The sequence below is a fragment of the Atractosteus spatula genome, chromosome 1, assembly GCF_055471065.1.
Source record: "Atractosteus spatula isolate fAtrSpa1 chromosome 1, fAtrSpa1.hap1, whole genome shotgun sequence".
NCBI lineage: Eukaryota > Metazoa > Chordata > Actinopteri > Semionotiformes > Lepisosteidae > Atractosteus > Atractosteus spatula.
The window spans coordinates 73,138,075-73,676,284 of NC_142706.1; the positions used below are offsets into that span (position 1 = coordinate 73,138,075).

The window sequence follows — 538,210 nt, forward strand, 5'->3', positions numbered from 1 at the left end:
GTAGTTGCATTAAAGGACTAAATAAAGTCACATATAGGCATTGACTGGGGCTTCATGCCTTAAGGTACCGTACATACAGTAAAACAATGAACTTCGGCACTTTTACCAGAACGCAGAATTTCATGTAGGACTTGATTTGCTTGAACTCCCATGGATCTGATTTCAATTAATGTTTCAAAGTCCTGAGCTGAAAAGAAAAGTTCTTTTTTTCCTCATCTGCTTCACCCCGCAGTCCTCTTGGACCCAAAAGAACAGAAGGATGTCTTTGGTGGGTTTTTGCCTCTCTTTAGAAGTCAGCCTTAGATACACTCAGATACTTCACCGCTTTTGCATCCTGTCATCTTCAAACATTATCCATCACAGCAGCCCGCAACCCTACAGCGAACCTTCGAAAAAGTTCAAAATCTGTCGATAATCCTTTTTACATTAAAATTGAGCACAGAGGAAAGGACCTGCACTGCCTTGATCTGTGAGCCTTTGTCGGCTCAATGACACTGGCAGCGTAAGAGCCTGGAAAGGGGTTTAATGAAGACCGAGCTTCACTGCGTTGAACACAACCACAGCACCTTGGCAATAAATGCATGGGTTTTGGAGCACAAGGCTGTAATTTACTACACGTCTGAAAGTACTTTATTGCTTATATTAGTAGTTTTACAGTATGGAAGTACAAAGCAATGCATTTTTTTTTCCAATTTTCTAAATGAGCTTGCGGGTGAACCCACCCAGTGTACTTTGTTCATCTCCAGGTGTGGGTAAATGGGATCATTGATACTTTTTGTACAATTGGAAAAAACGCACCATACTGTAGGCACAGAGACAATACAAATGGGGTAAAGCAAAACTAGAGAGGATAAAAAAATTATCTACAGTTGTCAGCTTGGCCTGGAGCACCAGGAGGTGGTTATTCATAAAAAAGGAATATAAAACTAAAGCTCTGAGAAAAGAGGAATGGGAATGTTCAGTTATAAGAGGTGCGCTTGACTGAAAATAGCCACGTTCTGCTGGTGACCTATTTTGCTTACAGTAGGTACTGTAGATGCATCAGCATGCGTAGGCTGCAAAGGAACAGGTAAAGGTATATTAGGTGTATCCGGTGTCTCTGTTTTTTTTTTTTGCTCTTCTTTACACCTTTAGAAGGCTCCACAGCTGAAACACATCTCTTCTTTTCCTTTCAGCATGGAATAAACCTTTACCTGGTCCTATTTTGCCCCTGGAGATAAACTTCCTCCCTTCTACCAAAGACAAGTGAGCAGAAGTGCCTCTGAACAGCAGGTGTTTTCTATATATAAGATAAGATCAATTTCTTGGATTCGGAATTTGTCTTTTCACAAACCCCAGCTTGCTCTCCATGAGACACACAGACAGGGAGAGAAGCTCGGGGTCAGAGCGCAGGGTCGGCCATTTAAAAGGCGCCCCGGAGCAGTTGGGGTTAAGGGCCTTGCTGAGGGGCCCAACGGAGTAGGATTCCTCAGCTGGCAGCGAGATACGAACCGGCAACCGGCAACCTTCCAGCCACAGATCCTTAACCACACCGCCCCTCTTGGTTTGACATGAATTGATCCCCCACTTAAGGTCGAGTTGAGTAATTAGTGGACCATCACTTTCTAGCTGGTCATCATAATTATAAAACTGTAACTGGAGCCAGTTTGAAGTGTCATTTAACAAGCTGTGTGGTTCAAAAGGAAAGTTTTCCCAATAGGGAAAAGCAGACCTCAAAAATTTGTTTAAAATTGATCTGGGAAATCCCCAGGTTTTGACCTGGTAATTCCAAGCTTGAACATTATGCTAATTATTTAATGACCAGAGAAAATGGGGATATGTCATTCAGATATGCCAATCATTTGCTGATCAATTCATTGATTATTTTCCTAAAGGGATTCTCTGCTATCCATGCATCTTCTAACTGCCGGAGCTTATCCAGGCAAGTGCCGGGCATGAGGCAGGATATAGCCTGGACAGGGCGCCAGTCCATTACAGGGCTCACACAGACAAACACAGACACACACACTCATACCTAGAGCCTGTAGCTGACAGCTCTTCCCTTTGATCTGTTGCTTGGCTCTCTGTCACTTCTCCCACTCAGTGCCTCGGAATCCATCTGCTACCTTATAGGCACAGCAGAGCTCACAGAACAACCCAGGAATGTTACTGAAGGCTGCTGCCAGTGTAGCATGGAGAGGCATCCAATACTGAATGAGAGACGTTTTTTTTCATTTACATTAAGATTGAAATTAACTGTTTCCTGCAATAGCTGCACATCACTTCAAATGTGATAGCTATTTCAGGAGGCAAGGGGGTAGGGGTAACTAATCTGTAGACTCCGAACTTTATAAACACTCATGTTCACTGAGCAATGAAACTGAATTCAGAATTTTGCACAGGATGAAGGTACTAGCCAACCCCTGCATTATAGAATTACAGTCAGACAGCAAGACTCCTTGTGCTCGGCGGACAATTACAGTTTAGACTTAAGTCCGTGGAAAAGTTCAATAAAATAAAACCACCAAATTAATTTGGTTAAACTGAATTTGAAGTGTTGTGGAAAGTTTTTCAGCACTGTGAGGAGATACTGATGCCAGCTCCCCCAGACTAAATTAAGCCCGCGATCCCATTGTATAGGTACAGATTTAAAGTTTGTCCGCACTGAAAATGCCAGGTTTTGTTTGGTTTGGTTCACATCAAACAATCGCGAGGCACGACACTTCATCCATTATATCTGTGACAGCTCTTTCTATGGGAAATAAGAAGTGTGGAGTGTACAGTTTAATTATTTCTTCATTCTCACACTGCAGACATGGGATTTACCAAGTTTCACTACCACACACACACAGTAACAGTCGTTGCTTGATTTTGAACTAGGAAACAACTCTGGAGTGACAACACTTTTTGTCACGATAGTTCTGTAGGCAGAAAATGAGCTTCAAATCCACAGAACTTTCCTATATTGTTGTTGTTAATACGCAACAGATAAAAAAGTGCACTTAAGGCACTATGACTGGCCTGGGCCTTGCCAAGCATCTGCTTGCTCAAAAACTCCTAATGGCCACAAGACCCTGAACTTCCTGTAGATGAGTTACAGGTCATGCACACCAAAAACAAAACCAGCCACCACTAGCCACTTGCACGCACTGTACTTAATCAAATTGCTCCCATGTGAGAAGGTTCTACACCCTTTACCACGTATCATAATTAAGTCAATCACCTGTAGTGACGCTATTCATGAGTAATTAGAGGTCGTATACCGTACTCTAGTGGCAGATCGGTAGCCCCCTCTTAAACTGGCAAGGGGGTTTTAAGAAATCCAAAAGTTTGGTCTCATTTCGGTTGCATTTCAAGACATATCTGAAACTATGACAGAAAAACAAAATCAGCATCACATAATATACCGGAACTTATTGATCAACTTAAAACATTTAAATACGTACTCTTTTCAGGTCTACTTTATAGATATAATAAAATGGAGAAGAAAGTTAGGTGAACTTTTACTTTCACCACCTACCCACTTGATTTCATTTTCAGCTATTGTATTTACAATCGCAAAGAGTTTGCTTTTTGTTTTAAAAATGTTTAGTTCCACTGCTTCTCAGAAAGGACGCCGTGCTGTCTTGACAGGTAAGTCGCATTGCAGGTGGATAAAGACTGGCTTTAAATGTTGTCAGAACCGGTCAGGCAGTGGAAATTGTGATTATACCTTCATACCAGTACAAATACCAGGTTAATTTGGTCTTGCCTTACTTTCTGTCCCATATGAGCACATTTCTGAACTTTCTTATTTCTAAACAATTTTAACAGAAGTTGCACCCTCAGTCATGTCAATGACAATAAACCCTCTGTTTAACCTAACTTAGGGAACCAAAAACATTTTCGTTCAAGGACTGACAGGACGATATGTACATTTGAAGAACAAAGGAAGAAGCCTTTTTTCTACCTAAAAGGGATCTTGTGTAAAACCTTTTCATTTTGAACAATATAGCTGGTTGTGATGACTTGTCATCTACTGCCACCATGTGGCAAAAAATGTGCTTTCAGAATTCTACTTAACTTTGCACATGATACTAAATCAGATGGAGTCGCACCCCCTCCATGGTAAAGGCAATGGGACTGTAAATATTTGACTGAAACATTGCTGTATTTCAACAAACCCTTTTCTGATCAGTAGCCATTTATTCCTGTCAAGGTTTTATGCTGTGACTTATGAGTCCAGGATTGAAAGCATAAAGCACAAGCAAGACTGCAACCAGCAGGAAACAACAGTCTATCACAAGACACACACAACCTGTAATTTAATATAGTGCCCTAATTTGTTTTAGGTGACTATAGAAACATTGTACACTAAACAACCAATGTCCCCTCACTCCTATGCAAATGACACTAAAGGAATATGCAAGTATATATGGATAAACCTGGAGGGTACTACATATTGCCGTTGACATCCCAAAGCCGGCAGGACAGAATTGGACCCACTTCCTCCAAGACCAAGGTGCAGAACCAGGGCCTACCTGAGCGATACACAGCAGCTAATCTGTGCCAGCAGCCCCACTACACGGCTGTTGGTAAAGAGTAAATGCTTTGCCCGTGAAACTGAGGTGGGAAATTAGCCAGGAAAAGGGGTTTAGCTAGTAACCCTTGGATTCATCTGCTTCCAGAAAGTATCATGGGATTTTTAATGACTATCAAGTCAAACCTTGGTTTAACACAGGCTGCTGAACAACAGGTCTCTTCCAATTTTCACCTTAGCAAGAGTCTAACTCAATTTAGACAAGCAGTTGAATTAGGTAGTGGGAGGAGTTTCCTCACACAGTCCAAAAACATACTGGCAGATTAATTGGCAAAAACAGGGAAAATTGGCCCTGGATGTGGGCGTTTGTCTGCCCTGCGGAGGATGGGCATCCCACCCAGGGCCTGCCCTGTCTTGAGCCTGTTGCTTGCCAGGGCTCCAGCTCCCCCACGCCCCTGAATTGGAAGAAGGGAATAGAAGACGGATGGGTGAAAAGGTAATACAACAGGACCTACAAGCTCATGGTTTTCTATTTAATCCACAGCAAGGCCTACAGTACAGTCCCCGCAGTCACTATACTGCAGCAGACGTCTGCAAATTCTGGAGGAATATCACCTCGTGGTCCTCCAGCACCTGCCTGCTTTTCCCTGGAGGTCTTCCACCCCTGTTCTGACCATAACCAGTCCTGCATGGCTTCAGAGACACAACAAGGTCAGGCTATAAGGCAAAAAGCTGCAACCTTTTTGGAAGTGTTCAAAATGGAAATGTCTAGTCTACATTGCAAAGGTTTTTCATAAGTCTCAAATAATTTTTCTTCATTTAAGTGTTTCGATACGGAAGGTATCAGGCAGTCACCATTCTTCAGGTTGGCCAATACTAGCCTATTTCATATTGGGTCAAATGCCTACAACAGCCACTCAACTTTGAACCTTTTACTCTTTACTTTTAAGTTTGATGTGTGAAACATCTGGACAGCATGTCTGCATCTACACAATAATGTTTAGTTATGGTACAATGCCTGAACACTTCAATGCACTTGAAATGCATTTAATTTTACACATTTTGTAAAATTTTGAGGGCTAGGCTGCTTAACCAGGTGGACATCACAATAGTACTACTACTATCCTGGATAAATGACTAAGGATCTCTCTCCAACTCCATGTGTATTCCCTGCTTCAGAATAAAATTCATTTTTTGACCCAAACCATCGGCCTCATCAGGCTTGTCATTCATATACAGTACAAGCCAGATAGTGGAAACTCTTAAAGACAGCTCAAGAGTAAAAACACTTATTTCTCAGCATAGAAATTAAAAGAATGGTTCTTTATTCTTTATCATTACTGATATTAACACAAGAAAGTGATTAGGCTCCAGAAAGACTACTGCAAAGTACATACTGTACCCAGGCCTCACCATATTGCACTGAAAACTTGTAGTACACCCAACATTGCAGGGATGGTTTAGCTAGCCAAAGGTAAAAGCACAGGTGACAGACTGAGTGAGTCCTATGTATAATAAGAACACAGAAAAAAGTTAAAAAGTGATCTCCCAGTTTTCAATGGATGGATGAGCGAGCATCAGCTGCCATTTGAAAGTTGGAAAATAAATTGACAATGAGCAAACTCAAGGCATTCAGTCAGAGATAAAGCAAGCCAATTACAAAAACAATTACTTAGGCCTAGAGTGTGGACAAAGGCTTCATTTTAGAATATTGGTTACAAAAAAAACATTATGTCAACGGCCCATATTAATCCATTGCAAACATATGGAGAAGTGGAGGTAGTGACAGATTTTATTTTCTTGGGCTCAAGAATCTCAGCAGATGGTGATTGTAGCCATTAAATCAAAAGACGCTTGCTTCTTGGGAGGAAAGCTATGGCAGATCTGGATAACATATTAAAGTGCAAAGATATTACATTGTCAACAAAGATCTGCAGTATGAAAGCTGTGGTCTTCCCTGTAGTAACTTTTGGATGCAAGAGTTGGACTATAAGTAAGGATGTGCGTCATAAAAACGATGCTTTTGAACTGTGGTGTTGGAGAAAATTGAGAGATCCTTAGATTGCACAAAGATCAAATCAGTCAATACTCAAGGAAATAAACACAGTTCATTGGAAGGATTGATAGTAAAACAAACTCAAATACTTTGGCCATATAATGCAAAGACAGGATTCACTGGAGACAACTGATGTTAGGAAAGACTGAAGGGGCGGCAGTGGTTAAGATGGAAAGATAGTACTACTGCAGTAATGAATTTGAATTTGCAAGAGCTCAGAGAAGCAGGTGTTGACAGACAGGCCTGGCACACTAAAGTCACAAAGAATTGGACTCGATTAAACACAAACTTAAATGCTCACAGAAAGCAAGAGAAAGTATTTCAAACAAAGAACAGAAGGGACTTCTTTAAACAAAGGGATGTGGAAATATGGAATAAGCAACTCCGCTGTTCTGTCAAAACCTGTAACCTGGCTTTCTTCAGGAAATGGCTAGATTAGATCTTTGGATCAAATGCTTACTAGTAACCAAACTAGCTAGATGAATGACCTTCTCTTGAATCTTTATGTTCTTACATGCAAAATGAAAGTAATTAGATGTAGGAAGAAAATGTAAGTTTAAAAATTTGCTTTAAATTTCCGAGACCCACAGGTTTAATATCTGAGTAACATAATACTCATTAGCAGTAAGTCAGCAGATCCTGCATTGTTGCTTTATTTCTATTAACAAAGAATTATCTACAACATTTATAAAAACAAATAGATCAGACAAAGAAAACAGAACAAATGAATCATGTTAATAGCAGTCTCAGGTTTTTTGCACATTCACTATGAGTTCATCACAAAGCTTGGTGAGTTCCTCATTCTCTTTTTCCTGTGAAAGAAAAATTATACAATTGTAAATATTTTTAAAAGCAAACATGACTGTTAATGCACACATGGGATATCCAGCACTAACTGGAGAATTCATTGGGAAAGATAGGTTTATTAAGAGATAATAATAAAGATTAATAAAACATTTAATGTTGATATATTTATTGGCACTGATCAGTTGCAAATTCCCAGATTGTCAAAGTGATTCTTCAAGCAAAAAGTCCTCATCTTTCCAGAAATGTCTAGTTCTTTATCTTAAATTTTTCTAAGCTTCAAAAAGTCTTATAGAGGTGGTGACCACGGATACATCAAGCAACATTAGATCAGGGTCATAACATGTAATGCTAAAAGGTTTAAAACCGTGCATGTAGGTGAATGTGGCACTACTGCTGGTCAACCCATAGTGTGACAGACTTGGGAGGGTAGGGATGAGTCCTACTACACAATCAGCGTCAAATCCAAATGATGCCTCATCAACCAAGGCATTAAGGTACTATGTGGAGTGGGCAGGACACACTGAGGCAGTTGGAGATCAAAAGCAGCTCCTGAGGCTAAGTGCACTTGGTTTCAATGCATCAGGGTTTCTGCTTACTCACATACTGGAACAAGTGATTGACCAGACAGCACACATTTCCAAAGTGTAAGCAATTAGAGGTTTAAGATGAGGAAAATACCTAGAAATTTAGACAATACAATTTTTCTGTAATCTACACAACTGTCAACTAAATTAGTACCAAAACTCTCTCTGGGGCTACTTTGACAAGATATTGCTTTATAAATTTGGAAAAATGTTAAGATTCTTAGCTCATTTAGTTAAAAAAATTAAAAGTTTTTAGCAATTTTCAAAGAAGGTCAGAGTATCCACTAAAACAAAGTGTACATCACACTCTTGCATCTCTGGTGAGAGACTGCCAGCATCGTAGCATCTTGGGTTCTGTCAAACTATGACACTACTCAATGTCTAGAAGTACTAGGAGATAGCATTGAGATTCATTGGCATTCTCATTTTTGACAGATGTATAAAAATCTCAATTCTTGCTAATAGTAAACACTGCAAATCAATATTTTTAAAGTACCCATGAAAAGAACTGAATGCCTTCAGCCGTTTTAAAAAAAAGTGTGCCTCATTGACTAGACATTAGGTTATGGAAAGTTTCTACTGCCCTCTCCAAATTAACAGCCCACTGAGACATTCTTACAGTCCAAATAAGTCATGCACATCAAAACTCATTCGTCTCAATTAAGACTGAAGGGTTTAACGCTGGTACAGGCATAAAAGAGAATATCCACTTTCCCCATGCTCCTGGTAACCTTGCTCTAAGCAGGTAGAAGTTACAGACTAGTCAACTTCGATCGACGTACCTTTTGTTCGAGGCTCCTCTCCAACGACTGGATTTTCACCTGTTCCCGGCGCAGCTGTGCCTGCAAAGCTGCTGTTTCTGCCTTCAGCTTTAATCTCACTTGGGCAATCTCTTCATTGGCACTGAAACCAAGCAGAAACATCTGTTCGGGATACTTATTCATTAAGCACATAAAACATTTATGGTGCATTACTACTTCATGAAAAGTTTCATTTGGTTTCTAAACCCCAGTGGTCTTTCTGCTGAACAGAAGGGCAGTGTTAGCTACTTTTGTCACAAAACTGTGAAATGAATGTCAAATTAAGACCACTCAACTCAAGGCTGATTACGAGGGCCAGAATACCTATGAAGTGATGTAGTTTACTGCCGTTTTGAAGCAATTTGTGTAATAATCCCCATAGAACTTAGAACCTAGTAACACTTACAGGCCTATCTTCTCCTCAGCATGTGCCTTGAGCGTCTGATATCTTTGCTCTTCCTTTTTGATTCTTGCCAAGTAGTCCTGAGCACATTTCTTCAGCGTTTCTTCATTCTGGAAGCATGGAGACATTTCAGATGTCATTAAATCCTTTTGTTCCATTTCCATTACCCATCAGAGATTATATTAAAAACACAACCATTGTATATGCTGACCTGTATGCAGCAAATACTAGATAAAAGCTGTCAAAATGAATTTTCTTGTGAGGAAGAACTGATACAAAAAAAAATGGTCAGTACATACCACATCAATCATAATCCGTAAATTACTAAAGTGATTTTTAGGATGACTTCACAAGAAAATCCTTACGAGCTAAACACCAAGATTTCATAAAACCTTAAACCACAAAGAACTGTTTATGAAGAAACCCCTCTTGTTTTTCTCCACTTATTTTATCAAGAAAGTTTCCAACTCACTTTTCTGTAGCCTTCAATTACTACTTTCTGCTTCTCAAACCTCTTAAAGAGGTCGGAGAAAGACTTTTCCATTGAGTTCAAGTCCAGAAGGACCTGCTGTTTCTCCTGAAGGGCCTTCTGGATTTCTAAACTAGCAGCTTCCTTCTGCTTCTGGCCTTCATCTGGAAAAAAAACACCGAAATCAACACAGTTATTCTTTAAAGTTATTCTTTAAATTAAGAAACATGTTCAACTGTTTCAAACAGTTGTTGGTAAAAGGTGTCTAAGCACCTTTAAATCAAGACAGACTAGAAACATATCACACCATTTTAAGTTGCATTATAAAAAGTAGGACTTAAAGCAGAGGAGCAAGTGCAAATAAACTAGCATGATGCTTCAGTTATTTACTTTATTGCACAGTATGAAGTGGGACATATTTAAGTGCTTCTCTGACACTAGGTGAAGAATGTTGTGACTACCTGGAACACTGCATCCAGGTGATCGCCAGTCGTTCCTGCTCTCTGCTGTGATCCATTTCAAGTGGAAGAACTCTGGCTTCTCTTATGATTAGGAAACGCCTTGTTATCAACCAACTGCTAAAACTAAGGTAATTCTCATTGAAGCAGTGGACCGAGTTCAATTACTTCAAGATGCACAAGATGGCTCAGCACAAACTATACATTGTTTGTTCAACAGAATGTGTCAACCTACTCAAACAAATCTTCCTACAGGTCTTCCAGGAAGAATGCATGGCAATAGCAGTCCTGTGCATCAGGAAACACAGTTCTAAAGTGCATTAGCTGTCATCTCTTCAGTTGACTCGTGAACAGTTTTAGCTTTACTTCAAATGTGTGCACCAGTCTTCTGCTCCCCTATACTTTCATGTGTGAATCATTCAAAATAATTAACTGAAGGTCTAAAACATCTAGATCAGTCACCCAGGTGTCTTCCATCATGGATACATTCCTTTCCTTCTCTTGCAGTGAGGTTTAGATTTAATTTTGCAAAATATTTCACTTCAGCTAAAGTACCTGACTTTGTGTGATAAAGAACATTACATGCAGCACCGATGCTCAAACTTTAAATCCCAATGATACAGAGAATGCACACAAATGAAGTTCACCAATGAATAACAGGACATTTCATTGAATTTTATAGGGGAACCACAGCTCATATTTCAGAGCATTTAGTCTCAGTACCAAAAAATCTTTGTATAGAAATTGATTTAAGCACAAAATTGTGAACTTTACGAAAATACTTGTATGATCACCTTGTTTAACAAAAACCCCTAGTCTCGCCATGGGAGAGAGTTTGACAATTGAGATGTAAAACTGGCCCTTCCTGCTCACTAGTCACTCCATTGCACTAGTGAATAAGTTCAGGTTGTGCAGCAGACATTTCAGTGCAGAAATGTTACAGCATGATCTGAATGCAAAGTTAATGGTAGTATTTGTCGGCAAAACTGTCTCAAAGTCAAAAGCAATATTTCTAGTGGATAAAAACCCTGCTTGTTTACCATGTAATTGGGCTGCTTCACCTCACCAGATGTTTCGTTTCCTCATTCTGAATAGCAGACAATAACGGCAATATGGTACTGTGCATAACTGGAAATGCAATCTATTTTGTGATATAAAATCTCCAAATTATGGGTACATTTTACTTTCATTGTGGTTTGAAATGCGCTAAATTCTGCTTCCTTCTTACCCCGAAACAAAGTGTGTGCCTCACCCCCTCCATTGCGAATTCACTTCTCCCATCTGGGAGACACCTCTCTGCCCCCAGGTGTAAAACCAACAGACTCAGGAAATCTTTCATTCCCACTGCAATCACACTCTTAATGCAAAGTAACTACCTTGTCTCTTGTAACACTACCGTATTCTCTTCCCTTTTGATGATATTTGTCATTGTGTTATGTTTGACTGTGCCGTAAAACAAATTTCCCCTAGGGGACAATAGAGCTTGAATTGCAAAGTAGTGTTGCAGTTCACTTTTAAGTACCTACCAGGAGGCCTTGTGTGGGTAGTAACAGTGGTAATGTTTCAGCAAAGCAGTCCGATTCCATATGTGCTTCTTTAAGTGATGAATAAAGCCATTTGTCTCCATAATATAAGAAACAGAAATACAACTACCATTCATCCCACTGCAAGTTTAAATCCTGCATTTATTCCTTGAAAGTACTGGGCATCTGCTGCAGTGGTTCTAACATAACCTATGATGCTCTTGGGCTGTCTCCATTGCCCCATGGATAACGGCACACTGTACCAGGGACTTCTTTGCAATCAGTGGGAACAGCACAAAATAAGAGTCTTTTAGTCCACATTTCCATCACTAAATCTTAATCAGCACTACAATTACCATGTATTCCACAGCAACAGAATTAATTTCACACAAATGTCACTACACTCTGAACTGAGCTGTGTTCAAAATCAATTTTTGCTGGAACTTGTGGATAAGACAATCCAAAATGTCTGCCAATTGTCATGTCTACATGTCTGACTTGCAGATCCATCTACACTTGAGCCCCTAGCCTTGAACAGTTTATAGTGAAAGCAAGTTTCCAGTAGAGGGCAGTGTAGTGTTTATTCAATACATTCTAAAAACCCTTTAGCTGGTGGTCCTCAATCAGCTTTTCACAAAAAAACCAAGGGTCAAATTAAATTCACTGAAGGGCCATGTTATGCACTCCTACATAACAGTAATTTTTATTTAAATAGTAAATAAAAAAAACTGAACTTACCCATAATTTGAGCTACTGTTGCTTCAAAACCAGACACGATTTTCCTAAACAAAAAACAAATGACTTTAGTTTATGGAGATTTAAAAATATTTAAAACATATTTAGTTATATTACAGAACATACATACCCCATTTCTTGGTAATCTATACGTAGTTTTTCATATTTGTCCTGCCATTCTGCAATTTCACACTCTTTGTCCTTCACCTTAAAGAGAAAGTGGATATCTTTACCTTCATCCTTCTATGTGGCAGTCCATGTGGCTACACTAAATTCATCCAAAACCAAACAAATGATGCTGGATTGGTTAGCTGGGTGCAGGTAAAGTAAATGAGAATTTTATCTGTGCAATACTCGAATAGTATAAAAATTAGCTTTGATACATTCCTTTACTATAGGTAGAAATAAGAAAAACAAGTGTCTGAATACAGAGTATATAAAATACTAGAATTTTAGCTTGTGAACCAACTAGAAGGACAAAACTAATAAAGGTTAACTTCACACTAAAAAGTAAAAAAAACAGCTTCACTAACATGTATTTTAAGCATGGAATTAACCTTTATCAATCCAGTATCTACAGATTGTAATTTATTCAAAAGACTTACTGAATAAGCCAGGCACAAACACCCAGAAAAAAACACCTTTCGAAAAGGCACATGCTGATTGCAAGACTCTGTTGTGAAGCCAGCCGTATCACTACACGTAACTTGAAAGGAGATGAAAGGGCTTAAGCACTGAACCAAAAAGATACAAAACCCACAAGCTACACCCATGTTAAAGTACTACATAAAATTAAATAAAAATATTGAATATATAAATTCTGATGTAACCTAATTTTTATACATTTTAAGGTGGGAGGGGAGTGGTGTTGTATTTGAGCTATTGCACAACAGCCCACTCCGGGTTGAGTCACTTGGTTTAGTTGTGTCCCTCTGGAGGAAGGGGACATGCTCCACCCTCATGAGGAGGCTCATTCTCCATCACAAGAAACCTGCCGAGACGGGGCATGACTTCTGCATTTCAATGGGACCAAAAGATTCCTACCTCCAGGCGGACTCTCTCAATGGCAGCATCCATGTCTTTCTGGCTGTATTTCAGAACATCAAAAATGGCATCTTCACCAGCTCCTGGAAGAGGGAAGTCAGGAACTAAAGAACCTAAGGCACTGGGGCCTGTGGAAGCCAGTGGATCTGCTTCCTAGAAAGAAAAACCATAGAACTAAATAAAATCACCTTTATAACCGACGCTGGTCAACTGCCAGAAAAGTTTCAAATCAAACAGAAGTGCCAACTGTCCAAAAACCATGACTAAAACGATCACATTGGTACAATGGAACAAGTAATAGGTTTATTCCATGCTGAAAAGAGAAGAATGGTGTCACCTGAAGAAGGCTCCACTGCCGAAACGTTGTTTTCTTTCTTCTCCTTTTCAGCAGGGAATAAACCTCTTACTTGTTCCTTTGCAGCCTATGCATGCTGACGCAGCTCCCCACCTGAACTATATTGGTACAATTACGTTTATATCTAAGGCACTTTCTTTGCAGCATTGTTCAAGCTCAAAAAAAAAAATTACATGTAGTTATAATCCACAATCTAAACTTCTAAAAAGTTCTACGTTGAAGAAGAACTAGGTCTTGCCATACCCATTGTCTTTGGACTTTCCGTTTAAAAACTTGACATTAAAAAAACTTATTGGCAGTTTAAGACATCTAGTGACAGACATAACAGCAAGAACATGACTGTGTAGTAAGACTGAGGCTGCATTTTGTAAACCACATACTTTGGTCAACATTACTATGAGCACCTGCAGAAACATTTAGATTGCACAAGGCTGCTAGAGAGGCAGCCTTAGTGGGAGAAAACATTCACAACCTGAACAGATCAGCTAGTGTAAGATTCGTTCACAAACTTGCCACTGACAAAACTAAACTTTCACCAGATACTTGAAGCAGATGAGTTCTTATAGGTCTACATTCTGTCAAAAAAAGTACTTTATGAGATCAGAACTCCCAAATTAAATAATGCAGATCACGAGCCAAGGAAAAAATGATGTAACTGTGCTTCACACATGAATACACAGCCATAGTGCTGTTCTTTTGCCAGACAAGGTATTTAAGCACCCTACTGAAGCAGAAAAAAAAAACCAATAGAAAACTAAACCTGCATGCAGGAAGCCACAAGTCAAGGCAGCCAAAACATAATCACACTTTACATTATCCACTCAGGTTTTCCTGCAGCTAATTTCCCATAGCTCATTCTGGGACAGAACTAAATTTGTCCTAAGAAAGATGAGCATGAATGTTAAAGAACACTTACTGTTGTTGGGAAGCTTTCAAGAAAGCTGAGTCCTTCGTGCTTGTCTTCAGTCTTCTGCATGCTCTCAGCTCCAGCCTTTAGTGCCTCCATCCTGCAAACCAAACACCGCTTTAATCTACTGAGTAGGTATAAAAGAATGCAAAGAATTCCTCAACAGCCTTGTTTTGGATCTTGACATTGAATAGTTTGAACAGAGACGAAAAGACGTCTGCTTGCTTATTGAGCACAGATCACCCATTTAAGCTGCTTGTGCTTCAGACAGGAAGATCCATACCGAGATGCAAGAGGAAGTGGGAGTTGAACTCCGCTCATCTCTGCATATCGGGGAGCAGATTTCTGGGGGCTCTCTCTAAGCAAAGGGTCAAACTTCAGGTACAGCGACTGCTTCCTCAAGGCTGATTCTTTGAACTGAATGGGGAAAAAAAAAATCACAATAAAATGATGAAATTATATGCGTATCACCACAGTCCCAACTCATTAACCAGTGTTTCAATTTTTAAACTTTCACCATTTCAGCACCTGAATTACCAGTGTAATGCAAGGCATAAACCACAAAAGGTTTGTGCATTTAAAATATCCTGTCACTAGCGTATTAGAAAAAGCAAACAAAAGATGTTTTCAACACATTCTGATCCTGGGATTTTAGTCCCAAGAGATGGAAAAAAAGCAAAAGTGGACTCTGCAAAAAATAAGTTAATTGCACCCACTTTTCTGCATGTTCAAGTATCATAACTCGGCTAATTTGGGTACACCAAAAGGTTCAGTAATGTAAAGTCCAGTGACACATTTTTGAAGTCTTACCTTGATATGAACTTCAGTTTTGCAAGTAATGAGGGCAAGCCTTATGAACACCAATTGTGAGCACACTAAGAACAGTCTACCCACAATTTAAAATCTGTTTTCCGGTGAACATACTTACTGTAGATGACCCAAATTGCTCCAGATAATCAATTTGGTCATCAAACCCTCCAGAAAGAACTGGAAAAGAAAATATTTTAATTAAATATGGACCTTATAATATCCATGTAACACCCGCATCGTATTTCTATTATCTATACTAACAATATATTAGGCTGAAAATACAGTAAAACTGGGGTTTAAGCTTAATATCACTAAACATTCAACTGCATCTTACAATAAAGATTAAAGTAAAAAAATGTTAATTAATTTTACTAAATTCTGCAACTGTAGTTGGAATAGTCTTACAAATCCAATAAGAGTTATTTAAAAAAAGTCTTACATTCTGTCCCCGACATAAATATCTCATTGCATGCCAACTCCGAGTTTGACGTGATGGTATTTGTTGCATTCTGCGCCGATTCCGTCAGGCTTCTAGGACACTCTTCAGACAGATTCTCAGAAATGGCTATAGGCTCTCTCTCTTTGGCACTGCCACCATTATCGCACAGTTCAAAAGTCTCAGTCTGGAAAGAAAAAATATCCCTAAGAATCTAATCTTTCCACAACAAAATTCATTTTTGCAAGTTCTATAGGGTCCCCATTGTCTTCACTGCAAATACAACACTACAACAATAATACCTCTTTTAAAACAGAACAAGCAACTAATTTAGTTTTGTGCAATGAATTACTAATAACTAATAATTTCACACATGTTGGAACTGAAATTTAGGCATTTAAACTGAAACAGGCTTTAAAAATTGATCACGAGGGACCACTGCAAGGTCAAACACTTGAATTCAAGCAGTACACAATACACAGCTCATTCTGCAGCTCTCCAATCCCAAGAGCCAAGTGAGGTAGCAAAAATGTGTCGACAACTTGGTAGCATCAGGTCTTAAACCTTAGGTAGGGTGTAATTAAAAGCAAAAGTCAATATGTTAAGCACAGTAAGTTACAAAACGCCCAATTCTTACTTTGTCCGTTGAAGACTCCTGCATAACGGTAGATTTCACCTCAGTCCTAGGGGGGAAAAAATAAGGATAAAAAAACCTGAAACTTTTCCATTCAAATAGGCTAATTTCTATGTGAAATCATTACATTTATTCCATTGTTGGAATCTAGATAACATGCTTACCTGCCGATTTTTAAAACCGAGTTGAGAACATTACAATTCAATCCAAGCGATCACAACATAAGATGAGCATGTTTTGTATTGTTCTAAACAATTTAAGAACCTCAAATCTAAAACAAATTCAAGTCCGTGTACTGTAATACTCCTGGGCAGAAGTGACTTTTGTACTCTAAAGACAAATGACCGCTTTCATTAGATGAATCATCAGGCACCACTTCTTTTTCAATACTTTAATATAGGCATGCTAAAAAAAGGGTCTCATAAAAATCTATATTTCCACTCTGGAATTAGTTCAGAAGTACAAACACAAATCTTTTAAGACAAGAAAAATGTGCTAAATGATCATGCATCAGATTTTTAAAGACCTCAATCTAATTACAAATTCAAATGCATTAACTGTTTAAACTAGGAATCACAAATGTCTGAATAGCAGTGTTAAGTTTGTTATATATGGAAGCTAGATGCAAAGAGACTAACTTGTGTCCCGAATTAAGATACATAACTTAATATTCATAACCCAATGTTAAAGGGTCCAATACAGTATAAGAGTTTAGGAAACCGATACATACGGTGATAGAGTCCCTCCGGAACCACCAACTTCGTCTTCTCCAGGCTTTTCCTCCGGCTCAGTCAGCTGGGAAACTGCAGCCTTGGAAGCAGTCTCTTGCACAATGCCAACCTCACAACTACTGTTTAACTTGGATGGACATTTTGGAGAATTACTGATTTTTGAACCAGTCCCAAAGGGGTTAAAACAGGGATCATCGAACGTATCAAAATCAAAGTTGTAGGATGCTTTAGGAATGGGAATGTCATCTTCAGCAGGCTTGCTGTCTACTGGTAAGGGTCTGGTCTGGGTGCGTTTTCCATCTGCAGAAACTGCGTTTTTCAGCGTGGTCTTGGCACCAGCTGGTCTCTTGCCCAACTTCTTCGGAGGCGGCTTACACTTGACCTGTCCGTCGTCAAAGTTAAACTCCAGCTTCACCGGTCCATCCTTCAGCTGTGGAGGGGCGTTAGCAGTTGGCTTGTCAGCATCACTTCTAGGAGGGTCATCCTTTATTAAAGAAGTTGTGGGGACGGTGCTGCTGACCTCAGGCCCAGGGGTTTCTTGCAATGGTGGCTTGCCACCTTCTTTACTGAAAAAGTCTGGGATCAAACCCAACTCCGAGACATCCTCAGCTAGTCCAAACTTCGGAAGTTCTGCAGCAGACTGGTTCAATTCCAGCCCCTGAGGCACCTCTGTAGTAAGTGCAGAAGTGGTACTGGGCTGGCTCAATCCACAGACAGGAGAGTTTTGGAGCTTTGAGCCTCCAGTCTTGAAAGGATTGATGGAATCCAGACTATCAAAATCAACAGCATAGGAGCCTTGAGCTGGGAGTGGGGAGTTCTGTAGAGTCAGTGAAGATGAAAGAGGGGCAGTGTGGTCCAAATTGTCCAGAATGTCATCTGCCTTGAGGACAATATCCTCCGACTCATTTTTGGCATCTTCTGGTATATCAAAACTGGATGCATTCCTTGTTTTAATTACAACAGGACTGTTAACCACTTCGGTCTTCAGCCCAGCATCCGAATTATCCATTGATGGAGAAATTGGAAGTGTGGTTGACATGGAGTCATCCGCAGATATTATCTCTGACACTCCCCTCTCTGGGCTGACTGCCATCTGAGCTGGGGTTTCCACTGTATCCATAGCCTTAACTGGGGAATTCCCAACCTGACTTGAGCTTTTAAAAGGATTAATTGCATCAAGATGGTCAAAATCAATACTGTATTCTCCTTTACTTTCGATTCTTATCCCATCATCGGGAAAATGAACATCAGTCATGTTGAATCCATTTCCATCTACATTGAAAAAGAAAAAAAAGGCACAGAGATTAGAACTTACTGTAGAAGCATATTAAAGGGTGCTATATGAAAAAAATTTGTTTTGGCAGTCAAACGAGAAATTAAGGAAAACGTGGTCTTTCCAAAAAACTGTAATGTTTTCATATTACCTGACATGGGTTCATCAAATGAAACCACTTCTTTGGATTCCAAACATGAAGCACTGTAAACAAAAGAAATTGGAAAAAAATGCCATCAGCTGTTTGAAAAACCCTTGCTCATTTGTATTGCACATGGACAGCATTCAAGATCCAGCTGCTCAGCCTCCATGTGTTGATTCACTTATTAATTTACTATTACTCTATTATTTTGCATTTTATAACATTTTGCTTAGTGTTCTATTACAGTGGTTCTCAAAGTGTGGTCCGTGGACCACTGGTGGTGGTCTGGGAAAAAAATTAAGGATGCATGGCTCAACAAGGAAGGACAACATTTCTCAAGACTGCCTCCGATAACCAATCTGAAGTTGTCCTGAAGGAAACAAAACTGATCTGAAAAAGAAAACTCAAGCTAGCCTCATATTACTTAACAATGGCCAACTTTACTCAGATTCAGTTTCTATATTGAGATACTCACCTCCAGTAAACAGTGAAAAATACTCACTGTCCAGAACTCACACAACAAAGTACATAGAAAACAATGAGATGAGATGGTATCATAAGATACCAGATGCGAATTTTAGACTAATTTTACAACCTTGAACAAAGGCCTAACTCCATAAAGCCCATCTCGCATACCAAAACAGCAATTATTCTTATAATCAAGTTTACACAGGTCTCAGCTTCAACCTCTCGGAAAACATTGTTTCATTTACTTGTCAACGCACACTGTTGCTTCCTCAAACGAAATGCTCACAACAAATCCTGGCCTTTTCTAAGCTCCTCCTCTGCCACAATCATCAGTTCTCCTTTTGCTACAGCCAGATGGATAAGCTTAGCAACTGGTCTTAAATTCATTAAAATGCTAATAGGTCAAATTTACCCCTTCTGGTATATGAAGGTATTAACATTCAAGAACACTGACCTAAATGTCATGCAGTTAAATAGGCATATCCAAACATGGAAAGTCTTTACCTTGAAATTAAAGTGGTTTAAAACATACAACATTCCAATTTTAACCAAGAAGTAAGATGCAATGCTGACTTTGTTTTTTTAAAGTAATTTTTCTGCAAAAAGATTTCAGACTTCAAAACAAGCAGGAGACTCCTGCAAAGTAAAGCAAAAGGGAAAGAACTCTCCTGGTCCCAAAATAAACCTAAAAAGCACAGAAAAATGAAGAATTAGTTACTTTAACTTCTACAGTCTTAAAATAAGTATTGAGAGCTCAAAGGTGTCCTATTTCAGTAGTCTTGGGCACAAAAAGTCCAGGTAAACTCAACATTTGCCAGACTCTTCCTTTATAACCTCTCGTACACGGTATTACTCTAGGGCACAGCTCTTGAACACCTTTGCCTATCCCTTCTTCTCCCCTCAGGAACCACAGAAAAAAAAGAACAGTGGCAGCAGCTATAAAGAGTAAGAATACTGGTGGATTCCTGTTCTACCAAATGCAAACCCACATCAGCAGCTCACCCTGTGACGTCAGCAGGGTGGTTTTCCAGGGAAAGAGTTTCCATAGCCTTGGTGCAATCATCCAGACCATCAGCACGCTCCACCTGGCTTCCCTTGCTTGACGAGACAATCTTGCGCGTCACAGGGTCTCGCAAGGGCGTCTGAAAACAGACCTGAAACAAAAGGGAGACGTGGCAACTGTACCCATCTTCTCCAACACAGGTGTTTAAGGGCGCAATTAAAAAGATCCAACGGAGCTCATTTGGAAAGAGGATCGCGTTTTACACAGTTTAGAAGTTCTATACCTTCACTCCCTTCGCCAAGCTTTTAGGAGGCATGTTTTCCTTTTGGGACTGGCGCAAGATCGAGGGTCTTCCTGTGGGCTGCAGGATATCGCAAGTCTCCAAACTGACGCAGTTTCGCGCAGGATCCACGCCAAAGTTTTCATCGTTCATGGCAATCACACTCATCCTGCGAGCAGAAAGCCAGTGTGAGTGAGAGACCACACCCAGAGTGCTAGCTCCACAGCTGGGCTGGCAGATAACGATGGAGACCAATTTGGAAATGCACACTCAGCATGACTCCACTGTCAATACCACTTCTGAATGCACTTGGCTTAGCACTTCATATCTACTGTATCACTCGCCTTCAGCACAAATTCGCTGTACCTTTAGTTACTACACAGTGGACATGATTCAGTCCAGTCATTTTTTCAGCCCTCATCAACTGGATTATGTACAGTATGTTTGAATTTTAAAACAAAACTACAAACAAGTCAGGAGTAGAGTGCCGAGTGTCATTTTCCATACTGAATTAAGAATTTGTGATTTTTTTTAAAAAGAAACACATGCAATTTGCCCTCGCTAAATGTGTGACAGAGCAAAAAACAGTTTCCCAGATTTCTTGTCAAAATATATAAATCCTTAAACCTCTTTGAGGGCAACCACTTCAGCACTAATCTAGTATGTACTAAACATTGTGTAAATGCTCAACTTATTTACTGATGTTTAGGAAACAGTGCATTCCATGACTATACAACCACTGGCCACACACAGCAACACAGGCTGAAACACAGCAGCTTCCAGTCCTGTAGTCCAACCAAAACAATGAATTCCATTATGGAAATAATGAAGGCAGCAGTGTCATCACAAGACCAGAACAAGAAACAAGACTCCCAGGCAGAGGAGGAATGACATGTCCCAGAAACCTTGAGATACAGCCCATGTGATCATACTGGAAAGCACTGATTTTTTTTCACTTCGCTCTTTTATTGCAGGTGACAAAGAACGTGTCCATATCATGGCTGAAGATTTACCATTTTAAACACAAAGATGGTATCTTGGGGGAGAGGCAATCAGAAGCCAGAAATGATAGAAGTCCAACTCTAGGACCCGTGGTTGAATTCAAACAGCACAGGCATAAAACCCATTCACGACATAAAAAAGAAAGCCGAATTCTCTCTCTCTCTCAGACAGTCTGTACTTCGCAAGATTACGTCACCGCATAGAGAGGATCTCCCGGCCCAGTTTAAACATGCGAAGACAAGAAAACAAGTTTCATGCACTTTTCCCGGAACTGAGCCGAAAGGATGCAGGGATCATCTGACTTTATTACATCTTTACCGATCATTATCAAAGATGAGCAACAAAGACGTTATCGCCTGTAGTGTGGGCTCAGGCGATAGACCGCGTCTTACACTTGACAAACGGGCTTCAGCAGACTAAAGACAGATTCACACGTAACTGGCAATTTCTAAAAACGCACCCAGGTGACAGCTTTCCTCCAAGAAGTCTGACTGTCACAAACAGGCCAGCAGTTCGGCGTTACGTTCAGTGATTTAGCAACAGTTCATGACACCATCATGAGATATCCAGCCATCGAAGCAGGCAGCCGCGAGTGTGCACAGCCTCACACCCGCACACATGAACTGCCTTTCGGCTGACCCACATTACAGCAACACCGCAATCCATCCGTCCTATCACGAATAAAGCAGTTCGAAATTGAAGACGTACTGCGGCTTACCCGGTGAGACCCGGCCGACAGATAATTTTCCGTTTTCACTTACAGGCGCAAAACCAAAAACACAACTACCAAGAAAGCAGCTATTCTCCCCGTAACCCCGCGGTCTACCCAGAGACGGGAAAACGCCGCTTTCCATCAAAAATAAAAAGCGCCGAAACATGCAACAATTACTTCTAAAGTCCAGCACAAACTCATACATACCTCGAACGACGAGTAAGACAGCATCAAACACGAACAGCTTTCTTCACACTCAACTCTGTACCTGACGTTCAAGCACTGCCAACCGTCCAGTACATTTTAAATTTAAACCGAGGCCAGCAGCCAATCGGGAAAGGGAGCACGTCAACAAATGGGTGGTTTTTTAAGACAAACCAGCCAATGGCGACTGAGGACAGACGGAGCTGCGAGATAAGGATACGTCACCATGATTGATTCCCGAATAACCCAATAGGATGGAGAAACGACGAGCTCGAGCGCCGCGTCACTAATTAAAGAGGAGGATTGCGTCAGCGGAAGCTGTGTTTTTCTGAGCTTGTCGATGACATATAATCAGTCTCTGAATTGTTAGTGTCACTGATTAACAGAACTGTATATATGTCTACAGTGCAAATGTACGATGCCCGTGTCCTAAGCAGCGCTGAGGTTTATTTTCGTGAATGCGTGGTCAGCATTAGTGTTACTGCCACCAAACCGAGTTTCATCCCGGGAAAAATGAAGTCGAATTATAAAACGAGGACTGGTTTCATCTGCTACATCTCCATCTCTCTGTGATCAGTAACACTTTTACACTGGCAGTGGTAGTTTCCTCTCCTCCGGCAGAAAACAAAACAGAGGGTGTCTGGTCTACTGTAATGATACCAGCAGAACCGAAAACAAAACGGGAAAACGTCATTAGAACCACATCAAACAAAACTGTGGGCAAAAGATTTTGTGGTCACTCTCGGTTCAGTTTTAGTGCCTCTTGTGAATCATTTTTAAAAGATATTCTGTTAAACAAAACATATTAAAAAGGGAAATCATCATAATTCCTTTTACTTATATAGCACTTTTCTGGCCACTCCACTCAAAGTGCTTTACAGGTAATGAAGATCCCTTCCACCACCACCAGTGTGCAGCCCCACCTGGATGATGCAACAGCAGCCCATACTGCGCTCACAGTACACTCACCACACCGCAGCTATCAGTGGGGAGGAGAGCAGAGAGATGAAGCCAGTTCATAGATGGGGGTTATTAGGAGACCATGATTGGTAAAGGCACTGGTTCATTTAACTTAGAACAATGTCATACATTGGAATTCACAGGTAAAGATTGCTGATTCGTGTGCCTAAGGAAGTATCCAGATATCCACAGAGCTCGGACTGTCTGTGTCCGACAAACCAACTGTGTTTTATGGTTTACTACGTTAGGACAGGGACTAGGCTTAGAGATAAAATAAGCAATTTATATCACTTCTAGTTAAGATCACTACTGGAAAGGGATTTGATCACAGGGAGACGTAACTCTGGGCTTTACTCTCAGACATACTCTCAAAACAGTTTTTTTAAAGTGGGATGATGAATCCAGAACTTAATTCACAGGTGTAATCACTGAATTTCACACATGTAATGCCCTACTTGGCCTGTTGCAATACATTTCTTCAGCAGAAGCATTTAAACACAAAATAAAGTACAGAGGGGAGCTCAGGAGATCTCCATTAAATTCAATGTGAAAGAAAAGCGCAAAGAGTGGTAGGAGCATGGAACAAACTAAAAGGACAGCTGGAACAGAGCTGGATGAGATCCACTGATTAATGAGTTATACCAAGCCAGCACACAAGTGCCTTTCATCTTCTACTAAAACCATCACTGTTAAATTCAGTGTGCTCATCTACTCATCAGGCATTGTTTTAGATCATCTTTGAGATAGTGTTACAAGACAGAGTATGAATGAATAAAATAGAAGTAAGTATATAAAAAGAAAATCAGGACCTGACAACACCTTGCCTTGCAAACAGATTGTCAAAGGTAATGATTGTGCACTGAGAGGGTCGATACCATGATCACATAGCTGATGGAGAAGTGTCTTCTCTATAGTGTTGTTGACAACAAGCTGCTGTATTTTTCCCCAGAGCTTTAGAAAATGAAAGGTGTTGGAAGTCGTAGGAATGCAGCGTGCTTTGAGATCCTGGATTGTCTTATTATGGACAACATGCAGTTCAACAGAGCAGCAAAGGGAGCTGGGATATGAACCACAGTTTCCAAAATGTATCCGTGCTCACTTTCCCAGTCTGGGAGTGATAGATGAGAGTGATAGATGGCCTGTCTCTCAATAATGCTCCATATATCTGTATGTAAATGTATTATGATGTCTCTATATTGTAAATGTCTGTAGATCGTATGTTGATTATATATGATGTGGCAACACTGATTTATTCATTGGTCATGCCAACAAAACTTCTTGAATTGAGTGGTGACATTGTGGCTAAGGATCTGCACCTGTGGCTGGAAGGTTGCTGGTTCAAATCCCGTGGCTGGCAGAGGAATCCTACCCCATTGGGCCCCAGCTGCTCCAGGGATGCTGTACAATGGCTGAGCCTGTGCTCTAACCCCAAGCTTCTCTCCATGTCTATGTCTCATAAAGAACAAGCTGAAGTATGCAAAAAAGTTTAATTCCTAATGCAAGAAATTGTATGTGGCTAATGAAGTGATCTGATCTGAATTGAGGACTGGTGACTGTGTGTTGACTGGGGAACCATTAACCTGCATCTAATCAACGTCTAATCAGTTGTCCTACTGACGTGGGAGGAAGGGTGGAGCTACTCAAGGCACTCTCTCCCCTATTGTTATGTAGCGCAGACGTGATAGTGGGAGGGGATTTTAATTGTATCACACAGACAGGCAGTCAAGCTCTCAGATAAAATTAGTTTCGAGCTCTTGAAAATTGCTTAAAACTGTTGTAAAATTCCTTTGATGCTTCAATCGCCTTTAAAAATAAAATAAATCTAACGTTTCTGTAGAGTTTGAAATTGAAAAACACTTCTTATTTTCACAGAAGAGTGAAAATACCTGGCAGGGGAGATACCTTGATCAGCCTGTAGGTGGAGTAGTTGGATTGTTTTTCTTGTTTTGTGGAAGCAGTGTTTGTTTTGCTGTTTATGAAATGGCAACTTTTGGATCCCGCAAGAATGCTGTGCGTTTTGAGCTTTTGGATGACCTCTTCATGGATCGTATGCAGTTCAGCAGAAAAGTGTTGCAGAAGGAACTTGGCTTTGAACCTCGGCACTTGGATTTCATCTTTGCTCTCCCAGGTCAGAAAGCATTTGAGGTTGTTTTTGCTACCTATTCTCTGTTTGAACAATGTGTGGATGTGTTTGAGGCAAAAAGAGGGAAAGTTCCTGCCCTTGAGAAGATCAACTTGCAGCCTCTGACACAGAGAGAGAGGAAAACGGTGCATGTTGTTATGTTCTCGGAACTGGCAAAGACGGAGGACATTCACACCTGGCTAAACCAGTACTGCACCGTCCACCATGGAACTGAGGTTAGAGATGTTGACGGTATAAAAACAGGAGCAAGGAAATTCGAGGCTCGCTTGCTACCGGACAATGTAAATGGAGGCTTAAGGCACCTGCCCTCTACAATCCGGCTGGGCGCCTGCAATGGCTATGTTTTTTATGTGGGACAACCAAAGGTGTGTCGGCGCTGTGGTGCTGTGGGACACCTGGCATCGTCCTGCACTGTGAAATGCTGCAAGACCTGTGGCAAACAGGGACATTTAGCCTCTGACTGTTCAATGCTGCCAAAGTGCAATTTATGTGGCTCGGAAGGACACGTTTTTAAGAACTGCCCTCACGCCTACGCCAATAAACTCAAAATGAGAAAGGATGAGGCAGTGCTTGTTTCAGCCAAACCGGCCCGAAAAGCCAAAGCAAAGTCAAACAAAGAACCCGTGTTGGACAAAGGCTCTCAGCCTCCAGCCAGGACCAGTCCTGCTGTGGCTCCGGGGCAGGTGGAAGAGAGATCCACTACGCCCCCACAACCGCAGACTGCACCAGACAAGCACGAGGATTTCAAACCCCCGAGAACAGCGAGGACCTCTCCCCCACTCCTGCTCCTCAGAACGAGGGCCAGTGTGGGGCCCCCCGGTGGAGCGGGTCCAGCGAGGATACCCAGGATTCAGCGGAGCTGCTTTTCTCAGACTCTGCAAGTGCTACAGATGCCCTCCTCTCCTCCATCCAGTCCATCACGGAGGATCTGCAGCAGCTGGTGGGTGAGGGGGAAGAGGAGACTGGTGCATCGGCTGCACCCCTTTCCCCTCAGTGCTCCCAGGAGCTGGACGTGAGGAAAAGGAAAAATGACTCTGTTTTCTCCCCGAGCGAGGAGGAAGGAGAGCATGGCGATGGGGACAGCTGGAACCCCTCCACCCCTCCCTCTACCCCCTTCCTTGAAATGGACTCTGTGAACGCTTTTACTGCTGCCACCCTGATGAAGGCTCATTCAGAGGATGGCTGGCAGGAAATTGGTAAGAAGAAAAAGAAAAAGAAGAAGGTAACAGGTGAGACAGAAGAGAAATGTGTTTTGTAAAGACTGGTTCCACTTTCTTATGTAATATGGCTCTAAACATAATTTCTCTTAACACCAGAGGTATCAATGACAGAGTTAAATGTCAGTCTGTCTTTGATTACCTCCAGCAGAGAGAGGGAGATGTGTTGATGTTGCAGGAGTGTGCTTTAGCCTATCAAGAGAGGTATAAAAGCTTTGAAGATAGGTGGGATAAAGGGCCTTCTGTTTGGTCAGGGGACAATAACAACAGAGCCTCTGGCATGGCCATTCTTTTCAAAGGATGGGCTTTCAAACTGAAAAGTATTCAGAGGGTCATAGATGGCAGGTTGCTGTGTGTGGATGTGGAATGGGGGACCGTTAACCTGCGGCTAATCAATGTGTATTGTCCTACTGACGTGGGAGGAAGGGTGGAGCTACTCAAGGCACTCTCTCCCCTATTGTTATGTAGCACAGACGTGATAGTGGGAGGGGATTTTAATTGTATCTTAGAGCACACAGACAGGCAGTCTAGCTCTCCGATAAAATTGGATTCCAGCTCACTGGCCCTGCAAAACTTAGTTCAAGACTTTAAACTCTCAGACACATATAGATGTATATATCCCACAACAGCAGGATATACATGGTCAGGGAGGAATAGCAGCTCCAGAATTGACTATTGCTTTGTCTCAGCGAGAGTGAAAGTTGTTGGGGTCACTCTTCAGCCTGTCTTCTTCTCAGATCATCAGGCTTTAGGGTGTAGAGTGGAACTCCAGGGCGGGACTGTCTTTGGCCCAGGCCTCTGGAAACTCAACACAAAGCTGCTAGAGAACGAGGGGGTAGTATCCCGCTACAAGGAGAAACTATCACAGTGGCTGTCCTTGCAGTGTCTGTACGGGTCAGTAGGAGAGTGGTGGGAGGAGGTGAAGGTGAGGACAAAGGCCTTTTTCATGGCTGAGGGAAGGAAGGCTGCTGCCAGACGGAGAGGAGTGCTAGCCAGGAAACAGAGGCAGCTGCAGCGTCTCTACACGATGCTGCACAGTGGCTTCGATGTGCTCGAGGATATCACCCTTTTAAAAAAGGACATCCGGAGCATAGCCGAAGAAAGTAGTCGAGGAGTGCTGTTAAGAAGCAGAGTGCAGTTCTTGGAAGAAAATGAGAAGTGTACTCGCTTCTTTTTCAGGAAAGTGGTAGGCTCCAAGTCTGTCATGGAAAGTGTAGTTGATGAGGAGGGACGAGAGAGAACAGAGCCGAGTGCTATCCTCTCCTGCACCGAGGCCTTCTACTCAAGACTGTACAGCTCTACAGAGGTAAAGGATGAAGAAATTCATTTTTTCACCTCAAAGCTAGAAAACGTTTTGAGTGAAGAAGATAGGGAAGTACTTGAGAGGGATTTGACAGTAGAAGAGCTGAGACAGGCTATGGAGAGCTTACAGAAGGGGAAAACTCCGGGTGCTGACGGGCTCCCTAAAGAATTTTATTGCACCTTTTGGGATCTGCTTCAGGATCCGCTACTGCTCCTATTCGAGGAAAGCTATAAGACAGAATTGCTGGCTGATTCCTTAAGAGAAGGCACTATCTCTCTCTTGTTTAAGAAAGGAGCAAAGAATGACATAAAGAACTGGAGACCCCTCAGCCTGTTAGGCGTGGACACTAAGATCCTGTCCAAAGCCCTTTTCCTGCGCCTACAAAATGTAGTGGCCTCACTGGTAGGGAAAGAACAGACTTGTGGGATAGCAGGACGCCTGATGGGCGACAACCTGGCCTTGTTGAGGGATGTCTGTTTGTACTCGGAGGATCGCTCCCTCCCTCTGTGCATTTTAGGTGTAGACCTAGAAAAGGCCTTTGACCGCCTAAACCGGCAGTACTTAACATCGGTACTTGAGCACATGAAGTTTGGCCCCATCATGAGAAAGTGGATTAACCTGCTGTACACAGGTAGCAACAGCAGAGTAATGGTTAATGGCAATAGATCACGCCCCTTTGAAGTCTGTTCAGGGGTGAGGCAGGGCTGCCCATTATCCCCCTTGTTATTCGTTTTGGCTATGGAGCCCTTAGCCTGTGCCTTGCGCCAGGATCAGGCCATTAATGGGATACCAGTGCCTGGAAGTGGGGGAGGAGAGGTAAAGACATCTCTATACATGGATGACGTCACCCTGCTCCTCTCTGACAATGCCTCAATTAGCAGAGCTCTGCAGTGCTGTGATCGTTTCTCTTTGGCTTCCTCTGCAAAAATTAACAAATCTAAGAGTGAGATTTTTTATCAGAACTGGAGGGAGCCAAAAGAAGGACATGATCTCAGGCTGCAAGAGAAGAGAATTAAGGTCCTGGGGGTGTATTTTGGAGAAGAGATGGGAACAGTAAATTGGCAGAACAAATTGCCAATCTTAAACAAAAAACTGATGCAATGGAAGGACCGAGACCTCACCATGACAGGGAAGGTGCTGGTCATCAAAGCTGAGCTCTTGCCTGTCTTGAATTTTCTGGCTTCTACCTTCCCAATCCCACACCGTGTTGCGGCGGTGCTGAGGAGATTGATGTTTCAATTTCTATGGGGTGGGAAGCAGGAAAGACTCAGAAGGGAAATAATGTACAGGCCGCTACCCTCAGGGGGGAAGTCTGTCCCAGATATTGCTACGAAGCTGCTGTGCATTTTCCTGGCCTCTGTGCTGAGAGGCTTTGCAACAGCACCTGCAGCGCGTACCTGGACTTATTTTTCCAGGCTCTGGATAGGTAGGGAGGTGTTCAGAGTGTGGGGTGTCAGACCCAAGCTGGATGTCCCACTCTCTGACACATGCCCTGCAATTTATGGGACAGTTAAAAGTTTTCTAAGATCTCACCCAATTGGCCATATTCCCCTCCGAGATGTCAGCGTCCAAAAACTGGAAGATTTCGTTGCACCCCAGAACAATAGGCAGACCCCTGTGGGCATTTTAACATCAGCCCAAACAAGGAAGGTGTGGAAACACACATCCTCTAAGTTTCTGTGCAACATTCACAGAGATTTAGCCTGGAGTGTCGTCCACCAGTGCTTACCGGTACGAACTTTCTTGTACCGTAGGGGCCTCACCCCCAGCCCTCGCTGCGTTAGGGTGGGCTGCGGCGAGGAGGAGAATGTGACCCATCTCCTGTGGTCCTGCTTTTTTGCTAAGGCCTTCTGGGCACAGTTTGAAGATTGGTTGCAAGCTCTCTCGCCCCAATTTACCCTGACCGCTGCTTTCGTCATATACGGCATCTCTCCTGTCAAACTTCCTCCTGACGTGTTTGACAGGATCTGGGCCGTGGTGAACAGTGGGAAAGACGCCCTGTGGAGAGTGAGGAACATGGGGCTGTTCAAAGGCATCGAGGTCCCAGTCAAGGCAGCAGGTAGCCTGGCCCTGTTCATCACCCGAGAGAACTATTACCTCAGAGATCTGTGGAGAGAAGGGAGGGAGGAAGCAGAAAATCTGTGGGAAATAGAGAGCATAGGTCAATATCTCAAGAAACTGTGAAAAACATTATCATGTTTAAGTAAAGAATGTGATTTGCACCAGAAAAAAAGAAATTGTTGCTATGTAACTGGTACCGTGTCAAAATGTAATGAGATGTGATCATATATACTGTTTTAAGTATGTATATTAATGTAAAGCGTTCTAAATTGTGATGTCCTGTACTTTTTTGTGAAAAGAAAATAAAGTTCTTAAAAATTGAATTGGTTCACCCACGGCGAGGCTCGGCCATTGCACTCCGGCTGTGCTGACCCCTGCGAATTCCCCAAATGTGGGAATCTCGACTGCATAATTTCTGGTAGTGGGGGACTGCGTTCGCGCTCTCCCCTGGTGTGCTTGGTCCAATAACAGATGCGGCAGTGCAGGCGGCTTTGCTGTGTGCTGGGGAGCTGTGCTGGGCTTCCGCGCTCGGCAGCCCCCCCCCGTGAGCAGCACAACATGCTGGTGAAACCGCTTCATAGAGGGGGGTTATTAGAAAGATGCCCTGGGGTTATTCACGAGCACCGGCAGACGACATGGTACTCGTTTTAGTGCCCGTTACAGACATACGCTATGCTTTCTTGTTCTTAACTCGGTTTTTCCCTTTTTTTCTGCTCACTCTGAATCCATCCCTGCTCATTTTGTTGGAGAATCTGTGCTCAATGAATGAAATGGGTTATAAATGAATATATGTATATTTCTACGAAAAACGAGTTGTTTATTGACTGACCTTCAATTGCAGATTTAGAGGCAGCTTCGATATTCGTTTTACAAACGTGTTTTTTTCCTAATACGAATCACACGCATGCCATTAAAAGAGCCATCTTTAGAGATCAGGATATCGATCATTTTTCTTGAGCATCTGAAGGGATGTGAGGGAGCTTCTCTTTCTGAACTGGCATGCCTAGAAAGTGGACGACCGTCGCGATACCGTTTGCCAGTCAGCGTTGCCGAAGGAAACAAAAGTGGGAAGATTGAAATGTTTGGTATTTTCGGGAAATAAATGTCCATACTCGAGTTCTTCCTCCCAAAGCCTACGGCACCAACGGCGACCCCCGCTGGCCGAGAGAGCAAAAGCTTACAGCACCTGGTATTCCCAGGCGGTCTCCCATCCAAGTACTAACCAGGCCCGACCCTGCTTAGCTTCCGAGATCAGACGAGATCGGGCGTGTTCAGGGTGGTGTGGCCGTAAGCGAAAGCCGGGGCGCCGGACTCGCTACTTGAAGCTGTGTGGCGGGGGCGCCGTGCCCCCTGGGCGGGACTGAGGGATCGTTCATGTGCGATTCTTTGGAAAGGAGCCGCTTTCGAACTCAGTGCGTGCCTGGATGTTGGCGAATGTGCTCCCTTCAGTTGGCTTGCCCTGCTCTTGTCCCGCACTGGAGCAGGACAAACAAACTGCACGGAGGAGCACAAGGCAAGTGTTCACAAGACAGAAACCTCCAGTGCACAGCACTCTGAAAACATTTCTGGGCTGTCGCGTTTTATTTCGGCACATAAAGCGCACCGGCCCTACACGTCGGCCAGACGCGCGGCGCCTCCGCCCTCTTGTGGCCTTGCGGCGTCAGAGCAAGAGGCTCCTTCTCGCTGCCTTTCCGCTGTCCCGGCGGCCGGCGAGGAGGAAGCGCCGGGACGCTGTGCTGCAGAGCCCCGAGAGGGAACCTGGAGCGCACACTTTGTGGGGGGCGGGGGGCGGGGGGCCGCGTTCGCGCCCTGCCCCGGTCTCTTGCGCGAGCACTAAATCTCACGGCGCCAGCCAGCGGCCAGGAGACAAGTACAATATCACGGGACAGGGGGCCTCATCATTGATTGTTACAGGTGAGACGGGGATTAGGAGGAGAGCCCGACTGATGGGTAACACCCCCGTGACTCTTTCTTGAGAGACGCCCTGGGATTTGGAATGGCCAAGGAGGGTCAGGACACCTCGGTTTTACGCCTCCCCCGAAGGACGGCGCCTGTTTGTGCAGCAGAGTGTCGCCATGAGGATGCTGGGGCATAAGAGAGCCACACAGCCCGCAGGGTGAGCGCTCCCTACTGGTCCCAGTCACCCCTCTCGCAGGAGCAGCAGCAGCAACCTGAGCTTTCCCGGGGGGAATCTCCCATCCGGGTGCCGGCCGGGCTCACACCTGCTGGGCTGCCGTGGTTGAGCCCAGTCGAGAGTCGCAGGGTGAGACCTAGTCACCGGGGATTACTCGGCTCTCAGCACTTGAAAAGACCGACGGAGGACTCGTTCCCGCCGGAGCTGAATGTGCCTGCGAGTGTCGTGTCGTCTTCTTCCCCCGCCCCGCTGTGCTTGCTGTATTGTCTTTGAAGCCGGCCCCCGAGACGAGGCGGGCTGTTCCTGTGCCCCAATTAACACTTTACAGGTGCCATTCCCCGGCATTGTGGCCATTGTCGGAGGTCACACGCGATAAGATGAGGTGGAGGAGAGCGGGGCGTGCCCAGCGCCAGACATTGAAGGAAGGGGGCTGTGCGAGGTGAGGTGAGGCGCGACACGCCGGAGCCCCGACGCTGCTAATGCGGAGCACTTGTTGAACTGGCATTGAAAGGACGTGTGCGCACGGAGCGAGCCTTCCCTGCGGCGGAGCGTGGAAACTTTCTCCCCCCGCTGCAGGAGCTGTGTGCGGTGCGGTGCAGCGGTGCCGAGGGAAAAGCACGGAAGGCAGCAGGCTCTGGAGAGCAGGTAAGAGACGGAGCCTTGGGGGCAGGCGAGCAGGCGCGTTTTTCGGAAATTGCTGAAGAGGCTCCGGTGTTTGTTCGGTGTGTGGCAGGCGCACGTCGCGAGCTTGCGTAGCGATCTGCCGGTATGGTGATATGTAAATGAGGCCGAATTGCATCCCGGGACATGCTGCGATGGCGAAATGGCGACTGCAGATGTGTAGGAAACGGCGCGCTCGTTTTCTCGTTTTCCCCACACTTTTGAGTGTTGGTGTGGCGTGTGAGTGTGCGAAAGAGTGGGCCCAGCAGGAGGCGGTGGCGTGCAGGGCGAGGAGCTGGCCTAGGCTGCGAGTGCTGTGCTGTGGGTGCGGGCCGCTTGCAGGGGCCTGTACAATTCATACTTACCTGGCAGGGGAGATACCTTGATCAAGAAGGAGGTTCACCCAGGGCGAGGCTCGGCCATTGCACTCCGGCTGTGCTGACCCCTGCGAATTCCCCAAATGTGGGAATCTCGACTGCATAATTTCTGGTAGTGGGGGACTGCGTTCGCGCTCTCCCCTGGTGTGCTTGGTCCAATAACAGATGCGGCAGTGCAGGCGGCTTTGCTGTGTGCTGGGGAGCTGTGCTGGGCTTCCGCGCTCGGCAGTCCCCCCCCGTGAGCAGCACAACATGCTGGTGAAACCGCTTCATAGAGGGGGGTTATTCACGAGCACCGGCAGACGACATGGTACTCGTTTTAGTGCCCGTTACAGACATACGCTATGCTTTCTTGTTCTTAACTCGGTTTTTCCCTTTTTTTCTGCTCACTCTGAATCCATCCCTGCTCATTTTGTTGGAGAATCTGTGCTCAATGAATGAAATGGGTTATAAATGAATATATGTATATTTCTACGAAAAACGAGTTGTTTATTGACTGACCTTCAATTGCAGATTTAGAGGCAGCTTCGATATTCGTTTTACAAACGTGTTTTTTTCCTAATACGAATCACACGCATGCCATTAAAAGAGCCATCTTTAGAGATCAGGATATCGATCATTTTTCTTGAGCATCTGAAGGGATGTGAGGGAGCTTCTCTTTCTGAACTGGCATGCCTAGAAAGTGGACGACCGTCGCGATACCGTTTGCCAGTCAGCGTTGCCGAAGGAAACAAAAGTGGGAAGATTGAAATGTTTGGTATTTTCGGGAAATAAATGTCCATACTCGAGTTCTTCCTCCCAAAGCCTACGGCACCAACGGCGACCCCCGCTGGCCGAGAGAGCAAAAGCTTACAGCACCTGGTATTCCCAGGCGGTCTCCCATCCAAGTACTAACCAGGCCCGACCCTGCTTAGCTTCCGAGATCAGACGAGATCGGGCGTGTTCAGGGTGGTGTGGCCGTAAGCGCAAGCCGGGGCGCCGGACTCGCTACTTGAAGCTGTGTGGCGGGGGCGCCGTGCCCCCTGGGCGGGACTGAGGGATCGTTCATGTGCGATTCTTTGGAAAGGAGCCGCTTTCGAACTCAGTGCGTGCCTGGATGTTGGCGAATGTGCTCCCTTCAGTTGGCTTGCCCTGCTCTTGTCCCGCACTGGAGCAGGACAAACAAACTGCACGGAGGAGCACAAGGCAAGTGTTCACAAGACAGAAACCTCCAGTGCACAGCACTCTGAAAACATTTCGGGGCTGTCGCGTTTTATTTCGGCACATAAAGCGCACCGGCCCTACACGTCGGCCAGACGCGCGGCGCCTCCGCCCTCTTGTGGCCTTGCGGCGTCAGAGCAAGAGGCTCCTTCTCGCTGCCTTTCCGCTGTCCCGGCGGCCGGCGAGGAGGAAGCGCCGGGACGCTGTGCTGCAGAGCCCCGAGAGGGAACCTGGAGCGCACACTTTGTGGGGGGCCGCGTTCGCGCCCTGCCCCGGTCTCTTGCGCGAGCACTAAATCTCACGGCGCCAGCCAGCGGCCAGGAGACAAGTACAATATCACGGGACAGGGGGCCTCATCATTGATTGTTACAGGTGAGACGGGGATTAGGAGGAGAGCCCGACTGATGGGTAACACCCCCGTGACTCTTTCTTGAGAGACGCCCTGGGATTTGGAATGGCCAAGGAGGGTCAGGACACCTCGGTTTTACGCCTCCCCCGAAGGACGGCGCCTGTTTGTGCAGCAGAGTGTCGCCATGAGGATGCTGGGGCATAAGAGAGCCACACAGCCCGCAGGGTGAGCGCTCCCTACTGGTCCCAGTCACCCCTCTCGCAGGAGCAGCAGCAGCAACCTGAGCTTTCCCGGGGGGAATCTCCCATCCGGGTGCCGGCCGGGCTCACACCTGCTGGGCTGCCGTGGGTGAGCCCAGTCGAGAGTCGCAGGGTGAGACCTAGTCACCGGGGATTACTCGGCTCTCAGCACTTGAAAAGACCGACGGAGGACTCGTTCCCGCCGGAGCTGAATGTGCCTGCGAGTGTCGTGTCGTCTTCTTCCCCCGCCCCGCTGTGCTTGCTGTATTGTCTTTGAAGCCGGCCCCCGAGACGAGGCGGGCTGTTCCTGTGCCCCAATTAACACTTTACAGGTGCCATTCCCCGGCATTGTGGCCATTGTCGGAGGTCACACGCGATAAGATGAGGTGGAGGAGAGCGGGGCGTGCCCAGCGCCAGACATTGAAGGAAGGGGGCTGTGCGAGGTGAGGTGAGGCGCGACACGCCGGAGCCCCGACGCTGCTAATGCGGAGCACTTGTTGAACTGGCATTGAAAGGACGTGTGCGCACGGAGCGAGCCTTCCCTGCGGCGGAGCGTGGAAACTTTCTCCCCCCGCTGCAGGAGCTGTGTGCGGTGCGGTGCAGCGGTGCCGAGGGAAAAGCACGGAAGGCAGCAGGCTCTGGAGAGCAGGTAAGAGACGGAGCCTTGGGGGCAGGCGAGCAGGCGCGTTTTTCGGAAATTGCTGAAGAGGCTCCGGTGTTTGTTCGGTGTGTGGCAGGCGCACGTCGCGAGCTTGCGTAGCGATCTGCCGGTCTGGTGATATGTAAATGAGGCCGAATTGCATCCCGGGACATGCTGCGATGGCGAAATGGCGACTGCAGATGTGTAGGAAACGGCGCGCTCGTTTTCTCGTTTTCCCCACACTTTTGAGTGTTGGTGTGGCGTGTGAGTGTGCGAAAGAGTGGGCCCAGCAGGAGGCGGTGGCGTGCAGGGCGAGGAGCTGGCCTAGGCTGCGAGTGCTGTGCTGTGGGTGCGGGCCGCTTGCAGGGGCCTGTACAACTCATACTTACCTGGCAGGGGAGATACCTTGATCAAGAAGGAGGTTCACCCAGGGCGAGGCTCGGCCATTGCACTCCGGCTGTGCTGACCCCTGCGAATTCCCCAAATGTGGGAATCTCGACTGCATAATTTCAGGTAGTGGGGGACTGCGTTCGCGCTCTCCCCTGGTGTGCTTGGTCCAATAACAGATGCGGCAGTGCAGGCGGCTTTGCTGTGTGCTGGGGAGCTGTGCTGGGCTTCCGCGCTCGGCAGCCCCCCCCCGTGAGCAGCACAACATGCTGGTGAAACCGCTTCATAGAGGGGGGTTATTCACGAGCACCGGCAGACGACATGGTACTCGTTTTAGTGCCCGTTACAGACATACGCTATGCTTTCTTGTTCTTAACTCGGTTTTTCCCTTTTTTTCTGCTCACTCTGAATCCATCCCTGCTCATTTTGTTGGAGAATCTGTGCTCAATGAATGAAATGGGTTATAAATGAATATATGTATATTTCTACGAAAAACGAGTTGTTTATTGACTGACCTTCAATTGCAGATTTAGAGGCAGCTTCGATATTCGTTTTACAAACGTGTTTTTTTCCTAATACGAATCACACGCATGCCATTAAAAGAGCCATCTTTAGAGATCAGGATATCGATCATTTTTCTTGAGCATCTGAAGGGATGTGAGGGAGCTTCTCTTTCTGAACTGGCATGCCTAGAAAGTGGACGACCGTCGCGATACCGTTTGCCAGTCAGCGTTGCCGAAGGAAACAAAAGTGGGAAGATTGAAATGTTTGGTATTTTCGGGAAATAAATGTCCATACTCGAGTTCTTCCTCCCAAAGCCTACGGCACCAACGGCGACCCCCGCTGGCCGAGAGAGCAAAAGCTTACAGCACCTGGTATTCCCAGGCGGTCTCCCATCCAAGTACTAACCAGGCCCGACCCTACTTAGCTTCCGAGATCAGACGAGATCGGGCGTGTTCAGGGTGGTGTGGCCGTAAGCGCAAGCCGGGGCGCCGGACTCGCTACTTGAAGCTGTGTGGCGGGGGCGCCGTGCCCCCTGGGCGGGACTGAGGGATCGTTCATGTGCGATTCTTTGGAAAGGAGCCGCTTTCGAACTCAGTGCGTGCCTGGATGTTGGCGAATGTGCTCCCTTCAGTTGGCTTGCCCTGCTCTTGTCCCGCACTGGAGCAGGACAAACAAACTGCACGGAGGAGCACAAGGCAAGTGTTCACAAGACAGAAACCTCCAGTGCACAGCACTCTGAAAACATTTCTGGGCTGTCGCGTTTTATTTCGGCACATAAAGCGCACCGGCCCTACACGTCGGCCAGACGCGCGGCGCCTCCGCCCTCTTGTGGCCTTGCGGCGTCAGAGCAAGAGGCTCCTTCTCGCTGCCTTTCCGCTGTCCCGGCGGCCGGCGAGGAGGAAGCGCCGGGACGCTGTGCTGCAGAGCCCCGAGAGGGAACCTGGAGCGCACACTTTGTGGGGGGCGGGGGGCGGGGGGCCGCGTTCGCGCCCTGCCCCGGTCTCTTGCGCGAGCACTAAATCTCACGGCGCCAGCCAGCGGCCAGGAGACAAGTACAATATCACGGGACAGGGGGCCTCATCATTGATTGTTACAGGTGAGACGGGGATTAGGAGGAGAGCCCGACTGATGGGTAACACCCCCGTGACTCTTTCTTGAGAGACGCCCTGGGATTTGGAATGGCCAAGGAGGGTCAGGACACCTCGGTTTTACGCCTCCCCCGAAGGACGGCGCCTGTTTGTGCAGCAGAGTGTCGCCATGAGGATGCTGGGGCATAAGAGAGCCACACAGCCCGCAGGGTGAGCGCTCCCTACTGGTCCCAGTCACCCCTCTCGCAGGAGCAGCAGCAGCAACCTGAGCTTTCCCGGGGGGAATCTCCCATCCGGGTGCCGGCCGGGCTCACACCTGCTGGGCTGCCGTGGGTGAGCCCAGTCGAGAGTCGCAGGGTGAGACCTAGTCACCGGGGATTACTCGGCTCTCAGCACTTGAAAAGACCGACGGAGGACTCGTTCCCGCCGGAGCTGAATGTGCCTGCGAGTGTCGTGTCGTCTTCTTCCCCCGCCCCGCTGTGCTTGCTGTATTGTCTTTGAAGCCGGCCCCCGAGACGAGGCGGGCTGTTCCTGTGCCCCAATTAACACTTTACAGGTGCCATTCCCCGGCATTGTGGCCATTGTCGGAGGTCACACGCGATAAGATGAGGTGGAGGAGAGCGGGGCGTGCCCAGCGCCAGACATTGAAGGAAGGGGGCTGTGCGAGGTGAGGTGAGGCGCGACACGCCGGAGCCCCGACGCTGCTAATGCGGAGCACTTGTTGAACTGGCATTGAAAGGACGTGTGCGCACGGAGCGAGCCTTCCCTGCGGCGGAGCGTGGAAACTTTCTCCCCCCGCTGCAGGAGCTGTGTGCGGTGCGGTGCAGCGGTGCCGAGGGAAAAGCACGGAAGGCAGCAGGCTCTGGAGAGCAGGTAAGAGACGGAGCCTTGGGGGCAGGCGAGCAGGCGCGTTTTTCGGAAATTGCTGAAGAGGCTCCGGTGTTTGTTCGGTGTGTGGCAGGCGCACGTCGCGAGCTTGCGTAGCGATCTGCCGGTCTGGTGATATGTAAATGAGGCCGAATTGCATCCCGGGACATGCTGCGATGGCGAAATGGCGACTGCAGATGTGTAGGAAACGGCGCGCTCGTTTTCTCGTTTTCCCCACACTTTTGAGTGTTGGTGTGGCGTGTGAGTGTGCGAAAGAGTGGGCCCAGCAGGAGGCGGTGGCGTGCAGGGCGAGGAGCTGGCCTAGGCTGCGAGTGCTGTGCTGTGGGTGCGGGCCGCTTGCAGGGGCCTGTACAACTCATACTTACCTGGCAGGGGAGATACCTTGATCAAGAAGGAGGTTCACCCAGGGCGAGGCTCGGCCATTGCACTCCGGCTGTGCTGACCCCTGCGAATTCCCCAAATGTGGGAATCTCGACTGCATAATTTCAGGTAGTGGGGGACTGCGTTCGCGCTCTCCCCTGGTGTGCTTGGTCCAATAACAGATGCGGCAGTGCAGGCGGCTTTGCTGTGTGCTGGGGAGCTGTGCTGGGCTTCCGCGCTCGGCAGTCCCCCCCCGTGAGCAGCACAACATGCTGGTGAAACCGCTTCATAGAGGGGGGTTATTAGAAAGATGCCCTGGGGTTATTCACGAGCACCGGCAGACGACATGGTACTCGTTTTAGTGCCCGTTACAGACATACGCTATGCTTTCTTGTTCTTAACTCGGTTTTTCTCTTTTTTTCTGCTCACTCTGAATCCATCCCTGCTCATTTTGTTGGAGAATCTGTGCTCAATGAATGAAATGGGTTATAAATGAATATATGTATATTTCTACGAAAAACGAGTTGTTTATTGACTGACCTTCAATTGCAGATTTAGAGGCAGCTTTGATATTCGTTTTACAAACGTGTTTTTTTCCTAATACGAATCACACGCATGCCATTAAAAGAGCCATCTTTAGAGATCAGGATATCGATCATTTTTCTTGAGCATCTGAAGGGATGTGAGGGAGCTTCTCTTTCTGAACTGGCATGCCTAGAAAGTGGACGACCGTCGCGATACCGTTTGCCAGTCAGCGTTGCCGAAGGAAACAAAAGTGGGAAGATTGAAATGTTTGGTATTTTCGGGAAATAAATGTCCATACTCGAGTTCTTCCTCCCAAAGCCTACGGCACCAACGGCGACCCCCGCTGGCCGAGAGAGCAAAAGCTTACAGCACCTGGTATTCCCAGGCGGTCTCCCATCCAAGTACTAACCAGGCCCGACCCTGCTTAGCTTCCGAGATCAGACGAGATCGGGCGTGTTCAGGGTGGTGTGGCCGTAAGCGCAAGCCGGGGCGCCGGACTCGCTACTTGAAGCTGTGTGGCGGGGGCGCCGTGCCCCCTGGGCGGGACTGAGGGATCGTTCATGTGCGATTCTTTGGAAAGGAGCCGCTTTCGAACTCAGTGCGTGCCTGGATGTTGGCGAATGTGCTCCCTTCAGTTGGCTTGCCCTGCTCTTGTCCCGCACTGGAGCAGGACAAACAAACTGCACGGAGGAGCACAAGGCAAGTGTTCACAAGACAGAAACCTCCAGTGCACAGCACTCTGAAAACATTTCTGGGCTGTCGCGTTTTATTTCGGCACATAAAGCGCACCGGCCCTACACGTCGGCCAGACGCGCGGCGCCTCCGCCCTCTTGTGGCCTTGCGGCGTCAGAGCAAGAGGCTCCTTCTCGCTGCCTTTCCGCTGTCCCGGCGGCCGGCGAGGAGGAAGCGCCGGGACGCTGTGCTGCAGAGCCCCGAGAGGGAACCTGGAGCGCACACTTTGTGGGGGGCGGGGGGCGGGGGGCCGCGTTCGCGCCCTGCCCCGGTCTCTTGCGCGAGCACTAAATCTCACGGCGCCAGCCAGCGGCCAGGAGACAAGTACAATATCACGGGACAGGGGGCCTCATCATTGATTGTTACAGGTGAGACGGGGATTAGGAGGAGAGCCCGACTGATGGGTAACACCCCCGTGACTCTTTCTTGAGAGACGCCCTGGGATTTGGAATGGCCAAGGAGGGTCAGGACACCTCGGTTTTACGCCTCCCCCGAAGGACGGCGCCTGTTTGTGCAGCAGAGTGTCGCCATGAGGATGCTGGGGCATAAGAGAGCCACACAGCCCGCAGGGTGAGCGCTCCCTACTGGTCCCAGTCACCCCTCTCGCAGGAGCAGCAGCAGCAACCTGAGCTTTCCCGGGGGGAATCTCCCATCCGGGTGCCGGCCGGGCTCACACCTGCTGGGCTGCCGTGGGTGAGCCCAGTCGAGAGTCGCAGGGTGAGACCTAGTCACCGGGGATTACTCGGCTCTCAGCACTTGAAAAGACCGACGGAGGACTCGTTCCCGCCGGAGCTGAATGTGCCTGCGAGTGTCGTGTCGTCTTCTTCCCCCGCCCCGCTGTGCTTGCTGTATTGTCTTTGAAGCCGGCCCCCGAGACGAGGCGGGCTGTTCCTGTGCCCCAATTAACACTTTACAGGTGCCATTCCCCGGCATTGTGGCCATTGTCGGAGGTCACACGCGATAAGATGAGGTGGAGGAGAGCGGGGCGTGCCCAGCGCCAGACATTGAAGGAAGGGGGCTGTGCGAGGTGAGGTGAGGCGCGACACGCCGGAGCCCCGACGCTGCTAATGCGGAGCACTTGTTGAACTGGCATTGAAAGGACGTGTGCGCACGGAGCGAGCCTTCCCTGCGGCGGAGCGTGGAAACTTTCTCCCCCCGCTGCAGGAGCTGTGTGCGGTGCGGTGCAGCGGTGCCGAGGGAAAAGCACGGAAGGCAGCAGGCTCTGGAGAGCAGGTAAGAGACGGAGCCTTGGGGGCAGGCGAGCAGGCGCGTTTTTCGGAAATTGCTGAAGAGGCTCCGGTGTTTGTTCGGTGTGTGGCAGGCGCACGTCGCGAGCTTGCGTAGCGATCTGCCGGTCTGGTGATATGTAAATGAGGCCGAATTGCATCCCGGGACATGCTGCGATGGCGAAATGGCGACTGCAGATGTGTAGGAAACGGCGCGCTCGTTTTCTCGTTTTCCCCACACTTTTGAGTGTTGGTGTGGCGTGTGAGTGTGCGAAAGAGTGGGCCCAGCAGGAGGCGGTGGCGTGCAGGGCGAGGAGCTGGCCTAGGCTGCGAGTGCTGTGCTGTGGGTGCGGGCCGCTTGCAGGGGCCTGTACAACTCATACTTACCTGGCAGGGGAGATACCTTGATCAAGAAGGAGGTTCACCCAGGGCTTAACATCGGTACTTGAGCACATGAAGTTTGGCCCCATCATGAGAAAGTGGATTAACCTGCTGTACACAGGTAGCAACAGCAGAGTAATGGTTAATGGCAATAGATCACGCCCCTTTGAAGTCTGTTCAGGGGTGAGGCAGGGCTGCCCATTATCCCCCTTGTTATTCGTTTTGGCTATGGAGCCCTTAGCCTGTGCCTTGCGCCAGGATCAGGCCATTAATGGGATACCAGTGCCTGGAAGTGGGGGAGGAGAGGTAAAGACATCTCTATACATGGATGACGTCACCCTGCTCCTCTCTGACAATGCCTCAATTAGCAGAGCTCTGCAGTGCTGTGATCGTTTCTCTTTGGCTTCCTCTGCAAAAATTAACAAATCTAAGAGTGAGATTTTTTATCAGAACTGGAGGGAACCAAAAGAAGGACATGATCTCAGGCTGCAAGAGAAGAGAATTAAGGTCCTGGGGGTGTATTTTGGAGAAGAGATGGGAACAGTAAATTGGCAGAACAAATTGCCAATCTTAAACAAAAAACTGATGCAATGGAAGGACCGAGACCTCACCATGACAGGGAAGGTGCTGGTCATCAAAGCTGAGCTCTTGCCTGTCTTGAATTTTCTGGCTTCTACCTTCCCAATCCCACACCGTGTTGCTGCGGTGCTGAGGAGATTGATGTTTCAATTTCTATGGGGTGGGAAGCAGGAAAGACTCAGAAGGGAAATAATGTACAGGCCGCTACCCTCAGGGGGGAAGTCTGTCCCAGATATTGCTACGAAGCTGCTGTGCATTTTCCTGGCCTCTGTGCTGAGAGGCTTTGCAACAGCACCTGCAGCGCGTACCTGGACTTATTTTTCCAGGCTCTGGATAGGTAGGGAGGTGTTCAGAGTGTGGGGTGTCAGACCCCAGCTGGATGTCCCACTCTCTGACACATGCCCTGCAATTTATGGGACAGTTAAAAGTTTTCTAAGATCTCACCCAATTGGCCATATTCCCCTCCGAGATGTCAGCGTCCAAAAACTGGAAGATTTCGTTGCACCCCAGAACAATAGGCAGACCCCTGTGGGCATTTTAACATCAGCCCAAACAAGGAAGGTGTGGAAACACACATCCGCTAAGTTTCTGTGCAACATTCACAGAGATTTAGCCTGGAGTGTCGTCCACCAGTGCTTACCGGTACGAACTTTCTTGTACCGTAGGGGCCTCACCCCCAGCCCTCGCTGCGTTAGGGTGGGCTGCGGCGAGGAGGAGACTGTGACCCATCTCCTGTGGTCCTGCTTTTTTGCTAAGGCCTTCTGGGCACAGTTTGAAGATTGGTTGCAAGCTCTCTCGCCCCAATTTACCCTGACCGCTGCTTTCGTCATATACGGCATCTCTCCTGTCAAACTTCCTCCTGACGTGTTTGACAGGATCTGGGCCGTGGTGAACAGTGGGAAAGACGCCCTGTGGAGAGTGAGGAACATGGGGCTGTTCAAAGGCATCGAGGTCCCAGTCAAGGCAGCAGGTAGCCTGGCCCTGTTCATCACCCGAGAGAACTATTACCTCAGAGATCTATGGAGAGAAGGGAGGGAGGAAGCAGAAAATCTGTGGGAAATAGAGAGCATAGGTCAATATCTCAAGAAACTGTGAAAAACATTATCATGTTTAAGTAAAGAATGTGATTTGCACCAGAAAAAAAGAAATTGTTGCTATGTAACTGGTACCGTGTCCAAATGTAATGAGATGTGATCATATATACTGTTTTAAGTATGTATATTAATGTAAAGCTTTCTAAATTGTGATGTCCTGTACTTTTTTGTGAAAAGAAAATAAAGTTCTTAAAAATCGAAATCGGTTCACCCAGGGCGAGGCTCGGCCATTGCACTCCGGCTGTGCTGACCCCTGCGAATTCCCCAAATGTGGGAATCTCGACTGCATAATTTCTGGTAGTGGGGGACTGCGTTCGCGCTCTCCCCTGGTGTGCTTGGTCCAATAACAGATGCGGCAGTGCAGGCGGCTTTGCTGTGTGCTGGGGAGCTGTGCTGGGCTTCCGCGCTCGGCAGCCCCCCCCCGTGAGCAGCACAACATGCTGGTGAAACCGCTTCATAGAGGGGGGTTATTCACGAGCACCGGCAGACGACATGGTACTCGTTTTAGTGCCCGTTACAGACATACGCTATGCTTTCTTGTTCTTAACTCGGTTTTTCCCTTTTTTTCTGCTCACTCTGAATCCATCCCTGCTCATTTTGTTGGAGAATCTGTGCTCAATGAATGAAATGGGTTATAAATGAATATATGTATATTTCTACGAAAAACGAGTTGTTTATTGACTGACCTTCAATTGCAGATTTAGAGGCAGCTTCGATATTCGTTTTACAAACGTGTTTTTTTCCTAATACGAATCACACGCATGCCATTAAAAGAGCCATCTTTAGAGATCAGGATATCGATCATTTTTCTTGAGCATCTGAAGGGATGTGAGGGAGCTTCTCTTTCTGAACTGGCATGCCTAGAAAGTGGACGACCGTCGCGATACCGTTTGCCAGTCAGCGTTGCCGAAGGAAACAAAAGTGGGAAGATTGAAATGTTTGGTATTTTCGGGAAATAAATGTCCATACTCGAGTTCTTCCTCCCAAAGCCTACGGCACCAACGGCGACCCCCGCTGGCCGAGAGAGCAAAAGCTTACAGCACCTGGTATTCCCAGGCGGTCTCCCATCCAAGTACTAACCAGGCCCGACCCTGCTTAGCTTCCGAGATCAGACGAGATCGGGCGTGTTCAGGGTGGTGTGGCCGTAAGCGCAAGCCGGGGCGCCGGACTCGCTACTTGAAGCTGTGTGGCGGGGGCGCCGTGCCCCCTGGGCGGGACTGAGGGATCGTTCATGTGCGATTCTTTGGAAAGGAGCCGCTTTCGAACTCAGTGCGTGCCTGGATGTTGGCGAATGTGCTCCCTTCAGTTGGCTTGCCCTGCTCTTGTCCCGCACTGGAGCAGGACAAACAAACTGCACGGAGGAGCACAAGGCAAGTGTTCACAAGACAGAAACCTCCAGTGCACAGCACTCTGAAAACATTTCTGGGCTGTCGCGTTTTATTTCGGCACATAAAGCGCACCGGCCCTACACGTCGGCCAGACGCGCGGCGCCTCCGCCCTCTTGTGGCCTTGCGGCGTCAGAGCAAGAGGCTCCTTCTCGCTGCCTTTCCGCTGTCCCGGCGGCCGGCGAGGAGGAAGCGCCGGGACGCTGTGCTGCAGAGCCCCGAGAGGGAACCTGGAGCGCACACTTTGTGGGGGGCGGGGGGCGGGGGGCCGCGTTCGCGCCCTGCCCCGGTCTCTTGCGCGAGCACTAAATCTCACGGCGCCAGCCAGCGGCCAGGAGACAAGTACAATATCACGGGACAGGGGGCCTCATCATTGATTGTTACAGGTGAGACGGGGATTAGGAGGAGAGCCCGACTGATGGGTAACACCCCCGTGACTCTTTCTTGAGAGACGCCCTGGGATTTGGAATGGCCAAGGAGGGTCAGGACACCTCGGTTTTACGCCTCCCCCGAAGGACGGCGCCTGTTTGTGCAGCAGAGTGTCGCCATGAGGATGCTGGGGCATAAGAGAGCCACACAGCCCGCAGGGTGAGCGCTCCCTACTGGTCCCAGTCACCCCTCTCGCAGGAGCAGCAGCAGCAACCTGAGCTTTCCCGGGGGGAATCTCCCATCCGGGTGCCGGCCGGGCTCACACCTGCTGGGCTGCCGTGGGTGAGCCCAGTCGAGAGTCGCAGGGTGAGACCTAGTCACCGGGGATTACTCGGCTCTCAGCACTTGAAAAGACCGACGGAGGACTCGTTCCCGCCGGAGCTGAATGTGCCTGCGAGTGTCGTGTCGTCTTCTTCCCCCGCCCCGCTGTGCTTGCTGTATTGTCTTTGAAGCCGGCCCCCGAGACGAGGCGGGCTGTTCCTGTGCCCCAATTAACACTTTACAGGTGCCATTCCCCGGCATTGTGGCCATTGTCGGAGGTCACACGCGATAAGATGAGGTGGAGGAGAGCGGGGCGTGCCCAGCGCCAGACATTGAAGGAAGGGGGCTGTGCGAGGTGAGGTGAGGCGCGACACGCCGGAGCCCCGACGCTGCTAATGCGGAGCACTTGTTGAACTGGCATTGAAAGGACGTGTGCGCACGGAGCGAGCCTTCCCTGCGGCGGAGCGTGGAAACTTTCTCCCCCCGCTGCAGGAGCTGTGTGCGGTGCGGTGCAGCGGTGCCGAGGGAAAAGCACGGAAGGCAGCAGGCTCTGGAGAGCAGGTAAGAGACGGAGCCTTGGGGGCAGGCGAGCAGGCGCGTTTTTCGGAAATTGCTGAAGAGGCTCCGGTGTTTGTTCGGTGTGTGGCAGGCGCACGTCGCGAGCTTGCGTAGCGATCTGCCGGTCTGGTGATATGTAAATGAGGCCGAATTGCATCCCGGGACATGCTGCGATGGCGAAATGGCGACTGCAGATGTGTAGGAAACGGCGCGCTCGTTTTCTCGTTTTCCCCACACTTTTGAGTGTTGGTGTGGCGTGTGAGTGTGCGAAAGAGTGGGCCCAGCAGGAGGCGGTGGCGTGCAGGGCGAGGAGCTGGCCTAGGCTGCGAGTGCTGTGCTGTGGGTGCGGGCCGCTTGCAGGGGCCTGTACAACTCATACTTACCTGGCAGGGGAGATACCTTGATCAAGAAGGAGGTTCACCCAGGGCGAGGCTCGGCCATTGCACTCCGGCTGTGCTGACCCCTGCGAATTCCCCAAATGTGGGAATCTCGACTGCATAATTTCTGGTAGTGGGGGACTGCGTTCGCGCTCTCCCCTGGTGTGCTTGGTCCAATAACAGATGCGGCAGTGCAGGCGGCTTTGCTGTGTGCTGGGGAGCTGTGCTGGGCTTCCGCGCTCGGCAGCCCCCCCCCGTGAGCAGCACAACATGCTGGTGAAACCGCTTCATAGAGGGGGGTTATTCACGAGCACCGGCAGACGACATGGTACTCGTTTTAGTGCCCGTTACAGACATACGCTATGCTTTCTTGTTCTTAACTCGGTTTTTCCCTTTTTTTCTGCTCACTCTGAATCCATCCCTGCTCATTTTGTTGGAGAATCTGTGCTCAATGAATGAAATGGGTTATAAATGAATATATGTATATTTCTACGAAAAACGAGTTGTTTATTGACTGACCTTCAATTGCAGATTTAGAGGCAGCTTCGATATTCGTTTTACAAACGTGTTTTTTTCCTAATACGAATCACACGCATGCCATTAAAAGAGCCATCTTTAGAGATCAGGATATCGATCATTTTTCTTGAGCATCTGAAGGGATGTGAGGGAGCTTCTCTTTCTGAACTGGCATGCCTAGAAAGTGGACGACCGTCGCGATACCGTTTGCCAGTCAGCGTTGCCGAAGGAAACAAAAGTGGGAAGATTGAAATGTTTGGTATTTTCGGGAAATAAATGTCCATACTCGAGTTCTTCCTCCCAAAGCCTACGGCACCAACGGCGACCCCCGCTGGCCGAGAGAGCAAAAGCTTACAGCACCTGGTATTCCCAGGCGGTCTCCCATCCAAGTACTAACCAGGCCCGACCCTGCTTAGCTTCCGAGATCAGACGAGATCGGGCGTGTTCAGGGTGGTGTGGCCGTAAGCGCAAGCCGGGGCGCCGGACTCGCTACTTGAAGCTGTGTGGCGGGGGCGCCGTGCCCCCTGGGCGGGACTGAGGGATCGTTCATGTGCGATTCTTTGGAAAGGAGCCGCTTTCGAACTCAGTGCGTGCCTGGATGTTGGCGAATGTGCTCCCTTCAGTTGGCTTGCCCTGCTCTTGTCCCGCACTGGAGCAGGACAAACAAACTGCACGGAGGAGCACAAGGCAAGTGTTCACAAGACAGAAACCTCCAGTGCACAGCACTCTGAAAACATTTCTGGGCTGTCGCGTTTTATTTCGGCACATAAAGCGCACCGGCCCTACACGTCGGCCAGACGCGCGGCGCCTCCGCCCTCTTGTGGCCTTGCGGCGTCAGAGCAAGAGGCTCCTTCTCGCTGCCTTTCCGCTGTCCCGGCGGCCGGCGAGGAGGAAGCGCCGGGACGCTGTGCTGCAGAGCCCCGAGAGGGAACCTGGAGCGCACACTTTGTGGGGGGCGGGGGGCGGGGGGCCGCGTTCGCGCCCTGCCCCGGTCTCTTGCGCGAGCACTAAATCTCACGGCGCCAGCCAGCGGCCAGGAGACAAGTACAATATCACGGGACAGGGGGCCTCATCATTGATTGTTACAGGTGAGACGGGGATTAGGAGGAGAGCCCGACTGATGGGTAACACCCCCGTGACTCTTTCTTGAGAGACGCCCTGGGATTTGGAATGGCCAAGGAGGGTCAGGACACCTCGGTTTTACGCCTCCCCCGAAGGACGGCGCCTGTTTGTGCAGCAGAGTGTCGCCATGAGGATGCTGGGGCATAAGAGAGCCACACAGCCCGCAGGGTGAGCGCTCCCTACTGGTCCCAGTCACCCCTCTCGCAGGAGCAGCAGCAGCAACCTGAGCTTTCCCGGGGGGAATCTCCCATCCGGGTGCCGGCCGGGCTCACACCTGCTGGGCTGCCGTGGGTGAGCCCAGTCGAGAGTCGCAGGGTGAGACCTAGTCACCGGGGATTACTCGGCTCTCAGCACTTGAAAAGACCGACGGAGGACTCGTTCCCGCCGGAGCTGAATGTGCCTGCGAGTGTCGTGTCGTCTTCTTCCCCCGCCCCGCTGTGCTTGCTGTATTGTCTTTGAAGCCGGCCCCCGAGACGAGGCGGGCTGTTCCTGTGCCCCAATTAACACTTTACAGGTGCCATTCCCCGGCATTGTGGCCATTGTCGGAGGTCACACGCGATAAGATGAGGTGGAGGAGAGCGGGGCGTGCCCAGCGCCAGACATTGAAGGAAGGGGGCTGTGCGAGGTGAGGTGAGGCGCGACACGCCGGAGCCCCGACGCTGCTAATGCGGAGCACTTGTTGAACTGGCATTGAAAGGACGTGTGCGCACGGAGCGAGCCTTCCCTGCGGCGGAGCGTGGAAACTTTCTCCCCCCGCTGCAGGAGCTGTGTGCGGTGCGGTGCAGCGGTGCCGAGGGAAAAGCACGGAAGGCAGCAGGCTCTGGAGAGCAGGTAAGAGACGGAGCCTTGGGGGCAGGCGAGCAGGCGCGTTTTTCGGAAATTGCTGAAGAGGCTCCGGTGTTTGTTCGGTGTGTGGCAGGCGCACGTCGCGAGCTTGCGTAGCGATCTGCCGGTCTGGTGATATGTAAATGAGGCCGAATTGCATCCCGGGACATGCTGCGATGGCGAAATGGCGACTGCAGATGTGTAGGAAACGGCGCGCTCGTTTTCTCGTTTTCCCCACACTTTTGAGTGTTGGTGTGGCGTGTGAGTGTGCGAAAGAGTGGGCCCAGCAGGAGGCGGTGGCGTGCAGGGCGAGGAGCTGGCCTAGGCTGCGAGTGCTGTGCTGTGGGTGCGGGCCGCTTGCAGGGGCCTGTACAACTCATACTTACCTGGCAGGGGAGATACCTTGATCAAGAAGGAGGTTCACCCAGGGCGAGGCTCGGCCATTGCACTCCGGCTGTGCTGACCCCTGCGAATTCCCCAAATGTGGGAATCTCGACTGCATAATTTCTGGTAGTGGGGGACTGCGTTCGCGCTCTCCCCTGGTGTGCTTGGTCCAATAACAGATGCGGCAGTGCAGGCGGCTTTGCTGTGTGCTGGGGAGCTGTGCTGGGCTTCCGCGCTCGGCAGCCCCCCCCCCGTGAGCAGCACAACATGCTGGTGAAACCGCTTCATAGAGGGGGGTTATTCACGAGCACCGGCAGACGACATGGTACTCGTTTTAGTGCCCGTTACAGACATACGCTATGCTTTCTTGTTCTTAACTCGGTTTTTCCCTTTTTTTCTGCTCACTCTGAATCCATCCCTGCTCATTTTGTTGGAGAATCTGTGCTCAATGAATGAAATGGGTTATAAATGAATATATGTATATTTCTACGAAAAACGAGTTGTTTATTGACTGACCTTCAATTGCAGATTTAGAGGCAGCTTCGATATTCGTTTTACAAACGTGTTTTTTTCCTAATACGAATCACACGCATGCCATTAAAAGAGCCATCTTTAGAGATCAGGATATCGATCATTTTTCTTGAGCATCTGAAGGGATGTGAGGGAGCTTCTCTTTCTGAACTGGCATGCCTAGAAAGTGGACGACCGTCGCGATACCGTTTGCCAGTCAGCGTTGCCGAAGGAAACAAAAGTGGGAAGATTGAAATGTTTGGTATTTTCGGGAAATAAATGTCCATACTCGAGTTCTTCCTCCCAAAGCCTACGGCACCAACGGCGACCCCCGCTGGCCGAGAGAGCAAAAGCTTACAGCACCTGGTATTCCCAGGCGGTCTCCCATCCAAGTACTAACCAGGCCCGACCCTGCTTAGCTTCCGAGATCAGACGAGATCGGGCGTGTTCAGGGTGGTGTGGCCGTAAGCGCAAGCCGGGGCGCCGGACTCGCTACTTGAAGCTGTGTGGCGGGGGCGCCGTGCCCCCTGGGCGGGACTGAGGGATCGTTCATGTGCGATTCTTTGGAAAGGAGCCGCTTTCGAACTCAGTGCGTGCCTGGATGTTGGCGAATGTGCTCCCTTCAGTTGGCTTGCCCTGCTCTTGTCCCGCACTGGAGCAGGACAAACAAACTGCACGGAGGAGCACAAGGCAAGTGTTCACAAGACAGAAACCTCCAGTGCACAGCACTCTGAAAACATTTCTGGGCTGTCGCGTTTTATTTCGGCACATAAAGCGCACCGGCCCTACACGTCGGCCAGACGCGCGGCGCCTCCGCCCTCTTGTGGCCTTGCGGCGTCAGAGCAAGAGGCTCCTTCTCGCTGCCTTTCCGCTGTCCCGGCGGCCGGCGAGGAGGAAGCGCCGGGACGCTGTGCTGCAGAGCCCCGAGAGGGAACCTGGAGCGCACACTTTGTGGGGGGCGGGGGGCGGGGGGCCGCGTTCGCGCCCTGCCCCGGTCTCTTGCGCGAGCACTAAATCTCACGGCGCCAGCCAGCGGCCAGGAGACAAGTACAATATCACGGGACAGGGGGCCTCATCATTGATTGTTACAGGTGAGACGGGGATTAGGAGGAGAGCCCGACTGATGGGTAACACCCCCGTGACTCTTTCTTGAGAGACGCCCTGGGATTTGGAATGGCCAAGGAGGGTCAGGACACCTCGGTTTTACGCCTCCCCCGAAGGACGGCGCCTGTTTGTGCAGCAGAGTGTCGCCATGAGGATGCTGGGGCATAAGAGAGCCACACAGCCCGCAGGGTGAGCGCTCCCTACTGGTCTCGCAGGAGCAGCAGCAGCAACCTGAGCTTTCCCGGGGGGAATCTCCCATCCGGGTGCCGGCCGGGCTCACACCTGCTGGGCTGCCGTGGGTGAGCCCAGTCGAGAGTCGCAGGGTGAGACCTAGTCACCGGGGATTACTCGGCTCTCAGCACTTGAAAAGACCGACGGAGGACTCGTTCCCGCCGGAGCTGAATGTGCCTGCGAGTGTCGTGTCGTCTTCTTCCCCCGCCCCGCTGTGCTTGCTGTATTGTCTTTGAAGCCGGCCCCCGAGACGAGGCGGGCTGTTCCTGTGCCCCAATTAACACTTTACAGGTGCCATTCCCCGGCATTGTGGCCATTGTCGGAGGTCACACGCGATAAGATGAGGTGGAGGAGAGCGGGGCGTGCCCAGCGCCAGACATTGAAGGAAGGGGGCTGTGCGAGGTGAGGTGAGGCGCGACACGCCGGAGCCCCGACGCTGCTAATGCGGAGCACTTGTTGAACTGGCATTGAAAGGACGTGTGCGCACGGAGCGAGCCTTCCCTGCGGCGGAGCGTGGAAACTTTCTCCCCCCGCTGCAGGAGCTGTGTGCGGTGCGGTGCAGCGGTGCCGAGGGAAAAGCACGGAAGGCAGCAGGCTCTGGAGAGCAGGTAAGAGACGGAGCCTTGGGGGCAGGCGAGCAGGCGCGTTTTTCGGAAATTGCTGAAGAGGCTCCGGTGTTTGTTCGGTGTGTGGCAGGCGCACGTCGCGAGCTTGCGTAGCGATCTGCCGGTCTGGTGATATGTAAATGAGGCCGAATTGCATCCCGGGACATGCTGCGATGGCGAAATGGCGACTGCAGATGTGTAGGAAACGGCGCGCTCGTTTTCTCGTTTTCCCCACACTTTTGAGTGTTGGTGTGGCGTGTGAGTGTGCGAAAGAGTGGGCCCAGCAGGAGGCGGTGGCGTGCAGGGCGAGGAGCTGGCCTAGGCTGCGAGTGCTGTGCTGTGGGTGCGGGCCGCTTGCAGGGGCCTGTACAACTCATACTTACCTGGCAGGGGAGATACCTTGATCAAGAAGGAGGTTCACCCAGGGCGAGGCTCGGCCATTGCACTCCGGCTGTGCTGACCCCTGCGAATTCCCCAAATGTGGGAATCTCGACTGCATAATTTCTGGTAGTGGGGGACTGCGTTCGCGCTCTCCCCTGGTGTGCTTGGTCCAATAACAGATGCGGCAGTGCAGGCGGCTTTGCTGTGTGCTGGGGAGCTGTGCTGGGCTTCCGCGCTCGGCAGCCCCCCCCCGTGAGCAGCACAACATGCTGGTGAAACCGCTTCATAGAGGGGGGTTATTCACGAGCACCGGCAGACGACATGGTACTCGTTTTAGTGCCCGTTACAGACATACGCTATGCTTTCTTGTTCTTAACTCGGTTTTTCCCTTTTTTTCTGCTCACTCTGAATCCATCCCTGCTCATTTTGTTGGAGAATCTGTGCTCAATGAATGAAATGGGTTATAAATGAATATATGTATATTTCTACGAAAAACGAGTTGTTTATTGACTGACCTTCAATTGCAGATTTAGAGGCAGCTTCGATATTCGTTTTACAAACGTGTTTTTTTCCTAATACGAATCACACGCATGCCATTAAAAGAGCCATCTTTAGAGATCAGGATATCGATCATTTTTCTTGAGCATCTGAAGGGATGTGAGGGAGCTTCTCTTTCTGAACTGGCATGCCTAGAAAGTGGACGACCGTCGCGATACCGTTTGCCAGTCAGCGTTGCCGAAGGAAACAAAAGTGGGAAGATTGAAATGTTTGGTATTTTCGGGAAATAAATGTCCATACTCGAGTTCTTCCTCCCAAAGCCTACGGCACCAACGGCGACCCCCGCTGGCCGAGAGAGCAAAAGCTTACAGCACCTGGTATTCCCAGGCGGTCTCCCATCCAAGTACTAACCAGGCCCGACCCTGCTTAGCTTCCGAGATCAGACGAGATCGGGCGTGTTCAGGGTGGTGTGGCCGTAAGCGCAAGCCGGGGCGCCGGACTCGCTACTTGAAGCTGTGTGGCGGGGGCGCCGTGCCCCCTGGGCGGGACTGAGGGATCGTTCATGTGCGATTCTTTGGAAAGGAGCCGCTTTCGAACTCAGTGCGTGCCTGGATGTTGGCGAATGTGCTCCCTTCAGTTGGCTTGCCCTGCTCTTGTCCCGCACTGGAGCAGGACAAACAAACTGCACGGAGGAGCACAAGGCAAGTGTTCACAAGACAGAAACCTCCAGTGCACAGCACTCTGAAAACATTTCTGGGCTGTCGCGTTTTATTTCGGCACATAAAGCGCACCGGCCCTACACGTCGGCCAGACGCGCGGCGCCTCCGCCCTCTTGTGGCCTTGCGGCGTCAGAGCAAGAGGCTCCTTCTCGCTGCCTTTCCGCTGTCCCGGCGGCCGGCGAGGAGGAAGCGCCGGGACGCTGTGCTGCAGAGCCCCGAGAGGGAACCTGGAGCGCACACTTTGTGGGGGGCGGGGGGCGGGGGGCCGCGTTCGCGCCCTGCCCCGGTCTCTTGCGCGAGCACTAAATCTCACGGCGCCAGCCAGCGGCCAGGAGACAAGTACAATATCACGGGACAGGGGGCCTCATCATTGATTGTTACAGGTGAGACGGGGATTAGGAGGAGAGCCCGACTGATGGGTAACACCCCCGTGACTCTTTCTTGAGAGACGCCCTGGGATTTGGAATGGCCAAGGAGGGTCAGGACACCTCGGTTTTACGCCTCCCCCGAAGGACGGCGCCTGTTTGTGCAGCAGAGTGTCGCCATGAGGATGCTGGGGCATAAGAGAGCCACACAGCCCGCAGGGTGAGCGCTCCCTACTGGTCCCAGTCACCCCTCTCGCAGGAGCAGCAGCAGCAACCTGAGCTTTCCCGGGGGGAATCTCCCATCCGGGTGCCGGCCGGGCTCACACCTGCTGGGCTGCCGTGGTTGAGCCCAGTCGAGAGTCGCAGGGTGAGACCTAGTCACCGGGGATTACTCGGCTCTCAGCACTTGAAAAGACCGACGGAGGACTCGTTCCCGCCGGAGCTGAATGTGCCTGCGAGTGTCGTGTCGTCTTCTTCCCCCGCCCCGCTGTGCTTGCTGTATTGTCTTTGAAGCCGGCCCCCGAGACGAGGCGGGCTGTTCCTGTGCCCCAATTAACACTTTACAGGTGCCATTCCCCGGCATTGTGGCCATTGTCGGAGGTCACACGCGATAAGATGAGGTGGAGGAGAGCGGGGCGTGCCCAGCGCCAGACATTGAAGGAAGGGGGCTGTGCGAGGTGAGGTGAGGCGCGACACGCCGGAGCCCCGACGCTGCTAATGCGGAGCACTTGTTGAACTGGCATTGAAAGGACGTGTGCGCACGGAGCGAGCCTTCCCTGCGGCGGAGCGTGGAAACTTTCTCCCCCCGCTGCAGGAGCTGTGTGCGGTGCGGTGCAGCGGTGCCGAGGGAAAAGCACGGAAGGCAGCAGGCTCTGGAGAGCAGGTAAGAGACGGAGCCTTGGGGGCAGGCGAGCAGGCGCGTTTTTCGGAAATTGCTGAAGAGGCTCCGGTGTTTGTTCGGTGTGTGGCAGGCGCACGTCGCGAGCTTGCGTAGCGATCTGCCGGTATGGTGATATGTAAATGAGGCCGAATTGCATCCCGGGACATGCTGCGATGGCGAAATGGCGACTGCAGATGTGTAGGAAACGGCGCGCTCGTTTTCTCGTTTTCCCCACACTTTTGAGTGTTGGTGTGGCGTGTGAGTGTGCGAAAGAGTGGGCCCAGCAGGAGGCGGTGGCGTGCAGGGCGAGGAGCTGGCCTAGGCTGCGAGTGCTGTGCTGTGGGTGCGGGCCGCTTGCAGGGGCCTGTACAATTCATACTTACCTGGCAGGGGAGATACCTTGATCAAGAAGGAGGTTCACCCAGGGCGAGGCTCGGCCATTGCACTCCGGCTGTGCTGACCCCTGCGAATTCCCCAAATGTGGGAATCTCGACTGCATAATTTCTGGTAGTGGGGGACTGCGTTCGCGCTCTCCCCTGGTGTGCTTGGTCCAATAACAGATGCGGCAGTGCAGGCGGCTTTGCTGTGTGCTGGGGAGCTGTGCTGGGCTTCCGCGCTCGGCAGTCCCCCCCCGTGAGCAGCACAACATGCTGGTGAAACCGCTTCATAGAGGGGGGTTATTCACGAGCACCGGCAGACGACATGGTACTCGTTTTAGTGCCCGTTACAGACATACGCTATGCTTTCTTGTTCTTAACTCGGTTTTTCCCTTTTTTTCTGCTCACTCTGAATCCATCCCTGCTCATTTTGTTGGAGAATCTGTGCTCAATGAATGAAATGGGTTATAAATGAATATATGTATATTTCTACGAAAAACGAGTTGTTTATTGACTGACCTTCAATTGCAGATTTAGAGGCAGCTTCGATATTCGTTTTACAAACGTGTTTTTTTCCTAATACGAATCACACGCATGCCATTAAAAGAGCCATCTTTAGAGATCAGGATATCGATCATTTTTCTTGAGCATCTGAAGGGATGTGAGGGAGCTTCTCTTTCTGAACTGGCATGCCTAGAAAGTGGACGACCGTCGCGATACCGTTTGCCAGTCAGCGTTGCCGAAGGAAACAAAAGTGGGAAGATTGAAATGTTTGGTATTTTCGGGAAATAAATGTCCATACTCGAGTTCTTCCTCCCAAAGCCTACGGCACCAACGGCGACCCCCGCTGGCCGAGAGAGCAAAAGCTTACAGCACCTGGTATTCCCAGGCGGTCTCCCATCCAAGTACTAACCAGGCCCGACCCTGCTTAGCTTCCGAGATCAGACGAGATCGGGCGTGTTCAGGGTGGTGTGGCCGTAAGCGCAAGCCGGGGCGCCGGACTCGCTACTTGAAGCTGTGTGGCGGGGGCGCCGTGCCCCCTGGGCGGGACTGAGGGATCGTTCATGTGCGATTCTTTGGAAAGGAGCCGCTTTCGAACTCAGTGCGTGCCTGGATGTTGGCGAATGTGCTCCCTTCAGTTGGCTTGCCCTGCTCTTGTCCCGCACTGGAGCAGGACAAACAAACTGCACGGAGGAGCACAAGGCAAGTGTTCACAAGACAGAAACCTCCAGTGCACAGCACTCTGAAAACATTTCTGGGCTGTCGCGTTTTATTTCGGCACATAAAGCGCACCGGCCCTACACGTCGGCCAGACGCGCGGCGCCTCCGCCCTCTTGTGGCCTTGCGGCGTCAGAGCAAGAGGCTCCTTCTCGCTGCCTTTCCGCTGTCCCGGCGGCCGGCGAGGAGGAAGCGCCGGGACGCTGTGCTGCAGAGCCCCGAGAGGGAACCTGGAGCGCACACTTTGTGGGGGGCCGCGTTCGCGCCCTGCCCCGGTCTCTTGCGCGAGCACTAAATCTCACGGCGCCAGCCAGCGGCCAGGAGACAAGTACAATATCACGGGACAGGGGGCCTCATCATTGATTGTTACAGGTGAGACGGGGATTAGGAGGAGAGCCCGACTGATGGGTAACACCCCCGTGACTCTTTCTTGAGAGACGCCCTGGGATTTGGAATGGCCAAGGAGGGTCAGGACACCTCGGTTTTACGCCTCCCCCGAAGGACGGCGCCTGTTTGTGCAGCAGAGTGTCGCCATGAGGATGCTGGGGCATAAGAGAGCCACACAGCCCGCAGGGTGAGCGCTCCCTACTGGTCCCAGTCACCCCTCTCGCAGGAGCAGCAGCAGCAACCTGAGCTTTCCCGGGGGGAATCTCCCATCCGGGTGCCGGCCGGGCTCACACCTGCTGGGCTGCCGTGGGTGAGCCCAGTCGAGAGTCGCAGGGTGAGACCTAGTCACCGGGGATTACTCGGCTCTCAGCACTTGAAAAGACCGACGGAGGACTCGTTCCCGCCGGAGCTGAATGTGCCTGCGAGTGTCGTGTCGTCTTCTTCCCCCGCCCCGCTGTGCTTGCTGTATTGTCTTTGAAGCCGGCCCCCGAGACGAGGCGGGCTGTTCCTGTGCCCCAATTAACACTTTACAGGTGCCATTCCCCGGCATTGTGGCCATTGTCGGAGGTCACACGCGATAAGATGAGGTGGAGGAGAGCGGGGCGTGCCCAGCGCCAGACATTGAAGGAAGGGGGCTGTGCGAGGTGAGGTGAGGCGCGACACGCCGGAGCCCCGACGCTGCTAATGCGGAGCACTTGTTGAACTGGCATTGAAAGGACGTGTGCGCACGGAGCGAGCCTTCCCTGCGGCGGAGCGTGGAAACTTTCTCCCCCCGCTGCAGGAGCTGTGTGCGGTGCGGTGCAGCGGTGCCGAGGGAAAAGCACGGAAGGCAGCAGGCTCTGGAGAGCAGGTAAGAGACGGAGCCTTGGGGGCAGGCGAGCAGGCGCGTTTTTCGGAAATTGCTGAAGAGGCTCCGGTGTTTGTTCGGTGTGTGGCAGGCGCACGTCGCGAGCTTGCGTAGCGATCTGCCGGTCTGGTGATATGTAAATGAGGCCGAATTGCATCCCGGGACATGCTGCGATGGCGAAATGGCGACTGCAGATGTGTAGGAAACGGCGCGCTCGTTTTCTCGTTTTCCCCACACTTTTGAGTGTTGGTGTGGCGTGTGAGTGTGCGAAAGAGTGGGCCCAGCAGGAGGCGGTGGCGTGCAGGGCGAGGAGCTGGCCTAGGCTGCGAGTGCTGTGCTGTGGGTGCGGGCCGCTTGCAGGGGCCTGTACAACTCATACTTACCTGGCAGGGGAGATACCTTGATCAAGAAGGAGGTTCACCCAGGGCGAGGCTCGGCCATTGCACTCCGGCTGTGCTGACCCCTGCGAATTCCCCAAATGTGGGAATCTCGACTGCATAATTTCTGGTAGTGGGGGACTGCGTTCGCGCTCTCCCCGGGTGTGCTTGGTCCAATAACAGATGCGGCAGTGCAGGCGGCTTTGCTGTGTGCTGGGGAGCTGTGCTGGGCTTCCGCGCTCGGCAGCCCCCCCCCGTGAGCAGCACAACATGCTGGTGAAACCGCTTCATAGAGGGGGGTTATTCACGAGCACCGGCAGACGACATGGTACTCGTTTTAGTGCCCGTTACAGACATACGCTATGCTTTCTTGTTCTTAACTCGGTTTTTCCCTTTTTTTCTGCTCACTCTGAATCCATCCCTGCTCATTTTGTTGGAGAATCTGTGCTCAATGAATGAAATGGGTTATAAATGAATATATGTATATTTCTACGAAAAACGAGTTGTTTATTGACTGACCTTCAATTGCAGATTTAGAGGCAGCTTCGATATTCGTTTTACAAACGTGTTTTTTTCCTAATACGAATCACACGCATGCCATTAAAAGAGCCATCTTTAGAGATCAGGATATCGATCATTTTTCTTGAGCATCTGAAGGGATGTGAGGGAGCTTCTCTTTCTGAACTGGCATGCCTAGAAAGTGGACGACCGTCGCGATACCGTTTGCCAGTCAGCGTTGCCGAAGGAAACAAAAGTGGGAAGATTGAAATGTTTGGTATTTTCGGGAAATAAATGTCCATACTCGAGTTCTTCCTCCCAAAGCCTACGGCACCAACGGCGACCCCCGCTGGCCGAGAGAGCAAAAGCTTACAGCACCTGGTATTCCCAGGCGGTCTCCCATCCAAGTACTAACCAGGCCCGACCCTGCTTAGCTTCCGAGATCAGACGAGATCGGGCGTGTTCAGGGTGGTGTGGCCGTAAGCGCAAGCCGGGGCGCCGGACTCGCTACTTGAAGCTGTGTGGCGGGGGCGCCGTGCCCCCTGGGCGGGACTGAGGGATCGTTCATGTGCGATTCTTTGGAAAGGAGCCGCTTTCGAACTCAGTGCGTGCCTGGATGTTGGCGAATGTGCTCCCTTCAGTTGGCTTGCCCTGCTCTTGTCCCGCACTGGAGCAGGACAAACAAACTGCACGGAGGAGCACAAGGCAAGTGTTCACAAGACAGAAACCTCCAGTGCACAGCACTCTGAAAACATTTCTGGGCTGTCGCGTTTTATTTCGGCACATAAAGCGCACCGGCCCTACACGTCGGCCAGACGCGCGGCGCCTCCGCCCTCTTGTGGCCTTGCGGCGTCAGAGCAAGAGGCTCCTTCTCGCTGCCTTTCCGCTGTCCCGGCGGCCGGCGAGGAGGAAGCGCCGGGACGCTGTGCTGCAGAGCCCCGAGAGGGAACCTGGAGCGCACACTTTGTGGGGGGCGGGGGGCGGGGGGCCGCGTTCGCGCCCTGCCCCGGTCTCTTGCGCGAGCACTAAATCTCACGGCGCCAGCCAGCGGCCAGGAGACAAGTACAATATCACGGGACAGGGGGCCTCATCATTGATTGTTACAGGTGAGACGGGGATTAGGAGGAGAGCCCGACTGATGGGTAACACCCCCGTGACTCTTTCTTGAGAGACGCCCTGGGATTTGGAATGGCCAAGGAGGGTCAGGACACCTCGGTTTTACGCCTCCCCCGAAGGACGGCGCCTGTTTGTGCAGCAGAGTGTCGCCATGAGGATGCTGGGGCATAAGAGAGCCACACAGCCCGCAGGGTGAGCGCTCCCTACTGGTCTCGCAGGAGCAGCAGCAGCAACCTGAGCTTTCCCGGGGGGAATCTCCCATCCGGGTGCCGGCCGGGCTCACACCTGCTGGGCTGCCGTGGGTGAGCCCAGTCGAGAGTCGCAGGGTGAGACCTAGTCACCGGGGATTACTCGGCTCTCAGCACTTGAAAAGACCGACGGAGGACTCGTTCCCGCCGGAGCTGAATGTGCCTGCGAGTGTCGTGTCGTCTTCTTCCCCCGCCCCGCTGTGCTTGCTGTATTGTCTTTGAAGCCGGCCCCCGAGACGAGGCGGGCTGTTCCTGTGCCCCAATTAACACTTTACAGGTGCCATTCCCCGGCATTGTGGCCATTGTCGGAGGTCACACGCGATAAGATGAGGTGGAGGAGAGCGGGGCGTGCCCAGCGCCAGACATTGAAGGAAGGGGGCTGTGCGAGGTGAGGTGAGGCGCGACACGCCGGAGCCCCGACGCTGCTAATGCGGAGCACTTGTTGAACTGGCATTGAAAGGACGTGTGCGCACGGAGCGAGCCTTCCCTGCGGCGGAGCGTGGAAACTTTCTCCCCCCGCTGCAGGAGCTGTGTGCGGTGCGGTGCAGCGGTGCCGAGGGAAAAGCACGGAAGGCAGCAGGCTCTGGAGAGCAGGTAAGAGACGGAGCCTTGGGGGCAGGCGAGCAGGCGCGTTTTTCGGAAATTGCTGAAGAGGCTCCGGTGTTTGTTCGGTGTGTGGCAGGCGCACGTCGCGAGCTTGCGTAGCGATCTGCCGGTCTGGTGATATGTAAATGAGGCCGAATTGCATCCCGGGACATGCTGCGATGGCGAAATGGCGACTGCAGATGTGTAGGAAACGGCGCGCTCGTTTTCTCGTTTTCCCCACACTTTTGAGTGTTGGTGTGGCGTGTGAGTGTGCGAAAGAGTGGGCCCAGCAGGAGGCGGTGGCGTGCAGGGCGAGGAGCTGGCCTAGGCTGCGAGTGCTGTGCTGTGGGTGCGGGCCGCTTGCAGGGGCCTGTACAACTCATACTTACCTGGCAGGGGAGATACCTTGATCAAGAAGGAGGTTCACCCAGGGCGAGGCTCGGCCATTGCACTCCGGCTGTGCTGACCCCTGCGAATTCCCCAAATGTGGGAATCTCGACTGCATAATTTCTGGTAGTGGGGGACTGCGTTCGCGCTCTCCCCTGGTGTGCTTGGTCCAATAACAGATGCGGCAGTGCAGGCGGCTTTGCTGTGTGCTGGGGAGCTGTGCTGGGCTTCCGCGCTCGGCAGCCCCCCCCCGTGAGCAGCACAACATGCTGGTGAAACCGCTTCATAGAGGGGGGTTATTCACGAGCACCGGCAGACGACATGGTACTCGTTTTAGTGCCCGTTACAGACATACGCTATGCTTTCTTGTTCTTAACTCGGTTTTTCCCTTTTTTTCTGCTCACTCTGAATCCATCCCTGCTCATTTTGTTGGAGAATCTGTGCTCAATGAATGAAATGGGTTATAAATGAATATATGTATATTTCTACGAAAAACGAGTTGTTTATTGACTGACCTTCAATTGCAGATTTAGAGGCAGCTTCGATATTCGTTTTACAAACGTGTTTTTTTCCTAATACGAATCACACGCATGCCATTAAAAGAGCCATCTTTAGAGATCAGGATATCGATCATTTTTCTTGAGCATCTGAAGGGATGTGAGGGAGCTTCTCTTTCTGAACTGGCATGCCTAGAAAGTGGACGACCGTCGCGATACCGTTTGCCAGTCAGCGTTGCCGAAGGAAACAAAAGTGGGAAGATTGAAATGTTTGGTATTTTCGGGAAATAAATGTCCATACTCGAGTTCTTCCTCCCAAAGCCTACGGCACCAACGGCGACCCCCGCTGGCCGAGAGAGCAAAAGCTTACAGCACCTGGTATTCCCAGGCGGTCTCCCATCCAAGTACTAACCAGGCCCGACCCTGCTTAGCTTCCGAGATCAGACGAGATCGGGCGTGTTCAGGGTGGTGTGGCCGTAAGCGCAAGCCGGGGCGCCGGACTCGCTACTTGAAGCTGTGTGGCGGGGGCGCCGTGCCCCCTGGGCGGGACTGAGGGATCGTTCATGTGCGATTCTTTGGAAAGGAGCCGCTTTCGAACTCAGTGCGTGCCTGGATGTTGGCGAATGTGCTCCCTTCAGTTGGCTTGCCCTGCTCTTGTCCCGCACTGGAGCAGGACAAACAAACTGCACGGAGGAGCACAAGGCAAGTGTTCACAAGACAGAAACCTCCAGTGCACAGCACTCTGAAAACATTTCTGGGCTGTCGCGTTTTATTTCGGCACATAAAGCGCACCGGCCCTACACGTCGGCCAGACGCGCGGCGCCTCCGCCCTCTTGTGGCCTTGCGGCGTCAGAGCAAGAGGCTCCTTCTCGCTGCCTTTCCGCTGTCCCGGCGGCCGGCGAGGAGGAAGCGCCGGGACGCTGTGCTGCAGAGCCCCGAGAGGGAACCTGGAGCGCACACTTTGTGGGGGGCGGGGGGCGGGGGGCCGCGTTCGCGCCCTGCCCCGGTCTCTTGCGCGAGCACTAAATCTCACGGCGCCAGCCAGCGGCCAGGAGACAAGTACAATATCACGGGACAGGGGGCCTCATCATTGATTGTTACAGGTGAGACGGGGATTAGGAGGAGAGCCCGACTGATGGGTAACACCCCCGTGACTCTTTCTTGAGAGACGCCCTGGGATTTGGAATGGCCAAGGAGGGTCAGGACACCTCGGTTTTACGCCTCCCCCGAAGGACGGCGCCTGTTTGTGCAGCAGAGTGTCGCCATGAGGATGCTGGGGCATAAGAGAGCCACACAGCCCGCAGGGTGAGCGCTCCCTACTGGTCCCAGTCACCCCTCTCGCAGGAGCAGCAGCAGCAACCTGAGCTTTCCCGGGGGGAATCTCCCATCCGGGTGCCGGCCGGGCTCACACCTGCTGGGCTGCCGTGGGTGAGCCCAGTCGAGAGTCGCAGGGTGAGACCTAGTCACCGGGGATTACTCGGCTCTCAGCACTTGAAAAGACCGACGGAGGACTCGTTCCCGCCGGAGCTGAATGTGCCTGCGAGTGTCGTGTCGTCTTCTTCCCCCGCCCCGCTGTGCTTGCTGTATTGTCTTTGAAGCCGGCCCCCGAGACGAGGCGGGCTGTTCCTGTGCCCCAATTAACACTTTACAGGTGCCATTCCCCGGCATTGTGGCCATTGTCGGAGGTCACACGCGATAAGATGAGGTGGAGGAGAGCGGGGCGTGCCCAGCGCCAGACATTGAAGGAAGGGGGCTGTGCGAGGTGAGGTGAGGCGCGACACGCCGGAGCCCCGACGCTGCTAATGCGGAGCACTTGTTGAACTGGCATTGAAAGGACGTGTGCGCACGGAGCGAGCCTTCCCTGCGGCGGAGCGTGGAAACTTTCTCCCCCCGCTGCAGGAGCTGTGTGCGGTGCGGTGCAGCGGTGCCGAGGGAAAAGCACGGAAGGCAGCAGGCTCTGGAGAGCAGGTAAGAGACGGAGCCTTGGGGGCAGGCGAGCAGGCGCGTTTTTCGGAAATTGCTGAAGAGGCTCCGGTGTTTGTTCGGTGTGTGGCAGGCGCACGTCGCGAGCTTGCGTAGCGATCTGCCGGTCTGGTGATATGTAAATGAGGCCGAATTGCATCCCGGGACATGCTGCGATGGCGAAATGGCGACTGCAGATGTGTAGGAAACGGCGCGCTCGTTTTCTCGTTTTCCCCACACTTTTGAGTGTTGGTGTGGCGTGTGAGTGTGCGAAAGAGTGGGCCCAGCAGGAGGCGGTGGCGTGCAGGGCGAGGAGCTGGCCTAGGCTGCGAGTGCTGTGCTGTGGGTGCGGGCCGCTTGCAGGGGCCTGTACAACTCATACTTACCTGGCAGGGGAGATACCTTGATCAAGAAGGAAGTTCACCCAGGGCGAGGCTCGGCCATTGCACTCCGGCTGTGCTGACCCCTGCGAATTCCCCAAATGTGGGAATCTCGACTGCATAATTTCTGGTAGTGGGGGACTGCGTTCGCGCTCTCCCCTGGTGTGCTTGGTCCAATAACAGATGCGGCAGTGCAGGCGGCTTTGCTGTGTGCTGGGGAGCTGTGCTGGGCTTCCGCGCTCGGCAGCCCCCCCCCGTGAGCAGCACAACATGCTGGTGAAACCGCTTCATAGAGGGGGGTTATTCACGAGCACCGGCAGACGACATGGTACTCGTTTTAGTGCCCGTTACAGACATACGCTATGCTTTCTTGTTCTTAACTCGGTTTTTCCCTTTTTTTCTGCTCACTCTGAATCCATCCCTGCTCATTTTGTTGGAGAATCTGTGCTCAATGAATGAAATGGGTTATAAATGAATATATGTATATTTCTACGAAAAACGAGTTGTTTATTGACTGACCTTCAATTGCAGATTTAGAGGCAGCTTCGATATTCGTTTTACAAACGTGTTTTTTTCCTAATACGAATCACACGCATGCCATTAAAAGAGCCATCTTTAGAGATCAGGATATCGATCATTTTTCTTGAGCATCTGAAGGGATGTGAGGGAGCTTCTCTTTCTGAACTGGCATGCCTAGAAAGTGGACGACCGTCGCGATACCGTTTGCCAGTCAGCGTTGCCGAAGGAAACAAAAGTGGGAAGATTGAAATGTTTGGTATTTTCGGGAAATAAATGTCCATACTCGAGTTCTTCCTCCCAAAGCCTACGGCACCAACGGCGACCCCCGCTGGCCGAGAGAGCAAAAGCTTACAGCACCTGGTATTCCCAGGCGGTCTCCCATCCAAGTACTAACCAGGCCCGACCCTGCTTAGCTTCCGAGATCAGACGAGATCGGGCGTGTTCAGGGTGGTGTGGCCGTAAGCGCAAGCCGGGGCGCCGGACTCGCTACTTGAAGCTGTGTGGCGGGGGCGCCGTGCCCCCTGGGCGGGACTGAGGGATCGTTCATGTGCGATTCTTTGGAAAGGAGCCGCTTTCGAACTCAGTGCGTGCCTGGATGTTGGCGAATGTGCTCCCTTCAGTTGGCTTGCCCTGCTCTTGTCCCGCACTGGAGCAGGACAAACAAACTGCACGGAGGAGCACAAGGCAAGTGTTCACAAGACAGAAACCTCCAGTGCACAGCACTCTGAAAACATTTCTGGGCTGTCGCGTTTTATTTCGGCACATAAAGCGCACCGGCCCTACACGTCGGCCAGACGCGCGGCGCCTCCGCCCTCTTGTGGCCTTGCGGCGTCAGAGCAAGAGGCTCCTTCTCGCTGCCTTTCCGCTGTCCCGGCGGCCGGCGAGGAGGAAGCGCCGGGACGCTGTGCTGCAGAGCCCCGAGAGGGAACCTGGAGCGCACACTTTGTGGGGGGCGGGGGGCGGGGGGCCGCGTTCGCGCCCTGCCCCGGTCTCTTGCGCGAGCACTAAATCTCACGGCGCCAGCCAGCGGCCAGGAGACAAGTACAATATCACGGGACAGGGGGCCTCATCATTGATTGTTACAGGTGAGACGGGGATTAGGAGGAGAGCCCGACTGATGGGTAACACCCCCGTGACTCTTTCTTGAGAGACGCCCTGGGATTTGGAATGGCCAAGGAGGGTCAGGACACCTCGGTTTTACGCCTCCCCCGAAGGACGGCGCCTGTTTGTGCAGCAGAGTGTCGCCATGAGGATGCTGGGGCATAAGAGAGCCACACAGCCCGCAGGGTGAGCGCTCCCTACTGGTCCCAGTCACCCCTCTCGCAGGAGCAGCAGCAGCAACCTGAGCTTTCCCGGGGGGAATCTCCCATCCGGGTGCCGGCCGGGCTCACACCTGCTGGGCTGCCGTGGGTGAGCCCAGTCGAGAGTCGCAGGGTGAGACCTAGTCACCGGGGATTACTCGGCTCTCAGCACTTGAAAAGACCGACGGAGGACTCGTTCCCGCCGGAGCTGAATGTGCCTGCGAGTGTCGTGTCGTCTTCTTCCCCCGCCCCGCTGTGCTTGCTGTATTGTCTTTGAAGCCGGCCCCCGAGACGAGGCGGGCTGTTCCTGTGCCCCAATTAACACTTTACAGGTGCCATTCCCCGGCATTGTGGCCATTGTCGGAGGTCACACGCGATAAGATGAGGTGGAGGAGAGCGGGGCGTGCCCAGCGCCAGACATTGAAGGAAGGGGGCTGTGCGAGGTGAGGTGAGGCGCGACACGCCGGAGCCCCGACGCTGCTAATGCGGAGCACTTGTTGAACTGGCATTGAAAGGACGTGTGCGCACGGAGCGAGCCTTCCCTGCGGCGGAGCGTGGAAACTTTCTCCCCCCGCTGCAGGAGCTGTGTGCGGTGCGGTGCAGCGGTGCCGAGGGAAAAGCACGGAAGGCAGCAGGCTCTGGAGAGCAGGTAAGAGACGGAGCCTTGGGGGCAGGCGAGCAGGCGCGTTTTTCGGAAATTGCTGAAGAGGCTCCGGTGTTTGTTCGGTGTGTGGCAGGCGCACGTCGCGAGCTTGCGTAGCGATCTGCCGGTCTGGTGATATGTAAATGAGGCCGAATTGCATCCCGGGACATGCTGCGATGGCGAAATGGCGACTGCAGATGTGTAGGAAAAGGCGCGCTCGTTTTCTCGTTTTCCCCACACTTTTGAGTGTTGGTGTGGCGTGTGAGTGTGCGAAAGAGTGGGCCCAGCAGGAGGCGGTGGCGTGCAGGGCGAGGAGCTGGCCTAGGCTGCGAGTGCTGTGCTGTGGGTGCGGGCCGCTTGCAGGGGCCTGTACAACTCATACTTACCTGGCAGGGGAGATACCTTGATCAAGAAGGAGGTTCACCCAGGGCGAGGCTCGGCCATTGCACTCCGGCTGTGCTGACCCCTGCGAATTCCCCAAATGTGGGAATCTCGACTGCATAATTTCTGGTAGTGGGGGACTGCGTTCGCGCTCTCCCCTGGTGTGCTTGGTCCAATAACAGATGCGGCAGTGCAGGTGGCTTTGCTGTGTGCTGGGGAGCTGTGCTGGGCTTCCGCGCTCGGCAGCCCCCCCCCGTGAGCAGCACAACATGCTGGTGAAACCGCTTCATAGAGGGGGGTTATTCACGAGCACCGGCAGACGACATGGTACTCGTTTTAGTGCCCGTTACAGACATACGCTATGCTTTCTTGTTCTTAACTCGGTTTTTCCCTTTTTTTCTGCTCACTCTGAATCCATCCCTGCTCATTTTGTTGGAGAATCTGTGCTCAATGAATGAAATGGGTTATAAATGAATATATGTATATTTCTACGAAAAACGAGTTGTTTATTGACTGACCTTCAATTGCAGATTTAGAGGCAGCTTCGATATTCGTTTTACAAACGTGTTTTTTTCCTAATACGAATCACACGCATGCCATTAAAAGAGCCATCTTTAGAGATCAGGATATCGATCATTTTTCTTGAGCATCTGAAGGGATGTGAGGGAGCTTCTCTTTCTGAACTGGCATGCCTAGAAAGTGGACGACCGTCGCGATACCGTTTGCCAGTCAGCGTTGCCGAAGGAAACAAAAGTGGGAAGATTGAAATGTTTGGTATTTTCGGGAAATAAATGTCCATACTCGAGTTCTTCCTCCCAAAGCCTACGGCACCAACGGCGACCCCCGCTGGCCGAGAGAGCAAAAGCTTACAGCACCTGGTATTCCCAGGCGGTCTCCCATCCAAGTACTAACCAGGCCCGACCCTGCTTAGCTTCCGAGATCAGACGAGATCGGGCGTGTTCAGGGTGGTGTGGCCGTAAGCGCAAGCCGGGGCGCCGGACTCGCTACTTGAAGCTGTGTGGCGGGGGCGCCGTGCCCCCTGGGCGGGACTGAGGGATCGTTCATGTGCGATTCTTTGGAAAGGAGCCGCTTTCGAACTCAGTGCGTGCCTGGATGTTGGCGAATGTGCTCCCTTCAGTTGGCTTGCCCTGCTCTTGTCCCGCACTGGAGCAGGACAAACAAACTGCACGGAGGAGCACAAGGCAAGTGTTCACAAGACAGAAACCTCCAGTGCACAGCACTCTGAAAACATTTCTGGGCTGTCGCGTTTTATTTCGGCACATAAAGCGCACCGGCCCTACACGTCGGCCAGACGCGCGGCGCCTCCGCCCTCTTGTGGCCTTGCGGCGTCAGAGCAAGAGGCTCCTTCTCGCTGCCTTTCCGCTGTCCCGGCGGCCGGCGAGGAGGAAGCGCCGGGACGCTGTGCTGCAGAGCCCCGAGAGGGAACCTGGAGCGCACACTTTGTGGGGGGCGGGGGGCGGGGGGCTGCGTTCGCGCCCTGCCCCGGTCTCTTGCGCGAGCACTAAATCTCACGGCGCCAGCCAGCGGCCAGGAGACAAGTACAATATCACGGGACAGGGGGCCTCATCATTGATTGTTACAGGTGAGACGGGGATTAGGAGGAGAGCCCGACTGATGGGTAACACCCCCGTGACTCTTTCTTGAGAGACGCCCTGGGATTTGGAATGGCCAAGGAGGGTCAGGACACCTCGGTTTTACGCCTCCCCCGAAGGACGGCGCCTGTTTGTGCAGCAGAGTGTCGCCATGAGGATGCTGGGGCATAAGAGAGCCACACAGCCCGCAGGGTGAGCGCTCCCTACTGGTCCCAGTCACCCCTCTCGCAGGAGCAGCAGCAGCAACCTGAGCTTTCCCGGGGGGAATCTCCCATCCGGGTGCCGGCCGGGCTCACACCTGCTGGGCTGCCGTGGGTGAGCCCAGTCGAGAGTCGCAGGGTGAGACCTAGTCACCGGGGATTACTCGGCTCTCAGCACTTGAAAAGACCGACGGAGGACTCGTTCCCGCCGGAGCTGAATGTGCCTGCGAGTGTCGTGTCGTCTTCTTCCCCCGCCCCGCTGTGCTTGCTGTATTGTCTTTGAAGCCGGCCCCCGAGACGAGGCGGGCTGTTCCTGTGCCCCAATTAACACTTTACAGGTGCCATTCCCCGGCATTGTGGCCATTGTCGGAGGTCACACGCGATAAGATGAGGTGGAGGAGAGCGGGGCGTGCCCAGCGCCAGACATTGAAGGAAGGGGGCTGTGCGAGGTGAGGTGAGGCGCGACACGCCGGAGCCCCGACGCTGCTAATGCGGAGCACTTGTTGAACTGGCATTGAAAGGACGTGTGCGCACGGAGCGAGCCTTCCCTGCGGCGGAGCGTGGAAACTTTCTCCCCCCGCTGCAGGAGCTGTGTGCGGTGCGGTGCAGCGGTGCCGAGGGAAAAGCACGGAAGGCAGCAGGCTCTGGAGAGCAGGTAAGAGACGGAGCCTTGGGGGCAGGCGAGCAGGCGCGTTTTTCGGAAATTGCTGAAGAGGCTCCGGTGTTTGTTCGGTGTGTGGCAGGCGCACGTCGCGAGCTTGCGTAGCGATCTGCCGGTCTGGTGATATGTAAATGAGGCCGAATTGCATCCCGGGACATGCTGCGATGGCGAAATGGCGACTGCAGATGTGTAGGAAACGGCGCGCTCGTTTTCTCGTTTTCCCCACACTTTTGAGTGTTGGTGTGGCGTGTGAGTGTGCGAAAGAGTGGGCCCAGCAGGAGGCGGTGGCGTGCAGGGCGAGGAGCTGGCCTAGGCTGCGAGTGCTGTGCTGTGGGTGCGGGCCGCTTGCAGGGGCCTGTACAACTCATACTTACCTGGCAGGGGAGATACCTTGATCAAGAAGGAGGTTCACCCAGGGCGAGGCTCGGCCATTGCACTCCGGCTGTGCTGACCCCTGCGAATTCCCCAAATGTGGGAATCTCGACTGCATAATTTCTGGTAGTGGGGGACTGCGTTCGCGCTCTCCCCTGGTGTGCTTGGTCCAATAACAGATGCGGCAGTGCAGGCGGCTTTGCTGTGTGCTGGGGAGCTGTGCTGGGCTTCCGCGCTCGGCAGCCCCCCCCCGTGAGCAGCACAACATGCTGGTGAAACCGCTTCATAGAGGGGGGTTATTCACGAGCACCGGCAGACGACATGGTACTCGTTTTAGTGCCCGTTACAGACATACGCTATGCTTTCTTGTTCTTAACTCGGTTTTTCCCTTTTTTTCTGCTCACTCTGAATCCATCCCTGCTCATTTTGTTGGAGAATCTGTGCTCAATGAATGAAATGGGTTATAAATGAATATATGTATATTTCTACGAAAAACGAGTTGTTTATTGACTGACCTTCAATTGCAGATTTAGAGGCAGCTTCGATATTCGTTTTACAAACGTGTTTTTTTCCTAATACGAATCACACGCATGCCATTAAAAGAGCCATCTTTAGAGATCAGGATATCGATCATTTTTCTTGAGCATCTGAAGGGATGTGAGGGAGCTTCTCTTTCTGAACTGGCATGCCTAGAAAGTGGACGACCGTCGCGATACCGTTTGCCAGTCAGCGTTGCCGAAGGAAACAAAAGTGGGAAGATTGAAATGTTTGGTATTTTCGGGAAATAAATGTCCATACTCGAGTTCTTCCTCCCAAAGCCTACGGCACCAACGGCGACCCCCGCTGGCCGAGAGAGCAAAAGCTTACAGCACCTGGTATTCCCAGGCGGTCTCCCATCCAAGTACTAACCAGGCCCGACCCTGCTTAGCTTCCGAGATCAGACGAGATCGGGCGTGTTCAGGGTGGTGTGGCCGTAAGCGCAAGCCGGGGCGCCGGACTCGCTACTTGAAGCTGTGTGGCGGGGGCGCCGTGCCCCCTGGGCGGGACTGAGGGATCGTTCATGTGCGATTCTTTGGAAAGGAGCCGCTTTCGAACTCAGTGCGTGCCTGGATGTTGGCGAATGTGCTCCCTTCAGTTGGCTTGCCCTGCTCTTGTCCCGCACTGGAGCAGGACAAACAAACTGCACGGAGGAGCACAAGGCAAGTGTTCACAAGACAGAAACCTCCAGTGCACAGCACTCTGAAAACATTTCTGGGCTGTCGCGTTTTATTTCGGCACATAAAGCGCACCGGCCCTACACGTCGGCCAGACGCGCGGCGCCTCCGCCCTCTTGTGGCCTTGCGGCGTCAGAGCAAGAGGCTCCTTCTCGCTGCCTTTCCGCTGTCCCGGCGGCCGGCGAGGAGGAAGCGCCGGGACGCTGTGCTGCAGAGCCCCGAGAGGGAACCTGGAGCGCACACTTTGTGGGGGGCGGGGGGCGGGGGGCCGCGTTCGCGCCCTGCCCCGGTCTCTTGCGCGAGCACTAAATCTCACGGCGCCAGCCAGCGGCCAGGAGACAAGTACAATATCACGGGACAGGGGGCCTCATCATTGATTGTTACAGGTGAGACGGGGATTAGGAGGAGAGCCCGACTGATGGGTAACACCCCCGTGACTCTTTCTTGAGAGACGCCCTGGGATTTGGAATGGCCAAGGAGGGTCAGGACACCTCGGTTTTACGCCTCCCCCGAAGGACGGCGCCTGTTTGTGCAGCAGAGTGTCGCCATGAGGATGCTGGGGCATAAGAGAGCCACACAGCCCGCAGGGTGAGCGCTCCCTACTGGTCCCAGTCACCCCTCTCGCAGGAGCAGCAGCAGCAACCTGAGCTTTCCCGGGGGGAATCTCCCATCCGGGTGCCGGCCGGGCTCACACCTGCTGGGCTGCCGTGGGTGAGCCCAGTCGAGAGTCGCAGGGTGAGACCTAGTCACCGGGGATTACTCGGCTCTCAGCACTTGAAAAGACCGACGGAGGACTCGTTCCCGCCGGAGCTGAATGTGCCTGCGAGTGTCGTGTCGTCTTCTTCCCCCGCCCCGCTGTGCTTGCTGTATTGTCTTTGAAGCCGGCCCCCGAGACGAGGCGGGCTGTTCCTGTGCCCCAATTAACACTTTACAGGTGCCATTCCCCGGCATTGTGGCCATTGTCGGAGGTCACACGCGATAAGATGAGGTGGAGGAGAGCGGGGCGTGCCCAGCGCCAGACATTGAAGGAAGGGGGCTGTGCGAGGTGAGGTGAGGCGCGACACGCCGGAGCCCCGACGCTGCTAATGCGGAGCACTTGTTGAACTGGCATTGAAAGGACGTGTGCGCACGGAGCGAGCCTTCCCTGCGGCGGAGCGTGGAAACTTTCTCCCCCCGCTGCAGGAGCTGTGTGCGGTGCGGTGCAGCGGTGCCGAGGGAAAAGCACGGAAGGCAGCAGGCTCTGGAGAGCAGGTAAGAGACGGAGCCTTGGGGGCAGGCGAGCAGGCGCGTTTTTCGGAAATTGCTGAAGAGGCTCCGGTGTTTGTTCGGTGTGTGGCAGGCGCACGTCGCGAGCTTGCGTAGCGATCTGCCGGTCTGGTGATATGTAAATGAGGCCGAATTGCATCCCGGGACATGCTGCGATGGCGAAATGGCGACTGCAGATGTGTAGGAAACGGCGCGCTCGTTTTCTCGTTTTCCCCACACTTTTGAGTGTTGGTGTGGCGTGTGAGTGTGCGAAAGAGTGGGCCCAGCAGGAGGCGGTGGCGTGCAGGGCGAGGAGCTGGCCTAGGCTGCGAGTGCTGTGCTGTGGGTGCGGGCCGCTTGCAGGGGCCTGTACAACTCATACTTACCTGGCAGGGGAGATACCTTGATCAAGAAGGAGGTTCACCCAGGGCGAGGCTCGGCCATTGCACTCCGGCTGTGCTGACCCCTGCGAATTCCCCAAATGTGGGAATCTCGACTGCATAATTTCTGGTAGTGGGGGACTGCGTTCGCGCTCTCCCCTGGTGTGCTTGGTCCAATAACAGATGCGGCAGTGCAGGCGGCTTTGCTGTGTGCTGGGGAGCTGTGCTGGGCTTCCGCGCTCGGCAGCCCCCCCCCGTGAGCAGCACAACATGCTGGTGAAACCGCTTCATAGAGGGGGGTTATTCACGAGCACCGGCAGACGACATGGTACTCGTTTTAGTGCCCGTTACAGACATACGCTATGCTTTCTTGTTCTTAACTCGGTTTTTCCCTTTTTTTCTGCTCACTCTGAATCCATCCCTGCTCATTTTGTTGGAGAATCTGTGCTCAATGAATGAAATGGGTTATAAATGAATATATGTATATTTCTACGAAAAACGAGTTGTTTATTGACTGACCTTCAATTGCAGATTTAGAGGCAGCTTCGATATTCGTTTTACAAACGTGTTTTTTTCCTAATACGAATCACACGCATGCCATTAAAAGAGCCATCTTTAGAGATCAGGATATCGATCATTTTTCTTGAGCATCTGAAGGGATGTGAGGGAGCTTCTCTTTCTGAACTGGCATGCCTAGAAAGTGGACGACCGTCGCGATACCGTTTGCCAGTCAGCGTTGCCGAAGGAAACAAAAGTGGGAAGATTGAAATGTTTGGTATTTTCGGGAAATAAATGTCCATACTCGAGTTCTTCCTCCCAAAGCCTACGGCACCAACGGCGACCCCCGCTGGCCGAGAGAGCAAAAGCTTACAGCACCTGGTATTCCCAGGCGGTCTCCCATCCAAGTACTAACCAGGCCCGACCCTGCTTAGCTTCCGAGATCAGACGAGATCGGGCGTGTTCAGGGTGGTGTGGCCGTAAGCGCAAGCCGGGGCGCCGGACTCGCTACTTGAAGCTGTGTGGCGGGGGCGCCGTGCCCCCTGGGCGGGACTGAGGGATCGTTCATGTGCGATTCTTTGGAAAGGAGCCGCTTTCGAACTCAGTGCGTGCCTGGATGTTGGCGAATGTGCTCCCTTCAGTTGGCTTGCCCTGCTCTTGTCCCGCACTGGAGCAGGACAAACAAACTGCACGGAGGAGCACAAGGCAAGTGTTCACAAGACAGAAACCTCCAGTGCACAGCACTCTGAAAACATTTCTGGGCTGTCGCGTTTTATTTCGGCACATAAAGCGCACCGGCCCTACACGTCGGCCAGACGCGCGGCGCCTCCGCCCTCTTGTGGCCTTGCGGCGTCAGAGCAAGAGGCTCCTTCTCGCTGCCTTTCCGCTGTCCCGGCGGCCGGCGAGGAGGAAGCGCCGGGACGCTGTGCTGCAGAGCCCCGAGAGGGAACCTGGAGCGCACACTTTGTGGGGGGCGGGGGGCGGGGGGCCGCGTTCGCGCCCTGCCCCGGTCTCTTGCGCGAGCACTAAATCTCACGGCGCCAGCCAGCGGCCAGGAGACAAGTACAATATCACGGGACAGGGGGCCTCATCATTGATTGTTACAGGTGAGACGGGGATTAGGAGGAGAGCCCGACTGATGGGTAACACCCCCGTGACTCTTTCTTGAGAGACGCCCTGGGATTTGGAATGGCCAAGGAGGGTCAGGACACCTCGGTTTTACGCCTCCCCCGAAGGACGGCGCCTGTTTGTGCAGCAGAGTGTCGCCATGAGGATGCTGGGGCATAAGAGAGCCACACAGCCCGCAGGGTGAGCGCTCCCTACTGGTCCCAGTCACCCCTCTCGCAGGAGCAGCAGCAGCAACCTGAGCTTTCCCGGGGGGAATCTCCCATCCGGGTGCCGGCCGGGCTCACACCTGCTGGGCTGCCGTGGGTGAGCCCAGTCGAGAGTCGCAGGGTGAGACCTAGTCACCGGGGATTACTCGGCTCTCAGCACTTGAAAAGACCGACGGAGGACTCGTTCCCGCCGGAGCTGAATGTGCCTGCGAGTGTCGTGTCGTCTTCTTCCCCCGCCCCGCTGTGCTTGCTGTATTGTCTTTGAAGCCGGCCCCCGAGACGAGGCGGGCTGTTCCTGTGCCCCAATTAACACTTTACAGGTGCCATTCCCCGGCATTGTGGCCATTGTCGGAGGTCACACGCGATAAGATGAGGTGGAGGAGAGCGGGGCGTGCCCAGCGCCAGACATTGAAGGAAGGGGGCTGTGCGAGGTGAGGTGAGGCGCGACACGCCGGAGCCCCGACGCTGCTAATGCGGAGCACTTGTTGAACTGGCATTGAAAGGACGTGTGCGCACGGAGCGAGCCTTCCCTGCGGCGGAGCGTGGAAACTTTCTCCCCCCGCTGCAGGAGCTGTGTGCGGTGCGGTGCAGCGGTGCCGAGGGAAAAGCACGGAAGGCAGCAGGCTCTGGAGAGCAGGTAAGAGACGGAGCCTTGGGGGCAGGCGAGCAGGCGCGTTTTTCGGAAATTGCTGAAGAGGCTCCGGTGTTTGTTCGGTGTGTGGCAGGCGCACGTCGCGAGCTTGCGTAGCGATCTGCCGGTCTGGTGATATGTAAATGAGGCCGAATTGCATCCCGGGACATGCTGCGATGGCGAAATGGCGACTGCAGATGTGTAGGAAACGGCGCGCTCGTTTTCTCGTTTTCCCCACACTTTTGAGTGTTGGTGTGGCGTGTGAGTGTGCGAAAGAGTGGGCCCAGCAGGAGGCGGTGGCGTGCAGGGCGAGGAGCTGGCCTAGGCTGCGAGTGCTGTGCTGTGGGTGCGGGCCGCTTGCAGGGGCCTGTACAACTCATACTTACCTGGCAGGGGAGATACCTTGATCAAGAAGGAGGTTCACCCAGGGCGAGGCTCGGCCATTGCACTCCGGCTGTGCTGACCCCTGCGAATTCCCCAAATGTGGGAATCTCGACTGCATAATTTCTGGTAGTGGGGGACTGCGTTCGCGCTCTCCCCTGGTGTGCTTGGTCCAATAACAGATGCGGCAGTGCAGGCGGCTTTGCTGTGTGCTGGGGAGCTGTGCTGGGCTTCCGCGCTCGGCAGTCCCCCCCCGTGAGCAGCACAACATGCTGGTGAAACCGCTTCATAGAGGGGGGTTATTAGAAAGATGCCCTGGGGTTATTCACGAGCACCGGCAGACGACATGGTACTCGTTTTAGTGCCCGTTACAGACATACGCTATGCTTTCTTGTTCTTAACTCGGTTTTTCCCTTTTTTTCTGCTCACTCTGAATCCATCCCTGCTCATTTTGTTGGAGAATCTGTGCTCAATGAATGAAATGGGTTATAAATGAATATATGTATATTTCTACGAAAAACGAGTTGTTTATTGACTGACCTTCAATTGCAGATTTAGAGGCAGCTTTGATATTCGTTTTACAAACGTGTTTTTTTCCTAATACGAATCACACGCATGCCATTAAAAGAGCCATCTTTAGAGATCAGGATATCGATCATTTTTCTTGAGCATCTGAAGGGATGTGAGGGAGCTTCTCTTTCTGAACTGGCATGCCTAGAAAGTGGACGACCGTCGCGATACCGTTTGCCAGTCAGCGTTGCCGAAGGAAACAAAAGTGGGAAGATTGAAATGTTTGGTATTTTCGGGAAATAAATGTCCATACTCGAGTTCTTCCTCCCAAAGCCTACGGCACCAACGGCGACCCCCGCTGGCCGAGAGAGCAAAAGCTTACAGCACCTGGTATTCCCAGGCGGTCTCCCATCCAAGTACTAACCAGGCCCGACCCTGCTTAGCTTCCGAGATCAGACGAGATCGGGCGTGTTCAGGGTGGTGTGGCCATAAGCGCAAGCCGGGGCGCCGGACTCGCTACTTGAAGCTGTGTGGCGGGGGCGCCGTGCCCCCTGGGCGGGACTGAGGGATCGTTCATGTGCGATTCTTTGGAAAGGAGCCGCTTTCGAACTCAGTGCGTGCCTGGATGTTGGCGAATGTGCTCCCTTCAGTTGGCTTGCCCTGCTCTTGTCCCGCACTGGAGCAGGACAAACAAACTGCACGGAGGAGCACAAGGCAAGTGTTCACAAGACAGAAACCTCCAGTGCACAGCACTCTGAAAACATTTCTGGGCTGTCGCGTTTTATTTCGGCACATAAAGCGCACCGGCCCTACACGTCGGCCAGACGCGCGGCGCCTCCGCCCTCTTGTGGCCTTGCGGCGTCAGAGCAAGAGGCTCCTTCTCGCTGCCTTTCCGCTGTCCCGGCGGCCGGCGAGGAGGAAGCGCCGGGACGCTGTGCTGCAGAGCCCCGAGAGGGAACCTGGAGCGCACACTTTGTGGGGGGCGGGGGGCGGGGGGCCGCGTTCGCGCCCTGCCCCGGTCTCTTGCGCGAGCACTAAATCTCACGGCGCCAGCCAGCGGCCAGGAGACAAGTACAATATCACGGGACAGGGGGCCTCATCATTGATTGTTACAGGTGAGACGGGGATTAGGAGGAGAGCCCGACTGATGGGTAACACCCCCGTGACTCTTTCTTGAGAGACGCCCTGGGATTTGGAATGGCCAAGGAGGGTCAGGACACCTCGGTTTTACGCCTCCCCCGAAGGACGGCGCCTGTTTGTGCAGCAGAGTGTCGCCATGAGGATGCTGGGGCATAAGAGAGCCACACAGCCCGCAGGGTGAGCGCTCCCTACTGGTCCCAGTCACCCCTCTCGCAGGAGCAGCAGCAGCAACCTGAGCTTTCCCGGGGGGAATCTCCCATCCGGGTGCCGGCCGGGCTCACACCTGCTGGGCTGCCGTGGGTGAGCCCAGTCGAGAGTCGCAGGGTGAGACCTAGTCACCGGGGATTACTCGGCTCTCAGCACTTGAAAAGACCGACGGAGGACTCGTTCCCGCCGGAGCTGAATGTGCCTGCGAGTGTCGTGTCGTCTTCTTCCCCCGCCCCGCTGTGCTTGCTGTATTGTCTTTGAAGCCGGCCCCCGAGACGAGGCGGGCTGTTCCTGTGCCCCAATTAACACTTTACAGGTGCCATTCCCCGGCATTGTGGCCATTGTCGGAGGTCACACGCGATAAGATGAGGTGGAGGAGAGCGGGGCGTGCCCAGCGCCAGACATTGAAGGAAGGGGGCTGTGCGAGGTGAGGTGAGGCGCGACACGCCGGAGCCCCGACGCTGCTAATGCGGAGCACTTGTTGAACTGGCATTGAAAGGACGTGTGCGCACGGAGCGAGCCTTCCCTGCGGCGGAGCGTGGAAACTTTCTCCCCCCGCTGCAGGAGCTGTGTGCGGTGCGGTGCAGCGGTGCCGAGGGAAAAGCACGGAAGGCAGCAGGCTCTGGAGAGCAGGTAAGAGACGGAGCCTTGGGGGCAGGCGAGCAGGCGCGTTTTTCGGAAATTGCTGAAGAGGCTCCGGTGTTTGTTCGGTGTGTGGCAGGCGCACGTCGCGAGCTTGCGTAGCGATCTGCCGGTCTGGTGATATGTAAATGAGGCCGAATTGCATCCCGGGACATGCTGCGATGGCGAAATGGCGACTGCAGATGTGTAGGAAACGGCGCGCTCGTTTTCTCGTTTTCCCCACACTTTTGAGTGTTGGTGTGGCGTGTGAGTGTGCGAAAGAGTGGGCCCAGCAGGAGGCGGTGGCGTGCAGGGCGAGGAGCTGGCCTAGGCTGCGAGTGCTGTGCTGTGGGTGCGGGCCGCTTGCAGGGGCCTGTACAACTCATACTTACCTGGCAGGGGAGATACCTTGATCAAGAAGGAGGTTCACCCAGGGCGAGGCTCGGCCATTGCACTCCGGCTGTGCTGACCCCTGCGAATTCCCCAAATGTGGGAATCTCGACTGCATAATTTCTGGTAGTGGGGGACTGCGTTCGCGCTCTCCTCTGGTGTGCTTGGTCCAATAACAGATGCGGCAGTGCAGGCGGCTTTGCTGTGTGCTGGGGAGCTGTGCTGGGCTTCCGCGCTCGGCAGTCCCCCCCCGTGAGCAGCACAACATGCTGGTGAAACCGCTTCATAGAGGGGGGTTATTCACGAGCACCGGCAGACGACATGGTACTCGTTTTAGTGCCCGTTACAGACATACGCTATGCTTTCTTGTTCTTAACTCGGTTTTTCCCTTTTTTTCTGCTCACTCTGAATCCATCCCTGCTCATTTTGTTGGAGAATCTGTGCTCAATGAATGAAATGGGTTATAAATGAATATATGTATATTTCTACGAAAAACGAGTTGTTTATTGACTGACCTTCAATTGCAGATTTAGAGGCAGCTTTGATATTCGTTTTACAAACGTGTTTTTTTCCTAATACGAATCACACGCATGCCATTAAAAGAGCCATCTTTAGAGATCAGGATATCGATCATTTTTCTTGAGCATCTGAAGGGATGTGAGGGAGCTTCTCTTTCTGAACTGGCATGCCTAGAAAGTGGACGACCGTCGCGATACCGTTTGCCAGTCAGCGTTGCCGAAGGAAACAAAAGTGGGAAGATTGAAATGTTTGGTATTTTCGGGAAATAAATGTCCATACTCGAGTTCTTCCTCCCAAAGCCTACGGCACCAACGGCGACCCCCGCTGGCCGAGAGAGCAAAAGCTTACAGCACCTGGTATTCCCAGGCGGTCTCCCATCCAAGTACTAACCAGGCCCGACCCTGCTTAGCTTCCGAGATCAGACGAGATCGGGCGTGTTCAGGGTGGTGTGGCCGTAAGCGCAAGCCGGGGCGCCGGACTCGCTACTTGAAGCTGTGTGGCGGGGGCGCCGTGCCCCCTGGGCGGGACTGAGGGATCGTTCATGTGCGATTCTTTGGAAAGGAGCCGCTTTCGAACTCAGTGCGTGCCTGGATGTTGGCGAATGTGCTCCCTTCAGTTGGCTTGCCCTGCTCTTGTCCCGCACTGGAGCAGGACAAACAAACTGCACGGAGGAGCACAAGGCAAGTGTTCACAAGACAGAAACCTCCAGTGCACAGCACTCTGAAAACATTTCTGGGCTGTCGCGTTTTATTTCGGCACATAAAGCGCACCGGCCCTACACGTCGGCCAGACGCGCGGCGCCTCCGCCCTCTTGTGGCCTTGCGGCGTCAGAGCAAGAGGCTCCTTCTCGCTGCCTTTCCGCTGTCCCGGCGGCCGGCGAGGAGGAAGCGCCGGGACGCTGTGCTGCAGAGCCCCGAGAGGGAACCTGGATCGCACACTTTGTGGGGGGCGGGGGGCGGGGGGCCGCGTTCGCGCCCTGCCCCGGTCTCTTGCGCGAGCACTAAATCTCACGGCGCCAGCCAGCGGCCAGGAGACAAGTACAATATCACGGGACAGGGGGCCTCATCATTGATTGTTACAGGTGAGACGGGGATTAGGAGGAGAGCCCGACTGATGGGTAACACCCCCGTGACTCTTTCTTGAGAGACGCCCTGGGATTTGGAATGGCCAAGGAGGGTCAGGACACCTCGGTTTTACGCCTCCCCCGAAGGACGGCGCCTGTTTGTGCAGCAGAGTGTCGCCATGAGGATGCTGGGGCATAAGAGCCACACAGCCCGCAGGGTGAGCGCTCCCTACTGGTCCCAGTCACCCCTCTCGCAGGAGCAGCAGCAGCAACCTGAGCTTTCCCGGGGGGAATCTCCCATCCGGGTGCCGGCCGGGCTCACACCTGCTGGGCTGCCGTGGGTGAGCCCAGTCGAGAGTCGCAGGGTGAGACCTAGTCACCGGGGATTACTCGGCTCTCAGCACTTGAAAAGACCGACGGAGGACTCGTTCCCGCCGGAGCTGAATGTGCCTGCGAGTGTCGTGTCGTCTTCTTCCCCCGCCCCGCTGTGCTTGCTGTATTGTCTTTGAAGCCGGCCCCCGAGACGAGGCGGGCTGTTCCTGTGCCCCAATTAACACTTTACAGGTGCCATTCCCCGGCATTGTGGCCATTGTCGGAGGTCACACGCGATAAGATGAGGTGGAGGAGAGCGGGGCGTGCCCAGCGCCAGACATTGAAGGAAGGGGGCTGTGCGAGGTGAGGTGAGGCGCGACACGCCGGAGCCCCGACGCTGCTAATGCGGAGCACTTGTTGAACTGGCATTGAAAGGACGTGTGCGCACGGAGCGAGCCTTCCCTGCGGCGGAGCGTGGAAACTTTCTCCCCCCGCTGCAGGAGCTGTGTGCGGTGCGGTGCAGCGGTGCCGAGGGAAAAGCACGGAAGGCAGCAGGCTCTGGAGAGCAGGTAAGAGACGGAGCCTTGGGGGCAGGCGAGCAGGCGCGTTTTTCGGAAATTGCTGAAGAGGCTCCGGTGTTTGTTCGGTGTGTGGCAGGCGCACGTCGCGAGCTTGCGTAGCGATCTGCCGGTCTGGTGATATGTAAATGAGGCCGAATTGCATCCCGGGACATGCTGCGATGGCGAAATGGCGACTGCAGATGTGTAGGAAACGGCGCGCTCGTTTTCTCGTTTTCCCCACACTTTTGAGTGTTGGTGTGGCGTGTGAGTGTGCGAAAGAGTGGGCCCAGCAGGAGGCGGTGGCGTGCAGGGCGAGGAGCTGGCCTAGGCTGCGAGTGCTGTGCTGTGGGTGCGGGCCGCTTGCAGGGGCCTGTACAACTCATACTTACCTGGCAGGGGAGATACCTTGATCAAGAAGGAGGTTCACCCAGGGCGAGGCTCGGCCATTGCACTCCGGCTGTGCTGACCCCTGCGAATTCCCCAAATGTGGGAATCTCGACTGCATAATTTCTGGTAGTGGGGGACTGCGTTCGCGCTCTCCCCTGGTGTGCTTGGTCCAATAACAGATGCGGCAGTGCAGGCGGCTTTGCTGTGTGCTGGGGAGCTGTGCTGGGCTTCCGCGCTCGGCAGTCCCCCCCCGTGAGCAGCACAACATGCTGGTGAAACCGCTTCATAGAGGGGGGTTATTAGAAAGATGCCCTGGGGTTATTCACGAGCACCGGCAGACGACATGGTACTCGTTTTAGTGCCCGTTACAGACATACGCTATGCTTTCTTGTTCTTAACTCGGTTTTTCCCTTTTTTTCTGCTCACTCTGAATCCATCCCTGCTCATTTTGTTGGAGAATCTGTGCTCAATGAGTGAAATGGGTTATAAATGAATATATGTATATTTCTACGAAAAACGAGTTGTTTATTGACTGACCTTCAATTGCAGATTTAGAGGCAGCTTTGATATTCGTTTTACAAACGTGTTTTTTTCCTAATACGAATCACACGCATGCCATTAAAAGAGCCATCTTTAGAGATCAGGATATCGATCATTTTTCTTGAGCATCTGAAGGGATGTGAGGGAGCTTCTCTTTCTGAACTGGCATGCCTAGAAAGTGGACGACCGTCGCGATACCGTTTGCCAGTCAGCGTTGCCGAAGGAAACAAAAGTGGGAAGATTGAAATGTTTGGTATTTTCGGGAAATAAATGTCCATACTCGAGTTCTTCCTCCCAAAGCCTACGGCACCAACGGCGACCCCCGCTGGCCGAGAGAGCAAAAGCTTACAGCACCTGGTATTCCCAGGCGGTCTCCCATCCAAGTACTAACCAGGCCCGACCCTGCTTAGCTTCCGAGATCAAACGAGATCGGGCGTGTTCAGGGTGGTGTGGCCGTAAGCGCAAGCCGGGGCGCCGGACTCGCTACTTGAAGCTGTGTGGCGGGGGCGCCGTGCCCCCTGGGCGGGACTGAGGGATCGTTCATGTGCGATTCTTTGGAAAGGAGCCGCTTTCGAACTCAGTGCGTGCCTGGATGTTGGCGAATGTGCTCCCTTCAGTTGGCTTGCCCTGCTCTTGTCCCGCACTGGAGCAGGACAAACAAACTGCACGGAGGAGCACAAGGCAAGTGTTCACAAGACAGAAACCTCCAGTGCACAGCACTCTGAAAACATTTCTGGGCTGTCGCGTTTTATTTCGGCACATAAAGCGCACCGGCCCTACACGTCGGCCAGACGCGCGGCGCCTCCGCCCTCTTGTGGCCTTGCGGCGTCAGAGCAAGAGGCTCCTTCTCGCTGCCTTTCCGCTGTCCCGGCGGCCGGCGAGGAGGAAGCGCCGGGACGCTGTGCTGCAGAGCCCCGAGAGGGAACCTGGAGCGCACACTTTGTGGGGGGCGGGGGGCGGGGGGCCGCGTTCGCGCCCTGCCCCGGTCTCTTGCGCGAGCACTAAATCTCACGGCGCCAGCCAGCGGCCAGGAGACAAGTACAATATCACGGGACAGGGGGCCTCATCATTGATTGTTACAGGTGAGACGGGGATTAGGAGGAGAGCCCGACTGATGGGTAACACCCCCGTGACTCTTTCTTGAGAGACGCCCTGGGATTTGGAATGGCCAAGGAGGGTCAGGACACCTCGGTTTTACGCCTCCCCCGAAGGACGGCGCCTGTTTGTGCAGCAGAGTGTCGCCATGAGGATGCTGGGGCATAAGAGAGCCACACAGCCCGCAGGGTGAGCGCTCCCTACTGGTCCCAGTCACCCCTCTCGCAGGAGCAGCAGCAGCAACCTGAGCTTTCCCGGGGGGAATCTCCCATCCGGGTGCCGGCCGGGCTCACACCTGCTGGGCTGCCGTGGTTGAGCCCAGTCGAGAGTCGCAGGGTGAGACCTAGTCACCGGGGATTACTCGGCTCTCAGCACTTGAAAAGACCGACGGAGGACTCGTTCCCGCCGGAGCTGAATGTGCCTGCGAGTGTCGTGTCGTCTTCTTCCCCCGCCCCGCTGTGCTTGCTGTATTGTCTTTGAAGCCGGCCCCCGAGACGAGGCGGGCTGTTCCTGTGCCCCAATTAACACTTTACAGGTGCCATTCCCCGGCATTGTGGCCATTGTCGGAGGTCACACGCGATAAGATGAGGTGGAGGAGAGCGGGGCGTGCCCAGCGCCAGACATTGAAGGAAGGGGGCTGTGCGAGGTGAGGTGAGGCGCGACACGCCGGAGCCCCGACGCTGCTAATGCGGAGCACTTGTTGAACTGGCATTGAAAGGACGTGTGCGCACGGAGCGAGCCTTCCCTGCGGCGGAGCGTGGAAACTTTCTCCCCCCGCTGCAGGAGCTGTGTGCGGTGCGGTGCAGCGGTGCCGAGGGAAAAGCACGGAAGGCAGCAGGCTCTGGAGAGCAGGTAAGAGACGGAGCCTTGGGGGCAGGCGAGCAGGCGCGTTTTTCGGAAATTGCTGAAGAGGCTCCGGTGTTTGTTCGGTGTGTGGCAGGCGCACGTCGCGAGCTTGCGTAGCGATCTGCCGGTCTGGTGATATGTAAATGAGGCCGAATTGCATCCCGGGACATGCTGCGATGGCGAAATGGCGACTGCAGATGTGTAGGAAACGGCGCGCTCGTTTTCTCGTTTTCCCCACACTTTTGAGTGTTGGTGTGGCGTGTGAGTGTGCGAAAGAGTGGGCCCAGCAGGAGGCGGTGGCGTGCAGGGCGAGGAGCTGGCCTAGGCTGCGAGTGCTGTGCTGTGGGTGCGGGCCGCTTGCAGGGGCCTGTACAACTCATACTTACCTGGCAGGGGAGATACCTTGATCAAGAAGGAGGTTCACCCAGGGCGAGGCTCGGCCATTGCACTCCGGCTGTGCTGACCCCTGCGAATTCCCCAAATGTGGGAATCTCGACTGCATAATTTCTGGTAGTGGGGGACTGCGTTCGCGCTCTCCTCTGGTGTGCTTGGTCCAATAACAGATGCGGCAGTGCAGGCGGCTTTGCTGTGTGCTGGGGAGCTGTGCTGGGCTTCCGCGCTCGGCAGTCCCCCCCCGTGAGCAGCACAACATGCTGGTGAAACCGCTTCATAGAGGGGGGTTATTCACGAGCACCGGCAGACGACATGGTACTCGTTTTAGTGCCCGTTACAGACATACGCTATGCTTTCTTGTTCTTAACTCGGTTTTTCCCTTTTTTTCTGCTCACTCTGAATCCATCCCTGCTCATTTTGTTGGAGAATCTGTGCTCAATGAATGAAATGGGTTATAAATGAATATATGTATATTTCTACGAAAAACGAGTTGTTTATTGACTGACCTTCAATTGCAGATTTAGAGGCAGCTTTGATATTCGTTTTACAAACGTGTTTTTTTCCTAATACGAATCACACGCATGCCATTAAAAGAGCCATCTTTAGAGATCAGGATATCGATCATTTTTCTTGAGCATCTGAAGGGATGTGAGGGAGCTTCTCTTTCTGAACTGGCATGCCTAGAAAGTGGACGACCGTCGCGATACCGTTTGCCAGTCAGCGTTGCCGAAGGAAACAAAAGTGGGAAGATTGAAATGTTTGGTATTTTCGGGAAATAAATGTCCATACTCGAGTTCTTCCTCCCAAAGCCTACGGCACCAACGGCGACCCCCGCTGGCCGAGAGAGCAAAAGCTTACAGCACCTGGTATTCCCAGGCGGTCTCCCATCCAAGTACTAACCAGGCCCGACCCTGCTTAGCTTCCGAGATCAGACGAGATCGGGCGTGTTCAGGGTGGTGTGGCCGTAAGCGCAAGCCGGGGCGCCGGACTCGCTACTTGAAGCTGTGTGGCGGGGGCGCCGTGCCCCCTGGGCGGGACTGAGGGATCGTTCATGTGCGATTCTTTGGAAAGGAGCCGCTTTCGAACTCAGTGCGTGCCTGGATGTTGGCGAATGTGCTCCCTTCAGTTGGCTTGCCCTGCTCTTGTCCCGCACTGGAGCAGGACAAACAAACTGCACGGAGGAGCACAAGGCAAGTGTTCACAAGACAGAAACCTCCAGTGCACAGCACTCTGAAAACATTTCTGGGCTGTCGCGTTTTATTTCGGCACATAAAGCGCACCGGCCCTACACGTCGGCCAGACGCGCGGCGCCTCCGCCCTCTTGTGGCCTTGCGGCGTCAGAGCAAGAGGCTCCTTCTCGCTGCCTTTCCGCTGTCCCGGCGGCCGGCGAGGAGGAAGCGCCGGGACGCTGTGCTGCAGAGCCCCGAGAGGGAACCTGGATCGCACACTTTGTGGGGGGCGGGGGGCGGGGGGCCGCGTTCGCGCCCTGCCCCGGTCTCTTGCGCGAGCACTAAATCTCACGGCGCCAGCCAGCGGCCAGGAGACAAGTACAATATCACGGGACAGGGGGCCTCATCATTGATTGTTACAGGTGAGACGGGGATTAGGAGGAGAGCCCGACTGATGGGTAACACCCCCGTGACTCTTTCTTGAGAGACGCCCTGGGATTTGGAATGGCCAAGGAGGGTCAGGACACCTCGGTTTTACGCCTCCCCCGAAGGACGGCGCCTGTTTGTGCAGCAGAGTGTCGCCATGAGGATGCTGGGGCATAAGAGCCACACAGCCCGCAGGGTGAGCGCTCCCTACTGGTCCCAGTCACCCCTCTCGCAGGAGCAGCAGCAGCAACCTGAGCTTTCCCGGGGGGAATCTCCCATCCGGGTGCCGGCCGGGCTCACACCTGCTGGGCTGCCGTGGGTGAGCCCAGTCGAGAGTCGCAGGGTGAGACCTAGTCACCGGGGATTACTCGGCTCTCAGCACTTGAAAAGACCGACGGAGGACTCGTTCCCGCCGGAGCTGAATGTGCCTGCGAGTGTCGTGTCGTCTTCTTCCCCCGCCCCGCTGTGCTTGCTGTATTGTCTTTGAAGCCGGCCCCCGAGACGAGGCGGGCTGTTCCTGTGCCCCAATTAACACTTTACAGGTGCCATTCCCCGGCATTGTGGCCATTGTCGGAGGTCACACGCGATAAGATGAGGTGGAGGAGAGCGGGGCGTGCCCAGCGCCAGACATTGAAGGAAGGGGGCTGTGCGAGGTGAGGTGAGGCGCGACACGCCGGAGCCCCGACGCTGCTAATGCGGAGCACTTGTTGAACTGGCATTGAAAGGACGTGTGCGCACGGAGCGAGCCTTCCCTGCGGCGGAGCGTGGAAACTTTCTCCCCCCGCTGCAGGAGCTGTGTGCGGTGCGGTGCAGCGGTGCCGAGGGAAAAGCACGGAAGGCAGCAGGCTCTGGAGAGCAGGTAAGAGACGGAGCCTTGGGGGCAGGCGAGCAGGCGCGTTTTTCGGAAATTGCTGAAGAGGCTCCGGTGTTTGTTCGGTGTGTGGCAGGCGCACGTCGCGAGCTTGCGTAGCGATCTGCCGGTCTGGTGATATGTAAATGAGGCCGAATTGCATCCCGGGACATGCTGCGATGGCGAAATGGCGACTGCAGATGTGTAGGAAACGGCGCGCTCGTTTTCTCGTTTTCCCCACACTTTTGAGTGTTGGTGTGGCGTGTGAGTGTGCGAAAGAGTGGGCCCAGCAGGAGGCGGTGGCGTGCAGGGCGAGGAGCTGGCCTAGGCTGCGAGTGCTGTGCTGTGGGTGCGGGCCGCTTGCAGGGGCCTGTACAACTCATACTTACCTGGCAGGGGAGATACCTTGATCAAGAAGGAGGTTCACCCAGGGCGAGGCTCGGCCATTGCACTCCGGCTGTGCTGACCCCTGCGAATTCCCCAAATGTGGGAATCTCGACTGCATAATTTCTGGTAGTGGGGGACTGCGTTCGCGCTCTCCCCTGGTGTGCTTGGTCCAATAACAGATGCGGCAGTGCAGGCGGCTTTGCTGTGTGCTGGGGAGCTGTGCTGGGCTTCCGCGCTCGGCAGTCCCCCCCCGTGAGCAGCACAACATGCTGGTGAAACCGCTTCATAGAGGGGGGTTATTAGAAAGATGCCCTGGGGTTATTCACGAGCACCGGCAGACGACATGGTACTCGTTTTAGTGCCCGTTACAGACATACGCTATGCTTTCTTGTTCTTAACTCGGTTTTTCCCTTTTTTTCTGCTCACTCTGAATCCATCCCTGCTCATTTTGTTGGAGAATCTGTGCTCAATGAGTGAAATGGGTTATAAATGAATATATGTATATTTCTACGAAAAACGAGTTGTTTATTGACTGACCTTCAATTGCAGATTTAGAGGCAGCTTTGATATTCGTTTTACAAACGTGTTTTTTTCCTAATACGAATCACACGCATGCCATTAAAAGAGCCATCTTTAGAGATCAGGATATCGATCATTTTTCTTGAGCATCTGAAGGGATGTGAGGGAGCTTCTCTTTCTGAACTGGCATGCCTAGAAAGTGGACGACCGTCGCGATACCGTTTGCCAGTCAGCGTTGCCGAAGGAAACAAAAGTGGGAAGATTGAAATGTTTGGTATTTTCGGGAAATAAATGTCCATACTCGAGTTCTTCCTCCCAAAGCCTACGGCACCAACGGCGACCCCCGCTGGCCGAGAGAGCAAAAGCTTACAGCACCTGGTATTCCCAGGCGGTCTCCCATCCAAGTACTAACCAGGCCCGACCCTGCTTAGCTTCCGAGATCAGACGAGATCGGGCGTGTTCAGGGTGGTGTGGCCGTAAGCGCAAGCCGGGGCGCCGGACTCGCTACTTGAAGCTGTGTGGCGGGGGCGCCGTGCCCCCTGGGCGGGACTGAGGGATCGTTCATGTGCGATTCTTTGGAAAGGAGCCGCTTTCGAACTCAGTGCGTGCCTGGATGTTGGCGAATGTGCTCCCTTCAGTTGGCTTGCCCTGCTCTTGTCCCGCACTGGAGCAGGACAAACAAACTGCACGGAGGAGCACAAGGCAAGTGTTCACAAGACAGAAACCTCCAGTGCACAGCACTCTGAAAACATTTCTGGGCTGTCGCGTTTTATTTCGGCACATAAAGCGCACCGGCCCTACACGTCGGCCAGACGCGCGGCGCCTCCGCCCTCTTGTGGCCTTGCGGCGTCAGAGCAAGAGGCTCCTTCTCGCTGCCTTTCCGCTGTCCCGGCGGCCGGCGAGGAGGAAGCGCCGGGACGCTGTGCTGCAGAGCCCCGAGAGGGAACCTGGAGCGCACACTTTGTGGGGGGCGGGGGGCGGGGGGCCGCGTTCGCGCCCTGCCCCGGTCTCTTGCGCGAGCACTAAATCTCACGGCGCCAGCCAGCGGCCAGGAGACAAGTACAATATCACGGGACAGGGGGCCTCATCATTGATTGTTACAGGTGAGACGGGGATTAGGAGGAGAGCCCGACTGATGGGTAACACCCCCGTGACTCTTTCTTGAGAGACGCCCTGGGATTTGGAATGGCCAAGGAGGGTCAGGACACCTCGGTTTTACGCCTCCCCCGAAGGACGGCGCCTGTTTGTGCAGCAGAGTGTCGCCATGAGGATGCTGGGGCATAAGAGAGCCACACAGCCCGCAGGGTGAGCGCTCCCTACTGGTCCCAGTCACCCCTCTCGCAGGAGCAGCAGCAGCAACCTGAGCTTTCCCGGGGGGAATCTCCCATCCGGGTGCCGGCCGGGCTCACACCTGCTGGGCTGCCGTGGTTGAGCCCAGTCGAGAGTCGCAGGGTGAGACCTAGTCACCGGGGATTACTCGGCTCTCAGCACTTGAAAAGACCGACGGAGGACTCGTTCCCGCCGGAGCTGAATGTGCCTGCGAGTGTCGTGTCGTCTTCTTCCCCCGCCCCGCTGTGCTTGCTGTATTGTCTTTGAAGCCGGCCCCCGAGACGAGGCGGGCTGTTCCTGTGCCCCAATTAACACTTTACAGGTGCCATTCCCCGGCATTGTGGCCATTGTCGGAGGTCACACGCGATAAGATGAGGTGGAGGAGAGCGGGGCGTGCCCAGCGCCAGACATTGAAGGAAGGGGGCTGTGCGAGGTGAGGTGAGGCGCGACACGCCGGAGCCCCGACGCTGCTAATGCGGAGCACTTGTTGAACTGGCATTGAAAGGACGTGTGCGCACGGAGCGAGCCTTCCCTGCGGCGGAGCGTGGAAACTTTCTCCCCCCGCTGCAGGAGCTGTGTGCGGTGCGGTGCAGCGGTGCCGAGGGAAAAGCACGGAAGGCAGCAGGCTCTGGAGAGCAGGTAAGAGACGGAGCCTTGGGGGCAGGCGAGCAGGCGCGTTTTTCGGAAATTGCTGAAGAGGCTCCGGTGTTTGTTCGGTGTGTGGCAGGCGCACGTCGCGAGCTTGCGTAGCGATCTGCCGGTCTGGTGATATGTAAATGAGGCCGAATTGCATCCCGGGACATGCTGCGATGGCGAAATGGCGACTGCAGATGTGTAGGAAACGGCGCGCTCGTTTTCTCGTTTTCCCCACACTTTTGAGTGTTGGTGTGGCGTGTGAGTGTGCGAAAGAGTGGGCCCAGCAGGAGGCGGTGGCGTGCAGGGCGAGGAGCTGGCCTAGGCTGCGAGTGCTGTGCTGTGGGTGCGGGCCGCTTGCAGGGGCCTGTACAACTCATACTTACCTGGCAGGGGAGATACCTTGATCAAGAAGGAGGTTCACCCAGGGCGAGGCTCGGCCATTGCACTCCGGCTGTGCTGACCCCTGCGAATTCCCCAAATGTGGGAATCTCGACTGCATAATTTCTGGTAGTGGGGGACTGCGTTCGCGCTCTCCCCTGGTGTGCTTGGTCCAATAACAGATGCGGCAGTGCAGGCGGCTTTGCTGTGTGCTGGGGAGCTGTGCTGGGCTTCCGCGCTCGGCAGCCCCCCCCCGTGAGCAGCACAACATGCTGGTGAAACCGCTTCATAGAGGGGGGTTATTCACGAGCACCGGCAGACGACATGGTACTCGTTTTAGTGCCCGTTACAGACATACGCTATGCTTTCTTGTTCTTAACTCGGTTTTTCCCTTTTTTTCTGCTCACTCTGAATCCATCCCTGCTCATTTTGTTGGAGAATCTGTGCTCAATGAATGAAATGGGTTATAAATGAATATATGTATATTTCTACGAAAAACGAGTTGTTTATTGACTGACCTTCAATTGCAGATTTAGAGGCAGCTTTGATATTCGTTTTACAAACGTGTTTTTTTCCTAATACGAATCACACGCATGCCATTAAAAGAGCCATCTTTAGAGATCAGGATATCGATCATTTTTCTTGAGCATCTGAAGGGATGTGAGGGAGCTTCTCTTTCTGAACTGGCATGCCTAGAAAGTGGACGACCGTCGCGATACCGTTTGCCAGTCAGCGTTGCCGAAGGAAACAAAAGTGGGAAGATTGAAATGTTTGGTATTTTCGGGAAATAAATGTCCATACTCGAGTTCTTCCTCCCAAAGCCTACGGCACCAACGGCGACCCCCGCTGGCCGAGAGAGCAAAAGCTTACAGCACCTGGTATTCCCAGGCGGTCTCCCATCCAAGTACTAACCAGGCCCGACCCTGCTTAGCTTCCGAGATCAAACGAGATCGGGCGTGTTCAGGGTGGTGTGGCCGTAAGCGCAAGCCGGGGCGCCGGACTCGCTACTTGAAGCTGTGTGGCGGGGGCGCCGTGCCCCCTGGGCGGGACTGAGGGATCGTTCATGTGCGATTCTTTGGAAAGGAGCCGCTTTCGAACTCAGTGCGTGCCTGGATGTTGGCGAATGTGCTCCCTTCAGTTGGCTTGCCCTGCTCTTGTCCCGCACTGGAGCAGGACAAACAAACTGCACGGAGGAGCACAAGGCAAGTGTTCACAAGACAGAAACCTCCAGTGCACAGCACTCTGAAAACATTTCTGGGCTGTCGCGTTTTATTTCGGCACATAAAGCGCACCGGCCCTACACGTCGGCCAGACGCGCGGCGCCTCCGCCCTCTTGTGGCCTTGCGGCGTCAGAGCAAGAGGCTCCTTCTCGCTGCCTTTCCGCTGTCCCGGCGGCCGGCGAGGAGGAAGCGCCGGGACGCTGTGCTGCAGAGCCCCGAGAGGGAACCTGGAGCGCACACTTTGTGGGGGGCGGGGGGCGGGGGGCCGCGTTCGCGCCCTGCCCCGGTCTCTTGCGCGAGCACTAAATCTCACGGCGCCAGCCAGCGGCCAGGAGACAAGTACAATATCACGGGACAGGGGGCCTCATCATTGATTGTTACAGGTGAGACGGGGATTAGGAGGAGAGCCCGACTGATGGGTAACACCCCCGTGACTCTTTCTTGAGAGACGCCCTGGGATTTGGAATGGCCAAGGAGGGTCAGGACACCTCGGTTTTACGCCTCCCCCGAAGGACGGCGCCTGTTTGTGCAGCAGAGTGTCGCCATGAGGATGCTGGGGCATAAGAGAGCCACACAGCCCGCAGGGTGAGCGCTCCCTACTGGTCCCAGTCACCCCTCTCGCAGGAGCAGCAGCAGCAACCTGAGCTTTCCCGGGGGGAATCTCCCATCCGGGTGCCGGCCGGGCTCACACCTGCTGGGCTGCCGTGGTTGAGCCCAGTCGAGAGTCGCAGGGTGAGACCTAGTCACCGGGGATTACTCGGCTCTCAGCACTTGAAAAGACCGACGGAGGACTCGTTCCCGCCGGAGCTGAATGTGCCTGCGAGTGTCGTGTCGTCTTCTTCCCCCGCCCCGCTGTGCTTGCTGTATTGTCTTTGAAGCCGGCCCCCGAGACGAGGCGGGCTGTTCCTGTGCCCCAATTAACACTTTACAGGTGCCATTCCCCGGCATTGTGGCCATTGTCGGAGGTCACACGCGATAAGATGAGGTGGAGGAGAGCGGGGCGTGCCCAGCGCCAGACATTGAAGGAAGGGGGCTGTGCGAGGTGAGGTGAGGCGCGACACGCCGGAGCCCCGACGCTGCTAATGCGGAGCACTTGTTGAACTGGCATTGAAAGGACGTGTGCGCACGGAGCGAGCCTTCCCTGCGGCGGAGCGTGGAAACTTTCTCCCCCCGCTGCAGGAGCTGTGTGCGGTGCGGTGCAGCGGTGCCGAGGGAAAAGCACGGAAGGCAGCAGGCTCTGGAGAGCAGGTAAGAGACGGAGCCTTGGGGGCAGGCGAGCAGGCGCGTTTTTCGGAAATTGCTGAAGAGGCTCCGGTGTTTGTTCGGTGTGTGGCAGGCGCACGTCGCGAGCTTGCGTAGCGATCTGCCGGTCTGGTGATATGTAAATGAGGCCGAATTGCATCCCGGGACATGCTGCGATGGCGAAATGGCGACTGCAGATGTGTAGGAAACGGCGCGCTCGTTTTCTCGTTTTCCCCACACTTTTGAGTGTTGGTGTGGCGTGTGAGTGTGCGAAAGAGTGGGCCCAGCAGGAGGCGGTGGCGTGCAGGGCGAGGAGCTGGCCTAGGCTGCGAGTGCTGTGCTGTGGGTGCGGGCCGCTTGCAGGGGCCTGTACAACTCATACTTACCTGGCAGGGGAGATACCTTGATCAAGAAGGAGGTTCACCCAGGGCGAGGCTCGGCCATTGCACTCCGGCTGTGCTGACCCCTGCGAATTCCCCAAATGTGGGAATCTCGACTGCATAATTTCTGGTAGTGGGGGACTGCGTTCGCGCTCTCCCCTGGTGTGCTTGGTCCAATAACAGATGCGGCAGTGCAGGCGGCTTTGCTGTGTGCTGGGGAGCTGTGCTGGGCTTCCGCGCTCGGCAGTCCCCCCCCGTGAGCAGCACAACATGCTGGTGAAACCGCTTCATAGAGGGGGGTTATTCACGAGCACCGGCAGACGACATGGTACTCGTTTTAGTGCCCGTTACAGACATACGCTATGCTTTCTTGTTCTTAACTCGGTTTTTCCCTTTTTTTCTGCTCACTCTGAATCCATCCCTGCTCATTTTGTTGGAGAATCTGTGCTCAATGAATGAAATGGGTTATAAATGAATATATGTATATTTCTACGAAAAACGAGTTGTTTATTGACTGACCTTCAATTGCAGATTTAGAGGCAGCTTTGATATTCGTTTTACAAACGTGTTTTTTTCCTAATACGAATCACACGCATGCCATTAAAAGAGCCATCTTTAGAGATCAGGATATCGATCATTTTTCTTGAGCATCTGAAGGGATGTGAGGGAGCTTCTCTTTCTGAACTGGCATGCCTAGAAAGTGGACGACCGTCGCGATACTGTTTGCCAGTCAGCGTTGCCGAAGGAAACAAAAGTGGGAAGATTGAAATGTTTGGTATTTTCGGGAAATAAATGTCCATACTCGAGTTCTTCCTCCCAAAGCCTACGGCACCAACGGCGACCCCCGCTGGCCGAGAGAGCAAAAGCTTACAGCACCTGGTATTCCCAGGCGGTCTCCCATCCAAGTACTAACCAGGCCCGACCCTGCTTAGCTTCCGAGATCAGACGAGATCGGGCGTGTTCAGGGTGGTGTGGCCGTAAGCGCAAGCCGGGGCGCCGGACTCGCTACTTGAAGCTGTGTGGCGGGGGCGCCGTGCCCCCTGGGCGGGACTGAGGGATCGTTCATGTGCGATTCTTTGGAAAGGAGCCGCTTTCGAACTCAGTGCGTGCCTGGATGTTGGCGAATGTGCTCCCTTCAGTTGGCTTGCCCTGCTCTTGTCCCGCACTGGAGCAGGACAAACAAACTGCACGGAGGAGCACAAGGCAAGTGTTCACAAGACAGAAACCTCCAGTGCACAGCACTCTGAAAACATTTCTGGGCTGTCGCGTTTTATTTCGGCACATAAAGCGCACCGGCCCTACACGTCGGCCAGACGCGCGGCGCCTCCGCCCTCTTGTGGCCTTGCGGCGTCAGAGCAAGAGGCTCCTTCTCGCTGCCTTTCCGCTGTCCCGGCGGCCGGCGAGGAGGAAGCGCCGGGACGCTGTGCTGCAGAGCCCCGAGAGGGAACCTGGATCGCACACTTTGTGGGGGGCGGGGGGCGGGGGGCCGCGTTCGCGCCCTGCCCCGGTCTCTTGCGCGAGCACTAAATCTCACGGCGCCAGCCAGCGGCCAGGAGACAAGTACAATATCACGGGACAGGGGGCCTCATCATTGATTGTTACAGGTGAGACGGGGATTAGGAGGAGAGCCCGACTGATGGGTAACACCCCCGTGACTCTTTCTTGAGAGACGCCCTGGGATTTGGAATGGCCAAGGAGGGTCAGGACACCTCGGTTTTACGCCTCCCCCGAAGGACGGCGCCTGTTTGTGCAGCAGAGTGTCGCCATGAGGATGCTGGGGCATAAGAGCCACACAGCCCGCAGGGTGAGCGCTCCCTACTGGTCCCAGTCACCCCTCTCGCAGGAGCAGCAGCAGCAACCTGAGCTTTCCCGGGGGGAATCTCCCATCCGGGTGCCGGCCGGGCTCACACCTGCTGGGCTGCCGTGGGTGAGCCCAGTCGAGAGTCGCAGGGTGAGACCTAGTCACCGGGGATTACTCGGCTCTCAGCACTTGAAAAGACCGACGGAGGACTCGTTCCCGCCGGAGCTGAATGTGCCTGCGAGTGTCGTGTCGTCTTCTTCCCCCGCCCCGCTGTGCTTGCTGTATTGTCTTTGAAGCCGGCCCCCGAGACGAGGCGGGCTGTTCCTGTGCCCCAATTAACACTTTACAGGTGCCATTCCCCGGCATTGTGGCCATTGTCGGAGGTCACACGCGATAAGATGAGGTGGAGGAGAGCGGGGCGTGCCCAGCGCCAGACATTGAAGGAAGGGGGCTGTGCGAGGTGAGGTGAGGCGCGACACGCCGGAGCCCCGACGCTGCTAATGCGGAGCACTTGTTGAACTGGCATTGAAAGGACGTGTGCGCACGGAGCGAGCCTTCCCTGCGGCGGAGCGTGGAAACTTTCTCCCCCCGCTGCAGGAGCTGTGTGCGGTGCGGTGCAGCGGTGCCGAGGGAAAAGCACGGAAGGCAGCAGGCTCTGGAGAGCAGGTAAGAGACGGAGCCTTGGGGGCAGGCGAGCAGGCGCGTTTTTCGGAAATTGCTGAAGAGGCTCCGGTGTTTGTTCGGTGTGTGGCAGGCGCACGTCGCGAGCTTGCGTAGCGATCTGCCGGTCTGGTGATATGTAAATGAGGCCGAATTGCATCCCGGGACATGCTGCGATGGCGAAATGGCGACTGCAGATGTGTAGGAAACGGCGCGCTCGTTTTCTCGTTTTCCCCACACTTTTGAGTGTTGGTGTGGCGTGTGAGTGTGCGAAAGAGTGGGCCCAGCAGGAGGCGGTGGCGTGCAGGGCGAGGAGCTGGCCTAGGCTGCGAGTGCTGTGCTGTGGGTGCGGGCCGCTTGCAGGGGCCTGTACAACTCATACTTACCTGGCAGGGGAGATACCTTGATCAAGAAGGAGGTTCACCCAGGGCGAGGCTCGGCCATTGCACTCCGGCTGTGCTGACCCCTGCGAATTCCCCAAATGTGGGAATCTCGACTGCATAATTTCTGGTAGTGGGGGACTGCGTTCGCGCTCTCCCCTGGTGTGCTTGGTCCAATAACAGATGCGGCAGTGCAGGCGGCTTTGCTGTGTGCTGGGGAGCTGTGCTGGGCTTCCGCGCTCGGCAGTCCCCCCCCGTGAGCAGCACAACATGCTGGTGAAACCGCTTCATAGAGGGGGGTTATTAGAAAGATGCCCTGGGGTTATTCACGAGCACCGGCAGACGACATGGTACTCGTTTTAGTGCCCGTTACAGACATACGCTATGCTTTCTTGTTCTTAACTCGGTTTTTCCCTTTTTTTCTGCTCACTCTGAATCCATCCCTGCTCATTTTGTTGGAGAATCTGTGCTCAATGAGTGAAATGGGTTATAAATGAATATATGTATATTTCTACGAAAAACGAGTTGTTTATTGACTGACCTTCAATTGCAGATTTAGAGGCAGCTTTGATATTCGTTTTACAAACGTGTTTTTTTCCTAATACGAATCACACGCATGCCATTAAAAGAGCCATCTTTAGAGATCAGGATATCGATCATTTTTCTTGAGCATCTGAAGGGATGTGAGGGAGCTTCTCTTTCTGAACTGGCATGCCTAGAAAGTGGACGACCGTCGCGATACCGTTTGCCAGTCAGCGTTGCCGAAGGAAACAAAAGTGGGAAGATTGAAATGTTTGGTATTTTCGGGAAATAAATGTCCATACTCGAGTTCTTCCTCCCAAAGCCTACGGCACCAACGGCGACCCCCGCTGGCCGAGAGAGCAAAAGCTTACAGCACCTGGTATTCCCAGGCGGTCTCCCATCCAAGTACTAACCAGGCCCGACCCTGCTTAGCTTCCGAGATCAGACGAGATCGGGCGTGTTCAGGGTGGTGTGGCCGTAAGCGCAAGCCGGGGCGCCGGACTCGCTACTTGAAGCTGTGTGGCGGGGGCGCCGTGCCCCCTGGGCGGGACTGAGGGATCGTTCATGTGCGATTCTTTGGAAAGGAGCCGCTTTCGAACTCAGTGCGTGCCTGGATGTTGGCGAATGTGCTCCCTTCAGTTGGCTTGCCCTGCTCTTGTCCCGCACTGGAGCAGGACAAACAAACTGCACGGAGGAGCACAAGGCAAGTGTTCACAAGACAGAAACCTCCAGTGCACAGCACTCTGAAAACATTTCTGGGCTGTCGCGTTTTATTTCGGCACATAAAGCGCACCGGCCCTACACGTCGGCCAGACGCGCGGCGCCTCCGCCCTCTTGTGGCCTTGCGGCGTCAGAGCAAGAGGCTCCTTCTCGCTGCCTTTCCGCTGTCCCGGCGGCCGGCGAGGAGGAAGCGCCGGGACGCTGTGCTGCAGAGCCCCGAGAGGGAACCTGGAGCGCACACTTTGTGGGGGGCGGGGGGCGGGGGGCCGCGTTCGCGCCCTGCCCCGGTCTCTTGCGCGAGCACTAAATCTCACGGCGCCAGCCAGCGGCCAGGAGACAAGTACAATATCACGGGACAGGGGGCCTCATCATTGATTGTTACAGGTGAGACGGGGATTAGGAGGAGAGCCCGACTGATGGGTAACACCCCCGTGACTCTTTCTTGAGAGACGCCCTGGGATTTGGAATGGCCAAGGAGGGTCAGGACACCTCGGTTTTACGCCTCCCCCGAAGGACGGCGCCTGTTTGTGCAGCAGAGTGTCGCCATGAGGATGCTGGGGCATAAGAGAGCCACACAGCCCGCAGGGTGAGCGCTCCCTACTGGTCCCAGTCACCCCTCTCGCAGGAGCAGCAGCAGCAACCTGAGCTTTCCCGGGGGGAATCTCCCATCCGGGTGCCGGCCGGGCTCACACCTGCTGGGCTGCCGTGGTTGAGCCCAGTCGAGAGTCGCAGGGTGAGACCTAGTCACCGGGGATTACTCGGCTCTCAGCACTTGAAAAGACCGACGGAGGACTCGTTCCCGCCGGAGCTGAATGTGCCTGCGAGTGTCGTGTCGTCTTCTTCCCCCGCCCCGCTGTGCTTGCTGTATTGTCTTTGAAGCCGGCCCCCGAGACGAGGCGGGCTGTTCCTGTGCCCCAATTAACACTTTACAGGTGCCATTCCCCGGCATTGTGGCCATTGTCGGAGGTCACACGCGATAAGATGAGGTGGAGGAGAGCGGGGCGTGCCCAGCGCCAGACATTGAAGGAAGGGGGCTGTGCGAGGTGAGGTGAGGCGCGACACGCCGGAGCCCCGACGCTGCTAATGCGGAGCACTTGTTGAACTGGCATTGAAAGGACGTGTGCGCACGGAGCGAGCCTTCCCTGCGGCGGAGCGTGGAAACTTTCTCCCCCCGCTGCAGGAGCTGTGTGCGGTGCGGTGCAGCGGTGCCGAGGGAAAAGCACGGAAGGCAGCAGGCTCTGGAGAGCAGGTAAGAGACGGAGCCTTGGGGGCAGGCGAGCAGGCGCGTTTTTCGGAAATTGCTGAAGAGGCTCCGGTGTTTGTTCGGTGTGTGGCAGGCGCACGTCGCGAGCTTGCGTAGCGATCTGCCGGTCTGGTGATATGTAAATGAGGCCGAATTGCATCCCGGGACATGCTGCGATGGCGAAATGGCGACTGCAGATGTGTAGGAAACGGCGCGCTCGTTTTCTCGTTTTCCCCACACTTTTGAGTGTTGGTGTGGCGTGTGAGTGTGCGAAAGAGTGGGCCCAGCAGGAGGCGGTGGCGTGCAGGGCGAGGAGCTGGCCTAGGCTGCGAGTGCTGTGCTGTGGGTGCGGGCCGCTTGCAGGGGCCTGTACAACTCATACTTACCTGGCAGGGGAGATACCTTGATCAAGAAGGAGGTTCACCCAGGGCGAGGCTCGGCCATTGCACTCCGGCTGTGCTGACCCCTGCGAATTCCCCAAATGTGGGAATCTCGACTGCATAATTTCTGGTAGTGGGGGACTGCGTTCGCGCTCTCCCCTGGTGTGCTTGGTCCAATAACAGATGCGGCAGTGCAGGCGGCTTTGCTGTGTGCTGGGGAGCTGTGCTGGGCTTCCGCGCTCGGCAGCCCCCCCCCGTGAGCAGCACAACATGCTGGTGAAACCGCTTCATAGAGGGGGGTTATTCACGAGCACCGGCAGACGACATGGTACTCGTTTTAGTGCCCGTTACAGACATACGCTATGCTTTCTTGTTCTTAACTCGGTTTTTCCCTTTTTTTCTGCTCACTCTGAATCCATCCCTGCTCATTTTGTTGGAGAATCTGTGCTCAATGAATGAAATGGGTTATAAATGAATATATGTATATTTCTACGAAAAACGAGTTGTTTATTGACTGACCTTCAATTGCAGATTTAGAGGCAGCTTTGATATTCGTTTTACAAACGTGTTTTTTTCCTAATACGAATCACACGCATGCCATTAAAAGAGCCATCTTTAGAGATCAGGATATCGATCATTTTTCTTGAGCATCTGAAGGGATGTGAGGGAGCTTCTCTTTCTGAACTGGCATGCCTAGAAAGTGGACGACCGTCGCGATACCGTTTGCCAGTCAGCGTTGCCGAAGGAAACAAAAGTGGGAAGATTGAAATGTTTGGTATTTTCGGGAAATAAATGTCCATACTCGAGTTCTTCCTCCCAAAGCCTACGGCACCAACGGCGACCCCCGCTGGCCGAGAGAGCAAAAGCTTACAGCACCTGGTATTCCCAGGCGGTCTCCCATCCAAGTACTAACCAGGCCCGACCCTGCTTAGCTTCCGAGATCAAACGAGATCGGGCGTGTTCAGGGTGGTGTGGCCGTAAGCGCAAGCCGGGGCGCCGGACTCGCTACTTGAAGCTGTGTGGCGGGGGCGCCGTGCCCCCTGGGCGGGACTGAGGGATCGTTCATGTGCGATTCTTTGGAAAGGAGCCGCTTTCGAACTCAGTGCGTGCCTGGATGTTGGCGAATGTGCTCCCTTCAGTTGGCTTGCCCTGCTCTTGTCCCGCACTGGAGCAGGACAAACAAACTGCACGGAGGAGCACAAGGCAAGTGTTCACAAGACAGAAACCTCCAGTGCACAGCACTCTGAAAACATTTCTGGGCTGTCGCGTTTTATTTCGGCACATAAAGCGCACCGGCCCTACACGTCGGCCAGACGCGCGGCGCCTCCGCCCTCTTGTGGCCTTGCGGCGTCAGAGCAAGAGGCTCCTTCTCGCTGCCTTTCCGCTGTCCCGGCGGCCGGCGAGGAGGAAGCGCCGGGACGCTGTGCTGCAGAGCCCCGAGAGGGAACCTGGAGCGCACACTTTGTGGGGGGCGGGGGGCGGGGGGCCGCGTTCGCGCCCTGCCCCGGTCTCTTGCGCGAGCACTAAATCTCACGGCGCCAGCCAGCGGCCAGGAGACAAGTACAATATCACGGGACAGGGGGCCTCATCATTGATTGTTACAGGTGAGACGGGGATTAGGAGGAGAGCCCGACTGATGGGTAACACCCCCGTGACTCTTTCTTGAGAGACGCCCTGGGATTTGGAATGGCCAAGGAGGGTCAGGACACCTCGGTTTTACGCCTCCCCCGAAGGACGGCGCCTGTTTGTGCAGCAGAGTGTCGCCATGAGGATGCTGGGGCATAAGAGAGCCACACAGCCCGCAGGGTGAGCGCTCCCTACTGGTCCCAGTCACCCCTCTCGCAGGAGCAGCAGCAGCAACCTGAGCTTTCCCGGGGGGAATCTCCCATCCGGGTGCCGGCCGGGCTCACACCTGCTGGGCTGCCGTGGTTGAGCCCAGTCGAGAGTCGCAGGGTGAGACCTAGTCACCGGGGATTACTCGGCTCTCAGCACTTGAAAAGACCGACGGAGGACTCGTTCCCGCCGGAGCTGAATGTGCCTGCGAGTGTCGTGTCGTCTTCTTCCCCCGCCCCGCTGTGCTTGCTGTATTGTCTTTGAAGCCGGCCCCCGAGACGAGGCGGGCTGTTCCTGTGCCCCAATTAACACTTTACAGGTGCCATTCCCCGGCATTGTGGCCATTGTCGGAGGTCACACGCGATAAGATGAGGTGGAGGAGAGCGGGGCGTGCCCAGCGCCAGACATTGAAGGAAGGGGGCTGTGCGAGGTGAGGTGAGGCGCGACACGCCGGAGCCCCGACGCTGCTAATGCGGAGCACTTGTTGAACTGGCATTGAAAGGACGTGTGCGCACGGAGCGAGCCTTCCCTGCGGCGGAGCGTGGAAACTTTCTCCCCCCGCTGCAGGAGCTGTGTGCGGTGCGGTGCAGCGGTGCCGAGGGAAAAGCACGGAAGGCAGCAGGCTCTGGAGAGCAGGTAAGAGACGGAGCCTTGGGGGCAGGCGAGCAGGCGCGTTTTTCGGAAATTGCTGAAGAGGCTCCGGTGTTTGTTCGGTGTGTGGCAGGCGCACGTCGCGAGCTTGCGTAGCGATCTGCCGGTCTGGTGATATGTAAATGAGGCCGAATTGCATCCCGGGACATGCTGCGATGGCGAAATGGCGACTGCAGATGTGTAGGAAACGGCGCGCTCGTTTTCTCGTTTTCCCCACACTTTTGAGTGTTGGTGTGGCGTGTGAGTGTGCGAAAGAGTGGGCCCAGCAGGAGGCGGTGGCGTGCAGGGCGAGGAGCTGGCCTAGGCTGCGAGTGCTGTGCTGTGGGTGCGGGCCGCTTGCAGGGGCCTGTACAACTCATACTTACCTGGCAGGGGAGATACCTTGATCAAGAAGGAGGTTCACCCAGGGCGAGGCTCGGCCATTGCACTCCGGCTGTGCTGACCCCTGCGAATTCCCCAAATGTGGGAATCTCGACTGCATAATTTCTGGTAGTGGGGGACTGCGTTCGCGCTCTCCCCTGGTGTGCTTGGTCCAATAACAGATGCGGCAGTGCAGGCGGCTTTGCTGTGTGCTGGGGAGCTGTGCTGGGCTTCCGCGCTCGGCAGTCCCCCCCCGTGAGCAGCACAACATGCTGGTGAAACCGCTTCATAGAGGGGGGTTATTAGAAAGATGCCCTGGGGTTATTCACGAGCACCGGCAGACGACATGGTACTCGTTTTAGTGCCCGTTACAGACATACGCTATGCTTTCTTGTTCTTAACTCGGTTTTTCCCTTTTTTTCTGCTCACTCTGAATCCATCCCTGCTCATTTTGTTGGAGAATCTGTGCTCAATGAGTGAAATGGGTTATAAATGAATATATGTATATTTCTACGAAAAACGAGTTGTTTATTGACTGACCTTCAATTGCAGATTTAGAGGCAGCTTTGATATTCGTTTTACAAACGTGTTTTTTTCCTAATACGAATCACACGCATGCCATTAAAAGAGCCATCTTTAGAGATCAGGATATCGATCATTTTTCTTGAGCATCTGAAGGGATGTGAGGGAGCTTCTCTTTCTGAACTGGCATGCCTAGAAAGTGGACGACCGTCGCGATACCGTTTGCCAGTCAGCGTTGCCGAAGGAAACAAAAGTGGGAAGATTGAAATGTTTGGTATTTTCGGGAAATAAATGTCCATACTCGAGTTCTTCCTCCCAAAGCCTACGGCACCAACGGCGACCCCCGCTGGCCGAGAGAGCAAAAGCTTACAGCACCTGGTATTCCCAGGCGGTCTCCCATCCAAGTACTAACCAGGCCCGACCCTGCTTAGCTTCCGAGATCAGACGAGATCGGGCGTGTTCAGGGTGGTGTGGCCGTAAGCGCAAGCCGGGGCGCCGGACTCGCTACTTGAAGCTGTGTGGCGGGGGCGCCGTGCCCCCTGGGCGGGACTGAGGGATCGTTCATGTGCGATTCTTTGGAAAGGAGCCGCTTTCGAACTCAGTGCGTGCCTGGATGTTGGCGAATGTGCTCCCTTCAGTTGGCTTGCCCTGCTCTTGTCCCGCACTGGAGCAGGACAAACAAACTGCACGGAGGAGCACAAGGCAAGTGTTCACAAGACAGAAACCTCCAGTGCACAGCACTCTGAAAACATTTCTGGGCTGTCGCGTTTTATTTCGGCACATAAAGCGCACCGGCCCTACACGTCGGCCAGACGCGCGGCGCCTCCGCCCTCTTGTGGCCTTGCGGCGTCAGAGCAAGAGGCTCCTTCTCGCTGCCTTTCCGCTGTCCCGGCGGCCGGCGAGGAGGAAGCGCCGGGACGCTGTGCTGCAGAGCCCCGAGAGGGAACCTGGAGCGCACACTTTGTGGGGGGCGGGGGGCGGGGGGCCGCGTTCGCGCCCTGCCCCGGTCTCTTGCGCGAGCACTAAATCTCACGGCGCCAGCCAGCGGCCAGGAGACAAGTACAATATCACGGGACAGGGGGCCTCATCATTGATTGTTACAGGTGAGACGGGGATTAGGAGGAGAGCCCGACTGATGGGTAACACCCCCGTGACTCTTTCTTGAGAGACGCCCTGGGATTTGGAATGGCCAAGGAGGGTCAGGACACCTCGGTTTTACGCCTCCCCCGAAGGACGGCGCCTGTTTGTGCAGCAGAGTGTCGCCATGAGGATGCTGGGGCATAAGAGAGCCACACAGCCCGCAGGGTGAGCGCTCCCTACTGGTCCCAGTCACCCCTCTCGCAGGAGCAGCAGCAGCAACCTGAGCTTTCCCGGGGGGAATCTCCCATCCGGGTGCCGGCCGGGCTCACACCTGCTGGGCTGCCGTGGTTGAGCCCAGTCGAGAGTCGCAGGGTGAGACCTAGTCACCGGGGATTACTCGGCTCTCAGCACTTGAAAAGACCGACGGAGGACTCGTTCCCGCCGGAGCTGAATGTGCCTGCGAGTGTCGTGTCGTCTTCTTCCCCCGCCCCGCTGTGCTTGCTGTATTGTCTTTGAAGCCGGCCCCCGAGACGAGGCGGGCTGTTCCTGTGCCCCAATTAACACTTTACAGGTGCCATTCCCCGGCATTGTGGCCATTGTCGGAGGTCACACGCGATAAGATGAGGTGGAGGAGAGCGGGGCGTGCCCAGCGCCAGACATTGAAGGAAGGGGGCTGTGCGAGGTGAGGTGAGGCGCGACACGCCGGAGCCCCGACGCTGCTAATGCGGAGCACTTGTTGAACTGGCATTGAAAGGACGTGTGCGCACGGAGCGAGCCTTCCCTGCGGCGGAGCGTGGAAACTTTCTCCCCCCGCTGCAGGAGCTGTGTGCGGTGCGGTGCAGCGGTGCCGAGGGAAAAGCACGGAAGGCAGCAGGCTCTGGAGAGCAGGTAAGAGACGGAGCCTTGGGGGCAGGCGAGCAGGCGCGTTTTTCGGAAATTGCTGAAGAGGCTCCGGTGTTTGTTCGGTGTGTGGCAGGCGCACGTCGCGAGCTTGCGTAGCGATCTGCCGGTCTGGTGATATGTAAATGAGGCCGAATTGCATCCCGGGACATGCTGCGATGGCGAAATGGCGACTGCAGATGTGTAGGAAACGGCGCGCTCGTTTTCTCGTTTTCCCCACACTTTTGAGTGTTGGTGTGGCGTGTGAGTGTGCGAAAGAGTGGGCCCAGCAGGAGGCGGTGGCGTGCAGGGCGAGGAGCTGGCCTAGGCTGCGAGTGCTGTGCTGTGGGTGCGGGCCGCTTGCAGGGGCCTGTACAACTCATACTTACCTGGCAGGGGAGATACCTTGATCAAGAAGGAGGTTCACCCAGGGCGAGGCTCGGCCATTGCACTCCGGCTGTGCTGACCCCTGCGAATTCCCCAAATGTGGGAATCTCGACTGCATAATTTCTGGTAGTGGGGGACTGCGTTCGCGCTCTCCCCTGGTGTGCTTGGTCCAATAACAGATGCGGCAGTGCAGGCGGCTTTGCTGTGTGCTGGGGAGCTGTGCTGGGCTTCCGCGCTCGGCAGCCCCCCCCCGTGAGCAGCACAACATGCTGGTGAAACCGCTTCATAGAGGGGGGTTATTCACGAGCACCGGCAGACGACATGGTACTCGTTTTAGTGCCCGTTACAGACATACGCTATGCTTTCTTGTTCTTAACTCGGTTTTTCCCTTTTTTTCTGCTCACTCTGAATCCATCCCTGCTCATTTTGTTGGAGAATCTGTGCTCAATGAATGAAATGGGTTATAAATGAATATATGTATATTTCTACGAAAAACGAGTTGTTTATTGACTGACCTTCAATTGCAGATTTAGAGGCAGCTTTGATATTCGTTTTACAAACGTGTTTTTTTCCTAATACGAATCACACGCATGCCATTAAAAGAGCCATCTTTAGAGATCAGGATATCGATCATTTTTCTTGAGCATCTGAAGGGATGTGAGGGAGCTTCTCTTTCTGAACTGGCATGCCTAGAAAGTGGACGACCGTCGCGATACCGTTTGCCAGTCAGCGTTGCCGAAGGAAACAAAAGTGGGAAGATTGAAATGTTTGGTATTTTCGGGAAATAAATGTCCATACTCGAGTTCTTCCTCCCAAAGCCTACGGCACCAACGGCGACCCCCGCTGGCCGAGAGAGCAAAAGCTTACAGCACCTGGTATTCCCAGGCGGTCTCCCATCCAAGTACTAACCAGGCCCGACCCTGCTTAGCTTCCGAGATCAAACGAGATCGGGCGTGTTCAGGGTGGTGTGGCCGTAAGCGCAAGCCGGGGCGCCGGACTCGCTACTTGAAGCTGTGTGGCGGGGGCGCCGTGCCCCCTGGGCGGGACTGAGGGATCGTTCATGTGCGATTCTTTGGAAAGGAGCCGCTTTCGAACTCAGTGCGTGCCTGGATGTTGGCGAATGTGCTCCCTTCAGTTGGCTTGCCCTGCTCTTGTCCCGCACTGGAGCAGGACAAACAAACTGCACGGAGGAGCACAAGGCAAGTGTTCACAAGACAGAAACCTCCAGTGCACAGCACTCTGAAAACATTTCTGGGCTGTCGCGTTTTATTTCGGCACATAAAGCGCACCGGCCCTACACGTCGGCCAGACGCGCGGCGCCTCCGCCCTCTTGTGGCCTTGCGGCGTCAGAGCAAGAGGCTCCTTCTCGCTGCCTTTCCGCTGTCCCGGCGGCCGGCGAGGAGGAAGCGCCGGGACGCTGTGCTGCAGAGCCCCGAGAGGGAACCTGGAGCGCACACTTTGTGGGGGGCGGGGGGCGGGGGGCCGCGTTCGCGCCCTGCCCCGGTCTCTTGCGCGAGCACTAAATCTCACGGCGCCAGCCAGCGGCCAGGAGACAAGTACAATATCACGGGACAGGGGGCCTCATCATTGATTGTTACAGGTGAGACGGGGATTAGGAGGAGAGCCCGACTGATGGGTAACACCCCCGTGACTCTTTCTTGAGAGACGCCCTGGGATTTGGAATGGCCAAGGAGGGTCAGGACACCTCGGTTTTACGCCTCCCCCGAAGGACGGCGCCTGTTTGTGCAGCAGAGTGTCGCCATGAGGATGCTGGGGCATAAGAGAGCCACACAGCCCGCAGGGTGAGCGCTCCCTACTGGTCCCAGTCACCCCTCTCGCAGGAGCAGCAGCAGCAACCTGAGCTTTCCCGGGGGGAATCTCCCATCCGGGTGCCGGCCGGGCTCACACCTGCTGGGCTGCCGTGGTTGAGCCCAGTCGAGAGTCGCAGGGTGAGACCTAGTCACCGGGGATTACTCGGCTCTCAGCACTTGAAAAGACCGACGGAGGACTCGTTCCCGCCGGAGCTGAATGTGCCTGCGAGTGTCGTGTCGTCTTCTTCCCCCGCCCCGCTGTGCTTGCTGTATTGTCTTTGAAGCCGGCCCCCGAGACGAGGCGGGCTGTTCCTGTGCCCCAATTAACACTTTACAGGTGCCATTCCCCGGCATTGTGGCCATTGTCGGAGGTCACACGCGATAAGATGAGGTGGAGGAGAGCGGGGCGTGCCCAGCGCCAGACATTGAAGGAAGGGGGCTGTGCGAGGTGAGGTGAGGCGCGACACGCCGGAGCCCCGACGCTGCTAATGCGGAGCACTTGTTGAACTGGCATTGAAAGGACGTGTGCGCACGGAGCGAGCCTTCCCTGCGGCGGAGCGTGGAAACTTTCTCCCCCCGCTGCAGGAGCTGTGTGCGGTGCGGTGCAGCGGTGCCGAGGGAAAAGCACGGAAGGCAGCAGGCTCTGGAGAGCAGGTAAGAGACGGAGCCTTGGGGGCAGGCGAGCAGGCGCGTTTTTCGGAAATTGCTGAAGAGGCTCCGGTGTTTGTTCGGTGTGTGGCAGGCGCACGTCGCGAGCTTGCGTAGCGATCTGCCGGTCTGGTGATATGTAAATGAGGCCGAATTGCATCCCGGGACATGCTGCGATGGCGAAATGGCGACTGCAGATGTGTAGGAAACGGCGCGCTCGTTTTCTCGTTTTCCCCACACTTTTGAGTGTTGGTGTGGCGTGTGAGTGTGCGAAAGAGTGGGCCCAGCAGGAGGCGGTGGCGTGCAGGGCGAGGAGCTGGCCTAGGCTGCGAGTGCTGTGCTGTGGGTGCGGGCCGCTTGCAGGGGCCTGTACAACTCATACTTACCTGGCAGGGGAGATACCTTGATCAAGAAGGAGGTTCACCCAGGGCGAGGCTCGGCCATTGCACTCCGGCTGTGCTGACCCCTGCGAATTCCCCAAATGTGGGAATCTCGACTGCATAATTTCTGGTAGTGGGGGACTGCGTTCGCGCTCTCCCCTGGTGTGCTTGGTCCAATAACAGATGCGGCAGTGCAGGCGGCTTTGCTGTGTGCTGGGGAGCTGTGCTGGGCTTCCGCGCTCGGCAGTCCCCCCCCGTGAGCAGCACAACATGCTGGTGAAACCGCTTCATAGAGGGGGGTTATTCACGAGCACCGGCAGACGACATGGTACTCGTTTTAGTGCCCGTTACAGACATACGCTATGCTTTCTTGTTCTTAACTCGGTTTTTCCCTTTTTTTCTGCTCACTCTGAATCCATCCCTGCTCATTTTGTTGGAGAATCTGTGCTCAATGAATGAAATGGGTTATAAATGAATATATGTATATTTCTACGAAAAACGAGTTGTTTATTGACTGACCTTCAATTGCAGATTTAGAGGCAGCTTTGATATTCGTTTTACAAACGTGTTTTTTTCCTAATACGAATCACACGCATGCCATTAAAAGAGCCATCTTTAGAGATCAGGATATCGATCATTTTTCTTGAGCATCTGAAGGGATGTGAGGGAGCTTCTCTTTCTGAACTGGCATGCCTAGAAAGTGGACGACCGTCGCGATACTGTTTGCCAGTCAGCGTTGCCGAAGGAAACAAAAGTGGGAAGATTGAAATGTTTGGTATTTTCGGGAAATAAATGTCCATACTCGAGTTCTTCCTCCCAAAGCCTACGGCACCAACGGCGACCCCCGCTGGCCGAGAGAGCAAAAGCTTACAGCACCTGGTATTCCCAGGCGGTCTCCCATCCAAGTACTAACCAGGCCCGACCCTGCTTAGCTTCCGAGATCAGACGAGATCGGGCGTGTTCAGGGTGGTGTGGCCGTAAGCGCAAGCCGGGGCGCCGGACTCGCTACTTGAAGCTGTGTGGCGGGGGCGCCGTGCCCCCTGGGCGGGACTGAGGGATCGTTCATGTGCGATTCTTTGGAAAGGAGCCGCTTTCGAACTCAGTGCGTGCCTGGATGTTGGCGAATGTGCTCCCTTCAGTTGGCTTGCCCTGCTCTTGTCCCGCACTGGAGCAGGACAAACAAACTGCACGGAGGAGCACAAGGCAAGTGTTCACAAGACAGAAACCTCCAGTGCACAGCACTCTGAAAACATTTCTGGGCTGTCGCGTTTTATTTCGGCACATAAAGCGCACCGGCCCTACACGTCGGCCAGACGCGCGGCGCCTCCGCCCTCTTGTGGCCTTGCGGCGTCAGAGCAAGAGGCTCCTTCTCGCTGCCTTTCCGCTGTCCCGGCGGCCGGCGAGGAGGAAGCACCGGGACGCTGTGCTGCAGAGCCCCGAGAGGGAACCTGGAGCGCACACTTTGTGGGGGGCGGGGGGCGGGGGGCCGCGTTCGCGCCCTGCCCCGGTCTCTTGCGCGAGCACTAAATCTCACGGCGCCAGCCAGCGGCCAGGAGACAAGTACAATATCACGGGACAGGGGGCCTCATCATTGATTGTTACAGGTGAGACGGGGATTAGGAGGAGAGCCCGACTGATGGGTAACACCCCCGTGACTCTTTCTTGAGAGACGCCCTGGGATTTGGAATGGCCAAGGAGGGTCAGGACACCTCGGTTTTACGCCTCCCCCGAAGGACGGCGCCTGTTTGTGCAGCAGAGTGTCGCCATGAGGATGCTGGGGCATAAGAGAGCCACACAGCCCGCAGGGTGAGCGCTCCCTACTGGTCCCAGTCACCCCTCTCGCAGGAGCAGCAGCAGCAACCTGAGCTTTCCCGGGGGGAATCTCCCATCCGGGTGCCGGCCGGGCTCACACCTGCTGGGCTGCCGTGGTTGAGCCCAGTCGAGAGTCGCAGGGTGAGACCTAGTCACCGGGGATTACTCGGCTCTCAGCACTTGAAAAGACCGACGGAGGACTCGTTCCCGCCGGAGCTGAATGTGCCTGCGAGTGTCGTGTCGTCTTCTTCCCCCGCCCCGCTGTGCTTGCTGTATTGTCTTTGAAGCCGGCCCCCGAGACGAGGCGGGCTGTTCCTGTGCCCCAATTAACACTTTACAGGTGCCATTCCCCGGCATTGTGGCCATTGTCGGAGGTCACACGCGATAAGATGAGGTGGAGGAGAGCGGGGCGTGCCCAGCGCCAGACATTGAAGGAAGGGGGCTGTGCGAGGTGAGGTGAGGCGCGACACGCCGGAGCCCCGACGCTGCTAATGCGGAGCACTTGTTGAACTGGCATTGAAAGGACGTGTGCGCACGGAGCGAGCCTTCCCTGCGGCGGAGCGTGGAAACTTTCTCCCCCCGCTGCAGGAGCTGTGTGCGGTGCGGTGCAGCGGTGCCGAGGGAAAAGCACGGAAGGCAGCAGGCTCTGGAGAGCAGGTAAGAGACGGAGCCTTGGGGGCAGGCGAGCAGGCGCGTTTTTCGGAAATTGCTGAAGAGGCTCCGGTGTTTGTTCGGTGTGTGGCAGGCGCACGTCGCGAGCTTGCGTAGCGATCTGCCGGTCTGGTGATATGTAAATGAGGCCGAATTGCATCCCGGGACATGCTGCGATGGCGAAATGGCGACTGCAGATGTGTAGGAAACGGCGCGCTCGTTTTCTCGTTTTCCCCACACTTTTGAGTGTTGGTGTGGCGTGTGAGTGTGCGAAAGAGTGGGCCCAGCAGGAGGCGGTGGCGTGCAGGGCGAGGAGCTGGCCTAGGCTGCGAGTGCTGTGCTGTGGGTGCGGGCCGCTTGCAGGGGCCTGTATAACTCATACTTACCTGGCAGGAGAGATACCTTGATCAAGAAGGAGGTTCACCCAGGGCGAGGCTCGGCCATTGCACTCCGGCTGTGCTGACCCCTGCGAATTCCCCAAATGTGGGAATCTCGACTGCATAATTTCTGGTAGTGGGGGACTGCGTTCGCGCTCTCCCCTGGTGTGCTTGGTCCAATAACAGATGCGGCAGTGCAGGCGGCTTTGCTGTGTGCTGGGGAGCTGTGCTGGGCTTCCGCGCTCGGCAGTTCCCCCCCGTGAGCAGCACAACATGCTGGTGAAACCGCTTCATAGAGGGGGGTTATTAGAAAGATGCCCTGGGGTTATTCACGAGCACCGGCAGACGACATGGTACTCGTTTTAGTGCCCGTTACAGACATACGCTATGCTTTCTTGTTCTTAACTCGGTTTTTCCCTTTTTTTCTGCTCACTCTGAATCCATCCCTGCTCATTTTGTTGGAGAATCTGTGCTCAATGAATGAAATGGGTTATAAATGAATATATGTATATTTCTACGAAAAACGAGTTGTTTATTGACTGACCTTCAATTGCAGATTTAGAGGCAGCTTTGATATTCGTTTTACAAACGTGTTTTTTTCCTAATACGAATCACACGCATGCCATTAAAAGAGCCATCTTTAGAGATCAGGATATCGATCATTTTTCTTGAGCATCTGAAGGGATGTGAGGGAGCTTCTCTTTCTGAACTGGCATGCCTAGAAAGTGGACGACCGTCGCGATACCGTTTGCCAGTCAGCGTTGCCGAAGGAAACAAAAGTGGGAAGATTGAAATGTTTGGTATTTTCGGGAAATAAATGTCCATACTCGAGTTCTTCCTCCCAAAGCCTACGGCACCAACGGCGACCCCCGCTGGCCGAGAGAGCAAAAGCTTACAGCACCTGGTATTCCCATCCAAGTACTAACCAGGCCCGACCCTGCTTAGCTTCCGAGATCAGACGAGATCGGGCGTGTTCAGGGTGGTGTGGCCGTAAGCGCAAGCCGGGGCGCCGGACTCGCTACTTGAAGCTGTGTGGCGGGGGCGCCGTGCCCCCTGGGCGGGACTGAGGGATCGTTCATGTGCGATTCTTTGGAAAGGAGCCGCTTTCGAACTCAGTGCGTGCCTGGATGTTGGCGAATGTGCTCCCTTCAGTTGGCTTGCCCTGCTCTTGTCCCGCACTGGAGCAGGACAAACAAACTGCACGGAGGAGCACAAGGCAAGTGTTCACAAGACAGAAACCTCCAGTGCACAGCACTCTGAAAACATTTCTGGGCTGTCGCGTTTTATTTCGGCACATAAAGCGCACCGGCCCTACACGTCGGCCAGACGCGCGGCGCCTCCGCCCTCTTGTGGCCTTGCGGCGTCAGAGCAAGAGGCTCCTTCTCGCTGCCTTTCCGCTGTCCCGGCGGCCGGCGAGGAGGAAGCGCCGGGACGCTGTGCTGCAGAGCCCCGAGAGGGAACCTGGAGCGCACACTTTGTGGGGGGCGGGGGGCCGCGTTCGCGCCCTGCCCCGGTCTCTTGCGCGAGCACTAAATCTCACGGCGCCAGCCAGCGGCCAGGAGACAAGTACAATATCACGGGACAGGGGGCCTCATCATTGATTGTTACAGGTGAGACGGGGATTAGGAGGAGAGCCCGACTGATGGGTAACACCCCCGTGACTCTTTCTTGAGAGACGCCCTGGGATTTGGAATGGCCAAGGAGGGTCAGGACACCTCGGTTTTACGCCTCCCCCGAAGGACGGCGCCTGTTTGTGCAGCAGAGTGTCGCCATGAGGATGCTGGGGCATAAGAGAGCCACACAGCCCGCAGGGTGAGCGCTCCCTACTGGTCCCAGTCACCCCTCTCGCAGGAGCAGCAGCAGCAACCTGAGCTTTCCCGGGGGGAATCTCCCATCCGGGTGCCGGCCGGGCTCACACCTGCTGGGCTGCCGTGGGTGAGCCCAGTCGAGAGTCGCAGGGTGAGACCTAGTCACCGGGGATTACTCGGCTCTCAGCACTTGAAAAGACCGACGGAGGACTCGTTCCCGCCGGAGCTGAATGTGCCTGCGAGTGTCGTGTCGTCTTCTTCCCCCGCCCCGCTGTGCTTGCTGTATTGTCTTTGAAGCCGGCCCCCGAGACGAGGCGGGCTGTTCCTGTGCCCCAATTAACACTTTACAGGTGCCATTCCCCGGCATTGTGGCCATTGTCGGAGGTCACACGCGATAAGATGAGGTGGAGGAGAGCGGGGCGTGCCCAGCGCCAGACATTGAAGGAAGGGGGCTGTGCGAGGTGAGGTGAGGCGCGACACGCCGGAGCCCCGACGCTGCTAATGCGGAGCACTTGTTGAACTGGCATTGAAAGGACGTGTGCGCACGGAGCGAGCCTTCCCTGCGGCGGAGCGTGGAAACTTTCTCCCCCCGCTGCAGGAGCTGTGTGCGGTGCGGTGCAGCGGTGCCGAGGGAAAAGCACGGAAGGCAGCAGGCTCTGGAGAGCAGGTAAGAGACGGAGCCTTGGGGGCAGGCGAGCAGGCGCGTTTTTCGGAAATTGCTGAAGAGGCTCCGGTGTTTGTTCGGTGTGTGGCAGGCGCACGTCGCGAGCTTGCGTAGCGATCTGCCGGTCTGGTGATATGTAAATGAGGCCGAATTGCATCCCGGGACATGCTGCGATGGCGAAATGGCGACTGCAGATGTGTAGGAAACGGCGCGCTCGTTTTCTCGTTTTCCCCACACTTTTGAGTGTTGGTGTGGCGTGTGAGTGTGCGAAAGAGTGGGCCCAGCAGGAGGCGGTGGCGTGCAGGGCGAGGAGCTGGCCTAGGCTGCGAGTGCTGTGCTGTGGGTGCGGGCCGCTTGCAGGGGCCTGTACAACTCATACTTACCTGGCAGGGGAGATACCTTGATCAAGAAGGAGGTTCACCCAGGGCGAGGCTCGGCCATTGCACTCCGGCTGTGCTGACCCCTGCGAATTCCCCAAATGTGGGAATCTCGACTGCATAATTTCTGGTAGTGGGGGACTGCGTTCGCGCTCTCCCCTGGTGTGCTTGGTCCAATAACAGATGCGGCAGTGCAGGCGGCTTTGCTGTGTGCTGGGGAGCTGTGCTGGGCTTCCGCGCTCGGCAGCCCCCCCCCGTGAGCAGCACAACATGCTGGTGAAACCGCTTCATAGAGGGGGGTTATTAGAAAGATGCCCTGGGGTTATTCACGAGCACCGGCAGACGACATGGTACTCGTTTTAGTGCCCGTTACAGACATACGCTATGCTTTCTTGTTCTTAACTCGGTTTTTCCCTTTTTTTCTGCTCACTCTGAATCCATCCCTGCTCATTTTGTTGGAGAATCTGTGCTCAATGAATGAAATGGGTTATAAATGAATATATGTATATTTCTACGAAAAACGAGTTGTTTATTGACTGACCTTCAATTGCAGATTTAGAGGCAGCTTCGATATTCGTTTTACAAACGTGTTTTTTTCCTAATACGAATCACACGCATGCCATTAAAAGAGCCATCTTTAGAGATCAGGATATCGATCATTTTTCTTGAGCATCTGAAGGGATGTGAGGGAGCTTCTCTTTCTGAACTGGCATGCCTAGAAAGTGGACGACCGTCGCGATACCGTTTGCCAGTCAGCGTTGCCGAAGGAAACAAAAGTGGGAAGATTGAAATGTTTGGTATTTTCGGGAAATAAATGTCCATACTCGAGTTCTTCCTCCCAAAGCCTACGGCACCAACGGCGACCCCCGCTGGCCGAGAGAGCAAAAGCTTACAGCACCTGGTATTCCCAGGCGGTCTCCCATCCAAGTACTAACCAGGCCCGACCCTGCTTAGCTTCCGAGATCAGACGAGATCGGGCGTGTTCAGGGTGGTGTGGCCGTAAGCGCAAGCCGGGGCGCCGGACTCGCTACTTGAAGCTGTGTGGCGGGGGCGCCGTGCCCCCTGGGCGGGACTGAGGGATCGTTCATGTGCGATTCTTTGGAAAGGAGCCGCTTTCGAACTCAGTGCGTGCCTGGATGTTGGCGAATGTGCTCCCTTCAGTTGGCTTGCCCTGCTCTTGTCCCGCACTGGAGCAGGACAAACAAACTGCACGGAGGAGCACAAGGCAAGTGTTCACAAGACAGAAACCTCCAGTGCACAGCACTCTGAAAACATTTCTGGGCTGTCGCGTTTTATTTCGGCACATAAAGCGCACCGGCCCTACACGTCGGCCAGACGCGCGGCGCCTCCGCCCTCTTGTGGCCTTGCGGCGTCAGAGCAAGAGGCTCCTTCTCGCTGCCTTTCCGCTGTCCCGGCGGCCGGCGAGGAGGAAGCGCCGGGACGCTGTGCTGCAGAGCCCCGAGAGGGAACCTGGAGCGCACACTTTGTGGGGGGCGGGGGGCGGGGGGCCGCGTTCGCGCCCTGCCCCGGTCTCTTGCGCGAGCACTAAATCTCACGGCGCCAGCCAGCGGCCAGGAGACAAGTACAATATCACGGGACAGGGGGCCTCATCATTGATTGTTACAGGTGAGACGGGGATTAGGAGGAGAGCCCGACTGATGGGTAACACCCCCGTGACTCTTTCTTGAGAGACGCCCTGGGATTTGGAATGGCCAAGGAGGGTCAGGACACCTCGGTTTTACGCCTCCCCCGAAGGACGGCGCCTGTTTGTGCAGCAGAGTGTCGCCATGAGGATGCTGGGGCATAAGAGAGCCACACAGCCCGCAGGGTGAGCGCTCCCTACTGGTCCCAGTCACCCCTCTCGCAGGAGCAGCAGCAGCAACCTGAGCTTTCCCGGGGGGAATCTCCCATCCGGGTGCCGGCCGGGCTCACACCTGCTGGGCTGCCGTGGGTGAGCCCAGTCGAGAGTCGCAGGGTGAGACCTAGTCACCGGGGATTACTCGGCTCTCAGCACTTGAAAAGACCGACGGAGGACTCGTTCCCGCCGGAGCTGAATGTGCCTGCGAGTGTCGTGTCGTCTTCTTCCCCCGCCCCGCTGTGCTTGCTGTATTGTCTTTGAAGCCGGCCCCCGAGACGAGGCGGGCTGTTCCTGTGCCCCAATTAACACTTTACAGGTGCCATTCCCCGGCATTGTGGCCATTGTCGGAGGTCACACGCGATAAGATGAGGTGGAGGAGAGCGGGGCGTGCCCAGCGCCAGACATTGAAGGAAGGGGGCTGTGCGAGGTGAGGTGAGGCGCGACACGCCGGAGCCCCGACGCTGCTAATGCGGAGCACTTGTTGAACTGGCATTGAAAGGACGTGTGCGCACGGAGCGAGCCTTCCCTGCGGCGGAGCGTGGAAACTTTCTCCCCCCGCTGCAGGAGCTGTGTGCGGTGCGGTGCAGCGGTGCCGAGGGAAAAGCACGGAAGGCAGCAGGCTCTGGAGAGCAGGTAAGAGACGGAGCCTTGGGGGCAGGCGAGCAGGCGCGTTTTTCGGAAATTGCTGAAGAGGCTCCGGTGTTTGTTCGGTGTGTGGCAGGCGCACGTCGCGAGCTTGCGTAGCGATCTGCCGGTCTGGTGATATGTAAATGAGGCCGAATTGCATCCCGGGACATGCTGCGATGGCGAAATGGCGACTGCAGATGTGTAGGAAACGGCGCGCTCGTTTTCTCGTTTTCCCCACACTTTTGAGTGTTGGTGTGGCGTGTGAGTGTGTGAAAGAGTGGGCCCAGCAGGAGGCGGTGGCGTGCAGGGCGAGGAGCTGGCCTAGGCTGCGAGTGCTGTGCTGTGGGTGCGGGCCGCTTGCAGGGGCCTGTACAACTCATACTTACCTGGCAGGGGAGATACCTTGATCAAGAAGGAGGTTCACCCAGGGCGAGGCTCGGCCATTGCACTCCGGCTGTGCTGACCCCTGCGAATTCCCCAAATGTGGGAATCTCGACTGCATAATTTCTGGTAGTGGGGGACTGCGTTCGCGCTCTCCCCTGGTGTGCTTGGTCCAATAACAGATGCGGCAGTGCAGGCGGCTTTGCTGTGTGCTGGGGAGCTGTGCTGGGCTTCCGCGCTCGGCAGCCCCCCCCCGTGAGCAGCACAACATGCTGGTGAAACCGCTTCATAGAGGGGGGTTATTAGAAAGATGCCCTGGGGTTATTCACGAGCACCGGCAGACGACATGGTACTCGTTTTAGTGCCCGTTACAGACATACGCTATGCTTTCTTGTTCTTAACTCGGTTTTTCCCTTTTTTTCTGCTCACTCTGAATCCATCCCTGCTCATTTTGTTGGAGAATCTGTGCTCAATGAATGAAATGGGTTATAAATGAATATATGTATATTTCTACGAAAAACGAGTTGTTTATTGACTGACCTTCAATTGCAGATTTAGAGGCAGCTTCGATATTCGTTTTACAAACGTGTTTTTTTCCTAATACGAATCACACGCATGCCATTAAAAGAGCCATCTTTAGAGATCAGGATATCGATCATTTTTCTTGAGCATCTGAAGGGATGTGAGGGAGCTTCTCTTTCTGAACTGGCATGCCTAGAAAGTGGACGACCGTCGCGATACCGTTTGCCAGTCAGCGTTGCCGAAGGAAACAAAAGTGGGAAGATTGAAATGTTTGGTATTTTCGGGAAATAAATGTCCATACTCGAGTTCTTCCTCCCAAAGCCTACGGCACCAACGGCGACCCCCGCTGGCCGAGAGAGCAAAAGCTTACAGCACCTGGTATTCCCAGGCGGTCTCCCATCCAAGTACTAACCAGGCCCGACCCTGCTTAGCTTCCGAGATCAGACGAGATCGGGCGTGTTCAGGGTGGTGTGGCCGTAAGCGCAAGCCGGGGCGCCGGACTCGCTACTTGAAGCTGTGTGGCGGGGGCGCCGTGCCCCCTGGGCGGGACTGAGGGATCGTTCATGTGCGATTCTTTGGAAAGGAGCCGCTTTCGAACTCAGTGCGTGCCTGGATGTTGGCGAATGTGCTCCCTTCAGTTGGCTTGCCCTGCTCTTGTCCCGCACTGGAGCAGGACAAACAAACTGCACGGAGGAGCACAAGGCAAGTGTTCACAAGACAGAAACCTCCAGTGCACAGCACTCTGAAAACATTTCTGGGCTGTCGCGTTTTATTTCGGCACATAAAGCGCACCGGCCCTACACGTCGGCCAGACGCGCGGCGCCTCCGCCCTCTTGTGGCCTTGCGGCGTCAGAGCAAGAGGCTCCTTCTCGCTGCCTTTCCGCTGTCCCGGCGGCCGGCGAGGAGGAAGCGCCGGGACGCTGTGCTGCAGAGCCCCGAGAGGGAACCTGGAGCGCACACTTTGTGGGGGGCGGGGGGCCGCGTTCGCGCCCTGCCCCGGTCTCTTGCGCGAGCACTAAATCTCACGGCGCCAGCCAGCGGCCAGGAGACAAGTACAATATCACGGGACAGGGGGCCTCATCATTGATTGTTACAGGTGAGACGGGGATTAGGAGGAGAGCCCGACTGATGGGTAACACCCCCGTGACTCTTTCTTGAGAGACGCCCTGGGATTTGGAATGGCCAAGGAGGGTCAGGACACCTCGGTTTTACGCCTCCCCCGAAGGACGGCGCCTGTTTGTGCAGCAGAGTGTCGCCATGAGGATGCTGGGGCATAAGAGAGCCACACAGCCCGCAGGGTGAGCGCTCCCTACTGGTCCCAGTCACCCCTCTCGCAGGAGCAGCAGCAGCAACCTGAGCTTTCCCGGGGGGAATCTCCCATCCGGGTGCCGGCCGGGCTCACACCTGCTGGGCTGCCGTGGGTGAGCCCAGTCGAGAGTCGCAGGGTGAGACCTAGTCACCGGGGATTACTCGGCTCTCAGCACTTGAAAAGACCGACGGAGGACTCGTTCCCGCCGGAGCTGAATGTGCCTGCGAGTGTCGTGTCGTCTTCTTCCCCCGCCCCGCTGTGCTTGCTGTATTGTCTTTGAAGCCGGCCCCCGAGACGAGGCGGGCTGTTCCTGTGCCCCAATTAACACTTTACAGGTGCCATTCCCCGGCATTGTGGCCATTGTCGGAGGTCACACGCGATAAGATGAGGTGGAGGAGAGCGGGGCGTGCCCAGCGCCAGACATTGAAGGAAGGGGGCTGTGCGAGGTGAGGTGAGGCGCGACACGCCGGAGCCCCGACGCTGCTAATGCGGAGCACTTGTTGAACTGGCATTGAAAGGACGTGTGCGCACGGAGCGAGCCTTCCCTGCGGCGGAGCGTGGAAACTTTCTCCCCCCGCTGCAGGAGCTGTGTGCGGTGCGGTGCAGCGGTGCCGAGGGAAAAGCACGGAAGGCAGCAGGCTCTGGAGAGCAGGTAAGAGACGGAGCCTTGGGGGCAGGCGAGCAGGCGCGTTTTTCGGAAATTGCTGAAGAGGCTCCGGTGTTTGTTCGGTGTGTGGCAGGCGCACGTCGCGAGCTTGCGTAGCGATCTGCCGGTCTGGTGATATGTAAATGAGGCCGAATTGCATCCCGGGACATGCTGCGATGGCGAAATGGCGACTGCAGATGTGTAGGAAACGGCGCGCTCGTTTTCTCGTTTTCCCCACACTTTTGAGTGTTGGTGTGGCGTGTGAGTGTGCGAAAGAGTGGGCCCAGCAGGAGGAGGTGGCGTGCAGGGCGAGGAGCTGGCCTAGGCTGCGAGTGCTGTGCTGTGGGTGCGGGCCGCTTGCAGGGGCCTGTACAACTCATACTTACCTGACAGGGGAGATACCTTGATCAAGAAGGAGGTTCACCCAGGCCGAGGCTCGGCCATTGCACTCCGGCTGTGCTGACCCCTGCGAATTCCCCAAATGTGGGAATCTCGACTGCATAATTTCTGGTAGTGGGGGACTGCGTTCGCGCTCTCCCCTGGTGTGCTTGGTCCAATAACAGATGCGGCAGTGCAGGCGGCTTTGCTGTGTGCTGGGGAGCTGTGCTGGGCTTCCGCGCTCGGCAGTCCCCCCCCGTGAGCAGCACAACATGCTGGTGAAACCGCTTCATAGAGGGGGGTTATTCACGAGCACCGGCAGACGACATGGTACTCGTTTTAGTGCCCGTTACAGACATACGCTATGCTTTCTTGTTCTTAACTCGGTTTTTCCCTTTTTTTCTGCTCACTCTGAATCCATCCCTGCTCATTTTGTTGGAGAATCTGTGCTCAATGAATGAAATGGGTTATAAATGAATATATGTATATTTCTACGAAAAACGAGTTGTTTATTGACTGACCTTCAATTGCAGATTTAGAGGCAGCTTTGATATTCGTTTTACAAACGTGTTTTTTTCCTAATACGAATCACACGCATGCCATTAAAAGAGCCATCTTTAGAGATCAGGATATCGATCATTTTTCTTGAGCATCTGAAGGGATGTGAGGGAGCTTCTCTTTCTGAACTGGCATGCCTAGAAAGTGGACGACCGTCGCGATACCGTTTGCCAGTCAGCGTTGCCGAAGGAAACAAAAGTGGGAAGATTGAAATGTTTGGTATTTTCGGGAAATAAATGTCCATACTCGAGTTCTTCCTCCCAAAGCCTACGGCATCAACGGCGACCCCCGCTGGCCGAGAGAGCAAAAGCTTACAGCACCTGGTATTCCCAGGCGGTCTCCCATCCAAGTACTAACCAGGCCCGACCCTGCTTAGCTTCCGAGATCAGACGAGATCGGGCGTGTTCAGGGTGGTGTGGCCGTAAGCGCAAGCCGGGGCGCCGGACTCGCTACTTGAAGCTGTGTGGCGGGGGCGCCGTGCCCCCTGGGCGGGACTGAGGGATCGTTCATGTGCGATTCTTTGGAAAGGAGCCGCTTTCGAACTCAGTGCGTGCCTGGATGTTGGCGAATGTGCTCCCTTCAGTTGGCTTGCCCTGCTCTTGTCCCGCACTGGAGCAGGACAAACAAACTGCACGGAGGAGCACAAGGCAAGTGTTCACAAGACAGAAACCTCCAGTGCACAGCACTCTGAAAACATTTCTGGGCTGTCGCGTTTTATTTCGGCACATAAAGCGCACCGGCCCTACACGTCGGCCAGACGCGCGGCGCCTCCGCCCTCTTGTGGCCTTGCGGCGTCAGAGCAAGAGGCTCCTTCTCGCTGCCTTTCCGCTGTCCCGGCGGCCGGCGAGGAGGAAGCGCCGGGACGCTGTGCTGCAGAGCCCCGAGAGGGAACCTGGAGCGCACACTTTGTGGGGGGCGGGGGGCGGGGGGCCGCGTTCGCGCCCTGCCCCGGTCTCTTGCGCGAGCACTAAATCTCACGGCGCCAGCCAGCGGCCAGGAGACAAGTACAATATCACGGGACAGGGGGCCTCATCATTGATTGTTACAGGTGAGACGGGGATTAGGAGGAGAGCCCGACTGATGGGTAACACCCCCGTGACTCTTTCTTGAGAGACGCCCTGGGATTTGGAATGGCCAAGGAGGGTCAGGACACCTCGGTTTTACGCCTCCCCCGAAGGACGGCGCCTGTTTGTGCAGCAGAGTGTCGCCATGAGGATGCTGGGGCATAAGAGAGCCACACAGCCCGCAGGGTGAGCGCTCCCTACTGGTCCCAGTCACCCCTCTCGCAGGAGCAGCAGCAGCAACCTGAGCTTTCCCGGGGGGAATCTCCCATCCGGGTGCCGGCCGGGCTCACACCTGCTGGGCTGCCGTGGTTGAGCCCAGTCGAGAGTCGCAGGGTGAGACCTAGTCACCGGGGATTACTCGGCTCTCAGCACTTGAAAAGACCGACGGAGGACTCGTTCCCGCCGGAGCTGAATGTGCCTGCGAGTGTCGTGTCGTCTTCTTCCCCCGCCCCGCTGTGCTTGCTGTATTGTCTTTGAAGCCGGCCCCCGAGACGAGGCGGGCTGTTCCTGTGCCCCAATTAACACTTTACAGGTGCCATTCCCCGGCATTGTGGCCATTGTCGGAGGTCACACGCGATAAGATGAGGTGGAGGAGAGCGGGGCGTGCCCAGCGCCAGACATTGAAGGAAGGGGGCTGTGCGAGGTGAGGTGAGGCGCGACACGCCGGAGCCCCGACGCTGCTAATGCGGAGCACTTGTTGAACTGGCATTGAAAGGACGTGTGCGCACGGAGCGAGCCTTCCCTGCGGCGGAGCGTGGAAACTTTCTCCCCCCGCTGCAGGAGCTGTGTGCGGTGCGGTGCAGCGGTGCCGAGGGAAAAGCACGGAAGGCAGCAGGCTCTGGAGAGCAGGTAAGAGACGGAGCCTTGGGGGCAGGCGAGCAGGCGCGTTTTTCGGAAATTGCTGAAGAGGCTCCGGTGTTTGTTCGGTGTGTGGCAGGCGCACGTCGCGAGCTTGCGTAGCGATCTGCCGGTCTGGTGATATGTAAATGAGGCCGAATTGCATCCCGGGACATGCTGCGATGGCGAAATGGCGACTGCAGATGTGTAGGAAACGGCGCGCTCGTTTTCTCGTTTTCCCCACACTTTTGAGTGTTGGTGTGGCGTGTGAGTGTGCGAAAGAGTGGGCCCAGCAGGAGGCGGTGGCGTGCAGGGCGAGGAGCTGGCCTAGGCTGCGAGTGCTGTGCTGTGGGTGCGGGCCGCTTGCAGGGGCCTGTACAACTCATACTTACCTGGCAGGGGAGATACCTTGATCAAGAAGGAGGTTCACCCAGGGCGAGGCTCGGCCATTGCACTCCGGCTGTGCTGACCCCTGCGAATTCCCCAAATGTGGGAATCTCGACTGCATAATTTCTGGTAGTGGGGGACTGCGTTCGCGCTCTCCCCTGGTGTGCTTGGTCCAATAACAGATGCGGCAGTGCAGGCGGCTTTGCTGTGTGCTGGGGAGCTGTGCTGGGCTTCCGCGCTCGGCAGCCCCCCCCCGTGAGCAGCACAACATGCTGGTGAAACCGCTTCATAGAGGGGGGTTATTAGAAAGATGCCCTGGGGTTATTCACGAGCACCGGCAGACGACATGGTACTCGTTTTAGTGCCCGTTACAGACATACGCTATGCTTTCTTGTTCTTAACTCGGTTTTTCCCTTTTTTTCTGCTCACTCTGAATCCATCCCTGCTCATTTTGTTGGAGAATCTGTGCTCAATGAATGAAATGGGTTATAAATGAATATATGTATATTTCTACGAAAAACGAGTTGTTTATTGACTGACCTTCAATTGCAGATTTAGAGGCAGCTTCGATATTCGTTTTACAAACGTGTTTTTTTCCTAATACGAATCACACGCATGCCATTAAAAGAGCCATCTTTAGAGATCAGGATATCGATCATTTTTCTTGAGCATCTGAAGGGATGTGAGGGAGCTTCTCTTTCTGAACTGGCATGCCTAGAAAGTGGACGACCGTCGCGATACCGTTTGCCAGTCAGCGTTGCCGAAGGAAACAAAAGTGGGAAGATTGAAATGTTTGGTATTTTCGGGAAATAAATGTCCATACTCGAGTTCTTCCTCCCAAAGCCTACGGCACCAACGGCGACCCCCGCTGGCCGAGAGAGCAAAGGCTTACAGCACCTGGTATTCCCAGGCGGTCTCCCATCCAAGTACTAACCAGGCCCGACCCTGCTTAGCTTCCGAGATCAGACGAGATCGGGCGTGTTCAGGGTGGTGTGGCCGTAAGCGCAAGCTGGGGCGCCGGACTCGCTACTTGAAGCTGTGTGGCGGGGGCGCCGTGCCCCCTGGGCGGGAGTGAGGGATCGTTCATGTGCGATTCTTTGGAAAGGAGCCGCTTTCGAACTCAGTGCGTGCCTGGATGTTGGCGAATGTGCTCCCTTCAGTTGGCTTGCCCTGCTCTTGTCCCGCACTGGAGCAGGACAAACAAACTGCACGGAGGAGCACAAGGCAAGTGTTCACAAGACAGAAACCTCCAGTGCACAGCACTCTGAAAACATTTCTGGGCTGTCGCGTTTTATTTCGGCACATAAAGCGCACCGGCCCTACACGTCGGCCAGACGCGCGGCGCCTCCGCCCTCTTGTGGCCTTGCGGCGTCAGAGCAAGAGGCTCCTTCTCGCTGCCTTTCCGCTGTCCCGGCGGCCGGCGAGGAGGAAGCGCCGGGACGCTGTGCTGCAGAGCCCCGAGAGGGAACCTGGAGCGCACACTTTGTGGGGGGCGGGGGGCCGCGTTCGCGCCCTGCCCCGGTCTCTTGCGCGAGCACTAAATCTCACGGCGCCAGCCAGCGGCCAGGAGACAAGTACAATATCACGGGACAGGGGGCCTCATCATTGATTGTTACAGGTGAGACGGGGATTAGGAGGAGAGCCCGACTGATGGGTAACACCCCCGTGACTCTTTCTTGAGAGACGCCCTGGGATTTGGAATGGCCAAGGAGGGTCAGGACACCTCGGTTTTACGCCTCCCCCGAAGGACGGCGCCTGTTTGTGCAGCAGAGTGTCGCCATGAGGATGCTGGGGCATAAGAGAGCCACACAGCCCGCAGGGTGAGCGCTCCCTACTGGTCCCAGTCACCCCTCTCGCAGGAGCAGCAGCAGCAACCTGAGCTTTCCCGGGGGGAATCTCCCATCCGGGTGCCGGCCGGGCTCACACCTGCTGGGCTGCCGTGGGTGAGCCCAGTCGAGAGTCGCAGGGTGAGACCTAGTCACCGGGGATTACTCGGCTCTCAGCACTTGAAAAGACCGACGGAGGACTCGTTCCCGCCGGAGCTGAATGTGCCTGCGAGTGTCGTGTCGTCTTCTTCCCCCGCCCCGCTGTGCTTGCTGTATTGTCTTTGAAGCCGGCCCCCGAGACGAGGCGGGCTGTTCCTGTGCCCCAATTAACACTTTACAGGTGCCATTCCCCGGCATTGTGGCCATTGTCGGAGGTCACACGCGATAAGATGAGGTGGAGGAGAGCGGGGCGTGCCCAGCGCCAGACATTGAAGGAAGGGGGCTGTGCGAGGTGAGGTGAGGCGCGACACGCCGGAGCCCCGACGCTGCTAATGCGGAGCACTTGTTGAACTGGCATTGAAAGGACGTGTGCGCACGGAGCGAGCCTTCCCTGCGGCGGAGCGTGGAAACTTTCTCCCCCCGCTGCAGGAGCTGTGTGCGGTGCGGTGCAGCGGTGCCGAGGGAAAAGCACGGAAGGCAGCAGGCTCTGGAGAGCAGGTAAGAGACGGAGCCTTGGGGGCAGGCGAGCAGGCGCGTTTTTCGGAAATTGCTGAAGAGGCTCCGGTGTTTGTTCGGTGTGTGGCAGGCGCACGTCGCGAGCTTGCGTAGCGATCTGCCGGTCTGGTGATATGTAAATGAGGCCGAATTGCATCCCGGGACATGCTGCGATGGCGAAATGGCGACTGCAGATGTGTAGGAAACGGCGCGCTCGTTTTCTCGTTTTCCCCACACTTTTGAGTGTTGGTGTGGCGTGTGAGTGTGCGAAAGAGTGGGCCCAGCAGGAGGCGGTGGCGTGCAGGGCGAGGAGCTGGCCTAGGCTGCGAGTGCTGTGCTGTGGGTGCGGGCCGCTTGCAGGGGCCTGTACAACTCATACTTACCTGGCAGGGGAGATACCTTGATCAAGAAGGAGGTTCACCCAGGGCGAGGCTCGGCCATTGCACTCTGGCTGTGCTGACCCCTGCGAATTCCCCAAATGTGGGAATCTCGACTGCATAATTTCTGGTAGTGGGGGACTGCGTTCGCGCTCTCCCCTGGTGTGCTTGGTCCAATAACAGATGCGGCAGTGCAGGCGGCTTTGCTGTGTGCTGGGGAGCTGTGCTGGGCTTCCGCGCTCGGCAGTCCCCCCCCGTGAGCAGCACAACATGCTGGTGAAACCGCTTCATAGAGGGGGGTTATTAGAAAGATGCCCTGGGGTTATTCACGAGCACCGGCAGACGACATGGTACTCGTTTTAGTGCCCGTTACAGACATACGCTATGCTTTCTTGTTCTTAACTCGGTTTTTCCCTTTTTTTCTGCTCACTCTGAATCCATCCCTGCTCATTTTGTTGGAGAATCTGTGCTCAATGAATGAAATGGGTTATAAATGAATATATGTATATTTCTACGAAAAACGAGTTGTTTATTGACTGACCTTCAATTGCAGATTTAGAGGCAGCTTTGATATTCGTTTTACAAACGTGTTTTTTTCCTAATACGAATCACACGCATGCCATTAAAAGAGCCATCTTTAGAGATCAGGATATCGATCATTTTTCTTGAGCATCTGAAGGGATGTGAGGGAGCTTCTCTTTCTGAACTGGCATGCCTAGAAAGTGGACGACCGTCGCGATACCGTTTGCCAGTCAGCGTTGCCGAAGGAAACAAAAGTGGGAAGATTGAAATGTTTGGTATTTTCGGGAAATAAATGTCCATACTCGAGTTCTTCCTCCCAAAGCCTACGGCACCAACGGCGACCCCCGCTGGCCGAGAGAGCAAAAGCTTACAGCACCTGGTATTCCCAGGCGGTCTCCCATCCAAGTACTAACCAGGCCCGACCCTGCTTAGCTTCCGAGATCAGACGAGATCGGGCGTGTTCAGGGTGGTGTGGCCGTAAGCGCAAGCCGGGGCGCCGGACTCGCTACTTGAAGCTGTGTGGCGGGGGCGCCGTGCCCCCTGGGCGGGACTGAGGGATCGTTCATGTGCGATTCTTTGGAAAGGAGCCGCTTTCGAACTCAGTGCGTGCCTGGATGTTGGCGAATGTGCTCCCTTCAGTTGGCTTGCCCTGCTCTTGTCCCACACTGGAGCAGGACAAACAAACTGCACGGAGGAGCACAAGGCAAGTGTTCACAAGACAGAAACCTCCAGTGCACAGCACTCTGAAAACATTTCTGGGCTGTCGCGTTTTATTTCGGCACATAAAGCGCACCGGCCCTACACGTCGGCCAGACGCGCGGCGCCTCCGCCCTCTTGTGGCCTTGCGGCGTCAGAGCAAGAGGCTCCTTCTCGCTGCCTTTCCGCTGTCCCGGCGGCCGGCGAGGAGGAAGCGCCGGGACGCTGTGCTGCAGAGCCCCGAGAGGGAACCTGGAGCGCACACTTTGTGGGGGGCGGGGGGCGGGGGGCCGCGTTCGCGCCCTGCCCCGGTCTCTTGCGCGAGCACTAAATCTCACGGCGCCAGCCAGCGGCCAGGAGACAAGTACAATATCACGGGACAGGGGGCCTCATCATTGATTGTTACAGGTGAGACGGGGATTAGGAGGAGAGCCCGACTGATGGGTAACACCCCCGTGACTCTTTCTTGAGAGACGCCCTGGGATTTGGAATGGCCAAGGAGGGTCAGGACACCTCGGTTTTACGCCTCCCCCGAAGGACGGCGCCTGTTTGTGCAGCAGAGTGTCGCCATGAGGATGCTGGGGCATAAGAGAGCCACACAGCCCGCAGGGTGAGCGCTCCCTACTGGTCCCAGTCACCCCTCTCGCAGGAGCAGCAGCAGCAACCTGAGCTTTCCCGGGGGGAATCTCCCATCCGGGTGCCGGCCGGGCTCACACCTGCTGGGCTGCCGTGGTTGAGCCCAGTCGAGAGTCGCAGGGTGAGACCTAGTCACCGGGGATTACTCGGCTCTCAGCACTTGAAAAGACCGACGGAGGACTCGTTCCCGCCGGAGCTGAATGTGCCTGCGAGTGTCGTGTCGTCTTCTTCCCCCGCCCCGCTGTGCTTGCTGTATTGTCTTTGAAGCCGGCCCCCGAGACGAGGCGGGCTGTTCCTGTGCCCCAATTAACACTTTACAGGTGCCATTCCCCGGCATTGTGGCCATTGTCGGAGGTCACACGCGATAAGATGAGGTGGAGGAGAGCGGGGCGTGCCCAGCGCCAGACATTGAAGGAAGGGGGCTGTGCGAGGTGAGGTGAGGCGCGACACGCCGGAGCCCCGACGCTGCTAATGCGGAGCACTTGTTGAACTGGCATTGAAAGGACGTGTGCGCACGGAGCGAGCCTTCCCTGCGGCGGAGTGTGGAAACTTTCTCCCCCCGCTGCAGGAGCTGTGTGCGGTGCGGTGCAGCGGTGCCGAGGGAAAAGCACGGAAGGCAGCAGGCTCTGGAGAGCAGGTAAGAGACGGAGCCTTGGGGGCAGGCGAGCAGGCGTGTTTTTCGGAAATTGCTGAAGAGGCTCCGGTGTTTGTTCGGTGTGTGGCAGGCGCACGTCGCGAGCTTGCGTAGCGATCTGCCGGTCTGGTGATATGTAAATGAGGCCGAATTGCATCCCGGGACATGCTGCGATGGCGAAATGGCGACTGCAGATGTGTAGGAAACGGCGCGCTCGTTTTCTCGTTTTCCCCACACTTTTGAGTGTTGGTGTGGCGTGTGAGTGTGCGAAAGAGTGGGCCCAGCAGGAGGCGGTGGCGTGCAGGGCGAGGAGCTGGCCTAGGCTGCGAGTGCTGTGCTGTGGGTGCGGGCCGCTTGCAGGGGCCTGTACAACTCATACTTACCTGGCAGGGGAGATACCTTGATCAAGAAGGAGGTTCACCCAGGGCGAGGCTCGGCCATTGCACTCTGGCTGTGCTGACCCCTGCGAATTCCCCAAATGTGGGAATCTTGACTGCATAATTTCTGGTAGTGGGGGACTGCGTTCGCGCTCTCCCCTGGTGTGCTTGGTCCAATAACAGATGCGGCAGTGCAGGCGGCTTTGCTGTGTGCTGGGGAGCTGTGCTGGGCTTCCGCGCTCGGCAGTCCCCCCCCGTGAGCAGCACAACATGCTGGTGAAACCGCTTCATAGAGGGGGGTTATTAGAAAGATGCCCTGGGGTTATTCACGAGCACCGGCAGACGACATGGTACTCGTTTTAGTGCCCGTTACAGACATACGCTATGCTTTCTTGTTCTTAACTCGGTTTTTCCCTTTTTTTCTGCTCACTCTGAATCCATCCCTGCTCATTTTGTTGGAGAATCTGTGCTCAATGAATGAAATGGGTTATAAATGAATATATGTATATTTCTACGAAAAACGAGTTGTTTATTGACTGACCTTCAATTGCAGATTTAGAGGCAGCTTTGATATTCGTTTTACAAACGTGTTTTTTTCCTAATACGAATCACACGCATGCCATTAAAAGAGCCATCTTTAGAGATCAGGATATCGATCATTTTTCTTGAGCATCTGAAGGGATGTGAGGGAGCTTCTCTTTCTGAACTGGCATGCCTAGAAAGTGGACGACCGTCGCGATACCGTTTGCCAGTCAGCGTTGCCGAAGGAAACAAAAGTGGGAAGATTGAAATGTTTGGTATTTTCGGGAAATAAATGTCCATACTCGAGTTCTTCCTCCCAAAGCCTACGGCACCAACGGCGACCCCCGCTGGCCGAGAGAGCAAAAGCTTACAGCACCTGGTATTCCCAGGCGGTCTCCCATCCAAGTACTAACCAGGCCCGACCCTGCTTAGCTTCCGAGATCAGACGAGATCGGGCGTGTTCAGGGTGGTGTGGCCGTAAGCGCAAGCCGGGGCGCCGGACTCGCTACTTGAAGCTGTGTGGCGGGGGCGCCGTGCCCCCTGGGCGGGACTGAGGGATCGTTCATGTGCGATTCTTTGGAAAGGAGCCGCTTTCGAACTCAGTGCGTGCCTGGATGTTGGCGAATGTGCTCCCTTCAGTTGGCTTGCCCTGCTCTTGTCCCACACTGGAGCAGGACAAACAAACTGCACGGAGGAGCACAAGGCAAGTGTTCACAAGACAGAAACCTCCAGTGCACAGCACTCTGAAAACATTTCTGGGCTGTCGCGTTTTATTTCGGCACATAAAGCGCACCGGCCCTACACGTCGGCCAGACGCGCGGCGCCTCCGCCCTCTTGTGGCCTTGCGGCGTCAGAGCAAGAGGCTCCTTCTCGCTGCCTTTCCGCTGTCCCGGCGGCCGGCGAGGAGGAAGCGCCGGGACGCTGTGCTGCAGAGCCCCGAGAGGGAACCTGGAGCGCACACTTTGTGGGGGGCGGGGGGCGGGGGGCCGCGTTCGCGCCCTGCCCCGGTCTCTTGCGCGAGCACTAAATCTCACGGCGCCAGCCAGCGGCCAGGAGACAAGTACAATATCACGGGACAGGGGGCCTCATCATTGATTGTTACAGGTGAGACGGGGATTAGGAGGAGAGCCCGACTGATGGGTAACACCCCCGTGACTCTTTCTTGAGAGACGCCCTGGGATTTGGAATGGCCAAGGAGGGTCAGGACACCTCGGTTTTACGCCTCCCCCGAAGGACGGCGCCTGTTTGTGCAGCAGAGTGTCGCCATGAGGATGCTGGGGCATAAGAGAGCCACACAGCCCGCAGGGTGAGCGCTCCCTACTGGTCCCAGTCACCCCTCTCGCAGGAGCAGCAGCAGCAACCTGAGCTTTCCCGGGGGGAATCTCCCATCCGGGTGCCGGCCGGGCTCACACCTGCTGGGCTGCCGTGGTTGAGCCCAGTCGAGAGTCGCAGGGTGAGACCTAGTCACCGGGGATTACTCGGCTCTCAGCACTTGAAAAGACCGACGGAGGACTCGTTCCCGCCGGAGCTGAATGTGCCTGCGAGTGTCGTGTCGTCTTCTTCCCCCGCCCCGCTGTGCTTGCTGTATTGTCTTTGAAGCCGGCCCCCGAGACGAGGCGGGCTGTTCCTGTGCCCCAATTAACACTTTACAGGTGCCATTCCCCGGCATTGTGGCCATTGTCGGAGGTCACACGCGATAAGATGAGGTGGAGGAGAGCGGGGCGTGCCCAGCGCCAGACATTGAAGGAAGGGGGCTGTGCGAGGTGAGGTGAGGCGCGACACGCCGGAGCCCCGACGCTGCTAATGCGGAGCACTTGTTGAACTGGCATTGAAAGGACGTGTGCGCACGGAGCGAGCCTTCCCTGCGGCGGAGTGTGGAAACTTTCTCCCCCCGCTGCAGGAGCTGTGTGCGGTGCGGTGCAGCGGTGCCGAGGGAAAAGCACGGAAGGCAGCAGGCTCTGGAGAGCAGGTAAGAGACGGAGCCTTGGGGGCAGGCGAGCAGGCGTGTTTTTCGGAAATTGCTGAAGAGGCTCCGGTGTTTGTTCGGTGTGTGGCAGGCGCACGTCGCGAGCTTGCGTAGCGATCTGCCGGTCTGGTGATATGTAAATGAGGCCGAATTGCATCCCGGGACATGCTGCGATGGCGAAATGGCGACTGCAGATGTGTAGGAAACGGCGCGCTCGTTTTCTCGTTTTCCCCACACTTTTGAGTGTTGGTGTGGCGTGTGAGTGTGCGAAAGAGTGGGCCCAGCAGGAGGCGGTGGCGTGCAGGGCGAGGAGCTGGCCTAGGCTGCGAGTGCTGTGCTGTGGGTGCGGGCCGCTTGCAGGGGCCTGTACAACTCATACTTACCTGGCAGGGGAGATACCTTGATCAAGAAGGAGGTTCACCCAGGGCGAGGCTCGGCCATTGCACTCCGGCTGTGCTGACCCCTGCGAATTCCCCAAATGTGGGAATCTCGACTGCATAATTTCTGGTAGTGGGGGACTGCGTTCGCGCTCTCCCCTGGTGTGCTTGGTCCAATAACAGATGCGGCAGTGCAGGTGGCTTTGCTGTGTGCTGGGGAGCTGTGCTGGGCTTCCGCGCTCGGCAGTCCCCCCCCGTGAGCAGCACAACATGCTGGTGAAACCGCTTCATAGAGGGGGGTTATTAGAAAGATGCCCTGGGGTTATTCACGAGCACCGGCAGACGACATGGTACTCGTTTTAGTGCCCGTTACAGACATACGCTATGCTTTCTTGTTCTTAACTCGGTTTTTCCCTTTTTTTCTGCTCACTCTGAATCCATCCCTGCTCATTTTGTTGGAGAATCTGTGCTCAATGAATGAAATGGGTTATAAATGAATATATGTATATTTCTACGAAAAACGAGTTGTTTATTGACTGACCTTCAATTGCAGATTTAGAGGCAGCTTTGATATTCGTTTTACAAACGTGTTTTTTTCCTAATACGAATCACACGCATGCCATTAAAAGAGCCATCTTTAGAGATCAGGATATCGATCATTTTTCTTGAGCATCTGAAGGGATGTGAGGGAGCTTCTCTTTCTGAACTGGCATGCCTAGAAAGTGGACGACCGTCGCGATACCGTTTGCCAGTCAGCGTTGCCGAAGGAAACAAAAGTGGGAAGATTGAAATGTTTGGTATTTTCGGGAAATAAATGTCCATACTCGAGTTCTTCCTCCCAAAGCCTACGGCACCAACGGCGACCCCCGCTGGCCGAGAGAGCAAAAGCTTACAGCACCTGGTATTCCCAGGCGGTCTCCCATCCAAGTACTAACCAGGCCCGACCCTGCTTAGCTTCCGAGATCAGACGAGATCGGGCGTGTTCAGGGTGGTGTGGCCGTAAGCGCAAGCCGGGGCGCCGGACTCGCTACTTGAAGCTGTGTGGCGGGGGCGCCGTGCCCCCTGGGCGGGACTGAGGGATCGTTCATGTGCGATTCTTTGGAAAGGAGCCGCTTTCGAACTCAGTGCGTGCCTGGATGTTGGCGAATGTGCTCCCTTCAGTTGGCTTGCCCTGCTCTTGTCCCGCACTGGAGCAGGACAAACAAACTGCACGGAGGAGCACAAGGCAAGTGTTCACAAGACAGAAACCTCCAGTGCACAGCACTCTGAAAACATTTCTGGGCTGTCGCGTTTTATTTCGGCACATAAAGCGCACCGGCCCTACACGTCGGCCAGACGCGCGGCGCCTCCGCCCTCTTGTGGCCTTGCGGCGTCAGAGCAAGAGGCTCCTTCTCGCTGCCTTTCCGCTGTCCCGGCGGCCGGCGAGGAGGAAGCGCCGGGACGCTGTGCTGCAGAGCCCCGAGAGGGAACCTGGAGCGCACACTTTGTGGGGGGCGGGGGGCGGGGGGCCGCGTTCGCGCCCTGCCCCGGTCTCTTGCGCGAGCACTAAATCTCACGGCGCCAGCCAGCGGCCAGGAGACAAGTACAATATCACGGGACAGGGGGCCTCATCATTGATTGTTACAGGTGAGACGGGGATTAGGAGGAGAGCCCGACTGATGGGTAACACCCCCGTGACTCTTTCTTGAGAGACGCCCTGGGATTTGGAATGGCCAAGGAGGGTCAGGACACCTCGGTTTTACGCCTCCCCCGAAGGACGGCGCCTGTTTGTGCAGCAGAGTGTCGCCATGAGGATGCTGGGGCATAAGAGAGCCACACAGCCCGCAGGGTGAGCGCTCCCTACTGGTCCCAGTCACCCCTCTCGCAGGAGCAGCAGCAGCAACCTGAGCTTTCCCGGGGGGAATCTCCCATCCGGGTGCCGGCCGGGCTCACACCTGCTGGGCTGCCGTGGGTGAGCCCAGTCGAGAGTCGCAGGGTGAGACCTAGTCACCGGGGATTACTCGGCTCTCAGCACTTGAAAAGACCGACGGAGGACTCGTTCCCGCCGGAGCTGAATGTGCCTGCGAGTGTCGTGTCGTCTTCTTCCCCCGCCCCGCTGTGCTTGCTGTATTGTCTTTGAAGCCGGCCCCCGAGACGAGGCGGGCTGTTCCTGTGCCCCAATTAACACTTTACAGGTGCCATTCCCCGGCATTGTGGCCATTGTCGGAGGTCACACGCGATAAGATGAGGTGGAGGAGAGCGGGGCGTGCCCAGCGCCAGACATTGAAGGAAGGGGGCTGTGCGAGGTGAGGTGAGGCGCGACACGCCGGAGCCCCGACGCTGCTAATGCGGAGCACTTGTTGAACTGGCATTGAAAGGACGTGTGCGCACGGAGCGAGCCTTCCCTGCGGCGGAGCGTGGAAACTTTCTCCCCCCGCTGCAGGAGCTGTGTGCGGTGCGGTGCAGCGGTGCCGAGGGAAAAGCACGGAAGGCAGCAGGCTCTGGAGAGCAGGTAAGAGACGGAGCCTTGGGGGCAGGCGAGCAGGCGCGTTTTTCGGAAATTGCTGAAGAGGCTCCGGTGTTTGTTCGGTGTGTGGCAGGCGCACGTCGCGAGCTTGCGTAGCGATCTGCCGGTCTGGTGATATGTAAATGAGGCCGAATTGCATCCCGGGACATGCTGCGATGGCGAAATGGCGACTGCAGATGTGTAGGAAACGGCGCGCTCGTTTTCTCGTTTTCCCCACACTTTTGAGTGTTGGTGTGGCGTGTGAGTGTGCGAAAGAGTGGGCCCAGCAGGAGGCGGTGGCGTGCAGGGCGAGGAGCTGGCCTAGGCTGCGAGTGCTGTGCTGTGGGTGCGGGCCGCTTGCAGGGGCCTGTACAACTCATACTTACCTGGCAGGGGAGATACCTTGATCAAGAAGGAGGTTCACCCAGGGCGAGGCTCGGCCATTGCACTCCGGCTGTGCTGACCCCTGCGAATTCCCCAAATGTGGGAATCTCGACTGCATAATTTCTGGTAGTGGGGGACTGCGTTCGCGCTCTCCCCTGGTGTGCTTGGTCCAATAACAGATGCGGCAGTGCAGGCGGCTTTGCTGTGTGCTGGGGAGCTGTGCTGGGCTTCCGCGCTCGGCAGTCCCCCCCCGTGAGCAGCACAACATGCTGGTGAAACCGCTTCATAGAGGGGGGTTATTCACGAGCACCGGCAGACGACATGGTACTCGTTTTAGTGCCCGTTACAGACATACGCTATGCTTTCTTGTTCTTAACTCGGTTTTTCCCTTTTTTTCTGCTCACTCTGAATCCATCCCTGCTCATTTTGTTGGAGAATCTGTGCTCAATGAATGAAATGGGTTATAAATGAATATATGTATATTTCTACGAAAAACGAGTTGTTTATTGACTGACCTTCAATTGCAGATTTAGAGGCAGCTTTGATATTCGTTTTACAAACGTGTTTTTTTCCTAATACGAATCACACGCATGCCATTAAAAGAGCCATCTTTAGAGATCAGGATATCGATCATTTTTCTTGAGCATCTGAAGGGATGTGAGGGAGCTTCTCTTTCTGAACTGGCATGCCTAGAAAGTGGACGACCGTCGCGATACCGTTTGCCAGTCAGCGTTGCCGAAGGAAACAAAAGTGGGAAGATTGAAATGTTTGGTATTTTCGGGAAATAAATGTCCATACTCGAGTTCTTCCTCCCAAAGCCTACGGCACCAACGGCGACCCCCGCTGGCCGAGAGAGCAAAAGCTTACAGCACCTGGTATTCCCAGGCGGTCTCCCATCCAAGTACTAACCAGGCCCGACCCTGCTTAGCTTCCGAGATCAGACGAGATCGGGCGTGTTCAGGGTGGTGTGGCCGTAAGCGCAAGCCGGGGCGCCGGACTCGCTACTTGAAGCTGTGTGGCGGGGGCGCCGTGCCCCCTGGGCGGGACTGAGGGATCGTTCATGTGCGATTCTTTGGAAAGGAGCCGCTTTCGAACTCAGTGCGTGCCTGGATGTTGGCGAATGTGCTCCCTTCAGTTGGCTTGCCCTGCTCTTGTCCCGCACTGGAGCAGGACAAACAAACTGCACGGAGGAGCACAAGGCAAGTGTTCACAAGACAGAAACCTCCAGTGCACAGCACTCTGAAAACATTTCTGGGCTGTCGCGTTTTATTTCGGCACATAAAGCGCACCGGCCCTACACGTCGGCCAGACGCGCGGCGCCTCCGCCCTCTTGTGGCCTTGCGGCGTCAGAGCAAGAGGCTCCTTCTCGCTGCCTTTCCGCTGTCCCGGCGGCCGGCGAGGAGGAAGCGCCGGGACGCTGTGCTGCAGAGCCCCGAGAGGGAACCTGGAGCGCACACTTTGTGGGGGGCGGGGGGCGGGGGGCCGCGTTCGCGCCCTGCCCCGGTCTCTTGCGCGAGCACTAAATCTCACGGCGCCAGCCAGCGGCCAGGAGACAAGTACAATATCACGGGACAGGGGGCCTCATCATTGATTGTTACAGGTGAGACGGGGATTAGGAGGAGAGCCCGACTGATGGGTAACACCCCCGTGACTCTTTCTTGAGAGACGCCCTGGGATTTGGAATGGCCAAGGAGGGTCAGGACACCTCGGTTTTACGCCTCCCCCGAAGGACGGCGCCTGTTTGTGCAGCAGAGTGTCGCCATGAGGATGCTGGGGCATAAGAGAGCCACACAGCCCGCAGGGTGAGCGCTCCCTACTGGTCCCAGTCACCCCTCTCGCAGGAGCAGCAGCAGCAACCTGAGCTTTCCCGGGGGGAATCTCCCATCCGGGTGCCGGCCGGGCTCACACCTGCTGGGCTGCCGTGGGTGAGCCCAGTCGAGAGTCGCAGGGTGAGACCTAGTCACCGGGGATTACTCGGCTCTCAGCACTTGAAAAGACCGACGGAGGACTCGTTCCCGCCGGAGCTGAATGTGCCTGCGAGTGTCGTGTCGTCTTCTTCCCCCGCCCCGCTGTGCTTGCTGTATTGTCTTTGAAGCCGGCCCCCGAGACGAGGCGGGCTGTTCCTGTGCCCCAATTAACACTTTACAGGTGCCATTCCCCGGCATTGTGGCCATTGTCGGAGGTCACACGCGATAAGATGAGGTGGAGGAGAGCGGGGCGTGCCCAGCGCCAGACATTGAAGGAAGGGGGCTGTGCGAGGTGAGGTGAGGCGCGACACGCCGGAGCCCCGACGCTGCTAATGCGGAGCACTTGTTGAACTGGCATTGAAAGGACGTGTGCGCACGGAGCGAGCCTTCCCTGCGGCGGAGCGTGGAAACTTTCTCCCCCCGCTGCAGGAGCTGTGTGCGGTGCGGTGCAGCGGTGCCGAGGGAAAAGCACGGAAGGCAGCAGGCTCTGGAGAGCAGGTAAGAGACGGAGCCTTGGGGGCAGGCGAGCAGGCGCGTTTTTCGGAAATTGCTGAAGAGGCTCCGGTGTTTGTTCGGTGTGTGGCAGGCGCACGTCGCGAGCTTGCGTAGCGATCTGCCGGTCTGGTGATATGTAAATGAGGCCGAATTGCATCCCGGGACATGCTGCGATGGCGAAATGGCGACTGCAGATGTGTAGGAAACGGCGCGCTCGTTTTCTCGTTTTCCCCACACTTTTGAGTGTTGGTGTGGCGTGTGAGTGTGCGAAAGAGTGGGCCCAGCAGGAGGCGGTGGCGTGCAGGGCGAGGAGCTGGCCTAGGCTGCGAGTGCTGTGCTGTGGGTGCGGGCCGCTTGCAGGGGCCTGTACAACTCATACTTACCTGGCAGGGGAGATACCTTGATCAAGAAGGAGGTTCACCCAGGGCGAGGCTCGGCCATTGCACTCCGGCTGTGCTGACCCCTGCGAATTCCCCAAATGTGGGAATCTCGACTGCATAATTTCTGGTAGTGGGGGACTGCGTTCGCGCTCTCCCCTGGTGTGCTTGGTCCAATAACAGATGCGGCAGTGCAGGCGGCTTTGCTGTGTGCTGGGGAGCTGTGCTGGGCTTCCGCGCTCGGCAGTCCCCCCCCGTGAGCAGCACAACATGCTGGTGAAACCGCTTCATAGAGGGGGGTTATTCACGAGCACCGGCAGACGACATGGTACTCGTTTTAGTGCCCGTTACAGACATACGCTATGCTTTCTTGTTCTTAACTCGGTTTTTCCCTTTTTTTCTGCTCACTCTGAATCCATCCCTGCTCATTTTGTTGGAGAATCTGTGCTCAATGAATGAAATGGGTTATAAATGAATATATGTATATTTCTACGAAAAACGAGTTGTTTATTGACTGACCTTCAATTGCAGATTTAGAGGCAGCTTTGATATTCGTTTTACAAACGTGTTTTTTTCCTAATACGAATCACACGCATGCCATTAAAAGAGCCATCTTTAGAGATCAGGATATCGATCATTTTTCTTGAGCATCTGAAGGGATGTGAGGGAGCTTCTCTTTCTGAACTGGCATGCCTAGAAAGTGGACGACCGTCGCGATACCGTTTGCCAGTCAGCGTTGCCGAAGGAAACAAAAGTGGGAAGATTGAAATGTTTGGTATTTTCGGGAAATAAATGTCCATACTCGAGTTCTTCCTCCCAAAGCCTACGGCATCAACGGCGACCCCCGCTGGCCGAGAGAGCAAAAGCTTACAGCACCTGGTATTCCCAGGCGGTCTCCCATCCAAGTACTAACCAGGCCCGACCCTGCTTAGCTTCCGAGATCAGACGAGATCGGGCGTGTTCAGGGTGGTGTGGCCGTAAGCGCAAGCCGGGGCGCCGGACTCGCTACTTGAAGCTGTGTGGCGGGGGCGCCGTGCCCCCTGGGCGGGACTGAGGGATCGTTCATGTGCGATTCTTTGGAAAGGAGCCGCTTTCGAACTCAGTGCGTGCCTGGATGTTGGCGAATGTGCTCCCTTCAGTTGGCTTGCCCTGCTCTTGTCCCGCACTGGAGCAGGACAAACAAACTGCACGGAGGAGCACAAGGCAAGTGTTCACAAGACAGAAACCTCCAGTGCACAGCACTCTGAAAACATTTCTGGGCTGTCGCGTTTTATTTCGGCACATAAAGCGCACCGGCCCTACACGTCGGCCAGACGCGCGGCGCCTCCGCCCTCTTGTGGCCTTGCGGCGTCAGAGCAAGAGGCTCCTTCTCGCTGCCTTTCCGCTGTCCCGGCGGCCAGCGAGGAGGAAGCGCCGGGACGCTGTGCTGCAGAGCCCCGAGAGGGAACCTGGAGCGCACACTTTGTGGGGGGCGGGGGGCGGGGGGCCGCGTTCGCGCCCTGCCCCGGTCTCTTGCGCGAGCACTAAATCTCACGGCGCCAGCCAGCGGCCAGGAGACAAGTACAATATCACGGGACAGGGGGCCTCATCATTGATTGTTACAGGTGAGACGGGGATTAGGAGGAGAGCCCGACTGATGGGTAACACCCCCGTGACTCTTTCTTGAGAGACGCCCTGGGATTTGGAATGGCCAAGGAGGGTCAGGACACCTCGGTTTTACGCCTCCCCCGAAGGACGGCGCCTGTTTGTGCAGCAGAGTGTCGCCATGAGGATGCTGGGGCATAAGAGAGCCACACAGCCCGCAGGGTGAGCGCTCCCTACTGGTCCCAGTCACCCCTCTCGCAGGAGCAGCAGCAGCAACCTGAGCTTTCCCGGGGGGAATCTCCCATCCGGGTGCCGGCCGGGCTCACACCTGCTGGGCTGCCGTGGTTGAGCCCAGTCGAGAGTCGCAGGGTGAGACCTAGTCACCGGGGATTACTCGGCTCTCAGCACTTGAAAAGACCGACGGAGGACTCGTTCCCGCCGGAGCTGAATGTGCCTGCGAGTGTCGTGTCGTCTTCTTCCCCCGCCCCGCTGTGCTTGCTGTATTGTCTTTGAAGCCGGCCCCCGAGACGAGGCGGGCTGTTCCTGTGCCCCAATTAACACTTTACAGGTGCCATTCCCCGGCATTGTGGCCATTGTCGGAGGTCACACGCGATAAGATGAGGTGGAGGAGAGCGGGGCGTGCCCAGCGCCAGACATTGAAGGAAGGGGGCTGTGCGAGGTGAGGTGAGGCGCGACACGCCGGAGCCCCGACGCTGCTAATGCGGAGCACTTGTTGAACTGGCATTGAAAGGACGTGTGCGCACGGAGCGAGCCTTCCCTGCGGCGGAGCGTGGAAACTTTCTCCCCCCGCTGCAGGAGCTGTGTGCGGTGCGGTGCAGCGGTGCCGAGGGAAAAGCACGGAAGGCAGCAGGCTCTGGAGAGCAGGTAAGAGACGGAGCCTTGGGGGCAGGCGAGCAGGCGCGTTTTTCGGAAATTGCTGAAGAGGCTCCGGTGTTTGTTCGGTGTGTGGCAGGCGCACGTCGCGAGCTTGCGTAGCGATCTGCCGGTCTGGTGATATGTAAATGAGGCCGAATTGCATCCCGGGACATGCTGCGATGGCGAAATGGCGACTGCAGATGTGTAGGAAACGGCGCGCTCGTTTTCTCGTTTTCCCCACACTTTTGAGTGTTGGTGTGGCGTGTGAGTGTGCGAAAGAGTGGGCCCAGCAGGAGGCGGTGGCGTGCAGGGCGAGGAGCTGGCCTAGGCTGCGAGTGCTGTGCTGTGGGTGCGGGCCGCTTGCAGGGGCCTGTACAACTCATACTTACCTGGCAGGGGAGATACCTTGATCAAGAAGGAGGTTCACCCAGGGCGAGGCTCGGCCATTGCACTCCGGCTGTGCTGACCCCTGCGAATTCCCCAAATGTGGGAATCTCGACTGCATAATTTCTGGTAGTGGGGGACTGCGTTCGCGCTCTCCCCTGGTGTGCTTGGTCCAATAACAGATGCGGCAGTGCAGGCGGCTTTGCTGTGTGCTGGGGAGCTGTGCTGGGCTTCCGCGCTCGGCAGCCCCCCCCCGTGAGCAGCACAACATGCTGGTGAAACCGCTTCATAGAGGGGGGTTATTAGAAAGATGCCCTGGGGTTATTCACGAGCACCGGCAGACGACATGGTACTCGTTTTAGTGCCCGTTACAGACATACGCTATGCTTTCTTGTTCTTAACTCGGTTTTTCCCTTTTTTTCTGCTCACTCTGAATCCATCCCTGCTCATTTTGTTGGAGAATCTGTGCTCAATGAATGAAATGGGTTATAAATGAATATATGTATATTTCTACGAAAAACGAGTTGTTTATTGACTGACCTTCAATTGCAGATTTAGAGGCAGCTTCGATATTCGTTTTACAAACGTGTTTTTTTCCTAATACGAATCACACGCATGCCATTAAAAGAGCCATCTTTAGAGATCAGGATATCGATCATTTTTCTTGAGCATCTGAAGGGATGTGAGGGAGCTTCTCTTTCTGAACTGGCATGCCTAGAAAGTGGACGACCGTCGCGATACCGTTTGCCAGTCAGCGTTGCCGAAGGAAACAAAAGTGGGAAGATTGAAATGTTTGGTATTTTCGGGAAATAAATGTCCATACTCGAGTTCTTCCTCCCAAAGCCTACGGCACCAACGGCGACCCCCGCTGGCCGAGAGAGCAAAGGCTTACAGCACCTGGTATTCCCAGGCGGTCTCCCATCCAAGTACTAACCAGGCCCGACCCTGCTTAGCTTCCGAGATCAGACGAGATCGGGCGTGTTCAGGGTGGTGTGGCCGTAAGCGCAAGCTGGGGCGCCGGACTCGCTACTTGAAGCTGTGTGGCGGGGGCGCCGTGCCCCCTGGGCGGGAGTGAGGGATCGTTCATGTGCGATTCTTTGGAAAGGAGCCGCTTTCGAACTCAGTGCGTGCCTGGATGTTGGCGAATGTGCTCCCTTCAGTTGGCTTGCCCTGCTCTTGTCCCGCACTGGAGCAGGACAAACAAACTGCACGGAGGAGCACAAGGCAAGTGTTCACAAGACAGAAACCTCCAGTGCACAGCACTCTGAAAACATTTCTGGGCTGTCGCGTTTTATTTCGGCACATAAAGCGCACCGGCCCTACACGTCGGCCAGACGCGCGGCGCCTCCGCCCTCTTGTGGCCTTGCGGCGTCAGAGCAAGAGGCTCCTTCTCGCTGCCTTTCCGCTGTCCCGGCGGCCGGCGAGGAGGAAGCGCCGGGACGCTGTGCTGCAGAGCCCCGAGAGGGAACCTGGAGCGCACACTTTGTGGGGGGCGGGGGGCGGGGGGCCGCGTTCGCGCCCTGCCCCGGTCTCTTGCGCGAGCACTAAATCTCACGGCGCCAGCCAGCGGCCAGGAGACAAGTACAATATCACGGGACAGGGGGCCTCATCATTGATTGTTACAGGTGAGACGGGGATTAGGAGGAGAGCCCGACTGATGGGTAACACCCCCGTGACTCTTTCTTGAGAGACGCCCTGGGATTTGGAATGGCCAAGGAGGGTCAGGACACCTCGGTTTTACGCCTCCCCCGAAGGACGGCGCCTGTTTGTGCAGCAGAGTGTCGCCATGAGGATGCTGGGGCATAAGAGAGCCACACAGCCCGCAGGGTGAGCGCTCCCTACTGGTCCCAGTCACCCCTCTCGCAGGAGCAGCAGCAGCAACCTGAGCTTTCCCGGGGGGAATCTCCCATCCGGGTGCCGGCCGGGCTCACACCTGCTGGGCTGCCGTGGGTGAGCCCAGTCGAGAGTCGCAGGGTGAGACCTAGTCACCGGGGATTACTCGGCTCTCAGCACTTGAAAAGACCGACGGAGGACTCGTTCCCGCCGGAGCTGAATGTGCCTGCGAGTGTCGTGTCGTCTTCTTCCCCCGCCCCGCTGTGCTTGCTGTATTGTCTTTGAAGCCGGCCCCCGAGACGAGGCGGGCTGTTCCTGTGCCCCAATTAACACTTTACAGGTGCCATTCCCCGGCATTGTGGCCATTGTCGGAGGTCACACGCGATAAGATGAGGTGGAGGAGAGCGGGGCGTGCCCAGCGCCAGACATTGAAGGAAGGGGGCTGTGCGAGGTGAGGTGAGGCGCGACACGCCGGAGCCCCGACGCTGCTAATGCGGAGCACTTGTTGAACTGGCATTGAAAGGACGTGTGCGCACGGAGCGAGCCTTCCCTGCGGCGGAGCGTGGAAACTTTCTCCCCCCGCTGCAGGAGCTGTGTGCGGTGCGGTGCAGCGGTGCCGAGGGAAAAGCACGGAAGGCAGCAGGCTCTGGAGAGCAGGTAAGAGACGGAGCCTTGGGGGCAGGCGAGCAGGCGCGTTTTTCGGAAATTGCTGAAGAGGCTCCGGTGTTTGTTCGGTGTGTGGCAGGCGCACGTCGCGAGCTTGCGTAGCGATCTGCCGGTCTGGTGATATGTAAATGAGGCCGAATTGCATCCCGGGACATGCTGCGATGGCGAAATGGCGACTGCAGATGTGTAGGAAACGGCGCGCTCGTTTTCTCGTTTTCCCCACACTTTTGAGTGTTGGTGTGGCGTGTGAGTGTGCGAAAGAGTGGGCCCAGCAGGAGGCGGTGGCGTGCAGGGCGAGGAGCTGGCCTAGGCTGCGAGTGCTGTGCTGTGGGTGCGGGCCGCTTGCAGGGGCCTGTACAACTCATACTTACCTGGCAGGGGAGATACCTTGATCAAGAAGGAGGTTCACCCAGGGCGAGGCTCGGCCATTGCACTCCGGCTGTGCTGACCCCTGCGAATTCCCCAAATGTGGGAATCTCGACTGCATAATTTCTGGTAGTGGGGGACTGCGTTCGCGCTCTCCCCTGGTGTGCTTGGTCCAATAACAGATGCGGCAGTGCAGGCGGCTTTGCTGTGTGCTGGGGAGCTGTGCTGGGCTTCCGCGCTCGGCAGTCCCCCCCCGTGAGCAGCACAACATGCTGGTGAAACCGCTTCATAGAGGGGGGTTATTAGAAAGATGCCCTGGGGTTATTCACGAGCACCGGCAGACGACATGGTACTCGTTTTAGTGCCCGTTACAGACATACGCTATGCTTTCTTGTTCTTAACTCGGTTTTTCCCTTTTTTTCTGCTCACTCTGAATCCATCCCTGCTCATTTTGTTGGAGAATCTGTGCTCAATGAATGAAATGGGTTATAAATGAATATATGTATATTTCTACGAAAAACGAGTTGTTTATTGACTGACCTTCAATTGCAGATTTAGAGGCAGCTTTGATATTCGTTTTACAAACGTGTTTTTTTCCTAATACGAATCACACGCATGCCATTAAAAGAGCCATCTTTAGAGATCAGGATATCGATCATTTTTCTTGAGCATCTGAAGGGATGTGAGGGAGCTTCTCTTTCTGAACTGGCATGCCTAGAAAGTGGACGACCGTCGCGATACCGTTTGCCAGTCAGCGTTGCCGAAGGAAACAAAAGTGGGAAGATTGAAATGTTTGGTATTTTCGGGAAATAAATGTCCATACTCGAGTTCTTCCTCCCAAAGCCTACGGCACCAACGGCGACCCCCGCTGGCCGAGAGAGCAAAAGCTTACAGCACCTGGTATTCCCAGGCGGTCTCCCATCCAAGTACTAACCAGGCCCGACCCTGCTTAGCTTCCGAGATCAGACGAGATCGGGCGTGTTCAGGGTGGTGTGGCCGTAAGCGCAAGCCGGGGCGCCGGACTCGCTACTTGAAGCTGTGTGGCGGGGGCGCCGTGCCCCCTGGGCGGGACTGAGGGATCGTTCATGTGCGATTCTTTGGAAAGGAGCCGCTTTCGAACTCAGTGCGTGCCTGGATGTTGGCGAATGTGCTCCCTTCAGTTGGCTTGCCCTGCTCTTGTCCCACACTGGAGCAGGACAAACAAACTGCACGGAGGAGCACAAGGCAAGTGTTCACAAGACAGAAACCTCCAGTGCACAGCACTCTGAAAACATTTCTGGGCTGTCGCGTTTTATTTCGGCACATAAAGCGCACCGGCCCTACACGTCGGCCAGACGCGCGGCGCCTCCGCCCTCTTGTGGCCTTGCGGCGTCAGAGCAAGAGGCTCCTTCTCGCTGCCTTTCCGCTGTCCCGGCGGCCGGCGAGGAGGAAGCGCCGGGACGCTGTGCTGCAGAGCCCCGAGAGGGAACCTGGAGCGCACACTTTGTGGGGGGCGGGGGGCGGGGGGCCGCGTTCGCGCCCTGCCCCGGTCTCTTGCGCGAGCACTAAATCTCACGGCGCCAGCCAGCGGCCAGGAGACAAGTACAATATCACGGGACAGGGGGCCTCATCATTGATTGTTACAGGTGAGACGGGGATTAGGAGGAGAGCCCGACTGATGGGTAACACCCCCGTGACTCTTTCTTGAGAGACGCCCTGGGATTTGGAATGGCCAAGGAGGGTCAGGACACCTCGGTTTTACGCCTCCCCCGAAGGACGGCGCCTGTTTGTGCAGCAGAGTGTCGCCATGAGGATGCTGGGGCATAAGAGAGCCACACAGCCCGCAGGGTGAGCGCTCCCTACTGGTCCCAGTCACCCCTCTCGCAGGAGCAGCAGCAGCAACCTGAGCTTTCCCGGGGGGAATCTCCCATCCGGGTGCCGGCCGGGCTCACACCTGCTGGGCTGCCGTGGTTGAGCCCAGTCGAGAGTCGCAGGGTGAGACCTAGTCACCGGGGATTACTCGGCTCTCAGCACTTGAAAAGACCGACGGAGGACTCGTTCCCGCCGGAGCTGAATGTGCCTGCGAGTGTCGTGTCGTCTTCTTCCCCCGCCCCGCTGTGCTTGCTGTATTGTCTTTGAAGCCGGCCCCCGAGACGAGGCGGGCTGTTCCTGTGCCCCAATTAACACTTTACAGGTGCCATTCCCCGGCATTGTGGCCATTGTCGGAGGTCACACGCGATAAGATGAGGTGGAGGAGAGCGGGGCGTGCCCAGCGCCAGACATTGAAGGAAGGGGGCTGTGCGAGGTGAGGTGAGGCGCGACACGCCGGAGCCCCGACGCTGCTAATGCGGAGCACTTGTTGAACTGGCATTGAAAGGACGTGTGCGCACGGAGCGAGCCTTCCCTGCGGCGGAGTGTGGAAACTTTCTCCCCCCGCTGCAGGAGCTGTGTGCGGTGCGGTGCAGCGGTGCCGAGGGAAAAGCACGGAAGGCAGCAGGCTCTGGAGAGCAGGTAAGAGACGGAGCCTTGGGGGCAGGCGAGCAGGCGTGTTTTTCGGAAATTGCTGAAGAGGCTCCGGTGTTTGTTCGGTGTGTGGCAGGCGTAGCGATCTGCCGGTCTGGTGATATGTAAATGAGGCCGAATTGCATCCCGGGACATGCTGCGATGGCGAAATGGCGACTGCAGATGTGTAGGAAACGGCGCGCTCGTTTTCTCGTTTTCCCCACACTTTTGAGTGTTGGTGTGGCGTGTGAGTGTGCGAAAGAGTGGGCCCAGCAGGAGGCGGTGGCGTGCAGGGCGAGGAGCTGGCCTAGGCTGCGAGTGCTGTGCTGTGGGTGCGGGCCGCTTGCAGGGGCCTGTACAACTCATACTTACCTGGCAGGGGAGATACCTTGATCAAGAAGGAGGTTCACCCAGGGCGAGGCTCGGCCATTGCACTCCGGCTGTGCTGACCCCTGCGAATTCCCCAAATGTGGGAATCTCGACTGCATAATTTCTGGTAGTGGGGGACTGCGTTCGCGCTCTCCCCTGGTGTGCTTGGTCCAATAACAGATGCGGCAGTGCAGGCGGCTTTGCTGTGTGCTGGGGAGCTGTGCTGGGCTTCCGCGCTCGGCAGCCCCCCCCCGTGAGCAGCACAACATGCTGGTGAAACCGCTTCATAGAGGGGGGTTATTAGAAAGATGCCCTGGGGTTATTCACGAGCACCGGCAGACGACATGGTACTCGTTTTAGTGCCCGTTACAGACATACGCTATGCTTTCTTGTTCTTAACTCGGTTTTTCCCTTTTTTTCTGCTCACTCTGAATCCATCCCTGCTCATTTTGTTGGAGAATCTGTGCTCAATGAATGAAATGGGTTATAAATGAATATATGTATATTTCTACGAAAAACGAGTTGTTTATTGACTGACCTTCAATTGCAGATTTAGAGGCAGCTTCGATATTCGTTTTACAAACGTGTTTTTTTCCTAATACGAATCACACGCATGCCATTAAAAGAGCCATCTTTAGAGATCAGGATATCGATCATTTTTCTTGAGCATCTGAAGGGATGTGAGGGAGCTTCTCTTTCTGAACTGGCATGCCTAGAAAGTGGACGACCGTCGCGATACCGTTTGCCAGTCAGCGTTGCCGAAGGAAACAAAAGTGGGAAGATTGAAATGTTTGGTATTTTCGGGAAATAAATGTCCATACTCGAGTTCTTCCTCCCAAAGCCTACGGCACCAACGGCGACCCCCGCTGGCCGAGAGAGCAAAAGCTTACAGCACCTGGTATTCCCAGGCGGTCTCCCATCCAAGTACTAACCAGGCCCGACCCTGCTTAGCTTCCGAGATCAGACGAGATCGGGCGTGTTCAGGGTGGTGTGGCCGTAAGCGCAAGCCGGGGCGCCGGACTCGCTACTTGAAGCTGTGTGGCGGGGGCGCCGTGCCCCCTGGGCGGGACTGAGGGATCGTTCATGTGCGATTCTTTGGAAAGGAGCCGCTTTCGAACTCAGTGCGTGCCTGGATGTTGGCGAATGTGCTCCCTTCAGTTGGCTTGCCCTGCTCTTGTCCCGCACTGGAGCAGGACAAACAAACTGCACGGAGGAGCACAAGGCAAGTGTTCACAAGACAGAAACCTCCAGTGCACAGCACTCTGAAAACATTTCTGGGCTGTCGCGTTTTATTTCGGCACATAAAGCGCACCGGCCCTACACGTCGGCCAGACGCGCGGCGCCTCCGCCCTCTTGTGGCCTTGCGGCGTCAGAGCAAGAGGCTCCTTCTCGCTGCCTTTCCGCTGTCCCGGCGGCCGGCGAGGAGGAAGCGCCGGGACGCTGTGCTGCAGAGCCCCGAGAGGGAACCTGGAGCGCACACTTTGTGGGGGGCGGGGGGCGGGGGGCCGCGTTCGCGCCCTGCCCCGGTCTCTTGCGCGAGCACTAAATCTCACGGCGCCAGCCAGCGGCCAGGAGACAAGTACAATATCACGGGACAGGGGGCCTCATCATTGATTGTTACAGGTGAGACGGGGATTAGGAGGAGAGCCCGACTGATGGGTAACACCCCCGTGACTCTTTCTTGAGAGACGCCCTGGGATTTGGAATGGCCAAGGAGGGTCAGGACACCTCGGTTTTACGCCTCCCCCGAAGGACGGCGCCTGTTTGTGCAGCAGAGTGTCGCCATGAGGATGCTGGGGCATAAGAGAGCCACACAGCCCGCAGGGTGAGCGCTCCCTACTGGTCCCAGTCACCCCTCTCGCAGGAGCAGCAGCAGCAACCTGAGCTTTCCCGGGGGGAATCTCCCATCCGGGTGCCGGCCGGGCTCACACCTGCTGGGCTGCCGTGGGTGAGCCCAGTCGAGAGTCGCAGGGTGAGACCTAGTCACCGGGGATTACTCGGCTCTCAGCACTTGAAAAGACCGACGGAGGACTCGTTCCCGCCGGAGCTGAATGTGCCTGCGAGTGTCGTGTCGTCTTCTTCCCCCGCCCCGCTGTGCTTGCTGTATTGTCTTTGAAGCCGGCCCCCGAGACGAGGCGGGCTGTTCCTGTGCCCCAATTAACACTTTACAGGTGCCATTCCCCGGCATTGTGGCCATTGTCGGAGGTCACACGCGATAAGATGAGGTGGAGGAGAGCGGGGCGTGCCCAGCGCCAGACATTGAAGGAAGGGGGCTGTGCGAGGTGAGGTGAGGCGCGACACGCCGGAGCCCCGACGCTGCTAATGCGGAGCACTTGTTGAACTGGCATTGAAAGGACGTGTGCGCACGGAGCGAGCCTTCCCTGCGGCGGAGCGTGGAAACTTTCTCCCCCCGCTGCAGGAGCTGTGTGCGGTGCGGTGCAGCGGTGCCGAGGGAAAAGCACGGAAGGCAGCAGGCTCTGGAGAGCAGGTAAGAGACGGAGCCTTGGGGGCAGGCGAGCAGGCGCGTTTTTCGGAAATTGCTGAAGAGGCTCCGGTGTTTGTTCGGTGTGTGGCAGGCGCACGTCGCGAGCTTGCGTAGCGATCTGCCGGTCTGGTGATATGTAAATGAGGCCGAATTGCATCCCGGGACATGCTGCGATGGCGAAATGGCGACTGCAGATGTGTAGGAAACGGCGCGCTCGTTTTCTCGTTTTCCCCACACTTTTGAGTGTTGGTGTGGCGTGTGAGTGTGCGAAAGAGTGGGCCCAGCAGGAGGCGGTGGCGTGCAGGGCGAGGAGCTGGCCTAGGCTGCGAGTGCTGTGCTGTGGGTGCGGGCCGCTTGCAGGGGCCTGTACAACTCATACTTACCTGGCAGGGGAGATACCTTGATCAAGAAGGAGGTTCACCCAGGGCGAGGCTCAGCCATTGCACTCCGGCTGTGCTGACCCCTGCGAATTCCCCAAATGTGGGAATCTCGACTGCATAATTTCTGGTAGTGGGGGACTGCGTTCGCGCTCTCCCCTGGTGTGCTTGGTCCAATAACAGATGCGGCAGTGCAGGCAGCTTTGCTGTGTGCTGGGGAGCTGTGCTGGGCTTCCGCGCTCGGCAGCCCCCCCCCGTGAGCAGCACAACATGCTGGTGAAACCGCTTCATAGAGGGGGGTTATTAGAAAGATGCCCTGGGGTTATTCACGAGCACCGGCAGACGACATGGTACTCGTTTTAGTGCCCGTTACAGACATACGCTATGCTTTCTTGTTCTTAACTCGGTTTTTCCCTTTTTTTCTGCTCACTCTGAATCCATCCCTGCTCATTTTGTTGGAGAATCTGTGCTCAATGAATGAAATGGGTTATAAATGAATATATGTATATTTCTACGAAAAACGAGTTGTTTATTGACTGACCTTCAATTGCAGATTTAGAGGCAGCTTTGATATTCGTTTTACAAACGTGTTTTTTTCCTAATACGAATCACACGCATGCCATTAAAAGAGCCATCTTTAGAGATCAGGATATCGATCATTTTTCTTGAGCATCTGAAGGGATGTGAGGGAGCTTCTCTTTCTGAACTGGCATGCCTAGAAAGTGGACGACCGTCGCGATACCGTTTGCCAGTCAGCGTTGCCGAAGGAAACAAAAGTGGGAAGATTGAAATGTTTGGTATTTTCGGGAAATAAATGTCCATACTCGAGTTCTTCCTCCCAAAGCCTACGGCACCAACGGCGACCCCCGCTGGCCGAGAGAGCAAAAGCTTACAGCACCTGGTATTCCCAGGCGGTCTCCCATCCAAGTACTAACCAGGCCCGACCCTGCTTAGCTTCCGAGATCAGACGAGATCGGGCGTGTTCAGGGTGGTGTGGCCGTAAGCGCAAGCCGGGGCGCCGGACTCGCTACTTGAAGCTGTGTGGCGGGGGCGCCGTGCCCCCTGGGCGGGACTGAGGGATCGTTCATGTGCGATTCTTTGGAAAGGAGCCGCTTTCGAACTCAGTGCGTGCCTGGATGTTGGCGAATGTGCTCCCTTCAGTTGGCTTGCCCTGCTCTTGTCCCGCACTGGAGCAGGACAAACAAACTGCACGGAGGAGCACAAGGCAAGTGTTCACAAGACAGAAACCTCCAGTGCACAGCACTCTGAAAACATTTCTGGGCTGTCGCGTTTTATTTCGGCACATAAAGCGCACCGGCCCTACACGTCGGCCAGACGCGCGGCGCCTCCGCCCTCTTGTGGCCTTGCGGCGTCAGAGCAAGAGGCTCCTTCTCGCTGCCTTTCCGCTGTCCCGGCGGCCGGCGAGGAGGAAGCGCCGGGACGCTGTGCTGCAGAGCCCCGAGAGGGAACCTGGAGCGCACACTTTGTGGGGGGCGGGGGGCGGGGGGCCGCGTTCGCGCCCTGCCCCGGTCTCTTGCGCGAGCACTAAATCTCACGGCGCCAGCCAGCGGCCAGGAGACAAGTACAATATCACGGGACAGGGGGCCTCATCATTGATTGTTACAGGTGAGACGGGGATTAGGAGGAGAGCCCGACTGATGGGTAACACCCCCGTGACTCTTTCTTGAGAGACGCCCTGGGATTTGGAATGGCCAAGGAGGGTCAGGACACCTCGGTTTTACGCCTCCCCCGAAGGACGGCGCCTGTTTGTGCAGCAGAGTGTCGCCATGAGGATGCTGGGGCATAAGAGAGCCACACAGCCCGCAGGGTGAGCGCTCCCTACTGGTCCCAGTCACCCCTCTCGCAGGAGCAGCAGCAGCAACCTGAGCTTTCCCGGGGGGAATCTCCCATCCGGGTGCCGGCCGGGCTCACACCTGCTGGGCTGCCGTGGGTGAGCCCAGTCGAGAGTCGCAGGGTGAGACCTAGTCACCGGGGATTACTCGGCTCTCAGCACTTGAAAAGACCGACGGAGGACTCGTTCCCGCCGGAGCTGAATGTGCCTGCGAGTGTCGTGTCGTCTTCTTCCCCCGCCCCGCTGTGCTTGCTGTATTGTCTTTGAAGCCGGCCCCCGAGACGAGGCGGGCTGTTCCTGTGCCCCAATTAACACTTTACAGGTGCCATTCCCCGGCATTGTGGCCATTGTCGGAGGTCACACGCGATAAGATGAGGTGGAGGAGAGCGGGGCGTGCCCAGCGCCAGACATTGAAGGAAGGGGGCTGTGCGAGGTGAGGTGAGGCGCGACACGCCGGAGCCCCGACGCTGCTAATGCGGAGCACTTGTTGAACTGGCATTGAAAGGACGTGTGCGCACGGAGCGAGCCTTCCCTGCGGCGGAGCGTGGAAACTTTCTCCCCCCGCTGCAGGAGCTGTGTGCGGTGCGGTGCAGCGGTGCCGAGGGAAAAGCACGGAAGGCAGCAGGCTCTGGAGAGCAGGTAAGAGACGGAGCCTTGGGGGCAGGCGAGCAGGCGCGTTTTTCGGAAATTGCTGAAGAGGCTCCGGTGTTTGTTCGGTGTGTGGCAGGCGCACGTCGCGAGCTTGCGTAGCGATCTGCCGGTCTGGTGATATGTAAATGAGGCCGAATTGCATCCCGGGACATGCTGCGATGGCGAAATGGCGACTGCAGATGTGTAGGAAACGGCGCGCTCGTTTTCTCGTTTTCCCCACACTTTTGAGTGTTGGTGTGGCGTGTGAGTGTGCGAAAGAGTGGGCCCAGCAGGAGGCGGTGGCGTGCAGGGCGAGGAGCTGGCCTAGGCTGCGAGTGCTGTGCTGTGGGTGCGGGCCGCTTGCAGGGGCCTGTACAACTCATACTTACCTGGCAGGGGAGATACCTTGATCAGCCTGTAGGTGGAGTTGTTGGATTGTTTTCTTGTTTTGTGGAAGCAGTGTTTGTTTTGTAGTTTACGAAATGGCAACTTTTGGGTCCCGCAAGAATGCTGTGCGTTTTGAGCTTTTGGATGACCTCTTCATGGATCGTATGCAGTTCAGCAGAAAAGTGTTGCAGAAGGAACTTGGCTTTGAACCTCGGCACTTGGATTTCATCTTCGCTCTCCCAGGTCAGAAAGCTTTTGAGGTTGTATTTGCTACCTATCCTCTGTTTGAACAATGTGTGGATGTGTTTGAGGCAAAAAGAGGGAAAGTTCCTGCCCTTGAGAAGATCAACTTGCAGCCTTTGACACAGAGAGAGAGGAAAACGGTGCATGTTGTTATGTTCTCGGAACTGGCAAAGACGGAGGACATTCACACCTGGCTTAACCAGTACTGCACCGTCCACCATGGAACTGAGGTTAGAGATGTTGACGGTATAAAAACAGGAGCAAGGAAATTCGAGGTTCGCTTGCTACCGGACAATGTAAATGGAGGCTTAAGGCACCTGCCCTCTACAATCCGGCTGGGCGCCTGCAATGGCTATGTTTTTTATGTGGGACAACCAAAGGTGTGTCGGCGCTGTGGTGCTGTGGGACACCTGGCATCGTCCTGCACTGTGAAATGCTGCAAGACCTGTGGCAAACAGGGACATTTAGCCTCTGACTGTTCAATGCTGCCAAAGTGCAATTTATGTGGCTCGGAAGGACACGTTTTTAAGAACTGCCCTCACGCCTACGCCAATAAACTCAAAATGAGAAAGGATGAGGCAGTGCTTGTTTCAGCCAAACCGGCCCGAAAAGCCAAAGCAAACAACAAGTCAAACAAAGAACCCTTGTTGGACAAAGACTCTCAGCCTCCAGCCAGGATCAGTCCTGCTGTGGCTCCGGGGCCGGTGGAAGAGAGATCCACTACGCCCCCACAACCGCAGACTGCACCAGACAAGCACGAGGGTTTGAAAACCCCCGAGAACAGCGAGGACCCCTCCCCCACTCCTGCTCCTCAGAACGAGGGCCAGTGTGGGGCCCCCCGGTGGAGCGGGTCCAGCGAGGATACCCAGGATTCAGCGGAGCTGCTTTTCCCAGACTCTGCAAGTGCTACAGACGCCCTCCTCTCCTCCATCCAGTCCATCACGGAGGATCTGCAGCAGCTGGTGGGTGAGGGGGAAGAGGAGACTGGTGCATCGGCTGCACCCCTTTCCCCTCAGTGCTCCCAGGAGCTGGACGTGAGGAAAAGGAAAAATGACTCTGTTTTCTCCCCGAGCGAGGAGGAAGGAGAGCATGGTGATGGGGACAGCTGGAACCCCTCCACCCCTCCCTCTACCCCCTTCCTTGAAACGGACTCCGTGAACGCTTTTACTGCTGCCACCCTGATGAAGGCTCTTTCAGAGGATGGCTGGCAGGAAATTGGTAAGAAGAAAAAGAAAAAGAAGAAGGTAACAGGTGAGACAGAAGAGAAATGTGTTTTGTAAAGACTGGTTCCACTTTCTTATGTAATATGGCTCTAAACATAATTTCTCTTAACACCAGAGGTATCAATGACAGAGTTAAATGTCAGTCTGTCTTTGATTACCTCCAGCAGAGAGAGGGAGATGTGTTGATGTTGCAGGAGTGTGCTTTAGCCTATCAAGAGAGGTATAAAAGCTTTGAAGATAGGTGGGATAAAGGGCTTTCTGTTTGGTCAGGGGACAATAACAACAGAGCCTCTGGCGTGGCCATTCTTTTCAAAGGATGGGCTTTCAAATTGAAAAGTATTCAGAGGGTCATAGATGGCAGGTTGCTGTGTGTGGATGTGGAATGGGGGACCGTTAACCTGCGGCTAATCAATGTGTATTGTCCTACTGACGTGGGAGGAAGGGTGGAGCTACTCAAGGCACTCTCTCCCCTATTGTTATGTAGCACAGACGTGATAGTGGGAGGGGATTTTAATTGTATCTTAGAGCACACAGACAGGCAGTCTAGCTCTCCGATAAAATTGGATTCCAGCTCACTGGCCCTGCAAAACTTAGTTCAAGACTTTAAACTCTCAGACACATATAGATGTATATATCCCACAACAGCAGGATATACATGGTCAGGGAGGAATAGCAGCTCCAGAATTGACTATTGCTTTGTCTCAGCGAGAGTGAAAGTTGTTGGGGTCACTCTTCAGCCTGTCTTCTTCTCAGATCATCAGGCTTTAGGGTGTAGAGTGGAACTCCAGGGCGGGACTGTCTTTGGCCCAGGCCTCTGGAAACTCAACACAAAGCTGCTAGAGAACGAGGGGGTAGTATCCCGCTACAAGGAGAAACTATCACAGTGGCTGTCCTTGCAGTGTCTGTACGGGTCAGTAGGAGAGTGGTGGGAGGAGGTGAAGGTGAGGACAAAGGCCTTTTTCATGGCTGAGGGAAGGAAGGCTGCTGCCAGACGGAGAGGAGTGCTAGCCAGGAAACAGAGGCAGCTGCAGCGTCTCTACACGATGCTGCACAGTGGCTTCGATGTGCTCGAGGATATCACTCTTTTAAAAAAGGACATCCGGAGCATAGCCGAAGAAAGTAGTCGAGGAGTGCTGTTAAGAAGCAGAGTGCAGTTCTTGGAAGAAAATGAGAAGTGTACTCGCTTCTTTTTCAGGAAAGTGGTAGGCTCCAAGTCAGTCATGGAAAGTGTAGTTGATGAGGAGGGACGAGAGAGAACAGAGCCGAGTGCTATCCTCTCCTGCACCGAGGCCTTCTACTCAAGACTGTACAGCTCTACAGAGGTAAAGGATGAAGAAATTCATTTTTTCACCTCAAAGCTAGAAAACGTTTTGAGTGAAGAAGATAGGGAAGTACTAGAGAGGGATTTGACAGTAGAAGAGCTGAGACAGGCTATGGAGAGCTTACAGAAGGGGAAAACTCCGGGTGCTGACGGGCTCCCTAAAGAATTTTATTGCACCTTTTGGGATCTGCTTCAGGATCCGCTACTGCTCCTATTCGAGGAAAGCTATAAGACAGAATTGCTGCCTGACTCCTTAAGAGAAGGCACTATCTCTCTCTTGTTTAAGAAAGGAGCAAAGAATGACATAAAGAACTGGAGACCCCTCAGCCTGTTAGGCGTGGACACTAAGATCCTGTCCAAAGCCCTTTTCCTGCGCCTACAAAATGTAGTGGCCTCACTGGTAGGGAAAGAACAGACTTGTGGGATAGCAGGACGCCTGATGAGCGACAACCTGGCCTTGTTGAGGGATGTCTGTCTGTACTCGGAGGATCGCTCCCTCCCTCTGTGCATTTTAGGTGTAGACCTAGAAAAGGCCTTTGACCGCCTAAACCGGCAGTACTTAACATCGGTACTTGAGCACATGAAGTTTGGCCCCATCATGAGAAAGTGGATTAACCTGCTGTACACAGGTAGCAACAGCAGAGTAATGGTTAATGGCAATAGATCACGCCCCTTTGAAGTCTGTTCAGGGGTGAGGCAGGGCTGCCCATTATCCCCCTTGTTATTCGTTTTGGCTATGGAGCCCTTAGCCTGTGCCTTGCGCCAGGATCAGGCCATTAATGGGATACCAGTGCCTGGAAGTGGGGGAGGAGAGGTAAAGACATCTCTATACATGGATGACGTCACCCTGCTCCTCTCTGACAATGCCTCAATTAGCAGAGCTCTGCAGTGCTGTGATCGTTTCTCTTTGGCTTCCTCTGCAAAAATTAACAAATCTAAGAGTGAGATTTTTTATCAGAACTGGAGGGAACCAAAAGAAGGACATGATCTCAGGCTGCAAGAGAAGAGAATTAAGGTCCTGGGGGTGTATTTTGGAGAAGAGATGGGAACAGTAAATTGGCAGAACAAATTGCCAATCTTAAACAAAAAACTGATGCAATGGAAGGACCGAGACCTCACCATGACAGGGAAGGTGCTGGTCATCAAAGCTGAGCTCTTGCCTGTCTTGAATTTTCTGGCTTCTACCTTCCCAATCCCACACCGTGTTGCTGCGGTGCTGAGGAGATTGATGTTTCAATTTCTATGGGGTGGGAAGCAGGAAAGACTCAGAAGGGAAATAATGTACAGGCCGCTACCCTCAGGGGGGAAGTCTGTCCCAGATATTGCTACGAAGCTGCTGTGCATTTTCCTGGCCTCTGTGCTGAGAGGCTTTGCAACAGCACCTGCAGCGCGTACCTGGACTTATTTTTCCAGGCTCTGGATAGGTAGGGAGGTGTTCAGAGTGTGGGGTGTCAGACCCCGGCTGGATGTCCCACTCTCTGACACATGCCCTGCAATTTATGGGACAGTTAAAAGTTTTCTAAGATCTCACCCAATTGGCCATATTCCTCTCCGAGATGTCAGCGTCCAAAAATTGGAAGATTTCGTTGCACCCCAGAACAATAGGCAGACCCCTGTGGGCATTTTAACATCAGCCCAAACAAGGAAGGTGTGGAAACACACATCTGCTAAGTTTCTGTGCAACATTCACAGAGATTTAGCCTGGAGTGTCGTCCACCAGTGCTTACCGGTACGAACTTTCTTGTACCGTAGGGGCCTCACCCCCAGCCCTCGCTGCGTTAGGGTGGGCTGCGGCGAGGAGGAGACTGTGACCCATCTCCTGTGGTCCTGCTTTTTTGCTAAGGCCTTCTGGGCACAGTTTGAAGATTGGTTGCAAGCTCTCTCGCCCCAATTTACCCTGACCGCTGCTTTCGTCATATACGGCATCTCTCCTGTCAAACTTCCTCCTGACGTGTTTGACAGGATCTGGGCCGTGGTGAACAGTGGGAAAGACGCCCTGTGGAGAGTGAGGAACATGGGGCTGTTCAAAGGCATCGAGGTCCCAGTCAAGGCAGCAGGTAGCCTGGCCCTGTTCATCACCCGAGAGAACTATTACCTCAGAGATCTATGGAGAGAAGTGAGGGAGGAAGCAGAAAATCTGTGGGAAATAGAGAGCATAGGTCAATATCTCAAGAAACTGTGAAAAACATTATCATGTTTAAGTAAAGAATGTGATTTGCACCAGAAAAAAAGAAATTGTTGCTATGTAACTGGTACCGTGTCCAAATGTAATGAGATGTGATCATATATACTGTTTTAAGTATGTATATTAATGTAAAGCTTTCTAAATTGTGATGTCCTATACTTTTTTGTGAAAAGAAAATAAAGTTCTTAAAAATCGAAATCGGTTCACCCAGGGCGAGGCTCGGCCATTGCACTCCGGCTGTGCTGACCCCTGCGAATTCCCCAAATGTGGGAATCTCGACTGCATAATTTCTGGTAGTGGGGGACTGCGTTCGCGCTCTCCCCTGGTGTGCTTGGTCCAATAACAGATGCGGCAGTGCAGGCGGCTTTGCTGTGTGCTGGGGAGCTGTGCTGGGCTTCCGCGCTCGGCAGCCCCCCCCCGTGAGCAGCACAACATGCTGGTGAAACCGCTTCATAGAGGGGGGTTATTAGAAAGATGCCCTGGGGTTATTCACGAGCACCGGCAGACGACATGGTACTCGTTTTAGTGCCCGTTACAGACATACGCTATGCTTTCTTGTTCTTAACTCGGTTTTTCCCTTTTTTTCTGCTCACTCTGAATCCATCCCTGCTCATTTTGTTGGAGAATCTGTGCTCAATGAATGAAATGGGTTATAAATGAATATATGTATATTTCTACGAAAAACGAGTTGTTTATTGACTGACCTTCAATTGCAGATTTAGAGGCAGCTTTGATATTCGTTTTACAAACGTGTTTTTTTCCTAATACGAATCACACGCATGCCATTAAAAGAGCCATCTTTAGAGATCAGGATATCGATCATTTTTCTTGAGCATCTGAAGGGATGTGAGGGAGCTTCTCTTTCTGAACTGGCATGCCTAGAAAGTGGACGACCGTCGCGATACCGTTTGCCAGTCAGCGTTGCCGAAGGAAACAAAAGTGGGAAGATTGAAATGTTTGGTATTTTCGGGAAATAAATGTCCATACTCGAGTTCTTCCTCCCAAAGCCTACGGCACCAACGGCGACCCCCGCTGGCCGAGAGAGCAAAAGCTTACAGCACCTGGTATTCCCAGGCGGTCTCCCATCCAAGTACTAACCAGGCCCGACCCTGCTTAGCTTCCGAGATCAGACGAGATCGGGCGTGTTCAGGGTGGTGTGGCCGTAAGCGCAAGCCGGGGCGCCGGACTCGCTACTTGAAGCTGTGTGGCGGGGGCGCCGTGCCCCCTGGGCGGGACTGAGGGATCGTTCATGTGCGATTCTTTGGAAAGGAGCCGCTTTCGAACTCAGTGCGTGCCTGGATGTTGGCGAATGTGCTCCCTTCAGTTGGCTTGCCCTGCTCTTGTCCCGCACTGGAGCAGGACAAACAAACTGCACGGAGGAGCACAAGGCAAGTGTTCACAAGACAGAAACCTCCAGTGCACAGCACTCTGAAAACATTTCTGGGCTGTCGCGTTTTATTTCGGCACATAAAGCGCACCGGCCCTACACGTCGGCCAGACGCGCGGCGCCTCCGCCCTCTTGTGGCCTTGCGGCGTCAGAGCAAGAGGCTCCTTCTCGCTGCCTTTCCGCTGTCCCGGCGGCCGGCGAGGAGGAAGCGCCGGGACGCTGTGCTGCAGAGCCCCGAGAGGGAACCTGGAGCGCACACTTTGTGGGGGGCGGGGGGCGGGGGGCCGCGTTCGCGCCCTGCCCCGGTCTCTTGCGCGAGCACTAAATCTCACGGCGCCAGCCAGCGGCCAGGAGACAAGTACAATATCACGGGACAGGGGGCCTCATCATTGATTGTTACAGGTGAGACGGGGATTAGGAGGAGAGCCCGACTGATGGGTAACACCCCCGTGACTCTTTCTTGAGAGACGCCCTGGGATTTGGAATGGCCAAGGAGGGTCAGGACACCTCGGTTTTACGCCTCCCCCGAAGGACGGCGCCTGTTTGTGCAGCAGAGTGTCGCCATGAGGATGCTGGGGCATAAGAGAGCCACACAGCCCGCAGGGTGAGCGCTCCCTACTGGTCCCAGTCACCCCTCTCGCAGGAGCAGCAGCAGCAACCTGAGCTTTCCCGGGGGGAATCTCCCATCCGGGTGCCGGCCGGGCTCACACCTGCTGGGCTGCCGTGGGTGAGCCCAGTCGAGAGTCGCAGGGTGAGACCTAGTCACCGGGGATTACTCGGCTCTCAGCACTTGAAAAGACCGACGGAGGACTCGTTCCCGCCGGAGCTGAATGTGCCTGCGAGTGTCGTGTCGTCTTCTTCCCCCGCCCCGCTGTGCTTGCTGTATTGTCTTTGAAGCCGGCCCCCGAGACGAGGCGGGCTGTTCCTGTGCCCCAATTAACACTTTACAGGTGCCATTCCCCGGCATTGTGGCCATTGTCGGAGGTCACACGCGATAAGATGAGGTGGAGGAGAGCGGGGCGTGCCCAGCGCCAGACATTGAAGGAAGGGGGCTGTGCGAGGTGAGGTGAGGCGCGACACGCCGGAGCCCCGACGCTGCTAATGCGGAGCACTTGTTGAACTGGCATTGAAAGGACGTGTGCGCACGGAGCGAGCCTTCCCTGCGGCGGAGCGTGGAAACTTTCTCCCCCCGCTGCAGGAGCTGTGTGCGGTGCGGTGCAGCGGTGCCGAGGGAAAAGCACGGAAGGCAGCAGGCTCTGGAGAGCAGGTAAGAGACGGAGCCTTGGGGGCAGGCGAGCAGGCGCGTTTTTCGGAAATTGCTGAAGAGGCTCCGGTGTTTGTTCGGTGTGTGGCAGGCGCACGTCGCGAGCTTGCGTAGCGATCTGCCGGTCTGGTGATATGTAAATGAGGCCGAATTGCATCCCGGGACATGCTGCGATGGCGAAATGGCGACTGCAGATGTGTAGGAAACGGCGCGCTCGTTTTCTCGTTTTCCCCACACTTTTGAGTGTTGGTGTGGCGTGTGAGTGTGCGAAAGAGTGGGCCCAGCAGGAGGCGGTGGCGTGCAGGGCGAGGAGCTGGCCTAGGCTGCGAGTGCTGTGCTGTGGGTGCGGGCCGCTTGCAGGGACCTGTACAACTCATACTTACCTGGCAGGGGAGATACCTTGATCAAGAAGGAGGTTCACCCAGGGCGAGGCTCGGCCATTGCACTCCGGCTGTGCTGACCCCTGCGAATTCCCCAAATGTGGGAATCTCGACTGCATAATTTCTGGTAGTGGGGGACTGCGTTCGCGCTCTCCCCTGGTGTGCTTGGTCCAATAACAGATGCGGCAGTGCAGGCGGCTTTGCTGTGTGCTGGGGAGCTGTGCTGGGCTTCCGCGCTCGGCAGCCCCCCCCCGTGAGCAGCACAACATGCTGGTGAAACCGCTTCATAGAGGGGGGTTATTAGAAAGATGCCCTGGGGTTATTCACGAGCACCGGCAGACGACATGGTACTCGTTTTAGTGCCCGTTACAGACATACGCTATGCTTTCTTGTTCTTAACTCGGTTTTTCCCTTTTTTTCTGCTCACTCTGAATCCATCCCTGCTCATTTTGTTGGAGAATCTGTGCTCAATGAATGAAATGGGTTATAAATGAATATATGTATATTTCTACGAAAAACGAGTTGTTTATTGACTGACCTTCAATTGCAGATTTAGAGGCAGCTTTGATATTCGTTTTACAAACGTGTTTTTTTCCTAATACGAATCACACGCATGCCATTAAAAGAGCCATCTTTAGAGATCAGGATATCGATCATTTTTCTTGAGCATCTGAAGGGATGTGAGGGAGCTTCTCTTTCTGAACTGGCATGCCTAGAAAGTGGACGACCGTCGCGATACCGTTTGCCAGTCAGCGTTGCCGAAGGAAACAAAAGTGGGAAGATTGAAATGTTTGGTATTTTCGGGAAATAAATGTCCATACTCGAGTTCTTCCTCCCAAAGCCTACGGCACCAACGGCGACCCCCGCTGGCCGAGAGAGCAAAAGCTTACAGCACCTGGTATTCCCAGGCGGTCTCCCATCCAAGTACTAACCAGGCCCGACCCTGCTTAGCTTCCGAGATCAGACGAGATCGGGCGTGTTCAGGGTGGTGTGGCCGTAAGCGCAAGCCGGGGCGCCGGACTCGCTACTTGAAGCTGTGTGGCGGGGGCGCCGTGCCCCCTGGGCGGGACTGAGGGATCGTTCATGTGCGATTCTTTGGAAAGGAGCCGCTTTCGAACTCAGTGCGTGCCTGGATGTTGGCGAATGTGCTCCCTTCAGTTGGCTTGCCCTGCTCTTGTCCCGCACTGGAGCAGGACAAACAAACTGCACGGAGGAGCACAAGGCAAGTGTTCACAAGACAGAAACCTCCAGTGCACAGCACTCTGAAAACATTTCTGGGCTGTCGCGTTTTATTTCGGCACATAAAGCGCACCGGCCCTACACGTCGGCCAGACGCGCGGCGCCTCCGCCCTCTTGTGGCCTTGCGGCGTCAGAGCAAGAGGCTCCTTCTCGCTGCCTTTCCGCTGTCCCGGCGGCCGGCGAGGAGGAAGCGCCGGGACGCTGTGCTGCAGAGCCCCGAGAGGGAACCTGGAGCGCACACTTTGTGGGGGGCGGGGGGCGGGGGGCCGCGTTCGCGCCCTGCCCCGGTCTCTTGCGCGAGCACTAAATCTCACGGCGCCAGCCAGCGGCCAGGAGACAAGTACAATATCACGGGACAGGGGGCCTCATCATTGATTGTTACAGGTGAGACGGGGATTAGGAGGAGAGCCCGACTGATGGGTAACACCCCCGTGACTCTTTCTTGAGAGACGCCCTGGGATTTGGAATGGCCAAGGAGGGTCAGGACACCTCGGTTTTACGCCTCCCCCGAAGGACGGCGCCTGTTTGTGCAGCAGAGTGTCGCCATGAGGATGCTGGGGCATAAGAGAGCCACACAGCCCGCAGGGTGAGCGCTCCCTACTGGTCCCAGTCACCCCTCTCGCAGGAGCAGCAGCAGCAACCTGAGCTTTCCCGGGGGGAATCTCCCATCCGGGTGCCGGCCGGGCTCACACCTGCTGGGCTGCCGTGGGTGAGCCCAGTCGAGAGTCGCAGGGTGAGACCTAGTCACCGGGGATTACTCGGCTCTCAGCACTTGAAAAGACCGACGGAGGACTCGTTCCCGCCGGAGCTGAATGTGCCTGCGAGTGTCGTGTCGTCTTCTTCCCCCGCCCCGCTGTGCTTGCTGTATTGTCTTTGAAGCCGGCCCCCGAGACGAGGCGGGCTGTTCCTGTGCCCCAATTAACACTTTACAGGTGCCATTCCCCGGCATTGTGGCCATTGTCGGAGGTCACACGCGATAAGATGAGGTGGAGGAGAGCGGGGCGTGCCCAGCGCCAGACATTGAAGGAAGGGGGCTGTGCGAGGTGAGGTGAGGCGCGACACGCCGGAGCCCCGACGCTGCTAATGCGGAGCACTTGTTGAACTGGCATTGAAAGGACGTGTGCGCACGGAGCGAGCCTTCCCTGCGGCGGAGCGTGGAAACTTTCTCCCCCCGCTGCAGGAGCTGTGTGCGGTGCGGTGCAGCGGTGCCGAGGGAAAAGCACGGAAGGCAGCAGGCTCTGGAGAGCAGGTAAGAGACGGAGCCTTGGGGGCAGGCGAGCAGGCGCGTTTTTCGGAAATTGCTGAAGAGGCTCCGGTGTTTGTTCGGTGTGTGGCAGGCGCACGTCGCGAGCTTGCGTAGCGATCTGCCGGTCTGGTGATATGTAAATGAGGCCGAATTGCATCCCGGGACATGCTGCGATGGCGAAATGGCGACTGCAGATGTGTAGGAAACGGCGCGCTCGTTTTCTCGTTTTCCCCACACTTTTGAGTGTTGGTGTGGCGTGTGAGTGTGCGAAAGAGTGGGCCCAGCAGGAGGCGGTGGCGTGCAGGGCGAGGAGCTGGCCTAGGCTGCGAGTGCTGTGCTGTGGGTGCGGGCCGCTTGCAGGGGCCTGTACAACTCATACTTACCTGGCAGGGGAGATACCTTGATCAAGAAGGAGGTTCACCCAGGGCGAGGCTCGGCCATTGCACTCCGGCTGTGCTGACCCCTGCGAATTCCCCAAATGTGGGAATCTCGACTGCATAATTTCTGGTAGTGGGGGACTGCGTTCGCGCTCTCCCCTGGTGTGCTTGGTCCAATAACAGATGCGGCAGTGCAGGCGGCTTTGCTGTGTGCTGGGGAGCTGTGCTGGGCTTCCGCGCTCGGCAGCCCCCCCCCGTGAGCAGCACAACATGCTGGTGAAACCGCTTCATAGAGGGGGGTTATTAGAAAGATGCCCTGGGGTTATTCACGAGCACCGGCAGACGACATGGTACTCGTTTTAGTGCCCGTTACAGACATACGCTATGCTTTCTTGTTCTTAACTCGGTTTTTCCCTTTTTTTCTGCTCACTCTGAATCCATCCCTGCTCATTTTGTTGGAGAATCTGTGCTCAATGAATGAAATGGGTTATAAATGAATATATGTATATTTCTACGAAAAACGAGTTGTTTATTGACTGACCTTCAATTGCAGATTTAGAGGCAGCTTTGATATTCGTTTTACAAACGTGTTTTTTTCCTAATACGAATCACACGCATGCCATTAAAAGAGCCATCTTTAGAGATCAGGATATCGATCATTTTTCTTGAGCATCTGAAGGGATGTGAGGGAGCTTCTCTTTCTGAACTGGCATGCCTAGAAAGTGGACGACCGTCGCGATACCGTTTGCCAGTCAGCGTTGCCGAAGGAAACAAAAGTGGGAAGATTGAAATGTTTGGTATTTTCGGGAAATAAATGTCCATACTCGAGTTCTTCCTCCCAAAGCCTACGGCACCAACGGCGACCCCCGCTGGCCGAGAGAGCAAAAGCTTACAGCACCTGGTATTCCCAGGCGGTCTCCCATCCAAGTACTAACCAGGCCCGACCCTGCTTAGCTTCCGAGATCAGACGAGATCGGGCGTGTTCAGGGTGGTGTGGCCGTAAGCGCAAGCCGGGGCGCCGGACTCGCTACTTGAAGCTGTGTGGCGGGGGCGCCGTGCCCCCTGGGCGGGACTGAGGGATCGTTCATGTGCGATTCTTTGGAAAGGAGCCGCTTTCGAACTCAGTGCGTGCCTGGATGTTGGCGAATGTGCTCCCTTCAGTTGGCTTGCCCTGCTCTTGTCCCGCACTGGAGCAGGACAAACAAACTGCACGGAGGAGCACAAGGCAAGTGTTCACAAGACAGAAACCTCCAGTGCACAGCACTCTGAAAACATTTCTGGGCTGTCGCGTTTTATTTCGGCACATAAAGCGCACCGGCCCTACACGTCGGCCAGACGCGCGGCGCCTCCGCCCTCTTGTGGCCTTGCGGCGTCAGAGCAAGAGGCTCCTTCTCGCTGCCTTTCCGCTGTCCCGGCGGCCGGCGAGGAGGAAGCGCCGGGACGCTGTGCTGCAGAGCCCCGAGAGGGAACCTGGAGCGCACACTTTGTGGGGGGCGGGGGGCGGGGGGCCGCGTTCGCGCCCTGCCCCGGTCTCTTGCGCGAGCACTAAATCTCACGGCGCCAGCCAGCGGCCAGGAGACAAGTACAATATCACGGGACAGGGGGCCTCATCATTGATTGTTACAGGTGAGACGGGGATTAGGAGGAGAGCCCGACTGATGGGTAACACCCCCGTGACTCTTTCTTGAGAGACGCCCTGGGATTTGGAATGGCCAAGGAGGGTCAGGACACCTCGGTTTTACGCCTCCCCCGAAGGACGGCGCCTGTTTGTGCAGCAGAGTGTCGCCATGAGGATGCTGGGGCATAAGAGAGCCACACAGCCCGCAGGGTGAGCGCTCCCTACTGGTCCCAGTCACCCCTCTCGCAGGAGCAGCAGCAGCAACCTGAGCTTTCCCGGGGGGAATCTCCCATCCGGGTGCCGGCCGGGCTCACACCTGCTGGGCTGCCGTGGGTGAGCCCAGTCGAGAGTCGCAGGGTGAGACCTAGTCACCGGGGATTACTCGGCTCTCAGCACTTGAAAAGACCGACGGAGGACTCGTTCCCGCCGGAGCTGAATGTGCCTGCGAGTGTCGTGTCGTCTTCTTCCCCCGCCCCGCTGTGCTTGCTGTATTGTCTTTGAAGCCGGCCCCCGAGACGAGGCGGGCTGTTCCTGTGCCCCAATTAACACTTTACAGGTGCCATTCCCCGGCATTGTGGCCATTGTCGGAGGTCACACGCGATAAGATGAGGTGGAGGAGAGCGGGGCGTGCCCAGCGCCAGACATTGAAGGAAGGGGGCTGTGCGAGGTGAGGTGAGGCGCGACACGCCGGAGCCCCGACGCTGCTAATGCGGAGCACTTGTTGAACTGGCATTGAAAGGACGTGTGCGCACGGAGCGAGCCTTCCCTGCGGCGGAGCGTGGAAACTTTCTCCCCCCGCTGCAGGAGCTGTGTGCGGTGCGGTGCAGCGGTGCCGAGGGAAAAGCACGGAAGGCAGCAGGCTCTGGAGAGCAGGTAAGAGACGGAGCCTTGGGGGCAGGCGAGCAGGCGCGTTTTTCGGAAATTGCTGAAGAGGCTCCGGTGTTTGTTCGGTGTGTGGCAGGCGCACGTCGCGAGCTTGCGTAGCGATCTGCCGGTCTGGTGATATGTAAATGAGGCCGAATTGCATCCCGGGACATGCTGCGATGGCGAAATGGCGACTGCAGATGTGTAGGAAACGGCGCGCTCGTTTTCTCGTTTTCCCCACACTTTTGAGTGTTGGTGTGGCGTGTGAGTGTGCGAAAGAGTGGGCCCAGCAGGAGGCGGTGGCGTGCAGGGCGAGGAGCTGGCCTAGGCTGCGAGTGCTGTGCTGTGGGTGCGGGCCGCTTGCAGGGGCCTGTACAACTCATACTTACCTGGCAGGGGAGATACCTTGATCAAGAAGGAGGTTCACCCAGGGCGAGGCTCGGCCATTGCACTCCGGCTGTGCTGACCCCTGCGAATTCCCCAAATGTGGGAATCTCGACTGCATAATTTCTGGTAGTGGGGGACTGCGTTCGCGCTCTCCCCTGGTGTGCTTGGTCCAATAACAGATGCGGCAGTGCAGGCGGCTTTGCTGTGTGCTGGGGAGCTGTGCTGGGCTTCCGCGCTCGGCAGCCCCCCCCCGTGAGCAGCACAACATGCTGGTGAAACCGCTTCATAGAGGGGGGTTATTAGAAAGATGCCCTGGGGTTATTCACGAGCACCGGCAGACGACATGGTACTCGTTTTAGTGCCCGTTACAGACATACGCTATGCTTTCTTGTTCTTAACTCGGTTTTTCCCTTTTTTTCTGCTCACTCTGAATCCATCCCTGCTCATTTTGTTGGAGAATCTGTGCTCAATGAATGAAATGGGTTATAAATGAATATATGTATATTTCTACGAAAAACGAGTTGTTTATTGACTGACCTTCAATTGCAGATTTAGAGGCAGCTTTGATATTCGTTTTACAAACGTGTTTTTTTCCTAATACGAATCACACGCATGCCATTAAAAGAGCCATCTTTAGAGATCAGGATATCGATCATTTTTCTTGAGCATCTGAAGGGATGTGAGGGAGCTTCTCTTTCTGAACTGGCATGCCTAGAAAGTGGACGACCGTCGCGATACCGTTTGCCAGTCAGCGTTGCCGAAGGAAACAAAAGTGGGAAGATTGAAATGTTTGGTATTTTCGGGAAATAAATGTCCATACTCGAGTTCTTCCTCCCAAAGCCTACGGCACCAACGGCGACCCCCGCTGGCCGAGAGAGCAAAAGCTTACAGCACCTGGTATTCCCAGGCGGTCTCCCATCCAAGTACTAACCAGGCCCGACCCTGCTTAGCTTCCGAGATCAGACGAGATCGGGCGTGTTCAGGGTGGTGTGGCCGTAAGCGCAAGCCGGGGCGCCGGACTCGCTACTTGAAGCTGTGTGGCGGGGGCGCCGTGCCCCCTGGGCGGGACTGAGGGATCGTTCATGTGCGATTCTTTGGAAAGGAGCCGCTTTCGAACTCAGTGCGTGCCTGGATGTTGGCGAATGTGCTCCCTTCAGTTGGCTTGCCCTGCTCTTGTCCCGCACTGGAGCAGGACAAACAAACTGCACGGAGGAGCACAAGGCAAGTGTTCACAAGACAGAAACCTCCAGTGCACAGCACTCTGAAAACATTTCTGGGCTGTCGCGTTTTATTTCGGCACATAAAGCGCACCGGCCCTACACGTCGGCCAGACGCGCGGCGCCTCCGCCCTCTTGTGGCCTTGCGGCGTCAGAGCAAGAGGCTCCTTCTCGCTGCCTTTCCGCTGTCCCGGCGGCCGGCGAGGAGGAAGCGCCGGGACGCTGTGCTGCAGAGCCCCGAGAGGGAACCTGGAGCGCACACTTTGTGGGGGGCGGGGGGCGGGGGGCCGCGTTCGCGCCCTGCCCCGGTCTCTTGCGCGAGCACTAAATCTCACGGCGCCAGCCAGCGGCCAGGAGACAAGTACAATATCACGGGACAGGGGGCCTCATCATTGATTGTTACAGGTGAGACGGGGATTAGGAGGAGAGCCCGACTGATGGGTAACACCCCCGTGACTCTTTCTTGAGAGACGCCCTGGGATTTGGAATGGCCAAGGAGGGTCAGGACACCTCGGTTTTACGCCTCCCCCGAAGGACGGCGCCTGTTTGTGCAGCAGAGTGTCGCCATGAGGATGCTGGGGCATAAGAGAGCCACACAGCCCGCAGGGTGAGCGCTCCCTACTGGTCTCAGTCACCCCTCTCGCAGGAGCAGCAGCAGCAACCTGAGCTTTCCCGGGGGGAATCTCCCATCCGGGTGCCGGCCGGGCTCACACCTGCTGGGCTGCCGTGGGTGAGCCCAGTCGAGAGTCGCAGGGTGAGACCTAGTCACCGGGGATTACTCGGCTCTCAGCACTTGAAAAGACCGACGGAGGACTCGTTCCCGCCGGAGCTGAATGTGCCTGCGAGTGTCGTGTCGTCTTCTTCCCCCGCCCCGCTGTGCTTGCTGTATTGTCTTTGAAGCCGGCCCCCGAGACGAGGCGGGCTGTTCCTGTGCCCCAATTAACACTTTACAGGTGCCATTCCCCGGCATTGTGGCCATTGTCGGAGGTCACACGCGATAAGATGAGGTGGAGGAGAGCGGGGCGTGCCCAGCGCCAGACATTGAAGGAAGGGGGCTGTGCGAGGTGAGGTGAGGCGCGACACGCCGGAGCCCCGACGCTGCTAATGCGGAGCACTTGTTGAACTGGCATTGAAAGGACGTGTGCGCACGGAGCGAGCCTTCCCTGCGGCGGAGCGTGGAAACTTTCTCCCCCCGCTGCAGGAGCTGTGTGCGGTGCGGTGCAGCGGTGCCGAGGGAAAAGCACGGAAGGCAGCAGGCTCTGGAGAGCAGGTAAGAGACGGAGCCTTGGGGGCAGGCGAGCAGGCGCGTTTTTCGGAAATTGCTGAAGAGGCTCCGGTGTTTGTTCGGTGTGTGGCAGGCGCACGTCGCGAGCTTGCGTAGCGATCTGCCGGTCTGGTGATATGTAAATGAGGCCGAATTGCATCCCGGGACATGCTGCGATGGCGAAATGGCGACTGCAGATGTGTAGGAAACGGCGCGCTCGTTTTCTCGTTTTCCCCACACTTTTGAGTGTTGGTGTGGCGTGTGAGTGTGCGAAAGAGTGGGCCCAGCAGGAGGCGGTGGCGTGCAGGGCGAGGAGCTGGCCTAGGCTGCGAGTGCTGTGCTGTGGGTGCGGGCCGCTTGCAGGGGCCTGTACAACTCATACTTACCTGGCAGGGGAGATACCTTGATCAAGAAGGAGGTTCACCCAGGGCGAGGCTCGGCCATTGCACTCCGGCTGTGCTGACCCCTGCGAATTCCCCAAATGTGGGAATCTCGACTGCATAATTTCTGGTAGTGGGGGACTGCGTTCGCGCTCTCCCCTGGTGTGCTTGGTCCAATAACAGATGCGGCAGTGCAGGCGGCTTTGCTGTGTGCTGGGGAGCTGTGCTGGGCTTCCGCGCTCGGCAGCCCCCCCCCGTGAGCAGCACAACATGCTGGTGAAACCGCTTCATAGAGGGGGGTTATTAGAAAGATGCCCTGGGGTTATTCACGAGCACCGGCAGACGACATGGTACTCGTTTTAGTGCCCGTTACAGACATACGCTATGCTTTCTTGTTCTTAACTCGGTTTTTCCCTTTTTTTCTGCTCACTCTGAATCCATCCCTGCTCATTTTGTTGGAGAATCTGTGCTCAATGAATGAAATGGGTTATAAATGAATATATGTATATTTCTACGAAAAACGAGTTGTTTATTGACTGACCTTCAATTGCAGATTTAGAGGCAGCTTTGATATTCGTTTTACAAACGTGTTTTTTTCCTAATACGAATCACACGCATGCCATTAAAAGAGCCATCTTTAGAGATCAGGATATCGATCATTTTTCTTGAGCATCTGAAGGGATGTGAGGGAGCTTCTCTTTCTGAACTGGCATGCCTAGAAAGTGGACGACCGTCGCGATACCGTTTGCCAGTCAGCGTTGCCGAAGGAAACAAAAGTGGGAAGATTGAAATGTTTGGTATTTTCGGGAAATAAATGTCCATACTCGAGTTCTTCCTCCCAAAGCCTACGGCACCAACGGCGACCCCCGCTGGCCGAGAGAGCAAAAGCTTACAGCACCTGGTATTCCCAGGCGGTCTCCCATCCAAGTACTAACCAGGCCCGACCCTGCTTAGCTTCCGAGATCAGACGAGATCGGGCGTGTTCAGGGTGGTGTGGCCGTAAGCGCAAGCCGGGGCGCCGGACTCGCTACTTGAAGCTGTGTGGCGGGGGCGCCGTGCCCCCTGGGCGGGACTGAGGGATCGTTCATGTGCGATTCTTTGGAAAGGAGCCGCTTTCGAACTCAGTGCGTGCCTGGATGTTGGCGAATGTGCTCCCTTCAGTTGGCTTGCCCTGCTCTTGTCCCGCACTGGAGCAGGACAAACAAACTGCACGGAGGAGCACAAGGCAAGTGTTCACAAGACAGAAACCTCCAGTGCACAGCACTCTGAAAACATTTCTGGGCTGTCGCGTTTTATTTCGGCACATAAAGCGCACCGGCCCTACACGTCGGCCAGACGCGCGGCGCCTCCGCCCTCTTGTGGCCTTGCGGCGTCAGAGCAAGAGGCTCCTTCTCGCTGCCTTTCCGCTGTCCCGGCGGCCGGCGAGGAGGAAGCGCCGGGACGCTGTGCTGCAGAGCCCCGAGAGGGAACCTGGAGCGCACACTTTGTGGGGGGCGGGGGGCGGGGGGCCGCGTTCGCGCCCTGCCCCGGTCTCTTGCGCGAGCACTAAATCTCACGGCGCCAGCCAGCGGCCAGGAGACAAGTACAATATCACGGGACAGGGGGCCTCATCATTGATTGTTACAGGTGAGACGGGGATTAGGAGGAGAGCCCGACTGATGGGTAACACCCCCGTGACTCTTTCTTGAGAGACGCCCTGGGATTTGGAATGGCCAAGGAGGGTCAGGACACCTCGGTTTTACGCCTCCCCCGAAGGACGGCGCCTGTTTGTGCAGCAGAGTGTCGCCATGAGGATGCTGGGGCATAAGAGAGCCACACAGCCCGCAGGGTGAGCGCTCCCTACTGGTCCCAGTCACCCCTCTCGCAGGAGCAGCAGCAGCAACCTGAGCTTTCCCGGGGGGAATCTCCCATCCGGGTGCCGGCCGGGCTCACACCTGCTGGGCTGCCGTGGGTGAGCCCAGTCGAGAGTCGCAGGGTGAGACCTAGTCACCGGGGATTACTCGGCTCTCAGCACTTGAAAAGACCGACGGAGGACTCGTTCCCGCCGGAGCTGAATGTGCCTGCGAGTGTCGTGTCGTCTTCTTCCCCCGCCCCGCTGTGCTTGCTGTATTGTCTTTGAAGCCGGCCCCCGAGACGAGGCGGGCTGTTCCTGTGCCCCAATTAACACTTTACAGGTGCCATTCCCCGGCATTGTGGCCATTGTCGGAGGTCACACGCGATAAGATGAGGTGGAGGAGAGCGGGGCGTGCCCAGCGCCAGACATTGAAGGAAGGGGGCTGTGCGAGGTGAGGTGAGGCGCGACACGCCGGAGCCCCGACGCTGCTAATGCGGAGCACTTGTTGAACTGGCATTGAAAGGACGTGTGCGCACGGAGCGAGCCTTCCCTGCGGCGGAGCGTGGAAACTTTCTCCCCCCGCTGCAGGAGCTGTGTGCGGTGCGGTGCAGCGGTGCCGAGGGAAAAGCACGGAAGGCAGCAGGCTCTGGAGAGCAGGTAAGAGACGGAGCCTTGGGGGCAGGCGAGCAGGCGCGTTTTTCGGAAATTGCTGAAGAGGCTCCGGTGTTTGTTCGGTGTGTGGCAGGCGCACGTCGCGAGCTTGCGTAGCGATCTGCCGGTCTGGTGATATGTAAATGAGGCCGAATTGCATCCCGGGACATGCTGCGATGGCGAAATGGCGACTGCAGATGTGTAGGAAACGGCGCGCTCGTTTTCTCGTTTTCCCCACACTTTTGAGTGTTGGTGTGGCGTGTGAGTGTGCGAAAGAGTGGGCCCAGCAGGAGGCGGTGGCGTGCAGGGCGAGGAGCTGGCCTAGGCTGCGAGTGCTGTGCTGTGGGTGCGGGCCGCTTGCAGGGGCCTGTACAACTCATACTTACCTGGCAGGGGAGATACCTTGATCAAGAAGGAGGTTCACCCAGGGCGAGGCTCGGCCATTGCACTCCGGCTGTGCTGACCCCTGCGAATTCCCCAAATGTGGGAATCTCGACTGCATAATTTCTGGTAGTGGGGGACTGCGTTCGCGCTCTCCCCTGGTGTGCTTGGTCCAATAACAGATGCGGCAGTGCAGGCGGCTTTGCTGTGTGCTGGGGAGCTGTGCTGGGCTTCCGCGCTCGGCAGCCCCCCCCCGTGAGCAGCACAACATGCTGGTGAAACCGCTTCATAGAGGGGGGTTATTAGAAAGATGCCCTGGGGTTATTCACGAGCACCGGCAGACGACATGGTACTCGTTTTAGTGCCCGTTACAGACATACGCTATGCTTTCTTGTTCTTAACTCGGTTTTTCCCTTTTTTTCTGCTCACTCTGAATCCATCCCTGCTCATTTTGTTGGAGAATCTGTGCTCAATGAATGAAATGGGTTATAAATGAATATATGTATATTTCTACGAAAAACGAGTTGTTTATTGACTGACCTTCAATTGCAGATTTAGAGGCAGCTTCGATATTCGTTTTACAAACGTGTTTTTTTCCTAATACGAATCACACGCATGCCATTAAAAGAGCCATCTTTAGAGATCAGGATATCGATCATTTTTCTTGAGCATCTGAAGGGATGTGAGGGAGCTTCTCTTTCTGAACTGGCATGCCTAGAAAGTGGACGACCGTCGCGATACCGTTTGCCAGTCAGCGTTGCCGAAGGAAACAAAAGTGGGAAGATTGAAATGTTTGGTATTTTCGGGAAATAAATGTCCATACTCGAGTTCTTCCTCCCAAAGCCTACGGCACCAACGGCGACCCCCGCTGGCCGAGAGAGCAAAAGCTTACAGCACCTGGTATTCCCAGGCGGTCTCCCATCCAAGTACTAACCAGGCCCGACCCTGCTTAGCTTCCGAGATCAGACGAGATCGGGCGTGTTCAGGGTGGTGTGGCCGTAAGCGCAAGCCGGGGCGCCGGACTCGCTACTTGAAGCTGTGTGGCGGGGGCGCCGTGCCCCCTGGGCGGGACTGAGGGATCGTTCATGTGCGATTCTTTGGAAAGGAGCCGCTTTCGAACTCAGTGCGTGCCTGGATGTTGGCGAATGTGCTCCCTTCAGTTGGCTTGCCCTGCTCTTGTCCCGCACTGGAGCAGGACAAACAAACTGCACGGAGGAGCACAAGGCAAGTGTTCACAAGACAGAAACCTCCAGTGCACAGCACTCTGAAAACATTTCTGGGCTGTCGCGTTTTATTTCGGCACATAAAGCGCACCGGCCCTACACGTCGGCCAGACGCGCGGCGCCTCCGCCCTCTTGTGGCCTTGCGGCGTCAGAGCAAGAGGCTCCTTCTCGCTGCCTTTCCGCTGTCCCGGCGGCCGGCGAGGAGGAAGCGCCGGGACGCTGTGCTGCAGAGCCCCGAGAGGGAACCTGGAGCGCACACTTTGTGGGGGGCGGGGGGCGGGGGGCCGCGTTCGCGCCCTGCCCCGGTCTCTTGCGCGAGCACTAAATCTCACGGCGCCAGCCAGCGGCCAGGAGACAAGTACAATATCACGGGACAGGGGGCCTCATCATTGATTGTTACAGGTGAGACGGGGATTAGGAGGAGAGCCCGACTGATGGGTAACACCCCCGTGACTCTTTCTTGAGAGACGCCCTGGGATTTGGAATGGCCAAGGAGGGTCAGGACACCTCGGTTTTACGCCTCCCCCGAAGGACGGCGCCTGTTTGTGCAGCAGAGTGTCGCCATGAGGATGCTGGGGCATAAGAGAGCCACACAGCCCGCAGGGTGAGCGCTCCCTACTGGTCCCAGTCACCCCTCTCGCAGGAGCAGCAGCAGCAACCTGAGCTTTCCCGGGGGGAATCTCCCATCCGGGTGCCGGCCGGGCTCACACCTGCTGGGCTGCCGTGGGTGAGCCCAGTCGAGAGTCGCAGGGTGAGACCTAGTCACCGGGGATTACTCGGCTCTCAGCACTTGAAAAGACCGACGGAGGACTCGTTCCCGCCGGAGCTGAATGTGCCTGCGAGTGTCGTGTCGTCTTCTTCCCCCGCCCCGCTGTGCTTGCTGTATTGTCTTTGAAGCCGGCCCCCGAGACGAGGCGGGCTGTTCCTGTGCCCCAATTAACACTTTACAGGTGCCATTCCCCGGCATTGTGGCCATTGTCGGAGGTCACACGCGATAAGATGAGGTGGAGGAGAGCGGGGCGTGCCCAGCGCCAGACATTGAAGGAAGGGGGCTGTGCGAGGTGAGGTGAGGCGCGACACGCCGGAGCCCCGACGCTGCTAATGCGGAGCACTTGTTGAACTGGCATTGAAAGGACGTGTGCGCACGGAGCGAGCCTTCCCTGCGGCGGAGCGTGGAAACTTTCTCCCCCCGCTGCAGGAGCTGTGTGCGGTGCGGTGCAGCGGTGCCGAGGGAAAAGCACGGAAGGCAGCAGGCTCTGGAGAGCAGGTAAGAGACGGAGCCTTGGGGGCAGGCGAGCAGGCGCGTTTTTCGGAAATTGCTGAAGAGGCTCCGGTGTTTGTTCGGTGTGTGGCAGGCGCACGTCGCGAGCTTGCGTAGCGATCTGCCGGTCTGGTGATATGTAAATGAGGCCGAATTGCATCCCGGGACATGCTGCGATGGCGAAATGGCGACTGCAGATGTGTAGGAAACGGCGCGCTCGTTTTCTCGTTTTCCCCACACTTTTGAGTGTTGGTGTGGCGTGTGAGTGTGCGAAAGAGTGGGCCCAGCAGGAGGCGGTGGCGTGCAGGGCGAGGAGCTGGCCTAGGCTGCGAGTGCTGTGCTGTGGGTGCGGGCCGCTTGCAGGGGCCTGTACAACTCATACTTACCTGGCAGGGGAGATACCTTGATCAAGAAGGAGGTTCACCCAGAGCGAGGCTCGGCCATTGCACTCCGGCTGTGCTGACCCCTGCGAATTCCCCAAATGTGGGAATCTCGACTGCATAATTTCTGGTAGTGGGGGACTGCGTTCGCGCTCTCCCCTGGTGTGCTTGGTCCAATAACAGATGCGGCAGTGCAGGCGGCTTTGCTGTGTGCTGGGGAGCTGTGCTGGGCTTCCGCGCTCGGCAGCCCCCCCCCGTGAGCAGCACAACATGCTGGTGAAACCGCTTCATAGAGGGGGGTTATTAGAAAGATGCCCTGGGGTTATTCACGAGCACCGGCAGACGACATGGTACTCGTTTTAGTGCCCGTTACAGACATACGCTATGCTTTCTTGTTCTTAACTCGGTTTTTCCCTTTTTTTCTGCTCACTCTGAATCCATCCCTGCTCATTTTGTTGGAGAATCTGTGCTCAATGAATGAAATGGGTTATAAATGAATATATGTATATTTCTACGAAAAACGAGTTGTTTATTGACTGACCTTCAATTGCAGATTTAGAGGCAGCTTCGATATTCGTTTTACAAACGTGTTTTTTTCCTAATACGAATCACACGCATGCCATTAAAAGAGCCATCTTTAGAGATCAGGATATCGATCATTTTTCTTGAGCATCTGAAGGGATGTGAGGGAGCTTCTCTTTCTGAACTGGCATGCCTAGAAAGTGGACGACCGTCGCGATACCGTTTGCCAGTCAGCGTTGCCGAAGGAAACAAAAGTGGGAAGATTGAAATGTTTGGTATTTTCGGGAAATAAATGTCCATACTCGAGTTCTTCCTCCCAAAGCCTACGGCACCAACGGCGACCCCCGCTGGCCGAGAGAGCAAAAGCTTACAGCACCTGGTATTCCCAGGCGGTCTCCCATCCAAGTACTAACCAGGCCCGACCCTGCTTAGCTTCCGAGATCAGACGAGATCGGGCGTGTTCAGGGTGGTGTGGCCGTAAGCGCAAGCCGGGGCGCCGGACTCGCTACTTGAAGCTGTGTGGCGGGGGCGCCGTGCCCCCTGGGCGGGACTGAGGGATCGTTCATGTGCGATTCTTTGGAAAGGAGCCGCTTTCGAACTCAGTGCGTGCCTGGATGTTGGCGAATGTGCTCCCTTCAGTTGGCTTGCCCTGCTCTTGTCCCGCACTGGAGCAGGACAAACAAACTGCACGGAGGAGCACAAGGCAAGTGTTCACAAGACAGAAACCTCCAGTGCACAGCACTCTGAAAACATTTCTGGGCTGTCGCGTTTTATTTCGGCACATAAAGCGCACCGGCCCTACACGTCGGCCAGACGCGCGGCGCCTCCGCCCTCTTGTGGCCTTGCGGCGTCAGAGCAAGAGGCTCCTTCTCGCTGCCTTTCCGCTGTCCCGGCGGCCGGCGAGGAGGAAGCGCCGGGACGCTGTGCTGCAGAGCCCCGAGAGGGAACCTGGAGCGCACACTTTGTGGGGGGCGGGGGGCGGGGGGCCGCGTTCGCGCCCTGCCCCGGTCTCTTGCGCGAGCACTAAATCTCACGGCGCCAGCCAGCGGCCAGGAGACAAGTACAATATCACGGGACAGGGGGCCTCATCATTGATTGTTACAGGTGAGACGGGGATTAGGAGGAGAGCCCGACTGATGGGTAACACCCCCGTGACTCTTTCTTGAGAGACGCCCTGGGATTTGGAATGGCCAAGGAGGGTCAGGACACCTCGGTTTTACGCCTCCCCCGAAGGACGGCGCCTGTTTGTGCAGCAGAGTGTCGCCATGAGGATGCTGGGGCATAAGAGAGCCACACAGCCCGCAGGGTGAGCGCTCCCTACTGGTCCCAGTCACCCCTCTCGCAGGAGCAGCAGCAGCAACCTGAGCTTTCCCGGGGGGAATCTCCCATCCGGGTGCCGGCCGGGCTCACACCTGCTGGGCTGCCGTGGGTGAGCCCAGTCGAGAGTCGCAGGGTGAGACCTAGTCACCGGGGATTACTCGGCTCTCAGCACTTGAAAAGACCGACGGAGGACTCGTTCCCGCCGGAGCTGAATGTGCCTGCGAGTGTCGTGTCGTCTTCTTCCCCCGCCCCGCTGTGCTTGCTGTATTGTCTTTGAAGCCGGCCCCCGAGACGAGGCGGGCTGTTCCTGTGCCCCAATTAACACTTTACAGGTGCCATTCCCCGGCATTGTGGCCATTGTCGGAGGTCACACGCGATAAGATGAGGTGGAGGAGAGCGGGGCGTGCCCAGCGCCAGACATTGAAGGAAGGGGGCTGTGCGAGGTGAGGTGAGGCGCGACACGCCGGAGCCCCGACGCTGCTAATGCTGAGCACTTGTTGAACTGGCATTGAAAGGACGTGTGCGCACGGAGCGAGCCTTCCCTGCGGCGGAGCGTGGAAACTTTCTCCCCCCGCTGCAGGAGCTGTGTGCGGTGCGGTGCAGCGGTGCCGAGGGAAAAGCACGGAAGGCAGCAGGCTCTGGAGAGCAGGTAAGAGACGGAGCCTTGGGGGCAGGCGAGCAGGCGCGTTTTTCGGAAATTGCTGAAGAGGCTCCGGTGTTTGTTCGGTGTGTGGCAGGCGCACGTCGCGAGCTTGCGTAGCGATCTGCCGGTCTGGTGATATGTAAATGAGGCCGAATTGCATCCCGGGACATGCTGCGATGGCGAAATGGCGACTGCAGATGTGTAGGAAACGGCGCGCTCGTTTTCTCGTTTTCCCCACACTTTTGAGTGTTGGTGTGGCGTGTGAGTGTGCGAAAGAGTGGGCCCAGCAGGAGGCGGTGGCGTGCAGGGCGAGGAGCTGGCCTAGGCTGCGAGTGCTGTGCTGTGGGTGCGGGCCGCTTGCAGGGGCCTGTACAACTCATACTTACCTGGCAGGGGAGATACCTTGATCAAGAAGGAGGTTCACCCAGGGCGAGGCTCGGCCATTGCACTCCGGCTGTGCTGACCCCTGCGAATTCCCCAAATGTGGGAATCTCGACTGCATAATTTCTGGTAGTGGGGGACTGCGTTCGCGCTCTCCCCTGGTGTGCTTGGTCCAATAACAGATGCGGCAGTGCAGGCGGCTTTGCTGTGTGCTGGGGAGCTGTGCTGGGCTTCCGCGCTCGGCAGCCCCCCCCCGTGAGCAGCACAACATGCTGGTGAAACCGCTTCATAGAGGGGGGTTATTAGAAAGATGCCCTGGGGTTATTCACGAGCACCGGCAGACGACATGGTACTCGTTTTAGTGCCCGTTACAGACATACGCTATGCTTTCTTGTTCTTAACTCGGTTTTTCCCTTTTTTTCTGCTCACTCTGAATCCATCCCTGCTCATTTTGTTGGAGAATCTGTGCTCAATGAATGAAATGGGTTATAAATGAATATATGTATATTTCTACGAAAAACGAGTTGTTTATTGACTGACCTTCAATTGCAGATTTAGAGGCAGCTTCGATATTCGTTTTACAAACGTGTTTTTTTCCTAATACGAATCACACGCATGCCATTAAAAGAGCCATCTTTAGAGATCAGGATATCGATCATTTTTCTTGAGCATCTGAAGGGATGTGAGGGAGCTTCTCTTTCTGAACTGGCATGCCTAGAAAGTGGACGACCGTCGCGATACCGTTTGCCAGTCAGCGTTGCCGAAGGAAACAAAAGTGGGAAGATTGAAATGTTTGGTATTTTCGGGAAATAAATGTCCATACTCGAGTTCTTCCTCCCAAAGCCTACGGCACCAACGGCGACCCCCGCTGGCCGAGAGAGCAAAGGCTTACAGCACCTGGTATTCCCAGGCGGTCTCCCATCCAAGTACTAACCAGGCCCGACCCTGCTTAGCTTCCGAGATCAGACGAGATCGGGCGTGTTCAGGGTGGTGTGGCCGTAAGCGCAAGCCGGGGCGCCGGACTCGCTACTTGAAGCTGTGTGGCGGGGGCGCCGTGCCCCCTGGGCGGGACTGAGGGATCGTTCATGTGCGATTCTTTGGAAAGGAGCCGCTTTCGAACTCAGTGCGTGCCTGGATGTTGGCGAATGTGCTCCCTTCAGTTGGCTTGCCCTGCTCTTGTCCCGCACTGGAGCAGGACAAACAAACTGCACGGAGGAGCACAAGGCAAGTGTTCACAAGACAGAAACCTCCAGTGCACAGCACTCTGAAAACATTTCTGGGCTGTCGCGTTTTATTTCGGCACATAAAGCGCACCGGCCCTACACGTCGGCCAGACGCGCGGCGCCTCCGCCCTCTTGTGGCCTTGCGGCGTCAGAGCAAGAGGCTCCTTCTCGCTGCCTTTCCGCTGTCCCGGCGGCCGGCGAGGAGGAAGCGCCGGGACGCTGTGCTGCAGAGCCCCGAGAGGGAACCTGGAGCGCACACTTTGTGGGGGGCGGGGGGCGGGGGGCCGCGTTCGCGCCCTGCCCCGGTCTCTTGCGCGAGCACTAAATCTCACGGCGCCAGCCAGCGGCCAGGAGACAAGTACAATATCACGGGACAGGGGGCCTCATCATTGATTGTTACAGGTGAGACGGGGATTAGGAGGAGAGCCCGACTGATGGGTAACACCCCCGTGACTCTTTCTTGAGAGACGCCCTGGGATTTGGAATGGCCAAGGAGGGTCAGGACACCTCGGTTTTACGCCTCCCCCGAAGGACGGCGCCTGTTTGTGCAGCAGAGTGTCGCCATGAGGATGCTGGGGCATAAGAGAGCCACACAGCCCGCAGGGTGAGCGCTCCCTACTGGTCCCAGTCACCCCTCTCGCAGGAGCAGCAGCAGCAACCTGAGCTTTCCCGGGGGGAATCTCCCATCCGGGTGCCGGCCGGGCTCACACCTGCTGGGCTGCCGTGGGTGAGCCCAGTCGAGAGTCGCAGGGTGAGACCTAGTCACCGGGGATTACTCGGCTCTCAGCACTTGAAAAGACCGACGGAGGACTCGTTCCCGCCGGAGCTGAATGTGCCTGCGAGTGTCGTGTCGTCTTCTTCCCCCGCCCCGCTGTGCTTGCTGTATTGTCTTTGAAGCCGGCCCCCGAGACGAGGCGGGCTGTTCCTGTGCCCCAATTAACACTTTACAGGTGCCATTCCCCGGCATTGTGGCCATTGTCGGAGGTCACACGCGATAAGATGAGGTGGAGGAGAGCGGGGCGTGCCCAGCGCCAGACATTGAAGGAAGGGGGCTGTGCGAGGTGAGGTGAGGCGCGACACGCCGGAGCCCCGACGCTGCTAATGCGGAGCACTTGTTGAACTGGCATTGAAAGGACGTGTGCGCACGGAGCGAGCCTTCCCTGCGGCGGAGCGTGGAAACTTTCTCCCCCCGCTGCAGGAGCTGTGTGCGGTGCGGTGCAGCGGTGCCGAGGGAAAAGCACGGAAGGCAGCAGGCTCTGGAGAGCAGGTAAGAGACGGAGCCTTGGGGGCAGGCGAGCAGGCGCGTTTTTCGGAAATTGCTGAAGAGGCTCCGGTGTTTGTTCGGTGTGTGGCAGGCGCACGTCGCGAGCTTTTGTAGCGATCTGCCGGTCTGGTGATATGTAAATGAGGCCGAATTGCATCCCGGGACATGCTGCAATGGCGAAATGGCGACTGCAGATGTGTAGGAAACGGCGCGCTCGTTTTCTCGTTTTCCCCACACTTTTGAGTGTTGGTGTGGCGTGTGAGTGTGCGAAAGAGTGGGCCCAGCAGGAGGCGGTGGCGTGCAGGGCGAGGAGCTGGCCTAGGCTGCGAGTGCTGTGCTGTGGGTGCGGGCCGCTTGCAGGGGCCTGTACAACTCATACTTACCTGGCAGGGGAGATACCTTGATCAAGAAGGAGGTTCACCCAGGGCGAGGCTCGGCCATTGCACTCCGGCTGTGCTGACCCCTGCGAATTCCCCAAATGTGGGAATCTCGACTGCATAATTTCTGGTAGTGGGGGACTGCGTTCGCGCTCTCCCCTGGTGTGCTTGGTCCAATAACAGATGCGGCAGTGCAGGCGGCTTTGCTGTGTGCTGGGGAGCTGTGCTGGGCTTCCGCGCTCGGCAGCCCCCCCCCGTGAGCAGCACAACATGCTGGTGAAACCGCTTCATAGAGGGGGGTTATTAGAAAGATGCCCTGGGGTTATTCACGAGCACCGGCAGACGACATGGTACTCGTTTTAGTGCCCGTTACAGACATACGCTATGCTTTCTTGTTCTTAACTCGGTTTTTCCCTTTTTTTCTGCTCACTCTGAATCCATCCCTGCTCATTTTGTTGGAGAATCTGTGCTCAATGAATGAAATGGGTTATAAATGAATATATGTATATTTCTACGAAAAACGAGTTGTTTATTGACTGACCTTCAATTGCAGATTTAGAGGCAGCTTCGATATTCGTTTTACAAACGTGTTTTTTTCCTAATACGAATCACACGCATGCCATTAAAAGAGCCATCTTTAGAGATCAGGATATCGATCATTTTTCTTGAGCATCTGAAGGGATGTGAGGGAGCTTCTCTTTCTGAACTGGCATGCCTAGAAAGTGGACGACCGTCGCGATACCGTTTGCCAGTCAGCGTTGCCGAAGGAAACAAAAGTGGGAAGATTGAAATGTTTGGTATTTTCGGGAAATAAATGTCCATACTCGAGTTCTTCCTCCCAAAGCCTACGGCACCAACGGCGACCCCCGCTGGCCGAGAGAGCAAAAGCTTACAGCACCTGGTATTCCCAGGCGGTCTCCCATCCAAGTACTAACCAGGCCCGACCCTGCTTAGCTTCCGAGATCAGACGAGATCGGGCGTGTTCAGGGTGGTGTGGCCGTAAGCGCAAGCCGGGGCGCCGGACTCGCTACTTGAAGCTGTGTGGCGGGGGCGCCGTGCCCCCTGGGCGGGACTGAGGGATCGTTCATGTGCGATTCTTTGGAAAGGAGCCGCTTTCGAACTCAGTGCGTGCCTGGATGTTGGCGAATGTGCTCCCTTCAGTTGGCTTGCCCTGCTCTTGTCCCGCACTGGAGCAGGACAAACAAACTGCACGGAGGAGCACAAGGCAAGTGTTCACAAGACAGAAACCTCCAGTGCACAGCACTCTGAAAACATTTCTGGGCTGTCGCGTTTTATTTCGGCACATAAAGCGCACCGGCCCTACACGTCGGCCAGACGCGCAGCGCCTCCGCCCTCTTGTGGCCTTGCGGCGTCAGAGCAAGAGGCTCCTTCTCGCTGCCTTTCCGCTGTCCCGGCGGCCGGCGAGGAGGAAGCGCCGGGACGCTGTGCTGCAGAGCCCCGAGAGGGAACCTGGAGCGCACACTTTGTGGGGGGCGGGGGGCGGGGGGCCGCGTTCGCGCCCTGCCCCGGTCTCTTGCGCGAGCACTAAATCTCACGGCGCCAGCCAGCGGCCAGGAGACAAGTACAATATCACGGGACAGGGGGCCTCATCATTGATTGTTACAGGTGAGACGGGGATTAGGAGGAGAGCCCGACTGATGGGTAACACCCCCGTGACTCTTTCTTGAGAGACGCCCTGGGATTTGGAATGGCCAAGGAGGGTCAGGACACCTCGGTTTTACGCCTCCCCCGAAGGACGGCGCCTGTTTGTGCAGCAGAGTGTCGCCATGAGGATGCTGGGGCATAAGAGAGCCACACAGCCCGCAGGGTGAGCGCTCCCTACTGGTCCCAGTCACCCCTCTCGCAGGAGCAGCAGCAGCAACCTGAGCTTTCCCGGGGGGAATCTCCCATCCGGGTGCCGGCCGGGCTCACACCTGCTGGGCTGCCGTGGGTGAGCCCAGTCGAGAGTCGCAGGGTGAGACCTAGTCACCGGGGATTACTCGGCTCTCAGCACTTGAAAAGACCGACGGAGGACTCGTTCCCGCCGGAGCTGAATGTGCCTGCGAGTGTCGTGTCGTCTTCTTCCCCCGCCCCGCTGTGCTTGCTGTATTGTCTTTGAAGCCGGCCCCCGAGACGAGGCGGGCTGTTCCTGTGCCCCAATTAACACTTTACAGGTGCCATTCCCCGGCATTGTGGCCATTGTCGGAGGTCACACGCGATAAGATGAGGTGGAGGAGAGCGGGGCGTGCCCAGCGCCAGACATTGAAGGAAGGGGGCTGTGCGAGGTGAGGTGAGGCGCGACACGCCGGAGCCCCGACGCTGCTAATGCGGAGCACTTGTTGAACTGGCATTGAAAGGACGTGTGCGCACGGAGCGAGCCTTCCCTGCGGCGGAGCGTGGAAACTTTCTCCCCCCGCTGCAGGAGCTGTGTGCGGTGCGGTGCAGCGGTGCCGAGGGAAAAGCACGGAAGGCAGCAGGCTCTGGAGAGCAGGTAAGAGACGGAGCCTTGGGGGCAGGCGAGCAGGCGCGTTTTTCGGAAATTGCTGAAGAGGCTCCGGTGTTTGTTCGGTGTGTGGCAGGCGCACGTCGCGAGCTTGCGTAGCGATCTGCCGGTCTGGTGATATGTAAATGAGGCCGAATTGCATCCCGGGACATGCTGCGATGGCGAAATGGCGACTGCAGATGTGTAGGAAACGGCGCGCTCGTTTTCCCCACACTTTTGAGTGTTGGTGTGGCGTGTGAGTGTGCGAAAGAGTGGGCCCAGCAGGAGGCGGTGGCGTGCAGGGCGAGGAGCTGGCCTAGGCTGCGAGTGCTGTGCTGTGGGTGCGGGCCGCTTGCAGGGGCCTGTACAACTCATACTTACCTGGCAGGGGAGATACCTTGATCAAGAAGGAGGTTCACCCAGGGCGAGGCTCGGCCATTGCACTCCGGCTGTGCTGACCCCTGCGAATTCCCCAAATGTGGGAATCTCGACTGCATAATTTCTGGTAGTGGGGGACTGCGTTCGCGCTCTCCCCTGGTGTGCTTGGTCCAATAACAGATGCGGCAGTGCAGGCGGCTTTGCTGTGTGCTGGGGAGCTGTGCTGGGCTTCCGCGCTCGGCAGCCCCCCCCCGTGAGCAGCACAACATGCTGGTGAAACCGCTTCATAGAGGGGGGTTATTCACGAGCACCGGCAGACGACATGGTACTCGTTTTAGTGCCCGTTACAGACATACGCTATGCTTTCTTGTTCTTAACTCGGTTTTTCCCTTTTTTTCTGCTCACTCTGAATCCATCCCTGCTCATTTTGTTGGAGAATCTGTGCTCAATGAATGAAATGGGTTATAAATGAATATATGTATATTTCTACGAAAAACGAGTTGTTTATTGACTGACCTTCAATTGCAGATTTAGAGGCAGCTTCGATATTCGTTTTACAAACGTGTTTTTTTCCTAATACGAATCACACGCATGCCATTAAAAGAGCCATCTTTAGAGATCAGGATATCGATCATTTTTCTTGAGCATCTGAAGGGATGTGAGGGAGCTTCTCTTTCTGAACTGGCATGCCTAGAAAGTGGACGACCGTCGCGATACCGTTTGCCAGTCAGCGTTGCCGAAGGAAACAAAAGTGGGAAGATTGAAATGTTTGGTATTTTCGGGAAATAAATGTCCATACTCGAGTTCTTCCTCCCAAAGCCTACGGCACCAACGGCGACCCCCGCTGGCCGAGAGAGCAACAGCTTACAGCACCTGGTATTCCCAGGCGGTCTCCCATCCAAGTACTAACCAGGCCCGACCCTGCTTAGCTTCCGAGATCAGACGAGATCGGGCGTGTTCAGGGTGGTGTGGCCGTAAGCGCAAGCCGGGGCGCCGGACTCGCTACTTGAAGCTGTGTGGCGGGGGCGCCGTGCCCCCTGGGCGGGACTGAGGGATCGTTCATGTGCGATTCTTTGGAAAGGAGCCGCTTTCGAACTCAGTGCGTGCCTGGATGTTGGCGAATGTGCTCCCTTCAGTTGGCTTGCCCTGCTCTTGTCCCGCACTGGAGCAGGACAAACAAACTGCACGGAGGAGCACAAGGCAAGTGTTCACAAGACAGAAACCTCCAGTGCACAGCACTCTGAAAACATTTCTGGGCTGTCGCGTTTTATTTCGGCACATAAAGCGCACCGGCCCTACACATCGGCCAGACGCGCGGCGCCTCCGCCCTCTTGTGGCCTTGCGGCGTCAGAGCAAGAGGCTCCTTCTCGCTGCCTTTCCGCTGTCCCGGCGGCCGGCGAGGAGGAAGCGCCGGGACGCTGTGCTGCAGAGCCCCGAGAGTGAACCTGGAGCGCACACTTTGTGGGGGGCGGGGGGCCGCGTTCGCGCCCTGCCCCGGTCTCTTGCGCGAGCACTAAATCTCACGGCGCCAGCCAGCGGCCAGGAGACAAGTACAATATCACGGGACAGGGGGCCTCATCATTGATTGTTACAGGTGAGACGGGGATTAGGAGGAGAGCCCGACTGATGGGTAACACCCCCGTGACTCTTTCTTGAGAGACGCCCTGGGATTTGGAATGGCCAAGGAGGGTCAGGACACCTCGGTTTTACGCCTCCCCCGAAGGACGGCGCCTGTTTGTGCAGCAGAGTGTCGCCATGAGGATGCTGGGGCATAAGAGAGCCACACAGCCCGCAGGGTGAGCGCTCCCTACTGGTCCCAGTCACCCCTCTCGCAGGAGCAGCAGCAGCAACCTGAGCTTTCCCGGGGGGAATCTCCCATCCGGGTGCCGGCCGGGCTCACACCTGCTGGGCTGCCGTGGGTGAGCCCAGTCGAGAGTCGCAGGGTGAGACCTAGTCACCGGGGATTACTCGGCTCTCAGCACTTGAAAAGACCGACGGAGGACTCGTTCCCGCCGGAGCTGAATGTGCCTGCGAGTGTCGTGTCGTCTTCTTCCCCCGCCCCGCTGTGCTTGCTGTATTGTCTTTGAAGCCGGCCCCCGAGACGAGGCGGGCTGTTCCTGTGCCCCAATTAACACTTTACAGGTGCCATTCCCCGGCATTGTGGCCATTGTCGGAGGTCACACGCGATAAGATGAGGTGGAGGAGAGCGGGGCGTGCCCAGCGCCAGACATTGAAGGAAGGGGGCTGTGCGAGGTGAGGTGAGGCGCGACACGCCGGAGCCCCGACGCTGCTAATGCGGAGCACTTGTTGAACTGGCATTGAAAGGACGTGTGCGCACGGAGCGAGCCTTCCCTGCGGCGGAGCGTGGAAACTTTCTCCCCCCGCTGCAGGAGCTGTGTGCGGTGCGGTGCAGCGGTGCCGAGGGAAAAGCACGGAAGGCAGCAGGCTCTGGAGAGCAGGTAAGAGACGGAGCCTTGGGGGCAGGCGAGCAGGCGCGTTTTTCGGAAATTGCTGAAGAGGCTCCGGTGTTTGTTCGGTGTGTGGCAGGCGCACGTCGCGAGCTTGCGTAGCGATCTGCCGGTCTGGTGATATGTAAATGAGGCCGAATTGCATCCCGGGACATGCTGCGATGGCGAAATGGCGACTGCAGATGTGTAGGAAACGGCGCGCTCGTTTTCTCGTTTTCCCCACACTTTTGAGTGTTGGTGTGGCGTGTGAGTGTGCGAAAGAGTGGGCCCAGCAGGAGGCGGTGGCGTGCAGGGCGAGGAGCTGGCCTAGGCTGCGAGTGCTGTGCTGTGGGTGCGGGCCGCTTGCAGGGGCCTGTACAACTCATACTTACCTGGCAGGGGAGATACCTTGATCAAGAAGGAGGTTCACCCAGGGCGAGGCTCGGCCATTGCACTCCGGCTGTGCTGACCCCTGCGAATTCCCCAAATGTGGGAATCTCGACTGCATAATTTCTGGTAGTGGGGGACTGCGTTCGCGCTCTCCCCTGGTGTGCTTGGTCCAATAACAGATGCGGCAGTGCAGGCGGCTTTGCTGTGTGCTGGGGAGCTGTGCTGGGCTTCCGCGCTCGGCAGCCCCCCCCCGTGAGCAGCACAACATGCTGGTGAAACCGCTTCATAGAGGGGGGTTATTAGAAAGATGCCCTGGGGTTATTCACGAGCACCGGCAGACGACATGGTACTCGTTTTAGTGCCCGTTACAGACATACGCTATGCTTTCTTGTTCTTAACTCGGTTTTTCCCTTTTTTTCTGCTCACTCTGAATCCATCCCTGCTCATTTTGTTGGAGAATCTGTGCTCAATGAATGAAATGGGTTATAAATGAATATATGTATATTTCTACGAAAAACGAGTTGTTTATTGACTGACCTTCAATTGCAGATTTAGAGGCAGCTTCGATATTCGTTTTACAAACGTGTTTTTTTCCTAATACGAATCACACGCATGCCATTAAAAGAGCCATCTTTAGAGATCAGGATATCGATCATTTTTCTTGAGCATCTGAAGGGATGTGAGGGAGCTTCTCTTTCTGAACTGGCATGCCTAGAAAGTGGACGACCGTCGCGATACCGTTTGCCAGTCAGCGTTGCCGAAGGAAACAAAAGTGGGAAGATTGAAATGTTTGGTATTTTCGGGAAATAAATGTCCATACTCGAGTTCTTCCTCCCAAAGCCTACGGCACCAACGGCGACCCCCGCTGGCCGAGAGAGCAACAGCTTACAGCACCTGGTATTCCCAGGCGGTCTCCCATCCAAGTACTAACCAGGCCCGACCCTGCTTAGCTTCCGAGATCAGACGAGATCGGGCGTGTTCAGGGTGGTGTGGCCGTAAGCGCAAGCCGGGGCGCCGGACTCGCTACTTGAAGCTGTGTGGCGGGGGCGCCGTGCCCCCTGGGCGGGACTGAGGGATCGTTCATGTGCGATTCTTTGGAAAGGAGCCGCTTTCGAACTCAGTGCGTGCCTGGATGTTGGCGAATGTGCTCCCTTCAGTTGGCTTGCCCTGCTCTTGTCCCGCACTGGAGCAGGACAAACAAACTGCACGGAGGAGCACAAGGCAAGTGTTCACAAGACAGAAACCTCCAGTGCACAGCACTCTGAAAACATTTCTGGGCTGTCGCGTTTTATTTCGGCACATAAAGCGCACCGGCCCTACACGTCGGCCAGACGCGCGGCGCCTCCGCCCTCTTGTGGCCTTGCGGCGTCAGAGCAAGAGGCTCCTTCTCGCTGCCTTTCCGCTGTCCCGGCGGCCGGCGAGGAGGAAGCGCCGGGACGCTGTGCTGCAGAGCCCCGAGAGGGAACCTGGAGCGCACACTTTGTGGGGGGCGGGGGGCGGGGGGCCGCGTTCGCGCCCTGCCCCGGTCTCTTGCGCGAGCACTAAATCTCACGGCGCCAGCCAGCGGCCAGGAGACAAGTACAATATCACGGGACAGGGGGCCTCATCATTGATTGTTACAGGTGAGACGGGGATTAGGAGGAGAGCCCGACTGATGGGTAACACCCCCGTGACTCTTTCTTGAGAGACGCCCTGGGATTTGGAATGGCCAAGGAGGGTCAGGACACCTCGGTTTTACGCCTCCCCCGAAGGACGGCGCCTGTTTGTGCAGCAGAGTGTCGCCATGAGGATGCTGGGGCATAAGAGAGCCACACAGCCCGCAGGGTGAGCGCTCCCTACTGGTCCCAGTCACCCCTCTCGCAGGAGCAGCAGCAGCAACCTGAGCTTTCCCGGGGGGAATCTCCCATCCGGGTGCCGGCCGGGCTCACACCTGCTGGGCTGCCGTGGGTGAGCCCAGTCGAGAGTCGCAGGGTGAGACCTAGTCACCGGGGATTACTCGGCTCTCAGCACTTGAAAAGACCGACGGAGGACTCGTTCCCGCCGGAGCTGAATGTGCCTGCGAGTGTCGTGTCGTCTTCTTCCCCCGCCCCGCTGTGCTTGCTGTATTGTCTTTGAAGCCGGCCCCCGAGACGAGGCGGGCTGTTCCTGTGCCCCAATTAACACTTTACAGGTGCCATTCCCCGGCATTGTGGCCATTGTCGGAGGTCACACGCGATAAGATGAGGTGGAGGAGAGCGGGGCGTGCCCAGCGCCAGACATTGAAGGAAGGGGGCTGTGCGAGGTGAGGTGAGGCGCGACACGCCGGAGCCCCGACGCTGCTAATGCGGAGCACTTGTTGAACTGGCATTGAAAGGACGTGTGCGCACGGAGCGAGCCTTCCCTGCGGCGGAGCGTGGAAACTTTCTCCCCCCGCTGCAGGAGCTGTGTGCGGTGCGGTGCAGCGGTGCCGAGGGAAAAGCACGGAAGGCAGCAGGCTCTGGAGAGCAGGTAAGAGACGGAGCCTTGGGGGCAGGCGAGCAGGCGCGTTTTTCGGAAATTGCTGAAGAGGCTCCGGTGTTTGTTCGGTGTGTGGCAGGCGCACGTCGCGAGCTTGCGTAGCGATCTGCCGGTCTGGTGATATGTAAATGAGGCCGAATTGCATCCCGGGACATGCTGCGATGGCGAAATGGCGACTGCAGATGTGTAGGAAACGGCGCGCTCGTTTTCTCGTTTTCCCCACACTTTTGAGTGTTGGTGTGGCGTGTGAGTGTGCGAAAGAGTGGGCCCAGCAGGAGGCGGTGGCGTGCAGGGCGAGGAGCTGGCCTAGGCTGCGAGTGCTGTGCTGTGGGTGCGGGCCGCTTGCAGGGGCCTGTACAACTCATACTTACCTGGCAGGGAAGATACCTTGATCAAGAAGGAGGTTCACCCAGGGCGAGGCTCGGCCATTGCACTCCGGCTGTGCTGACCCCTGCGAATTCCCCAAATGTGGGAATCTCGACTGCATAATTTCTGGTAGTGGGGGACTGCGTTCGCGCTCTCCCCTGGTGTGCTTGGTCCAATAACAGATGCGGCAGTGCAGGCGGCTTTGCTGTGTGCTGGGGAGCTGTGCTGGGCTTCCGCGCTCGGCAGCCCCCCCCCGTGAGCAGCACAACATGCTGGTGAAACCGCTTCATAGAGGGGGGTTATTAGAAAGATGCCCTGGGGTTATTCACGAGCACCGGCAGACGACATGGTACTCGTTTTAGTGCCCGTTACAGACATACGCTATGCTTTCTTGTTCTTAACTCGGTTTTTCCCTTTTTTTCTGCTCACTCTGAATCCATCCCTGCTCATTTTGTTGGAGAATCTGTGCTCAATGAATGAAATGGGTTATAAATGAATATATGTATATTTCTACGAAAAACGAGTTGTTTATTGACTGACCTTCAATTGCAGATTTAGAGGCAGCTTCGATATTCGTTTTACAAACGTGTTTTTTTCCTAATACGAATCACACGCATGCCATTAAAAGAGCCATCTTTAGAGATCAGGATATCGATCATTTTTCTTGAGCATCTGAAGGGATGTGAGGGAGCTTCTCTTTCTGAACTGGCATGCCTAGAAAGTGGACGACCGTCGCGATACCGTTTGCCAGTCAGCGTTGCCGAAGGAAACAAAAGTGGGAAGATTGAAATGTTTGGTATTTTCGGGAAATAAATGTCCATACTCGAGTTCTTCCTCCCAAAGCCTACGGCACCAACGGCGACCCCCGCTGGCCGAGAGAGCAACAGCTTACAGCACCTGGTATTCCCAGGCGGTCTCCCATCCAAGTACTAACCAGGCCCGACCCTGCTTAGCTTCCGAGATCAGACGAGATCGGGCGTGTTCAGGGTGGTGTGGCCGTAAGCGCAAGCCGGGGCGCCGGACTCGCTACTTGAAGCTGTGTGGCGGGGGCGCCGTGCCCCCTGGGCGGGACTGAGGGATCGTTCATGTGCGATTCTTTGGAAAGGAGCCGCTTTCGAACTCAGTGCGTGCCTGGATGTTGGCGAATGTGCTCCCTTCAGTTGGCTTGCCCTGCTCTTGTCCCGCACTGGAGCAGGACAAACAAACTGCACGGAGGAGCACAAGGCAAGTGTTCACAAGACAGAAACCTCCAGTGCACAGCACTCTGAAAACATTTCTGGGCTGTCGCGTTTTATTTCGGCACATAAAGCGCACCGGCCCTACACGTCGGCCAGACGCGCGGCGCCTCCGCCCTCTTGTGGCCTTGCGGCGTCAGAGCAAGAGGCTCCTTCTCGCTGCCTTTCCGCTGTCCCGGCGGCCGGCGAGGAGGAAGCGCCGGGACGCTGTGCTGCAGAGCCCCGAGAGGGAACCTGGAGCGCACACTTTGTGGGGGGCGGGGGGCGGGGGGCCGCGTTCGCGCCCTGCCCCGGTCTCTTGCGCGAGCACTAAATCTCACGGCGCCAGCCAGCGGCCAGGAGACAAGTACAATATCACGGGACAGGGGGCCTCATCATTGATTGTTACAGGTGAGACGGGGATTAGGAGGAGAGCCCGACTGATGGGTAACACCCCCGTGACTCTTTCTTGAGAGACGCCCTGGGATTTGGAATGGCCAAGGAGGGTCAGGACACCTCGGTTTTACGCCTCCCCCGAAGGACGGCGCCTGTTTGTGCAGCAGAGTGTCGCCATGAGGATGCTGGGGCATAAGAGAGCCACACAGCCCGCAGGGTGAGCGCTCCCTACTGGTCCCAGTCACCCCTCTCGCAGGAGCAGCAGCAGCAACCTGAGCTTTCCCGGGGGGAATCTCCCATCCGGGTGCCGGCCGGGCTCACACCTGCTGGGCTGCCGTGGGTGAGCCCAGTCGAGAGTCGCAGGGTGAGACCTAGTCACCGGGGATTACTCGGCTCTCAGCACTTGAAAAGACCGACGGAGGACTCGTTCCCGCCGGAGCTGAATGTGCCTGCGAGTGTCGTGTCGTCTTCTTCCCCCGCCCCGCTGTGCTTGCTGTATTGTCTTTGAAGCCGGCCCCCGAGACGAGGCGGGCTGTTCCTGTGCCCCAATTAACACTTTACAGGTGCCATTCCCCGGCATTGTGGCCATTGTCGGAGGTCACACGCGATAAGATGAGGTGGAGGAGAGCGGGGCGTGCCCAGCGCCAGACATTGAAGGAAGGGGGCTGTGCGAGGTGAGGTGAGGCGCGACACGCCGGAGCCCCGACGCTGCTAATGCGGAGCACTTGTTGAACTGGCATTGAAAGGACGTGTGCGCACGGAGCGAGCCTTCCCTGCGGCGGAGCGTGGAAACTTTCTCCCCCCGCTGCAGGAGCTGTGTGCGGTGCGGTGCAGCGGTGCCGAGGGAAAAGCACGGAAGGCAGCAGGCTCTGGAGAGCAGGTAAGAGACGGAGCCTTGGGGGCAGGCGAGCAGGCGCGTTTTTCGGAAATTGCTGAAGAGGCTCCGGTGTTTGTTCGGTGTGTGGCAGGCGCACGTCGCGAGCTTGCGTAGCGATCTGCCGGTCTGGTGATATGTAAATGAGGCCGAATTGCATCCCGGGACATGCTGCGATGGCGAAATGGCGACTGCAGATGTGTAGGAAACGGCGCGCTCGTTTTCTCGTTTTCCCCACACTTTTGAGTGTTGGTGTGGCGTGTGAGTGTGCGAAAGAGTGGGCCCAGCAGGAGGCGGTGGCGTGCAGGGCGAGGAGCTGGCCTAGGCTGCGAGTGCTGTGCTGTGGGTGCGGGCCGCTTGCAGGGGCCTGTACAACTCATACTTACCTGGCAGGGAAGATACCTTGATCAAGAAGGAGGTTCACCCAGGGCGAGGCTCGGCCATTGCACTCCGGCTGTGCTGACCCCTGCGAATTCCCCAAATGTGGGAATCTCGACTGCATAATTTCTGGTAGTGGGGGACTGCGTTCGCGCTCTCCCCTGGTGTGCTTGGTCCAATAACAGATGCGGCAGTGCAGGCGGCTTTGCTGTGTGCTGGGGAGCTGTGCTGGGCTTCCGCGCTCGGCAGCCCCCCCCCGTGAGCAGCACAACATGCTGGTGAAACCGCTTCATAGAGGGGGGTTATTAGAAAGATGCCCTGGGGTTATTCACGAGCACCGGCAGACGACATGGTACTCGTTTTAGTGCCCGTTACAGACATACGCTATGCTTTCTTGTTCTTAACTCGGTTTTTCCCTTTTTTTCTGCTCACTCTGAATCCATCCCTGCTCATTTTGTTGGAGAATCTGTGCTCAATGAATGAAATGGGTTATAAATGAATATATGTATATTTCTACGAAAAACGAGTTGTTTATTGACTGACCTTCAATTGCAGATTTAGAGGCAGCTTCGATATTCGTTTTACAAACGTGTTTTTTTCCTAATACGAATCACACGCATGCCATTAAAAGAGCCATCTTTAGAGATCAGGATATCGATCATTTTTCTTGAGCATCTGAAGGGATGTGAGGGAGCTTCTCTTTCTGAACTGGCATGCCTAGAAAGTGGACGACCGTCGCGATACCGTTTGCCAGTCAGCGTTGCCGAAGGAAACAAAAGTGGGAAGATTGAAATGTTTGGTATTTTCGGGAAATAAATGTCCATACTCGAGTTCTTCCTCCCAAAGCCTACGGCACCAACGGCGACCCCCGCTGGCCGAGAGAGCAAAAGCTTACAGCACCTGGTATTCCCAGGCGGTCTCCCATCCAAGTACTAACCAGGCCCGACCCTGCTTAGCTTCCGAGATCAGACGAGATCGGGCGTGTTCAGGGTGGTGTGGCCGTAAGCGCAAGCCGGGGCGCCGGACTCGCTACTTGAAGCTGTGTGGCGGGGGCGCCGTGCCCCCTGGGCGGGACTGAGGGATCGTTCATGTGCGATTCTTTGGAAAGGAGCCGCTTTCGAACTCAGTGCGTGCCTGGATGTTGGCGAATGTGCTCCCTTCAGTTGGCTTGCCCTGCTCTTGTCCCGCACTGGAGCAGGACAAACAAACTGCACGGAGGAGCACAAGGCAAGTGTTCACAAGACAGAAACCTCCAGTGCACAGCACTCTGAAAACATTTCTGGGCTGTCGCGTTTTATTTCGGCACATAAAGCGCACCGGCCCTACACGTCGGCCAGACGCGCGGCGCCTCCGCCCTCTTGTGGCCTTGCGGCGTCAGAGCAAGAGGCTCCTTCTCGCTGCCTTTCCGCTGTCCCGGCGGCCGGCGAGGAGGAAGCGCCGGGACGCTGTGCTGCAGAGCCCCGAGAGGGAACCTGGAGCGCACACTTTGTGGGGGGCGGGGGGCGGGGGGCCGCGTTCGCGCCCTGCCCCGGTCTCTTGCGCGAGCACTAAATCTCACGGCGCCAGCCAGCGGCCAGGAGACAAGTACAATATCACGGGACAGGGGGCCTCATCATTGATTGTTACAGGTGAGACGGGGATTAGGAGGAGAGCCCGACTGATGGGTAACACCCCCGTGACTCTTTCTTGAGAGACGCCCTGGGATTTGGAATGGCCAAGGAGGGTCAGGACACCTCGGTTTTACGCCTCCCCCGAAGGACGGCGCCTGTTTGTGCAGCAGAGTGTCGCCATGAGGATGCTGGGGCATAAGAGAGCCACACAGCCCGCAGGGTGAGCGCTCCCTACTGGTCCCAGTCACCCCTCTCGCAGGAGCAGCAGCAGCAACCTGAGCTTTCCCGGGGGGAATCTCCCATCCGGGTGCCGGCCGGGCTCACACCTGCTGGGCTGCCGTGGGTGAGCCCAGTCGAGAGTCGCAGGGTGAGACCTAGTCACCGGGGATTACTCGGCTCTCAGCACTTGAAAAGACCGACGGAGGACTCGTTCCCGCCGGAGCTGAATGTGCCTGCGAGTGTCGTGTCGTCTTCTTCCCCCGCCCCGCTGTGCTTGCTGTATTGTCTTTGAAGCCGGCCCCCGAGACGAGGCGGGCTGTTCCTGTGCCCCAATTAACACTTTACAGGTGCCATTCCCCGGCATTGTGGCCATTGTCGGAGGTCACACGCGATAAGATGAGGTGGAGGAGAGCGGGGCGTGCCCAGCGCCAGACATTGAAGGAAGGGGGCTGTGCGAGGTGAGGTGAGGCGCGACACGCCGGAGCCCCGACGCTGCTAATGCGGAGCACTTGTTGAACTGGCATTGAAAGGACGTGTGCGCACGGAGCGAGCCTTCCCTGCGGCGGAGCGTGGAAACTTTCTCCCCCCGCTGCAGGAGCTGTGTGCGGTGCGGTGCAGCGGTGCCGAGGGAAAAGCACGGAAGGCAGCAGGCTCTGGAGAGCAGGTAAGAGACGGAGCCTTGGGGGCAGGCGAGCAGGCGCGTTTTTCGGAAATTGCTGAAGAGGCTCCGGTGTTTGTTCGGTGTGTGGCAGGCGCACGTCGCGAGCTTTTGTAGCGATCTGCCGGTCTGGTGATATGTAAATGAGGCCGAATTGCATCCCGGGACATGCTGCAATGGCGAAATGGCGACTGCAGATGTGTAGGAAACGGCGCGCTCGTTTTCTCGTTTTCCCCACACTTTTGAGTGTTGGTGTGGCGTGTGAGTGTGCGAAAGAGTGGGCCCAGCAGGAGGCGGTGGCGTGCAGGGCGAGGAGCTGGCCTAGGCTGCGAGTGCTGTGCTGTGGGTGCGGGCCGCTTGCAGGGGCCTGTACAACTCATACTTACCTGGCAGGGGAGATACCTTGATCAAGAAGGAGGTTCACCCAGGGCGAGGCTCGGCCATTGCACTCCGGCTGTGCTGACCCCTGCGAATTCCCCAAATGTGGGAATCTCGACTGCATAATTTCTGGTAGTGGGGGACTGCGTTCGCGCTCTCCCCTGGTGTGCTTGGTCCAATAACAGATGCGGCAGTGCAGGCGGCTTTGCTGTGTGCTGGGGAGCTGTGCTGGGCTTCCGCGCTCGGCAGCCCCCCCCCGTGAGCAGCACAACATGCTGGTGAAACCGCTTCATAGAGGGGGGTTATTAGAAAGATGCCCTGGGGTTATTCACGAGCACCGGCAGACGACATGGTACTCGTTTTAGTGCCCGTTACAGACATACGCTATGCTTTCTTGTTCTTAACTCGGTTTTTCCCTTTTTTTCTGCTCACTCTGAATCCATCCCTGCTCATTTTGTTGGAGAATCTGTGCTCAATGAATGAAATGGGTTATAAATGAATATATGTATATTTCTACGAAAAACGAGTTGTTTATTGACTGACCTTCAATTGCAGATTTAGAGGCAGCTTCGATATTCGTTTTACAAACGTGTTTTTTTCCTAATACGAATCACACGCATGCCATTAAAAGAGCCATCTTTAGAGATCAGGATATCGATCATTTTTCTTGAGCATCTGAAGGGATGTGAGGGAGCTTCTCTTTCTGAACTGGCATGCCTAGAAAGTGGACGACCGTCGCGATACCGTTTGCCAGTCAGCGTTGCCGAAGGAAACAAAAGTGGGAAGATTGAAATGTTTGGTATTTTCGGGAAATAAATGTCCATACTCGAGTTCTTCCTCCCAAAGCCTACGGCACCAACGGCGACCCCCGCTGGCCGAGAGAGCAAAAGCTTACAGCACCTGGTATTCCCAGGCGGTCTCCCATCCAAGTACTAACCAGGCCCGACCCTGCTTAGCTTCCGAGATCAGACGAGATCGGGCGTGTTCAGGGTGGTGTGGCCGTAAGCGCAAGCCGGGGCGCCGGACTCGCTACTTGAAGCTGTGTGGCGGGGGCGCCGTGCCCCCTGGGCGGGACTGAGGGATCGTTCATGTGCGATTCTTTGGAAAGGAGCCGCTTTCGAACTCAGTGCGTGCCTGGATGTTGGCGAATGTGCTCCCTTCAGTTGGCTTGCCCTGCTCTTGTCCCGCACTGGAGCAGGACAAACAAACTGCACGGAGGAGCACAAGGCAAGTGTTCACAAGACAGAAACCTCCAGTGCACAGCACTCTGAAAACATTTCTGGGCTGTCGCGTTTTATTTCGGCACATAAAGCGCACCGGCCCTACACGTCGGCCAGACGCGCAGCGCCTCCGCCCTCTTGTGGCCTTGCGGCGTCAGAGCAAGAGGCTCCTTCTCGCTGCCTTTCCGCTGTCCCGGCGGCCGGCGAGGAGGAAGCGCCGGGACGCTGTGCTGCAGAGCCCCGAGAGGGAACCTGGAGCGCACACTTTGTGGGGGGCGGGGGGCGGGGGGCCGCGTTCGCGCCCTGCCCCGGTCTCTTGCGCGAGCACTAAATCTCACGGCGCCAGCCAGCGGCCAGGAGACAAGTACAATATCACGGGACAGGGGGCCTCATCATTGATTGTTACAGGTGAGACGGGGATTAGGAGGAGAGCCCGACTGATGGGTAACACCCCCGTGACTCTTTCTTGAGAGACGCCCTGGGATTTGGAATGGCCAAGGAGGGTCAGGACACCTCGGTTTTACGCCTCCCCCGAAGGACGGCGCCTGTTTGTGCAGCAGAGTGTCGCCATGAGGATGCTGGGGCATAAGAGAGCCACACAGCCCGCAGGGTGAGCGCTCCCTACTGGTCCCAGTCACCCCTCTCGCAGGAGCAGCAGCAGCAACCTGAGCTTTCCCGGGGGGAATCTCCCATCCGGGTGCCGGCCGGGCTCACACCTGCTGGGCTGCCGTGGGTGAGCCCAGTCGAGAGTCGCAGGGTGAGACCTAGTCACCGGGGATTACTCGGCTCTCAGCACTTGAAAAGACCGACGGAGGACTCGTTCCCGCCGGAGCTGAATGTGCCTGCGAGTGTCGTGTCGTCTTCTTCCCCCGCCCCGCTGTGCTTGCTGTATTGTCTTTGAAGCCGGCCCCCGAGACGAGGCGGGCTGTTCCTGTGCCCCAATTAACACTTTACAGGTGCCATTCCCCGGCATTGTGGCCATTGTCGGAGGTCACACGCGATAAGATGAGGTGGAGGAGAGCGGGGCGTGCCCAGCGCCAGACATTGAAGGAAGGGGGCTGTGCGAGGTGAGGTGAGGCGCGACACGCCGGAGCCCCGACGCTGCTAATGCGGAGCACTTGTTGAACTGGCATTGAAAGGACGTGTGCGCACGGAGCGAGCCTTCCCTGCGGCGGAGCGTGGAAACTTTCTCCCCCCGCTGCAGGAGCTGTGTGCGGTGCGGTGCAGCGGTGCCGAGGGAAAAGCACGGAAGGCAGCAGGCTCTGGAGAGCAGGTAAGAGACGGAGCCTTGGGGGCAGGCGAGCAGGCGCGTTTTTCGGAAATTGCTGAAGAGGCTCCGGTGTTTGTTCGGTGTGTGGCAGGCGCACGTCGCGAGCTTGCGTAGCGATCTGCCGGTCTGGTGATATGTAAATGAGGCCGAATTGCATCCCGGGACATGCTGCGATGGCGAAATGGCGACTGCAGATGTGTAGGAAACGGCGCGCTCGTTTTCCCCACACTTTTGAGTGTTGGTGTGGCGTGTGAGTGTGCGAAAGAGTGGGCCCAGCAGGAGGCGGTGGCGTGCAGGGCGAGGAGCTGGCCTAGGCTGCGAGTGCTGTGCTGTGGGTGCGGGCCGCTTGCAGGGGCCTGTACAACTCATACTTACCTGGCAGGGGAGATACCTTGATCAAGAAGGAGGTTCACCCAGGGCGAGGCTCGGCCATTGCACTCCGGCTGTGCTGACCCCTGCGAATTCCCCAAATGTGGGAATCTCGACTGCATAATTTCTGGTAGTGGGGGACTGCGTTCGCGCTCTCCCCTGGTGTGCTTGGTCCAATAACAGATGCGGCAGTGCAGGCGGCTTTGCTGTGTGCTGGGGAGCTGTGCTGGGCTTCCGCGCTCGGCAGCCCCCCCCCGTGAGCAGCACAACATGCTGGTGAAACCGCTTCATAGAGGGGGGTTATTCACGAGCACCGGCAGACGACATGGTACTCGTTTTAGTGCCCGTTACAGACATACGCTATGCTTTCTTGTTCTTAACTCGGTTTTTCCCTTTTTTTCTGCTCACTCTGAATCCATCCCTGCTCATTTTGTTGGAGAATCTGTGCTCAATGAATGAAATGGGTTATAAATGAATATATGTATATTTCTACGAAAAACGAGTTGTTTATTGACTGACCTTCAATTGCAGATTTAGAGGCAGCTTCGATATTCGTTTTACAAACGTGTTTTTTTCCTAATACGAATCACACGCATGCCATTAAAAGAGCCATCTTTAGAGATCAGGATATCGATCATTTTTCTTGAGCATCTGAAGGGATGTGAGGGAGCTTCTCTTTCTGAACTGGCATGCCTAGAAAGTGGACGACCGTCGCGATACCGTTTGCCAGTCAGCGTTGCCGAAGGAAACAAAAGTGGGAAGATTGAAATGTTTGGTATTTTCGGGAAATAAATGTCCATACTCGAGTTCTTCCTCCCAAAGCCTACGGCACCAACGGCGACCCCCGCTGGCCGAGAGAGCAACAGCTTACAGCACCTGGTATTCCCAGGCGGTCTCCCATCCAAGTACTAACCAGGCCCGACCCTGCTTAGCTTCCGAGATCAGACGAGATCGGGCGTGTTCAGGGTGGTGTGGCCGTAAGCGCAAGCCGGGGCGCCGGACTCGCTACTTGAAGCTGTGTGGCGGGGGCGCCGTGCCCCCTGGGCGGGACTGAGGGATCGTTCATGTGCGATTCTTTGGAAAGGAGCCGCTTTCGAACTCAGTGCGTGCCTGGATGTTGGCGAATGTGCTCCCTTCAGTTGGCTTGCCCTGCTCTTGTCCCGCACTGGAGCAGGACAAACAAACTGCACGGAGGAGCACAAGGCAAGTGTTCACAAGACAGAAACCTCCAGTGCACAGCACTCTGAAAACATTTCTGGGCTGTCGCGTTTTATTTCGGCACATAAAGCGCACCGGCCCTACACATCGGCCAGACGCGCGGCGCCTCCGCCCTCTTGTGGCCTTGCGGCGTCAGAGCAAGAGGCTCCTTCTCGCTGCCTTTCCGCTGTCCCGGCGGCCGGCGAGGAGGAAGCGCCGGGACGCTGTGCTGCAGAGCCCCGAGAGTGAACCTGGAGCGCACACTTTGTGGGGGGCGGGGGGCCGCGTTCGCGCCCTGCCCCGGTCTCTTGCGCGAGCACTAAATCTCACGGCGCCAGCCAGCGGCCAGGAGACAAGTACAATATCACGGGACAGGGGGCCTCATCATTGATTGTTACAGGTGAGACGGGGATTAGGAGGAGAGCCCGACTGATGGGTAACACCCCCGTGACTCTTTCTTGAGAGACGCCCTGGGATTTGGAATGGCCAAGGAGGGTCAGGACACCTCGGTTTTACGCCTCCCCCGAAGGACGGCGCCTGTTTGTGCAGCAGAGTGTCGCCATGAGGATGCTGGGGCATAAGAGAGCCACACAGCCCGCAGGGTGAGCGCTCCCTACTGGTCCCAGTCACCCCTCTCGCAGGAGCAGCAGCAGCAACCTGAGCTTTCCCGGGGGGAATCTCCCATCCGGGTGCCGGCCGGGCTCACACCTGCTGGGCTGCCGTGGGTGAGCCCAGTCGAGAGTCGCAGGGTGAGACCTAGTCACCGGGGATTACTCGGCTCTCAGCACTTGAAAAGACCGACGGAGGACTCGTTCCCGCCGGAGCTGAATGTGCCTGCGAGTGTCGTGTCGTCTTCTTCCCCCGCCCCGCTGTGCTTGCTGTATTGTCTTTGAAGCCGGCCCCCGAGACGAGGCGGGCTGTTCCTGTGCCCCAATTAACACTTTACAGGTGCCATTCCCCGGCATTGTGGCCATTGTCGGAGGTCACACGCGATAAGATGAGGTGGAGGAGAGCGGGGCGTGCCCAGCGCCAGACATTGAAGGAAGGGGGCTGTGCGAGGTGAGGTGAGGCGCGACACGCCGGAGCCCCGACGCTGCTAATGCGGAGCACTTGTTGAACTGGCATTGAAAGGACGTGTGCGCACGGAGCGAGCCTTCCCTGCGGCGGAGCGTGGAAACTTTCTCCCCCCGCTGCAGGAGCTGTGTGCGGTGCGGTGCAGCGGTGCCGAGGGAAAAGCACGGAAGGCAGCAGGCTCTGGAGAGCAGGTAAGAGACGGAGCCTTGGGGGCAGGCGAGCAGGCGCGTTTTTCGGAAATTGCTGAAGAGGCTCCGGTGTTTGTTCGGTGTGTGGCAGGCGCACGTCGCGAGCTTGCGTAGCGATCTGCCGGTCTGGTGATATGTAAATGAGGCCGAATTGCATCCCGGGACATGCTGCGATGGCGAAATGGCGACTGCAGATGTGTAGGAAACGGCGCGCTCGTTTTCTCGTTTTCCCCACACTTTTGAGTGTTGGTGTGGCGTGTGAGTGTGCGAAAGAGTGGGCCCAGCAGGAGGCGGTGGCGTGCAGGGCGAGGAGCTGGCCTAGGCTGCGAGTGCTGTGCTGTGGGTGCGGGCCGCTTGCAGGGGCCTGTACAACTCATACTTACCTGGCAGGGAAGATACCTTGATCAAGAAGGAGGTTCACCCAGGGCGAGGCTCGGCCATTGCACTCCGGCTGTGCTGACCCCTGCGAATTCCCCAAATGTGGGAATCTCGACTGCATAATTTCTGGTAGTGGGGGACTGCGTTCGCGCTCTCCCCTGGTGTGCTTGGTCCAATAACAGATGCGGCAGTGCAGGCGGCTTTGCTGTGTGCTGGGGAGCTGTGCTGGGCTTCCGCGCTCGGCAGCCCCCCCCCGTGAGCAGCACAACATGCTGGTGAAACCGCTTCATAGAGGGGGGTTATTAGAAAGATGCCCTGGGGTTATTCACGAGCACCGGCAGACGACATGGTACTCGTTTTAGTGCCCGTTACAGACATACGCTATGCTTTCTTGTTCTTAACTCGGTTTTTCCCTTTTTTTCTGCTCACTCTGAATCCATCCCTGCTCATTTTGTTGGAGAATCTGTGCTCAATGAATGAAATGGGTTATAAATGAATATATGTATATTTCTACGAAAAACGAGTTGTTTATTGACTGACCTTCAATTGCAGATTTAGAGGCAGCTTCGATATTCGTTTTACAAACGTGTTTTTTTCCTAATACGAATCACACGCATGCCATTAAAAGAGCCATCTTTAGAGATCAGGATATCGATCATTTTTCTTGAGCATCTGAAGGGATGTGAGGGAGCTTCTCTTTCTGAACTGGCATGCCTAGAAAGTGGACGACCGTCGCGATACCGTTTGCCAGTCAGCGTTGCCGAAGGAAACAAAAGTGGGAAGATTGAAATGTTTGGTATTTTCGGGAAATAAATGTCCATACTCGAGTTCTTCCTCCCAAAGCCTACGGCACCAACGGCGACCCCCGCTGGCCGAGAGAGCAACAGCTTACAGCACCTGGTATTCCCAGGCGGTCTCCCATCCAAGTACTAACCAGGCCCGACCCTGCTTAGCTTCCGAGATCAGACGAGATCGGGCGTGTTCAGGGTGGTGTGGCCGTAAGCGCAAGCCGGGGCGCCGGACTCGCTACTTGAAGCTGTGTGGCGGGGGCGCCGTGCCCCCTGGGCGGGACTGAGGGATCGTTCATGTGCGATTCTTTGGAAAGGAGCCGCTTTCGAACTCAGTGCGTGCCTGGATGTTGGCGAATGTGCTCCCTTCAGTTGGCTTGCCCTGCTCTTGTCCCGCACTGGAGCAGGACAAACAAACTGCACGGAGGAGCACAAGGCAAGTGTTCACAAGACAGAAACCTCCAGTGCACAGCACTCTGAAAACATTTCTGGGCTGTCGCGTTTTATTTCGGCACATAAAGCGCACCGGCCCTACACGTCGGCCAGACGCGCGGCGCCTCCGCCCTCTTGTGGCCTTGCGGCGTCAGAGCAAGAGGCTCCTTCTCGCTGCCTTTCCGCTGTCCCGGCGGCCGGCGAGGAGGAAGCGCCGGGACGCTGTGCTGCAGAGCCCCGAGAGGGAACCTGGAGCGCACACTTTGTGGGGGGCGGGGGGCGGGGGGCCGCGTTCGCGCCCTGCCCCGGTCTCTTGCGCGAGCACTAAATCTCACGGCGCCAGCCAGCGGCCAGGAGACAAGTACAATATCACGGGACAGGGGGCCTCATCATTGATTGTTACAGGTGAGACGGGGATTAGGAGGAGAGCCCGACTGATGGGTAACACCCCCGTGACTCTTTCTTGAGAGACGCCCTGGGATTTGGAATGGCCAAGGAGGGTCAGGACACCTCGGTTTTACGCCTCCCCCGAAGGACGGCGCCTGTTTGTGCAGCAGAGTGTCGCCATGAGGATGCTGGGGCATAAGAGAGCCACACAGCCCGCAGGGTGAGCGCTCCCTACTGGTCCCAGTCACCCCTCTCGCAGGAGCAGCAGCAGCAACCTGAGCTTTCCCGGGGGGAATCTCCCATCCGGGTGCCGGCCGGGCTCACACCTGCTGGGCTGCCGTGGGTGAGCCCAGTCGAGAGTCGCAGGGTGAGACCTAGTCACCGGGGATTACTCGGCTCTCAGCACTTGAAAAGACCGACGGAGGACTCGTTCCCGCCGGAGCTGAATGTGCCTGCGAGTGTCGTGTCGTCTTCTTCCCCCGCCCCGCTGTGCTTGCTGTATTGTCTTTGAAGCCGGCCCCCGAGACGAGGCGGGCTGTTCCTGTGCCCCAATTAACACTTTACAGGTGCCATTCCCCGGCATTGTGGCCATTGTCGGAGGTCACACGCGATAAGATGAGGTGGAGGAGAGCGGGGCGTGCCCAGCGCCAGACATTGAAGGAAGGGGGCTGTGCGAGGTGAGGTGAGGCGCGACACGCCGGAGCCCCGACGCTGCTAATGCGGAGCACTTGTTGAACTGGCATTGAAAGGACGTGTGCGCACGGAGCGAGCCTTCCCTGCGGCGGAGCGTGGAAACTTTCTCCCCCCGCTGCAGGAGCTGTGTGCGGTGCGGTGCAGCGGTGCCGAGGGAAAAGCACGGAAGGCAGCAGGCTCTGGAGAGCAGGTAAGAGACGGAGCCTTGGGGGCAGGCGAGCAGGCGCGTTTTTCGGAAATTGCTGAAGAGGCTCCGGTGTTTGTTCGGTGTGTGGCAGGCGCACGTCGCGAGCTTGCGTAGCGATCTGCCGGTCTGGTGATATGTAAATGAGGCCGAATTGCATCCCGGGACATGCTGCGATGGCGAAATGGCGACTGCAGATGTGTAGGAAACGGCGCGCTCGTTTTCTCGTTTTCCCCACACTTTTGAGTGTTGGTGTGGCGTGTGAGTGTGCGAAAGAGTGGGCCCAGCAGGAGGCGGTGGCGTGCAGGGCGAGGAGCTGGCCTAGGCTGCGAGTGCTGTGCTGTGGGTGCGGGCCGCTTGCAGGGGCCTGTACAACTCATACTTACCTGGCAGGGAAGATACCTTGATCAAGAAGGAGGTTCACCCAGGGCGAGGCTCGGCCATTGCACTCCGGCTGTGCTGACCCCTGCGAATTCCCCAAATGTGGGAATCTCGACTGCATAATTTCTGGTAGTGGGGGACTGCGTTCGCGCTCTCCCCTGGTGTGCTTGGTCCAATAACAGATGCGGCAGTGCAGGCGGCTTTGCTGTGTGCTGGGGAGCTGTGCTGGGCTTCCGCGCTCGGCAGCCCCCCCCCGTGAGCAGCACAACATGCTGGTGAAACCGCTTCATAGAGGGGGGTTATTAGAAAGATGCCCTGGGGTTATTCACGAGCACCGGCAGACGACATGGTACTCGTTTTAGTGCCCGTTACAGACATACGCTATGCTTTCTTGTTCTTAACTCGGTTTTTCCCTTTTTTTCTGCTCACTCTGAATCCATCCCTGCTCATTTTGTTGGAGAATCTGTGCTCAATGAATGAAATGGGTTATAAATGAATATATGTATATTTCTACGAAAAACGAGTTGTTTATTGACTGACCTTCAATTGCAGATTTAGAGGCAGCTTCGATATTCGTTTTACAAACGTGTTTTTTTCCTAATACGAATCACACGCATGCCATTAAAAGAGCCATCTTTAGAGATCAGGATATCGATCATTTTTCTTGAGCATCTGAAGGGATGTGAGGGAGCTTCTCTTTCTGAACTGGCATGCCTAGAAAGTGGACGACCGTCGCGATACCGTTTGCCAGTCAGCGTTGCCGAAGGAAACAAAAGTGGGAAGATTGAAATGTTTGGTATTTTCGGGAAATAAATGTCCATACTCGAGTTCTTCCTCCCAAAGCCTACGGCACCAACGGCGACCCCCGCTGGCCGAGAGAGCAAAAGCTTACAGCACCTGGTATTCCCAGGCGGTCTCCCATCCAAGTACTAACCAGGCCCGACCCTGCTTAGCTTCCGAGATCAGACGAGATCGGGCGTGTTCAGGGTGGTGTGGCCGTAAGCGCAAGCCGGGGCGCCGGACTCGCTACTTGAAGCTGTGTGGCGGGGGCGCCGTGCCCCCTGGGCGGGACTGAGGGATCGTTCATGTGCGATTCTTTGGAAAGGAGCCGCTTTCGAACTCAGTGCGTGCCTGGATGTTGGCGAATGTGCTCCCTTCAGTTGGCTTGCCCTGCTCTTGTCCCGCACTGGAGCAGGACAAACAAACTGCACGGAGGAGCACAAGGCAAGTGTTCACAAGACAGAAACCTCCAGTGCACAGCACTCTGAAAACATTTCTGGGCTGTCGCGTTTTATTTCGGCACATAAAGCGCACCGGCCCTACACGTCGGCCAGACGCGCGGCGCCTCCGCCCTCTTGTGGCCTTGCGGCGTCAGAGCAAGAGGCTCCTTCTCGCTGCCTTTCCGCTGTCCCGGCGGCCGGCGAGGAGGAAGCGCCGGGACGCTGTGCTGCAGAGCCCCGAGAGGGAACCTGGAGCGCACACTTTGTGGGGGGCGGGGGGCGGGGGGCCGCGTTCGCGCCCTGCCCCGGTCTCTTGCGCGAGCACTAAATCTCACGGCGCCAGCCAGCGGCCAGGAGACAAGTACAATATCACGGGACAGGGGGCCTCATCATTGATTGTTACAGGTGAGACGGGGATTAGGAGGAGAGCCCGACTGATGGGTAACACCCCCGTGACTCTTTCTTGAGAGACGCCCTGGGATTTGGAATGGCCAAGGAGGGTCAGGACACCTCGGTTTTACGCCTCCCCCGAAGGACGGCGCCTGTTTGTGCAGCAGAGTGTCGCCATGAGGATGCTGGGGCATAAGAGAGCCACACAGCCCGCAGGGTGAGCGCTCCCTACTGGTCCCAGTCACCCCTCTCGCAGGAGCAGCAGCAGCAACCTGAGCTTTCCCGGGGGGAATCTCCCATCCGGGTGCCGGCCGGGCTCACACCTGCTGGGCTGCCGTGGGTGAGCCCAGTCGAGAGTCGCAGGGTGAGACCTAGTCACCGGGGATTACTCGGCTCTCAGCACTTGAAAAGACCGACGGAGGACTCGTTCCCGCCGGAGCTGAATGTGCCTGCGAGTGTCGTGTCGTCTTCTTCCCCCGCCCCGCTGTGCTTGCTGTATTGTCTTTGAAGCCGGCCCCCGAGACGAGGCGGGCTGTTCCTGTGCCCCAATTAACACTTTACAGGTGCCATTCCCCGGCATTGTGGCCATTGTCGGAGGTCACACGCGATAAGATGAGGTGGAGGAGAGCGGGGCGTGCCCAGCGCCAGACATTGAAGGAAGGGGGCTGTGCGAGGTGAGGTGAGGCGCGACACGCCGGAGCCCCGACGCTGCTAATGCGGAGCACTTGTTGAACTGGCATTGAAAGGACGTGTGCGCACGGAGCGAGCCTTCCCTGCGGCGGAGCGTGGAAACTTTCTCCCCCCGCTGCAGGAGCTGTGTGCGGTGCGGTGCAGCGGTGCCGAGGGAAAAGCACGGAAGGCAGCAGGCTCTGGAGAGCAGGTAAGAGACGGAGCCTTGGGGGCAGGCGAGCAGGCGCGTTTTTCGGAAATTGCTGAAGAGGCTCCGGTGTTTGTTCGGTGTGTGGCAGGCGCACGTCGCGAGCTTGCGTAGCGATCTGCCGGTCTGGTGATATGTAAATGAGGCCGAATTGCATCCCGGGACATGCTGCGATGGCGAAATGGCGACTGCAGATGTGTAGGAAACGGCGCGCTCGTTTTCTCGTTTTCCCCACACTTTTGAGTGTTGGTGTGGCGTGTGAGTGTGCGAAAGAGTGGGCCCAGCAGGAGGCGGTGGCGTGCAGGGCGAGGAGCTGGCTTAGGCTGCGAGTGCTGTGCTGTGGGTGCGGGCCGCTTGCAGGGGCCTGTACAACTCATACTTACCTGGCAGGGGAGATACCTTGATCAAGAAGGAGGTTCACCCAGGGCGAGGCTCGGCCATTGCACTCCGGCTGTGCTGACCCCTGCGAATTCCCCAAATGTGGGAATCTCGACTGCATAATTTCTGGTAGTGGGGGACTGCGTTCGCGCTCTCCCCTGGTGTGCTTGGTCCAATAACAGATGCGGCAGTGCAGGCGGCTTTGCTGTGTGCTGGGGAGCTGTGCTGGGCTTCCGCGCTCGGCAGCCCCCCCCCGTGAGCAGCACAACATGCTGGTGAAACCGCTTCATAGAGGGGGGTTATTAGAAAGATGCCCTGGGGTTATTCACGAGCACCGGCAGACGACATGGTACTCGTTTTAGTGCCCGTTACAGACATACGCTATGCTTTCTTGTTCTTAACTCGGTTTTTCCCTTTTTTTCTGCTCACTCTGAATCCATCCCTGCTCATTTTGTTGGAGAATCTGTGCTCAATGAATGAAATGGGTTATAAATGAATATATGTATATTTCTACGAAAAACGAGTTGTTTATTGACTGACCTTCAATTGCAGATTTAGAGGCAGCTTCGATATTCGTTTTACAAACGTGTTTTTTTCCTAATACGAATCACACGCATGCCATTAAAAGAGCCATCTTTAGAGATCAGGATATCGATCATTTTTCTTGAGCATCTGAAGGGATGTGAGGGAGCTTCTCTTTCTGAACTGGCATGCCTAGAAAGTGGACGACCGTCGCGATACCGTTTGCCAGTCAGCGTTGCCGAAGGAAACAAAAGTGGGAAGATTGAAATGTTTGGTATTTTCGGGAAATAAATGTCCATACTCGAGTTCTTCCTCCCAAAGCCTACGGCACCAACGGCGACCCCCGCTGGCCGAGAGAGCAACAGCTTACAGCACCTGGTATTCCCAGGCGGTCTCCCATCCAAGTACTAACCAGGCCCGACCCTGCTTAGCTTCCGAGATCAGACGAGATCGGGCGTGTTCAGGGTGGTGTGGCCGTAAGCGCAAGCCGGGGCGCCGGACTCGCTACTTGAAGCTGTGTGGCGGGGGCGCCGTGCCCCCTGGGCGGGACTGAGGGATCGTTCATGTGCGATTCTTTGGAAAGGAGCCGCTTTCGAACTCAGTGCGTGCCTGGATGTTGGCGAATGTGCTCCCTTCAGTTGGCTTGCCCTGCTCTTGTCCCGCACTGGAGCAGGACAAACAAACTGCACGGAGGAGCACAAGGCAAGTGTTCACAAGACAGAAACCTCCAGTGCACAGCACTCTGAAAACATTTCTGGGCTGTCGCGTTTTATTTCGGCACATAAAGCGCACCGGCCCTACACGTCGGCCAGACGCGCGGCGCCTCCGCCCTCTTGTGGCCTTGCGGCGTCAGAGCAAGAGGCTCCTTCTCGCTGCCTTTCCGCTGTCCCGGCGGCCGGCGAGGAGGAAGCGCCGGGACGCTGTGCTGCAGAGCCCCGAGAGGGAACCTGGAGCGCACACTTTGTGGGGGGCGGGGGGCGGGGGGCCGCGTTCGCGCCCTGCCCCGGTCTCTTGCGCGAGCACTAAATCTCACGGCGCCAGCCAGCGGCCAGGAGACAAGTACAATATCACGGGACAGGGGGCCTCATCATTGATTGTTACAGGTGAGACGGGGATTAGGAGGAGAGCCCGACTGATGGGTAACACCCCCGTGACTCTTTCTTGAGAGACGCCCTGGGATTTGGAATGGCCAAGGAGGGTCAGGACACCTCGGTTTTACGCCTCCCCCGAAGGACGGCGCCTGTTTGTGCAGCAGAGTGTCGCCATGAGGATGCTGGGGCATAAGAGAGCCACACAGCCCGCAGGGTGAGCGCTCCCTACTGGTCCCAGTCACCCCTCTCGCAGGAGCAGCAGCAGCAACCTGAGCTTTCCCGGGGGGAATCTCCCATCCGGGTGCCGGCCGGGCTCACACCTGCTGGGCTGCCGTGGGTGAGCCCAGTCGAGAGTCGCAGGGTGAGACCTAGTCACCGGGGATTACTCGGCTCTCAGCACTTGAAAAGACCGACGGAGGACTCGTTCCCGCCGGAGCTGAATGTGCCTGCGAGTGTCGTGTCGTCTTCTTCCCCCGCCCCGCTGTGCTTGCTGTATTGTCTTTGAAGCCGGCCCCCGAGACGAGGCGGGCTGTTCCTGTGCCCCAATTAACACTTTACAGGTGCCATTCCCCGGCATTGTGGCCATTGTCGGAGGTCACACGCGATAAGATGAGGTGGAGGAGAGCGGGGCGTGCCCAGCGCCAGACATTGAAGGAAGGGGGCTGTGCGAGGTGAGGTGAGGCGCGACACGCCGGAGCCCCGACGCTGCTAATGCGGAGCACTTGTTGAACTGGCATTGAAAGGACGTGTGCGCACGGAGCGAGCCTTCCCTGCGGCGGAGCGTGGAAACTTTCTCCCCCCGCTGCAGGAGCTGTGTGCGGTGCGGTGCAGCGGTGCCGAGGGAAAAGCACGGAAGGCAGCAGGCTCTGGAGAGCAGGTAAGAGACGGAGCCTTGGGGGCAGGCGAGCAGGCGCGTTTTTCGGAAATTGCTGAAGAGGCTCCGGTGTTTGTTCGGTGTGTGGCAGGCGCACGTCGCGAGCTTGCGTAGCGATCTGCCGGTCTGGTGATATGTAAATGAGGCCGAATTGCATCCCGGGACATGCTGCGATGGCGAAATGGCGACTGCAGATGTGTAGGAAACGGCGCGCTCGTTTTCTCGTTTTCCCCACACTTTTGAGTGTTGGTGTGGCGTGTGAGTGTGCGAAAGAGTGGGCCCAGCAGGAGGCGGTGGCGTGCAGGGCGAGGAGCTGGCCTAGGCTGCGAGTGCTGTGCTGTGGGTGCGGGCCGCTTGCAGGGGCCTGTACAACTCATACTTACCTGGCAGGGGAGATACCTTGATCAAGAAGGAGGTTCACCCAGGGCGAGGCTCGGCCATTGCACTCCGGCTGTGCTGACCCCTGCGAATTCCCCAAATGTGGGAATCTCGACTGCATAATTTCTGGTAGTGGGGGACTGCGTTCGCGCTCTCCCCTGGTGTGCTTGGTCCAATAACAGATGCGGCAGTGCAGGCGGCTTTGCTGTGTGCTGGGGAGCTGTGCTGGGCTTCCGCGCTCGGCAGCCCCCCCCCGTGAGCAGCACAACATGCTGGTGAAACCGCTTCATAGAGGGGGGTTATTAGAAAGATGCCCTGGGGTTATTCACGAGCACCGGCAGACGACATGGTACTCGTTTTAGTGCCCGTTACAGACATACGCTATGCTTTCTTGTTCTTAACTCGGTTTTTCCCTTTTTTTCTGCTCACTCTGAATCCATCCCTGCTCATTTTGTTGGAGAATCTGTGCTCAATGAATGAAATGGGTTATAAATGAATATATGTATATTTCTACGAAAAACGAGTTGTTTATTGACTGACCTTCAATTGCAGATTTAGAGGCAGCTTCGATATTCGTTTTACAAACGTGTTTTTTTCCTAATACGAATCACACGCATGCCATTAAAAGAGCCATCTTTAGAGATCAGGATATCGATCATTTTTCTTGAGCATCTGAAGGGATGTGAGGGAGCTTCTCTTTCTGAACTGGCATGCCTAGAAAGTGGACGACCGTCGCGATACCGTTTGCCAGTCAGCGTTGCCGAAGGAAACAAAAGTGGGAAGATTGAAATGTTTGGTATTTTCGGGAAATAAATGTCCATACTCGAGTTCTTCCTCCCAAAGCCTACGGCACCAACGGCGACCCCCGCTGGCCGAGAGAGCAAAAGCTTACAGCACCTGGTATTCCCAGGCGGTCTCCCATCCAAGTACTAACCAGGCCCGACCCTGCTTAGCTTCCGAGATCAGACGAGATCGGGCGTGTTCAGGGTGGTGTGGCCGTAAGCGCAAGCCGGGGCGCCGGACTCGCTACTTGAAGCTGTGTGGCGGGGGCGCCGTGCCCCCTGGGCGGGACTGAGGGATCGTTCATGTGCGATTCTTTGGAAAGGAGCCGCTTTCGAACTCAGTGCGTGCCTGGATGTTGGCGAATGTGCTCCCTTCAGTTGGCTTGCCCTGCTCTTGTCCCGCACTGGAGCAGGACAAACAAACTGCACGGAGGAGCACAAGGCAAGTGTTCACAAGACAGAAACCTCCAGTGCACAGCACTCTGAAAACATTTCTGGGCTGTCGCGTTTTATTTCGGCACATAAAGCGCACCGGCCCTACACGTCGGCCAGACGCGCGGCGCCTCCGCCCTCTTGTGGCCTTGCGGCGTCAGAGCAAGAGGCTCCTTCTCGCTGCCTTTCCGCTGTCCCGGCGGCCGGCGAGGAGGAAGCGCCGGGACGCTGTGCTGCAGAGCCCCGAGAGGGAACCTGGAGCGCACACTTTGTGGGGGGCGGGGGGCGGGGGGCCGCGTTCGCGCCCTGCCCCGGTCTCTTGCGCGAGCACTAAATCTCACGGCGCCAGCCAGCGGCCAGGAGACAAGTACAATATCACGGGACAGGGGGCCTCATCATTGATTGTTACAGGTGAGACGGGGATTAGGAGGAGAGCCCGACTGATGGGTAACACCCCCGTGACTCTTTCTTGAGAGACGCCCTGGGATTTGGAATGGCCAAGGAGGGTCAGGACACCTCGGTTTTACGCCTCCCCCGAAGGACGGCGCCTGTTTGTGCAGCAGAGTGTCGCCATGAGGATGCTGGGGCATAAGAGAGCCACACAGCCCGCAGGGTGAGCGCTCCCTACTGGTCCCAGTCACCCCTCTCGCAGGAGCAGCAGCAGCAACCTGAGCTTTCCCGGGGGGAATCTCCCATCCGGGTGCCGGCCGGGCTCACACCTGCTGGGCTGCCGTGGGTGAGCCCAGTCGAGAGTCGCAGGGTGAGACCTAGTCACCGGGGATTACTCGGCTCTCAGCACTTGAAAAGACCGACGGAGGACTCGTTCCCGCCGGAGCTGAATGTGCCTGCGAGTGTCGTGTCGTCTTCTTCCCCCGCCCCGCTGTGCTTGCTGTATTGTCTTTGAAGCCGGCCCCCGAGACGAGGCGGGCTGTTCCTGTGCCCCAATTAACACTTTACAGGTGCCATTCCCCGGCATTGTGGCCATTGTCGGAGGTCACACGCGATAAGATGAGGTGGAGGAGAGCGGGGCGTGCCCAGCGCCAGACATTGAAGGAAGGGGGCTGTGCGAGGTGAGGTGAGGCGCGACACGCCGGAGCCCCGACGCTGCTAATGCGGAGCACTTGTTGAACTGGCATTGAAAGGACGTGTGCGCACGGAGCGAGCCTTCCCTGCGGCGGAGCGTGGAAACTTTCTCCCCCCGCTGCAGGAGCTGTGTGCGGTGCGGTGCAGCGGTGCCGAGGGAAAAGCACGGAAGGCAGCAGGCTCTGGAGAGCAGGTAAGAGACGGAGCCTTGGGGGCAGGCGAGCAGGCGCGTTTTTCGGAAATTGCTGAAGAGGCTCCGGTGTTTGTTCGGTGTGTGGCAGGCGCACGTCGCGAGCTTGCGTAGCGATCTGCCGGTCTGGTGATATGTAAATGAGGCCGAATTGCATCCCGGGACATGCTGCGATGGCGAAATGGCGACTGCAGATGTGTAGGAAACGGCGCGCTCGTTTTCTCGTTTTCCCCACACTTTTGAGTGTTGGTGTGGCGTGTGAGTGTGCGAAAGAGTGGGCCCAGCAGGAGGCGGTGGCGTGCAGGGCGAGGAGCTGGCCTAGGCTGCGAGTGCTGTGCTGTGGGTGCGGGCCGCTTGCAGGGGCCTGTACAACTCATACTTACCTGGCAGGGGAGATACCTTGATCAAGAAGGAGGTTCACCCAGGGCGAGGCTCGGCCATTGCACTCCGGCTGTGCTGACCCCTGCGAATTCCCCAAATGTGGGAATCTCGACTGCATAATTTCTGGTAGTGGGGGACTGCGTTCGCGCTCTCCCCTGGTGTGCTTGGTCCAATAACAGATGCGGCAGTGCAGGCGGCTTTGCTGTGTGCTGGGGAGCTGTGCTGGGCTTCCGCGCTCGGCAGCCCCCCCCGTGAGCAGCACAACATGCTGGTGAAACCGCTTCATAGAGGGGGGTTATTAGAAAGATGCCCTGGGGTTATTCACGAGCACCGGCAGACGACATGGTACTCGTTTTAGTGCCCGTTACAGACATACGCTATGCTTTCTTGTTCTTAACTCGGTTTTTCCCTTTTTTTCTGCTCACTCTGAATCCATCCCTGCTCATTTTGTTGGAGAATCTGTGCTCAATGAATGAAATGGGTTATAAATGAATATATGTATATTTCTGCGAAAAACGAGTTGTTTATTGACTGACCTTCAATTGCAGATTTAGAGGCAGCTTCGATATTCGTTTTACAAACGTGTTTTTTTCCTAATACGAATCACACGCATGCCATTAAAAGAGCCATCTTTAGAGATCAGGATATCGATCATTTTTCTTGAGCATCTGAAGGGATGTGAGGGAGCTTCTCTTTCTGAACTGGCATGCCTAGAAAGTGGACGACCGTCGCGATACCGTTTGCCAGTCAGCGTTGCCGAAGGAAACAAAAGTGGGAAGATTGAAATGTTTGGTATTTTCGGGAAATAAATGTCCATACTCGAGTTCTTCCTCCCAAAGCCTACGGCACCAACGGCGACCCCCGCTGGCCGAGAGCAAAAGCTTACAGCACCTGGTATTCCCAGGCGGTCTCCCATCCAAGTACTAACCAGGCCCGACCCTGCTTAGCTTCCGAGATCAGACGAGATCGGGCGTGTTCAGGGTGGTGTGGCCGTAAGCGCAAGCCGGGGCGCCGGACTCGCTACTTGAAGCTGTGTGGCGGGGGCGCCGTGCCCCCTGGGCGGGACTGAGGGATCGTTCATGTGCGATTCTTTGGAAAGGAGCCGCTTTCGAACTCAGTGCGTGCCTGGATGTTGGCGAATGTGCTCCCTTCAGTTGGCTTGCCCTGCTCTTGTCCCGCACTGGAGCAGGACAAACAAACTGCACGGAGGAGCACAAGGCAAGTGTTCACAAGACAGAAACCTCCAGTGCACAGCACTCTGAAAACATTTCTGGGCTGTCGCGTTTTATTTCGGCACATAAAGCGCACCGGCCCTACACGTCGGCCAGACGCGCGGCGCCTCCGCCCTCTTGTGGCCTTGCGGCGTCAGAGCAAGAGGCTCCTTCTCGCTGCCTTTCCGCTGTCCCGGCGGCCGGCGAGGAGGAAGCGCCGGGACGCTGTGCTGCAGAGCCCCGAGAGGGAACCTGGAGCGCACACTTTGTGGGGGGCGGGGGGCGGGGGGCCGCGTTCGCGCCCTGCCCCGGTCTCTTGCGCGAGCACTAAATCTCACGGCGCCAGCCAGCGGCCAGGAGACAAGTACAATATCACGGGACAGGGGGCCTCATCATTGATTGTTACAGGTGAGACGGGGATTAGGAGGAGAGCCCGACTGATGGGTAACACCCCCGTGACTCTTTCTTGAGAGACGCCCTGGGATTTGGAATGGCCAAGGAGGGTCAGGACACCTCGGTTTTACGCCTCCCCCGAAGGACGGCGCCTGTTTGTGCAGCAGAGTGTCGCCATGAGGATGCTGGGGCATAAGAGAGCCACACAGCCCGCAGGGTGAGCGCTCCCTACTGGTCCCAGTCACCCCTCTCGCAGGAGCAGCAGCAGCAACCTGAGCTTTCCCGGGGGGAATCTCCCATCCGGGTGCCGGCCGGGCTCACACCTGCTGGGCTGCCGTGGGTGAGCCCAGTCGAGAGTCGCAGGGTGAGACCTAGTCACCGGGGATTACTCGGCTCTCAGCACTTGAAAAGACCGACGGAGGACTCGTTCCCGCCGGAGCTGAATGTGCCTGCGAGTGTCGTGTCGTCTTCTTCCCCCGCCCCGCTGTGCTTGCTGTATTGTCTTTGAAGCCGGCCCCCGAGACGAGGCGGGCTGTTCCTGTGCCCCAATTAACACTTTACAGGTGCCATTCCCCGGCATTGTGGCCATTGTCGGAGGTCACACGCGATAAGATGAGGTGGAGGAGAGCGGGGCGTGCCCAGCGCCAGACATTGAAGGAAGGGGGCTGTGCGAGGTGAGGTGAGGCGCGACACGCCGGAGCCCCGACGCTGCTAATGCGGAGCACTTGTTGAACTGGCATTGAAAGGACGTGTGCGCACGGAGCGAGCCTTCCCTGCGGCGGAGCGTGGAAACTTTCTCCCCCCGCTGCAGGAGCTGTGTGCGGTGCGGTGCAGCGGTGCCGAGGGAAAAGCACGGAAGGCAGCAGGCTCTGGAGAGCAGGTAAGAGACGGAGCCTTGGGGGCAGGCGAGCAGGCGCGTTTTTCGGAAATTGCTGAAGAGGCTCCGGTGTTTGTTCGGTGTGTGGCAGGCGCACGTCGCGAGCTTGCGTAGCGATCTGCCGGTCTGGTGATATGTAAATGAGGCCGAATTGCATCCCGGGACATGCTGCGATGGCGAAATGGCGACTGCAGATGTGTAGGAAACGGCGCGCTCGTTTTCTCGTTTTCCCCACACTTTTGAGTGTTGGTGTGGCGTGTGAGTGTGCGAAAGAGTGGGCCCAGCAGGAGGCGGTGGCGTGCAGGGCGAGGAGCTGGCCTAGGCTGCGAGTGCTGTGCTGTGGGTGCGGGCCGCTTGCAGGGGCCTGTACAACTCATACTTACCTGGCAGGGGAGATACCTTGATCAAGAAGGAGGTTCACCCAGGGCGAGGCTCGGCCATTGCACTCCGGCTGTGCTGACCCCTGCGAATTCCCCAAATGTGGGAATCTCGACTGCATAATTTCTGGTAGTGGGGGACTGAGTTCGCGCTCTCCCCTGGTGTGCTTGGTCCAATAACAGATGCGGCAGTGCAGGCGGCTTTGCTGTGTGCTGGGGAGCTGTGCTGGGCTTCCGCGCTCGGCAGCCCCCCCCGTGAGCAGCACAACATGCTGGTGAAACCGCTTCATAGAGGGGGGTTATTAGAAAGATGCCCTGGGGTTATTCACGAGCACCGGCAGACGACATGGTACTCGTTTTAGTGCCCGTTACAGACATACGCTATGCTTTCTTGTTCTTAACTCGGTTTTTCCCTTTTTTTCTGCTCACTCTGAATCCATCCCTGCTCATTTTGTTGGAGAATCTGTGCTCAATGAATGAAATGGGTTATAAATGAATATATGTATATTTCTACGAAAAACGAGTTGTTTATTGACTGACCTTCAATTGCAGATTTAGAGGCAGCTTCGATATTCGTTTTACAAACGTGTTTTTTTCCTAATACGAATCACACGCATGCCATTAAAAGAGCCATCTTTAGAGATCAGGATATCGATCATTTTTCTTGAGCATCTGAAGGGATGTGAGGGAGCTTCTCTTTCTGAACTGGCATGCCTAGAAAGTGGACGACCGTCGCGATACCGTTTGCCAGTCAGCGTTGCCGAAGGAAACAAAAGTGGGAAGATTGAAATGTTTGGTATTTTCGGGAAATAAATGTCCATACTCGAGTTCTTCCTCCCAAAGCCTACGGCACCAACGGCGACCCCCGCTGGCCGAGAGAGCAAAAGCTTACAGCACCTGGTATTCCCAGGCGGTCTCCCATCCAAGTACTAACCAGGCCCGACCCTGCTTAGCTTCCGAGATCAGACGAGATCGGGCGTGTTCAGGGTGGTGTGGCCGTAAGCGCAAGCCGGGGCGCCGGACTCGCTACTTGAAGCTGTGTGGCGGGGGCGCCGTGCCCCCTGGGCGGGACTGAGGGATCGTTCATGTGCGATTCTTTGGAAAGGAGCCGCTTTCGAACTCAGTGCGTGCCTGGATGTTGGCGAATGTGCTCCCTTCAGTTGGCTTGCCCTGCTCTTGTCCCGCACTGGAGCAGGACAAACAAACTGCACGGAGGAGCACAAGGCAAGTGTTCACAAGACAGAAACCTCCAGTGCACAGCACTCTGAAAACATTTCTGGGCTGTCGCGTTTTATTTCGGCACATAAAGCGCACCGGCCCTACACGTCGGCCAGACGCGCGGCGCCTCCGCCCTCTTGTGGCCTTGCGGCGTCAGAGCAAGAGGCTCCTTCTCGCTGCCTTTCCGCTGTCCCGGCGGCCGGCGAGGAGGAAGCGCCGGGACGCTGTGCTGCAGAGCCCCGAGAGGGAACCTGGAGCGCACACTTTGTGGGGGGCGGGGGGCGGGGGGCCGCGTTCGCGCCCTGCCCCGGTCTCTTGCGCGAGCACTAAATCTCACGGCGCCAGCCAGCGGCCAGGAGACAAGTACAATATCACGGGACAGGGGGCCTCATCATTGATTGTTACAGGTGAGACGGGGATTAGGAGGAGAGCCCGACTGATGGGTAACACCCCCGTGACTCTTTCTTGAGAGACGCCCTGGGATTTGGAATGGCCAAGGAGGGTCAGGACACCTCGGTTTTACGCCTCCCCCGAAGGACGGCGCCTGTTTGTGCAGCAGAGTGTCGCCATGAGGATGCTGGGGCATAAGAGAGCCACACAGCCCGCAGGGTGAGCGCTCCCTACTGGTCCCAGTCACCCCTCTCGCAGGAGCAGCAGCAGCAACCTGAGCTTTCCCGGGGGGAATCTCCCATCCGGGTGCCGGCCGGGCTCACACCTGCTGGGCTGCCGTGGGTGAGCCCAGTCGAGAGTCGCAGGGTGAGACCTAGTCACCGGGGATTACTCGGCTCTCAGCACTTGAAAAGACCGACGGAGGACTCGTTCCCGCCGGAGCTGAATGTGCCTGCGAGTGTCGTGTCGTCTTCTTCCCCCGCCCCGCTGTGCTTGCTGTATTGTCTTTGAAGCCGGCCCCCGAGACGAGGCGGGCTGTTCCTGTGCCCCAATTAACACTTTACAGGTGCCATTCCCCGGCATTGTGGCCATTGTCGGAGGTCACACGCGATAAGATGAGGTGGAGGAGAGCGGGGCGTGCCCAGCGCCAGACATTGAAGGAAGGGGGCTGTGCGAGGTGAGGTGAGGCGCGACACGCCGGAGCCCCGACGCTACTAATGCGGAGCACTTGTTGAACTGGCATTGAAAGGACGTGTGCGCACGGAGCGAGCCTTCCCTGCGGCGGAGCGTGGAAACTTTCTCCCCCCGCTGCAGGAGCTGTGTGCGGTGCGGTGCAGCGGTGCCGAGGGAAAAGCACGGAAGGCAGCAGGCTCTGGAGAGCAGGTAAGAGACGGAGCCTTGGGGGCAGGCGAGCAGGCGCGTTTTTCGGAAATTGCTGAAGAGGCTCCGGTGTTTGTTCGGTGTGTGGCAGGCGCACGTCGCGAGCTTGCGTAGCGATCTGCCGGTCTGGTGATATGTAAATGAGGCCGAATTGCATCCCGGGACATGCTGCGATGGCGAAATGGCGACTGCAGATGTGTAGGAAACGGCGCGCTCGTTTTCTCGTTTTCCCCACACTTTTGAGTGTTGGTGTGGCGTGTGAGTGTGCGAAAGAGTGGGCCCAGCAGGAGGCGGTGGCGTGCAGGGCGAGGAGCTGGCCTAGGCTGCGAGTGCTGTGCTGTGGGTGCGGGCCGCTTGCAGGGGCCTGTACAACTCATACTTACCTGGCAGGGGAGATACCTTGATCAAGAAGGAGGTTCACCCAGGGCGAGGCTCGGCCATTGCACTCCGGCTGTGCTGACCCCTGCGAATTCCCCAAATGTGGGAATCTGGACTGCATAATTTCTGGTAGTGGGGGACTGCGTTCGCGCTCTCCCCTGGTGTGCTTGGTCCAATAACAGATGCGGCAGTGCAGGCGGCTTTGCTGTGTGCTGGGGAGCTGTGCTGGGCTTCCGCGCTCGGCAGCCCCCCCCCGTGAGCAGCACAACATGCTGGTGAAACCGCTTCATAGAGGGGGGTTATTAGAAAGATGCCCTGGGGTTATTCACGAGCACCGGCAGACGACATGGTACTCGTTTTAGTGCCCGTTACAGACATACGCTATGCTTTCTTGTTCTTAACTCGGTTTTTCCCTTTTTTTCTGCTCACTCTGAATCCATCCCTGCTCATTTTGTTGGAGAATCTGTGCTCAATGAATGAAATGGGTTATAAATGAATATATGTATATTTCTACGAAAAACGAGTTGTTTATTGACTGACCTTCAATTGCAGATTTAGAGGCAGCTTCGATATTCGTTTTACAAACGTGTTTTTTTCCTAATACGAATCACACGCATGCCATTAAAAGAGCCATCTTTAGAGATCAGGATATCGATCATTTTTCTTGAGCATCTGAAGGGATGTGAGGGAGCTTCTCTTTCTGAACTGGCATGCCTAGAAAGTGGACGACCGTCGCGATACCGTTTGCCAGTCAGCGTTGCCGAAGGAAACAAAAGTGGGAAGATTGAAATGTTTGGTATTTTCGGGAAATAAATGTCCATACTCGAGTTCTTCCTCCCAAAGCCTACGGCACCAACGGCGACCCCCGCTGGCCGAGAGAGCAACAGCTTACAGCACCTGGTATTCCCAGGCGGTCTCCCATCCAAGTACTAACCAGGCCCGACCCTGCTTAGCTTCCGAGATCAGACGAGATCGGGCGTGTTCAGGGTGGTGTGGCCGTAAGCGCAAGCCGGGGCGCCGGACTCGCTACTTGAAGCTGTGTGGCGGGGGCGCCGTGCCCCCTGGGCGGGACTGAGGGATCGTTCATGTGCGATTCTTTGGAAAGGAGCCGCTTTCGAACTCAGTGCGTGCCTGGATGTTGGCGAATGTGCTCCCTTCAGTTGGCTTGCCCTGCTCTTGTCCCGCACTGGAGCAGGACAAACAAACTGCACGGAGGAGCACAAGGCAAGTGTTCACAAGACAGAAACCTCCAGTGCACAGCACTCTGAAAACATTTCTGGGCTGTCGCGTTTTATTTCGGCACATAAAGCGCACCGGCCCTACACGTCGGCCAGACGCGCGGCGCCTCCGCCCTCTTGTGGCCTTGCGGCGTCAGAGCAAGAGGCTCCTTCTCGCTGCCTTTCCGCTGTCCCGGCGGCCGGCGAGGAGGAAGCGCCGGGACGCTGTGCTGCAGAGCCCCGAGAGGGAACCTGGAGCGCACACTTTGTGGGGGGCGGGGGGCCGCGTTCGCGCCCTGCCCCGGTCTCTTGCGCGAGCACTAAATCTCACGGCGCCAGCCAGCGGCCAGGAGACAAGTACAATATCACGGGACAGGGGGCCTCATCATTGATTGTTACAGGTGAGACGGGGATTAGGAGGAGAGCCCGACTGATGGGTAACACCCCCGTGACTCTTTCTTGAGAGACGCCCTGGGATTTGGAATGGCCAAGGAGGGTCAGGACACCTCGGTTTTACGCCTCCCCCGAAGGACGGCGCCTGTTTGTGCAGCAGAGTGTCGCCATGAGGATGCTGGGGCATAAGAGAGCCACACAGCCCGCAGGGTGAGCGCTCCCTACTGGTCCCAGTCACCCCTCTCGCAGGAGCAGCAGCAGCAACCTGAGCTTTCCCGGGGGGAATCTCCCATCCGGGTGCCGGCCGGGCTCACACCTGCTGGGCTGCCGTGGGTGAGCCCAGTCGAGAGTCGCAGGGTGAGACCTAGTCACCGGGGATTACTCGGCTCTCAGCACTTGAAAAGACCGACGGAGGACTCGTTCCCGCCGGAGCTGAATGTGCCTGCGAGTGTCGTGTCGTCTTCTTCCCCCGCCCCGCTGTGCTTGCTGTATTGTCTTTGAAGCCGGCCCCCGAGACGAGGCGGGCTGTTCCTGTGCCCCAATTAACACTTTACAGGTGCCATTCCCCGGCATTGTGGCCATTGTCGGAGGTCACACGCGATAAGATGAGGTGGAGGAGAGCGGGGCGTGCCCAGCGCCAGACATTGAAGGAAGGGGGCTGTGCGAGGTGAGGTGAGGCGCGACACGCCGGAGCCCCGACGCTGCTAATGCGGAGCACTTGTTGAACTGGCATTGAAAGGACGTGTGCGCACGGAGCGAGCCTTCCCTGCGGCGGAGCGTGGAAACTTTCTCCCCCCGCTGCAGGAGCTGTGTGCGGTGCGGTGCAGCGGTGCCGAGGGAAAAGCACGGAAGGCAGCAGGCTCTGGAGAGCAGGTAAGAGACGGAGCCTTGGGGGCAGGCGAGCAGGCGCGTTTTTCGGAAATTGCTGAAGAGGCTCCGGTGTTTGTTCGGTGTGTGGCAGGCGCACGTCGCGAGCTTGCGTAGCGATCTGCCGGTCTGGTGATATGTAAATGAGGCCGAATTGCATCCCGGGACATGCTGCGATGGCGAAATGGCGACTGCAGATGTGTAGGAAACGGCGCGCTCGTTTTCTCGTTTTCCCCACACTTTTGAGTGTTGGTGTGGCGTGTGAGTGTGCGAAAGAGTGGGCCCAGCAGGAGGCGGTGGCGTGCAGGGCGAGGAGCTGGCCTAGGCTGCGAGTGCTGTGCTGTGGGTGCGGGCCGGTTGCAGGGGCCTGTACAACTCATACTTACCTGGCAGGGGAGATACCTTGATCAAGAAGGAGGTTCACCCAGGGCGAGGCTCGGCCATTGCACTCCGGCTGTGCTGACCCCTGCGAATTCCCCAAATGTGGGAATCTCGACTGCATAATTTCTGGTAGTGGGGGACTGCGTTCGCGCTCTCCCCTGGTGTGCTTGGTCCAATAACAGATGCGGCAGTGCAGGCGGCTTTGCTGTGTGCTGGGGAGCTGTGCTGGGCTTCCGCGCTCGGCAGCCCCCCCCCGTGAGCAGCACAACATGCTGGTGAAACCGCTTCATAGAGGGGGGTTATTAGAAAGATGCCCTGGGGTTATTCACGAGCACCGGCAGACGACATGGTACTCGTTTTAGTGCCCGTTACAGACATACGCTATGCTTTCTTGTTCTTAACTCGGTTTTTCCCTTTTTTTCTGCTCACTCTGAATCCATCCCTGCTCATTTTGTTGGAGAATCTGTGCTCAATGAATGAAATGGGTTATAAATGAATATATGTATATTTCTACGAAAAACGAGTTGTTTATTGACTGACCTTCAATTGCAGATTTAGAGGCAGCTTCGATATTCGTTTTACAAACGTGTTTTTTTCCTAATACGAATCACACGCATGCCATTAAAAGAGCCATCTTTAGAGATCAGGATATCGATCATTTTTCTTGAGCATCTGAAGGGATGTGAGGGAGCTTCTCTTTCTGAACTGGCATGCCTAGAAAGTGGACGACCGTCGCGATACCGTTTGCCAGTCAGCGTTGCCGAAGGAAACAAAAGTGGGAAGATTGAAATGTTTGGTATTTTCGGGAAATAAATGTCCATACTCGAGTTCTTCCTCCCAAAGCCTACGGCACCAACGGCGACCCCCGCTGGCCAAGAGAGCAACAGCTTACAGCACCTGGTATTCCCAGGCGGTCTCCCATCCAAGTACTAACCAGGCCCGACCCTGCTTAGCTTCCGAGATCAGACGAGATCGGGCGTGTTCAGGGTGGTGTGGCCGTAAGCGCAAGCCGGGGCGCCGGACTCGCTACTTGAAGCTGTGTGGCGGGGGCGCCGTGCCCCCTGGGCGGGACTGAGGGATCGTTCATGTGCGATTCTTTGGAAAGGAGCCGCTTTCGAACTCAGTGCGTGCCTGGATGTTGGCGAATGTGCTCCCTTCAGTTGGCTTGCCCTGCTCTTGTCCCGCACTGGAGCAGGACAAACAAACTGCACGGAGGAGCACAAGGCAAGTGTTCACAAGACAGAAACCTCCAGTGCACAGCACTCTGAAAACATTTCTGGGCTGTCGCGTTTTATTTCGGCACATAAAGCGCACCGGCCCTACACGTCGGCCAGACGCGCGGCGCCTCCGCCCTCTTGTGGCCTTGCGGCGTCAGAGCAAGAGGCTCCTTCTCGCTGCCTTTCCGCTGTCCCGGCGGCCGGCGAGGAGGAAGCGCCGGGACGCTGTGCTGCAGAGCCCCGAGAGGGAACCTGGAGCGCACACTTTGTGGGGGGCGGGGGGCGGGGGGCCGCGTTCGCGCCCTGCCCCGGTCTCTTGCGCGAGCACTAAATCTCACGGCGCCAGCCAGCGGCCAGGAGACAAGTACAATATCACGGGACAGGGGGCCTCATCATTGATTGTTACAGGTGAGACGGGGATTAGGAGGAGAGCCCGACTGATGGGTAACACCCCCGTGACTCTTTCTTGAGAGACGCCCTGGGATTTGGAATGGCCAAGGAGGGTCAGGACACCTCGGTTTTACGCCTCCCCCGAAGGACGGCGCCTGTTTGTGCAGCAGAGTGTCGCCATGAGGATGCTGGGGCATAAGAGAGCCACACAGCCCGCAGGGTGAGCGCTCCCTACTGGTCCCAGTCACCCCTCTCGCAGGAGCAGCAGCAGCAACCTGAGCTTTCCCGGGGGGAATCTCCCATCCGGGTGCCGGCCGGGCTCACACCTGCTGGGCTGCCGTGGGTGAGCCCAGTCGAGAGTCGCAGGGTGAGACCTAGTCACCGGGGATTACTCGGCTCTCAGCACTTGAAAAGACCGACGGAGGACTCGTTCCCGCCGGAGCTGAATGTGCCTGCGAGTGTCGTGTCGTCTTCTTCCCCCGCCCCGCTGTGCTTGCTGTATTGTCTTTGAAGCCGGCCCCCGAGACGAGGCGGGCTGTTCCTGTGCCCCAATTAACACTTTACAGGTGCCATTCCCCGGCATTGTGGCCATTGTCGGAGGTCACACGCGATAAGATGAGGTGGAGGAGAGCGGGGCGTGCCCAGCGCCAGACATTGAAGGAAGGGGGCTGTGCGAGGTGAGGTGAGGCGCGACACGCCGGAGCCCCGACGCTGCTAATGCGGAGCACTTGTTGAACTGGCATTGAAAGGACGTGTGCGCACGGAGCGAGCCTTCCCTGCGGCGGAGCGTGGAAACTTTCTCCCCCCGCTGCAGGAGCTGTGTGCGGTGCGGTGCAGCGGTGCCGAGGGAAAAGCACGGAAGGCAGCAGGCTCTGGAGAGCAGGTAAGAGACGGAGCCTTGGGGGCAGGCGAGCAGGCGCGTTTTTCGGAAATTGCTGAAGAGGCTCCGGTGTTTGTTCGGTGTGTGGCAGGCGCACGTCGCGAGCTTGCGTAGCGATCTGCCGGTCTGGTGATATGTAAATGAGGCCGAATTGCATCCCGGGACATGCTGCGATGGCGAAATGGCGACTGCAGATGTGTAGGAAACGGCGCGCTCGTTTTCTCGTTTTCCCCACACTTTTGAGTGTTGGTGTGGCGTGTGAGTGTGCGAAAGAGTGGGCCCAGCAGGAGGCGGTGGCGTGCAGGGCGAGGAGCTGGCCTAGGCTGCGAGTGCTGTGCTGTGGGTGCGGGCCGCTTGCAGGGGCCTGTACAACTCATACTTACCTGGCAGGGGAGATACCTTGATCAAGAAGGAGGTTCACCCAGGGCGAGGCTCGGCCATTGCACTCCGGCTGTGCTGACCCCTGCGAATTCCCCAAATGTGGGAATCTCGACTGCATAATTTCTGGTAGTGGGGGACTGCGTTCGCGCTCTCCCCTGGTGTGCTTGGTCCAATAACAGATGCGGCAGTGCAGGCGGCTTTGCTGTGTGCTGGGGAGCTGTGCTGGGCTTCCGCGCTCGGCAGCCCCCCCCCGTGAGCAGCACAACATGCTGGTGAAACCGCTTCATAGAGGGGGGTTATTCACGAGCACCGGCAGACGACATGGTACTCGTTTTAGTGCCCGTTACAGACATACGCTATGCTTTCTTGTTCTTAACTCGGTTTTTCCCTTTTTTTCTGCTCACTCTGAATCCATCCCTGCTCATTTTGTTGGAGAATCTGTGCTCAATGAATGAAATGGGTTATAAATGAATATATGTATATTTCTACGAAAAACGAGTTGTTTATTGACTGACCTTCAATTGCAGATTTAGAGGCAGCTTCGATATTCGTTTTACAAACGTGTTTTTTTCCTAATACGAATCACACGCATGCCATTAAAAGAGCCATCTTTGGAGATCAGGATATCGATCATTTTTCTTGAGCATCTGAAGGGATGTGAGGGAGCTTCTCTTTCTGAACTGGCATGCCTAGAAAGTGGACGACCGTCGCGATACCGTTTGCCAGTCAGCGTTGCCGAAGGAAACAAAAGTGGGAAGATTGAAATGTTTGGTATTTTCGGGAAATAAATGTCCATACTCGAGTTCTTCCTCCCAAAGCCTACGGCACCAACGGCGACCCCCGCTGGCCGAGAGAGCAAAAGCTTACAGCACCTGGTATTCCCAGGCGGTCTCCCATCCAAGTACTAACCAGGCCCGACCCTGCTTAGCTTCCGAGATCAGACGAGATCGGGCGTGTTCAGGGTGGTGTGGCCGTAAGCGCAAGCCGGGGCGCCGGACTCGCTACTTGAAGCTGTGTGGCGGGGGCGCCGTGCCCCCTGGGCGGGACTGAGGGATCGTTCATGTGCGATTCTTTGGAAAGGAGCCGCTTTCGAACTCAGTGCGTGCCTGGATGTTGGCGAATGTGCTCCCTTCAGTTGGCTTGCCCTGCTCTTGTCCCGCACTGGAGCAGGACAAACAAACTGCACGGAGGAGCACAAGGCAAGTGTTCACAAGACAGAAACCTCCAGTGCACAGCACTCTGAAAACATTTCTGGGCTGTCGCGTTTTATTTCGGCACATAAAGCGCACCGGCCCTACACGTCGGCCAGACGCGCGGCGCCTCCGCCCTCTTGTGGCCTTGCGGCGTCAGAGCAAGAGGCTCCTTCTCGCTGCCTTTCCGCTGTCCCGGCGGCCGGCGAGGAGGAAGCGCCGGGACGCTGTGCTGCAGAGCCCCGAGAGGGAACCTGGAGCGCACACTTTGTGGGGGGCGGGGGGCGGGGGGCCGCGTTCGCGCCCTGCCCCGGTCTCTTGCGCGAGCACTAAATCTCACGGCGCCAGCCAGCGGCCAGGAGACAAGTACAATATCACGGGACAGGGGGCCTCATCATTGATTGTTACAGGTGAGACGGGGATTAGGAGGAGAGCCCGACTGATGGGTAACACCCCCGTGACTCTTTCTTGAGAGACGCCCTGGGATTTGGAATGGCCAAGGAGGGTCAGGACACCTCGGTTTTACGCCTCCCCCGAAGGACGGCGCCTGTTTGTGCAGCAGAGTGTCGCCATGAGGATGCTGGGGCATAAGAGAGCCACACAGCCCGCAGGGTGAGCGCTCCCTACTGGTCCCAGTCACCCCTCTCGCAGGAGCAGCAGCAGCAACCTGAGCTTTCCCGGGGGGAATCTCCCATCCGGGTGCCGGCCGGGCTCACACCTGCTGGGCTGCCGTGGGTGAGCCCAGTCGAGAGTCGCAGGGTGAGACCTAGTCACCGGGGATTACTCGGCTCTCAGCACTTGAAAAGACCGACGGAGGACTCGTTCCCGCCGGAGCTGAATGTGCCTGCGAGTGTCGTGTCGTCTTCTTCCCCCGCCCCGCTGTGCTTGCTGTATTGTCTTTGAAGCCGGCCCCCGAGACGAGGCGGGCTGTTCCTGTGCCCCAATTAACACTTTACAGGTGCCATTCCCCGGCATTGTGGCCATTGTCGGAGGTCACACGCGATAAGATGAGGTGGAGGAGAGCGGGGCGTGCCCAGCGCCAGACATTGAAGGAAGGGGGCTGTGCGAGGTGAGGTGAGGCGCGACACGCCGGAGCCCCGACGCTGCTAATGCGGAGCACTTGTTGAACTGGCATTGAAAGGACGTGTGCGCACGGAGCGAGCCTTCCCTGCGGCGGAGCGTGGAAACTTTCTCCCCCCGCTGCAGGAGCTGTGTGCGGTGCGGTGCAGCGGTGCCGAGGGAAAAGCACGGAAGGCAGCAGGCTCTGGAGAGCAGGTAAGAGACGGAGCCTTGGGGGCAGGCGAGCAGGCGCGTTTTTCGGAAATTGCTGAAGAGGCTCCGGTGTTTGTTCGGTGTGTGGCAGGCGCACGTCGCGAGCTTGCGTAGCGATCTGCCGGTCTGGTGATATGTAAATGAGGCCGAATTGCATCCCGGGACATGCTGCGATGGCGAAATGGCGACTGCAGATGTGTAGGAAACGGCGCGCTCGTTTTCTCGTTTTCCCCACACTTTTGAGTGTTGGTGTGGCGTGTGAGTGTGCGAAAGAGTGGGCCCAGCAGGAGGCGGTGGCGTGCAGGGCGAGGAGCTGGCCTAGGCTGCGAGTGCTGTGCTGTGGGTGCGGGCCGCTTGCAGGGGCCTGTACAACTCATACTTACCTGGCAGGGGAGATACCTTGATCAAGAAGGAGGTTCACCCAGGGCGAGGCTCGGCCATTGCACTCCGGCTGTGCTGACCCCTGCGAATTCCCCAAATGTGGGAATCTCGACTGCATAATTTCTGGTAGTGGGGGACTGCGTTCGCGCTCTCCCCTGGTGTGCTTGGTCCAATAACAGATGCGGCAGTGCAGGCGGCTTTGCTGTGTGCTGGGGAGCTGTGCTGGGCTTCCGCGCTCGGCAGCCCCCCCCCGTGAGCAGCACAACATGCTGGTGAAACCGCTTCATAGAGGGGGGTTATTCACGAGCACCGGCAGACGACATGGTACTCGTTTTAGTGCCCGTTACAGACATACGCTATGCTTTCTTGTTCTTAACTCGGTTTTTCCCTTTTTTTCTGCTCACTCTGAATCCATCCCTGCTCATTTTGTTGGAGAATCTGTGCTCAATGAATGAAATGGGTTATAAATGAATATATGTATATTTCTACGAAAAACGAGTTGTTTATTGACTGACCTTCAATTGCAGATTTAGAGGCAGCTTCGATATTCGTTTTACAAACGTGTTTTTTTCCTAATACGAATCACACGCATGCCATTAAAAGAGCCATCTTTAGAGATCAGGATATCGATCATTTTTCTTGAGCATCTGAAGGGATGTGAGGGAGCTTCTCTTTCTGAACTGGCATGCCTAGAAAGTGGACGACCGTCGCGATACCGTTTGCCAGTCAGCGTTGCCGAAGGAAACAAAAGTGGGAAGATTGAAATGTTTGGTATTTTCGGGAAATAAATGTCCATACTCGAGTTCTTCCTCCCAAAGCCTACGGCACCAACGGCGACCCCCGCTGGCCGAGAGAGCAAAAGCTTACAGCACCTGGTATTCCCAGGCGGTCTCCCATCCAAGTACTAACCAGGCCCGACCCTGCTTAGCTTCCGAGATCAGACGAGATCGGGCGTGTTCAGGGTGGTGTGGCCGTAAGCGCAAGCCGGGGCGCCGGACTCGCTACTTGAAGCTGTGTGGCGGGGGCGCCGTGCCCCCTGGGCGGGACTGAGGGATCGTTCATGTGCGATTCTTTGGAAAGGAGCCGCTTTCGAACTCAGTGCGTGCCTGGATGTTGGCGAATGTGCTCCCTTCAGTTGGCTTGCCCTGCTCTTGTCCCGCACTGGAGCAGGACAAACAAACTGCACGGAGGAGCACAAGGCAAGTGTTCACAAGACAGAAACCTCCAGTGCACAGCACTCTGAAAACATTTCTGGGCTGTCGCGTTTTATTTCGGCACATAAAGCGCACCGGCCCTACACGTCGGCCAGACGCGCGGCGCCTCCGCCCTCTTGTGGCCTTGCGGCGTCAGAGCAAGAGGCTCCTTCTCGCTGCCTTTCCGCTGTCCCGGCGGCCGGCGAGGAGGAAGCGCCGGGACGCTGTGCTGCAGAGCCCCGAGAGGGAACCTGGAGCGCACACTTTGTGGGGGGCGGGGGGCGGGGGGCCGCGTTCGCGCCCTGCCCCGGTCTCTTGCGCGAGCACTAAATCTCACGGCGCCAGCCAGCGGCCAGGAGACAAGTACAATATCACGGGACAGGGGGCCTCATCATTGATTGTTACAGGTGAGACGGGGATTAGGAGGAGAGCCCGACTGATGGGTAACACCCCCGTGACTCTTTCTTGAGAGACGCCCTGGGATTTGGAATGGCCAAGGAGGGTCAGGACACCTCGGTTTTACGCCTCCCCCGAAGGACGGCGCCTGTTTGTGCAGCAGAGTGTCGCCATGAGGATGCTGGGGCATAAGAGAGCCACACAGCCCGCAGGGTGAGCGCTCCCTACTGGTCCCAGTCACCCCTCTCGCAGGAGCAGCAGCAGCAACCTGAGCTTTCCCGGGGGGAATCTCCCATCCGGGTGCCGGCCGGGCTCACACCTGCTGGGCTGCCGTGGTTGAGCCCAGTCGAGAGTCGCAGGGTGAGACCTAGTCACCGGGGATTACTCGGCTCTCAGCACTTGAAAAGACCGACGGAGGACTCGTTCCCGCCGGAGCTGAATGTGCCTGCGAGTGTCGTGTCGTCTTCTTCCCCCGCCCCGCTGTGCTTGCTGTATTGTCTTTGAAGCCGGCCCCCGAGACGAGGCGGGCTGTTCCTGTGCCCCAATTAACACTTTACAGGTGCCATTCCCCGGCATTGTGGCCATTGTCGGAGGTCACACGCGATAAGATGAGGTGGAGGAGAGCGGGGCGTGCCCAGCGCCAGACATTGAAGGAAGGGGGCTGTGCGAGGTGAGGTGAGGCGCGACACGCCGGAGCCCCGACGCTGCTAATGCGGAGCACTTGTTGAACTGGCATTGAAAGGACGTGTGCGCACGGAGCGAGCCTTCCCTGCGGCGGAGCGTGGAAACTTTCTCCCCCCGCTGCAGGAGCTGTGTGCGGTGCGGTGCAGCGGTGCCGAGGGAAAAGCACGGAAGGCAGCAGGCTCTGGAGAGCAGGTAAGAGACGGAGCCTTGGGGGCAGGCGAGCAGGCGCGTTTTTCGGAAATTGCTGAAGAGGCTCCGGTGTTTGTTCGGTGTGTGGCAGGCGCACGTCGCGAGCTTGCGTAGCGATCTGCCGGTCTGGTGATATGTAAATGAGGCCGAATTGCATCCCGGGACATGCTGCGATGGCGAAATGGCGACTGCAGATGTGTAGGAAACGGCGCGCTCGTTTTCTCGTTTTCCCCACACTTTTGAGTGTTGGTGTGGCGTGTGAGTGTGCGAAAGAGTGGGCCCAGCAGGAGGCGGTGGCGTGCAGGGCGAGGAGCTGGCCTAGGCTGCGAGTGCTGTGCTGTGGGTGCGGGCCGCTTGCAGGGGCCTGTACAACTCATACTTACCTGGCAGGGGAGATACCTTGATCAAGAAGGAGGTTCACCCAGGGCGAGGCTCGGCCATTGCACTCCGGCTGTGCTGACCCCTGCGAATTCCCCAAATGTGGGAATCTCGACTGCATAATTTCTGGTAGTGGGGGACTGCGTTCGCGCTCTCCCCTGGTGTGCTTGGTCCAATAACAGATGCGGCAGTGCAGGCGGCTTTGCTGTGTGCTGGGGAGCTGTGCTGGGCTTCCGCGCTCGGCAGCCCCCCCCCGTGAGCAGCACAACATGCTGGTGAAACCGCTTCATAGAGGGGGGTTATTAGAAAGATGCCCTGGGGTTATTCACGAGCACCGGCAGACGACATGGTACTCGTTTTAGTGCCCGTTACAGACATACGCTATGCTTTCTTGTTCTTAACTCGGTTTTTCCCTTTTTTTCTGCTCACTCTGAATCCATCCCTGCTCATTTTGTTGGAGAATCTGTGCTCAATGAATGAAATGGGTTATAAATGAATATATGTATATTTCTACGAAAAACGAGTTGTTTATTGACTGACCTTCAATTGCAGATTTAGAGGCAGCTTCGATATTCGTTTTACAAACGTGTTTTTTTCCTAATACGAATCACACGCATGCCATTAAAAGAGCCATCTTTAGAGATCAGGATATCGATCATTTTTCTTGAGCATCTGAAGGGATGTGAGGGAGCTTCTCTTTCTGAACTGGCATGCCTAGAAAGTGGACGACCGTCGCGATACCGTTTGCCAGTCAGCGTTGCCGAAGGAAACAAAAGTGGGAAGATTGAAATGTTTGGTATTTTCGGGAAATAAATGTCCATACTCGAGTTCTTCCTCCCAAAGCCTACGGCACCAACGGCGACCCCCGCTGGCCGAGAGAGCAAAAGCTTACAGCACCTGGTATTCCCAGGCGGTCTCCCATCCAAGTACTAACCAGGCCCGACCCTGCTTAGCTTCCGAGATCAGACGAGATCGGGCGTGTTCAGGGTGGTGTGGCCGTAAGCGCAAGCCGGGGCGCCGGACTCGCTACTTGAAGCTGTGTGGCGGGGGCGCCGTGCCCCCTGGGCGGGACTGAGGGATCGTTCATGTGCGATTCTTTGGAAAGGAGCCGCTTTCGAACTCAGTGCGTGCCTGGATGTTGGCGAATGTGCTCCCTTCAGTTGGCTTGCCCTGCTCTTGTCCCGCACTGGAGCAGGACAAACAAACTGCACGGAGGAGCACAAGGCAAGTGTTCACAAGACAGAAACCTCCAGTGCACAGCACTCTGAAAACATTTCTGGGCTGTCGCGTTTTATTTCGGCACATAAAGCGCACCGGCCCTACACGTCGGCCAGACGCGCGGCGCCTCCGCCCTCTTGTGGCCTTGCGGCGTCAGAGCAAGAGGCTCCTTCTCGCTGCCTTTCCGCTGTCCCGGCGGCCGGCGAGGAGGAAGCGCCGGGACGCTGTGCTGCAGAGCCCCGAGAGGGAACCTGGAGCGCACACTTTGTGGGGGGCGGGGGGCGGGGGGCCGCGTTCGCGCCCTGCCCCGGTCTCTTGCGCGAGCACTAAATCTCACGGCGCCAGCCAGCGGCCAGGAGACAAGTACAATATCACGGGACAGGGGGCCTCATCATTGATTGTTACAGGTGAGACGGGGATTAGGAGGAGAGCCCGACTGATGGGTAACACCCCCGTGACTCTTTCTTGAGAGACGCCCTGGGATTTGGAATGGCCAAGGAGGGTCAGGACACCTCGGTTTTACGCCTCCCCCGAAGGACGGCGCCTGTTTGTGCAGCAGAGTGTCGCCATGAGGATGCTGGGGCATAAGAGAGCCACACAGCCCGCAGGGTGAGCGCTCCCTACTGGTCCCAGTCACCCCTCTCGCAGGAGCAGCAGCAGCAACCTGAGCTTTCCCGGGGGGAATCTCCCATCCGGGTGCCGGCCGGGCTCACACCTGCTGGGCTGCCGTGGGTGAGCCCAGTCGAGAGTCGCAGGGTGAGACCTAGTCACCGGGGATTACTCGGCTCTCAGCACTTGAAAAGACCGACGGAGGACTCGTTCCCGCCGGAGCTGAATGTGCCTGCGAGTGTCGTGTCGTCTTCTTCCCCCGCCCCGCTGTGCTTGCTGTATTGTCTTTGAAGCCGGCCCCCGAGACGAGGCGGGCTGTTCCTGTGCCCCAATTAACACTTTACAGGTGCCATTCCCCGGCATTGTGGCCATTGTCGGAGGTCACACGCGATAAGATGAGGTGGAGGAGAGCGGGGCGTGCCCAGCGCCAGACATTGAAGGAAGGGGGCTGTGCGAGGTGAGGTGAGGCGCGACACGCCGGAGCCCCGACGCTGCTAATGCGGAGCACTTGTTGAACTGGCATTGAAAGGACGTGTGCGCACGGAGCGAGCCTTCCCTGCGGCGGAGCGTGGAAACTTTCTCCCCCCGCTGCAGGAGCTGTGTGCGGTGCGGTGCAGCGGTGCCGAGGGAAAAGCACGGAAGGCAGCAGGCTCTGGAGAGCAGGTAAGAGACGGAGCCTTGGGGGCAGGCGAGCAGGCGCGTTTTTCGGAAATTGCTGAAGAGGCTCCGGTGTTTGTTCGGTGTGTGGCAGGCGCACGTCGCGAGCTTGCGTAGCGATCTGCCGGTCTGGTGATATGTAAATGAGGCCGAATTGCATCCCGGGACATGCTGCGATGGCGAAATGGCGACTGCAGATGTGTAGGAAACGGCGCGCTCGTTTTCTCGTTTTCCCCACACTTTTGAGTGTTGGTGTGGCGTGTGAGTGTGCGAAAGAGTGGGCCCAGCAGGAGGCGGTGGCGTGCAGGGCGAGGAGCTGGCCTAGGCTGCGAGTGCTGTGCTGTGGGTGCGGGCCGCTTGCAGGGGCCTGTACAACTCATACTTACCTGGCAGGGGAGATACCTTGATCAAGAAGGAGGTTCACCCAGGGCGAGGCTCGGCCATTGCACTCCGGCTGTGCTGACCCCTGCGAATTCCCCAAATGTGGGAATCTTGACTGCATAATTTCTGGTAGTGGGGGACTGCGTTCGCGCTCTCCCCTGGTGTGCTTGGTCCAATAACAGATGCGGCAGTGCAGGCGGCTTTGCTGTGTGCTGGGGAGCTGTGCTGGGCTTCCGCGCTCGGCAGCCCCCCCCCGTGAGCAGCACAACATGCTGGTGAAACCGCTTCATAGAGGGGGGTTATTAGAAAGATGCCCTGGGGTTATTCACGAGCACCGGCAGACGACATGGTACTCGTTTTAGTGCCCGTTACAGACATACGCTATGCTTTCTTGTTCTTAACTCGGTTTTTCCCTTTTTTTCTGCTCACTCTGAATCCATCCCTGCTCATTTTGTTGGAGAATCTGTGCTCAATGAATGAAATGGGTTATAAATGAATATATGTATATTTCTACGAAAAACGAGTTGTTTATTGACTGACCTTCAATTGCAGATTTAGAGGCAGCTTCGATATTCGTTTTACAAACGTGTTTTTTTCCTAATACGAATCACACGCATGCCATTAAAAGAGCCATCTTTAGAGATCAGGATATCGATCATTTTTCTTGAGCATCTGAAGGGATGTGAGGGAGCTTCTCTTTCTGAACTGGCATGCCTAGAAAGTGGACGACCGTCGCGATACCGTTTGCCAGTCAGCGTTGCCGAAGGAAACAAAAGTGGGAAGATTGAAATGTTTGGTATTTTCGGGAAATAAATGTCCATACTCGAGTTCTTCCTCCCAAAGCCTACGGCACCAACGGCGACCCCCGCTGGCCGAGAGAGCAAAAGCTTACAGCACCTGGTATTCCCAGGCGGTCTCCCATCCAAGTACTAACCAGGCCCGACCCTGCTTAGCTTCCGAGATCAGACGAGATCGGGCGTGTTCAGGGTGGTGTGGCCGTAAGCGCAAGCCGGGGCGCCGGACTCGCTACTTGAAGCTGTGTGGCGGGGGCGCCGTGCCCCCTGGGCGGGACTGAGGGATCGTTCATGTGCGATTCTTTGGAAAGGAGCCGCTTTCGAACTCAGTGCGTGCCTGGATGTTGGCGAATGTGCTCCCTTCAGTTGGCTTGCCCTGCTCTTGTCCCGCACTGGAGCAGGACAAACAAACTGCACGGAGGAGCACAAGGCAAGTGTTCACAAGACAGAAACCTCCAGTGCACAGCACTCTGAAAACATTTCTGGGCTGTCGCGTTTTATTTCGGCACATAAAGCGCACCGGCCCTACACGTCGGCCAGACGCGCGGCGCCTCCGCCCTCTTGTGGCCTTGCGGCGTCAGAGCAAGAGGCTCCTTCTCGCTGCCTTTCCGCTGTCCCGGCGGCCGGCGAGGAGGAAGCGCCGGGACGCTGTGCTGCAGAGCCCCGAGAGGGAACCTGGAGCGCACACTTTGTGGGGGGCGGGGGGCGGGGGGCCGCGTTCGCGCCCTGCCCCGGTCTCTTGCGCGAGCACTAAATCTCACGGCGCCAGCCAGCGGCCAGGAGACAAGTACAATATCACGGGACAGGGGGCCTCATCATTGATTGTTACAGGTGAGACGGGGATTAGGAGGAGAGCCCGACTGATGGGTAACACCCCCGTGACTCTTTCTTGAGAGACGCCCTGGGATTTGGAATGGCCAAGGAGGGTCAGGACACCTCGGTTTTACGCCTCCCCCGAAGGACGGCGCCTGTTTGTGCAGCAGAGTGTCGCCATGAGGATGCTGGGGCATAAGAGAGCCACACAGCCCGCAGGGTGAGCGCTCCCTACTGGTCCCAGTCACCCCTCTCGCAGGAGCAGCAGCAGCAACCTGAGCTTTCCCGGGGGGAATCTCCCATCCGGGTGCCGGCCGGGCTCACACCTGCTGGGCTGCCGTGGGTGAGCCCAGTCGAGAGTCGCAGGGTGAGACCTAGTCACCGGGGATTACTCGGCTCTCAGCACTTGAAAAGACCGACGGAGGACTCGTTCCCGCCGGAGCTGAATGTGCCTGCGAGTGTCGTGTCGTCTTCTTCCCCCGCCCCGCTGTGCTTGCTGTATTGTCTTTGAAGCCGGCCCCCGAGACGAGGCGGGCTGTTCCTGTGCCCCAATTAACACTTTACAGGTGCCATTCCCCGGCATTGTGGCCATTGTCGGAGGTCACACGCGATAAGATGAGGTGGAGGAGAGCGGGGCGTGCCCAGCGCCAGACATTGAAGGAAGGGGGCTGTGCGAGGTGAGGTGAGGCGCGACACGCCGGAGCCCCGACGCTGCTAATGCGGAGCACTTGTTGAACTGGCATTGAAAGGACGTGTGCGCACGGAGCGAGCCTTCCCTGCGGCGGAGCGTGGAAACTTTCTCCCCCCGCTGCAGGAGCTGTGTGCGGTGCGGTGCAGCGGTGCCGAGGGAAAAGCACGGAAGGCAGCAGGCTCTGGAGAGCAGGTAAGAGACGGAGCCTTGGGGGCAGGCGAGCAGGCGCGTTTTTCGGAAATTGCTGAAGAGGCTCCGGTGTTTGTTCGGTGTGTGGCAGGCGCACGTCGCGAGCTTGCGTAGCGATCTGCCGGTCTGGTGATATGTAAATGAGGCCGAATTGCATCCCGGGACATGCTGCGATGGCGAAATGGCGACTGCAGATGTGTAGGAAACGGCGCGCTCGTTTTCTCGTTTTCCCCACACTTTTGAGTGTTGGTGTGGCGTGTGAGTGCGCGAAAGAGTGGGCCCAGCAGGAGGCGGTGGCGTGCAGGGCGAGGAGCTGGCCTAGGCTGCGAGTGCTGTGCTGTGGGTGCGGGCCGCTTGCAGGGGCCTGTACAACTCATACTTACCTGGCAGGGGAGATACCTTGATCAAGAAGGAGGTTCACCCAGGGCGAGGCTCGGCCATTGCACTCCGGCTGTGCTGACCCCTGCGAATTCCCCAAATGTGGGAATCTCGACTGCATAATTTCTGGTAGTGGGGGACTGCGTTCTCGCTCTCCCCTGGTGTGCTTGGTCCAATAACAGATGCGGCAGTGCAGGCGGCTTTGCTGTGTGCTGGGGAGCTGTGCTGGGCTTCCGCGCTCGGCAGTCCCCCCCCGTGAGCAGCACAACATGCTGGTGAAACCGCTTCATAGAGGGGGGTTATTAGAAAGATGCCCTGGGGTTATTCACGAGCACCGGCAGACGACATGGTACTCGTTTTAGTGCCCGTTACAGACATACGCTATGCTTTCTTGTTCTTAACTCGGTTTTTCCCTTTTTTTCTGCTCACTCTGAATCCATCCCTGCTCATTTTGTTGGAGAATCTGTGCTCAATGAATGAAATGGGTTATAAATGAATATATGTATATTTCTACGAAAAACGAGTTGTTTATTGACTGACCTTCAATTGCAGATTTAGAGGCAGCTTTGATATTCGTTTTACAAACGTGTTTTTTTCCTAATACGAATCACACGCATGCCATTAAAAGAGCCATCTTTAGAGATCAGGATATCGATCATTTTTCTTGAGCATCTGAAGGGATGTGAGGGAGCTTCTCTTTCTGAACTGGCATGCCTAGAAAGTGGACGACCGTCGCGATACCGTTTGCCAGTCAGCGTTGCCGAAGGAAACAAAAGTGGGAAGATTGAAATGTTTGGTATTTTCGGGAAATAAATGTCCATACTCGAGTTCTTCCTCCCAAAGCCTACGGCACCAACGGCGACCCCCGCTGGCCGAGAGAGCAAAAGCTTACAGCACCTGGTATTCCCAGGCGGTCTCCCATCCAAGTACTAACCAGGCCCGACCCTGCTTAGCTTCCGAGATCAGACGAGATCGGGCGTGTTCAGGGTGGTGTGGCCGTAAGCGCAAGCCGGGGCGCCGGACTCGCTACTTGAAGCTGTGTGGCGGGGGCGCCGTGCCCCCTGGGCGGGACTGAGGGATCGTTCATGTGCGATTCTTTGGAAAGGAGCCGCTTTCGAACTCAGTGCGTGCCTGGATGTTGGCGAATGTGCTCCCTTCAGTTGGCTTGCCCTGCTCTTGTCCCGCACTGGAGCAGGACAAACAAACTGCACGGAGGAGCACAAGGCAAGTGTTCACAAGACAGAAACCTCCAGTGCACAGCACTCTGAAAACATTTCTGGGCTGTCGCGTTTTATTTCGGCACATAAAGCGCACCGGCCCTACACGTCGGCCAGACGCGCGGCGCCTCCGCCCTCTTGTGGCCTTGCGGCGTCAGAGCAAGAGGCTCCTTCTCGCTGCCTTTCCGCTGTCCCGGCGGCCGGCGAGGAGGAAGCGCCGGGACGCTGTGCTGCAGAGCCCCGAGAGGGAACCTGGAGCGCACACTTTGTGGGGGGCGGGGGGCGGGGGGCCGCGTTCGCGCCCTGCCCCGGTCTCTTGCGCGAGCACTAAATCTCACGGCGCCAGCCAGCGGCCAGGAGACAAGTACAATATCACGGGACAGGGGGCCTCATCATTGATTGTTACAGGTGAGACGGGGATTAGGAGGAGAGCCCGACTGATGGGTAACACCCCCGTGACTCTTTCTTGAGAGACGCCCTGGGATTTGGAATGGCCAAGGAGGGTCAGGACACCTCGGTTTTACGCCTCCCCCGAAGGACGGCGCCTGTTTGTGCAGCAGAGTGTCGCCATGAGGATGCTGGGGCATAAGAGAGCCACACAGCCCGCAGGGTGAGCGCTCCCTACTGGTCCCAGTCACCCCTCTCGCAGGAGCAGCAGCAGCAACCTGAGCTTTCCCGGGGGGAATCTCCCATCCGGGTGCCGGCCGGGCTCACACCTGCTGGGCTGCCGTGGGTGAGCCCAGTCGAGAGTCGCAGGGTGAGACCTAGTCACCGGGGATTACTCGGCTCTCAGCACTTGAAAAGACCGACGGAGGACTCGTTCCCGCCGGAGCTGAATGTGCCTGCGAGTGTCGTGTCGTCTTCTTCCCCCGCCCCGCTGTGCTTGCTGTATTGTCTTTGAAGCCGGCCCCCGAGACGAGGCGGGCTGTTCCTGTGCCCCAATTAACACTTTACAGGTGCCATTCCCCGGCATTGTGGCCATTGTCGGAGGTCACACGCGATAAGATGAGGTGGAGGAGAGCGGGGCGTGCCCAGCGCCAGACATTGAAGGAAGGGGGCTGTGCGAGGTGAGGTGAGGCGCGACACGCCGGAGCCCCGACGCTGCTAATGCGGAGCACTTGTTGAACTGGCATTGAAAGGACGTGTGCGCACGGAGCGAGCCTTCCCTGCGGCGGAGCGTGGAAACTTTCTCCCCCCGCTGCAGGAGCTGTGTGCGGTGCGGTGCAGCGGTGCCGAGGGAAAAGCACGGAAGGCAGCAGGCTCTGGAGAGCAGGTAAGAGACGGAGCCTTGGGGGCAGGCGAGCAGGCGCGTTTTTCGGAAATTGCTGAAGAGGCTCCGGTGTTTGTTCGGTGTGTGGCAGGCGCACGTCGCGAGCTTGCGTAGCGATCTGCCGGTCTGGTGATATGTAAATGAGGCCGAATTGCATCCCGGGACATGCTGCGATGGCGAAATGGCGACTGCAGATGTGTAGGAAACGGCGCGCTCGTTTTCTCGTTTTCCCCACACTTTTGAGTGTTGGTGTGGCGTGTGAGTGTGCGAAAGAGTGGGCCCAGCAGGAGGCGGTGGCGTGCAGGGCGAGGAGCTGGCCTAGGCTGCGAGTGCTGTGCTGTGGGTGCGGGCCGCTTGCAGGGGCCTGTACAACTCATACTTACCTGGCAGGGGAGATACCTTGATCAAGAAGGAGGTTCACCCAGGGCGAGGCTCGGCCATTGCACTCCGGCTGTGCTGACCCCTGCGAATTCCCCAAATGTGGGAATCTCGACTGCATAATTTCTGGTAGTGGGGGACTGCGTTCGCGCTCTCCCCTGGTGTGCTTGGTCCAATAACAGATGCGGCAGTGCAGGCGGCTTTGCTGTGTGCTGGGGAGCTGTGCTGGGCTTCCGCGCTCGGCAGCCCCCCCCCGTGAGCAGCACAACATGCTGGTGAAACCGCTTCATAGAGGGGGGTTATTAGAAAGATGCCCTGGGGTTATTCACGAGCACCGGCAGACGACATGGTACTCGTTTTAGTGCCCGTTACAGACATACGCTATGCTTTCTTGTTCTTAACTCGGTTTTTCCCTTTTTTTCTGCTCACTCTGAATCCATCCCTGCTCATTTTGTTGGAGAATCTGTGCTCAATGAATGAAATGGGTTATAAATGAATATATGTATATTTCTACGAAAAACGAGTTGTTTATTGACTGACCTTCAATTGCAGATTTAGAGGCAGCTTCGATATTCGTTTTACAAACGTGTTTTTTTCCTAATACGAATCACACGCATGCCATTAAAAGAGCCATCTTTAGAGATCAGGATATCGATCATTTTTCTTGAGCATCTGAAGGGATGTGAGGGAGCTTCTCTTTCTGAACTGGCATGCCTAGAAAGTGGACGACCGTCGCGATACCGTTTGCCAGTCAGCGTTGCCGAAGGAAACAAAAGTGGGAAGATTGAAATGTTTGGTATTTTCGGGAAATAAATGTCCATACTCGAGTTCTTCCTCCCAAAGCCTACGGCACCAACGGCGACCCCCGCTGGCCGAGAGAGCAAAAGCTTACAGCACCTGGTATTCCCAGGCGGTCTCCCATCCAAGTACTAACCAGGCCCGACCCTGCTTAGCTTCCGAGATCAGACGAGATCGGGCGTGTTCAGGGTGGTGTGGCCGTAAGCGCAAGCCGGGGCGCCGGACTCGCTACTTGAAGCTGTGTGGCGGGGGCGCCGTGCCCCCTGGGCGGGACTGAGGGATCGTTCATGTGCGATTCTTTGGAAAGGAGCCGCTTTCGAACTCAGTGCGTGCCTGGATGTTGGCGAATGTGCTCCCTTCAGTTGGCTTGCCCTGCTCTTGTCCCGCACTGGAGCAGGACAAACAAACTGCACGGAGGAGCACAAGGCAAGTGTTCACAAGACAGAAACCTCCAGTGCACAGCACTCTGAAAACATTTCTGGGCTGTCGCGTTTTATTTCGGCACATAAAGCGCACCGGCCCTACACGTCGGCCAGACGCGCGGCGCCTCCGCCCTCTTGTGGCCTTGCGGCGTCAGAGCAAGAGGCTCCTTCTCGCTGCCTTTCCGCTGTCCCGGCGGCCGGCGAGGAGGAAGCGCCGGGACGCTGTGCTGCAGAGCCCCGAGAGGGAACCTGGAGCGCACACTTTGTGGGGGGCGGGGGGCGGGGGGCCGCGTTCGCGCCCTGCCCCGGTCTCTTGCGCGAGCACTAAATCTCACGGCGCCAGCCAGCGGCCAGGAGACAAGTACAATATCACGGGACAGGGGGCCTCATCATTGATTGTTACAGGTGAGACGGGGATTAGGAGGAGAGCCCGACTGATGGGTAACACCCCCGTGACTCTTTCTTGAGAGACGCCCTGGGATTTGGAATGGCCAAGGAGGGTCAGGACACCTCGGTTTTACGCCTCCCCCGAAGGACGGCGCCTGTTTGTGCAGCAGAGTGTCGCCATGAGGATGCTGGGGCATAAGAGAGCCACACAGCCCGCAGGGTGAGCGCTCCCTACTGGTCCCAGTCACCCCTCTCGCAGGAGCAGCAGCAGCAACCTGAGCTTTCCCGGGGGGAATCTCCCATCCGGGTGCCGGCCGGGCTCACACCTGCTGGGCTGCCGTGGGTGAGCCCAGTCGAGAGTCGCAGGGTGAGACCTAGTCACCGGGGATTACTCGGCTCTCAGCACTTGAAAAGACCGACGGAGGACTCGTTCCCGCCGGAGCTGAATGTGCCTGCGAGTGTCGTGTCGTCTTCTTCCCCCGCCCCGCTGTGCTTGCTGTATTGTCTTTGAAGCCGGCCCCCGAGACGAGGCGGGCTGTTCCTGTGCCCCAATTAACACTTTACAGGTGCCATTCCCCGGCATTGTGGCCATTGTCGGAGGTCACACGCGATAAGATGAGGTGGAGGAGAGCGGGGCGTGCCCAGCGCCAGACATTGAAGGAAGGGGGCTGTGCGAGGTGAGGTGAGGCGCGACACGCCGGAGCCCCGACGCTGCTAATGCGGAGCACTTGTTGAACTGGCATTGAAAGGACGTGTGCGCACGGAGCGAGCCTTCCCTGCGGCGGAGCGTGGAAACTTTCTCCCCCCGCTGCAGGAGCTGTGTGCGGTGCGGTGCAGCGGTGCCGAGGGAAAAGCACGGAAGGCAGCAGGCTCTGGAGAGCAGGTAAGAGACGGAGCCTTGGGGGCAGGCGAGCAGGCGCGTTTTTCGGAAATTGCTGAAGAGGCTCCGGTGTTTGTTCGGTGTGTGGCAGGCGCACGTCGCGAGCTTGCGTAGCGATCTGCCGGTCTGGTGATATGTAAATGAGGCCGAATTGCATCCCGGGACATGCTGCGATGGCGAAATGGCGACTGCAGATGTGTAGGAAACGGCGCGCTCGTTTTCTCGTTTTCCCCACACTTTTGAGTGTTGGTGTGGCGTGTGAGTGTGCGAAAGAGTGGGCCCAGCAGGAGGCGGTGGCGTGCAGGGCGAGGAGCTGGCCTAGGCTGCGAGTGCTGTGCTGTGGGTGCGGGCCGCTTGCAGGGGCCTGTACAACTCATACTTACCTGGCAGGGGAGATACCTTGATCAAGAAGGAGATTCACCCAGGGCGAGGCTCGGCCATTGCACTCCGGCTGTGCTGACCCCTGCGAATTCCCCAAATGTGGGAATCTCGACTGCATAATTTCTGGTAGTGGGGGACTGCGTTCTCGCTCTCCCCTGGTGTGCTTGGTCCAATAACAGATGCGGCAGTGCAGGCGGCTTTGCTGTGTGCTGGGGAGCTGTGCTGGGCTTCCGCGCTCGGCAGTCCCCCCCCGTGAGCAGCACAACATGCTGGTGAAACCGCTTCATAGAGGGGGGTTATTAGAAAGATGCCCTGGGGTTATTCACGAGCACCGGCAGACGACATGGTACTCGTTTTAGTGCCCGTTACAGACATACGCTATGCTTTCTTGTTCTTAACTCGGTTTTTCCCTTTTTTTCTGCTCACTCTGAATCCATCCCTGCTCATTTTGTTGGAGAATCTGTGCTCAATGAATGAAATGGGTTATAAATGAATATATGTATATTTCTACGAAAAACGAGTTGTTTATTGACTGACCTTCAATTGCAGATTTAGAGGCAGCTTTGATATTCGTTTTACAAACGTGTTTTTTTCCTAATACGAATCACACGCATGCCATTAAAAGAGCCATCTTTAGAGATCAGGATATCGATCATTTTTCTTGAGCATCTGAAGGGATGTGAGGGAGCTTCTCTTTCTGAACTGGCATGCCTAGAAAGTGGACGACCGTCGCGATACCGTTTGCCAGTCAGCGTTGCCGAAGGAAACAAAAGTGGGAAGATTGAAATGTTTGGTATTTTCGGGAAATAAATGTCCATACTCGAGTTCTTCCTCCCAAAGCCTACGGCACCAACGGCGACCCCCGCTGGCCGAGAGAGCAAAAGCTTACAGCACCTGGTATTCCCAGGCGGTCTCCCATCCAAGTACTAACCAGGCCCGACCCTGCTTAGCTTCCGAGATCAGACGAGATCGGGCGTGTTCAGGGTGGTGTGGCCGTAAGCGCAAGCCGGGGCGCCGGACTCGCTACTTGAAGCTGTGTGGCGGGGGCGCCGTGCCCCCTGGGCGGGACTGAGGGATCGTTCATGTGCGATTCTTTGGAAAGGAGCCGCTTTCGAACTCAGTGCGTGCCTGGATGTTGGCGAATGTGCTCCCTTCAGTTGGCTTGCCCTGCTCTTGTCCCGCACTGGAGCAGGACAAACAAACTGCACGGAGGAGCACAAGGCAAGTGTTCACAAGACAGAAACCTCCAGTGCACAGCACTCTGAAAACATTTCTGGGCTGTCGCGTTTTATTTCGGCACATAAAGCGCACCGGCCCTACACGTCGGCCAGACGCGCGGCGCCTCCGCCCTCTTGTGGCCTTGCGGCGTCAGAGCAAGAGGCTCCTTCTCGCTGCCTTTCCGCTGTCCCGGCGGCCGGCGAGGAGGAAGCGCCGGGACGCTGTGCTGCAGAGCCCCGAGAGGGAACCTGGAGCGCACACTTTGTGGGGGGCGGGGGGCGGGGGGCCGCGTTCGCGCCCTGCCCCGGTCTCTTGCGCGAGCACTAAATCTCACGGCGCCAGCCAGCGGCCAGGAGACAAGTACAATATCACGGGACAGGGGGCCTCATCATTGATTGTTACAGGTGAGACGGGGATTAGGAGGAGAGCCCGACTGATGGGTAACACCCCCGTGACTCTTTCTTGAGAGACGCCCTGGGATTTGGAATGGCCAAGGAGGGTCAGGACACCTCGGTTTTACGCCTCCCCCGAAGGACGGCGCCTGTTTGTGCAGCAGAGTGTCGCCATGAGGATGCTGGGGCATAAGAGAGCCACACAGCCCGCAGGGTGAGCGCTCCCTACTGGTCCCAGTCACCCCTCTCGCAGGAGCAGCAGCAGCAACCTGAGCTTTCCCGGGGGGAATCTCCCATCCGGGTGCCGGCCGGGCTCACACCTGCTGGGCTGCCGTGGGTGAGCCCAGTCGAGAGTCGCAGGGTGAGACCTAGTCACCGGGGATTACTCGGCTCTCAGCACTTGAAAAGACCGACGGAGGACTCGTTCCCGCCGGAGCTGAATGTGCCTGCGAGTGTCGTGTCGTCTTCTTCCCCCGCCCCGCTGTGCTTGCTGTATTGTCTTTGAAGCCGGCCCCCGAGACGAGGCGGGCTGTTCCTGTGCCCCAATTAACACTTTACAGGTGCCATTCCCCGGCATTGTGGCCATTGTCGGAGGTCACACGCGATAAGATGAGGTGGAGGAGAGCGGGGCGTGCCCAGCGCCAGACATTGAAGGAAGGGGGCTGTGCGAGGTGAGGTGAGGCGCGACACGCCGGAGCCCCGACGCTGCTAATGCGGAGCACTTGTTGAACTGGCATTGAAAGGACGTGTGCGCACGGAGCGAGCCTTCCCTGCGGCGGAGCGTGGAAACTTTCTCCCCCCGCTGCAGGAGCTGTGTGCGGTGCGGTGCAGCGGTGCCGAGGGAAAAGCACGGAAGGCAGCAGGCTCTGGAGAGCAGGTAAGAGACGGAGCCTTGGGGGCAGGCGAGCAGGCGCGTTTTTCGGAAATTGCTGAAGAGGCTCCGGTGTTTGTTCGGTGTGTGGCAGGCGCACGTCGCGAGCTTGCGTAGCGATCTGCCGGTCTGGTGATATGTAAATGAGGCCGAATTGCATCCCGGGACATGCTGCGATGGCGAAATGGCGACTGCAGATGTGTAGGAAACGGCGCGCTCGTTTTCTCGTTTTCCCCACACTTTTGAGTGTTGGTGTGGCGTGTGAGTGTGCGAAAGAGTGGGCCCAGCAGGAGGCGGTGGCGTGCAGGGCGAGGAGCTGGCCTAGGCTGCGAGTGCTGTGCTGTGGGTGCGGGCCGCTTGCAGGGGCCTGTACAACTCATACTTACCTGGCAGGGGAGATACCTTGATCAAGAAGGAGGTTCACCCAGGGCGAGGCTCGGCCATTGCACTCCGGCTGTGCTGACCCCTGCGAATTCCCCAAATGTGGGAATCTCGACTGCATAATTTCTGGTAGTGGGGGACTGCGTTCGCGCTCTCCCCTGGTGTGCTTGGTCCAATAACAGATGCGGCAGTGCAGGCGGCTTTGCTGTGTGCTGGGGAGCTGTGCTGGGCTTCCGCGCTCGGCAGCCCCCCCCCGTGAGCAGCACAACATGCTGGTGAAACCGCTTCATGGAGGGGGGTTATTAGAAAGATGCCCTGGGGTTATTCACGAGCACCGGCAGACGACATGGTACTCGTTTTAGTGCCCGTTACAGACATACGCTATGCTTTCTTGTTCTTAACTCGGTTTTTCCCTTTTTTTCTGCTCACTCTGAATCCATCCCTGCTCATTTTGTTGGAGAATCTGTGCTCAATGAATGAAATGGGTTATAAATGAATATATGTATATTTCTACGAAAAACGAGTTGTTTATTGACTGACCTTCAATTGCAGATTTAGAGGCAGCTTCGATATTCGTTTTACAAACGTGTTTTTTTCCTAATACGAATCACACGCATGCCATTAAAAGAGCCATCTTTAGAGATCAGGATATCGATCATTTTTCTTGAGCATCTGAAGGGATGTGAGGGAGCTTCTCTTTCTGAACTGGCATGCCTAGAAAGTGGACGACCGTCGCGATACCGTTTGCCAGTCAGCGTTGCCGAAGGAAACAAAAGTGGGAAGATTGAAATGTTTGGTATTTTCGGGAAATAAATGTCCATACTCGAGTTCTTCCTCCCAAAGCCTACGGCACCAACGGCGACCCCCGCTGGCCGAGAGAGCAAAAGCTTACAGCACCTGGTATTCCCAGGCGGTCTCCCATCCAAGTACTAACCAGGCCCGACCCTGCTTAGCTTCCGAGATCAGACGAGATCGGGCGTGTTCAGGGTGGTGTGGCCGTAAGCGCAAGCCGGGGCGCCGGACTCGCTACTTGAAGCTGTGTGGCGGGGGCGCCGTGCCCCCTGGGCGGGACTGAGGGATCGTTCATGTGCGATTCTTTGGAAAGGAGCCGCTTTCGAACTCAGTGCGTGCCTGGATGTTGGCGAATGTGCTCCCTTCAGTTGGCTTGCCCTGCTCTTGTCCCGCACTGGAGCAGGACAAACAAACTGCACGGAGGAGCACAAGGCAAGTGTTCACAAGACAGAAACCTCCAGTGCACAGCACTCTGAAAACATTTCTGGGCTGTCGCGTTTTATTTCGGCACATAAAGCGCACCGGCCCTACACGTCGGCCAGACGCGCGGCGCCTCCGCCCTCTTGTGGCCTTGCGGCGTCAGAGCAAGAGGCTCCTTCTCGCTGCCTTTCCGCTGTCCCGGCGGCCGGCGAGGAGGAAGCGCCGGGACGCTGTGCTGCAGAGCCCCGAGAGGGAACCTGGAGCGCACACTTTGTGGGGGGCGGGGGGCGGGGGGCCGCGTTCGCGCCCTGCCCCGGTCTCTTGCGCGAGCACTAAATCTCACGGCGCCAGCCAGCGGCCAGGAGACAAGTACAATATCACGGGACAGGGGGCCTCATCATTGATTGTTACAGGTGAGACGGGGATTAGGAGGAGAGCCCGACTGATGGGTAACACCCCCGTGACTCTTTCTTGAGAGACGCCCTGGGATTTGGAATGGCCAAGGAGGGTCAGGACACCTCGGTTTTACGCCTCCCCCGAAGGACGGCGCCTGTTTGTGCAGCAGAGTGTCGCCATGAGGATGCTGGGGCATAAGAGAGCCACACAGCCCGCAGGGTGAGCGCTCCCTACTGGTCCCAGTCACCCCTCTCGCAGGAGCAGCAGCAGCAACCTGAGCTTTCCCGGGGGGAATCTCCCATCCGGGTGCCGGCCGGGCTCACACCTGCTGGGCTGCCGTGGGTGAGCCCAGTCGAGAGTCGCAGGGTGAGACCTAGTCACCGGGGATTACTCGGCTCTCAGCACTTGAAAAGACCGACGGAGGACTCGTTCCCGCCGGAGCTGAATGTGCCTGCGAGTGTCGTGTCGTCTTCTTCCCCCGCCCCGCTGTGCTTGCTGTATTGTCTTTGAAGCCGGCCCCCGAGACGAGGCGGGCTGTTCCTGTGCCCCAATTAACACTTTACAGGTGCCATTCCCCGGCATTGTGGCCATTGTCGGAGGTCACACGCGATAAGATGAGGTGGAGGAGAGCGGGGCGTGCCCAGCGCCAGACATTGAAGGAAGGGGGCTGTGCGAGGTGAGGTGAGGCGCGACACGCCGGAGCCCCGACGCTGCTAATGCGGAGCACTTGTTGAACTGGCATTGAAAGGACGTGTGCGCACGGAGCGAGCCTTCCCTGCGGCGGAGCGTGGAAACTTTCTCCCCCCGCTGCAGGAGCTGTGTGCGGTGCGGTGCAGCGGTGCCGAGGGAAAAGCACGGAAGGCAGCAGGCTCTGGAGAGCAGGTAAGAGACGGAGCCTTGGGGGCAGGCGAGCAGGCGCGTTTTTCGGAAATTGCTGAAGAGGCTCCGGTGTTTGTTCGGTGTGTGGCAGGCGCACGTCGCGAGCTTGCGTAGCGATCTGCCGGTCTGGTGATATGTAAATGAGGCCGAATTGCATCCCGGGACATGCTGCGATGGCGAAATGGCGACTGCAGATGTGTAGGAAACGGCGCGCTCGTTTTCTCGTTTTCCCCACACTTTTGAGTGTTGGTGTGGCGTGTGAGTGTGCGAAAGAGTGGGCCCAGCAGGAGGCGGTGGCGTGCAGGGCGAGGAGCTGGCCTAGGCTGCGAGTGCTGTGCTGTGGGTGCGGGCCGCTTGCAGGGGCCTGTACAACTCATACTTACCTGGCAGGGGAGATACCTTGATCAAGAAGGAGGTTCACCCAGGGCGAGGCTCGGCCATTGCACTCCGGCTGTGCTGACCCCTGCGAATTCCCCAAATGTGGGAATCTCGACTGCATAATTTCTGGTAGTGGGGGACTGCGTTCGCGCTCTCCCCTGGTGTGCTTGGTCCAATAACAGATGCGGCAGTGCAGGCGGCTTTGCTGTGTGCTGGGGAGCTGTGCTGGGCTTCCGCGCTCGGCAGCCCCCCCCCGTGAGCAGCACAACATGCTGGTGAAACCGCTTCATAGAGGGGGGTTATTCACGAGCACCGGCAGACGACATGGTACTCGTTTTAGTGCCCGTTACAGACATACGCTATGCTTTCTTGTTCTTAACTCGGTTTTTCCCTTTTTTTCTGCTCACTCTGAATCCATCCCTGCTCATTTTGTTGGAGAATCTGTGCTCAATGAATGAAATGGGTTATAAATGAATATATGTATATTTCTACGAAAAACGAGTTGTTTATTGACTGACCTTCAATTGCAGATTTAGAGGCAGCTTCGATATTCGTTTTACAAACGTGTTTTTTTCCTAATACGAATCACACGCATGCCATTAAAAGAGCCATCTTTAGAGATCAGGATATCGATCATTTTTCTTGAGCATCTGAAGGGATGTGAGGGAGCTTCTCTTTCTGAACTGGCATGCCTAGAAAGTGGACGACCGTCGCGATACCGTTTGCCAGTCAGCGTTGCCGAAGGAAACAAAAGTGGGAAGATTGAAATGTTTGGTATTTTCGGGAAATAAATGTCCATACTCGAGTTCTTCCTCCCAAAGCCTACGGCACCAACGGCGACCCCCGCTGGCCGAGAGAGCAAAAGCTTACAGCACCTGGTATTCCCAGGCGGTCTCCCATCCAAGTACTAACCAGGCCCGACCCTGCTTAGCTTCCGAGATCAGACGAGATCGGGCGTGTTCAGGGTGGTGTGGCCGTAAGCGCAAGCCGGCGCGCCGGACTCGCTACTTGAAGCTGTGTGGCGGGGGCGCCGTGCCCCCTGGGCGGGACTGAGGGATCGTTCATGTGCGATTCTTTGGAAAGGAGCCGCTTTCGAACTCAGTGCGTGCCTGGATGTTGGCGAATGTGCTCCCTTCAGTTGGCTTGCCCTGCTCTTGTCCCGCACTGGAGCAGGACAAACAAACTGCACGGAGGAGCACAAGGCAAGTGTTCACAAGACAGAAACCTCCAGTGCACAGCACTCTGAAAACATTTCGGGGCTGTCGCGTTTTATTTCGGCACATAAAGCGCACCGGCCCTACACGTCGGCCAGACGCGCGGCGCCTCCGCCCTCTTGTGGCCTTGCGGCGTCAGAGCAAGAGGCTCCTTCTCGCTGCCTTTCCGCTGTCCCGGCGGCCGGCGAGGAGGAAGCGCCGGGACGCTGTGCTGCAGAGCCCCGAGAGGGAACCTGGAGCGCACACTTTGTGGGGGGCGGGGGGCCGCGTTCGCGCCCTGCCCCGGTCTCTTGCGCGAGCACTAAATCTCACGGCGCCAGCCAGCGGCCAGGAGACAAGTACAATATCACGGGACAGGGGGCCTCATCATTGATTGTTACAGGTGAGACGGGGATTAGGAGGAGAGCCCGACTGATGGGTAACACCCCCGTGACTCTTTCTTGAGAGACGCCCTGGGATTTGGAATGGCCAAGGAGGGTCAGGACACCTCGGTTTTACGCCTCCCCCGAAGGACGGCGCCTGTTTGTGCAGCAGAGTGTCGCCATGAGGATGCTGGGGCATAAGAGAGCCACACAGCCCGCAGGGTGAGCGCTCCCTACTGGTCCCAGTCACCCCTCTCGCAGGAGCAGCAGCAGCAACCTGAGCTTTCCCGGGGGGAATCTCCCATCCGGGTGCCGGCCGGGCTCACACCTGCTGGGCTGCCGTGGTTGAGCCCAGTCGAGAGTCGCAGGGTGAGACCTAGTCACCGGGGATTACTCGGCTCTCAGCACTTGAAAAGACCGACGGAGGACTCGTTCCCGCCGGAGCTGAATGTGCCTGCGAGTGTCGTGTCGTCTTCTTCCCCCGCCCCGCTGTGCTTGCTGTATTGTCTTTGAAGCCGGCCCCCGAGACGAGGCGGGCTGTTCCTGTGCCCCAATTAACACTTTACAGGTGCCATTCCCCGGCATTGTGGCCATTGTCGGAGGTCACACGCGATAAGATGAGGTGGAGGAGAGCGGGGCGTGCCCAGCGCCAGACATTGAAGGAAGGGGGCTGTGCGAGGTGAGGTGAGGCGCGACACGCCGGAGCCCCGACGCTGCTAATGCGGAGCACTTGTTGAACTGGCATTGAAAGGACGTGTGCGCACGGAGCGAGCCTTCTCTGCGGCGGAGCGTGGAAACTTTCTCCCCCCGCTGCAGGAGCTGTGTGCGGTGCGGTGCAGCGGTGCCGAGGGAAAAGCACGGAAGGCAGCAGGCTCTGGAGAGCAGGTAAGAGACGGAGCCTTGGGGGCAGGCGAGCAGGCGCGTTTTTCGGAAATTGCTGAAGAGGCTCCGGTGTTTGTTCGGTGTGTGGCAGGCGCACGTCGCGAGCTTGCGTAGCGATCTGCCGGTCTGGTGATATGTAAATGAGGCCGAATTGCATCCCGGGACATGCTGCGATGGCGAAATGGCGACTGCAGATGTGTAGGAAACGGCGCGCTCGTTTTCTCGTTTTGCCCACACTTTTGAGTGTTGGTGTGGCGTGTGAGTGTGTGAAAGAGTGGGCCCAGCAGGAGGCGGTGGCGTGCAGGGCGAGGAGCTGGCCTAGGCTGCGAGTGCTGTGCTGTGGGTGCGGGCCGCTTGCAGGGGCCTGTACAATTCATACTTACCTGGCAGGGGAGATACCTTGATCAGCCTGTAGGTGGAGTTGTTGGATTGTTTTCTTGTTTTGTGGAAGCAGTGTTTGTTTAGCAGTTTACGAAATGGCAACTTTTGGATCCCGCAAGAATGCTGTGCGTTTTGAGCTTTTGGATGACCTCTTCATGGATCGTATGCAGTTCAGCAGAAAAGTGTTGCAGAAGGAACTTGGCTTTGAACCTCGGCACTTGGATTTCATCTTCGCTCTCCCAGGTCAGAAAGCATTTGAGGTTGTATTTGCTACCTATCCTCTGTTTGAACAATGTGTGGATGTGTTTGAGGCAAAAAGAGGGAAAGTTCCTGCTCTTGAGAAGATCAACTTGCAGCCTTTGACACAGAGAGAGAGGAAAACCGTGCATGTTGTTATGTTCTCGGAACTGGCAAAGACGGAGGACATTCACACCTGGCTTAACCAGTACTGCACCGTCCACCATGGAACTGAGGTTAGAGATGTTGACGGTATAAAAACAGGAGCAAGGAAATTCGAGGTTCGCTTGCTACCGGACAATGTAAATGGAGGCTTAAGGCACCTGCCCTCTACAATCCGGCTGGGCGCCTGCAATGGCTATGTTTTTTATGTGGGACAACCAAAGGTGTGTCGGCGCTGTGGTGCTGTGGGACACCTGGCATCGTCCTGCACTGTGAAATGCTGCAAGACCTGTGGCAAACAGGGACATTTAGCCTCTGACTGTTCAATGCTGCCAAAGTGCAATTTATGTGGCTCGGAAGGACACGTTTTTAAGAACTGCCCTCACGCCTACGCCAATAAACTCAAAATGAGAAAGGATGAGGCAGTGCTTGTTTCAGCCAAACCGGCCCGAAAAGCCAAAGCAAACAACAAGTCAAACAAAGAACCCTTGTTGGACAAAGACTCTCAGCCTCCAGCCAGGATCAGTCCTGCTGTGGCTCCGGGGCCGGTGGAAGAAAGATCCACTACGCCCCCACAACCGCAGACTGCACCAGACAAGCACGAGGGTTTGAAAACCCCCGAGAACAGCGAGGACCCCTCCCCCACTCCTGCTCCTCAGAACGAGGGCCAGTGTGGGGCCCCCCGGTGGAGCGGGTCCAGCGAGGATAACCAGGATTCAGCGGAGCTGCTTTTCCCAGACTCTGCAAGTGCTACAGATGCCCTCCTCTCCTCCATCCAGTCCATCACGGAGGATCTGCAGCAGCTGGTGGGTGAGGGGGAAGAGGAGACTGGTGCATCGGCTGCACCCCTTTCCCCTCAGTGCTCCCAGGAGCTGGACGTGAGGAAAAGGAAAAATGACTCTGTTTTCTCCCCGAGCGAGGAGGAAGGAGAGCATGGCGATGGGGACAGCTGGAACCCCTCCACCCCTCCCTCTAGCCCCTTCCTTGAAATGGACTCTGTGAACGCTTTTACTGCTGCCACCCTGATGAAGGCTCATTCAGAGGATGGCTGGCAGGAAATTGGTAAGAAGAAAAAGAAAAAGAAGAAGGTAACAGGTGAGACAGAAGAGAAATGTGTTTTGTAAAGACTGGTTCCACTTTCTTATGTAATATGGCTCTAAACATAATTTCTCTTAACACCAGAGGTATCAATGACAGAGTTAAATGTCAGTCTGTCTTTGATTACCTCCAGCAGAGAGAGGGAGATGTGTTGATGTTGCAGGAGTGTGCTTTAGCCTATCAAGAGAGGTATAAAAGCTTTGAAGATAGGTGGGATAAAGGGCCTTCTGTTTGGTCAGGGGACAATAACAACAGAGCCTCTGGCGTGGCCATTCTTTTCAAAGGATGGGCTTTCAAATTGAAAAGTATTCAGAGGGTCATAGATGGCAGGTTGCTGTGTGTGGATGTGGAATGGGGGACCGTTAACCTGCGGCTAATCAATGTGTATTGTCCTACCGACGTGGGAGGAAGGGTGGAGCTACTCAAGGCACTCTCTCCCCTATTGTTATGTAGCACAGACGTGATAGTGGGAGGGGATTTTAATTGTATCTTAGAGCACACAGACAGGCAGTCTAGCTCTCCGATAAAATTGGATTCCAGCTCACTGGCCCTGCAAAACTTAGTTCAAGACTTTAAACTCTCAGACACATATAGATGTATATATCCCACAACAGCAGGATATACATGGTCAGGGAGGAATAGCAGCTCCAGAATTGACTATTGCTTTGTCTCAGCGAGAGTGAAAGTTGTTGGGGTCACTCTTCAGCCTGTCTTCTTCTCAGATCATCAGGCTTTAGGGTGTAGAGTGGAACTCCAGGGCGGGACTGTCTTTGGCCCAGGCCTCTGGAAACTCAACACAAAGCTGCTAGAGAACGAGGGGGTAGTATCCCGCTACAAGGAGAAACTATCACAGTGGCTGTCCTTGCAGTGTCTGTACGGGTCAGTAGGAGAGTGGTGGGAGGAGGTGAAGGTGAGGACAAAGGCCTTTTTCATGGCTGAGGGAAGGAAGGCTGCTGCCAGACGGAGAGGAGTGCTAGCCAGGAAACAGAGGCAGCTGCAGCGTCTCTACACGATGCTGCACAGTGGCTTCGATGTGCTCGAGGATATCACCCTTTTAAAAAAGGACATCCGGAGCATAGCCGAAGAAAGTAGTCGAGGAGTGCTGTTAAGAAGCAGAGTGCAGTTCTTGGAAGAAAATGAGAAGTGTACTCGCTTCTTTTTCAGGAAAGTGGTAGGCTCCAAGTCTGTCATGGAAAGTGTAGTTGATGAGGAGGGACGAGAGAGAACAGAGCCGAGTGCTATCCTCTCCTGCACCGAGGCCTTCTACTCAAGACTGTACAGCTCTACAGAGGTAAAGGATGAAGAAATTCATTTTTTCACCTCAAAGCTAGAAAACGTTTTGAGTGAAGAAGATAGGGAAGTACTTGAGAGGGATTTGACAGTAGAAGAGCTGAGACAGGCTATGGAGAGCTTACAGAAGGGGAAAACTCCGGGTGCTGACGGGCTCCCTAAAGAATTTTATTGCACCTTTTGGGATCTGCTTCAGGATCCGCTACTGCTCCTATTCGAGGAAAGCTATAAGACAGAATTGCTGCCTGACTCCTTAAGAGAAGGCACTATCTCTCTCTTGTTTAAGAAAGGAGCAAAGAATGACATAAAGAACTGGAGACCCCTCAGCCTGTTAGGCGTGGACACTAAGATCCTGTCCAAAGCCCTTTTCCTGCGCCTACAAAATGTAGTGGCCTCACTGGTAGGGAAAGAACAGACTTGTGGGATAGCAGGACGCCTGATGAGCGACAACCTGGCCTTGTTGAGGGATGTCTGTCTGTACTCGGAGGACCGCTCCCTCCCTCTGTGCATTTTAGGTGTAGACCTAGAAAAGGCCTTTGACCGCCTAAACCGGCAGTACTTGACATCGGTACTTGAGCACATGAAGTTTGGCCCCATCATGAGAAAGTGGATTAACCTGCTGTACACAGGTAGCAACAGCAGAGTAATGGTTAATGGCAATAGATCACGCCCCTTTGAAGTCTGTTCAGGGGTGAGGCAGGGCTGCCCATTATCCCCCTTGTTATTCGTTTTGGCTATGGAGCCCTTAGCCTGTGCCTTGCGCCAGGATCAGGCCATTAATGGGATACCAGTGCCTGGAAGTGGGGGAGGAGAGGTAAAGACATCTCTATACATGGATGACGTCACCCTGCTCCTCTCTGACAATGCCTCAATTAGCAGAGCTCTGCAGTGCTGTGATCGTTTCTCTTTGGCTTCCTCTGCAAAAATTAACAAATCTAAGAGTGAGATTTTTTATCAGAACTGGAGGGAGCCAAAAGAAGGACATGATCTCAGGCTGCAAGAGAAGAGAATTAAGGTCCTGGGGGTGTATTTTGGAGAAGAGATGGGAACAGTAAATTGGCAGAACAAATTGCCAATCTTAAACAAAAAACTGATGCAATGGAAGGACCGAGACCTCACCATGACAGGGAAGGTGCTGGTCATCAAAGCTGAGCTCTTGCCTGTCTTGAATTTTCTGGCTTCTACCTTCCCAATCCCACACCGTGTTGCGGCGGTGCTGAGGAGATTGATGTTTCAATTTCTATGGGGTGGGAAGCAGGAAAGACTCAGAAGGGAAATAATGTACAGGCCGCTACCCTCAGGGGGGAAGTCTGTCCCAGATATTACTACGAAGCTGCTGTGCATTTTCCTGGCCTCTGTGCTGAGAGGCTTTGCAACAGCACCTGCAGCGCGTACCTGGACTTATTTTTCCAGGCTCTGGATAGGTAGGGAGGTGTTCAGAGTGTGGGGTGTCAGACCCAAGCTGGATGTCCCACTCTCTGACACATGCCCTGCAATTTATGGGACAGTTAAAAGTTTTCTAAGATCTCACCCAATTGGCCATATTCCCCTCCGAGATGTCAGCGTCCAAAAACTGGAAGATTTCGTTGCACCCCAGAACAATAGGCAGACCCCTGTGGGCATTTTAACATCAGCCCAAACAAGGAAGGTGTGGAAACACACATCCTCTAAGTTTCTGTGCAACATTCACAGAGATTTAGCCTGGAGTGTCGTCCACCAGTGCTTACCGGTACGAACTTTCTTGTACCGTAGGGGCCTCACCCCCAGCCCTCGCTGCGTTAGGGTGGGCTGCGGCGAGGAGGAGAATGTGACCCATCTCCTGTGGTCCTGCTTTTTTGCTAAGGCCTTCTGGGCACAGTTTGAAAATTGGTTGCAAGCTCTCTCGCCCCAATTTACCCTGACCGCTGCTTTCGTCATATACGGCATTTCTCCTGTCAAACTTCCTCCTGACGTGTTTGACAGGATCTGGGCCATGGTGAACAGTGGGAAAGACGCCCTGTGGAGAGTGAGGAACATGGGGCTGTTCAAAGGCATCGAGGTCCCAGTCAAGGCAGCAGGTAGCCTGGCCCTGTTCATCACCCGAGAGAACTATTACCTCAGAGATCTGTGGAGAGAAGGGAGGGAGGAAGCAGAAAATCTGTGGGAAATAGAGAGCATAGGTCAATATCTCAAGAAACTGTGAAAAACATTATCATGTTTAAGTAAAGAATGTGATTTGCACCAGAAAAAAAGAAATTGTTGCTATGTAACTGGTACCGTGTCAAAATGTAATGAGATGTGATCATATATACTGTTTTAAGTATGTATATTAATGTAAAGCGTTCTAAATTGTGATGTCCTGTACTTTTTTGTGAAAAGAAAATAAAGTTCTTAAAAATTGAATTGGTTCACCCACACCGTGTTGCGGCGGTGCTGAGGAGATTGATGTTTCAATTTCTATGGGGTGGGAAGCAGGAAAGACTCAGAAGGGAAATAATGTACAGGCCGCTACCCTCAGGGGGGAAGTCTGTCCCAGATATTGCTACGAAGCTGCTGTGCATTTTCCTGGCCTCTGTGCTGAGAGGCTTTGCAACAGCACCTGCAGCGCGTACCTGGACTTATTTTTCCAGGCTCTGGATAGGTAGGGAGGTGTTCAGAGTGTGGGGTGTCAGACCCAAGCTGGATGTCCCACTCTCTGACACATGCCCTGCAATTTATGGGACAGTTAAAAGTTTTCTAAGATCTCACCCAATTGGCCATATTCCCCTCCGAGATGTCAGCGTCCAAAAACTGGAAGATTTCGTTGCACCCCAGAACAATAGGCAGACCCCTGTGGGCATTTTAACATCAGCCCAAACAAGGAAGGTGTGGAAACACACATCCTCTAAGTTTCTGTGCAACATTCACAGAGATTTAGCCTGGAGTGTCGTCCACCAGTGCTTACCGGTACGAACTTTCTTGTACCGTAGGGGCCTCACCCCCAGCCCTCGCTGCATTAGGGTGGGCTGCGGCGAGGAGGAGACTGTGACCCATCTCCTGTGGTCCTGCTTTTTTGCTAAGGCCTTCTGGGCACAGTTTGAAGATTGGTTGCAAGCTCTCTCGCCCCAATTTACCCTGACCGCTGCTTTCGTCATATACGGCATCTCTCCTGTCAAACTTCCTCCTGACGTGTTTGACAGGATCTGGGCCGTGGTGAACAGTGGGAAAGACGCCCTGTGGAGAGTGAGGAACATGGGGCTGTTCAAAGGCATCGAGGTCCCAGTCAAGGCAGCAGGTAGCCTGGCCCTGTTCATCACCCGAGAGAACTATTACCTCAGAGATCTGTGGAGAGAAGGGAGGGAGGAAGCAGAAAATCTGTGGGAAATAGAGAGCATAGGTCAATATCTCAAGAAACTGTGAAAAACATTATCATGTTTAAGTAAAGAATGTGATTTGCACCAGAAAAAAAGAAATTGTTGCTATGTAACTGGTACCGTGTCAAAATGTAATGAGATGTGATCATATATACTGTTTTAAGTATGTATACTAATGTAAAGCGTTCTAAATTGTGATGTCCTGTACTTTTTTGTGAAAAGAAAATAAAGTTCTTAAAAATTGGAATTGGTTCACCCAGGGCGAGGCTCGGCCATTGCACTCCGGCTGTGCTGACCCCTGCGAATTCCCCAAATGTGGGAATCTCGACTGCATAATTTCTGGTAGTGGGGGACTGCGTTCGCGCTCTCCCCTGGTGTGCTTGGTCCAATAACAGATGCGGCAGTGCAGGCGGCTTTGCTGTGTGCTGGGGAGCTGTGCTGGGCTTCCGCGCTCGGCAGCCCCCCCCCGTGAGCAGCACAACATGCTGGTGAAACCGCTTCATAGAGGGGGGTTATTCACGAGCACCGGCAGACGACATGGTACTCGTTTTAGTGCCCGTTACAGACATACGCTATGCTTTCTTGTTCTTAACTCGGTTTTTCCCTTTTTTTCTGCTCACTCTGAATCCATCCCTGCTCATTTTGTTGGAGAATCTGTGCTCAATGAATGAAATGGGTTATAAATGAATATATGTATATTTCTACGAAAAACGAGTTGTTTATTGACTGACCTTCAATTGCAGATTTAGAGGCAGCTTCGATATTCGTTTTACAAACGTGTTTTTTTCCTAATACGAATCACACGCATGCCATTAAAAGAGCCATCTTTAGAGATCAGGATATCGATCATTTTTCTTGAGCATCTGAAGGGATGTGAGGGAGCTTCTCTTTCTGAACTGGCATGCCTAGAAAGTGGACGACCGTCGCGATACCGTTTGCCAGTCAGCGTTGCCGAAGGAAACAAAAGTGGGAAGATTTAAATGTTTGGTATTTTCGGGAAATAAATGTCCATACTCGAGTTCTTCCTCCCAAAGCCTACGGCACCAACGGCGACCCCCGCTGGCCGAGAGAGCAAAAGCTTACAGCACCTGGTATTCCCAGGCGGTCTCCCATCCAAGTACTAACCAGGCCCGACCCTGCTTAGCTTCCGAGATCAGACGAGATCGGGCGTGTTCAGGGTGGTGTGGCCGTAAGCGCAAGCCGGCGCGCCGGACTCGCTACTTGAAGCTGTGTGGCGGGGGCGCCGTGCCCCCTGGGCGGGACTGAGGGATCGTTCATGTGCGATTCTTTGGAAAGGAGCCGCTTTCGAACTCAGTGCGTGCCTGGATGTTGGCGAATGTGCTCCCTTCAGTTGGCTTGCCCTGCTCTTGTCCCGCACTGGAGCAGGACAAACAAACTGCACGGAGGAGCACAAGGCAAGTGTTCACAAGACAGAAACCTCCAGTGCACAGCACTCTGAAAACATTTCGGGGCTGTCGCGTTTTATTTCGGCACATAAAGCGCACCGGCCCTACACGTCGGCCAGACGCGCGGCGCCTCCGCCCTCTTGTGGCCTTGCGGCGTCAGAGCAAGAGGCTCCTTCTCGCTGCCTTTCCGCTGTCCCGGCGGCCGGCGAGGAGGAAGCGCCGGGACGCTGTGCTGCAGAGCCCCGAGAGGGAACCTGGAGCGCACACTTTGTGGGGGGCGGGGGGCGGGGGGCCGCGTTCGCGCCCTGCCCCGGTCTCTTGCGCGAGCACTAAATCTCACGGCGCCAGCCAGCGGCCAGGAGACAAGTACAATATCACGGGACAGGGGGCCTCATCATTGATTGTTACAGGTGAGACGGGGATTAGGAGGAGAGCCCGACTGATGGGTAACACCCCCGTGACTCTTTCTTGAGAGACGCCCTGGGATTTGGAATGGCCAAGGAGGGTCAGGACACCTCGGTTTTACGCCTCCCCCGAAGGACGGCGCCTGTTTGTGCAGCAGAGTGTCGCCATGAGGATGCTGGGGCATAAGAGAGCCACACAGCCCGCAGGGTGAGCGCTCCCTACTGGTCCCAGTCACCCCTCTCGCAGGAGCAGCAGCAGCAACCTGAGCTTTCCCGGGGGGAATCTCCCATCCGGGTGCCGGCCGGGCTCACACCTGCTGGGCTGCCGTGGTTGAGCCCAGTCGAGAGTCGCAGGGTGAGACCTAGTCACCGGGGATTACTCGGCTCTCAGCACTTGAAAAGACCGACGGAGGACTCGTTCCCGCCGGAGCTGAATGTGCCTGCGAGTGTCGTGTCGTCTTCTTCCCCCGCCCCGCTGTGCTTGCTGTATTGTCTTTGAAGCCGGCCCCCGAGACGAGGCGGGCTGTTCCTGTGCCCCAATTAACACTTTACAGGTGCCATTCCCCGGCATTGTGGCCATTGTCGGAGGTCACACGCGATAAGATGAGGTGGAGGAGAGCGGGGCGTGCCCAGCGCCAGACATTGAAGGAAGGGGGCTGTGCGAGGTGAGGTGAGGCGCGACACGCCGGAGCCCCGACGCTGCTAATGCGGAGCACTTGTTGAACTGGCATTGAAAGGACGTGTGCGCACGGAGCGAGCCTTCCCTGCGGCGGAGCGTGGAAACTTTCTCCCCCCGCTGCAGGAGCTGTGTGCGGTGCGGTGCAGCGGTGCCGAGGGAAAAGCACGGAAGGCAGCAGGCTCTGGAGAGCAGGTAAGAGACGGAGCCTTGGGGGCAGGCGAGCAGGCGCGTTTTTCGGAAATTGCTGAAGAGGCTCCGGTGTTTGTTCGGTGTGTGGCAGGCGCACGTCGCGAGCTTGCGTAGCGATCTGCCGGTCTGGTGATATGTAAATGAGGCCGAATTGCATCCCGGGACATGCTGCGATGGCGAAATGGCGACTGCAGATGTGTAGGAAACGGCGCGCTCGTTTTCTCGTTTTCCCCACACTTTTGAGTGTTGGTGTGGCGTGTGAGTGTGCGAAAGAGTGGGCCCAGCAGGAGGCGGTGGCGTGCAGGGCGAGGAGCTGGCCTAGGCTGCGAGTGCTGTGCTGTGGGTGCGGGCCGCTTGCAGGGGCCTGTACAACTCATACTTACCTGGCAGGGGAGATACCTTGATCAAGAAGGAGGTTCACCCAGGGCGAGGCTCGGCCATTGCACTCCGGCTGTGCTGACCCCTGCGAATTCCCCAAATGTGGGAATCTCGACTGCATAATTTCTGGTAGTGGGGGACTGCGTTCGCGCTCTCCCCTGGTGTGCTTGGTCCAATAACAGATGCGGCAGTGCAGGCGGCTTTGCTGTGTGCTGGGGAGCTGTGCTGGGCTTCCGCGCTCGGCAGCCCCCCCCCGTGAGCAGCACAACATGCTGGTGAAACCGCTTCATAGAGGGGGGTTATTCACGAGCACCGGCAGACGACATGGTACTCGTTTTAGTGCCCGTTACAGACATACGCTATGCTTTCTTGTTCTTAACTCGGTTTTTCCCTTTTTTTCTGCTCACTCTGAATCCATCCCTGCTCATTTTGTTGGAGAATCTGTGCTCAATGAATGAAATGGGTTATAAATGAATATATGTATATTTCTACGAAAAACGAGTTGTTTATTGACTGACCTTCAATTGCAGATTTAGAGGCAGCTTCGATATTCGTTTTACAAACGTGTTTTTTTCCTAATACGAATCACACGCATGCCATTAAAAGAGCCATCTTTAGAGATCAGGATATCGATCATTTTTCTTGAGCATCTGAAGGGATGTGAGGGAGCTTCTCTTTCTGAACTGGCATGCCTAGAAAGTGGACGACCGTCGCGATACCGTTTGCCAGTCAGCGTTGCCGAAGGAAACAAAAGTGGGAAGATTGAAATGTTTGGTATTTTCGGGAAATAAATGTCCATACTCGAGTTCTTCCTCCCAAAGCCTACGGCACCAACGGCGACCCCCGCTGGCCGAGAGAGCAAAAGCTTACAGCACCTGGTATTCCCAGGCGGTCTCCCATCCAAGTACTAACCAGGCCCGACCCTGCTTAGCTTCCGAGATCAGACGAGATCGGGCGTGTTCAGGGTGGTGTGGCCGTAAGCGCAAGCCGGTGCGCCGGACTCGCTACTTGAAGCTGTGTGGCGGGGGCGCCGTGCCCCCTGGGCGGGACTGAGGGATCGTTCATGTGCGATTCTTTGGAAAGGAGCCGCTTTCGAACTCAGTGCGTGCCTGGATGTTGGCGAATGTGCTCCCTTCAGTTGGCTTGCCCTGCTCTTGTCCCGCACTGGAGCAGGACAAACAAACTGCACGGAGGAGCACAAGGCAAGTGTTCACAAGACAGAAACCTCCAGTGCACAGCACTCTGAAAACATTTCTGGGCTGTCGCGTTTTATTTCGGCACATAAAGCGCACCGGCCCTACACGTCGGCCAGACGCGCGGCGCCTCCGCCCTCTTGTGGCCTTGCGGCGTCAGAGCAAGAGGCTCCTTCTCGCTGCCTTTCCGCTGTCCCGGCGGCCGGCGAGGAGGAAGCGCCGGGACGCTGTGCTGCAGAGCCCCGAGAGGGAACCTGGAGCGCACACTTTGTGGGGGGCGGGGGGCGGGGGGCCGCGTTCGCGCCCTGCCCCGGTCTCTTGCGCGAGCACTAAATCTCACGGCGCCAGCCAGCGGCCAGGAGACAAGTACAATATCACGGGACAGGGGGCCTCATCATTGATTGTTACAGGTGAGACGGGGATTAGGAGGAGAGCCCGACTGATGGGTAACACCCCCGTGACTCTTTCTTGAGAGACGCCCTGGGATTTGGAATGGCCAAGGAGGGTCAGGACACCTCGGTTTTACGCCTCCCCCGAAGGACGGCGCCTGTTTGTGCAGCAGAGTGTCGCCATGAGGATGCTGGGGCATAAGAGAGCCACACAGCCCGCAGGGTGAGCGCTCCCTACTGGTCCCAGTCACCCCTCTCGCAGGAGCAGCAGCAGCAACCTGAGCTTTCCCGGGGGGAATCTCCCATCCGGGTGCCGGCCGGGCTCACACCTGCTGGGCTGCCGTGGTTGAGCCCAGTCGAGAGTCGCAGGGTGAGACCTAGTCACCGGGGATTACTCGGCTCTCAGCACTTGAAAAGACCGACGGAGGACTCGTTCCCGCCGGAGCTGAATGTGCCTGCGAGTGTCGTGTCGTCTTCTTCCCCCGCCCCGCTGTGCTTGCTGTATTGTCTTTGAAGCCGGCCCCCGAGACGAGGCGGGCTGTTCCTGTGCCCCAATTAACACTTTACAGGTGCCATTCCCCGGCATTGTGGCCATTGTCGGAGGTCACACGCGATAAGATGAGGTGGAGGAGAGCGGGGCGTGCCCAGCGCCAGACATTGAAGGAAGGGGGCTGTGCGAGGTGAGGTGAGGCGCGACACGCCGGAGCCCCGACGCTGCTAATGCGGAGCACTTGTTGAACTGGCATTGAAAGGACGTGTGCGCACGGAGCGAGCCTTCCCTGCGGCGGAGCGTGGAAACTTTCTCCCCCCGCTGCAGGAGCTGTGTGCGGTGCGGTGCAGCGGTGCCGAGGGAAAAGCACGGAAGGCAGCAGGCTCTGGAGAGCAGGTAAGAGACGGAGCCTTGGGGGCAGGCGAGCAGGCGCGTTTTTCGGAAATTGCTGAAGAGGCTCCGGTGTTTGTTCGGTGTGTGGCAGGCGCACGTCGCGAGCTTGCGTAGCGATCTGCCGGTCTGGTGATATGTAAATGAGGCCGAATTGCATCCCGGGACATGCTGCGATGGCGAAATGGCGACTGCAGATGTGTAGGAAACGGCGCGCTCGTTTTCTCGTTTTCCCCACACTTTTGAGTGTTGGTGTGGCGTGTGAGTGTGCGAAAGAGTGGGCCCAGCAGGAGGCGGTGGCGTGCAGGGCGAGGAGCTGGCCTAGGCTGCGAGTGCTGTGCTGTGGGTGCGGGCCGCTTGCAGGGGCCTGTACAACTCATACTTACCTGGCAGGGGAGATACCTTGATCAAGAAGGAGGTTCACCCAGGGCGAGGCTCGGCCATTGCACTCCGGCTGTGCTGACCCCTGCGAATTCCCCAAATGTGGGAATCTCGACTGCATAATTTCTGGTAGTGGGGGACTGCGTTCGCGCTCTCCCCTGGTGTGCTTGGTCCAATAACAGATGCGGCAGTGCAGGCGGCTTTGCTGTGTGCTGGGGAGCTGTGCTGGGCTTCCGCGCTCGGCAGCCCCCCCCCGTGAGCAGCACAACATGCTGGTGAAACCGCTTCATAGAGGGGGGTTATTAGAAAGATGCCCTGGGGTTATTCACGAGCACCGGCAGACGACATGGTACTCGTTTTAGTGCCCGTTACAGACATACGCTATGCTTTCTTGTTCTTAACTCGGTTTTTCCCTTTTTTTCTGCTCACTCTGAATCCATCCCTGCTCATTTTGTTGGAGAATCTGTGCTCAATGAATGAAATGGGTTATAAATGAATATATGTATATTTCTACGAAAAACGAGTTGTTTATTGACTGACCTTCAATTGCAGATTTAGAGGCAGCTTTGATATTCGTTTTACAAACGTGTTTTTTTCCTAATACGAATCACACGCATGCCATTAAAAGAGCCATCTTTAGAGATCAGGATATCGATCATTTTTCTTGAGCATCTGAAGGGATGTGAGGGAGCTTCTCTTTCTGAACTGGCATGCCTAGAAAGTGGACGACCGTCGCGATACCGTTTGCCAGTCAGCGTTGCCGAAGGAAACAAAAGTGGGAAGATTGAAATGTTTGGTATTTTCGGGAAATAAATGTCCATACTCGAGTTCTTCCTCCCAAAGCCTACGGCACCAACGGCGACCCCCGCTGGCCGAGAGAGCAAAAGCTTACAGCACCTGGTATTCCCAGGCGGTCTCCCATCCAAGTACTAACCAGGCCCGACCCTGCTTAGCTTCCGAGATCAGACGGGATCGGGCGTGTTCAGGGTGGTGTGGCCGTAAGCGCAAGCCGGGGCGCCGGACTCGCTACTTGAAGCTGTGTGGCGGGGGCGCCGTGCCCCCTGGGCGGGACTGAGGGATCGTTCATGTGCGATTCTTTGGAAAGGAGCCGCTTTCGAACTCAGTGCGTGCCTGGATGTTGGCGAATGTGCTCCCTTCAGTTGGCTTGCCCTGCTCTTGTCCCGCACTGGAGCAGGACAAACAAACTGCACGGAGGAGCACAAGGCAAGTGTTCACAAGACAGAAACCTCCAGTGCACAGCACTCTGAAAACATTTCTGGGCTGTCGCGTTTTATTTCGGCACATAAAGCGCACCGGCCCTACACGTCGGCCAGACGCGCGGCGCCTCCGCCCTCTTGTGGCCTTGCGGCGTCAGAGCAAGAGGCTCCTTCTCGCTGCCTTTCCGCTGTCCCGGCGGCCGGCGAGGAGGAAGCGCCGGGACGCTGTGCTGCAGAGCCCCGAGAGGGAACCTGGAGCGCACACTTTGTGGGGGGCGGGGGGCGGGGGGCCGCGTTCGCGCCCTGCCCCGGTCTCTTGCGCGAGCACTAAATCTCACGGCGCCAGCCAGCGGCCAGGAGACAAGTACAATATCACGGGACAGGGGGCCTCATCATTGATTGTTACAGGTGAGACGGGGATTAGGAGGAGAGCCCGACTGATGGGTAACACCCCCGTGACTCTTTCTTGAGAGACGCCCTGGGATTTGGAATGGCCAAGGAGGGTCAGGACACCTCGGTTTTACGCCTCCCCCGAAGGACGGCGCCTGTTTGTGCAGCAGAGTGTCGCCATGAGGATGCTGGGGCATAAGAGAGCCACACAGCCCGCAGGGTGAGCGCTCCCTACTGGTCCCAGTCACCCCTCTCGCAGGAGCAGCAGCAGCAACCTGAGCTTTCCCGGGGGGAATCTCCCATCCGGGTGCCGGCCGGGCTCACACCTGCTGGGCTGCCGTGGGTGAGCCCAGTCGAGAGTCGCAGGGTGAGACCTAGTCACCGGGGATTACTCGGCTCTCAGCACTTGAAAAGACCGACGGAGGACTCGTTCCCGCCGGAGCTGAATGTGCCTGCGAGTGTCGTGTCGTCTTCTTCCCCCGCCCCGCTGTGCTTGCTGTATTGTCTTTGAAGCCGGCCCCCGAGACGAGGCGGGCTGTTCCTGTGCCCCAATTAACACTTTACAGGTGCCATTCCCCGGCATTGTGGCCATTGTCGGAGGTCACACGCGATAAGATGAGGTGGAGGAGAGCGGGGCGTGCCCAGCGCCAGACATTGAAGGAAGGGGGCTGTGCGAGGTGAGGTGAGGCGCGACACGCCGGAGCCCCGACGCTGCTAATGCGGAGCACTTGTTGAACTGGCATTGAAAGGACGTGTGCGCACGGAGCGAGCCTTCCCTGCGGCGGAGCGTGGAAACTTTCTCCCCCCGCTGCAGGAGCTGTGTGCGGTGCGGTGCAGCGGTGCCGAGGGAAAAGCACGGAAGGCAGCAGGCTCTGGAGAGCAGGTAAGAGACGGAGCCTTGGGGGCAGGCGAGCAGGCGCGTTTTTCGGAAATTGCTGAAGAGGCTCCGGTGTTTGTTCGGTGTGTGGCAGGCGCACGTCGCGAGCTTGCGTAGCGATCTGCCGGTCTGGTGATATGTAAATGAGGCCGAATTGCATCCCGGGACATGCTGCGATGGCGAAATGGCGACTGCAGATGTGTAGGAAACGGCGCGCTCGTTTTCTCGTTTTCCCCACACTTTTGAGTGTTGGTGTGGCGTGTGAGTGTGCGAAAGAGTGGGCCCAGCAGGAGGCGGTGGCGTGCAGGGCGAGGAGCTGGCCTAGGCTGCGAGTGCTGTGCTGTGGGTGCGGGCCGCTTGCAGGGGCCTGTACAACTCATACTTACCTGGCAGGGGAGATACCTTGATCAAGAAGGAGGTTCACCCAGGGCGAGGCTCGGCCATTGCACTCCGGCTGTGCTGACCCCTGCGAATTCCCCAAATGTGGGAATCTCGACTGCATAATTTCTGGTAGTGGGGGACTGCGTTCGCGCTCTCCCCTGGTGTGCTTGGTCCAATAACAGATGCGGCAGTGCAGGCGGCTTTGCTGTGTGCTGGGGAGCTGTGCTGGGCTTCCGCGCTCGGCAGTCCCCCCCCGTGAGCAGCACAACATGCTGGTGAAACCGCTTCATAGAGGGGGGTTATTAGAAAGATGCCCTGGGGTTATTCACGAGCACCGGCAGACGACATGGTACTCGTTTTAGTGCCCGTTACAGACATACGCTATGCTTTCTTGTTCTTAACTCGGTTTTTCCCTTTTTTTCTGCTCACTCTGAATCCATCCCTGCTCATTTTGTTGGAGAATCTGTGCTCAATGAATGAAATGGGTTATAAATGAATATATGTATATTTCTACGAAAAACGAGTTGTTTATTGACTGACCTTCAATTGCAGATTTAGAGGCAGCTTTGATATTCGTTTTACAAACGTGTTTTTTTCCTAATACGAATCACACGCATGCCATTAAAAGAGCCATCTTTAGAGATCAGGATATCGATCATTTTTCTTGAGCATCTGAAGGGATGTGAGGGAGCTTCTCTTTCTGAACTGGCATGCCTAGAAAGTGGACGACCGTCGCGATACCGTTTGCCAGTCAGCGTTGCCGAAGGAAACAAAAGTGGGAAGATTGAAATGTTTGGTATTTTCGGGAAATAAATGTCCATACTCGAGTTCTTCCTCCCAAAGCCTACGGCACCAACGGCGACCCCCGCTGGCCGAGAGAGCAAAAGCTTACAGCACCTGGTATTCCCAGGCGGTCTCCCATCCAAGTACTAACCAGGCCCGACCCTGCTTAGCTTCCGAGATCAGACGAGATCGGGCGTGTTCAGGGTGGTGTGGCCGTAAGCGCAAGCCGGGGCGCCGGACTCGCTACTTGAAGCTGTGTGGCGGGGGCGCCGTGCCCCCTGGGCGGGACTGAGGGATCGTTCATGTGCGATTCTTTGGAAAGGAGCCGCTTTCGAACTCAGTGCGTGCCTGGATGTTGGCGAATGTGCTCCCTTCAGTTGGCTTGCCCTGCTCTTGTCCCGCACTGGAGCAGGACAAACAAACTGCACGGAGGAGCACAAGGCAAGTGTTCACAAGACAGAAACCTCCAGTGCACAGCACTCTGAAAACATTTCTGGGCTGTCGCGTTTTATTTCGGCACATAAAGCGCACCGGCCCTACACGTCGGCCAGACGCGCGGCGCCTCCGCCCTCTTGTGGCCTTGCGGCGTCAGAGCAAGAGGCTCCTTCTCGCTGCCTTTCCGCTGTCCCGGCGGCCGGCGAGGAGGAAGCGCCGGGACGCTGTGCTGCAGAGCCCCGAGAGGGAACCTGGAGCGCACACTTTGTGGGGGGCGGGGGGCGGGGGGCCGCGTTCGCGCCCTGCCCCGGTCTCTTGCGCGAGCACTAAATCTCACGGCGCCAGCCAGCGGCCAGGAGACAAGTACAATATCACGGGACAGGGGGCCTCATCATTGATTGTTACAGGTGAGACGGGGATTAGGAGGAGAGCCCGACTGATGGGTAACACCCCCGTGACTCTTTCTTGAGAGACGCCCTGGGATTTGGAATGGCCAAGGAGGGTCAGGACACCTCGGTTTTACGCCTCCCCCGAAGGACGGCGCCTGTTTGTGCAGCAGAGTGTCGCCATGAGGATGCTGGGGCATAAGAGAGCCACACAGCCCGCAGGGTGAGCGCTCCCTACTGGTCCCAGTCACCCCTCTCGCAGGAGCAGCAGCAGCAACCTGAGCTTTCCCGGGGGGAATCTCCCATCCGGGTGCCGGCCGGGCTCACACCTGCTGGGCTGCCGTGGGTGAGCCCAGTCGAGAGTCGCAGGGTGAGACCTAGTCACCGGGGATTACTCGGCTCTCAGCACTTGAAAAGACCGACGGAGGACTCGTTCCCGCCGGAGCTGAATGTGCCTGCGAGTGTCGTGTCGTCTTCTTCCCCCGCCCCGCTGTGCTTGCTGTATTGTCTTTGAAGCCGGCCCCCGAGACGAGGCGGGCTGTTCCTGTGCCCCAATTAACACTTTACAGGTGCCATTCCCCGGCATTGTGGCCATTGTCGGAGGTCACACGCGATAAGATGAGGTGGAGGAGAGCGGGGCGTGCCCAGCGCCAGACATTGAAGGAAGGGGGCTGTGCGAGGTGAGGTGAGGCGCGACACGCCGGAGCCCCGACGCTGCTAATGCGGAGCACTTGTTGAACTGGCATTGAAAGGACGTGTGCGCACGGAGCGAGCCTTCCCTGCGGCGGAGCGTGGAAACTTTCTCCCCCCGCTGCAGGAGCTGTGTGCGGTGCGGTGCAGCGGTGCCGAGGGAAAAGCACGGAAGGCAGCAGGCTCTGGAGAGCAGGTAAGAGACGGAGCCTTGGGGGCAGGCGAGCAGGCGCGTTTTTCGGAAATTGCTGAAGAGGCTCCGGTGTTTGTTCGGTGTGTGGCAGGCGCACGTCGCGAGCTTGCGTAGCGATCTGCCGGTCTGGTGATATGTAAATGAGGCCGAATTGCATCCCGGGACATGCTGCGATGGCGAAATGGCGACTGCAGATGTGTAGGAAACGGCGCGCTCGTTTTCTCGTTTTCCCCACACTTTTGAGTGTTGGTGTGGCGTGTGAGTGTGCGAAAGAGTGGGCCCAGCAGGAGGCGGTGGCGTGCAGGGCGAGGAGCTGGCCTAGGCTGCGAGTGCTGTGCTGTGGGTGCGGGCCGCTTGCAGGGGCCTGTACAACTCATACTTACCTGGCAGGGGAGATACCTTGATCAAGAAGGAGGTTCACCCAGGGCGAGGCTCGGCCATTGCACTCCGGCTGTGCTGACCCCTGCGAATTCCCCAAATGTGGGAATCTCGACTGCATAATTTCTGGTAGTGGGGGACTGCGTTCGCGCTCTCCCCTGGTGTGCTTGGTCCAATAACAGATGCGGCAGTGCAGGCGGCTTTGCTGTGTGCTGGGGAGCTGTGCTGGGCTTCTGCGCTCGGCAGTCCCCCCCCGTGAGCAGCACAACATGCTGGTGAAACCGCTTCATAGAGGGGGGTTATTAGAAAGATGCCCTGGGGTTATTCACGAGCACCGGCAGACGACATGGTACTCGTTTTAGTGCCCGTTACAGACATACGCTATGCTTTCTTGTTCTTAACTCGGTTTTTCCCTTTTTTTCTGCTCACTCTGAATCCATCCCTGCTCATTTTGTTGGAGAATCTGTGCTCAATGAATGAAATGGGTTATAAATGAATATATGTATATTTCTACGAAAAACGAGTTGTTTATTGACTGACCTTCAATTGCAGATTTAGAGGCAGCTTTGATATTCGTTTTACAAACGTGTTTTTTTCCTAATACGAATCACACGCATGCCATTAAAAGAGCCATCTTTAGAGATCAGGATATCGATCATTTTTCTTGAGCATCTGAAGGGATGTGAGGGAGCTTCTCTTTCTGAACTGGCATGCCTAGAAAGTGGACGACCGTCGCGATACCGTTTGCCAGTCAGCGTTGCCGAAGGAAACAAAAGTGGGAAGATTGAAATGTTTGGTATTTTCGGGAAATAAATGTCCATACTCGAGTTCTTCCTCCCAAAGCCTACGGCACCAACGGCGACCCCCGCTGGCCGAGAGAGCAAAAGCTTACAGCACCTGGTATTCCCAGGCGGTCTCCCATCCAAGTACTAACCAGGCCCGACCCTGCTTAGCTTCCGAGATCAGACGAGATCGGGCGTGTTCAGGGTGGTGTGGCCGTAAGCGCAAGCCGGGGCGCCGGACTCGCTACTTGAAGCTGTGTGGCGGGGGCGCCGTGCCCCCTGGGCGGGACTGAGGGATCGTTCATGTGCGATTCTTTGGAAAGGAGCCGCTTTCGAACTCAGTGCGTGCCTGGATGTTGGCGAATGTGCTCCCTTCAGTTGGCTTGCCCTGCTCTTGTCCCGCACTGGAGCAGGACAAACAAACTGCACGGAGGAGCACAAGGCAAGTGTTCACAAGACAGAAACCTCCAGTGCACAGCACTCTGAAAACATTTCTGGGCTGTCGCGTTTTATTTCGGCACATAAAGCGCACCGGCCCTACACGTCGGCCAGACGCGCGGCGCCTCCGCCCTCTTGTGGCCTTGCGGCGTCAGAGCAAGAGGCTCCTTCTCGCTGCCTTTCCGCTGTCCCGGCGGCCGGCGAGGAGGAAGCGCCGGGACGCTGTGCTGCAGAGCCCCGAGAGGGAACCTGGAGCGCACACTTTGTGGGGGGCGGGGGGCGGGGGGCCGCGTTCGCGCCCTGCCCCGGTCTCTTGCGCGAGCACTAAATCTCACGGCGCCAGCCAGCGGCCAGGAGACAAGTACAATATCACGGGACAGGGGGCCTCATCATTGATTGTTACAGGTGAGACGGGGATTAGGAGGAGAGCCCGACTGATGGGTAACACCCCCGTGACTCTTTCTTGAGAGACGCCCTGGGATTTGGAATGGCCAAGGAGGGTCAGGACACCTCGGTTTTACGCCTCCCCCGAAGGACGGCGCCTGTTTGTGCAGCAGAGTGTCGCCATGAGGATGCTGGGGCATAAGAGAGCCACACAGCCCGCAGGGTGAGCGCTCCCTACTGGTCCCAGTCACCCCTCTCGCAGGAGCAGCAGCAGCAACCTGAGCTTTCCCGGGGGGAATCTCCCATCCGGGTGCCGGCCGGGCTCACACCTGCTGGGCTGCCGTGGGTGAGCCCAGTCGAGAGTCGCAGGGTGAGACCTAGTCACCGGGGATTACTCGGCTCTCAGCACTTGAAAAGACCGACGGAGGACTCGTTCCCGCCGGAGCTGAATGTGCCTGCGAGTGTCGTGTCGTCTTCTTCCCCCGCCCCGCTGTGCTTGCTGTATTGTCTTTGAAGCCGGCCCCCGAGACGAGGCGGGCTGTTCCTGTGCCCCAATTAACACTTTACAGGTGCCATTCCCCGGCATTGTGGCCATTGTCGGAGGTCACACGCGATAAGATGAGGTGGAGGAGAGCGGGGCGTGCCCAGCGCCAGACATTGAAGGAAGGGGGCTGTGCGAGGTGAGGTGAGGCGCGACACGCCGGAGCCCCGACGCTGCTAATGCGGAGCACTTGTTGAACTGGCATTGAAAGGACGTGTGCGCACGGAGCGAGCCTTCCCTGCGGCGGAGCGTGGAAACTTTCTCCCCCCGCTGCAGGAGCTGTGTGCGGTGCGGTGCAGCGGTGCCGAGGGAAAAGCACGGAAGGCAGCAGGCTCTGGAGAGCAGGTAAGAGACGGAGCCTTGGGGGCAGGCGAGCAGGCGCGTTTTTCGGAAATTGCTGAAGAGGCTCCGGTGTTTGTTCGGTGTGTGGCAGGCGCACGTCGCGAGCTTGCGTAGCGATCTGCCGGTCTGGTGATATGTAAATGAGGCCGAATTGCATCCCGGGACATGCTGCGATGGCGAAATGGCGACTGCAGATGTGTAGGAAACGGCGCGCTCGTTTTCTCGTTTTCCCCACACTTTTGAGTGTTGGTGTGGCGTGTGAGTGTGCGAAAGAGTGGGCCCAGCAGGAGGCGGTGGCGTGCAGGGCGAGGAGCTGGCCTAGGCTGCGAGTGCTGTGCTGTGGGTGCGGGCCGCTTGCAGGGGCCTGTACAACTCATACTTACCTGGCAGGGGAGATACCTTGATCAAGAAGGAGGTTCACCCAGGGCGAGGCTCGGCCATTGCACTCCGGCTGTGCTGACCCCTGCGAATTCCCCAAATGTGGGAATCTCGACTGCATAATTTCTGGTAGTGGGGGACTGCGTTCGCGCTCTCCCCTGGTGTGCTTGGTCCAATAACAGATGCGGCAGTGCAGGCGGCTTTGCTGTGTGCTGGGGAGCTGTGCTGGGCTTCCGCGCTCGGCAGCCCCCCCCCGTGAGCAGCACAACATGCTGGTGAAACCGCTTCATAGAGGGGGGTTATTAGAAAGATGCCCTGGGGTTATTCACGAGCACCGGCAGACGACATGGTACTCGTTTTAGTGCCCGTTACAGACATACGCTATGCTTTCTTGTTCTTAACTCGGTTTTTCCCTTTTTTTCTGCTCACTCTGAATCCATCCCTGCTCATTTTGTTGGAGAATCTGTGCTCAATGAATGAAATGGGTTATAAATGAATATATGTATATTTCTACGAAAAACGAGTTGTTTATTGACTGACCTTCAATTGCAGATTTAGAGGCAGCTTCGATATTCGTTTTACAAACGTGTTTTTTTCCTAATACGAATCACACGCATGCCATTAAAAGAGCCATCTTTAGAGATCAGGATATCGATCATTTTTCTTGAGCATCTGAAGGGATGTGAGGGAGCTTCTCTTTCTGAACTGGCATGCCTAGAAAGTGGACGACCGTCGCGATACCGTTTGCCAGTCAGCGTTGCCGAAGGAAACAAAAGTGGGAAGATTGAAATGTTTGGTATTTTCGGGAAATAAATGTCCATACTCGAGTTCTTCCTCCCAAAGCCTACGGCACCAACGGCGACCCCCGCTGGCCGAGAGAGCAAAAGCTTACAGCACCTGGTATTCCCAGGCGGTCTCCCATCCAAGTACTAACCAGGCCCGACCCTGCTTAGCTTCCGAGATCAGACGAGATCGGGCGTGTTCAGGGTGGTGTGGCCGTAAGCGCAAGCCGGGGCGCCGGACTCGCTACTTGAAGCTGTGTGGCGGGGGCGCCGTGCCCCCTGGGCGGGACTGAGGGATCGTTCATGTGCGATTCTTTGGAAAGGAGCCGCTTTCGAACTCAGTGCGTGCCTGGATGTTGGCGAATGTGCTCCCTTCAGTTGGCTTGCCCTGCTCTTGTCCCGCACTGGAGCAGGACAAACAAACTGCACGGAGGAGCACAAGGCAAGTGTTCACAAGACAGAAACCTCCAGTGCACAGCACTCTGAAAACATTTCTGGGCTGTCGCGTTTTATTTCGGCACATAAAGCGCACCGGCCCTACACGTCGGCCAGACGCGCGGCGCCTCCGCCCTCTTGTGGCCTTGCGGCGTCAGAGCAAGAGGCTCCTTCTCGCTGCCTTTCCGCTGTCCCGGCGGCCGGCGAGGAGGAAGCGCCGGGACGCTGTGCTGCAGAGCCCCGAGAGGGAACCTGGAGCGCACACTTTGTGGGGGGCGGGGGGCGGGGGGCCGCGTTCGCGCCCTGCCCCGGTCTCTTGCGCGAGCACTAAATCTCACGGCGCCAGCCAGCGGCCAGGAGACAAGTACAATATCACGGGACAGGGGGCCTCATCATTGATTGTTACAGGTGAGACGGGGATTAGGAGGAGAGCCCGACTGATGGGTAACACCCCTGTGACTCTTTCTTGAGAGAAGCCCTGGGATTTGGAATGGCCAAGGAGGGTCAGGACACCTCGGTTTTACGCCTCCCCCGAAGGACGGCGCCTGTTTGTGCAGCAGAGTGTCGCCATGAGGATGCTGGGGCATAAGAGAGCCACACAGCCCGCAGGGTGAGCGCTCCCTACTGGTCCCAGTCACCCCTCTCGCAGGAGCAGCAGCAGCAACCTGAGCTTTCCCGGGGGGAATCTCCCATCCGGGTGCCGGCCGGGCTCACACCTGCTGGGCTGCCGTGGATGAGCCCAGTCGAGAGTCGCAGGGTGAGACCTAGTCACCGGGGATTACTCGGCTCTCAGCACTTGAAAAGACCGACGGAGGACTCGTTCCCGCCGGAGCTGAATGTGCCTGCGAGTGTCGTGTCGTCTTCTTCCCCCGCCCCGCTGTGCTTGCTGTATTGTCTTTGAAGCCGGCCCCCGAGACGAGGCGGGCTGTTCCTGTGCCCCAATTAACACTTTACACGTGCCATTCCCCGGCATTGTGGCCATTGTCGGAGGTCACACGCGATAAGATGAGGTGGAGGAGAGCGGGGCGTGCCCAGCGCCAGACATTGAAGGAAGGGGGCTGTGCGAGGTGAGGTGAGGCGCGACACGCCGGAGCCCCGACGCTGCTAATGCGGAGCACTTGTTGAACTGGCATTGAAAGGACGTGTGCGCACGGAGCGAGCCTTCCCTGCGGCGGAGCGTGGAAACTTTCTCCCCCCGCTGCAGGAGCTGTGTGCGGTGCGGTGCAGCGGTGCCGAGGGAAAAGCACGGAAGGCAGCAGGCTCTGGAGAGCAGGTAAGAGACGGAGCCTTGGGGGCAGGCGAGCAGGCGCGTTTTTCGGAAATTGCTGAAGAGGCTCCGGTGTTTGTTCGGTGTGTGGCAGGCGCACGTCGCGAGCTTGCGTAGCGATCTGCCGGTCTGGTGATATGTAAATGAGGCCGAATTGCATCCCGGGACATGCTGCGATGGCGAAATGGCGACTGCAGATGTGTAGGAAACGGCGCGCTCGTTTTCTCGTTTTCCCCACACTTTTGAGTGTTGGTGTGGCGTGTGAGTGTGCGAAAGAGTGGGCCCAGCAGGAGGCGGTGGCGTGCAGGGCGAGGAGCTGGCCTAGGCTGCGAGTGCTGTGCTGTGGGTGCGGGCCGCTTGCAGGGGCCTGTACAACTCATACTTACCTGGCAGGGGAGATACCTTGATCAAGAAGGAGGTTCACCCAGGGCGAGGCTCGGCCATTGCACTCCGGCTGTGCTGACCCCTGCGAATTCCCCAAATGTGGGAATCTCGACTGCATAATTTCTGGTAGTGGGGGACTGCGTTCGCGCTCTCCCCTGGTGTGCTTGGTCCAATAACAGATGCGGCAGTGCAGGCGGCTTTGCTGTGTGCTGGGGAGCTGTGCTGGGCTTCCGCGCTCGGCAGCCCCCCCCCGTGAGCAGCACAACATGCTGGTGAAACCGCTTCATAGAGGGGGGTTATTCACGAGCACCGGCAGACGACATGGTACTCGTTTTAGTGCCCGTTACAGACATACGCTATGCTTTCTTGTTCTTAACTCGGTTTTTCCCTTTTTTTCTGCTCACTCTGAATCCATCCCTGCTCATTTTGTTGGAGAATCTGTGCTCAATGAATGAAATGGGTTATAAATGAATATATGTATATTTCTACGAAAAACGAGTTGTTTATTGACTGACCTTCAATTGCAGATTTAGAGGCAGCTTCGATATTCGTTTTACAAACGTGTTTTTTTCCTAATACGAATCACACGCATGCCATTAAAAGAGCCATCTTTAGAGATCAGGATATCGATCATTTTTCTTGAGCATCTGAAGGGATGTGAGGGAGCTTCTCTTTCTGAACTGGCATGCCTAGAAAGTGGACGACCGTCGCGATACCGTTTGCCAGTCAGCGTTGCCGAAGGAAACAAAAGTGGGAAGATTGAAATGTTTGGTATTTTCGGGAAATAAATGTCCATACTCGAGTTCTTCCTCCCAAAGCCTACGGCACCAACGGCGACCCCCGCTGGCCGAGAGAGCAAAAGCTTACAGCACCTGGTATTCCCAGGCGGTCTCCCATCCAAGTACTAACCAGGCCCGACCCTGCTTAGCTTCCGAGATCAGACGAGATCGGGCGTGTTCAGGGTGGTGTGGCCGTAAGCGCAAGCCGGGGCGCCGGACTCGCTACTTGAAGCTGTGTGGCGGGGGCGCCGTGCCCCCTGGGCGGGACTGAGGGATCGTTCATGTGCGATTCTTTGGAAAGGAGCCGCTTTCGAACTCAGTGCGTGCCTGGATGTTGGCGAATGTGCTCCCTTCAGTTGGCTTGCCCTGCTCTTGTCCCGCACTGGAGCAGGACAAACAAACTGCACGGAGGAGCACAAGGCAAGTGTTCACAAGACAGAAACCTCCAGTGCACAGCACTCTGAAAACATTTCTGGGCTGTCGCGTTTTATTTCGGCACATAAAGCGCACCGGCCCTACACGTCGGCCAGACGCGCGGCGCCTCCGCCCTCTTGTGGCCTTGCGGCGTCAGAGCAAGAGGCTCCTTCTCGCTGCCTTTCCGCTGTCCCGGCGGCCGGCGAGGAGGAAGCGCCGGGACGCTGTGCTGCAGAGCCCCGAGAGGGAACCTGGAGCGCACACTTTGTGGGGGGCGGGGGGCCGCGTTCGCGCCCTGCCCCGGTCTCTTGCGCGAGCACTAAATCTCACGGCGCCAGCCAGCGGCCAGGAGACAAGTACAATATCACGGGACAGGGGGCCTCATCATTGATTGTTACAGGTGAGACGGGGATTAGGAGGAGAGCCCGACTGATGGGTAACACCCCCGTGACTCTTTCTTGAGAGACGCCCTGGGATTTGGAATGGCCAAGGAGGGTCAGGACACCTCGGTTTTACGCCTCCCCCGAAGGACGGCGCCTGTTTGTGCAGCAGAGTGTCGCCATGAGGATGCTGGGGCATAAGAGAGCCACACAGCCCGCAGGGTGAGCGCTCCCTACTGGTCCCAGTCACCCCTCTCGCAGGAGCAGCAGCAGCAACCTGAGCTTTCCCGGGGGGAATCTCCCATCCGGGTGCCGGCCGGGCTCACACCTGCTGGGCTGCCGTGGTTGAGCCCAGTCGAGAGTCGCAGGGTGAGACCTAGTCACCGGGGATTACTCGGCTCTCAGCACTTGAAAAGACCGACGGAGGACTCGTTCCCGCCGGAGCTGAATGTGCCTGCGAGTGTCGTGTCGTCTTCTTCCCCCGCCCCGCTGTGCTTGCTGTATTGTCTTTGAAGCCGGCCCCCGAGACGAGGCGGGCTGTTCCTGTGCCCCAATTAACACTTTACAGGTGCCATTCCCCGGCATTGTGGCCATTGTCGGAGGTCACACGCGATAAGATGAGGTGGAGGAGAGCGGGGCGTGCCCAGCGCCAGACATTGAAGGAAGGGGGCTGTGCGAGGTGAGGTGAGGCGCGACACGCCGGAGCCCCGACGCTGCTAATGCGGAGCACTTGTTGAACTGGCATTGAAAGGACGTGTGCGCACGGAGCGAGCCTTCCCTGCGGCGGAGCGTGGAAACTTTCTCCCCCCGCTGCAGGAGCTGTGTGCGGTGCGGTGCAGCGGTGCCGAGGGAAAAGCACGGAAGGCAGCAGGCTCTGGAGAGCAGGTAAGAGACGGAGCCTTGGGGGCAGGCGAGCAGGCGCGTTTTTCGGAAATTGCTGAAGAGGCTCCGGTGTTTGTTCGGTGTGTGGCAGGCGCACGTCGCGAGCTTGCGTAGCGATCTGCCGGTCTGGTGATATGTAAATGAGGCCGAATTGCATCCCGGGACATGCTGCGATGGCGAAATGGCGACTGCAGATGTGTAGGAAACGGCGCGCTCGTTTTCTCGTTTTCCCCACACTTTTGAGTGTTGGTGTGGCGTGTGAGTGTGCGAAAGAGTGGGCCCAGCAGGAGGCGGTGGCGTGCAGGGCGAGGAGCTGGCCTAGGCTGCGAGTGCTGTGCTGTGGGTGCGGGCCGCTTGCAGGGGCCTGTACAACTCATACTTACCTGGCAGGGGAGATACCTTGATCAGCCTGTAGGTGGAGTTGTTGGATTGTTTTCTTGTTTTGTAGAAGCAGTGTTTGTTTAGCAGTTTACGAAATGGCAACTTTTGGATCCCGCAAGAATGCTGTGCGTTTTGAGCTTTTGGATGACCTCTTCATGGATCGTATGCAGTTCAGCAGAAAAGTGTTGCAGAAGGAACTTGGCTTTGAACCTCGGCACTTGGATTTCATCTTCGCTCTCCCAGGTCAGAAAGCATTTGAGGTTGTATTTGCTACCTATCCTCTGTTTGAACAATGTGTGGATGTGTTTGAGGCAAAAAGAGGGAAAGTTCCTGCTCTTGAGAAGATCAACTTGCAGCCTTTGACACAGAGAGAGAGGAAAACCGTGCATGTTGTTATGTTCTCGGAACTGGCAAAGACGGAGGACATTCACACCTGGCTTAACCAGTACTGCACCGTCCACCATGGAACTGAGGTTAGAGATGTTGACGGTATAAAAACAGGAGCAAGGAAATTCGAGGTTCGCTTGCTACCGGACAATGTAAATGGAGGCTTAAGGCACCTGCCCTCTACAATCCGGCTGGGCGCCTGCAATGGCTATGTTTTTTATGTGGGACAACCAAAGGTGTGTCGGCGCTGTGGTGCTGTGGGACACCTGGCATCGTCCTGCACTGTGAAATGCTGCAAGACCTGTGGCAAACAGGGACATTTAGCCTCTGACTGTTCAATGCTGCCAAAGTGCAATTTATGTGGCTCGGAAGGACACGTTTTTAAGAACTGCCCTCACGCCTACGCCAATAAACTCAAAATGAGAAAGGATGAGGCAGTGCTTGTTTCAGCCAAACCGGCCCGAAAAGCCAAAGCAAACAACAAGTCAAACAAAGAACCCTTGTTGGACAAAGACTCTCAGCCTCCAGCCAGGATCAGTCCTGCTGTGGCTCCGGGGCCGGTGGAAGAAAGATCCACTACGCCCCCACAACCGCAGACTGCACCAGACAAGCACGAGGGTTTGAAAACCCCCGAGAACAGCGAGGACCCCTCCCCCACTCCTGCTCCTCAGAACGAGGGCCAGTGTGGGGCCCCCCGGTGGAGCGGGTCCAGCGAGGATACCCAGGATTCAGCGGAGCTGCTTTTCTCAGACTCTGCAAGTGCTACAGATGCCCTCCTCTCCTCCATCCAGTCCATCACGGAGGATCTGCAGCAGCTGGTGGGTGAGGGGGAAGAGGAGACTGGTGCATCGGCTGCACCCCTTTCCCCTCAGTGCTCCCAGGAGCTGGACGTGAGGAAAAGGAAAAATGACTCTGTTTTCTCCCCGAGCGAGGAGGAAGGAGAGCATGGCGATGGGGACAGCTGGAACCCCTCCACCCCTCCCTCTAGCCCCTTCCTTGAAATGGACTCTGTGAACGCTTTTACTGCTGCCACCCTGATGAAGGCTCATTCAGAGGATGGCTGGCAGGAAATTGGTAAGAAGAAAAAGAAAAAGAAGAAGGTAACAGGTGAGACAGAAGAGAAATGTGTTTTGTAAAGACTGGTTCCACTTTCTTATGTAATATGGCTCTAAACATAATTTCTCTTAACACCAGAGGTATCAATGACAGAGTTAAATGTCAGTCTGTCTTTGATTACCTCCAGCAGAGAGAGGGAGATGTGTTGATGTTGCAGGAGTGTGCTTTAGCCTATCAAGAGAGGTATAAAAGCTTTGAAGATAGGTGGGATAAAGGGCCTTCTGTTTGGTCAGGGGACAATAACAACAGAGCCTCTGGCGTGGCCATTCTTTTCAAAGGATGGGCTTTCAAATTGAAAAGTATTCAGAGGGTCATAGATGGCAGGTTGCTGTGTGTGGATGTGGAATGGGGGACCGTTAACCTGCGGCTAATCAATGTGTATTGTCCTACCGACGTGGGAGGAAGGGTGGAGCTACTCAAGGCACTCTCTCCCCTATTGTTATGTAGCACAGACGTGATAGTGGGAGGGGATTTTAATTGTATCTTAGAGCACACAGACAGGCAGTCTAGCTCTCCGATAAAATTGGATTCCAGCTCACTGGCCCTGCAAAACTTAGTTCAAGACTTTAAACTCTCAGACACATATAGATGTATATATCCCACAACAGCAGGATATACATGGTCAGGGAGGAATAGCAGCTCCAGAATTGACTATTGCTTTGTCTCAGCGAGAGTGAAAGTTGTTGGGGTCACTCTTCAGCCTGTCTTCTTCTCAGATCATCAGGCTTTAGGGTGTAGAGTGGAACTCCAGGGCGGGACTGTCTTTGGCCCAGGCCTCTGGAAACTCAACACAAAGCTGCTAGAGAACGAGGGGGTAGTATCCCGCTACAAGGAGAAACTATCACAGTGGCTGTCCTTGCAGTGTCTGTACGGGTCAGTAGGAGAGTGGTGGGAGGAGGTGAAGGTGAGGACAAAGGCCTTTTTCATGGCTGAGGGAAGGAAGGCTGCTGCCAGACGGAGAGGAGTGCTAGCCAGGAAACGGAGGCAGCTGCAGCGTCTCTACACGATGCTGCACAGTGGCTTCGATGTGCTCGAGGATATCACCCTTTTAAAAAAGGACATCCGGAGCATAGCCGAAGAAAGTAGTCGAGGAGTGCTGTTAAGAAGCAGAGTGCAGTTCTTGGAAGAAAATGAGAAGTGTACTCGCTTCTTTTTCAGGAAAGTGGTAGGCTCCAAGTCTGTCATGGAAAGTGTAGTTGATGAGGAGGGACGAGAGAGAACAGAGCCGAGTGCTATCCTCTCCTGCACCGAGGCCTTCTACTCAAGACTGTACAGCTCTACAGAGGTAAAGGATGAAGAAATTCATTTTTTCACCTCAAAGCTAGAAAACGTTTTGAGTGAAGAAGATAGGGAAGTACTTGAGAGGGATTTGACAGTAGAAGAGCTGAGACAGGCTATGGAGAGCTTACAGAAGGGGAAAACTCCGGGTGCTGACGGGCTCCCTAAAGAATTTTATTGCACCTTTTGGGATCTGCTTCAGGATCCGCTACTGCTCCTATTTGAGGAAAGCTATAAGACAGAATTGCTGCCTGACTCCTTAAGAGAAGGCACTATCTCTCTCTTGTTTAAGAAAGGAGCAAAGAATGACATAAAGAACTGGAGACCCCTCAGCCTGTTAGGCGTGGACACTAAGATCCTGTCCAAAGCCCTTTTCCTGCGCCTACAAAATGTAGTGGCCTCACTGGTAGGGAAAGAACAGACTTGTGGGATAGCAGGACGCCTGATGAGCGACAACCTGGCCTTGTTGAGGGATGTCTGTCTGTACTCGGAGGATCGCTCCCTCCCTCTGTGCATTTTAGGTGTAGACCTAGAAAAGGCCTTTGACCGCCTAAACCGGCAGTACTTGACATCGGTACTTGAGCACATGAAGTTTGGCCCCATCATGAGAAAGTGGATTAACCTGCTGTACACAGGTAGCAACAGCAGAGTAATGGTTAATGGCAATAGATCACGCCCCTTTGAAGTCTGTTCAGGGGTGAGGCAGGGCTGCCCATTATCCCCCTTGTTATTCGTTTTGGCTATGGAGCCCTTAGCCTGTGCCTTGCGCCAGGATCAGGCCATTAATGGGATACCAGTGCCTGGAAGTGGGGGAGGAGAGGTAAAGACATCTCTATACATGGATGACGTCACCCTGCTCCTCTCTGACAATGCCTCAATTAGCAGAGCTCTGCAGTGCTGTGATCGTTTCTCTTTGGCTTCCTCTGCAAAAATTAACAAATCTAAGAGTGAGATTTTTTATCAGAACTGGAGGGAGCCAAAAGAAGGACATGATCTCAGGCTGCAAGAGAAGAGAATTAAGGTCCTGGGGGTGTATTTTGGAGAAGAGATGGGAACAGTAAATTGGCAGAACAAATTGCCAATCTTAAACAAAAAACTGATGCAATGGAAGGACCGAGACCTCACCATGACAGGGAAGGTGCTGGTCATCAAAGCTGAGCTCTTGCCTGTCTTGAATTTTCTGGCTTCTACCTTCCCAATCCCACACCGTGTTGCGGCGGTGCTGAGGAGATTGATGTTTCAATTTCTATGGGGTGGGAAGCAGGAAAGACTCAGAAGGGAAATAATGTACAGGCCGCTACCCTCAGGGGGGAAGTCTGTCCCAGATATTGCTACGAAGCTGCTGTGCATTTTCCTGGCCTCTGTGCTGAGAGGCTTTGCAACAGCACCTGCAGCGCGTACCTGGACTTATTTTTCCAGGCTCTGGATAGGTAGGGAGGTGTTCAGAGTGTGGGGTGTCAGACCCAAGCTGGATGTCCCACTCTCTGACACATGCCCTGCAATTTATGGGACAGTTAAAAGTTTTCTAAGATCTCACCCAATTGGCCATATTCCCCTCCGAGATGTCAGCGTCCAAAAACTGGAAGATTTCGTTGCACCCCAGAACAATAGGCAGACCCCTGTGGGCATTTTAACATCAGCCCAAACAAGGAAGGTGTGGAAACACACATCCTCTAAGTTTCTGTGCAACATTCACAGAGATTTAGCCTGGAGTGTCGTCCACCAGTGCTTACCGGTACGAACTTTCTTGTACCGTAGGGGCCTCACCCCCAGCCCTCGCTGCGTTAGGGTGGGCTGCGGCGAGGAGGAGACTGTGACCCATCTCCTGTGGTCCTGCTTTTTTGCTAAGGCCTTCTGGGCACAGTTTGAAAATTGGTTGCAAGCTCTCTCGCCCCAATTTACCCTGACCGCTGCTTTCGTCATATACGGCATCTCTCCTGTCAAACTTCCTCCTGACGTGTTTGACAGGATCTGGGCCGTGGTGAACAGTGGGAAAGACGCCCTGTGGAGAGTGAGGAACATGGGGCTGTTCAAAGGCATCGAGGTCCCAGTCAAGGCAGCAGGTAGCCTGGCCCTGTTCATCACCCGAGAGAACTATTACCTCAGAGATCTGTGGAGAGAAGGGAGGGAGGAAGCAGAAAATCTGTGGGAAATAGAGAGCATAGGTCAATATCTCAAGAAACTGTGAAAAACATTATCATGTTTAAGTAAAGAATGTGATTTGCACCAGAAAAAAAGAAATTGTTGCTATGTAACTGGTACCGTGTCAAAATGTAATGAGATGTGATCATATATACTGTTTTAAGTATGTATATTAATGTAAAGCGTTCTAAATTGTGATGTCCTGTACTTTTTTGTGAAAAGAAAATAAAGTTCTTAAAAATTGAAATTGGTTCACCCAGGGCGAGGCTCGGCCATTGCACTCCGGCTGTGCTGACCCCTGCGAATTCCCCAAATGTGGGAATCTCGACTGCATAATTTCTGGTAGTGGGGGACTGCGTTCGCGCTCTCCCCTGGTGTGCTTGGTCCAATAACAGATGCGGCAGTGCAGGCGGCTTTGCTGTGTGCTGGGGAGCTGTGCTGGGCTTCCGCGCTCGGCAGTCCCCCCCCGTGAGCAGCACAACATGCTGGTGAAACCGCTTCATAGAGGGGGGTTATTAGAAAGATGCCCTGGGGTTATTCACGAGCACCGGCAGACGACATGGTACTCGTTTTAGTGCCCGTTACAGACATACGCTATGCTTTCTTGTTCTTAACTCGGTTTTTCCCTTTTTTTCTGCTCACTCTGAATCCATCCCTGCTCATTTTGTTGGAGAATCTGTGCTCAATGAATGAAATGGGTTATAAATGAATATATGTATATTTCTACGAAAAACGAGTTGTTTATTGACTGACCTTCAATTGCAGATTTAGAGGCAGCTTTGATATTCGTTTTACAAACGTGTTTTTTTCCTAATACGAATCACACGCATGCCATTAAAAGAGCCATCTTTAGAGATCAGGATATCGATCATTTTTCTTGAGCATCTGAAGGGATGTGAGGGAGCTTCTCTTTCTGAACTGGCATGCCTAGAAAGTGGACGACCGTCGCGATACCGTTTGCCAGTCAGCGTTGCCGAAGGAAACAAAAGTGGGAAGATTGAAATGTTTGGTATTTTCGGGAAATAAATGTCCATACTCGAGTTCTTCCTCCCAAAGCCTACGGCACCAACGGCGACCCCCGCTGGCCGAGAGAGCAAAAGCTTACAGCACCTGGTATTCCCAGGCGGTCTCCCATCCAAGTACTAACCAGGCCCGACCCTGCTTAGCTTCCGAGATCAGACGAGATCGGGCGTGTTCAGGGTGGTGTGGCCGTAAGCGCAAGCCGGGGCGCCGGACTCGCTACTTGAAGCTGTGTGGCGGGGGCGCCGTGCCCCCTGGGCGGGACTGAGGGATCGTTCATGTGCGATTCTTTGGAAAGGAGCCGCTTTCGAACTCAGTGCGTGCCTGGATGTTGGCGAATGTGCTCCCTTCAGTTGGCTTGCCCTGCTCTTGTCCCGCACTGGAGCAGGACAAACAAACTGCACGGAGGAGCACAAGGCAAGTGTTCACAAGACAGAAACCTCCAGTGCACAGCACTCTGAAAACATTTCTGGGCTGTCGCGTTTTATTTCGGCACATAAAGCGCACCGGCCCTACACGTCGGCCAGACGCGCGGCGCCTCCGCCCTCTTGTGGCCTTGCGGCGTCAGAGCAAGAGGCTCCTTCTCGCTGCCTTTCCGCTGTCCCGGCGGCCGGCGAGGAGGAAGCGCCGGGACGCTGTGCTGCAGAGCCCCGAGAGGGAACCTGGAGCGCACACTTTGTGGGGGGCGGGGGGCGGGGGGCCGCGTTCGCGCCCTGCCCCGGTCTCTTGCGCGAGCACTAAATCTCACGGCGCCAGCCAGCGGCCAGGAGACAAGTACAATATCACGGGACAGGGGGCCTCATCATTGATTGTTACAGGTGAGACGGGGATTAGGAGGAGAGCCCGACTGATGGGTAACACCCCCGTGACTCTTTCTTGAGAGACGCCCTGGGATTTGGAATGGCCAAGGAGGGTCAGGACACCTCGGTTTTACGCCTCCCCCGAAGGACGGCGCCTGTTTGTGCAGCAGAGTGTCGCCATGAGGATGCTGGGGCATAAGAGAGCCACACAGCCCGCAGGGTGAGCGCTCCCTACTGGTCCCAGTCACCCCTCTCGCAGGAGCAGCAGCAGCAACCTGAGCTTTCCCGGGGGGAATCTCCCATCCGGGTGCCGGCCGGGCTCACACCTGCTGGGCTGCCGTGGTTGAGCCCAGTCGAGAGTCGCAGGGTGAGACCTAGTCACCGGGGATTACTCGGCTCTCAGCACTTGAAAAGACCGACGGAGGACTCGTTCCCGCCGGAGCTGAATGTGCCTGCGAGTGTCGTGTCGTCTTCTTCCCCCGCCCCGCTGTGCTTGCTGTATTGTCTTTGAAGACGGCCCCCGAGACGAGGCGGGCTGTTCCTGTGCCCCAATTAACACTTTACAGGTGCCATTCCCCGGCATTGTGGCCATTGTCGGAGGTCACACGCGATAAGATGAGGTGGAGGAGAGCGGGGCGTGCCCAGCGCCAGACATTGAAGGAAGGGGGCTGTGCGAGGTGAGGTGAGGCGCGACACGCCGGAGCCCCGACGCTGCTAATGCGGAGCACTTGTTGAACTGGCATTGAAAGGACGTGTGCGCACGGAGCGAGCCTTCCCTGCGGCGGAGCGTGGAAACTTTCTCCCCCCGCTGCAGGAGCTGTGTGCGGTGCGGTGCAGCGGTGCCGAGGGAAAAGCACGGAAGGCAGCAGGCTCTGGAGAGCAGGTAAGAGACGGAGCCTTGGGGGCAGGCGAGCAGGCGCGTTTTTCGGAAATTGCTGAAGAGGCTCCGGTGTTTGTTCGGTGTGTGGCAGGCGCACGTCGCGAGCTTGCGTAGCGATCTGCCGGTCTGGTGATATGTAAATGAGGCCGAATTGCATCCCGGGACATGCTGCGATGGCGAAATGGCGACTGCAGATGTGTAGGAAACGGCGCGCTCGTTTTCTCGTTTTCCCCACACTTTTGAGTGTTGGTGTGGCGTGTGAGTGTGCGAAAGAGTGGGCCCAGCAGGAGGCGGTGGCGTGCAGGGCGAGGAGCTGGCCTAGGCTGCGAGTGCTGTGCTGTGGGTGCGGGCCGCTTGCAGGGGCCTGTACAACTCATACTTACCTGGCAGGGGAGATACCTTGATCAAGAAGGAGGTTCACCCAGGGCGAGGCTCGGCCATTGCACTCCGGCTGTGCTGACCCCTGCGAATTCCCCAAATGTGGGAATCTCGACTGCATAATTTCTGGTAGTGGGGGACTGCGTTCGCGCTCTCCCCTGGTGTGCTTGGTCCAATAACAGATGCGGCAGTGCAGGCGGCTTTGCTGTGTGCTGGGGAGCTGTGCTGGGCTTCCGCGCTCGGCAGCCCCCCCCCGTGAGCAGCACAACATGCTGGTGAAACCGCTTCATAGAGGGGGGTTATTCACGAGCACCGGCAGACGACATGGTACTCGTTTTAGTGCCCGTTACAGACATACGCTATGCTTTCTTGTTCTTAACTCGGTTTTTCCCTTTTTTTCTGCTCACTCTGAATCCATCCCTGCTCATTTTGTTGGAGAATCTGTGCTCAATGAATGAAATGGGTTATAAATGAATATATGTATATTTCTACGAAAAACGAGTTGTTTATTGACTGACCTTCAATTGCAGATTTAGAGGCAGCTTCGATATTCGTTTTACAAACGTGTTTTTTTCCTAATACGAATCACACGCATGCCATTAAAAGAGCCATCTTTAGAGATCAGGATATCGATCATTTTTCTTGAGCATCTGAAGGGATGTGAGGGAGCTTCTCTTTCTGAACTGGCATGCCTAGAAAGTGGACGACCGTCGCGATACCGTTTGCCAGTCAGCGTTGCCGAAGGAAACAAAAGTGGGAAGATTGAAATGTTTGGTATTTTCGGGAAATAAATGTCCATACTCGAGTTCTTCCTCCCAAAGCCTACGGCACCAACGGCGACCCCCGCTGGCCGAGAGAGCAAAAGCTTACAGCACCTGGTATTCCCAGGCGGTCTCCCATCCAAGTACTAACCAGGCCCGACCCTGCTTAGTTTCCGAGATCAGACGAGATCGGGCGTGTTCAGGGTGGTGTGGCCGTAAGCGCAAGCCGGGGCGCCGGACTCGCTACTTGAAGCTGTGTGGCGGGGGCGCCGTGCCCCCTGGGCGGGACTGAGGGATCGTTCATGTGCGATTCTTTGGAAAGGAGCCGCTTTCGAACTCAGTGCGTGCCTGGATGTTGGCGAATGTGCTCCCTTCAGTTGGCTTGCCCTGCTCTTGTCCCGCACTGGAGCAGGACAAACAAACTGCACGGAGGAGCACAAGGCAAGTGTTCACAAGACAGAAACCTCCAGTGCACAGCACTCTGAAAACATTTCTGGGCTGTCGCGTTTTATTTCGGCACATAAAGCGCACCGGCCCTACACGTCGGCCAGACGCGCGGCGCCTCCGCCCTCTTGTGGCCTTGCGGCGTCAGAGCAAGAGGCTCCTTCTCGCTGCCTTTCCGCTGTCCCGGCGGCCGGCGAGGAGGAAGCGCCGGGACGCTGTGCTGCAGAGCCCCGAGAGGGAACCTGGAGCGCACACTTTGTGGGGGGCGGGGGGCCGCGTTCGCGCCCTGCCCCGGTCTCTTGCGCGAGCACTAAATCTCACGGCGCCAGCCAGCGGCCAGGAGACAAGTACAATATCACGGGACAGGGGGCCTCATCATTGATTGTTACAGGTGAGACGGGGATTAGGAGGAGAGCCCGACTGATGGGTAACACCCCCGTGACTCTTTCTTGAGAGACGCCCTGGGATTTGGAATGGCCAAGGAGGGTCAGGACACCTCGGTTTTACGCCTCCCCCGAAGGACGGCGCCTGTTTGTGCAGCAGAGTGTCGCCATGAGGATGCTGGGGCATAAGAGAGCCACACAGCCCGCAGGGTGAGCGCTCCCTACTGGTCCCAGTCACCCCTCTCGCAGGAGCAGCAGCAGCAACCTGAGCTTTCCCGGGGGGAATCTCCCATCCGGGTGCCGGCCGGGCTCACACCTGCTGGGCTGCCGTGGTTGAGCCCAGTCGAGAGTCGCAGGGTGAGACCTAGTCACCGGGGATTACTCGGCTCTCAGCACTTGAAAAGACCGACGGAGGACTCGTTCCCGCCGGAGCTGAATGTGCCTGCGAGTGTCGTGTCGTCTTCTTCCCCCGCCCCGCTGTGCTTGCTGTATTGTCTTTGAAGCCGGCCCCCGAGACGAGGCGGGCTGTTCCTGTGCCCCAATTAACACTTTACAGGTGCCATTCCCCGGCATTGTGGCCATTGTCGGAGGTCACACGCGATAAGATGAGGTGGAGGAGAGCGGGGCGTGCCCAGCGCCAGACATTGAAGGAAGGGGGCTGTGCGAGGTGAGGTGAGGCGCGACACGCCGGAGCCCCGACGCTGCTAATGCGGAGCACTTGTTGAACTGGCATTGAAAGGACGTGTGCGCACGGAGCGAGCCTTCCCTGCGGCGGAGCGTGGAAACTTTCTCCCCCCGCTGCAGGAGCTGTGTGCGGTGCGGTGCAGCGGTGCCGAGGGAAAAGCACGGAAGGCAGCAGGCTCTGGAGAGCAGGTAAGAGACGGAGCCTTGGGGGCAGGCGAGCAGGCGCGTTTTTCGGAAATTGCTGAAGAGGCTCCGGTGTTTGTTCGGTGTGTGGCAGGCGCACGTCGCGAGCTTGCGTAGCGATCTGCCGGTCTGGTGATATGTAAATGAGGCCGAATTGCATCCCGGGACATGCTGCGATGGCGAAATGGCGACTGCAGATGTGTAGGAAACGGCGCGCTCGTTTTCTCGTTTTCCCCACACTTTTGAGTGTTGGTGTGGCGTGTGAGTGTGCGAAAGAGTGGGCCCAGCAGGAGGCGGTGGCGTGCAGGGCGAGGAGCTGGCCTAGGCTGCGAGTGCTGTGCTGTGGGTGCGGGCCGCTTGCAGGGGCCTGTACAACTCATACTTACCTGGCAGGGGAGATACCTTGATCAAGAAGGAGGTTCACCCAGGGCGAGGCTCGGCCATTGCACTCCGGCTGTGCTGACCCCTGCGAATTCCCCAAATGTGGGAATCTCGACTGCATAATTTCTGGTAGTGGGGGACTGCGTTCGCGCTCTCCCCTGGTGTGCTTGGTCCAATAACAGATGCGGCAGTGCAGGCGGCTTTGCTGTGTGCTGGGGAGCTGTGCTGGGCTTCCGCGCTCGGCAGTCCCCCCCCGTGAGCAGCACAACATGCTGGTGAAACCGCTTCATAGAGGGGGGTTATTAGAAAGATGCCCTGGGGTTATTCACGAGCACCGGCAGACGACATGGTACTCGTTTTAGTGCCCGTTACAGACATACGCTATGCTTTCTTGTTCTTAACTCGGTTTTTCCCTTTTTTTCTGCTCACTCTGAATCCATCCCTGCTCATTTTGTTGGAGAATCTGTGCTCAATGAATGAAATGGGTTATAAATGAATATATGTATATTTCTACGAAAAACGAGTTGTTTATTGACTGACCTTCAATTGCAGATTTAGAGGCAGCTTTGATATTCGTTTTACAAACGTGTTTTTTTCCTAATACGAATCACACGCATGCCATTAAAAGAGCCATCTTTAGAGATCAGGATATCGATCATTTTTCTTGAGCATCTGAAGGGATGTGAGGGAGCTTCTCTTTCTGAACTGGCATGCCTAGAAAGTGGACGACCGTCGCGATACCGTTTGCCAGTCAGCGTTGCCGAAGGAAACAAAAGTGGGAAGATTGAAATGTTTGGTATTTTCGGGAAATAAATGTCCATACTCGAGTTCTTCCTCCCAAAGCCTACGGCACCAACGGCGACCCCCGCTGGCCGAGAGAGCAAAAGCTTACAGCACCTGGTATTCCCAGGCGGTCTCCCATCCAAGTACTAACCAGGCCCGACCCTGCTTAGCTTCCGAGATCAGACGAGATCGGGCGTGTTCAGGGTGGTGTGGCCGTAAGCGCAAGCCGGGGCGCCGGACTCGCTACTTGAAGCTGTGTGGCGGGGGCGCCGTGCCCCCTGGGCGGGACTGAGGGATCGTTCATGTGCGATTCTTTGGAAAGGAGCCGCTTTCGAACTCAGTGCGTGCCTGGATGTTGGCGAATGTGCTCCCTTCAGTTGGCTTGCCCTGCTCTTGTCCCGCACTGGAGCAGGACAAACAAACTGCACGGAGGAGCACAAGGCAAGTGTTCACAAGACAGAAACCTCCAGTGCACAGCACTCTGAAAACATTTCTGGGCTGTCGCGTTTTATTTCGGCACATAAAGCGCACCGGCCCTACACGTCGGCCAGACGCGCGGCGCCTCCGCCCTCTTGTGGCCTTGCGGCGTCAGAGCAAGAGGCTCCTTCTCGCTGCCTTTCCGCTGTCCCGGCGGCCGGCGAGGAGGAAGCGCCGGGACGCTGTGCTGCAGAGCCCCGAGAGGGAACCTGGAGCGCACACTTTGTGGGGGGCGGGGGGCGGGGGGCCGCGTTCGCGCCCTGCCCCGGTCTCTTGCGCGAGCACTAAATCTCACGGCGCCAGCCAGCGGCCAGGAGACAAGTACAATATCACGGGACAGGGGGCCTCATCATTGATTGTTACAGGTGAGACGGGGATTAGGAGGAGAGCCCGACTGATGGGTAACACCCCCGTGACTCTTTCTTGAGAGACGCCCTGGGATTTGGAATGGCCAAGGAGGGTCAGGACACCTCGGTTTTACGCCTCCCCCGAAGGACGGCGCCTGTTTGTGCAGCAGAGTGTCGCCATGAGGATGCTGGGGCATAAGAGAGCCACACAGCCCGCAGGGTGAGCGCTCCCTACTGGTCCCAGTCACCCCTCTCGCAGGAGCAGCAGCAGCAACCTGAGCTTTCCCGGGGGGAATCTCCCATCCGGGTGCCGGCCGGGCTCACACCTGCTGGGCTGCCGTGGTTGAGCCCAGTCGAGAGTCGCAGGGTGAGACCTAGTCACCGGGGATTACTCGGCTCTCAGCACTTGAAAAGACCGACGGAGGACTCGTTCCCGCCGGAGCTGAATGTGCCTGCGAGTGTCGTGTCGTCTTCTTCCCCCGCCCCGCTGTGCTTGCTGTATTGTCTTTGAAGACGGCCCCCGAGACGAGGCGGGCTGTTCCTGTGCCCCAATTAACACTTTACAGGTGCCATTCCCCGGCATTGTGGCCATTGTCGGAGGTCACACGCGATAAGATGAGGTGGAGGAGAGCGGGGCGTGCCCAGCGCCAGACATTGAAGGAAGGGGGCTGTGCGAGGTGAGGTGAGGCGCGACACGCCGGAGCCCCGACGCTGCTAATGCGGAGCACTTGTTGAACTGGCATTGAAAGGACGTGTGCGCACGGAGCGAGCCTTCCCTGCGGCGGAGCGTGGAAACTTTCTCCCCCCGCTGCAGGAGCTGTGTGCGGTGCGGTGCAGCGGTGCCGAGGGAAAAGCACGGAAGGCAGCAGGCTCTGGAGAGCAGGTAAGAGACGGAGCCTTGGGGGCAGGCGAGCAGGCGCGTTTTTCGGAAATTGCTGAAGAGGCTCCGGTGTTTGTTCGGTGTGTGGCAGGCGCACGTCGCGAGCTTGCGTAGCGATCTGCCGGTCTGGTGATATGTAAATGAGGCCGAATTGCATCCCGGGACATGCTGCGATGGCGAAATGGCGACTGCAGATGTGTAGGAAACGGCGCGCTCGTTTTCTCGTTTTCCCCACACTTTTGAGTGTTGGTGTGGCGTGTGAGTGTGCGAAAGAGTGGGCCCAGCAGGAGGCGGTGGCGTGCAGGGCGAGGAGCTGGCCTAGGCTGCGAGTGCTGTGCTGTGGGTGCGGGCCGCTTGCAGGGGCCTGTACAACTCATACTTACCTGGCAGGGGAGATACCTTGATCAAGAAGGAGGTTCACCCAGGGCGAGGCTCGGCCATTGCACTCCGGCTGTGCTGACCCCTGCGAATTCCCCAAATGTGGGAATCTCGACTGCATAATTTCTGGTAGTGGGGGACTGCGTTCGCGCTCTCCCCTGGTGTGCTTGGTCCAATAACAGATGCGGCAGTGCAGGCGGCTTTGCTGTGTGCTGGGGAGCTGTGCTGGGCTTCCGCGCTCGGCAGCCCCCCCCCGTGAGCAGCACAACATGCTGGTGAAACCGCTTCATAGAGGGGGGTTATTCACGAGCACCGGCAGACGACATGGTACTCGTTTTAGTGCCCGTTACAGACATACGCTATGCTTTCTTGTTCTTAACTCGGTTTTTCCCTTTTTTTCTGCTCACTCTGAATCCATCCCTGCTCATTTTGTTGGAGAATCTGTGCTCAATGAATGAAATGGGTTATAAATGAATATATGTATATTTCTACGAAAAACGAGTTGTTTATTGACTGACCTTCAATTGCAGATTTAGAGGCAGCTTCGATATTCGTTTTACAAACGTGTTTTTTTCCTAATACGAATCACACGCATGCCATTAAAAGAGCCATCTTTAGAGATCAGGATATCGATCATTTTTCTTGAGCATCTGAAGGGATGTGAGGGAGCTTCTCTTTCTGAACTGGCATGCCTAGAAAGTGGACGACCGTCGCGATACCGTTTGCCAGTCAGCGTTGCCGAAGGAAACAAAAGTGGGAAGATTGAAATGTTTGGTATTTTCGGGAAATAAATGTCCATACTCGAGTTCTTCCTCCCAAAGCCTACGGCACCAACGGCGACCCCCGCTGGCCGAGAGAGCAAAAGCTTACAGCACCTGGTATTCCCAGGCGGTCTCCCATCCAAGTACTAACCAGGCCCGACCCTGCTTAGTTTCCGAGATCAGACGAGATCGGGCGTGTTCAGGGTGGTGTGGCCGTAAGCGCAAGCCGGGGCGCCGGACTCGCTACTTGAAGCTGTGTGGCGGGGGCGCCGTGCCCCCTGGGCGGGACTGAGGGATCGTTCATGTGCGATTCTTTGGAAAGGAGCCGCTTTCGAACTCAGTGCGTGCCTGGATGTTGGCGAATGTGCTCCCTTCAGTTGGCTTGCCCTGCTCTTGTCCCGCACTGGAGCAGGACAAACAAACTGCACGGAGGAGCACAAGGCAAGTGTTCACAAGACAGAAACCTCCAGTGCACAGCACTCTGAAAACATTTCTGGGCTGTCGCGTTTTATTTCGGCACATAAAGCGCACCGGCCCTACACGTCGGCCAGACGCGCGGCGCCTCCGCCCTCTTGTGGCCTTGCGGCGTCAGAGCAAGAGGCTCCTTCTCGCTGCCTTTCCGCTGTCCCGGCGGCCGGCGAGGAGGAAGCGCCGGGACGCTGTGCTGCAGAGCCCCGAGAGGGAACCTGGAGCGCACACTTTGTGGGGGGCGGGGGGCGGGGGGCCGCGTTCGCGCCCTGCCCCGGTCTCTTGCGCGAGCACTAAATCTCACGGCGCCAGCCAGCGGCCAGGAGACAAGTACAATATCACGGGACAGGGGGCCTCATCATTGATTGTTACAGGTGAGACGGGGATTAGGAGGAGAGCCCGACTGATGGGTAACACCCCCGTGACTCTTTCTTGAGAGACGCCCTGGGATTTGGAATGGCCAAGGAGGGTCAGGACACCTCGGTTTTACGCCTCCCCCGAAGGACGGCGCCTGTTTGTGCAGCAGAGTGTCGCCATGAGGATGCTGGGGCATAAGAGAGCCACACAGCCCGCAGGGTGAGCGCTCCCTACTGGTCCCAGTCACCCCTCTCGCAGGAGCAGCAGCAGCAACCTGAGCTTTCCCGGGGGGAATCTCCCATCCGGGTGCCGGCCGGGCTCACACCTGCTGGGCTGCCGTGGTTGAGCCCAGTCGAGAGTCGCAGGGTGAGACCTAGTCACCGGGGATTACTCGGCTCTCAGCACTTGAAAAGACCGACGGAGGACTCGTTCCCGCCGGAGCTGAATGTGCCTGCGAGTGTCGTGTCGTCTTCTTCCCCCGCCCCGCTGTGCTTGCTGTATTGTCTTTGAAGCCGGCCCCCGAGACGAGGCGGGCTGTTCCTGTGCCCCAATTAACACTTTACAGGTGCCATTCCCCGGCATTGTGGCCATTGTCGGAGGTCACACGCGATAAGATGAGGTGGAGGAGAGCGGGGCGTGCCCAGCGCCAGACATTGAAGGAAGGGGGCTGTGCGAGGTGAGGTGAGGCGCGACACGCCGGAGCCCCGACGCTGCTAATGCGGAGCACTTGTTGAACTGGCATTGAAAGGACGTGTGCGCACGGAGCGAGCCTTCCCTGCGGCGGAGCGTGGAAACTTTCTCCCCCCGCTGCAGGAGCTGTGTGCGGTGCGGTGCAGCGGTGCCGAGGGAAAAGCACGGAAGGCAGCAGGCTCTGGAGAGCAGGTAAGAGACGGAGCCTTGGGGGCAGGCGAGCAGGCGCGTTTTTCGGAAATTGCTGAAGAGGCTCCGGTGTTTGTTCGGTGTGTGGCAGGCGCACGTCGCGAGCTTGCGTAGCGATCTGCCGGTCTGGTGATATGTAAATGAGGCCGAATTGCATCCCGGGACATGCTGCGATGGCGAAATGGCGACTGCAGATGTGTAGGAAACGGCGCGCTCGTTTTCTCGTTTTCCCCACACTTTTGAGTGTTGGTGTGGCGTGTGAGTGTGCGAAAGAGTGGGCCCAGCAGGAGGCGGTGGCGTGCAGGGCGAGGAGCTGGCCTAGGCTGCGAGTGCTGTGCTGTGGGTGCGGGCCGCTTGCAGGGGCCTGTACAACTCATACTTACCTGGCAGGGGAGATACCTTGATCAAGAAGGAGGTTCACCCAGGGCGAGGCTCGGCCATTGCACTCCGGCTGTGCTGACCCCTGCGAATTCCCCAAATGTGGGAATCTCGACTGCATAATTTCTGGTAGTGGGGGACTGCGTTCGCGCTCTCCCCTGGTGTGCTTGGTCCAATAACAGATGCGGCAGTGCAGGCGGCTTTGCTGTGTGCTGGGGAGCTGTGCTGGGCTTCCGCGCTCGGCAGTCCCCCCCCGTGAGCAGCACAACATGCTGGTGAAACCGCTTCATAGAGGGGGGTTATTAGAAAGATGCCCTGGGGTTATTCACGAGCACCGGCAGACGACATGGTACTCGTTTTAGTGCCCGTTACAGACATACGCTATGCTTTCTTGTTCTTAACTCGGTTTTTCCCTTTTTTTCTGCTCACTCTGAATCCATCCCTGCTCATTTTGTTGGAGAATCTGTGCTCAATGAATGAAATGGGTTATAAATGAATATATGTATATTTCTACGAAAAACGAGTTGTTTATTGACTGACCTTCAATTGCAGATTTAGAGGCAGCTTTGATATTCGTTTTACAAACGTGTTTTTTTCCTAATACGAATCACACGCATGCCATTAAAAGAGCCATCTTTAGAGATCAGGATATCGATCATTTTTCTTGAGCATCTGAAGGGATGTGAGGGAGCTTCTCTTTCTGAACTGGCATGCCTAGAAAGTGGACGACCGTCGCGATACCGTTTGCCAGTCAGCGTTGCCGAAGGAAACAAAAGTGGGAAGATTGAAATGTTTGGTATTTTCGGGAAATAAATGTCCATACTCGAGTTCTTCCTCCCAAAGCCTACGGCACCAACGGCGACCCCCGCTGGCCGAGAGAGCAAAAGCTTACAGCACCTGGTATTCCCAGGCGGTCTCCCATCCAAGTACTAACCAGGCCCGACCCTGCTTAGCTTCCGAGATCAGACGAGATCGGGCGTGTTCAGGGTGGTGTGGCCGTAAGCGCAAGCCGGGGCGCCGGACTCGCTACTTGAAGCTGTGTGGCGGGGGCGCCGTGCCCCCTGGGCGGGACTGAGGGATCGTTCATGTGCGATTCTTTGGAAAGGAGCCGCTTTCGAACTCAGTGCGTGCCTGGATGTTGGCGAATGTGCTCCCTTCAGTTGGCTTGCCCTGCTCTTGTCCCGCACTGGAGCAGGACAAACAAACTGCACGGAGGAGCACAAGGCAAGTGTTCACAAGACAGAAACCTCCAGTGCACAGCACTCTGAAAACATTTCTGGGCTGTCGCGTTTTATTTCGGCACATAAAGCGCACCGGCCCTACACGTCGGCCAGACGCGCGGCGCCTCCGCCCTCTTGTGGCCTTGCGGCGTCAGAGCAAGAGGCTCCTTCTCGCTGCCTTTCCGCTGTCCCGGCGGCCGGCGAGGAGGAAGCGCCGGGACGCTGTGCTGCAGAGCCCCGAGAGGGAACCTGGAGCGCACACTTTGTGGGGGGCGGGGGGCGGGGGGCCGCGTTCGCGCCCTGCCCCGGTCTCTTGCGCGAGCACTAAATCTCACGGCGCCAGCCAGCGGCCAGGAGACAAGTACAATATCACGGGACAGGGGGCCTCATCATTGATTGTTACAGGTGAGACGGGGATTAGGAGGAGAGCCCGACTGATGGGTAACACCCCCGTGACTCTTTCTTGAGAGACGCCCTGGGATTTGGAATGGCCAAGGAGGGTCAGGACACCTCGGTTTTACGCCTCCCCCGAAGGACGGCGCCTGTTTGTGCAGCAGAGTGTCGCCATGAGGATGCTGGGGCATAAGAGAGCCACACAGCCCGCAGGGTGAGCGCTCCCTACTGGTCCCAGTCACCCCTCTCGCAGGAGCAGCAGCAGCAACCTGAGCTTTCCCGGGGGGAATCTCCCATCCGGGTGCCGGCCGGGCTCACACCTGCTGGGCTGCCGTGGTTGAGCCCAGTCGAGAGTCGCAGGGTGAGACCTAGTCACCGGGGATTACTCGGCTCTCAGCACTTGAAAAGACCGACGGAGGACTCGTTCCCGCCGGAGCTGAATGTGCCTGCGAGTGTCGTGTCGTCTTCTTCCCCCGCCCCGCTGTGCTTGCTGTATTGTCTTTGAAGCCGGCCCCCGAGACGAGGCGGGCTGTTCCTGTGCCCCAATTAACACTTTACAGGTGCCATTCCCCGGCATTGTGGCCATTGTCGGAGGTCACACGCGATAAGATGAGGTGGAGGAGAGCGGGGCGTGCCCAGCGCCAGACATTGAAGGAAGGGGGCTGTGCGAGGTGAGGTGAGGCGCGACACGCCGGAGCCCCGACGCTGCTAATGCGGAGCACTTGTTGAACTGGCATTGAAAGGACGTGTGCGCACGGAGCGAGCCTTCCCTGCGGCGGAGCGTGGAAACTTTCTCCCCCCGCTGCAGGAGCTGTGTGCGGTGCGGTGCAGCGGTGCCGAGGGAAAAGCACGGAAGGCAGCAGGCTCTGGAGAGCAGGTAAGAGACGGAGCCTTGGGGGCAGGCGAGCAGGCGCGTTTTTCGGAAATTGCTGAAGAGGCTCCGGTGTTTGTTCGGTGTGTGGCAGGCGCACGTCGCGAGCTTGCGTAGCGATCTGCCGGTCTGGTGATATGTAAATGAGGCCGAATTGCATCCCGGGACATGCTGCGATGGCGAAATGGCGACTGCAGATGTGTAGGAAACGGCGCGCTCGTTTTCTCGTTTTCCCCACACTTTTGAGTGTTGGTGTGGCGTGTGAGTGTGCGAAAGAGTGGGCCCAGCAGGAGGCGGTGGCGTGCAGGGCGAGGAGCTGGCCTAGGCTGCGAGTGCTGTGCTGTGGGTGCGGGCCGCTTGCAGGGGCCTGTACAACTCATACTTACCTGGCAGGGGAGATACCTTGATCAAGAAGGAGGTTCACCCAGGGCGAGGCTCGGCCATTGCACTCCGGCTGTGCTGACCCCTGCGAATTCCCCAAATGTGGGAATCTCGACTGCATAATTTCTGGTAGTGGGGGACTGCGTTCGCGCTCTCCCCTGGTGTGCTTGGTCCAATAACAGATGCGGCAGTGCAGGCGGCTTTGCTGTGTGCTGGGGAGCTGTGCTGGGCTTCCGCGCTCGGCAGTCCCCCCCCGTGAGCAGCACAACATGCTGGTGAAACCGCTTCATAGACGGGGGTTATTAGAAAGATGCCCTGGGGTTATTCACGAGCACCGGCAGACGACATGGTACTCGTTTTAGTGCCCGTTACAGACATACGCTATGCTTTCTTGTTCTTAACTCGGTTTTTCCCTTTTTTTCTGCTCACTCTGAATCCATCCCTGCTCATTTTGTTGGAGAATCTGTGCTCAATGAATGAAATGGGTTATAAATGAATATATGTATATTTCTACGAAAAACGAGTTGTTTATTGACTGACCTTCAATTGCAGATTTAGAGGCAGCTTTGATATTCGTTTTACAAACGTGTTTTTTTCCTAATACGAATCACACGCATGCCATTAAAAGAGCCATCTTTAGAGATCAGGATATCGATCATTTTTCTTGAGCATCTGAAGGGATGTGAGGGAGCTTCTCTTTCTGAACTGGCATGCCTAGAAAGTGGACGACCGTCGCGATACCGTTTGCCAGTCAGCGTTGCCGAAGGAAACAAAAGTGGGAAGATTGAAATGTTTGGTATTTTCGGGAAATAAATGTCCATACTCGAGTTCTTCCTCCCAAAGCCTACGGCACCAACGGCGACCCCCGCTGGCCGAGAGAGCAAAAGCTTACAGCACCTGGTATTCCCAGGCGGTCTCCCATCCAAGTACTAACCAGGCCCGACCCTGCTTAGCTTCCGAGATCAGACGAGATCGGGCGTGTTCAGGGTGGTGTGGCCGTAAGCGCAAGCCGGGGCGCCGGACTCGCTACTTGAAGCTGTGTGGCGGGGGCGCCGTGCCCCCTGGGCGGGACTGAGGGATCGTTCATGTGCGATTCTTTGGAAAGGAGCCGCTTTCGAACTCAGTGCGTGCCTGGATGTTGGCGAATGTGCTCCCTTCAGTTGGCTTGCCCTGCTCTTGTCCCGCACTGGAGCAGGACAAACAAACTGCACGGAGGAGCACAAGGCAAGTGTTCACAAGACAGAAACCTCCAGTGCACAGCACTCTGAAAACATTTCTGGGCTGTCGCGTTTTATTTCGGCACATAAAGCGCACCGGCCCTACACGTCGGCCAGACGCGCGGCGCCTCCGCCCTCTTGTGGCCTTGCGGCGTCAGAGCAAGAGGCTCCTTCTCGCTGCCTTTCCGCTGTCCCGGCGGCCGGCGAGGAGGAAGCGCCGGGACGCTGTGCTGCAGAGCCCCGAGAGGGAACCTGGAGCGCACACTTTGTGGGGGGCGGGGGGCGGGGGGCGGGGGGCCGCGTTCGCGCCCTGCCCCGGTCTCTTGCGCGAGCACTAAATCTCACGGCGCCAGCCAGCGGCCAGGAGACAAGTACAATATCACGGGACAGGGGGCCTCATCATTGATTGTTACAGGTGAGACGGGGATTAGGAGGAGAGCCCGACTGATGGGTAACACCCCCGTGACTCTTTCTTGAGAGACGCCCTGGGATTTGGAATGGCCAAGGAGGGTCAGGACACCTCGGTTTTACGCCTCCCCCGAAGGACGGCGCCTGTTTGTGCAGCAGAGTGTCGCCATGAGGATGCTGGGGCATAAGAGAGCCACACAGCCCGCAGGGTGAGCGCTCCCTACTGGTCCCAGTCACCCCTCTCGCAGGAGCAGCAGCAGCAACCTGAGCTTTCCCGGGGGGAATCTCCCATCCGGGTGCCGGCCGGGCTCACACCTGCTGGGCTGCCGTGGTTGAGCCCAGTCGAGAGTCGCAGGGTGAGACCTAGTCACCGGGGATTACTCGGCTCTCAGCACTTGAAAAGACCGACGGAGGACTCGTTCCCGCCGGAGCTGAATGTGCCTGCGAGTGTCGTGTCGTCTTCTTCCCCCGCCCCGCTGTGCTTGCTGTATTGTCTTTGAAGCCGGCCCCCGAGACGAGGCGGGCTGTTCCTGTGCCCCAATTAACACTTTACAGGTGCCATTCCCCGGCATTGTGGCCATTGTCGGAGGTCACACGCGATAAGATGAGGTGGAGGAGAGCGGGGCGTGCCCAGCGCCAGACATTGAAGGAAGGGGGCTGTGCGAGGTGAGGTGAGGCGCGACACGCCGGAGCCCCGACGCTGCTAATGCGGAGCACTTGTTGAACTGGCATTGAAAGGACGTGTGCGCACGGAGCGAGCCTTCCCTGCGGCGGAGCGTGGAAACTTTCTCCCCCCGCTGCAGGAGCTGTGTGCGGTGCGGTGCAGCGGTGCCGAGGGAAAAGCACGGAAGGCAGCAGGCTCTGGAGAGCAGGTAAGAGACGGAGCCTTGGGGGCAGGCGAGCAGGCGCGTTTTTCGGAAATTGCTGAAGAGGCTCCGGTGTTTGTTCGGTGTGTGGCAGGCGCACGTCGCGAGCTTGCGTAGCGATCTGCCGGTCTGGTGATATGTAAATGAGGCCGAATTGCATCCCGGGACATGCTGCGATGGCGAAATGGCGACTGCAGATGTGTAGGAAACGGCGCGCTCGTTTTCTCGTTTTCCCCACACTTTTGAGTGTTGGTGTGGCGTGTGAGTGTGCGAAAGAGTGGGCCCAGCAGGAGGCGGTGGCGTGCAGGGCGAGGAGCTGGCCTAGGCTGCGAGTGCTGTGCTGTGGGTGCGGGCCGCTTGCAGGGGCCTGTACAACTCATACTTACCTGGCAGGGGAGATACCTTGATCAAGAAGGAGGTTCACCCAGGGCGAGGCTCGGCCATTGCACTCCGGCTGTGCTGACCCCTGCGAATTCCCCAAATGTGGGAATCTCGACTGCATAATTTCTGGTAGTGGGGGACTGCGTTCGCGCTCTCCCCTGGTGTGCTTGGTCCAATAACAGATGCGGCAGTGCAGGCGGCTTTGCTGTGTGCTGGGGAGCTGTGCTGGGCTTCCGCGCTCGGCAGTCCCCCCCCGTGAGCAGCACAACATGCTGGTGAAACCGCTTCATAGAGGGGGGTTATTAGAAAGATGCCCTGGGGTTATTCACGAGCACCGGCAGACGACATGGTACTCGTTTTAGTGCCCGTTACAGACATACGCTATGCTTTCTTGTTCTTAACTCGGTTTTTCCCTTTTTTTCTGCTCACTCTGAATCCATCCCTGCTCATTTTGTTGGAGAATCTGTGCTCAATGAATGAAATGGGTTATAAATGAATATATGTATATTTCTACGAAAAACGAGTTGTTTATTGACTGACCTTCAATTGCAGATTTAGAGGCAGCTTTGATATTCGTTTTACAAACGTGTTTTTTTCCTAATACGAATCACACGCATGCCATTAAAAGAGCCATCTTTAGAGATCAGGATATCGATCATTTTTCTTGAGCATCTGAAGGGATGTGAGGGAGCTTCTCTTTCTGAACTGGCATGCCTAGAAAGTGGACGACCGTCGCGATACCGTTTGCCAGTCAGCGTTGCCGAAGGAAACAAAAGTGGGAAGATTGAAATGTTTGGTATTTTCGGGAAATAAATGTCCATACTCGAGTTCTTCCTCCCAAAGCCTACGGCACCAACGGCGACCCCCGCTGGCCGAGAGAGCAAAAGCTTACAGCACCTGGTATTCCCAGGCGGTCTCCCATCCAAGTACTAACCAGGCCCGACCCTGCTTAGCTTCCGAGATCAGACGAGATCGGGCGTGTTCAGGGTGGTGTGGCCGTAAGCGCAAGCCGGGGCGCCGGACTCGCTACTTGAAGCTGTGTGGCGGGGGCGCCGTGCCCCCTGGGCGGGACTGAGGGATCGTTCATGTGCGATTCTTTGGAAAGGAGCCGCTTTCGAACTCAGTGCGTGCCTGGATGTTGGCGAATGTGCTCCCTTCAGTTGGCTTGCCCTGCTCTTGTCCCGCACTGGAGCAGGACAAACAAACTGCACGGAGGAGCACAAGGCAAGTGTTCACAAGACAGAAACCTCCAGTGCACAGCACTCTGAAAACATTTCTGGGCTGTCGCGTTTTATTTCGGCACATAAAGCGCACCGGCCCTACACGTCGGCCAGACGCGCGGCGCCTCCGCCCTCTTGTGGCCTTGCGGCGTCAGAGCAAGAGGCTCCTTCTCGCTGCCTTTCCGCTGTCCCGGCGGCCGGCGAGGAGGAAGCGCCGGGACGCTGTGCTGCAGAGCCCCGAGAGGGAACCTGGAGCGCACACTTTGTGGGGGGCGGGGGGCGGGGGGCCGCGTTCGCGCCCTGCCCCGGTCTCTTGCGCGAGCACTAAATCTCACGGCGCCAGCCAGCGGCCAGGAGACAAGTACAATATCACGGGACAGGGGGCCTCATCATTGATTGTTACAGGTGAGACGGGGATTAGGAGGAGAGCCCGACTGATGGGTAACACCCCCGTGACTCTTTCTTGAGAGACGCCCTGGGATTTGGAATGGCCAAGGAGGGTCAGGACACCTCGGTTTTACGCCTCCCCCGAAGGACGGCGCCTGTTTGTGCAGCAGAGTGTCGCCATGAGGATGCTGGGGCATAAGAGAGCCACACAGCCCGCAGGGTGAGCGCTCCCTACTGGTCCCAGTCACCCCTCTCGCAGGAGCAGCAGCAGCAACCTGAGCTTTCCCGGGGGGAATCTCCCATCCGGGTGCCGGCCGGGCTCACACCTGCTGGGCTGCCGTGGTTGAGCCCAGTCGAGAGTCGCAGGGTGAGACCTAGTCACCGGGGATTACTCGGCTCTCAGCACTTGAAAAGACCGACGGAGGACTCGTTCCCGCCGGAGCTGAATGTGCCTGCGAGTGTCGTGTCGTCTTCTTCCCCCGCCCCGCTGTGCTTGCTGTATTGTCTTTGAAGCCGGCCCCCGAGACGAGGCGGGCTGTTCCTGTGCCCCAATTAACACTTTACAGGTGCCATTCCCCGGCATTGTGGCCATTGTCGGAGGTCACACGCGATAAGATGAGGTGGAGGAGAGCGGGGCGTGCCCAGCGCCAGACATTGAAGGAAGGGGGCTGTGCGAGGTGAGGTGAGGCGCGACACGCCGGAGCCCCGACGCTGCTAATGCGGAGCACTTGTTGAACTGGCATTGAAAGGACGTGTGCGCACGGAGCGAGCCTTCCCTGCGGCGGAGCGTGGAAACTTTCTCCCCCCGCTGCAGGAGCTGTGTGCGGTGCGGTGCAGCGGTGCCGAGGGAAAAGCACGGAAGGCAGCAGGCTCTGGAGAGCAGGTAAGAGACGGAGCCTTGGGGGCAGGCGAGCAGGCGCGTTTTTCGGAAATTGCTGAAGAGGCTCCGGTGTTTGTTCGGTGTGTGGCAGGCGCACGTCGCGAGCTTGCGTAGCGATCTGCCGGTCTGGTGATATGTAAATGAGGCCGAATTGCATCCCGGGACATGCTGCGATGGCGAAATGGCGACTGCAGATGTGTAGGAAACGGCGCGCTCGTTTTCTCGTTTTCCCCACACTTTTGAGTGTTGGTGTGGCGTGTGAGTGTGCGAAAGAGTGGGCCCAGCAGGAGGCGGTGGCGTGCAGGGCGAGGAGCTGGCCTAGGCTGCGAGTGCTGTGCTGTGGGTGCGGGCCGCTTGCAGGGGCCTGTACAACTCATACTTACCTGGCAGGGGAGATACCTTGATCAAGAAGGAGGTTCACCCAGGGCGAGGCTCGGCCATTGCACTCCGGCTGTGCTGACCCCTGCGAATTCCCCAAATGTGGGAATCTCGACTGCATAATTTCTGGTAGTGGGGGACTGCGTTCGCGCTCTCCCCTGGTGTGCTTGGTCCAATAACAGATGCGGCAGTGCAGGCGGCTTTGCTGTGTGCTGGGGAGCTGTGCTGGGCTTCCGCGCTCGGCAGCCCCCCCCCGTGAGCAGCACAACATGCTGGTGAAACCGCTTCATAGAGGGGGGTTATTAGAAAGATGCCCTGGGGTTATTCACGAGCACCGGCAGACGACATGGTACTCGTTTTAGTGCCCGTTACAGACATACGCTATGCTTTCTTGTTCTTAACTCGGTTTTTCCCTTTTTTTCTGCTCACTCTGAATCCATCCCTGCTCATTTTGTTGGAGAATCTGTGCTCAATGAATGAAATGGGTTATAAATGAATATATGTATATTTCTACGAAAAACGAGTTGTTTATTGACTGACCTTCAATTGCAGATTTAGAGGCAGCTTCGATATTCGTTTTACAAACGTGTTTTTTTCCTAATACGAATCACACGCATGCCATTAAAAGAGCCATCTTTAGAGATCAGGATATCGATCATTTTTCTTGAGCATCTGAAGGGATGTGAGGGAGCTTCTCTTTCTGAACTGGCATGCCTAGAAAGTGGACGACCGTCGCGATACCGTTTGCCAGTCAGCGTTGCCGAAGGAAACAAAAGTGGGAAGATTGAAATGTTTGGTATTTTCGGGAAATAAATGTCCATACTCGAGTTCTTCCTCCCAAAGCCTACGGCACCAACGGCGACCCCCGCTGGCCGAGAGAGCAAAAGCTTACAGCACCTGGTATTCCCAGGCGGTCTCCCATCCAAGTACTAACCAGGCCCGACCCTGCTTAGCTTCCGAGATCAGACGAGATCGGGCGTGTTCAGGGTGGTGTGGCCGTAAGCGCAAGCCGGGGCGCCGGACTCGCTACTTGAAGCTGTGTGGCGGGGGCGCCGTGCCCCCTGGGCGGGACTGAGGGATCGTTCATGTGCGATTCTTTGGAAAGGAGCCGCTTTCGAACTCAGTGCGTGCCTGGATGTTGGCGAATGTGCTCCCTTCAGTTGGCTTGCCCTGCTCTTGTCCCGCACTGGAGCAGGACAAACAAACTGCACGGAGGAGCACAAGGCAAGTGTTCACAAGACAGAAACCTCCAGTGCACAGCACTCTGAAAACATTTCTGGGCTGTCGCGTTTTATTTCGGCACATAAAGCGCACCGGCCCTACACGTCGGCCAGACGCGCGGCGCCTCCGCCCTCTTGTGGCCTTGCGGCGTCAGAGCAAGAGGCTCCTTCTCGCTGCCTTTCCGCTGTCCCGGCGGCCGGCGAGGAGGAAGCGCCGGGACGCTGTGCTGCAGAGCCCCGAGAGGGAACCTGGAGCGCACACTTTGTGGGGGGCGGGGGGCGGGGGGCCGCGTTCGCGCCCTGCCCCGGTCTCTTGCGCGAGCACTAAATCTCACGGCGCCAGCCAGCGGCCAGGAGACAAGTACAATATCACGGGACAGGGGGCCTCATCATTGATTGTTACAGGTGAGACGGGGATTAGGAGGAGAGCCCGACTGATGGGTAACACCCCCGTGACTCTTTCTTGAGAGACGCCCTGGGATTTGGAATGGCCAAGGAGGGTCAGGACACCTCGGTTTTACGCCTCCCCCGAAGGACGGCGCCTGTTTGTGCAGCAGAGTGTCGCCATGAGGATGCTGGGGCATAAGAGAGCCACACAGCCCGCAGGGTGAGCGCTCCCTACTGGTCCCAGTCACCCCTCTCGCAGGAGCAGCAGCAGCAACCTGAGCTTTCCCGGGGGGAATCTCCCATCCGGGTGCCGGCCGGGCTCACACCTGCTGGGCTGCCGTGGGTGAGCCCAGTCGAGAGTCGCAGGGTGAGACCTAGTCACCGGGGATTACTCGGCTCTCAGCACTTGAAAAGACCGACGGAGGACTCGTTCCCGCCGGAGCTGAATGTGCCTGCGAGTGTCGTGTCGTCTTCTTCCCCCGCCCCGCTGTGCTTGCTGTATTGTCTTTGAAGCCGGCCCCCGAGACGAGGCGGGCTGTTCCTGTGCCCCAATTAACACTTTACAGGTGCCATTCCCCGGCATTGTGGCCATTGTCGGAGGTCACACGCGATAAGATGAGGTGGAGGAGAGCGGGGCGTGCCCAGCGCCAGACATTGAAGGAAGGGGGCTGTGCGAGGTGAGGTGAGGCGCGACACGCCGGAGCCCCGACGCTGCTAATGCGGAGCACTTGTTGAACTGGCATTGAAAGGACGTGTGCGCACGGAGCGAGCCTTCCCTGCGGCGGAGCGTGGAAACTTTCTCCCCCCGCTGCAGGAGCTGTGTGCGGTGCGGTGCAGCGGTGCCGAGGGAAAAGCACGGAAGGCAGCAGGCTCTGGAGAGCAGGTAAGAGACGGAGCCTTGGGGGCAGGCGAGCAGGCGCGTTTTTCGGAAATTGCTGAAGAGGCTCCGGTGTTTGTTCGGTGTGTGGCAGGCGCACGTCGCGAGCTTGCGTAGCGATCTGCCGGTCTGGTGATATGTAAATGAGGCCGAATTGCATCCCGGGACATGCTGCGATGGCGAAATGGCGACTGCAGATGTGTAGGAAACGGCGCGCTCGTTTTCTCGTTTTCCCCACACTTTTGAGTGTTGGTGTGGCGTGTGAGTGTGCGAAAGAGTGGGCCCAGCAGGAGGCGGTGGCGTGCAGGGCGAGGAGCTGGCCTAGGCTGCGAGTGCTGTGCTGTGGGTGCGGGCCGCTTGCAGGGGCCTGTACAACTCATACTTACCTGGCAGGGGAGATACCTTGATCAAGAAGGAGGTTCACCCAGGGCGAGGCTCGGCCATTGCACTCCGGCTGTGCTGACCCCTGCGAATTCCCCAAATGTGGGAATCTCGACTGCATAATTTCTGGTAGTGGGGGACTGCGTTCGCGCTCTCCCCTGGTGTGCTTGGTCCAATAACAGATGCGGCAGTGCAGGCGGCTTTGCTGTGTGCTGGGGAGCTGTGCTGGGCTTCCGCGCTCGGCAGCCCCCCCCCGTGAGCAGCACAACATGCTGGTGAAACCGCTTCATAGAGGGGGGTTATTAGAAAGATGCCCTGGGGTTATTCACGAGCACCGGCAGACGACATGGTACTCGTTTTAGTGCCCGTTACAGACATACGCTATGCTTTCTTGTTCTTAACTCGGTTTTTCCCTTTTTTTCTGCTCACTCTGAATCCATCCCTGCTCATTTTGTTGGAGAATCTGTGCTCAATGAATGAAATGGGTTATAAATGAATATATGTATATTTCTACGAAAAACGAGTTGTTTATTGACTGACCTTCAATTGCAGATTTAGAGGCAGCTTCGATATTCGTTTTACAAACGTGTTTTTTTCCTAATACGAATCACACGCATGCCATTAAAAGAGCCATCTTTAGAGATCAGGATATCGATCATTTTTCTTGAGCATCTGAAGGGATGTGAGGGAGCTTCTCTTTCTGAACTGGCATGCCTAGAAAGTGGACGACCGTCGCGATACCGTTTGCCAGTCAGCGTTGCCGAAGGAAACAAAAGTGGGAAGATTGAAATGTTTGGTATTTTCGGGAAATAAATGTCCATACTCGAGTTCTTCCTCCCAAAGCCTACGGCACCAACGGCGACCCCCGCTGGCCGAGAGAGCAAAAGCTTACAGCACCTGGTATTCCCAGGCGGTCTCCCATCCAAGTACTAACCAGGCCCGACCCTGCTTAGCTTCCGAGATCAGACGAGATCGGGCGTGTTCAGGGTGGTGTGGCCGTAAGCGCAAGCCGGGGCGCCGGACTCGCTACTTGAAGCTGTGTGGCGGGGGCGCCGTGCCCCCTGGGCGGGACTGAGGGATCGTTCATGTGCGATTCTTTGGAAAGGAGCCGCTTTCGAACTCAGTGCGTGCCTGGATGTTGGCGAATGTGCTCCCTTCAGTTGGCTTGCCCTGCTCTTGTCCCGCACTGGAGCAGGACAAACAAACTGCACGGAGGAGCACAAGGCAAGTGTTCACAAGACAGAAACCTCCAGTGCACAGCACTCTGAAAACATTTCTGGGCTGTCGCGTTTTATTTCGGCACATAAAGCGCACCGGCCCTACACGTCGGCCAGACGCGCGGCGCCTCCGCCCTCTTGTGGCCTTGCGGCGTCAGAGCAAGAGGCTCCTTCTCGCTGCCTTTCCGCTGTCCCGGCGGCCGGCGAGGAGGAAGCGCCGGGACGCTGTGCTGCAGAGCCCCGAGAGGGAACCTGGAGCGCACACTTTGTGGGGGGCGGGGGGCGGGGGGCCGCGTTCGCGCCCTGCCCCGGTCTCTTGCGCGAGCACTAAATCTCACGGCGCCAGCCAGCGGCCAGGAGACAAGTACAATATCACGGGACAGGGGGCCTCATCATTGATTGTTACAGGTGAGACGGGGATTAGGAGGAGAGCCCGACTGATGGGTAACACCCCCGTGACTCTTTCTTGAGAGACGCCCTGGGATTTGGAATGGCCAAGGAGGGTCAGGACACCTCGGTTTTACGCCTCCCCCGAAGGACGGCGCCTGTTTGTGCAGCAGAGTGTCGCCATGAGGATGCTGGGGCATAAGAGAGCCACACAGCCCGCAGGGTGAGCGCTCCCTACTGGTCCCAGTCACCCCTCTCGCAGGAGCAGCAGCAGCAACCTGAGCTTTCCCGGGGGGAATCTCCCATCCGGGTGCCGGCCGGGCTCACACCTGCTGGGCTGCCGTGGGTGAGCCCAGTCGAGAGTCGCAGGGTGAGACCTAGTCACCGGGGATTACTCGGCTCTCAGCACTTGAAAAGACCGACGGAGGACTCGTTCCCGCCGGAGCTGAATGTGCCTGCGAGTGTCGTGTCGTCTTCTTCCCCCGCCCCGCTGTGCTTGCTGTATTGTCTTTGAAGCCGGCCCCCGAGACGAGGCGGGCTGTTCCTGTGCCCCAATTAACACTTTACAGGTGCCATTCCCCGGCATTGTGGCCATTGTCGGAGGTCACACGCGATAAGATGAGGTGGAGGAGAGCGGGGCGTGCCCAGCGCCAGACATTGAAGGAAGGGGGCTGTGCGAGGTGAGGTGAGGCGCGACACGCCGGAGCCCCGACGCTGCTAATGCGGAGCACTTGTTGAACTGGCATTGAAAGGACGTGTGCGCACGGAGCGAGCCTTCCCTGCGGCGGAGCGTGGAAACTTTCTCCCCCCGCTGCAGGAGCTGTGTGCGGTGCGGTGCAGCGGTGCCGAGGGAAAAGCACGGAAGGCAGCAGGCTCTGGAGAGCAGGTAAGAGACGGAGCCTTGGGGGCAGGCGAGCAGGCGCGTTTTTCGGAAATTGCTGAAGAGGCTCCGGTGTTTGTTCGGTGTGTGGCAGGCGCACGTCGCGAGCTTGCGTAGCGATCTGCCGGTCTGGTGATATGTAAATGAGGCCGAATTGCATCCCGGGACATGCTGCGATGGCGAAATGGCGACTGCAGATGTGTAGGAAACGGCGCGCTCGTTTTCTCGTTTTCCCCACACTTTTGAGTGTTGGTGTGGCGTGTGAGTGTGCGAAAGAGTGGGCCCAGCAGGAGGCGGTGGCGTGCAGGGCGAGGAGCTGGCCTAGGCTGCGAGTGCTGTGCTGTGGGTGCGGGCCGCTTGCAGGGGCCTGTACAACTCATACTTACCTGGCAGGGGAGATACCTTGATCAAGAAGGAGGTTCACCCAGGGCGAGGCTCGGCCATTGCACTCCGGCTGTGCTGACCCCTGCGAATTCCCCAAATGTGGGAATCTCGACTGCATAATTTCTGGTAGTGGGGGACTGCGTTCGCGCTCTCCCCTGGTGTGCTTGGTCCAATAACAGATGCGGCAGTGCAGGCGGCTTTGCTGTGTGCTGGGGAGCTGTGCTGGGCTTCCGCGCTCGGCAGCCCCCCCCCGTGAGCAGCACAACATGCTGGTGAAACCGCTTCATAGAGGGGGGTTATTAGAAAGATGCCCTGGGGTTATTCACGAGCACCGGCAGACGACATGGTACTCGTTTTAGTGCCCGTTACAGACATACGCTATGCTTTCTTGTTCTTAACTCGGTTTTTCCCTTTTTTTCTGCTCACTCTGAATCCATCCCTGCTCATTTTGTTGGAGAATCTGTGCTCAATGAATGAAATGGGTTATAAATGAATATATGTATATTTCTACGAAAAACGAGTTGTTTATTGACTGACCTTCAATTGCAGATTTAGAGGCAGCTTTGATATTCGTTTTACAAACGTGTTTTTTTCCTAATACGAATCACACGCATGCCATTAAAAGAGCCATCTTTAGAGATCAGGATATCGATCATTTTTCTTGAGCATCTGAAGGGATGTGAGGGAGCTTCTCTTTCTGAACTGGCATGCCTAGAAAGTGGACGACCGTCGCGATACCGTTTGCCAGTCAGCGTTGCCGAAGGAAACAAAAGTGGGAAGATTGAAATGTTTGGTATTTTCGGGAAATAAATGTCCATACTCGAGTTCTTCCTCCCAAAGCCTACGGCACCAACGGCGACCCCCGCTGGCCGAGAGAGCAAAAGCTTACAGCACCTGGTATTCCCAGGTGGTCTCCCATCCAAGTACTAACCAGGCCCGACCCTGCTTAGCTTCCGAGATCAGACGAGATCGGGCGTGTTCAGGGTGGTGTGGCCGTAAGCGCAAGCCGGGGCGCCGGACTCGCTACTTGAAGCTGTGTGGCGGGGGCGCCGTGCCCCCTGGGCGGGACTGAGGGATCGTTCATGTGCGATTCTTTGGAAAGGAGCCGCTTTCGAACTCAGTGCGTGCCTGGATGTTGGCGAATGTGCTCCCTTCAGTTGGCTTGCCCTGCTCTTGTCCCGCACTGGAGCAGGACAAACAAACTGCACGGAGGAGCACAAGGCAAGTGTTCACAAGACAGAAACCTCCAGTGCACAGCACTCTGAAAACATTTCTGGGCTGTCGCGTTTTATTTCGGCACATAAAGCGCACCGGCCCTACACGTCGGCCAGACGCGCGGCGCCTCCGCCCTCTTGTGGCCTTGCGGCGTCAGAGCAAGAGGCTCCTTCTCGCTGCCTTTCCGCTGTCCCGGCGGCCGGCGAGGAGGAAGCGCCGGGACGCTGTGCTGCAGAGCCCCGAGAGGGAACCTGGAGCGCACACTTTGTGGGGGGCGGGGGGCCGCGTACGCGCCCTGCCCCGGTCTCTTGCGCGAGCACTAAATCTCACGGCGCCAGCCAGCGGCCAGGAGACAAGTACAATATCACGGGACAGGGGGCCTCATCATTGATTGTTACAGGTGAGACGGGGATTAGGAGGAGAGCCCGACTGATGGGTAACACCCCCGTGACTCTTTCTTGAGAGACGCCCTGGGATTTGGAATGGCCAAGGAGGGTCAGGACACCTCGGTTTTACGCCTCCCCCGAAGGACGGCGCCTGTTTGTGCAGCAGAGTGTCGCCATGAGGATGCTGGGGCATAAGAGAGCCACACAGCCCGCAGGGTGAGCGCTCCCTACTGGTCCCAGTCACCCCTCTCGCAGGAGCAGCAGCAGCAACCTGAGCTTTCCCGGGGGGAATCTCCCATCCGGGTGCCGGCCGGGCTCACACCTGCTGGGCTGCCGTGGGTGAGCCCAGTCGAGAGTCGCAGGGTGAGACCTAGTCACCGGGGATTACTCGGCTCTCAGCACTTGAAAAGACCGACGGAGGACTCGTTCCCGCCGGAGCTGAATGTGCCTGCGAGTGTCGTGTCGTCTTCTTCCCCCGCCCCGCTGTGCTTGCTGTATTGTCTTTGAAGCCGGCCCCCGAGACGAGGCGGGCTGTTCCTGTGCCCCAATTAACACTTTACAGGTGCCATTCCCCGGCATTGTGGCCATTGTCGGAGGTCACACGCGATAAGATGAGGTGGAGGAGAGCGGGGCGTGCCCAGCGCCAGACATTGAAGGAAGGGGGCTGTGCGAGGTGAGGTGAGGCGCGACACGCCGGAGCCCCGACGCTGCTAATGCGGAGCACTTGTTGAACTGGCATTGAAAGGACGTGTGCGCACGGAGCGAGCCTTCCCTGCGGCGGAGCGTGGAAACTTTCTCCCCCCGCTGCAGGAGCTGTGTGCGGTGCGGTGCAGCGGTGCCGAGGGAAAAGCACGGAAGGCAGCAGGCTCTGGAGAGCAGGTAAGAGACGGAGCCTTGGGGGCAGGCGAGCAGGCGCGTTTTTCGGAAATTGCTGAAGAGGCTCCGGTGTTTGTTCGGTGTGTGGCAGGCGCACGTCGCGAGCTTGCGTAGCGATCTGCCGGTCTGGTGATATGTAAATGAGGCCGAATTGCATCCCGGGACATGCTGCGATGGCGAAATGGCGACTGCAGATGTGTAGGAAACGGCGCGCTCGTTTTCTCGTTTTCCCCACACTTTTGAGTGTTGGTGTGGCGTGTGAGTGTGCGAAAGAGTGGGCCCAGCAGGAGGCGGTGGCGTGCAGGGCGAGGAGCTGGCCTAGGCTGCGAGTGCTGTGCTGTGGGTGCGGGCCGCTTGCAGGGGCCTGTACAACTCATACTTACCTGGCAGGGGAGATACCTTGATCAAGAAGGAGGTTCACCCAGGGCGAGGCTCGGCCATTGCACTCCGGCTGTGCTGACCCCTGCGAATTCCCCAAATGTGGGAATCTCGACTGCATAATTTCTGGTAGTGGGGGACTGCGTTCGCGCTCTCCCCTGGTGTGCTTGGTCCAATAACAGATGCGGCAGTGCAGGCGGCTTTGCTGTGTGCTGGGGAGCTGTGCTGGGCTTCCGCGCTCGGCAGCCCCCCCCCGTGAGCAGCACAACATGCTGGTGAAACCGCTTCATAGAGGGGGGTTATTAGAAAGATGCCCTGGGGTTATTCACGAGCACCGGCAGACGACATGGTACTCGTTTTAGTGCCCGTTACAGACATACGCTATGCTTTCTTGTTCTTAACTCGGTTTTTCCCTTTTTTTCTGCTCACTCTGAATCCATCCCTGCTCATTTTGTTGGAGAATCTGTGCTCAATGAATGAAATGGGTTATAAATGAATATATGTATATTTCTACGAAAAACGAGTTGTTTATTGACTGACCTTCAATTGCAGATTTAGAGGCAGCTTCGATATTCGTTTTACAAACGTGTTTTTTTCCTAATACGAATCACACGCATGCCATTAAAAGAGCCATCTTTAGAGATCAGGATATCGATCATTTTTCTTGAGCATCTGAAGGGATGTGAGGGAGCTTCTCTTTCTGAACTGGCATGCCTAGAAAGTGGACGACCGTCGCGATACCGTTTGCCAGTCAGCGTTGCCGAAGGAAACAAAAGTGGGAAGATTGAAATGTTTGGTATTTTCGGGAAATAAATGTCCATACTCGAGTTCTTCCTCCCAAAGCCTACGGCACCAACGGCGACCCCCGCTGGCCGAGAGAGCAAAAGCTTACAGCACCTGGTATTCCCAGGCGGTCTCCCATCCAAGTACTAACCAGGCCCGACCCTGCTTAGCTTCCGAGATCAGACGAGATCGGGCGTGTTCAGGGTGGTGTGGCCGTAAGCGCAAGCCGGGGCGCCGGACTCGCTACTTGAAGCTGTGTGGCGGGGGCGCCGTGCCCCCTGGGCGGGACTGAGGGATCGTTCATGTGCGATTCTTTGGAAAGGAGCCGCTTTCGAACTCAGTGCGTGCCTGGATGTTGGCGAATGTGCTCCCTTCAGTTGGCTTGCCCTGCTCTTGTCCCGCACTGGAGCAGGACAAACAAACTGCACGGAGGAGCACAAGGCAAGTGTTCACAAGACAGAAACCTCCAGTGCACAGCACTCTGAAAACATTTCTGGGCTGTCGCGTTTTATTTCGGCACATAAAGCGCACCGGCCCTACACGTCGGCCAGACGCGCGGCGCCTCCGCCCTCTTGTGGCCTTGCGGCGTCAGAGCAAGAGGCTCCTTCTCGCTGCCTTTCCGCTGTCCCGGCGGCCGGCGAGGAGGAAGCGCCGGGACGCTGTGCTGCAGAGCCCCGAGAGGGAACCTGGAGCGCACACTTTGTGGGGGGCGGGGGGCGGGGGGCCGCGTTCGCGCCCTGCCCCGGTCTCTTGCGCGAGCACTAAATCTCACGGCGCCAGCCAGCGGCCAGGAGACAAGTACAATATCACGGGACAGGGGGCCTCATCATTGATTGTTACAGGTGAGACGGGGATTAGGAGGAGAGCCCGACTGATGGGTAACACCCCCGTGACTCTTTCTTGAGAGACGCCCTGGGATTTGGAATGGCCAAGGAGGGTCAGGACACCTCGGTTTTACGCCTCCCCCGAAGGACGGCGCCTGTTTGTGCAGCAGAGTGTCGCCATGAGGATGCTGGGGCATAAGAGAGCCACACAGCCCGCAGGGTGAGCGCTCCCTACTGGTCCCAGTCACCCCTCTCGCAGGAGCAGCAGCAGCAACCTGAGCTTTCCCGGGGGGAATCTCCCATCCGGGTGCCGGCCGGGCTCACACCTGCTGGGCTGCCGTGGGTGAGCCCAGTCGAGAGTCGCAGGGTGAGACCTAGTCACCGGGGATTACTCGGCTCTCAGCACTTGAAAAGACCGACGGAGGACTCGTTCCCGCCGGAGCTGAATGTGCCTGCGAGTGTCGTGTCGTCTTCTTCCCCCGCCCCGCTGTGCTTGCTGTATTGTCTTTGAAGCCGGCCCCCGAGACGAGGCGGGCTGTTCCTGTGCCCCAATTAACACTTTACAGGTGCCATTCCCCGGCATTGTGGCCATTGTCGGAGGTCACACGCGATAAGATGAGGTGGAGGAGAGCGGGGCGTGCCCAGCGCCAGACATTGAAGGAAGGGGGCTGTGCGAGGTGAGGTGAGGCGCGACACGCCGGAGCCCCGACGCTGCTAATGCGGAGCACTTGTTGAACTGGCATTGAAAGGACGTGTGCGCACGGAGCGAGCCTTCCCTGCGGCGGAGCGTGGAAACTTTCTCCCCCCGCTGCAGGAGCTGTGTGCGGTGCGGTGCAGCGGTGCCGAGGGAAAAGCACGGAAGGCAGCAGGCTCTGGAGAGCAGGTAAGAGACGGAGCCTTGGGGGCAGGCGAGCAGGCGCGTTTTTCGGAAATTGCTGAAGAGGCTCCGGTGTTTGTTCGGTGTGTGGCAGGCGCACGTCGCGAGCTTGCGTAGCGATCTGCCGGTCTGGTGATATGTAAATGAGGCCGAATTGCATCCCGGGACATGCTGCGATGGCGAAATGGCGACTGCAGATGTGTAGGAAACGGCGCGCTCGTTTTCTCGTTTTCCCCACACTTTTGAGTGTTGGTGTGGCGTGTGAGTGTGCGAAAGAGTGGGCCCAGCAGGAGGCGGTGGCGTGCAGGGCGAGGAGCTGGCCTAGGCTGCGAGTGCTGTGCTGTGGGTGCGGGCCGCTTGCAGGGGCCTGTACAACTCATACTTACCTGGCAGGGGAGATACCTTGATCAAGAAGGAGGTTCACCCAGGGCGAGGCTCGGCCATTGCACTCCGGCTGTGCTGACCCCTGCGAATTCCCCAAATGTGGGAATCTCGACTGCATAATTTCTGGTAGTGGGGGACTGCGTTCGCGCTCTCCCCTGGTGTGCTTGGTCCAATAACAGATGCGGCAGTGCAGGCGGCTTTGCTGTGTGCTGGGGAGCTGTGCTGGGCTTCCGCGCTCGGCAGCCCCCCCCCGTGAGCAGCACAACATGCTGGTGAAACCGCTTCATAGAGGGGGGTTATTAGAAAGATGCCCTGGGGTTATTCACGAGCACCGGCAGACGACATGGTACTCGTTTTAGTGCCCGTTACAGACATACGCTATGCTTTCTTGTTCTTAACTCGGTTTTTCCCTTTTTTTCTGCTCACTCTGAATCCATCCCTGCTCATTTTGTTGGAGAATCTGTGCTCAATGAATGAAATGGGTTATAAATGAATATATGTATATTTCTACGAAAAACGAGTTGTTTATTGACTGACCTTCAATTGCAGATTTAGAGGCAGCTTTGATATTCGTTTTACAAACGTGTTTTTTTCCTAATACGAATCACACGCATGCCATTAAAAGAGCCATCTTTAGAGATCAGGATATCGATCATTTTTCTTGAGCATCTGAAGGGATGTGAGGGAGCTTCTCTTTCTGAACTGGCATGCCTAGAAAGTGGACGACCGTCGCGATACCGTTTGCCAGTCAGCGTTGCCGAAGGAAACAAAAGTGGGAAGATTGAAATGTTTGGTATTTTCGGGAAATAAATGTCCATACTCGAGTTCTTCCTCCCAAAGCCTACGGCACCAACGGCGACCCCCGCTGGCCGAGAGAGCAAAAGCTTACAGCACCTGGTATTCCCAGGTGGTCTCCCATCCAAGTACTAACCAGGCCCGACCCTGCTTAGCTTCCGAGATCAGACGAGATCGGGCGTGTTCAGGGTGGTGTGGCCGTAAGCGCAAGCCGGGGCGCCGGACTCGCTACTTGAAGCTGTGTGGCGGGGGCGCCGTGCCCCCTGGGCGGGACTGAGGGATCGTTCATGTGCGATTCTTTGGAAAGGAGCCGCTTTCGAACTCAGTGCGTGCCTGGATGTTGGCGAATGTGCTCCCTTCAGTTGGCTTGCCCTGCTCTTGTCCCGCACTGGAGCAGGACAAACAAACTGCACGGAGGAGCACAAGGCAAGTGTTCACAAGACAGAAACCTCCAGTGCACAGCACTCTGAAAACATTTCTGGGCTGTCGCGTTTTATTTCGGCACATAAAGCGCACCGGCCCTACACGTCGGCCAGACGCGCGGCGCCTCCGCCCTCTTGTGGCCTTGCGGCGTCAGAGCAAGAGGCTCCTTCTCGCTGCCTTTCCGCTGTCCCGGCGGCCGGCGAGGAGGAAGCGCCGGGACGCTGTGCTGCAGAGCCCCGAGAGGGAACCTGGAGCGCACACTTTGTGGGGGGCGGGGGGCCGCGTACGCGCCCTGCCCCGGTCTCTTGCGCGAGCACTAAATCTCACGGCGCCAGCCAGCGGCCAGGAGACAAGTACAATATCACGGGACAGGGGGCCTCATCATTGATTGTTACAGGTGAGACGGGGATTAGGAGGAGAGCCCGACTGATGGGTAACACCCCCGTGACTCTTTCTTGAGAGACGCCCTGGGATTTGGAATGGCCAAGGAGGGTCAGGACACCTCGGTTTTACGCCTCCCCCGAAGGACGGCGCCTGTTTGTGCAGCAGAGTGTCGCCATGAGGATGCTGGGGCATAAGAGAGCCACACAGCCCGCAGGGTGAGCGCTCCCTACTGGTCCCAGTCACCCCTCTCGCAGGAGCAGCAGCAGCAACCTGAGCTTTCCCGGGGGGAATCTCCCATCCGGGTGCCGGCCGGGCTCACACCTGCTGGGCTGCCGTGGGTGAGCCCAGTCGAGAGTCGCAGGGTGAGACCTAGTCACCGGGGATTACTCGGCTCTCAGCACTTGAAAAGACCGACGGAGGACTCGTTCCCGCCGGAGCTGAATGTGCCTGCGAGTGTCGTGTCGTCTTCTTCCCCCGCCCCGCTGTGCTTGCTGTATTGTCTTTGAAGCCGGCCCCCGAGACGAGGCGGGCTGTTCCTGTGCCCCAATTAACACTTTACAGGTGCCATTCCCCGGCATTGTGGCCATTGTCGGAGGTCACACGCGATAAGATGAGGTGGAGGAGAGCGGGGCGTGCCCAGCGCCAGACATTGAAGGAAGGGGGCTGTGCGAGGTGAGGTGAGGCGCGACACGCCGGAGCCCCGACGCTGCTAATGCGGAGCACTTGTTGAACTGGCATTGAAAGGACGTGTGCGCACGGAGCGAGCCTTCCCTGCGGCGGAGCGTGGAAACTTTCTCCCCCCGCTGCAGGAGCTGTGTGCGGTGCGGTGCAGCGGTGCCGAGGGAAAAGCACGGAAGGCAGCAGGCTCTGGAGAGCAGGTAAGAGACGGAGCCTTGGGGGCAGGCGAGCAGGCGCGTTTTTCGGAAATTGCTGAAGAGGCTCCGGTGTTTGTTCGGTGTGTGGCAGGCGCACGTCGCGAGCTTGCGTAGCGATCTGCCGGTCTGGTGATATGTAAATGAGGCCGAATTGCATCCCGGGACATGCTGCGATGGCGAAATGGCGACTGCAGATGTGTAGGAAACGGCGCGCTCGTTTTCTCGTTTTCCCCACACTTTTGAGTGTTGGTGTGGCGTGTGAGTGTGCGAAAGAGTGGGCCCAGCAGGAGGCGGTGGCGTGCAGGGCGAGGAGCTGGCCTAGGCTGCGAGTGCTGTGCTGTGGGTGCGGGCCGCTTGCAGGGGCCTGTACAACTCATACTTACCTGGCAGGGGAGATACCTTGATCAAGAAGGAGGTTCACCCAGGGCGAGGCTCGGCCATTGCACTCCGGCTGTGCTGACCCCTGCGAATTCCCCAAATGTGGGAATCTCGACTGCATAATTTCTGGTAGTGGGGGACTGCGTTCGCGCTCTCCCCTGGTGTGCTTGGTCCAATAACAGATGCGGCAGTGCAGGCGGCTTTGCTGTGTGCTGGGGAGCTGTGCTGGGCTTCCGCGCTCGGCAGCCCCCCCCCGTGAGCAGCACAACATGCTGGTGAAACCGCTTCATAGAGGGGGGTTATTAGAAAGATGCCCTGGGGTTATTCACGAGCACCGGCAGACGACATGGTACTCGTTTTAGTGCCCGTTACAGACATACGCTATGCTTTCTTGTTCTTAACTCGGTTTTTCCCTTTTTTTCTGCTCACTCTGAATCCATCCCTGCTCATTTTGTTGGAGAATCTGTGCTCAATGAATGAAATGGGTTATAAATGAATATATGTATATTTCTACGAAAAACGAGTTGTTTATTGACTGACCTTCAATTGCAGATTTAGAGGCAGCTTCGATATTCGTTTTACAAACGTGTTTTTTTCCTAATACGAATCACACGCATGCCATTAAAAGAGCCATCTTTAGAGATCAGGATATCGATCATTTTTCTTGAGCATCTGAAGGGATGTGAGGGAGCTTCTCTTTCTGAACTGGCATGCCTAGAAAGTGGACGACCGTCGCGATACCGTTTGCCAGTCAGCGTTGCCGAAGGAAACAAAAGTGGGAAGATTGAAATGTTTGGTATTTTCGGGAAATAAATGTCCATACTCGAGTTCTTCCTCCCAAAGCCTACGGCACCAACGGCGACCCCCGCTGGCCGAGAGAGCAAAAGCTTACAGCACCTGGTATTCCCAGGCGGTCTCCCATCCAAGTACTAACCAGGCCCGACCCTGCTTAGCTTCCGAGATCAGACGAGATCGGGCGTGTTCAGGGTGGTGTGGCCGTAAGCGCAAGCCGGGGCGCCGGACTCGCTACTTGAAGCTGTGTGGCGGGGGCGCCGTGCCCCCTGGGCGGGACTGAGGGATCGTTCATGTGCGATTCTTTGGAAAGGAGCCGCTTTCGAACTCAGTGCGTGCCTGGATGTTGGCGAATGTGCTCCCTTCAGTTGGCTTGCCCTGCTCTTGTCCCGCACTGGAGCAGGACAAACAAACTGCACGGAGGAGCACAAGGCAAGTGTTCACAAGACAGAAACCTCCAGTGCACAGCACTCTGAAAACATTTCTGGGCTGTCGCGTTTTATTTCGGCACATAAAGCGCACCGGCCCTACACGTCGGCCAGACGCGCGGCGCCTCCGCCCTCTTGTGGCCTTGCGGCGTCAGAGCAAGAGGCTCCTTCTCGCTGCCTTTCCGCTGTCCCGGCGGCCGGCGAGGAGGAAGCGCCGGGACGCTGTGCTGCAGAGCCCCGAGAGGGAACCTGGAGCGCACACTTTGTGGGGGGCGGGGGGCGGGGGGCGGGGGGCCGCGTTCGCGCCCTGCCCCGGTCTCTTGCGCGAGCACTAAATCTCACGGCGCCAGCCAGCGGCCAGGAGACAAGTACAATATCACGGGACAGGGGGCCTCATCATTGATTGTTACAGGTGAGACGGGGATTAGGAGGAGAGCCCGACTGATGGGTAACACCCCCGTGACTCTTTCTTGAGAGACGCCCTGGGATTTGGAATGGCCAAGGAGGGTCAGGACACCTCGGTTTTACGCCTCCCCCGAAGGACGGCGCCTGTTTGTGCAGCAGAGTGTCGCCATGAGGATGCTGGGGCATAAGAGAGCCACACAGCCCGCAGGGTGAGCGCTCCCTACTGGTCCCAGTCACCCCTCTCGCAGGAGCAGCAGCAGCAACCTGAGCTTTCCCGGGGGGAATCTCCCATCCGGGTGCCGGCCGGGCTCACACCTGCTGGGCTGCCGTGGGTGAGCCCAGTCGAGAGTCGCAGGGTGAGACCTAGTCACCGGGGATTACTCGGCTCTCAGCACTTGAAAAGACCGACGGAGGACTCGTTCCCGCCGGAGCTGAATGTGCCTGCGAGTGTCGTGTCGTCTTCTTCCCCCGCCCCGCTGTGCTTGCTGTATTGTCTTTGAAGCCGGCCCCCGAGACGAGGCGGGCTGTTCCTGTGCCCCAATTAACACTTTACAGGTGCCATTCCCCGGCATTGTGGCCATTGTCGGAGGTCACACGCGATAAGATGAGGTGGAGGAGAGCGGGGCGTGCCCAGCGCCAGACATTGAAGGAAGGGGGCTGTGCGAGGTGAGGTGAGGCGCGACACGCCGGAGCCCCGACGCTGCTAATGCGGAGCACTTGTTGAACTGGCATTGAAAGGACGTGTGCGCACGGAGCGAGCCTTCCCTGCGGCGGAGCGTGGAAACTTTCTCCCCCCGCTGCAGGAGCTGTGTGCGGTGCGGTGCAGCGGTGCCGAGGGAAAAGCACGGAAGGCAGCAGGCTCTGGAGAGCAGGTAAGAGACGGAGCCTTGGGGGCAGGCGAGCAGGCGCGTTTTTCGGAAATTGCTGAAGAGGCTCCGGTGTTTGTTCGGTGTGTGGCAGGCGCACGTCGCGAGCTTGCGTAGCGATCTGCCGGTCTGGTGATATGTAAATGAGGCCGAATTGCATCCCGGGACATGCTGCGATGGCGAAATGGCGACTGCAGATGTGTAGGAAACGGCGCGCTCGTTTTCTCGTTTTCCCCACACTTTTGAGTGTTGGTGTGGCGTGTGAGTGTGCGAAAGAGTGGGCCCAGCAGGAGGCGGTGGCGTGCAGGGCGAGGAGCTGGCCTAGGCTGCGAGTGCTGTGCTGTGGGTGCGGGCCGCTTGCAGGGGCCTGTACAACTCATACTTACCTGGCAGGGGAGATACCTTGATCAAGAAGGACGTTCACCCAGGGCGAGGCTCGGCCATTGCACTCCGGCTGTGCTGACCCCTGCGAATTCCCCAAATGTGGGAATCTCGACTGCATAATTTCTGGTAGTGGGGGACTGCGTTCGCGCTCTCCCCTGGTGTGCTTGGTCCAATAACAGATGCGGCAGTGCAGGCGGCTTTGCTGTGTGCTGGGGAGCTGTGCTGGGCTTCCGCGCTCGGCAGTCCCCCCCCGTGAGCAGCACAACATGCTGGTGAAACCGCTTCATAGAGGGGGGTTATTAGAAAGATGCCCTGGGGTTATTCACGAGCACCGGCAGACGACATGGTACTCGTTTTAGTGCCCGTTACAGACATACGCTATGCTTTCTTGTTCTTAACTCGGTTTTTCCCTTTTTTTCTGCTCACTCTGAATCCATCCCTGCTCATTTTGTTGGAGAATCTGTGCTCAATGAATGAAATGGGTTATAAATGAATATATGTATATTTCTACGAAAAACGAGTTGTTTATTGACTGACCTTCAATTGCAGATTTAGAGGCAGCTTCGATATTCGTTTTACAAACGTGTTTTTTTCCTAATACGAATCACACGCATGCCATTAAAAGAGCCATCTTTAGAGATCAGGATATCGATCATTTTTCTTGAGCATCTGAAGGGATGTGAGGGAGCTTCTCTTTCTGAACTGGCATGCCTAGAAAGTGGACGACCGTCGCGATACCGTTTGCCAGTCAGCGTTGCCGAAGGAAACAAAAGTGGGAAGATTGAAATGTTTGGTATTTTCGGGAAATAAATGTCCATACTCGAGTTCTTCCTCCCAAAGCCTACGGCACCAACGGCGACCCCCGCTGGCCGAGAGAGCAAAAGCTTACAGCACCTGGTATTCCCAGGCGGTCTCCCATCCAAGTACTAACCAGGCCCGACCCTGCTTAGCTTCCGAGATCAGACGAGATCGGGCGTGTTCAGGGTTGTGTGGCCGTAAGCGCAAGCCGGGGCGCCGGACTCGCTACTTGAAGCTGTGTGGCGGGGGCGCCGTGCCCCCTGGGCGGGACTGAGGGATCGTTCATGTGCGATTCTTTGGAAAGGAGCCGCTTTCGAACTCAGTGCGTGCCTGGATGTTGGCGAATGTGCTCCCTTCAGTTGGCTTGCCCTGCTCTTGTCCCGCACTGGAGCAGGACAAACAAACTGCACGGAGGAGCACAAGGCAAGTGTTCACAAGACAGAAACCTCCAGTGCACAGCACTCTGAAAACATTTCTGGGCTGTCGCGTTTTATTTCGGCACATAAAGCGCACCGGCCCTACACGTCGGCCAGACGCGCGGCGCCTCCGCCCTCTTGTGGCCTTGCGGCGTCAGAGCAAGAGGCTCCTTCTCGCTGCCTTTCCGCTGTCCCGGCGGCCGGCGAGGAGGAAGCGCCGGGACGCTGTGCTGCAGAGCCCCGAGAGGGAACCTGGAGCGCACACTTTGTGGGGGGCGGGGGGCCGCGTTCGCGCCCTGCCCCGGTCTCTTGCGCGAGCACTAAATCTCACGGCGCCAGCCAGCGGCCAGGAGACAAGTACAATATCACGGGACAGGGGGCCTCATCATTGATTGTTACAGGTGAGACGGGGATTAGGAGGAGAGCCCGACTGATGGGTAACACCCCCGTGACTCTTTCTTGAGAGACGCCCTGGGATTTGGAATGGCCAAGGAGGGTCAGGACACCTCGGTTTTACGCCTCCCCCGAAGGACGGCGCCTGTTTGTGCAGCAGAGTGTCGCCATGAGGATGCTGGGGCATAAGAGAGCCACACAGCCCGCAGGGTGAGCGCTCCCTACTGGTCCCAGTCACCCCTCTCGCAGGAGCAGCAGCAGCAACCTGAGCTTTCCCGGGGGGAATCTCCCATCCGGGTGCCGGCCGGGCTCACACCTGCTGGGCTGCCGTGGGTGAGCCCAGTCGAGAGTCGCAGGGTGAGACCTAGTCACCGGGGATTACTCGGCTCTCAGCACTTGAAAAGACCGACGGAGGACTCGTTCCCGCCGGAGCTGAATGTGCCTGCGAGTGTCGTGTCGTCTTCTTCCCCCGCCCCGCTGTGCTTGCTGTATTGTCTTTGAAGCCGGCCCCCGAGACGAGGCGGGCTGTTCCTGTGCCCCAATTAACACTTTACAGGTGCCATTCCCCGGCATTGTGGCCATTGTCGGAGGTCACACGCGATAAGATGAGGTGGAGGAGAGCGGGGCGTGCCCAGCGCCAGACATTGAAGGAAGGGGGCTGTGCGAGGTGAGGTGAGGCGCGACACGCCGGAGCCCCGACGCTGCTAATGCGGAGCACTTGTTGAACTGGCATTGAAAGGACGTGTGCGCACGGAGCGAGCCTTCCCTGCGGCGGAGCGTGGAAACTTTCTCCCCCCGCTGCAGGAGCTGTGTGCGGTGCGGTGCAGCGGTGCCGAGGGAAAAGCACGGAAGGCAGCAGGCTCTGGAGAGCAGGTAAGAGACGGAGCCTTGGGGGCAGGCGAGCAGGCGCGTTTTTCGGAAATTGCTGAAGAGGCTCCGGTGTTTGTTCGGTGTGTGGCAGGCGCACGTCGCGAGCTTGCGTAGCGATCTGCCGGTCTGGTGATATGTAAATGAGGCCGAATTGCATCCCGGGACATGCTGCGATGGCGAAATGGCGACTGCAGATGTGTAGGAAACGGCGCGCTCGTTTTCTCGTTTTCCCCACACTTTTGAGTGTTGGTGTGGCGTGTGAGTGTGCGAAAGAGTGGGCCCAGCAGGAGGCGGTGGCGTGCAGGGCGAGGAGCTGGCCTAGGCTGCGAGTGCTGTGCTGTGGGTGCGGGCCGCTTGCAGGGGCCTGTACAACTCATACTTACCTGGCAGGGGAGATACCTTGATCAAGAAGGAGGTTCACCCAGGGCGAGGCTCGGCCATTGCACTCCGGCTGTGCTGACCCCTGCGAATTCCCCAAATGTGGGAATCTCGACTGCATAATTTCTGATAGTGGGGGACTGCATTCGCGCTCTCCCCTGGTGTGCTTGGTCCAATAACAGATGCGGCAGTGCAGGCGGCTTTGCTGTGTGCTGGGGAGCTGTGCTGGGCTTCCGCGCTCGGCAGCCCCCCCCCGTGAGCAGCACAACATGCTGGTGAAACCGCTTCATAGAGGGGGGTTATTAGAAAGATGCCCTGGGGTTATTCACGAGCACCGGCAGACGACATGGTACTCGTTTTAGTGCCCGTTACAGACATACGCTATGCTTTCTTGTTCTTAACTCGGTTTTTCCCTTTTTTTCTGCTCACTCTGAATCCATCCCTGCTCATTTTGTTGGAGAATCTGTGCTCAATGAATGAAATGGGTTATAAATGAATATATGTATATTTCTACGAAAAACGAGTTGTTTATTGACTGACCTTCAATTGCAGATTTAGAGGCAGCTTCGATATTCGTTTTACAAACGTGTTTTTTTCCTAATACGAATCACATGCATGCCATTAAAAGAGCCATCTTTAGAGATCAGGATATCGATCATTTTTCTTGAGCATCTGAAGGGATGTGAGGGAGCTTCTCTTTCTGAACTGGCATGCCTAGAAAGTGGACGACCGTCGCGATACCGTTTGCCAGTCAGCGTTGCCGAAGGAAACAAAAGTGGGAAGATTGAAATGTTTGGTATTTTCGGGAAATAAATGTCCATACTCGAGTTCTTCCTCCCAAAGCCTACGGCACCAACGGCGACCCCCGCTGGCCGAGAGAGCAAAAGCTTACAGCACCTGGTATTCCCAGGCGGTCTCCCATCCAAGTACTAACCAGGCCCGACCCTGCTTAGCTTCCGAGATCAGACGAGATCGGGCGTGTTCAGGGTGGTGTGGCCGTAAGCGCAAGCCGGGGCGCCGGACTCGCTACTTGAAGCTGTGTGGCGGGGGCGCCGTGCCCCCTGGGCGGGACTGAGGGATCGTTCATGTGCGATTCTTTGGAAAGGAGCCGCTTTCGAACTCAGTGCGTGCCTGGATGTTGGCGAATGTGCTCCCTTCAGTTGGCTTGCCCTGCTCTTGTCCCGCACTGGAGCAGGACAAACAAACTGCACGGAGGAGCACAAGGCAAGTGTTCACAAGACAGAAACCTCCAGTGCACAGCACTCTGAAAACATTTCTGGGCTGTCGCGTTTTATTTCGGCACATAAAGCGCACCGGCCCTACACGTCGGCCAGACGCGCGGCGCCTCCGCCCTCTTGTGGCCTTGCGGCGTCAGAGCAAGAGGCTCCTTCTCGCTGCCTTTCCGCTGTCCCGGCGGCCGGCGAGGAGGAAGCGCCGGGACGCTGTGCTGCAGAGCCCCGAGAGGGAACCTGGAGCGCACACTTTGTGGGGGGCGGGGGGCGGGGGGCCGCGTTCGCGCCCTGCCCCGGTCTCTTGCGCGAGCACTAAATCTCACGGCGCCAGCCAGCGGCCAGGAGACAAGTACAATATCACGGGACAGGGGGCCTCATCATTGATTGTTACAGGTGAGACGGGGATTAGGAGGAGAGCCCGACTGATGGGTAACACCCCCGTGACTCTTTCTTGAGAGACGCCCTGGGATTTGGAATGGCCAAGGAGGGTCAGGACACCTCGGTTTTACGCCTCCCCCGAAGGACGGCGCCTGTTTGTGCAGCAGAGTGTCGCCATGAGGATGCTGGGGCATAAGAGAGCCACACAGCCCGCAGGGTGAGCGCTCCCTACTGGTCCCAGTCACCCCTCTCGCAGGAGCAGCAGCAGCAACCTGAGCTTTCCCGGGGGGAATCTCCCATCCGGGTGCCGGCCGGGCTCACACCTGCTGGGCTGCCGTGGGTGAGCCCAGTCGAGAGTCGCAGGGTGAGACCTAGTCACCGGGGATTACTCGGCTCTCAGCACTTGAAAAGACCGACGGAGGACTCGTTCCCGCCGGAGCTGAATGTGCCTGCGAGTGTCGTGTCGTCTTCTTCCCCCGCCCCGCTGTGCTTGCTGTATTGTCTTTGAAGCCGGCCCCCGAGACGAGGCGGGCTGTTCCTGTGCCCCAATTAACACTTTACAGGTGCCATTCCCCGGCATTGTGGCCATTGTCGGAGGTCACACGCGATAAGATGAGGTGGAGGAGAGCGGGGCGTGCCCAGCGCCAGACATTGAAGGAAGGGGGCTGTGCGAGGTGAGGTGAGGCGCGACACGCCGGAGCCCCGACGCTGCTAATGCGGAGCACTTGTTGAACTGGCATTGAAAGGACGTGTGCGCACGGAGCGAGCCTTCCCTGCGGCGGAGCGTGGAAACTTTCTCCCCCCGCTGCAGGAGCTGTGTGCGGTGCGGTGCAGCGGTGCCGAGGGAAAAGCACGGAAGGCAGCAGGCTCTGGAGAGCAGGTAAGAGACGGAGCCTTGGGGGCAGGCGAGCAGGCGCGTTTTTCGGAAATTGCTGAAGAGGCTCCGGTGTTTGTTCGGTGTGTGGCAGGCGCACGTCGCGAGCTTGCGTAGCGATCTGCCGGTCTGGTGATATGTAAATGAGGCCGAATTGCATCCCGGGACATGCTGCGATGGCGAAATGGCGACTGCAGATGTGTAGGAAACGGCGCGCTCGTTTTCTCGTTTTCCCCACACTTTTGAGTGTTGGTGTGGCGTGTGAGTGTGCGAAAGAGTGGGCCCAGCAGGAGGCGGTGGCGTGCAGGGCGAGGAGCTGGCCTAGGCTGCGAGTGCTGTGCTGTGGGTGCGGGCCGCTTGCAGGGGCCTGTACAACTCATACTTACCTGGCAGGGGAGATACCTTGATCAAGAAGGAGATTCACCCAGGGCGAGGCTCGGCCATTGCACTCCGGCTGTGCTGACCCCTGCGAATTCCCCAAATGTGGGAATCTCGACTGCATAATTTCTGATAGTGGGGGACTGCGTTCGCGCTCTCCCCTGGTGTGCTTGGTCCAATAACAGATGCGGCAGTGCAGGCGGCTTTGCTGTGTGCTGGGGAGCTGTGCTGGGCTTCCGCGCTCGGCAGCCCCCCCCCGTGAGCAGCACAACATGCTGGTGAAACCGCTTCATAGAGGGGGGTTATTAGAAAGATGCCCTGGGGTTATTCACGAGCACCGGCAGACGACATGGTACTCGTTTTAGTGCCCGTTACAGACATACGCTATGCTTTCTTGTTCTTAACTCGGTTTTTCCCTTTTTTTCTGCTCACTCTGAATCCATCCCTGCTCATTTTGTTGGAGAATCTGTGCTCAATGAATGAAATGGGTTATAAATGAATATATGTATATTTCTACGAAAAACGAGTTGTTTATTGACTGACCTTCAATTGCAGATTTAGAGGCAGCTTCGATATTCGTTTTACAAACGTGTTTTTTTCCTAATACGAATCACACGCATGCCATTAAAAGAGCCATCTTTAGAGATCAGGATATCGATCATTTTTCTTGAGCATCTGAAGGGATGTGAGGGAGCTTCTCTTTCTGAACTGGCATGCCTAGAAAGTGGACGACCGTCGCGATACCGTTTGCCAGTCAGCGTTGCCGAAGGAAACAAAAGTGGGAAGATTGAAATGTTTGGTATTTTCGGGAAATAAATGTCCATACTCGAGTTCTTCCTCCCAAAGCCTACGGCACCAACGGCGACCCCCGCTGGCCGAGAGAGCAAAAGCTTACAGCACCTGGTATTCCCAGGCGGTCTCCCATCCAAGTACTAACCAGGCCCGACCCTGCTTAGCTTCCGAGATCAGACGAGATCGGGCGTGTTCAGGGTGGTGTGGCCGTAAGCGCAAGCCGGGGCGCCGGACTCGCTACTTGAAGCTGTGTGGCGGGGGCGCCGTGCCCCCTGGGCGGGACTGAGGGATCGTTCATGTGCGATTCTTTGGAAAGGAGCCGCTTTCGAACTCAGTGCGTGCCTGGATGTTGGCGAATGTGCTCCCTTCAGTTGGCTTGCCCTGCTCTTGTCCCGCACTGGAGCAGGACAAACAAACTGCACGGAGGAGCACAAGGCAAGTGTTCACAAGACAGAAACCTCCAGTGCACAGCACTCTGAAAACATTTCTGGGCTGTCGCGTTTTATTTCGGCACATAAAGCGCACCGGCCCTACACGTCGGCCAGACGCGCGGCGCCTCCGCCCTCTTGTGGCCTTGCGGCGTCAGAGCAAGAGGCTCCTTCTCGCTGCCTTTCCGCTGTCCCGGCGGCCGGCGAGGAGGAAGCGCCGGGACGCTGTGCTGCAGAGCCCCGAGAGGGAACCTGGAGCGCACACTTTGTGGGGGGCGGGGGGCGGGGGGCCGCGTTCGCGCCCTGCCCCGGTCTCTTGCGCGAGCACTAAATCTCACGGCGCCAGCCAGCGGCCAGGAGACAAGTACAATATCACGGGACAGGGGGCCTCATCATTGATTGTTACAGGTGAGACGGGGATTAGGAGGAGAGCCCGACTGATGGGTAACACCCCCGTGACTCTTTCTTGAGAGACGCCCTGGGATTTGGAATGGCCAAGGAGGGTCAGGACACCTCGGTTTTACGCCTCCCCCGAAGGACGGCGCCTGTTTGTGCAGCAGAGTGTCGCCATGAGGATGCTGGGGCATAAGAGAGCCACACAGCCCGCAGGGTGAGCGCTCCCTACTGGTCCCAGTCACCCCTCTCGCAGGAGCAGCAGCAGCAACCTGAGCTTTCCCGGGGGGAATCTCCCATCCGGGTGCCGGCCGGGCTCACACCTGCTGGGCTGCCGTGGGTGAGCCCAGTCGAGAGTCGCAGGGTGAGACCTAGTCACCGGGGATTACTCGGCTCTCAGCACTTGAAAAGACCGACGGAGGACTCGTTCCCGCCGGAGCTGAATGTGCCTGCGAGTGTCGTGTCGTCTTCTTCCCCCGCCCCGCTGTGCTTGCTGTATTGTCTTTGAAGCCGGCCCCCGAGACGAGGCGGGCTGTTCCTGTGCCCCAATTAACACTTTACACGTGCCATTCCCCGGCATTGTGGCCATTGTCGGAGGTCACACGCGATAAGATGAGGTGGAGGAGAGCGGGGCGTGCCCAGCGCCAGACATTGAAGGAAGGGGGCTGTGCGAGGTGAGGTGAGGCGCGACACGCCGGAGCCCCGACGCTGCTAATGCGGAGCACTTGTTGAACTGGCATTGAAAGGACGTGTGCGCACGGAGCGAGCCTTCCCTGCGGCGGAGCGTGGAAACTTTCTCCCCCCGCTGCAGGAGCTGTGTGCGGTGCGGTGCAGCGGTGCCGAGGGAAAAGCACGGAAGGCAGCAGGCTCTGGAGAGCAGGTAAGAGACGGAGCCTTGGGGGCAGGCGAGCAGGCGCGTTTTTCGGAAATTGCTGAAGAGGCTCCGGTGTTTGTTCGGTGTGTGGCAGGCGCACGTCGCGAGCTTGCGTAGCGATCTGCCGGTCTGGTGATATGTAAATGAGGCCGAATTGCATCCCGGGACATGCTGCGATGGCGAAATGGCGACTGCAGATGTGTAGGAAACGGCGCGCTCGTTTTCTCGTTTTCCCCACACTTTTGAGTGTTGGTGTGGCGTGTGAGTGTGCGAAAGAGTGGGCCCAGCAGGAGGCGGTGGCGTGCAGGGCGAGGAGCTGGCCTAGGCTGCGAGTGCTGTGCTGTGGGTGCGGGCCGCTTGCAGGGGCCTGTACAACTCATACTTACCTGGCAGGGGAGATACCTTGATCAAGAAGGAGGTTCACCCAGGGCGAGGCTCGGCCATTGCACTCCGGCTGTGCTGACCCCTGCGAATTCCCCAAATGTGGGAATCTCGACTGCATAATTTCTGGTAGTGGGGGACTGCGTTCGCGCTCTCCCCTGGTGTGCTTGGTCCAATAACAGATGCGGCAGTGCAGGCGGCTTTGCTGTGTGCTGGGGAGCTGTGCTGGGCTTCCGCGCTCGGCAGCCCCCCCCCGTGAGCAGCACAACATGCTGGTGAAACCGCTTCATAGAGGGGGGTTATTAGAAAGATGCCCTGGGGTTATTCACGAGCACCGGCAGACGACATGGTACTCGTTTTAGTGCCCGTTACAGACATACGCTATGCTTTCTTGTTCTTAACTCGGTTTTTCCCTTTTTTTCTGCTCACTCTGAATCCATCCCTGCTCATTTTGTTGGAGAATCTGTGCTCAATGAATGAAATGGGTTATAAATGAATATATGTATATTTCTACGAAAAACGAGTTGTTTATTGACTGACCTTCAATTGCAGATTTAGAGGCAGCTTCGATATTCGTTTTACAAACGTGTTTTTTTCCTAATACGAATCACACGCATGCCATTAAAAGAGCCATCTTTAGAGATCAGGATATCGATCATTTTTCTTGAGCATCTGAAGGGATGTGAGGGAGCTTCTCTTTCTGAACTGGCATGCCTAGAAAGTGGACGACCGTCGCGATACCGTTTGCCAGTCAGCGTTGCCGAAGGAAACAAAAGTGGGAAGATTGAAATGTTTGGTATTTTCGGGAAATAAATGTCCATACTCGAGTTCTTCCTCCCAAAGCCTACGGCACCAACGGCGACCCCCGCTGGCCGAGAGAGCAAAAGCTTACAGCACCTGGTATTCCCAGGCGGTCTCCCATCCAAGTACTAACCAGGCCCGACCCTGCTTAGCTTCCGAGATCAGACGAGATCGGGCGTGTTCAGGGTGGTGTGGCCGTAAGCGCAAGCCGGGGCGCCGGACTCGCTACTTGAAGCTGTGTGGCGGGGGCGCCGTGCCCCCTGGGCGGGACTGAGGGATCGTTCATGTGCGATTCTTTGGAAAGGAGCCGCTTTCGAACTCAGTGCGTGCCTGGATGTTGGCGAATGTGCTCCCTTCAGTTGGCTTGCCCTGCTCTTGTCCCGCACTGGAGCAGGACAAACAAACTGCACGGAGGAGCACAAGGCAAGTGTTCACAAGACAGAAACCTCCAGTGCACAGCACTCTGAAAACATTTCTGGGCTGTCGCGTTTTATTTCGGCACATAAAGCGCACCGGCCCTACACGTCGGCCAGACGCGCGGCGCCTCCGCCCTCTTGTGGCCTTGCGGCGTCAGAGCAAGAGGCTCCTTCTCGCTGCCTTTCCGCTGTCCCGGCGGCCGGCGAGGAGGAAGCGCCGGGACGCTGTGCTGCAGAGCCCCGAGAGGGAACCTGGAGCGCACACTTTGTGGGGGGCGGGGGGCCGCGTTCGCGCCCTGCCCCGGTCTCTTGCGCGAGCACTAAATCTCACGGCGCCAGCCAGCGGCCAGGAGACAAGTACAATATCACGGGACAGGGGGCCTCATCATTGATTGTTACAGGTGAGACGGGGATTAGGAGGAGAGCCCGACTGATGGGTAACACCCCCGTGACTCTTTCTTGAGAGACGCCCTGGGATTTGGAATGGCCAAGGAGGGTCAGGACACCTCGGTTTTACGCCTCCCCCGAAGGACGGCGCCTGTTTGTGCAGCAGAGTGTCGCCATGAGGATGCTGGGGCATAAGAGAGCCACACAGCCCGCAGGGTGAGCGCTCCCTACTGGTCCCAGTCACCCCTCTCGCAGGAGCAGCAGCAGCAACCTGAGCTTTCCCGGGGGGAATCTCCCATCCGGGTGCCGGCCGGGCTCACACCTGCTGGGCTGCCGTGGGTGAGCCCAGTCGAGAGTCGCAGGGTGAGACCTAGTCACCGGGGATTACTCGGCTCTCAGCACTTGAAAAGACCGACGGAGGACTCGTTCCCGCCGGAGCTGAATGTGCCTGCGAGTGTCGTGTCGTCTTCTTCCCCCGCCCCGCTGTGCTTGCTGTATTGTCTTTGAAGCCGGCCCCCGAGACGAGGCGGGCTGTTCCTGTGCCCCAATTAACACTTTACACGTGCCATTCCCCGGCATTGTGGCCATTGTCGGAGGTCACACGCGATAAGATGAGGTGGAGGAGAGCGGGGCGTGCCCAGCGCCAGACATTGAAGGAAGGGGGCTGTGCGAGGTGAGGTGAGGCGCGACACGCCGGAGCCCCGACGCTGCTAATGCGGAGCACTTGTTGAACTGGCATTGAAAGGACGTGTGCGCACGGAGCGAGCCTTCCCTGCGGCGGAGCGTGGAAACTTTCTCCCCCCGCTGCAGGAGCTGTGTGCGGTGCGGTGCAGCGGTGCCGAGGGAAAAGCACGGAAGGCAGCAGGCTCTGGAGAGCAGGTAAGAGACGGAGCCTTGGGGGCAGGCGAGCAGGCGCGTTTTTCGGAAATTGCTGAAGAGGCTCCGGTGTTTGTTCGGTGTGTGGCAGGCGCACGTCGCGAGCTTGCGTAGCGATCTGCCGGTCTGGTGATATGTAAATGAGGCCGAATTGCATCCCGGGACATGCTGCGATGGCGAAATGGCGACTGCAGATGTGTAGGAAACGGCGCGCTCGTTTTCTCGTTTTCCCCACACTTTTGAGTGTTGGTGTGGCGTGTGAGTGTGCGAAAGAGTGGGCCCAGCAGGAGGCGGTGGCGTGCAGGGCGAGGAGCTGGCCTAGGCTGCGAGTGCTGTGCTGTGGGTGCGGGCCGCTTGCAGGGGCCTGTACAACTCATACTTACCTGGCAGGGGAGATACCTTGATCAAGAAGGAGGTTCACCCAGGGCGAGGCTCGGCCATTGCACTCCGGCTGTGCTGACCCCTGCGAATTCCCCAAATGTGGGAATCTCGACTGCATAATTTCTGGTAGTGGGGGACTGCGTTCGCGCTCTCCCCTGGTGTGCTTGGTCCAATAACAGATGCGGCAGTGCAGGCGGCTTTGCTGTGTGCTGGGGAGCTGTGCTGGGCTTCCGCGCTCGGCAGCCCCCCCCCGTGAGCAGCACAACATGCTGGTGAAACCGCTTCATAGAGGGGGGTTATTCACGAGCACCGGCAGACGACATGGTACTCGTTTTAGTGCCCGTTACAGACATACGCTATGCTTTCTTGTTCTTAACTCGGTTTTTCCCTTTTTTTCTGCTCACTCTGAATCCATCCCTGCTCATTTTGTTGGAGAATCTGTGCTCAATGAATGAAATGGGTTATAAATGAATATATGTATATTTCTACGAAAAACGAGTTGTTTATTGACTGACCTTCAATTGCAGATTTAGAGGCAGCTTCGATATTCGTTTTACAAACGTGTTTTTTTCCTAATACGAATCACACGCATGCCATTAAAAGAGCCATCTTTAGAGATCAGGATATCGATCATTTTTCTTGAGCATCTGAAGGGATGTGAGGGAGCTTCTCTTTCTGAACTGGCATGCCTAGAAAGTGGACGACCGTCGCGATACCGTTTGCCAGTCAGCGTTGCCGAAGGAAACAAAAGTGGGAAGATTGAAATGTTTGGTATTTTCGGGAAATAAATGTCCATACTCGAGTTCTTCCTCCCAAAGCCTACGGCACCAACGGCGACCCCCGCTGGCCGAGAGAGCAAAAGCTTACAGCACCTGGTATTCCCAGGCGGTCTCCCATCCAAGTACTAACCAGGCCCGACCCTGCTTAGCTTCCGAGATCAGACGAGATCGGGCGTGTTCAGGGTGGTGTGGCCGTAAGCGCAAGCCGGGGCGCCGGACTCGCTACTTGAAGCTGTGTGGCGGGGGCGCCGTGCCCCCTGGGCGGGACTGAGGGATCGTTCATGTGCGATTCTTTGGAAAGGAGCCGCTTTCGAACTCAGTGCGTGCCTGGATGTTGGCGAATGTGCTCCCTTCAGTTGGCTTGCCCTGCTCTTGTCCCGCACTGGAGCAGGACAAACAAACTGCACGGAGGAGCACAAGGCAAGTGTTCACAAGACAGAAACCTCCAGTGCACAGCACTCTGAAAACATTTCTGGGCTGTCGCGTTTTATTTCGGCACATAAAGCGCACCGGCCCTACACGTCGGCCAGACGCGCGGCGCCTCCGCCCTCTTGTGGCCTTGCGGCGTCAGAGCAAGAGGCTCCTTCTCGCTGCCTTTCCGCTGTCCCGGCGGCCGGCGAGGAGGAAGCGCCGGGACGCTGTGCTGCAGAGCCCCGAGAGGGAACCTGGAGCGCACACTTTGTGGGGGGCGGGGGGCGGGGGGCCGCGTTCGCGCCCTGCCCCGGTCTCTTGCGCGAGCACTAAATCTCACGGCGCCAGCCAGCGGCCAGGAGACAAGTACAATATCACGGGACAGGGGGCCTCATCATTGATTGTTACAGGTGAGACGGGGATTAGGAGGAGAGCCCGACTGATGGGTAACACCCCCGTGACTCTTTCTTGAGAGACGCCCTGGGATTTGGAATGGCCAAGGAGGGTCAGGACACCTCGGTTTTACGCCTCCCCCGAAGGACGGCGCCTGTTTGTGCAGCAGAGTGTCGCCATGAGGATGCTGGGGCATAAGAGAGCCACACAGCCCGCAGGGTGAGCGCTCCCTACTGGTCCCAGTCACCCCTCTCGCAGGAGCAGCAGCAGCAACCTGAGCTTTCCCGGGGGGAATCTCCCATCCGGGTGCCGGCCGGGCTCACACCTGCTGGGCTGCCGTGGGTGAGCCCAGTCGAGAGTCGCAGGGTGAGACCTAGTCACCGGGGATTACTCGGCTCTCAGCACTTGAAAAGACCGACGGAGGACTCGTTCCCGCCGGAGCTGAATGTGCCTGCGAGTGTCGTGTCGTCTTCTTCCCCCGCCCCGCTGTGCTTGCTGTATTGTCTTTGAAGCCGGCCCCCGAGACGAGGCGGGCTGTTCCTGTGCCCCAATTAACACTTTACAGGTGCCATTCCCCGGCATTGTGGCCATTGTCGGAGGTCACACGCGATAAGATGAGGTGGAGGAGAGCGGGGCGTGCCCAGCGCCAGACATTGAAGGAAGGGGGCTGTGCGAGGTGAGGTGAGGCGCGACACGCCGGAGCCCCGACGCTGCTAATGCGGAGCACTTGTTGAACTGGCATTGAAAGGACGTGTGCGCACGGAGCGAGCCTTCCCTGCGGCGGAGCGTGGAAACTTTCTCCCCCCGCTGCAGGAGCTGTGTGCGGTGCGGTGCAGCGGTGCCGAGGGAAAAGCACGGAAGGCAGCAGGCTCTGGAGAGCAGGTAAGAGACGGAGCCTTGGGGGCAGGCGAGCAGGCGCGTTTTTCGGAAATTGCTGAAGAGGCTCCGGTGTTTGTTCGGTGTGTGGCAGGCGCACGTCGCGAGCTTGCGTAGCGATCTGCCGGTCTGGTGATATGTAAATGAGGCCGAATTGCATCCCGGGACATGCTGCGATGGCGAAATGGCGACTGCAGATGTGTAGGAAACGGCGCGCTCGTTTTCTCGTTTTCCCCACACTTTTGAGTGTTGGTGTGGCGTGTGAGTGTGCGAAAGAGTGGGCCCAGCAGGAGGCGGTGGCGTGCAGGGCGAGGAGCTGGCCTAGGCTGCGAGTGCTGTGCTGTGGGTGCGGGCCGCTTGCAGGGGCCTGTACAACTCATACTTACCTGGCAGGGGAGATACCTTGATCAAGAAGGAGGTTCACCCAGGGCGAGGCTCGGCCATTGCACTCCGGCTGTGCTGACCCCTGCGAATTCCCCAAATGTGGGAATCTCGACTGCATAATTTCTGGTAGTGGGGGACTGCGTTCGCGCTCTCCCCTGGTGTGCTTGGTCCAATAACAGATGCGGCAGTGCAGGCGGCTTTGCTGTGTGCTGGGGAGCTGTGCTGGGCTTCCGCGCTCGGCAGCCCCCCCCCGTGAGCAGCACAACATGCTGGTGAAACCGCTTCATAGAGGGGGGTTATTAGAAAGATGCCCTGGGGTTATTCACGAGCACCGGCAGACGACATGGTACTCGTTTTAGTGCCCGTTACAGACATACGCTATGCTTTCTTGTTCTTAACTCGGTTTTTCCCTTTTTTTCTGCTCACTCTGAATCCATCCCTGCTCATTTTGTTGGAGAATCTGTGCTCAATGAATGAAATGGGTTATAAATGAATATATGTATATTTCTACGAAAAACGAGTTGTTTATTGACTGACCTTCAATTGCAGATTTAGAGGCAGCTTCGATATTCGTTTTACAAACGTGTTTTTTTCCTAATACGAATCACATGCATGCCATTAAAAGAGCCATCTTTAGAGATCAGGATATCGATCATTTTTCTTGAGCATCTGAAGGGATGTGAGGGAGCTTCTCTTTCTGAACTGGCATGCCTAGAAAGTGGACGACCGTCGCGATACCGTTTGCCAGTCAGCGTTGCCGAAGGAAACAAAAGTGGGAAGATTGAAATGTTTGGTATTTTCGGGAAATAAATGTCCATACTCGAGTTCTTCCTCCCAAAGCCTACGGCACCAACGGCGACCCCCGCTGGCCGAGAGAGCAAAAGCTTACAGCACCTGGTATTCCCAGGCGGTCTCCCATCCAAGTACTAACCAGGCCCGACCCTGCTTAGCTTCCGAGATCAGACGAGATCGGGCGTGTTCAGGGTGGTGTGGCCGTAAGCGCAAGCCGGGGCGCCGGACTCGCTACTTGAAGCTGTGTGGCGGGGGCGCCGTGCCCCCTGGGCGGGACTGAGGGATCGTTCATGTGCGATTCTTTGGAAAGGAGCCGCTTTCGAACTCAGTGCGTGCCTGGATGTTGGCGAATGTGCTCCCTTCAGTTGGCTTGCCCTGCTCTTGTCCCGCACTGGAGCAGGACAAACAAACTGCACGGAGGAGCACAAGGCAAGTGTTCACAAGACAGAAACCTCCAGTGCACAGCACTCTGAAAACATTTCTGGGCTGTCGCGTTTTATTTCGGCACATAAAGCGCACCGGCCCTACACGTCGGCCAGACGCGCGGCGCCTCCGCCCTCTTGTGGCCTTGCGGCGTCAGAGCAAGAGGCTCCTTCTCGCTGCCTTTCCGCTGTCCCGGCGGCCGGCGAGGAGGAAGCGCCGGGACGCTGTGCTGCAGAGCCCCGAGAGGGAACCTGGAGCGCACACTTTGTGGGGGGCGGGGGGCCGCGTTCGCGCCCTGCCCCGGTCTCTTGCGCGAGCACTAAATCTCACGGCGCCAGCCAGCGGCCAGGAGACAAGTACAATATCACGGGACAGGGGGCCTCATCATTGATTGTTACAGGTGAGACGGGGATTAGGAGGAGAGCCCGACTGATGGGTAACACCCCCGTGACTCTTTCTTGAGAGACGCCCTGGGATTTGGAATGGCCAAGGAGGGTCAGGACACCTCGGTTTTACGCCTCCCCCGAAGGACGGCGCCTGTTTGTGCAGCAGAGTGTCGCCATGAGGATGCTGGGGCATAAGAGAGCCACACAGCCCGCAGGGTGAGCGCTCCCTACTGGTCCCAGTCACCCCTCTCGCAGGAGCAGCAGCAGCAACCTGAGCTTTCCCGGGGGGAATCTCCCATCCGGGTGCCGGCCGGGCTCACACCTGCTGGGCTGCCGTGGTTGAGCCCAGTCGAGAGTCGCAGGGTGAGACCTAGTCACCGGGGATTACTCGGCTCTCAGCACTTGAAAAGACCGACGGAGGACTCGTTCCCGCCGGAGCTGAATGTGCCTGCGAGTGTCGTGTCGTCTTCTTCCCCCGCCCCGCTGTGCTTGCTGTATTGTCTTTGAAGCCGGCCCCCGAGACGAGGCGGGCTGTTCCTGTGCCCCAATTAACACTTTACAGGTGCCATTCCCCGGCATTGTGGCCATTGTCGGAGGTCACACGCGATAAGATGAGGTGGAGGAGAGCGGGGCGTGCCCAGCGCCAGACATTGAAGGAAGGGGGCTGTGCGAGGTGAGGTGAGGCGCGACACGCCGGAGCCCCGACGCTGCTAATGCGGAGCACTTGTTGAACTGGCATTGAAAGGACGTGTGCGCACGGAGCGAGCCTTCCCTGCGGCGGAGCGTGGAAACTTTCTCCCCCCGCTGCAGGAGCTGTGTGCGGTGCGGTGCAGCGGTGCCGAGGGAAAAGCACGGAAGGCAGCAGGCTCTGGAGAGCAGGTAAGAGACGGAGCCTTGGGGGCAGGCGAGCAGGCGCGTTTTTCGGAAATTGCTGAAGAGGCTCCGGTGTTTGTTCGGTGTGTGGCAGGCGCACGTCGCGAGCTTGCGTAGCGATCTGCCGGTCTGGTGATATGTAAATGAGGCCGAATTGCATCCCGGGACATGCTGCGATGGCGAAATGGCGACTGCAGATGTGTAGGAAACGGCGCGCTCGTTTTCTCGTTTTCCCCACACTTTTGAGTGTTGGTGTGGCGTGTGAGTGTGCGAAAGAGTGGGCCCAGCAGGAGGCGGTGGCGTGCAGGGCGAGGAGCTGGCCTAGGCTGCGAGTGCTGTGCTGTGGGTGCGGGCCGCTTGCAGGGGCCTGTACAACTCATACTTACCTGGCAGGGGAGATACCTTGATCAAGAAGGAGGTTCACCCAGGGCGAGGCTCGGCCATTGCACTCCGGCTGTGCTGACCCCTGCGAATTCCCCAAATGTGGGAATCTCGACTGCATAATTTCTGGTAGTGGGGGACTGCGTTCGCGCTCTCCCCTGGTGTGCTTGGTCCAATAACAGATGCGGCAGTGCAGGCGGCTTTGCTGTGTGCTGGGGAGCTGTGCTGGGCTTCCGCGCTCGGCAGTCCCCCCCCGTGAGCAGCACAACATGCTGGTGAAACCGCTTCATAGAGGGGGGTTATTAGAAAGATGCCCTGGGGTTATTCACGAGCACCGGCAGACGACATGGTACTCGTTTTAGTGCCCGTTACAGACATACGCTATGCTTTCTTGTTCTTAACTCGGTTTTTCCCTTTTTTTCTGCTCACTCTGAATCCATCCCTGCTCATTTTGTTGGAGAATCTGTGCTCAATGAATGAAATGGGTTATAAATGAATATATGTATATTTCTACGAAAAACGAGTTGTTTATTGACTGACCTTCAATTGCAGATTTAGAGGCAGCTTTGATATTCGTTTTACAAACGTGTTTTTTTCCTAATACGAATCACACGCATGCCATTAAAAGAGCCATCTTTAGAGATCAGGATATCGATCATTTTTCTTGAGCATCTGAAGGGATGTGAGGGAGCTTCTCTTTCTGAACTGGCATGCCTAGAAAGTGGACGACCGTCGCGATACCGTTTGCCAGTCAGCGTTGCCGAAGGAAACAAAAGTGGGAAGATTGAAATGTTTGGTATTTTCGGGAAATAAATGTCCATACTCGAGTTCTTCCTCCCAAAGCCTACGGCACCAACGGCGACCCCCGCTGGCCGAGAGAGCAAAAGCTTACAGCACCTGGTATTCCCAGGCGGTCTCCCATCCAAGTACTAACCAGGCCCGACCCTGCTTAGCTTCCGAGATCAGACGAGATCGGGCGTGTTCAGGGTGGTGTGGCCGTAAGCGCAAGCCGGGGCGCCGGACTCGCTACTTGAAGCTGTGTGGCGGGGGCGCCGTGCCCCCTGGGCGGGACTGAGGGATCGTTCATGTGCGATTCTTTGGAAAGGAGCCGCTTTCGAACTCAGTGCGTGCCTGGATGTTGGCGAATGTGCTCCCTTCAGTTGGCTTGCCCTGCTCTTGTCCCGCACTGGAGCAGGACAAACAAACTGCACGGAGGAGCACAAGGCAAGTGTTCACAAGACAGAAACCTCCAGTGCACAGCACTCTGAAAACATTTCTGGGCTGTCGCGTTTTATTTCGGCACATAAAGCGCACCGGCCCTACACGTCGGCCAGACGCGCGGCGCCTCCGCCCTCTTGTGGCCTTGCGGCGTCAGAGCAAGAGGCTCCTTCTCGCTGCCTTTCCGCTGTCCCGGCGGCCGGCGAGGAGGAAGCGCCGGGACGCTGTGCTGCAGAGCCCCGAGAGGGAACCTGGAGCGCACACTTTGTGGGGGGCGGGGGGCCGCGTTCGCGCCCTGCCCCGGTCTCTTGCGCGAGCACTAAATCTCACGGCGCCAGCCAGCGGCCAGGAGACAAGTACAATATCACGGGACAGGGGGCCTCATCATTGATTGTTACAGGTGAGACGGGGATTAGGAGGAGAGCCCGACTGATGGGTAACACCCCCGTGACTCTTTCTTGAGAGACGCCCTGGGATTTGGAATGGCCAAGGAGGGTCAGGACACCTCGGTTTTACGCCTCCCCCGAAGGACGGCGCCTGTTTGTGCAGCAGAGTGTCGCCATGAGGATGCTGGGGCATAAGAGAGCCACACAGCCCGCAGGGTGAGCGCTCCCTACTGGTCCCAGTCACCCCTCTCGCAGGAGCAGCAGCAGCAACCTGAGCTTTCCCGGGGGGAATCTCCCATCCGGGTGCCGGCCGGGCTCACACCTGCTGGGCTGCCGTGGTTGAGCCCAGTCGAGAGTCGCAGGGTGAGACCTAGTCACCGGGGATTACTCGGCTCTCAGCACTTGAAAAGACCGACGGAGGACTCGTTCCCGCCGGAGCTGAATGTGCCTGCGAGTGTCGTGTCGTCTTCTTCCCCCGCCCCGCTGTGCTTGCTGTATTGTCTTTGAAGCCGGCCCCCGAGACGAGGCGGGCTGTTCCTGTGCCCCAATTAACACTTTACAGGTGCCATTCCCCGGCATTGTGGCCATTGTCGGAGGTCACACGCGATAAGATGAGGTGGAGGAGAGCGGGGCGTGCCCAGCGCCAGACATTGAAGGAAGGGGGCTGTGCGAGGTGAGGTGAGGCGCGACACGCCGGAGCCCCGACGCTGCTAATGCGGAGCACTTGTTGAACTGGCATTGAAAGGACGTGTGCGCACGGAGCGAGCCTTCCCTGCGGCGGAGCGTGGAAACTTTCTCCCCCCGCTGCAGGAGCTGTGTGCGGTGCGGTGCAGCGGTGCCGAGGGAAAAGCACGGAAGGCAGCAGGCTCTGGAGAGCAGGTAAGAGACGGAGCCTTGGGGGCAGGCGAGCAGGCGCGTTTTTCGGAAATTGCTGAAGAGGCTCCGGTGTTTGTTCGGTGTGTGGCAGGCGCACGTCGCGAGCTTGCGTAGCGATCTGCCGGTCTGGTGATATGTAAATGAGGCCGAATTGCATCCCGGGACATGCTGCGATGGCGAAATGGCGACTGCAGATGTGTAGGAAACGGCGCGCTCGTTTTCTCGTTTTCCCCACACTTTTGAGTGTTGGTGTGGCGTGTGAGTGTGCGAAAGAGTGGGCCCAGCAGGAGGCGGTGGCGTGCAGGGCGAGGAGCTGGCCTAGGCTGCGAGTGCTGTGCTGTGGGTGCGGGCCGCTTGCAGGGGCCTGTACAACTCATACTTACCTGGCAGGGGAGATACCTTGATCAAGAAGGAGGTTCACCCAGGGCGAGGCTCGGCCATTGCACTCCGGCTGTGCTGACCCCTGCGAATTCCCCAAATGTGGGAATCTCGACTGCATAATTTCTGGTAGTGGGGGACTGCGTTCGCGCTCTCCCCTGGTGTGCTTGGTCCAATAACAGATGCGGCAGTGCAGGCGGCTTTGCTGTGTGCTGGGGAGCTGTGCTGGGCTTCCGCGCTCGGCAGTCCCCCCCCGTGAGCAGCACAACATGCTGGTGAAACCGCTTCATAGAGGGGGGTTATTAGAAAGATGCCCTGGGGTTATTCACGAGCACCGGCAGACGACATGGTACTCGTTTTAGTGCCCGTTACAGACATACGCTATGCTTTCTTGTTCTTAACTCGGTTTTTCCCTTTTTTTCTGCTCACTCTGAATCCATCCCTGCTCATTTTGTTGGAGAATCTGTGCTCAATGAATGAAATGGGTTATAAATGAATATATGTATATTTCTACGAAAAACGAGTTGTTTATTGACTGACCTTCAATTGCAGATTTAGAGGCAGCTTTGATATTCGTTTTACAAACGTGTTTTTTTCCTAATACGAATCACACGCATGCCATTAAAAGAGCCATCTTTAGAGATCAGGATATCGATCATTTTTCTTGAGCATCTGAAGGGATGTGAGGGAGCTTCTCTTTCTGAACTGGCATGCCTAGAAAGTGGACGACCGTCGCGATACCGTTTGCCAGTCAGCGTTGCCGAAGGAAACAAAAGTGGGAAGATTGAAATGTTTGGTATTTTCGGGAAATAAATGTCCATACTCGAGTTCTTCCTCCCAAAGCCTACGGCACCAACGGCGACCCCCGCTGGCCGAGAGAGCAAAAGCTTACAGCACCTGGTATTCCCAGGCGGTCTCCCATCCAAGTACTAACCAGGCCCGACCCTGCTTAGCTTCCGAGATCAGACGAGATCGGGCGTGTTCAGGGTGGTGTGGCCGTAAGCGCAAGCCGGGGCGCCGGACTCGCTACTTGAAGCTGTGTGGCGGGGGCGCCGTGCCCCCTGGGCGGGACTGAGGGATCGTTCATGTGCGATTCTTTGGAAAGGAGCCGCTTTCGAACTCAGTGCGTGCCTGGATGTTGGCGAATGTGCTCCCTTCAGTTGGCTTGCCCTGCTCTTGTCCCGCACTGGAGCAGGACAAACAAACTGCACGGAGGAGCACAAGGCAAGTGTTCACAAGACAGAAACCTCCAGTGCACAGCACTCTGAAAACATTTCTGGGCTGTCGCGTTTTATTTCGGCACATAAAGCGCACCGGCCCTACACGTCGGCCAGACGCGCGGCGCCTCCGCCCTCTTGTGGCCTTGCGGCGTCAGAGCAAGAGGCTCCTTCTCGCTGCCTTTCCGCTGTCCCGGCGGCCGGCGAGGAGGAAGCGCCGGGACGCTGTGCTGCAGAGCCCCGAGAGGGAACCTGGAGCGCACACTTTGTGGGGGGCGGGGGGCGGGGGGCCGCGTTCGCGCCCTGCCCCGGTCTCTTGCGCGAGCACTAAATCTCACGGCGCCAGCCAGCGGCCAGGAGACAAGTACAATATCACGGGACAGGGGGCCTCATCATTGATTGTTACAGGTGAGACGGGGATTAGGAGGAGAGCCCGACTGATGGGTAACACCCCCGTGACTCTTTCTTGAGAGACGCCCTGGGATTTGGAATGGCCAAGGAGGGTCAGGACACCTCGGTTTTACGCCTCCCCCGAAGGACGGCGCCTGTTTGTGCAGCAGAGTGTCGCCATGAGGATGCTGGGGCATAAGAGAGCCACACAGCCCGCAGGGTGAGCGCTCCCTACTGGTCCCAGTCACCCCTCTCGCAGGAGCAGCAGCAGCAACCTGAGCTTTCCCGGGGGGAATCTCCCATCCGGGTGCCGGCCGGGCTCACACCTGCTGGGCTGCCGTGGGTGAGCCCAGTCGAGAGTCGCAGGGTGAGACCTAGTCACCGGGGATTACTCGGCTCTCAGCACTTGAAAAGACCGACGGAGGACTCGTTCCCGCCGGAGCTGAATGTGCCTGCGAGTGTCGTGTCGTCTTCTTCCCCCGCCCCGCTGTGCTTGCTGTATTGTCTTTGAAGCCGGCCCCCGAGACGAGGCGGGCTGTTCCTGTGCCCCAATTAACACTTTACACGTGCCATTCCCCGGCATTGTGGCCATTGTCGGAGGTCACACGCGATAAGATGAGGTGGAGGAGAGCGGGGCGTGCCCAGCGCCAGACATTGAAGGAAGGGGGCTGTGCGAGGTGAGGTGAGGCGCGACACGCCGGAGCCCCGACGCTGCTAATGCGGAGCACTTGTTGAACTGGCATTGAAAGGACGTGTGCGCACGGAGCGAGCCTTCCCTGCGGCGGAGCGTGGAAACTTTCTCCCCCCGCTGCAGGAGCTGTGTGCGGTGCGGTGCAGCGGTGCCGAGGGAAAAGCACGGAAGGCAGCAGGCTCTGGAGAGCAGGTAAGAGACGGAGCCTTGGGGGCAGGCGAGCAGGCGCGTTTTTCGGAAATTGCTGAAGAGGCTCCGGTGTTTGTTCGGTGTGTGGCAGGCGCACGTCGCGAGCTTGCGTAGCGATCTGCCGGTCTGGTGATATGTAAATGAGGCCGAATTGCATCCCGGGACATGCTGCGATGGCGAAATGGCGACTGCAGATGTGTAGGAAACGGCGCGCTCGTTTTCTCGTTTTCCCCACACTTTTGAGTGTTGGTGTGGCGTGTGAGTGTGCGAAAGAGTGGGCCCAGCAGGAGGCGGTGGCGTGCAGGGCGAGGAGCTGGCCTAGGCTGCGAGTGCTGTGCTGTGGGTGCGGGCCGCTTGCAGGGGCCTGTACAACTCATACTTACCTGGCAGGGGAGATACCTTGATCAAGAAGGAGGTTCACCCAGGGTGAGGCTCGGCCATTGCACTCCGGCTGTGCTGACCCCTGCGAATTCCCCAAATGTGGGAATCTCGACTGCATAATTTCTGGTAGTGGGGGACTGCGTTCGCGCTCTCCCCTGGTGTGCTTCGTCCAATAACAGATGCGGCAGTGCAGGCGGCTTTGCTGTGTGCTGGGGAGCTGTGCTGGGCTTCCGCGCTCGGCAGCCCCCCCCCGTGAGCAGCACAACATGCTGGTGAAACCGCTTCATAGAGGGGGGTTATTCACGAGCACCGGCAGACGACATGGTACTCGTTTTAGTGCCCGTTACAGACATACGCTATGCTTTCTTGTTCTTAACTCGGTTTTTCCCTTTTTTTCTGCTCACTCTGAATCCATCCCTGCTCATTTTGTTGGAGAATCTGTGCTCAATGAATGAAATGGGTTATAAATGAATATATGTATATTTCTACGAAAAACGAGTTGTTTATTGACTGACCTTCAATTGCAGATTTAGAGGCAGCTTTGATATTCGTTTTACAAACGTGTTTTTTTCCTAATACGAATCACACGCATGCCATTAAAAGAGCCATCTTTAGAGATCAGGATATCGATCATTTTTCTTGAGCATCTGAAGGGATGTGAGGGAGCTTCTCTTTCTGAACTGGCATGCCTAGAAAGTGGACGACCGTCGCGATACCGTTTGCCAGTCAGCGTTGCCGAAGGAAACAAAAGTGGGAAGATTGAAATGTTTGGTATTTTCGGGAAATAAATGTCCATACTCGAGTTCTTCCTCCCAAAGCCTACGGCACCAACGGCGACCCCCGCTGGCCGAGAGAGCAAAGGCTTACAGCACCTGGTATTCCCAGGCGGTCTCCCATCCAAGTACTAACCAGGCCCGACCCTGCTTAGCTTCCGAGATCAGACGAGATCGGGCGTGTTCAGGGTGGTGTGGCCGTAAGCGCAAGCCGGGGCGCCGGACTCGCTACTTGAAGCTGTGTGGCGGGGGCGCCGTGCCCCCTGGGCGGGACTGAGGGATCGTTCATGTGCGATTCTTTGGAAAGGAGCCGCTTTCGAACTCAGTGCGTGCCTGGATGTTGGCGAATGTGCTCCCTTCAGTTGGCTTGCCCTGCTCTTGTCCCGCACTGGAGCAGGACAAACAAACTGCACGGAGGAGCACAAGGCAAGTGTTCACAAGACAGAAACCTCCAGTGCACAGCACTCTGAAAACATTTCTGGGCTGTCGCGTTTTATTTCGGCACATAAAGCGCACCGGCCCTACACGTCGGCCAGACGCGCGGCGCCTCCGCCCTCTTGTGGCCTTGCGGCGTCAGAGCAAGAGGCTCCTTCTCGCTGCCTTTCCGCTGTCCCGGCGGCCGGCGAGGAGGAAGCGCCGGGACGCTGTGCTGCAGAGCCCCGAGAGGGAACCTGGAGCGCACACTTTGTGGGGGGCGGGGGGCGGGGGGCGGGGGGCCGCGTTCGCGCCCTGCCCCGGTCTCTTGCGCGAGCACTAAATCTCACGGCGCCAGCCAGCGGCCAGGAGACAAGTACAATATCACGGGACAGGGGGCCTCATCATTGATTGTTACAGGTGAGACGGGGATTAGGAGGAGAGCCCGACTGATGGGTAACACCCCCGTGACTCTTTCTTGAGAGACGCCCTGGGATTTGGAATGGCCAAGGAGGGTCAGGACACCTCGGTTTTACGCCTCCCCCGAAGGACGGCGCCTGTTTGTGCAGCAGAGTGTCGCCATGAGGATGCTGGGGCATAAGAGAGCCACACAGCCCGCAGGGTGAGCGCTCCCTACTGGTCCCAGTCACCCCTCTCGCAGGAGCAGCAGCAGCAACCTGAGCTTTCCCGGGAGGAATCTCCCATCCGGGTGCCGGCCGGGCTCACACCTGCTGGGCTGCCGTGGGTGAGCCCAGTCGAGAGTCGCAGGGTGAGACCTAGTCACCGGGGATTACTCGGCTCTCAGCACTTGAAAAGACCGACGGAGGACTCGTTCCCGCCGGAGCTGAATGTGCCTGCGAGTGTCGTGTCGTCTTCTTCCCCCGCCCCGCTGTGCTTGCTGTATTGTCTTTGAAGCCGGCCCCCGAGACGAGGCGGGCTGTTCCTGTGCCCCAATTAACACTTTACAGGTGCCATTCCCCGGCATTGTGGCCATTGTCGGAGGTCACACGCGATAAGATGAGGTGGAGGAGAGCGGGGCGTGCCCAGCGCCAGACATTGAAGGAAGGGGGCTGTGCGAGGTGAGGTGAGGCGCGACACGCCGGAGCCCCGACGCTGCTAATGCGGAGCACTTGTTGAACTGGCATTGAAAGGACGTGTGCGCACGGAGCGAGCCTTCCCTGCGGCGGAGCGTGGAAACTTTCTCCCCCCGCTGCAGGAGCTGTGTGCGGTGCGGTGCAGCGGTGCCGAGGGAAAAGCACGGAAGGCAGCAGGCTCTGGAGAGCAGGTAAGAGACGGAGCCTTGGGGGCAGGCGAGCAGGCGCGTTTTTCGGAAATTGCTGAAGAGGCTCCGGTGTTTGTTCGGTGTGTGGCAGGCGCACGTCGCGAGCTTGCGTAGCGATCTGCCGGTCTGGTGATATGTAAATGAGGCCGAATTGCATCCCGGGACATGCTGCGATGGCGAAATGGCGACTGCAGATGTGTAGGAAACGGCGCGCTCGTTTTCTCGTTTTCCCCACACTTTTGAGTGTTGGTGTGGCGTGTGAGTGTGCGAAAGAGTGGGCCCAGCAGGAGGCGGTGGCGTGCAGGGCGAGGAGCTGGCCTAGGCTGTGAGTGCTGTGCTGTGGGTGCGGGCCGCTTGCAGGGGCCTGTACAACTCATACTTACCTGGCAGGGGAGATACCTTGATCAAGAAGGAGGTTCACCCAGGGCGAGGCTCGGCCATTGCACTCCGGCTGTGCTGACCCCTGCGAATTCCCCAAATGTGGGAATCTCGACTGCATAATTTCTGATAGTGGGGGACTGCGTTCGCGCTCTCCCCTGGTGTGCTTGGTCCAATAACAGATGCGGCAGTGCAGGCGGCTTTGCTGTGTGCTGGGGAGCTGTGCTGGGCTTCCGCGCTCGGCAGCCCCCCCCCGTGAGCAGCACAACATGCTGGTGAAACCGCTTCATAGAGGGGGGTTATTCACGAGCACCGGCAGACGACATGGTACTCGTTTTAGTGCCCGTTACAGACATACGCTATGCTTTCTTGTTCTTAACTCGGTTTTTCCCTTTTTTTCTGCTCACTCTGAATCCATCCCTGCTCATTTTGTTGGAGAATCTGTGCTCAATGAATGAAATGGGTTATAAATGAATATATGTATATTTCTACGAAAAACGAGTTGTTTATTGACTGACCTTCAATTGCAGATTTAGAGGCAGCTTCGATATTCGTTTTACAAACGTGTTTTTTTCCTAATACGAATCACACGCATGCCATTAAAAGAGCCATCTTTAGAGATCAGGATATCGATCATTTTTCTTGAGCATCTGAAGGGATGTGAGGGAGCTTCTCTTTCTGAACTGGCATGCCTAGAAAGTGGACGACCGTCGCGATACCGTTTGCCAGTCAGCGTTGCCGAAGGAAACAAAAGTGGGAAGATTGAAATGTTTGGTATTTTCGGGAAATAAATGTCCATACTCGAGTTCTTCCTCCCAAAGAGAGAGCAAAAGCTTACAGCACCTGGTATTCCCAGGCGGTCTCCCATCCAAGTACTAACCAGGCCCGACCCTGCTTAGCTTCCGAGATCAGACGAGATCGGGCGTGTTCAGGGTGGTGTGGCCGTAAGCGCAAGCCGGGGCGCCGGACTCGCTACTTGAAGCTGTGTGGCGGGGGCGCCGTGCCCCCTGGGCGGGACTGAGGGATCGTTCATGTGCGATTCTTTGGAAAGGAGCCGCTTTCGAACTCAGTGCGTGCCTGGATGTTGGCGAATGTGCTCCCTTCAGTTGGCTTGCCCTGCTCTTGTCCCGCACTGGAGCAGGACAAACAAACTGCACGGAGGAGCACAAGGCAAGTGTTCACAAGACAGAAACCTCCAGTGCACAGCACTCTGAAAACATTTCTGGGCTGTCGCGTTTTATTTCGGCACATAAAGCGCACCGGCCCTACACGTCGGCCAGACGCGCGGCGCCTCCGCCCTCTTGTGGCCTTGCGGCGTCAGAGCAAGAGGCTCCTTCTCGCTGCCTTTCCGCTGTCCCGGCGGCCGGCGAGGAGGAAGCGCCGGGACGCTGTGCTGCAGAGCCCCGAGAGGGAACCTGGAGCGCACACTTTGTGGGGGGCGGGGGGCGGGGGGCCGCGTTCGCGCCCTGCCCCGGTCTCTTGCGCGAGCACTAAATCTCACGGCGCCAGCCAGCGGCCAGGAGACAAGTACAATATCACGGGACAGGGGGCCTCATCATTGATTGTTACAGGTGAGACGGGGATTAGGAGGAGAGCCCGACTGATGGGTAACACCCCCGTGACTCTTTCTTGAGAGACGCCCTGGGATTTGGAATGGCCAAGGAGGGTCAGGACACCTCGGTTTTACGCCTCCCCCGAAGGACGGCGCCTGTTTGTGCAGCAGAGTGTCGCCATGAGGATGCTGGGGCATAAGAGAGCCACACAGCCCGCAGGGTGAGCGCTCCCTACTGGTCCCAGTCACCCCTCTCGCAGGAGCAGCAGCAGCAACCTGAGCTTTCCCGGGGGGAATCTCCCATCCGGGTGCCGGCCGGGCTCACACCTGCTGGGCTGCCGTGGGTGAGCCCAGTCGAGAGTCGCAGGGTGAGACCTAGTCACCGGGGATTACTCGGCTCTCAGCACTTGAAAAGACCGACGGAGGACTCGTTCCCGCCGGAGCTGAATGTGCCTGCGAGTGTCGTGTCGTCTTCTTCCCCCGCCCCGCTGTGCTTGCTGTATTGTCTTTGAAGCCGGCCCCCGAGACGAGGCGGGCTGTTCCTGTGCCCCAATTAACACTTTACAGGTGCCATTCCCCGGCATTGTGGCCATTGTCGGAGGTCACACGCGATAAGATGAGGTGGAGGAGAGCGGGGCGTGCCCAGCGCCAGACATTGAAGGAAGGGGGCTGTGCGAGGTGAGGTGAGGCGCGATACGCCGGAGCCCCGACGCTGCTAATGCGGAGCACTTGTTGAACTGGCATTGAAAGGACGTGTGCGCACGGAGCGAGCCTTCCCTGCGGCGGAGCGTGGAAACTTTCTCCCCCCGCTGCAGGAGCTGTGTGCGGTGCGGTGCAGCGGTGCCGAGGGAAAAGCACGGAAGGCAGCAGGCTCTGGAGAGCAGGTAAGAGACGGAGCCTTGGGGGCAGGCGAGCAGGCGCGTTTTTCGGAAATTGCTGAAGAGGCTCCGGTGTTTGTTCGGTGTGTGGCAGGCGCACGTCGCGAGCTTGCGTAGCGATCTGCCGGTCTGGTGATATGTAAATGAGGCCGAATTGCATCCCGGGACATGCTGCGATGGCGAAATGGCGACTGCAGATGTGTAGGAAACGGCGCGCTCGTTTTCTCGTTTTCCCCACACTTTTGAGTGTTGGTGTGGCGTGTGAGTGTGCGAAAGAGTGGGCCCAGCAGGAGGCGGTGGCGTGCAGGGCGAGGAGCTGGCCTAGGCTGTGAGTGCTGTGCTGTGGGTGCGGGCCGCTTGCAGGGGCCTGTACAACTCATACTTACCTGGCAGGGGAGATACCTTCATCAAGAAGGAGATTCACCCAGGGCGAGGCTCGGCCATTGCACTCCGGCTGTGCTGACCCCTGCGAATTCCCCAAATGTGGGAATCTCGACTGCATAATTTCTGATAGTGGGGGACTGCGTTCGCGCTCTCCCCTGGTGTGCTTGGTCCAATAACAGATGCGGCAGTGCAGGCGGCTTTGCTGTGTGCTGGGGAGCTGTGCTGGGCTTCCGCGCTCGGCAGCCCCCCCCCGTGAGCAGCACAACATGCTGGTGAAACCGCTTCATAGAGGGGGGTTATTAGAAAGATGCCCTGGGGTTATTCACGAGCACCGGCAGACGACATGGTACTCGTTTTAGTGCCCGTTACAGACATACGCTATGCTTTCTTGTTCTTAACTCGGTTTTTCCCTTTTTTTCTGCTCACTCTGAATCCATCCCTGCTCATTTTGTTGGAGAATCTGTGCTCAATGAATGAAATGGGTTATAAATGAATATATGTATATTTCTACGAAAAACGAGTTGTTTATTGACTGACCTTCAATTGCAGATTTAGAGGCAGCTTCGATATTCGTTTTACAAACGTGTTTTTTTCCTAATACGAATCACACGCATGCCATTAAAAGAGCCATCTTTAGAGATCAGGATATCGATCATTTTTCTTGAGCATCTGAAGGGATGTGAGGGAGCTTCTCTTTCTGAACTGGCATGCCTAGAAAGTGGACGACCGTCGCGATACCGTTTGCCAGTCAGCGTTGCCGAAGGAAACAAAAGTGGGAAGATTGAAATGTTTGGTATTTTCGGGAAATAAATGTCCATACTCGAGTTCTTCCTCCCAAAGCCTACGGCACCAACGGCGACCCCCGCTGGCCGAGAGAGCAAAAGCTTACAGCACCTGGTATTCCCAGGCGGTCTCCCATCCAAGTACTAACCAGGCCCGACCCTGCTTAGCTTCCGAGATCAGACGAGATCGGGCGTGTTCAGGGTGGTGTGGCCGTAAGCGCAAGCCGGGGCGCCGGACTCGCTACTTGAAGCTGTGTGGCGGGGGCGCCGTGCCCCCTGGGCGGGACTGAGGGATCGTTCATGTGCGATTCTTTGGAAAGGAGCCGCTTTCGAACTCAGTGCGTGCCTGGATGTTGGCGAATGTGCTCCCTTCAGTTGGCTTGCCCTGCTCTTGTCCCGCACTGGAGCAGGACAAACAAACTGCACGGAGGAGCACAAGGCAAGTGTTCACAAGACAGAAACCTCCAGTGCACAGCACTCTGAAAACATTTCTGGGCTGTCGCGTTTTATTTCGGCACATAAAGCGCACCGGCCCTACACGTCGGCCAGACGCGCGGCGCCTCCGCCCTCTTGTGGCCTTGCGGCGTCAGAGCAAGAGGCTCCTTCTCGCTGCCTTTCCGCTGTCCCGGCGGCCGGCGAGGAGGAAGCGCCGGGACGCTGTGCTGCAGAGCCCCGAGAGGGAACCTGGAGCGCACACTTTGCGGGGGGCGGGGGGCGGGGGGCCGCGTTCGCGCCCTGCCCCGGTCTCTTGCGCGAGCACTAAATCTCACGGCGCCAGCCAGCGGCCAGGAGACAAGTACAATATCACGGGACAGGGGGCCTCATCATTGATTGTTACAGGTGAGACGGGGATTAGGAGGAGAGCCCGACTGATGGGTAACACCCCCGTGACTCTTTCTTGAGAGACGCCCTGGGATTTGGAATGGCCAAGGAGGGTCAGGACACCTCGGTTTTACGCCTCCCCCGAAGGACGGCGCCTGTTTGTGCAGCAGAGTGTCGCCATGAGGATGCTGGGGCATAAGAGAGCCACACAGCCCGCAGGGTGAGCGCTCCCTACTGGTCCCAGTCACCCCTCTCGCAGGAGCAGCAGCAGCAACCTGAGCTTTCCCGGGGGGAATCTCCCATCCGGGTGCCGGCCGGGCTCACACCTGCTGGGCTGCCGTGGGTGAGCCCAGTCGAGAGTCGCAGGGTGAGACCTAGTCACCGGGGATTACTCGGCTCTCAGCACTTGAAAAGACCGACGGAGGACTCGTTCCCGCCGGAGCTGAATGTGCCTGCGAGTGTCGTGTCGTCTTCTTCCCCCGCCCCGCTGTGCTTGCTGTATTGTCTTTGAAGCCGGCCCCCGAGACGAGGCGGGCTGTTCCTGTGCCCCAATTAACACTTTACAGGTGCCATTCCCCGGCATTGTGGCCATTGTCGGAGGTCACACGCGATAAGATGAGGTGGAGGAGAGCGGGGCGTGCCCAGCGCCAGACATTGAAGGAAGGGGGCTGTGCGAGGTGAGGTGAGGCGCGACACGCCGGAGCCCCGACGCTGCTAATGCGGAGCACTTGTTGAACTGGCATTGAAAGGACGTGTGCGCACGGAGCGAGCCTTCCCTGCGGCGGAGCGTGGAAACTTTCTCCCCCCGCTGCAGGAGCTGTGTGCGGTGCGGTGCAGCGGTGCCGAGGGAAAAGCACGGAAGGCAGCAGGCTCTGGAGAGCAGGTAAGAGACGGAGCCTTGGGGGCAGGCGAGCAGGCGCGTTTTTCGGAAATTGCTGAAGAGGCTCCGGTGTTTGTTCGGTGTGTGGCAGGCGCACGTCGCGAGCTTGCGTAGCGATCTGCCGGTCTGGTGATATGTAAATGAGGCCGAATTGCATCCCGGGACATGCTGCGATGGCGAAATGGCGACTGCAGATGTGTAGGAAACGGCGCGCTCGTTTTCTCGTTTTCCCCACACTTTTGAGTGTTGGTGTGGCGTGTGAGTGTGCGAAAGAGTGGGCCCAGCAGGAGGCGGTGGCGTGCAGGGCGAGGAGCTGGCCTAGGCTGCGAGTGCTGTGCTGTGGGTGCGGGCCGCTTGCAGGGGCCTGTACAACTCATACTTACCTGGCAGGGGAGATACCTTGATCAGCCTGTAGGTGGAGTTGTTGGATTGTTTTCTTGTTTTGTAGAAGCAGTGTTTGTTTAGCAGTTTACGAAATGGCAACTTTTGGATCCCGCAAGAATGCTCTGCGTTTTGAGCTTTTGGATGACCTCTTCATGGATCGTATGCAGTTCAGCAGAAAAGTGTTGCAGAAGGAACTTGGCTTTGAACCTCGGCACTTGGATTTCATCTTCGCTCTCCCAGGTCAGAAAGCATTTGAGGTTGTATTTGCTACCTATCCTCTGTTTGAACAATGTGTGGATGTGTTTGAGGCAAAAAGAGGGAAAGTTCCTGCTCTTGAGAAGATCAACTTGCAGCCTTTGACACAGAGAGAGAGGAAAACCGTGCATGTTGTTATGTTCTCGGAACTGGCAAAGACGGAGGACATTCACACCTGGCTTAACCAGTACTGCACCGTCCACCATGGAACTGAGGTTAGAGATGTTGACGGTATAAAAACAGGAGCAAGGAAATTCGAGGTTCGCTTGCTACCGGACAATGTAAATGGAGGCTTAAGGCACCTGCCCTCTACAATCCGGCTGGGCGCCTGCAATGGCTATGTTTTTTTATGTGGGACAACCAAAGGTGTGTCGGCGCTGTGGTGCTGTGGGACACCTGGCATCGTCCTGCACTGTGAAATGCTGCAAGACCTGTGGCAAACAGGGACATTTAGCCTCTGACTGTTCAATGCTGCCAAAGTGCAATTTATGTGGCTCGGAAGGACACGTTTTTAAGAACTGCCCTCACGCCTACGCCAATAAACTCAAAATGAGAAAGGATGAGGCAGTGCTTGTTTCAGCCAAACCGGCCCGAAAAGCCAAAGCAAACAACAAGTCAAACAAAGAACCCTTGTTGGACAAAGACTCTCAGCCTCCAGCCAGGATCAGTCCTGCTGTGGCTCCGGGGCCGGTGGAAGAAAGATCCACTACGCCCCCACAACCGCAGACTGCACCAGACAAGCACGAGGGTTTGAAAACCCCCGAGAACAGCGAGGACCCCTCCCCCACTCCTGCTCCTCAGAACGAGGGCCAGTGTGGGGCCCCCCGGTGGAGCGGGTCCAGCGAGGATAACCAGGATTCAGCGGAGCTGCTTTTCCCAGACTCTGCAAGTGCTACAGATGCCCTCCTCTCCTCCATCCAGTCCATCACGGAGGATCTGCAGCAGCTGGTGGGTGAGGGGGAGGAGGAGACTGGTGCATCGGCTGCACCCCTTTCCCCTCAGTGCTCCCAGGAGCTGGACGTGAGGAAAAGGAAAAATGACTCTGTTTTCTCCCCGAGCGAGGAGGAAGGAGAGCATGGCGATGGGGACAGCTGGAACCCCTCCACCCCTCCCTCTAGCCCCTTCCTTGAAATGGACTCTGTGAACGCTTTTACTGCTGCCACCCTGATGAAGGCTCATTCAGAGGATGGCTGGCAGGAAATTGGTAAGAAGAAAAAGAAAAAGAAGAAGGTAACAGGTGAGACAGAAGAGAAATGTGTTTTGTAAAGACTGGTTCCACTTTCTTATGTAATATGGCTCTAAACATAATTTCTCTTAACACCAGAGGTATCAATGACAGAGTTAAATGTCAGTCTGTCTTTGATTACCTCCAGCAGAGAGAGGGAGATGTGTTGATGTTGCAGGAGTGTGCTTTAGCCTATCAAGAGAGGTATAAAAGCTTTGAAGATAGGTGGGATAAAGGGCCTTCTGTTTGGTCAGGGGACAATAACAACAGAGCCTCTGGCGTGGCCATTCTTTTCAAAGGATGGGCTTTCAAATTGAAAAGTATTCAGAGGGTCATAGATGGCAGGTTGCTGTGTGTGGATGTGGAATGGGGGACCGTTAACCTGCGGCTAATCAATGTGTATTGTCCTACTGACGTGGGAGGAAGGGTGGAGCTACTCAAGGCACTCTCTCCCCTATTGTTATGTAGCACAGACGTGATAGTGGGAGGGGATTTTAATTGTATCTTAGAGCACACAGACAGGCAGTCTAGCTCTCCGATAAAATTGGATTCCAGCTCACTGGCCCTGCAAAACTTAGTTCAAGACTTTAAACTCTCAGACACATATAGATGTATATATCCCACAACAGCAGGATATACATGGTCAGGGAGGAATAGCAGCTCCAGAATTGACTATTGCTTTGTCTCAGCGAGAGTGAAAGTTGTTGGGGTCACTCTTCAGCCTGTCTTCTTCTCAGATCACCAGGCTTTAGGGTGTAGAGTAGAACTCCAGGGCGGGACTGTCTTTGGCCCAGGCCTCTGGAAACTCAACACAAAGCTGCTAGAGAACGAGGGGGTAGTATCCCGCTACAAGGAGAAACTATCACAGTGGCTGTCCTTGCAGTGTCTGTACGGGTCAGTAGGAGAGTGGTGGGAGGAGGTGAAGGTGAGGACAAAGGCCTTTTTCATGGCTGAGGGAAGGAAGGCTGCTGCCAGACGGAGAGGAGTGCTAGCCAGGAAACGGAGGCAGCTGCAGCGTCTCTACACGATGCTGCACAGTGGCTTCGATGTGCTCGAGGATATCACCCTTTTAAAAAAGGACATCCGGAGCATAGCCGAAGAAAGTAGTCGAGGAGTGCTGTTAAGAAGCAGAGTGCAGTTCTTGGAAGAAAATGAGAAGTGTACTCGCTTCTTTTTCAGGAAAGTGGTAGGCTCCAAGTCTGTCATGGAAAGTGTAGTTGATGAGGAGGGACGAGAGAGAACAGAGCCGAGTGCTATCCTCTCCTGCACCGAGGCCTTCTACTCAAGACTGTACAGCTCTACAGAGGTAAAGGATGAAGAAATTCATTTTTTCACCTCAAAGCTAGAAAACGTTTTCAGTGAAGAAGATAGGGAAGTACTTGAGAGGGATTTGACAGTAGAAGAGCTGAGACAGGCTATGGAGAGCTTACAGAAGGGGAAAACTCCGGGTGCTGACGGGCTCCCTAAAGAATTTTATTGCACCTTTTGGGATCTGCTTCAGGATCCGCTACTGCTCCTATTTGAGGAAAGCTATAAGACAGAATTGCTGCCTGACTCCTTAAGAGAAGGCACTATCTCTCTCTTGTTTAAGAAAGGAGCAAAGAATGACATAAAGAACTGGAGACCCCTCAGCCTGTTAGGCGTGGACACTAAGATCCTGTCCAAAGCCCTTTTCCTGCGCCTACAAAATGTAGTGGCCTCACTGGTAGGGAAAGAACAGACTTGTGGGATAGCAGGACGCCTGATGAGCGACAACCTGGCCTTGTTGAGGGATGTCTGTCTGTACTCGGAGGATCGCTCCCTCCCTCTGTGCATTTTAGGTGTAGACCTAGAAAAGGCCTTTGACCGCCTAAACCGGCAGTACTTGACATCGGTACTTGAGCACATGAAGTTTGGCCCCATCATGAGAAAGTGGATTAACCTGCTGTACACAGGTAGCAACAGCAGAGTAATGGTTAATGGCAATAGATCACGCCCCTTTGAAGTCTGTTCAGGGGTGAGGCAGGGCTGCCCATTATCCCCCTTGTTATTCGTTTTGGCTATGGAGCCCTTAGCCTGTGCCTTGCGCCAGGATCAGGCCATTAATGGGATACCAGTGCCTGGAAGTGGGGGAGGAGAGGTAAAGACATCTCTATACATGGATGACGTCACCCTGCTCCTCTCTGACAATGCCTCAATTAGCAGAGCTCTGCAGTGCTGTGATCGTTTCTCTTTGGCTTCCTCTGCAAAAATTAACAAATCTAAGAGTGAGATTTTTTATCAGAACTGGAGGGAGCCAAAAGAAGGACATGATCTCAGGCTGCAAGAGAAGAGAATTAAGGTCCTGGGGGTGTATTTTGGAGAAGAGATGGGAACAGTAAATTGGCAGAACAAATTGCCAATCTTAAACAAAAAACTGATGCAATGGAAGGACCGAGACCTCACCATGACAGGGAAGGTGCTGGTCATCAAAGCTGAGCTCTTGCCTGTCTTGAATTTTCTGGCTTCTACCTTCCCAATCCCACACCGTGTTGCGGCGGTGCTGAGGAGATTGATGTTTCAATTTCTATGGGGTGGGAAGCAGGAAAGACTCAGAAGGGAAATAATGTACAGGCCGCTACCCTCAGGGGGGAAGTCTGTCCCAGATATTGCTACGAAGCTGCTGTGCATTTTCCTGGCCTCTGTGCTGAGAGGCTTTGCAACAGCACCTGCAGCGCGTACCTGGACTTATTTTTCCAGGCTCTGGATAGGTAGGGAGGTGTTCAGAGTGTGGGGTGTCAGACCCAAGCTGGATGTCCCACTCTCTGACACATGCCCTGCAATTTATGGGACAGTTAAAAGTTTTCTAAGATCTCACCCAATTGGCCATATTCCCCTCCGAGATGTCAGCGTCCAAAAACTGGAAGATTTCGTTGCACCCCAGAACAATAGGCAGACCCCTGTGGGCATTTTAACATCAGCCCAAACAAGGAAGGTGTGGAAACACACATCCTCTAAGTTTCTGTGCAACATTCACAGAGATTTAGCCTGGAGTGTCGTCCACCAGTGCTTACCGGTACGAACTTTCTTGTACCGTAGGGGCCTCACCCCCAGCCCTCGCTGCGTTAGGGTGGGCTGCGGCGAGGAGGAGACTGTGACCCATCTCCTGTGGTCCTGCTTTTTTGCTAAGGCCTTCTGGGCACAGTTTGAAAATTGGTTGCAAGCTCTCTCGCCCCAATTTACCCTGACCGCTGCTTTCGTCATATACGGCATCTCTCCTGTCAAACTTCCTCCTGACGTGTTTGACAGGATCTGGGCCGTGGTGAACAGTGGGAAAGACGCCCTGTGGAGAGTGAGGAACATGGGGCTGTTCAAAGGCATCGAGGTCCCAGTCAAGGCAGCAGGTAGCCTGGCCCTGTTCATCACCCGAGAGAACTATTACCTCAGAGATCTGTGGAGAGAAGGGAGGGAGGAAGCAGAAAATCTGTGGGAAATAGAGAGCATAGGTCAATATCTCAAGAAACTGTGAAAAACATTATCATGTTTAAGTAAAGAATGTGATTTGCACCAGAAAAAAAGAAATTGTTGCTATGTAACTGGTACCGTGTCAAAATGTAATGAGATGTGATCATATATACTGTTTTAAGTATGTATATTAATGTAAAGCGTTCTAAATTGTGATGTCCTGTACTTTTTTGTGAAAAGAAAATAAAGTTCTTAAAAATTGAAATTGGTTGACCCAGGGCGAGGCTCGGCCATTGCACTCCGGCTGTGCTGACCCCTGCGAATTCCCCAAATGTGGGAATCTCGACTGCATAATTTCTGGTAGTGGGGGACTGCGTTCGCGCTCTCCCCTGGTGTGCTTGGTCCAATAACAGATGCGGCAGTGCAGGCGGCTTTGCTGTGTGCTGGGGAGCTGTGCTGGGCTTCCGCGCTCGGCAGCCCCCCCCCCCCGTGAGCAGCACAACATGCTGGTGAAACCGCTTCATAGAGGGGGGTTATTAGAAAGACGCCCTGGGGTTATTCACGAGCACCGGCAGACGACACGGTACTCGTTTTAGTGCCCGTTACAGACATACGCTATGCTTTCTTGTTCTTAACTCGGTTTTTCCCTTTTTTTCTGCTCACTCTGAATCCATCCCTGCTCATTTTGTTGGAGAATCTGTGCTCAATGAATGAAATGGGTTATAAATGAATATATGTATATTTCTACGAAAAACGAGTTGTTTATTGACTGACCTTCAATTGCAGATTTAGAGGCAGCTTCGATATTCGTTTTACAAACGTGTTTTTTTCCTAATACGAATCACACGCATGCCATTAAAAGAGCCATCTTTAGAGATCAGGATATCGATCATTTTTCTTGAGCATCTGAAGGGATGTGAGGGAGCTTCTCTTTCTGAACTGGCATGCCTAGAAAGTGGACGACCGTCGCGATACCGTTTGCCAGTCAGCGTTGCCGAAGGAAACAAAAGTGGGAAGATTGAAATGTTTGGTATTTTTGGGAAATAAATGTCCATACTCGAGTTCTTCCTCCCAAAGCCTACGGCACCAACGGCGACCCCCGCTGGCCGAGAGAGCAAAAGCTTACAGCACCTGGTATTCCCAGGCGGTCTCCCATCCAAGTACTAACCAGGCCCGACCCTGCTTAGCTTCCGAGATCAGACGAGATCGGGCGTGTTCAGGGTGGTGTGGCCGTAAGCGCAAGCCGGGGCGCCGGACTCGCTACTTGAAGCTGTGTGGCGGGGGCGCCGTGCCCCCTGGGCGGGACTGAGGGATCGTTCATGTGCGATTCTTTGGAAAGGAGCCGCTTTCGAACTCAGTGCGTGCCTGGATGTTGGCGAATGTGCTCCCTTCAGTTGGCTTGCCCTGCTCTTGTCCCGCACTGGAGCAGGACAAACAAACTGCACGGAGGAGCACAAGGCAAGTGTTCACAAGACAGAAACCTCCAGTGCACAGCACTCTGAAAACATTTCTGGGCTGTCGCGTTTTATTTCGGCACATAAAGCGCACCGGCCCTACACGTCGGCCAGACGCGCGGCGCCTCCGCCCTCTTGTGGCCTTGCGGCGTCAGAGCAAGAGGCTCCTTCTCGCTGCCTTTCCGCTGTCCCGGCGGCCGGCGAGGAGGAAGCGCCGGGACGCTGTGCTGCAGAGCCCCGAGAGGGAACCTGGAGCGCACACTTTGCGGGGGGCGGGGGGCCGCGTTCGCGCCCTGCCCCGGTCTCTTGCGCGAGCACTAAATCTCACGGCGCCAGCCAGCGGCCAGGAGACAAGTACAATATCACGGGACAGGGGGCCTCATCATTGATTGTTACAGGTGAGACGGGGATTAGGAGGAGAGCCCGACTGATGGGTAACACCCCCGTGACTCTTTCTTGAGAGACGCCCTGGGATTTGGAATGGCCAAGGAGGGTCAGGACACCTCGGTTTTACGCCTCCCCCGAAGGACGGCGCCTGTTTGTGCAGCAGAGTGTCGCCATGAGGATGCTGGGGCATAAGAGAGCCACACAGCCCGCAGGGTGAGCGCTCCCTACTGGTCCCAGTCACCCCTCTCGCAGGAGCAGCAGCAGCAACCTGAGCTTTCCCGGGGGGAATCTCCCATCCGGGTGCCGGCCGGGCTCACACCTGCTGGGCTGCCGTGGGTGAGCCCAGTCGAGAGTCGCAGGGTGAGACCTAGTCACCGGGGATTACTCGGCTCTCAGCACTTGAAAAGACCGACGGAGGACTCGTTCCCGCCGGAGCTGAATGTGCCTGCGAGTGTCGTGTCGTCTTCTTCCCCCGCCCCGCTGTGCTTGCTGTATTGTCTTTGAAGCCGGCCCCCGAGACGAGGCGGGCTGTTCCTGTGCCCCAATTAACACTTTACAGGTGCCATTCCCCGGCATTGTGGCCATTGTCGGAGGTCACACGCGATAAGATGAGGTGGAGGAGAGCGGGGCGTGCCCAGCGCCAGACATTGAAGGAAGGGGGCTGTGCGAGGTGAGGTGAGGCGCGACACGCCGGAGCCCCGACGCTGCTAATGCGGAGCACTTGTTGAACTGGCATTGAAAGGACGTGTGCGCACGGAGCGAGCCTTCCCTGCGGCGGAGCGTGGAAACTTTCTCCCCCCGCTGCAGGAGCTGTGTGCGGTGCGGTGCAGCGGTGCCGAGGGAAAAGCACGGAAGGCAGCAGGCTCTGGAGAGCAGGTAAGAGACGGAGCCTTGGGGGCAGGCGAGCAGGCGCGTTTTTCGGAAATTGCTGAAGAGGCTCCGGTGTTTGTTCGGTGTGTGGCAGGCGCACGTCGCGAGCTTGCGTAGCGATCTGCCGGTCTGGTGATATGTAAATGAGGCCGAATTGCATCCCGGGACATGCTGCGATGGCGAAATGGCGACTGCAGATGTGTAGGAAACGGCGCGCTCGTTTTCTCGTTTTCCCCACACTTTTGAGTGTTGGTGTGGCGTGTGAGTGTGCGAAAGAGTGGGCCCAGCAGGAGGCGGTGGCGTGCAGGGCGAGGAGCTGGCCTAGGCTGCGAGTGCTGTGCTGTGGGTGCGGGCCGCTTGCAGGGGCCTGTACAACTCATACTTACCTGGCAGGGGAGATACCTTGATCAGCCTGTAGGTGGAGTTGTTGGATTGTTTTCTTGTTTTGTAGAAGCAGTGTTTGTTTAGCAGTTTACGAAATGGCAACTTTTGGATCCCGCAAGAATGCTCTGCGTTTTGAGCTTTTGGATGACCTCTTCATGGATCGTATGCAGTTCAGCAGAAAAGTGTTGCAGAAGGAACTTGGCTTTGAACCTCGGCACTTGGATTTCATCTTCGCTCTCCCAGGTCAGAAAGCATTTGAGGTTGTATTTGCTACCTATCCTCTGTTTGAACAATGTGTGGATGTGTTTGAGGCAAAAAGAGGGAAAGTTCCTGCTCTTGAGAAGATCAACTTGCAGCCTTTGACACAGAGAGAGAGGAAAACCGTGCATGTTGTTATGTTCTCGGAACTGGCAAAGACGGAGGACATTCACACCTGGCTTAACCAGTACTGCACCGTCCACCATGGAACTGAGGTTAGAGATGTTGACGGTATAAAAACAGGAGCAAGGAAATTCGAGGTTCGCTTGCTACCGGACAATGTAAATGGAGGCTTAAGGCACCTGCCCTCTACAATCCGGCTGGGCGCCTGCAATGGCTATGTTTTTTTATGTGGGACAACCAAAGGTGTGTCGGCGCTGTGGTGCTGTGGGACACCTGGCATCGTCCTGCACTGTGAAATGCTGCAAGACCTGTGGCAAACAGGGACATTTAGCCTCTGACTGTTCAATGCTGCCAAAGTGCAATTTATGTGGCTCGGAAGGACACGTTTTTAAGAACTGCCCTCACGCCTACGCCAATAAACTCAAAATGAGAAAGGATGAGGCAGTGCTTGTTTCAGCCAAACCGGCCCGAAAAGCCAAAGCAAACAACAAGTCAAACAAAGAACCCTTGTTGGACAAAGACTCTCAGCCTCCAGCCAGGATCAGTCCTGCTGTGGCTCCGGGGCCGGTGGAAGAAAGATCCACTACGCCCCCACAACCGCAGACTGCACCAGACAAGCACGAGGGTTTGAAAACCCCCGAGAACAGCGAGGACCCCTCCCCCACTCCTGCTCCTCAGAACGAGGGCCAGTGTGGGGCCCCCCGGTGGAGCGGGTCCAGCGAGGATAACCAGGATTCAGCGGAGCTGCTTTTCCCAGACTCTGCAAGTGCTACAGATGCCCTCCTCTCCTCCATCCAGTCCATCACGGAGGATCTGCAGCAGCTGGTGGGTGAGGGGGAGGAGGAGACTGGTGCATCGGCTGCACCCCTTTCCCCTCAGTGCTCCCAGGAGCTGGACGTGAGGAAAAGGAAAAATGACTCTGTTTTCTCCCCGAGCGAGGAGGAAGGAGAGCATGGCGATGGGGACAGCTGGAACCCCTCCACCCCTCCCTCTAGCCCCTTCCTTGAAATGGACTCTGTGAACGCTTTTACTGCTGCCACCCTGATGAAGGCTCATTCAGAGGATGGCTGGCAGGAAATTGGTAAGAAGAAAAAGAAAAAGAAGAAGGTAACAGGTGAGACAGAAGAGAAATGTGTTTTGTAAAGACTGGTTCCACTTTCTTATGTAATATGGCTCTAAACATAATTTCTCTTAACACCAGAGGTATCAATGACAGAGTTAAATGTCAGTCTGTCTTTGATTACCTCCAGCAGAGAGAGGGAGATGTGTTGATGTTGCAGGAGTGTGCTTTAGCCTATCAAGAGAGGTATAAAAGCTTTGAAGATAGGTGGGATAAAGGGCCTTCTGTTTGGTCAGGGGACAATAACAACAGAGCCTCTGGCGTGGCCATTCTTTTCAAAGGATGGGCTTTCAAATTGAAAAGTATTCAGAGGGTCATAGATGGCAGGTTGCTGTGTGTGGATGTGGAATGGGGGACCGTTAACCTGCGGCTAATCAATGTGTATTGTCCTACTGACGTGGGAGGAAGGGTGGAGCTACTCAAGGCACTCTCTCCCCTATTGTTATGTAGCACAGACGTGATAGTGGGAGGGGATTTTAATTGTATCTTAGAGCACACAGACAGGCAGTCTAGCTCTCCGATAAAATTGGATTCCAGCTCACTGGCCCTGCAAAACTTAGTTCAAGACTTTAAACTCTCAGACACATATAGATGTATATATCCCACAACAGCAGGATATACATGGTCAGGGAGGAATAGCAGCTCCAGAATTGACTATTGCTTTGTCTCAGCGAGAGTGAAAGTTGTTGGGGTCACTCTTCAGCCTGTCTTCTTCTCAGATCACCAGGCTTTAGGGTGTAGAGTAGAACTCCAGGGCGGGACTGTCTTTGGCCCAGGCCTCTGGAAACTCAACACAAAGCTGCTAGAGAACGAGGGGGTAGTATCCCGCTACAAGGAGAAACTATCACAGTGGCTGTCCTTGCAGTGTCTGTACGGGTCAGTAGGAGAGTGGTGGGAGGAGGTGAAGGTGAGGACAAAGGCCTTTTTCATGGCTGAGGGAAGGAAGGCTGCTGCCAGACGGAGAGGAGTGCTAGCCAGGAAACGGAGGCAGCTGCAGCGTCTCTACACGATGCTGCACAGTGGCTTCGATGTGCTCGAGGATATCACCCTTTTAAAAAAGGACATCCGGAGCATAGCCGAAGAAAGTAGTCGAGGAGTGCTGTTAAGAAGCAGAGTGCAGTTCTTGGAAGAAAATGAGAAGTGTACTCGCTTCTTTTTCAGGAAAGTGGTAGGCTCCAAGTCTGTCATGGAAAGTGTAGTTGATGAGGAGGGACGAGAGAGAACAGAGCCGAGTGCTATCCTCTCCTGCACCGAGGCCTTCTACTCAAGACTGTACAGCTCTACAGAGGTAAAGGATGAAGAAATTCATTTTTTCACCTCAAAGCTAGAAAACGTTTTCAGTGAAGAAGATAGGGAAGTACTTGAGAGGGATTTGACAGTAGAAGAGCTGAGACAGGCTATGGAGAGCTTACAGAAGGGGAAAACTCCGGGTGCTGACGGGCTCCCTAAAGAATTTTATTGCACCTTTTGGGATCTGCTTCAGGATCCGCTACTGCTCCTATTTGAGGAAAGCTATAAGACAGAATTGCTGCCTGACTCCTTAAGAGAAGGCACTATCTCTCTCTTGTTTAAGAAAGGAGCAAAGAATGACATAAAGAACTGGAGACCCCTCAGCCTGTTAGGCGTGGACACTAAGATCCTGTCCAAAGCCCTTTTCCTGCGCCTACAAAATGTAGTGGCCTCACTGGTAGGGAAAGAACAGACTTGTGGGATAGCAGGACGCCTGATGAGCGACAACCTGGCCTTGTTGAGGGATGTCTGTCTGTACTCGGAGGATCGCTCCCTCCCTCTGTGCATTTTAGGTGTAGACCTAGAAAAGGCCTTTGACCGCCTAAACCGGCAGTACTTGACATCGGTACTTGAGCACATGAAGTTTGGCCCCATCATGAGAAAGTGGATTAACCTGCTGTACACAGGTAGCAACAGCAGAGTAATGGTTAATGGCAATAGATCACGCCCCTTTGAAGTCTGTTCAGGGGTGAGGCAGGGCTGCCCATTATCCCCCTTGTTATTCGTTTTGGCTATGGAGCCCTTAGCCTGTGCCTTGCGCCAGGATCAGGCCATTAATGGGATACCAGTGCCTGGAAGTGGGGGAGGAGAGGTAAAGACATCTCTATACATGGATGACGTCACCCTGCTCCTCTCTGACAATGCCTCAATTAGCAGAGCTCTGCAGTGCTGTGATCGTTTCTCTTTGGCTTCCTCTGCAAAAATTAACAAATCTAAGAGTGAGATTTTTTATCAGAACTGGAGGGAGCCAAAAGAAGGACATGATCTCAGGCTGCAAGAGAAGAGAATTAAGGTCCTGGGGGTGTATTTTGGAGAAGAGATGGGAACAGTAAATTGGCAGAACAAATTGCCAATCTTAAACAAAAAACTGATGCAATGGAAGGACCGAGACCTCACCATGACAGGGAAGGTGCTGGTCATCAAAGCTGAGCTCTTGCCTGTCTTGAATTTTCTGGCTTCTACCTTCCCAATCCCACACCGTGTTGCGGCGGTGCTGAGGAGATTGATGTTTCAATTTCTATGGGGTGGGAAGCAGGAAAGACTCAGAAGGGAAATAATGTACAGGCCGCTACCCTCAGGGGGGAAGTCTGTCCCAGATATTGCTACGAAGCTGCTGTGCATTTTCCTGGCCTCTGTGCTGAGAGGCTTTGCAACAGCACCTGCAGCGCGTACCTGGACTTATTTTTCCAGGCTCTGGATAGGTAGGGAGGTGTTCAGAGTGTGGGGTGTCAGACCCAAGCTGGATGTCCCACTCTCTGACACATGCCCTGCAATTTATGGGACAGTTAAAAGTTTTCTAAGATCTCACCCAATTGGCCATATTCCCCTCCGAGATGTCAGCGTCCAAAAACTGGAAGATTTCGTTGCACCCCAGAACAATAGGCAGACCCCTGTGGGCATTTTAACATCAGCCCAAACAAGGAAGGTGTGGAAACACACATCCTCTAAGTTTCTGTGCAACATTCACAGAGATTTAGCCTGGAGTGTCGTCCACCAGTGCTTACCGGTACGAACTTTCTTGTACCGTAGGGGCCTCACCCCCAGCCCTCGCTGCGTTAGGGTGGGCTGCGGCGAGGAGGAGACTGTGACCCATCTCCTGTGGTCCTGCTTTTTTGCTAAGGCCTTCTGGGCACAGTTTGAAAATTGGTTGCAAGCTCTCTCGCCCCAATTTACCCTGACCGCTGCTTTCGTCATATACGGCATCTCTCCTGTCAAACTTCCTCCTGACGTGTTTGACAGGATCTGGGCCGTGGTGAACAGTGGGAAAGACGCCCTGTGGAGAGTGAGGAACATGGGGCTGTTCAAAGGCATCGAGGTCCCAGTCAAGGCAGCAGGTAGCCTGGCCCTGTTCATCACCCGAGAGAACTATTACCTCAGAGATCTGTGGAGAGAAGGGAGGGAGGAAGCAGAAAATCTGTGGGAAATAGAGAGCATAGGTCAATATCTCAAGAAACTGTGAAAAACATTATCATGTTTAAGTAAAGAATGTGATTTGCACCAGAAAAAAAGAAATTGTTGCTATGTAACTGGTACCGTGTCAAAATGTAATGAGATGTGATCATATATACTGTTTTAAGTATGTATATTAATGTAAAGCGTTCTAAATTGTGATGTCCTGTACTTTTTTGTGAAAAGAAAATAAAGTTCTTAAAAATTGAAATTGGTTGACCCAGGGCGAGGCTCGGCCATTGCACTCCGGCTGTGCTGACCCCTGCGAATTCCCCAAATGTGGGAATCTCGACTGCATAATTTCTGGTAGTGGGGGACTGCGTTCGCGCTCTCCCCTGGTGTGCTTGGTCCAATAACAGATGCGGCAGTGCAGGCGGCTTTGCTGTGTGCTGGGGAGCTGTGCTGGGCTTCCGCGCTCGGCAGCCCCCCCCCCCCGTGAGCAGCACAACATGCTGGTGAAACCGCTTCATAGAGGGGGGTTATTAGAAAGACGCCCTGGGGTTATTCACGAGCACCGGCAGACGACACGGTACTCGTTTTAGTGCCCGTTACAGACATACGCTATGCTTTCTTGTTCTTAACTCGGTTTTTCCCTTTTTTTCTGCTCACTCTGAATCCATCCCTGCTCATTTTGTTGGAGAATCTGTGCTCAATGAATGAAATGGGTTATAAATGAATATATGTATATTTCTACGAAAAACGAGTTGTTTATTGACTGACCTTCAATTGCAGATTTAGAGGCAGCTTCGATATTCGTTTTACAAACGTGTTTTTTTCCTAATACGAATCACACGCATGCCATTAAAAGAGCCATCTTTAGAGATCAGGATATCGATCATTTTTCTTGAGCATCTGAAGGGATGTGAGGGAGCTTCTCTTTCTGAACTGGCATGCCTAGAAAGTGGACGACCGTCGCGATACCGTTTGCCAGTCAGCGTTGCCGAAGGAAACAAAAGTGGGAAGATTGAAATGTTTGGTATTTTTGGGAAATAAATGTCCATACTCGAGTTCTTCCTCCCAAAGCCTACGGCACCAACGGCGACCCCCGCTGGCCGAGAGAGCAAAAGCTTACAGCACCTGGTATTCCCAGGCGGTCTCCCATCCAAGTACTAACCAGGCCCGACCCTGCTTAGCTTCCGAGATCAGACGAGATCGGGCGTGTTCAGGGTGGTGTGGCCGTAAGCGCAAGCCGGGCCGCCGGACTCGCTACTTGAAGCTGTGTGGCGGGGGCGCCGTGCCCTCTGGGCGGGACTGAGGGATCGTTCATGTGCGATTCTTTGGAAAGGAGCCGCTTTCGAACTCAGTGCGTGCCTGGATGTTGGCGAATGTGCTCCCTTCAGTTGGCTTGCCCTGCTCTTGTCCCGCACTGGAGCAGGACAAACAAACTGCACGGAGGAGCACAAGGCAAGTGTTCACAAGACAGAAACCTCCAGTGCACAGCACTCTGAAAACATTTCTGGGCTGTCGCGTTTTATTTCGGCACATAAAGCGCACCGGCCCTACACGTCGGCCAGACGCGCGGCGCCTCCGCCCTCTTGTGCCCTTGCGGCGTCAGAGCAAGAGGCTCCTTCTCGCTGCCTTTCCGCTGTCCCGGCGGCCGGCGAGGAGGAAGCGCCGGGACGCTGTGCTGCAGAGCCCCGAGAGGGAACCTGGAGCGCACACTTTGTGGGGGGCGGGGGGCGGGGGGCCGCGTTCGCGCCCTGCCCCGGTCTCTTGCGCGAGCACTAAATCTCACGGCGCCAGCCAGCGGCCAGGAGACAAGTACAATATCACGGGACAGGGGGCCTCATCATTGATTGTTACAGGTGAGACGGGGATTAGGAGGAGAGCCCGACTGATGGGTAACACCCCCGTGACTCTTTCTTGAGAGACGCCCTGGGATTTGGAATGGCCAAGGAGGGTCAGGACACCTCGGTTTTACGCCTCCCCCGAAGGACGGCGCCTGTTTGTGCAGCAGAGTGTCGCCATGAGGATGCTGGGGCATAAGAGAGCCACACAGCCCGCAGGGTGAGCGCTCCCTACTGGTCCCAGTCACCCCTCTCGCAGGAGCAGCAGCAGCAGCAACCTGAGCTTTCCCGGGGGGAATCTCCCATCCGGGTGCCGGCCGGGCTCACACCTGCTGGGCTGCCGTGGGTGAGCCCAGTCGAGAGTCGCAGGGTGAGACCTAGTCACCGGGGATTACTCGGCTCTCAGCACTTGAAAAGACCGACGGAGGACTCGTTCCCGCCGGAGCTGAATGTGCCTGCGAGTGTCGTGTCGTCTTCTTCCCCCGCCCCGCTGTGCTTGCTGTATTGTCTTTGAAGCCGGCCCCCGAGACGAGGCGGGCTGTTCCTGTGCCCCAATTAACACTTTACAGGTGCCATTCCCCGGCATTGTGGCCATTGTCGGAGGTCACACGCGATAAGATGAGGTGGAGGAGAGCGGGGCGTGCCCAGCGCCAGACATTGAAGGAAGGGGGCTGTGCGAGGTGAGGTGAGGCGCGACACGCCGGAGCCCCGACGCTGCTAATGCGGAGCACTTGTTGAACTGGCATTGAAAGGACGTGTGCGCACGGAGCGAGCCTTCCCTGCGGCGGAGCGTGGAAACTTTCTCCCCCCGCTGCAGGAGCTGTGTGCGGTGCGGTGCAGCGGTGCCGAGGGAAAAGCACGGAAGGCAGCAGGCTCTGGAGAGCAGGTAAGAGACGGAGCCTTGGGGGCAGGCGAGCAGGCGCGTTTTTCGGAAATTGCTGAAGAGGCTCCGGTGTTTGTTCGGTGTGTGGCAGGCGCACGTCGCGAGCTTGCGTAGCGATCTGCCGGTCTGGTGATATGTAAATGAGGCCGAATTGCATCCCGGGACATGCTGCGATGGCGAAATGGCGACTGCAGATGTGTAGGAAACGGCGCGCTCGTTTTCTCGTTTTCCCCACACTTTTGAGTGTTGGTGTGGCGTGTGAGTGTGCGAAAGAGTGGGCCCAGCAGGAGGCGGTGGCGTGCAGGGCGAGGAGCTGGCCTAGGCTGCGAGTGCTGTGCTGTGGGTGCGGGCCGCTTGCAGGGGCCTGTACAACTCATACTTACCTGGCAGGGGAGATACCTTGATCAGCCTGTAGGTGGAGTTGTTGGATTGTTTTCTTGTTTTGTAGAAGCAGTGTTTGTTTAGCAGTTTACGAAATGGCAACTTTTGGATCCCGCAAGAATGCTGTGCGTTTTGAGCTTTTGGATGACCTCTTCATGGATCGTATGCAGTTCAGCAGAAAAGTGTTGCAGAAGGAACTTGGCTTTGAACTTCGGCACTTGGATTTCATCTTCGCTCTCCCAGGTCAGAAAGCATTTGAGGTTGTATTTGCTACCTATCCTCTGTTTGAACAATGTGTGGATGTGTTTGAGGCAAAAAGAGGGAAAGTTCCTGCTCTTGAGAAGATCAACTTGCAGCCTTTGACACAGAGAGAGAGGAAAACCGTGCATGTTGTTATGTTCTCGGAACTGGCAAAGACGGAGGACATTCACACCTGGCTTAACCAGTACTGCACCGTCCACCATGGAACTGAGGTTAGAGATGTTGACGGTATAAAAACAGGAGCAAGGAAATTCGAGGTTCGCTTGCTACCGGACAATGTAAATGGAGGCTTAAGGCACCTGCCCTCTACAATCCGGCTGGGCGCCTGCAATGGCTATGTTTTTTATGTGGGACAACCAAAGGTGTGTCGGCGCTGTGGTGCTGTGGGACACCTGGCATCGTCCTGCACTGTGAAATGCTGCAAGACCTGTGGCAAACAGGGACATTTAGCCTCTGACTGTTCAATGCTGCCAAAGTGCAATTTATGTGGCTCGGAAGGACACGTTTTTAAGAACTGCCCTCACGCCTACGCCAATAAACTCAAAATGAGAAAGGATGAGGCAGTGCTTGTTTCAGCCAAACCGGCCCGAAAAGCCAAAGCAAACAACAAGTCAAACAAAGAACCCTTGTTGGACAAAGACTCTCAGCCTCCAGCCAGGATCAGTCCTGCTGTGGCTCCGGGGCCGGTGGAAGAAAGATCCACTACGCCCCCACAACCGCAGACTGCACCAGACAAGCACGAGGGTTTGAAAACCCCCGAGAACAGCGAGGACCCCTCCCCCACTCCTGCTCCTCAGAACGAGGGCCAGTGTGGGGCCCCCCGGTGGAGCGGGTCCAGCGAGGATACCCAGGATTCAGCGGAGCTGCTTTTCTCAGACTCTGCAAGTGCTACAGATGCCCTCCTCTCCTCCATCCAGTCCATCACGGAGGATCTGCAGCAGCTGGTGGGTGAGGGGGAAGAGGAGACTGGTGCATCGGCTGCACCCCTTTCCCCTCAGTGCTCCCAGGAGCTGGACGTGAGGAAAAGGAAAAATGACTCTGTTTTCTCCCCGAGCGAGGAGGAAGGAGAGCATGGCGATGGGGACAGCTGGAACCCCTCCACCCCTCCCTCTAGCCCCTTCCTTGAAATGGACTCTGTGAACGCTTTTACTGCTGCCACCCTGATGAAGGCTCATTCAGAGGATGGCTGGCAGGAAATTGGTAAGAAGAAAAAGAAAAAGAAGAAGGTAACAGGTGAGACAGAAGAGAAATGTGTTTTGTAAAGACTGGTTCCACTTTCTTATGTAATATGGCTCTAAACATAATTTCTCTTAACACCAGAGGTATCAATGACAGAGTTAAATGTCAGTCTGTCTTTGATTACCTCCAGCAGAGAGAGGGAGATGTGTTGATGTTGCAGGAGTGTGCTTTAGCCTATCAAGAGAGGTATAAAAGCTTTGAAGATAGGTGGGATAAAGGGCCTTCTGTTTGGTCAGGGGACAATAACAACAGAGCCTCTGGCGTGGCCATTCTTTTCAAAGGATGGGCTTTCAAATTGAAAAGTATTCAGAGGGTCATAGATGGCAGGTTGCTGTGTGTGGATGTGGAATGGGGGACCGTTAACCTGCGGCTAATCAATGTGTATTGTCCTACCGACGTGGGAGGAAGGGTGGAGCTACTCAAGGCACTCTCTCCCCTATTGTTATGTAGCACAGACGTGATAGTGGGAGGGGATTTTAATTGTATCTTAGAGCACACAGACAGGCAGTCTAGCTCTCCGATAAAATTGGATTCCAGCTCACTGGCCCTGCAAAACTTAGTTCAAGACTTTAAACTCTCAGACACATATAGATGTATATATCCCACAACAGCAGGATATACATGGTCAGGGAGGAATAGCAGCTCCAGAATTGACTATTGCTTTGTCTCAGCGAGAGTGAAAGTTGTTGGGGTCACTCTTCAGCCTGTCTTCTTCTCAGATCATCAGGCTTTAGGGTGTAGAGTGGAACTCCAGGGCGGGACTGTCTTTGGCCCAGGCCTCTGGAAACTCAACACAAAGCTGCTAGAGAACGAGGGGGTAGTATCCCGCTACAAGGAGAAACTATCACAGTGGCTGTCCTTGCAGTGTCTGTACGGGTCAGTAGGAGAGTGGTGGGAGGAGGTGAAGGTGAGGACAAAGGCCTTTTTCATGGCTGAGGGAAGGAAGGCTGCTGCCAGACGGAGAGGAGTGCTAGCCAGGAAACGGAGGCAGCTGCAGCGTCTCTACACGATGCTGCACAGTGGCTTCGATGTGCTCGAGGATATCACCCTTTTAAAAAAGGACATCCGGAGCATAGCCGAAGAAAGTAGTCGAGGAGTGCTGTTAAGAAGCAGAGTGCAGTTCTTGGAAGAAAATGAGAAGTGTACTCGCTTCTTTTTCAGGAAAGTGGTAGGCTCCAAGTCTGTCATGGAAAGTGTAGTTGATGAGGAGGGACGAGAGAGAACAGAGCCGAGTGCTATCCTCTCCTGCACCGAGGCCTTCTACTCAAGACTGTACAGCTCTACAGAGGTAAAGGATGAAGAAATTCATTTTTTCACCTCAAAGCTAGAAAACGTTTTGAGTGAAGAAGATAGGGAAGTACTTGAGAGGGATTTGACAGTAGAAGAGCTGAGACAGGCTATGGAGAGCTTACAGAAGGGGAAAACTCCGGGTGCTGACGGGCTCCCTAAAGAATTTTATTGCACCTTTTGGGATCTGCTTCAGGATCCGCTACTGCTCCTATTTGAGGAAAGCTATAAGACAGAATTGCTGCCTGACTCCTTAAGAGAAGGCACTATCTCTCTCTTGTTTAAGAAAGGAGCAAAGAATGACATAAAGAACTGGAGACCCCTCAGCCTGTTAGGCGTGGACACTAAGATCCTGTCCAAAGCCCTTTTCCTGCGCCTACAAAATGTAGTGGCCTCACTGGTAGGGAAAGAACAGACTTGTGGGATAGCAGGACGCCTGATGAGCGACAACCTGGCCTTGTTGAGGGATGTCTGTCTGTACTCGGAGGATCGCTCCCTCCCTCTGTGCATTTTAGGTGTAGACCTAGAAAAGGCCTTTGACCGCCTAAACCGGCAGTACTTGACATCGGTACTTGAGCACATGAAGTTTGGCCCCATCATGAGAAAGTGGATTAACCTGCTGTACACAGGTAGCAACAGCAGAGTAATGGTTAATGGCAATAGATCACGCCCCTTTGAAGTCTGTTCAGGGGTGAGGCAGGGCTGCCCATTATCCCCCTTGTTATTCGTTTTGGCTATGGAGCCCTTAGCCTGTGCCTTGCGCCAGGATCAGGCCATTAATGGGATACCAGTGCCTGGAAGTGGGGGAGGAGAGGTAAAGACATCTCTATACATGGATGACGTCACCCTGCTCCTCTCTGACAATGCCTCAATTAGCAGAGCTCTGCAGTGCTGTGATCGTTTCTCTTTGGCTTCCTCTGCAAAAATTAACAAATCTAAGAGTGAGATTTTTTATCAGAACTGGAGGGAGCCAAAAGAAGGACATGATCTCAGGCTGCAAGAGAAGAGAATTAAGGTCCTGGGGGTGTATTTTGGAGAAGAGATGGGAACAGTAAATTGGCAGAACAAATTGCCAATCTTAAACAAAAAACTGATGCAATGGAAGGACCGAGACCTCACCATGACAGGGAAGGTGCTGGTCATCAAAGCTGAGCTCTTGCCTGTCTTGAATTTTCTGGCTTCTACCTTCCCAATCCCACACCGTGTTGCGGCGGTGCTGAGGAGATTGATGTTTCAATTTCTATGGGGTGGGAAGCAGGAAAGACTCAGAAGGGAAATAATGTACAGGCCGCTACCCTCAGGGGGGAAGTCTGTCCCAGATATTGCTACGAAGCTGCTGTGCATTTTCCTGGCCTCTGTGCTGAGAGGCTTTGCAACAGCACCTGCAGCGCGTACCTGGACTTATTTTTCCAGGCTCTGGATAGGTAGGGAGGTGTTCAGAGTGTGGGGTGTCAGACCCAAGCTGGATGTCCCACTCTCTGACACATGCCCTGCAATTTATGGGACAGTTAAAAGTTTTCTAAGATCTCACCCAATTGGCCATATTCCCCTCCGAGATGTCAGCGTCCAAAAACTGGAAGATTTCGTTGCACCCCAGAACAATAGGCAGACCCCTGTGGGCATTTTAACATCAGCCCAAACAAGGAAGGTGTGGAAACACACATCCTCTAAGTTTCTGTGCAACATTCACAGAGATTTAGCCTGGAGTGTCGTCCACCAGTGCTTACCGGTACGAACTTTCTTGTACCGTAGGGGCCTCACCCCCAGCCCTCGCTGCGTTAGGGTGGGCTGCGGCGAGGAGGAGACTGTGACCCATCTCCTGTGGTCCTGCTTTTTTGCTAAGGCCTTCTGGGCACAGTTTGAAAATTGGTTGCAAGCTCTCTCGCCCCAATTTACCCTGACCGCTGCTTTCGTCATATACGGCATCTCTCCTGTCAAACTTCCTCCTGACGTGTTTGACAGGATCTGGGCCGTGGTGAACAGTGGGAAAGACGCCCTGTGGAGAGTGAGGAACATGGGGCTGTTCAAAGGCATCGAGGTCCCAGTCAAGGCAGCAGGTAGCCTGGCCCTGTTCATCACCCGAGAGAACTATTACCTCAGAGATCTGTGGAGAGAAGGGAGGGAGGAAGCAGAAAATCTGTGGGAAATAGAGAGCATAGGTCAATATCTCAAGAAACTGTGAAAAACATTATCATGTTTAAGTAAAGAATGTGATTTGCACCAGAAAAAAAGAAATTGTTGCTATGTAACTGGTACCGTGTCAAAATGTAATGAGATGTGATCATATATACTGTTTTAAGTATGTATATTAATGTAAAGCGTTCTAAATTGTGATGTCCTGTACTTTTTTGTGAAAAGAAAATAAAGTTCTTAAAAATTGAAATTGGTTGACCCAGGGCGAGGCTCGGCCATTGCACTCCGGCTGTGCTGACCCCTGCGAATTCCCCAAATGTGGGAATCTCGACTGCATAATTTCTGGTAGTGGGGGACTGCGTTCGCGCTCTCCCCTGGTGTGCTTGGTCCAATAACAGATGCGGCAGTGCAGGCGGCTTTGCTGTGTGCTGGGGAGCTGTGCTGGGCTTCCGCGCTCGGCAGCCCCCCCCCCCCGTGAGCAGCACAACATGCTGGTGAAACCGCTTCATAGAGGGGGGTTATTAGAAAGACGCCCTGGGGTTATTCACGAGCACCGGCAGACGACATGGTACTCGTTTTAGTGCCCGTTACAGACATACGCTATGCTTTCTTGTTCTTAACTCGGTTTTTCCCTTTTTTTCTGCTCACTCTGAATCCATCCCTGCTCATTTTGTTGGAGAATCTGTGCTCAATGAATGAAATGGGTTATAAATGAATATATGTATATTTCTACGAAAAACGAGTTGTTTATTGACTGACCTTCAATTGCAGATTTAGAGGCAGCTTCGATATTCGTTTTACAAACGTGTTTTTTTCCTAATACGAATCACACGCATGCCATTAAAAGAGCCATCTTTAGAGATCAGGATATCGATCATTTTTCTTGAGCATCTGAAGGGATGTGAGGGAGCTTCTCTTTCTGAACTGGCATGCCTAGAAAGTGGACGACCGTCGCGATACCGTTTGCCAGTCAGCGTTGCCGAAGGAAACAAAAGTGGGAAGATTGAAATGTTTGGTATTTTCGGGAAATAAATGTCCATACTCGAGTTCTTCCTCCCAAAGCCTACGGCACCAACGGCGACCCCCGCTGGCCGAGAGAGCAAAAGCTTACAGCACCTGGTATTCCCAGGCGGTCTCCCATCCAAGTACTAACCAGGCCCGACCCTGCTTAGCTTCCGAGATCAGACAAGATCGGGCGTGTTCAGGGTGGTGTGGCCGTAAGCGCAAGCCGGGGCGCCGGACTCGCTACTTGAAGCTGTGTGGCGGGGGCGCCGTGCCCCCTGGGCGGGACTGAGGGATCGTTCATGTGCGATTCTTTGGAAAGGAGCCGCTTTCGAACTCAGTGCGTGCCTGGATGTTGGCGAATGTGCTCCCTTCAGTTGGCTTGCCCTGCTCTTGTCCCGCACTGGAGCAGGACAAACAAACTGCACGGAGGAGCACAAGGCAAGTGTTCACAAGACAGAAACCTCCAGTGCACAGCACTCTGAAAACATTTCTGGGCTGTCGCGTTTTATTTCGGCACATAAAGCGCACCGGCCCTACACGTCGGCCAGACGCGCGGCGCCTCCGCCCTCTTGTGGCCTTGCGGCGTCAGAGCAAGAGGCTCCTTCTCGCTGCCTTTCCGCTGTCCCGGCAGCCGGCGAGGAGGAAGCGCCGGGACGCTGTGCTGCAGAGCCCCGAGAGGGAACCTGGAGCGCACACTTTGTGGGGGGCGGGGGGCCGCGTTCGCGCCCTGCCCCGGTCTCTTGCGCGAGCACTAAATCTCACGGCGCCAGCCAGCGGCCAGGAGACAAGTACAATATCACGGGACAGGGGGCCTCATCATTGATTGTTACAGGTGAGACGGGGATTAGGAGGAGAGCCCGACTGATGGGTAACACCCCCGTGACTCTTTCTTGAGAGACGCCCTGGGATTTGGAATGGCCAAGGAGGGTCAGGACACCTCGGTTTTACGCCTCCCCCGAAGGACGGCGCCTGTTTGTGCAGCAGAGTGTCGCCATGAGGATGCTGGGGCATAAGAGAGCCACACAGCCCGCAGGGTGAGCGCTCCCTACTGGTCCCAGTCACCCCTCTCGCAGGAGCAGCAGCAGCAACCTGAGCTTTCCCGGGGGGAATCTCCCATCCGGGTGCCGGCCGGGCTCACACCTGCTGGGCTGCCGTGGGTGAGCCCAGTCGAGAGTCGCAGGGTGAGACCTAGTCACCGGGGATTACTCGGCTCTCAGCACTTGAAAAGACCGACGGAGGACTCGTTCCCGCCGGAGCTGAATGTGCCTGCGAGTGTCGTGTCGTCTTCTTCCCCCGCCCCGCTGTGCTTGCTGTATTGTCTTTGAAGCCGGCCCCCGAGACGAGGCGGGCTGTTCCTGTGCCCCAATTAACACTTTACAGGTGCCATTCCCCGGCATTGTGGCCATTGTCGGAGGTCACACGCGATAAGATGAGGTGGAGGAGAGCGGGGCGTGCCCAGCGCCAGACATTGAAGGAAGGGGGCTGTGCGAGGTGAGGTGAGGCGCGACACGCCGGAGCCCCGACGCTGCTAATGCGGAGCACTTGTTGAACTGGCATTGAAAGGACGTGTGCGCACGGAGCGAGCCTTCCCTGCGGCGGAGCGTGGAAACTTTCTCCCCCCGCTGCAGGAGCTGTGTGCGGTGCGGTGCAGCGGTGCCGAGGGAAAAGCACGGAAGGCAGCAGGCTCTGGAGAGCAGGTAAGAGACGGAGCCTTGGGGGCAGGCGAGCAGGCGCGTTTTTCGGAAATTGCTGAAGAGGCTCCGGTGTTTGTTCGGTGTGTGGCAGGCGCACGTCGCGAGCTTGCGTAGCGATCTGCCGGTCTGGTGATATGTAAATGAGGCCGAATTGCATCCCGGGACATGCTGCGATGGCGAAATGGCGACTGCAGATGTGTAGGAAACGGCGCGCTCGTTTTCTCGTTTTCCCCACACTTTTGAGTGTTGGTGTGGCGTGTGAGTGTGCGAAAGAGTGGGCCCAGCAGGAGGCGGTGGCGTGCAGGGCGAGGAGCTGGCCTAGGCTGCGAGTGCTGTGCTGTGGGTGCGGGCCGCTTGCAGGGGCCTGTACAACTCATACTTACCTGGCAGGGGAGATACCTTGATCAGCCTGTAGGTGGAGTTGTTGGATTGTTTTCTTGTTTTGTAGAAGCAGTGTTTGTTTAGCAGTTTACGAAATGGCAACTTTTGGATCCCGCAAGAATGCTGTGCGTTTTGAGCTTTTGGATGACCTCTTCATGGATCGTATGCAGTTCAGCAGAAAAGTGTTGCAGAAGGAACTTGGCTTTGAACCTCGGCACTTGGATTTCATCTTCGCTCTCCCAGGTCAGAAAGCATTTGAGGTTGTATTTGCTACCTATCCTCTGTTTGAACAATGTGTGGATGTGTTTGAGGCAAAAAGAGGGAAAGTTCCTGCTCTTGAGAAGATCAACTTGCAGCCTTTGACACAGAGAGAGAGGAAAACCGTGCATGTTGTTATGTTCTCGGAACTGGCAAAGACGGAGGACATTCACACCTGGCTTAACCAGTACTGCACCGTCCACCATGGAACTGAGGTTAGAGATGTTGACGGTATAAAAACAGGAGCAAGGAAATTCGAGGTTCGCTTGCTACCGGACAATGTAAATGGAGGCTTAAGGCACCTGCCCTCTACAATCCGGCTGGGCGCCTGCAATGGCTATGTTTTTTATGTGGGACAACCAAAGGTGTGTCGGCGCTGTGGTGCTGTGGGACACCTGGCATCGTCCTGCACTGTGAAATGCTGCAAGACCTGTGGCAAACAGGGACATTTAGCCTCTGACTGTTCAATGCTGCCAAAGTGCAATTTATGTGGCTCGGAAGGACACGTTTTTAAGAACTGCCCTCACGCCTACGCCAATAAACTCAAAATGAGAAAGGATGAGGCAGTGCTTGTTTCAGCCAAACCGGCCCGAAAAGCCAAAGCAAACAACAAGTCAAACAAAGAACCCTTGTTGGACAAAGACTCTCAGCCTCCAGCCAGGATCAGTCCTGCTGTGGCTCCGGGGCCGGTGGAAGAAAGATCCACTACGCCCCCACAACCGCAGACTGCACCAGACAAGCACGAGGGTTTGAAAACCCCCGAGAACAGCGAGGACCCCTCCCCCACTCCTGCTCCTCAGAACGAGGGCCAGTGTGGGGCCCCCCGGTGGAGCGGGTCCAGCGAGGATACCCAGGATTCAGCGGAGCTGCTTTTCTCAGACTCTGCAAGTGCTACAGATGCCCTCCTCTCCTCCATCCAGTCCATCACGGAGGATCTGCAGCAGCTGGTGGGTGAGGGGGAAGAGGAGACTGGTGCATCGGCTGCACCCCTTTCCCCTCAGTGCTCCCAGGAGCTGGACGTGAGGAAAAGGAAAAATGACTCTGTTTTCTCCCCGAGCGAGGAGGAAGGAGAGCATGGCGATGGGGACAGCTGGAACCCCTCCACCCCTCCCTCTAGCCCCTTCCTTGAAATGGACTCTGTGAACGCTTTTACTGCTGCCACCCTGATGAAGGCTCATTCAGAGGATGGCTGGCAGGAAATTGGTAAGAAGAAAAAGAAAAAGAAGAAGGTAACAGGTGAGACAGAAGAGAAATGTGTTTTGTAAAGACTGGTTCCACTTTCTTATGTAATATGGCTCTAAACATAATTTCTCTTAACACCAGAGGTATCAATGACAGAGTTAAATGTCAGTCTGTCTTTGATTACCTCCAGCAGAGAGAGGGAGATGTGTTGATGTTGCAGGAGTGTGCTTTAGCCTATCAAGAGAGGTATAAAAGCTTTGAAGATAGGTGGGATAAAGGGCCTTCTGTTTGGTCAGGGGACAATAACAACAGAGCCTCTGGCGTGGCCATTCTTTTCAAAGGATGGGCTTTCAAATTGAAAAGTATTCAGAGGGTCATAGATGGCAGGTTGCTGTGTGTGGATGTGGAATGGGGGACCGTTAACCTGCGGCTAATCAATGTGTATTGTCCTACCGACGTGGGAGGAAGGGTGGAGCTACTCAAGGCACTCTCTCCCCTATTGTTATGTAGCACAGACGTGATAGTGGGAGGGGATTTTAATTGTATCTTAGAGCACACAGACAGGCAGTCTAGCTCTCCGATAAAATTGGATTCCAGCTCACTGGCCCTGCAAAACTTAGTTCAAGACTTTAAACTCTCAGACACATATAGATGTATATATCCCACAACAGCAGGATATACATGGTCAGGGAGGAATAGCAGCTCCAGAATTGACTATTGCTTTGTCTCAGCGAGAGTGAAAGTTGTTGGGGTCACTCTTCAGCCTGTCTTCTTCTCAGATCATCAGGCTTTAGGGTGTAGAGTGGAACTCCAGGGCGGGACTGTCTTTGGCCCAGGCCTCTGGAAACTCAACACAAAGCTGCTAGAGAACGAGGGGGTAGTATCCCGCTACAAGGAGAAACTATCACAGTGGCTGTCCTTGCAGTGTCTGTACGGGTCAGTAGGAGAGTGGTGGGAGGAGGTGAAGGTGAGGACAAAGGCCTTTTTCATGGCTGAGGGAAGGAAGGCTGCTGCCAGACGGAGAGGAGTGCTAGCCAGGAAACGGAGGCAGCTGCAGCGTCTCTACACGATGCTGCACAGTGGCTTCGATGTGCTCGAGGATATCACCCTTTTAAAAAAGGACATCCGGAGCATAGCCGAAGAAAGTAGTCGAGGAGTGCTGTTAAGAAGCAGAGTGCAGTTCTTGGAAGAAAATGAGAAGTGTACTCGCTTCTTTTTCAGGAAAGTGGTAGGCTCCAAGTCTGTCATGGAAAGTGTAGTTGATGAGGAGGGACGAGAGAGAACAGAGCCGAGTGCTATCCTCTCCTGCACCGAGGCCTTCTACTCAAGACTGTACAGCTCTACAGAGGTAAAGGATGAAGAAATTCATTTTTTCACCTCAAAGCTAGAAAACGTTTTGAGTGAAGAAGATAGGGAAGTACTTGAGAGGGATTTGACAGTAGAAGAGCTGAGACAGGCTATGGAGAGCTTACAGAAGGGGAAAACTCCGGGTGCTGACGGGCTCCCTAAAGAATTTTATTGCACCTTTTGGGATCTGCTTCAGGATCCGCTACTGCTCCTATTTGAGGAAAGCTATAAGACAGAATTGCTGCCTGACTCCTTAAGAGAAGGCACTATCTCTCTCTTGTTTAAGAAAGGAGCAAAGAATGACATAAAGAACTGGAGACCCCTCAGCCTGTTAGGCGTGGACACTAAGATCCTGTCCAAAGCCCTTTTCCTGCGCCTACAAAATGTAGTGGCCTCACTGGTAGGGAAAGAACAGACTTGTGGGATAGCAGGACGCCTGATGAGCGACAACCTGGCCTTGTTGAGGGATGTCTGTCTGTACTCGGAGGATCGCTCCCTCCCTCTGTGCATTTTAGGTGTAGACCTAGAAAAGGCCTTTGACCGCCTAAACCGGCAGTACTTGACATCGGTACTTGAGCACATGAAGTTTGGCCCCATCATGAGAAAGTGGATTAACCTGCTGTACACAGGTAGCAACAGCAGAGTAATGGTTAATGGCAATAGATCACGCCCCTTTGAAGTCTGTTCAGGGGTGAGGCAGGGCTGCCCATTATCCCCCTTGTTATTCGTTTTGGCTATGGAGCCCTTAGCCTGTGCCTTGCGCCAGGATCAGGCCATTAATGGGATACCAGTGCCTGGAAGTGGGGGAGGAGAGGTAAAGACATCTCTATACATGGATGACGTCACCCTGCTCCTCTCTGACAATGCCTCAATTAGCAGAGCTCTGCAGTGCTGTGATCGTTTCTCTTTGGCTTCCTCTGCAAAAATTAACAAATCTAAGAGTGAGATTTTTTATCAGAACTGGAGGGAGCCAAAAGAAGGACATGATCTCAGGCTGCAAGAGAAGAGAATTAAGGTCCTGGGGGTGTATTTTGGAGAAGAGATGGGAACAGTAAATTGGCAGAACAAATTGCCAATCTTAAACAAAAAACTGATGCAATGGAAGGACCGAGACCTCACCATGACAGGGAAGGTGCTGGTCATCAAAGCTGAGCTCTTGCCTGTCTTGAATTTTCTGGCTTCTACCTTCCCAATCCCACACCGTGTTGCGGCGGTGCTGAGGAGATTGATGTTTCAATTTCTATGGGGTGGGAAGCAGGAAAGACTCAGAAGGGAAATAATGTACAGGCCGCTACCCTCAGGGGGGAAGTCTGTCCCAGATATTGCTACGAAGCTGCTGTGCATTTTCCTGGCCTCTGTGCTGAGAGGCTTTGCAACAGCACCTGCAGCGCGTACCTGGACTTATTTTTCCAGGCTCTGGATAGGTAGGGAGGTGTTCAGAGTGTGGGGTGTCAGACCCAAGCTGGATGTCCCACTCTCTGACACATGCCCTGCAATTTATGGGACAGTTAAAAGTTTTCTAAGATCTCACCCAATTGGCCATATTCCCCTCCGAGATGTCAGCGTCCAAAAACTGGAAGATTTCGTTGCACCCCAGAACAATAGGCAGACCCCTGTGGGCATTTTAACATCAGCCCAAACAAGGAAGGTGTGGAAACACACATCCTCTAAGTTTCTGTGCAACATTCACAGAGATTTAGCCTGGAGTGTCGTCCACCAGTGCTTACCGGTACGAACTTTCTTGTACCGTAGGGGCCTCACCCCCAGCCCTCGCTGCGTTAGGGTGGGCTGCGGCGAGGAGGAGACTGTGACCCATCTCCTGTGGTCCTGCTTTTTTGCTAAGGCCTTCTGGGCACAGTTTGAAAATTGGTTGCAAGCTCTCTCGCCCCAATTTACCCTGACCGCTGCTTTCGTCATATACGGCATCTCTCCTGTCAAACTTCCTCCTGACGTGTTTGACAGGATCTGGGCCGTGGTGAACAGTGGGAAAGACGCCCTGTGGAGAGTGAGGAACATGGGGCTGTTCAAAGGCATCGAGGTCCCAGTCAAGGCAGCAGGTAGCCTGGCCCTGTTCATCACCCGAGAGAACTATTACCTCAGAGATCTGTGGAGAGAAGGGAGGGAGGAAGCAGAAAATCTGTGGGAAATAGAGAGCATAGGTCAATATCTCAAGAAACTGTGAAAAACATTATCATGTTTAAGTAAAGAATGTGATTTGCACCAGAAAAAAAGAAATTGTTGCTATGTAACTGGTACCGTGTCAAAATGTAATGAGATGTGATCATATATACTGTTTTAAGTATGTATATTAATGTAAAGCGTTCTAAATTGTGATGTCCTGTACTTTTTTGTGAAAAGAAAATAAAGTTCTTAAAAATTGAAATTGGTTGACCCAGGGCGAGGCTCGGCCATTGCACTCCGGCTGTGCTGACCCCTGCGAATTCCCCAAATGTGGGAATCTCGACTGCATAATTTCTGGTAGTGGGGGACTGCGTTCGCGCTCTCCCCTGGTGTGCTTGGTCCAATAACAGATGCGGCAGTGCAGGCGGCTTTGCTGTGTGCTGGGGAGCTGTGCTGGGCTTCCGCGCTCGGCAGCCCCCCCCCCCCGTGAGCAGCACAACATGCTGGTGAAACCGCTTCATAGAGGGGGGTTATTAGAAAGACGCCCTGGGGTTATTCACGAGCACCGGCAGACGACATGGTACTCGTTTTAGTGCCCGTTACAGACATACGCTATGCTTTCTTGTTCTTAACTCGGTTTTTCCCTTTTTTTCTGCTCACTCTGAATCCATCCCTGCTCATTTTGTTGGAGAATCTGTGCTCAATGAATGAAATGGGTTATAAATGAATATATGTATATTTCTACGAAAAACGAGTTGTTTATTGACTGACCTTCAATTGCAGATTTAGAGGCAGCTTCGATATTCGTTTTACAAACGTGTTTTTTTCCTAATACGAATCACACGCATGCCATTAAAAGAGCCATCTTTAGAGATCAGGATATCGATCATTTTTCTTGAGCATCTGAAGGGATGTGAGGGAGCTTCTCTTTCTGAACTGGCATGCCTAGAAAGTGGACGACCGTCGCGATACCGTTTGCCAGTCAGCGTTGCCGAAGGAAACAAAAGTGGGAAGATTGAAATGTTTGGTATTTTCGGGAAATAAATGTCCATACTCGAGTTCTTCCTCCCAAAGCCTACGGCACCAACGGCGACCCCCGCTGGCCGAGAGAGCAAAAGCTTACAGCACCTGGTATTCCCAGGCGGTCTCCCATCCAAGTACTAACCAGGCCCGACCCTGCTTAGCTTCCGAGATCAGACAAGATCGGGCGTGTTCAGGGTGGTGTGGCCGTAAGCGCAAGCCGGGGCGCCGGACTCGCTACTTGAAGCTGTGTGGCGGGGGCGCCGTGCCCCCTGGGCGGGACTGAGGGATCGTTCATGTGCGATTCTTTGGAAAGGAGCCGCTTTCGAACTCAGTGCGTGCCTGGATGTTGGCGAATGTGCTCCCTTCAGTTGGCTTGCCCTGCTCTTGTCCCGCACTGGAGCAGGACAAACAAACTGCACGGAGGAGCACAAGGCAAGTGTTCACAAGACAGAAACCTCCAGTGCACAGCACTCTGAAAACATTTCTGGGCTGTCGCGTTTTATTTCGGCACATAAAGCGCACCGGCCCTACACGTCGGCCAGACGCGCGGCGCCTCCGCCCTCTTGTGGCCTTGCGGCGTCAGAGCAAGAGGCTCCTTCTCGCTGCCTTTCCGCTGTCCCGGCAGCCGGCGAGGAGGAAGCGCCGGGACGCTGTGCTGCAGAGCCCCGAGAGGGAACCTGGAGCGCACACTTTGTGGGGGGCGGGGGGCCGCGTTCGCGCCCTGCCCCGGTCTCTTGCGCGAGCACTAAATCTCACGGCGCCAGCCAGCGGCCAGGAGACAAGTACAATATCACGGGACAGGGGGCCTCATCATTGATTGTTACAGGTGAGACGGGGATTAGGAGGAGAGCCCGACTGATGGGTAACACCCCCGTGACTCTTTCTTGAGAGACGCCCTGGGATTTGGAATGGCCAAGGAGGGTCAGGACACCTCGGTTTTACGCCTCCCCCGAAGGACGGCGCCTGTTTGTGCAGCAGAGTGTCGCCATGAGGATGCTGGGGCATAAGAGAGCCACACAGCCCGCAGGGTGAGCGCTCCCTACTGGTCCCAGTCACCCCTCTCGCAGGAGCAGCAGCAGCAACCTGAGCTTTCCCGGGGGGAATCTCCCATCCGGGTGCCGGCCGGGCTCACACCTGCTGGGCTGCCGTGGGTGAGCCCAGTCGAGAGTCGCAGGGTGAGACCTAGTCACCGGGGATTACTCGGCTCTCAGCACTTGAAAAGACCGACGGAGGACTCGTTCCCGCCGGAGCTGAATGTGCCTGCGAGTGTCGTGTCGTCTTCTTCCCCCGCCCCGCTGTGCTTGCTGTATTGTCTTTGAAGCCGGCCCCCGAGACGAGGCGGGCTGTTCCTGTGCCCCAATTAACACTTTACAGGTGCCATTCCCCGGCATTGTGGCCATTGTCGGAGGTCACACGCGATAAGATGAGGTGGAGGAGAGCGGGGCGTGCCCAGCGCCAGACATTGAAGGAAGGGGGCTGTGCGAGGTGAGGTGAGGCGCGACACGCCGGAGCCCCGACGCTGCTAATGCGGAGCACTTGTTGAACTGGCATTGAAAGGACGTGTGCGCACGGAGCGAGCCTTCCCTGCGGCGGAGCGTGGAAACTTTCTCCCCCCGCTGCAGGAGCTGTGTGCGGTGCGGTGCAGCGGTGCCGAGGGAAAAGCACGGAAGGCAGCAGGCTCTGGAGAGCAGGTAAGAGACGGAGCCTTGGGGGCAGGCGAGCAGGCGCGTTTTTCGGAAATTGCTGAAGAGGCTCCGGTGTTTGTTCGGTGTGTGGCAGGCGCACGTCGCGAGCTTGCGTAGCGATCTGCCGGTCTGGTGATATGTAAATGAGGCCGAATTGCATCCCGGGACATGCTGCGATGGCGAAATGGCGACTGCAGATGTGTAGGAAACGGCGCGCTCGTTTTCTCGTTTTCCCCACACTTTTGAGTGTTGGTGTGGCGTGTGAGTGTGCGAAAGAGTGGGCCCAGCAGGAGGCGGTGGCGTGCAGGGCGAGGAGCTGGCCTAGGCTGCGAGTGCTGTGCTGTGGGTGCGGGCCGCTTGCAGGGGCCTGTACAACTCATACTTACCTGGCAGGGGAGATACCTTGATCAGCCTGTAGGTGGAGTTGTTGGATTGTTTTCTTGTTTTGTAGAAGCAGTGTTTGTTTAGCAGTTTACGAAATGGCAACTTTTGGATCCCGCAAGAATGCTGTGCGTTTTGAGCTTTTGGATGACCTCTTCATGGATCGTATGCAGTTCAGCAGAAAAGTGTTGCAGAAGGAACTTGGCTTTGAACCTCGGCACTTGGATTTCATCTTCGCTCTCCCAGGTCAGAAAGCATTTGAGGTTGTATTTGCTACCTATCCTCTGTTTGAACAATGTGTGGATGTGTTTGAGGCAAAAAGAGGGAAAGTTCCTGCTCTTGAGAAGATCAACTTGCAGCCTTTGACACAGAGAGAGAGGAAAACCGTGCATGTTGTTATGTTCTCGGAACTGGCAAAGACGGAGGACATTCACACCTGGCTTAACCAGTACTGCACCGTCCACCATGGAACTGAGGTTAGAGATGTTGACGGTATAAAAACAGGAGCAAGGAAATTCGAGGTTCGCTTGCTACCGGACAATGTAAATGGAGGCTTAAGGCACCTGCCCTCTACAATCCGGCTGGGCGCCTGCAATGGCTATGTTTTTTATGTGGGACAACCAAAGGTGTGTCGGCGCTGTGGTGCTGTGGGACACCTGGCATCGTCCTGCACTGTGAAATGCTGCAAGACCTGTGGCAAACAGGGACATTTAGCCTCTGACTGTTCAATGCTGCCAAAGTGCAATTTATGTGGCTCGGAAGGACACGTTTTTAAGAACTGCCCTCACGCCTACGCCAATAAACTCAAAATGAGAAAGGATGAGGCAGTGCTTGTTTCAGCCAAACCGGCCCGAAAAGCCAAAGCAAACAACAAGTCAAACAAAGAACCCTTGTTGGACAAAGACTCTCAGCCTCCAGCCAGGATCAGTCCTGCTGTGGCTCCGGGGCCGGTGGAAGAAAGATCCACTACGCCCCCACAACCGCAGACTGCACCAGACAAGCACGAGGGTTTGAAAACCCCCGAGAACAGCGAGGACCCCTCCCCCACTCCTGCTCCTCAGAACGAGGGCCAGTGTGGGGCCCCCCGGTGGAGCGGGTCCAGCGAGGATACCCAGGATTCAGCGGAGCTGCTTTTCTCAGACTCTGCAAGTGCTACAGATGCCCTCCTCTCCTCCATCCAGTCCATCACGGAGGATCTGCAGCAGCTGGTGGGTGAGGGGGAAGAGGAGACTGGTGCATCGGCTGCACCCCTTTCCCCTCAGTGCTCCCAGGAGCTGGACGTGAGGAAAAGGAAAAATGACTCTGTTTTCTCCCCGAGCGAGGAGGAAGGAGAGCATGGCGATGGGGACAGCTGGAACCCCTCCACCCCTCCCTCTAGCCCCTTCCTTGAAATGGACTCTGTGAACGCTTTTACTGCTGCCACCCTGATGAAGGCTCATTCAGAGGATGGCTGGCAGGAAATTGGTAAGAAGAAAAAGAAAAAGAAGAAGGTAACAGGTGAGACAGAAGAGAAATGTGTTTTGTAAAGACTGGTTCCACTTTCTTATGTAATATGGCTCTAAACATAATTTCTCTTAACACCAGAGGTATCAATGACAGAGTTAAATGTCAGTCTGTCTTTGATTACCTCCAGCAGAGAGAGGGAGATGTGTTGATGTTGCAGGAGTGTGCTTTAGCCTATCAAGAGAGGTATAAAAGCTTTGAAGATAGGTGGGATAAAGGGCCTTCTGTTTGGTCAGGGGACAATAACAACAGAGCCTCTGGCGTGGCCATTCTTTTCAAAGGATGGGCTTTCAAATTGAAAAGTATTCAGAGGGTCATAGATGGCAGGTTGCTGTGTGTGGATGTGGAATGGGGGACCGTTAACCTGCGGCTAATCAATGTGTATTGTCCTACCGACGTGGGAGGAAGGGTGGAGCTACTCAAGGCACTCTCTCCCCTATTGTTATGTAGCACAGACGTGATAGTGGGAGGGGATTTTAATTGTATCTTAGAGCACACAGACAGGCAGTCTAGCTCTCCGATAAAATTGGATTCCAGCTCACTGGCCCTGCAAAACTTAGTTCAAGACTTTAAACTCTCAGACACATATAGATGTATATATCCCACAACAGCAGGATATACATGGTCAGGGAGGAATAGCAGCTCCAGAATTGACTATTGCTTTGTCTCAGCGAGAGTGAAAGTTGTTGGGGTCACTCTTCAGCCTGTCTTCTTCTCAGATCATCAGGCTTTAGGGTGTAGAGTGGAACTCCAGGGCGGGACTGTCTTTGGCCCAGGCCTCTGGAAACTCAACACAAAGCTGCTAGAGAACGAGGGGGTAGTATCCCGCTACAAGGAGAAACTATCACAGTGGCTGTCCTTGCAGTGTCTGTACGGGTCAGTAGGAGAGTGGTGGGAGGAGGTGAAGGTGAGGACAAAGGCCTTTTTCATGGCTGAGGGAAGGAAGGCTGCTGCCAGACGGAGAGGAGTGCTAGCCAGGAAACGGAGGCAGCTGCAGCGTCTCTACACGATGCTGCACAGTGGCTTCGATGTGCTCGAGGATATCACCCTTTTAAAAAAGGACATCCGGAGCATAGCCGAAGAAAGTAGTCGAGGAGTGCTGTTAAGAAGCAGAGTGCAGTTCTTGGAAGAAAATGAGAAGTGTACTCGCTTCTTTTTCAGGAAAGTGGTAGGCTCCAAGTCTGTCATGGAAAGTGTAGTTGATGAGGAGGGACGAGAGAGAACAGAGCCGAGTGCTATCCTCTCCTGCACCGAGGCCTTCTACTCAAGACTGTACAGCTCTACAGAGGTAAAGGATGAAGAAATTCATTTTTTCACCTCAAAGCTAGAAAACGTTTTGAGTGAAGAAGATAGGGAAGTACTTGAGAGGGATTTGACAGTAGAAGAGCTGAGACAGGCTATGGAGAGCTTACAGAAGGGGAAAACTCCGGGTGCTGACGGGCTCCCTAAAGAATTTTATTGCACCTTTTGGGATCTGCTTCAGGATCCGCTACTGCTCCTATTTGAGGAAAGCTATAAGACAGAATTGCTGCCTGACTCCTTAAGAGAAGGCACTATCTCTCTCTTGTTTAAGAAAGGAGCAAAGAATGACATAAAGAACTGGAGACCCCTCAGCCTGTTAGGCGTGGACACTAAGATCCTGTCCAAAGCCCTTTTCCTGCGCCTACAAAATGTAGTGGCCTCACTGGTAGGGAAAGAACAGACTTGTGGGATAGCAGGACGCCTGATGAGCGACAACCTGGCCTTGTTGAGGGATGTCTGTCTGTACTCGGAGGATCGCTCCCTCCCTCTGTGCATTTTAGGTGTAGACCTAGAAAAGGCCTTTGACCGCCTAAACCGGCAGTACTTGACATCGGTACTTGAGCACATGAAGTTTGGCCCCATCATGAGAAAGTGGATTAACCTGCTGTACACAGGTAGCAACAGCAGAGTAATGGTTAATGGCAATAGATCACGCCCCTTTGAAGTCTGTTCAGGGGTGAGGCAGGGCTGCCCATTATCCCCCTTGTTATTCGTTTTGGCTATGGAGCCCTTAGCCTGTGCCTTGCGCCAGGATCAGGCCATTAATGGGATACCAGTGCCTGGAAGTGGGGGAGGAGAGGTAAAGACATCTCTATACATGGATGACGTCACCCTGCTCCTCTCTGACAATGCCTCAATTAGCAGAGCTCTGCAGTGCTGTGATCGTTTCTCTTTGGCTTCCTCTGCAAAAATTAACAAATCTAAGAGTGAGATTTTTTATCAGAACTGGAGGGAGCCAAAAGAAGGACATGATCTCAGGCTGCAAGAGAAGAGAATTAAGGTCCTGGGGGTGTATTTTGGAGAAGAGATGGGAACAGTAAATTGGCAGAACAAATTGCCAATCTTAAACAAAAAACTGATGCAATGGAAGGACCGAGACCTCACCATGACAGGGAAGGTGCTGGTCATCAAAGCTGAGCTCTTGCCTGTCTTGAATTTTCTGGCTTCTACCTTCCCAATCCCACACCGTGTTGCGGCGGTGCTGAGGAGATTGATGTTTCAATTTCTATGGGGTGGGAAGCAGGAAAGACTCAGAAGGGAAATAATGTACAGGCCGCTACCCTCAGGGGGGAAGTCTGTCCCAGATATTGCTACGAAGCTGCTGTGCATTTTCCTGGCCTCTGTGCTGAGAGGCTTTGCAACAGCACCTGCAGCGCGTACCTGGACTTATTTTTCCAGGCTCTGGATAGGTAGGGAGGTGTTCAGAGTGTGGGGTGTCAGACCCAAGCTGGATGTCCCACTCTCTGACACATGCCCTGCAATTTATGGGACAGTTAAAAGTTTTCTAAGATCTCACCCAATTGGCCATATTCCCCTCCGAGATGTCAGCGTCCAAAAACTGGAAGATTTCGTTGCACCCCAGAACAATAGGCAGACCCCTGTGGGCATTTTAACATCAGCCCAAACAAGGAAGGTGTGGAAACACACATCCTCTAAGTTTCTGTGCAACATTCACAGAGATTTAGCCTGGAGTGTCGTCCACCAGTGCTTACCGGTACGAACTTTCTTGTACCGTAGGGGCCTCACCCCCAGCCCTCGCTGCGTTAGGGTGGGCTGCGGCGAGGAGGAGACTGTGACCCATCTCCTGTGGTCCTGCTTTTTTGCTAAGGCCTTCTGGGCACAGTTTGAAAATTGGTTGCAAGCTCTCTCGCCCCAATTTACCCTGACCGCTGCTTTCGTCATATACGGCATCTCTCCTGTCAAACTTCCTCCTGACGTGTTTGACAGGATCTGGGCCGTGGTGAACAGTGGGAAAGACGCCCTGTGGAGAGTGAGGAACATGGGGCTGTTCAAAGGCATCGAGGTCCCAGTCAAGGCAGCAAGTAGCCTGGCCCTGTTCATCACCCGAGAGAACTATTACCTCAGAGATCTGTGGAGAGAAGGGAGGGAGGAAGCAGAAAATCTGTGGGAAATAGAGAGCATAGGTCAATATCTCAAGAAACTGTGAAAAACATTATCATGTTTAAGTAAAGAATGTGATTTGCACCAGAAAAAAAGAAATTGTTGCTATGTAACTGGTACCGTGTCAAAATGTAATGAGATGTGATCATATATACTGTTTTAAGTATGTATATTAATGTAAAGCGTTCTAAATTGTGATGTCCTGTACTTTTTTGTGAAAAGAAAATAAAGTTCTTAAAAATTGAAATTGGTTGACCCAGGGCGAGGCTCGGCCATTGCACTCCGGCTGTGCTGACCCCTGCGAATTCCCCAAATGTGGGAATCTCGACTGCATAATTTCTGGTAGTGGGGGACTGCGTTCGCGCTCTCCCCTGGTGTGCTTGGTCCAATAACAGATGCGGCAGTGCAGGCGGCTTTGCTGTGTGCTGGGGAGCTGTGCTGGGCTTCCGCGCTCGGCAGCCCCCCCCCCCCGTGAGCAGCACAACATGCTGGTGAAACCGCTTCATAGAGGGGGGTTATTAGAAAGACGCCCTGGGGTTATTCACGAGCACCGGCAGACGACATGGTACTCGTTTTAGTGCCCGTTACAGACATACGCTATGCTTTCTTGTTCTTAACTCGGTTTTTCCCTTTTTTTCTGCTCACTCTGAATCCATCCCTGCTCATTTTGTTGGAGAATCTGTGCTCAATGAATGAAATGGGTTATAAATGAATATATGTATATTTCTACGAAAAACGAGTTGTTTATTGACTGACCTTCAATTGCAGATTTAGAGGCAGCTTCGATATTCGTTTTACAAACGTGTTTTTTTCCTAATACGAATCACACGCATGCCATTAAAAGAGCCATCTTTAGAGATCAGGATATCGATCATTTTTCTTGAGCATCTGAAGGGATGTGAGGGAGCTTCTCTTTCTGAACTGGCATGCCTAGAAAGTGGACGACCGTCGCGATACCGTTTGCCAGTCAGCGTTGCCGAAGGAAACAAAAGTGGGAAGATTGAAATGTTTGGTATTTTCGGGAAATAAATGTCCATACTCGAGTTCTTCCTCCCAAAGCCTACGGCACCAACGGCGACCCCCGCTGGCCGAGAGAGCAAAAGCTTACAGCACCTGGTATTCCCAGGCGGTCTCCCATCCAAGTACTAACCAGGCCCGACCCTGCTTAGCTTCCGAGATCAGACGAGATCGGGCGTGTTCAGGGTGGTGTGGCCGTAAGCGCAAGCCGGGGCGCCGGACTCGCTACTTGAAGCTGTGTGGCGGGGGCGCCGTGCCCCCTGGGCGGGACTGAGGGATCGTTCATGTGCGATTCTTTGGAAAGGAGCCGCTTTCGAACTCAGTGCGTGCCTGGATGTTGGCGAATGTGCTCCCTTCAGTTGGCTTGCCCTGCTCTTGTCCCGCACTGGAGCAGGACAAACAAACTGCACGGAGGAGCACAAGGCAAGTGTTCACAAGACAGAAACCTCCAGTGCACAGCACTCTGAAAACATTTCTGGGCTGTCGCGTTTTATTTCGGCACATAAAGCGCACCGGCCCTACACGTCGGCCAGACGCGCGGCGCCTCCGCCCTCTTGTGGCCTTGCGGCGTCAGAGCAAGAGGCTCCTTCTCGCTGCCTTTCCGCTGTCCCGGCGGCCGGCGAGGAGGAAGCGCCGGGACGCTGTGCTGCAGAGCCCCGAGAGGGAACCTGGAGCGCACACTTTGTGGGGGGCGGGGGGCCGCGTTCGCGCCCTGCCCCGGTCTCTTGCGCGAGCACTAAATCTCACGGCGCCAGCCAGCGGCCAGGAGACAAGTACAATATCACGGGACAGGGGGCCTCATCATTGATTGTTACAGGTGAGACGGGGATTAGGAGGAGAGCCCGACTGATGGGTAACACCCCCGTGACTCTTTCTTGAGAGACGCCCTGGGATTTGGAATGGCCAAGGAGGGTCAGGACACCTCGGTTTTACGCCTCCCCCGAAGGACGGCGCCTGTTTGTGCAGCAGAGTGTCGCCATGAGGATGCTGGGGCATAAGAGAGCCACACAGCCCGCAGGGTGAGCGCTCCCTACTGGTCCCAGTCACCCCTCTCGCAGGAGCAGCAGCAGCAACCTGAGCTTTCCCGGGGGGAATCTCCCATCCGGGTGCCGGCCGGGCTCACACCTGCTGGGCTGCCGTGGGTGAGCCCAGTCGAGAGTCGCAGGGTGAGACCTAGTCACCGGGGATTACTCGGCTCTCAGCACTTGAAAAGACCGACGGAGGACTCGTTCCCGCCGGAGCTGAATGTGCCTGCGAGTGTCGTGTCGTCTTCTTCCCCCGCCCCGCTGTGCTTGCTGTATTGTCTTTGAAGCCGGCCCCCGAGACGAGGCGGGCTGTTCCTGTGCCCCAATTAACACTTTACAGGTGCCATTCCCCGGCATTGTGGCCATTGTCGGAGGTCACACGCGATAAGATGAGGTGGAGGAGAGCGGGGCGTGCCCAGCGCCAGACATTGAAGGAAGGGGGCTGTGCGAGGTGAGGTGAGGCGCGACACGCCGGAGCCCCGACGCTGCTAATGCGGAGCACTTGTTGAACTGGCATTGAAAGGACGTGTGCGCACGGAGCGAGCCTTCCCTGCGGCGGAGCGTGGAAACTTTCTCCCCCCGCTGCAGGAGCTGTGTGCGGTGCGGTGCAGCGGTGCCGAGGGAAAAGCACGGAAGGCAGCAGGCTCTGGAGAGCAGGTAAGAGACGGAGCCTTGGGGGCAGGCGAGCAGGCGCGTTTTTCGGAAATTGCTGAAGAGGCTCCGGTGTTTGTTCGGTGTGTGGCAGGCGCACGTCGCGAGCTTGCGTAGCGATCTGCCGGTCTGGTGATATGTAAATGAGGCCGAATTGCATCCCGGGACATGCTGCGATGGCGAAATGGCGACTGCAGATGTGTAGGAAACGGCGCGCTCGTTTTCTCGTTTTGCCCACACTTTTGAGTGTTGGTGTGGCGTGTGAGTGTGCGAAAGAGTGGGCCCAGCAGGAGGCGGTGGCGTGCAGGGCGAGGAGCTGGCCTAGGCTGCGAGTGCTGTGCTGTGGGTGCGGGCCGCTTGCAGGGGCCTGTACAACTCATACTTACCTGGCAGGGGAGATACCTTGATCAGCTTGTAGATGGAGTTGTTGGATTGTTTTTTTTGTTTTGTGGAAGCAGTGTTTGTTTTGCAGTTTACGAAATGGCAACTTTTGGATCCCGCAAGAATGCTGTGCGTTTTGAGCTTTTGGATGACCTCTTCATGGATCGTATGCAGTTCAGCAGAAAAGTGTTGCAGAAGGAACTTGGCTTTGAACCTCGGCACTTGGATTTCATCTTCGCTCTCCCAGGTCAGAAAGCATTTGAGGTTGTATTTGCTACCTATCCTCTGTTTGAACAATGTGTGGATGTGTTTGAGGCAAAAAGAGGGAAAGTTCCTGCTCTTGAGAAGATCAACTTGCAGCCTTTGATACAGAGAGAGAGGAAAACCGTGCATGTTGTTGTGTTCTCGGAACTGTCAAAGACGGAGGACATTCACACCTGGCTTAACCAGTACTGCACCGTCCACCATGGAACTGAGGTTAGAGATGTTGACGGTATAAAAACAGGAGCAAGGAAATTCGAGGTTCGCTTGCTACCGGACAATGTAAATGGAGGCTTAAGGCACCTGCCCTCTACAATCCGGCTGGGCGCCTGCAATGGCTATGTTTTTTATGTGGGACAACCAAAGGTGTGTCGGCGCTGTGGTGCTGTGGGACACCTGGCATCGTCCTGCACTGTGAAATGCTGCAAGACCTGTGGCAAACAGGGACATTTAGCCTCTGACTGTTCAATGCTGCCAAAGTGCAATTTATGTGGCTCGGAAGGACACGTTTTTAAGAACTGCCCTCACGCCTACGCCAATAAACTCAAAATGAGAAAGGATGAGGCAGTGCTTGTTTCAGCCAAACCGGCCCGAAAAGCCAAAGCAAACAACAAGTCAAACAAAGAACCCTTGTTGGACAAAGACTCTCAGCCTCCAGCCAGGATCAGTCCTGCTGTGGCTCCGGGGCCGGTGGAAGAAAGATCCACTACGCCCCCACAACCACAGACTGCACCAGACAAGCACGAGGGTTTGAAAACCCCCGAGAACAGCGAGGACCCCTCCCCCACTCCTGCTCCTCAGAACGAGGGCCAGTGTGGGGCCCCCCGGTGGAGCGGGTCCAGCGAGGATACCCAGGATTCAGCGGAGCTGCTTTTCCCAGACTCTGCAAGTGCTACAGATGCCCTCCTCTCCTCCATCCAGTCCATCACGGAGGATCTGCAGCAGCTGGTGGGTGAGGGGGAAGAGGAGACTGGTGCATCGGCTGCACCCCTTTCCCCTCAGTGCTCCCAGGAGCTGGACGTGAGGAAAAGGAAAAATGACTCTGTTTTCTCCCCGAGCGAGGAGGAAGGAGAGCATGGCGATGGGGACAGCTGGAACCCCTCCACCCCTCCCTCTAGCCCCTTCCTTGAAATGGACTCTGTGAACGCTTTTACTGCTGCCACCCTGATGAAGGCTCATTCAGAGGATGGCTGGCAGGAAATTGGTAAGAAGAAAAAGAAAAAGAAGAAGGTAACAGGTGAGACAGAAGAGAAATGTGTTTTGTAAAGACTGGTTCCACTTTCTTATGTAATATGGCTCTAAACATAATTTCTCTTAACACCAGAGGTATCAATGACAGAGTTAAATGTCAGTCTGTCTTTGATTACCTCCAGCAGAGAGAGGGAGATGTGTTGATGTTGCAGGAGTGTGCTTTAGCCTATCAAGAGAGGTATAAAAGCTTTGAAGATAGGTGGGATAAAGGGCCTTCTGTTTGGTCAGGGGACAATAACAACAGAGCCTCTGGCGTGGCCATTCTTTTCAAAGGATGGGCTTTCAAATTGAAAAGTATTCAGAGGGTCATAGATGGCAGGTTGCTGTGTGTGGATGTGGAATGGGGGACCGTTAACCTGCGGCTAATCAATGTGTATTGTCCTACTGACGTGGGAGGAAGGGTGGAGCTACTCAAGGCACTCTCTCCCCTATTGTTATGTAGCACAGACGTGATAGTGGGAGGGGATTTTAATTGTATCTTAGAGCACACAGACAGGCAGTCTAGCTCTTCGATAAAATTGGATTCCAGCTCACTGGCCCTGCAAAACTTAGTTCAAGACTTTAAACTCTCAGACACATATAGATGTATATATCCCACAACAGCAGGATATACATGGTCAGGGAGGAATAGCAGCTCCAGAATTGACTATTGCTTTGTCTCAGCGAGAGTGAAAGTTGTTGGGGTCACTCTTCAGCCTGTCTTCTTCTCAGATCATCAGGCTTTAGGGTGTAGAGTGGAACTCCAGGGCGGGACTGTCTTTGGCCCAGGCCTCTGGAAACTCAACACAAAGCTGCTAGAGAACGAGGGGGTAGTATCCCGCTACAAGGAGAAACTATCACAGTGGCTGTCCTTGCAGTGTTTGTACGGGTCAGTAGGAGAGTGGTGGGAGGAGGTGAAGGTGAGGACAAAGGCCTTTTTCATGGCTGAGGGAAGGAAGGCTGCTGCCAGACGGAGAGGAGTGCTAGCCAGGAAACAGAGGCAGCTGCAGCGTCTCTACACGATGCTGCACAGTGGCTTCGATGTGCTCGAGGATATCACCCTTTTAAAAAAGGACATCCGGAGCATAGCCGAAGAAAGTAGTCGAGGAGTGCTGTTAAGAAGCAGAGTGCAGTTCTTGGAAGAAAATGAGAAGTGTACTCGCTTCTTTTTCAGGAAAGTGGTAGGCTCCAAGTCTGTCATGGAAAGTGTAGTTGATGAGGAGGGACGAGAGAGAACAGAGCCGAGTGCTATCCTCTCCTGCACCGAGGCCTTCTACTCAAGACTGTACAGCTCTACAGAGGTAAAGGATGAAGAAATTCATTTTTTCACCTCAAAGCTAGAAAACGTTTTGAGTGAAGAAGATAGGGAAGTACTTGAGAGGGATTTGACAGTAGAAGAGCTGAGACAGGCTATGGAGAGCTTACAGAAGGGGAAAACTCCGGGTGCTGACGGGCTCCCTAAAGAATTTTATTGCACCTTTTGGGATCTGCTTCAGGATCCGCTACTGCTCCTTTTCGAGGAAAGCTATAAGACAGAATTGCTGCCTGACTCCTTAAGAGAAGGCACTATCTCTCTCTTGTTTAAGAAAGGAGCAAAGAATGACATAAAGAACTGGAGACCCCTCAGCCTGTTAGGCGTGGACACTAAGATCCTGTCCAAAGCCCTTTTCCTGCGCCTACAAAATGTAGTGGCCTCACTGGTAAGGAAAGAACAGACTTGTGGGATAGCAGGACGCCTGATGAGCGACAACCTGGCCTTGTTGAGGGATGTCTGTCTGTACTCGGAGGATCGCTCCCTCCCTCTGTGCATTTTAGGTGTAGACCTAGAAAAGGCCTTTGACCGCCTAAACCGGCAGTACTTAACATCGGTACTTGAGCACATGAAGTTTGGCCCCATCATGAGAAAGTGGATTAACCTGCTGTACACAGGTAGCAACAGCAGAGTAATGGTTAATGGCAATAGATCACGCCCCTTTGAAGTCTGTTCAGGGGTGAGGCAGGGCTGCCCATTATCCCCCTTGTTATTCGTTTTGGCTATGGAGCCCTTAGCCTGTGCCTTGCGCCAGGATCAGGCCATTAATGGGATACCAGTGCCTGGAAGTGGGGGAGGAGAGGTAAAGACATCTCTATACATGGATGACGTCACCCTGCTCCTCTCTGACAATGCCTCAATTAGCAGAGCTCTGCAGTGCTGTGATCGTTTCTCTTTGGCTTCCTCTGCAAAAATTAACAAATCTAAGAGTGAGATTTTTTATCAGAACTGGAGGGAGCCAAAAGAAGGACATGATCTCAGGCTGCAAGAGAAGAGAATTAAGGTCCTGGGGGTGTATTTTGGAGAAGAGATGGGAACAGTAAATTGGCAGAACAAATTGCCAATCTTAAACAAAAAACTGATGCAATGGAAGGACCGAGACCTCACCATGACAGGGAAGGTGCTGGTCATCAAAGCTGAGCTCTTGCCTGTCTTGAATTTTCTGGCTTCTACCTTCCCAATCCCACACCGTGTTGCGGCGGTGCTGAGGAGATTGATGTTTCAATTTCTATGGGGTGGGAAGCAGGAAAGACTCAGAAGGGAAATAATGTACAGGCCGCTACCCTCAGGGGGGAAGTCTGTCCCAGATATTGCTACGAAGCTGCTGTGCATTTTCCTGGCCTCTGTGCTGAGAGGCTTTGCAACAGCACCTGCAGCGCGTACCTGGACTTATTTTTCCAGGCTCTGGATAGGTAGGGAGGTGTTCAAAGTGTGGGGTGTCAGACCCAAGCTGGATGTCCCACTCTCTGACACATGCCCTGCAATTTATGGGACAGTTAAAAGTTTTCTAAGATCTCACCCAATTGGCCATATTCCCCTCCGAGATGTCAGCGTCCAAAAACTGGAAGATTTCGTTGCACCCCAGAACAATAGGCAGACCCCTGTGGGCATTTTAACACCAGCCCAAACAAGGAAGGTGTGGAAACACACATCCTCTAAGTTTCTGTGCAACATTCACAGAGATTTAGCCTGGAGTGTCGTCCACCAGTGCTTACCGGTACGAACTTTCTTGTACCGTAGGGGCCTCACCCCCAGCCCTCGCTGCGTTAGGGTGGGCTGCGGCGAGGAGGAGACTGTGACCCATCTCCTGTGGTCCTGCTTTTTTGCTAAGGCCTTCTGGGCACAGTTTGAAGATTGGTTGCAAGCTCTCTCGCCCCAATTTACCCTGACCGCTGCTTTCGTCATATACGGCATCTCTCCTGTCAAACTTCCTCCTGACGTGTTTGACAGGATCTGGGCCGTGGTGAACAGTGGGAAAGACGCCCTGTGGAGAGTGAGGAACATGGGGCTGTTCAAAGGCATCGAGGTCCCAGTCAAGGCAGCAGGTAGCCTGGCCCTGTTCATCACCCGAGAGAACTATTACCTCAGAGATCTGTGGAGAGAAGGGAGGGAGGAAGCAGAAAATCTGTGGGAAATAGAGAGCATAGGTCAATATCTCAAGAAACTGTGAAAAACATTATCATGTTTAAGTAAAGAATGTGATTTGCACCAGAAAAAAAGAAATTGTTGCTATGTAACTGGTACCGTGTCAAAATGTAATGAGATGTGATCATTTATACTGTTTTAAATATGTATATTAATGTAAAGCTTTCTAAATTGTGATGTCCTGTACTTTTTTGTGAAAAGAAAATAAAGTTCTTAAAAATTGAATTGGTTCACCCAGGGCGAGGCTCGGCCATTGCACTCCGGCTGTGCTGACCCCTGCGAATTCCCCAAATGTGGGAATCTCGACTGCATAATTTCTGGTAGTGGGGGACTGCGTTCGCGCTCTCCCCTGGTGTGCCTGGTCCAATAACAGATGCGGCAGTGCAGGCGGCTTTGCTGTGTGCTGGGGAGCTGTGCTGGGCTTCCGCGCTCGGCAGCCCCCCCCCCCCGTGAGCAGCACAACATGCTGGTGAAACCGCTTCATAGAGGGGGGTTATTAGAAAGACGCCCTGGGGTTTTTCACGAGCACCGGCAGACGACATGGTACTCGTTTTAGTGCCCGTTACAGACATACGCTATGCTTTCTTGTTCTTAACTCGGTTTTTCCCTTTTTTTCTGCTCACTCTGAATCCATCCCTGCTCATTTTGTTGGAGAATCTGTGCTCAATGAATGAAATGGGTTATAAATGAATATATGTATATTTCTACGAAAAACGAGTTGTTTATTGACTGACCTTCAATTGCAGATTTAGAGGCAGCTTCGATATTCGTTTTACAAACGTGTTTTTTTCCTAATACGAATCACACGCATGCCATTAAAAGAGCCATCTTTAAAAATCAGGATATTGATCATTTTTCTTGAGCATCTGAAGGGATGTGAGGGAGCTTCTCTTTCTGAACTGGCATGCCTAGAAAGTGGACGACCGTCGCGATACCGTTTGCCAGTCAGCGTTGCCGAAGGAAACAAAAGTGGGAAGATTGAAATGTTTGGTATTTTCGGGAAATAAATGTCCATACTCGAGTTCTTCCTCCCAAAGCCTACGGCACCAACGGTGACCCCCGCTGGCCGAGAGAGCAAAAGCTTACAGCACCTGGTATTCCCAGGCGGTCTCCCATCCAAGTACTAACCAGGCCCGACCCTGCTTAGCTTCCGAGATCAGACGAGATCGGGCGTGTTCAGGGTGGTGTGGCCGTAAGCGAAAGCAGGGGCGCCGGACTCGCTACTTGAAGCTGTGTGGCGGGGGCGCCGTGCCCCCTGGGCGGGACTGAGGGATCGTTCATGTGCGATTCTTTGGAAAGGAGCCGCTTTTGAACTCAGTGCGTGCCTGGATGTTGGCGAATGTGCTCCCTTCACTTGGCTTGCCCTGCTCTTGTCCCGCACTGGAGCAGGACAAACAAACTGCACGGAGGAGCACAAGGCAAGTCTTCACAAGACAGAAACCTCCAGTGCAGAGCACTCTGAAAACATTTCTGGGCTGTCGCGTTTTATTTCGGCACATAAAGCGCACCGGCCCTACACGTCGGCCAGACGCGCGGCGCCTCCGCCCTCTTGTGGCCTTGCGGCGTCAGAGCAAGAGGCTCCTTCTCGCTGCCTTTCCGCTGTCCCGGCGGCCGGCGAGGAGGAAGCGCCGGGACGCTGTGCTGCAGAGCCCCGAGAGGGAACCTGGAGCGCACACTTTGTGGGGGGTGGGGGGCGGGGGGCCGCGTTCGCGCCCTGCCCCGGTCTCTTGCGCGAGCACTAAATCTCACGGCGCCAGCCAGCGGCCAGGAGACAAGTACAATATCGCGGGACAGGGGGCCTCATCATTGATTGTTACAGGTGTGCTTGGTCCAATAACAGATGCAGCAGTGCAGGCGGCTTTGCTGTCTGCTAGGGAGCTGTGCTGGGCTTCCGCGCTCAGTAGCCCCCCTAGGAGCAGAACTTGCTGATGAAGCCTGTTCGTTTCATATCCATATTCATACAATTTATCGACGATGCTTTACCAGGTGTCTGTTCAGACTTTTGTAGGAGCTACAGTATGGTGACTTGGGATTTTTTCTGTCTTAGTTTTCTTCAAGGAGCTGTAATTAATGATCCCTGGACCAAGACTTAAGTTCTTTTTTGCCTCTGCAGGTGAAGGATTCAATGATTGAGCCTCCTGTCTACTGTAGTGTGGTTTACCGTGTAGGTAGTCCGATTGCTTTAGCCTTACTTGCTATGACCGGATAACTGAAACTAGAGCTAGCCTGTAGCCAGTTATCAGGTTAGTTCTACCCAGTTAATTCTTTTAAACCAAGTCAGGTTTAAACACGTTTTTCCATATACAGTGCAGCCTCATGTAGTATGTGACAGGCTCAACCTGTTAGTGATAACTAATCACTCCTTCTCTTTACAACCGCATTAGGAGCATCTTAATTAAAATATTGCTTCACGAGGAAACTGTTAATTTTCATAATCGCGTTGGCCCCCCAATTTTAATTTATTACTGCAATAATTGCAATTTATTTACTCTGAAGAAGATTGTAATATTTGCTCTCTGTCTCTGACAGTAAGAGAGTTGCTTGTTTTAAGTGGTCTGACATTCACATGACATTTACAATACTGTGTTATTAAAAATCTACTGATAATAATTAAATGGGATTTGTGGTATGAAATCCATCTTCATTGTATTATAGGCTGTCACTGTTCTTATGTTCTGAAATTGTGCTTCAAGGAAGTTCTAACTAGCAGAAGGATTTCAAAACCTCTTGAAAAATCTTTATGCTAAATGGGATTATTAAATAGAATGCATTTTGGTAATACTAATTTAGAATGTTCTAAGTTAGTACGGAAGACATCACAAGTGCCACTTGTTGATGATTTTATACCACAATATCCTAACATCTGTTTTTAAGTGCAATGAATATTTTATTAAGATTCACATTGCACCATCTGTCAGTTTCATCACCTGCAACTATATTTGCATAACAGACCACTTTGCATAAACCGCTCTTCTGTGAATTTTTCCTTTTCACCAGCTTTAAAAAAGAAACCCTTTTCTACAAGCTCAGAAACCTCAGCCTGGCACCATGAAGACCCTTTTTCAACTTGTCTTCATACTGGCTCTCTGGATTCAAGGAAATGGTATGATTACAGCTTTTAATTAATATCTGTCAACAGAGTGATCATTTAAACTCATAGGAACAAGTAATAGGTTTATTCCATGCTGAAAAAAAGAAGAGAGAAAACACAACGTTTCGGAGCCTTATTGAGGAAGAACACACACACCTGAAGAAGGCTCCACGGCCGAAACGTTGTGTTCTCTTTCTTCTTTTTTTCAGCATGGAATAAACCTATTACTTGTTCCTTTGCAGCCTACGCACGCTGACGATTTACCCACCATTTAAATTCATAGTTATTTATATATGTTTCCTCATGGCAAATTAGTACAGATTAAATACAGGTAATTATAAGTGACAAATTATGTATTGAAATGCCTTCAGCCCGATGTTTGTGGTTACTTTGTTTTTCAGAATCCAGTGCCCAGATCTCCATAGATCAGTCCCCCGCCTCTGTGTCTGTCCGGACAGGTGACACCATTACAGTGCAATGCAGAGCTTCAGAGTATATCGACGATGATGTGGGGTTTTATTTCTTTAAACCCGGGCAGGCACCAAAACTTATAATGTATGAGCTGTACACTGCCAGTTTCACTGGAACCCATTACAGTGGTAAATGGCAAAAAGATTCAAAGGATTTCACTTTTTTCATAAGCAATGTTGAAGTTCAAGATGCAGGGATGTACTATTGTGGGCAATACAAGCACAGCCCTTCACAGTGATACAGAGCTGTACAAAAACCTTGCATGAATTCACACTGTAGTAAACACAGATGATCCACTACAGTGATTGTATTTGCATTATGGTAAGTGATCTCATAATGCTATTATTATGCTATTATTACTTAATATAATGTCTGGGAAACAAGATAGCTTTAATGTGCTGTTTTAGACCAAATGCTCTGTCATCTTATTTACTAAGCAATAAAAACAGAAGCAAACTCAAGAAACGAAGTTATTGATATAATTTTATATTATGTACGGTGCTCATATAAAAATGCTTATTATTTTTCAGGGTTGTGTTAATGGTTACTTAGCAAAACATGTTCCCATAGTTCTGAACATTTCTAGAGTTGTTGGTCACCGGTGGCTTGAAGAGCCTACGTCTATCTGCCGGATTGAGTCTGTACACTCTAGCTCTTTAAACACCAGCCGTCTAGAGTAATAGCTCTGCTAGCGTTTATATATTATCAGCAGGAACAGCTTGTGTTCTTTGTATTGTGTCTTCACTGTGCTCTAAAAACAGATGATTGGTGGGGAAACAGCGTCCACAGTAGTATTGTATATTACTTTAAATGTATATAACAGTGCGCTCCAGGTTCCCTCTCGCCGGCCGCCGGGACAGCGGAAAGGCAGCGAGAAGGAGCCTCTTGCTCTGACGCCGCAAGGCCACAAGAGGGCGGAGGCGCCGCGCGTCTGGCCGACGTGTAGGGCCGGTGCGCTTTATGTGCCGAAATAAAACGCGACAGCCCAGAAATGTTTTCAGAGTGCTGTGCACTGGAGGTTTCTGTCTTGTGAACACTTGCCTTGTGCTCCTCCGTGCAGTTTGTTTGTCCTGCTCCAGTGCGGGACAAGAGCAGGGCAAGCCAACTGAAGGGAGCACATTCGCCAACATCCAGGCACGCACTGAGTTCGAAAGCGGCTCCTTTCCAAAGAATCGCACATGAACGATCCCTCAGTCCCGCCCAGGGGGCACGGCGCCCCCGCCACACAGCTTCAAGTAGCGAGTCCGGCGCCCCGGCTTTCGCTTACGGCCACACCACCCTGAACACGCCCGATCTCGTCTGATCTCGGAAGCTAAGCAGGGTCGGGCCTGGTTAGTACTTGGATGGGAGACCGCCTGGGAATACCAGGTGCTGTAAGCTTCTGCTCTCTCGGCCAGCAGGGGTCGCCGTTGGTGCCGTAGGCTTTGGGAGGAAGAACTCGAGTATGGACATTTATTTCCCGAAAATACCAAACATTTCAATCTTCCCACTTTTGTTTCCTTCGGCAACGCTGACTGGCAAACGGTATCGCGACGGTCGTCCACTTTCTAGGCATGCCAGTTCAGAAAGAGAAGCTCCCTCACATCCCTTCAGATGCTCAACAAAAATGATCAATATCCTGATCTCTAAAGGTGTTTTTTAGGGCCTGTGTGTGATTCAGATAAAAAAACGTTTGTAAAAATAATATTGAAGCTGCCTCTAAATCTGCAAATGAAGATCATTCAATAAACAACTTGTTTTTCATATATATACATATATTCATTTATTACTGATTTCATTCATTGAGCACGGATACAACAGAGGTACAGCCATTCACTATTTGACATTTCTGCACTGATACAGAACCTAACAATCAGAAAACTGGTGAACTGTCTTTAGAATTAGAGGCCAAGGGAAAACTCTCTTTACATTAGACAAGTCTAAGCTCTGAGAATTGGGTTACACAGCAGAAGAAAGACCCAAGTTACAGGTTCAGAGGTTTTGATACAGAGCCACTCCCTTTGTTAGCTAAGGGTCTGATTCTACAAGTCTCGTAGAACAGATCCCATGTACATCAGAAGCTACCTTTTCTTAGCCATTGGCTGAATACATAATGTGACAGATAAAAGACAAGTCCTAAACATGGAGGGTTGTAAGAGCTTACACTTTGTCCAACTTAAAGCAGGAGGCTTTTCCCAGAAGAAATAATGTAGCTGGGTTAAGGAACATAATTTAAGCTGAGAATATGCTTTAATTGGAGCTTATCAAATATAGTACCGAGGCTCCCATTAGAAATAAAGGCTAACCTTGATAATAATCCCAAATAATGCAAACTATAGCAAAAAAGACTCACTTTGAAAAGGGAATTTCCAGAAGGAGTAGTGTGATTAGTTCAAAATACTTATATATACCTATAACTAAAAAATATATAGAAATAGTGTCATCGACTCCTTTCGAATTGTGGCCCTGCTTCGGGGTACATTGTTGTACTCCTACTTCATGCACTTCAAGTCGACCTCACACCTTGATCTTCTGGTTGGATTAGCGATGTGTTGCATGCTGGCAAGAACTCAGTTTCAATGCTGGGGTATAATGACTCATGGAGAGTTTTTAGTGTTGGATTTTGTTCTTAATATATACAGTATTTATATATATATATTATGAAGTAGTTTTACAAGATATTCCAGTAACCACTTACACTGCTGGTTTTGTACCTTGGAAAAACTAAGGACAGGAAGTGCAGGACGAAAAGTAGTCAGGTGACATTGCACTACAAACTGGTACACACACTGCAATAGACTGAACTCCAAAGTCAAACTGATGGAGTGTGAGAAAAACAATAAAGGATTACTGTACCTGGACAGAGAGCAGGAGAAAGCAAGAATCAGTCAGACCACCAAGGTCAGACAAGCTGAAAGATCACAAATTAAGTACCTTATCATGAGGTGAACATTTAACGTGTATAACCAGAAGAAAGATTGTATTTTGTAGGGCTTGTGCTGCAGTAGCTGTGAAACCCTCATGCTGGGTAGTAGTCTCTGCTACTAAGTTGAGGCTTAGGGGGTGAGAGCCAGTTGAACCGCCTCTACAACAGCTACAGCCAAACAGAAAAGCTGAAGGCTTTCCATACGGCTGTGTCCCGAGAGGTCCAGTCAGCACAACAGAAACTGAGTGCGAGGGGATTATGAGAAGAGAAGATAAAATATAGGACCATTAAAACATATACAACAATGTGGGTTTTAGTGGGTAAATCATGCTGACATTAAAACAACATTAACAGCACTATGTGAACTTCGAGTTACCTGGTCTGAGGACAGATCCATTAACATTCCGCTGTAGCATTCAGACCGTGCTTCAAAAGGCAGAAAACAAAATCTAGAAACAAAGTGATACAGAAATGAACAAAGGGGGAAATATTCAGAACACGTCTGAAGGATCATTAATTTCTACTTCTCACAGATTCTTTGTTTATTTTTATTATAGTTCATTCTGCTGGGTTAAGACTATTCACCACAACTTTTCAAGATGTGCCAGAGTACTTAGCAAGATTTCTTACCGCTTCTTTCCTGCTGTTGCTGCGAGGAAAAACCTGCATCGACAAAAGGTCTGTTAAGATGGGACCTTTGCTGAAATGGGAAAAATTCTGGGTAGTGAATCATATTTAGCTGCTGGGAAAGGAAGAATCCCCAAAATTAAATCTGACACTCCTAAAATGGTCCTACATTTTGAAATTGTCCTTAAGAATTGAAAACAAAGCCAGTAGTCTTCCTTTTTTCCTTCTTGAGTGCATTCCTTGAGTCCTGGACTCTGCCTGTCTTTTCTCATTTCCATTCCAAATCAAATGTGTTAGTTCAGCTACATTTTAAAACTACTGAAAATAAAACGTTGTTAGTCAGTTTTGAAGTAATAGAACAAGATTAGATATTGTTATGAAAAATGGTGGCTTGAGTTAAATCAGGACAGTGGGATTTCAGAGTGTTGACGCAGTCTGCATGACAGATGTCTGCAGATCATTCATGGAGAAGTGATAAACAATGAAGTGTTTAGTAAGCTATAGGGGACTCGCAATTTTAAAAGAAACTGAAATAGGGTTCTGCTCCTTGTATTTCTGAAACTATCTGCTGGGTGCAGAAAACAATTAAATACCAACCAATTTGCTCAATAAGTGTAAATGACTAAGAGCTTGCTTGGATTGAAAACCGGAAGATGCAGAGGTACTAAGCTTGGGAAATAATATTTTGAATCTGTTTTTGTGATTTCTTTTGGTTATTATTCCTTAGCTAACCATTGTCTTTTCAGTCCTAGTAGAATCTAACCATGAACTTCTCTCAGAACCAGTATCATTTAATAATAAATATTTAACAGATCTTAAATTATAAGGAGTCTTTCCTATTTATAATTACCTGTTATTGACACGTGGTGGTCTAGAGGATGAATGCATTCTTCAAAACCATCCAAGGCCCTTTGTATCCAACAGAGCATATATTCTTGAAGAAAATGAGTAAAAATAGATTCTGAGTGAGCAGAACAAACTCAGTTAAGATCTATTAAGCATAGTGTATGTCTGTAAACACAGTGGGCATTAAAATGAGTACAATATTTTCTATGAAACTGATCACAATTGGCAGTAGAACTGAATAATTAAAATTATGGCACAAAAGAAATACTATAAGATCAAATTAAGAAAATATAATAAATGTGAAAGTCGGATGATTCAGGATACATTACTATAATGAAAGTCTCATTGACAAATAAAAGTTCCTTTGATATATTGCAATGTGTAACTTTCTTGAATACGATCGAATATTTGAATTTCTAGTCAAAGTCTAATGCTTAAAGATTCGTGAGGATCATTTTATCAGTACTAATACACTATGTGGCCACTAAGGATGTTAATGAACAGATGTTTGGGTGGAGGTCAAATTCTAATCTCGCACTTCTATTGTCTGTGCAAAAAAGCTCACTGAGCACCGTGCTGCACATTCTCTCTAGTACCCCTCCCTCCACCCTAGCATCACCGGTCAGAAATCCTCTCTGGATCATACCTCGTAAGCAAGGGGAGATGTGTCAGCACTGATCTCCGGCCATCACAGTCATTTCCTCAGCCAGGTGAGTTAAAGCCAAAGTACTAAGTACTTCAACTTGTTTTGTTTCTACAAGTGTCTCCATGATGAACTTGATAATTCCCTGTATTTTCTCAGTACGTTTCATTCCAAAGGATCCCACAGGGCTTCAAATGCATGAGGGGACTCACTTTGTTCCCCACAGAAGTGTAGTATCCAGCTAGGTAACATGTAGCAGTGATTACATGCCAGCTACCCAACTACTGCAATTATGTGAGAAATTCGTTCATTGGTTGAATCAAGGAGGAACGTCAGATGTGAAGCCAAACGTGGGGTTTAGCCATGACACTTTAATGCAGTCAGAACCTCGTTCTGAAGGACGGTACCTCCTATAGCATGGTGATCCCTGTCACAGCACTGGGGTGCTGGAATTATAGCAGGTCATTCTTCAGATGAGATGTCAATCTGAGACCCTGAAGTACTTGGTCTTAATCCAATGTCCATGCTAAAGACTACTTTGAGCTTTTATGATCTGGCCTCTCTACATTTTCCCCCATCATTCAACTAGTGAAGCACTTGCTTACTTAAGTAGCCGATCCACTGTGCAGTGGTGCCTGCTGCATGTCACCCAGGCAGATACTGCACTAAACAGGTGAATGGCATTGTAACAATTTGCCAATGCAGGGACAAAGGCATTGCAAAAGGGGCTGACGAAGTCCCTGTCAACTTGGTTTACCCTGATGTGAATGAATTGGGTCCCCTTGTATGTTTATGGTGCTTTGATTCCTTTGGGATGAATGGAGTAAATGTAAATGTAATGAATTATTATTGTCCTGTAAAGCCAGGCTTTGAATGTTAGTTGCAGAAAAGAGATGCTTAAATGTATTATCATTTTTCAAAGTCTAAATAGAATTTAGACTTCAGAGATAATTGCCTCAATTATAATTAACAGTGGGTTTAAATTTTCAGTAAAAGTGGATTTGAATTCAAATGTATTTATTTATTTATTTATTTATTAATGAAGTAACTTCACACTTAATTTGTGAATTAAATCCATCCATGAATGATGTGTGACAAGTTTATAACAACTAATCACCCAACTGTTTTTTGAACAGCAGAAGTCAGTAGTTTGAAAATATGTTAAAACTTCAACAAGAACATGTTGTAGTGGGTTTTACATGTTTTACACCATAGCGTGGCAAATGTGGTGTGGCTTCTACATTTGTGCATGTAAACATATCATTTAATATGGTTTTTACCTGAGTCCTGAAACATGTCAAGCACCATGGGTTTAAGGAACTCCATTGTTCTCTTAATAATCAAATCAAGTATGCATCCTGGAAAGATATTACACATAATGCCAATGAGTGTAATTATACTTGACCTAGCATTTCTGGAAGTGCAAGGAAATATAGTATGCAATCTCACTCATACAAAGAATGCATTGACTCAATTTCATGCACAAAAGAAACAATGAAACCTTCTTGGCATTACACAAACGTCATCCTTATTTATCACAAAACCACTGAATGCTGGATAAGGGTCTAACAGGGAGACAAAGCTGGAAACACAGGGTAGACATCTACCCTTGGTGGGAACTATACAGATGCAGCCATTCAAAGTGTGCGTCACAGACACGTACCGCAGGTGACGTCGCTCAGTATGACGCAAGATGACGCGTGGCACCGCAGTAAGCGATTGGTTGACCGACAGGGGCACTCGTGGTCCGTTGGTCTGTCGTAGAAAGACTTACAGTAAAAACGTCTTTGCTGTGCCCGTTGTAGATATTGAATTTACCAATGAAGGGAAATCTTAGTAGCTGAGCATAAAAAGAATAGGAGCATACTGTAACGCGTGTGAAGGCCATAAACGATATTAATTTTGGAACATAAACATACAGTATATAGCTGGTCTTGGTACTTTAAAGAAAAAAATACACACCAGTATTCCATTTCTCCCTAAACATTTTAAGCTTTGAAGTCTTTAACTAACGTGATACCGGAGTCAACAAGCATACTTTTAGAATTTGATTAAAAGGGAATATAATATGGAATCGCGTATCTAAGGAATTTAATAATGGTATTCGTGTGCTGTGACAGGGCTGTGTAGGGCTGTTTCGCCTGCCTGTTCATGCGAGCTGTGTTGTAGCCGACTGGTCTAGGTGCGTGCCTAGCAACTGGTAGGTTGTGTGTTCAAATCCAGCTGGTACCGGACTTTTCTTTTAACAAACATTTCTTCGAAAAAATAGAATAGCGATATTATGGACAATCAATTGACTTTTATATTTCAAAATATCGCAACATGATCGATATTTGCGATATTTTGAACATATCTTCCCTTCTGACAGCGGTTCCTCCTTCTATTGTGTGTGTGTGTGCAACAGAGTAATTTTTTATAGAGAAATGGAGGCTGGACAGTATGCGTTACAATATAAACATTTATATTGATTTAAATCGTGTTCTGATTTAAATCGCAAACGCGTGTTTAATTATGTGTTTTTTAATCATAATCAGGCTAATGCATTTCTACATTTTCTGTATGAACCAGCTTAGAGGTTCATACAGAAAGACAGCTTGTGTTTAAATTGAGTGTAAGGTAATTTATGCTTCTAAAGTCATGGTCAGCATTTATTATCGTACTGTGCTGTAAACTTTTTCTGTGCCTAGTCACATTATTTTATAGCGTTTTTATTGCGTTATTAAATCTGGTGGCGCTGTGTGTTACAGTAGTTTCGTGACTCCCATGTCACATGGTCTGTGATTGAATCCCATAGAACTATGACTTTATTTTTTAACAAACATTTCTTTGAAAAAAATGAAACGTTTCCCTTGGTCAGAGATTAAATAAAACCTCACTCGCACCAAACAAATTTATATTTCTAAATATCACAAAATACGTTCATTGTCTTCCAATCGAGTCGAGTTGACATTGGAAGCCTGCCACACCCGGACTCTTAAACCAACGCATTAGCACGTCAAAGCCCATCGAGGGTATTGAGCCAGTATTGGCTTTAGTATTCCCCCCCTCCCCCCTCAATTCAATTCAATTCAAGGTGTTTTATTTGCATGACAGATGGGTACAAGCAGTGTTGGGTATGTATATTGTAACGCTTACGGCAGACAGGCACTGTGTAAGAGCCGGCGCACCAGAGCAGCGCACCGAGGGAGCGTCTGCATTTCTAACTTAGTTTTTAAAATTAGTCAAGCAATATGAAGCATCCCCTTTTACTTTGTGCCTGAGCATAAAAAGAATAGGAGCATACTGCAACGCGTGTGAAGTCCATAAACGATATTAATTTTGGAACTTAAACATACAGTATATGGCTGGTATCGGTACTTTAAAGAAAACATACACACCAGTATTCCATTTCTCCCTAAACATTTTAAGCATCGAAGTCTTTAACTACCGCGATACCGGAGTCAACAAGCATACTTTTAGAATTTGATTAAAAGGGAATATAATATGGAATCGCGTATCTCAAGAAATTAATAACGATATAATTATATTCATGTTGCAAAAGAACTGCAACGGACATAAAAACTCCCTTGCTTTTAATAGAGCGTTCCATAATTTCTAACTACGAAAATGCCAGGTGAAAGGATTTGTAAACATATTTTGTTAAAGCAAGTCAGTTTTTTCCGCAACACATAAAAGACATTTTTCCAAGAAAGTTTAGCCTTTGTCACTAATGAAACCACTAAATAAAGACATAAATATAGAAATCTTAAGATTTGTTTTATTTAATGTTGGTAGCAGGATGAACTGTCAGAGTGTATATTTTGTCGCAGAGTTGCTGCAAGATGTTAACAGTGAAAAAGGTATTTAGAAATGAGTTATTTCAAGATGAAAATTTTCAGAATAATTGCAAATCTAGCAGGATAGAGAAAGCACAGAAAACTGGCAGTTAGATTGATCAGATTAGTATGAAAAGTCATTTAGCAAAGGGAATTAGAAGAGTGACAAACTAGTATACTTTAGATCTTTTTTTTCTGAACCAGGGACAATCTGATCATGTTTCCCTATAACAATAATAAAAAACTTTATTTGATATATCACCATTAAAGGTGGCATCTCAAAGCAATACAGTAGATGTAAAAACAGATAAAAGGACCACAGATTACAAAGTAAATGCATATAAGAAAGACAAGCAGGTAGAGGTGCTACCAAAATTAGAAAATGAAGCAGATACAGACACTAAGTCTTCTGAAAAGAAAGGTTCTGAGGTTAGATTTAAACTGGCCCTGGTGTGTGTGTGTTTGTGTCTGTCCTGTGATGGACTGGCGCTATGTCCAGGGTGTATTCTGCCTTGTGTCCGTCGCTTCATTCATGTGCATCCAACACACAGTTCAACGCTAGCAACTACACAAAATCTAAAATATGAGCTCTACTTGCCACTTACAGTACCAACAGTACCAGCTAACTTTAGTAGTGACATTTTCATGGATCTTTTTAACAATAAAATTTACAACATCAGACTTCAGACACAATTAAACAGGCCTCAAAAAAGTCTGGTACAAACATTTTCAGCATGGAATAAACCGTTACTTTAATGGTATAAACCTTAAATGGATTCATATTCTCAATAAGATTTGGTGCTCAGTAACATGACTTAGAAAATGACAGAAGACATACGTATCATGCTTATCCTTCTATTTTTCATAATCGTAAACTCCTTAAGGCAGTTACATTTTCTCTGTTCTGACCTGGAGTTACAGAGAAATTTAAATTCTAATAAGAGATTTGTAATGAGGAAAGTCATACCAATCACTCATACAGTACCAGGATTTGCAATTACAATACAAATACTTTCTTTCTGTATGTGTTTATTTTGCAGTTTGAGTCTATGGCATTCCTTTGGGGGTCTATACTCCAAGGCATGACTTTTTTATGTATAAACATCAGTGTTTACTGCTATTAATTACTGTACGATTTATAGTTGAAATCTGAGCCTAGATATAAAGTTAAAATCTCGACAAAGCAATGTAGGAAATACAGAGAAAATAAATCCTTTCTGACATCTAAAATCAGTTTCGATCAAGGTCTCTAAAACGAACAAGAAAAAGAAGATTTTCGGAGGGCAATTACGCTGTGTTTATATAGAATAAGTGATTTATGAGCAATCTAATTTCTTGTTCGTTTAAAACAGTGAAATGTCAGCTGTAAAAGATCGCACCAGAAACAGCACTCTCTCTGCCTGTCATAGACGTTCAGGAAAGGCTGAATGAAGTCATGTCAAGTACAATAATTCGGAGATCAATAATACCAGTTGTAGGACAGTACATAAGGAGGATAAGGATTTTGAAGTTGACTCGAAATCTGATAGGTAACCAGTGCAAGGACTTGAAAACAGGTGTAATGCATCCCTGATAGGATTCTTGCTGTCATATTGTGAACATATTGAAGATTGCTCAGTGTGGATTTAATTTCCCCAGTGAACAGGATGTGCATTTATTAATTCTAGAAAAAAAGCCTTTCTTGATTTCTCTAGTTCTTAGTTTCTCTAGTTCCCTTTAAAATAAACTATTATTCCACAATGCAGAGTATTACGTGGCCAGTATTTACACATTATATTTGTGATTTAAAGAAATTAACACAAGCAGCTTTTGGAGATTTAAGTGTTGGCTGAGTTATTGCAAGATAAAAGACTAGAGATGTTGGCAAGAAGAAGATAGTTTGGGGAAAGCTGAGGAATACACTTATAACAAGAACACTTCCTAATGGGGTTAGGCATACTTTTGATGAAGATGATGAAGTTAACAGACTATATGTTTACATAGATACTGAAATAAGGATTGTATTTTAGATTATGTGTAGTTGCTGGCATTGAACTGTGTGTTGGATGCACATGAATTGAAGGAATGGGCAAACATAGCTGATGCGGATCCACAGAGCCAGCATATTAAGATGTTTATAATTAGAGGCAATTTGTTTAAATAACTAGGTATGGATACTGATGTGCAAGAGAGGTGGAAAGGCTGTTTCCTTAAGCCAGCAGTATAAAATATTTTATTCTCAGTGAGATGCTGCCATTTCATAGTGGGTTTCTAACACTGTGTATAGTTCCATCCACACAGTGCCTTTACTTCCATTTCTAATCTCTTTATCCAGTACAGAGGATTTGGAGCCTATCCCAGTAAGCAACGGACACAAGGCAGAATACACCCTGGACATAGCGCCAGTCCATCACAGGACAGACAGACACAAACACACACAGACCAGGACCAGGTTTCCCATAAACTAATTAACTTACCAGTATGTTTTGGAGTGCGAGAGGGAGTCATATCACACATATGGAGAAAAACAATGTAACCCAGAGAGAACATGTAAACCCCACACACACAGGATAGCAGGAATTGAACCTAGGACCCCAGTGCTGCAAGATAGCAATGCTAACCACTTTGCCACCATTATAAATGGATGGATATCTTAGTTATCTTTCTAGTTCACAGGTTTGCATGCATAATTTAATTTTGAAAGCCACTGAGACATCAGGTACTACTGTTGTATTTATGAAAAAGAAACAAAACAAAAAACATACTAACAACTGTGCCATCCTACTCCTTAGCTAATACATTTTATTATTCATAAACAGTTAACATTGTTAGCAAAATATTTTGAATTATATTTAACCCTATTTTTTCTTTAGTTTTGTATTTAACTTATTATATGATAGTCAGACTTAATGTATATTTGAACAATGAAAATATATTTTTACAAGATTTTACATTAAGCACTTAAAATTAATATGGTTAATAATAGTAAACTGTAACATGCTGTAACAAGATCGGTTAAACAGCGAAGAAAATGCTTTCAGAGAAAATGTTTCAGGTGTGAAGAACATAGATCTCCAATGCAATTTCAACCAAACCTGTTCCCACACACCCTGCCCCCACTACCATTAGAATATACACAAAGCACTCAAATCTTTCGAGCTAATGATCAGGTGACCCGAGAGAGAGCGAGAGAAACACCAAGGGGTGCGGAACCAGGGAACTATTTACATGGAAAACGGGCGATCTCCCCAGACTGTCCGCCCGTTTCACTGTTACCTGGATACCTCTTTATTTAGAACTCACTAACACTGATTTTTAGTTTAGAAGGATTCAAGTAGGGTTTTAGATGAAAGGCAGCGACCTTAATCAAGCCCAAATCACAATTGAACCCATTCAGAGCCTACATTACATTTTAGCGTTTCATTCTGAGCAGAAGACCTTCACACCTGAAGAAGGGGGAGGTGTTTTTCGCTGGAAATCTCGCCTGCTTCTACTTTACAACCGGAGTGCTGGCTGTGACGAATTAAACCGGTATTACAGGTTTCAATCACAGACCATGTGACATGGGAGTCAGGAAACTAACACCGCGCCACCGGATTTGATAACGCTATTAAAACGCTATAAAATAATGTGACTTGGCACAGAACAAGTTTACAGCACAGTACAAAAATGCTGACCATGACTTTAGAAGCATAAATTGCCTTACACTCAATTTAAACACAAGCTGTCTTTAGCCCTCTAAGCTGGTTCATACACAAATGTAGAGATCCAGGCTCAGAACACACAGCTTCATTAGCGAATACATATGCAGGACAACTAGAGAAGACGTTTTACAGAGGATGGATTTTTAGAAACATCCCATCAGTGACATCACTGAAGTCAACTCCTAGGTACTGTAACTGTCGTGTGGATAGTTTCACAAGAATCAGACAAAGGTTTAAGCATCGCTTGTTCTAGATAAAACTGCAAAAAAAAAACAACCACCCATAATGTACTTCTTTGCAGCTCTATTTGCCCAAATCATATATTCACAACGTGAAATCTAGAACATAATATTACGTAACCAAAATCCGCAATATGGAAACAGAACCTGTGTAATTGTTGATAGATGATGTACTCGTAACATTTTTTCAAGACGAACTACAACATTTAAAAAATGACTTGTATGTACTTGATATCTCTAATCAATCCACGGGTCCCAGCACGAAACGAAACTAAAACGCATACCGTTTCGCGCTTCTTATTAGTTGCTCAAAAGTAATTTGACCGTATGAAATGCATAATATAAACCTAGAAACATATACGTGAGTAGTACTTAAGCACTGTAGTATCTGTGTTAAGACATCAGGATGTCTTCTATCTTCTTCAGGATGAATAAAGTGGGCCTATTTATCTATCAATCATATTTAAATAACTAGTGTTCTGTACCGTGGTACCCCTAAAAGTACCACACTTGTACCATACAACAGTAGTACCTGATGTCTCAGTGGCTTTCAAAATTAAATTATGCAATAAATAACCACATGTAAGACTCTGATGCTTAAAATGTTTAGGGAGAAAGTGGAATACTGGTGTGTATTTTTTCTTTAAACTACCAATACCAGCCATATACAGTCTGTAACGTAGGGATTTCTATACGTCTTTATTTAGTGGTTACATTAGTGACAAAGGCTAAACGTTTAGCTTCAGTAACGTGTACATATCTCCCCTTTTTATAAAACGACATGGTTGAAAACTGTTCCAGAGCCACTGTTGTTTCATCAGTGAAAAGTACATCATGAAATGCCTCTCCCTGTTCAATCCACTGGAAAAAAGAAAAGGAGCATAAAGCTTCTGATGGTCATAAACGATATTCATTTAGGAGCAGCATCAGAGGTATGTTTTTAACTGCACTGCATTGGAGAGAATACCATAGTGTGTTTTTTTTTACTCCCTGGCGGAAACTGGCTTCCAGAAGAATCAGTATGGCTCAGAGATTAAATAAAACTTCACTCGCACCAAACAAATGTATATTTCTAAATATCACAACATGATCGAATTTAAGTCATTTTAATAACAATGAATAGTCACCTATGCGTTACAATATAAACATTTATATTGATTTAAATCGCGTTTAAATCACCTTTATTTAAAACCCATAAATAAAGCTGATACTGTTTAGACTTCCAATTATTTAAAACTGTATTAAAGCAGCACGATACACAATGCAACGTAAATCGCTATCTTTGTCTTCTGTGTAATAATGTTCACCTCTCTGTCCAGCAAATTTACAGGTTAAAAACAATACTGTTAGGCTGGGAAAACGATTTTTCTCCCCCCCCCCTCAAAAACCCAGTAAGTACAGTACTTACTAGTTAAAGGCTAGGCTCCCGACTACGGCGAAAGGAACCCTTCTTTCATTAGAATACAATGAACATATTTTAGCCCTGAATGAATAAATAGCAAACATGGTTTACATAAAAGACATTTTTCCAAGAAAGTTTAGCCTTTGTCACTAATGAAACCACTAAATAAAGACATAAATATAAAAATCTTAAGATTTTTAAAATGCATGACTTTGCTAAAATTTATTTGAAAATAAAAACAATTACAACCGCCAGGGGAGAGAGAGAACAGGGGAGGGATGTTGGTTTTGCATAAGGGGCGGGGCTATGGAAATTAGGTCTGTTTGGGAATGTGTAGTTACATGTTCTGGCTGTTTGTGAATTATCGTTGTTGAGTATGGAGTGTTGAGGTATTGATTTTGTGTAATGCTTTATGTTGAAAATTGAGGTGGATTTTGTTTATGATAAACAGGATAAACTGGGATGGGAGGAAGGTTTGGTTTTGCATAAGGGGCGGGATTATGATAATTGGAGGACTTTGCGAGAGTAAGATGGTTTGATATATTTGATTTTGTATTGTGGTTGTTATCTATGTTTTTGGTTGGTATTATGTTTATATGGTTGTTTTTGTTGGTTGGTTGTTATTATGGTTATTAATAATACGATCTATAGTTGAAATCTGAGCCTAAATAAAAAGAAAAAGCAAGTGATTAGGTTTATGAGCAATCTAATTACTTATTCGTTTAAAACGCTATATAAAATAAAGTTTATTATTAATTTGCTGCACAGAGCGGTGAATATTATTATGCATAAGACAAAGATAACGATCCTGATCAGTTTAGAAATCTGTGTACGCTGTAAGGTTTTTACTTCTTAAACTTTTAAAATACACGTTTTGAATAGAAAGAAATCCTCTTCCTGTTACAGTATGTATAGCAAACTAGCACGTCTTTTTTCTCCAATCAGAGGGGTGTCAGATGGTGTCAGCCAATCACCATTCTGCGTTGGGTAGCAACGGGTGACTGTTCTCAGGCGGAAGATGTAAACAGCTTAATGTTCGTGTTAAATAATTTTTTAAAATTCAATTAAACGGGCACAGTTAAGACATTAAATATACATATACATACTGTATACAGTACAGTTTGCATACGGTAATATGTTACGCGATTAAAAAATAAATAAATAAAACTGGAAGGTTCAGCACCAGCTGGATTCGAGCACACAACCTGCCCGTTGGCAGGCACGCACCTAGACCAGTCGGCTACAGTCAGCTCGCATGAGCAAGCAGGCGAAACAGCCCTACACAGCCCTGCCGCAGTACACGGATATAATCATACCGTTATTAAATTCTTGAGATACGCGATTCCATATTATATTCCCTTTTAATCAAATTCTAAAAGTATGCTTGTTGACTCCGGTATCACGTTAGTTAAAGACTTCGAAGCTTACAATGTTTAGGGAGAAATGGAATACCGGTGTGTATTTTTCCTTGTGATATTTTAAGCTCTAGTTGAATGATAGGTGTCGCATTTTAAATCATTTTCGTAGTTAGAAATTATGAAACGCCCTGTTAAAAGCAAGGAAGTTTTTATGCCCGTTGAAGTAAAACAAAATGCCTGACAAAGTATGGCTTGGACAGATTCCAAGTGCTTGTACAAATGTGCTAAAGAAATTATACTTTGAGTATACAGCTTGTCCAAAGTCATCCATTATTAATACTATTAGTAATATCTTCGGTAAAGGCTTTGATGCATAAATATTTCTGATAAAGGTAGGTTGTGTACTTTTGTCCAACTGAGCAATCTTGCTTTCATAAAATATACCAACATTTTAATGACTGAAGATTAACATGCTGTAATACACTGTTCAAAATTAAAGGCTCAAATGCTGTACATGAGAGGTTAAGCTCCCCCTGGCGGTTTTACAAGGTGACGCCGGATAGTTTCCGGCAGAGCGTCAAATGACGCGCGATTAACCACGTCACACTGCGTGACACTGCGTGATGCCGCGACACGCCCACCGGGGTATGCCGCAAAATAACGCACGCATTTTGAATGGCTGCATCTGTACCTTTGCCTATCAGGGCACGCACGCACACACGAGGACACAGACAAAATCTACAAACAACGTTTAATGCAGCCAGAGTGCCTGGAGAAATCAAGAGGAAATCAGAGCACCTGGCAATACCTTGCACAAACAGGAAGAAAATACAACACAATACTGCCACATGTACAGTAGTATGGAATGCCTCAGTAATAAAATGCAATGCATAGTTCTAAAATTAATGATTGAAATAAACTTTTCAATGAAACACTTCAGTGGCCAGAAAACTGCTTACCTGTAACCAAGTCAGTATTATCTGAGTCCTCCACTATGTCTGCGTCAAGCATACAGTCAGCCACTGCCTCTGTCAGCTGAGAAATCAGAAACTCTGTGGAAAATCATTCAATAGGCAGGAAGTCACAAAAACAGGAAGAGCAATAAAGAGAAAAATGTACTACTTGCATGGCTTAAGATTCTTCCATTGTTTTTGAAGATTGTGGTTACAAATAAATGTATTTTTAAAAAACAGTGTACAATTGCGCTCTTTTCCTTTATCTGTGGATTTTCTATTTAAGCTTTTTTACATCATAATTCACTTGATTTTAACTGGATTATCACTGTACGTAACTCAACCATGGAAGAAGTTCAGGTGTATCAAGATGGTAAACATTTCATCATTGGATATTCAAATGCAGCTGCTAACACTTCTCAGGTAATACCGTAGCTGAAAGTTACCATGCTGAAAGCATTGCTAATACTACAAAGCAAGTTACAATTTCTATATCACAGATGATGTTTTAGGAGGTTGTGATAACACTGATAATATTTTGTTTTGTCTGGGAAAGTGGCTTTACTAAAGATGAAATGGAAAAGTAAGAAGGCATAAAGGGCTTTAGGGAATGTTACCTTTTATTTTGTATTCTTTGATGGCTAGTAAAATCCCAATGCCTAAAAAGAAAATCAAATGACATTGAAATTGCAGTAAGACACTATCTTAACATGCCATACATGTATATAATACAAGATTGCAAAGGAACAATTGAAGGTTTATTCCATGCTGAAGACGTTGTGTTTCTTTTCTTCTCTTTTCAGCATGGAATAAACCTTTACTTGTTCCTTTGCAAAAGGGCCTGACTTCAGCCCATAAAGACCTTATTACATTAAATTCAAAACCAACTGGGAAAGACACAATGAAAATGACTGGGAACGTTCCAGAAAAACACTTGCCACCCAGATAGCAGCAGCCTTCTAGACAAGCTGGAGTTCATTCACTTTACTCTAAGGCATACAGTGCCAGCTAAAAGGAACCACTAAATCATGGATTCATTTGTTTAAACTTGACATGCACTGACGCCTCTACATCCTTCTTATCGGCAAAAGCTGCATTTATATGCAGTAGGAAAGAAAATGGTTGCAATTATCAGGATTATTCAGTAAAGTCATTCATGATAAAACACATGTATGGTGTGCATATCGATTATATAAAAGTAAAAAGAGATCACCATCATCCTTTACATCCTCTGTTAACTCTGCTTTTATGCACTGCATGGCATTCTCTCTCCCCTCATTCCTGAAGCATTCTGCAAGAAATCACTGATGCTTTACTTGGAGAAAGTACATGACAGAAGCATTGAAAACTCCAAAGCATTCTTCCCTGAGCAACAGGCTCCAGCACAGAGGACACAATTTTAAAAATCCAAATAGTTTTATTCAGCGTATGATAGTGGTTCTTAATTTGCAAAAACATGGATGCATTTATTCACTACTACATAGAGATATATTTAATTAAAAGAACATTTTTGATGTGCTTGATCTGCAAGGCTGTAATTCTGATTATTGATAAGTTATATTTGTACCTTTATAAAATTCTGTATTCACTAGGTTTTCAACTGCACAGTCCCAAAGGGTTTGTCTCCACTGAAGTTGTGTGCAAGCTACACAAAAAAAACCAAATGTGTTAATGTCCTCCTGGTTTCAGTTTAATTTAAATCCTTTACTCTAATAATGGGTGTTTCCTAATGGACACATTATAGAAATAATTTTAGACCGTTAAATTAACATACTTATGCTCAGTGTACACAAGAATATTTTTATCGTATGCAAAATCATTGAGAATTGTAAATGAGTACAACAGTGGCTAAAGCATAACAAATGCAGATTAAATGCATAACTGGAATCAAATAATTTTACAGAATGATTTAAAAAGCTGAAAGCCAAAAAATCCTTTATTGTATGAATTGTAACTCTTTGTATTTGACAATGTAGCATAAGATATCAGGAGCCTTTCAAACAAAACAGGTCACATTTAATAGGAGCAAGAACTACTGCTCTATGGAACAGCTTTTTTCACTAAGTTGTTTGGTGTTTTTGTCTAAAGTGACTCACGTTTGGACCTACATATTCACTTGGACAACTTCCAGGAGCAATCTGAGAAACATACCAGCGCTCAAAGTTATAACAGCAATGACACTTAAGATTTGAACCCATAACCTTCCCCTTGTGGGTGCAGAGCCCTACCAACTCCTCCACACCACTTTCAGACTTACTCTCTGCATCTAAGGTGATTCCCTGGTCTTTGTCATAGCAGTGTCCTGGAAATAAGATCAAGACAGAAATCACTGTGTGTTTTATATGATTTAGGGAAAGCATACAAGAACAGCAACTTAGGCAACATTCAGGAAGGATTTTGTTCCAGTATCCCCAATTTAACAGTTTACCACTGGTCATGCTGAAGACTCCATACTGTGCTATTACTGTGCTAGTATTTCTATTACACATTCAAACAGCAATATTTCAGTGCACGAAAGAGGCAGTGAGACAGGATGTGTCATAGTCAATGGATTTCCCTTGGAACCTTAATCCACTAAAGTGTTAAACATTGATGTGTGATTTGAGAAATTTCAACCAGGGAAAGTAAAAAATGGAACAGAAGACATAAATTGGACGAGAGGCAGATGTTCATACAAATTTAAATATTTATGTTTTATTATTAAATTGGATCAAGACTACTGTTGTTGTATAACAGCTGGCACATAGCGGTATTAAGGCAATTTTAGTAATCGGGCAATAAGGTGAAAACCATCTGAGAGGATGATGGAATGAGGGAGAGAGACTTTGATGAGTTTGAGAACAGAAAGAGCTCATCTACCCTGTGGACACAATAAATCTACCCTTTCGATCTCCTGCCTGTAACACAATGAAGCAATTGTACGTGCAGGTGTACCCTGCTTTGTGTGGACAGATGTGTGCTTTATATTTACATTAAAGATGTAAGTGGTAATAAGTTCTTAAAATTGAAGTTAGAATAATTTGTACAAATTATCAAAGTCAGAGACAGTTGAAGAAAGGCCTGGTCTTGTCCGAGCAAATGGATTTCCCTTGGTACCTAGAGAATCGCACTGAGAGAGATGTGTGTGAGTTAGTAGTATGGCTGCTGTCTTCTGTTCGGGCTCCGACCCATGAACACTAGCAAACACTCAAAGAAATCAAGGTGAGAGGAGACAGAAGGCATACCTGTACCTTAGCTGCTCTGCATAGGCCTGATCGCAAAAAGGTATATTTAAAAACAAAGTGCATGATGTAAAAAACATTGTAAGTAAGAATTATCAGGATATTTTGGCAACTTTCTAGCCCTAAACTGGAAATAGTGCATAAATACTGCTGATCTATCATTTTCTAAATCATTACAGCCAGGAAAAGAGGAGTTAAAAAAAGCTTTACAGGTTCACCTGTCAGCAGGTCTGCACACTGTACAGCATGCTCTGTTGCTTCATACAGGAAACAGTCTGCAAGAAAAAAGGCAGAAACTCTGAGAGCCAAAAATAATTACAGATTAGCTAATGGGTCATTCAATATCTGAACTAGTGGCAGCAGTCCACTAGCCTGGATTACAGCAACAGTCCTACAGTTTTTGCTATTTTCTATGAATCCATTGTGTGCTTGCTCAAAGCCTCAAATTGATTTATTCAATTTCACAAGGACTAACGTGCCAAGCATCCAAGCATCAGAGGGTTTGCGAATGTTTATTGAGTATTTAAATATACAGTAATAAGTCCTGGCTTAACCTGCTTGGTTAAGAGGCTGCCTCCTGGCCATAGGACGAGGAGGCTCAAACTCCTATTTAGAGAGAGGGGGTAACCAAGGTATGTCTGAGTTATACTGTACATAGCAAGACAGTAAGAATCATGATTTAAAATAGCTGGGAAATTGGCTGTCATTAACCCTCTTAACCTTCAATGATAATTCCTTCTCACCTCTAAAGATGGTTTATTTATTATTATTTAATCTAAAGAAGAGCTTTAAAACAAAAATGAAGGTTATTCATACCTTTAAAATGTTCACCGTCCTCCAGAATTTCATTTCCACACTTCAGTATTGCAGTATTGAGCTTATGCTGCAGGCAGACTAAACAGGAATATTGAATTCATGTTTGTGTCAACAACATGTCGTCCTCAGAATAAAGAAACCTAAAATATTAGAATCTTTTTTCTTCAATAAGTCTTTCTTGGGAGAAACATAAGTAATAATACGTTTAAGCTTTATTATCGTATGCAACTTCAATAAATGCTTTATATTTTGTGGCAAAATAATTTTAGTGTCACAAGTATGCACCAATGGAGAATATAACTACGTGGTTGATACCTGTACATTCTTAAAAAACAAATGAGAAAGTCGCTGACGTATGCTTTCAAAAGCTTTGTTTGGAGAAATATATAATCTCACATTGACCTTTATAAAAGCATCATTTAAGGAAACAAACTGTTGTTTTACATCATGGGGTTAAACGACTTACGTCCAAAGAAAATGCTGATTCCCAAACTTTCTGCAAAACAGGACCCTAGAAATAAGTACAAGTAGTAGAGTCACTGTTTGTTGTTTCATACCACTTTGGTAAAGCGCAGAGGGAAAATTACTCAGAAGAAGGTTATATAGATTAACACCGTTACAGAATCCCCACATTTAACAGCAAAGACCTTAAAGTTTAAGATTATACCATATATCTCATTCACATCATCGCAGCCCAAAGTCAGTGAAACAGGACAATGTGAATCTGAGGTCTTTAAATAGAAATGAATATTCTTATGAATATCAGTAAAGGCGCAAATCCTGGCCCATCATCCACTTGCACGGCTTGAAAATGAACAATCACCCCCGTTCCGAAATGTTCTACTGCATGCGGAGCTCATACCTGGTTAGAATGTTTATTAATTTTGTAAGAATGTTTCTGTTGTGAAATGTTGCTTTCGGAAATAAAGTATATTTTGATAGAAAAAAATCCTTCAGTACTGCTCTATAACACTCAGGAGATCATGAGCATCTCTGTTTCTTTTAAGTGTGGAATTCATCACAATTTTAACATTTATTTTGCGCAAAATGATGTGAGCTGGGAGAATACATTTCACTTTCATCTTTTTTTTTCCGCATCTCCAGGGGAAAAAAAGCAACGTTGTCACACAGCTGGATTTAGTGTCTTACATTTTTACCTGTTTTAGTTTGTGCTTGACTAATTACTTTTTTTAAAAAAGCAATACTCATAAGTCACACTGATTATTGATTTATTATTTCATAAACAAAAATCAGCCCCCCGTCTTTCCGGTTTCTGTCATTTGTCTGGGACATATCCCCGCTTCAAGCACAAACTGTTTGGAAGGTAATTAATTCGCGTTAGAAAAAGGCATGTCGGGGCAGAAACTCTCTCGTCTCTTCTTGAAGCGATTGTGCCCAGAAAGCCAGGAGATTTTTTCCCCGGAGCGTTCCGCTCCCTCCAGGGGAGTTATGGACCCCTCGACATTGTGTTGCAGCAGCTTGTTCTTCCCCACTGCTCCCTCTAAAAAGCAGGCCCCTGTTACTCCCGTTTTCTGTGCACCGCTTGACGGGAACCTGCGCTCCCCGTTTCTCTCAATCTGCAGTCTCGGTCTCGCCCTGGTGAAAAGCAGGCCTCTGCTCGCAAAGGGACAACAAACCCTCTGTCTTGGCGAAGCTGCACACCTGTCTCCTGCCCCCTTCCCTGTCGCCGTCCTCTCCCCCCCCGAACCGGGTTTAAGCCGATTCGCCACATTTACTTTCAAATCGAGACTTGTTTCTTTCTTCTTCCGTGTTACCAGCAGGGGGCCGCACGTGGTTATTCAGGGCCTTGCACAGGTTTAACTATTGCAGTGCTCAGGCGAAGGAGCAGCCCGGGCCCCGGAGTCAGAGCGTGTGTGTGTGTCAGTATGCGTGTGGCACCCGGCTCACTCCGCACAGGCTGCAACCTGCTTCACCATCAGACCTGCTGCCCGACAGGCACGGAAGAGCTGCACGAACATCTCTACCCGGTTCTTATACCAGACAGGTGTACTTGAAACTGGGAGCAATTTACTCATTTTCAGGATTTGTACTTGAGTACGTATTATATATGTGTTTACACAGGCTGATTGGAAAGTAGCATTAACTACATCAGTGCACTATATCTTGCCAACAACACAGCACTGGAACTGGAAATTGCATCCAACTGAAGGGAAGCAAGGCATTCAAACACTGGAGTTATCAATTACTGTCATTAGGGGGGCACTACTATGACACACTTGGTCACTATGTACTTCTTACCCAGGATTAAATACATTCAAACGACACCGGATAAAGAACATCATAGCAAGAACGTGTCTCACCACCTGTGCTTATCACCTACTGGACGTGGTATCCTTTAAGTCAGGAAGTGTAGGAGTATTTTCTTGGAACACATAATAAATTTAATGTTAAATTCTAAATCAAGATAACCATAATATATATACACATACAGAATAAACACACATACGGAATCGAATAATGGAATAATCTTCAGTAATCTCATAGATGATCAGGGAAAATAATTAGCAAAATTACTTTATTATTCAGCCCATTTTTTGATATAATCAAACACTTTGAATACTTGTGACTATTTAGTACTACTGCATTTAGGATTGGTGAAGCCCTTAATATAATATTTCGTATATTTTGAAGCAACTGGTAGCAACCCAAACAAATATCAGAATAGCAACAAAGAGCTCAGCCTGTTCATCTGTGGAGATATTGAAAAGAGATAACCAAATCTTCTTTGTGGTTTCCATTTTCTTTATTTACTATATACTTTAGAGAAGAAGAGAACGGATATTGATTAACTACTCCTACCTTCTGAAAACGACTAACGGGAGAGAGAATGTAAAACGTCACCTTTATCCTTTGACACTTCAGCAGACTGCAGCTTCACACACTGCACAGCGTGCTCCTTAACTCCATGAACAAAACGCCCTGCAAGGAGAAAGACACGTCTTTACAGGGAACATGGGGCAGGAACATTAACCGTCGAAAACGATTACACTTGTGAAACAATCAAACTTAGTAAAGCCAAAAGCTGCGGGTTATTTAGCATCCAAATTAGTGGCTCTAGACAGCGATGGTCCTGTGGTTCTTGTTGGTTTTAATGAATCATCTCCTGTTTCAGCTGACAAAAGAAAAGTTTGAATAGAATGAAAATTAGAATACATTTACCCAAAAATTCTGTATCGCTCTCCTCTGCGTTTTGGGATATACCTTCCAGAAGGGCACTTTTCAACTGAAGTTGAAAGCAGGCTAAAAGGAATATCAAACACCCATTAATGTCATGAATATGTCCACTTCAGACCTAAAACAGATCATATTTAAGCCTTGTTCTTTCTTTCATAAAACGTTTTTTGAATGAAACCTATAGATTCCAAAGGCTGTCTAATAAGTGTACTTATTCCAGGAGCTTTAAGACATCAAAAGGTTTTAAAAACACACATAAACTGCACAATGAAATATAAAATACCTGAAGTAGCTGAAACACTCCTTAATTTAAAAGCAGAGTACAGTATTGTTTTGTGCTACTGTGGTTTTAAAAATACTTACTTTCAACATCAATTGTAATTCCCTGGAATTCATCAAAGCAATTCCCTAAAAATAAAAAGCAATCACAACCTCTAGTTTTATGACATGCAGGTAAAGCATACAGGGACAGCTACATTGACAAAGTTTAATTAACAGTCTATGGTCACTGCACACTCAATTCCAAAGGAAAACTATTTATCCCTGGTTATCCTGAAGACGTTATTATTCAGAAAAATAAGCTCAACTATTTCATAATGACTTGACAGAAAATGAAACACACAAAAGATGAAAGAATCTCGTAAAGCTCATTTTTTTCTTCAAAAAGAGGGTAAGTGAAGAGTGAAAAAAGCAAAGGAGCTGTAGCTATCAGACCTTAAGCATTCATTTTAAAAAGTAAAACAATAGGTGCCTAATCACATTGTGTCTCTATGTGTTTAATCAATGTCAGTGAGTTATTTATATAAAAGCAGATGTTCTTCGGTATTTCTCAAGAATATCATAACTCCCCTGCTTGCTTTAACAAGCCTTCAAAACTCCTGGAAGAGATGGCCTTGTTAATAAATGTGTAGTTTAACAAATAAACATGTATTAGACCTAATGATTAGTGAACAGCTTTGTTGGAGTTATGTCACAGACTGAGGTGCTTTTCCCCATTCATTTCAGCTTGATATTTCATTTTAAACCTCAAACCTCACCCAACAGAGATGGGAGAAGCAGAAACAGAGATGAACTTTCAACTGCAACAAAAGAGTTTACAAAATAAAGCTCCACTGCTAGAACTATTCTGGAATTTGAAAGATATTATTCCATAAATACCAGATCTAAGTCCATTATTCCAGCTCCTCCCAGAATCAGGACAGCTTCAAATCCTACTGCTCTCTTATCACAGCCTGAGCCTCAATATTTGTAAATGTGTTTGTCAATTCTTATCGCTTTGGCAACACTGTGATTTATCTGTTGTGGCAATAAAATTCTCTGAATCTGAATTTGAATTGACTGAGGAAGAGAAAGGACAGTGACAGACAGAGCAAAGTGAAGGAAATTCATAAATCAGAGTTTGAGTCTGGGAAATGTTGGTTGGTTAGAGTTAGCACCTGAGCCTTGGATTACATCTGGTGCTTCTCATGTGCATGAATGGCCTTTGAGCTGAGATCCTGAGAGCTCTCACAAGTGTTATAAGAGCACCTATCAAGTACACTTTTTTTTAAACAATTTTTTCATAAGTTATAGGAAACCCTGATTTTGAAAACATCTGAACTTTACATAATTCATCTGTGTGGTTTACACAGGTGCAAGTGTGCCGGTCCAAGATTCAGTGACGTAGCAGGGCAGTAAGAGCAAAATACTTACCGAGAAGCAAAACTAAGAAAAGCACACCTCTCTCAAACATTTTACTGTTTCCTTCTCCTAAAATACAAGGAGAAAATATCAAAAGTGCTTTTAACATTGTCCTTAATTAATGGAGCATAAAACAAAGCTTTTGGAGGAGGCTGAATCCTAATCTCCCCCACTTCAGGCTATCACCATTGTCTTCATTTCCTGCTTCTTGCTGACTCATTTGTGTTTCTTTTTAACGTCCCTCACCTAAACCCCACTTTCTCCCTAGTAGCAGCTTCACAACAATAAACAAGAGGTTGTTTCCTGAATAATGGATTCCTTTTCGGTATTAATTTATACCTATTTGGTGAATTGGTAAAGCCAAGACTCCTTTCGCATTTTTCTCAGACAGAATTTAGCAGATGTTAACTATTCTTATTCTTTGGAAACATCTGCAAAATAAAAATTGGGAACATCATTTCTAAAAAAAAAAATGCACCGACTAAGGTTCCTTTACTTTTAAAATCTTTAGTTCATTGCTTACTGTCGCGGTCGACATCCCACCCCTAGTGTGTGCTCTAATTGGCTAGCCTCATAGACTTTATAACTATCTGGTGTGTCTTGTTTGCGTACTGTTATTTAAACGCTGAGCCTCGGGTGTTTCGGGGGGACATAGCACCTGTAAATCCGCAGGTTCAAAGTGTCTGTGTTCCGCTTCCCTCCCTCCCGAGATTTTATTCTGTGTCTGTCCCGGACGGATTACCTGGCTTTTCGGATCTTGGACTACCTGTGTGGACTTGGCTGCCTAAGGCTGCTTTCCCCTGCGCTCCGGATCGCGAGCTGTAGCCCCTCACTGCCTTCACAATAAACCCTGTGTGTGGTCCTGTTTCCGGACTCGCCGCCTCGCACAGGGTCTAAACACCCCCCCCCTCCCCTCCCCTCCCACGGGAGAGCGACTCGGCTCTCGTAACATTTACTCAAAAATCGGTAAAATAAAAAATGAACAGTACCTTTGAGATCAGACAAGTTGTGAAGACAAGTTGATAGAAGTCTCAACTAAAACTCATTTGTTCTCTACCTACTGGTGTTAATTTATTTTCACTTTCATTTTCTCCTTAGGGTTTGAATTCCCGTAAATTACCTCCTACTCCTACATCTGCTGTATTGGAGTTTCATCACTGGGAATCTCATCACTAAACTGGTTGCTAACCACGGGAAAACTTCCTCAAAGAAAGTTTGAAGTGCCAGGACAACGTTTAACAAACACTTCTTGGAAGCTTCTGTGACACCAAACAATGACTACGTCCACGTTTGCCGTAATGTCCTTGGTACTGTTTTCCGGTAGGCTCGGTGTTTTTATGTATTTAAAGCAGAATTTTCTTTTGGTTAGCTTGTATAGCATTTTGAATACCTTTCATAGGTTAGGACGAATCATGGAACCATGTTTAAATTAAAATGCTTTTAAGAAAAAAGTGAACATAAAACGTTAAAGGCATTTGTCATTATATATTTATATTTTTTCATATATAAAAAAGATCTTTCTGTTATAGTTTGCTGGTCACTATATCTAATAATTGTTAGTATTCTTGGTAAATGAAAGTTTTCAATTCCATTTGAAAAAAATATACATACTTCGTGGCTGAAGAGATAGTCAGTTCACAGTTGAAACCCTTATTTTCAAACAATTCCAAGAAAGTCGTGTTTGAAAGATGTTACAAAGTGTTCATTAATAGTGTTAATAGTTATAGTTAATAGTGTAATATTGCATAACGTTGTCTTATATCCAGCTTTAGTTAAAAGCATGTCGGGACCTGAGACCAATATTTTTATTGTTTAAATGATGTTCCAGTCTGGGCACAAGGCTAAGAAAAGGTGTACCTGTATCCAGGGAATATGAAAAAAAAGGTGACAGGGGTTTGTGTTTTTCATTTCTCAAAGCTTCCTAAAATCTTATCAAGTAAGATCTCATCTCTCTATAAATATAAAGTATAATAACTTATTCACTGCTCTTTGGTATAATAAAGAGAAACCAAATAACTCCAATCAGTATTATTCATATTGTGTGGTGTTAGTGGTAAGAACAGTTGTGTTTAAGGATAAGGCATTGAAACAGAAATAAAGGAAAGGACACTTTTTTTGTGATAAATGGAGCTCCTGTTATCAAATGTGTTAACATGGTGCTAAGATGCATTCATTTTTTTACAGGTATCCTGACTGGGCAATGCAGTAGTACAATACCAGTGAAAGAAATTATAGGTAATTATTGATAGGATTTTAGACTGTTACCCTTATCTAAAGATGACCTAACCAAAATAAAGAACAATTCTTCCTCCTCCGAAGACTGTATGTTCATGACGGAAACCCGAATTGCTCGTTACAGGACAGTTCTCACGGCTGCCTGGGTGCTGAGTCCCCCTGGGATTTTCCCGTCACTCATCTCATGCCTTGTTCCAGTTGTACACTGCTGTGCACAATGATGTCAGTTGTTATTTTCCTGCACCATATTATTTCAACACACTGTACTCCCCGTGACTAAGGCTGCTGTTTATGCTGACAGGCTGTGGCTTATTTAGCACTTCTCAGCACCATGCCAATAGCGTCGCTGACGCGTCCCACCCCAGGGTGTGAATCCACGCCAGTGCCTTCCGCTGCTCCACTGCCCTCACAGCTGCTTTACTTTGCTCCTGTCGGTCTTGTATCGAATCGGCCAGGTTTGGGCCCTGCCTCAAAGGGTGTTTTTTGGATTATATCGTTTGAGTTTTATAAATCGCCACCAGTTCACTTTTAACCTCCTGCAGCGATCACCCCTGAGGGCAGAAGGCAGGGCAGGAGAGAGCAAAGCTTCTGCTAGCAGTGCAGGAGGTACAGAGGGAAAGAAAGGAAACCTCCCTTGTCATATATAAAGGGTGTAAAGGTCATAGGTGGAAGGTCAAAGAGTCCAACGCTGGGGGCGGAATGGTAACGTCCCTTAAATTCTGCAGATTTAGCTATTTATTCTAACATTCTGCTTGCTTTTTCTACTCTATCCCCACATTGACTAGACGATATACTGTAAATGATGTGCCAATATAAATATCTAACTCTTGTTCATGGATAACTTCTTCAAGCTTCATGTTTCCCAGCTTGTATTTACGTATTTATATGTCATATTTTTGCCAGGTGCATGTAGACCTCTGCAGATACTAACATTAAAGGCCATCTGCCAGGTGTTTGATCAGTCCTGATTTTTGTCCATTAGTTCTCAGTCCACATACAGTACTTTGAATGCCTACAGCCTGCAGTTTAAGTATTAGACCTAACAATTTAGAAGTACTTGCATCAAACCTTTCCTATTTTTCAATATATAGAGTATGCTCTGTTTGTAACTCCTACTACTCCTGCTTGTTGAAATAATTCTTAGTAAGATAGTTAAGCAAGGCCTACCTTTCCTAAATCCATGTTTATACACTTGTCTGGTCTGATGTGATCCCCTGGAACAATCTGGCTAAAGACTGAAACTCAAGACAGTTGTAAGAGAACCAGCTTTACACATGAAGCGCATCTTACCTTGCAGCTTGCATGAAAAAAGAATGCAGTGAAGCCTCAAGACACTGTGGTCTGAATCATGGTAAGGATGGCTACAGTTGAACTAGCAGTTTTGAGTAAAAATGTAACCTACTGAGATCTTTGTGTAATGAATAAAATAACACTACTGATTTCTTCTGAACCAAAGGCTGAACATGCTATAAATGCTATATTTAAAGTACATCCATAAGAAATCATTTGTAGCCTTTTTTAATCTTAATGCTACTGTATAACCTATAATAATATGTAAAATATATTATAGATTATATAATAATGTACAGTATAACCTTGAACTCCTCCTTTCTCCCTGCCAGGTGTATTACAGGATTAATAGCTGATATAAGTTTGGACTGGCATGATAGCCTATATTAAATAAACAAACGTATTTTATTTTTTTCAGAATGCTATACAGAAGAATGCAATGATGGGATTAAAGTTTGTTTAATGTATGGATTTAATTTACTTTATGAAAATTCCAGTAAGTGAATTTACATTATTTTATTCTCACATTTCAGCATCAGCTTAGCACAAAAATTAAAGAGTACCTCATGGCAAAAACTGCTTTTTAATATATTGCTTTTTTTACTTGGCTATTCTCTTGGCAGTTCTGGGATGTTTTCAGGCTGAATATTAATCCGATCAGTAATCAGGCGAATGTGTACTACTGCGTGTTCCCTAAGGAAGACGCTGATGTTGTGGCTCTGTTCTGAGCAGTCCTTGTACATCAGAGGTGGAAATGTAAGACACACGGAATAAATAAATCAATAAATAAATAAATAAACGGAATAAATCACCACGATCTGAAGTTTTTTTCTCCATTGATCTCCCAGATGGATTAGGTGGGCTAAATGGCCTGTCCTCGTTTGTAACTATTCTTATGTTCCAAAACAAACAAGCATGAAATATTAACTCGGATCTTTCAAGAGCCAAAACAGCAGCTGTACCCATTAAGGGAAGAACTGCAACAAGTGCCCAACAGCATACATTACAACAGGGACAAAGCAAAGCCAGGGAACTACAGACCCATAAATCATAACCCCTGTCATATATAATATTAAGTAAAGAATGAAAAGAATTTGGGGTGTAGAAAAGGCAGATCCTGTTGAGCTCATTTGTTAGGTTACATTGCAACAACAGTGGCAGATGCGCCCAGAACTTAAGGAGGCATAACGTTTTATTCCTGAAACTGAGAAATGTAGGAGTCAAAGGGAGTATAAACACATTGAGAAGTGGTCAAGCCATAGAAAACAGCAGCAATATGGGTAGCTGTGTAATTAGAGAAGCACCAAAGAGAAAGAGGAGGCACATCTTTATACAAAGGGTTGTAGGAGTCTGGAAGAACATTCCCAGCCAATTTGTTGAAATCTATATCCTGGCTTCTTTCATTAAAACAGCTGGATGAGATCCTGGGGGCAACTAGCTACTAACTACCAAACAGGCTAAATTAGCTATATTGCCTCCTCTCTTTTGTAACTGTCCTTATGTTCTAAGAGATCTGTATTAGGTCTGCTGCTCTCTTCACCTTATAGGAATGATTTTGATTTTGGAATAGTTAATAGACTTTGGCACCAGGTCTTTGGATGGCAAACAATAAAAGGGATAAAGGAAAAAAAATCACTCAGACTCTATTCATGACTGGATAGACACCTGGAAAATTAACTATATGCTGACATATAAGGTAACAATCAGGTCAAAAAAAACTTCTTCTGTACATATCAGATGGGTCATTGAAGTAGAGGAGCTCACTCACAGGTATAAAAGAAACTAGGAATTATGTTCTTCTCTTTCCGCTGGGTAGAAGCGAAAAAAAAGACAACAAAAGGACTACGTTTCAGAGGGAAAAGTAATATTAAGATTATACAAAGCACTATTTACTCCTCACTTCATACACATGCTCTGTACCCTCGAGGTTACCGCAGTGAAAAAACGATTTTTCCGACTTAGAAAGATGTGTCATATATGGAGAGGTCAAAGAAACCGATTCTCCAGTCTCGAGAGGTGGATATTACGAGGGGATTCTTGATTCAAGCCAATCAAACTGCTTCTTTCATGCTCGGCTGCAACACAAGCTGTTGTGGAGACGACTGGAAGTGAACTGAGGGTAGGACACTCTCGTTAAGCAAAGTCTGGTGTGTGTCTGAATCCAGGCACCCAGCCTGCAGGTGAAAACGCCAAGACATGACTGGGTGATCCTCAGGCTAATAACATACTTCAGTAACTTGAACATTGTGTATGTTTTGTTCTCTGCCTTGCAGTTCTTTATACAACATACAGGTACATGCCACATAGAACATTGTTAGTCATGCTAGTAGCAGCAGTAACAAGAATAGTTCTAGTATTGGCACTTGTACAAGTTTGTTGATATTTGTTTTGCTTTGAAGGTTACCACAAGAAGAAGGACTTCTCTGTGTACGGTAAAGTCTGATCTTTTGAACTAAATTGTTTTATTATATTTTTTACAAATGAAGCAGAAGGAATCTGAACGAGCCATTTTAATGTGGAAAGACAATCCGCACCAAACCTGTGCAACAGAAACCAGGAGCCAATAAACTGCTATGGTTCTTAACACGTTAGAGCATTAATGTCTAACCTGGTGGCTAAGGATCACCTTTTCCCAGAAGAGACACCAGGCAATTGAACACAATCTGCAGAACACACAGCAGGAGGGTCAGTGGACTGGGCCTGGGCCTCGCAGTTTATATCAGTAAAGATAAAAGTGTCACTTAACAGCTCAGGCCTTTCTTCATAAAACCATATCTCTTTATTAATGCTCAGAGACACCTACCACATGGCCTACTTTCACTCTGCTGAGATGATGGTTTTCCATTGTTTCCATTGTGATGTCATCACACATCAAAGCACTTTGAGAGGAGTGTCCAGAAAAGATATGCATAAGTCCAAGGAATTAGAATAATGACATCATATGTGGGATGCCCAGGCCTTGCATCCTAAGTCAGACAAACGCTCTTGACCAGCATTCATGTGTGATCTTTCCTTGTATAGGAAGAAAGGAGCTGTATCCCAGCTATTACACTGAATCCCAATTTGATCTTAATCTCATGAAATTCAGAGTAAAATATAGTCTTCATTTTACACTACACACCATTGGTTTCAGACAGGTACACCAAATACACCTTAATACCAGGATGTGTACGGGTGTCCTTTTATATAAAAGGCCAAACCATTGAACCTATCCACTCTTTCACAGATCTTGTAGAATGTGCAATTGATCAGTGCCTTGATGGAGTTAAGGACACTTTAAACCGTCTGAGGACAAACTCTATGCAGTATAAATCAGGTAAGATTTTTTCTTTTTTATCTTGAAACACTTATTATTGCTAATTATTTTGAGGCTTGATTATTTTGGGTTTTTTTTCTTTTTAGGTGCTGCTGAGTCTTTCTATGCCTGCCTTAGATCCGTAAGAGAATGTGTTTATGCTCAAGACATAAAGGATGAGCTGTGAAAGGTACTGACTGCATTACAGCCTTGTCATTTTAACAATGTAAAAAGGTAAGCTCAAAAGCTTTCACTTTTTCATTTAAAAATAACACACTATATTGAGCTTTATTTAATATATCAATCCATTTTCTCACTGCGGGACGACTATGAAGATAGTCACAGGACACATACACAAACATGCACACACTCACACCAGGGCCAATTTCCCCAGAAACCAATGACCTACCAGTGTATCGTTGGACTGCGTGTTTGGAGGAAACACGCACACGAACACAGGGAGAACATACGAACTCCACACAGACAGCACCCCAGGAAATTGAACTCAGGGCCCCAGTGCTGTGAGGCAGCAGTGCTAATCACTATACCACCATGGCACCTCAATAGTGTCAGTGGGTGTCAGTTAGTTATTGGTAGTTTCCACATCTCATGTGAGTCCTAATTAGTGATCTGTTTGGATATGTACTGTGTAATTTCACGATATTAGAGGAGGCTGGATTTTAGGAAGCAGTCTGGGGAGACTGCTGAGGAGTGTGCTAGTGAAGAAGAGAGCTTCCTTAAGTCTTTAGTGTGTAAGCCTGTGGAAACTCCAAAACCTCCAGACTACTTTTTTATTGTCTTACTTTCCCGGAGCCACCTTGTGTAATAAGAGTGGGGTCAGTCACAATGTTTTAATGCACATAAGCTCAGAACAACTAAGGTAAGATCACTTTATTGGCCATATAAAACTTCTTGTCTTAGGAATTTGTCTTTTCGCAACTTGCTCTCCATGAGAGAGACAGACAGGGAGAGGCTTGGGGTCAGAGCGCAGGGTCAGCCATGTATATGGCACCTGTAACGGGAGCCAGTCCAGGCTCCCGTGAAGAGTAGTTCTGCACCCTGTGCAGACGGTATAATCCAGAAGTAAATGGAAAAGGACAATGGGGAGGAGACGACGAGAATCAGGAGGGGTCAACAGACGGGGGGGCATGATGATGGTAGGCTGGTGCTCGGGGGGCGTAGCCAGGGCGAACAAGTCTAAGGAATCCAGAGGGGCAATCTGTGGTGAAGTCCAAAAGTCCAAATCCGGGTGATCCAATCGAGACAAGACAAGACAGAGTTAAAAGCCGGAACGGGATCCGGTGCAGAGACCAGGAATAAAAACGGGATGACGAGGCCAGGCGCTCTGAGCCCCGGACTCAGCTGGGTCAGGACGCCGGTAGGAGACCTGTGCCCTCAAGCCACGGACGTAGGGCGACTTGATGGTAGGCGGGCCTCTGGGCATCTGTCTTCCAATGCAGAGCCCAGAGTAGTGAGAGCACCAGGCCTAAATAAGGAGGGGCAGGACTGGGGGCAGGTGCACGTAATTAGAAAATAAGAAAGAGGAGGGATTACAATCGTGACAGCACCCCTGGAGCAGCTGGGGTTAAGGGCCTTGCTCAGAGGCCCAACAGAGTAGGATTCCTCTGCCGGCTGCAGGATAGGAACTTGCAACCTTCCAGCCACAGAGCCACCGCAATCACAAGAGACTGAAGACTGGTGGTGAGTCCAGTGCTCTGAGGTGTATCTGTCCAAGATAGCCGTTTATATAAGGCTTTCTCATCCAATATACACATTCTGAGTGGAACACGCACACAATTGAGATTCAGTATTCACATATTTACATCAATCCCCCATCTTAGGGACTCACTCGCAGCATTTATCACACTCACTGTTTTGTGAAACATCTCTAGAACAGTGAAATATTGATATCACAGTTACATGCCTCTTGCTACAATAAACATTTCCCAACGTAGTCAGATGAGCGGTATTGTTTTCCTAGCTGTGCTTGCAGAAGAATGTCAATAGATGTAAAGAGTGGGAGCGTGAGGTTACCAAAAAGATTCCGGGGTACTGATTTAGGAAATCTGCATTGTTACGGGGGTTATGCTCTTAACTTCTTACAACAAACAATCAAACCGAGAACTCCAACGAAGGCTGACATTTTCAGAGAAAAAGTGGGGAAAACACCCCTGTGTTTGCAGCTACTAATGCTACTGTAGCAGTAGAGCAGTGTGAAGTCGGCAACTGTAACGTGAACTGGCTTGCACCTTTCAAAATAAAAGTCTCAGTAGGACCCCCCCACCCCGGTGGGCGTGGCGTCTTGAGGTTACCGGGGAAACGAGCTGTTCCAGTTCCGGGGTGTCTCTGTGAATACAGAGTCATCTACTGGGGACGCTACTGGGGAAGCAGAGTTCATAGTAGTAGTTTATATTTTTTTAGAGTTTCAAAAATAAGAAATTCTACGTTTTGATTCATTTCTTCTCTTATTTTAGAAAGAAATAATATGAGAAGTAGCTATTTTTTTCTTACTTTTACGTCCTTTAATTAAACATGTTCGACCGCTACGGTATATACTGTTTCGAATATCGTGCTATTTTATTGTTTTAGGGTTTCCACAGGGATGAACGAAGTGAATCTTCTCAGGGTGGAGAAAGCCACACCGTTCTTCACAGGGAGATGACTCATTATTTTAGACTCTAAAACTGTTACTGTCATGCTCAGGTGTGCATTCTGATTTCACTTTATAATTTTAATAATTTATTGTTTCCTCTGAAGAGCATTCTGTTATTTGTTCCTTGTCTCTGACACAGATAATTGCCAGTCTTCAACTATAATTGGATAGTTGGAAGAAATTCAGAAGCATGTACAATACTGTGTCATTTAAAAAGGTACTGATAATAATAACATGGGGTTTGGGTTTGAAATATATTATTGCATTAGATTACTATAGTTTGTTACTGTACTTATGTTCTGAAATAAGACATTGTGGGTGTTCTACTTAGCTGAAAAGTGCTGCAAAGTAGTTCCCTTTTTTCCTTCTCAAAGCTAACACTTGTCATGTGCTGATGAACTGTTTTGTGAAAGTTTGTGATTTTATTTTAGTGGGATAAAAAATAAAAAGGAATTATTAAATAACACAAATCTGGATGTATCTACAGCATTGACCCTGTTACACCTCTGGCTCTCAGCGCCAGCAGGAATAGTAAACTGCCTCAGGCTCCTTGTACTGTGAGCTCTTGAGTACAGTATCTCACACTTTTCATTGAATTGAAGTGTCTGCTCTTGATGAAGGCAGAAACCTTCAGGCCTGTTTGTTATTCTTTTTGTGATGTCAGTTAAATTCAGATAAATGCCCAGTTGACTCTACTGAGAAAAAAGTTTAGATTGACAAAACTCTGACAGGCTTGTCATGTTCCATATTAAAGCTTCATAAAGGAAAAGACAGTGAAGGTGGAAAATTAATTTTTCACCAGTTTAAAAATTTAAATGGGGGGTGAAACACATTGTTTCTACAATATCAACAGGTTAACTTCATATGTCCCCAATGGAGAATAAACACATGAGGACACCTGGGCATTTTACTGAATGTAAGGAAGAATTAGCAAATATTAGCAGGAAGTCTGTGTATTTGTAGCACAGTCCTCTGGCCCACACAGGAAAATTCTCAGAGACCAAAAATACCAGTTACACGTTTTGCTTTATAAAATGCAAAATTGACAATGGTGACATTTTCTGTTCGTATCGTTTTTCATCTTTGTCTAAGGCTGTGGTTAATGTCTAAATTGGATTAGACAGAAAGCTATTAGTTGGGATGACCATATTTTGGTTTTCAAAAAAGAAGATGGGGGGGGGGGGGGGTAATCGACACTGGACACATGCCTCCAAAGTAATGAATTTTTATTACTATTTCTAATTTAAAAAAATCAATTTAAACTCTCTAGTTTTTATTAAACTTCTTAGTAAACTTTTAAACAGTTGCAAGGTTGCTATTTCTGTTCCATAATGGCAAAGAAGGAAAAAACAAAAATATAGCCCTATTTTAAACTTGAAGTTTTTTTTTCATTTTAACACAACAAAAGTCTTAGCATCTGAGAGAAAAAAATAAAGACATCATAACTTAGGTGAAGTCCTCATTGACATTGACAAAGTGTGCGCTCCAGGTTCCCTCTCGGGGCTCTGCAGCACAGCGTCCCGGCGCTTCCTCCTCGCCGGCCGCCGGGACAGCGGAAAGGCAGCGAGAAGGAGCCTCTTGCTCTGACGCCGCAAGGCCACAAGAGGGCGGAGGCGCCGCGCGTCTGGCCGACGTGTAGGGCCGGTGCGCTTTATGTGCCGAAATAAAACGCGACAGCCCAGAAATGTTTTCAGAGTGCTGTGCACTGGAGGTTTCTGTCTTGTGAACACTTGCCTTGTGCTCCTCCGTGCAGTTTGTTTGTCCTGCTCCAGTGCGGGACAAGAGCAGGGCAAGCCAACTGAAGGGAGCACATTCGCCAACATCCAGGCACGCACTGAGTTCGAAAGCGGCTCCTTTCCAAAGAATCGCACATGAACGATCCCTCAGTCCCGCCCAGGGGGCACGGCGCCCCCGCCACACAGCTTCAAGTAGCGAGTCCGGCGCCCCGGCTTTCGCTTACGGCCACACCACCCTGAACACGCCCGATCTCGTCTGATCTCGGAAGCTAAGCAGGGTCGGGCCTGGTTAGTACTTGGATGGGAGACCGCCTGGGAATACCAGGTGCTGTAAGCTTTTGCTCTCTCGGCCAGCAGGGGTCGCCTATTATGTACAGTGTATATATATGGTAGTTAATACAGTGTAATGCGTACGTGGTGTGTACTACTTTAATCACCAAGTTTGTTTAACAAAAATACAAAACCTTTTTTTTAAATGATCTTTAATCATCACATTTTTAAAATAAAAAACATTAAAAAATTACATTAAAACACATTATACAGTGAATTACATTATTTACAAAAAGAGAAAACATGTTTAACCTTCAAAAAATACATTACATTCATATACATGTTTGCTACATAATTTTAAAATTAATTTTGCAATTCCTATCCTTAATCACACACAAAACACTGTCCACCCCCCCCCAAATGCTTTTGAAAGATTTCCAACTTGTGAGTTAATTTATGAAGAGTACATTCAACATTCAAAATTACTACAACATCACTAGTAAAAGTTTATTTTTCCCTATTCTTATGACCAATTTTGCCAGACCGAACAGGAAATCTGCATGTTTCACTCTTTCTTATACCTAATATTGCCGTCATATTCATAATCTTCATAATTCACATGAAACAGAAGTAATGCCAACTGTAGTTTGTGTAGCTCCCTGGTTCGGCCTTTTCTGCCTTTTTAGGGAACGATTTTCCAAACAGTAGAAACAGCTATCTCAGGTGCCTAATCCAAAGACAGGAGGATAAACTGGCGAATGAGAAGAGACCAGCCCTGCTTGGTTATTTGATAGCTGGCAGAAAACCGGTTCCAGATTTTCCTGAAACTTTTCCAGAGAGTCATTTTCAGCGTGGTTGGGTCACTTTTTCTACATTACCTTGCTCTTTTTGTAAAGTGCTTCCTACGCCTTGTTGTTAGCCATTATTTCACTGCTGAGCTCCAAGACAGCGTGTTGCCTTGTGCGTTTTCGTTCACTCATCTTTTCGAGATACATTTTCTTTTGCGCCACTATTCCGCGATTCAAACTGAAAAGAAAAGAAATAACCACGAAGCCCCACAACTCAGGGGCGTATACTGGTCTCCTAAAACTAGTCCTTGTTACATGTTCGCTTCTGGTCCTCATGAATAGATCCTGGCACGGGTGCTGGAGGTCACTGAGACTTTAAGGTCACCTTGTGGGGGTTTATGGCCCGATTCTCGTGGGGGATCGGCTCCTTGTTTTCTTACCTTACACCTTGCAACTTATTTGTCTCTTCGAGGTTCTCGAGAACCGTAATACTTTTACAGAGCTAAACATTTTGGTCGCAGCCGCCGGAAACTTTCCAGGAAAGTTACATTCGCTTGTCCTTAGCCTCGAGGCTCACAACAACTTTTGACCGACAGCAGTCTGCTCCACTCCCACGCCGCAGCCAGACGGCAGGAGCGCTGGGCGGAGCAAGAGAGCGCCGCAGCTCGGGCACAGGCAAAGTCAAAGCTCCGGGCGTCTGCCAGCATCAGGTAAGCAAGACTTAGCGTTGCTCTTCGAGTCTTGTAAGGTAGGAGATCATGAACAAAATGCGGCTTCATTCATATTGTCTTCTAATGCTGCCGGACGCACATTTTCGAAAATGATTTCCGCAGTTAATTTCAGTTTATGTAGTTGACAGCGTGTTTTTTCCCCCCGTGTACGCCGGGACCTGCTGTGCGTTTTCTTACTGTCAAACTGTAAAGTGTATTGTTTTTCTCTATTTGCGAATTTCAACAGTTTTAGGTTGGACGATTGCAAGGGCATTACGGGCGCCCGACATTTCGGGAGACAAAGTGGCAGTGATTTAATTCCGATATGCTGGCGTTAATAATTAAAAATAATCTAATGTGACCTTAGAAACCTACTGTATGATATTGTAAAGGTTTATGAAACAAGTTTCGACATCATTGTACGAAAAGGAAAACGCTTATATTTAGCTGTGAGTAGTAATGTTCGCTAAAGTCGCCACCAGTATAAAATATACTTGTTTATATAGCAAAGTGCAGTTTTACTTAGTTCTGTAGGCTATTAAGTAGCGGATTCCAAGTGTATCAGATTAGATCCCATACTTACTGTACATAGCAGACAGCACAGCAGTAGGTTCTCCCAAAAGAAACTACTGAATCAGTTTTAATGTTTCTTATTTCCCCTGAAGTTCCTTCTTCAAAATAAATATTAGACGGCTCCGCAAACACTCGATTTCGCGAGAGAAGGCCACTTGTCTGTGCAAAGAGATAACTCTTAGCTGATGACTTATTTTGAGGTGCTGTAAAAATAAATACGCAGTTGAGCTTTGAACTTGAACTTTTTTTTTTCTCAGGGTCAGGTCGTAATTTTAACACGCTTCAATGCCAAGAGCAGGTGTACGCTAGCGATATTGTTTACAGCTTCGTAAGACTCAGGTAAAGAAACACTGGTATTGACAGTGGTCAAATAGCGCAAAAAATAATGTAGAGGGAAGATGACTACAATGACGGATGGAGCACCTATTGTACATCTGTTCCGCCAATGAAAAGAAACTGTTGACATTCCCTGATCTTATTTTTGACGAGAGCAGGCAATTTGTTCTATAGTATATTATGACATTTGCTTAGTTGCTCGAGGAAAAAAAAATGTAATGCAGTTCAAATTAAATGAAGCCCCGATAATGTGGCACACAACGTTATTTTTTTTTCCTGGTGCGTTCAGAATGAAAATTAATGTTTAAGACTGCCAGGGGGTTTCAGAATTCAGCCGGTAGTCAGGTTGGTCCTGTTCGCTTTATTGCAAAAGTTATTGTTTCGACAGCAATAAAGCTTACTGCACCGTGGTGCTCATTCAACTTATGGAATCATTCCAAGCTGCTACTGTTTTTAAGAATATAAGCTTCCATGACCACCCAGAAATGTCAGAATTTTAATTAGCAGTTTACAGTACTGTGCATTTGTTCTAACCTGGAATCAGTTGTTTCCTCTTGAAATCCTCACTGATCCTCGGTTTCTGTTCCTTGCGAACACCGGGTTTTTTCGTGTGACAGTGCTTCTTGCATGATCAAGCATGTTTCTCTCTGTTGCTTCCGTTCCTTGAATATCACAGACTGTTTTGGGTTTTTGGGCATCTTAGTCAGTGACACTATTAGGTGAGCAACGAAAGAACCTCTTTCAATGAGTTGGTCACAATATTTTTATATTGCTGAAGTTTGTGGAATAATAGTTGATAAATTAAAGGGTAATCTCTGCACCACGCATAGGCATAGTGAATAGGGCATCTGCCTTATACAGTATCTCTGGGGTCCTGGGTTAAATTTGGGGATACCATATTTTTGTAGTTTGCATATTCCACTTGTGTTCCTGTGGATTTTTCCTAGATATTCCAGTTTACTGCCACCTTCCAAAGGAAGTAGTAGTTCAGGTGGGTAGCAAAGGAACAAGTAACAGATTTATTCCATGCTGAAAAAAAGAAGAAAGAGAACACAACGTTTCGGCCGTGGAGCCTTCTTCAGGTGTGGAAGGACCTGAAGAAGGCTCCACGGCCGAAACGTTGTGTTCTCTTTCTTCTTTTTTTCAGCATGGAATAAACCTATTACTTGTTCCTTCCAAAGGAATGCAGGTTGGGTTTCACAAGTTATTTCGAACTGTTTTCCTGGCCTTTGCTTCCCAATGCCTGTTAGCTGACTGTATCTGTTGTGCTCTGATCACAGATGCAGAATGGAAGACTACCAATGTTTAGCAAAAAAATATTCCACACCTATCTCTGTGTGTGAGTCAATTAAAAGCGCATAATGGAGAATTGTTGCTCTTTGCAACAATGAGCCTCGACTGATATTTTATCTGCACACATCCAGACTATCTTCAGAACCCTTCTACACTCTTTTGGCTCAGAAATATGGAGAATGGTGAAGTACAGCAAATTGGGACCTGCCCGGCCCTGCGGTTGAAATAACTGAATGAACCAAGTCCGTGCTCGTAGCAGTGTTGTTAGCAACACGTCTTTTTTTTCAGCTCTTATCATTTCTGTTCGTGACATTGAAAGTAATTCAGATAGAGTGTTTTTAAGTGTCAGAGAGGCTCGAGCGCTGTGTGTTTTTGTTGTAGAATTCTTTTCAGTTAGTGGTTAATGTTCTAACAAGGAAAATGGAATTAAATAGCTGGATGGATTCCAGCTTTCTTAATGCGCTCTTGCTTGGGTAAAAAACAAATCCCTTTTGCACCTGAGTACATGTGTTTCCATTCAGAGTTGCTTTCGTAGTATTAGTCCGTCCCCAGTCACTTTTTGTAAGTTTAGTGAGAATAAAACCACAAAATTTTATCTGCAGTGCAAAGTAAGTTCTGAACTATGTGCATGGTATATACAGTATATACTCAAGTTAGTTGAGTATAGGGTGGTGCGGTGGCTCTGTGGCTAAGGATCTGCGCCTGTGGCTGGAAAGTTGCTGGTTTGTGTCCTGCAGCTGGCAGAGGAATCCTACTCCGTTGGGCCCCTGAGCAAGGCCCTTAACCCCAACTGCTCCAGGGGTGCCATATAAATTGCTGACCCTGCGCTCTGACCCCAAGCTTCTCTCCCTGTCTGTGTGTTTTATGGAGAGCAAGCTGGGGTTTGTGAAAAGACAAACTCCTAATTCAAGAAATTGTATATGGCCAATAAGGTGATCTCTTTGTTCCAAGACAATTATTTGACTTTTATCTCATTTGCAGGATCGTTGTCCCAATATTTGTGTTATTAGTTGCTTATTAATCCCTATTCTGTTTTACCTCAGGAGGATGTGCTTGCAGCCTAGCTACAGTTCAGAGTAGTGCCTTTATTTCAACTGTGCTGCATCGTAAGCATCGCAATATTCTGTCATTGGGGGTTAAAAGCTACAAAGCTGAAGAGGGTGGATATAATTCTGTGATTATATACAATACCTATATGAAATATATGTAAAAATTGTTTTAATTGACCTTTATGATCATTTATTTTGGCTGAGAGTGAGAGTGAACCTTTGGAAAGAAGGAGTTAAGCTTTGCTGTAGTTTGTTACAGCAGTGAACCAGCACATCCTCAGAGCAGAGCTACAGTAGCGAGCATGACTGTGGGAAAGCTCTCTCTGTCTCTCTGTTACCTGCTCCTCGATGAGCTGAGATCACAAACACGTACTAACAGGATCTCAGTTTCCTATGTTGAGAAACGTGAACTGTTGTTTCCAGCCACATGTCTATGCACATCTGGGATCTGCCTGCAGAACGTGGGCATGCCTTAGAGGTGACCACCTTATTTAATTTGAGGCACAAAAAAACACAGCATTCAGGTGTAATGAAATTTCGGAAACTGTTTTTGCCTTCATTTAATTTCATTGTAAAGATGTGGAATGGAAAGGGCTATAATAAAATAAAAATTATACTGTATCACCCCGCAACTCACAACAGGCAAACCTCTGAAGCTCAGCAGGTGTGAGTTTGGCCAGTAGCTTGGAAAGCTCAGTTTGCTGCTGGAAGAGGTGTTAGAGGGACCAGTAGGGGGCGCTCACCCTGCGGTCTGTGTGGGTCCTAATGCCTCAGTGTAGTAAAGGGACTCTATACTGTAGACAGGGGACCTGCCTTCGGATGAGGCGTAAAACCGAGGTCCTGACTCTCTGTGGTCATTAAAAATCACTTCATCACTCTCCTCCCTACTGAGAGCTGGTGTGTGGTGAGAGTACTGGCACACTATGGCTGCTGTCACATCATCCAGGTGGGGCTGCACACCGGTGGGGGTGGAAGGGATTCCCCATGACCTGTAAAGCGCTCTGAGTGGAGTGTAGAGGAAAGCGCTATATAAGTGTAAGGATGTGATTTTGGTTTTGCTTGTGTGATACTGTAGGTTGCTCCGTGAACGGACTGCAATTTTGAAGGATCGGCCACTAGAGGCCACCAAAACACGCATGTAGTAAAAGTTCCCATCCTGAGAATGATGATGTAATTCTATAAATACATAACAGTTCGGAGAACTGCGTTCCCGTGGCTTCTTCATTGGTTTGTTTGTGTATGTGGGTCAGTGTCACTGGGGGCTGTAGGTAATGGCAGTCACTCTGTTCTAAAGGTTTTTGTTTGTTGAAAAGTCTTTTGTCAGAAAAGGTGGGATCTTCCACAGCTGCCTTGAACAACACAACAGTCGGCTACACACTCACCCTGGTATCTCCACAGTCTTACAGCGAGTCTGCAAATATCCGAACACCCATTCATCAGTGCACACCAAACTTCAATACTGTCTTGGCAGCAGATGTTCACATGGCCTCTGGCCCGCTGAAGATGGCGCCTTTCTCTTGTCCAGAGGGAGCAGAAGGCCTTCTGCTAATGCGTGTGTTTTCTTTCCTGGAATTTCTTGTGCTGCTGTAGAGCCACTGATGTCAGAATAGGATCCTTTGCCAGTGGAGTGACAGACTGCCCTCCAGGCTGTGGCCTGTCCCTTACATGCTGATGACCAGCTACAGTTTACTATTAATTACTGTGCTTGCAGTAATTAAAATCACCTTTTCGAATAGCTGTTTAAATGCATACTCTTTACCAATTAATTTAGTCAGTTTTAACTTGACTCCAGTATCACACATGAAGCACATAGCGTTGCTCTGAAATCATATGACTTGGGCTCCGTATTTTTTCTCCTGGAAGAATCAACTAACGAGCTCACACTTCACTTTAAAATGAAATTTAAATGACATTTGTATGTTTTCCATTTCCATTGTACACCGCTATTGTTTTAAATTCTTTTTTACTGAGTTTGCAGAGTTCATGTTAAAGGTTTTGAATCTTTTGCTTGACATTTAAGTTTTAGTTAGAGGGTGCACAGCTGCCCTGTGGTAAATGATGAACGAAATGGAAAACAAGTCCTTTAATAGGATATATTTGTATTACTTGGCAGAGCTTATCTCTTCAGAGCATTCCGAGGGCATGAATTGTTCCCATTGGCACTAAATGTTAAACAGTGTGTTCCAGAGTTAAATGAATGTGATCTTGAACATGGCCTCTGGATATTGTTTAACATTGTGTGTTTTGGAAAACTGTAGGATGCAAAAAGTAACACAATCCCATAATGCTTTCGAGCGTCATTCCTCTTCTGAGCAGCCCGTTGGTACAGTGGGTTAGCTGATAGGGGTTCTGTCTAGGTGATCTGAGTTCAATAGCCAGTTCGGGCACAATTGTTTTGGAGGGGCGGAGCAGTGGCTCTGTGGCTGGAAGGTTGCCAGCTCAAATCCCGTGGCCGGCACAGGAATCCTACTCCGACTCTGACCCCCAGCTTCTCTCTCCCTGTCTGTGTCTGTGTGTCTCATGGAGAGCAAGCTGGGGTATGCGAAAAAACAAATGCCTAATGCAAGAAACTGTGTGTGGCCAATAATGTGATCTTATGTTATCTAACTGGAGTGGTTTTAGGGACACCAGTGTAAAATACCACGCTTCTCCACAGAAACTTACTCTTGTCCTGTCTCGAGACAGCCTGTCACAAGCACAGGGAGACAAGAACCTGGCCATCATGAAGGAAAGGAAGAGATAAGAAGGAATGGCCTGTGGTATTTATCACTGTTCGTGATGTAGTTCTAGATGACATCACAAGTTCACGCAGCAGAAGGGAACTGAAAATACCGATGCTATTTGAAAAAAAGTTTTCTGTTTTTCCAGTAGTGCATTCAGTTTTAGGTGGGTGGTTGTTAATGGAAGCACACAACAGCAGTTCTGTAGTGTATCACAGGGCAACCTGTGCAAAAATGTCAGCATCAGCAATCGTCAATGAAGTCCGAATAATCACATTAGTATTGATGCAAACTTCCAGACTCGAACTGTGCCTAGAAGAAACCTGTCTAGAACTGTGTCCAGGTTGGGGGTCACATGCTCTCTAGTTCTGTATTGCTACGGAAACCAGGATGAGCTCTGGTCTAAGCTGAGCTGTAATGGCTCTGATACGGACTTTCACCTTTTTGCTTGTAAATATCTAAACAATCAGACTGATTAAGACAGTGGTGAGATTTCAAACTCCCATTTAAGCTGAAAACTGAAAACCTGGCCTTTGTACTGAAAAGTGAAAAGATATCACAGATCTCTGGGAACTGAGGGACAGACTCCTGGTCCTAGTCTGAAAGAATGTAAATTGTTGCAAACATGTAACAAGTCTTAAAGACAACAGTTTTTAGGACACAGTTTACCCTGATTTTTTTTTTGTACAAACCACACTTTTTTCTTAGGAAATAATTATGCACAAGGTTAAGTTAGTCATTCAGATGTTTAGTATGGTATGTGTTCTGTAGTATGCACTTTACTTTCTGGGTCTTGTTTTATATCTCATGTAATACTGTATGAGAGGTTTTCTAAAAAAAGGCAAAAGTCTTTCAGCAGGTCTGGTTCAGCACTGCTCTTAGTGTCTTGGCCTGAGATCTGAACTTCTGATTTAAATCAGAGGTCAAAGCCTGATTTTAATGTTTTTTTGGAACATGATTAAAATGATAAACACATTTATTATTTCCTTTGGAAAATAAAAACAGTTTTATATAAGATCCCCCAAGAATGGGTAAAAATTAGAAAGCACACAATTTCACTGGCTTTCCTAAATGCAGATTATCCATATGAATGACACAGAGTTAATCTGCTTGAATCTTGCTCAGACCTCTTTAATATGTGCACTCCTTTGTCATTTTCACACATGTAGCCATTCTTTTACAGCTTTATCTCTTTCCATGATATATGGGTTCTATTTTAGAGACCGAAGGGTTTTCAACTTCTTTTCCATAGAGGACAAAAAAGCAAAAGTAACTGACTTTTGTACATAATGAGTTGATAACAGTTTTGCTTTAGCAGTAAAGTTGTTTTGTGTTCTGTTCTAGGAAAATAATAAATCTTGCAGAGAAAATGAACTTTCGAATGATATCTGAACTCACCCACAAGCACTGGCTGTGTGGTCAAACATGTGTATCCACAGAATTGTATGTATGGATAAATCTCTTGTATTTTTCGTTCAAAAGTCAGAACATATCTATAAACTACTGCAAAGAGTAGACATCCAGCAAAGGTTTTTAGAGAACTGTTCTGTAAGAATGCTTTGTGAACACCCAGTAGACTTTTACATCTTAAATGCCATTGATATAAAAAAAACAAATCTAAGATATATGATAAAATAAAAAAAAATTAGTTCAAGAAAAGTAAAAGTATAGATTTCAATTGGGGTGCAACAGCCCTGAAAATTCAATGGTCTGCACAGAATATGATCATCATTATGATAAATATTTGACAGATAAGAATAGCCAACAGTCAATATTGTCTAAAATGATTGACAGACTCCTGAATTGGTCTGTATTACTTCTGAGTATTCTGAGGAATTTCATCATTCGTATTTCTTGTGAAAGTGAAAGTGCAACTTTAAAAAAAGGTGAAAACACAGTGCTTTGTCAGCTTCTCCTGAAAGGGATTTCCCACTTTCATGGTGAAGCGGGCCAGACTTCCTCTTGATGGAAACCCCCATTAATCTGTACCGTCATTCTTATGAACTGTAACATAGACTGCAGTAGCGAGAGTGGTGCGGTGTGCCTGCCCACACTTATAAATCACTGTGAAATCACTCTGCAGCTGGCAGTAAGAGACACATAATGCTGTGAGTCACTCTGATTGTCCTATCGACTGCTTCAGACTATAAATGCATATTGCTGAGACTTGTGAACAGTCAACAGGATCCATTACAACTGAAAATTACTTTTATTGTTTTTCCAGGAACAGTATAACGTGTCTGCACAATTAAAAACATCTTGACTTACAGGTAAGAGTACAGTAGTTTTTGACAGATTTATGTTGTTTATTTTTATCTGAGATTTAGATGTTTAATGACATCCTAGAGATTATTTGCAAAAATCATTATAGCTTTTGTTTCCTTCTTCCATAGTGCTATAGTTACCTGTTAGGATGCAGATCACAAATGTTAAAATGTAGAAATGAATGAATTGATGGAATAGTAGGTGTGTCTCCTTTATCAGATGATATCATCGGTGTTTGGGGGAAATGTGACAATTCCGCCAATGTTATGTTTTTTTCTCCAAGAATATTTTGCGCAGGAACCTGAAATTCAGTATTCTTCTGCAACAGGAAATATCAGTAAATGGAAAATCACTTTTATTTGAACACATACACTAAGGAATGCACTTTAATAGATTCTGGGGAAGTTCATTGTTCATGTCTGTGGATAGTACTGAGCTTTTTTTTGTGCTTTCTGATTTGTGAGGTTCCCTTGGTGTCACCTGCTCTCTGCAACACCTGAAATAAATGTGAGGCTTATTGTTGTGCATGAAACTAAATCACCTTTACTTCCGTATAGCTGCTACTTCTTGATCTTCATCACTCTGCATTGGTTCTTATCTGATATCTGCCTTTTGTGTTCACTGGATCTGATGTATGGAGGGAGTTTCGCTAGTTGCTCACTGGAAGTAAAAAGCACCACTTGTGAAAACGAATCATCTTGGGATGATGAATTGGCAATTACATGGTCATTCAGCTTTGTGTGATTTTTTTAGGTAATTCAGAATGACTTTGGCAGGTGATAAGCTATACAATGACTACCTGCGGAGGAATATGGCGCGGTATGTGTCCAAAGTCAAAGTGATGAACATCCTACCTCACCTGTCCTGTCTCACTGACTCCGACAAGGTGAGTTTTTCTTCATGTAATATGGTAACATTGATCGTATGGACTTTTGTCAGCAGATTGTTATTAATATTTCAGATTTTATTGAGAGCTATATTTATTCATCTACTGTAATGTATAAGGTCCTGTTTATATTTTAGATGGGGGAATAGGTATCTTTGCTCTGTGCAATGGCAATGATAGCATTCTGCAAATAAAGTCATGAAAAGAAATTGTAAAAAGAAAAGAAATCATGCACTCTCAATTTATTAATTCATTTTTGCATGGCAAGAAATATCCCAGTTCACCAAACACAGCGATGCCAGATAGTGACTCAGAAAGACTGCAGGCCATCATTTCAAAATGAACTGAAGAAATTATTTTAGAAATTATTAACCCGAAGCAAAGGAGGTACTCTGGGCCCAGCGGGTCAGCACACATAAGCAAGCTTGGAAATTCTAAGTTCTTTTTTTTCAACTAAGAGTTAATCTTTTCCCTTGCCTGCATGTTTAATTTTCCTTGGTCAGCAATTTTCCAGCTAGGCTGTAAGAAAATGCTCAGAAACCCCCCTTTCTACCTTTTTACTTAGGGAGTCCTGACCCAGTCCGAAACCTGAAAGAGTGTGAAGAGCACTGTATTGGAAACTAACCCAAATCATCTATAACTATCAATGTCAGCAATGCACCTATAAGGAACATTAATATTCATGTTGGTGCAGGGTTAATGTAGCGCATTCGGGTTCTCGGGTTTGTGCCCTTACCCATCCTGCCCCAGTCCATCCCTCACTACATGGGTACGAACCCGGGTCTCCGGCATCGCAGGGGTCTTGCCGGCTTAGCTAAAGAAGACCTTCCTCAGCCTGGGCGGCCAAGATCCCTGTTATGCGCAGGGGTGTATTCGTTACATTATGGTTTCTGTTTTATGAACTGTCTGATTCTAAGATGATCATTTCTTGTACTAAGAAGTGCTAAAATAGGCCTGTGTTATACACCTGTGTTTGAAGGAGGAAATCACAGCCAAGAGGGAGAGCGCGGGTAATTATATTGCCATGCAGTTGCTTGTGGATTGCCTCAGGCGAAGAGAAGACTGGCATGTTTTTTTCATTAATGCTCTTGAAGAGGATAACCACCCAAGTCTCGCTAAAGAGCTCAGGGATGAGTATGAGTCTCTTCAGGCCTCCAACTGTAAGTATATTTAGCCCAATATTTACCTAGATTTACATTGAAGAGATATACGTATACTGTAGTTAAATCCTGTCGTCTGCATTTCGACACTTTAAATAAATGAAGTGTAGCTTGTTTTTTGGCCACTAATGATTAGAGGAGTTAAGACACGTAACTCCCAGTTCTGTGACTTGAGATAGACGTGGCACATGAAAGCTCCAGGCTTTATTCGTGTTTTTCTTCAACAAGGCAACACGAAACAAAATGTCTGCTCCAAATACTAGTCTTCCCAGACGATCTTGAAAAACCAACACACAAGTCTAGTTCCTTCAGCCTGTCAGTGCAGGACATTCCTTGACAGTGCGAAACACATCTGGCTGCTGTTCTCCTGACTGATTCGAGAGCAGCCATGTCTTTTTTGTGTAATAGAAACCAAAACACAGCCTTCTAAATTTTAGTTGTCTGTTGCATTTTTGTGTGATGGGTGCTGCAGAACAACTATAAGCAGCCCCCTCCCCCTGTTGGTTATGTCCTAAAACAATAAAATGATTTATGAAATCTACAACACCAGGAGTCTGAAAAAAGCTACCAAAATTATGTCTGACCCCACACACCCCAGTCATAACTTGTTTACCATGTAGTAGAAGGTTCAGGACGCTCCAGTCGCACACAACCAGACTCCAAAATAGTTTCTTCCCCAGAGCCATCAAGCTGGTGACGCCCCCACTCCCTCCCATCATATTATGATCTCTCCTCACTTCTTCCTGTACCCACAGTGACTGTACTCCTACACCACTACATACATGACAACTGAATGTACGCCGAAATCGTACTTAAAACTGTACTAGTTGTACTGTTTATTAATCACCGTATTACTTTTGCGGTTTTTGTCCTGTTTGTATACTTTTCTCTGTTTGTGTATTTGCACAGTTTTTGACAATTTTGCACTGGCACCATAATGTTGTTGTCACTGTTATTGTTATTGTTATTTTCTGTCTATTGTCTTGTTTGCTGTTCTACATACTGTAAATGAGAAACACTTTTCACTAAACTATGCACCAATGTAAGTATAATGACAAATAGAGTTGAATTGAATGACGACCAAATCTAACCCGAAGGTGGGACTGCCCCCTCTCCCGCCCTGCAGGTGGCAGGGTTGCTCCTCCCCCTCAGCGGTCAGCTGCCACTGCCCCGGAGGACACCAGCCAGGCCCCGGTCGCGCACAGCGACACACCTGCCCAACCGGACCAGCCCTCTGTCCCTTCCCATCCTCTCCCTGTCCCTGTCCAGCTGCCGGCTTCCCGCTCGGAGGAGCCCAGCCTGCCCTCAGCGCCTGCGGAAGTGAGGCCCCCCGTCAAAGACAGTCTCTCTCCTGTGCCGGAGATGGGCACTCCTGCGAGGAGCTCCAGTGCGGTGAGCCAGGTTCAGTCTCCCTTCACTCTGCCCTTAGCTTAAAACAAACAGCTCGAGCTGCTCTCGCATGGCTTCGCATCGTTCGGTCATATGGAATGAGTTGCTCAGTCTCGTTGAGATGCTGAGAAGAACGTGCGAACTGTTGCAATGGAGAGGAGGAGATCTGATCCATCTGGCCTCCTGACTGGCCAGCGTTTGTCAATAATTGATTAAGCTGCCCACTCAGGCGTCAAGAAGATGGCTGGGAAGCTTGTCCCAGACTCCCCCCAGCCTTTGAGGAAAGAAGTGCCTCCTGTTCTTGGTTGCACCAACACATATTTTCTGCTTGTGTCTGGTTCACGCTACCCTTGGATCAATGAGCTATTAATTAACAAAATGATCAATTAGCCTCTACCCAAGGGGCCAGATGGGCAGAATTGTCTCCTTGTTTGTAACTTTCCTTATGTTCTTATTGTTCTAGTAAACAAAATAGGATGTAAATTCATATGCATTGAAATTAAACATCAAAAGATGCAATGGCATTTTTATATTGATAATATTAAGTGGTCACTAACATGACCAAGTTTCAACTTTCATTAAATGAAGGCAGGCTCAGTGAGAGATTAAGACAACACAAATGTGTTCTCCTTGACATATTATGTCCTGTCAAATCCTCGACTCCTTTTGACATGGGCAGTTGAGTCCACACAGGCAGCAGGGAACCGATACGCGAAACAGCCCTTCCTAAAGGTGCTCGTCCTGAGTCAGGATCCATGTTGAGCAGCACGTTAAAGACACCCTACCAGACTGCACACTAATTCAGCAATCAGCTCTGAGCCAGTCGTGGAACACCTCCTGGCAACAGCTCGTGAGTAGGCACAGCCTGTATTTGAACCAGCAACCACTTAGCTGTAGGACGTTTCCTGTAGTTGCAAATCATCATCCACATCAAAGCTGCTGTCATTACTGTGCCTTTCGTGTCCTGACTCTTCCTGATGAGGGTTTATGTGGGTTCTTGCCCTGGTGTGATGTAATTTGCTTAGCACTGTCATTCGAGGACTGAAAGTCAGAAGTTGCCATTCTTGCTTCAGAGTTTATCAAGATATGTTTGCTTTTAACCTGTTAAGATCTGCTCCCCCATTTGATAACATGCCTAGAGAGCAGGTGCTTGTCTGTGTTAGTGTCAAACCCTGACGCAAGTAGCTGTAATGATATTTTATAAAGTACCTTTCCACCACACAGCTGTTTTGTATCATCCAACACACCTCACAGTAAGTCCACACTTTAAATTTAGTGAGTGTTTTCCGTGACACAATTTTAGGGTTAAACACAAAAATAATTATTTCACAAAATGTGAGTTTTAGTATGTGCATTCTGCTGTCGGCATTCATTATGATATTATTGTTGAACTGACTTGTAAGCTAATAATTGAATTTGTTGTGTCTAATCCTGTGTCGCAACTCTTTAAGGCCGAGATGTACGAACTCCATACAAACCTGACCCAGGGCACCCCAGGTCTGGTGACCCCTCAAGTGAAGACAAGACCAGCTGCCATCGATGCCACTACCATTCCCCTCTTCCCATCAAGCACTGGGGCTTCGGCCAACCCACACGATGGCGAGTTCCTCAGTAAACCTGGGACACTGCATTCGTTTGTTCATGCACAGGTTCTTCACGCTGCAAACGACCAGGTGGATCATCCTCCAATCCCAGAGGAGCCCTTTTCTGTTCATTCTCATCATCTCGAGAGGAGTTCAGGCCACATCTCCTGCTCTGATTGTAACCAGTCTGCTGGTGCCCCTGGAAATGTCTCCATTAAGGAGCCTCCTCACAACGAGCCTGAAGAGAATCACTTCTCGTCCTTTGAGGATAAGAACCTCACCATAAATCCGCAAGTCTTCCAGGGTGGAGTTCCACCTCTTTGTATGCCTCAGGAACCTGAGGTTCCATGGAAGAACGGGAGTGAAAATGCATTATGGCTGGATAATGACCTGGAGGAACGTTCGCCTGTCTCTGATGTCAGGGAGAATGAAGTGCATCTCTCTCAAGTCACCTTTGGCGACAATTATGCGGGACACATCTCCCACACGTCTCTGGAGAGATCTCCAGAATCTCTCAGGGGCACCTCAGAGTCTCAGGAGCTAGAGAAGTCGGTATTCCCTCAGACACAGGCTCACGAAAGCCACCTGGGAGACTGGGGTCATAGTGCCCGTGACCTGCTCGGAAACTACTATGTTCAAGCAGCGGGGGTTGCTGCTCTGTCTACCCTGGTAGTGTGGGGATTCATGAGAAAGTAGTGGTATTTTGAATAAGAAAATAACAACACAGGGGGAACCTGAAACAAGAGGGTACTGCTCAATTGGAAGAGATGATTGCAAATTGTAGCATTTAAACTAGCTTTCAGACTGCTAAATCTGTGAATTTTCAGGCATTTTAATTTGAGAAAAGTACCAGAGGCTATTTGTTTGTAGCACTGGGATATGGGGACAAAAATCAAATTGTGAAAGACCCTTGTAGCTACTGCACGGTCTGCACGGTCTGATTTATAGAGCCATAGAGAATATTCTGTTGTGCTGTTGACCTTTGTAGGCCACATCTATGTCTTACTAATGTTAATTTGAAATAGCTCTCTAATGACCATAAGAACATATGAAATGGTTTCAAAAAAGAGGAGGCCATTCAGCCCAGTTAGCCCACTTTAATTGGTAATTGGACCTCATTCAGCTTTTTCTTGAAAGGAGTAGGGATTGGCTTCAACACGTTCCACACTGCCTCCACCCTTTGGACAGTGATGTGCTTCATCACTGTCCAATGAAGCACATCACTGTCACAAGAACAGGTGAATGGAACAATGACCATGTGATCAAAACACTGGAATCTGTAACTGAACACTTGGCCTTCTTACAGACTGTAACTTACAACACAAAACAGATTTTTTTGAAGAAGGATCACACCTGTTTTTTTTTCAGAATTTCAGAGGAAAAGCGAAGCTACGCACCAGTTCAAACGCTCTCCGAGTTTTCACTTTCTGGATATGATGGGTCAGAGATTGCAGACTGTGCAGGTGGTTCATCACATTGACTGGATCAACAGGATTTAATAGACAAACAAAATTGAGAAATAATCCTGCAACACAAGTTGTGCGTTTCTCTGGGTGACTACTGTATGGTTCAGCATAGGACACTCTTAAATTAATATAATTTGGGTTGCTCAGCATATTTTTTTATTCCTGTGCAAATCCAGTAAATTACTTCACACAATTCTGAATACTGATTTTATGATGAATCTGCACAACTTGGCAAGTAGAATCTGTTGTAAATATAAAATGGAGTTGTTTATTTTCTCTGAATAACAGTGACTTGTGGAACTTTAATAAAACAAAATCCTTCTAATCAATTTATCATTTACACTGGTGTACAGAACATACCAGTTAAATTATTTTTTGCTACAGATTTTCATAAAATAAACATACCCTCCTCTGAAAGATACTGAAATATAAAAAATGTACATATATTATTTATAAACTTTTAACAAACTTTGAGATTAAACAAAATTTGAGATTAAAGATCTTTTTAGACTTTTTATTCTTGGTGATGTTTAGTTGACTCGATGGTGTTGTGTTTCTATTCTTCTGAATCCATTTACTTCACAATAACTCAGTTCTGAATAGCACAGAGGCCTTTTAGACTCTGCTGTTAAACTTTGACTGAGCCCCGTTTTGCCCGGCTGTATCCATGGGGACCAGCACTATCGGGGGTCACGCTTGTGAGGTGTCAGTGTCTTCTGAGAGGAGGGTCACAAGCTCTCGGTCCACTCTGCAGGGTGACCTGGTATGACCTTCACCTCTTTACGTCACTGCGTGTCATCCATTCTCACGCAGCGCTGTTGGGTCCTGACTTCTGTGGATCTTACATTCGCGAAGTCGCTTTCTTGCCATTCAGTCTGGCTGACGTTGTCTTCGACGGAAGAGCACAGAGCAGAGCGGGATGCATCCGAGCTGGAGGTCGGTTAAGCGCAGCTTTCAAATCCACAGTGCAAAAGGCCAGGATAGTGACGAGGCTGGCTGGGGAGTGAGCCTCCCCCTGACCTCTGCCCTCTGCCTTCTGCCCTCTACCCTCTGCCCTCTGCCCCCTGCCCAAGTACCCTCTACCCAGCCTCCGCGTCTCAGTGCGGTCTGGTTGCGTGTTGTAACCAACGCTCCCGGTCTGTGTCTGTGGTGTGGGGAATGACAGGCCCAGTGGATGGATTCAAGTTGATTTAATTAATTGATAATTATAAGATTGTGATTACTGTTGTTTTAGTTGATTCATATTATTTAACTTAACATAAAGCCAATGCATTAGTACTTTAATTATCATTGTAGTACATTAAGTGACGGTATAGCGGTGTATCTATTATTAAACGCAAATCGCTAATTAAAAAAAAACGTGGCAATTGTGTCCACTTATACTCGGTTTAAAAAAAATTCTGCACTTTACATTTGTTTATTGCATAGGTCTCTTTGTACAGTATGATCATTCCCTGTTCCATTCTTTTAACTCATGCAGTTGTTCTGTATTATTTGCACTAAAAAGGGTTTTAAATAAAAGTTTTATTTTGATTATGTATTGTTTATGTCAAAAGAACAAAGCCGGTGTATTTGAAAATTAAAAAATAAATATCTGAATGAATAAATGTTGTATCATGTCAGTCTCTTGAGGATCATGCTGTAAGTATCCACATATGAAATTGCAGCAGGTGTTTCACTGGCAGCCCACTGAAGCTCAGCAAGTGTGAGCCTGGTCAGTAGCTGGGAAAGCTAAGGCTGCTGCTGGAAGAGGTGTTAGTGTGGCCAGCAGGGGGTGCTCACTGGCGCCCCAGTCTACAGTAGCGATGGTGACACTATAGAGACGTACAGAGACCTTTTGGTGCGCAGTGGCTCAAAACGGGAGAAGAGGCGCTTTCTGGGGCAGGATTTGTTACATTAGAGTATCCTGGACACAAATTGGTGCCCGCCTGAATTTCCATGTTTTTTTTAATCTTATAGGAAGTTTGGATGTGACTTCAGAGGCATTATAATATTCACAACCTCGGCAAAACAAATGGTTGTTCATAATTGCTGATTATGTTTGATTAACAGACAAGATATTACACCCCCTCTACAGAGCATATACTTTATTTTCCTGATATAATACATCTTAGCAAGAGGACAGAGCAAATAAAAGAATTACCATCTAATTACATGCAATACCAAATGCAATCTCTTCCCATCTTAAGAGCAAGAGTTCACATGATAGCACATCACATCAAAGATTTTTTTTCCCCAAAAAGTGTCTATTGTGGGACAAATATTCAGAAAGCTGCTAGAAATTATCATCTGCCATCTTAAAAAGATATAGATGATTTACTTGTCTTATAAAGCATTATATCTCTATTATTATTATTATAATTATTATTATTATTATTATGTACTGGGTATCTCTTGAAATATCTGAATATAAACTACTAAAAGTTTAAACATTATTTTATCCATCAACATCAATTTTTATAATTACATTTTAAGCTATAAATTGAATTCCAATAGAATTATTTATTGGTTGTGTCCTAAAAAAAACTATGAGATATGAGATACGAGGCCACAAGACAGCCAGAGCTCTGCACCAACCACAGAGCCCTGTACAAGGAGGTGAGGGGACAGCTGGTCGCCGCCGAAAGGCTGCGGGTTCCCAGACAAGTCTTGGGATTGGACAACAAGCTGAAGGACCACAACTGCATGGCCGTACACAAGAGGCTGGTGACCAGAGAGGTCTTCTACAGACACTCGCTCACCAGGAACCCGCACTGCCCCCGGGACACGTGTTTCGTCGAGGAGACTCAGGAGCACGTGTTCTGGAGCTGCCCCTTCGCCAAGGCGGTGTGGGGCAGAATGGACAACATCATGCAACTCCTGGGAGCAGGAGCGGTGCTCAGTTCCCAGTACATCCTGCTGGGGCTGGCACTCACCGGATTGGACAAGGGGACGCAGTTCCTGATGTGGCTGCTGCTGTCCCTGACAAAGCAAGGACTGTGGGACGCGAGGAGCACTCTCATCCGGCACAGCGCAGACTGGGGAGCGAGGGAGCTGCAGGAGAGGATCCTGGCAGACCTCAGGAGAAGCGCGACGTCGCCAAATGGGGTTTCCCCACGGCGAGGGGGCGCTGCAGAGGACTCTGGGCCCTGTACAGGGACTAATGGATACAAGCAAGTGGTGGGGCTTGGAGGGACTCTTTAAGTGTGCAAATCCAGCCCCATCATCCACTTGCACAGATAGATAATGGACAATCACCGCCGTCCGGAAAGTTTTTAGTGCATGTGAAGTTCATACCTGGTTAGAATGTTTACTGATTGGGAGAATGTTTTCTATCGTGAGATGTCGGTTTGGAAATAAGGTCTATTTTGATAGCAAAAAATGTAATTATTATTATTATGACCTCTGTGGTTTCTGAATTGTCACAAAAACAGGCTAGTCTTCAGCAGCCGACAGGCACAAGTTATTCCCTTATAGTCTGAGTCCACAGTGCGTTTTAATGCTATCTATCATTTTTTGGAACTTGCAAATAAGATATTTTACGGTAGCGCAAAAAGTGTTTAATGCGGCACACACGAACCGTAAATACAAGTCAATAGTATAACAAATAATAACCGAAGGTCACTGTTTTTTTTTTAACAGCCATTAAAGTTAACACCGCCCTCCCACTGCGGCCATAAAAAAGTTAGGCTACAGACGAACACCTAGTTTCGTCTTACAGCAGTTTCTATTTTTTGCGTGCGGCATGATGTATTTTGACGTACAAGACGCTCTTCCACTGTAGGGCCGACGCTGCAGAAGCAGTACACCCTCCAGCCAGTAAGATTCATGGGTGGGATTTGTGCTTAAAACGCGAGAAGGAAGCGGTTTACGGACAACAAGAGGGTGAGAAATTATTGTTTTTTAGCTTCGTTTCACTAGGTACAAAATGATAAACGCCCATTCGGGTACTCATGAGTCGAACGCTTTAAAACATGTATCTGTGCACACAGAGCAGGCAATCAAGCAAGTTTAGTCACAGCAAATTTTGTGCATGACCTTTTTCTGTATGTGGCTCTTTTGAAGTCCCGTTTCCTGCTCAAAATATTTTTGGTGGGGATTTCCCCCCCCCCGTATAATACAATTGCAAGAATGTAGCGGTTACGTGCGAGACCAAGAGTATTTACTTAAACTTACAAAACATTTTGCATATAAAATACCTCAACGATGGAAGAAATCCATTTTATTACTTCCGTGCTCCAAGAGAAGTGTATCCCTGCCATTCTGCCCCACTTGCAGTGAGGCAGGGAAATAACACGAGTCTGTATCATGCGGTATTTGGTCCTTTAGACTACAAAAGCGTTACAAAACCTGCTTGACATAAAATGACTGAGTGTTAACGTGAATAGACAAGTTCTGCTCAGAAACCGATAGAAACACGGGGAAGCACAGAGATCAAAAGCCTACGGCCTGATCATTTGAAAACACAGTAAGGCTGTTTCTTCTCAGTATTTTGGCAGAGGTACCCAAGTCACTCTAGAAGCATGATAAAGAAAGTGGGCCAGTAGGCAGGTCCCCCCGGACATTCGGACCAATCCTTAAGTGGGGTGATAGTGGATACTGCTGTTGGAGGTTCTGTCTGTGGGTTGCGCTTTTAAAGTAGGATCCTGAATACCCATGTTACTAAAAAGAGCACTATTGCTAACCCAAATATCTGGGCTGAATTTATGACCCAGCCTTTGTCGTCAGCCCTGGGGTACCTGCTTTTCCCCGGTAGGTCAACATGTCCTCACTGCAGCAGGCTGTTAGTGATCTACTGCTGCGAAATGGCAGCTGTGCTACGCCTCAGGGAATTCTGCACTTCCGTGGGCAATCGAGTGAGACCCCTTCCACTTGCAGAGCTCCTTGGGCTTCAACAAGCTGATCAAATTACTTTTAATAGAAATGATTTATCCTTCTTTTCCTTAACTGTGTAAGTAACGTCTTGGCCCAGTCAGGTGTTGCTGGTCCTATGATTTTGTCCAGGTAAAGAAACCCGCTCCAGGGCTGCACATCAGTATAGGAAGGTCAGTTGAGGAAATAATTTAGAGTGCTCTCATTTCCTTAATTGTAATCTAAAATTATCCAAATGTTTATGATTAAACGTAATCAGTATGCAGAACTGAGATTTTTTGAAGTGCACACTTTTAAAAACTCCAGGAAAAACTAAGCTGACATATTAACTACCACTTTTCAGACAAACAACTGTTGTCTCGGTGGTACTGTAAATCACTGGCATTTCTGTCCTGGTATGTTGAATTTCCGCTATCCTGCTGTATTCAAATTTTGCAATAATCTTTTTCGCAAAGTTACAGGTATTATCAATGAATTATTAAGGTCTATAATTGTTCCCTTAACAGCTTAAAAATTTGCATCTGTTACTCCACTGTTAAAAAAGATAGTCTAGCCTGCCCTTCAGTTATCAGCTGATATAAAACCTAACATGAGAGCCTTTGTAATGAGGGTTCAGACTAGTTAGGGTTACTAATTATTTGCTAATGACTGATGACAAATGACTATTTTTATCCATTCTTGTCCTGTTGGACTTGAATTCTGCCTTTCACTCTGTTGATCATAGATTAGAGAGGATTTTTGGTATTGTCAGATCTGCTTTGTGGTTATTTAAATCGTAACTATAAAAGATGTGTTTGTTCCTTCTCTGCATAGTTGGTCATATTTGGTGTCTTACTGGGCTCTGGTCTTGGTACAGTAGACCAGTTAATTTTAATATATCTACATGTTAACTTTGAGTCAGATTTTGGTGTCAATCCAGATACTCAGGTGAGGAATCGTGGTTTGCTTTTTGAAACCTATATTTGGACTGTTGTCCAAGTTGATTTTGTGCAGTTTTATAAATATAAATACAAATCGTTTTATAAAAATAATACAAGTCTTGTAATATTTTGTGCATCCGTACTATCTTTCCCAGTCTGATGCTGAAAAATGAATGCATGCTTTCGTCTTTTGCTGGCTGGGTTATAATAATGCAGATCTTGTTGGTGTTTCCACACATGGTTTTTAACAAGTTGCAGCTTGTTCAGTTGCTCACATTTTAATTTAAATTCAAATGCATGAGTATTTATATCACCTGCTTTAATTTCCTTGCACTGTGGATCTCAGAATAAGATTCCCAATCCCGCTGCTCACCTTTAAGGTCTTGAACAGTTTGGCTCCTGACTGCAGCAGTGAGCTGAACCCCCTCCACAGCTGCACACTGTCTGCACTCTTCCAGTTCCCCCCACGAGGCTCCGGGCACTGGTAGACCAGTTAGATCTCGCAAGTCAGTCTCCACTTTCAAATCCCATCTTCAGGCTCACTTTTATCCTCTAGGTTTTAATTTACTGTTTTAAATTGTCGACACCTATCTCTATTGTCACCTAGCAACTCACAACTGCCAACCCACTGAAGCCCAGCAGGTGTGAGCCTGGCCAGTACCTGGACGCGAGACCTCCTGGGAAAAACTAAGGTTGCTGCTGGAAGAGGTGTTAGTGTGGCCAGTAGGGGGTGCTCACCCTGCAGTCTATGTGGGTCCTAATGCCCCAGTATAGTGAGGAGGACACTGTGCTGTAAAAAGGCACAGTCCTTCAGATGAGACATAAAACCGAGGTCCTGACTCTCTGTGGTTGTTAAAAATCCCAGGGTATTTCTTGAAAAGAGTAGTGGTGTAACCCTGGCAATCTGGCCAAATTTCCCAGTGGGTCTTCTAACAATCCCCATCTATGAACTGGCTTCATCACACTGCTCTCCTCCCCACTGAGAGCTGCTGTGTGGTGAGTGTACTGTGAGCGCAGTATGGGCTGCTGTCGCAATATCAGGTGGGGCTGCACAGAGGTGGTGGTGGAGGGGAGTCCCCATTACCTATAAACGCCTTTTTGCGTTTTTGGGGTGTCCAGAAAAGAGCTATATAAGTGTAAGGAATTATTATTATTATTATTAATAATAATAATAATATTTATTATTTTGTTTGATGGTTTTATTGTACACTGCCTTGAAATGATGGACTGTGAAAGCCACTTCGCAAAATAAAGTTTATTGATTGTAGAGTTTTATTTATGGGAAAAGTTGTGTTCGATTGGTTATCAGAATGATTTACTGTTACTAAGCAATCTTTCGTATTTTCTTTCAGGCTGTGTTATTTTAGGTAACTCAAGATGACATTTGTAAATGACAAATTGTACAAAGAGTACCTTCGGCTCAACATGGAGCCGATTGTGTCTAAAGTCAAGCCGATGGAGATCCTGCCTTTTCTTTACTGCCTTACTGAGTCAGATAAGGTAAGTTTTCAATTGTATATAGTATATATTTAAAAAAAACTAAGTTACCATTCGTTTCATTTAATTATCTGTTGATTCATTAATCATTAATTACTTAATATTCATTTCATGGCTGCAGAGCGTTTTTCCTCACAGTGAAGACTTACTGCAGTTTACAAAATCAACATAAAAGATCAAGGTTTAATTATATGAGGCTAAAAAACACCATCATTGCTTTGCATGAACTGACCAGGGCCTCTGTAATTGAGCTGTAACCAGCAGAAAGTCCAGAATAACAATTTTGGCAGAAATGTTTATCAACCAACAAAAAACAGAACATAAACATAAAGCTATAAAACAAATTTACGTTTTAAAAAGTATTTAACATGAAAATGTTTTCGCGTTTGCATAAAAATCATTTTAAATACTGTATTTACAGTGTATGACAATTACATTTCACTTTCGGCAATTTCAGCACCTTGTTCTGATAAGTTTAACTTCCATGGAACTGGTCATTGGCTCTTTTGCTCTTTGGTCATTCATATCTAATCCAATACAATATACTGTATAATCCAAAAGCCCAAGTAATGCCTACTTTTGTTTATTTTAAGGAAGAAATTGTGGCCAAAAAAGATAGCTCAGGCGATCGCATCGCCATGCAGCATTTACTGGACTGCCTCAGACGACGGGAGAATTGGCCACCCATTTTAATTCATGCACTAGAGGGAACCGAGCAAAGCATCCTTGCTCAGGGGCTGAAAGACAAATATGAGTCCCTTCTAGCTCGATACAGTAAGTACTGTAAGTATAGTATAAGTAATATACAGATGCAGCCATTCAAAGTGCGCGTTACAGACACGTACCGCAGGTGGCGTCGTGCATTGTGATGCAAGATGACGCTCGGTACCGCGGTACGTGATTGGTTGACCCACAGGGGCACTCGTGGTCCGTTGGTCTGTTGTAGAAAGACTTACAGTAAACGTCTTTGCTGTGCCCGTTGTAGATATTGAATTTTACCACTGAAGGGAAATCTTAGTAGCTGAGCATAAAAAGAATAGGAGCATACTGTAACGCGTGTGAAGGCCATAAACGATATTAATTTTGGAACATAAACATACAGTATATGGCTGGTCTTGGTACTTTAAAGAAAAAATACACACCAGTATTCCATTTCTCCCTAAACATTTTAAGCATCAAAGTCTTTAATTAAAAAGATACCCGAGTCAACAAGCATACTTTTAGAATTTGATTAAAAGGGAATATAATATGGAATCGCGTATCTAACGAAATTAATAACGATATAATTATATTCATGTACCACAACACAAGAATAGTACACGCTGTACATTGTCTGTCGATAATGTTTCTGTAGTGCTTTTTCAGCATTCTGCATGTGACCTTGCCGGTGGTGCTGTGGGTTAGGTTCCTGACTCCCATGTCACACGGTCTGTGATCAAATCCCATGGAACTATGACTTTATTTTTTAACAAACATTTCTTTGAAAAAATGAAACGTTTCCCTTGGTCAGAGATTAAATAAAACCTCACTTGCACCAAACAAATTTATATTTCTAAATATCACAACATGATCGGATTTAAGTCTTTTTAATAACAATGAATAGTCACCTATGCGTTACAAAATAAACATTTATATTGTTTTGAATCGCGTTTTGATTTAAATCGTAAACGCTTGTTTAAATATATGTGTTTAAAGGTGATATATAAAAGCGCTGATTCTTATGGAATGTGTTCCGCTGGGGATTCAAAAAATTTATTTTTTTTAATCGCGTATCTAAGGAAAATAGCAGTATAACTTTGTTCATGTAGTTCAGGTGGGTAGCTGCGTCAGCATGCGTAGGCTGCAAAGGAACAAGTAATAGGTTTATTCCATGCTGAAAAAAAGAAGAAAGAGAACACAACGTTTCGGCCGTGGAGCCTTCTTCAGGTGTGGTCACACCTGAAGAAGGCTCCACGGCCGAAACGTTGTGTTCTCTTTCTTCTTTTTTTCAGCATGGAATAAACCTATTACTTGTAACTTTGTTCATGCACATCATTATACAGTATCTCATTTTGTATTTCTATTAAAAAAATCGTTTGCCCAGCCACTATTGTTGTTATTGTTTTTATCCTGTAAAGCGCTTTGAGGAACACAGCTTTCTCACCACTTAGATTACTTTTTGAAACCATCCTTACACAAAGCAGAAACTGATTGTATTTTCCGATGACATACTGTACAAGTGCAAAGATTACAGATTTTAATCGTCTTTTTTCTGAACCAGGGAAAATCTGATCATGTTTCTCTATAACAATAATAAAAAACTTTATTTTACATATCACCTTTAAAAGTGGCATCTCAAAACAATACAGTAGATGTAAACCACAGATTACAAGGTAAATACCCTTAATCATTTATTAAATTTAATCGTCTTTTTTCTGAACTGGTTTCACAGCGAAAGACACCTCCCCCCCCTCAAAAACCCAGTAAGTACAGTGCTAGTTAAGAAAGGCTAGGCTCCTCAATGAAATCGCTTTAACATGCTAATACGTTGGTGTAACAGCGTGGCAAGCTTCTAATGTCAACCCGACTACGGCGAAAGGAACCCTTCTTTCATTTGTAGACAATGAACATACTGTAGCCCTGAATGAATTAATAGCAAACATGGTTTACATAAAAGACATTTTTCCATGAAAGTTTAGCCTTTGTCAGTAATGAAACCACTAAATAAAGACATAAATATAAAAATCTTAAGATTTTTAAAATACATGACTTTGCTAAAATTTATTTGAAAATAAAAACGATTACAAACGCCAGGGGAGAGAGAGAACAGGGGAGGGATGTTGGTTTTGCATAAGGGGCGGGGCTATGGAAATGAGGTATGTTTGGGAATGTGGAGTTACATGTTCTGGCTGTTTGTGAATTATCGTTGTTGAGTATGGAGTGTTGAGGTATTGATTTTGTGTAATGCTTTATGTTGAAAATCGAGGTGGATTTTGTTTATGATAAAGAGGATAAACTGGGATGGGAGGAGGGTTTGGTTTTGCATAAGGGGCGGGATTATGATAATTGGAGGAATTTGCTAGAGTATAATGGTTTGATATATTTGATTTTGTATTGTGGTTGTTATTTATGTTTTTGGTTGGTATTATGTTTATATGGTTATTTTTGTTGGTTGGTTGTTATTATGATTATTAATAATACGATCTATAGTTGAAATCTGAGCCTAAATAAAAAGAAAAGGCAAGTGATTAGGTTTATGAGCAATCTAATTACTTATTCGTTTAAAACGCTATATAAAATAAAGTTTATTATTAATTTGCTGGACAGAGCGGTGAACATTATTATGCATAAGACAAAGATAACGATCCTGATCAGTTTAGAAATCTGTGTACGCTGTAAGGTTTTTACTTCTTAAACTTTTAAAATACACGTTTCGAATAGAAAGAAATCCTCTTCCCGGTACAGTCGCATGAAGAGAGAGGCGAAACAGCCCTACACAGCCCTGTCGCAGTACACGAATATAATCATATCGTTATTAAATTCTTTAGATACGCGATTCCATATTATATTAGCAGAAAAGCTTAAAACTACCACTTTTTCACACGCTATTTCACATGTTAGTTAAATACTTCGATGCTTAAAATGTTTAGGGAGAAATGGAATACCGGTGTGTATTTTTCCTTTAAAGTACCGATTCCTGGAATCTGACTGGCTGACACCCTTCTGAAGTGGTTCCATAAGATCTGGTATAGGGAAAAGAAAAAAAAATGATAAAAAAAGCCTGGATTCCCATGTATCTCAGAGAGTGATCAGAAAAAGGAACAGCTGTTACACCCAGGTTTTACGCTCTCTCTCTGTTGAATGAATGAAAGCATTTTATTAAAAACGCGTTTGCGTTTGTCTGGGTATTTACCTTGTAATCTGTGGTTTACATCTACTGTATTGTTTTGAGATGCCACTTTTAAAGGTGATATGTAAAATAAAGTTTTTTATTATTGTTATAGAGAAACATGATCAGATTTTCCCTGGTTCAGAAAAAAGACGATTAAAATCTGTAATCTTTCCACTTGTATGTCATCGGACATTAACGAGTACAACCCCCTCTCTGCCGGAGTGCTGGCTGTGACGAATTAAACCGGTTTCACAGGTATTTTCAAAGTAGGAAGTACAGTGTTAACTAGTAGCTAGGCTCCTCAGTGAAATCGCTTTAACATGCTAATGCGTTGGTGTAACAGTCCGGGCGTGGCAAGCTTCCAATGTCAACTCGACTCGATTGGAAGACAATGAACGTATTTTAGCCCTAAATGAATTAATAGCAAACATGGTTTACATAAAAGACATTTTTCCAAGAAAGTTTATAATAATACGATCTATAGTTGAAATCTGAGCCTAAATATAAAGGAAAAGCATTTTCAGAGAGCAATCACGCTGTGTTTATGTAGAAAAAGCGATTAAGTTTATGAGCAATCGAATTACCTATTCGCTTAAAACGCTATATAAAATAAAGTTTATTTAAAGATGAATGATAAGTGTCGCAGTTTAAATAATTTTCGTAGTAGGGCTTGGACAGATTCCAAGTGCATTTTTGCAATTTACGTTGCATTGTCCAATGTGCTGTTGTAATACAGTTTAGAATACAGTAAGTCTAAACTGTATCAGCTTTATTTATGGGTTGCAATTTAGAAAAAGTCAAAAACCGCACTCAAAATGCAATTTAGAGCTTTCTGGCAAGAGGAGACACCCAAATTATAATGTAACATGCCACTGTTTGTGCATGAACAAAGTTATACTGCAATTTTCCTTAGATACGCGATTAAAAAAAATAAATTTTTTGAATCCCCGGTGGAACACATTCCATAAGAATCAGCACTTTTATACAGTATATCGCCTTTTAACACATATATTTAAACACGCGTTTACGATTTAAATCAAAACGCGATTCAAATCAATATAAATGTTTATTTTGTAACGCATAGGTGACTATTCATTGTTATTAAAAAGACTTAAATTCGATCATGTTGTGATATTTAGAAATATAAATTTGTTTGGTGCGAGTGAGGTTTTATTTAATCTCTGACCAAGGGAAACGTTTCATTTTTTCAAAGAAATGTTTGTTAAAAAATAAAGTCATAGTTACGTGGGATTCAATCACAGACCATGTGACATGGGAGTCAGGAAACTAACCCACAGCGCCACCAGCGCGGTCACATGCAGAGGGCTGAAAAAGCACAGAAACATTATTGACAGACAATGTACAGATTTGATAACGCTATAAAATAATGTAATTAGGCACAGAACAAGTTTACAGCACAGTACAATAACAAATGCTGACCATGACTTTAGAAGCATAAATTACCTTACACTCAATTTAAACACAAGCTGTCTTTAGCCCTCTAAGCTGGTTTATACAGAAATGTAGAGATCCAGGCTCAGAACACACAGCTTCATTAGCGAATACATATGCAGGACAACTAGAGAAGACGTTTTACAGAGGATGGATTTTTAGAAACATCCCATCAGTGACATCACTGAAGTCAACTCCTACTGTAGGTAACTGTCGTGTGGATAGTTTCACAAGAATCAGACAAAGGTTTAAGCATCGCTTGTTCTAGATAAAACTGCAAAAAAAAAACAACAACCCATAATGTATTTCTTTGCGGCTCTGTTTGCCCAAATCATATATTCACAACATGAAATTAGAAAATAATATTACGTAACCAAAATCCGCAATATGGAAACAGAACCTGTGTAATTGTTGACAGATGATGTTCTCGTAACATTTTTACAAGACGAACTACAACATTTAAAAAATGACTTGTATGTACTTGATATCTCTAATCAATCCACGGCGATATAGTTAAAGCAGTCCCCGCACAAAACGAAACTAAAACGCCCTGGGCATACCGTTTCGCGCTTCTTATCAGTTGCTCAAAAGTAATTTGACCGTATGAAATGCATAATATAAACTACAGTACGTGAGCAGTATTTACGTAGTATCGGTGTCAAGACATACCTCTCAAATACTGTAAATCAAGTTAAAAATATCTCAAGACCGATTCTGGTCATAATGAAACCATGTTTCGTGTATGTTTTCTTTAAAGTACCGAGACCAGCCATATACTGTATGTTTATGTTCCAAAATTAATATCGTTTATGGCCTTCACACGCGTTGCAGTATGCTCCTATTCTTTTTATGCTCAGGCACTAAGATTTCCCTTCAGTGGTAAAATTCCATATAAATATTCAATACTTAAACGGGCACAGTTAAGACATTAAATATACATATCCATACTGTATACAGTACAGTTTTCATACGGTAATATGTTTATGTTCCTAAATCAATCTCTTTTATGAGCATGTGAAAGGCATGGTGAATCGATTCTCAAAAATTACTGTACTTTGCATGATTGGAAAAAAATGCGTGATTGCGAAATGCTGTGGTGTTACTTTTACAAAGACGGTCAATGAAAAAAAGAATGTGCACCAGGGCAATACTTTGAGTTTACAGCTTGTCCAAGGTCATTTATTATTAATACTATTAGTAATATCTTCGTTAAAGACTTTGATGGCTACAGCTCAAACATGAGAGGTTGAGCTTTATTAGCTCCACCTTGTGGAAATTCCGGATACTATTATTTTGCTAGCGGTATTTACCGGTAACTCGCGGTAGACTGCGTACAGCGTACCGGAAAATAATGCGGTATCGCCCGCGCATTTTGAATGGCTGCATCTGTACATCAATAATTACAGCTGCCTCAACTGCATAATTGCTTGCTTAACAGGTAGTGCTGGCATTCATAGTTTGAAAAAATTAAGAACCTAGAACTTGCTCTGATAGCCTCTACTGGCTGGAAGTGCAGAAGAGATGAAAAATATTTGGCGTCCTGGCCAAGTTTCCCATTGGCCCTTACCACTCATGGCCTCCTAATAATCCCCATCTATGAACTGGCTTCATTACTCTGCTCTCCTCCCCACTGAGAGCTGGTGTGTGGTGAGCGTTCTGGCACACTATGGCTGGAGGGGAGTCCCCATTACCTGTAAAGCTCTTTGAGTGGAGCGTCCAGAAAAGCGCTGTATAAGTGTAAGCAATTATTAATTATTGTTATTATTTTTTCATTCAAGCAATAACCAGTAAGGCATCCTTTAACAATGGGCTTCAGTTAATAAATGCATTGAAATAAGGCAGTGGCACATTTTACCGAATTGGTCAAATTAAAAAAAAATCATTCTAGGACTAAATAATTTGAAAATGCTTAAGCCCCCGACTTTATTTTTAGAACTGTTATGAAAAGAAAAAAAAGCAAATGTGAAAATCTGAAGCACCAGGGTAAGACACACACAGAGATAAAGACCCACAGAGGTGGACACAGAAACGCACAGAGACGGACATACAGATAGATGGAAACAGGGGCAGGTATGCAGTCAAAAAATAATTCAAAAGCATTTAAGGTTTTTAACAAATTACTTTACATCTAGAAGAATGCAGTTGCTTTGCGGCTTTGTCTTTTGCAAAGTATTTTGGGATTAAAATATTGTTATAGCAGTTAATTACCCGATCAACAAACATTTTAGTCTTAATTATTTAATTAATTTAATTTCTCCCATTTCTGCCTGGAAGTGTAACGGTATCTCCTCCCCTGTACTGTATAGCTCCTCGTAAGCCACATCCGCCCGCTGCTGCAGCTGGGAGCCCCCCCCCTCCTCCCCAGCACCCCAGTCCGCCTCCTGAGGCGCCCACTGGAAACCCTGGTCCGTTCCCAGCGGCGCCCCCTGCTGAAACTCCTGTCAGCGGCGCGACGCCTCCTCGCCACGCCCCTCCACCTGCTCCAGCAGCCGCTCTCTCGCCCCCCCAGAGCTCATCGGCACCCCAACAAGAGGTCCACCCTTCAGTCGCCTCTCCCCCTCTCCCTGTCCAGTCACTGGTTTCCACAGCTGAGACCCACATGCCCCTCCCCTCGGACCTCCCCCTGCCCCCTGCTGCTGCTCCCCCTGGCTCGGTGGCGCCCCCTGTCTGTCGGGATCAGTCAGCAGTGAAGTCCTCCATTCAAGAAACTGCCTCTCCGGCTGCTGCAGCACACGAGATGGTCACTCCTGCGAAGAATGTCACTGACAGAGGAAAGGTGGTAGGTTTCACTCATTTGTTGTTCTTTTCACCATTTTCCTGCATAGTTTCAGCTGCACTAATTGTATTGAATCTGATCTTTGTCGTCTTTCCTGATTCATTGAGACAGAGGTGTCCTCTGGGATGTGTAGTTTTCTTTATTGATCATACAGTGAGACTAAAGACATTCACCATGCCAGTTGAGACATATTGCGGGTATTACTGCAAGACAGTTATTTTAAAATTGCTGTGTTAGTGTCATGAATATTTACACAGTGCCATGAAGGAGTATTGCTGCAAGACAGTTATTTTAAAATCGCTGTGTTAGTGTAATTAATATTTACACAGTGCCATGAAGGAGTATTGCTGCAAGACAGTTATTTTAAAATCGCTGTGTTAGTGTCATGAATATTTACACAGTGCCGTGCAGGAGTATTCACCCCTTACCGAAAAATGGCTATGTCCTTGTGTGTCAGGTCTTTGCCTTGGAGAAATGTGACATTTTGACCCAGTTTTAGATTCTTGAGCATCTCAAGCAGGTTTTCCTTTAGGATTCATCTGTACTTTGCATCATTTATTTTTTCCTCATTCCTGACAAGCTTTCCACAACGTGATGATCATAAGTGCTAGACAACAATGAAAGGTGGGGAAACTTTGTTCAGGAGACTGTAACCCAGTGGTTCCCAATCCTTGTCCTGGTGACCCACACGGCTGTTGGCTTGTGTTGTTGCCGAGCCCTTGGATACACAGTCAGACCCTTCATTGATTTAATAATAAGAACGATTTGGACTGTTTCTTCCCGGGTCTTAAAAATGTTGCAGCTTTAACTGTTAAAGTGAAATAAAATCCCAAATATGTGACTAGAAATAAAATGTAAATATTAACTTGCAGCAACTTCTTTGGTCAAGTAAGGCTTCAGTGATCGAATGAAGGTGGGATGGGATGAAATCCAGTGAAGTGTGGGTCACCCAGACCAGGACTGGGAACCACTGCCGTAACCCAAAATCTCCCAACACAATGGCGTAGAGCCACGTTGCCTTCAGGAACGGACTTTCAGCCTTCAGTGATGCCCTGAACTTCACTGGTTGCTGAGGAAGATTCATTTCTCTCTCAGTATAACCTTTGTTTTCTCTCCATATATCCCTCCTGGCGTTATTGCTATCCGTATTTCTCCTCATGAGGAAGTGTCTCGGTACCTGCGGTGAGACTGGTGTTACTTTCCCCAGGCTGTCTTACAGGAGTTGTCCCTTAACTCGGCTCTGTCCTTCTGGACTGGTCCTTGTCTACCGGCTCTCTTAAAACCAGCAAACGTGTGCGATGCAGGGTTCCCTGGTGACCTCCAGCCTTTTAACCAGCAGATGTACACCCCACAAGAATCCCTAGAAGTCACATCTTTTATAACGAGCCCAGGGGGGTCTTCCACCCTCAACACACAAACCTCTTCTTGGATTCTACCAAATGCAACTGTCCCCTTTCAGGGGAGATGAACATCTGCCCTGGTCTCCTCTCTACTTCATTCTTATTTAACCTGTCGTGACCTTAACTTGCCTGACTCATCCTGTTTGGCCAGGGATGCTTCTCAATAACCACCTTCTCAATAACCAGTAGCAGCCAGGTTTTCCATTGCCTTCAACTCTCCCCACTGTACTTGGTTTCCCTTATTACTTATTTTCCAGGAACGGACAGTTCCTTATAAAGCTCTGGGAACATCCCAACCCTCCTAACTGAGCAGTGTTCCTTGGGAGAGTGAACTGTGCTTCCTTTCCAAGGAGCAAACCGGTACCGTAAATACTAACCAGGATGAAAAGAGTGTTCTTAAACGGCTATGTTGACTAGCGAGCACCTATCCTTCTGCCACTGACTTTCATTTCCCCCAATAACTGGTCCTAACAGAGGATTGATCTAACCATGTTCTCGCCAAGAGACTCCTTCTTTAATTAGTTCCTCCCCCATTTAAACAGTGGTCATTGATAACAGCTCTGTTGCTGCCTTGTGTGCATACATGACCTTCACCCGTGTGCTAATACCCTTTCATATTCTCTTTAAAGAATCAAAATACTTTAAATTGAAATTAAAACACTTGAAATTTCTCCAGTACTCTATATATGCATGTGTATTAAAGAGGTGCCACTTCGTCCTAGTTCAGCCCATGTCTTTTCCCACAGCAGAACACACATAGCAAAGAAGAATGGAGACTGTCCTTTCCCCCTGTCCCTTCCCTGTGTGACAGCCAGGGTTCTAAAGCTTCTGAAACCCATAGCCTACAAATTTCACCTTTTAATAAACGATTGAAGTGCTTTCAGCTTCTGTTTTAAAAGCCCACTCAGAGTGGACTTGTCTCGTTAAGTTCCTAAAAGCATGTTCTGATACTTTTCCTATAAAAAGGTAGGCCTGCACTGGCCTCATGTGTTTAAGAGCACTTTTTTAACAAAATGTTTTTTTCAAGAAGCCCTTACTTTACTGATTTGGAAGAACATTTGACGAACAACAGAACAAGCCACCAGAATTTATATTACTGTATGTTTGTATCGTAAATCACAATAAGGCGATTCTTTGAGCTTTCTGGAGATGTAATTTTAGATTAGTCAGATAACTGTTACACAAAATGTGAGCATCAGTGTTTTGACAGCGTTGCTTCATGATTGATAATGTGTTATAAATTGAAATGATTATCCATGCATATGTCTAATCCTGAGTCTCTTGTCTTTAAGGCGGGGACAAACAGTCAATTAGCCCAGGGCATCACAAGTCAGCAGACACCTCAAGTGAAGACAAGACCAGCTGCCATCGATGCCACTACCATTCCCCTCTTCCCATCAAGCACTGGGGCTTCGGCCAACCCATACGATGGCGAGTTCCTCAGTAAACCTGGGACACTGCATTCATTTGCTCACGCACAGGTTCTTCACGCTGCAAACGACCAGGTGGATCATCCTCCAATCCCAGAGGAGCTGTATTCTGGTGATTCTGCTCGTCTTCAGATTAGCTCAAGCCATACCTCCTGCTCTGATTGTAACCGGTCTGCTGGAGCCTCTGGACAGGAGCCTCATCACAATGAGCCTGAAGAGAATCACTTCTCATCCTTTTTGAACACTGTCTCCTCTCCTGTTCAGAGTGCCCTGCCCAATACTTCTTTTGCTGCTGCTGCAAGGATGCCAATGGAAAGAGCTGCACCCAGTACAGCAAGCTGGCCAACACAAAACTATACCAGAAGTGCGGAAGAAAACCCCAACTTAACAACAGACGTGCCCCAGAGTCATGTGCCAGCTGTTTACAATGAGTTTCCAGAGACCAATAGAAGTACAAATGTATATAGAACAAATAATGAATTGCACTCTCGGTCTCTCTCTGATGTGAGGGAGAACGTAGTGCATCTCTTTCAGCCCTCCTTTGCTGACAATTATGCAGGACAAATCCGCACGTCTCTGGAGAGATCTCCCGACAGGCTCAGGGGAACCTCCGAGTCTCGGGAGCCAGAAAGCTCAGTATCCTCTCCAGGACGGGCTCATGGGAGCCGTCCCGGAGGCTGGGGGGGTAGTGCCCGTGATCTGCTCGGAAACCACTATGTCCGAGCCATCGGAATCGTTGCTGTATCTTTCCTGCTTTGGAGATACATGGGGAAGTGGAAGTCTTCAAATTAAAAAAACAAAACAAAACATGGGTTTGTGGATGAAAGGAAGAAATGCATTAAAGTTAAGGTGCTTTTTTTTTTTCATTTTGACGCTGCCACTGTGTTCAGTCTGGGAGTCCCAGAATGTTTTATGCAGATGAAAATGCACATATGCATGTTTTAGGCACCTAAAATCACTGGTATTTATCACTGAAGCAAAAAGGAAAATTAAATTGTAAATGAACCTTCCAGCTAACACTTCATCTACATGTTTTAATTGAAATTTTGATTTGGGCTTCTTTAACATCCACGTTTTCCAGAGTGGTTTTGTTTTTTAACTATGGGGCTTACAGAAACAATTTAATTACATGAACACGTGGCTTTCAATTAGTGCCTGAACGTTTGTGTTCTGTATGTGCATACATCACCACTATGGTTGGTAGGAGTCCATTTGGCCTGTCTAGCTCATTTCATGGTTAATATTCCATTGATCTAAAAATCTCAACTAGCTGGTTCTTGAAAGACGCCAGGGTATCGGCTTCAACAACACGGCAGGGTAGTTTGTTCCATACTGCTAAAACTCTCTGGGTAAAAAAGTGCTTCCTATTCTTGCTTTCCAGTGCATTTCTACATAGTTTCTACTTGTGTCTTCTGCTTCGTGTTTTTCTTTTGATTCTGAAGAAATTCACTAGGTTGACTTTGTTAGTGTCTTTTTGTTTAATGAGTTGTCTTTTTTGTACAGCTGTGCTATTTACATGGCTTTCTTTCAGTTTTTGAAGTTATATTAAGCCAATCAGATCTGCGTACTTGAAATCGCAAAATACCAAGCTCAATTCTAAACATTAGAATTATACTGTATAAGTCATTGATATTGTAATTGATTTTGTACAATTGCAGCTGAATTGTTGTAGTACAGTGGAAATCAAACGTCTACACACCCTTATTGAAATTTCAGTTTTTGTTGATGTAAAGGCTGAAATCAAGACAAATCATGTCAGACCTTTTTTCACCTTTAATAAGATCTTGTAACCAACAATATTTGAGTGAAAACCCAATGGATCATGTTTAGGAAGAATAATTAACAAAAAAAAGTTTCAATGCCTTGGTTGCATAAGTGTTCATACCTTTTATAAAGGGGGTTGTAACTGTGTTCAGATTTAACCAATCACATTTCAAATCATGTACAAAGGTCATTTGCCTTCACCTGACATGAACTGAAGTGACTGTAATTGCCCTAAATAAAATCAGCTGTTCCTGTAGGAATTTCCCTGAAGGTTTCTTGGTTGCTTAGTGCAGAGATAACCATGGTCCACGAGGAGCTAACAGAAGATTTATGGGATCTTATTGTTGAAAGGTACAGATCAGGAGAGGGACATAAAAGATTTTTGAAGGCGTGACATATATCATGGAACACTGTGAAGACCATCGTTAAGAAGTGGAGGAAATATGGCACCATCAGGACATTGCAAAGATCAGGACATCCTTCCAACAATTGATGACCGGGCAAGGAGAAAGCTCATCAGGGAGGCTACCAAGAGGCTCTTAGAGGATCTGCAGGAATTTATGGCAGTAACTGGCCACTCCCTGCTTATTACAACCATTCCGTGTGTTCTTCACAAGTCTGAGCTGGGGGGTGGGGTGGCAAGACAGAAGCCGTTTCTCACAAAATAGAACATCCAAACCTGTAAAGATTTTGCAAGAACACACATTCAATCTCCCAGAACCATGTGAGATGATGATGATGAGACCAAAGTACAACTTTTTTGCCCTTAATTCCAAAAGATATGATTGGCGCAAAGCCAACGCAGCTCAGCACCCAAAAAACACAGGACCTACAGGACAGTCAAGCATGGTGGTGGCTGGTTCTCTTCAGTGGGGACAGGGACTCTGGTCAGGACATGGGGGAAATTGACCAGCTCCAAATATCAAGAGATTCTGGTGCAAAACCTGCTGCCCTCTGCCAGAAAACTGAAGTTAAAAAAGAATTTGACCTTTCAACATGACAATGGTCTGAAGCACACAGTTAACCCAACCAACGAGTGGCTTAAAAAAGGAAGATCAATGTCCTGGAATGGCCCTGTCAGAGCCTGGACCTCAATCCTATATAAAACCTGTGGACTGAGCTAAAGAGGGCTGTGCACAAGAGAGCCCCCTGCAATTTGACTGAGCTTCTGCAAAGAAGAGTGGGATAAAATTGCAAAATCCAGGTGTTCTGACTTGATAGAGACCTATCCAAACAGACTTGCTGCTGTAATAACAGCAAAAGGTGTTTCCACAAAGCATTAGTTAAAGGTGTGCACAATTACACAACCAAGACATTGGAAGTTTTTTTTTTGTTTTAATTTTTCCTCAATTTGTTTTTTACTTATTGTACATATTGTTGGTTACAACATGTTATTTAGGGTGAAAAAATGTCTGGCATGATTTGTCTTGTTTTAGGCCTTTACATTAACAAAAACTGAAATTTCCATAAGGTTGTGTAGACCTGATATCCACTGTACATTAAAAACACAATTGAGTGTCATAATGGATAATGTCACATTTTGAAACGAGAATTATGAATAATGAAATAATTTCTTGGCTTATTGCATTGTATTGCATTGCAGTTATAAGACAGCTCAAAATGTATTTAACACTGTATTTTGATTTATGTTTCAGGATTAAAATGCTATAAAATTACTGTATAGAATGTCTCAGGAATATGTGAATTATCATTCCTAATTGAAATGGAAGCCCAGAAACGTACACAGGGTATGGACTGCACAGAATTCTTGGCCCCTAGTAAAGCCCTTGTCAGTTTTACCCTATATTTTGTCACACATTAAATCGGCTTCAACAACATGGCTGGGAAGCTTGTTCCCTTCTCCCACAACCTTTTGCATAAGGACGGTCCTTCTGTTTTAGGTTTTACACACATTTCTCTGGTTTACGCTTCACAGCTGCTCATGAAGTCCACTTTGAGGCTTTTGAGTACTTGAATTGGGCCCGCCTCATAGTCTCTGTTCAGAGATATTCCTGAGCAGCAATATCTTTTTTTATAACATTAACTCAACATAAACTCTGTACACTACCATCTAAATGAGGCCAATATAACCTCTTTGGTACAGTAGTGAAGAGTTAATTGACACCAGGATCTCCCTTTGGGATAAAAGTGCAGTGTGATGGTAGAACTCCATTTCAATTTCTTCTCTTGTAATTATTACAAATTATTATTTGTAATTATCATTATTAATTATTAATAAAGCATTGTAATAGTTAAGCTGTACCAGTTTTTAGGGAAGAAACATGATGCCTGGGTCCCAGCTGCAAACAAGAGGTCGGCTTCATCCAATATTATCACGCTCTTGAGCTTTATGTGTACCATGTTCATTAACAAAACCATAATCTGCCTCAAACTAAATTTGTAGAATGAGAAGCACATATTGCCATGTTTAAACTTTTATTATTTTATTGCTGAATAGAATTGAAAGAGGACCATGGAACAATAGGTATTTATAGGTTAGACAAGTCATGCTATAAAATGTTTTATCCATCTAATGTACTATTGAGGTATTCAGTCAGGATAAATATTATTCACACCTTTGGCTTCTTGATCGTCCCCCTAGACACTGTTACTGTACATCAGTGTTTGCTGCTGCCCCCATCCTGGTCAGTAATAGGGGGCACCTCTGTGTGGGTTTTCTTTTAGGAGTTGTTAATCATCCCTGTGATAAGATAAGATCACTTTATTGGCCCTATACAATTTCTTGTATTAGGAATTTGTCTTTTCGCATACCCCAGCTTGCTCTCTATGAGACACACAGACAGGGAGAGAGAAGCTTGGGGTCAGTGCGCAGGGTCAGCCATTTATACAGCACCCCTGGAGCAGTTGGGGTGAAGGGCCTTGCTCAGGGGTCCAACGGAGTAGGATTCCTCTGCCAGCTGCGGGATTTGAACCGCCAACCTTCCAGGCACAGACACAGTACCTTAGCCACAGAGCCAGCACTCCACCCAATCTCTTCAAAGGCCAGACTGCACAAGCCCAGAGTCGACTCTAACAAGGACACTAGGGTGAGCACCTCTGCTCTTTCGAAAGGTGCCACTGGCTTCCAAAGATCAAGGAGACAGTACCCAGGTTTAATGTGCCATTGGAAGGACGGCACCACTAGTCATTACACTGATAAACTGGTATGGTAAATCTGGACCAGGTGAAATGGCACAACCTACTGGTCCACCAAAACCACTTACAGCAGCAACCAGAATGCTTTTCCTCAGACATCCCATCCCTGTACTGACTAAGCCCTGTTGAAATGAAAATCAAAATATTTTACTAAAGCAAACCTAAAAAAAATGGTTCCTTCATGTAAAAAGAAGCCAGTGTAATTGCCAGCTTCCATATACAACTCAGCAGAATTCTAGATTAGTGTGATTTATTTTAAAAACGGGGCCCTGGGTTCAATTTTTGGGGTGCTCTCTACATGGAGTCAATGTTCCCCGTGTATTTGCATGGGTTTCCTCCCACAGACCAGTCATAATGGCATTTTAATCGACCTTGGTATGAGTGTGTGCGTGTCTTGGAGTGTCCTGTGATGGACTGGCGTCCCGTCCGGGGCGTACCCCGTTTTGTGCCCATTGCTTGCCCGGATAAGCACCGCGTCCGCCGTGACCCTGTATCGGATAAAGCGGTTAGAAAATGGATGGATGGATAATTCTACTCCTTCTCGCATTGCCAGTACAATGACAGGACTACCTGACGTGCTTAAACCCGCCTTTGGAGGAGAGGGGAGGCAGAAAGAAATAATTGGTCCAAAAAAAAATTACCGATGCCTAATTTTGACGCTGATTGGTTCTACTTGTCTTCAATCCAACTGCAACTGCATCACCAGCGTCCTTACCGTATCGGCGCTTTCACTTCGCAACAGCCATGTAAACAGCCCTTGCGTGGAAAAGCAGAAGTGTCTGGCGTAAAAGAAGGTGTTTCGTAAGGGCTGAACCTGTGTGTTTTGCTGTTTGGCGTGTCTCGGTTCTTCGCGATTGTTTCGGCATGGAGCTGAATGGCTATCACTGTGAAGACGAAGCAGCCGCAGAGGAAGGGGAGGAGGAGGAGGAGACGGCGGTGGGGAAGCAGTGGTGGACGCCAAGGACGGAGCCAGCGGGCGGCGTGAGAGCGGATGGCGGCGCGGAGAGCGCGGCGCCCGCGGCCGGAGCAGCAGCCTCCAGGCAGCGGCTGCCGTCGAACTCCAGGTCCAGGCAAAGGCTCGACTCCCTGAAAAAGAACAGGCCTCGTAGGTTTAGAGATTGTTATTTCTTTTCTAACGTGGAAAACCGTGAGAACGGGAACCAGGGACGCGTTTCCTCGCACAACAGGAGTGGGACATGACAGAGCTGGACTGTATGAGACCGCGGTAGCCGCTTGGCCCCTTTTCTTTCTTTCTTCAATTCAGCATTAACCATTCATGTTGAAATAGGCAACGCAGTTATCTAAATAGACACGGGGGTGCTGTGTAATTGAATTGGCCGTTTAATCAAAAGCATGTCATTACATTTAATTGTTTAGGATGCATTTATATGTACAAAAAAAAATAGGCGCCGTAAGGTAGACGCTAAAATCTTAGCTAACGTGTTCTCGATGATTATACACATTGGTAGCATTTCTTAGGAAAGAAGGTGTGTCGCAGATTACATCACTGGCTTTGGAGAACAGTACAGTAAACTAATTGGGGGGGGACAGCTATGCATAATTCATAGTGCACATGCTTTTGCCAGAGGTGGCGCTTTGTCATGCTGCTCCTGTGATCCAGTGGAAAGATCGCTGGGGAATCTGATCCTGTTGTGTAGACAGGTGTAGACTGTCACCGAGGCACCGTTGACCTCGGGGCTCTTTCCGATTAGTCCTGATGTATACATGCTTTGGAGAATTAGTGGGACAAAATGTGTGGAAAATGTGGGTGTTAAGCATCCATCCGTTTTCTAACTGCTTTAGCCAATTTAGGGTCGCGGGGGCGCTGGAGCCTGTCCTGGCAAGCAGCGGGCACAAGGCAGGATACATCCTGGTCGGGACACCAGCTCATCTCAGGGCACACACACAGCCACAGACACGCACACACACACACACTCGCACCAATTTGTGCCATTTTCCCCCAGAAACCAGTTAACCTACCAGTATGCCTTTGGGCTGTGGGAGGAAAGCCATGCGAACGCAGGGAGAATGTGCAGGGAATGGAACTTGGGGCCCCAGGCAGCAATTCTGACCACAGTGCTGCCGGGCCGCCTAGTGTTAGACCCCATCACATCAAATTCCTCAAGGATGCAAAGTGTGAATTTCCTTGAATGCAAACCCCACGTTCCCCTTTTCAGAACGGCCCCAAACTGGTGATGTCATGATACACGCCGCGAAGTCCAAGTGATTTCCCTTCCATCTGTGCCAGCTTTCCCTCTCGTTGGCAGTGCCCGTGTGGCGACGCGTAACGGAAGGCAGATGGTGTCAAATGCCTCTCTTTGTGCAGCGTTCCCGTGGTTCGGCATGGACATCGGAGGAACCCTGGTCAAGCTGGTGTACTTCGAGCCCAAGGACATCACGGCGGAGGAGGAGGAAGAGGAGGTGGAGAACCTGAAGAGCATCCGCAGGTACCTCACGTCCAACGTGGCCTACGGCTCCACGGGCATCCGGGACGTCCACCTGGAGCTCAAGGACCTCACCCTGTGCGGGCGGAAGGGCAGCCTGCACTTCATCCGGTTCCCCACCCAAGACATGCCCGCCTTCCTCCAGATGGGCAGAGACAAGCACTTCTCCAGCCTGCACACCACGCTCTGTGCCACCGGAGGGGGGGCGTACAAATTCGAGGCCGACTTCCGCACAGTAGGTCCTCCCCCGTGTCTTTTTAACAAATTCTATTAATAAAAGAAACGTTCCCCTTGGTGCTCCTGACTCCTGGGTTTTTTTCCCATCTGCTTTCTTCCAGATGGCTGACCTCCAGCTGCATAAGCTGGACGAACTGGACTGCCTCATTAAAGGGGTGCTCTATGTCGATTCGCTCGGCGGACACTCGGAGTGCTACTATTTTGAAAACCCCACAGATCCTGACCTGTGTCATCAAAAGCCTTACAATCTGGAGAACCCTTTCCCCTTGCTGCTGGTCAACATCGGCTCTGGCGTGAGCATTCTGGCTGTCTATTCCAAAGACCATTACAAACGGGTCACTGGGACCAGGTGAGATTTTACTGGCTTTTTTCATTTGCATTTTTAGGATGTATTTTCAGGGCGTTTAGTTGAAATGAACGTTACAGTAATCTCCATGGTATAAAAGCATGAAGCATAAAAAGCACAGGTAGCTGGCAAATAAAAAGGATGGTAAACTGCTGCATAAAAAAAATTAACAAGTGCAAAAAATATGCAAGCAGTCAATATACATATCTTTATCTATTATGAATAGAATCCTATTAGTGCTTTAATTTCCTGACTTTAATGGAATCCCCTAAGACACCATAAGAGCACATTAAAGGCTTTTGCAAAGAATGGACTCATTCATTGTCTTAAAACTTTAGATTTAAGAATGAGGAGCTGTGATTCTGTATCTTTGGCAAAATGTTAAAAAAAATATTTAAAATATGCACAATTAATTTACATTCATTAATGGTGAGCATCTGTGTGGTCAAAGTTCTGCCCTACAGTAGAGTTATGACTTTGTAGTGCGCAGTTGTTATATTTCGGAAAGTAAGCAAGGCAGGGTTTTAGTGAGTGTTGGAGAGGGTGCCTTGACTATGAATAGCAGGTTGCTGCTGCAAGTGGTATTGCTAGACCAGTAGGTGGAGCTCTTCCCACTGGACAAGAATTTTCAATCTAGTGCCTCTTAAGCTGACAGGGCCATAGTGCCGTACTTTGGGATGAGGCGTTAAAGTTGAACTGTAGTGCCAGTTTCTCAGACCGAGATTTAAAAACCGGTAACAAAATAAATTAATTGATGGTATAGAAGCATTCGATGAATTCTGGATTGAGCACAAAATTGTGAACTTTGTGAAAGTACTGTACGTTACCTTGTCACAAACCCCTGGTCTCGCCATGGGCAAGAGCTAGAGTTCACGCAAAGTGCAACGTGATGCAGCCCTTCCTGCTCAATAGTCCTTGTAAAGACTAGTGTAATGTGATGTATGAGTGAAGAAGTACAGGTTGTGCAGCACACATTTCACCACAGAAATGTTCCAACGTTTTCTGCATGCAGAGTCAACAAGTAAGTAGTATTTGTCGGCAAAACCATCTTGAAGTCGAAAGCACTATTTCTATTGGATTAACAGAGATGTGTTCACAAGCCTGCTTGTTTACAATGTAGAAAGGATACTTCACATCACTGGAAGTTTTGTTGCCTTATTCTGAATTGCAGAACATGGTGCCACACATCTATTTCCTCTATTTTGTTATGTAAACTGGAGCTTTTACTGTGTAGATGTTACTTTCATTGTGATTTAAAATTCACTCATCAAAGCTGATTCTGTCTAACCCCGAAACATAAAAATAATGTTGCAGTTCCCTTTTAAATTAATGTCTACTCGCTACTTCACTACTTGGTAATTGTGGTAGTTTTCCAAAGAGTAGGGGGGTTAAACCATTTGTCCTGCCTAAATGCAACTTGTTCCAGTCTGTCTATACTGATTGGGTCTTCTGTAAATGCCCTCTTAGTTCAACTGAAGTAATTTCTCAGAATGTTTCCACCTCATCTGCTTTGTAGTGGAGCTGGTGCGTGTCACCTTCAGTGGAGGGTGATAGTTCTTCCTGTATGTAATGTGCTCTGGGTTCCTTAGGCAGGAAAAAAGCCATGTAGTATAGGAATTATTACATCAAAGGGACTTTGTAAAGAGCTGCATAATGCTGTTGACCTTGAAACATCACTTTATAAAATGTCGGAGAAGTGAAGAAGAATACATTTCAGCATCTGAAAGAATTGAGGATTGCATTGTAAAAAAAAAAAACTTCAGAATAATAATTCAGTTGTTTTGCTACACATAGCACTGTTTTGAAATTGCAAATGACTTTCCAATAAAAAACAACACATTAGTCAAATAACTTAATTTTTCTTTACATGCTATGATACTTAAAAGGCAAATTACTAGTTGTCCTAAGATATTATTTAGGTTTGTCGTGCTACAGTAAATTCTTCTCTGGTCGGTAGTATTTGCATAGTCAGCTGCTCTCAAAATATAGAAATTCCATAAATACCATAGTCATTCATTCCTGTTATCAGATGTTCTGTTTGTAGAATTATGAAGGTGTGTCTTAAGTGTAATAAAGGACTGTATTACAGCAGTGGACTGTGGACTTCTGACTCAAGGGTCAGTGGTTCATATCCCTTCTGGGTACACTGTAGCTGCTATACTTGAACAGTGAATTGCATTGTATTGCATCCCAGATTTCCTTCGCAAGCACAGCTGTTTAAAGGGGTGCCAACATCTTTCTGTTAAAAAGAAAAAAATTACACTCTGTGTAGTGTTCTGGACGAAAGCCTCAAACCATTGTTAAAGAACGTTTCTTTGTCCTCACTAGAGGGCAGCAGTGTTCTGTGGTGGTAAGAAAAGTGAACTGCAATGTATATACAGCTGATGTAATGATGTGCTTCCTTCAAAATGAAAGAAGCAAAGGTCAGACTGATTTTTATAGTGAATGCAACCACTTTCAGTTGGATTGAGGGTTTGAAGTCTATCCCATTTAACAATTAAAAAAATCCTTAATTATTGGAACACCAATACATCTGAGACATGTTACAGTAAATACATGAAACTAAGGATTTCACAGAATCCTTAAATCCTTATGTAAAAACCCTTTCTTACTTTACCATGCTTGCATACACAGTGATCTCCAGATTAAAACATCAGAATGATCTATGGATCATGCCTCTTGCTTAAAAAAAATCTAAAAATGTGGTATAATTTTAATGGCATCACTCAGAGCATAGTTATATTTGTCACGAACATGAAGGCCAAAAAAAACATGAGTCACATTTATTCACATCTCTAAGTAATCTTTTAAAATGCAGCAAAAATCTGAAATAACCTTTAGAAACCCTTGTGCCCTTTGGATATGCAGTGGAAACCTCTGGAACCATATAGAGGTTTCTGACAGTTTCCCTGGGGTATACAACTAAGGAGGTTACGCATGGAAGGCGTTTAGTAGTAGCATATATGGTGATGCTTAAGAACAACTGGTATAGTGGGAAACCCGCCAGGAAAAGGACACAAGTGTATCTTGCTGTTGTGGGCTGTGAGACCAGGGATTCAGAAGGCATCTGTAAAGATTAATGTTGACAATTTCCTACAGGGGCCTTCCCATGTGAATCGGCCAGTCATGGCCAGGTAGCGAGGAAAACCTGCTCCAGGGCAAACCAGAACAACAGGCCATAGTGTATGTGAATGACAGCAGGGGCCGTGTCTTCTGGTCAGATGATTAGCGTTGTATGTATACGTATGCATAAAAAAGCTGAAGCTTATGTTGAGGAAAACATCTCCACTATGAATTATAGCTGGTTTGGGATAGTTTTATATCCCTGGCCCATATTACAATGGGGAAAATCTTGAACTCCAACATGCAGGAAGACACTTTGGCCAGACTCCTGGTTCTTTCAACCAAGACGTTCTGGTTTCGCTGAAAAACAGTAATGATCTAAAGCATGCGTGCAAGTTGACATAACTGACTGCCTGCACACAAAATAAACGCTCTTGGCTGGCCACCTCGGATTCCAGCTGGCCAGTCAAACTCCGAGAGGCTGCTCACAAGTGGAAACCCAGGGGTCTGAAGGATCTTGAGTATTTCTGCATGAGGAGGAAAGGTCTGAAGATTCCCTCAGAAGTCCCAGAATGTCGTAACACTGCAGGAGATGTCGTGTCAGTGTTATCCCTGGCAGAGGAGGATTTACAAAATTGTAGCTACAGGCGTGTGAATGAATTGCTTTCTGGAATTGAAATTTTTATGACAAATGTGATTGCCTTGTTTAATGCTGTTATGATTACCTTTCCTTTCACATAACAGAAAGATTTATAGTGTGATTTTCATGTATATACTGAGCATCAAAAGACTTAACATTATGAATGTTTTAAAACATGACATATTGGCCTATAGATATTTTTATAATGGTTTTGGTGTAATTTTGATTAACATATCATTTATGACTACACAAACCATCTTTGTTGAATTAGCAGTTAATTGCTTTGTTAATGAGAGCACGGGTGATTTATCCTGCTGAAAATCAAGAAGGACACCTTTAGGAAGCTGTATGCCCCACTAACCTAGAGAACAGAGCTTTCATGCCATCTGTACATTGTAGACCATTAAGTCAGCCAATGGTTACTTACAAATTAGGGTGTTCACAGCCACCAGTTCTAACCTGGTAAGATGTTACAGCCAAATGCAGTGTTAGACTAATTCATGGTTTCTCTCAATAATGCTGCTTTGCCACAATACAAGGACTTTCCCATCTGTGATGTTCTGGGAAAGAGTGTGTATTTGCTACAGAACTTTACTAGGAAATGTTTCATAGTGACAACCTTCCAGGAGTTCAGTTTACATCCTCGTGTGACAACAGCTTTCTTGTGAGATGGGAGTGTGACAGTATTGCTGTTTGGACCAAGCGTGAGCTCCATTGAACATTTGTAGAACAAGCTGGGATGACGTGTGGCTTGGCATCTAGGGCTCAGAAACCAATAAGGAGGCCCGTACTTGACCCCGATTTACAAGAGGAATGGGCAATCCCACAAAACTGCATCTACAACCTGGTATAAAATAAATAGTCGCAGTTCTTCAGCTTGTGTTCCAGCCAGAGCTGGCTTCACGCTGTTAGCCAACGCCTTTCACAGGAGCAGTCTCTTTTATCAGTCCTTTTGATGACCAGTGCCAATCAACATAGTGAATGTATCCATATCTACAAAAAAGACATCATTTCCCCCCCCCCCCCCCCCCCCCATACTAGCTTTATGAATTTGTGGCAGTCATAAGTGATTTTTCTTTTGATGCTTGGTGTACACAGATTTTATACAAGTGCAGCCAGAGTTTCCAGCACAACATTTGCATGATCCGTGATCACAAGGTATATAATCAAAGCTTTCCTGTTGGAGCTACAGTTGAGTTTTATTGGAGCTGAAAACAGTTTTCCTCCACACTGCACTGGCAGACCATGTGTTTTCCACAGTGATTTTATATAGTCTAAGTGCCTGATGCCCTGTAGCACTATAGGCAGTTGGTGTTGGCAGAAGGTCCACTGACAGGCATGTGTAAAGGCTGAGGAGACATGTGATGATGTTTGGTACATAGGTAGCACACTTTTATTCAGGTGTTTAGAGCCCATATAATGTATAATGGATAAGGAAAAGGTTTCTTCCATGCTGGAAGGAAAAGAGGTGCAACGTTTCGGCTGTGGAACCTTCTTCAGGTGTCCACACGCTATGTCTCTTTTCTTTTCCTCTCGGCATGGGATAAACCTTTACCTGTTCCTTTGCAGGCTACGCCTGCTGACTCGGCTTCCTGCTTGAACTTCGTAATGTGTGATGACTGTGTACACTACAATAGTCAGCAGAGAGCAAACTCTTATAAGGAGCAAGGGGCGATACTGTTTGTTTTAATTTGGGCATAGCCCCTGTGTGTCATTTTCACTCATCTGCAATAAAAAAATGGCAACTTTTGCACTCATTATCCATTGATCTGTAGGCTTGCTGCCCTGGTTTTCCTAGATCTCACCGAAGAGGGCGACTTGTAAGCATCTGTGTTGTTTGGAGTGCCATACGCGTTAACGCTGTGTTTGCAGTCTCGGAGGCGGGACCTTTCTGGGCCTGTGCTGCCTGTTGACTGGCTGCTCGACGTTCGAGGAGGCGCTGGAGATGGCCCTGTGCGGGGACAGCACCAAGGTGGACAAGCTGGTGCGTGATATCTACGGAGGGGACTACGAGAGGTTTGGGCTCCCCGGCTGGGCTGTGGCATCAAGGTAAGTAAGACCCATGCTCGCGCGCTCTTCTTTTTAAAATATTTCACAGCCTTTTCAAAGTGTAACTTCCAAAATTAATTTTCTACTTGCTCGCATGGTGCTGCCAGGCCAGTTGCAGCTACAGTCCGCCTTCATGGGCGCGATGTAATGTTTGTTGGAAGTTTGTAGTCCTTTGCTGATGCTTTTTTTTTATTGCTTTAGAAACACAATCCTTTTTTTCTCCCCAAATTAAAAAAAAATTCCAATTGGAAAAACAGAAACAGCATATTAAGAGGTTGTTCAAAGATGTATTTGCAGACTGGGCCGCCAGGTTGAAGTTGTGCTTTAGAGTGTTAATGAATTGCAGTGAAAGCAGAGAACTGGAAGTGTAAAGACATTTTTGGCAGCTTTTAAATGAAGTAATTACTGAATTGATCAATAACTCCTTTATTAACCCAAATGCTGAAAGTAACTTTGCTAATTAGGAACTAACTGGGGCAAAGATTCATAAGGCAATGGTAGGGTATCGCCCCTGGCACAGGGGTCAAAGAAACATCCCCAGTGCTGTGGAGAAAAAAGCAGACTGACTACAAACTGCAGCTGCAGTAAGGATATCAGCTGTAACACAGTGTGCAAACTGTGAATCACTGCAGCAATCACAGCTTTTGGAAGCCTTGAAAACTATTTCTGTAACTGAGACCACAAGCAAGGAGCTGTAGTTTGCATGTTAGCCTGAAGGAATCCCTGCCGAGCAGCACATTCCTTTCATATTAAGTGAATTAATACTGTTTAGATGAAGAAATGAAGGCTTGAGCTATGTTTTGCTTCAGGATGAATTAAATGAAATATTCTGTGGAATTCATGGGAGCACAATTAGGCATAGAAATTCCAAATTGTGCCAAGGTGAGGTATTTAAAGGAACAATAGATGCGGTAGGGCAAAAACATCGATGAAATATGAATTTAAGTATTTTATAGTAATAAAGCTTAAAAAGAAATATTTAAGATTTTTAGTAGTTCACGTGGGGAGCTGCGTCAGCATGCGTAGTCTGCAAAGGAGCAAGTAATAGGTTTATTCCATGCTGAAAAGAGAAGAAAGGAAACGCAACGTTTCGGCTGTGAAGCCTTCTTCAGGTGTGAGAAAGACAGGGCGGACAGCAAAGATTAAATAGCACAGAGGAACAAAAGCTGGGAGAGGGGAGGAGGCAGGAGGGGCAGAGAGGCCACCCAGGAAGTGCAAAGTGGAGATGGGTGAAGGGAGGTGTGAAGTCAGAACCGGCACGAGAACAGAGACAATTACACGAAAATGTCGGTTATTGAGAGAAGGGGGATTTAAGGTTTTTATGTTGAGTATAGATTTACAGGATATGAAGACTACATACTGTAAATAACATGCACAGTGGAGTTTTTTCACCAGAACCGACAAACTGTAATCCTGGTTTTATTTTTTCTTTAGTTTTGGGAACATGGTGTGCAAGGAGAAGCGGGAATCTGTTTCTAAAGAGGACCTGGCCAGAGCAACATTGGTCACCATTACCAATAACATTGGTTCGATAACAAGGATGTGCGCACTGAATGAGGTTAGCATTCCCTCTGCAGCACTGCATCATGAACCAAGAGTCCAGCTGAATTGGCTAGTTTCTTAACTCCATGGCGTGTCAGAGGTGATGCAATTGATGGTTTCTCGTGAATAGGAATTTGTGTTTTAAATGCATTATTCCGGGAATTTGTTTGCTTTGGAAAACATCTAGGACACATGGGATGCTTTTGAAGGGAAGGTATTGCTCTTGTGAGTGAATGAGAATTCCCTGGCTACAGTGCAAGTGTGGCATTTCAAAAGAAGTGTTCCGGCCGGAGAGACAGTGGGACACTTGGCAGTGGCTCAGGAAATGCAGCAAATAATAATCTGAAGAGGCTCTGCAAGCGTTGATGTATTTGCTCGGTTCGCTCTAAGTGAGGCAGAGTGGCTAGGGCTGCTGGCTGCTGTCACAGCTCTTGGGTACTGGGATGGATTCTGGAAGGGGTACTTTGTGTGGAGTCTTCATGTTCTTGGGTTTACCAGCTTCCAGAGGCATTCTGGCTCGGGCAGTTGTTGCTCTGAATTGTCCTTGTGTGTCTGTGTGCATGCACGTGCATGTGTCCTGCAATGATCTGGTGTCCCACCTACCTGGAGAGGTTTCACGTTGCAGCCCTTACCAGGCATGAACAGTTTTCTTCAAATGGAGGAGTGATTTGCTCTTTGCTTTCAGCTTCTTTACAGTGCTGCCTTGTAGAATCCTTATCAAGCAGCATTGTACAGGGCTATGACAGCACAGAGACCTGCTTCAAAATGGCATTACCAGCTGATATCCCATTGACTTCCGCAGTACATACAGGGCAGTCATTTATTCTGTACTCATTAACTAAAGTACTTCTGTGAAGTACACAGGTATTTAAGTGCTGATAAGCCTTTATAGTCTTCATCCCACTGTTTTTCTAATCTTTTTCTAATAAAGCAGTTTGCATAATATATGTAATTCTTAAGTACATTTTGATTATATGCTTTAATAAAAAAAATTGCATGAAACTGCAACATTTGAAACTTTCTGTTTCTGTAGGGGTGAGGAATTCACATACTTTTGTGTGTGTGGCTTTGATATACAGTACGTATAGATGTAAAACGTTCACGAAATGTAAAAAGCAGTGTCAGTTTAGCTGCCCTAATGTGTAACTGTAGCTGTAGTTGAATGTTGTGCATTGACTGTGGTAACATTCATTTTTATTCTTTGTGAAGAACATTGACAGAGTGGTGTTTGTGGGTAACTTCCTGAGGATAAATACCCTCTCCATGAAGCTCCTGGCGTATGCATTGGACTATTGGTCAAAAGGACAGTTAAAAGCACTTTTCCTGAAGCATGAGGTAAGATTTTGGAGAAGTTTTTTTGCATGATGTGGTATTAGTAGTGTAGACTGCAGTAATCTGATCTCTTCAGACATTGCTTATTGTGTTTGGTGTTCATAAAATGTTTCGTCTTTCTCGGGGCTTTAAAGGAAATGCACGGTGCCATAGAGCTGCCTTTGTTTTTGCTTCTCACACTTTATTTCAATCTTTGTGTTCTTTGTGGAACTTTACTTTCACTGTTACTCAGAGAGTTTTGGAGATCAGATCTGCTCTCACACCTCGCGTTGATGCTTTAAGACTGTGGTTTGTTTGTTTTTTTCTTGTAGGGCTATTTTGGAGCAGTGGGTGCCCTTCTGGAGCTGTTGAATCCATCATAAGCAAAGAAATGAAACGTGACTTCAGATGTTATGGAGGAACGTCCACTTTCTATTTCTGTGAAAAATGGCATTATGTGCACAATTCCACTGTGTCCCTAATTATAATAGTGTGCTCCTTCCCCAGCAGGCAGAGTGGGGTTAACAGAAGCTGGAATGTGGGATGCAGTTCAGTACAGTGCCCTGAACTTGGTGAACTGCACTATTTTAACTGGGCTTCTGTTTGTTTCCTGTTTAAAATGATGAGGCAATGGTCCTTTTTAAAACTTGAAAGCCCCAAATTTTAGCCTGAGGAGTATGTAGATACTATATTTCAAACAGGAAGGGGAAATCTGTTCAGCTGTTTTTGTGTATGGGGCAGTTCGTTATGAATCTTGAAATTGCTGTAGTTCTGTTTCCGCCTTTCTGATCATTGCTGAATCTGCAGGTCTAGTAAGTGCTGTAGAGCTATGTTTGAATAAGCACTACATCTACTCTCCCCAAGACGAAGTTGCTGGAGTATTTATATTTCTTGTCTTGCAGATATGTGTTAGTCTGGTGTTTCTACTGAGTATGCCAGACACTTCTGGTGATGTGACATGGCTGTACACCCTCATTGTGATGCTGTGTTTTGTAAATACGCCTCCAGGCTAATGTACCGAGTGCTGAGTACAGGGCTTTGTATCTGATGCAGCTCATACATTCTTCTCGTAAAAGGCTGAGCTACTGAGCCAGGTTTTTACTGCAGATTAGTTGTGGCACTTGGCTTGAAGCAACTGCTGTGCACAAGAGACTTTTTAATCAAACATTTATTCAGTTATTGTGGCTTTCTGAGTGTAACAGCGGTTTTAAGGGGAAATTGGTAAAAAAATATTCTTTCTCCTCCTTTTTTATTATTTTCCAAATGAGAATAGTTTTCTTAGTTTATTATTTGCTATGTAAATTGAGGTGATCTTTTTAAAGACCAGGTAGGGCGCACAATTATTTACTTATTACATCAAGGCATGGAATGCAATGATATTGTAATCCAGTTTTAAACAAGTAGATGGAAGTAACTTAGAGAAGCTTGTAAAGGAAAAGCCATCCACGGCTTCGCAGCATTTGGTCCATTTCTGGGAACTTATCCACATTTTCTGTGCCACACCTAGTCCCTCAGGTGTTAGAAGGCAGTAAAAAATATACAAATGCTAAGGCTGTATAAAAAAAGTAAAATGCCCTTAAAGGATGTTATTGTTTTCCTTTCCATTCTCTTTGAAATATGTTTCCAAACCTACAAACCTGTCATTAAAACACTGATGTTGCCTTGTATCTCCGTCAGATTGCACGTTACAGTACCCCATGTCCAGTTTTATGTAGGTTAGTACTAATCTCCATTTTAATTAACATTTGTCTAAATAGAGGTATACTTCCTTACCTCTCAATGATTTGCAAATTTGATGTTAGTAACTTTATAATTTGGATTATAGTAATTATACTTAGAATCCTTGTTTTTTTTTTTAAACAACTTACTGTACCTGCCTTTTAACAGGTATTTAAGGCTGTGTCTTTTCTTGAATGTAAGAAACCTGTTAATTATAGTTGCGTTCACGTGTTATTCTTTACGGCTTGAATGAGCCCATTGTCCAATCTTTACCATACCCCTTTATTTTGAAATGTGTTTTATTTATTTAACACATGGGGAGCCTCTACACAGTTCTAATGTGACCAGGCAAGTGTTACAGAGTGTAAAAGGGTCACATTTATTTTTTCTTTATGGAAATACTTACACTGCGTTCCCTCTTTCAGGGAAAAACAAAATGCTGGCGAGTCAGTTATTTGTGTTCTACCCGCCCGATTCGGTTTAGCCGTTGATGTGTTCTTTGTGTCTCGGCTCACGGCTGCAAACCCTGTGACCACACACGGGGAGAGCGTGGAAATGTAGGCAGGGGCTCCTCCCTCCTGCACGTCACAGGGGCCACAGCCCTGTAGTGGTGTTCAGCGCCATTTGGAGGAGAGGCGGGTCCTTCCCTGATGCACATGCTGGCTCCTGGGGGGGAGTGCAGAGGTTCCTGTGTCCCAGAACCCTCAGTCTCGCCCTACACACTGAGCGCCTCCACTTGGGGAATCCTGCTCACAGTTGGCCAGTGCCATGACTCGGGCTCGAACCCGAGGTTCTGGTGCTCGCTTTCACTCCTACTAGGTGGTATTAAGTTGGGAACTATGGGTGTCCAGCAATAAGAAGCAGAAATGAAGTGTTCTAATTATTTTTCACTTTGTCTGTTGTTCTGTCTGTGAAAAGTGAAAGTCCACAATCTAAACGGTACATTTTGCAGCTTAGGCTTTAATTCAATGGAGATTGCATGATTAGGGGGATTGTAATGCTCTGAAAGAGTATTCCTATCAACCAAACACCCACCTTTCATGGACCACATCTGTCTTTTGTTGTAATTCTGAGGTTGCAGACACAATACTAAGAGCTAGATCCTTTGTACTGTAAGAGCATTGTTGTGGGTGTACACAATAGAGTCGGCTTTGTTCAAATGATAATTACTTCCAAAACATTTTCTGAAATGTGCGGACAGTGTGCCTGTGGATTACAGTTCCAGAGGTAATGTGATGTGCTGTTCATATTACACAGCTTCTGGAATTGCTCTTTTCTGTACCTAAGGTTATGAATTGAATTTTTATATGAAAAGTAAGCTGTGACTGGTAATCGCATTTGAAATCTTGATTTAATGTGAATAACATTGTTTCTGGGGTTGTGTTCTCAGGGAGTATTTATCTGAAACTTTTTTTATCAAATATGTTAGATCCGATACTTTGTTTGGTAATGTCGCTCATTAAAACAGTAGGGGAAGAAAAGATCTTTTGTTTTAAACTTTTAAAAACATCTTTGTTTCAAAATTTTAAAAACATGTCTTTCTCTGGTCTTTTTTGAAGTATAGTACACCACTAGTCCTTTGAAATGTTTTCGTCTGCTGCATAACGAAAAATAACTTGTGTTGGTAAATCTTGAGATATGTTGTAGAATAATAGTTTGAAGGGCGTCTTATACTCATATTTCTGTCAGTTGCTTGAACTATTAAAAACTTCGATTCAGGCTCTCAGCTTTAAGGAAAAAAGTACTGTTCTGAGTGTTTAATTACTCTAGGCTTGGAATGTGTATTATCCGTCAATAGCAATATCTCCCCTGGGCCTGGAGAACCACAAGGACCCAGGAGTCTTGTGCTTTTTCCACCTAATCTTTAAATGACTAAACAGAGCCATTTACAGATCTCTTATGTGATGAAACATTGAGGGTTTTGAATTATTTAATAGCTTCAAGGCTGTAGCTCTAATGAGTATGTACAGCTGGTCTGCAGTCTGTAAAAAAAAAAAGTATTTTTGTAAAATACATTTTTTCCAAAGATGTTATTGCAATGGAAAATTAAATTAGTCATGTCCGGTTGGATAAACATCTTCAGATCTGTTTTTGGCCTTTGTGAAACACTAGTTGTATGGCCTTTTCCACATAGCATTTTATGTTCTATGTTCTGAAATAGCAATAATGTATTTGAACCTGTCTGGGCAAGAAAATACACACTTTAGAAATCGATAATGCATTTCTTTCAAGTGAGATTTATCAGATTATGGAAGGAAGTGTTGTGGTTCATTTGAAGACTTTTTCTTGTCATTTTGAGATCGTCATATACTTATTTAATTGGATAAATCTGTTGTGTAAAGTCCTGATGTTGAGAGAGAACCATTTTTGAAACATTCCATAATATGATTTAAAATTAAGCTTTCAGTGATAACCTTAATGGTAGTATTGCATTAGTTTTCCATTGTCTCCAAAGATAAAATGAAACAAAGTGCCTAAAAATTAAGATAATGGGAAGAAATATAAAATGTTTGCTTACGATGTATATTCTGCAAATGAAAGAAAATGCTTGAAAATGTTATTCTGTGGGAATGACAGCTACATCTTAATATGGAACATGCATGTCTGTGATGCATCAATTGTTGTGTCTTTTTTTCATTAAAAGCTTTTTTCCCCCTACAACTCCCTTTGTTTTTCTTAAACTTATTACCGTGCCCCAGAAGGAATGTAAGCAGTTAAGATCTAAAAGTTACATTTTGCAATTGAGGTTTCAGTTCCAAGCTTTACATTTTGGGGAGATATACTGTAATTCATTAAGTGGCCTCAGTGTAACTGTAGCTGGAATTTAGTTAGTGAACCAGCAGAGGCGCTCTCCACGCGAAACAGTTTCTTTGCCTCGCAGAAATACAGCTTGCGATCTGGTCAACCATATCTCGCAGAGAAAAGAGGATACTTCACCAGAATACAAGCTTCCTAAAACTTAATCTACATTAAATCCTGTACATCTCCAATAGTTCAACACTCTGGTGAAGACACAGTAGTTTAGGTGTCTCCCCCGACAAATTCTCAGTTGGCTATAGTTATGCATTAAGTTTCAAAACATTTGGACTGCAACGCGTTCTTCAAAGAGCGGTCCCGGCTCTACCCTGCTTCCATCCCCTGTTACAGCAGCCCGTTTTGAGTGTTTCCGCAGAAGGCCTTTGGTGGCCTTCCAGTGAAGTGCGTTTCCTCATGCAGTGGAGAAGGCGTTCAGAATGAATGATGTGCTCTCCAGTGGTCACGCAGCGACGTTCTTCGAAACGATGAAAGAGGTAGTGTTTCTCCGCTCGGCCCGCCCCTTTATAAATCGTGCTGAGATCCACGAGTCGGCCCACCGGAGACTCCAAGAATTCCAGCTGAGCGAGCGCACCCCCTCCGCAGACTTCAGAAGCGCTGCTTGCAGCTTGAGAGGAAAATACCGTATTGCGCTCGGATGCTCAGCTCGTCAAAGCCTTCTCAACTTTAGAGCGAGGGTTGGGGGGGACATGTTACGTTTTTATTTATTTCATCTTTAAACGTTTTTCGCACGACATCTCCATCCTTGTGTGGAAGGTGAAAGCGATCTCACCGGACAGAATTCAGCTGGGTTGGTATGTATCACCTCATGCTCATATTTTTTTCAATCGGAAAGGTGTCTGGAAAACGCCGGTTCTGGTCGGTGGCTTTTTAAAATTACTGGCGTGAAAATCCTAATTTTCTTTCGGAGTGGGAAGAAGAATCATTCGGACAATCTATGCAGCAACAGGGGAAAAAGATTTTAGGTTTCTTGTTCAGAATGACGCTATGTGAACTTCACCTATTGTCAAGGGACTGCTGAACGTCTGAGGACTTAAATAAACTGTCCTATAGACATCGGTCATTTGGTTTATTTTCACTGTATTGTTTTGTCAGCGACCTGATGAGAAACGACGCATTAAGTTGTGGACACGTTGGCCACATCTGCAGTAGTGTCATCGTGCTACCGTAATATTAAGCATTAGCCCGACCTTTTAGGACCTATCCTGCGAGGTGATTCATACCAAAACACCAGCAGTTCACCTTTGCTGATAATATAACGTGTTTTGTTTTTTTTTTTTACGGGAGAACAAACATTACTGTGGTCAAGGGGATCATCATTGATCGATTCTCAGAGGGGTGTTTTTTGCACGTGAATGTACTATCGTCTGCAGGTAGTTCACGTTGAGGAAATCGAGCTGAAACTTGCTGGTTTCATCTGCGCAGCAGTGCCGCAACAGAAAGTTTGAGAAAGATATGAAGTAGACAGGGAACAGCAGTCACATCTGGGGGCTGGGATGGACTATCCAAGGCGTGTTATTAGCCTTTTTCCATACTGTCTCATTAATCCGAGGTTTTGAGAATGAATGAGTAGTGACGTCTCCTTGCTCATATCCTTCCTAAAGATGCCTACAATGTATATTATAGATGTATTGATTTTAGGGTTTGTTGAGGGTGAAAGACCATTTTAAATGGCCCTGTGCTCATTTCACTACAGCCACTTAACGGCTCTAGTCTAGATGACAAATGTATGTGACTCACTGAAGTCATCTGGAGGGGGAGAGAGAGAGAGAAGTGAAGAGGGAACAGTTTGTAAGTTTGTTTTTCCACATAAAGCAAATGGATTTGAAATTAGTTTAAGGCTGCAAGAAGCAGTCCCAATGGATCACATTCTAGATCCAAGACACATCTTGTGCCAGACAGAGTAGCAGAATTCTTCAGAATTCTTCAGAATTTTTGTAAGTTTTAAAATCCTTACTGGGATTTTGTTTGGAAGTGAATTGGTGTGTCACTTGACCTAAAGTAGTGAAACTATTCATGCGAATGGACTGTAACAGATGGACATCTAATGTTTGACAATTATTAAATTAGCTTAATTATTGCCATCACTTAAAAAACAATATAAAATACTTAGTTCATACAGGATTACAGTAGGAGCTTTTGCTTTTTTGGGGGAGAAAAATTCCTCTGTATGATTTAATCCGTTGAAATGTTCTTACATTTTTGACATTTTAAGCAAAGCTTTGCGCTTTTCTACATATCTGATAAAAGAATCAGGTTCTTCTGCTGCTGTTGTCTATGATCTCCAGCTTAGAGAGTTTAAGAAGGGTGTGGGACAGAAGTGTCTTCATCCAGGTTTAATTAGGTGAAATCCAAGAACAGTGAATAACATGACTTTCGACTGCACAGTTGGTGATTCATTTCTTCTCAGTGGTATCCTTAACTTGTTAGTAGTCCAGGTGCGTAGCTGCGTCAGCATGCGTAGGCTGCAAAGGAACAAGTAACAGGTTTATTCAGTGCTGAAAAGAGAAGAAAGAGAACACAACGTTCGGCTGTGGAGCCTTCTTCAAGTTTTCTTTCTTTCCCACACCTGAAGAAGGCTCCACGGCCGAAACGTTGTGTTTTCTTTCTTCTCTTTTCAGCATGGAATAAACCCATTACTTGTTTCTTGTTAAATATTTAGGCTAAGCAGTTTTAAAAAAGCAGTAAATGCTCCGGCTACATTTTATAAATAAAGAGCATGAAAGTATTATTCGTGTATGATTTGAAGTTCTTAATGAAATGATCATTCTTCAGTTATCTGTGCGATTTCATTGGCTCAGTGTGTTGCTCCTCCTCCTTGTTATTAGGAAGATACGATTTTAACATTTCCTGAATGGGGATTGAGTCGAGAAATCCCTTTCTTCCCTTTCCAGTGACTCTGTCCATGTCATTCGTGGTGACATCTATCTTCTTGTCTTTGTTCTTCTGGCAGTTCGGTTTCCCTAATAATCTTCCTAAGAAATCCCCTCACAGCTCCAGGAGTGAAAAGTATCCAAAAAGGCTTGTTACAACCAATAGAAGAGAAATGAATGCATTTATCACCACTCTTCTTCAAACACGAGTCCTCTTTTGTTTTATATCTTAATAGAATGATAGTGGATCAATAGCGACATAAAACAAATACAGCTCCACAGTACCAGCTCTATGTGCAGAGCCCTGCAAAATGCAACCATACTTTAAATGCATTACATTTTTTAGCTGAGTAGTGTTTTCAGTTTGGCGTTTTAACATCGGATCACAAGATTGAATTTATGCAGATGAGCTGCAGGCTTTTTCATTTACGGTTCGACAAACCACCTATCGCTTTGATTTTTGGTGAGAGATAAGTGGGTGATTTGTCGCATCAAATTCATTCATTCATTTGTTATGCTTGTGTCCTGTTGTTTTCTGTGAGATCTTTTAAGTGTCCCATTTCTAACACCTACCCCATGTTCTCTACTGTTTAAATGCAGTGACGGTGGCACATCGGTCCTTCTGAGGATCAGATTGATCAGACCTCTTACTGCTTGCTGCCATTTCTCTGGTTTTGATCTCTAAGGCCTTGAGCACTGGTGAACCCATGGCTCGTGGCCAGACAGCAGATGAAAGACAAACTTCTGCGTCAGTGAAGTGGAACAGCTCTTCACTGGGTTCCTGCCTCTGTACACTTTCAGGGCACCCATGTGGCAGAAACCTTTTACAAACAGTTCCTAGACAATGGTTTCACTGCTTCTGATTTAAAATTAATTATTTTCCAGATTCAGCAACCTTGCTTTTAGCCATATGACGTTATCACAATTTCCACAGAAAAGGGTTATTTCTGGAGTGACATTAGGTCTCTTCCAGGGGTCATCCAGACCTGGAGACATGTTCAGTCATCTTTGCCATCAGTGCTCTCCTTCGCCCACCACATCACTGTGGAATAATGGGAGGCAGCTTCCTGTAAACAGTAGTAGTCCAGGTGCGTAGCTGCGTCAGCATGCGTAGGCTGCAAAGGAACAAGTAAGAGGTTTATTCCCTGCTGAAAGGAGAAGAAAGAAAACAACGTTTCGGCAGTGGAGCCTTCTTCAGGTGTTGACTAGCACTAGACATCCATACATCGTGATAAGCAATTAGACAGCATATACTGTATTAAGTATACAGTACTTAACTGTATGGTTAGTTGGTTAACTGTGCCAAACAAACATTTTTAAGTCTGTGGGATGAAAAATGTTTTGTACGTCCTTCACGCAGTGCAAGAACATAACATAACATCACTTTATTGGCCCTATACAATTTCTTGCATTAGGAATTTGTCTTTTCGCAGACCCCAGCTTGCTCTCCATGAGACACACAGACAGGGGGAGACGCTTGGGGTCAGAGCGCAGGGTCAGCCATTTATACAGCACCCCTGGCGAAGGGCCTTGCTCAGGGGCCCAACGGAGTAGGATTCCTCTGCCAGCTACGGGATTTCAACTGATAACCGTCCAGCCACAGGCGCAGATCCTTAGCCACAGAGCCACTGCTCCGCCTGGAAGTGTTTGCTATGTTGTTATGCAGTGCTCTACCATTACGACCCTCAGAGAAATCCGGCATGCTTTTTCAGTACAGTGAACTGCTTAATGTTTTCTGCAGATGCATTCCTTGATTCATTTGTTATGCCTGTGTCCTGTGAAGTTTAGATATCCGTGCAAACCACCATGTGTGTCTTCCTTTGAACAACGTAAGGCTTTGTCGAAGTGATTGGGGTTTCACCTCTGACATAGGGAGTTAGCAAAAAAAAAACTTGGAAATGCTTCCAAATCTTATTTGAAAACATTTGGAAGACAGGCCAGTCCTTTAAAAAAAGGGCCAACACACGAGTCATGAGCCTTTTAATGAGACATTGTTCCCAGGTTGACCGTACCGTATAAAAACAAGTTTATTATTAGAGCCAGCACTGATTTGCAGGCTGAATGGTGGGTGAAATGCATAAAGAGAATCTCCTGATTTTACAACATAATAATTCAGGCTCCATTGCAGTAGTACACATGATAAAAACGAGCATGGTGAAATAAAATTGAAATATTATTCCTTGTCTTGTGGGCATGTGGCACAAGCTGCAGAGCCACACTGTAAGTTGTCATTCCATGACCCTGAAGGTCAGTCCACGATGAGGTCAACAAGCTGCTCCTGACCGAGGAGGCCGGCTGGGTCCTGTGGATTTCCTGTCTGTCCTCATGTCTGTGGTATGTGATTTTGTGATGACGCCTGCACACCGCTCCTGCCAAGTGTTTCTAGTGCAGTTGAGAATCCCAGTGCTGCATCAGGACAGAACTGTTTTGTTGAAGCGTTTGTGTCAAAGGTTCTTTTTTTTCTGAGGGAATCTACAGGTCCTGACAAAGAAAATAACCGTTGATGCACGGAGAATTTTGCTGCAAAACAGTGACAATGACAAGGCAAATTATTTGGTTGACTTGATCTTTTCATACAGTCTGGGCCATGAACATTCAGTATTGGAATGCAATTCACCCAACGTTATAACATAGTGTAAACATAATGAGTTGAACAATAGCCTATATTTTTGGATCTGGTGTAGATATATTTAAAAAATATATATATTTAAAAAAAATTAAAATAGATCATTATTTCGGAACCCATTCTTTGCACGTACTATTAATCTTCCACTTTTCGAAATTTTTGCAAAGGTCTGTTGGTATTTGTTTACAGAGGGCTATCTATCAGATGACCGGTGAATGAACTGACCGCTAACTGCTCAGTGGCACTTTTACACCCTCTCTGTTAATAAAAGCAAAAAGGGCGTGACATGTTTTTCAGGTGCCATAAAGAAAAAGGTCAGCGTTCAAATGCCTTTTTAAAATCAGGAACAGATTGGCTACAAAATGTCTTCCAGGCCCCTTGCTGGTGTCACAGGCCTGTGAATTACATTTTGTAGTATAGCGAGCTACTCTCAGCTCCTGACCAAGCCCGCACTATTCTAGTTCTATGTTCTACAGACGAGAAACAAGGGAATCTATTTCTCTTTTAGTAAAAATAATAATAATAATAATAATAATGAACAACAATAGGAGATAAAAGAGTTCCTAAAATAAAAAAACAGGGGTTTTGAGTTTGGCAGAAGAGCACAGGGGCGGACATTAATTAAACGCCTTTCAGAAGAAGAAGGTTTGGAGTCTGGGTTTGAAAGCGCTCGGGGACAGTGATTCTCTGATATCACGGGGAATGAATTCCAGAGCTCTCGGTGTTCTCGCTGACAAGGTAACCAGAAATTTCAATACTTGAAGTTAATTGTCACTGCTGCTGGTTTTTGTGCATTTGGGGGGGTTGACTTTGATTTGTTAGACTTACAGACAGGGCTTTAAAATAAACCAAAAAAAAGATCCAATTCTGGGATATTTTGCAGTAGGCCTTGTTTTTGGGACTCATTTCTGTTATTAAATATGCATTGGGTAAGATACTTTTACTGGTCTGAAGATTCTATAAATATGATTGGCTTTGTCATGTAGTTTTACCTCAGTTCATGCAAAGCTGGGTTTTCTTTCTGGTTACTTATCCTAAACTCAACTGTCTCATCAGTGTGCACAGACCGAGCATTACAGCTCTTGACAGGTTAGGGGTACTAGAAGGAGGTGTTATTTCTAGTAATACAGGATGATGTGTAGCAGATGTGGTTTTCAATTCTTTCAAAATGCTCTTGTTTTATATTCTGACTTCCAACAGTCTCTCTTATTCTGACTCAGTCTCACTCTGCTGCTAACATTCCCCTGAAACAACCAGGAATGTGTCTGAAATTCCACTGTCTCTGGCACACGGTGCCAAAAACGGAAATGAATTCAGCGTGTTGGCAAAATCTCTCGAATGTGGTTGGGGGAAAAGGAATCTCCTTCCAGCCCTCCATCTTTCTCTTGGGGTCTTATTTTTACAAAGATCTAAATAAACTTGTCTTTGTTAAGAAATAAACATGGGGTAACCGTTATGAACAGAATCCTGTCTAAACAGCACAAAGGAAAACCTTCAAGACAGCTTCAGATGTTTTCTGTTTCCCATGAAATACAGTGCTTTAATTATCGTTTAGGAGCAGCACAATCTGGTCTCTTAAGTTATATATCAGGATTCTTCAGAAATTGTCTTCATTGATGCTGATGCAAATAGTGGTGTGTTAAAATGATAAAATAGGAGATATCAATAGAATATAATGAATATAAAAATCCTGACATCAACTTGCTACTGAAGCAAATTTTAAAAAAAATTATACCTCCTATATTTAGGAAATACTGAGTGTTACCTGGCAATTGTGTTATTGGCTTCTCAGATACCGCTTATTAATGCAGTTAATAGCCAGGCAACAAGCTTGATAAGAAAAATAATTACTGCATTAATTTATACAAATACAACACACTACTATATAATGATAACTGCAAGTCCTGGATTATGTGAGCTTTGCCCTTTAGAGACAGAGAAAGAATAGAATTCTAGCTGAAACTTGAGTTGCAAAGTATCTTAAAAGAGTATACTGGGAACCTGGGTCCTATTAAACAGTGTTCCTGCCCAGTGTTCAATCGCCCTCTTAAACAAATGCTAAACAAACAGAAATTTTGCAAAATTCCAAACAATGCATCTCTAAAAAAGGAGAGATTTCTTTAGTCTGCAGATTCCACAAATAGGCAATCATTATTTCCATAAATATGAGACCAACCACTCCCTTTACTTGAGAGTACAGTACTCTTCCTGTGCTCAGATGTCCTGTACAAATTCTGATCTATCGATCTGTATATGAAGGAGGTGTCTCTCTCATGGCCCAGATACTTCGCCTCAAGTCTTCCTCTTTTCTTACTCCCTCTAGCTCTTTTCTGTTTATTGTGTGCCTTCATTTTTCTGACTTGAGACCTACTTTGTCCCATGTACAGTATGTCCCCTTGAAGACTGTCTGAATGACCTCCCTCTGAATGATCTGGTCACAATTTAATATTCGTGTTCTCTGGTGACTGACGTAAGGATCAGATTAACACTTATTACCATTTGCTTTGCTCACCTAGATCTTTGGTCTCATTTGAGATGATCATATAAAGGGACAGTTTATGCAGTTACTTAAGAATGGAGTGTATTTGGGGGTGAAAATTCTCCACATCCTCAAACTAAAATGACATCCACTTATCTATTAAAATATTGAAATTATTTATTTGACATATTTCACAGTGTCAGTGCTTTTTGAAAGGATTGTTTTTATCTGAGCACTATTCCAACTATTGGAACACTTTTTCAAAATCTGAAGCCAAATGATGATTGAAATGTTTTAAATGCCTTATGTAACCCTGTCCTAATGATTCATTTGCAACGCTGTCTGCGTTTTACAGATCTCACATACACGCAAAAGTTTATTTAATAAATATCACACAACCATAATATGAGTCAAGTAACACTTATTAGTTATTTACTGTTGATGAGACTCCTCACTTGGATGTAATTACATTTCTAAATATACTTAAGAATGATACACCAGTGACATAACTTGAAATATTTTCAATATAATTATGGAAATAAATGCCCAAATACCCTCAGTCAACTAGTGGGTTGAACACCTGAATAAATACAATTTGACGTATTTGTGTAGAAGTTTTACACGGATGTTATACGGTATGAATAGGGAAGAGGGTTGTTGGGAGTGAGCTGTGAACAGTGTGGGAAACGTCATGTGGAGTCATGCACACAGACACATCTAAACGGCTCAGCTGTCTTCTGTTCACTGAGGCCCGGTCAGCCTTTCCAATTCAAAGTCATGTAACTGGATAAATCTTTTTCCTTATTTAGGTTTTTAGCTGATTAGCACTTGTAGTTCGCTTTATTTAATGGTTCTGTTTGTTTAACATTAAGGTAAACAATTTTGCTTTTTTGTTGTTTTGGACTTCAAATTTAACAATGCTTTTTTTCTCTTGTGTTTTTTCACACAGCAGCTTGCTTTGTTTTAGGGTTTTGTTGATTTTATGAAATATAAACATACTCTAAGACACAGACTCAGACCAGCATTTTACAGATTTATTTGTAAACCTTAGATAATGGGAGATGAATGGTGCCTGTTTGTAGCCCCAAGAGACACTATTCGGCCACAAGTGGCTACACATGGCATTTGTTGTCTCAAACACTCCATCAAGTTGCCTGTTGCTGGCCACACCCAAGTATGTTAAAGTAAGGACTAGTAGAATCCTAAATTAAAGATGTGGTATGAAGTGGTTTTAGGTGCATTAACGCAAAACTGTGCAAATCAGGAATGACCTATACTGCAGTTGTGCTTGTGCTGGGATCTTTTAAGTTAAATAATGGAGTCTTATGCTCACTGGTAGTTACATCATTGTAGGATTATATTTTGCAACGTTTTCTTAAATAGAACTGTGGAGAAACAGGGTCACAGATCACTTTCGGAGCGTGAATCAGCTTTTCGCCAGGTCCTCCTCTAATTATCCTTTCTATAGTGTGTATATATATAGATGTGTAGCCACAACTGTTGTTTTAAAGCTTGGATAGCAATACAAGCTGCTCACCATAGTGATTTTTGTCTTTGGTTCAAAGTTCGGCTCAAGACACTTTGCTTTGCTTAAGAAAAAGCATCTCAAGAAGAAATGAATCTTGACAACATCCTTACCACATGATGGAGCCATTCTCGTTCAATTAAGCGGAGAGCACCTGACCATTCAGGGTTGGTACTTGTTGGTTCTTTTCTTTTTTTTTCAGCATGGAATAAACGTTCATTTGCTCCCATGAATATCAGGAAGCCTATTTGAAAGAACTGTATTTCGTGATGAAGTCCTGTGTGTGAATTTGCCAGTAGGATATACAGTACTCACTATGAAAGTTTGCAGTAGGTATGTTTGCAGAGTTGAAAGCCCTCTTCAGTCATTTTTACAATCAACACTCGTCTGAATGCACTGGCCAGTGCCGTTTTGAGTGAGTGCTGTTGTCACTGCTGGGGTTCTGGAATATTTCATGAAAAAAATCAGTCCTCGTAACATTATGCATGAGAAACTTGTGAGTGGGCTGGGGCTGTTTCTGTTCTGTCCCCCAAATCTAAACAGTAAATATAATATGCACACTTATTGGAAAATCGATTTTCATAGTATTATTCCAGTCTGAAGTGATATTTTCAGCTGTGATGGAACTTGGCACAGTTTAACTGTTTGATGAAGACATTATGCCTGTTGCTGTTCAAGTATTAATCAGATGGAGAAACTGAGACATTGGTTTGCACTGCCAGTAAGTGGAGCTGAATTTTTTTTCATAGCCCTCACAGACTTCAAATGATTGATCAATTGACTGTCTGCTTCCTTGAAAATCACTTGACAAATTCCTATACTCCACATCTGGTCCTATGGCTGCACCAAGGTTCTGCATGACCTCTTTCTAAATCACCGGCTTCCTCACTGAGTAATCAACCACTCGGTCTCGCTTTATGGTTTTTAATTACTGTCAGTTTCCTTTGCTTTGTCTCAATGGCGTGTTTAACAATTATAACACAAAAGCTTTGCAATTGTTCCATGAACTGATTTGTTTTTTTTCTCCCATAAACAAATCACTGTACAGGATGTATTAAACGGTTGGATGTAACTCTTTGGTGCTCACGTTTCAGTATAAATTTGGTTGCATTAGAATGTACAGCATAAGAAAATATTTCCATTCCAAGGTATGTCATTTTTAATTGCATAGCTGCATGCAATTTTGATACTGTTAGAATTAATGCAGTTTCTGTGGACTTGTGGTTAAACATGAACTATGAGTTTTATAAATGTAGAACTATTTTGTTCTAAATTAAACAGTATAAATCAAAATCTTGTAAATACACAATATTGTATTTCTAGGTTTATGTTATGAGACAAAAACTCATTATTTCTTGGGGCATCATTTTGTTTTGCAGTTACCCTTCAGTACTTGTCTAAGAATTTTTCATTGAAACCAACTGTAAAGCAGGTGGACCTACAAAAGTCTATCTGGATATAAGTAACAGTTTTTTTATTCTTATAATAAGAACAATTATATTACCAAGGTGGTTTTAAAAATGTTATTAGTCATTGTTTCTGTGGGGGGCATTGTAATGTTAGAACTCTTTTTTTTATCATTTTAGAGTATTGCCTTCCTAGTATAGCCAAGAATCCACACTTGATCGTTCCTTATGCTGTGACTCACTTGTGTTTGTGGCTGGAGAATTTTTTCTGTAACCAATGTTAAGACTGCAAATGCGTGAGACACTTCAGAATGAGCAAGCTCTGCCCAGAGAAATCTCAATCCATTATAATAAGTTTCACTCTGTTTTGAGGGGAAAAAAACAAACTCCAGATGATAAGAGAATATAACTGTAGAGTTTTCCACATACAGAATGTAAAGAGTAAAGCCACTTTCTTTTCCAATGATGAAAATCATCTGGGACTGATATGGCCTGTTCTGTAGAGGGCTTTCATGAAGGCAGGGGTAGGGTGATAACTGATGGAATGATGTCAATGACCCTGCTGTGAGTTTAAATAACTATTCAAGGAATGTTTGACCTGGGCTGTATCACCTCGTACACACTACTTTCACTGCGAATGGACAGGATGAAATTCTACCTTAGCAAAGCAGTAGCCAGTGGTGTTGAGACAGCAGAACATAACCTTGCTTGATTTTTCCCGGAACATTTTACACGATTCTGCAGCCAGAACACATGATAATTTAACACATTTCCCACTATTGAGTATGAGCATACTCAAGAGTATACTCATAGTATGGATATGACTACACTCAATAGTAATTTAATAGTGGGTGTTAATTGAGATATTTTCCCTTCCGTCAAGTATTATAAAGCTAAAGCACTATGAATAAATAGACCTACAGTCTGTATGTACTACATTTCATTAGTATTGTCATTTTTGCGTTTTTGAAAATTTAGAGAATTGCAGTCCATAACATTCTTTGTCATCCATGTTATGTGAAAAATACGATCAGTCTTTGTATAAACACTACAAGAGAAAAGATTTCCGTACCGAAATCACACGCTGAGCTATTTTAAAAGGTGGAAACTTAGCAGGTTACATGTAACCCTGTGAAGAACTCCTCCGACTGCACTTGAAATCACACCTCGTAAATAACGGGGTGGTGAGGAAGTGGAAAAAGGATTTTGAAGCCAATGTTTTAATCATCTTTTCCGTGCCTTTGATTGTTTGTTAGCTTGATCAGATGTGTGAATCCTCTCCAGGGCCATGTAGGATTGGCCTTAAACAGTGCTAGCTAGCGTTGCACAGCCCCCTTTTCTGTGATTCCATGACTTTCCTTTCACCTCTGTCATCTTGGGGTTGGTGTTCTTCCCTTTTTCCCCTTTGTGGCGCGAGACTTTGCCTTGTCCATGCTTGGTCCAGCTGGGATGGAGGCTTCATCTTCCTTGTTGTGCAGACCTGTTTCCTCGGGCTGTCCCCTAAATACAGTAGTCAATCATAAGACCAGTACATCGCCAGCAGAAATATAAGTCTCCTATTTAAAGATTTAGAATAGATGATTTCACAATGACTAAGCTTATATAAATACTTTAAGATTCACATTCACCAGTGTTGTCTTGTTTCAAGTTCAATATTGAGCAGCAAATTAGCCGATGAGTAAAGTTCCATTTAAAATCCTTGGTAGAGACTTGAAGGAAATCACAGCATGATGTGCTTCATGTGGAAGCAGTGTAGTATACTGATTAGGACCTTGGACTTGTAACTAGAAGGTTATAGGTTCAAACCTCTAGTGGACATTGCTATTGTGCTCTACTTTGCTCAGGCTGCTTTGGGCAGATGCCCTGTAATAGAAATGTATGTAATTTTTCTAATGGCCACTGTGTAATCTGGAGTACATCAGCGGACCAAGGGTCATGAGATGAACCAGCGAAGGAAACACGGGAGAACAGCAGCAGGGAACTGTAGCAAGCGGGCAGGGGAAGCAGGCAAAGCACAGTTCAGATTCGTAGTAGTAGCAGGCAGGGTTCAAAGCTGGGCAACATGTAACAAAAGCACAAACGGGGTTGAGGCAAGCCAGTAAAGTGCATTAATCACAGTTTAAAAGCACAAAGTGCATGTCTGGGAGATGAGATAACTTTGAAGCAAGGTCAAGAGTCCAGGCAAAACACAAGACAGAGGACTTGGGAACTTAGAAGGCTCCGAGCAAACACTACTGTATCACAGAGCCCAGAGCACTGCCTGAGGAGACCTTAAGTACCCTGTTCCACCTGAGATGGGGAAGGTTGTAATTGCACACAGGTGAAACAGGCTTCTTGTCTGATTTTGTAGCCATGGCAACTGGCACTGACTGACAGGTGAGTAGAGATGTGGTCAGCTGGTGTGGTAACGCTCCACGGCACTCCAGCGGGGGCATGCATGGCAGCTTTGGTTGAAAGTATCAGCCGAATGTGTTGACATTATATGAATGCTTCTCGACATTTTCAGCTTCGATATAACCATCTTTGGGCTGCACCTTATTCTGTTGAAGCCGTGGTAGCTCAGACGGCAAGGGCGTCTAGCTCCTGACTGGAAGGGCCCTGGTTCAATCCCACGTAGGGGCTCTAATTCCTCCCAGATGGCTCCCAGGTCCACTCAGCCTGCTTTCCTAATGAGTACCGGGGTTTAATCCTTCTGGGGGTAATAGGCCGGCCGGAGTGTGATGCTGACCACATCACCTCCACCTCCAGTGTCGGATGGTCAAGAAAAATGGTGGCCCTTGCCCCCCATTCCCCATGGGCCTTGATGGCCTGAAAAGGGACCTACTTACCTTATTCTGTTAGATGTACAATAGAGCAACATTTGTTCCTCTTTTTGTTGAGCGTGGTTACGTTCAGGTGTTTTGTGTTTAGTCCAAGTGCTGACCCTCAATTGTTCTGTGTCTTGGCTACAGGCAAGCTGTGATCTTGCGATGAAGATGGCAGCGCTGTACCAACAGTGGGGGGTCCTGGCCATGCTCGTGAGTGTCTTGCTGCCCTGCTGTTTATCCCAGCAGACCACTCCCTCCCCGCAGCAAAGCAGCAATCTCAAGTTCCGCCTGGCCGGATACCCCCGCAAGCACAACGAGGGCCGCATCGAGGTCTTCTACAAGGATGAGTGGGGGACCATCTGCGATGACGACTTCTCCCTGGAGAATGCCCACGTGCTCTGCAAGCAGCTGGGCTTCATCTCGGCCACAGGGTGGACGCATAGCGCCAAGTACGGAAAAGGAACAGGTGAGCCATGTGTGTCGAATGGAATCCGCCTGCAGCTTGAGAAGAAACCTTCCAGCCATCCACAGAATCATTACCCAAGCCTTGATTTCCTCCCTTTATTCCATGGCTCTTGCGCACAGTCTGGTACCTTTTTTGTAAATAATGAATGAAAAGGCAACATTGTGTATCTTAGGAGGTAGTATATTTTGGGTACTGCTTTACTGAGAGACATCGTCCAACCTTACCCAGCCATAGTCATGGAGTCATGGAGTGTTTAAATTGTGTTTTCGGATGGATCCTAATCTCACACACCTCCGCTCTGCCTGGGTATCTAAGATTCACACCCAGATGTCCTTGCCTCGCGTATCTCTCTGAACCCCCCCCCCCAAGCCTCTCTGTCTTCACCCGTGCAGCAAACCCCCTAGCCCAATCTACACAGTAGTGAGAGGGGGTTAGGGCAGCCTGTTCTTATGGCTGGACTGTCATTCCCTCAGCTAGGCGAATTACGCTAAATACTCTCCAAGCGTTTCATCCCACTATCACGTTCATTAGGATCTATCCAAACTACTGAAAAAGGTTAAAAGGTCAGAAGAGTGCTGCAAAGCCTTTTGCTCTGTTTTCAGAGCAGGAGGACTTGCATGCTTTGTTTTGTTAGCCTGACTTTGCCGACTGGGGCCGGAGTGGGCGGGTGGCTGTCTCGTTACCTGAGTCCCATGTTTCCTGGATGTGGCTGCAGGGAAGATCTGGCTGGACAACGTGCAGTGCAGCGGCAGCGAGAAGAGTATCGGCGACTGCAAGTCCCGCGGCTGGGGGAACAGCGACTGCACCCACGATGAAGACGCGGGGGTCGTCTGCAAAGACGAGAGGCTGCCGGGGTTCGTGGAGTCCAACGTCATTGAAGTAGGTCCCGTCCGCATGCCCCTGGGAAAAGCAAGATCAAGTCTCTTGCGTGTTTTGCTTTTTCCCTCTGTTTCTTAAAAATCCGCTGAGAGTGTGTTGCAGAATGGGATGAAAATGAAATGAAAGGTTATTAAGAGCAACTTTCAAATGAACCACATAACAGACTAGGATTGCGAAAGCAAGCCTGTCCTTGCCGGCTGTCCAAGTACCCGCTACCCCGAGTCCGCATCTGAAGATGGTCTTGTTGTTGGATTTTAACTAACACTCCTGATTCTGTGTCTGCCGGAGTAACCGGCTGGAGGCAACTTTACCTTCTTGCATGGTGACAGTTTAGTTGCCCTTTTCATTACAGTGGCGCATGCTGATCACAATGCAGGGAAATAGCTGGTAAAGTGCAGGCATCTGCTGGACCCAGAGGAGGGATTCACGTTGTTTATTTTAGCTGATTATTATAAGTTTGTGATTACTGTTGTTTGTTTTAGTTGATCAATGTTATTTTAATTAACTTAAAGCCAATGTATATGTACTTTAATGATCATATAGGGAGGGTTACTGAAGTCTTTTAACCGTACTTAAATGGTTATGGTTTAACAATACATATATCATGCAACTCTACCATTGCATAATGTTCTACGGTATATATATATAGTATAATAATAAATTATCTCCGATATCTTTAGGGGTGGAATTCCACAGTTGGGGGTCCAGAGTGTAGTTGGGCTTGGGGGACAGATGGGAGACCAGAAATAGATGAGCAAAGGTTGTGAGGTGGGGAGTTTGGATGATCGTAACTTAGACTGTACTATTCTGTGCTGTGTGTTTGTATTCCTCCTAACCATTGTGCAAGTCTCTTCAGCAGCTACAGGAAATGTTTGGTGGAGGTTATTGCTGCTAAAGGAGGTTCTACCAGTTACTAAACACAAGGGTTCACATACGTTTTCCAACCTAGACTGTGAATGTTTAATCACTGTGTTCAGTATTGACAAGAAGAAGTACAATTGTGTGTGTGTTATTAGTTTAAGAAAATTGTGTTTGTCTATTATTGTGACTTAGCTGAAGATCAGACCGCATTTTTATGAGTAATTAATGCAGAAATCCAGCTAATTCCAAAGGGTTCACAAACTTTTTCTTACAACTGTACCTATACTATACCTATAGTATGTATATATATATACTATACCTATACTATACATATTATACCATACTAACATTAACCTAATACTTATCGAATCTATAGGTGCGTTTTGGTCATTCACATTGTTTAAAACCTGAACTTATAACAAATTATAGCTTAATAAAATACATTAAAGGGTGGCTCGGTGGCGCAGGGGTGAGAATTGCTCCTTACAGTGCTGGGACCCTGGGTTCAATTCCTGCAGTGCTGTCTGTGTGGAGTTTGAATGTTCCCCCCCTTGTTCGTGTGGGTATTCTCTGGGTCCGTTTTCTCCACAGTTCAGAGACAGGCTGGTGGGATGGTTAGCTTCGGGGAATAGTGGCCCTGCTGTGAGTGTGTTTGTGTCTGTGTGAGCCCTGTCATGAACTGGTGTCCCACACAGGGTGCATCTTGGCCTGTGGCCATTTTTTGTTGGGATAGGCTCTGACTCCCCCTCGACCCTGAAGTGAATAAAGCAGCTAGAACATGGAAAGGTGGATGGAAAACACGTAAAACTTTAGTTCATACAGTTTATGAAGCATGATCATAACTACACTTAAATAACAGCAGCACAAACAAATTTACAATGAAAAAAATCCCTTAGTAAAGGGAATCAGTGGATTGTGACTGATGCATCACATGGCTTCTGCTTAAAACAATTTCTTCTTGCTTGTTGATTAATCTTTCTGAAGCTTTTTTGGATGGCTATCAATGAGTGCATGGGATTCAAGCCAGTTGTTCTGGATAATAGTAAGAATATTTTACAGATTTTGTGGAGAGAGACATTCCATTTTAATTCCTTGCATGTGTTTGTGCACGGTACATCATGTGCAGTTCTTTTCTTTGGCTTTGGAAGCATTTAAATAGGCATCTGTTGAGCATGTGAGAAGCTGTATTTTTTATTTAAAAATTTGCATTGTTCTACTTTTGTCTCTTCCTTCTTTATGCAGAAAAAACAATTTGTGTTAATCTGCTGAAACGTTGTTCAAAACAAGCAATTAATCCTGACTGATCTGTATCTTTTAGGAAAAAAGTAGCCTACTACTTTTACAGACAAGTAGAGGAACAAGTATAATATACCCCAATTCTAGTGGATTATAGTATACCATACTAAGGTATAAAACACTAATCAAAGCTCTGAGCAAATAGTTAACACTTGTAACATCCATATTCTATATTGTAACTCCTGGTTATGTCAGATATAGAATTTTTCACAGCAGGGTGTATAATCTATGCAACAGAACAGCATTGTGCTATGAAACACCATCCCTTCATTCAGCACGCTATTTTAAATGTAATGTATCTGTTACGATAGGGACTTGTGATTATCATATGCCTGCAAGACCCCACAGGTGAAGTCCTGAATGGAATAAGAAGAGAGATAAGTGAGATACAGTACATGTGCTGAGGCAGCAGTTCGCTCACAGTGACCTGTGGAACTGCACCCTCATGGCACGTTCTAATACTGTGTTGACCTCCTGAGTACAGCTGATTTGTTTGATACCGATGGTGTTTTGCTGTCACCCAGTATTTCATTTTCCATTGTACGCAAATCAAAATATTACACCATGACTGACAAATCGAATATAAAAACCTCAGGCTTACTGTTGGGTGAGACCAAACAGAATACATGCAGCTGGAGTTGGGTTTGAATGTCTGCACAGGATAACCACCCCAAAAGATGCTCTCAACTGTTATTTTGCATGTTTTAGGTTTTTAAAACAAGGACAGATTCATATTTGTTGGAATACTGAAATAAACTGAAATAAAAAATCTCCCTAACACCTGAACAAGGTGTTGTAATATCTTTTATTCTCTTTGGAATTAATATGGCCCAGATCGCACACAGCAACCAGCCTTTCTCTGTGAGAATGCAGTCATATCCTTGAAAGAAATGATGAAATACAGTTGCCATAAGGCTCCTGGCTCCACAAAAGGATCATAGTTCATCCTGTCAGGAGGCTGAATGAGGCTGAGCTACATCTGCTGCCTTACTGCCTAAAGACAAATAGCATGATGGTGCTAAATCAGCCATGTTAGTTTGCAGCTAGAGTTTCCCTGTTTGATGTCTGTCTGAGGACTATATCTTAAAGGTGTTTGAGTTCAAAGCATTACTGGACAATTCTTCAGAAATGAACGTACAGCATGGTGCTTTTTTGCCTTAGAATGATCCTTTTCCATGCTGGGCATGTGCAGTTTTTAAACATACTGTTTCTGGCTGAGCTGCGAACTCTTGAAGCTTTCCTGCCCTTTATCAAAGGAGCCTGTTCAAAGAAAGCCGCTCGTAGGAAGTAAGGATGGAAAGTCAGCTGTGGAATTCCTTCCATTTGGTCTCCGGGGATAAGGTCTTCTCTTCCGGTGCTGTCTCCGTGTTGGCCCAGAGCCGGAGCTCTGAGACACTGGAATGAAGCAGGTTTGTTCAGGGATGCACTCAGATGGCCAGATGTCAGACACTTCTCTGTGAAGCATCATGTTAACCATTAGGTAAACAGTCTAGCACTATGAATCAGCCTTTTGCTGAGCTGGGGTAGGTGTGTCCCCTGTGGTTAGACATTTTCTAGTCTGAGGTTACAAAAACTTTTTTATATATATTTGTACTGGCGTGTAAGCGTTCACGTTGTACTGTATGGTACAGCATTTTATTTAAATCTTCACTCCCTGTATTTTTTAAACTTGTCTCTGTGGCATCTCATGCTCAATAAAACACCATTTAAAGAAGCACTGGAATTAATCTGTTAATCAAAGGTATTTCTTATAAAAATTATTATTTTTGATCTTTATGAGTGTGAATATATTTCTGTGTGACTGACAGACATAATGTCTGTTTCATAAACTAGCATGACGTTCATCGTTAACCCCAATTCTAGTGGATTATATGCGTACTTCTAAAATTAAAAGAAAAATCAGGGTAGCAAATTAAAGGATTTTCAAGAAGAGCAGGAATTATTCAAATCTAGACTTTTTTTACTGATATTGAATGTTATTGAAGTGTGATGTGAAGTTTTCTGACAATTGTAATCCTAATTATAATTATGAGGAATTTCACAAGAACCCCTTGTTTTACACTCAGTTGTACCCTTAACAGCTAGCACTTAAGGAGTGGTGTTTAGGCCTCTGGATTTGAAATTCAAAGGTTGTGGGTCCACGTACCAGTTATTGACTTTCACTGAGATTGCTTTAGTGAAACACCCAGCTGTATAAATGACAAGTCGTATTGGATAAAAGAATAAAAGTGTTAACCAAATAGGGTTTTAATAATTGCACCCACCTCAAAGGAATGAGGAAGATTCTACTCTAGATTCTACTGTAAGTTCTACTAGAGCTTAGCCTCATTCCGTGGAGGACCTGGGGGTCCAACTGTTCGGACTGTGCCGTCTTGGCTGAACGTGAATTCTCCGCCCTTTAGCAAGTGGAGGAGAACCGCGTGGAGGAGGTCAGGCTGAGGCCAGTGGTGTCATACGCCAGGAAGAGAATGCCCATCACGGAGGGCATCGTGGAGGTCAAGCACAAGGACGGCTGGGCCCAGATCTGCGATGTCGGCTGGACCTCCAGGAACTCTCGGGTCATCTGTGGCATGATGGGATTCCCACACGAGCGGAAGGCCAACAAGAACTTCTACAAGTAAGGTTCGGCCAGGGTCGATGGTGATAACCCAGCGCAGGGGCGGATTGGGCAGTGCACAGTAGCTTGTGTTTTGTTTGCACGCTATCTTTCATGTCACCGGTCGCTCATTAGGGTGCGGCTTTTAAATAAACACTCCAGCCTTCGCCAGATGCCTGAAGGAGGACCGTTAACTCCCTGCGAATCAGCAACAACACCTCGGAGATAATGGCCTTTCTGGTCGGTAGAACTCTTATGCCTGACTTTCCCAGTTCTTGCTTGCTGTTTTTTTTATTTGACTTGCTTTGCAGCTGAATCACTTTCTTTTTCACTATAGCCGAACATATGTGTTATACTGTATGTACATATAAGATGTACGAGATTTCAACGAAATATTGTTTAAAGGGTTTTACAAATATCGCTCAAAAAGAAGACACTTCAGAATTCAAATGTTTCATGGTTCTGATTTTCACTTTTTTGCAAAAAGGACTGGGAATTTTGTGAGCTTTTTATCAGCTAATTAGGATTTAAGTATCTGTTTTCTTCCTATGGAGTGAAATGTACGGTGTATCTTATTAAAATATTTTTCATTATTTTTATCCTTTGAATATGTATCCTTGTAGTGTAGAATGTGAGGAATCCTAATTTCACCATGTGTCAGTTATCCCTGCTGCTGGCTGGGCGTCTGTGATGCCAGGTGTTGTGAGATAGGCATGTCTCCCGGTCTCTCCTTGTCACCAGGAATGTGCTGCTTGCTTCTGTGCCGACAGTGCAAGAAGAACAAGATAGAATGGTGAAGCACATCTCGGACTACCTCTGTCCACGCAGTCGCCTGTTCCAAAGGGCAGGAGCTGAAGCACTAAGTCAAGTTAACAATGACTGGGTGTTCGAATTTAAAAGATGGTACCTCACCCCTGTCATTATATTTTTAATATGGTACAGTCACAGCTGTGTTCTTACTGAATTTAAAAGCCTGGGTTTATATAAGTTCTTAAGTATTATGCAGCATGGGATATTAAGGTCTTCAAGTCAAGAATTAAAATAAATAATTCTATAGAATACACATTATGTTACATATAATAATACAATATATGCAAATGTCCCTTTTTATATGATTATTTCATTGGATATGATTACATAGTGTTATAAACAGAGGAAAATACTAAAAAAATATTAAAGATAATTTACATGTACAGTAATAAGAATATTATGTTTACACTTCAGATTTGCTGTTACAAATAGGTTGATATTTGGATCTTGTTCTTACATTTATTTTCTAGTCTTATAAAGCTTGAGTTTACCTTTCCAAGGCTTTTTAATGTTCCTCCTTACTCCTGAGGTCTAGGGAGCCTAGTTAGAGTCCCTGAGGTTGTGTGGTGATCCTGTGGCATAATGAACCAAGTCAAAATAATCCTTATTGGCAGGTTAGCATTCCTTACCTCATCTGTGGCTTGTTACTAGTTGTTGCTGTGCAATGTTATTGTGAAGCTGAAGTTGCACACTCCCTTTTCTAACCCATTATTGAGATCCTGAGTGTTGAATAAAAATTTTAGGTCTAAATATTCCGTAACCTGCTAGCCCTGTTTGAGATGCCTACAGCAGTCAATATAATCTCCTGTCTTAAATTACTCTGCCTTGGTTAGGAATGCTAGGATATCTTTTCTGTGTGCAGTACATTAAGTGCTACAGAGGTTAAATCTGATTCATTCTTTGGGTGACATGAACCTTAATTTATTTTATATATATACAGTATGAGTGCTTGTTGCTAGTGAGCACTCGCTGGGGTCGAGCAAAACAAAAACCGACTCTGAGAATGGAATGTAGTGGTGTTTACCAGGTACAATATGTATAAGACCTTCAATATTAGCATTACCACCTTGTACCCTGATCTTATCAGATCTCAGAAGCTAAGCAAGGCTACAACTGGTCAGTGCTGGGTTGAGAGACCTCAGGAAAGTCAGGTTGATACTTGTTGAAGATCCCATGGCAACTGTCTAGTAGAACAGGGGTGTCAACCCCAGTATCCATCTTAAATTGCATTTAATGAATTAAATTGCAGTTAATGAATTGAATCACCTGGTCTGCTGTGTACTGGGGTTCCTGGAAATAGTGGCTGCTGGGCCCCACTCAGCTCACCCACTAGGGTGCTGCACCTCAGAGGCAGATGAAGAGGGAGCTCTCCTGAACGTAAAGCACTTTTGGAATGAGAAATTATAGGAACAAACAGTAAGAAAGCTTACTAATGAGAGCAGGACATTTGGATCAGCTAGCGTGTATGACTGACAGTAGCTCATTAATCCAAGGATCCCATCCTGCCCTCTCTTGGAAAAAGCCTGAATATTGGCTGCAACAGCCTGGCTGGACTCTTGTTTTAGACACAACCCTTGATATACTTCTTTTCTCAGTATTAAATGCACATCTTTTGGCTTGTGTTTACACATCTACTGGTTCTGAAGAAGTGCAGTGGGTCGTCTGTGCCTTTGAAGATTTTGAATTCTTGATCCAGCTCTAGTGGCGCAATCAGTCAGCACGCGGTACTTATATATAGATAGATACTTTATTGATCCCGTGAGGGAAATTGCAGTGCAACAGCAGCTTAACACACACAACACAGCCACAGTGTAACGAATTATATAATAATAGTACAATACATACAATACAATACAAGAGTTACTCACAGTCCGGACGCACAAGAACAAACTAGAACAGAACAGTACACAGAAAATCGTATCACACTCATATCACAGATATGAATATAAATATAGATGTAACTATAGATATAAATATAAATGTATTGCACAGGTCCCTGGCATATATTGCACAAAAAGTGGTTGTAAACGGGAAAAAGAAAAAGAAAAAGAAAGAGAACAGATGTAGCAGTAGATGTGTAGATGCGTTTAGTCCAGAAACAGGTCACTGTCGATGTTGCCTCTGCCAAGACGCAAGGTGGATGCGTTGTACAGTCTTATGGCAGACGGCAAGAATGACCTCCTGTAGCGTTCCCTGTCGCACCGTGGATGAATCAGTCTATTGCTGAACGTGCTCTTCATTCCTGCAAGCCTGTCATAGAGGGGCTGGGAGATGTTGTCCATGATGGCCTCTAGTTTGGACATCATTCTCCTCTCAGCCACTACCTCCAAGGAGTCCAGGTCAAACCCAATGACAGAGCTTGCTCTCCTGATGAGCTTGTTCAGCCTAATACAGCAGTGCACAGGGGAGTCATGCCGAGGTTGTGAGTTCAAGCCTCACCTGGAGCAGTGTCATTTAGGGCGGAGTGGTGGCTCTGTGGCTAAGGATCTGCGCCTGTGGCTGGAAGGTTGCCTGTTCAAATCCTGTGGCAGAGGAATCCTACTCCGTTGGGCCCCTGAGCAAGGCCCTTAACCCCAACTGCTCCAGGGGTGCTGTGTAAATGGCTGACCCTGTGCTCTGACCCCAAGCTTATCTCCCTGTCTGTGTGTCTCATGGAGAGCAAGTTGGAGTATGTGAAAAGACAAATTCCTACTGCAAGAAATTGTATATGGCCAATAAAGTGATCTTGTAGTTGTCTCTATTAAAGGGTGAAAAATCCAGTTCTTTTTCCTGTCAATGGACACCCCTTTTTCTAAGGGTGGGGGGGTTACAGATCCTTTAGTTTTCTGAATAAGAGGATAAGCAAACTAGAATAATAACTGTCATAATGTGAATTTTCACTAAAATTGTTAAACTGGGTAAAATAATGTGTAATATTTTAGTTAGAATCTTATTTTCTTAAATGTGTGCATAACCAAATGAAAAGTACAATTTAGAAGGAAAAACATAATGTTACTACAGCTTAAGATAACACCACCTTAATGTATAGTATATAGTGGTTATTTCTCTATAGTGGCAAAAATGGTTTCATAACTGTTCTTACGCAAGCCAGCTCGATGAAGTTATGCAACTTAGCTTCTTGTGTAACTATACTGTGGTGGGGTTTATACCAATAGAGGCATTATACCAATTTTATACCTTATGAATGCTAAGTTGTTTTTTTTTACTAAAAAAACACAGAACCAAAAGTATAACTCTGTATAAAATACAGGTAAGTTTGAGGACTGGAATTGAAATCCCACGTTTTCCACTGTATATATTATTATGTCTGTTCAGAAGAGACAACTATTCCCTGTTACTGGAGTCAGTATTTTTTCCATATGGATTATCTGGTTGAAAGCCAAGAGAAAGAAATGGGAAACAGATTAGATTTGCCCGTAGAAAAAGTAAATTAAACTTTAATACTGTATATAAAGCTTTTGCCTGGTTATGATGGCAATGCCAATTTCGTAACTTAATGTGCTTTTCATATGCAGGTACTGTATGGTTTTTGTGGTTGATTTTTGTATAAGCTTTAGTTTGGACAGAGATACAGTCTAGGAGCAATAAAGGAAATAAGTTTTATGAGGGAACTATATTCCTAAGGTGGCAAAAAATACCATAGTGATCCATTAAATCAAACTGTTTCACTTTTGTGTCCAATTGAATAACCAGAGTTACATTAATAAAATATTCATCACCGTGTTTGGTTAATCAATAGTTATTACAGATTTAGATCTGCATTGCAAATTGCTATCTTACACTTTTACAGGTGAAAAAGCTACACAATGAAATAAAGTTAAATTTAAAAAGTACCGTACAACGTTCATATTCATTCTAAGGTAGGACAGCCTACGATGCTATGCAGCTTTATTGACTTAATAATTGTTGACAAAAATGTTATTGACAAATAATTACGACATTGTTTTAAAACAGTATTGTTGCTGTAGGATGCATCGTTCCATTGGTAAACAGAACACAAAAAATAATAATGTTTTAAAATAATGCCTTCAATCCAAAACCACAATAACACCCAAATCATTGGATAACTTAGTTTATAGTGACCAAACTGCCTATATGGACTGATTGACCTTTTTTAGTTTTTTTTAGGTCCTATACTGCGTGACTCATTGTACCCACTTGGTTACTAGTGGCTTGTTGATCTGGGGATGTTATCTCCCATTTCTTGAGTGATGCCAGGACATCAGCTTCAGCAGCATGGCTGGACAGACCACAAGAATCCTTGTGTCAGACGTTCCTTGGTTTCAGTCCTATAAGTATGCCCTTATAATTTTACATATTTGCTTCACTGTTGGTCCTGAAATAGAAACTAATGTAAAAAAAAAATAAAACCTTCAGGGCTGTGATTCAGCAGAGCAAGAGTTCACCACCACCACCAGACTGGTGTCTGTGCTTTGTTTGAATCCAACAAACTGTAACAGACTAAAGACCCAAAAAAACGTAAGTTTGTCAAATAAAACCCAACTGTTGCCAAAGGGTGAAAGTTTATAGTTAGAGAAGATAAATGTATAGTGGCGACAAGCCTATAATAAAGTTCTTGGAAAATGTTGCACAACTTGAATTGAAACTTAGCAGATTTCTTCAAAACCCAAACCTGATTTACTCCTCGCTAGCTGCTGCAATCATATTTATGTTCGCAAGGGTGGACGTCAAATTGTTTGTATACAGTATGTGTCCTGAACCACAAACTTCCACTGTACCAAAATGTTTGGGTAATTAACTTCAGAGGTGTTATTCTATAGCTAAAATATGACTTTTGAAATATGAAAAGTAATTCATACACAAACCAAACTGACTGGCTTGTCTCCACAGTATTTTTCAAGATTCAAACTGCTTCTGGTCACCAACACTTCAGGTATTTCAATCAAAATGTTACAGATGTAATTCCTGGCAATATTAGGTTTCAGGTTTTCAAAAACTGCAACCTTTAAAACTAATCGGAATGTGATATAAACTGCTGCTGTTCATAAACTGTTTCATAAAATGCATGTTGAACAAGGCCAGTTCATTATGTTTGTAAAACTAATGAATCCCTTTGGAAATCTGTTTCCCTTGCACTGAGGAACATTATGGTGTCATAAATGAAATGACCATAATCTTTTGTTAGTATTTTTCACTCTGGGAACAGGAGATATCAAACAGCAAAGAGTGAGTTGAACCTTCCCATTACCTTTCCACATGCAGTGCTGTGCTAACACATTGCACATGGCTATATTTCAAAAGAGCAGTTAAATGGGAAATTTATGTACTCTGGTCTTGTAGGGGGAAAAAAAGCAGTCATTGAGGTTTCACAAGCGTATGTGAAAGGAAGGTGTCCTGACAGTTCAGGTCATGCTTTGTGAACAAGGTTTACATTAAAACAACCACCAGAAGCTATACCCTGAGACTTGTCTGGACATTTGGATCAAGTTAGTCGGTCTGCTGACTTACAATAGATAATTTGAGCAGTGAACCAACATAAAATGCAGCTGTGGTCAGATGAACGGAGAGATTAAGCTTCAGATGGAGCTTCCTCTATTTCATGTTCAGATACTTCATTCAGTTTTCAGCAAACAACAGAATAACTAATCAATTACCAGTTTTGGTTGCAAAATGTGCAACATTTAGACCTGCTGCCATGAACCCATTTAAAAGCAGTGACACGGTTATTGTAGCCATCGAGAAATGTCATTCCTAAATGTATCGAAGTGCCTCTTGTTCTCAGTTTTAAGTGCACTCAGTGGTTCATTTCCATTATTTACAGTAATTTTATCTACAGTAGTTTGAAGAATTCCTATGGTTTCTAAAATAAATGATAACAAAGGATATCAGATGCCTTTAGTGTCAGAGTAAAAGTGTCGTAAAGTATATTTCTCATTCAAAAGATAGAGAAAAGAAAGTAAAGCCACATTCTTTCATGAGCACAGGAACTCTCTGTGCAGAGTCATTGGGAGCATCAAGCCACTTTTTTTGCCTAATAAGAGCAGAATAAAAGTCCAGTGTCTGAATCAAATTGTCTCTTTAAGCTCTTTCCTTGTTTGCAGTAAATGGAAAGGTCCCAAAATAAGTTCTCACAGTTATAATTTGAGTTTAGAGTCAAACATTTGTTCAGAGAGTCACTTGACCAGTGACCTGGACCTATAAAGAGCTGACCTTACATAATCTAGCTTTACTGTGAATGTGTTTTTGCTTTATTATTATTTGCTGTCACCGCACTTACACACACAGCTGTGCTGTATATATTGAAAACCAAGAGAGCGTTATTCTTTCCAGACATAAAAGTAGTTATGAAAGCATGAAACTGTTTACAACATATTGTCTTGTTGCCAGGGAATATATGTGGATCAGCTCTGAAGGGTTTTTACACTCTCAGCTAATCACTTCAGCTGAGTTGAAAAACAAGGCAGCCCAATCAAGTACAGCTAACTCTTAGAAGAGTTCCTTCTTGGCAAAAGGGAGCTCAATTAGACTTTCTGCAGAAGGTTTAATAAGTTGTTTGGTGGCTTCTTATGCCAATGTATATAAAGATACTGTCATACTTGCCATAGGAAAACCCACATTTAACATTTTGAGGTTTTCATACATCAGAAGTGATAGCAGATGCAGAAATGTTGTTTCAAATCGTCCTTGATTTGTTTTTAAAAGCAATGAGGACTGTTATACAGTAAGCCCTCTTCTAATAAACCACTTTGATGTTAGTCTTTTTACACAGTGCTAAAAGGCAATGATTCTTGACAAAACGATTGTGATTGTGTGCTCTTGTTAGTATCATTTAGGATTTTTTTTCTCCCATCTGAAATGCAGTAGTATATTTATTTTTCCTTGGGGAGAAGCCTGGTATAGATGTCTCTACTGGAATTTGTAGTTTAAACAAAGTTGAGTAGGCCTGCGCTCACCAGTGTTGTAGGCTTTAGCAAGAATTATTGAGTCTCTCAAGTACAAAAAGGGTGTTCTTCTTCTGGTTTGACTATAGGGAGCTGGCATTGCTCTTGTCGGGTGGGAGGTTTTATGACTCTTGTGCCACAGGTTAGCACCTGTGTGAGAAGAAACGTGTTCGTGAAGGCCTGGCGTTTCAGTAAATCACCAGTGATGGATGACAGTGTGGGGTCTGGGGGAGAGCAGCAGACACATCTTGAAACTGCCCCAGCTGGTGGGCGTCAGCACTACCAAGAGGGACTCAGAGGTCAAGCGCTGCCCACGTTTTGCTAGACTGCGAATTCAGGAGAACCAAGGAGCGATCTGAAGAGCTTCGGTGGCTTTTGAGTCACACGAGCCTTCCTCTGAAGTCATCGCACCTCCACCTCGGCAATTTAAAGTAATTTATTTATTTTTACAGAAACCCAATATTGGGATTTTTCTTTGCAGCTCCCCAAGGAAAAGAAAAACAGCTGCAGTGTAGATGATGAAACCCAGGGCAGAATTAATTAATTCCAGATCTGGACGTTACAACAGCACCGAAGTGCTAACAGCATGCTGTCAGCTTGCATCTCGCTGATAGAGGAGCAGCTCGTTTCTTTCACTAAGAGCCAATTATTTGTGGCCCTTTGAATTAAAAATCTAGCTCATTAAATACAGATAAATTCTGAAATAGACCACAAACGTTTCAGAGACACATACTACACTGATTTATAAATGTGAATTATATCTCGCGTTGTGCATAACTGTGCATAACCATAATCCGGTCTGTGCAGTTGTATTCAACACAACAATAATTCAACGTGATGTAGTCATTACAAAATATACCTGTATTTTACCTGTAAGACTAAAATTTGGTCTCTAAAGAAACCAAACTGTAGTAATAAACTTCCTGTTATGTAGAGCCTTTCACAATGCATTGTCTTAGGGTTCTGTGCAATAAAACAACCAAACAAAAGAGGTTGTGTACAGCTTACTATATATTTTAAAACACCTTACATGGCTTATAGAGAGATATATCACGTTAGTGTAGATTAGTGTAGAGCATAGTACTTTACCAAATGTTTTCTGATAAAATACAGTAGGGTTTCCCAACACTTGTCCCAGGATTCTTAAAATATAGAATCATTACATTACATTAAAGATAATTTAGGTGTACTAAGTACACTTCAAAGCTAATGGCCCATCATTTTTTAATTAAACCTTTTACTTGATTGATTACTGTTGCCTGTTTTTAGGAACAGGTGATGTACTGTATAAGGTTAATTGGATTGGAGCTCTCCAGGGCCAGAGCTGGAGACCCCCTAATGTAGGGTAATACAGAATTAAAGCTAAAATACAGTAGATGATCAAGTGCAGGACTGAAAACCTTGTTGTGCTGGGTTTGAGATTAGCTGGACAGGATTGGAAAGTACAGCACCACAGCCTGATAATAAAACTAAACACCAGCTGTGCTCACAAGTGCACACATAGTAAACGACCAATTATTTCTTTAATAACTATATAAAACAGTGATATTTATTACCTGCAGATCCACATTTGTTTTTTTTTCTGTTTACTAGTGTAAGTATTTAACAATAATTTATCTCTGTCTCATCTGATGTAGTCTCCAGCTAGCTCTTTAGATTTTGAAGAGCTTAAGAGGACTATAAAAGCCGCAGAACCTGAGAATGGTTCTCCTGTAACCAAACCTATTTTTCATTAAAACTGAAACATCAAAAGATCATTCACATCTTTCCTCTGTGAGGCATCAGTCCCTGATTGATCCTCTCTAAACAGCCGGAGAGCATCTTCATCATCTGCGCTGCAGATGGGGGTGAGGTTTACCTGGAAAGTTCATGATGAAGTGTTCCGAACTTTCCTTTCCAAAAAAAAAAAACAATTCGTCTTTTTCAGTGTCAGTTCTGAGAGGCACCTGAAAAGATAAAGTGTAATTTGGGGCCAGCAAATGTTTATGTCTGCTGTTTATTTTGGGGAGGTAATGATATATTTTTCTACTGTAAGTATGGAGTGTTATTGCAGAAGAAAGTTACATTTAGGGACAGTGTATATGAATAAAAACATAAAAAGGGTTATAAATGAAAGGACGCTGTTCATCCCATCCAGCCTGTTAGTTAATTAGTAGCTAATTGATCAAGCTGTTTCTCAAAAGAACCCAGAGTTTCAGATTCAACAGTTTGGCTGGGTAGCTTGTTCTGTGCCTTAACCTTTTGTGTTTCATCTCAGTTTCGAATGCACTTATGTATAGTTTCCATTTGTAATGTCTGGTTTGTGTTTTAGCACTGTTCTGAAGACGTTCTTAGGGGTACCTCTGTCAATGCATTGGAACGTTTACCTCATCTGTACCCTCTGGTCCTCAGTCCGTGCACACTTGAAAGCTTGCTGCCTGCAACTTGAGAATTAAGTCTTTCGTGAGGAACCTTACCAACCTTTTTCTGATAACATGTTCAGAATCTATTATCTAAGATCGCATGACTATCCCCAAGGACTAAAGCCCCGCTGACTAATATATTGATGAATGTGAAAAATGGCAAAATGATGGAAAAACATTATGCCTGTCTGTTCAGGGAAGAAAGCACATTTGCTGGAATAGCACCATTCATTATCATATTGATCAGATTATTGACTGATATTATTAATTGACCAGAGGATCTCATCCAGTCATTTCTTGGAAGAAGCCGGGGTACCGGCTTCAACAACATGGCTGGGTAGCTTGTTCCTCTCTCCCACAACCAAATGATAATATTGTGGCAGTTGCCTTTTTCTGTCATTTCCTTTGGGCTCAGTGTTCTCTGTAAATAGTTAAGGGTATTCAATTTTTGTCCTAGTGTGTTCACATTTCCAGTAGCCTCACGGTGGCTCTGTGGCTAAGGATCTGCGCCTGTGACTGGAAGGTTGCTGGTTCAAATCCCTTGGCCGGCAGAGGAATCCTACTCTGTTGGGCCCCTGAGCAAGGCCCTTCACCCCCACTGCTCCAGGGGTGCTGTACAATGGCTGACCCTGTGCTCTGACCCCAGGATTCTCTCCCTGTGTGTGTTTCCTGGAGAGCAAGCTGGGGTATGCGAAAAGACAGATTCCTAATGCAAGGAATTATATATGGCCAATAAAGTGATCTTATCTTATCTATAATATTTAACTTAGTATATGAATAATGGTGCAGAATGCAAGTATAATGTAAATAGTGTACTTTCAATTGAGTATTCCTTCCAATAATAAATTGTAACCTATAGTAACCGTCTCTGCATTCCTGGCTACACATAGTTGTTTATTCAGTTCCAGGACAGATTCCAGAAGAGAACAGAAAAGTATACGTTTCCAAATGCTTTTCACCAGAGTGCATCTAAATACTCTGACATCTTTGAATACAAATATTCATCATGAGGTAGTGGGTCTCTTAGTCTGTAAATTTATCGTGATATAATCCCAGCATTGTCAAATAATGGGCAATTACCTTCTAATTTTAAGAAATACTGAACTGTGAAGAGTGCAATCAAGAGGAGGGCACTGGGCCTATCTTATTGATTTGAGGATCTCATCCTGCAGTTTTGTCTAAGAAGCCAGGATATGGGCTTCAACAACGTGGACTTGGTAGCTTCTTAGTCCCACCTCTCTTTGCTACTCAAGGAGCTGGATATTTAGGCAGGCAGTCAATATTCATTAGAGTTTTGAATTTAAAAAATTGCACTTTAAAAAAATGCATACAAGTACCTTATTTCATCAGAATAATGACATTAGTGATTGGTGGTGAATACATTTGCAAGTCACTGTATATACTGTAGAAAGTGCTCTGCATCTCTGCATCTGCTGCATGTGTTTCCCATTTTGTACACTGTTGTCTGTAAAGGACCTAGCGACTCTATCATAAGCTGCCAGGACCGCATAAGATCTAAGACAGATGAAGATTTTCTTTTTGCATTGTTCGGGAATGGAATATGTTGCCGCAAAACAATGGATTAAATTTGGGTCCGCTGAAACGCTTTAGATACTCAGTATACAGTATGATGTCCTTTTCTGATCGTGTGAAAATGGTTTTCTGACTGGTGGTCACTACTATTGTTGAGCAAGATACAGTATGTACAGTACAAAAATGCCTAGCTGTTTATGTGGGTACAGATATAATGCATGTTGGATAAAAATGTTATTTTTTTATAATTGATCATAGTAAAATCTGTTGAAATAACAAAGTCAAAAGTCGAGTGTGGTACGGATCCCTTGGTGTATTCATACGAGATACCCCTGTATAGGTGACTGATGCCTGGTGTGTGCACTGCTGATTAAAAGATTGCAAATGATTTCTGCCAGACATGGCACACAAGCTTGGTCTCCCTCTCATTCCATAAAGGAAACATGAGTCCAGTAGCATTAACTTCTGATGCTTAGCTGGGTTAGGTTCTGGCAGTACAGTGGGACCTACAGTGGGATATACAGTCTGTATGACTTCCCGAAGAAGAAAGATTTGAGACGTGGTTACCAGGTGGCATGAGCTATCCTAATGAAAGACTATGGCACAACATCAATGTTGGCATTGCTGTGACAATTGGTAGAACTTGGGTCTCACAATGTTGTCATCATAAAACTGTATGGTGTGATCCCACCTAAAGTTGGCGTGCATAGCTCGCTGCATTGGAGTCCAGCAACATTGAACAGATGGAGGTGGGTGTTTAATTTAAGCAGAAGAAACAACCCCACCCCACCCCACCCGGAGTTCACAGAACAAGAAAAACTTTCAGATGTTCTATGTGTCTGAGATGTGGGTTGGTTCCTGGCTAGTTTCTTGTTGACTTTATGGATTTGCAGATATCGTGGGATGCCTGAGACATCCCATGCAAGGATTAAAACAAGACTTCAGCCCGCCTGTCAGCTGTAAATCGCAAGCCCAGTTGTTGAGGGTAGGCTTCAGCTGGACAGACACAAAAACTTGTGTTAGACAACCTGGCCACCATCCTCTGCTGGGGTTGTGATTTGCAGATGGCAGGTAGGCCTGAGTGTTGTTATCCATATTCTCTATTCATGAGCTGCAAGTCTTCCTGAACTTTTGACACTACTGCTATGGCTTCTGTGTGCTGCGTCGATTGACAAGGTTTTTACCTCTTCACTGTTGCAGACGAATTAAAAAGAGGGCTGCTAAGGCAAAACCAAAGATTGTTGGGCCCAAACTCAGGTAATTTGGTGAGGGAAAATCCGTTACCGTATTTCCCCACTAGAAAACTCTGTGTTGCCTTGTTTTGTGGAGTCTGTGTTTAGGTAACACAGGCAAAGTATGTCACAACTCCAGCATGTTGGACCGAGAGACTTTTTCTTCGTCATTTGAACCTCATGCTGGAAACTCAATTTGTACGAGAAAGGTGTTCTGTGATAACGTTAAGTGACGTGAAAGGTCACACAGGTAAACTAATTCCTCAGAAAAATAATGTTTTAGGGTACTGTACTTGTTTGGTTGTTTAAAAGTTATTCATTTTCAAAAGTTACATTTAACTAATTTTACCGTTCAATAACCAGAAATTAAATTACCTTCTTAACTTTACTCACTTAAAATTATTTTGATTTAATTTAAAGCCATCTGTAATTTAAAATTAGATTTCTTCCAATAACCACAAAGCACTATGAAGATCAATATTACCTACTCATAGAGAATGAATCAATTTTTCAGCGTGTTCCCTTTATCACGCATTTATTTTAGTTCTGTGCAAATGTTAAAAATATTGATTTGGGTGCTGCTGATTAAATTAAACTTCCAGAATTTTCTAGTTTCCCCATTAAAATATGTGGGCTGGTTAACAGATTAAGGCCAGGCCCATAAAACAGTTTCCACCAGATGGCCCTTCACAGATCAGAAACCCATTGCTTGATGGCCGATTGCATCTGGATCGAAAGGAGATCACAGCTGCAAATAAAATACCAGTGAAAACTGAGTGTCGACAGGTGTTTGTGGGATTGACGCGATCAGCTTGGCCAGTTGTCAGAGACTGAGATTCAATCCGGTGAAGGCTTGAGCTTCTGTGGAGAGGGTTGTCATCTCCAGGGCTCTTGGAAAAAAATCCAATAATTACGTCATCAGGACATTTGATTGAGTGAAAACAGATCAGTACTGGTAACAAAGGATTAATTCTTAATTTCTTACCCATACGGGTTCAAAATGGGCATCGAAAATCTCAGCTGTATTCTCCCATCAACAATGAGGCAGCTGCAGGTGAATGATCTGCCAGTGGAGTTTTTTAAATGACCTTTACATAAGAGGCTCTAGACAACTTGCACAACATACTGGAAAAGCTTGAATCAGCCGTGCCCTCGTACCATTGAGTTTCCTTGTAAGGTTCAATCTGATTGTAATATTTTGAGAGTCTCTTTGGAATGGGGCAAGAATAATCCAGGCTCTTTCTTAGTTCCGTGCTGTGCCGCATTCTGCCAAATTGAACTTTGTGGTTGTGGTACGGCCCCTAAAAGAGGAATGCCAAACTCTAAACGTGATGATGAAGCCAATCTGAATCCCCCCAAAAATAATCACTAAAAAAGAAATTGTAAGCGAAGGAGCGCTGATGATTTATTGTTGCCCCATATGGTGTAATATGTATTGACGGAGTGCATTAACTCTGTCATAAACATTAACAACGTCTCTGGTGATGTTTCTTATAACCATACTTTCACCTTATGTTACAAAAGAATGGAGGTTGCTTGCTTGCATGCTTGTTAAAAGGAAACTACATTTAAATCTCACAATGCTGTCTTGGAGCTCAGCAGCTAGATGTTTGGTGAGCACCATTAAAATATTTAAATTAAAGTAAAATACCTTGGAAACCTGGAACAAGTCTAACAAATGCATTTGGCTTAGGTGTTCTTGTAAAGCTTTTGTGAAATGTTTGGAAGTTAAACAAATTGGCCAAAAAAGATGTTTAATTGTACATTTCCTTTTAACTTTTTGAGGCTGCCTTGACTGGAGTATGGAACTTTGGTATGACCTCTCACAGAAAAGAAAGTTTTTGGTGATTATTGTTTTGTTACAAAACCGGCTGCATCGCCTGTTTTCCCAATTCTTAGAAACTGTGAGACATACAGAAATTAGAAATCCCTTTGGAGTTTTGTTTGGGTTTAATTAAAAACAACGAGGGAGATGGAGACCGGTAAGTGCTGTTCCATTTATCCAGCCTAGGGTGCTGTCTCTGGCTGCAGAGCATGCTGAGGTCTGTTGCCCTGGTAGAACCTGTTAGATTGGGACAAAGATCACCTCAGTGTAGTGTATAAACATTGACTGTCCAATTCCATCTGTAACTTTGCGGATGAAGAAATTCTAAAATGCTTAAAACCTATCAGGAGATTAGTTGCAAAATGTAATGTAATCCCACTGGAACTAAGGTGTAAAAGTAATACTGAGTGATGTTTTGCATGCATGTTTTCTGTTGGTGCATGTGTGTTCACATAATGTGATATCATCTCTGACAAAGTGGGCAGTGCTATAAGCATGTTGCAAGAGCTTATTGTGTTCCAGTTACATACTCTATTTTCCTTCATGATTATTGGGACTGCTTCACGGTATGTTGTCTTTTGTTTAAAAGTGTAATCATTCTAAGAACATGACTATGAACATATGAATAATCAGCATGTAAAGGGAAAAACCTACTGTTTAAGGTCAATGTGTGATTTTCTCTTTCCCGCTGTTCAGATGTTACTGTGCTCTCATGTGTATGTTCAAGGATTCCTAATGAACTTTTGCTTTACAGGCAGAAACCCAAACCCAAACCTAAACCTAAATCTAAACAGAATGAGGACTCAAGGTAATCAGGGGGAAAAGTCTTGCCAGTCATTTTCCCTGAATGTCTGAGACCGAAAGACTGATGCTGCTTGAAGAGCTGTGCTTTTTTTTTTTGGATAATCTTGATTAACCCCTTCCCTGCCTTCCTTGCGGTTGTGCCAGGGGTGTCCAGCTTGTTCACAGCAAAGGGCAAAATTATACTGTACATGTGTCTAGAGCACCAAATCCTGGAATGTCCTACATATTTTGGAAAAGTAGGAAATGTGTCTCAATATCAACAGTAATAAATATATTAGGATTGTACATTACAGCAGTGGTATGTCTATTAGCTGTCAGAAGAGCAGGAATAAAATAAGTTACGTTGTTGGTGTTAATAGTCTCTCTCAGAACCACAGGAGCCACAGCCCTCACCTACCACACGCTGGACACCCCTGTCGTGTGTGTTGAGACTTCAAGTCCCAGCGTTCTGTAGATATAGATACCAGCAAAATGCTGTTCTTCGGCATTCTGCTTACATCCACCATCTTTAAGAACACGATCAGTCAACACGCTACTGATCTTATTTTTAAAGATGACTAAATTAATTAGACTAGAAACTGACACGCTTGAAGATGTCAGGTTTACCTTACCGTGTGTGTATTGCTTTGTTTTCTTTTTTTAACTAAGATGATTATTTTGGAAACTCGTCATTTCATTGTGCACTGTCCACGTGGGCATGTTGCAAATGCAAATGTTTGTGCCATCTGAGGTGCATTTTTTGTTGTAGCTGACAATGAACCCTCTCACTAACGAGTATGAATTTATTGTTTTTATCAGTGTTGATGCCAGTTTTGTTACAGTTGGTCTAAGTGCATTTTATTGAAAAAATGCAGTGGCTTTAGGAGTCCTGAAGATTGCCCATTTTGCTTAAAGTCTCCTTTTATGTTTCATGTTTTTCTCATATCTGTTATTCCTGATGTGCTCTATTTAGGCATGAGCCTTTTGTGTTTTTTAAGGAAAAAATCTTGTTTAAAGAAACTGATTGAGACAACTTCTGTATTTTTTTAAAGCAACGTTTCCAAAGGCTTCAAAAGGTATGTAGATCACATTGGTCCTTCACAAGATAATGATAGTAGAGCAGAAATTAATTACATTTATAGGCTGGCAATAGTGTATTATAGCATTCTTTGATTAATATATTTACTCAGACTTCCTTAGCAGAATTCATCATATTCTGAGAGATATTAAAAATGCAACAGAAAATTGCTTCCAGTGTCTTCCCAGAAGTTTCTGTTCGCAAATCCTTGTGGAGGGAGTGTAGTATGTTTTATGTGATGTTTGTGACTGACATGTCAATGATGTGTTTGTGCAATGTCAGTGTCTGTAGATGTCGGGTCGATTGTATTGTCCAAGCTGTCATTCATCAGTCAGCCAATAAAGCTGGTTGAATTTGAAGAGTAACAGTAGAGCCGCCACTAGGGGCCAGCAAAGGCCTGTAGCTCTTGTCTGTCACCTTGCCTGGTGTCTATTAATTACTGTAATACTGTGTTAGGGTGCACATTCTCACATGGGAATAATTAGTGGTTATTAAAGTATAAAAAGGCTTGCACGGTGTTAGTGGTGTTTGGGTTAGGAAGTAGTGAGGTTTGGCTGCTTGGAGTATTCAGTTGTGTTAAAGAGGTAGGTTTTCCTTGAGTCTTTGTTTTGCAAGGTGTCCTGCAAAATCCCAGATACAGCCTCCTGCCCCTGAAGTTAAGTCCTTAAGATTTTCTTTTGTGTGCACAAGGCAATTGGAACTACCTAACTACAAGGAGACTACAATATAATTATAAGGAAATGATTCTGTGGAAATCATTTAGTTGATTTAAGTCGTTTTGGAGCCATCAGTCAACCGAATATGAAAATTGCCTCTCCATCACTTGGCTATTTGTAACATCTTCCTGTAGTTCTTTACTAACTTTTGAGGGAACCGACTTCTGTAAATATTCTACTAGCTAAAAAACTACTTTTTTTATGTTGTTTTATGTTTTATGTTATGTTTTCCTTAAAGACTTACAGTACTTTGGTCTTTCGCCTGTATTTTATCTTCACAGGCAGCAGCTTGTGTCCTAGTTCAGATTATACATTTAAGAAAACAGGAATATTACAAATCTTGGGTGCAGTCAACATCAATAATGTGATGTTTTTAGTCGCGTCTCAGTTCAAAAACAAAGAAAAAAACAATATAACTACCAGAATGTGCTGTTCTATGTATGTTTAATGTTTAATGTATGTAATAGTTTTTTTTTAAGGAAGCAGGTTGTTGAGAGACTGAAAGAGGCCGAAAATGGGATCAGGTCTGTAAGACCCACTGCTTGCTGTCCAGTGTCTTGTACTGACCAGGCGATGACTGTAAACTCTCTTCACCCAGGCTGTATGCAGAGAGACAACAGAACCACTACCTGGTTCACTCAGTGGCTTGCACTGGCAACGAGGTCCACCTGTCAGTGTGCCCCCTGCAGTTCAACGAGGGTAATGCCACGGCCAGCTGTGAGGGAGGCATGCCTGCTGTGGTCAGCTGCACTCCAGGCCCCCAGTACGCTGTGGGCAGCAGCCAGAAAAAGAAACAGAAGACAACGGTAATGTGTGGGAGTCTTTCAAGAGCTTCAGATTAGAAGAATTTGTCATTCTGTCCGTACAGGGAAAACCCCTTGCTCTGCAACGCGTCCAAGTCGGACTAAAAAAATGCACTTCGACAACAACCCAGTGTTGCTGGCTGGTTGCCCTTTGCTTGTGGCTGCTGGTGGTAACATCATGAAAATGTTATGAGAGTTTTCCGCCCTTGGTGTTTTACTTTTTAAAATGATATCTCATAAATATGAAGAAAATAACATTTAGATCTTGTATTGAGTAGCATATGGGGAATTTAGAAAAGTATTACAAAACCACACATGACATTATAATACCACCATATGTTTTTGACTAAACCAATATGCTTTCCTTGGCGTATGTTCTCCAAAGGGTTTCAGCAGTCTTGAGTTTTACCAAAGGACAAACAGCTCATCTTTCAAGACTTTTTAAAAAATTATTCAGGTCACTTTTTGTTTTAAAAACTGGATGACACCTGGAAATGATCAAGCATATGTATCTGAAATTGCCTTGGGACGCTCATCAGCCTGACGACCTAAACGACTCCCTGACATGTCAATCCTGCAGTACCGGGTGCGGCTGAAGGGCGGCGCCAAGACCGGCGAGGGGCGCGTGGAGGTCCTGAAGAACAACGAGTGGGGCACGGTGTGTGATGACCGCTGGAGCCTGCAAGCCGCTAGCGTAGTCTGCAGGGAGCTGGGCTTCGGCAGCGCCAAAGAGGCTCTCACAGGGGCTAGGATGGGCCAAGGTGAGAGAGCACGACGAAGTGTGACCGTCGCGGTTCTGCGCGGGCTCCTGCCCTCACCGCTCCACCCTGCCGGTTCGTCCCCCAACACCTGGGCGTCATGCAACAGAGAACCTGCCTCTAGCTGAGCTAAAGGAGACCTCCCTCAGCCCAGGTGGCTGGGTTCCCTGTGATGCGCAGGGAGGGCGGTGACGTCACCGCGCTGCAACCAGCTCCCCTACAGAAGCTCGGACCCCACGGGTCTTCAGAGAGCTATAACTGTGCACATGATAGAGAGGCAGAGTGGCGCGGTGGTTAGCATTGCTGCCTCTCGGTACTCAGGCCCCAAGTTCAATTCCGGACCTGGGGTCCTAATGGAGTATCTCCTTGGAGTTTGTATGTTCTCCCCGCGTTTGTGTGGGTTTCCTCTAGGAGCCCCTGTTTCCTCCCACGATCCAAAGACTGCTGGCAGGTTAATTGGCTTCTGGGAAAATTGGCCCTGATGTGTCTCTGTGTGTACTGACGTAACAAGGGTATGAGGGTGATCTGAAGCCAGAGTCAAGGCCAGAACAAAACTAAGCTGGGGAACACAGCAGTGGCTTAGTGCTAAACTCTGTAACGGAGCCCAGAGCACTGCTCGGTCTTTACAAACGGATCAGGGAAAGGTTAATTTCATGCACACTGGTAAAGAAAAGCAACACAGTGTTTCGGCTGTGGAGCCTTCTTCAGGTGTGAGGAAAAGAGGGGAAGTAGCAGGTAAGGCACAGAAGAACACAAGACAGAGTAGGTAAGAAGGGGTGGGGAGCAGGAGGGAAATGGGCATGAAGCAGGTGAGAATGAGTGTCCAAGCACAGGAAAGCTGAAATCTGCAAATGAATAGAGAGGATTTAGAAGGAGATGAGTCTATCAATTAGGGAAGGGGGAAGGTGTGATCCAAGCTTCAGGATAATTTTGGTTTTGGATGTCTTTCTGCAGTAGGAGTTCTGAAAACCATCTGTGAGGATGCGGGCAGAGAGATGAGAAATATCAGGTCTGTTAGTGATGGAGTGGGGAACTAGTGGTTTGGAGACATCTTTGATTCTCGCAGCTCTGAAATGTTCCCTGAAACAGTCTGCAAGTCTTCTTCCTGCCTCACCGATGTAAATGGCTGGGAGTTTTCTGCATGAGATGATAAATGAGGTTGCTTGAAATACATGATGTCATCTGGGTGATCCACACATTAAATGTGTGTGGTATTGGATATATATTTGCAGGCCGTGCAGTGCAGGGAAAAGTGTCTAGTGTGGATGATTGCTGTGGGCCGTTAAGAGAGCTGTGAACAAAAAGATTGCGTAGGTTAGGTGGTCAGCAATATGAGATGATGGGTTGGTCAGAAAAGAAGGTACTAGCGGAGTCATCCTGTAAGATGGAGAAGTTGTCTTTAATAGTAGTGGGAATTAAAAGGGTGTTCGGATGGTAGGGAAACACCAGTGGAATGCAGTTATGAGTCGGGGAGTTCCTATTTGGGAGTTCCTATTTGGATTGATGATCCGAGGAAATGATGTTCAATTGTAGGTCTTGGCTATGGAAGTCCGTGTCATCCCTACATACAGTAGCAGTCAGAGACTGAGAGACTTTGAAAAAGAGCGCAAGTTTTTAGTATGTGTGGGGTGGAAGGAGCTCTATAGGAGACAGCTGTGTGAATCAGTGTTTGTAATAGACAGGAGTATAGAGTCATGGATGGTTAATGGAGAGGTTTATGTTCAGAAATGGAAGAGCAGTGAAAGATATGTGAATTGTATAATTAAGGATGGGTAGAAGTTGGTAAAATGGTAAAGGAAATGCTGTAGCTGGTTGTTAGAAAATGTGGCGGTACTGCTGTAGTCATGAATTTATCACTTGTAGAGTTCAGGGACACATCTGGTATAGGAAGCAAAAAAGCTTTCTTCTACCCTGCTGTCAAAATTATTTGCATAGCAGGGTCCCATCCTGGATCCCATGGCAATTCCACTGACCTGCTGGTGAAAGTGGTTATTGACAGAAAAAGCGTTCTTTGTGAGGACCAATTCCGCGAAACATACAAGAGTATGGGCTGGTGGATCAAGCACTGTGTGTTTGCCCAGTGTGTGCTTGAGGGCCGTAAGACCATCACTGAGGGGAGTAATGGTATATAAAGACTTTTTATAGTCTGCTTCACCAGGAGGTAGGGGATGACGTGATTGCTCACAGGCGAAGCCAACTTCCTGTCTAATTGGGTTTCCACTAATTGAGGACGGGCGCGACATGGAGTGAGCAATTCGAAAGCTAAACAATGGCTTTCCAAATCAGATCAGATCTGATCACTTTATTAGCCCTATACAATTTCTTGATTTAGGAATTTGTCTTTTCAAATTCCCCAACTTGCTCTCCATGAGACACACGGACAGGGAGAGAAGCTGGGAGTCAGAGTGCAGGGTCAGCCATTTATACGGCGCCCCTGGAGCAGCTGGGGTTAAGGGCCTTGCTCAGGGGCCCAACGGAGCAGGATTCCTCTGCCGGCCGCGGGATACGAACTGGCAACCTTCCAGCCACAGGCGCAGATCCTCAGCCACAGAGGCACCGCTCCGCCCCGGTGGAGGAAATCAATTAGGAAAATATGAGGGGAAATAAACTGCTTTGTTAAATGATTCAAAAGAATCCAGATGAAGAAAATAAGCACAAAGAATTGCAAACATGGAAAAAAGGGATAGAAAGGTTGAGAGGAAAATTGAGGAAAATTGAGGAGTATTGCAATGCAGCCTTAAATAAATAGGAAAAAAAAAGTCTGTCAGTACAACAAAAGAACCGTTAAATAGAGAATAGTAAAGTTGAAATGAAATAAAAATATTAATTTAAAACACTGTAATGCCTTTTTTTAACTGTTATAAGTTTTATATATACTTATATAATTTTCTGCTCTCATGCACTTTTATTTTTGAAGACGTGTTCTCCGTTTCCATGAAAGCTGTGCAAACATTTGTTCACAAATATGCTACCCTTAAATTCCCATCATGTTTCTGAAAAAGGTACAGTAGCACCTATTTTCAACTTTTTTTTTCCTGTTTCATGATGCTTTCTTCAGTGGCTTACTGGTTACTGGGACTTTCAGCCAACGGTATTTTGGACTCGCTCCTCAACCACATTTTCCTGCAGTCACTCTTGTAATAAAATCTCCCCCATCCGCTTGACAGAGATACAAAGGAAACAGTTTTGTTCAGTATATTGATGTGCAAACCAGGGTGCCGAAAATAAACATGCAGATTTGCACGAACAGGGTGAGCAGCCCTCCGATATCACAAGATCAAACTGATAATGTGGAGAGAGAAAGGACGGGGTCGAATAATTAATAAATCGCAAACCTACATAAAATGTTTTTGTTGAAAGTGAGATTCTTATCCGCCTCAAAATTTCCCTTCTTTATAGTATCAACATCTTAAAATCTAAGCAGAGCCATTTTATCATCTCCGATGTTTTTATTTTGCCAGAAAAACAGTAGCCATCCCTTGAAATGTAAAGTGCAACATAATGATGAAAAGTTTAATGTACAAAAATGACATTTTAAAATGCCCAGAAGTTTCCTTGGGTGACCCGACAAAGGAAGGGAGAAAATGTTAACATACAGTACAGTATATTCATTAACATCCTAACACAGTTTTATAAAACTCAACATCCTCTAAACACATCACATATCCAGGTACAGATAAATGGCTGAATAACCGATTTGTTGATTCCTTCTGATCGTTAGGCTCTCAGGAAGACGTCTGCTCCTATTAGGAGGCAGAGAGTACAGCTGGCAGGCTGAAAAGACACATTTTTCTGGCCAGCTCCTGGATGAACTCACGGGCACACACAGTTGGTCTCACCAAGGATGTCTGTGACAGGAAAAGAAATTAATTCCCAGCTGTTGCATTTCCACTACAAAGTGTTCATGCAAAATCGGTAGACTTTGCTTTGGAGGGCACCACGTACCTGAAGGAAATTAAGACGGAACTTCTCAGTGTTGAGAATAGCTGCATATCAGTTTGATTCATCATTATTATTGCCTCTTATAGGACAACCATTGCTTTTGAAGTCCTACAGTACCTTAAAAGCTAAATACTAATATTTTGTAATTCTACAGTGAAAAGAGAATGTAAGAATAGTAATTTAAGACAGAAAAAAGCATATTGAACTACAATGGCCTGGATTGCAGCTAATCAGTATTACTGTATGTACAACTCAATGAAAAAATGGCTTGTTTCAAATTAAAGCCTGCACTGTTTCTGTGCTGCTGTATTCCAGTGGTCCTGTTTGTCAGATGCTTATAGTTTTATTCTAATAGCTTCACACAGAATGTTAATGAAAATGTCCTCCATGTTAGTGGCACATAGGATTTTCCCCTTAGCGTTGGCACATTACTTGCAAAAATGTTCTTCTTTGGTGAAGCCACAGGTATTCCAGTTCCTCTAGGGTGAGATCCGGTCCTTGCAATGAACAAGGGTCCTGTTCTGAGGTCGGCTAGTGCAGACAGAAAGGGATTGTTTCAGGAATGGTGCCAGCAACTGGAAAATCTGCAGAAGATGAATTTGTTCTATGTAAGCAAATATCAGTCAGCCAAAGACTTCCAGAACCTTTTTCAATATCTCAAAATGCAGAAAAGAAGCAATTTGTGAAGATGTTTTTCCATGCATGTATACTAAAAAATACTCAAAATACTTTTTGACTCCAAGTGTATATTCCTTATTCTACTTTTCATTCAGCTTATCATTATATGGGCTGTATTGGATAATAAAATAAAGGGCATGATCAAAGCATGACAAGTACTTAATTACATAATTATTCACGAGATCCAATAAAGCATTTTAGTTCTCGGTTCTGAAGGGCCTGAGGCTGCACCCTGGTTAGTGCAGCTTCTAAGGAGGCTGAGCTGTACTGCCTAAAACCAAGCCAGGCATTGGTCCATAAATCTGGAAGAGAAAGCAAATCAGAATTGAGACACATTTTAAGTTTGCAAATAACACTGAGATGAGAATCAATCATGTTCAGCTAATTCGAGCTAGAGTTTTACCCACTCCCTCTTAATTTTGGGAAGAATAGGCACAGCCTGGGGCTCACGGCATTCTGTCCTCTACCACCAAGCTGGTGTCTGTCTGGGTGCACCTCCAGCACCTCTTTAGTGGCAATGTAAGAGGTGGAATTGCTGTCAGCAAGGACTGGGGCTCCAGGGACAGAGAACCATGCCTGGTACAAGCGCACTGTAGGTGAACCTCTGTTGATGACAACACTAAGAGCCGTCAGGCCCCCCGTATGAAAGCTGTCCTGTTTTTCTTTGTGTTCTGGGAAGGGATGGGTCCCATCCACATGAATGAGGTTCAGTGCAGTGGTCACGAGAAGTCAATCTGGGACTGCCAGTTCAAGAACATCACAGCTGAAGACTGCCAGCACCAGGAGGATGCCTCTGTCAAGTGCAACGTCCCCTACATGGCCTATGAAACCACGGTCAGATCCTGCTCTTTCATGTATTTCAAACGTTTTAGTCTCAGTTCTGCAGGGAAGGAATACATTAGCACCTGGAAATTTAACTGCAGGTAGAATCCAAAATACTGAATCACATCCCCACAGATTTACACAACAGAGTGAAATGGTACAGTCGGAATTCTAAAAGGAATTACAGACTTGCTTGTTCAGCTCTGTTGTGTTTTTTTTAAGCAGGATGCACAGTGACACAGAAGAATAGAGCCATTTAAAAAAAACAACATCTGACATAAGTGGAGTTTTACTTCTAAGTGTGCCTAAAGGGGAACTGCAGTAACAAAATAAATTCATTGATGTTATAGAAAAAAAATGACCAATTTTTATAATTAGGCACAAAATCATGAACTTTGTGACAGTACTGTAAGTTGCCATGTTGTAGCAAACTGCTGGTCTTGCCACAGGTGAGAGCGAGACTTGTGCAAATTTTGACTTGCTGTGGCCCTTCCTGCTCACTAGTCACTGCAATGACTAATGTAATGCGTATACGAACAAATAAGTACAGGTTGTGCAGAAGACATTTCACTGCAGAAATGTTCCAATGTGATCTACATGCAGAGTTAACAAGTAAGTAGTATTTGTCAAAATCAAAAGCAATGTTTCTACTGGATTAAAAGAGACACATTCACAGGCCTGCTTGTTTACAATGTCACAGGGCTGCACACGTCCCCAGAAGTTTTGTTGCCTTGTTCTGAATCGCAGAACGTGGTGCTGCACATGCCTGGAAAATTTATCTTGTGATGTAAATTGGAGGTTTTAAAAGTTACTGTGTCCATTTTACCGTTATTGTGGTTTGAAATGCACTCATCAATGCTGATTCTTCCTATACCCGACATGTGAAAATAGAGCTGCAGTTTCCCTTTAACCACAATGATCACAAGCTGATAACTGAATAGAAAACTATACTTCTAACCAAGATGATTAGAAAAGCAAATGCTGAAATGTATATTTTTACCTTCACTCTTTTATTTATTTGAAGGATTCTATCTACCCAGTCAAACTGCTGCTCTAGTAAAGTACTCAGGAGAATGTTAAAAAAATCTTTCCTTAGGTATTTTATACAACAATTTAAATGATTGTTTTAGAGATACTTTTGGGCATTGTAAAAAAAATCATAGACTTTTGTTTTCTTGACGGTTGGAGATGAAATTTGCAAAACATCTTGATTTCATTATATTTATGTCGTTAGTTTGACTGTGAGTCAAGTGATCAGTATGTGCCTCTTATAGACCACTAAATTCACTTCAGGAGTTCACTGTGCATCTGTGAGCCCTGTTGCTTAAAATGGGGGGGAATACTGTATGTGATAAACTCTTAAATAGCTAATTTGATCAGAAGAATAGTTTTGGATGAAAACAATGTTTTTTGCCAGCAAAGCATAACAGGCAAACATCATTAGGAAATTAAATTGGTATATGAAATACTATGAATGTTTTAAATAATTTTGATTATCCTTTTTTTGTTACTATAAGAATATATACATGCAGTATATGCAGTATAAGAGTTAGGGTCACTGCGGTAATGTATAATTAACAAAACATCAAACTGGTTGCACTAAAAAATTGGTACAGTTCACTATTCCTCTAGGTTATAAAACTAATTCTGTCTATTCATTTAATGAACACAGTTCACCATTAACTATGTGAGACTTGTTTGTTCTTTTTGAAGAAATGTTTCATTTTCAGAACCTGAAACCTGCTTTGCATAAATACAGACCATGTGCTCTTCTGATAATTATACCAGAACTGTAAAAGGCCTGATGCACTAACACATTTTTTTAAAAAAGTTGCTTCTAGATTTTTAATGCAGTAACAATTTACTGTACTTCTTGCAGCACAATGAATCATTTTGGTCAATTATCTGTGGCCCTCTAGTCCTGCTTTAAGCAATGCCAGTGCCTCAGATATTGAGTCAAAGGTTCATTTCCATTTTGCAATAAAGCAGGAAGTCATTACATTCTCCATTGGCCACAATATATGTTGTTCAGGCATCGCTGAAGCAGACCAGACGCTGTTAAACCTAAATATTTAAATCTAATTCATGTTAACTATTTACAATGCATGGATCATTTAAATACATAGAATTGTAAAACACCAATATTTAAAGTATTGGTTAACACAGGCCTGTGTTTTCTGAGCAAAATCTGAAATGCTTGTAGAGCAGAAACCAACTGTTACATGTGCAGTTTTGATCGGTGTGGGTATTAAAAGTGGCTTCTTCCAAAATGGAGAGAATCATGAAGCACATGATGTCCCGAAAAAGGTTGAACTTTCAAGTAACATCTTGTCAAAAGTAAAAAAAAAAAAGCACATGTAACAAACATTTCTGTAGAGCTTACATTGGATTGTAAACACGCTTGGCGGACACTCAGATATCTCTGACACAGACACCTGGGTTCCATTGTTTTCTTCAGATGACCAGTTTCCCAGATCGGTGCGTAATATACCCTTTAAAGAAGAAGATGGTGCATTGATCATTGTGGAAACAGTAGCCCCACGAAAGATCTTTGTTAACCTTAGATCTTTGGGTAGACTAAAAGATCTAGACTTTTTTTCCATATAAAAGATAAAGAAATCACAAGACACCCAGATGTACTGTGTATTGCTTTGGGATCAGGTGTGTTGAACACTTGAGGGAGGCAGCGGACAGCGCTGAGTGTCCGCCGCAGCCGAGCCGTGTTTCAGTCTGGAGCCGCTCTCCGAGCGCTAACCCGTTGTCCCGGCGGCGCGCAGATCCGGCTGTCTGGCGGGCGTACGCGCTACGAGGGCAGAGTGGAGGTGGTGACGGTGGACGGCAATGGCACGGAGAGCTGGGGGCTCGTTTGCGGAGAAGGCTGGGGTACCCGAGAGGCCATGGTGGTCTGCCGCCAGCTTGGGCTGGGATTCGCTAACCACGGCTTGCAAGTAGGTACTGACTGTAGACGCCTGGCTTCCCCCACCTCGTATCGTCCTGCCGAGCTGCTCGCATGACACAGCAAAAGCGGGGAGGCTTCACGATGGAAATGGGGCTGCGTCAGCCCCCTGCAGAACATCCCTTCGGAAGAGGGGGGCTTAGCGAAGGGATGCCTTTTCTCGAAAAAGAAAAGAAATCTAAAGGCTACAAATTCTTTTAATTACCAGTCTCCTGCTGTCGGACGTCAGGCAAACTGGCACTCGGGAATGGTAAATAAAAGAATTGTGCCAACAGAAGCGTCGCTTTGGTCGCTGTGCTGTAATGGCAGCAGAGGAGTTTGCGATCCAGGCTGGAGGAGGCCGGCAGCAGCCGACCTGCACCTTTGCGTACTGACACCCCTCAGGGCTCTTCCACAGATCCGGCTTGTTGGCGGACGGTCTGCCTACGAGGGCCGAGTGGAGGTTAAGAGGGGGTCGAAGTGGGGAACTATTTGCAGTGATGGCTGGACAACCAAAGAGGCAATGGTAGCGTGCCGCCAGCTAGGGCTGGGGTACTCCCTGCATGCCGTCACAGTAAGTAAGACGTGGCGTGGTTAGTGTGTACTGAAGAGGGCGGTGTTCTGTGTAATCCATCCACGGGTGCGCCTATCATTTGCAAATTAAGCGACACTCCTAAATAATAATAATAATCCCTTACATTTTCTGTATATAACGCTTTCCATCCCCAAACCATTGAAGTGCAGCTCCCTCCTGGGTGCTGAAGCAGAAGAAGCATCTCAATTTAACTGCTCTGTAGTAGTTGAAAAAAAAAATAATTTTAGCAACATTATGAAAAAAGGGATCAGGTTAACCTAGTGCAAGATGGGAGCAGTGCAACCACATGATTTTCAAATAGTGATCTTGCTGTAAGAGAATAACCGAAAAAACATTCATTCTAAGATGTTGCAACTTCCTTTATTTGAGAGTATGTGGTTACGAATCTGGGCTGATTATACACTATATTACAATGTAATACAGAGGGTCCCTGATTGATGTGCTTAATGTGGACATAAACCGTATACATGTGGAAATATTTCCCTTATGAAATGATGGAGATAGGGGTTAATGAGACGAGGAGGAAGTAATTATTACCTTAGGCCAAAGTTCAACATATTTCCCCTTCAAGAATCAAAATATTTCAATAGTAATAGAGACCAGGACATGACGTTAAGTCTGCAGTAGTGTACATTCATGTCGTTTTCTCTGTATAAAGTGAGCCACTAAGTTGAGCACGAAATGTTATTTAATCTAAACACCCTGAAGAAAGCAACACACAGCAAACTACTGTAGTGGTCCTCCCTGAATCTGGGAGACCGGAGCTGCAGCTCACTGGCTTGGGGAGGCTAGCCTTAGCTAGGGGCTTGGCGCCTACCAGAGGGAAAGGGGTCCCCCACTTACAACAGAGAGGAAACGGGGAAGCGAGTCTGCAGGAATTAGGGGGCTAGCGGGGTCAGGTACTCAGGTTAACAGGACAGTCCGCTTTCTGAACGCTACAATACTTTTAACGTCTGCTTTTATGTACATTTTATTACTGAAAAAATTACATTAAATGCTTTACATATGATAAATAAGGTTGTCTAATATAATGTATCTAATATAATGTCCCTTCTCGAAGATTCTCTCAACCTCTTTGTTAGGGATCATCCTAAACACATAAAACTATAAAATAATACAGTAACATATCGTAGCGCTCTAGGGTTCACGTGGGTATGCACCCTCGCCGCTGCCACCTCAGGTCAGCCCCCCACCACTGGGGACTCAAACCCTGGCCTCCGGCATCACTCAACAGGGACCCAGCCTCTTGAGCCAAAGGGAAATCTCCCGTCAGCCCGGCCGCTGCTGTCCCTGCTATCCACAGGGAAGGGCGGTGACGTCACCGCGCTGGCAAGCCAGCTCGCACAACCTGTAATGTCGGCCGTATGCGTTACAATATATAATAATAATAATTGCTTACACTTAGATAGCGCTTTTCTGGACACTCCACTCAAAGTGCTTTACAGGTAATGGGGATCCCCTCCACCACCACCAGTGTGCAGCCCCACCTGGATGATGCGATGGCAGCCATAGTGCGCCAGAACGCTCCCCACACACCAGCTCTCAGTGGGGAGGAGAGCAGAGTGATGAAGCCAGTTAAGACTGGGGATTATTAGGAGGCAATGATTGGTAAGGGCCAATGGGAAATTTGGCCAGGACACCGGGGTTACACCCCTACTCTTTTTGAGAAACACCCTTGGATTTTTAATGACTACAGAGAGTCAGGACCTCGGTTTTATGTCTCATCTGAAGGACGGCGCCTGTTTACAGTATAGTGTCTCCGTCGCTATACTGGGGCATTTGAACCCACATGGACCGCAGGGTGAGCGCCCCCTGCTGGCTCCACCAACACCTCTTCCAGCAGCAGCCTTAGTTTTTCCCAGGAGGTCTCCCATCCAGGTACTGACCAGGCTCACACCTGCTGAACTTGAGTATGTTTTTTCTATAATACAAAGAAATTTTGCAACAATTTTATTAAAAACTTTTATTTTTTGGGCTCCGGACTCCTTTTTAAAGTGGAATTTACTTTCTTTACATCTGAGAATTTTTACTTCCACAGTCGCAAAAAATCAATGGCGTAAAAGCAGAGAGCCGTAAAGATGGGACAATCTGTATTATATGTAATAAAAAACATTTTCACAACAAAGAATGCTAAATTAGTATGTTGCGTCGTCAATTTATAATTTTGGAAGTTTGTTCCTCTGATTAAAGTTTTGAAGTTTAAATTGATACATTTGTTCATTTTCTGATGCGATGAGGCGAAAATCACACTATTCAGTCGCACAGAAATGTATTGTTTGCCCAGCTGTGTCCTTGAAAAAAATATCCTCTTCTCTCATAGAAGCTTCTGCATTGTACTGCCAATAACTGTAAAATCTGAGCTGCAGAAAATCAGCATATACCAGTATTTCTGTAGGATTGTGATTGATAATGGCCTTCTTTAAATAACACATGTACTGTAGACATGTATTTGGTAAACTAATAACACATTACACACATGACTGCAGAAAAAATACAGTAGATGCATTAGACGCAAACATCGTAAATGCTCTAGTTTTGTAATGAGCCCACACTTTTTTCCAGTATGTCACATTTTCTCACATTGCATTTACATAATTTGAGTATGTGTCAGCCCACGCATAAAGACCTGTTTTAGATTCTGCATGGTGCACAGGTCAGTTACATGATGGACCTACAGACGCTGAACCAGAGCTTTTCTGCCTTTACAAAAGGAGAAAAAGATTCTGACAGTTGCCAGAATGACATTTGCCCTTTGTTTTTTTCCTAGAGATTTTGCACTTCCTGGTACAAACTTTTGTACAAAATATTGCCTTTTGGAAGGCGAATTAACAAACATCACTGTTGATCTCGGAGTCCTAACAATTGTTAATTTCACGATAAAGCCTTAGCCAATAGTGTTGAAAACTGATTGGAAATATATCACTATTTCCTTTTTTCGTATTTGTGCACAGATTTGATTTAAATCACTTTAATTCTCCCAAGAATTCCGCTTTATGGAGAATTGTGCTGCAGCTTCCAACTTTTGTGTGCAACTTTTTTTTTGTCTCCTTTGAGTAAACATTAGTTACATTTAGTTAATTTAGCAAACTACTTCAATTCTGTCCTAAAATTGCAAACTGGCTGTGGTGAAACCCAATGTTGTGGAAGAATTATCAGATGTTAGGGTGTGTTACTGTTTTTTTTTTGTTTTCCTGTTTTTCATGCAGAAATGCTTAACACTTTTTTTAACTTTCAGAAACCCGTATTAAATAAACCGACAAATAAATAGTCAGAACATTCTTAGAAAAGAAAATATTGCCTAGAGTTTTGCTGTTAAGGACACGTGTTTCTGAGGTGACATGAGTTCACATTGTCCTGAGACCCCAGCTAAAAGGTCTCGGCTGGAGTGGAAAATCATTTCAAGCCTTGTGCACTAGAGGATGCAAAGGCACTAACGTAAACAAAGTTAAAGCACACGTCAGGTGAAAATAAATAAATATGGTAGACAGGTGGGATAGGCCTGTGGGATTGACTGAGCAGTTTGTATGATATAATTTGATATTTAATGACATATTATGAATAATATGATATAAACATTCATATGTTAATACTGTTAGCACGGGACAGTATTTCTCCCTCACTGCCGCGGCCAAATGAAAAGTAATTTCTTTCTGCCGCCACGCCTAACCGCCCGCCTGCCCTCTCTGTGTGTCCCCGTCGCCAAGGAGACGTGGTACTGGGACGGCAGCAACGTGACGGAGATGGTGACGAGCGGGGTGAGGTGCACGGGCGACGAGATGGCGCTCAGCCACTGCCAGGCCCACGCCGGCGTCCAGTGCCAGAAGGCCAGCCCGCGCTTCGCCGCCGGCGTCATCTGCTCCGAGAGTGAGTGGGAGGGGAGGGAAGGCCGTCCCGCTGGGGCCGTTGGAGATGGGTGACGGCACGCCGCTTCCTGGGCTTCCTCTGGTTTTTAAAAAAAGTTGGCATGATCTGAGGTTATTGTGGACGGGTGGTA

The 538,210-nt window shown here is 51.6% G+C and overlaps 6 protein-coding genes, 213 non-coding genes and 9 pseudogenes across 228 annotated transcripts in view; 116 read left to right on the forward strand and 112 right to left on the reverse strand.

Moving 5' to 3' along the window:
* Positions 1-7,191: 7,191 nt before the first annotated feature.
* Positions 7,192-22,419, reverse strand: tacc3 (transforming, acidic coiled-coil containing protein 3). Its single transcript, XM_088920273.1, has 17 exons — positions 22,338-22,419; positions 20,420-20,585; positions 20,136-20,287; positions 18,675-18,727; positions 17,250-18,522; positions 16,523-16,568; positions 15,889-16,072; positions 15,568-15,626; positions 14,923-15,056; positions 14,649-14,739; positions 13,378-13,530; positions 12,464-12,540; positions 12,337-12,380; positions 9,621-9,781; positions 9,152-9,258; positions 8,728-8,848; positions 7,192-7,366 (listed from the first exon to the last, which is right to left on the reverse strand). The coding sequence occupies exons 2-17, from the start codon at positions 20,582-20,584 to the stop codon at positions 7,301-7,303; spliced, it is 2,886 nt and encodes a 961-aa protein (XP_088776399.1). The 5' UTR covers position 20,585; positions 22,338-22,419; the 3' UTR covers positions 7,192-7,300.
* Positions 22,420-30,333: 7,914 nt separating this feature from the next.
* LOC148841768 (U1 spliceosomal RNA) lies at positions 30,334-30,468 on the forward strand (annotated as a pseudogene).
* A 724-nt stretch (positions 30,469-31,192) lies between these two features.
* On the reverse strand, positions 31,193-31,311 carry LOC148841769 (5S ribosomal RNA). The gene has a single exon (XR_016093148.1). It is a non-coding gene; the product is annotated as a 5S ribosomal RNA (ribosomal RNA).
* A 1,858-nt stretch (positions 31,312-33,169) lies between these two features.
* On the forward strand, positions 33,170-33,333 carry LOC148841770 (U1 spliceosomal RNA). Its single transcript, XR_016092789.1, has one exon. It is a non-coding gene; the product is annotated as a U1 spliceosomal RNA (small nuclear RNA).
* Positions 33,334-34,035: 702 nt separating this feature from the next.
* On the reverse strand, positions 34,036-34,154 carry LOC148841771 (5S ribosomal RNA). The gene has a single exon (XR_016093159.1). It is a non-coding gene; the product is annotated as a 5S ribosomal RNA (ribosomal RNA).
* Positions 34,155-35,998: 1,844 nt separating this feature from the next.
* LOC148841772 (U1 spliceosomal RNA) lies at positions 35,999-36,162 on the forward strand. The gene has a single exon (XR_016091636.1). It is a non-coding gene; the product is annotated as a U1 spliceosomal RNA (small nuclear RNA).
* A 702-nt stretch (positions 36,163-36,864) lies between these two features.
* LOC148841773 (5S ribosomal RNA) lies at positions 36,865-36,983 on the reverse strand. Its single transcript, XR_016093705.1, has one exon. It is a non-coding gene; the product is annotated as a 5S ribosomal RNA (ribosomal RNA).
* A 1,858-nt stretch (positions 36,984-38,841) lies between these two features.
* On the forward strand, positions 38,842-39,005 carry LOC148841774 (U1 spliceosomal RNA). The gene has a single exon (XR_016091643.1). It is a non-coding gene; the product is annotated as a U1 spliceosomal RNA (small nuclear RNA).
* A 724-nt stretch (positions 39,006-39,729) lies between these two features.
* On the reverse strand, positions 39,730-39,848 carry LOC148841775 (5S ribosomal RNA). Its single transcript, XR_016093181.1, has one exon. It is a non-coding gene; the product is annotated as a 5S ribosomal RNA (ribosomal RNA).
* Positions 39,849-43,540: 3,692 nt separating this feature from the next.
* Positions 43,541-43,710, forward strand: LOC148841776 (U1 spliceosomal RNA). The gene has a single exon (XR_016091700.1). It is a non-coding gene; the product is annotated as a U1 spliceosomal RNA (small nuclear RNA).
* A 702-nt stretch (positions 43,711-44,412) lies between these two features.
* Positions 44,413-44,531, reverse strand: LOC148841777 (5S ribosomal RNA). The gene has a single exon (XR_016093192.1). It is a non-coding gene; the product is annotated as a 5S ribosomal RNA (ribosomal RNA).
* A 1,858-nt stretch (positions 44,532-46,389) lies between these two features.
* On the forward strand, positions 46,390-46,553 carry LOC148841778 (U1 spliceosomal RNA). The gene has a single exon (XR_016092910.1). It is a non-coding gene; the product is annotated as a U1 spliceosomal RNA (small nuclear RNA).
* A 702-nt stretch (positions 46,554-47,255) lies between these two features.
* LOC148841779 (5S ribosomal RNA) lies at positions 47,256-47,374 on the reverse strand. Its single transcript, XR_016093203.1, has one exon. It is a non-coding gene; the product is annotated as a 5S ribosomal RNA (ribosomal RNA).
* Positions 47,375-49,232: 1,858 nt separating this feature from the next.
* LOC148841780 (U1 spliceosomal RNA) lies at positions 49,233-49,396 on the forward strand. The gene has a single exon (XR_016092999.1). It is a non-coding gene; the product is annotated as a U1 spliceosomal RNA (small nuclear RNA).
* Positions 49,397-50,099: 703 nt separating this feature from the next.
* LOC148841781 (5S ribosomal RNA) lies at positions 50,100-50,218 on the reverse strand. Its single transcript, XR_016093214.1, has one exon. It is a non-coding gene; the product is annotated as a 5S ribosomal RNA (ribosomal RNA).
* A 1,845-nt stretch (positions 50,219-52,063) lies between these two features.
* On the forward strand, positions 52,064-52,227 carry LOC148841782 (U1 spliceosomal RNA). Its single transcript, XR_016093016.1, has one exon. It is a non-coding gene; the product is annotated as a U1 spliceosomal RNA (small nuclear RNA).
* A 702-nt stretch (positions 52,228-52,929) lies between these two features.
* LOC148841783 (5S ribosomal RNA) lies at positions 52,930-53,048 on the reverse strand. The gene has a single exon (XR_016093225.1). It is a non-coding gene; the product is annotated as a 5S ribosomal RNA (ribosomal RNA).
* Positions 53,049-54,906: 1,858 nt separating this feature from the next.
* Positions 54,907-55,070, forward strand: LOC148841784 (U1 spliceosomal RNA). Its single transcript, XR_016093033.1, has one exon. It is a non-coding gene; the product is annotated as a U1 spliceosomal RNA (small nuclear RNA).
* A 702-nt stretch (positions 55,071-55,772) lies between these two features.
* LOC148841785 (5S ribosomal RNA) lies at positions 55,773-55,891 on the reverse strand. The gene has a single exon (XR_016093236.1). It is a non-coding gene; the product is annotated as a 5S ribosomal RNA (ribosomal RNA).
* Positions 55,892-57,735: 1,844 nt separating this feature from the next.
* On the forward strand, positions 57,736-57,899 carry LOC148841786 (U1 spliceosomal RNA). The gene has a single exon (XR_016091612.1). It is a non-coding gene; the product is annotated as a U1 spliceosomal RNA (small nuclear RNA).
* Positions 57,900-58,601: 702 nt separating this feature from the next.
* Positions 58,602-58,720, reverse strand: LOC148841787 (5S ribosomal RNA). The gene has a single exon (XR_016093247.1). It is a non-coding gene; the product is annotated as a 5S ribosomal RNA (ribosomal RNA).
* A 1,845-nt stretch (positions 58,721-60,565) lies between these two features.
* Positions 60,566-60,729, forward strand: LOC148841788 (U1 spliceosomal RNA). Its single transcript, XR_016093057.1, has one exon. It is a non-coding gene; the product is annotated as a U1 spliceosomal RNA (small nuclear RNA).
* Positions 60,730-61,431: 702 nt separating this feature from the next.
* Positions 61,432-61,550, reverse strand: LOC148841789 (5S ribosomal RNA). The gene has a single exon (XR_016093258.1). It is a non-coding gene; the product is annotated as a 5S ribosomal RNA (ribosomal RNA).
* Positions 61,551-63,408: 1,858 nt separating this feature from the next.
* On the forward strand, positions 63,409-63,572 carry LOC148841790 (U1 spliceosomal RNA). Its single transcript, XR_016091660.1, has one exon. It is a non-coding gene; the product is annotated as a U1 spliceosomal RNA (small nuclear RNA).
* A 702-nt stretch (positions 63,573-64,274) lies between these two features.
* On the reverse strand, positions 64,275-64,393 carry LOC148841791 (5S ribosomal RNA). The gene has a single exon (XR_016093269.1). It is a non-coding gene; the product is annotated as a 5S ribosomal RNA (ribosomal RNA).
* A 1,858-nt stretch (positions 64,394-66,251) lies between these two features.
* LOC148841792 (U1 spliceosomal RNA) lies at positions 66,252-66,415 on the forward strand. The gene has a single exon (XR_016093078.1). It is a non-coding gene; the product is annotated as a U1 spliceosomal RNA (small nuclear RNA).
* A 702-nt stretch (positions 66,416-67,117) lies between these two features.
* LOC148841793 (5S ribosomal RNA) lies at positions 67,118-67,236 on the reverse strand. The gene has a single exon (XR_016093280.1). It is a non-coding gene; the product is annotated as a 5S ribosomal RNA (ribosomal RNA).
* A 1,858-nt stretch (positions 67,237-69,094) lies between these two features.
* On the forward strand, positions 69,095-69,258 carry LOC148841794 (U1 spliceosomal RNA). Its single transcript, XR_016093100.1, has one exon. It is a non-coding gene; the product is annotated as a U1 spliceosomal RNA (small nuclear RNA).
* Positions 69,259-69,960: 702 nt separating this feature from the next.
* LOC148841795 (5S ribosomal RNA) lies at positions 69,961-70,079 on the reverse strand. Its single transcript, XR_016093301.1, has one exon. It is a non-coding gene; the product is annotated as a 5S ribosomal RNA (ribosomal RNA).
* A 1,858-nt stretch (positions 70,080-71,937) lies between these two features.
* LOC148841796 (U1 spliceosomal RNA) lies at positions 71,938-72,101 on the forward strand. Its single transcript, XR_016093170.1, has one exon. It is a non-coding gene; the product is annotated as a U1 spliceosomal RNA (small nuclear RNA).
* Positions 72,102-72,803: 702 nt separating this feature from the next.
* Positions 72,804-72,922, reverse strand: LOC148841797 (5S ribosomal RNA). The gene has a single exon (XR_016093311.1). It is a non-coding gene; the product is annotated as a 5S ribosomal RNA (ribosomal RNA).
* A 1,858-nt stretch (positions 72,923-74,780) lies between these two features.
* On the forward strand, positions 74,781-74,944 carry LOC148841798 (U1 spliceosomal RNA). Its single transcript, XR_016093291.1, has one exon. It is a non-coding gene; the product is annotated as a U1 spliceosomal RNA (small nuclear RNA).
* Positions 74,945-75,668: 724 nt separating this feature from the next.
* On the reverse strand, positions 75,669-75,787 carry LOC148841799 (5S ribosomal RNA). Its single transcript, XR_016093702.1, has one exon. It is a non-coding gene; the product is annotated as a 5S ribosomal RNA (ribosomal RNA).
* A 1,858-nt stretch (positions 75,788-77,645) lies between these two features.
* On the forward strand, positions 77,646-77,809 carry LOC148841800 (U1 spliceosomal RNA). Its single transcript, XR_016091617.1, has one exon. It is a non-coding gene; the product is annotated as a U1 spliceosomal RNA (small nuclear RNA).
* Positions 77,810-78,511: 702 nt separating this feature from the next.
* Positions 78,512-78,630, reverse strand: LOC148841801 (5S ribosomal RNA). Its single transcript, XR_016093322.1, has one exon. It is a non-coding gene; the product is annotated as a 5S ribosomal RNA (ribosomal RNA).
* A 1,856-nt stretch (positions 78,631-80,486) lies between these two features.
* LOC148841802 (U1 spliceosomal RNA) lies at positions 80,487-80,650 on the forward strand. Its single transcript, XR_016093410.1, has one exon. It is a non-coding gene; the product is annotated as a U1 spliceosomal RNA (small nuclear RNA).
* A 724-nt stretch (positions 80,651-81,374) lies between these two features.
* Positions 81,375-81,493, reverse strand: LOC148841803 (5S ribosomal RNA). The gene has a single exon (XR_016093698.1). It is a non-coding gene; the product is annotated as a 5S ribosomal RNA (ribosomal RNA).
* Positions 81,494-83,351: 1,858 nt separating this feature from the next.
* LOC148841804 (U1 spliceosomal RNA) lies at positions 83,352-83,515 on the forward strand. The gene has a single exon (XR_016091619.1). It is a non-coding gene; the product is annotated as a U1 spliceosomal RNA (small nuclear RNA).
* Positions 83,516-84,217: 702 nt separating this feature from the next.
* Positions 84,218-84,336, reverse strand: LOC148841805 (5S ribosomal RNA). Its single transcript, XR_016093333.1, has one exon. It is a non-coding gene; the product is annotated as a 5S ribosomal RNA (ribosomal RNA).
* Positions 84,337-86,192: 1,856 nt separating this feature from the next.
* On the forward strand, positions 86,193-86,356 carry LOC148841806 (U1 spliceosomal RNA). Its single transcript, XR_016093531.1, has one exon. It is a non-coding gene; the product is annotated as a U1 spliceosomal RNA (small nuclear RNA).
* Positions 86,357-87,080: 724 nt separating this feature from the next.
* On the reverse strand, positions 87,081-87,199 carry LOC148841807 (5S ribosomal RNA). Its single transcript, XR_016093344.1, has one exon. It is a non-coding gene; the product is annotated as a 5S ribosomal RNA (ribosomal RNA).
* A 1,858-nt stretch (positions 87,200-89,057) lies between these two features.
* Positions 89,058-89,221, forward strand: LOC148841808 (U1 spliceosomal RNA). The gene has a single exon (XR_016093640.1). It is a non-coding gene; the product is annotated as a U1 spliceosomal RNA (small nuclear RNA).
* Positions 89,222-89,923: 702 nt separating this feature from the next.
* Positions 89,924-90,042, reverse strand: LOC148841809 (5S ribosomal RNA). The gene has a single exon (XR_016093699.1). It is a non-coding gene; the product is annotated as a 5S ribosomal RNA (ribosomal RNA).
* Positions 90,043-91,900: 1,858 nt separating this feature from the next.
* LOC148841810 (U1 spliceosomal RNA) lies at positions 91,901-92,064 on the forward strand. Its single transcript, XR_016093651.1, has one exon. It is a non-coding gene; the product is annotated as a U1 spliceosomal RNA (small nuclear RNA).
* Positions 92,065-92,766: 702 nt separating this feature from the next.
* Positions 92,767-92,885, reverse strand: LOC148841811 (5S ribosomal RNA). The gene has a single exon (XR_016093355.1). It is a non-coding gene; the product is annotated as a 5S ribosomal RNA (ribosomal RNA).
* A 1,856-nt stretch (positions 92,886-94,741) lies between these two features.
* On the forward strand, positions 94,742-94,905 carry LOC148841812 (U1 spliceosomal RNA). Its single transcript, XR_016093662.1, has one exon. It is a non-coding gene; the product is annotated as a U1 spliceosomal RNA (small nuclear RNA).
* A 724-nt stretch (positions 94,906-95,629) lies between these two features.
* On the reverse strand, positions 95,630-95,748 carry LOC148841813 (5S ribosomal RNA). The gene has a single exon (XR_016093366.1). It is a non-coding gene; the product is annotated as a 5S ribosomal RNA (ribosomal RNA).
* A 1,858-nt stretch (positions 95,749-97,606) lies between these two features.
* Positions 97,607-97,770, forward strand: LOC148841814 (U1 spliceosomal RNA). Its single transcript, XR_016093674.1, has one exon. It is a non-coding gene; the product is annotated as a U1 spliceosomal RNA (small nuclear RNA).
* A 702-nt stretch (positions 97,771-98,472) lies between these two features.
* Positions 98,473-98,591, reverse strand: LOC148841815 (5S ribosomal RNA). Its single transcript, XR_016093700.1, has one exon. It is a non-coding gene; the product is annotated as a 5S ribosomal RNA (ribosomal RNA).
* Positions 98,592-100,449: 1,858 nt separating this feature from the next.
* On the forward strand, positions 100,450-100,613 carry LOC148841816 (U1 spliceosomal RNA). The gene has a single exon (XR_016093685.1). It is a non-coding gene; the product is annotated as a U1 spliceosomal RNA (small nuclear RNA).
* Positions 100,614-101,337: 724 nt separating this feature from the next.
* On the reverse strand, positions 101,338-101,456 carry LOC148841817 (5S ribosomal RNA). The gene has a single exon (XR_016093377.1). It is a non-coding gene; the product is annotated as a 5S ribosomal RNA (ribosomal RNA).
* A 1,858-nt stretch (positions 101,457-103,314) lies between these two features.
* LOC148841818 (U1 spliceosomal RNA) lies at positions 103,315-103,478 on the forward strand. Its single transcript, XR_016093696.1, has one exon. It is a non-coding gene; the product is annotated as a U1 spliceosomal RNA (small nuclear RNA).
* A 702-nt stretch (positions 103,479-104,180) lies between these two features.
* LOC148841819 (5S ribosomal RNA) lies at positions 104,181-104,299 on the reverse strand. Its single transcript, XR_016093701.1, has one exon. It is a non-coding gene; the product is annotated as a 5S ribosomal RNA (ribosomal RNA).
* A 1,858-nt stretch (positions 104,300-106,157) lies between these two features.
* On the forward strand, positions 106,158-106,321 carry LOC148841820 (U1 spliceosomal RNA). The gene has a single exon (XR_016093707.1). It is a non-coding gene; the product is annotated as a U1 spliceosomal RNA (small nuclear RNA).
* Positions 106,322-107,023: 702 nt separating this feature from the next.
* On the reverse strand, positions 107,024-107,142 carry LOC148841821 (5S ribosomal RNA). The gene has a single exon (XR_016093388.1). It is a non-coding gene; the product is annotated as a 5S ribosomal RNA (ribosomal RNA).
* Positions 107,143-109,000: 1,858 nt separating this feature from the next.
* LOC148841822 (U1 spliceosomal RNA) lies at positions 109,001-109,164 on the forward strand. Its single transcript, XR_016091668.1, has one exon. It is a non-coding gene; the product is annotated as a U1 spliceosomal RNA (small nuclear RNA).
* A 724-nt stretch (positions 109,165-109,888) lies between these two features.
* On the reverse strand, positions 109,889-109,995 carry LOC148841823 (5S ribosomal RNA; annotated as a pseudogene).
* Positions 109,996-111,846: 1,851 nt separating this feature from the next.
* LOC148841824 (U1 spliceosomal RNA) lies at positions 111,847-112,010 on the forward strand. The gene has a single exon (XR_016093713.1). It is a non-coding gene; the product is annotated as a U1 spliceosomal RNA (small nuclear RNA).
* A 724-nt stretch (positions 112,011-112,734) lies between these two features.
* LOC148841825 (5S ribosomal RNA) lies at positions 112,735-112,853 on the reverse strand. The gene has a single exon (XR_016093399.1). It is a non-coding gene; the product is annotated as a 5S ribosomal RNA (ribosomal RNA).
* A 1,858-nt stretch (positions 112,854-114,711) lies between these two features.
* On the forward strand, positions 114,712-114,875 carry LOC148841826 (U1 spliceosomal RNA). The gene has a single exon (XR_016091538.1). It is a non-coding gene; the product is annotated as a U1 spliceosomal RNA (small nuclear RNA).
* Positions 114,876-115,599: 724 nt separating this feature from the next.
* LOC148841827 (5S ribosomal RNA) lies at positions 115,600-115,718 on the reverse strand. Its single transcript, XR_016093421.1, has one exon. It is a non-coding gene; the product is annotated as a 5S ribosomal RNA (ribosomal RNA).
* A 1,851-nt stretch (positions 115,719-117,569) lies between these two features.
* Positions 117,570-117,733, forward strand: LOC148841828 (U1 spliceosomal RNA). The gene has a single exon (XR_016091683.1). It is a non-coding gene; the product is annotated as a U1 spliceosomal RNA (small nuclear RNA).
* Positions 117,734-118,435: 702 nt separating this feature from the next.
* On the reverse strand, positions 118,436-118,554 carry LOC148841829 (5S ribosomal RNA). Its single transcript, XR_016093432.1, has one exon. It is a non-coding gene; the product is annotated as a 5S ribosomal RNA (ribosomal RNA).
* A 1,858-nt stretch (positions 118,555-120,412) lies between these two features.
* Positions 120,413-120,576, forward strand: LOC148841830 (U1 spliceosomal RNA). Its single transcript, XR_016091539.1, has one exon. It is a non-coding gene; the product is annotated as a U1 spliceosomal RNA (small nuclear RNA).
* Positions 120,577-121,300: 724 nt separating this feature from the next.
* On the reverse strand, positions 121,301-121,419 carry LOC148841831 (5S ribosomal RNA). Its single transcript, XR_016093024.1, has one exon. It is a non-coding gene; the product is annotated as a 5S ribosomal RNA (ribosomal RNA).
* A 1,851-nt stretch (positions 121,420-123,270) lies between these two features.
* LOC148841832 (U1 spliceosomal RNA) lies at positions 123,271-123,434 on the forward strand. Its single transcript, XR_016091609.1, has one exon. It is a non-coding gene; the product is annotated as a U1 spliceosomal RNA (small nuclear RNA).
* A 724-nt stretch (positions 123,435-124,158) lies between these two features.
* On the reverse strand, positions 124,159-124,277 carry LOC148841833 (5S ribosomal RNA). Its single transcript, XR_016093443.1, has one exon. It is a non-coding gene; the product is annotated as a 5S ribosomal RNA (ribosomal RNA).
* A 1,858-nt stretch (positions 124,278-126,135) lies between these two features.
* LOC148841834 (U1 spliceosomal RNA) lies at positions 126,136-126,299 on the forward strand. Its single transcript, XR_016091624.1, has one exon. It is a non-coding gene; the product is annotated as a U1 spliceosomal RNA (small nuclear RNA).
* A 724-nt stretch (positions 126,300-127,023) lies between these two features.
* Positions 127,024-127,142, reverse strand: LOC148841835 (5S ribosomal RNA). Its single transcript, XR_016093454.1, has one exon. It is a non-coding gene; the product is annotated as a 5S ribosomal RNA (ribosomal RNA).
* Positions 127,143-129,000: 1,858 nt separating this feature from the next.
* On the forward strand, positions 129,001-129,164 carry LOC148841836 (U1 spliceosomal RNA). Its single transcript, XR_016091540.1, has one exon. It is a non-coding gene; the product is annotated as a U1 spliceosomal RNA (small nuclear RNA).
* A 724-nt stretch (positions 129,165-129,888) lies between these two features.
* LOC148841837 (5S ribosomal RNA) lies at positions 129,889-130,007 on the reverse strand. Its single transcript, XR_016093465.1, has one exon. It is a non-coding gene; the product is annotated as a 5S ribosomal RNA (ribosomal RNA).
* Positions 130,008-131,865: 1,858 nt separating this feature from the next.
* On the forward strand, positions 131,866-132,029 carry LOC148841838 (U1 spliceosomal RNA). Its single transcript, XR_016091541.1, has one exon. It is a non-coding gene; the product is annotated as a U1 spliceosomal RNA (small nuclear RNA).
* Positions 132,030-132,731: 702 nt separating this feature from the next.
* Positions 132,732-132,850, reverse strand: LOC148841839 (5S ribosomal RNA). The gene has a single exon (XR_016093476.1). It is a non-coding gene; the product is annotated as a 5S ribosomal RNA (ribosomal RNA).
* Positions 132,851-134,708: 1,858 nt separating this feature from the next.
* LOC148841840 (U1 spliceosomal RNA) lies at positions 134,709-134,872 on the forward strand. The gene has a single exon (XR_016091542.1). It is a non-coding gene; the product is annotated as a U1 spliceosomal RNA (small nuclear RNA).
* Positions 134,873-135,574: 702 nt separating this feature from the next.
* LOC148841841 (5S ribosomal RNA) lies at positions 135,575-135,693 on the reverse strand. Its single transcript, XR_016093487.1, has one exon. It is a non-coding gene; the product is annotated as a 5S ribosomal RNA (ribosomal RNA).
* Positions 135,694-137,551: 1,858 nt separating this feature from the next.
* LOC148841842 (U1 spliceosomal RNA) lies at positions 137,552-137,715 on the forward strand. The gene has a single exon (XR_016091545.1). It is a non-coding gene; the product is annotated as a U1 spliceosomal RNA (small nuclear RNA).
* Positions 137,716-138,439: 724 nt separating this feature from the next.
* LOC148841843 (5S ribosomal RNA) lies at positions 138,440-138,558 on the reverse strand. The gene has a single exon (XR_016093027.1). It is a non-coding gene; the product is annotated as a 5S ribosomal RNA (ribosomal RNA).
* A 1,858-nt stretch (positions 138,559-140,416) lies between these two features.
* On the forward strand, positions 140,417-140,580 carry LOC148841844 (U1 spliceosomal RNA). The gene has a single exon (XR_016091546.1). It is a non-coding gene; the product is annotated as a U1 spliceosomal RNA (small nuclear RNA).
* A 724-nt stretch (positions 140,581-141,304) lies between these two features.
* Positions 141,305-141,423, reverse strand: LOC148841845 (5S ribosomal RNA). The gene has a single exon (XR_016093498.1). It is a non-coding gene; the product is annotated as a 5S ribosomal RNA (ribosomal RNA).
* Positions 141,424-143,264: 1,841 nt separating this feature from the next.
* On the forward strand, positions 143,265-143,428 carry LOC148841846 (U1 spliceosomal RNA). Its single transcript, XR_016091547.1, has one exon. It is a non-coding gene; the product is annotated as a U1 spliceosomal RNA (small nuclear RNA).
* A 724-nt stretch (positions 143,429-144,152) lies between these two features.
* On the reverse strand, positions 144,153-144,271 carry LOC148841847 (5S ribosomal RNA). Its single transcript, XR_016093509.1, has one exon. It is a non-coding gene; the product is annotated as a 5S ribosomal RNA (ribosomal RNA).
* Positions 144,272-146,129: 1,858 nt separating this feature from the next.
* On the forward strand, positions 146,130-146,293 carry LOC148841848 (U1 spliceosomal RNA). The gene has a single exon (XR_016091537.1). It is a non-coding gene; the product is annotated as a U1 spliceosomal RNA (small nuclear RNA).
* Positions 146,294-147,017: 724 nt separating this feature from the next.
* On the reverse strand, positions 147,018-147,136 carry LOC148841849 (5S ribosomal RNA). Its single transcript, XR_016093520.1, has one exon. It is a non-coding gene; the product is annotated as a 5S ribosomal RNA (ribosomal RNA).
* Positions 147,137-154,127: 6,991 nt separating this feature from the next.
* On the forward strand, positions 154,128-154,297 carry LOC148841850 (U1 spliceosomal RNA). Its single transcript, XR_016091693.1, has one exon. It is a non-coding gene; the product is annotated as a U1 spliceosomal RNA (small nuclear RNA).
* A 724-nt stretch (positions 154,298-155,021) lies between these two features.
* LOC148841851 (5S ribosomal RNA) lies at positions 155,022-155,140 on the reverse strand. Its single transcript, XR_016093542.1, has one exon. It is a non-coding gene; the product is annotated as a 5S ribosomal RNA (ribosomal RNA).
* Positions 155,141-156,998: 1,858 nt separating this feature from the next.
* On the forward strand, positions 156,999-157,162 carry LOC148841852 (U1 spliceosomal RNA). The gene has a single exon (XR_016091548.1). It is a non-coding gene; the product is annotated as a U1 spliceosomal RNA (small nuclear RNA).
* A 724-nt stretch (positions 157,163-157,886) lies between these two features.
* Positions 157,887-158,005, reverse strand: LOC148841853 (5S ribosomal RNA). The gene has a single exon (XR_016093553.1). It is a non-coding gene; the product is annotated as a 5S ribosomal RNA (ribosomal RNA).
* A 1,858-nt stretch (positions 158,006-159,863) lies between these two features.
* On the forward strand, positions 159,864-160,027 carry LOC148841854 (U1 spliceosomal RNA). Its single transcript, XR_016091549.1, has one exon. It is a non-coding gene; the product is annotated as a U1 spliceosomal RNA (small nuclear RNA).
* Positions 160,028-160,751: 724 nt separating this feature from the next.
* Positions 160,752-160,870, reverse strand: LOC148841855 (5S ribosomal RNA). The gene has a single exon (XR_016093564.1). It is a non-coding gene; the product is annotated as a 5S ribosomal RNA (ribosomal RNA).
* A 1,858-nt stretch (positions 160,871-162,728) lies between these two features.
* LOC148841856 (U1 spliceosomal RNA) lies at positions 162,729-162,892 on the forward strand. Its single transcript, XR_016091550.1, has one exon. It is a non-coding gene; the product is annotated as a U1 spliceosomal RNA (small nuclear RNA).
* A 724-nt stretch (positions 162,893-163,616) lies between these two features.
* LOC148841857 (5S ribosomal RNA) lies at positions 163,617-163,735 on the reverse strand. The gene has a single exon (XR_016093575.1). It is a non-coding gene; the product is annotated as a 5S ribosomal RNA (ribosomal RNA).
* A 1,858-nt stretch (positions 163,736-165,593) lies between these two features.
* Positions 165,594-165,757, forward strand: LOC148841858 (U1 spliceosomal RNA). Its single transcript, XR_016091553.1, has one exon. It is a non-coding gene; the product is annotated as a U1 spliceosomal RNA (small nuclear RNA).
* Positions 165,758-166,481: 724 nt separating this feature from the next.
* On the reverse strand, positions 166,482-166,600 carry LOC148841859 (5S ribosomal RNA). Its single transcript, XR_016093586.1, has one exon. It is a non-coding gene; the product is annotated as a 5S ribosomal RNA (ribosomal RNA).
* A 1,858-nt stretch (positions 166,601-168,458) lies between these two features.
* On the forward strand, positions 168,459-168,622 carry LOC148841860 (U1 spliceosomal RNA). The gene has a single exon (XR_016091554.1). It is a non-coding gene; the product is annotated as a U1 spliceosomal RNA (small nuclear RNA).
* A 724-nt stretch (positions 168,623-169,346) lies between these two features.
* On the reverse strand, positions 169,347-169,465 carry LOC148841861 (5S ribosomal RNA). Its single transcript, XR_016093597.1, has one exon. It is a non-coding gene; the product is annotated as a 5S ribosomal RNA (ribosomal RNA).
* A 1,858-nt stretch (positions 169,466-171,323) lies between these two features.
* On the forward strand, positions 171,324-171,487 carry LOC148841862 (U1 spliceosomal RNA). The gene has a single exon (XR_016091661.1). It is a non-coding gene; the product is annotated as a U1 spliceosomal RNA (small nuclear RNA).
* A 724-nt stretch (positions 171,488-172,211) lies between these two features.
* On the reverse strand, positions 172,212-172,330 carry LOC148841863 (5S ribosomal RNA). Its single transcript, XR_016093608.1, has one exon. It is a non-coding gene; the product is annotated as a 5S ribosomal RNA (ribosomal RNA).
* Positions 172,331-174,188: 1,858 nt separating this feature from the next.
* LOC148841864 (U1 spliceosomal RNA) lies at positions 174,189-174,352 on the forward strand. Its single transcript, XR_016091555.1, has one exon. It is a non-coding gene; the product is annotated as a U1 spliceosomal RNA (small nuclear RNA).
* Positions 174,353-175,076: 724 nt separating this feature from the next.
* On the reverse strand, positions 175,077-175,195 carry LOC148841865 (5S ribosomal RNA). The gene has a single exon (XR_016093029.1). It is a non-coding gene; the product is annotated as a 5S ribosomal RNA (ribosomal RNA).
* Positions 175,196-177,053: 1,858 nt separating this feature from the next.
* Positions 177,054-177,217, forward strand: LOC148841866 (U1 spliceosomal RNA). The gene has a single exon (XR_016091556.1). It is a non-coding gene; the product is annotated as a U1 spliceosomal RNA (small nuclear RNA).
* A 724-nt stretch (positions 177,218-177,941) lies between these two features.
* On the reverse strand, positions 177,942-178,060 carry LOC148841867 (5S ribosomal RNA). The gene has a single exon (XR_016093619.1). It is a non-coding gene; the product is annotated as a 5S ribosomal RNA (ribosomal RNA).
* A 1,850-nt stretch (positions 178,061-179,910) lies between these two features.
* On the forward strand, positions 179,911-180,074 carry LOC148841868 (U1 spliceosomal RNA). Its single transcript, XR_016091558.1, has one exon. It is a non-coding gene; the product is annotated as a U1 spliceosomal RNA (small nuclear RNA).
* Positions 180,075-180,776: 702 nt separating this feature from the next.
* On the reverse strand, positions 180,777-180,895 carry LOC148841869 (5S ribosomal RNA). Its single transcript, XR_016093630.1, has one exon. It is a non-coding gene; the product is annotated as a 5S ribosomal RNA (ribosomal RNA).
* Positions 180,896-182,746: 1,851 nt separating this feature from the next.
* Positions 182,747-182,910, forward strand: LOC148841870 (U1 spliceosomal RNA). Its single transcript, XR_016091559.1, has one exon. It is a non-coding gene; the product is annotated as a U1 spliceosomal RNA (small nuclear RNA).
* Positions 182,911-183,634: 724 nt separating this feature from the next.
* On the reverse strand, positions 183,635-183,753 carry LOC148841871 (5S ribosomal RNA). Its single transcript, XR_016093639.1, has one exon. It is a non-coding gene; the product is annotated as a 5S ribosomal RNA (ribosomal RNA).
* A 1,858-nt stretch (positions 183,754-185,611) lies between these two features.
* LOC148841872 (U1 spliceosomal RNA) lies at positions 185,612-185,775 on the forward strand. Its single transcript, XR_016091662.1, has one exon. It is a non-coding gene; the product is annotated as a U1 spliceosomal RNA (small nuclear RNA).
* A 724-nt stretch (positions 185,776-186,499) lies between these two features.
* Positions 186,500-186,618, reverse strand: LOC148841873 (5S ribosomal RNA). The gene has a single exon (XR_016093641.1). It is a non-coding gene; the product is annotated as a 5S ribosomal RNA (ribosomal RNA).
* A 1,858-nt stretch (positions 186,619-188,476) lies between these two features.
* On the forward strand, positions 188,477-188,640 carry LOC148841874 (U1 spliceosomal RNA). Its single transcript, XR_016091663.1, has one exon. It is a non-coding gene; the product is annotated as a U1 spliceosomal RNA (small nuclear RNA).
* Positions 188,641-189,364: 724 nt separating this feature from the next.
* LOC148841875 (5S ribosomal RNA) lies at positions 189,365-189,483 on the reverse strand. The gene has a single exon (XR_016093642.1). It is a non-coding gene; the product is annotated as a 5S ribosomal RNA (ribosomal RNA).
* Positions 189,484-191,341: 1,858 nt separating this feature from the next.
* On the forward strand, positions 191,342-191,505 carry LOC148841876 (U1 spliceosomal RNA). The gene has a single exon (XR_016091560.1). It is a non-coding gene; the product is annotated as a U1 spliceosomal RNA (small nuclear RNA).
* A 724-nt stretch (positions 191,506-192,229) lies between these two features.
* LOC148841877 (5S ribosomal RNA) lies at positions 192,230-192,348 on the reverse strand. Its single transcript, XR_016093643.1, has one exon. It is a non-coding gene; the product is annotated as a 5S ribosomal RNA (ribosomal RNA).
* A 1,850-nt stretch (positions 192,349-194,198) lies between these two features.
* LOC148841878 (U1 spliceosomal RNA) lies at positions 194,199-194,362 on the forward strand. The gene has a single exon (XR_016091561.1). It is a non-coding gene; the product is annotated as a U1 spliceosomal RNA (small nuclear RNA).
* Positions 194,363-195,064: 702 nt separating this feature from the next.
* LOC148841879 (5S ribosomal RNA) lies at positions 195,065-195,183 on the reverse strand. The gene has a single exon (XR_016093644.1). It is a non-coding gene; the product is annotated as a 5S ribosomal RNA (ribosomal RNA).
* A 1,851-nt stretch (positions 195,184-197,034) lies between these two features.
* LOC148841880 (U1 spliceosomal RNA) lies at positions 197,035-197,198 on the forward strand. The gene has a single exon (XR_016091664.1). It is a non-coding gene; the product is annotated as a U1 spliceosomal RNA (small nuclear RNA).
* Positions 197,199-197,922: 724 nt separating this feature from the next.
* On the reverse strand, positions 197,923-198,041 carry LOC148841881 (5S ribosomal RNA). Its single transcript, XR_016093645.1, has one exon. It is a non-coding gene; the product is annotated as a 5S ribosomal RNA (ribosomal RNA).
* Positions 198,042-199,899: 1,858 nt separating this feature from the next.
* On the forward strand, positions 199,900-200,063 carry LOC148841882 (U1 spliceosomal RNA). The gene has a single exon (XR_016091666.1). It is a non-coding gene; the product is annotated as a U1 spliceosomal RNA (small nuclear RNA).
* A 724-nt stretch (positions 200,064-200,787) lies between these two features.
* On the reverse strand, positions 200,788-200,906 carry LOC148841883 (5S ribosomal RNA). Its single transcript, XR_016093646.1, has one exon. It is a non-coding gene; the product is annotated as a 5S ribosomal RNA (ribosomal RNA).
* A 1,858-nt stretch (positions 200,907-202,764) lies between these two features.
* On the forward strand, positions 202,765-202,928 carry LOC148841884 (U1 spliceosomal RNA). Its single transcript, XR_016091563.1, has one exon. It is a non-coding gene; the product is annotated as a U1 spliceosomal RNA (small nuclear RNA).
* Positions 202,929-203,652: 724 nt separating this feature from the next.
* On the reverse strand, positions 203,653-203,771 carry LOC148841885 (5S ribosomal RNA). Its single transcript, XR_016093647.1, has one exon. It is a non-coding gene; the product is annotated as a 5S ribosomal RNA (ribosomal RNA).
* A 1,858-nt stretch (positions 203,772-205,629) lies between these two features.
* On the forward strand, positions 205,630-205,793 carry LOC148841886 (U1 spliceosomal RNA). The gene has a single exon (XR_016091564.1). It is a non-coding gene; the product is annotated as a U1 spliceosomal RNA (small nuclear RNA).
* Positions 205,794-206,517: 724 nt separating this feature from the next.
* LOC148841887 (5S ribosomal RNA) lies at positions 206,518-206,636 on the reverse strand. The gene has a single exon (XR_016093648.1). It is a non-coding gene; the product is annotated as a 5S ribosomal RNA (ribosomal RNA).
* A 1,858-nt stretch (positions 206,637-208,494) lies between these two features.
* LOC148841888 (U1 spliceosomal RNA) lies at positions 208,495-208,658 on the forward strand. The gene has a single exon (XR_016091565.1). It is a non-coding gene; the product is annotated as a U1 spliceosomal RNA (small nuclear RNA).
* Positions 208,659-209,379: 721 nt separating this feature from the next.
* LOC148841889 (5S ribosomal RNA) lies at positions 209,380-209,498 on the reverse strand. Its single transcript, XR_016093649.1, has one exon. It is a non-coding gene; the product is annotated as a 5S ribosomal RNA (ribosomal RNA).
* A 1,858-nt stretch (positions 209,499-211,356) lies between these two features.
* Positions 211,357-211,520, forward strand: LOC148841890 (U1 spliceosomal RNA). Its single transcript, XR_016091671.1, has one exon. It is a non-coding gene; the product is annotated as a U1 spliceosomal RNA (small nuclear RNA).
* Positions 211,521-212,243: 723 nt separating this feature from the next.
* LOC148841891 (5S ribosomal RNA) lies at positions 212,244-212,362 on the reverse strand. Its single transcript, XR_016093650.1, has one exon. It is a non-coding gene; the product is annotated as a 5S ribosomal RNA (ribosomal RNA).
* Positions 212,363-214,220: 1,858 nt separating this feature from the next.
* LOC148841892 (U1 spliceosomal RNA) lies at positions 214,221-214,384 on the forward strand. The gene has a single exon (XR_016091674.1). It is a non-coding gene; the product is annotated as a U1 spliceosomal RNA (small nuclear RNA).
* A 724-nt stretch (positions 214,385-215,108) lies between these two features.
* LOC148841893 (5S ribosomal RNA) lies at positions 215,109-215,227 on the reverse strand. Its single transcript, XR_016093652.1, has one exon. It is a non-coding gene; the product is annotated as a 5S ribosomal RNA (ribosomal RNA).
* A 1,851-nt stretch (positions 215,228-217,078) lies between these two features.
* Positions 217,079-217,242, forward strand: LOC148841894 (U1 spliceosomal RNA). The gene has a single exon (XR_016091566.1). It is a non-coding gene; the product is annotated as a U1 spliceosomal RNA (small nuclear RNA).
* Positions 217,243-217,966: 724 nt separating this feature from the next.
* LOC148841895 (5S ribosomal RNA) lies at positions 217,967-218,085 on the reverse strand. The gene has a single exon (XR_016093653.1). It is a non-coding gene; the product is annotated as a 5S ribosomal RNA (ribosomal RNA).
* A 1,858-nt stretch (positions 218,086-219,943) lies between these two features.
* Positions 219,944-220,107, forward strand: LOC148841896 (U1 spliceosomal RNA). The gene has a single exon (XR_016091568.1). It is a non-coding gene; the product is annotated as a U1 spliceosomal RNA (small nuclear RNA).
* A 702-nt stretch (positions 220,108-220,809) lies between these two features.
* LOC148841897 (5S ribosomal RNA) lies at positions 220,810-220,928 on the reverse strand. Its single transcript, XR_016093654.1, has one exon. It is a non-coding gene; the product is annotated as a 5S ribosomal RNA (ribosomal RNA).
* Positions 220,929-222,786: 1,858 nt separating this feature from the next.
* Positions 222,787-222,950, forward strand: LOC148841898 (U1 spliceosomal RNA). The gene has a single exon (XR_016091569.1). It is a non-coding gene; the product is annotated as a U1 spliceosomal RNA (small nuclear RNA).
* Positions 222,951-223,652: 702 nt separating this feature from the next.
* Positions 223,653-223,771, reverse strand: LOC148841899 (5S ribosomal RNA). Its single transcript, XR_016093655.1, has one exon. It is a non-coding gene; the product is annotated as a 5S ribosomal RNA (ribosomal RNA).
* Positions 223,772-225,629: 1,858 nt separating this feature from the next.
* Positions 225,630-225,793, forward strand: LOC148841900 (U1 spliceosomal RNA). The gene has a single exon (XR_016091573.1). It is a non-coding gene; the product is annotated as a U1 spliceosomal RNA (small nuclear RNA).
* Positions 225,794-226,517: 724 nt separating this feature from the next.
* LOC148841901 (5S ribosomal RNA) lies at positions 226,518-226,636 on the reverse strand. Its single transcript, XR_016093656.1, has one exon. It is a non-coding gene; the product is annotated as a 5S ribosomal RNA (ribosomal RNA).
* Positions 226,637-228,494: 1,858 nt separating this feature from the next.
* Positions 228,495-228,658, forward strand: LOC148841902 (U1 spliceosomal RNA). Its single transcript, XR_016091622.1, has one exon. It is a non-coding gene; the product is annotated as a U1 spliceosomal RNA (small nuclear RNA).
* A 724-nt stretch (positions 228,659-229,382) lies between these two features.
* Positions 229,383-229,501, reverse strand: LOC148841903 (5S ribosomal RNA). The gene has a single exon (XR_016093657.1). It is a non-coding gene; the product is annotated as a 5S ribosomal RNA (ribosomal RNA).
* A 1,858-nt stretch (positions 229,502-231,359) lies between these two features.
* On the forward strand, positions 231,360-231,523 carry LOC148841904 (U1 spliceosomal RNA). Its single transcript, XR_016091623.1, has one exon. It is a non-coding gene; the product is annotated as a U1 spliceosomal RNA (small nuclear RNA).
* A 724-nt stretch (positions 231,524-232,247) lies between these two features.
* LOC148841905 (5S ribosomal RNA) lies at positions 232,248-232,366 on the reverse strand. Its single transcript, XR_016093658.1, has one exon. It is a non-coding gene; the product is annotated as a 5S ribosomal RNA (ribosomal RNA).
* Positions 232,367-234,224: 1,858 nt separating this feature from the next.
* LOC148841906 (U1 spliceosomal RNA) lies at positions 234,225-234,388 on the forward strand. Its single transcript, XR_016091574.1, has one exon. It is a non-coding gene; the product is annotated as a U1 spliceosomal RNA (small nuclear RNA).
* A 724-nt stretch (positions 234,389-235,112) lies between these two features.
* On the reverse strand, positions 235,113-235,231 carry LOC148841907 (5S ribosomal RNA). Its single transcript, XR_016093659.1, has one exon. It is a non-coding gene; the product is annotated as a 5S ribosomal RNA (ribosomal RNA).
* Positions 235,232-237,089: 1,858 nt separating this feature from the next.
* On the forward strand, positions 237,090-237,253 carry LOC148841908 (U1 spliceosomal RNA). The gene has a single exon (XR_016091675.1). It is a non-coding gene; the product is annotated as a U1 spliceosomal RNA (small nuclear RNA).
* A 724-nt stretch (positions 237,254-237,977) lies between these two features.
* LOC148841909 (5S ribosomal RNA) lies at positions 237,978-238,096 on the reverse strand. The gene has a single exon (XR_016093660.1). It is a non-coding gene; the product is annotated as a 5S ribosomal RNA (ribosomal RNA).
* Positions 238,097-239,954: 1,858 nt separating this feature from the next.
* Positions 239,955-240,118, forward strand: LOC148841910 (U1 spliceosomal RNA). The gene has a single exon (XR_016091575.1). It is a non-coding gene; the product is annotated as a U1 spliceosomal RNA (small nuclear RNA).
* A 724-nt stretch (positions 240,119-240,842) lies between these two features.
* LOC148841911 (5S ribosomal RNA) lies at positions 240,843-240,961 on the reverse strand. The gene has a single exon (XR_016093661.1). It is a non-coding gene; the product is annotated as a 5S ribosomal RNA (ribosomal RNA).
* A 1,858-nt stretch (positions 240,962-242,819) lies between these two features.
* On the forward strand, positions 242,820-242,983 carry LOC148841912 (U1 spliceosomal RNA). Its single transcript, XR_016091576.1, has one exon. It is a non-coding gene; the product is annotated as a U1 spliceosomal RNA (small nuclear RNA).
* Positions 242,984-243,685: 702 nt separating this feature from the next.
* On the reverse strand, positions 243,686-243,804 carry LOC148841913 (5S ribosomal RNA). The gene has a single exon (XR_016093663.1). It is a non-coding gene; the product is annotated as a 5S ribosomal RNA (ribosomal RNA).
* An 8,213-nt stretch (positions 243,805-252,017) lies between these two features.
* Positions 252,018-252,154, forward strand: LOC148841914 (U1 spliceosomal RNA; annotated as a pseudogene).
* A 702-nt stretch (positions 252,155-252,856) lies between these two features.
* On the reverse strand, positions 252,857-252,975 carry LOC148841915 (5S ribosomal RNA). The gene has a single exon (XR_016093664.1). It is a non-coding gene; the product is annotated as a 5S ribosomal RNA (ribosomal RNA).
* Positions 252,976-254,833: 1,858 nt separating this feature from the next.
* On the forward strand, positions 254,834-254,997 carry LOC148841916 (U1 spliceosomal RNA). The gene has a single exon (XR_016091577.1). It is a non-coding gene; the product is annotated as a U1 spliceosomal RNA (small nuclear RNA).
* Positions 254,998-255,699: 702 nt separating this feature from the next.
* LOC148841917 (5S ribosomal RNA) lies at positions 255,700-255,818 on the reverse strand. The gene has a single exon (XR_016093665.1). It is a non-coding gene; the product is annotated as a 5S ribosomal RNA (ribosomal RNA).
* Positions 255,819-257,676: 1,858 nt separating this feature from the next.
* LOC148841918 (U1 spliceosomal RNA) lies at positions 257,677-257,840 on the forward strand. The gene has a single exon (XR_016091578.1). It is a non-coding gene; the product is annotated as a U1 spliceosomal RNA (small nuclear RNA).
* A 724-nt stretch (positions 257,841-258,564) lies between these two features.
* LOC148841919 (5S ribosomal RNA) lies at positions 258,565-258,683 on the reverse strand. The gene has a single exon (XR_016093021.1). It is a non-coding gene; the product is annotated as a 5S ribosomal RNA (ribosomal RNA).
* A 1,858-nt stretch (positions 258,684-260,541) lies between these two features.
* LOC148841920 (U1 spliceosomal RNA) lies at positions 260,542-260,705 on the forward strand. The gene has a single exon (XR_016091579.1). It is a non-coding gene; the product is annotated as a U1 spliceosomal RNA (small nuclear RNA).
* Positions 260,706-261,429: 724 nt separating this feature from the next.
* Positions 261,430-261,548, reverse strand: LOC148841921 (5S ribosomal RNA). Its single transcript, XR_016093666.1, has one exon. It is a non-coding gene; the product is annotated as a 5S ribosomal RNA (ribosomal RNA).
* A 1,858-nt stretch (positions 261,549-263,406) lies between these two features.
* Positions 263,407-263,570, forward strand: LOC148841922 (U1 spliceosomal RNA). The gene has a single exon (XR_016091581.1). It is a non-coding gene; the product is annotated as a U1 spliceosomal RNA (small nuclear RNA).
* Positions 263,571-264,294: 724 nt separating this feature from the next.
* Positions 264,295-264,413, reverse strand: LOC148841923 (5S ribosomal RNA). Its single transcript, XR_016093667.1, has one exon. It is a non-coding gene; the product is annotated as a 5S ribosomal RNA (ribosomal RNA).
* Positions 264,414-266,271: 1,858 nt separating this feature from the next.
* LOC148841924 (U1 spliceosomal RNA) lies at positions 266,272-266,435 on the forward strand. The gene has a single exon (XR_016091582.1). It is a non-coding gene; the product is annotated as a U1 spliceosomal RNA (small nuclear RNA).
* Positions 266,436-267,159: 724 nt separating this feature from the next.
* Positions 267,160-267,278, reverse strand: LOC148841925 (5S ribosomal RNA). The gene has a single exon (XR_016093669.1). It is a non-coding gene; the product is annotated as a 5S ribosomal RNA (ribosomal RNA).
* A 1,858-nt stretch (positions 267,279-269,136) lies between these two features.
* Positions 269,137-269,300, forward strand: LOC148841926 (U1 spliceosomal RNA). The gene has a single exon (XR_016091583.1). It is a non-coding gene; the product is annotated as a U1 spliceosomal RNA (small nuclear RNA).
* Positions 269,301-270,002: 702 nt separating this feature from the next.
* Positions 270,003-270,121, reverse strand: LOC148841927 (5S ribosomal RNA). Its single transcript, XR_016093670.1, has one exon. It is a non-coding gene; the product is annotated as a 5S ribosomal RNA (ribosomal RNA).
* Positions 270,122-277,105: 6,984 nt separating this feature from the next.
* Positions 277,106-277,275, forward strand: LOC148841928 (U1 spliceosomal RNA). Its single transcript, XR_016091694.1, has one exon. It is a non-coding gene; the product is annotated as a U1 spliceosomal RNA (small nuclear RNA).
* A 724-nt stretch (positions 277,276-277,999) lies between these two features.
* Positions 278,000-278,118, reverse strand: LOC148841929 (5S ribosomal RNA). The gene has a single exon (XR_016093671.1). It is a non-coding gene; the product is annotated as a 5S ribosomal RNA (ribosomal RNA).
* A 1,858-nt stretch (positions 278,119-279,976) lies between these two features.
* Positions 279,977-280,140, forward strand: LOC148841930 (U1 spliceosomal RNA). The gene has a single exon (XR_016091586.1). It is a non-coding gene; the product is annotated as a U1 spliceosomal RNA (small nuclear RNA).
* Positions 280,141-280,842: 702 nt separating this feature from the next.
* Positions 280,843-280,961, reverse strand: LOC148841931 (5S ribosomal RNA). Its single transcript, XR_016093710.1, has one exon. It is a non-coding gene; the product is annotated as a 5S ribosomal RNA (ribosomal RNA).
* Positions 280,962-282,812: 1,851 nt separating this feature from the next.
* Positions 282,813-282,976, forward strand: LOC148841932 (U1 spliceosomal RNA). The gene has a single exon (XR_016091587.1). It is a non-coding gene; the product is annotated as a U1 spliceosomal RNA (small nuclear RNA).
* Positions 282,977-283,700: 724 nt separating this feature from the next.
* On the reverse strand, positions 283,701-283,819 carry LOC148841933 (5S ribosomal RNA). The gene has a single exon (XR_016093672.1). It is a non-coding gene; the product is annotated as a 5S ribosomal RNA (ribosomal RNA).
* Positions 283,820-285,677: 1,858 nt separating this feature from the next.
* LOC148841934 (U1 spliceosomal RNA) lies at positions 285,678-285,841 on the forward strand. Its single transcript, XR_016091588.1, has one exon. It is a non-coding gene; the product is annotated as a U1 spliceosomal RNA (small nuclear RNA).
* Positions 285,842-286,543: 702 nt separating this feature from the next.
* Positions 286,544-286,662, reverse strand: LOC148841935 (5S ribosomal RNA). Its single transcript, XR_016093711.1, has one exon. It is a non-coding gene; the product is annotated as a 5S ribosomal RNA (ribosomal RNA).
* Positions 286,663-288,520: 1,858 nt separating this feature from the next.
* On the forward strand, positions 288,521-288,684 carry LOC148841936 (U1 spliceosomal RNA). The gene has a single exon (XR_016091590.1). It is a non-coding gene; the product is annotated as a U1 spliceosomal RNA (small nuclear RNA).
* Positions 288,685-289,408: 724 nt separating this feature from the next.
* On the reverse strand, positions 289,409-289,527 carry LOC148841937 (5S ribosomal RNA). The gene has a single exon (XR_016093673.1). It is a non-coding gene; the product is annotated as a 5S ribosomal RNA (ribosomal RNA).
* Positions 289,528-291,385: 1,858 nt separating this feature from the next.
* Positions 291,386-291,549, forward strand: LOC148841938 (U1 spliceosomal RNA). Its single transcript, XR_016091591.1, has one exon. It is a non-coding gene; the product is annotated as a U1 spliceosomal RNA (small nuclear RNA).
* Positions 291,550-292,273: 724 nt separating this feature from the next.
* Positions 292,274-292,392, reverse strand: LOC148841939 (5S ribosomal RNA). Its single transcript, XR_016093675.1, has one exon. It is a non-coding gene; the product is annotated as a 5S ribosomal RNA (ribosomal RNA).
* A 1,865-nt stretch (positions 292,393-294,257) lies between these two features.
* LOC148841940 (U1 spliceosomal RNA) lies at positions 294,258-294,421 on the forward strand. Its single transcript, XR_016091592.1, has one exon. It is a non-coding gene; the product is annotated as a U1 spliceosomal RNA (small nuclear RNA).
* Positions 294,422-295,145: 724 nt separating this feature from the next.
* LOC148841941 (5S ribosomal RNA) lies at positions 295,146-295,264 on the reverse strand. Its single transcript, XR_016093676.1, has one exon. It is a non-coding gene; the product is annotated as a 5S ribosomal RNA (ribosomal RNA).
* Positions 295,265-297,122: 1,858 nt separating this feature from the next.
* LOC148841942 (U1 spliceosomal RNA) lies at positions 297,123-297,286 on the forward strand. The gene has a single exon (XR_016091594.1). It is a non-coding gene; the product is annotated as a U1 spliceosomal RNA (small nuclear RNA).
* A 724-nt stretch (positions 297,287-298,010) lies between these two features.
* LOC148841943 (5S ribosomal RNA) lies at positions 298,011-298,129 on the reverse strand. Its single transcript, XR_016093677.1, has one exon. It is a non-coding gene; the product is annotated as a 5S ribosomal RNA (ribosomal RNA).
* A 1,858-nt stretch (positions 298,130-299,987) lies between these two features.
* LOC148841944 (U1 spliceosomal RNA) lies at positions 299,988-300,151 on the forward strand. Its single transcript, XR_016091595.1, has one exon. It is a non-coding gene; the product is annotated as a U1 spliceosomal RNA (small nuclear RNA).
* Positions 300,152-300,875: 724 nt separating this feature from the next.
* LOC148841945 (5S ribosomal RNA) lies at positions 300,876-300,994 on the reverse strand. The gene has a single exon (XR_016093678.1). It is a non-coding gene; the product is annotated as a 5S ribosomal RNA (ribosomal RNA).
* Positions 300,995-302,852: 1,858 nt separating this feature from the next.
* LOC148841946 (U1 spliceosomal RNA) lies at positions 302,853-303,016 on the forward strand. The gene has a single exon (XR_016091596.1). It is a non-coding gene; the product is annotated as a U1 spliceosomal RNA (small nuclear RNA).
* A 724-nt stretch (positions 303,017-303,740) lies between these two features.
* LOC148841947 (5S ribosomal RNA) lies at positions 303,741-303,859 on the reverse strand. Its single transcript, XR_016093022.1, has one exon. It is a non-coding gene; the product is annotated as a 5S ribosomal RNA (ribosomal RNA).
* Positions 303,860-305,710: 1,851 nt separating this feature from the next.
* Positions 305,711-305,874, forward strand: LOC148841948 (U1 spliceosomal RNA). Its single transcript, XR_016091597.1, has one exon. It is a non-coding gene; the product is annotated as a U1 spliceosomal RNA (small nuclear RNA).
* A 724-nt stretch (positions 305,875-306,598) lies between these two features.
* Positions 306,599-306,717, reverse strand: LOC148841949 (5S ribosomal RNA). The gene has a single exon (XR_016093679.1). It is a non-coding gene; the product is annotated as a 5S ribosomal RNA (ribosomal RNA).
* Positions 306,718-308,575: 1,858 nt separating this feature from the next.
* On the forward strand, positions 308,576-308,739 carry LOC148841950 (U1 spliceosomal RNA). Its single transcript, XR_016091599.1, has one exon. It is a non-coding gene; the product is annotated as a U1 spliceosomal RNA (small nuclear RNA).
* Positions 308,740-309,463: 724 nt separating this feature from the next.
* On the reverse strand, positions 309,464-309,582 carry LOC148841951 (5S ribosomal RNA). The gene has a single exon (XR_016093023.1). It is a non-coding gene; the product is annotated as a 5S ribosomal RNA (ribosomal RNA).
* Positions 309,583-311,433: 1,851 nt separating this feature from the next.
* On the forward strand, positions 311,434-311,597 carry LOC148841952 (U1 spliceosomal RNA). Its single transcript, XR_016091600.1, has one exon. It is a non-coding gene; the product is annotated as a U1 spliceosomal RNA (small nuclear RNA).
* Positions 311,598-312,321: 724 nt separating this feature from the next.
* Positions 312,322-312,440, reverse strand: LOC148841953 (5S ribosomal RNA). The gene has a single exon (XR_016093680.1). It is a non-coding gene; the product is annotated as a 5S ribosomal RNA (ribosomal RNA).
* Positions 312,441-314,305: 1,865 nt separating this feature from the next.
* On the forward strand, positions 314,306-314,469 carry LOC148841954 (U1 spliceosomal RNA). The gene has a single exon (XR_016091670.1). It is a non-coding gene; the product is annotated as a U1 spliceosomal RNA (small nuclear RNA).
* A 724-nt stretch (positions 314,470-315,193) lies between these two features.
* Positions 315,194-315,312, reverse strand: LOC148841955 (5S ribosomal RNA). The gene has a single exon (XR_016093712.1). It is a non-coding gene; the product is annotated as a 5S ribosomal RNA (ribosomal RNA).
* A 1,851-nt stretch (positions 315,313-317,163) lies between these two features.
* LOC148841956 (U1 spliceosomal RNA) lies at positions 317,164-317,327 on the forward strand. Its single transcript, XR_016091672.1, has one exon. It is a non-coding gene; the product is annotated as a U1 spliceosomal RNA (small nuclear RNA).
* Positions 317,328-318,051: 724 nt separating this feature from the next.
* Positions 318,052-318,170, reverse strand: LOC148841957 (5S ribosomal RNA). The gene has a single exon (XR_016093681.1). It is a non-coding gene; the product is annotated as a 5S ribosomal RNA (ribosomal RNA).
* A 1,858-nt stretch (positions 318,171-320,028) lies between these two features.
* On the forward strand, positions 320,029-320,192 carry LOC148841958 (U1 spliceosomal RNA). Its single transcript, XR_016091657.1, has one exon. It is a non-coding gene; the product is annotated as a U1 spliceosomal RNA (small nuclear RNA).
* A 724-nt stretch (positions 320,193-320,916) lies between these two features.
* LOC148841959 (5S ribosomal RNA) lies at positions 320,917-321,035 on the reverse strand. Its single transcript, XR_016093682.1, has one exon. It is a non-coding gene; the product is annotated as a 5S ribosomal RNA (ribosomal RNA).
* A 1,858-nt stretch (positions 321,036-322,893) lies between these two features.
* LOC148841960 (U1 spliceosomal RNA) lies at positions 322,894-323,057 on the forward strand. The gene has a single exon (XR_016091602.1). It is a non-coding gene; the product is annotated as a U1 spliceosomal RNA (small nuclear RNA).
* Positions 323,058-323,781: 724 nt separating this feature from the next.
* On the reverse strand, positions 323,782-323,900 carry LOC148841961 (5S ribosomal RNA). The gene has a single exon (XR_016093683.1). It is a non-coding gene; the product is annotated as a 5S ribosomal RNA (ribosomal RNA).
* A 1,851-nt stretch (positions 323,901-325,751) lies between these two features.
* Positions 325,752-325,915, forward strand: LOC148841962 (U1 spliceosomal RNA). Its single transcript, XR_016091603.1, has one exon. It is a non-coding gene; the product is annotated as a U1 spliceosomal RNA (small nuclear RNA).
* Positions 325,916-326,617: 702 nt separating this feature from the next.
* LOC148841963 (5S ribosomal RNA) lies at positions 326,618-326,736 on the reverse strand. The gene has a single exon (XR_016093684.1). It is a non-coding gene; the product is annotated as a 5S ribosomal RNA (ribosomal RNA).
* Positions 326,737-328,594: 1,858 nt separating this feature from the next.
* On the forward strand, positions 328,595-328,758 carry LOC148841964 (U1 spliceosomal RNA). Its single transcript, XR_016091604.1, has one exon. It is a non-coding gene; the product is annotated as a U1 spliceosomal RNA (small nuclear RNA).
* A 724-nt stretch (positions 328,759-329,482) lies between these two features.
* On the reverse strand, positions 329,483-329,601 carry LOC148841965 (5S ribosomal RNA). The gene has a single exon (XR_016093686.1). It is a non-coding gene; the product is annotated as a 5S ribosomal RNA (ribosomal RNA).
* A 1,851-nt stretch (positions 329,602-331,452) lies between these two features.
* LOC148841966 (U1 spliceosomal RNA) lies at positions 331,453-331,616 on the forward strand. Its single transcript, XR_016091605.1, has one exon. It is a non-coding gene; the product is annotated as a U1 spliceosomal RNA (small nuclear RNA).
* Positions 331,617-332,340: 724 nt separating this feature from the next.
* Positions 332,341-332,459, reverse strand: LOC148841967 (5S ribosomal RNA). The gene has a single exon (XR_016093687.1). It is a non-coding gene; the product is annotated as a 5S ribosomal RNA (ribosomal RNA).
* Positions 332,460-334,310: 1,851 nt separating this feature from the next.
* Positions 334,311-334,474, forward strand: LOC148841968 (U1 spliceosomal RNA). Its single transcript, XR_016091607.1, has one exon. It is a non-coding gene; the product is annotated as a U1 spliceosomal RNA (small nuclear RNA).
* A 724-nt stretch (positions 334,475-335,198) lies between these two features.
* Positions 335,199-335,317, reverse strand: LOC148841969 (5S ribosomal RNA). The gene has a single exon (XR_016093688.1). It is a non-coding gene; the product is annotated as a 5S ribosomal RNA (ribosomal RNA).
* A 1,858-nt stretch (positions 335,318-337,175) lies between these two features.
* On the forward strand, positions 337,176-337,339 carry LOC148841970 (U1 spliceosomal RNA). The gene has a single exon (XR_016091699.1). It is a non-coding gene; the product is annotated as a U1 spliceosomal RNA (small nuclear RNA).
* Positions 337,340-338,041: 702 nt separating this feature from the next.
* LOC148841971 (5S ribosomal RNA) lies at positions 338,042-338,160 on the reverse strand. The gene has a single exon (XR_016093031.1). It is a non-coding gene; the product is annotated as a 5S ribosomal RNA (ribosomal RNA).
* A 1,865-nt stretch (positions 338,161-340,025) lies between these two features.
* Positions 340,026-340,189, forward strand: LOC148841972 (U1 spliceosomal RNA). The gene has a single exon (XR_016091611.1). It is a non-coding gene; the product is annotated as a U1 spliceosomal RNA (small nuclear RNA).
* Positions 340,190-340,859: 670 nt separating this feature from the next.
* Positions 340,860-340,978, reverse strand: LOC148841973 (5S ribosomal RNA). Its single transcript, XR_016093689.1, has one exon. It is a non-coding gene; the product is annotated as a 5S ribosomal RNA (ribosomal RNA).
* Positions 340,979-342,836: 1,858 nt separating this feature from the next.
* Positions 342,837-343,000, forward strand: LOC148841974 (U1 spliceosomal RNA). Its single transcript, XR_016091676.1, has one exon. It is a non-coding gene; the product is annotated as a U1 spliceosomal RNA (small nuclear RNA).
* A 724-nt stretch (positions 343,001-343,724) lies between these two features.
* LOC148841975 (5S ribosomal RNA) lies at positions 343,725-343,843 on the reverse strand. The gene has a single exon (XR_016093690.1). It is a non-coding gene; the product is annotated as a 5S ribosomal RNA (ribosomal RNA).
* Positions 343,844-350,869: 7,026 nt separating this feature from the next.
* Positions 350,870-351,005, forward strand: LOC148841976 (U1 spliceosomal RNA; annotated as a pseudogene).
* Positions 351,006-351,732: 727 nt separating this feature from the next.
* On the reverse strand, positions 351,733-351,851 carry LOC148841977 (5S ribosomal RNA). The gene has a single exon (XR_016093691.1). It is a non-coding gene; the product is annotated as a 5S ribosomal RNA (ribosomal RNA).
* A 7,019-nt stretch (positions 351,852-358,870) lies between these two features.
* Positions 358,871-359,006, forward strand: LOC148841978 (U1 spliceosomal RNA; annotated as a pseudogene).
* Positions 359,007-359,733: 727 nt separating this feature from the next.
* Positions 359,734-359,852, reverse strand: LOC148841979 (5S ribosomal RNA). The gene has a single exon (XR_016093692.1). It is a non-coding gene; the product is annotated as a 5S ribosomal RNA (ribosomal RNA).
* A 7,028-nt stretch (positions 359,853-366,880) lies between these two features.
* Positions 366,881-367,016, forward strand: LOC148841980 (U1 spliceosomal RNA; annotated as a pseudogene).
* Positions 367,017-367,743: 727 nt separating this feature from the next.
* LOC148841981 (5S ribosomal RNA) lies at positions 367,744-367,862 on the reverse strand. The gene has a single exon (XR_016093708.1). It is a non-coding gene; the product is annotated as a 5S ribosomal RNA (ribosomal RNA).
* A 7,018-nt stretch (positions 367,863-374,880) lies between these two features.
* Positions 374,881-375,016, forward strand: LOC148841982 (U1 spliceosomal RNA; annotated as a pseudogene).
* A 727-nt stretch (positions 375,017-375,743) lies between these two features.
* Positions 375,744-375,862, reverse strand: LOC148841983 (5S ribosomal RNA). The gene has a single exon (XR_016093709.1). It is a non-coding gene; the product is annotated as a 5S ribosomal RNA (ribosomal RNA).
* A 7,018-nt stretch (positions 375,863-382,880) lies between these two features.
* On the forward strand, positions 382,881-383,016 carry LOC148841984 (U1 spliceosomal RNA; annotated as a pseudogene).
* A 727-nt stretch (positions 383,017-383,743) lies between these two features.
* Positions 383,744-383,862, reverse strand: LOC148841985 (5S ribosomal RNA). The gene has a single exon (XR_016093693.1). It is a non-coding gene; the product is annotated as a 5S ribosomal RNA (ribosomal RNA).
* Positions 383,863-390,881: 7,019 nt separating this feature from the next.
* LOC148841986 (U1 spliceosomal RNA) lies at positions 390,882-391,016 on the forward strand (annotated as a pseudogene).
* A 727-nt stretch (positions 391,017-391,743) lies between these two features.
* LOC148841987 (5S ribosomal RNA) lies at positions 391,744-391,862 on the reverse strand. The gene has a single exon (XR_016093694.1). It is a non-coding gene; the product is annotated as a 5S ribosomal RNA (ribosomal RNA).
* Positions 391,863-395,487: 3,625 nt separating this feature from the next.
* LOC148841988 (5S ribosomal RNA) lies at positions 395,488-395,606 on the forward strand. The gene has a single exon (XR_016093695.1). It is a non-coding gene; the product is annotated as a 5S ribosomal RNA (ribosomal RNA).
* A 356-nt stretch (positions 395,607-395,962) lies between these two features.
* LOC148841989 (uncharacterized) lies at positions 395,963-420,680 on the reverse strand. 3 transcript variants are annotated; one of them, XM_088918955.1, is made up of 18 exons: positions 420,599-420,680; positions 419,622-419,678; positions 418,293-418,337; positions 417,915-417,995; positions 417,597-417,674; positions 415,201-415,245; positions 414,735-414,812; positions 414,137-414,193; positions 412,955-412,999; positions 412,265-412,342; positions 411,911-411,988; positions 411,315-411,356; positions 410,704-410,796; positions 400,528-400,605; positions 398,609-398,692; positions 397,762-397,794; positions 397,508-397,580; positions 395,963-397,372 (listed from the first exon to the last, which is right to left on the reverse strand). In XM_088918955.1, the coding sequence occupies exons 2-17, from the start codon at positions 419,659-419,661 to the stop codon at positions 397,528-397,530; spliced, it is 1,008 nt and encodes a 335-aa protein (XP_088775081.1). In that variant the 5' UTR covers positions 419,662-419,678; positions 420,599-420,680; the 3' UTR covers positions 395,963-397,372; positions 397,508-397,527. The 3 variants fall into 3 exon arrangements, with proteins under 3 accessions (XP_088775081.1, XP_088775089.1, XP_088775098.1); XM_088918963.1 differs by having other exon boundaries at positions 397,225-397,580; positions 415,201-415,230; positions 420,599-420,661; XM_088918972.1 differs by lacking the exons at positions 395,963-397,372; positions 397,508-397,580 and having other exon boundaries at positions 397,725-397,831.
* Positions 420,681-420,792: 112 nt separating this feature from the next.
* LOC148841990 (mitochondrial antiviral-signaling protein-like) lies at positions 420,793-448,913 on the forward strand. 4 transcript variants are annotated; one of them, XM_088918915.1, is made up of 12 exons: positions 420,793-420,929; positions 421,794-421,844; positions 423,142-423,195; positions 423,553-423,630; positions 425,534-425,566; positions 426,361-426,450; positions 426,537-426,663; positions 440,782-440,827; positions 441,576-441,708; positions 442,688-442,868; positions 443,995-444,260; positions 445,709-448,913. In XM_088918915.1, the coding sequence occupies exons 9-12, from the start codon at positions 441,586-441,588 to the stop codon at positions 446,534-446,536; spliced, it is 1,398 nt and encodes a 465-aa protein (XP_088775041.1). In that variant the 5' UTR covers positions 420,793-420,929; positions 421,794-421,844; positions 423,142-423,195; positions 423,553-423,630; positions 425,534-425,566; positions 426,361-426,450; positions 426,537-426,663; positions 440,782-440,827; positions 441,576-441,585; the 3' UTR covers positions 446,537-448,913. The 4 variants fall into 4 exon arrangements, with proteins under 4 accessions (XP_088775041.1, XP_088775050.1, XP_088775067.1 ...); XM_088918924.1 differs by having other exon boundaries at positions 423,553-425,566; XM_088918941.1 differs by lacking the exons at positions 420,793-420,929; positions 421,794-421,844; positions 423,142-423,195; ... (2 more) ...; positions 426,361-426,450; positions 426,537-426,663 and adding an exon at positions 431,384-432,586.
* LOC148841991 (5S ribosomal RNA) lies at positions 431,037-431,155 on the forward strand. The gene has a single exon (XR_016093697.1). It is a non-coding gene; the product is annotated as a 5S ribosomal RNA (ribosomal RNA).
* Positions 448,914-451,090: 2,177 nt separating the features above from the next.
* On the forward strand, positions 451,091-466,486 carry LOC148841992 (uncharacterized). Of its 2 annotated transcripts, none has more exons than XM_088919007.1 (5): positions 451,091-451,170; positions 454,430-454,577; positions 455,168-455,357; positions 462,204-462,676; positions 465,366-466,486. In XM_088919007.1, the coding sequence occupies exons 2-5, from the start codon at positions 454,455-454,457 to the stop codon at positions 466,293-466,295; spliced, it is 1,716 nt and encodes a 571-aa protein (XP_088775133.1). In that variant the 5' UTR covers positions 451,091-451,170; positions 454,430-454,454; the 3' UTR covers positions 466,296-466,486. The 2 variants fall into 2 exon arrangements, with proteins under 2 accessions (XP_088775133.1, XP_088775140.1); XM_088919014.1 differs by having other exon boundaries at positions 455,168-455,348.
* Positions 466,487-471,153: 4,667 nt separating this feature from the next.
* On the forward strand, positions 471,154-486,432 carry LOC148841993 (pantothenate kinase 3-like). Its single transcript, XM_088919026.1, has 7 exons — positions 471,154-471,528; positions 472,750-473,102; positions 473,206-473,453; positions 479,026-479,202; positions 480,637-480,760; positions 481,954-482,079; positions 482,388-486,432. The coding sequence occupies exons 1-7, from the start codon at positions 471,288-471,290 to the stop codon at positions 482,436-482,438; spliced, it is 1,320 nt and encodes a 439-aa protein (XP_088775152.1). The 5' UTR covers positions 471,154-471,287; the 3' UTR covers positions 482,439-486,432.
* Positions 486,433-487,024: 592 nt separating this feature from the next.
* The window catches only part of LOC148841994 (lysyl oxidase homolog 3B-like), a 59,572-nt gene continuing 8,386 nt past the window's right edge, over positions 487,025-538,210 (forward strand). Inside the window, exons 1-11 of one of the 4 annotated variants that reach the window (XM_088919035.1) lie at positions 487,025-487,064; positions 500,449-500,770; positions 501,486-501,649; positions 506,209-506,423; positions 519,250-519,306; positions 524,282-524,489; positions 525,067-525,247; positions 530,544-530,698; positions 533,464-533,634; positions 534,040-534,195; positions 537,921-538,080. In XM_088919035.1, coding sequence (XP_088775161.1) covers positions 487,056-487,064; positions 500,449-500,770; positions 501,486-501,649; positions 506,209-506,423; positions 519,250-519,306; positions 524,282-524,489; positions 525,067-525,247; positions 530,544-530,698; positions 533,464-533,634; positions 534,040-534,195; positions 537,921-538,080 — 1,798 coding nt within the window. In that variant the 5' untranslated portion in view covers positions 487,025-487,055. Of the gene's footprint in view, positions 487,065-487,115; positions 487,383-500,448; positions 500,771-501,485; positions 501,650-506,208; positions 506,424-519,249; positions 519,307-524,281; positions 524,490-525,066; positions 525,248-530,543; positions 530,699-533,463; positions 533,635-534,039; positions 534,196-537,920; positions 538,081-538,210 lie in introns of those variants that run through there. The other 3 variants (XM_088919041.1, XM_088919047.1, XM_088919055.1) reach the window with 3 other exon arrangements.

What these genes read in the sequence shown, in the direction of transcription:
- tacc3 (XM_088920273.1), bottom strand. Translation starts at nt 20,584, where the DNA reads ATGAGTGTGATTGCCATGAACGATGAAAACTTTGGCGTGGATCCTGCG. An exon ending in GCTTGGCGAAGGGAGTGAAG is followed by an intron (nt 20,288 to 20,419) that starts GTATAGAACTTC and finishes CTTTTGTTTCAG; the next exon opens with GTCTGTTTTCAGACGCCCTT. An exon ending in GCTGAGGAGAAGATAGGCCT is followed by an intron (nt 8,849 to 9,151) that starts GTAAGTGTTACT and finishes GCTTGGTTTCAG; the next exon opens with TGCCAATGAAGAGATTGCCC.
- LOC148841989 (XM_088918955.1), bottom strand. Translation starts at nt 419,661, where the DNA reads ATGTTTGAGAGAGGTGTGCTTTTCTTAGTTTTGCTTCTCG. An exon ending in TGACATGTTTCAGGACTCAG is followed by an intron (nt 398,693 to 400,527) that starts GTAAAAACCATA and finishes ATTTTCTTCAAG; the next exon opens with AATATATGCTCTGTTGGATA. An exon ending in CCACCACGTGTCAATAACAG is followed by an intron (nt 397,795 to 398,608) that starts GTAATTATAAAT and finishes TTGTCGATGCAG; the next exon opens with GTTTTTCCTCGCAGCAACAG.
- LOC148841990 (XM_088918924.1), top strand. Translation starts at nt 441,586, where the DNA reads ATGACTTTGGCAGGTGATAAGCTATACAATGACTACCTGCGGAGGAAT. An exon ending in GTCTCACTGACTCCGACAAG is followed by an intron (nt 441,709 to 442,687) that starts GTGAGTTTTTCT and finishes CTGTGTTTGAAG; the next exon opens with GAGGAAATCACAGCCAAGAG. An exon ending in CTGCGAGGAGCTCCAGTGCG is followed by an intron (nt 444,261 to 445,708) that starts GTGAGCCAGGTT and finishes CAACTCTTTAAG; the next exon opens with GCCGAGATGTACGAACTCCA.
- LOC148841992 (XM_088919007.1), top strand. Translation starts at nt 454,455, where the DNA reads ATGACATTTGTAAATGACAAATTGTACAAAGAGTACCTTCGGCTCAAC. An exon ending in GCCTTACTGAGTCAGATAAG is followed by an intron (nt 454,578 to 455,167) that starts GTAAGTTTTCAA and finishes GTTTATTTTAAG; the next exon opens with GAAGAAATTGTGGCCAAAAA. An exon ending in TCACTGACAGAGGAAAGGTG is followed by an intron (nt 462,677 to 465,365) that starts GTAGGTTTCACT and finishes CTTGTCTTTAAG; the next exon opens with GCGGGGACAAACAGTCAATT.
- LOC148841993 (XM_088919026.1), top strand. Translation starts at nt 471,288, where the DNA reads ATGGAGCTGAATGGCTATCACTGTGAAGACGAAGCAGCCGCAGAGGAA. An exon ending in CCTGAAAAAGAACAGGCCTC is followed by an intron (nt 471,529 to 472,749) that starts GTAGGTTTAGAG and finishes CTCTTTGTGCAG; the next exon opens with CGTTCCCGTGGTTCGGCATG. An exon ending in GGATGTGCGCACTGAATGAG is followed by an intron (nt 480,761 to 481,953) that starts GTTAGCATTCCC and finishes TTCTTTGTGAAG; the next exon opens with AACATTGACAGAGTGGTGTT.